Source organism: Ischnura elegans, chromosome 11, assembly GCF_921293095.1.
Source record: "Ischnura elegans chromosome 11, ioIscEleg1.1, whole genome shotgun sequence".
Lineage (NCBI taxonomy): Eukaryota > Metazoa > Arthropoda > Insecta > Odonata > Coenagrionidae > Ischnura > Ischnura elegans.
This window is the reverse complement of record NC_060256.1, coordinates 91,313,909-91,890,624: the sequence shown is the minus strand read 5'-3', so window position 1 is coordinate 91,890,624 and position 576,716 is coordinate 91,313,909. Positions and strand designations below refer to the sequence as shown.

Sequence of the window (576,716 nt, the reverse complement as noted above, 5' to 3'; positions counted from 1 at the left end):
TAATACTAAGATCGGTATGCTGGATGAGTCCATTCGCAAGACATTTCAACATCTTAATCAATTGAATAAATGTATTATTTACGCCTAGCCTGTCCAAATATCTCAATCTACATCCGAGGAGGCAAATAATGCATTCATAACTTCACGCACGTATTACTATAATTGTCATTCTTGGATCGGTATGCTGTAGCCCTCCTTTTTTCTCTCTCTGGACTAGTTCCTTCAGTTCCCTAATATTCTCGTTCCTCTTATCCTTTTTTTCTATGTGCCAATTTTTTCATCTGTGTGTCGCCCGCTGTGGACTTCCCTTTCAATTTATTTCTCCGTACGCCGTCTATCCAAGTTATGGTAAACATCCATCTGGCGTTTGTGTAAATTGAGAGAACATCTATTGAGTGTATTATTAATTCGAGACATATAGTATATTGCCTAAGAAATATGATGGTGGTTTTTATCTATAGGTACCTATTTGTGCCAAATAATGCTCAAGTGCTCATTTAAATCTCATGGATTAAATAACTAAACGGTGCAAAATGGGTAACCACTTCGTACTGTGATATTTCAGGAATTTCATGTCAATATTTAATTGAATGCAAGACAGCATAGCCATCATTTCCGTGGCATACCTTCGCTAGGCAGAATTGTGATAATTTACAAATCATTACTTTAACTATTATACAAAATATAAACGCTACCATTGACGCTGTTTATTCAACTCATAAATATTTATCGGGTGGTATTTTCAATTTGACTACAAAACTATACGCTTGTTATTTCCTTCAGCGCCATGTGAGGAAAGTAATTTATGCGACCATCTGATAGTTTAAAGTGCTCCTTGTTGGTAGAAAGGAATGGGAAATAGAGGAATTTTTATTATATAATATTAGATATATTTTTATAATATAATATTGATATTGGTCACCAAAGTCTCTTAGCGTGCATATTTTCTTCAAGGGGACTGAAAATGATGAACTACCAATCGCCAAGGACGTATGAAGTCATTTTCTCAGATTCCCCATATTATGTGATACGGTTTTGTTCATTCCATTCATATTCTCGTTACATTTCGCCGTGTGACAATGAATAAATTAGATGCCGCCATGATAGTTCTATGCTAGTGTCCGACAGTGGCGGATCCATGATAGCGACAAGGGGGGGCAAAGTGGGGGTGACCTCCCAGCAGTAGAGGGGGTCCGAAAAAAATTACTACTTACTCTATCTAGTGGAAATTGGATACCCAAAGGGGAGGTCTACAGCCTCCCCCCCCATAGATCCGCCATTGATCTAGGATATTCAATACATTTATACTCGTCTGTTCCACGAGAAAACGTTTATAAAAATGTCTTTAAGCCTGTCAAAGAATTCCTATTTCTCAAGTTGAAACGATAAAAATCGATGTGGTGATCCTGATGATCTGGTCAACCTATTGTCAATCCATGTATGTGATGCATGATGATGCTTTTTTTCGCGACTCCTGCTTCTCTTGAGGGAAAAACTCAAACCGTAACAGCAATTATGATATTCTATTCATGTGTCATTAGTGCGGGTTGCGACAGGCAGTCTGAGAGTACAAGTCCTGTGTTATGCGACGCAGGATCAATCTTTGCGAATAATGAGTGGGAAACCTATAACTATGTCCCTCTATTACTCCCCGAACTTTCCCTAACCCTGGCGCCAGCGGCCGGAGATCGTTATATGGGCAGGGTTTATGGAGCGGAGACATATCTTGACAGTGGCCACCCAGCAAGCCCTTCTTCTCCACCCGGGCACTGAAGAGGAGCTCAACTCTCGAACTAATTACAGCGGGTCTCGCTGTCAGCGCCAACGGCCCTCACCGTCTCCCACTCAGCCTCTTTCCTCCCGCTCCAACCCCCCTTGCTCACCGCTTGAGATCCCCCACCTTTTCTTTAAGAGGGCCCCTCGAACGCAGCGCCTCGCGTGGACACCCGACGAACCTCTCGTCCCCGGGAGTCTTCCGATGAAGGCCGTCAACTCACACCTTTTATCGTGTTCCTCTCCGCCTCAATCGTCTAGAAGTGAAGGAAATGTGCATTCAGTGAATCAAACAAAGAAACTCCGTCCTAACGAAATATTTGATCAAAATGATCGTGATGAGAAAATAACCCCCACAAACCCTTATAAATTAAGTAGTCTATAACACTCGGAAAAAAGTTGCTATCCTTCCAAAAGGACTGAATCCACCAGTTTACAAAAGTTAGCTTATTATCCTGAAATAATCCCATGCAATTATGCTAAGCATGAATGTCATTTCAAGAACCTTCCCGTGAAGTACAACATTTAGAGTTCTGCTGATCATAAGGTTATACTTAATACTATACTAAAAGTAAAAGTTAAAGTTATACTTATTCGAAATTCCAAGATTTTCACGAGGAAAGGGATGAATTTGACATTTTAAAACAATATTTTCGAAATTATCTATGCAACTTTATCCTAAATTCCACACATTTTTTACAAGTTCTAATGGTGGTAAATTACAAAGCATTGGAATAATATTGATAATTGCTAAATGAGCATGTTTCTTTTTAAAAGTTTTGGGCTTTTCACAGCGCACGGGTCTGTAAAATTTCTAACAAAGATACGCAATTTTAAGTTTAAAGTTCTTTTTGAGGACGCATGGTAAAGCGTAAGGATTAGTGCTAATTATTCTTACACAAACACGCTCTGCTGAAAAATTATTTGCGCCGCGACGGAGCAATCACGATGCCAAACATACGTCGGCTCGCCAAGTTTGTATATTTTTTTGCTAACTCCAGTGTGAATGCTTTCATTGGAGCGAAATCTTTTTCGGCGGATGATAATAGTGGTAGCCGCTCCTCAACAAACTAGGAAAAGTATTAGTTTGAAGGCCATATTAAGTTCGAACGGATAAGTGAATATAATAAGGCTGTCTTTTCTCACAAGAAATTATTGAACATTTATTTTGATGCAATTCATTAAAGAAAAACCGCGTATTATTTACTGCATTATTATTTTCTATTATTGGCACTATTTGTTATTACATTTTTTATACTTGATTGAAAATTATGGTTCTATGGCCTTGGAGACCACCTAAAGTTCCTTCTCTTTGTTATTCAGCTGTAAAATCAAAAAGTAGGAGTAAATAAATTATTTTTATCATTATTATTAGTTATGTACTATTAAATACAGGTGTGTATTTTTTTCTATATTTTCATTCAGTTTAAATGTCTTAATTTACCTCGGCCTTTTTCTGTCCTGTTAGTGTTTTTGCTGAAGCACCAGGTGTGTACCCCATCAGTGGCCTCCTCCATTAGAGAACCCTACCCACTCTCCTCCTTCTTCAAGATGCTCTCTCGAACGCAGAGCCTCTCGCGGCCGCCCGAGTGACCTCCCAACCCGGGAGACATTCGGATTAGGTCGTCAACGCACAACGCACTATGTTTCTCACCTCCTCCATCGAGAAACCAAGTAAATCACCTCCTGTGCAATGACAGTAGCGCGTGGCTTAAATAAGAATTATTAATACCCTATCAAACGAAGGAAACTTTCCGACCACAGGCAGTTTTAATAGGTGATTATTAAGAGATGCTTCCCTGAGCTCTGTGCCTCATGCATGCATTAGTAATCTCAGACAATGTTAAGCTCCTATCTACTCGTACAGAAACTAGGTCCCTTTGACGTCACGTGGAGTGGCATCGTATGGGCGCCAATGTGGCCTTTTTCAAATGAGGATAAAATTGACCATTACCATTCGTCTAAATTGGGATTTCTAAAACCAAATAATTTGTGTATTATGAATACACTAATGGTGGGTAAGGAATCGCAATCAAGATATTCCGTTTTCTTTGGCGAAGGAAACTACCCTATTATAAAATAATTATACATTATTAAAACTGATTGTTATGAACAAATACATTCAAGTATGTGTTACGAATATGTTCTAAAAACATAGGAATTATATAGAACTAATCGGTTAGATTTTTCCTGGACTTTGGAGGATGTTCTAATGTTTACAGCGTCCAGTTTTAATCGGCTCTAAGCATAACACTGAAGATGAGCCTCCACCCTAACCTTTTAATAAATGTCTTGAACCTGGAATAATTCATCAACCCTTTCTCTCATTGACATATTTGTGGTACGTTTTCTTAGTTCACTCATTCCGTCATTCACTCAACATTCATTTTGAGATTTATAATAACTGTACCTTCTATATTTTGAATTATATATCTGTCTTACCCTTTATAACTATTCTGAGCCAGTAGTTACCATTTCCCGCTATTTGTAATGTCGGTTTTATGTGACTTTCGGGAAAATTACTTGTTGTTTTCTAGTTTTGCGAATGCTTCAAGGGTTCTTTGTGAAAATTAATATCAATTATCAATTTTTTAATTGTATTTAATTATTAAGCTCATTCTATTTTTCATTGCTCACGCCATTGGGACAGGCTGCGACTTTATCGATGAGCTCTTGTAACAATTTTTTCTCCTCTTCAGGAACACTTCCCATGAGGAGAGAGGAAATTAATGCGTGGAAATGATGACCTGAATCGAATCTTGCATCTGTCGAGGGAAATTAAATTTTTGTTCGTCCGAATGAAATATCACTCGCGAGGTTGGAGCCAAATTTTACGCAATAATATTTCTTCATTTTTGTTCTGAGCGGCACTCATATATCAAAATCATGTATTTGAATATTGTAAATTACATTCTATTGCCATTGTCTGGAAGTAAATGAAAAATGCTAGTAATTTTCAGCATTTATTAATTCTTGAGTAAAGCAATGTAGTCTGCAATAATACCCCATGGATATATTTTGTGCTTATTTATTTGGTGGTAAGTTCTACCATGCCGTGTTCCCGATGTGGTACCTTGATTATTCTCCAGTTTTTCGTGAGTGAGCAATTTTTAACGTAATGCGGTGTAAATTATGAGTTGGAAATTTTAGATGAATTTAATGTACGGGAAAGAGATCCATCTAGATACTTTTCATCAGTGTTATTTAGCCTGTGGCATAATTGAATCGCATGCAGTTGAATGATAATAAAAGATTTTTTAAATATATTTTAGATAGACTGATGAGGATTATGTGTTGTATAAAATTGAAAGCAGAAAACTCTCGAAGAGCTTGTCGTAGCCCATCCAATATATCAAGCCGAACAATCTGCTCCATCAAAATATTTCCAATATAACGTCATAGATATAAACTGTAGTATGTTTTTGTCTGTTTTCTCCTTATCATACATTATTAAGATGTTTTCAATGATCGACAGTCGAGCTGTATGAATGAAATATTGGAACCTTCGCATACATGGGGAAATACCTTCGCTAACTATTTCGACAGTGATTACGGACATGGGACAACTGTGAACATGTGTATATGTAAGTTTCATACTGCTTCAATAAGCCTCATGAATCCATTTCCATGTATTTATTTTGCAAGGTTCTTACTCATTTTCATTATTAATTCTCCTTTTTAACAAAGGTATTACTTTAATAAATAAAATTTTGGTTTCGAATGAATTGGTTCCTACTCGTTTGAAGGAATGAATTCAGAATGGAGAACGGTAAGATTTACATAATTTGTTACTAAAAATATTTGATTATTTATTATTATCGAGGCTTTTCAATTGGAATTTATTTTGAAGAGCTCTGTTGGGGAATATTATTCACATAATATGAGCTTTTGCTTAGAGTTAATTTAAAATAATGGCTCTTTGTTGAATCTGAGATTTTGAGTGACAAGGTACGATTGTAGTTTGCGAGTTTGACTTTTATTTGTGACTGTATTACTCGTTCATCAAAAGATGATAAAGAAAATACATCTGCCTTTGTGAGTAGATGGGACGTTGAATAAATAAGAGCAATCGTTAATGCATTGCCGCAAGCAAGTCACGAAAAAGCATATTGCTTACTTTTAATTTCCGTTTTTCGATTGCATTCTTCCAATTTCGCTTATGACGTGGGCGCATTTAAATGACTAATAATAATGAAAAAACGACGTGAAATATTTACCAATTTCTCGAGCGAAGGGATGTGCCCTAAAGGGGTTGCTTTTTATTATATTTTTACTGTATTTGCGTGTTTATGTGGGAGGGTCAGAGCCGCGGGATATGGGTGGACGTTTATGGTATCTCTCAACCAAGGGTTAGAGGCAGGCCGGGCTTCCCGCTTCTCTCTCTCAATACACATTTATACGTATGCTTGGGTGAGGACAATGAGCGGGGGAAGGTGGAGTGGGGGTTGTTCGGTGGTGGGAGCAGTTTGCAAATAACGGAAAGGGGATGAATTAACCGCATTCGATGTTGTCTGCTGCCCTGCAGGAAAAGGGTTTCGTAGCTTCGGAAATGTGGGAGAGGTGGGGGATGAAGGGGGGTGTGAGGGAGATATTCTCTGAGTGTGAGAAACCAATTATCTCGCTTAAACCGTTTTCCCCGCTTCGGCAGTGTGCGCAAGGGGGGGGGGGGGTTAAGGAGTGGAAAGAAATTAAGACGTGAAAGTAGGTAGGTAGTATGTATATCCGTAGCCGTTCGATTTCCTCCACAATTCAAGAGGGCTCAATATTTTGAAATTGACACGCTACGTCCCTTTTGCCATACGGTGGCCCGGGGGGAAAGTTCGTTTCCCCAACCCACTCCCCTTTCCTCCAAACAACAATACGGCGATATTGCCTCTCTTCCGTCTCCATGGCGTTATGGCAAAAACATTTACCGTGGGAATTCATGCATTCTCCGCGGCGATCATCCGAAAGAGAATGGGGAACGAAGAGGTTTCAATGGAGAGACACAAAAAGGAGTCAATTAGCGACTCAGGTCCACGCTGTTTTCTCTTGTCATTTCGGTTTGTTTCCCCCTTAAAAAGGTAACCACCACGACCAGTCGACTCGAAAGGATATTAATACCACGACTTCTTTCCTCTCTTGTTTCGGAAGATAAAAAAAATTATTTTGTTTGTTTCCTCCCATAATTTCACTTCCATTTATATTCCTCAAATTAAATATTTATGGCTTCCCGTATTTCTTTTCCCGTGCTATACCAAATGTTTGCGATGATGAAACAAATAGTTCTCCTATTCAAGGAAGGGTCGCCTTTCTTCAATGGTCGGAATGTTATTGCTATCATGGCAGTGAAGATCCTTATTTTTATTCTTATTTATTTCTGTTTTTCTTCTGAGAATATATGCGTTTATAAATATTTTCTTTCTTTGTGTCACTTATTTTTGTTCGATTTATAATATTTTTTTTACGTTTGTATAAAGGGACTCAATATTTTCGCTATCAGACGTCGACTCAACATGCCCTCTAAGATACCTCCAGTAACCTAATCAGCCTGGAATACACTGGCATTTTATCAATCACTCACCAATAAAATTAGTGCGTTGTGCTTAAAGTTAGTTACAGGTTTTCCCTCCGAGCGAATTTATGAAAATATTTGATTTCATATCGTTGTCATTGTAAAATCGATAACTATTATCCTCTGAGAAGGTACAGGATGATGTTTACCAATTCAGAGAGTTCATTATCCGTTCTCTCCATACTATTACCTATATCTTACCTTAGACATTTATTGTTTGTAATTGAATGCGTCAATCAATGTCATTTCAAAGGTGAATGCTGCGGTTATTTTTCGAGTTTTCATTCACTTCACATTTTTCATTTAAGTCATGCGACTATCATCAAGACATAGGTATCGACAAGCATCTAGGCTATTTTTTTCTAAACTAAATAATATTTTTCCTCTGATAATGGAAGATCGTCATCCGCGGGTCTTCTTCATAATCCAGTATTGTCCTTTCTATTAGATCCTGTCATCCAAAGTTAACTCAGTAGCACTATTTGGAGACTTAATTATTTACGGTTCTATTTTACAAGTATCATTGCTTTGTTTACTCATTATCGGGGTTGCTACGATAGTATTTAACGTTTTGTAATGTTTCCATGTATAAAAGAGTCCATACTGGATAAAAATTGAAATCCAGTCATCTAAAATTAACGTATAGGTTTGAATATTTTTGTCTTGCTTAATCACGGATCCTTATTTGTCGACAAATTAGAGCCTCCGTAATGACGCTGGTAGCAGTTAATGCATCATTATATCAGTTAAAGTATTCCTTCCAAGGATCTAGTTTCAGTGCCAAAAGGAAGTTTCTTAATCTGGAACATTTACTATTTTTCATGTTTTCAGGGCGAAAAATCGCTTTTGGATGGTGTTATCACCCTAATGAGTAATCAATTAGAGCGCTAGTCTGAAATTTGTGGTCCAATAGTAGGATCCAAATTAGAACTTAGCGGACTTCCAAAGTAGGCGAACTGCGATGATAGATGATATCATCAAGGGGGGATAATCTAATGAGCCCCGAAAAATACTTTCTTGGGAAAAATGGCTATTGGGGTGAGGGGCCCTTTTTAGGCGGGAAAACTTTGAGCGCGAGACGTCATAATAGGGGCCAGGAATAAAAAAGTGAATTGGATTCCCAAGGAAAACGTTTATGCTTCTACTACTACTTCTACCAACACTGATGCACTGAAAAAGTTTTCATCACCGCTTACAAATAGAGCTGCTCTTTCTCCATGAAAATTTTCTTCCCGATAGTAAAGAAAGTTTATCCACCGGACCTTTTTCCTCTTAGATTCTCGTCCGAAAATGCTTTTGCGTTTCACAGCGTTAATTAACTCACATTCCTAATTAATTCTCCTTGACGACTCGCTCGGTCCATCTCAATCCTCCCCCACCCACCCTCCGACGCAATTCCAGTAAGTGGATCTCACTTAAGATTAATTGACATCCCCTCTCTCCCTCCCACGGTTACCGTCTGTCGAACCAATGGGGGAGTATATTTTTTTGTGCGCGCGAACAGTCACAAAAAAACTACATTTGTATAAAAATAATGAAATAATCCAAAGGGTGTTGCGTGTGAGATTATATAGGGGGTGGGAGTCAGAAGGTAGCAAAAGGAGTTTAAGTTTTTGTGTGCGTATGAGTTTGTGTGAGTGGTTATCTTTTGGTCCACTTTGAAAATTGGTTTATTCAAATTGGCAATTCACTCTCGAAAAACTGGCTAAAAGGTTTTTGTGCGCGCACTAAATCTTATTGAAAGTGACAAGCAGATTGTCACCGATGTTTTTTTTATTTTCACATTCGTGCGAATTCATCTTCGTAATCCATTGAAATACTTGAGAGTTCGTACGAATTGAGTTTTTTTTGTTTGCGCAGAAATTGGAGGGGTCATTTCGCTGGAAAATTACGACATTATTATCTCGCTCCATTGTTAATTCAGCTTAGTAAAACGACTTGTCTGTTTCCACACACTTTTATTTAAACCGACCATGGTATCGGTAACTCGTGCCATTATCAAGGTACATAGCCTTGGGTGACAGCCTTTTTATATTGGTAGTTTTTTTAATTTAAAATTAGCGAGGTAATTAACAGTTTCAAACTGTTCTAAGAAATCCAGTTTCCGCCCCTTGTCATGTACATGTAAAATTTTTGCATCAAAATTGCACCAGTGGTGTTCGTCATTCTTGACCAGTCTTGCGATTCCTGATGAGTCGTTGTTATTTAAAAAAAAACGTCGTCTATGTTCTCTCATTCTCGTTTTTTAAAACTCCTCCCAGTCTGGCCAGTATTTTTGGTTTCACAATCGTCACAAATCAGTTCATACACTCCACTTTTATTATCATTACAATATGCGTCTTTAGAGTTAAACAATAATTTACCTAGTGTCACTGGATTATAGTTGCCGAAACCATGGTCGGTTTAGATAAAAGTGTGTGGAAACAGACAAGTGGTTTTACTAAGCTGAATAACAAAGATTTCCACCGTATCACGCCGGACACTGTATCTTTTATCCATTGTTAATTCACTGCAGGAAAATATTGTACGGAAACATGGGGCGCAGGGGTAAGTTATCTTTTTTTTGTTAAGTTATTGAAGTATTCGGAATTCGGCGATTGTTTGTGAAAAGTTGGGTTTGAAGGAGTATAATGACCCATCAGAGTTTTAAATGAGATCCTTTTTAGTGAGAGATCCATCCCTATTTTTGATAATTAACTCCTTTTTCTATTGTATTGCAATGCATACTATGACGAAAAACGGTAAAATAGGAAGCAGAGTGAATTCATTATCGTCAAATGGTCAATCTTCTCTTCGTTCAAATTAATTCACTCCTATGATAATGAAAGAGATATATCTTGATGGCCCAGTCATTAAACAATTACCGATTTGATGAGTGCTCCAGAAAACTCCTAAGTACTCTCAAGGAAAATTGCCAAAAAAGTTGACCGATAAAAAGAAGATTACTTTTCAGCTGCTTTGAAAATGTTGTATTATACAATTTACGCATGTGAATGCTGAGAAAAGGTGATTCTGAGCTTTTTTTAAGTTGCTTAAACACCGCTTTTAGCGGTGTCATAAAATTATACTCGTAAAATCTAATTGTAGCTGATGCAAGAAAATTGTAAGCAAAGTGAACTGATCCTGGTCTTGTGGTTTCGATGCCCTTTTTGCTCGGCTGAAATCGTCTGTGGCTTTGTGGGATTTTTCAATAACTGAAGGATGCTTTTAATTCCTACAGCTGGAAGTAAAGTAGCTATTTACATGCAAATATCTGAGCCTCAGTTTTCGAAATTTAAGGTTATAATCCCGTCTCCTTTCGTGAGAAGGAAGACTTACAAAGCTTGATGAACTTATAGAGTGAAATTTTATCGGATTTTTTAAATCGTGTAAGTTCCAAAATTAGATAGTAGGCAGCGAACACTAAATAGGATACAGTGATTAGTACTATCAGTTAATTTAACTGTAAGAACTATAGTTTTCCTTCACATTTATTTCCGGTGATTGATTTTGATATGGCTTACCTTGCTTACTTCCGTCTCCAGGACCGAAGCTGGCTAAGAAGTTACAGACTTGCTTTAGATATACGGGGATAACCGTCAAAGTTACCTTTTAGAAAATGCAATCTTGAAGGCAGTAATACGTAATGAGCATTTCAATTTCGTTATAGTGCCATATAGATACGAAGTAAAGCCTATTTAGTTCTCGCATGGCTTTTGAATAAAATCCATCTTAATTTTCGCATTGAGGGATGTTATTAAAGTTGCACCAATGTGGAACTCCTGTTTAGCTACTTAATCCTTCGTTTAGTTTACTTTGGCATGCTACCTCTGGACCGGCCGACTTATGCGTGGCTGGATATTAATCATTAACATTTAAAGAGAGAGAGGGATAAACCCTAAAAGGGGGATTATGAGGAATTTGGGTTGGGTCACTGGCGCCCTATTGCTGCGACTCATGGGCAAAAATAAAATGGCTGGGTTGTTCGTCAAAGTAGCGGGGGAATGGGGGGGGGGGCATCAATTCGCAGCATTCCCTGCAGAACCCAGCCCAGGAGGCATCCGTAGGTCGCAGATGTAGCCCAAGTCGGCCAGTGCTTAGGGGAAGGCTTGACGCTGACCTTAATCCTTGAGCGCCTGGGAAATGGTTGAGAATCAATCATTACCTCTTTCTCCTTTCTTTCCCTGGGTTCTAGTCCGCTACTCCCTTCCCTTTATGATATTTTCTATGCCAACCTTTAAAACTCACATCATTCTGTTCGGTTTTCCACCGCTGAGAGTCGCTTTCATCCCTCTCCTTGTATGGATGCATGGGCTACGTTCCTCTACTCAAGGCAAAGCCCTCATTAGGACCTCCGCGGGTTATTATACCCATCGCGTACAATCATTGCCATGCGCGAGGGTTTTCAGGCACCGTCTCGTCATGAGCCGAGCCTCCCTCATTCCCGCGTATTACGCATCTGACCGATATATGATCGCCATCAGGGTTTTAATACCCTGGTCTGGGGATGTGGTATTTTTTCGGGTTTTCTGCATTGATGTACGCTCTTAGCCGGGCTTAACTGTGTGATAGTACTTACGGAATGTGGCACGGATATGATTTGAAGATAAAGAACAAGGAAAAGTCGGGGTATTCTGATGGCCTGATTGCGCTAACGAGAGTATTCATACTTTTTCAGTGGTTTCCTCAAAGGCGAAGCTCTTTCTAACGTATTTTTAAGGTATGAGAAATAATATATTGTAAATGTATTAAAGTATTTCTTTTGAGGAAGAGTCATGACAAAGCAATTGAATTTGGTCAAAGCTTTGATGATTTTCTTAAAAGTACTTAAAAATTTACTGTAGTTAACAGGCAGAATGAAATAACCTCTACAGTGATTACAAAATAGTCTACAGAAAACTAATTTACTTTGATGTAAAAGATATTTCCTAATTACATTGCCTACATTTTCCGTTTTCAGTGGGACGATATTTTTATGTTCATTAACTAATTGTTATGTCGTAAAAGGATTTATGAGGAGTATTTGAGAGGGGTAAAATAAGTTCAAAAAGCATTCGTAATTAAGATTTCAACCTTGGGAATTTTAGACCTTCCTAGCTACTTCCCTGTGTCGATGAAATTATTGACTCCCTCTTGAGTGTTGTTACAGGGGTAAAACTCAGTAGCCTAACTTAAATAACGGTCATTGTCATCAGAAAATATGGAAGCCGTTTGTGCTTTTTTTCCAGGCTCGAAATATACCCATAGAAGACCATTTACCTTGTTATTTACAGTTTTCAGATACTTGATTCCATTTCTTAATTTACCGTTCGTGATAAGAATTCATTTATCGAGTAGCTTCGGAGTATTAATTGCTCAATTGTTTTTTTTTTTTATTGGGAGAGATTCATGAATTCATTTTTTTATATGTTTCTCAATATTTTTGGTAGAGTTTGACGGACTTTCCACTGATTGAACCAAACTTGAGGATGCTTACCAATTCTCAAATATATTATTTGCTGTTTAAGAACTGTTTTCAATGAATTTAAATGTTCTATGAAAATAACTCGAAATAAAAATCGTAAAGAGTGTGACAACGGAGAAAATTTAGGGTTTCGAAGTAAACAAGTATATAAGGATCAATGTATATAAACTCTTCTCGGGATACCGCGCGGGTAAGATTATGTAAGAGCGACGACGTTTCGGGTACCGACTCGTTACCCATTCTCACGGCTAATGAAAGAATATTTGAAGTGACCGTTGAAGCTCAGCATAAGGAGGGGCCGGATTGGTGGAGTCCCGATCAATATATTTTACCTTATTCTAATATGAATTCCTTTTTACTCTTATGCTGGAGAATCAAGTGTGGCTTCTCTCCTTTCAAATGAGTTACCCCAGTCACTATAGGAGTCAAGCCTTAAAATATTCCTCAGACCAGAAATGAAGTAATTGAGGGAGATTTTCAAATGGTTTTCAAAATATTAAAATAATGTGAGTGTTTTGTTATCAAATTCCGATGCACAAATCTAACAACTGACTTCATGTTTGACAGTGAACTTAACGTGTGGTTTCCATGGTTTTGGCAAATTCTTTGTCGATGCCGGCCATCGCTATTCCTGCAAATGTTATATTCATATTCGTAATGCGTTCTATGGGTAAAGTTTTCATTGAATTAGGCTTTAAAATACGTTAGGATAGGTAGGTTTTAGGATAAATTTCTCAGTTATTATTTTTCATCATATTTTTACCATGCGTTTGACGATTTTAGCTTGCTTCAATTTAATTTTCCTAGCTTTTTCGTTGTCTAAAACGTGAAATAACTTGTTTCACAAAAGATATTTCAGGTTTTAGTATAGTAACTCTTTTTTATATAGTATTTTTAGTTGGAAAATAATCGTTAGCTTTTTAAAAGAAATTACCTAAGTAATTAAGAAATGGTATTAGTAACAACCATCCAACGAAGAAACGTTGAAATTGAATACCACGGAGTTAAAAATGAGTTATTGAATTTCGTAAAGGCTTTGCCTTCCATTCATAATTGTTCGTTGAAAATGTTCCAAATTAAGATTGAAAGTAGGTTTTTTGACTCTTCCATCGATTTTAGTTGCTCTTTTGTCCTTATTTTCATGTAAGACATCGTTTTTCCAAGGAATACGCAACATAATAAAGGAAATGCTTCAACTTCAACCGTTCTTGAATGTTGACGGGTCAGTGGCCGGAAAGCATGCATTTTTTTTTCAAGTCTCTCCTTTCCGTATTTATTATTTTATTAATTCCTTTCATCTTCAATCCGTCAATTGTTACCTCCTGGGATAGTTTTATGAAAATTTATATTGGTTCTTCAGTGTTTTAGGTCATAATCCTGTTTCCATTCTCCCTTGATCGCGAGAGGGTTCTTTTTCAACTTCTACGTGCCTCGGGATTTTCCGAAAGATTTCCACATTTACATTGGAGATTTTCGTGGAATTTTGCGTAACAATGAAAATAAAACTGTTCTTACTTCTTGTTTTTTAGCTGCAACTCTTCGTGTAACGAATGCTTTTCCACTGAAAGAGCGTGTGCAAATCCTATGAGAGTTTTTTTTTCGCATTGTCAAGATGAAAAGATGCTGCCTTAATGCAGGAATCTTTGCTGAGATAAAATTAATACCGAATGATCTTTATGTTTCGGCGATGGATGGCAGGATTGAATTAATTTTCATTCCCCGTATTTGTTGAAGATGTAAAATTTTGTGTATTTGGAAATGAATGTAGAGGAACAATTGAGGTTTTAAAGACACTGAGGATTTAATTAAATGTGCTTTTGACATAACATGCCGTTTATCTTTTATTTATACTCGTGTCAGAATTCTGAGTTCTGTGTAAATTATTTAAAATAATGAAAATCACTTGGGGAAGCTTCTGTTGCTTCCAGTGCGGAGTGTCCATTACCTTTGACGTATAAATAAGACTATGTATTTATATATTTTTACGGTATTACTTTGTATTTAGAGGAATTACTTATGATATATGCCTTTCCGTAAATACGTATTTTAAGATATGAGTTTACGAATAGGCAAATAACATAAGTGTTAGGTGGGATGCATTACATTTTAGTGGTACTTGTTGGACATATCATACAATGGTGTTTACAATGGTGTTGGGGCTTCAGCATTTCTTTAAACCTCAATTAAATAATCTTATAACAAACTTATGAATCTTATTCATAGTTTCTAGTTTATTTATTTATTTATTCGTAGTTTTTTCCGGACTGTTCATTCCTCCACTCCTTGTTAATTTCTTTCAGTTTCTCCCTGCCATTACCTTAATTTGGAAATCGTAACCGAGGTTTGGATAAGGGTAGGGGACAAAGGAGAAGTCCAGTTGACAGTTGATGAGCGGGCATTGATTTGGCTCCCGTAATGAAACGCTTTACTTCGAAATTTCTCCATTCGGAAAAACAGAATTCCGCAGAGTGGGTTTGGAAATTGCCGGAATTAAATCACGCACCCCCTTCCCGCCTGCCTGGGGTTACTGTCCGATTAGTCGGGATATTCCCCAATCCCTGACGTTATTTATTCGTCCCCCTCGCTGATTGGCCCTTTCTTTCGGCGGCAAAGCGAGAGAATGGCATAATTTCATAGGTATTCGCTTGGAACGACCATTTTTGGAACCGTAAGTTTTTCGACGACCACTTTTGGAGGAAAATGCGGGAGGCTCTCTCTATTTTGTACTACACGGGTATGAAAAGGGTTGAATTTGTCAAAGCCTTACCAATTGTGGCGACTAATTGGATTTGGAACAATCAATAGACCCGCCTTTCTCTGGTTCTCAGAATATTGGTTAGCCTAATCATAATCACTCCGTCACAAAACATACCCTTCTTTGTGAATGCTCTTTGTGTCGTCAGAACTCTCAAAAGGTTGTATTTGGTCTCTTATGGTGGCTGATTAATCGTTTAAAACTAAAGCATTTATCGTAAAATTTGTATGCTACGTGTTAAATCCTGGTTGAACACGTATTCTGCCATAGAAGAAGCAATTGAATAGTTTTCATTATAGAGGTTAGCGTAATGTCTCCTTCCTTTCGTTGGTCTCGAGCTACTCATGAAGAGCTTAGTCATTTGTCTTAACACCTGCTTTGAGGAAACACATTCTGAATAAAATTATTCCACATGTAAACAACATGGAAAATAGATAGTTTAGGCATAGAGTAAGTATATTCTAGAGGGCTCACGGCATAGGAGGAAACCGTATCGACAGTTTTAATTCTCAAAAAGCAGGTAGATGGAACCGCAGTAGCTAGCCAGAGGCGAGAGGGATAACTTCAAGGTCACCTCGCCTATCCCCTTTCCTCCCCACTCCCCCTCTTCCTGTCAGTCCCCCAAGCATCGAAGGAAGGGAAGACGATGTTTACATCGGCCTCAGAGAGAATTGGAGAAGCGGCGCGCAGTGGCCCGGATCGCGAAAAAGTTGGACAAAAATTAGATTTTCGTTGGATGTCTTTGAAAAATGCACTCTGCACGATTTTTGGCATGCTATTTTCATTTCTGCAGTTATTTTCACGAAAAAATATTATTTTAGGCGATACGTGGAACTTTAACTTATTAACTGGCTAATTGTAACGCTGACTGCATAGACGAACGCAAATCATGATAAAACATGAAAATAAATGATAATTAGTTATAAAGTATGAGTTAATGATCTTTGAAATTAGTCAATAAACAAAAAAGGCTAAAAATAGGGTTGTTGGGTTCATTGACTTACGTTAAAGAGGTGCGATTTCCAGATTTCGTGAGGTTCTTCTGTATGGACTAAAAGTAATTTTTAAATAAATGTCAAAATAGTATTTAAGTGACTCTTTTATTCTCATATAAGCATGGTTAATGATTTATAACTTTACGGATTATGTATTATAATTATTCATCATCAGATTCTTCCTAATCCCACCCATCCCTCTCTTCGCATTCGCTCGCAGAATTTTGAGACTCTTGCAAGACCAAGAGATCACGAACCTCCTGCGAAAGATCTTTTGCGATAAGGCCTCGACATTTGCTCAGTCAGTTCCTAATGTGCTTATAAAAGGGTCCGATGTCAGGATCAGTCACCGGAAAATATCCTCATTCGTATGAATTCGAGATATTTTTCTCGCGTAATGTTCGCGGTATTTTCTAATATCTTTACTGCGAGATTCCTGGGCCTCCTCCGATAGTTCTCCAATAGGAAGAAGAGCCGACTCGATTACATCTGCACCATGTATAAATACTTTGTGCTCCGTGGGTGGCATGTAAAACCATCCATAATGTCTCACAAAATTTTCCGCTGTATCTAAGCAGAACCTCTTAAATTTTACCGGATCAATCAAAAATCCGCAAGACAGAGATCTCAAAATTGTTGAGAATTGAAAGATTAACTCTTCTTCTACTCCTGCAAATTACTTGACTTCAAGCAGCTTCGTTTTCCTAATTTTGGAGCGCGTAGTAACGTCAGTGTATTGTTTACTTGGCCTACCCCTTTGTACATCAGAAGTACCTGTTAATAAATAAGACTACTAGAACAATATCCCAGGGGACCCCATGTCACCATTAAAATACTAGGAAAATACGAACCCGAGGTGCTTGGAAGGTTGCGAAATACATCAGGGAAATCAACAATTTTGTCCAACCAGTTGCCATTCCTCTAAAAAAAAGAGATTGATCGTGAACTAGCTCGCCATCTTCTCTCGTCGGAATAAAAAAATTTCATTTCCAAAAAATTAATAAGCTCAAGTTTTGCCTTTCATCTCCGTGTAATCTGAAACAACCCCCTAGATATGCATTCAAATTCCTTTTTCGAGCAACTATGGTTTTCTCTTTTTTCTCCATCATTTTTCCGTGCAGTTCTCGCCGCGTAAATGTCCATGAAATTTTTGACAGTCAACAATAATTACACAGGTTTGTAAAAAGCTACACAACAGTCCTCTTTCTACAAAGTTTAAATATAAAATAGAAGGGAAAATATGAAAAATAGTGCGTGCCTCGTCTCAGACCAATTTAAAAAAACGGAAACTAGAAACGGAAATAAATGAAACATAGTATACCTGCTCAATAATCCTTATTTATGTGGTTGTCAGGAACTAATAAATTACTGAATCACATTTTTTTAGTTATCACATCACTATAACTTCTTTGTGAGATCACTGTTAAACACAAAAACTGTGGCCAAAATAGGACTTCTCAATTAGTAATGGGTATGCGTTCACATCGACAGAAAAGGAGAAACTGAAGGGTACCAAAATGTTTTGACCGCTATTTGGACGGAGTTAAAAAGAAGAGCCATGGAAATGTGGCCATTCCCCCAGATAACTTGTAGGGGTAGGGTTGGAGAATGAAAATGTAAAGAGAATGTGAAATGTTTAGATTTTGTGCGAAAATGCATGCTAGCGGCGGACCTGCAATACAACCCGTCCAAAAGGAGGCGGGTGGAGGGTAAAGACCTCATCTATTAACACGTGTAGCTTCAATTGCAGGTCAGACCGCCCCTAGGAAAGCAATAAACTCAAGTTGGGTGGTGCACCAAGTTAAGATAACAAAAGGTCCCGATTAAGGACCACTTCCCACGTCCCTAAGGTCCGGCATGTGTTCGGGAAACGGGTCTCTTGCCACTTCGGATTGAAAGAAAGGGAAGCCAGTAGTGGATTTTCCCATTAGCAGAGCATGCAGCCTATCGTATTTACTTAAATAGATTACCAAAACGCGATTGAAGTCGTTCTGAGAAGCGATCGAATACAATACAATTAACGCTAAAGACCTGAAAAGAAGGAAACCGGTTGGGTTTTTTAATGCATACTGTGTGGAATACAACAAAGTTTATTTTTGTGTCCATAATATATATTTTATTAATTAAAATGCTCATTTGCAAACTTTGTTGTATTCCACACAGTATGCATTAAAAACCCAACCGGTTTCCTTCTTTTCAGGTCATTAGCGTTATCGTAAACTTCTAGATAAATACCTGAAAATATCGAAACAGGTTGAGTTTTTTCATTAGTACTGTATTGAATACTAAATGTTTTAGTTTTGAATTTATAATGTCACCATACCGCGAAGTGAATTCACAAAACATTATTCCGAATATATATATATACGTTCGTGATCGTCTATTTCATCGCCTGGTGTGGTCCTAAAAGTAAAAATGAGCAAAAATTGGTCTTTAGCAACTGTTAGATTAGGAGAGGAAAATTTTGATTTAAATGCACGTTTACAGCACTATTCATAACATCTTCTCAACCACAATATCCATCTAATTATTAATAATATTTTCACCGCGGGAATAAACTGCCTCACGTTTGTATCCTGCCGTTTTATTCTGCCCTCAGCCTTGTTAATAAGGGACATGCAAATATCCTCACTTATCGTCAGTTATTATCGATAATATACGGGAACATCGGCGACCAACTCCTTCTCCATCATGTTTAGCATGCTTATTCCAACGCTTTCATACCCCCTTTCCAGCCAAGGCCAAGTTCAGCATTCTTTCTGTTATCTTTTTTTCGCCTCTTTAATGTTCAAGAGGCTTGTTCTGACAATTTCGCCTGCTAAAAAAGACAGAATCCTTCACTTCCATAAGCTTCCAAATTTGTTTACATAAATATCGTCTTTTTCCTTTTCGTCCAAATGATATGCATCGTGGGACACCCCCGTCCAGTTGCATCAAAATATTTGCAATTTGCATCAAAATTTTTGGACAATTATTTTGATGCAAATTTGACCGTGGGACACCGGCTTAACCTATGTGGCCTCTGTGTCAGCGCTTGGCGATGCTTTTTTGTAAAGGGCCCAGTGAATGGTTGGTTTCATCCTATTGGATGAAAATTTAGAACCTGCCCTATCCATTTGGACAAAACGGTGTTTTGTACAAATGATAGTACCAAAAGCCAGTTGGATGAAATTTTGACTGTGGGATAGGGTGCGCGTTAGTTGCATCAAATTTTGATGCAAATATTTTGATTCAAATTTGACCGTTGGATATCGCACAGTGGGCGGAAATCGGAAAAAGCCGGACAAAATTACAAAATGACTTTTTTTGAGTTATAAACTTGAAACTTCGCAGGTATACTCAAAACTGATTGAAATTTAAGGAAATGCACTTAATTTGACAAAGATCCTACCCGATTCTGAGATACACAGGCTTAAACGTGAGCAACGTTCCATAAAAACGCCCGTCTTCAATTTTCTCTGAAAATCTTCCAAAGTAAGTAGAAGGTGAAGTTGTAGGTGGATTCATGCAGAATAATAAACCACATAATCTGTTGGCATGGTTTTCTTTCTTTAATTTTCCGTAATCTTTAAGAATATCATCGATCAATTCTTACCGTGCAGTTACAAAATGGCGGATACTGTTTTGCGACAAAGTTCTACATTGAGGTAGAATTTTAAATGATTTTTCGGCAAAGTCACGCAAAGTAACTTATATTAGAGCATTTATTGAAGATTTTTTGAGGTGTTTATACAGTTATCTTGGAAATAAGTTTGCGACGCCGAAAATTACATTGATTTATCGATCGCGCGGCAGGGTTCGTCTGCGCGCGTCGGGAGTTGGATTAGCCGCGACGCGGTAATGTTATTGAAACTGTATGGGTTTTAACGCTCAGCATTCACCGTTTTTATGTTTTTATTCAAGACACCGATTCTCAAATGGTCTGTGGTGAAGACAGTGGAAGTATTTTAGCCGAGGTGAGTGCACGTTTCATTGAAGTTCATTTCGTTTTCTTTGGATACGATTAAAGACCATGCTTCTATTAAAAGCGTTCACACTTCGAAAAAGTGACTTGTTTTCCCGGGAATCATACAAAAGACCTACCAGAAAGATACCAACTGAGACTAATACCTTCTTTACTCTTCGATCCCTCACCCCCAGGATTTTACTGCGAAAACGGACGTTTTATGACACCGCGTAGCGGAGCCTTAGACCGTCTTAACGGGATATGTCCACGGGAACATCTAATAAGAATATTTGTATAAATTTGAACTATTTCAAACTGCTCTAAAACATCAAGCCTTGTGCCGTTACTGAAGGGGTGGAGAAAATTCTGGTTGAAAATGACAAGAATGAAGTCTGTACCAAATGTTTGGCGATAAGTGACGTTTCATCCCAGTTTCCTACACCTTTTATGTTCTTTCATTCTCATAATAAAACTTCTGACTGTTCGACCAATGAAACTCAAGTGGCATGATTCACAATTAACTTTGTAAATGCCGGATTGATGGATGGGTTCTAATTTGTCTTTGTTACGACACAGAGCTTCACCGAGAGTGCAAGGGTTGTAAAAGAAACATTGAAATTATTTTTGAGGAATTTGTTTGCAAGCCTGTTGGAAAGGTCTCCCACAAAAAATGACCGGCACCAATTTTTAGAATTCTCTGTGATGGGGGAAGGGAGCAAAGCTGTGAAATAGCTCGCGTTTTCAACTTTCTCTGAAGGATTTTAGTTTAAGTATTAAAGCTGTAGCCATTTGAAATTGCAATTGATTTCATTGTGGAAAGTTCACAATTGAAGTTGACTGCATTTAAAGGTAGATTGACCAATCTATGTAACATAGAATGAAAGGAGGATAACTTTTGGGAGGTAGGATGGCATCAGTAACTCGGAATGATTGTATCACCGTAACAAGGGGTTCTGTATAAACCAAATTCATGTTTGTCATCAACTATGGATATGGAGAGATCGAGAAAGTTTAGGTGCTTTTTGGATTCTATTTCTACTACGAAGATAATATTAGGATGTCGAGGATTTAAAAGTTTCAGAAAATTATCTAATTGTCTGACAATTCCGGTCCAGCGGCAAATGATGTAGTCAACATAGCGGTACCAGAAGATGTTAGATGAGATAGAATGCCCGAATCAAATAATTGGCGTTTTGAATTGTCCGTAAATATTTCGGCTATTACAGGTGAAAGGGAATACCACATCGCAAGGCCGTCTGTTTGGTGATAAATATTCTTATTGTACAAAAAATAATTTTGGCTGGCAAGCTGTTCCATTAGACAATGAAGTTCACAAGACACAATGATTTTAATATTGTGGTCTCTCAATAAGTAGCTGAGTTGTTTGTACAGGTACAGAAGTAAATAGATTTTTTACGTCAAATGAAACTAGCTTGGAGTTGGATGGTGACGTATGAGGTGTTGAAGTTTCTGTGGCAAAATGATGGAGCTATTAATATTATATTTTGGTGAAAAACCAGGCAATTGCCTAAAGATGATATTTAACTTAGGGGCTAATTTATAAAATTACAGCAGGAAGATAAAGCTTTTTTAACACTTTTTTGGAATCTATCCGTGGGATCACGAGAGAGAATCACGAATGAGGTATCCTCCCACACATCATCACATTTGGCGATGCATGAGACCTTATTACGGATTAGCACACTGTTCCTTTTTTCTGCTTTGGAAATAATCAAATCTTCTTCGTTTACTTTCTAATTGATTGATCAAAATCAACTTGGTTGTGATTAACTTTCATACGGTGAGATGTACTTGGATTAGCAAAGGTAATATAATTATATATATCGCACAATTTTGTTTTCCTACATTCTCGTGCCGGAGGGCTACTTGTGCGTCGACTCCGTCGAAATGTTTTTACATCAGATGGAAGTTTTTTAACCTTCTAAAAACACATCACTAGTTTTTACTCGTCGGGACATAAGTCCCCAACAATGGAGGAAAATGAGGGTTACACCTCGGAAAAATCATTGATAGATGACATTTCAGCCACTCAGAGGAAGTACCTCCGGAAAGGCTCGTCAACAGGTCGGTTGCAGTTCGATGTTTGGACTTAAAACTTTATGTTGCATGATCTCTGCCTTCTCTTCGGGTTTCCACCGCGTCCGTTGCCTTTTGGCGAGAACAGTTTCGACAAAAGCCAACGGACGCGGTGGAAACCCGAAGAGAATGCAGAGATAATCTGATCAACGCCGCGAAAATCTTCGAACCTACTTTATGTTGCATGATTATAACAAATCCTGTATTAGTGTTGAAAATCTGTATTTAAATGAATAACTTGTAATCAAAGACAAAAAAATAGGTTGTGGATTGTTAAATTGTGTACGAAAAGCAATCAATATCTAATATACATAGAATCAAATGTTTTATAACAATTAATGAATGGATAACTCAAGATTCTAACGCGATAACATATTTTAGCCTACGGATTAGGATTCCCCATGAAGCCTACGAAGCAAATTTTGCTTGCAGTTTCGATTCACAAAACTGCATAATAGGAGGTTTAATTCCGAAAAAGGGGAGGGCGGATAGTTTTGAATCGCCATATTTTTCTAGTGCCGCAACAACTTACAATTGGAATATGCCAAAAATACTCCATTCGATATTGCTATATAAATGCTCACCGCGTAAAATGTATCTTTGGATATTTAGTTTTTCGGTCCCTGGGAGAAGGGATTCATTCATATAATGAGGCAAGAATTTAAGCAATGAGTGAACCCGGGCCTAATTGCAGCCGCTATTTGTTTTACTTTTAAGAACCTCAACTAAATGCTAACGCTTAAAACAAAACTTTCCTCAAACGACAATGCGTCTTGTTATTGACGAGACGACGATTATCACAATTATGATCAGAATAAGGTCTCAAGGAAAGACAAAAACATGTATTAGATGATCCCCGGCCCCATGCGTAAGACCCGAAGTAGAAAACTGGTACAGCGGAAAGAAACCTTTCCATTTTCGACGTGGTAACAGAATGGGCCATTACTCATCCCGCTATCGAGCAAACAAATCAAGGTCACCGACCACCCCTATTCCCAAAAATGCTACTGCTGATCCATACCTCTTTGTGTTCGTTTGAAGCTGCGCGCTTAAGAATTCATTACCAAATACTTTTAAGCTTTAGTTACCAACTGTGGTGAAGAGGCTATGACCGTTAGCGAAAGGCAAACAGTGCATTGTTGTTCAGTGTAGAGATCCAATCTCGCATTCCCTTTTTATTGTAATATTCCGGCTCTTGGTGTTGTAAATAGCATTTACACTTCACCAAAGTGAGGTATTTCCTAACTGAAGTACTGAAGCACACTACGCGAAATGTATTTCATTCGATATGTTGATCGTTCAACGATGCGATGACCATCAATAAGATTTATATTGTCTCTTGAAGCGAAAAGATCTTTCCTCACGGAAAATCTCTTCCTCGTCAAAACAAAACCCTCACCTCGACAACCTATCTGATGGCAAAACGAACTCCTTAAGAGGCGGGAGCTTTCTGCGTAGACCCAGGCCAGTAAGGAAAGCCTGACGAGGTGCGGCCATTAAAAATGCATAACTCCCCTTGTAATCGAGATAAAGTTACAATTCTTTCACCAAAAATAAATTTATAGTTTTGTCCAAATTTCATACGCAGCATATATGGACCTATATCGTAAGATACGAAAGTTAGCAGGCGATTGATTTTTACCCTGCAAAATTCCAGATTTTTCGTCCGAAAGATATATAAACACACATAACAACGTTGAAACTGAGGTATGAACAAATTAAAGTTTACTAGTATGGAAAAAAATGTGCTATGAACATTTCCTGCAAGTTTCAACTTTATGCTAAGAACAGTCTGCCGGAAAATGGATTAGGAATATAAACTCGGAAAAGTCAAGTAACTAGCCGAAATTCGAGAAAATATTTTTTATAACAATTGTTATAAACAAAATCGAATAATAAATATCTCCACTAAACGTAGCAACCCTTTCTGCTTTAGAATATATTTTTAGACTTGTGGAACGAGCAAATTTAAAAAATTGCCAAAATTCTTCTAGTGACGTCTGGTTAACTGCTCTAGAACTACACCAAAAACGTATACGATTTTTGTACGTGTGGTGAGCTCTCTATATATACTTACTCTATGGTTTAGGTGACGACGATGGAAATATTGATGGAGATGTTCAGTTACAGCTGAACCATGACCTACAATCCTTATTCCTGATCCAGATGCTTTGCACCATATTCACTCATTGTAAGCCCAAGAGCTCCTATCAACCTCAAAATCTTTATTATGTATAAAATCAGCTGAAACAATTGTAATATATCCAGTCATGGTTGTTCCCTATCTGTGGATTTTTTTATTATGAGAAATTAAAAAGTTTTAATTGAATAGATATGTTTTCCTACAGTGTGTTATATGTTACAATATATTTTTCCGCTTTAAATGCTCCCTCAATCTTTCTTCCCTGAGTATTTCATGCATGATTTATGTTTAGCTAGGGTATTTATTTACTTTTTGGGAGCAATAGGCAATTGTTGAACTGCACGAAGATATCCGATAGGAAATATTATAGATCCATGAGAAAATATTTTCATGAGGAAATATGATAGATAAAATCAATTAATAAATCCGAAGAAAACTCACGAGCATAACTGGAACCCCACGGAAAAAGCAATTTCAGCCGATATTTTTTCCAAAATGCAGTCGAACATCTCTGCTAAGAAAATATTTCAATTTTTGTCATTTTTTGGTGCATAAACATGCTGTTCTTTATTTTATAAACATTATATTAAATTGTAAATGCATAATTAATTCTTATTTTATCAGGAGTTTAGTTGATATAGAATTATTAGTTTGAACAATTAACTACCCCTAAACCGATATTTCGGTCCATGGCACTTTTCGGATGAGAAGCGTAAGCTGGCATTATAGGGCCGAACCACAGGAATCCAACTCCTAAGACTAGCATATTCCAGTCTTTCTTGTGCGTATTTTTATAGCCTTTCTATAAACTTCCTTTGTTGTTTGCGGGTCAAATCTTGCTAATCAATTTTAATCATTTATGTCTTAGCTATCAATCTGAAAATTTCAGGACGAGTCAGTACCAGATGACAATGCAATATTCTAATAATTCCATCATGATTTCTACTGTATCTAGAATTTAATGAGGATATAAAATTAAAAATGGAGAATAGTTTTAAAAAATGGCCACCAAAATCTGATTGTGGCGGTACGATCATTTCAAGGAACAAAAATGATAGTAATAACAACAAACTTGTATTTATCAAAGTTGATTGAAACATCAATTGAGCAATAATGTTCTAAGTGAGCGAAGAAGAAAAAGAAGGAGCTTAAACAAATGGAAGAGACATATTAGGTAGGATATTTACTTTGCAATTTTTGAAAAGTCAAACTCTTCATGGCTTTTATACATTTTATAAACAAATCCCTACTGAAGAATTTGTTTTTGTAATCACTTTTAACTAAATATTCCCTTTTGTTTTCCAATTATTTCTTACTGCAACTTTATTCGCGTATACATTTCGCCGACTACTACCTAAATTATGCGGTTGGATGGATATACATTGGATGGTTGGATATATATTTCCGTAACTCTATAGCATTTATTATTCTAGAGCGTTTCTACCCGTACAGAAATTTAAAAATTAACGATGAAATTTTTTAATTAAGTTTAATTCAGATGAAAATGTTTTTTATAAAATTTATTTTTATGTTACCAAGTTATTTCCACATTAACCCATTCTTACCCAGGGCTGATTATGGGAGAAATCAAATTTGAAGATTTTTCATCTTGAAAACTCGAAAATTTAGCATTCAATTATAGAAATCATGGAAGCTAAATATTTCTTCGTTAAAATTTACTCTACAAAATAATGGGTATTTTAGATACTTAGATAGTTTAACCATTTTGATGTTCCTTAGAAGCAACATTGGGTTGTAAAGGGTTAAGTCAAAACGTGGTCTAAAACTGCATTGCGGCTGAAGTTGTGGGGAAGTGAGAAGGATAGGAACCGAACGAGGTTGCGTTGGGACGCAGGACAGCCGTGTTATTGGTGTCGGTTGGTATTGCCATCTACAGGCGCTTGCCCACCGCACGTTTTTGCCGCGTGCATTGTTTCGACGGCCGCCGTATCATCTCCCGCAAAATTTCCGTTTGCTGTGCGCCCACCGTTGCGTTTCCCCGGTCACATTCACCCCCGGCCCACCAATTTCGCCCACCGCTGCTTCGCACGCATTTCCTCCCCAGAATACCTTGCGTCCGCGCAATTCGGGCCAATCCGGTTCAAGCCCCTGCGGGTCCATCTCACTCAGGCCCTCGATCCCGCGAGGGGGCGCTGTTTGAGCAAGGGCTATGAATCCAGTGAATGACAAATCGAAGTATTGAGTCAATCCATTTCATCGCTCAACCTCTTAACATGCCCGACTAATGCTTGCATCCTATTATGTCCGAGGGGGCCAATTTGATGCAATGTGACCATGTTTTCATATTTTATTCGAAGTACTTAATTCCTTCCCAGTTTATTCATTAACATTGTTTATAAAACTTATCATAAATTGATATATTTTCTATTCCTTTGTATTTTCTTTAATATGCTCCTTCAGGGAGTGCCTTTCATTTTGGTAGTAGTAGTAGTATTTTGTTTTTAGGGTGCCTCGACAACTAAGGTTATTTGCACCACTGACAATCTATAAAATCAAAATTTTAAATGATGCATTAAAAAGGCATTAAAACATTCATAAAAATTTTGATACAAAAGGGGTGGTCAGATTATAAAAAGGTTGGAATTTAAACACTGTTAATTAGCCCGGTATCTATTAAAAACTTTATAACTCGGCTGACACTATCAGGGTCGTCTCCTAGGATGTGCCCTAGGTCTCCTCCGATGTTCAGCCGATGGCGCACAGAACGGTATTTCTCACACTCTGTCATTTTGGTAAAGGAATGCTCACCATAGTACCAGCAGCGACGAACGCGTGAGGTCAGTGTTCACGGCCGAGGAAGTACAGAGAAGATGGGACTCGCTGGGAATTAGCTCATGATGCCGTCAACAAATGTACTCAATCTACACGCGCAAATATTCCCGTAAGCCACCTGAATAGGCTTGGGGCTTACATCAGCCGTTAACACCAGCATGCCCGACCGATTCGTACACCCTATAATGCCCGAGTGGGTCAATTTGACCCAATATGATTAGGTTTGCATGTTTTACTCAAAATACTTAATTCCTTCCCAGCTTATTTATTAACATTGATTATAAAGCGTTTGGGAGTGCATTAGAAAATTTTATTAGACGAAAAATATTAAAAATATAGTCGTTAAACAATTTCTATTGTGCTATGGGAACTATCTTCCACAAATTTGTGAATACCTATCTATTCCTCTGATGGGTTTGGGAGGTACAAAGAATTCCAATGGTATCAGTTTAAAAAAATCAAAATGACACATTGACAAGAAATCAGCATAAATCACACCGTTACATTGAATGCAAAGGAACAGTGGAAACGCTTCAAATGGATTAAATGCTATGGGTCAAAATGACCCATCCGGGCATGGCAGATATAAGTGATGAGAAAAAAATGAAAAAATAGTAATATCAGGCCCAGCTCTTTTGCACAGTGGTAAACCAAATTTAGTAATTAAAAGTCATTAAATATGAGTCTAAAACTTTTCTTCCTTTCAAAAAATCAACATAAATATTCTCTTTCGGGTAAAAGTGACCCAGCCGGTCATACTAGTGTTGAAGTGTGCGCCATGGAAATATTAATCCTAATACATAACTTTATAGTATCTTTCGTATTATAGTGAATACACTATATTCATATGAATTCTATCTCATAAGCCGCATTTTAGGCGTTGGGCGGTGGGTGATAGGACACCGGATTTTAATCTAATAGGAGTTTGTAAAAATAAATTTGTTATGAGTAAACAGATTTTTGTTTTAAGTATGTGTTGTTTATTATAATGGTCCTTTGTAATCCCTCGAAAAAAAATTTCATTCTTATTAATATCCAGTATAGCCCAGCAGCTCAGTGACTTGTTCGTGCCGCTCCTGGGAATGTTGTGCTCTACGAAGTAGGAAGGCTTTTTTCTCGGTCATTCAAGCCATCGTAGCCTAGCGCGGAGCCTCCGAGTCTCTAAGGGAAATCTCCATTATATATTTGAATAAGGGGCAATTACTTATATTTTACTTTCCCGCTCGGCAAATTCCCTCAAGTAAATATTAATTTCTCCCCTCTGGGATGCCTTTAGAAGGGGGAAATATGGCGTCGCATGAGGCTTATGGTGTGTCCATCAAATTTTTGAGGATATATCGGGAAATAAAAGAGCTTGTATAAAAATAATGGCTTATTTGAGGTCACGTTGGGAAACTGCGACTATTGAGACACACTGGGACTACTGACCAATGATGATGGTGCTAAAATCATAGTGAATGCACGGATTCTTTGTTAAAACCGAAGAAATTACTCTTTTTCAAAACAAAGGATTATTCTTTTCGTGTCTTTCGCATTGAAAATTAATTTATTCGTTACATAAGTTACGGCATACCGTTTTTAGCTGGTGGGTGGATCGAAAATTCAATAAACTTGTAATTGTTAGAAATCCAATACGTATAATTCATTACTACTGCTGTACGTTTATAGTATATTGTTGCTATTTTCACGGTAAATTTTCAGAATGGGAGGTTTTGTTTGTTACCGTTGCCAGTTGCCGAGGGAAAGTCATGAGCACTACCAGAGCCTGGGATGCAATTTGTGCAATGAGCCCTTGAAAGTTGTCTGTATAGAGTCTTGCTCACATTTGCACGAATACCTCGGCCGTGTAGCCGTTGACCTCTGCCTTTAAGGATGCCGTTGTATTGGGGGAAGGAAGGCCTCGTATTGCGATAAATGGATCAGGTGATCAAGAATGAATTGACGTTAAAAAATACGTTGGTAGGTGAGTTGAGTGGAGTGATATGGCAGGCTTATGTTATGATTGCTCACGCTCAACATCAAATGACTACTTCTTCAAGAAGTTATTACAACGAACGATAGCCAGTTGGATGGATTGGTAGATTATTCCAAATTGAAATTAGTTTGCTCATATATTTTTTCATAATTTTGTCATAATTACTTTTAATATACGTCTTTAATTTACGGGACTAAAGTTATCTTTATTTCTGTTTGTCGAGGAAAAGTCGTGAGCACTACAACTGTCTGGGATGCACTGAATGAGTCGAGTCTATGGTTTGTTTTCTGAAGAAAGTATTGTTCTTGTTCGCAAAGAAAATTCCACCGTGGAATCCCTTCCTTTGAGATTAATGTCGCAAGGGGAAAGGAATATCGAGTACGAAAACTCCGGAATAAAAGGGTAAAGATTATATGGAAAAGTGACCAGCTTTTTTTCATAGAAATATTTGATGATAGGGGAATCGATTCGAGAATTTCTATAAAGCAGTCATTGGATTGATGACCAACGTCCGTGGTGATGCTTATATTTTAGTGAAAGAGTGAAAGTAGCCGATGAGGGTGAGAAAATTTCTCTGCCACTACAACGACTAGGGACTCTCCTTTTCCTGATTCGCTTCCTTTGAAAATAATTATCCTTACTACATAAATTGGTTCACCACGAATCATTGCTAATTGGATAGTCGATTGACTATTCCATAAAATCGAAATTTACCGAATCGAATGTAGCGGAAGCATTGTTTTTCACGCTAAACAGTCTATAATAACTATTTTAATGCGAACTTTTCTGGATGAAAACTTGTTGTTCTACCTTCGGCGTTTTTGAGGGAAAGTTCTGATCACTAGCGTTGACTGAAAGTTCTGAGAACACTGCCATAGGTTGTGGGTGCAGTGAATTAGGTAGGGGGACGGTATTGTTCTTGTTCGCACAGAAACCTCGCCGGTGTAAGTGTTAATCCCCTTCCCTTGAGGGTTGGTACCCACGGCAAGGGGCTGTGGGAAGAGTGCACAGGACGTGGAAGTAGACGAACCGCTCGGGTGTTAATTCAAGAGATTCCACGTCACAAGGTGAACAAACTTGCTTCTCCTCCTCCTCCCCCCCGTTCTCTCTCGTCTCGCAAACTATCCATTCCATGTTTGATGTTCCCCGCCATGTCTCATGTACCCCCGTATCCCCTTGCTTCTCTCTATGTGCGACCCCGCAGCGTTTTAGTTCCGACTCCGGCCGCTCTCGGTGTGAGCGCTCCCGGAAACGATAGCACGCGGAGATGCATGAATTTTTGACGCCTGGCGACTCGCTCGTTTATGCCCCGGCCTGGGATACCTACCTGCTAGTGTGGTCCGCTACGTAATAATTCATCACCGATTTTCTCTCCATCGTTTGCATCGGTACATCGGGATTCGACGTTATATCCGTGTAACTGCGACCGGCGCCACTTGCTCCCGTGGGTGGGGGAGGGGGGTGGCCGGCTGATCGTGTTAAACAGCGAGGGAGCAGCCGCGTAGCAAAATATTCGCGTAGCAGCACCCAGAACGGAGCTTTTGATGATGTGTTACTCCAACGGCTTATGTTGCCCCGGATTGGTCGCTGCAAATGCTTGCCCTTGCTACTGCTATGAATGATGATTAAATTTCCCGATGGAGTTATTACCTCGCGGTGAAGGTTTTAGGTGAACGGATAACCCTCGTCCCAGCCAAAGAGCATTATTCAAGAGTTTTGGCGTGCATCGCGCAGGGTTCGTATTTTAGTTAGCGTTTGTGGTTTAGACGTTATTTGCATCGATTCAAGGCATCATGAGGAGTTTAATGGTTAAATTTTAATGGCGTGAACCGTTTAATTCCGAACGTCGACTTTCACTGCCATAGTTTGGATGGGATTTATTTATAATTTATTTGCTCATTGCTTTACCAGCAAAAATAGCAGCATTGGCTTTTTAAAATTTGAGTTTTTAACCAATAATCAAACGTGCCCGAACATACATGCTCTGGATTAAGAAAACCTACCCAGACGGGGACGCCTACCAGCGAGGTGCCAAGCAAGGACATAACCGAGAAGCAGAAAAAATTCAATAAACCTGATGAAACTAGTTGTATTTTACTGACCTTGGACGATGTCAAACTCGTGATAAATTTCTCTCGGGAAACAATTATTCCAGAATTACCTAGGAAAAAATAACAACTCTAGGATTGCCGATTGCAAAATTTTTAAAGAATTTGCCCGCAAAATTTTGTAGTTACTTTGGGATTAGCACATTTCAGGATTTAAATTTCTTAGTTACTTAGTAGTTTTGATTGGACGCTTCCTGATATTAACCTGAAGTAGGTACATATTGCTTTGAGGTAGACATGCCTGAGACGTAGTAGGCTAATAATTTTAATTTTTTTAACAAAAATCAAATTACACAAATATATTTGTTGAAATATATTATTTATTCAACCAAATGATATTACGTGTTATATTTTACGGCAAGGGAAAGAATAATTGAATGATTCTCCCGCTGGTGACCAACAAATTCAAGTTCTTCATCACAAAAAATCTGATCGAGTGTTCGGTATGTAGCTCCAAACAACTTTATTTTGATTTTTCTCCTTTTCTAATGCTAAGCTCTCCATTTTAACCTCCGCTGTGACTCGAACACTTATCGTTGCCTTCGTAATGTATGGGACGCGGAATTCAAGCCAAATGGTTGCAGCGAACGCCGCTGCGGTGAGCGGTGCTGGTACATCCGTGGGGAGTGAACTCGCTGAGCCAACGGAGAATAAAAGAAAAGCAATCCCTCGACATTTCGTGAAATATATGTGGCGAATAAATTTCTCTTCCCACCCTCTGCGCGATTCGTTGGCATAATTTTTGGGGCGCCGGTGTGGTAGGAATCGAATGTGACACTTGTGCTGTGGCCAGTTGGTCACCATTCTTCAGTTCTGCATGTATTTATCATCGGCTTGCTAACGAGGTCAACACAGTGTTGCCAGTCTGCTTTAGAAGTTCGACGTACTGCAAATCTAGAATTTAAGTAAAATCAGTTCCTTCTGCTTGACTCAGTCTTACTCAATAATTAAAAGATGAAGGTGGAGTATCATTTTCCAAAGATTTGTACTTTGATTATATCAGTTAGCCATCCAGGTTTTAATACAATTTGTATGGAATTCATAATTTATATTTTATGTTCATTATTTGTCTCCCTTGAAAAAAAACATTGAATTGTCCAAATTAAGGTTGAAATCTTACACAGTTTCGACATGAATTTGGCTGGGAACTTTTTAAGACTCGTAGGCTAAGTGATGAGGTTGGATTGTTTGAGAAAAAAAATATCTTTCGGAGCTTCTCAGTGAACATTATCGTAAAATGTCTCTTTGTGTCTGTGTCAGGAATTATAAATTAATAGGTATGCGTATTTTATTGGAGGGCTTCAAATAATGCGAAGAGCGGCTCATTTCGCGCAAAACCTGTGTTGCTAAAGGTGTCCTTTTCATACGCCGGTTTAGAAGGCTATACCCCACCGACCTACTTATGCCCGGCCGACATTTTCTTTTATATTCTTCCAAGTTGTTGCTTAATTTCTTGAGGATTATGTTAGGTATGAATTCTTTTAGTAAGTAGTTGCTAAGATTCCTAAGGATCAAGTTTGTAAGCGATATCTTCGACACCATTTACTAATGAGGGTAGATTCCCACTTAAGCATATCACGTGTCTGTGTTTACTTTAAAAAGAGGTGTAAAAGTGTCTCCCAGTACGTTCTGGGCATTACCTGTAATTCTTTGGATGTATTGCTTGGTTTATTAACCATCTATTCATATAATTTTTGCAAAGGAGCACGGATCAGACAGTTTTAGGAATGTTTTACTAGCTGATAAGTACGGTCCTCTACCGATAAAGAATTTTCTCCACGGCATGTTTTGCGAGATAAATTTCATTCTCTAGAAGACTAAGATATACGTCCTGCATCACCCATAATAACGGAATCATCATTACTTTCATCTTCTTGCACTACCTAACAGAACTGGAGGTGTGGGATACGTTTTTTTTTCAAAAATTTCTCTTTGTAATTGCTTTGAACCAAAGATACCCACGATTCCCCCGACGATGCGTCTAGTTGCGGAATTTCATAAGCCAATTAGGCTAGTATTTATCAGTCTAGCCATTAAACGTTAACAGCTAACATTTTAGCCATGAATTTTTTAAATATTACTTCCCTTTCTTGACCTTTCATAATGAGTTAGAGAACTAATATTAATAAAGCAATCCAGCATCTTTAAAAAAATATTTCTTATCACTTATGAAGGAAGCACGTGTTTATAAATGATATCCGTAAGGAAACTCATCATTACTCATTATTTCTGGTGACGTAGTAGATACTTGGTTAAATTTTCCTCTGTCGTCTTGAATTTTAAGTACTATGTACATTTAGATAAGTACGACCCATGTCTACGTGAACTTGTGCCTCCAATTGTAAAATTTCACCTTATCTTTTTCCGATTTAAAATTTTCGTCTTAAAAATTCAGGAAAATGTCTGCATGGAAATACTTTGAATATTCTTAAAGGTTTAAGGTGATATTGCTTTCTTTAACTATTAGTGGGACACGAAAAAGCCAAAATACGGCCAATCCAACGGAAGTAATGCATCCTTTTAAAGTAACTACACATGAGGAATTTTATTTTACATTCGAAATTTTTTCGCCTAGGTGAAGCGAAAATTATATCGTGTAGGTACATAGGCAGATTTCAACAATAAATTCAAGTACGCATGAATTCGACCATGTTGGTAAAACGTGGCCCGTTTGAATTTTTTCAATCGTGCTTAAATTCAGGAATGAATACATTGATTAATGCATTCGTTTCTGCATTTAAATTCCTCTTGTAAAAATCTCTGCTCAATTGCTCACTTACACGCTTCACGAACGTTTAACAATTTTTTGCTCGAATATATCGGACTCTAAAAATTTTTGTGCATACAAGAGGGCTCCCGGGTATAAGAATTAAAGTTCCAAGGGTTCTATCTGGGCAAGAAATTTTCCATTAGAGAGTCGCTGCGTGTATTATTGATCATTTTGCCGAAACTGACTCTCACTTCTCTCATAGGTGAAAGTTTTGAGGAGAAAATGATGGAAACACTCTATCTTGCAGTTCCCACCCGAAGGTGTCAGTTTCTGCTATACTTGCGTTAGATGTCATATATCTTTAGAGATCCATGTGAAGAGGGTCTTCATCGATATACAGTTATCCATCCGTGCTTGAAGATGTTTTCTTTGTTTTAGAAAAATATTTCTCATCATTTATGAAGGAAGCGCTTGTTCATAAATGATATCCGTAAGAAAACTCATCGTTACCATTCAACCGGTATTTCTGGTGGCGTAGTTGGTACTTGGTTAAACTTTTACTTGCCCAACTCGTGGACCGTGGTACGTGATGCTATATTATTCTGTTGGAATTGAAACCAAGGGTCTCTAATGGTATTTCAGTAGATATTTTCGTATAGTTACAGATCTTCAGCATTTTCGATTTGCTTTCATCCTTAACTTTCAATATAAAATGCATTATTTCACATTCGAAGGAAAATTTTCAGCGATGGTGTAGTGCGTTGTATCAGTTAACAGTTATATGCAAGAAGCCACCGTTAAGATGCATTTATTGTTTTAAGGAAAATTTCTTGCGTTTTCCACCGGGTGTAGTGTTGGGTAATTCTACATCTTCATTGTAGTAGTTACTGAATTATCGATTTGATTCCGTTGTCATCGTTACCGTTAGGTTTCATTTATTTGCCTTAGGCGATAATGAAGTAAAAATTCTTAAGTGTCCACGATTTAATTAAGAATTATCGTCGAACGTATGTTTTTAAGATCGTACACTGAATCCTAAGTATCGTAATTGAAGAAAAAAAACAAAATGAATTGAACACTTTCCCCGCGGTGTTATTGTGAAGTTTCTTTGCATCATATGACAGGTAATTTGAGGACGAATTAGTGACGCGGTTCTGGCAGTGCGAAATATTTCCTTATTGAAACAACACCGACGCGTAAGATTTGCGAGAACTTCCGCTGTTAGCTTATTTACTCAGCATCTGTACAGTTTGAATTTGAAGGCGTTACCCGACAAACACGGACTGTTCTCGCAGAAATTCCGTGTCCGGAAGATGAAAGCAGTCATTAGAATTTCTTTTTTTTGTGGAGCTTGAGCATACGTTCTCGTTCCACCCTCGATTAATTCGTTGATGATAAGGTTGATGAACGGAATTGTTTTGGCAAATAAACACAATCGTGATTTAAAAGTAATATTAACTATTTCCACGATCTCTGAATGTCTTTATTTACTGCACCTATTATGGAATCATTTTAATACATATATTATTATAACACACTCAAACTGGGGTAAAATGCCGATTAGGATAAAGGAGTCATACCTTAGGAAAAGGGCATAGTGAGTATGACATCGTATTTTTCGCGGCAATTGAGGAAGAGGTTTGTTTCCTTCATCAAAGAAAACGAAAGGCATTGGTTGCGATTCGATACCGACCAATAGTGTATTCTTTACGTACACACTATTTGGTTTTATAAATCCCAGTTAAGACGAATTGCAATGGTCAATTTTAACCGCATTTGAAAAAGGCCAGATTGGCGCCCATGCGATGCCACTCCACGTGACGTCATAGGGACCTAGTTTCTATACGATTAGATAGGAGTTTTACATTGTCTCAGATTACCAATGCATGCATGAGGCACATACTTCAGGGAACATCTCTTAATAATCATCTATTAAAACTACCTAAGGTTGGAAAGTTTCCATCGTTTGATAGGGTATTAATAATCCTTATTTAAGCCAAGCGCTACCAGCTAGCAGGGTACTCTGCTACCTGCTAGCAGCCTGCATCGCAGCGGCGCACATATCTTTGCCCCAAGGTACCTCACAATGCGGCAGCGGGAACTAGACTGACGTCACACGGGCTTTTCCCAGAATTCATACTTAGCCGTCGCGTTTTCGCGCGCTTGAAATTTTTCACTTTTCATTTGATCGCGAAAAATAGATATCGTCATTTAAAAATCTAAAAGCGTGAAATTCTTACTCCTGAAATAATGATCTTTCGATTTAGGCAATAAAAAGATAATAGGAAACCACTCAATTGGCGTAGGTGATCATACCTCTTTTTGAGCCGCAAGGTAAACTTTTCGGTTTGAAGGAAGTAACTTTGTCCTTTTCCGACGAATGTCCTAACCTTTGATTTGAGATATGGCCTCGGCTAAGCCTTGTACCTTTTGTTGCTGGTTTACGGAATATTTCAGCGTAGTCTCCACTCATGATTTCCTCTTTGGATTCGCTAGGAGAGTTATTCGTGCCGCACTAGTCTCAGTTCGATGAGTTCACTCGTGCTTCCATTTGGGGAAAAGATTTCACTTGGGCATTTGTTTGCAGCTCCACAGGAAGTTCCGGACCAATATTATTTCAAGCAAGAAGTGATTTACACAGCCCGCTTGGTCCAATATTTTTCGCTCACATGCCGTTCCACAAATATTCTCCTGGCAGACATGTTAATAAAAGGATGAAATTTCTAGATGAAAACTGTTTTCCACTTCTATATTTTTCTATTACGAGACATATGAGTCTTATTTTGGAATCGCACCAAACGGCATCTGCAATATGTATTCGTTTCATTGTAAACTCATTTCATCGAAAATGAGTGTAAAAATTGATTTATTATTCATGGTGTTTTGATTACTAGAATAATTTGCACTTAGGCATTGCCTTTCGTTCATTTTTCTTCCTGAAAGAGTGGATCTATGTGCTTTTGATCCTAGGTTTACGATCAGAAATGAGGCAGAATTTATCGGGTTTACAGCATACGTTATCCCACCATGCACTAGAATATGTATGGAATTACGCACGTGGATTCGTATGACATCCTGATTTAAATTATATATTTTTTCTCGTTGCACACGTATTAGGAAAATGAGGTGACCTGGTTTCCATAGGAATAATTGCATCATAATCACGAACCAATACTAAGATGTGCTTGCTTTTCCTCCATTTCCTAATCAATCTTCAACTTTTTCTGTATTTTAGCTCCGGCCCTCAGTTGCTATTGTTGATTTCAACTTCCCCTTCAACGATTGTCTTCATGTCACCATTATTTCATGTGGCGTGATTGATAAAATTGTCTCGTTCTATTCCTAAGGTTTTTATTTGACACATCGAATTCATAATCTTCTGAGGTATATCACATCTAAAAGAAATTTCCGTCCAGATGCTTCCTGGTAAAAGTCATCTCGGATTAGCGAAACTGAGACATCAAGTGACTTGCAAATACCTATATTTTCACGTGCACACGCTTTATGTTTTTAGATACAAACCATACCTAAAGCTATAATTAGACATCATCATCACTTTTCGCAGTAGAGCCGCTTTCTCCATATCCAAACGCTCTCGTCTCATGGGCAATCCAACTAATTATGATTATGTGTACAAACTTTTCACTGTTTGCAAATTAAATTTTCGCCATGTTTGCATGTAGGATATTTGCTCATTGAAATCATCTGCCTTTTGCGTAATGAGTGCAATTAACAATACAAACGAGGTTCATTTATTCGATTATGCTGATTTCAAAAGCAATAAGGTGAAATATTTTTAAAATTCGCATAGCAAGCATTTGATTCTACTTCGTTGCGGTATTTTCCTGTAATTATCACAGATCTCCAAAACTTTTTTCCCTTTTTTTCCACATTAATGTTTATCAACTCAATTTCTAATGTCGTAATTAGTGGGGTTAGGCGGAAAATTCAATGCAAATATGTCGAATTGAATAATTTTTTGTGCCCACAATTATTTTCAGCAAACCAATTTCTGTGGTTGAGTCATGATAATTTCATCTTTGTTCGTTTTACACTGGGGTATTTCCCACGTTACTGACACTAAACGTTATACATCCCTCTAATTGTTGATTACTCTTCAATGAGCGTGATCAGCTAATTCCTTATGCATTATATATATTTAATTCACATTTTAGTAAATAATGTACTGATTTGACCCAAGTGGCCAATCGGGCAATTAATTTAGTTTCTAATGTTGCTATAATTTATGTAATTTTTTATTTGATGGGTTCTTTTTCGCAACAAGCTACTCCAACTTGCTTCTTTTTTAGGTACTTCACAAATAATGACATCTGGTCTATTCGTTAAAATTTATCAATTGCATCCAACTTAATTCAGTGTTATGTATTTTTGTTAATGACGCGTGGAACTACGTTAATATTCGTGCAGTAAACTGAATTATCGTAACTATAAATGCGAAATATGTCTCTAAGCTTTAGTGGTCTCCTCTGGCACATTTTGGGGAAGAAATTGAAACAAATGTATTTGTTTACTTCGTTTTAAAAATTTTTGTACTTCGTAGGGTTCGAGGTTGTCTCTCAAGTTCGTCGTTTTACAGTAGTGTCCACGTTTTCCTTATTATCTTTATGTGAACGATAAATGGGCCCAATTCAGCGAATAAATATCATTGTTTATTTTTCAGATTGGAATGTATCCCTTTAGTTCCTGTAAAAAAAAAGCCTTTCACCTCACGAATAAGTGAATCACCCGTCCCATTTAGAGCCATTAGGTAAGGCTGGCAATCTTTAAAAATTAAAACACGGAAAGTGGAAAAAAATTGCAATGAATTAATTTGCGAGCCCTGATTTTTGTAGTGACATCTAAATCAAAAAAAGATTTTATTTTTGGGATCCTTTCACTTTTTCTTTTATCTTTCCTCTATCCCATTTACTTTTTTTCCTCTGATTTTTGTTTTTACTCTACCTGGAAATAATACCACGTCCATGGACATAAATGTCCCACATTGCACCGCTGCATATGCTTCAGTTATTCCCTCAGTTTACCCGCATATTAACTTATTTATTTATTTCAACATGAGGGGTTTTCTTCGTTAGAATCGCCGTTAATTTTTATTATTAAAATACTCACGGTGTATCGATCACATCCAGCACTTGTCTGTAGTTGATCATTAGATAATGATTTGGCCCTATGTAGCTTGGAAGCAGTCAATTCCAATATTTCAACTCGGATTCGGTAAATTATTCATATTTCCCAAAGTTGCACTTTGATATTCCTATACGAGATGATAAATCTAAGACGGAATGAGGAGGTGAGAATAGATAAGAGATAATATAACACGTCACGTATGTATTGCTAATATACCAATGAGTCCAATTTTTATAATAAAATGGCTCCTTGAAAATAATCAGAATTCCAGGAAAAAAAATATTCAATGCCGCTTATTAAAAAAAACCTTCTTTACGTACTACCAGCTGTGGTTTAGTAAAGGGTGGTTAGAGAACCACGTCTGGCTATGATTTTGGAATCCACTGATTCTTCTTAGTTTTCCCTTTTTACGATGGGGATGGAATGGGAAAATAAATACACGATTTTTCTATATTTTCAATGCGGTCTAGGAACATCGTTTGCGTAAGTCATTCAAATATAATTTAATTTCAATATTACTAAGATTTTTCAATAAAGCTGACTTTATGATTATAGCACTATTCTTTTTGGAAAAAATGTTTTCTAAAATGTAACGGCTCTCGAGGATGTAGCATTTTCAATAATTAATGATCTCTCGAAATATTGACCATATTTTTTTAGGTGAGCCATATATTATCGCTATTTCAATAAGGGGAAAAATTGTTACCTCGCTTGACGTGGAATTATTTAATTCAGTTTTTGGCAGACTTTTTTATATTGCGTTTGCGAATCCAAAGACAATCAAAATTTCAATCTTTATCCCTCTCCGCCAGGGGGCAGTTTCAATATCAACTTGTAGCGAGTGGTCATCTCTATTTGCTCGAGGAAAAGCAATTTCACACCCGCTGAACGTGATCCGTCTTCGTATTACTCAGTGTACACAGTCTCCATAAACTCCATATTCCCCATGGCTATCCATTTAAAAATACTATCAGCACTTCTATTTACAGATTCATCATTTGTATGCCTCTGTTTTAATAGAGGTTTATTTATTCGTCAAGACGTTATAAAATTTCTCTTCAGTAACATTTCTACAATTTATTATCAGAATACACTGAAAAAGTATTATAAAAATATATTTTAAGCGTCCTATGCGTATTTTATGATCTTTGATGGACCTTAGCTTTTAGTAAATATTGGTATATCTGACGTTTTATGCCTTTAAGGCATGTCCAGGGATGCTCGTCAGCAATATTTCGGAAATAAATTTTTATGACCTCACGAGGCAGAAACTTTCTAGTATGGAATAGATTTGTCTACTGCCAATACGGCAAAATAGGATCATAATTGGCCTCAATCCATGTTTCGGGATTTATTACTGGCAGAAAATATTCTGATATCTCTATCTAAACCGGCAGAAAGTATATGCAGTGAAACCTCGGTTTGGGAACGCCTCTAATAACGAACAATTCGGATAACGACCAAATATTTCGCTAAAAATTTGCTTCGAATAGCAAACAAAATTTCGGTTAGCGAACAGATGTGTAGCGGCCATGTTTGTGTTTGGTGCTGTGCGATCACAAATGGATACAAAGGAATACAATGTCTACAATAGTAATTCTACAAGTAATACAATGTAAAACAATACCTACATGCCCTGTAACTTTTACATAATAGGGAATCAATAGGAGCTAGGAACCAATTATTCCTATTTCCTTTATTTCTTATGGGGAAAATTGTTGCGGATAGCGAATATTTCGGATAGCGACCAGCTTTCCGGAACGGATTGTGGCCGTTACCCTAGGTTCTACTGTATATGTTTTATGCTCGGCATATTTGGCTTTGAGAGAAAAATAACGTGAACATAGTAATGAATGGAGATATAACGATACGGCCAAGCAAACATTTTTACTCAATTTCTATACCATGTATGCGGCGGATTTCTGTTCTAGTTCTGCAAATGAATGATAGATGGCGTCCAGTTCACACTAATCACCATATCATAAATAAACTCTCATTTATCGTAGATATCATAGATAAACAATTAACCAGGGAAGCTATTTTTTTCCTTAATCTTATCAGCGCTAATTTTTCCTACCATTGACCTATAGTTCTCCCAATAACAACGAATCAGTACACCTTTAACGTAGACTTGAGGAGAGAATAGTCCCCATTTTACCCTCCCAACAATGTAGTGCATTGTCCCTCAGCTTTCAGACTTGTCGTGTTTTTTGGAAGCAAATAATTTCTTGCTCCTATCCATTACGGTACATTTCCTGCTCCTATTCACTTCTACGCATGCCTTAACTGCTATCACGCAAGCACCTTCTCTCTAAAATTCAATGCTCTTATAAGCGAAGTGGCTCTGTTTTTTTAATCGTGAAAGATAGTATTCGCAAAATAAAATAATGTATGCTATATGATAAGTATGCTGCAACAGGATGTTAATTCCCTGCCTCCTGAAAATGACTTGATAACAATATGTGTTTATTACCTGAAAGCTTAGCTCTTTCACTAATCGTGTTGTTTTCGACCCATTTAATTTCTTTTCACTCCGAAAAGTTGAATTACCCTGGATAATTCACTTCTTCAGACTTAGCAATTTTCATTTGTTTACCTCTGTGTTCGGCTAAATTCTTTTTGCATTCCTGCTTGGCCGTTTCCTTTTATACTCTTTACCAAATGGATATTTTTCATCTCATTTGATGATAGAAGTTAGAGGAAGTTAGATGATAATAGTTATCTCATTACTTACAAAAATAATAGCCGCTGAGCAGAAATGATATTTAAACGAGAGCCTTTGAGTTATATAGGAGACATATAGGAGACGCATTTTCAATTGACTTATCGCGTTGTTTTGACATAATAGAGCTTCCAGCAATTAGTAGTGAATTTTCTTAGAATTATGCCCTAGACTTTTCATCCTCGTTTTTTTCAATATCATTTTTTCCCGCTAGTGTACTCACTCCATGTGATTTTAAGGGATCGTTTCCTATTTTTAGGTCTTTAAAGAACTTCTAAATGAAACGTTAACGCTTTCCCAGAGGAAAGCAGGCGTATATTGGAGGTTTAAGTGGCATTTATCCGCTGGTCCATTAAGCTTTGACTCGCCGTCAATAAAAATGAATCGGCTGCCATATGGACAGCCTTTTGGGCCTCCGTACGACATTGCTGTCTGTTATCCTCAATTATTAAGTTTAATTTTGCAGAGAGTGCGCTCTCGGGAGATCTCCCGAGATTACGCCTTATTTAATCACATATCCCCAAGTCTTAATCACAGTGATGCCTGCTAAATCAAGCATGGGCCTCCATTCATCCGGTCAATCCGATGTCCCTGATGCGGAATAAGCTATGAAGGTCTGTCGTCAGCTGCAAATAATCTCCACATCATAATAAATACTTTTCTCATTAAAACAATTGAATCAGCATTTACTTTTTGGAATTTTCCCCCATGACTGAAAATGAAAAACACTTGCACATTTTTTAATGAATGATCTTGATTTGTTATTTTTTCAATGAAGATGTGTTCTACACTTGTTCGTCACTACAATCTGTAACTCATTCTCAAAAAGCTAATCTGTGATTATCCACCATTTAATTCTCCTCCTCCCAGCCTTTTTTGGTCTTGCTTGTCATTTACCATGCTTTTGTTTATTGTTTAACAATACTTATCATTATCTGGCCAGCCAAGTTTTGTCACCCTCCATTCGCCAGCCTCCTCTTCCTACCTCAGAAACATCTTTCTTACTGCTCAGATGAGACATACGTAAAAATACTGGCGCCTGGCTGGTGTTCGGCTTATCATAAATGGCTGTCTCAAATCGAAATCGTTGATGTGTACTAAATACATAGTAATTGTGGATCAAAGCTGGACAGTTGTTTGCCTTTTAACGGCATACTTTCCTCTATATTCATCATAGTTACATGCTAATCCGTAACAGTTTGTTCTTTTTCTAAATCTCGCTTACTTTTTTCTACATTTTATTCTACTCCGTAAAGTCTAGTGTCCGTTTTCCCTCAATTTCAGATGCTTTTGTGAATTCAGCTTGGAATTATTTGAGCTCTTTAACGTTATTCCGCTTCCTACCATGGTAAAGTCAAAGCTCTGGTCCGTCTGTCTCGTACTCACTCCATGATATTAAACCCTAAAATTACTCCTAAGCCATTAAACTCATCCTTGCCCATTCTTGTGGAATTCTCTCTCTGAGCGCGTTTGATTTTATCCTCTCTAAAGCTTTTCAAATCCGTCAGTTTGCCTACAAAGGCCGAGTAAAATCTTCCATTGGTCATTTTGCTCAAGGAATTTCGGGCCTTTTTCATGGCTTTGAGAAGACTGACCTAGTTAAACACTACTATTATTCTTACATCGTGTGCCACGTTAACGAGTTGACGGCGACGATTGACTCGCGTCCTCAAGAAATTTCGCTCAGTACTTGTTCTTTTAAAAAAATTCATACCCCAGGGTAGATTAAGTATACTTGTCAACTTACTGGCTTGCCAAATGAAACTATTAATCGAAATGCATGTGTGGCACGAACGTGAATTTATTTTTTGAAATAAAGGTATTACAACATATAACCATCAAACAGATTAAAATACAGACTATCCTTTCACATGCAGTGTACTTGTAAAATATATTTGATTGACGAAAATACGTTTCTGGGAATTATTCCATTAGATGAATCATTGTGAATAACCTGTGAATTATCATTTATTGTTTAAGATACGTGTAAGGTTCCTTACGTTACAGAAATACTTAGAGCTCTATACAGTTAATACTGGTATTGACTGAATATGCTTTTAATGCATCATGCCAAATGAATCAAATTGAATGTAGGTAAATATGAAGTATTTTCTACTTTTTATTCGATTGACCATGTTGTGTTATAAATGTCTTAAAGCATTAAATGCGTATAAAAATTCCTTATTTTTCTAACATACTTTGGATAAGTTCTTTCGGCTTTTCTACGGAAAATTTTTAACAGATAGCAACATGCTGGATATTCTAATGCAATAATGCATTTAAGTAACATATGTAATAATCTCATTCGTGAAATTTCAGTCATTCGGTTGCCAGGGACTTAATCCACGTATTGGCAGAAGCAACTGTGGCCCGTAACATGAGCCTTGCGTAGCCAGTCCCCTTCGTTATTTCATTTCCAGTTTATTGGAGGAATTATATCCCCTCTCAATTTTTTTGGCAGCGAAATACATGGATGTGTCTTCCCCAAACGTTCTCCTACAGATTTACTTTCACATACATATGTGTAATTTTGTACGTTATCCTCTTCCCCTCATGGATTGAAATTCAATAATCTAACAAGGTCCCTTCAGGGAGAGTGGAATTGAGGACATATGATGCAGTTCACTTTCTCTCTCTGACGTTTTCCCATCTTTTGTTTCGGTAAAATTGGAAATGTCACCGCTGTCCCTCCAACCCTATCTCCATCACCAGAATTGCTCGCCTTCTGTCATGTATACGTCCATTTTTTTACATTCCGTGCTTAACAGAAATTTGTGGGAGGTTGAAACCGCACCCCGGAGTTATAAACCAGCGTACCCACTGTTGGCGAAGTTAAATCGACCCTTCAATTATTTCTGGATGAAAGAGTTTCATTCACTTTTCCATTTAAATAAATATCAAGAGCAGAAGGATCTGCCAAAAATTTAATTTTGTGACCCTCCTTTTTTTTCGTTTTGAGAACTGTCGCTTCTATTTTTAGCTGTAACTTATAACTAACCATCAGTGATCGAACTATGGCTCTTCGCTTTGGCAAAATAGTGTCCACATTAGTTGTTGTAAATTTGTAGTTAGTATGGCAGTTGATTCTCAAAATTTATACTATGTGACTTAGGTGTAAATTCTCATTGTGGTATCGCTCATTGAGATACTTTTAAAAATACTCTTCCATTATCACCATAATTTTATCTGCTTAAATGTGATTCACGTAAATTCTGTATATCATCCCAGAGATCAAATGCCTTTTAATCCCTAAAAGTGGATTATGTCTTTCGTTTTTATGCATGGTCTATTAAACAGTGGTTAAAGTTACTATAATCGCTGAAAAATTTATGGGAGAGGAGTAAAATAATGGTGAACAGATTCTATTTTACCCCATGCTAGGGATAATTGCAAAACTATCGGTAATTAAATTTCACCCCTTTAAAATACATTTTCTGCTTCAAATAAGTGAGATTTATGTTTATATTTTATCTAACGGATTCCAAAGCATTTCTAGAGAAAATTCGCAGATACGAGGCCAAGCCATGGCCTTTTGATGGTATGGTATGGTATTTGGAGGAGGCGACCGACAGCTGAGGTCATTTGCGCCATGAGGGAAGGGTGTGGAAGGAAGGGTGGAGAGAAACCCGGCGTCGGCATTAGCCTGCTCTTAACGAAAGGCGCCAAGGGGACCACGGCTTAACGTCCCATCCGACGGACGGAGTGTTACGCTTGAAATATCCTCCACACAACACTCAAGCAGAGATCGGGCAATCTTTGAAAATTCTCTGCCACTGCCGGGATTTGAACCCGAGTTGGCCTTTTGATAATTACGTTACTTCATGCCAGATAAAATACCACGGTATTATTTCCTTAATTCAGATATAAGTAGGTAAATGTTAGCTTACATCCTGCATACACCTTTAAAAGTCATGACCCTCGGAGTAAATTATTAAAAAGCAATGTGTCAGGAAAAATGCAAAATATATCGATGGATGCAGGTGTACGTCTCCTTAAACGTTAGAAAATCTCGAACACGTGGCCACGAATATTGCAAAAGAGGATTCAGTAGTCGGTCACTTGATGTGTTTTTAAATAAAGCGCATTAAAATGGGTTTATAAAAGTCACCGCTAATGCCAGTGGCAGGCAAATCCAACTATATCTATAAGTTATATTTTGGGCTGTTAACCGTAACTTATAGTTTTTTTATTTACTTATTTCATATGTCCCAAAAATACTCAACGATTCTAACATTGGGTGAATTAAAACTAAAAGATAATAGTTAAGATTAAAAAAAGAGCATCACTTTGAGAATAAGCAGAGAATAAATAGGTCTTATAAGGATCTATTGAATGCTAAGAAGTTGATGGGCATATTAGCGGAGGTGAAAGAAGAGAGGAGATTTAAGAAACTGACGGCGAGGAACAGATGTCATGTAAGAGTGACTGTGAGGTCAAGGTGTTGGGTTATTCCTAGCTATTCCAATTCAGTATTGCTATGATAGAGAATAAAAAGATCGCTTTTCATTCATCTACGTGTTGCCGGCTTTTTTGAAAACCGATCAAAATGCGCGCGAAGTGGCAACATGAATCTTCTTCGGGTCGGATTGGAGTCTCTTCACGGTATTATCCGTGCGCGTAGCATGCGATCTAAGAACGCAAAGCACGGGATGGTAAACACTAAAATGGCAGCTCAAGAGGAGGTGATTCGACTGTGCCCGGCTTGTCATAGAGATCAACAAAGGTTCCTTGCACAATGCACTCACCGATTTTGGACGGCCGGTAAAAGCCCAACCGAAATACATATTATCAATGGAACGATGCTTGTAAGTACATAGATCGGATTTCTCAAACGATCACTTGCTTGGCTGTCGTGATGCACAGTGGCAATGGCCGGCTGCCCATTACCGGCGTCAGTTCGTGGTCAGTCAGTGTGCAAGTTCCCATGCCCTCCAGTTGTTCAATATAGGAATGTGGACGGTCGATATTTTACCAGCCGTCCAAAATCGGTGTGTGTGCAAGTGGCCAAGGCGACTGACGAGTCCGTTAAAACTCCAAGTAGGAGTGTAGATTTGATGCCAGTGGTGCCTACTCGAAAGTGGATATGGGGCTTCCAATTCTTCCGTTGATTAGGCGAAGGCGAAAGCCGTTCCGCAGGTTATTGGCGATGCAAAGATTATCCCCAGCGCCCCGGGCGGGCACGCCTGGAAGAACGCTAACTCAGACACATTCGTTGCTCGTAGCTTTGTTTACGTTGCGGAAATAATGGACCACAAGTATTTGACGGTGCCACAGTCCCAGAAAAACTCTAGAAACACCACGTACTCCAGCGTTTCACAGTGTTCAAGTTATAATGCACCCGAAGTAAGCTTCCATTATTTTACGAAGGAAGAAAGTTTACGACAAAAGTGGGTTGTAGTACCGAAGATGGAATAACTAGTGTCCAACCACATGCACGTTTGTGCCAAGCATTTCACACCCCAGGACTACTTTCCTGGAGGTAAGTTAATAGAATACTATCTCACTATCGCATCGCAGTGCAGCTAGCAAGATATTGGCTCGCCGAAGCTGGAATATTAACAGTGAACGAACCTTACTGAGGCAGTTGTTGTTTACTTATTGTTTTCCGTATTTTTCAGCAGTAGCGGAGAGGAGAAAGCTCAAGCTGGGTTCTCTTCCCTCTCACAGTGTTCCCAAAAGAACCCTCGATAAGGTGTATAAGTGAGATTGTCCTCTCATGCAGAGAAATTTAAGACTCATCCGCCTTCCATTTCTTCAGAAGAATAGTCAGTTATCTAAGGATAATGCTCTTGAAACAGCTGACATTGCCAGAGCTAGAGTTCATGTTGAGAGTGCGTAGTGAGTTCATGTAGTGAAACTACCACTTCGAGACCACGCGACACGCCAAAATCAGTGACGAACTTTTCGGCCCGCGGCCTCGCGACGCATGCCCTGGGGTCGTTTGACGGGCCCTCCGAGGTTGCTCGACTCCGACGCGTCATCCGCCTCTGTTGTAGTACGTATAGGCGCTCGAATCGCCGTGGCTGCCACGACTCGTGGTCGGCCGTTGTCAGTTTATTTCCCGCAGTTCGGTCGCAGGTGTCGAACCCCTGCCGCGTGGACGCCCAATTCCTCCTCTTCCTCCGCCAGATACCGGTAAGCCAACGTTTTGCCCTTTGCCCTCAAAGGATTTCCCTTTTCTCAGACGTGTCTTTTAGTGGCTTCCTTGAGCTTGACCGGGGAAAGGGCGCGTGGGGTGTATATTTTCATACCGAGTAGCCTTTCTTAATTTTATTTGACGGGAAAGCGTTAGATATCATTTCATTTTCTACGACTTTTTTCATAAATTATCCTATATCTAAAATATGTAAATTTTACGTCAGTTTATTCAGTGAAGTTAAATTCTCATTTTATATCCTTCGATGGTTATTTAATAAGAATAATTATCAGTATCAGTTTAATTCGGTGGCCCTATTAAGAAAAGGAACACAGCATAACCATATCATTCGCAGGGAAGAGAAAAAAATATTTTCTTTAGAGTGTCGATTACAACCCACGCGCCGTCTAATGTTACACTCCGCTGCGCGCCCTGTCCTGGGTTAAGAGATCGTATCACTTACCCTCTAACGGTAGTGTTTTGTCTTTTTTCCTGACGTAATTCTTGTCTGAAACCTAAAACTTCCATTTGAAATTTTCAATCCATAGACTTAGAGTAGACAGAATTGCAAAATTTTCAACGACTCAATTAAGGCTACTCGGGCTATAGGGGTTATCTCTCTGCATTTGGCCTGGATCCATCTGATTAGATGTAGCCTGAGTATCCTTTCTTGATTATATTCGACGGGTAAGCATTGGATGCCATTTTATTTTCTACGGCTTTTTTCATAAATTATCCTATGTCTAGCAATATGTAAATTTTACGTCAGCTTATTCAGTAAAGGTAAATTCTTATTTTATTCCTTCGAGGGAGCATGAATGATGCTTCTTCTTAAACATACCGTATGCAATGTTTAATTCCTTGTTCGCACGCCGCGTCTTATTGCCGTTTGCTTCAGTGAACAATCAGACAATCTTCGATTTATGTTAGCAGATAATTGTTATAGTAAGTGCAATTCAATGCTACTGGAATAATATCTGCTAAATTGAACCTTATTATTGTTCCCTAAAGCTGATTTCTACGTCTTTGCGTCCTCTTCAGGCGTTTTTCCATAGAAAAGAGTATCAGTGCCGCTCCACCTATGTATTAAACTTATTATTTTTCTTAAAATTACTAATCATTCTAAATTGTCCATCTGAGGTATACCTTTCACTTTTTATGAAAAGAAAAGGGCTGAAGAGTGTAACTCTGTGCAACGTAAAAATTCCGAGATGATAGCGTAAGTTCTCAGCACGAAATACTCACGTCAGGATATCGGACTTAGGGTCTTCTTAACCATCCTTTTCCCTTCATACCTTTTTTATCACCGCATATTTTTTATGTTAACCTGAGGTATTTATCGGTTGTTTATTATTTTTTGTGTCTTCCTGTTGTTTCCCTAAATTCATACTCTCAATATGTCGGACCTTACTGTCTTCTTTAATGTTTCGATATAACATATGAGAAGTAAGGTGATATTATATGTACTTAGTGGTTACGTTTACCCTTCTTTATGATAATAACCACACCTATGAACTGCATCCCAGAACGGACGTCAGGTAACTCTGTGAAAATCGTCCCTGTTCGACCACGTGTCCGATTTTCCTCAGATTGCCTCGAGTTTTACTTACCGTGCGAGCACTTTTGCTGGAGCCTTTCTTTTCGGCAACGGACGTGATGTCCCGCCGGGATAGGTTGTCCGAAGAAGAGAAAACATTTGGGACGTCATGGGAGGGCTTAAGTTCGTCCGCACTGAAGCGGAAACTTTTTGGCAGTTGTGCGTCGGCGAGAAGAATAGACAAGATGTGGCGATCCTTAGAGTCAGGAAATAAAGCGTCGCTTTTGGGAAACGTTCATGAGGCCCCTCTTCGTGCGCGGTTCGTTTACCTTATCACTCATCTAGACACGTTATCAGGAAAACATGGTGCATAATTCCGTTTCACTCTGTAATTCAATAGTTTTGGAGGACGCAAGCTCACCTGGTATTTTTTGGTGATGTAAAACTCACTCATGATATCACTCTGTAATTCAATAGTTTTGGAGTACGCAAGTGTTAATTGTATATATTTGTTGGCTAGCCAAGTGATGAAAGCCAGACCTGTTAGTAAAATATAATTTTATGAATATTAATTCGGGAGAGCAGAACATGTTTGAGAGAAATTCATTTGTAGGACCTTACGACTCCGTTCTACAGTCTTCGTTGTTGAATTTCGACGCTGCATTTACTTGGCATTAAATAATCATCTTTAAATTCCCTCTGCCTCTCGGAAGCCTTTATTACACTCCTTGATGGCATATAATAGGATCAAAAAACCACTCAATTTACGTCGAAGGCAACGGACGTACGACCAATTGATAAAAGAACAAGTTAAAGAAAAAAAAGATATTCACTAAAATTTTAACATTAGAATATCCTGTCAGTTTAGCTACAGTTATTTATTTTAGAATCACACATGCTTTTATTAATCACTTGGTGGTCAAGTTTCTTGGTGTATTACTTGTTTAAAACTTAATAATTACTACTATGTAAATATATATCAATATTTGAATTTGGAAAGTTGTCTCCTTATGCATTTAGTTGCTAATTTTTTGTCCATGAGATTCGGGAAAATGTAGACAAGGCTTTGTTTTAGGTACTTACTGATAATGTTTTAACATGATGTCACGTGTTTTAATAAGTGATAAACCACAAATGAGTATATAAGACACGGTCTCAAGCGTTATTTTGTGGAATTGCTTCATTATAGAATAAAATTAAATAATGTATTTTGACAAGGGGAGAAAAATGGACTTTTTAGAACAGTTTGAGATTGTGAATTACCCCACTAAACTTTGTAATAACCATATGTTCCCCTCCCAGTCACTATTACTTAAAGTCACACTACCATCCCCCTACCATCCCTCAACCTTGATTCCCTCATGTCTTTTAAACCTTTTGAGAACCCCTCCCCCTTTATCTTTCCTCCTTGTCGTTTATCCCATGCGAGCCAGCCCAAGGCCCCCCCCACTCCTTTCTTAAAAAACAGCTTTACCCGTCATCAATGTTCCTTCCCACCCGCTCCCTTTTTCAATTTCCCCCCGTTACACCCACGATTTCCTATTTAAAGGCCGTTTAACACGGTACACGGAATTGCGCAATCTGACGTACGTGCGAAGGCGCAATCAAAATTGCGTCGTGTAAAGCGGTGAATTGCTAGAACACATGCGAGAATGCGTGGATGCGAGACGGGAAAATAGCCCCTGTTCTAATTTCGTTCATGCATTCGCGCAATTCCACAACATTTTAGAAATTAATGCAGCTCTAACCTGCGCAATTCCGTGCCCCGTGTAAAACGGCCTTAAGAGCATGCCACCCATCGAATTGTACCTGATGATAACACTAGATGTTGAAACCCGGGTCGTGCTATTTAAAATAATGTTTGGAATAAAACAAAGTAATTTTATTTCATTCTATCACAAATGAGGTCTTAGTTCTACCGTTTGAGTGTGGGTTGTGCTCGTGTTTGCGAAGAAGAAGACGCGTGTGAGAGTAGGCAAGTAGGTAGGCTGACCTGAGAACTGACGTCCCTTGCGAGGGGGTAAGGTTGGGGGGTGGGGGGTCGCCTTATTCATCGGTGCGTGTTCTTGCTTGCCCCGTGAGAGAGGCACGGCTGGTTTGATCACGCGTGCCGTCCTCTGCGCGATGTCCAGCGGTGCGTGTATAGCATACCGTCGGATGCCCAAGCAGTCCCTCAGGGGATGAGTCGCCAGATGAGGAAAAACGTCACTGGAGGGAGGATTATCGTAGTATAGGCCGTAATTGGAAGGTTACGCGGTTGATTTGCGTGAGTAAACGTAATTTCTCTTCTCCTTGTTTGACTGATCGTCATGTGATGAGTAGAAATGGACTTTGTTGCCGTGTAATATTTCAATATTGCCGCGAGAACGGTGGTGATGTCCACATCATTTGCAATGGGAAGCATTTACCCTGGACAGGGAATATATCCACAGACCTTTTGGCTATTCGGGAGAGGCCCAGAAAGGTCCGCGGTTCGATTCCCGGACCAGAGGAAATGAATTCCCATGGTAATTTATGTGACTTTGTTACTATCGGAATATATCCTGATATACGTGCTTTTCTTGCATCTAATCGACAGACCCTTATGTTAGCAAATTCCATCAGATACTATGTGAATAATATGTAAATTTTTCGGTGGTAATAATTATATTTTATTGCATACATTTAAACCTCATTCATCAAAGGATATGTTATAGCTAATAGCTAACAGCTAGTGATAAATTACAATCAGGTGGTAATTTCCAAGTCAATCTATGTACGTAATTAAGTACCTTCTCATTTACCGTAAAAAGAGCAACCATTTTTACCACGCAAAAGATGAAGTGACCTGGGAAAGGAAACATGTCCTCGTAAATGTCGCACAAAAATCTAAACAAGTTTCCCCCGTCTTGCACTTAGTAGGCATTTCGAATAATGAATTTTACGAATTAAGGGAAATATTTTTGTCGTAAAGAATCAACGCGTAGAGATATCAGATAAGCATTTTATGCAATGCGAAGCGTGAGAGTTATGAAAACTCCTTATAAGGTGGGGTAGGATTGCCAGTGATTTGCATAAAGACACAAATATTCGATATTAAAGAAAGAAGACGTTGAAGTTGAATTGAGAAATTCAGAGTAAATAGGATGAAAGGAAGGGGGAGGGCGAAAAGATGGGAATGTTTAACAGAGCGGAAAGACATGAAAAGGGGGAAACGGTTATGGAAAGAGGGACGGGATCATTCAAGGTAGGACGACGAGACGCTGGATTGACGGCATAGGATGAAGGGGAGTGCTTCAGACATATAGGGCGGCGAAGATACGATCTATATGCATTAGGTCTTCGGGTCGAAGTTACACGGAGGGGATTCAGCACAGGCATAGTGGTGGATGTAGGTACGCCAGGCCGGCCCTTCTCTTCCATGATTCGAAAAAGCTATGTTTTACCCACCTCAGAATGACCTTAATAAGTTTATATTATTCATGTACAACAAGTTGGTTACCTTAAAACAATGGGAACCTGTGTCCAAAGATACTTTAACACTAGAATGTCCGGCTGGGTCAATTTGACCAAAAAGAGAATATTTATGTTGATTCTTTTGAAAGGAAGAAAAGTTTTAGACTCATATTTCATGACTTTTAATCATTTAGTTTGGTTTACCACTGTGCAAAAGTTGGGCCTGATATTAATATTATTTTTTCCATTTTTTCTCATCACTTATACCCGTCATGCCCGGATAGGTCACTTTGACCCAGGGAGTTAATTCCATTTGCAGCCTTTCTACTGTTGCTTTGCATTCAATGTAACGGTGTGTTTTACACTGATTTTTTGTCCAACTGTTACTGTCATTTTTTTAACCTGATACCATTGAAATTCATTGTACCTCCCAAACCCATCAGATGAAAAGTGATAGGTATTCACAAATTTGTGGAAGCTAGTTCCCATAACACCATAGAAATTGTTTAACTACTACAATTTTAATATTTTTCGTCTAATTAAATTTTCTACGACCCTCCCAAAAGCTTTGTATACAATGTTAATAAATAAGCTGGGAAGTAATTAAGTTTTTTGAGTAAAATATGCAAACATGATCATTTTTGGTCAAATTGACCCACTCGGGCATAATAGGTTGTGAGGATATGTCGGACATGCTAGTGTTAAGCATGAGGAGCCCAAATTTGGATTTTTTTTCATTTAAAATAACTGAATTCCGATGAAAAGTGTGAAAATTTTCGTTTATTTTGTCGTTTCTTTATGCTTTTATGAGATATTTGCTCATTCCTTCTATGGATGTTTTGTACCTGTCATGCAAGACATGCAACGCACAAGTTCTGTCCCATCTGTTTGCCAATTTAATGTTTTACTATCCGTACTGATTAACAATTGGTTAGTTTTTATATTGTTACTGTGTTGTGTTTAATTCTTGTTATTTTTTAAAGCATTCACTGTAAATTGGCGTCACGGCTGATGTGCAAAATTAGTTACATAAATAAAAAAATATGGTCCCTCGAGGTCCGTTCCATCTCCGACAGCGTAACTTTTACTCTGAGGGAATAAATATTTATTGAGGTTTTCCCCATAAATAAAATGCTCTAGTTCACCAACGTTTCTAGCATGCAGTATTCTTTCTTCCTTGGGCCTATTTAAATATGGCTGAGTTATTTTTTTAAATATGAAATTCTACCATATTTAAGTCTTGTCCTCCAGATAATTAATGGCAGATGTATTTCTTGGAAGGTAGGTCTATGTACAAAATATTTCATTTCGCCGTTTCGAACAAGTAATGTTCTTCCTCAGGGATTATTTGAAATATGGCAAGTAGTATTATTTGTTTTTAATCAATAATAATTGTTACTTTAAAGTAACGGGAAGCCTTTTTTTAAGGCTGAAAAAACTCAATTCCGATAAAAAGGGTTAAAGTAACAAAAAATTCGACCATACTTCAATTAAACACGGAGGAAACTCATTACATCTTCGAAACGTTGAAAATTTTTAATATTTTACTTAAAGACCTAACCCTTCGGAAATATATGTGTCGTTAATTATATAGAGGCCTAGAATACTTCAAAATTTGCTAAGGAAAGATTGCATTATCATTTCTTTCCCCTCCATACCTGCTTTCTCATTAAAAGTAAATGCCATTTGAGCTGTCTTTAAATTATGTATGCTACCCACTTGATCGGTGTTATTTTGACTCCATTTGAGACATATTATCCCTTAAAGGCTACTGATTTCATCTTGAAATTTTAGAGCATATAGAGTAGACCTTTTTTAACATTCGCTGCTTCCTAAAGATTCGGAAAATAGCATCAAAGAAATACTGACGTACACTTTGCAGGTTAAAGATATTGGCAAATGTAGACCTCGGTCATTTCAGGTTATATAATACAAAATTTGAGGTTCTATACATGCAAAATATATATAACCTGAAATTTTAAAGGCGATAATTAAATTCACATAAATTGCCATTATAAAAAAATCCCCTACGATGGTAATGGAATGATTTTTTCAAGATACCTACCTAATTTTGAAGCTGGAGACTACAAATTACGTGAAAGCAATAGGAAAGTAGAATTTCTATCCATTACGAGTGGGTACTAATGTTGGTCATTACAATGACACAGGCCAGTCTAAATAAAGGTTATAGTAGGTATTACTCTCGTGGTCAAAGCTAGACATTATTGGGTCATTGATTTGTATGAAATTAAGAAGTAGGAAGAAGTTAAGAATAAATGTGGAATAAGTGAGGGTAGCAGTTGAAAGGCTACGGTCTAGTCGGCAAATACGGTAAAAAATACCAACATCGTACTCAGGGGATAAAGTTTGGTTCTTTATTTCCCAATAGAATTGAAATTAAATTTAAAATTGTTAGTTGCAAAAAGTATGTTTAAAAAAACTCTCCTATCTCATGGGAATCGGAAAGTATTCTCTCGGAAATAAGCATTCATTACGCTAATTTGAAAGTCGTGGAATGATAAATCCGTTAATTTTGCTTTGTCGTGTAATTACCCAACAATTTTTGTTGACCCCGGCAAATTCGGTTTGTTTGCGATTACTTTTTGCAATGCAAATGCTTAGAATTGCAGCTGAAGCAATTATTCTCTTACATATTGGCAAAATTATCCGGTCCATGCGATTACATTTTCCTGGTAAATTTGTGCGTGAATCCACCCTCGATATTGCGTGCTATATGCCGATGGTCATAATGTTTAGAATATACGCTAAAACGAATCATATTCAGTTGCAGAATACTTTTGCATTGTTGTGGCCCTGTAATCGATACGCTTCGAATTTTACCGAGCAAATTTAGCGAACAGTGGGTGCATTCGTGTATGATTAGTCAATTGCCTGACTGGGCCATAGAAGTTCTGTACAATTCTCTGTGCGATTGAAAATTTTGTGTTTGGGAAATTAAATCCTTTCTTATTTCAAGGCACAATTCTCGTGCAACATTTCGTACATTCGAAAGTTTAATTTCAATTACTTTAATACAATAATTTTTTCAATTTAATCAACAATACTTTAATACTTCCAAATTGATTTCGCATCGGTTGCTGTGTCATTGACGTATTTATTGTCAAAAACTTACGCAATCATTCCTGAAAATAAAGGTTGTAATCCCTCCTATAAATTCGCCTACCTGTGAAACACGAAATTATAACTAGTATTTCAACCGCAAAAATTAAGATAAAAATTGGGAATCTAGTCTTAGTGATGAAAGTAAAATGTAAGTACTTTTCACGATAACAAGGAGTATATCTGATTATTAGATTAATCTGTACCATATATCCAGGTCTATAAAGAATCATTACTTCCTCGAACAATGTAGGACTTAAATCGCTTACAACGCGGATCTGTTGTTCTTTTATTTTTCTGTTGCTGGTTCATGTGCCAAACATATCCCGCCAAGCGCCTTTTATGACGGCTAGTGAGTTTTGTACGTAGATATGGATACTCAACCTGGCAACGGCATGGCGAATGCGACTACACTTTTAGAAAGAGAAATAAAATAATGCATTAATATATAAGTGATATTTCTACGTGAATTTACGTGGTACCTTCGTGCTACTGCTTGTTATGACTTATTTTTTAACAACGATCCGAATAATAGAATTGGTAGCGTAGTATTTAATAACAATTGCAAAGTAAATTTATGTGCACCATTAGCGATCTCTGAGAATAGGCGTAGGGGTCTAGCCATTAAGAGCGGCGTACTATACTGGCGGTTGACTGTGCCTGCCCAATTCCGCTTCACTTGATACTAATTGAACCACGGGAGTTGATTAGCCCCGTGAGGATAGGTAATATGCTAGGACCTGCGACGACCTTGCAGCCAGAGACTTGCCCTATTTCGTTCCGGGTGCGGAAGAGGAAATTGCCCTGGGGGATTTTTCCCGAGTGAAGTTAAATTGATGCATAGGGATAAGTAGGTTTCATCCTCGCGGTCATTTTCTTCTATAGTAGGTTACATAAATGCGTGTTAACGACAGAAGCGATTCTTAGAGCCAGCACTATGGGATGACACCATGGGTGTTCGGTGTTACAAATCAACCATGAGTCACAGCTGGAACGTTTTGGCGTTTTAACTTAGATATTTTATGATAAGTGGCACTATGTGGTGGGGCCTATTTATATTAGTTAAACAAGGCAATGTAGTATTTCGACTGAGTTTATTTTCGGACGACGCGCTTTGTTGTGAAAACGATAGTTTTTCAAGCCACTTTACGATACTAACCAAGGCACGTGGCTAATCAAGGCACTCGAACATTTTTTTTGACAAACCCGAACCGCGTCAAGCGAAAATAAATATTGCAATGTGTTATTTAGCTAACTTGTTACGTTGCCGTTATAACTTTTGCCTGTGTCATCATCATAAACTCTTCCGTTATGGGATTGATAATTTTTCTTTTAAAAAATGTTCTGCTCATAACTACGAAACCGAAAATTGGTTACTTTGAGAATTTTTAGCGTTTGGTGGTCAGAAATTCGATGGTCAATTATAGTTGTTTTAAGGCCATCCATATGCTTCTCTTCTATGTAATTTGAAATCATTGTATGCTTAGTTCCTCTCTTTCTTGGTTTAAATAAAGTTATTGAAACTAAGGAAGAAAGAAAAACCATAACTTAAAATGAGCATGCTGGCACAATCGGTTAATGATGAATGTTAATTCGACAAAGCATGCGTAAAATACACCTATCAGTCACTCAGTAAAAAATTATGAAATTGGTCCCAGGGTTTGACATTTAGGAGGAGGAACATTGCATATTTTACTCATCAGTATTGGACATCTTTTAGAAGAATGGAGTGTAATTTGAATTGGTTATCCAAACGTGAAATTATTCACTCAAGAGTTTATGCCATCGCATCAATAGATGCAATTTTATTCTGAGCCTTATACAGAAAATCAGGCTATATCTGTCCAGGTAGCTAATGTAGTTATGGGTCAATACCATTTTCTGATCTTTCCAAGTGTATTTGGAGCCGAAATTAAATAATTTTCAGCTTTAACTTTACGGCACATGTACGTGTGTGTACTCCATATTGAACTTTTTGATCGACTATTTTCTTCTTCTTTTATAAGTATGTCCAAGTCAGTCTCTCATCAAAGTGACCGCCAATTTTTCGTTTGCCATTAAATGAAAATCATCTTGTAGCCGCGAAATAAACTCCAAGGCGATCCTCATTTATGTAAAAAGAGAATTGGCCTGCTACATCCCGTCGTATCAACCATTCTGATTTGTCGCGATAGGCTTAAAAAGAGAGAGAGCTAGTGAAAAAAGCACTTAAAAGGTTTTATCAAATTTGCAATTGAAAGTCGTATTTGATTTATGGTTGGAAATGGCGTTTCCGACCGTGGGTGGAAGGTATTTTTTTTTTTATCGTTCGAGAGTTGGGAAGTCGGTTTTACGCGTTGTGGAGAGGGTACGTGGACGAAGTTCACGCCAGCAACGGACGAAGCGTGTGTGTTAGTAGTTGATGGTGTCGAGGAAGAAATTCAGAATAATAGGGGTGTAAGATAAAAGGGGTGGGAGATGTGGGGTAGGAGGTGGATTATTTGATGGGAATGAACCCTGGAGGGAGGGTGTGCGGATTTTTATTATACCATTTCTAATATCTCCGCACTCAGGGATGGATTGGAATGAGAGTTCGAAGGGTATTTTTTTGCTTAATTCAGGTCCCCCTTTTTTATACATAAACCCTCTTTTCTCACCCTCACCAGCCCCACAGTTTTTTCAACCCTCTTCAGTGGGTCGAATCTGGAAGGGTTGTGCGTGATTCGGGAGTTTCAGTGCTGGCGGAGAAAGGGAGGGAGGGAGAAAAAAATTCAAAGAAGCAATTTCCGGCCGATAGATATCGGCCTCTGTTTGCATTTGAAAAGATTTAGCCAGGCGTAAGTACGGTGGTGGCGTTTCCCGATTTTATGTTATTTTTTTTCTCAAATACACTTTCAAATTCCTTAATTTTTTTACTTTTTTTTAATCCCAATCTTATGCGTATTTTTATTCATTCCCTGAGCCTCATTGGTGAATATGTTTGAGTTGCGGAGACTGAGGGTGTTACTAAAAGTATTTTTTAGGTTTTATTTTTATCGCTAGAGATCTGAAAGGTCCCGTGCAGAGAGGCTGGGTTGCAAAATTACTGCAAGAAAGTAGTACGGAAACTTGATGGATATGCAAGATAAAAAAATTGACATTTCTGCAAACCTTCCATATCGCTCACATTCTTCCATCGTAGATATTTTGTGATTGCTTGGTTACGATAATTATTCCCTGGTTTTGATGTTTGAATGTATATCGACTTTACTTGACAATAGACTTTTACAGATTCTCTCGAATACGATCACCTTTTATTTACGCGAATGAAATCCTATAAATTACTAAATTGAATGGAAGAAGCAGATACTTTGTGGAGATCCATAATAAGATATGAAGTGATACAACTTTTTAATTTCAAGACTCTTCAAAACAAGACATTATCAAGACAGAAGTCTTAATAATGCTGTAGGGCAGTGGAACATGTTGACTCAGGTGAAGTAAAGTTTTATGAGGGAAAGTGCGAAGTAGTATAGCTTAATATCTTTAGAATTGTAAAAACTTTCAACTCTAATATTTAACCTTGATGTATCATACTCTAGTATCTTTCTTTTTAGTGTAAAATCGATTTTGTCGTTGCATAAAATACAGTGATTTTAAATTTATCATAAATTTAACTATCATACTAAGTGCCTAGATAAATTATAAAAACAATCGGGTAAATTAAATAGTTTATAAATAATACTCAAATGTTTTGACGAAATATTTTCGGCTTTACTGGCGACCTAAGTTAAGTTATTCTGTGTGGGATAAAGATACGTTGGCTATCCTTTGTAGGTATTTATAGAGTTTTGTTCCTGAGTATGTTTTTGTTGTTTATACTTATCACGCTCATTATCGTCATAATTTTAGGTAACAATATTACAAAGAGCAATGAAAGAAGCAATTTGGGTAACAAAGCCAAAGGAGGAGTGTGAATTCGATGCGTTTATATTCATTTTCCGAATTTATTAAAGCTGGTTCCGCCTGCGACGAGTTTAGGCATATTGAGTATCTTTTTAGGAGTTTAGAATGCTAGGGATTCCGTATTTTGTGCATAGAGCGTGTCACACTCGGCGTAAATTTGCGTTTACAAAATTAATCCGTGGATATCGTCTCAAGACTCAATTTAAAAACGAAAACCCCTTAATTCTGTTTTCTCGGATTTCCTTATCCAACCGTTGGAGTTTTCCGTGTGTATCGGGATCCAATAAATTTTCTTAGTGTGGATAAGAACGTCTTCCGCTACTGCATTTGTCGTAACCAATTGTAGGACACGCATTGGGGACTTTGTCTGCTACGCGACCTACTTATGATGTAATTCCACCTGAGGAGAATTTAAACGGAGAGAATTCATAAGAAATGCAGACATTTTCAATTCATGACTATTTTTACGACTCCTTAGAAAATCTCTTTACGCATTTAATCTGCACTTTGAATTTCAATCATGCCTTTGCCGCTTATTATATTTTTGAGCACGAAGAAAATGTAACCGAATTCTTTTATGCCATAATAATACGTATTCCTTAAATATGTTTATATGCAATGCAGAAGCATTATTAAATATGTAACATTGGAATCAAGACTACTTAGATGAATTTAAATAAACTATTAATTAAAAAACCACAAGGAATCAGATTTTACATTAATTTCTTTTTTGTAACTATTCCAATTTATTAGGATAAAGTTTTAACCTATTCACTATTTCTCAATCCTCTTATTATACAGATGCTACGAAATCGTGAAATTTTATTACTATCATTTGCTCATAATTATTCTTTCATATTTTCTTTCTACTTCAATTATTTTCTGGCATTTAGCTGTAGGTTTCTGACCCCTGCATCTATTTGTCTGCAAGATACATATCATCCATGTAGGGCCTCGTCATTCCGGAATGTGGTTCTGCAATCTTTAGGTATGAAGTATGTACCTACCTTTGTTTCACTGATTCAATGCATTTCTGATCGACCACTCTATTTCCTAAAGTTATCTTTCATTTCAGGAAAATTGAATTTCCTTGGTGGAATAATTCAAAAAAATTTCAAGAAAATTGGATAAGTTTCGAAATGTTTTTATAGCAATAGCTGCGTTATTTATCAAGCATTGTTGCTTAGTTAAATATTTATTTTTTAGTGGTAATATATGCAAGAATCGACTTTCTTGACAGTCGTAAATATCGTAATACAGTGATAAAACCGCTTATTCCTGCCACCTATATTACTGTAACAATGTTACACCGGTAGCGTTAGCTTTTTTGCGGATGTCCGTCTGAAAAACCTAACGAGCGGGATTGATTCTGTTGATGCCCGTTGTGAATCACGTGGGGAGTCCTCTCCCTTGGAGAATGGAGACATAACATTCCCACATAGCATCCGTCTTGCGAGTCAATGACCTTATCAGGGCCCGCGACGTCCGTCGCTTTCGTCCTCCTGCTCATGAAAAACCTTCATTGTCTTCGTGTTTGCAGCCCGGCGGTAGCACACTCTGCTATCTCCTCGACTTTTCACGAGAGAATACCTCCTTGCAAAGGTAGTAATTATGCATGGGTCACGTGCTACATGGCAGCTTCGTTTCCAGCCTCATGCCCTTAAAATGGGCGCCAATGTATTTGGTCGAACTGGGTATAGAACTGTGGTTGAGAATTTTATTGTGTAGGTAATCCATTCGTCTGAATTAAATCCATACCAGCGTACGTTTTGTGTGCAATACATCGAATCTATTCTTGATATTTGATTTGTATTGAAAAGCATCAGAATGTATGTAAATTAATATTCAGCGGAAACTTGAGTTATTCTTATTAATTTTCCTTCAATTATTTTATGTGTAAGGAATAATATATATTATAATATATGTATATTTATTCCACATTATGGTACATGAAATTTTAATAGGTTACTCAAGCATGAGTTTTTACAAAGGTGGAATATAGGCACCCCTGTGGTAAGAACCAGTGTTGGGGTTGCCATCTCCTAAATTAAACATACAGCTGGCTGGTGCGGCCAAAAACAAAACAATATACCGTAAGTAATGAGTCAAAGTGCGCTTTTCTTAAGCGTCTGTTCCTTTGAGAAAAACTATGAAAAATTGAAACATAAAATAAATGAAAACAAATACATCAATTACCATGATACATAGAAATATTTCATACACTGTACAGAAATCATACGAATAACATACAATACAATGTAAAAAATAATGTGCAAAGATAGTATTTAGAAGTACACTTCAATATTGTCTATAGAGAATAACCATATTTTTAATTCATGTAAAAACAACGTGAGGGACTTTATTGATGTAATACGAAATGGTAGGGAATGTGATGTATCATTTCTCTTTGTTTATTTATGGCAATACCTACGTTGAATCTTTGAATTATTTTCGCGTTGTTTAACAATAATTATTCATATGGTAACAACTAAATTTTAAAAACATTAATGGCAATGATATGAACATATGAATTAATAAATAATATTTGGACAGCGAAACCCTAAATATTTTAAATATTGCTTGGCAGTAAAGGCAATACATCCAACACTCACATATCATACCTTATATTACCCGCGTATTTTCTTGTTCTATACAGAAAAGTTTATGCTGTGGTAACTTAGATAATTTGATTTCATTAAATATTTTCCTTAAGTAAGAAAAAAAAACGTTTGAAGCGTTATTCATCCCACGCATGGCAAAAAATATAGGAAAGTAACCGCAGCATGAGGATTAAATTACCCGTTGGAGGTGTGGGAAATACTCTTTTTTCGGAAACATCCATCGGTAATGCCTTTATTAGTCGTGCCTTTCTACACCGAATCGTTATCAAATCCCTGGCGTTCATGCACTCACAATCACCGCGTGATATTTGAAAGAAGCTCGGGTGGTTTCCATGGCGTTGTAGTGAGAGGAGTGGATAATACCCCCCCCCCCCCACCTACCTTTGTCCTAGTCGCACCGTGCTAAGCGTTTGAAGCTCTGCTCAGAAAACCTGTTCGCTTGCATCCGCTTTCGCGGACATCAATGGGCCCGCATAGCGCGCCCGTTGGGCCGGCTAATTGGTTCGACTTGCGAGACAAAAGTGTTCTCGAGCCAAAGTGATCGAAGCCACGGCGGATTCAGACGCAGAGCCACGGATAATTCGATGTCGGCCGAAGCAGGCGATAGTCCGGCTGGCGAGCCTACGTCATAGACGGCAACGGCTCGCATTGGTGTCGAATCTCTCTTTCGGAGGGCTAAAGCCAAAAATTTTAATAAAAATCCGAAAACGTGCATTCTTCAGCGTATTTATTCTTTAATTTTTTTAACCTGAGGATTAATTTACTGGTAATCACTATACTTCTTATGCGTAGAGGAGCCTTTGTTGTCTATGTTTAAAAAAATACTTGCAATTTTCCGCAATTATAAAATTTATTGCGTTCATTACCTGTTGGACGAATACTCGGGATTTCCATTGATTCAAGGAGAGACGACGTTTCGTTGGAGCGTTCCGACATCATTTTCAGGATAAATGAAGTGTCTAGACAATACTCCTGTTTGCGTAGTTTTTAGCCATGGTTAGACGAGAACTGACCTCGAGAATTTTCCAACTGCTCTTTTCGCCCTGAAGACGATGGCAGACTGCGCTTCGTAACGTTGGTTTGTATCAATTCCTGAACCGTGTGGGAAACCCAATGCCTCCTCTTAACCCGGGAAAGGGCGAACCATAGGGTGTATATCAATCAATATATGGTTTTTCTTTTATATTAAGAATTATTAGTATCAGTTGAATTCGGTTGACCTATTTAAAAAAGAACACAGCATAACTATATCATTCCGAGGAAAGAGAAAAATAAAAACGTTTTCTTCGGGGTGTCGATGACACCCCGCGCGCCTTCTAATGTTGCATTTCGCTGTGCACCCTCTCCTGGGTTAAGGCCTAGTTATTCGATACATTGAGCCGTTCGAATTGTTATCTCAATGCACGGACAATTTGTGACGACCGAAACCGGACATGAACTAATAAATGAACCAAATGGAACAGCTTCTATTTTCTCTACATGTTTATTGTGGTGTTATTATCTGCTTATCACTTTTTATTAGCTTACATGCATGTGAAGAACGCGGAACCATTTATTCTGCATTCGTCCGTTTATAAGACGTAATTTTTTCCGTGGTTGCAGTTCGCTTCTTTAGGTCAGTGAAGAGAGGATAAAAGGTCTCGGCACTTAGTTGTTGATTCACTCATATATCAAGCAAAACGCGTTCAATGTGTTTGCAAGAAAATAGCTGCTTTATCCGATAAAATTGCCTTAGGAAATTAAATTTGGCACTGTTTAGAATAGGCATACGGACGAAAATTCACGCGGTGTTTGTAAAAATATTCAAAGCCCCAGTTAGTATAATCTACGCTGTGCGTTGCTTTTAGAAATACAGAACAATGTAATGTTTTAATGTGAAGGATACAAATTTGATACATCTTTCATTTTCGAGCTCCTCTCTTAAGACCAAAATATTAAGCTCGCTTGGGATGTATCATTAAAGGCGATATTTTTGCAGTTCAAATATCAGCCAAAACAAAAATAAGAAACACTGGACTACCTAACATATCTGTTTTTTTTTATGTAACGGTGCCATTTTCCCAAGCTGTCTTATTGAGGTAGCGATTCGATAATGCAGTATTACTAGATTATTTTCAAAATAAAACATAAGCAGTGGCGCTGTTTAAAATAGGCATACGTATAAAAATTCAGGCGGCGTTGGTGAAAAAATTCAAATCCGGCGTAAGCATATCCTACGTTGTACATTGTCATTAGAAATATAGAATCACACAATTCTCTCGTGTGAAAGATGAACTAAAGACTCCGCTCGGATACTTCGCGAGTTTCGAAAAAAAGGGTAGAACCTTGATTCGGACTTTCATTTTTGGGGTTATATCCGTCCATTAGTGTGAGAACGGGGTAGGGGAAGGAACAGTCCCTCTCAGATCGATGCGGGAGAATTTGCAGCGGCAAACATGCAGGCCGTGGTCGCAAAGCCATTTCTCCAGACCCGCAGGCCTCCTAGTAAACGCGTTCCCGACCAGCGCACGCCACCAATGCCAAACCCACATCACATAAGCACCTCAACCCGCTCATCTCCTCCACACCGTAAACGCGTCGTGGAACCGTGAACGGGGCTTGCACTATGGACGCACTCAGTGGCAAAGATGGGTAGGAGGGGCGTAGACGGCTAGGCCTCGTTCGGAACAATTTAGCTTCGCTTAACTTTGGTAACTATGGAGTTAAAAGGACCCTCTACACACAGTTAACTTGGCGGAACTTGGGTAGTTTATAAAATCCGAAGATCTAAGCTTGATGGAGTGGAATTTTCCCATATTTAAATAACATTTGTAATATTCCACGGTTATAAACATTTATTCCGACCTAAGTTTCAATGTTAGCACATCATCCTCTAGGTACAAAATGGTTTATACATCGAAATCTATGTCGGAATGAAATTTATAATTGTGGAAAATTGCAAAATTTTCAATATGGCTATTTAAGAACATACCAATTAATCACACATTCTTTCAGCAATAGTTCATACTACGCAACAGTCGTCAAATCAATTTAGGCGGACTAATTATATTTCATTTGTCTCACGATAGACAACAGTATCTGCTTTGACCCTGGAAATTTTCATGATAAATTTGAGCTTCTCTCAACCGATGACTGTCAAATCACGCCATATTAAGTTGTTGTGAAGCAACACGAGCTTTACTAGTTTTCAACTTTAAAGATAATAATAAGACGCCTTTATTCGGGCGAGGTTGAGACTAAGAAGTCCCCTCTTCCGCCTAACCCCTCGATAGCGTCAATGCAAAGATATTAAAAACGGTAGATAAGCGTTTACAATACAAAATATTTACAATTTACACTATATGTGAAGTATTAAAAATATAAACTATATATGTGAAAATTTTGTGTAAAAAATATTTCTGTTTGTGGGAAAAACATGAGGATAAGGGTGTATTATCCTTCAGTGAAAAAACCCACTGCAGGAAAACGCCCACACAAGAAGGGGGCGTGAAAAACCTGCGAAAACCTACTGAGTGAAAGCTAATGTCATGTTATTTGCAAATACGTATATGTAAAGATGCGGGGAGTCAAGATACTTGTGAAATGGACTGATTGCTTGAGATGGACATGTACGGCTAAACAATAAATAGAGACGGCATAAATCGACTTCGAATTATCATAATTTGAGAGAAGCACAAATTTCTCATAAAACTTAGCAAGTAGCATGATATTGGCTCTAGGCAGTCACTGGGCTATAATTGAGTTTAGTGGTTGAAAGGATTGTGCGGACATCTATAGGTAAAATACCTTAACAATTGACCACACAACGGACAAGTGATATTCGATCTGAGCCGAGCCTTGATGGGTGGAATATTTCATTCACAGGTCACATGGGTGATATTAAGTCAACGGGGCTACAACTGCTCCCTTTAGAGGTACAACTGCTCGCTTCACGTAGTTATCCATCTAGCGTCTCCTCCCCCTTCTCGTGACACTGATGGCGACATTGGGTACATACTAAGGTGCTGAGACCGCCCTACAAGACCCGAACATCAGGATCCAATGCAGCGGGCTCGCGTGCACATAAGGTCAAGCGCACTACTTGCCCCCTTCTCACGTGAGGGCGCTTGTGCTGCTCCCACCCATATTGGTCACTATCGATCATATCCAAAAGCCCATGACATGCGGGCGTGGTCGATGTCCTGTAGAAATACTATGATGTGTATTTCGTGTAAGATTTTAGTGTGTGAGTTTTATCGTTTACCTCCACCGCTATGATTTATAGGAGAAAAATAATTATTTTTTTAATTGATGAGCAAAATATGTTAGCTCCTGGTCATGATTGAAATGTCATTCGCCATTACTACCATAATATTAGCCTGATTTCCGCTCATGATATAGAACACATTCATTATTTTGGGCTTCAGTGATCCTGTGAAAATTATTGAGTTTTCCTGATAGTGATTGTTCTGTTGCCTGGTAAATTTTTATTTATCCATCGAAACCTTAATTTTGTGAGGACGAATTTAAATCGTTGATTATTATTGCTCACGTTGATTTTAGTTTGTACGCCTGTTTTTTTGTTGCTTATTTTTTTGCCGATGTGCTATTCATATTCCTTTCTACTTGTAAAAATAATAACGTTTCAAGTATAAAAACTAGAAAAATTTTTGGGGTGTAGTATTCTCACGTTGAGCTCTCCAACACCAGCAGAGATGTTCTCGGAATCAGATTGCTTTTATATTTATTTTATTTAAGTATACTATGTAAGGAAATTGCTTTCTGCCCCTAATCAATTGATAAAGGTCTATGAAACGCTTGCTTCCAATGCTTTGGGAGCAGCATATAAAACTTTTAACCCTTGAACACAAAATCTGACATGTTGGTGACAGAAGGATGTATTTTCCCTCACAAAATCGAATAGATGTTAAAACTGATAGCGTAGGCGATGATGATATGGAAGTCAATCACCCGAAGGTGCGCTTTCGCGTATTAGTGGGATATGTCGGATAAATTATCGGCACCGGATCACCTCGAAAATCCGGAATCAGCATCCAATTTGTGCTGGTCCTCTCGTCCTTCGACTTCAAAGTGTAATTGCCACCAATATGCTTTGATACCCGGGCCCTTCTTCCTCCTGTCCTGCCCATGCACATATACAAACACACTTTCGCCTCCGATTATGATTGATCTCTGGTGCACAGCCACTGCTGATATCCCTCTATTTCTCCGTTCCCATCATTTCCAACTCCCGCTACAGCACCGTGTCTCGAAACAGGAGCGCGGGAGATAACGGTTGGGCTAAACACTGAAGTGCGGCCCGGCGTACGTTGGCTGCCTATACGGTCGATGGTATGGGTCAAACACACTCGCAAGCAAGGTATGGATCCCGGGAGGACCTTGTTACTGGCCAACACAGTGCAGTGCCCCCTTTTGAGCGACGAAAACCCGGTCTTTCAGCAGAGGTGCGTCGATATCCTTTTCTGCTGGTAAAGGTCCTTGACTTTCTACGCGAAATCCCTCTTTTTTGTGTTTCATTGCGGGGACCCATTTTATTTTGCTCAAAAATAACTTTTCTGTGCAATATTTTTGCATCGCATTTCAATAGCTACCTAACTAAAATAATTGCTATTACTTATCATTAAAAAAGTATTGCAACCCACCACGTAGTGAATGGTTGTACATTTAACAAAATGGCAAGTTATAAATATTTTTTCTGTAAGTACCTTAAAAAGAAATATGGATAGGGGACGTAGATAGTAGAAGAATCTCTGCTTAGCGGGAAAAGGGTGAATAAAATTCAGTTTTTTTATATATAGTTGGAATTTAATAGGACTCGTTTATAAAAAAATATAGTTCGGGGAATAGATTGGGGTAAATTGTTTTCTTAAATTTACTCGATTAAGTAGGTACAATAATTCGTTAGTCAGCCACAAAATCTCATCTGAGGCAGTCCAACTTATTGCAGAAAAGGTTTTGAGGCTTCTGTAGCGTTATTCCCCCTTGAGTGCAGCCATCTTCGTCAAGGGAAATTCATTCGGTTGTCAGGTTTTTATTTTCGCTTCTTTACGTTCGGCTTCTCGAGCGCGAAGTATAACTCTCACGACGTTTAGAAAGTGGATGGGGTAAGTGAAACCCACGAGATCGCACACACGTGTACAAGAGCGCTCTAAAACACGCCAATTCCATTTCCGCTTCATTCCACGAAGTGCTCTACGACTCCCCTTCCCACAGACTCATATCGAGTGCGAAATTTCTCATTCCACCTCCAAACAACCGCCTCCTCATCCTAGCACACACACCCACCTCTTACGAGGAAAAGGTTAATTCCTGTGCTTACGACGTCACACGCGGCCGTGGCTACTGTCGCGCCACCGGCGGCGGCGGCGGGGACTTATCATCTCCACGTGCGGCCACGCTGCCTCTGTTGTCAAACTGGCAGTGCGCCAGGAGCGGAGAGGATTGTGGGGCGGGCGGTTGAATGGGGCAACGGGGTTGAATGGGGAGTGGGATGGAAGGGTTTTGGTATCGCTTTGAAGGCGTGGAGTGGAGTGAGATGAAGTGGTTTGAAGGGTGGAGATCTCGGCCCATTTGAGGGGTAAGTAGGTAAGTCAAGGGTGCGGTGTGGAGGCATACGATAGGGGTAGGGCAGTAGGGGAGGGGCCTTCCCTCCCCACCACATGTTTCCCTCCCTCCCATGGAGACACCGGTGTTTGTCGCCTGGGAAATGGGTGATGTTCGTTTTTTTTCCAACTCCCCAACGTTGATGTTAAATCACAACACGCTCGCTCACTCCAGAACAGCAACCTTCTATCCGTCACGTTTTTTTTTATATTGTGAGATGATTTTATGAAAGCTCTCGTTCCTCCCATGCATAAAAAAGTGAGATAAACTATCTCGACGAGTTACGATCACGTTCTATATGCTATGTATATTTTGTTGAGCACCTCGAGAAATTTGTTGAGCTAGCGTTTTATAATTCAGTGTAAGAGGTTCTCATGGCTTGAGTGAAAGGTTTTCACTCCTATTTCTTCATTTTAATTTCCATGGTGATGGCCTCAGTGATTAAATGTATAACTTCAGCCGAGTCTTTCGTTATTATAGAGAAGTAAAAATTTTCTTATTTTCCAGAAGAATCCCAGTTATTTTGCAGCTGCATTAAACTTTTATCAAAAAGGTTCATGCAAAATATGTATTGAATGTTATTTGATCAAAAATTGAAATAATGTAGTCTTAAAGATTTGAATATAAAATTAAAATATGGGGTTGTATGTAGGAATAACCGTAATTTGTATGCAATTATTGAGAAATTTTGTGGACTAAGTTTGGAGGTAAAGTATTCAGCAAAATGGATCAGAGGTGTTACTTACTTTGTTCTGTCATACCGAGTTCATTTTGCAATGTTTCATATTAAGGGAGCGATTGTGACTTCTTCTTTAGGCATTCTCTCCGTTCCCCAAGAAGGATACCTATAAATTCAGTCAGATGTTGTCATTCTGTTTGGTTAACTTTATATTGTTTGAATATGCTAAGACGCATGAGCACTACGAAAAAAAGAGGTATTTAGAGATATTGAGGACACGTGCATTCTAATATCTTACGTACCGGCAATTTACTTTATTTTTAAGTGCTAGCAGTACGTCGGAAATGTTGTTAAGATATCTATTATGCATTGCACTCCTTTATTAAAGAGTTTCTCTTCCGAAGATTCATCCGCATACATTTTTCATCCAATTTCCTTCCTCTCTCTTCATTTAAATTCCATTAAATTTCAACGAATTGAAATCAGTGCCAGAGAATTCTAATTGAAATGAACACCCTTATGCTCTTTTGGAAAGTTATATTATACACCAGTAATATTATATACCATATACCATACCTTATATCACTATTTTACGATTGTTTGTAATCACATTATATCGTATTTCTCTATGCTAAAAATTTAAAAGATTACTTTTATAAAATTGTCAATTTAAAGCAGCAGGAAGTCGCAAACACTGCGCGAAAGCTCAACATGGATTTAAAGTGTCATGAAATCTATCATAGGTGTATGCACGTTGGGTGGTTGCTTATAGCTGCCACGGAAATGCTTAATAATCTACGGACCCACCGGGCTAGATAGTGCTGAAGCAACCACCACGAATTGCGAAAACGATAACAGTTTATTTCAAACTGAAGAATTTTAATGTAGAACTATCATCATCATCATTGTGATTTTCATGAGATGCTACGATTTCAATCATAGAGTTAGAAACACCTAAGCCTTCTTTGTATGAATTTTTATTTAATTATTCTGCTTTCTCAAATCTTTCAAATGAAAGAGTGACGTTGCTACATAATTCTTCAAGATTAAGATTCTTGACTATCCTGTCGTCATGAAATTTAGATATTTTAATCGTGATTCTATATTAGACAATTTATTCAATTTCGAGGGGAAACCATTAGGTGCTATTTCCATGCTGAGTTTACAGCCTTTCTCTTTGAATCATCACGGCGGTTTACGGGGTAGGGTGTAGATGAAGATGAATCTAGTCGGCGATCAGTTGGATCGTGACTGGGATAGATTTTCGCCAGTTCCGCAGGAAGGAACCCTCGCTTCGCAGGGTATCCTGTTTCCCTTCCCGTAATATCCTATCGCCGTATCCATCCCCAATCTCCCTCCGTCCCCTCCCCCCGCTCGCTTAACTCCCCTTTGCCTTCCCAAATCCAAACTCGTTACGCCAATTACTCGGTATCTCCCGTGTGAAAATTAGCGCCGTTTATCCCTGGTGCCTTACCCCATCTGCATTTCCTCATCACTTTCCCTTTCCCTCGCATTTCACTCTTGGCGTCCACCTTAAACCCGCCCGGATTTGCGCGCATGCATTATGAATAGGCCGTGCCTTTTCGGAAGTGCCGATGCTGAGTGGGGTGGGAACGGATCGGAGCAGCGAGGTGCGTATTTGGCGAAGGGATGGATGACTTGGGATAATGGCCAGAAGGTTTTCGTTTTGCCACCCGCTCTTCCATCGCCCACCTGCCGTTTACCCACCCTATCATCCAACTTTGCTGAAGGCTTGCCTATGACAGATCGACGTATTAGGAGTCTAGCGACTGTGGATTCTCAGGAGACAACTCATGTTAATGTACACCACTGCCGATGTGATCAATGAAATTTACTTCGAGTATTACTGTCCATCTGCCGTTTCCTACACTATCATCCAGCTTTGCTGAAGACTTGCTTATGATAGATCGACGTATTAGGAGTCTAACGACTGTGGATTCTCAGAAGATAACTCATGTTAATGTACACAACTGCAGATATGATCAATGAAAGATACTTCGAGTAATAATGCTATCACTGATTTCTTTGGGAGAGATTTTTCAATTTTATGCGAATTACATGTCAAATGCGTATAATCAAATTACTAAAACAGTCGTGGTTGATGTAAGTCAATATTAATGGATTGTGGGGGAACCCGCGTTAATGTTTCAAAACGATCAACGTTACCTCTCCTACGCCGGAGACCTAATCAGAGCTAGGCGCCATCAGAGACAGCCCTGATGAAGTATGCGACTTAGGAGAAGAAGCGGCCGTTTTTAATTGTTGACGTGGGATACTCCCTACATCCATTAATATTGACAAAAACGTATCAATTTTGTTTTTTTTACTTGCTAAACATTTCTACTGTGGTATGAATGCTGGGAAAACTCCGTGTGACGTCGTTCTGGTTGCCGCTGCCGCAAGTGAGGTGACCTTGGGACGAGGCTTTTAGCGCTGATACGACGTAGAATGCTAGCAGGTAGCAGAGTACCCTGCTGGCTGGTAGCGCTTGGCTTAAATAAGGATTATTAATACCTTATAAAAAGAAGAAAACTTTCCGACCTTACCCAGTTTTAATAGGTGATTATTAAGAGATGTTTTACTGAGCTCTGTGTCTCATGAATGCATTGGTAATTTCAGACGATGTAAAACTCCTATCTACTCGTATAGAATATAGGTTCCTGTGATGGCACGTGGAGTGACATCGCATGGGCGCCAATGTGGCCTTTTTCAAATGAGATAAAATTGACCATTGCCATTCGTCTAAACTGGTATTTCTAAAACGAAATAATTTATATATTATGAATACACTAATGGTGGGTAACGTATCGCAATCAATGCCTTTCGTTTTCTTTGATGAAGGAAACTACCTTTTTGCTCATTTTAAACCTCGGTCTATACTATAAATGCGAAATGCCATTCTCGATTGGAATCTTCTTGGACAAAGCGCCATCTGGGTTAACAATTAATTCATCGCCAAGGCAATACTCGGAAATAATTTTGGATATATTTTAATTTATCATACTAGGCATGCAAATTAAGTATGATTTTTTCTATATTTTTTAGGATTTAACTGTCATATTTTGGGGCTTGTTTTTATTGAGCATTTATTGCCATTAATTTTAAAATGTTTAATGTTGTAACGCGTTGCGATCCGCTTTTTATGTGTTCAACTTTAGCCAGATTCGCTTTTCTTCATTCATTTTTAATCTGAGTTTGGTTTATAATTCAAGTCCATGAAACGTTAACTATGGTGGCATGAGTGAAATAATAATGAATAAGATCACTAAAATGGTCCGTGCATCACGGCGATCAAACTTATTCACATTTTTGATAGATAAATTTATATATCGTTCATGTATTAGGGGAAAGCCCGAGTTAAAACTTTTCACTTCATATCAGTTTTCGATTGCATAAAATTTTAATCATCGCTTTCAGCAGTTTGGTTGCCAAAATATGATCCATTAATATTTCTAGCGATTTTGACTCTTTGAAAAGTTAATTTTGATTCCAATCCTGAGTGCATATTCACGTTTTTTTTTGTATCGCCGTAATTCATGTTATGACGGATATGAAAAGGTAACTCTGCGATATGATCCTTTGAATTGAGGTTAAAATTTATCTCTCTCCGCGTTGCACAACCAAATGAATTTTATTTTTATTTTATTAAAGATAAACCAAGCCTAAGCTTGAATCAAAGAAGAGTGCTCAAGGTTACTGCGCTGTAGCCAAACCCTAATGGCAGTATTATAACCCCAATCATCAATAAAATTATGGAAAATGAAAAACATTCACCAAATTAAGTATTTTATAATAGTTTTTTTTTTGCCTATTTTTGATTGTTATGTTCCATCAAAATGTAGCTTATATTCGAAAAAAAGGAAACTATGTAAACGCTATCGTCGAAATCACCTGATGGTAGCATCTAGGGATCACGTGACGTGGGAATTTTGCGCCGAAGTGGAAAATAGATACAGGTTATATTTACTGTTAGTTCTATGTTCTTAGTTCACCTATGCAAAGCACAAGAACCGTGATGTCTACCCTATTAAAAACCTGTGTACTCGAAATAAAGAATATGTATGTCCCTTTGCCAGCAATACGCTCGTAGTTGGGCAATTATAGACGTTAAGGATAATTTTCCGTTTTCCTCGAGTATCTACACTGAAAATAAATATGCTGGACTGTCTGACCTTGAGCACCCGAAACACATGCCCTCTATGTCAACCTTCTTTTATTTAACGTTTTTTTTATTCCAGTCGGACGCCGTATTTAAGTCACTTTTTCGCAAACTGTGTGCAACTGAAGTGTGCCCTTGATGAATAAATAGATCAAGATTTTGCCTTACCAGAGTCCTCTAGATTGATTAATAGTAACTACGAAGTCCAGTCCAAAATTGTTTGGCTCATCGCTAATGGCGAATTGTGTTATAGCATTGGCTTTGGGACGTGAGAGATTTTCATAATTTTTTCATTCAATGTTCCTGCTGACAGTGGCGCAGTGAGGGGAGGAGGGTTTGGGGTTAACCCCCCCCCCCCCCAGAGCTCAGAGAAATTTTTAAGTTTGATACTTTTTTACTTCATTGGATTTATATTACTAGCAGAATAGTATAAGGATTAATAAAATATCCCTCAGAAAGCCGTAAAACTCACCATTTTGAACCGTTTATCTTAAAATTCCGCAATTAATTAATCTCGCACCTACCGCTTATCCTGGTGGGTATTCCATACCCCCCCAGCCTTGATTCCTAGCTGCGCCCCTGCCTGCTGATAGGTAAAAAATGGGCAATTCCTCATCACCAAATATTTCTAATAACTCCATAAATGAGTTGCCTAGTTTTCTCTTTATTTCTGGCTTTCCCATTACTTACACGTTACAATAGTTTGCAGTTTGTTTACGGAAAGCATACTAATACTCTTCCTAAATCCCAGACGATCAACATGCGTTCAGTAAACCTTGACAAAAGGTGATATCTGACCATTTCCCCTTTTGAGACACGAAGAAGTTCAATCTAACGAAGGCAGGCACCCATAGTGACGACTCGACTTAGTTTTGGATTAGTGTTGATAGTGCAGTGTAGAGGACTCTGCTGCCGGGACGAACAGGGTTGCCCTCCGTGCAGTCCCCTAGATATTTTTACGAGGTATCAATAGGGTGGTTTCCTATTATTTTTTTATTGCCTAAATCGAAATATTATTACTCATGGAGTACGCATTTCATGCTATTAGATCTTTCAATGACGATACCTATTTTTCGCGATTAAATGAAAAGTGAAAATTTTCAAGCGCGCGAAAACGCGACGGATAAGTATGAATGCTGGGAAAATCCCGGTTCCCGGCACCGCCTTGTGAGGTGACCTTAGGGCGAGGATATATGCACCGCTGCAATGCAAGCTGCTAGCAGGTAGCAGAGTACCCCGCTGGCAGGTAGCGCTTGTGTAAAGGTCGGCTGCCAGGCTATGTTGCAAGCAAAAAATACTCTTCCAATGTACGATTTTTATTATGTACAAAAATCGGTTTACACTTGAGGTGGCACAGTTCTCTCTAGCACAGCGTTCTGCTAGCACCTTCTCTTATATTTCTGCCTCTCGCGGTGGCTTCTCCGCTGGTCTTATATACGCTGGATATACTAGTTTCGGTTCGATGCGGCAGTCTCGCCGCGTTGACCGGGCTCGCCTGGTTGCCCGCGCTGATCAGCGTCGGTGCGTTGTACTACTTCCTGTTTGACTCGCCACACTTGGCTTAAATAAAGATTATTAATACCCTATCAACCGAAGGAAACTTTCCGACCATAGGAAATTTTAATAGGTGATCATTAAGAGATTTTTCCCTGAGCTCTGTGCCTCATGAACGAATTGGTAATCTCAGAAAATGTAAAACTGCTATATACTCGTAGAGAAACTAGGTCCTTGTGACGTCACGTGGAGTGGTATCGCATGGGCGCCAATCTGGCCTTTTTCAAATGCGGTTAAAATTGACCATTGCCATTCGTCTAAACTAGGATTTCTAAAACCAAATGATTTGTATATTATGAATGCACTAATGGTGGGTAGCGAATCGCAATCAATGACTTTCGTTTTCCTTGATGAAGGAAGCTACCCTATTGAGGAAAGCACAAACACCACGAGGGAAGGACGCCGGCAATAAAATCCCAAGGACACCTGACCGTGTGTGTGAGCCGTGATCATCATGGGCATTCGAGGAAAGTATCGTCGTACGATAGGGTTGGCAGAGGGGGATGGGGGTGGGTTTTAGGGGGATGTTTGACGGAGTGAAGGGGATGCACTGAGACGGATTGGAAGGGAGGGATTTGGATGGAGGCGGGAGCATCCTAAACCACGGGCGAGCGGCCAGGCGTGACCCATAAATCAATATTGCGTCAGCGGACGATGCGTCGGAAGTGCGGGGGGGGTGGGATTGAGGAGAATGTGGGTTGGGAGAGAAGGGGTTGAGGAGGGTGCATGTCCACGCGATATTGAAAATTCACTATCGTATTACGATATTTTTACTGTCGATAATTGGACGTAGCGATAACCAATGTCGGGCCTGGTAAAGATCCCCCAAAATTAAGGATCGGATAATGATGTTTTTTGTGTCGATACTTGGCTACAGGGAAGTACGAATAGCCAGTATCGGGCCCGATAAAGACATCCGCCAAATTCAGTATCAAATTGCAATATTTTCAGTGACAATTGACATTACGATAAGAAATATCGGGACCGATAAAATTCACCATCGTATTACAATATTTTTACTATCGATAATTGGCCGTAGCGATAACCAATGTCGAACCCGGTAAATATACCCCCAAAATTAAGTGTCTGATTACGATATTTTGTGTGTCCATACGTGGCCATAACCAGCGATAACCAGTATCGGGCCTGATAATGATATCAGCCAAAGTCAGCATGAAATTGCAATATTTTCAGTGATAATTGCCATTACGATAAGATACATCGGGACCGGTAAAGATACCCTCAAACTTGAGTATCGGATTACGATGTTTAGGGTCGATAATTGCCCAGAACGATAAAACATATCGGGCTCCATGAAGATATCAACCCGTTAAAGAAATCGAGCCGTATAAGCCCGATCACCCGGGGAGGGGCTGGAGAGGAAGGGAAAAGGAAAGAGGCGCCGCCGCGATAGGAGCCCGACGACGCCTCTGGGGTAGGATAGGTGCGGAAGGGACGAGACGGGGAAAAACACTTCAACGCTATAGAAGCGAAAAAGGGCCCAACTAAATAGCGAAACCAGGCAAATCCATTATTGTGCCAGTGATTTTAGAGGATATTCCTATAAGGAAGAAAATCCATCGATCAAATCGCTAGAGCGAAAACTAGACAGTAGTTTTAAATATTTTTTTAATTTCTTTGAGGATCTGGGGGGGGGGGGGATTCTATCCCCTCATCCCCCCCCCCCCCCCATAGCTACGCCACTGGTCGATTTTGATAGTGATGAGCAATGGGAAGGGGATGACCTGAAGACTGGCCTCCCATCCTATTATCCCGTGCGCAAATCGCTTTGGCGGGGATTTTTCAACTAAGGGGTGATCCTTGCTTGAGTCCTGTGTAGAGAGCACCAAAATCACAGAGCTCCGTCCGTCAGATGTTATCTGTCCCTTTGGCGCCATTCATTAAGAGCAGGCTTTTTAGGCTCCTCCCTTACTTATGGAATATTTATTTATAGTGATAAAAGTTTTAAGAATAAATTGACCCTTTTTTCGTTTTTTAATCTGCCGCGTTCTTCTCGCACTTTTTTCAATGACAAATTTTTCATTTGAGTTGATTATCTAACGCGCCCATGTCGTACGTGTCATCGCTTCTCAGCTATTTCATATTCTAAATTGACTGAATTATTGCAATAAATGACCATTTTTTTCGTTTTTTAATCTGCCACCTTCTTCTCGCACTCTTCTCAATGACACATTGACTGCTTTTTTTCATTTGAGTTGATTACGTAACGAGCCCATGTCGTACGTGTCATAGATTCTCAACTATTTCATATTCTCCTCGTATTTGTCTTGCGAACTGGTTATTTTCACTCCCGTTAGCGACTCCTACCTTCAGTGAAAGGTTCTCCGTGATCAAGTAAACGGTCAAAAACTGCAATGACGTCACCAACTCATGAGAATTGGGCGTTGAGTCTTTCGTTCTTCATTTTCAAACTTTCAAGGGAATGGATTTGGATTTGGAATGGATTTTTTTCGTGGTATATTTTTCTCATGCATGTATTTTATTGTAAAATTGAAATGCGTTTTTGTTTTACCTTAGTTTATGATCTCATTGCAAAAATGCTTATCTACATCGTACCTTGCCAGGGTATTTGGTAGAACTCATAATAATACGAAGTTTTTAAGAATTGTAAAAAAATTATACAATTTAGAATTTCGACTCGATAAGTTGCTCAGAACCGCATAAAAATGGATCCGCTTATATATTTGCCTCGTATCACAAATATGAAACGAGGAAGTAGTACCAAGAGTGTGCAGTACACAAACGATTTTTCCTGTAATTTGTTCCTGCTCAGAGTTTACGCGCTTTTCTTGGATACGTCCAAAGTCCTCAATTTCCATTCACTTCGTGAACGACATGACTTTTTTTTCGAGATAACTTTAGCAGCGTTCTTCGCTCGCGGGAGACTTGGCGATAGAATTCAGAAATTCCGCGTCTCGAAGCATTCACGAGGAGAGGCAGGCAGCTAGTGAGATAGATCGGTATGGTGTGTGTAAAATGTAACCAAGCGAGTGAGTACAGCCATAAATTCTCGCCGTCGTCGACCGAGTCTGGGAATACGGCCGAGGATACTGTGCGACTGTCGTGCATTGTTCCTGCGAAGCGGGAAATCATTTTCATCGCTTGTAAAACTGAGACCGTATCTACCTGCACGAGTTTGCGCACGCGCTCTTCCTTTGTCTGCGGGGAATGTCGAAATCCTGGGAGTGGAGGGAGGAAGATATTTTTGGATGGGTAGGTAAATTTGTCCACGCTGAACCAGAATTCCCGGAAAGAAATGCCCAAAGAAGGTGAAAGAAATAAGCTACCTGACTCAAATGGGGCCTCGCTTAGAATATGCTGCTAGCGCATGGGACCCTTACGAAGTAGGACTAATAGCTGAAATCAATCGAGTAGAGCGTAGGTCGGCCAGATTTGTGATGAATTGCTACGATAAAAAGTGCAGCGTTTCCAATATGTTACACGAGTATCGAAATCAAATAGTTTTGCAACCGAAATTGGATATTTAGTCATGAGCGAGTGAATTTAGTCTCTATATGGAAATACCCACATCTGTTTCATTTGATATTGATTTTTTATTTCGGAAATGAACGGACATTTATAAGATTACTCCTATCTATCGATAAATTTCCGGAGATTATGAAATTATCCTTCCTTGTTTGTCGTGAACACACCTCCCTAGTTGTCCCTCACTGTAGTCAATGGTACTACCCCAGGGGTGATCCCTGTTTTCGGGCAACGGCCATATATCCTCGAGAGGAACATTGGCTGCCGATGTTAGTTCCAAGAGTGACGTGGGGGGGGGGGGGGTGGGTGTAGGTTGACACTCCCGCGGGGGCGCCGAGTGTGACCAGGGGTAAACGGGGTATGAGTCGAGGAGGGAGGCGTTGGATGTGTCAAGGTCGCGAGTAGTTGGCTTGGGTGTCCGCCGCCGCCGATAGAGAGGGTCCCCGCGGCGGGTTAGTGATGCCTCTCGCCTCTTGGGGTCACCCGCTGTCCACACGCGGGTTCCAATTGCGCCTGGACCGCTGGTGGGGTTGCTTTATTGAATAAGTGGGTTGGGAGGGAGTTGGGTGGCCTGTATGTTAAGAGACTTGATGGAGATGTAAGCGATTGTTGAAACGAACGGGTCTGCTTCGCTGCGGGTCGGTTTTCCTGAATCTAAAACCTGAATCACACGATCATTTTTTTTCGTCGCGAAAGTGATCACTATCGCGATCACTTTTCCCGTCGCGGAAAGCGATCGCTCCAGCGATCATTTTTCTGAATTACGCAGTAAGTCCCGCCCTCGCTTTTCGCATCATTTCCGATATCTCAGCTCGTTTTATTAGGACCCGCATCACGAAAATATATAGCGTGTTTGTTTATCTATGTCGTTCCCACAATTGTCAAACGCTGCGCTGCAATCACACCATACGGTCATGCGTTCTGATTGGCTGATACGGGGTTTTAGGGACGGTTTTAGCGACGGAAAAAGCGACCGGACGAGTGATGAAAAAGAGCGATGGGAATCCTCATCGCGATCGCGAAAAACAATTGCCGGCGACGATTATTTTGCGAGTGGTCACTCTAGTGATCGCGATAGTGATCACTTTTGCGACGAAAAAAAATGATCGTGTGATTCAGGCTTAACGATCATTTTTTCCATACCTCGACGCGATAGGTTTCAGCTAGCAAGCTATAGCACAGAACCCCCGATTCCGCATTCTTCTCGAACCATATCTTTTCTCCTTAAAATGCAAATTTCCTACCTTACTGAGTGCATATAGATACACAAAAAACTGAAACCAATTTTCTCGAAATGCACAGGAGAGGGCCAAAACGGCTGGGCCCAGTGCACTCAACTAACATGATATTCCGGCGAGGCAAGGCGAAGGTAGGTTTCCAGGGACCCAAAGAGTTATCGTTTGATCCATCATTTCGTGAATCACACGCTCATTGACAACGTCCCTTTTATTCATCGCTTTCCACTTTTTCCGTCTATTTTCGTATTAGCAACTGTCAACAAATTAAAATAAACAATTAAAGAGATATGGTACTTTTTCACACAATTAATTTAACACGACCGGTTTCGATGCAATTGCGACATCTTAAGGTACAGAAATCGTATATTTTTATAGTTATTTTGTTGTTTATTTGGTTGCCATTACGCTTTGGCAGGGGAGGGTTGCGTTGGGGTAGGAGCGTTACACAACTTCAGGGAATTTCCAAGAGGGGGGAATAGTTGACAAAAATATTCTCATTTGCTAAAATGGGGAATTCCACTGAAAATGGATGATTATGCGATAAAAAAAATATCCTTCGAGCTGCAAATCGCAGTGAAAGCAGTTCTTCTCTAACCTGCGTTTAATTCGTAAAATTACAATTTGAAAATTCCATATGTACGTAGGTTTAATCACAAATGATGTTTCTTTAACAACTAAAATGATTCTATCAGCGTCTTTACTCAGCGAACTGCAGGCAATATTTGTTAGAGATGTGATGATGCATATTTAAAATATTATATATTATAATATATGTGTACATTTTAATGTTAGTATTATTATTATTTAAATGAGTTTTAGAAGTGAAGAAATACAAAAACTACCAGATATCTTTATTTTCTCCTTTTTTAGGGAATAATATGGGAATCTGTATCGTCAGTATAACTGAAGAGAACAAACGGAAAAAAATGACTTCTAAAAAATTAAATTTTGATTCAATCACTGAGACTATCTCTGGTTATCAAGAAAAGTTGGTGTTCCACTTAATATTAAACTATATCTAGGCTTAAGCGTGAACATGGTCTGTTGAATTCATTTATTTATTACGGCAAGTCAACCTACTTCACTTACCTTATTCATCTGTTTCCACTCTTTATAGGCCTGAAAAACTAGTAGTAATATACTTGATCTTCATGTGGGAGAAAAAAAGGAAGAAACGACAGAAACAGATAGAAATTGGATGAGAATACACTAAAATATCCAAATTAAACTATTTTTTTAATCTGCGAGTAGGGATGCTGAAATCCTTTGATCTTCCTTATTTATCTCTCAGCATTTGATGTCATAGATGGGTGTTGATAATGAAACCTTTTTTTTCTCTCACCTCAGAAATCGAGCGTGAATATAAAGAACCTGCGCGATTGTCGTTTGTTGTGGCGACGTGGGAGAAGCGCATCCAAAGATCGAGAGGGCGTAATTTCTCCTTCCATTTTTTAAATTTCCCCTGCGAGGCCTGCGTCAAAGAACGAGGAGCTAACTGTTGTGAGATTTTCGAGATAGTGAGTTTGAGGGGCGGGGAATCAAAGGGAGGGTTGTAAGCGGTGGATAAAAGAGACGAGGGGTCGTTTCGAGTTTCGTGAATCGCATTTGGTGTGGGCGGGGGACGATATTGCAAGCTGGCCACTCGGATGCAAGAAAGAAATTCCCGAGATTGTCCCGGGTTCCCGCGTACGTAGGTAATCATCATTTCCGTTCTAATTCACCATGAGTTGCACATCTAGCTCTAGAAGTATTACTTATGGAAATTCTTTCGATGTTTTCCTTAAAGAATTCATGAGAAACATGACTATTAATACATATTTTTAATATATAATACATACAAAAGTATTTAATATATATTTTCCGATTTTCCCGAGTAAAATATCTTTTTGCCCAAAACTTTCGAAACCAGTTTCCATACTTAACCAACCCAATTTTCTGCTGAATGATGTGATCCTAATCAGTAAAAATTTTGAGTCAATACTTTTTGGACTGAATATTTGGTTAAAAAATTATAATAACGTTTCGTTAAGTCCCGTGCGAATACTTAAAACTGGATGTAGTGACTGTTAATGAGGTGTTGAAATCTTATCCCCCTTTCATCCCTTTCTTTCATTGCTCTCCTCTCTTCGCGAATCCTCGTTTAAGTTTGCTCCGTGAACCGCTGATTCGTGAAATCGGACTCCCTGTGAGTTATGCTTTCTGGTTTATTAGGGGAATGAATGTTGGCCATGTTTTCCTGTCTATCCTTGTGAGTGTGTCAGGGATGATACTTGGTGGCATATTCACCCAATTATTTGACTTTTTTCTGCCAAGTTGATGTCTTGTCAGTGGTGCCTTTTCTCATACTTCCACAGATTGCAAAATTTTTATTTTACAGTGTATACTGCAAGTCTCATTGGGATGCAAAATTAAATATACTTCACTATGCTTTGGAAATTCTAGTGGACATTTTTTTGTCCATGCGCCATATATTAGGTGTTTGGTCATTGTCATTCCGTAAAATTAGTCACTCCATAATTTTCCATAAATTAGAGATTTTATAAAAAAATTTCGTTCTTTATTACCACTTTTAAGTATACCGATACGCAAACAAAATATTAAATCTCTCTGCTTCTCTCCTGTAAATGTTTCAGCTCGACCATCGGCTCCTGTGTGAATGAATATGTTTGAATTAACAAAATATCGTTGAAGTTTAACTGTAAACAGTCACAACAATCAGGTTAGTCCTGATAGGTGAAAAGATCTAGGCAATTCGGATATAAAGGAGGAATTCTATATTTTTTTATTGTCTTTTAAATGGGATTCCACGCATTGATAAGTTTATACCCCCAGTGTCCATTAAAAGCACTTTTACGAAGCATCATCTTAATGGCCTCCTTGGACGCCCGTCGAGGAAGTTGTGGGAACGAGTGATTAATTTAGCGCTTTCCCATTTTAAAGCGATGAAAGATTTTGAAATATTATCATCGGTGTCAGAGCTGCAAATCAGTACTCTCGTTGCTGTTTATAACCGCTGCTATTGTTATTATTAGCTAACCTTAGCGATGAAAGTACCGGAATGATCTAGCAAGTGTTGTACTAAAGTACATTTTGCCGCATAAGCAAACCCAGATGCAATTTGGAAATACACGCATTGTGTACAAGTCATCGCTTTTAACTACAGGTGAGTTATCTGTCAATTAAACTTAAGGGTACATTATGACGTTAAGTTTGAAACTATGGTGAGATTTTACAGTATCTTGTACCTGCTAAAATAAGATTATGAGAAAAAAGCACCTAATTTTTGCATGTGTCTGATAACCCTTGTCTTGTATATAGGCTTTATTTTAGTAATGTAATACCCTTTAATAATGTACCAAATTGTAAGGTACGTATACGTCTCCCTGTCTGACATCATCATGTTAGTTTCCCCCGTGAGCCTCTGATTTGTGAAATTGGGCTCGGCGAGATATTTCCATTTTTCCGCGAGAAATACGTGGAAAATTCCTTTCAGCCATTCTTTTGAATGCGTCGGGCATAAGTTTTAGCAAGAGATTGACGGGAAGGTTTAAGGTTTGAAGGGTCTTGTTAGTTTATTATATTTATTTTTTTGACATCTCCCGAATGATTTCATGGACAAGGATTAAATCATCAGACAGCTTTTTGTGCTACCTTTGCCTTTCGAAACTTCGCACGCTTCGTACCCTATCATCATTCTTCCACTGAGCTTTAATAAAGTGAAATGGCCCCTTAGCCTTGCTCGTTCGGCAAATGCTGTATGTACGTATTTGTTGTTCTAGAAACACTATTGTTTCTAGACTTAAGAAAATCAGTTTAGCACTAAGAATAGCAGAAATTTCTGCATTTCTATGAGACATTTTTATGTATAGATAATATCCGATATCAAACTTTTCATTCTTAAAGGCATTAATTATTACCATTTCTTTTCTGCAGTTCGAGGATGTCGGTCAATAGATCCTCAAGGATATGCAGTACCGTGACTGATTCAAGTTTATATTTGTTATCCTCTTGCTAATTTCCTACTAATAGAAAGATGCCAGTGGCTCTATACATGTTTGATTCGCTTCATAAGCTTCTTAGCGGGGGCAAGGTCGTTTTTGCTCTTATTAAATAACTTTATTGACGATTTCCAATTTACGATGAGATTACCAGGTCTCTTTGCCAGGTCTCTTTCCCGTAGGTGCAAAAGTGTTAAAAGTTTAAGCTTCCAGAAAGACAATTTTTTTCTCATAAACCACTCACTCTGTGCTGGAAGTTCAGGTTCACTATTGTTTGAGTTGTTTTCGTAAATCTGGATTAGATCGTGAATTCCCTTCCTGTCAAACCCCTCACGAAGCGGTACGAAAAACCAGCGAAGACGAGCAGCTGAATAACTTCATCGAACGCGTAAAAAATATACGAAGGGCACATATTTCCTTTCCCGTCTCGTAAGTTTTACGTATGAAATAATTCCCTGCAGACGTCTGTGTCCTGTGACAATTTATGTTTATCCTAAAACAAAAAAACAAAGAGAGAGAGATACTTCGTTTCTGACCGTATGCGCGGGCCTTCGGAATATAAACGCACTCCCACGGTCGTCGAGAGAATAACTTAGCGCCGGGGTTGGTTAAGGGAATAAAACAAAGGGATGGGGATAAAAAAAAGAGGAGAAGAGATTCCAAGAGGAAATTTCCTGGACATTGGACGTCAGAATTCGGTTTGCAGAGCAGATGAAGGTAAACACGCTGGTTTGGGACCCAGATTGGAATTAGGATTGGATTGGTAGGAAAGGGACCGACTTTAATAAAAACAGGAGCGGAGTGGGGGGGGGAGAGAGGGGAGGGCAGGGACGGGTCCAGGGACGGAGTGAACGCTGGGAAACGGATTAAGAGTGAGGTATACGCTCTGGTGACGTCATCGATCGGTCAAGTGTAGATGGGGGAAGGGGCAGGAAAGGAGAGTTGACGGGTGCCCGCCAGATAGCAGCACTGACCGGTGTGGCGGGGGACGGTCGCCGGTCGCCATGTCCAGGGGAATGGATCTCTCAGAAGTGCCTCCCCGTTATTTGTCACATTGCAGCCAACGCTCAAGTTCTTCATTTAAATGACTTTTGAACAAATTCCATGCATCAAATCATCGAGAATATCAGTCGTACCCGGCGTATGGTTTGCAGAATACTTCCCGGGTTTTACACCGCGTGTTAATTTTTAATTGTTTCCGATCTTTATCCTCGCTATCCAGTTAAGGTATAACTTGGTGGTACACTTAAGAAAATTTCCTACGAAATATAATGATGTTAAAGCCATAAATCCGATTGAAATGATTCTCATTGGCTGGGACGTTTTGGTCTTACAACGTTGTCAGCAAACGCGACTGTATACTGACGGCATAATAGATTGGCGAATATTCCATAGATAAAGAAACAATTGCCATGACCCACCAAATTATTTTTCGTCTATGGAATTTTTGTGGTTGCGGATTACTGTATAAAATTACTCATCTTGCTATTCCGCCGTTATTTTCCTTAGTAACGGACTCCTTTTACATTTAGCAACGTACGATAAATCAAAGCGAGTCTCATAAATGGTTTTCATTTGCTGGAACGATTAAGTCTCATTCATATCGTTGTCAGAGGACGTGACGGTATACTTATGATCTACTTAATTTATGTTGACACGTGATGAGACGATATACTTCATGACGAAGGCTTTTGTTACTTCATTAGCTAGTTAGGATGTATATAAAAGTTATGTCTATTGATAAATATTTTTGGCTGCCTGCGATAGAAGTGTAAAATCGTCTTCAGTTATTTCAGCATAAATCAGCATCAGTTATTGGCTATCACTTCCTAGTGATTAAATGTCACGTGATTTCGTGTAATAAATAAAATCATATGCATATGGTGGAACCATGTTCAAGAGCCAAAGTCATCCAAAATGTAGGCTTTAAATCGTTAGATATTATTTCCTGAATGTGAATCGTCATTATTATTTCATACATTTTTAACCAGTGTAGTAGACGTAATACATGTGTATATTTGTATTTAGTCTTCCAGATATAAGCGTATTACGTACAAAAGAGTGCAAAATTTCTTGCTTCAAATGAAGACCCTATGTAAATTGGACTAGGTGGGTGCGGAATTTAAGAAAATACGTCAAAATAAGGTCACTGCAATGAAAATGAAGCTGTCAAATGAAGTGTTGGTAACAGCACTATTTTAAACTCTCTGTTTGCTAAATGTGGCTCTGTTATTTGTCAACTTGTCGTGTGGTGTCCTTCTAGAAACGAAAAAGAAGGGCATTGATAACGTTTGTAGAGACATGCGACATTAGTACCGTTGCCTGAATGGGACTCATGATTTTCCTACTTATCACTGGTTAGCTATTTAACTAAGGCCTTCGTGGCTATCAAGTCTCGGAGAATACAGTTCCGTGGGGCATTTACTCAGCGGAGAGAAAGAGAGATGAAGCTATTGCCGGGCGACGCGAGATCTCGAGTGAGAGGTTTGAATTGTTGAGGGTGAGCGCAGATTTAGTGGAGGAGTGGGAAGTGGGAGGGGAGGATGGTGGAAATACGGAGAGAAATCTCAGAGGAGACGACTGGACGGAGGAATGAGTGAAGTCGGACGAGAACAGTGTGGGAAGAGGATTTGAGAAGGCTGATTGCGTCAGTTTTCCCGTCACTCAGGTAGCCGGTGATCCAAAATGCTGAAACAATATTATTGATCGTAAATAACTTGATAATTTACCTTCGTAAATCCTATTTTATGCACGTATATGTTTTCATCATGTACAAAAAGTTATCGACATGGGTAGCCTGTAATCGGACTAAATACTCAATTTATTGCGAATATTCCTTGGATTAAAAAATTGCCATGACCGATCTATGGATACACGCAAACGGATTGTTAAAGTTGCGGATTACTATATAAAATTACTAGTCTGACAGTTCCTTTTATAATTAATACCTTCTTGTACTCCGTTATTTCCCTCAGTAATGGGCTCTGTATACATACAGCTCCCTATGATGAATCTAGGTGGATCTTATAAATGAAAATTTTCAGGTCGTTTTTGTGTTAGATGCTTCAGTGAATATGTAAGAAAAACTTCCTTTTTAAGCTCATACATGATTTCCCAGAGCCTTAAAATATCTTATGATGTACCTCATGTATCGTAAAATATAATGAACCTTAGTTTATGTTAATGTTATCATAAATTCCATAATTTCTTGTATTTATATTGAAGACAGATGCTCCTCCCTCTTTCTACTTACCCGGTCTATGTCATTTATAGTTTTTAGAGTAAGAGCGAATTGATGGAAGAACGGAACAGCGCAATGTCACAGAGATCGTTTGAATGGAAGTGGAAAATGGAAATGAAATAATCAGGATTAAGGAACGAAGTTTGAGTCAGTATGCATGTCGCTTGGGCTTTTCACAGAAAAAATGCTAGAAACTGATCTTTTTAAAGGCAATTTGCTCATGTACATTGATGATGAAAAACAATGATCATACTCCACACTTTTGTGTAAATACAACTGTATATAATGATGTTATTTTTTGAGTTTGGTGCATACCAATATCTTTTATCGTTATCAATTTAAGGTCATATCGCTGTTACATGTCCCTTTAGCGTTGCAATGTTCCCCTAGTTAGTGCTTAATATCTCTAAACATTATTGCTTTTATTTTTTGTCCTCGACTAGGTATGAGCCAACTATGTTTTGTGGCATGTTACCATCTAACTATCTCTCGGACAACATCATTAGGATATCGAAATTTTGTTGGTATCGGGGTTGGTGCGTCAAAAATACATAATTTCCTTGGTAAATGCAGTTCTTACTCGCTGAGATAAAGAAAAAAAGAAATCAAGTTGCATCGTTAGAAGTTTTTCGGGACGGGAACATTATTCATAAATTGCATTTTCTATTTATAATTCAATAACAAAAATTAATTAATTCAAAGACTTTCGGGTTCTACCTAGATGTAATGTAATATTTTTTGGCCAATTTGTTTTAATAGACTCACTAAATCCTGAGAAAAATAGAGCTATTTATCATATTTTAGAGCATAATATCATAAAGTATTGATGCTCTTATGTCTGTTCTTCAACTAGGCACGGGATCTTTATAAGTACATGTCTTACCAAGTGACTTTACGGCCGGCCTTTATCAGTGGGCGAACGGAGATTTTGTGGAGTACGTGGACAGAATGGAATTGATGGAGAAGTGGTCAGAGTTGTCGGAGGATACGGTTGAGCGGATGGATAAATGGAAAGTGGAAGAGTTAGGGAGAGGTAACAAAAGAGGATTAGGGGAACGATGTTTGCGTCAGTTTGCATGTCGCCGAGTGGACGGAAGATAGAGAGTATGGACGAGAGAATGGAAGAGGATTCAAGGGAAAGGATATGGCACAAAAAATATAAAGTAAAAAAGAGAGGGATGTGCTTAAGGGAAGGAAGGGTTTCACTTCATAAAACCCCACTCTCTGGCCGGACCATGGTCTGTTTACGTGTGTGTGAGATGCGGAATTTAAAACTGTCCCACTTGTCCTCATCAACCTTCTCCTTATTTACCTTCTGCCCATTTGATTTTCTACCGGAGAGGCTTTGAGATGATGCCGGTTTGTGTTTTTCCTCGGCCCAAGCCATCGCTTCTTCCGTCTCATTCCCCGACAGGAGCGGTCAAGACGTAACGGAGAAACGGTTTAGGAAGAGGAGGAAAATGATGTCGCTATACTACCGTGTTGAGCGAGTCACACATTTTCATCAGCTGAAAAAATAAAATAAAACGAGTGGGTCTCATCTCCTGCTCGGGGAGTTTTACTACCCTGCCCGTGTCCATCCTGGAATCGTCACCACTTCTTTTAACTAATCCTCGCATGTGGACATTTATTTTGCTCCAAAGACTCGGACGAAAGACGAATAGGAATACGTCACACACGCGGTTTTGAGACTGTTTGAGGAAGAGGTGTGGAATTCAACTGTTTGTTTTTTTTTTCATTCCCTCTTTTTCGTTCGAAAGCGAGGTATCAAGAGGGATACGGTGAGTGTTTGGTCATTTCAGGGAACCAGAGAGAAAAAAAGAAGTCGTATGGAGCCGTTCTCCGTTCCGGCGGTTTCTTGTCAAGAGACCTCCTGCCGTGAAAGCAACGCGCAATTAATTAAGACAGAATGGGGACTGCCTGTTTTCCGCATCAGTTATTGCGCTGCTGCCGTTACAAACAAAGTGCGTTATTCTTTCGCCTCCTGTTTGATGTTTGGAATTACTTTCGTCTGCTAATCGCAAACTTATCTTTTTTGGCTCGCTCTTCTCTGTGGATGACATCGTAGATGTTGTTTTTACGTAATGAAGAAACACATCCTCTTTAAAAAAAATGTGCTCTTTCAACTAACACTATTTTCCTGGAGACTTAAAACTAAGTTTCTTACGTTTGATCACAAGAGAATCTTCCAAGTAATCCTGATATGGAGCATGTTTACTGACTCGTGGTGAATAGAAGATTCGTCCGTTACATGAAACGATCTCTCTGTCATAATAGTCCGTTTTCAATTAATTTCTTACTCGACTTGACAACCTTATCTTGTTAAACTCTGTTGACATAGCCTCACATTTACTTTACTTATTATGAATGCAATTTTGGTATAGATGGAGTTCTCTCAAATCACCCTATTCAGTTTAAGACTTTACCATTATTCATTGTAGTATTTCAACGACAATATCAGGAGTAATATTTCAAACGGGCGTTTTTTTAGCAATTCACGTTGAGTTGAGGTTCACCGTGAGGCACTTTTTTGTCGTAGTTTACCGCTTACTACTTCGTTCATTCACGACCTTAAACCTTATCTTTTGGCTGTATCCTCTCCTTAGAAAGCGGCATGGTTTTTTTATCTGAAGCTTCCCATTTTGGTACTGCTTTTTCATCCTAACGTATTCAGACTCGAGCGTTTGATCTTTCCTGAGAAAACGTCCCAGATGTGTTGCTAAGAGACGTGCAGTGACTTATGGCAAAAATATTTTTCCGTTACACCAAAGGTGTAATCCAATTGATATAATTAACTATGCTTAATGCAATTCAAATGTAAAATAAATACAGTATAAAATGGAAAAAGTTTTCGAGTCTCTCTATGTTCAATATAGTGAAAAATTCTCAGTATCATAATTATTGGCTAAACTTTTCGCAGGTTCTCGTCATGTTAAATAGAAACTTTTGGGCTTTGTCACCGCGTCAATTTTTGGGCCGCCCCCACGCTTCCCGACCGTTGCTGGTCGCTCTTTCAAGGGAATCTGAATCCGACTTCATTTAGCATTCTATTATCATGTCTGCTGCCGACAATATTACCGTTTTAATGAATTTTAATTTAAATTTACGATTTCTTTCCTATAATAAGAGCTTTCGCAAAAATTCATGCCTGGGCAGATAGATATTCTGTAATTGAATGTTTGTCAGAAATAGACCGGCACTTATCCGCTATGAATACATGGTAGAATATTTGTTAGTATATTTTTATGCATTTTAAAACACTTGATTCAGTTTACCTGTGTTTCTGACATTCTCAGAAGTAATAAAATATATTCGAGCACTTTATCTTTCAAGTCCGAGTTACTGAGTTGAGTATTCATATGGTAATCAATGATCAATGGCTTCCACTTCAGTTTTTGTTATAATGTAATTCATGTTTGGGGTATATGCATCTTTGTAATAAGGTATTTTTAATAAATAGTTTCCTGCGAAAAGTGAAAATTCTTTCACCTTAAAGAATGAAATCGATATATGTGAAAATTAATACGCATTGCGTTCTATTGGGACTCATTGGTAAATGCCTGATGGATATTCTTATTTTTTTAAGTTCGCCATGAGATGCAAATGTCAAACGCTTAAATAAGAGTTGTAACTAATGAATGCCCTTAAAATTAGATATAAGCCTTCAGTTTTTAATTATAGATTACTCAAGCTCTGATTATTGGGATCATGGAATTGAGGAAATTTTACATTTTATATTTAGCCTTAAAGCTGAGATACATATGCGAATACTTTGTCAGTAGAAATAAATATTATTCGCAAAAATGAGATTTGTGGGAAAAGGATAAATATCGACTTGAGAGTATGGTTTTAATTGATTAATAATACGATTACTCAAAAAAATCGAAATCTTGCAGTTTATTAAAATGTTATCCGCATATGGTGCCTCTTCGAGGCTGATAAAAATTTAATCATTTTTTGTAAGTTGGATTATATCAAACTGTCAATTACGATTCCTAGCAGAAAGAAGATTTTTAGGTGGTGGGTCAGAACCTTTTTCAGTACGAAAGATGATTGCTCAAATAATTAGAATTTGAAGTTGGAATTTTCATGCGTTTCTCTCGACTGTGGGGGACAAAGAAATCAAAGCGTGGGAGATAAGAATAATACCTACTGAAGTGTGAGTTGTAGCAAAATAAAGTTTTCGGCGATGAATCTTAAGTGTGTTTTTTCAATTTGGGAGATGATCTCTAACATAACCAGAATGGTAGAGCAAGTTGAAACTTTATACGTATTCCTGACTACGCTTGAGACCGATAAAAATCATTTGTTATGAGATGCGACTCACTGATATGCTGCGGGGATATCGAAAGCAATGACTTGGCGCAGAGAGGAGGAAGGATGGCAAGCGACGGCGATCAAGAGCCAGGATCGTTTTGAAGGCAGATTGCCAAAAGCAGACGGTGTGCTCTGTCGGACGTGTAGTGAAATAATGTAGGGAAGAAGTGACGAATATCCTTTCCATAAGTCGCAGCGAGATGGAAAAGCATCGAGTGTTTGGTAACATGCCAGCAACTCTGCGAAAGAAAAACTATTCTCGTTATGCCGCGTGCTTCTTATCCCGATACACAAACCATTCCAAGAGCTCCTTCAGTCCATCCTCCTTCCTTTAACTCCTCTTAACTTTCCCGTGGAAGTATCCCTTTCTTTGGAGCATGTGTTTTGAGGCGCCTTGCGATTCGCGTTTTCGAGGAAACGAATAGGTCAGACGTGCCAGAATGGATTTTCGTCTCGACGGCTTGCATCTTGGCCATTCTTCTTGCTTCCGCGTGAATTTTGGTGCGATACCACTGCATCTGTCTGGGAAAATGTGATCGTCTGTGTTTTATTTACCTGCACTCCACTTGACATGTTTCCATTGCCGTTAATGTACCATTTGGTAGAGTTGTCCTTGTGCTCTGTCGTTGAAGATTTAAGTTGAAGGTATTGACAATAATAATTTTAGGAGTATTTAAACTTCCCTTTTATCTTTTTTCCTTCTCATATATTAAAAACATAGGGCTTCTGGAATGAATTTTCTCAGATAGCAAACTGATTTATTCTCAGTTTTCAATTTTCTCTAAAGAGATGGTATATATGTGAGAATTCGGCTCCGAAGTAAGAGCATTTGAGTTTTGATTCGCTTTTTTCGATGCGTTGGTAATGCTAGTTAACCCTGCTGGTAATAAGAGTATTTTTGAATCGATTGCAATCGATAGATTTTTAGCCATTCAATTTACATGGAAGTATTACGAGTAGTCTGTAACAACGTTATTGACCACTGGTATATAACTGGCATGTTAAATTGGATTCGTATCTAAAAACTTTAATAAAAATTAATTTTTCCTACCTAAATAATTTATTTGGCTGATTTGATTTATTCCTGTACCATTACTTTTCTTGGTGTTTAATTCAATACTAATCGCACATACTTATATAATATTAAGTGAATATCCCATGCGACGGAATTGTTGATCTTAACACTTTGCAATGATGGCATTGTTTGGTCAAAAAGGAAGTAAAACTTTTTTTCTCGTTTCCCTGTTGCTATGACGATAGTATATTTATGTGATGGAATACTGTTACCGTCCATTAATTCCTATCCCAAGACAATTTCTTTGGTTCCGCTTGTTTCTTTTTGCTTGTGCCCATCTTGATCTCCTTTTAGCATTTATCTCTAGGTTTTCTTGGGGGGACTTTTTCTTCTATTTTTCCCGCCATTATATTTCCCGCATAACCGCCTGGTTTTTGACGCAGGCTTTCTATCGGGTACTTCTTTTGCTTATGCTTAATGAAATTCAAAATGGAATGGGGTCTCTGGAAAATTAGCCTACAATCTGATTTCGATGATAAAACACCGCCTTGGTTGAGTGCTTCCACTTTCGGCCAGTATCGAACCAGAGACCCTAATTTCGTTCGAGTTAATCCTGTTCCGAGTGGCCGTATATTAGCTTCCCATAGGTACGATGCGTGAGGAGTTAGGAGTTGGATAGCAAGGGTAGCCTCAGTAATGAGATTGGCGTGTCATTGGCCCTAGAGGCAGAGGGAGGAGAAAGTAGTATGGCTGAAGTTTACAGGGCGGAAGGGAAGGTTACATGAGAGGAAGGAGAAGCCCGTTGAAGCAAGTGTTCATTAATATTTGCTACATATAACATTTTTCGTGTTTACAAGTCATGTCAACTGAGTTCATTTGACCAATAAAAAAATACGCTTCTGGTTTTCAAAACATTGGTCATTATCCTATGTTAATTGGAAGGTTATATAATACAGTTAATCTAACTCAAACTTTCAAAGTGTCTACCTCACATATTCCTCCAAATAGTTTCCTCTGGAAAGCATCGCAATAAATATTTAATCATTTCTCATGCATGTTAATGTCACATTATGAACACTGATACTCGCTCTTTGTATCATTCTCACTACAGGTTTTAAGTTTAAAATACGTTTCTATCTTTGCTCATGTATTTTCCTGTGTTAATGCTTCTCTAGTTTCGGTCATATTTCCTTCGTTTCTCTGCATTAATTTAAAAAGATTCCAGCCACAACCACATAAGTTTCCAAAAACCTGGGTATTATCTTTTGCCAGCTGTTTATCGTTAGACTACTATCATTTTACACCAAATTTCGCAGAAAATAAGTATATTTTAGTATATATACTACTATATATAGTAGTATAAGAAAGTAAGTTTTCATATAGATTACACTTCAAATGGTATTCCTAGCTCAGATAGTCGTCTATTTCAAATCTCAAGCTTATTAGGCTGGAAGCCGCAAGAGACACGGAGGCTGCGCGCTAGGCTTAGGTTGTTTGAGCTATTGAGAATGGACATCTTTAAGAGCGACAAGGAGAACATAATATTAGAGCCCAGATATATTTCCAGTACCGACCGAAGCGATAAATTAAAAGAGATGTTTTGTCGAACGGATAGATTTGGGAATTCATTTTTCCCCCGAACCATTAAGGATTTCAATAAATGTTAGTCGTAATTTCCTTAGAGCACTTCCTTTTTATTTGTAAACGACTGGTGTCCTAACACCCCCTGCCACACGCCTTTTTAAGGCGGCTTGAGGGGTAGTATGTAAATATAGATACAAGATGAATTTTGGTCCCGGAAATAGAGAAATGGAAAAAAGGAAATGCAGCGATATATAGACTACTATTTATTATGTTTTCGTGGGAAAATGAACGATGGAGTACTGAGAAAAGTTTTTTGCATTCCTATCTTGTACGTGAATTTTTATTGGAGAGCAATGCAACGCATTAATTAGGACTGCAGTTATCATCGAGGATTATTCGCGTGCTCGAGATCAGCTTCTGCGTTTTCTTGACACGTTTTAATTTTCACGCAATAAACCTGTAGTAAACCCTACATTATTTCTGGTATAAATCTGATATAAACTTTCTGATAAATTCTCGTCGTACTGAAATATTTAGAGCAACGGTATTCATTCATTGTCTTTGCAGTTTGGAAATAATTTCATTATTAAATGAGATTTATCGAAACAAAATTAAGTTGATATTATGTATGTGCCGTTTAATTTTGGAATAAGTGTTGGGAATTGACTTAATAATTTTTCGGACCGTTCCCAATACAGTTCTGTTCCCTTTCCCTTGTGTAGCTTTTGAGCCAACAGATGCCTTGAATAGCGTAGCAATACGTCGAATAGCATAGCCATTATGGAGCTGGACGTTGCAGGGTTGGGCTTGTGGTATTCGAACACCCTAGTCTCAATTCCTCCCCAGTGAGGGCCGCAGTAATTCCACACGCATAAGCAAAACGTAAATGGTTGCGGTGCGAAGGCTGGATGAGGTTCATGCAAGAATGTGCTAAGTTTAAACCTTCGTAGGATTGAGATGAGCACTATATCCTGTGTATATTTGCGATTTGTGTCTAGAATTCCTTGGAAAATTGTAGTTTTTATAGTGAAGTTGTGGGTTGGATTTTAAACCCCTTTTGTGCTTTTCGTAAATCTTAAAGACACATGATGTCCATTCCACCTTGAACGCTGAAAGACAGCAAACACATTCCTGCTTTTTTATGCGTCTTAATGACAACTCTCATCCAAAAGTTCTCACGGGAACATTCGTTCCAAATAGTTGTTTTTGAAAACATTTATAATTTATTATGGGACATCAGATGTACCTAACACGGTGTCGGAGGATGCAGGTCGTGTCTGGCGGAAGGAGAACACGCTCTTCTCAAGTCCTTAGCAGGCATGGCAACAGTAATTCCGCATGTGTAAGCAAATGGTCGCTATGCTGGGGGAAAGTACTTTGGTGGAATTGGCGCTCGGAGGGAAAGCGTTTGCTGAGGATCAGCAGAGCAACAATGGTCTCCGCGACGACGGGGGACAAAGTAGGTGTGTGGTCAGGCGGACCAACACTCCTCGCTCCGTCCTCTTCTCAATGTTTGCCCTCAACTCCCTTTCGTCTTGTTGCGTGTGCGAGGGTGTCCCGGCAGGATCAAAGTGATTTGGAGGAAGAGGAAGGAAGCGATGGAAACACGAGGGAAGTGAAGTGGTTGCTGCGACTCTGGCTTGGAAGATTAGGTGCAGATGTGTCGTCTTTTAAGGGGGATTCAAAACTGCGAGGGAAAGCAGCAATATTCGAGAATCCACACTAGTAGGACGACAACTATGGGCCGAATTCGGAAGTAGAGTTCCGAGAATACCAAGCAATTACCTTAAGAAACCGCTTTTAAAAAATCATTGGCAGGTTTGGGTATTTTATCATTTTTCTTGTCATTTTGTTGGTATTAAACAATCGTAACGTCGAAAGTAATACATTTTTTCATTCATATTTAGATATAATGCCTTTCAAGTATTGATACTATTCATAATCTACTGTAACGGCGGTGTTTTGAAATTTTTAGGTATTTAAGGTAACCATTGTATTACACATTTTTCTTTTCTACCGGGCAAAGAATACTGCTTTTATCGTAGTCACGCATTTATGGTCACTAGGAACCTTTTGCGTAATCACTGTTAGCTAGTAGCAGATATTTCAGCTATAATTAATTACTTTCCGAATCTCAATTGCTGTTTTCCGTTGACCCTAGGTATCAAAACATTTCCACAAAATCATGAAAAATGTTCCTTGACATTTACAACTTTATTTTTTGCTGTAGCTCGGCGATTTATCCTATTACACGAATGTTATCATCACAACACTATCCTCCATGCGTCGGCCATATTGTCCAATTACGTCAGCCGACGTCAGCGCCGCCGTCGGTGATTTTAGTGTCTAATAGACCACTATATCCCTCTTCTAGGCTCAAAACCGGATCCTGGGCCACTTCATTATTGTGCTATCGATCCTTGTTTATAGCAAGTTAACGTGTGCTTAGTTAAGGGTTGGGGAGCGTGGTAGTCTAGTGGGAAGAGCCCTTCGATGCTGACTGATAGGTCCCAGGTTAAGCCTTGGGACACTCCCAAGTAAAAAAAAAACCTCGAAGTGCGAGGTGGCATCTGGAAAGGAACTGACTCTCATGCCGAGGATGTGTATTATTCACATCGTAGTGGCCTAATACAGGTTGAGCTCAACCAATGCCTATCTAAACTAATCTTCGGATTGAATCAGTGAGTGAGTGATTTAATCGGAGCAATATGTGATTATTTAGCCCGGTTAATATAAGAAATGCCAAGTAAGTTGCTGTATTTGGCAGAATGCGTGCAGTCATTATGAATCAAAATTTATTTAGGCTTTGATTTTGAGGAAAGACAAACTTGGCGCCACTATGAATTTAAAAGACTAAAAAAATATCGTTTGTTGATTGACAAAAAATTAATGTGGCGTAACTGGAAGCTCAACATTTGCCTTGAAGTTGACCATTAGCAAGGAAGAATGCTTTGAAGGATGAGGAACCAAAAAACTGTTTTCAGTCGTATTAACACTAGGAATACCGGTCTTGACACCCCTCCCATAACTACCGAATGGAGTCATTCTTACTCCTACCTTGTAATTGTTTATTTTTGCCGCTTAATATCAGGTTTTATTGAAACGTTGCTTCAGTTTATCATTTTTGTTTATAATTTCAATATTTCAGTCGTGGTTTTAACAAAAATTGATATTTAAAAAAAATGCGATGTTCGGCAGTATTGCTTTGAAATTTTTTTTCTTGCATGTTATATTGTTTTAATGGGATTATCACTGAGGAATTGGATATATTACAGGAAACATAAACTTTTCACCATATTTTATTATCTTGTTTATATGATAAAAATATTACGTAGGCAAAATAGAAAGTGGGGAGATAATTTAATAAAATATTTTTCTTAACAGTTGGTACCTCCTCTCTTCGATAGTTAACGGTAAATTATGAAAAATGTAAACTATTTTTTTCTTAAACGATTTTTATCGAAAAGCCTTATTATGTGTCAAAATTGAATAACAGTCACTGAATTTCAGGGCGAAATTCGTAAAATATTAGTCAGAGCGGGGAAAGAAAAATCTCAAGGAGTCAAAATGACTCCATCGGTAGTTCTAGTGTTAAATCGATTTCGCTGTCAGTGCGTGGATTGTGCCTAAATTCGAAAAAATATATAGATTGTTGTAGTTCGTCATAAGCCTAAAAGTTAAATTGCTGTGAATGGGGCTCAATGGAAGTATATATGTGTGGTCAGGTGGACTCCTAATCTCGGTCCATCGCCTCGTCCTTCTCTCAATGTTTGTCCTGAAGAGTGGTGGCCCATTTCGGTCATTTAATTAGGTCCTATCAACTGCATATAATGTCATCTTAGAATTATAACTCTTATCATCTGGTTTTCACTTAATCAGGCATGATAGAATTGGGAAAAAACGTGGTGGCGTTTGAATATATGTTCGTTCAAATCTGTCCGTGACTCTCCTTTCCCACTCCCCTCCTGCCTACTGCTCAAGGCCTGAATACCTCATCGCTAGTGTTTCTGACGTCAACTCTGCCAATTTACTATTATGTGTTGTTTACCGACCACCCAAGATCGGGTTCATTTCTGATTTTCAAAACGATCTCTGAAATTCATTCGGTCTCTGAAATTATTTAAGTCAAATGTCTATAGCTTATTGCTTACCGCCACGCTGTAATTGTGATTGTAAATTGTACGTCTTACCGTTGTATACATTGTATAAAACTTGTATCATTGATTGGATATTGTATAATATTTTTCTTTTTTTCTCTATTACTGCTCACAATGAGTAATTGAGCAAATATATTGAAGTATGTATATATGCTTTGTAAATTGTTTTGTTCTTAGAGGACATCAGTCCTAGAATAATAAATAATCTTTCTATCTATCTACCATAGCTGTATTCTAATGAAAATAGTGCTCCTTCTCACTCACCTTCCAAAAGACATTTTTTTTAAAACGAAAAGCGAAAACTGAGTAAATTATTCCGAAATCGTTCTAAAAAAATGCGTCTCTAAGGAGCAATTTGTTGAAGTAAATGAAGACGAGTTCTGTCTTTCCTCGTAATTAGGGTGCACATGGTAGTGTTGGAGCGGCTAGTTATTGGAAAAAGATCACCATTACATTGGATCCTACCTAATCAAATCAATATTCGGATCGAATCGCTTTTTTAATTTTTTAATTTAAAAAGCAATTTTAATTTACTTATAAATACTTTGCTAGTTCCTAATTGCCCTCTTATTATGTTAATCAAGTGAACCTACTAAAAAATGCTATCCTTCTCTTTTTTTCTCATCACTACAAGTGGCCGCGCAAAAAAAGGGGAATAGAATAGAATATATATTTATTCATGCTCTGGGTATACCCTTGGAGCAAAACACAATTTGCAACAATTGGCTCATCAAAAGCAAAAAGTTCAAGAAAATATCAAGTAATAACAATAAAGTTGTTTAATACGCAAATAATCAAGAAATGACACGTAAACAACGATTGAAATTTAAAAACACACGGAATATGTTGGCTATATTTTATGTAGGAATTTATTTTCGCTCTCCATTGAGTAAAGCCATGTATAATTTATATGTATGGTTGGAGTTCTTCTGTTTTAGATCCTCAGGGAGAGAATTACAAAATTTAGATGCCGTTACTAGAAATTATCTCTGGTAGGTAGTTGTACGTGGAGTAGGATAACGTAAAATCTCGTAAAAAGGACTGTTCAGTCCTTTTTGCGAGATAACATGTGAGTGGTAACTGATCTGTTTATAAAAAAATTTATAGATTAAAGATTAAAAATTAAATATTTGAAAATATCTTAAAATATATATAATTTTACTATACTTAAAATATTTAAAAAACGAAAACAACCGTCAATTTTTGGGCTCAGATGGTTCCAGATCTATGCGGCTACTTAAAACTCGGTGAATATTCCCTCTTAATTTTGTATTCTCAATGACAGTCGGCCGTAAAATAAACTTGAAGAACAAGGCTATTATTTTTTATTCCCCGTCAAATTCGGATCCATCTACCGTCTATTTTCGTCTTATGCAAACCCATTAAAATCCGCGATAGTTGAAAACATTGGCCTGGTGGTCGACCGGAGAATCCTCCATTGTAGTAATATTCGCGCCTTTTCTTCTCGTGGCGGACAATGGCCGGGCGAAAAAGTGAGCAGCGAAAAGAATGAGGGCGGCGAAGCGATTCACAGCCGGGAGCGCAGGCGGTCAAGGCGAAAGGGAACGAGACGAGGGCTACAGCTCCCTCGGGTGAGATTAAAGGAAGCCTTTGGCCATTCTAGTGCCTTCTCTCTTCCTCAGATGCTAAGAGAAACACCGGATGCGGATTAATGAACTGATTGATTGCTTCCTTCTCGAGCGACACACTTCCTCTAACTGTGGGCTTTCTTGCAGCAGACCTTTCAGACCGCGATTCCAGTTCTCCTCGATTCTAAACAGGTCATCCGGTTGCTGAATAAAAATCGGTGAACTTCAAGTCGAAGCAGTAAAGCTTTCCCAGATCTCACGTGTGAGAGAAAAAATGAAGTATGTTCAGAAAATGGTTGTGCATGATAGCCTCTGTTCCATGTTATTTCCCTGGATGTAAAAGGCCTTAAATGAGCTGTTTTCGGGGCGTTGAAGATAAATCCCGGCCAAGGCCTACGATTTTCCACTGAAGAATTTGCGCACTTAATGTGGACTTGCGGGCTACCCAGTACTCTGCTTGGCGGTCCAATTTATTTTCTTCGATAATGAAGATCAGGCGTCTATTTAATGATGGTTTTCATGATATCTTTCAATAATAATTTACTTTGGCGAGGAATTTTTCCAGAAAAAAGTTTTTCTGGAAATGAGGTACGAATGGTTATAAAAATAGATATGTTATATTTCTTCGCTGTATTAGAGTTCTACGGGAATGTTAGGAATAAAAAAAACACTTGAGAAGTAAGATTTCACTTTTTCCCGGCGTATGATGGCGGTGAATTCTTCTCGGGTTTCCATCCGGGTGAGCTCCATCTCCATCGCTGCCGACGTTTCGATAGAATCCTTTTCTATCGTCATCAGGGCCGATGATGCCAGTGGGAAAGTGCCAGGTTTATATATCCTCGGTCGTTATGTTGGGTCGTTCTGATTGGCGGAGAAAGAGTGCGCTTTTCCCGCCACTTTCAAAATCGGGTTCCATGCCTTACTTAAGTTGAAACCCTCGTCTCTGTTGAAGTTTTTCTTGGAGAGTCGTATTTCAATTGCCTCCTTGGTGAGACGATCCCAGTAGCCGCTGGAGTGGCAGAGCATTTTGGTGTTTTCCCAGCGAATCGCGTGGTCGAGATTGATGGCGTGCTCCGCAACCGCCGATTTCGATGGTTGGCACAGCCGGAGATGACGCTTATGCTCTTTGATTCGGGTCTCGATCGTTCTTCCCGTTTCACCGATATACTCCTCACCACACTCGCATGGTATGCTGTAGACACCAGGCAATTTCAGTCTTGCAGGGTCTTTGGCACGGACTAAGACTTGTCTTAGTTTTTTGTGAGGCAGATGCACTGTCCGTATGTTGTGTTTATGAAGAATGCGCGAAATCTTGCCGGATACCGTAGAGACGTACGGCAGGTATGCGTTGGCCAACGGTTTCCGCTCTTCTTCATGTGTCTTCCTTTTTCCTTCAAATTCCCTTTTCAGGGCCATGGAGATTTCTCTCGAGCTATAACCATTTCCACGGAATGTCTTCTTCAGATGTCCGAGTTCTGCAGGAAGGCTTTGTTGGTCGGAAATGACTTTGGCTCTATGTAATAAAGATGAAAGAACCGCTGATCGTTGTGCTGGATGGACCGATCGTTAGCGCCATTGGCTCGCCAACCTATAATCTTGCCAGACATCTCACAGGCATTCTAGCGCCCCACGTCGGAAATTGTGGACATCACGTGAAAAATTCCGCTGACTTCGTCAAAATCCTTGAGGGCATCTACCTTAATCCATCGGACATCATGATCAGCCTGGACGTAGTGTCATTATTCACCAGAGTGCCACTCCATGAAACTCTGTCTCTCCTAGAAAAGAAATTCGACGCCAACACAGTGAAGCTCTTTCACCACGCGTTTACTTCGACTTACTTCACCTTCGACAACTGTTACTATGAACAGAAGGACGGCGTGGCCATGGGATCCCCACTTTCTCCGGCCATCGCCAATTTCTTCATGGAAGATTTTGAGGAGCATGCACTCAACTCGGCTCCCCTCCGGCCAAAATACTTTTATCGCTACGTGGACGATACCTTTGTCATCTGGCCACATGGGGTTGACACCCTGAAGCCTTTTTTGGACCACATGAACAGCCGACATCCGAACATCCAATTCACTATGGAATCAGAGAAAGAAGGAAGATTGCCATTCCTTGACATATTGGTGCAAAGGAAAGAAGATGGGAGTTTGAGCCAATAGAAAGAAAGAGTAAAGCCATAGAAAGTCGACTCACACCGACTTATACTTAAACGCAAGAAGTCACCACCATCCAGCACAACGATCAGCGGTTCTTTCATCTTTATTACATAGAGCCAAAGTCATTTCCGACCAACAAAGCCTTCCTGCAGAACTCGGACATCTGAAGAAGACATTCCGTGGAAATGGTTATAGCTCGAGAGAAATCTCCATGGCCCTGAAAAGGGAATTTGAAGGAAAAAGGAAGACACATGAAGAAGAGCGGAAACCGTTGGCCAACGCATACCTGCCGTACGTCTCTACGGTATCCGGCAAGATTTCGCGCATTCTTCATAAACACAACATACGGACAGTGCATCTGCCTCACAAAAAACTAAGACAAGTCTTAGTCCGTGCCAAAGACCCTGCAAGACTGAAATTGCCTGGTGTCTACAGCATACCATGCGAGTGTGGTGAGGAGTATATCGGTGAAACGGGAAGAACGATCGAGACCCGAATCAAAGAGCATAAGCGTCATCTCCGGCTGTGCCAACCATCGAAATCGGCGGTTGCGGAGCACGCCATCAATCTCGACCACGCGATTCGCTGGGAAAACACCAAAATGCTCTGCCACTCCAGCGGCTACTGGGATCGTCTCACCAAGGAGGCAATTGAAATACGACTCTCCAAGAAAAACTTCAACAGAGACGAGGGTTTCAACTTAAGTAAGGCATGGAACCCGATTTTGAAAGTGGCGGGAAAAGCGCACTCTTTCTCCGCCAATCAGAACGACCCAACATAACGACCGAGGATATATAAACCTGGCACTTTCCCACTGGCATCATCGGCCCTGATGACGATAGAAAAGGATTCTATCGAAACGTCGGCAGCGATGGAGATGGAGCCCACCCGGATGGAAACCCGAGAAGAATTCACCGCCAACACTTGAGAAGGTCTAATTTTCAAGTGTATCGATAAACAAAGAGCAATATTTTGATATTTTTAATAAAGTAAATACATGTTCATAAATAAATGCAGCATAAAGTGAAATAGGCTTTGTTTTGCAGTGCTAAGAATTTAAGTATCAATGGTGTTACCGTTGTTCATTAGTTAAGGCGGGAGATGCATAAAATGATTTTCTTAATAAATCTTCGTATGCCTCTTTTTATCCATTATTGTGTGATATATTACGAATAACATGGTAACTACTCAGTCAGCCGTTATAAAATTGAGAAGTTAAGATTTTGTTGTTGCTCATTTCTAGAAAACTGAATGAATGGTCATGTTTCTTATTCCGAGTAGAATTAATGGGCATTTGTGGCTAATTTGACTGAAGAGATTAATTAATAAACATTTCCTAGATTTTTTATCAACGTTGTTACCACCTTATCACATCAATATATTCTAATGATAAGAAATATATTTTCATATGCTCTTCACAAAAGAATCCAGCTATCAAAATTATCTATTGTCATGCTCTTTTTGGTAACGTTGGTAATGCGTGCTTAACGTTGGCTAATGATGAAAGCTGAGGTTTTCGTAGAAAGGCTTAAAAAACCGATACTTTGAATTTGAAAACCTTAAAATTTATTTACGAATATCTATATTTAACTCATGGATTAAAATTGTTCAACCATATTAGTCAACGCACAATATAACAAAAAAAGTGCTGGTACCAGTGTCATGAAAATAGCTTTAAGTTTATGGCTTTCAGAAGCGTCTAAATTCGAGTCTATACTTTTGGTACCGCAGTAGCTAAGTTTGTGATGCGAGTTTCAAGATGTGTCACATTGCTAAACGGAGGGCCCTTTGCGTTTGGTACCAAACCTTCTCCACCGCATCAAAGGGCCCTTCAAACCTTCCAGAACGCCACTTGGCGATACGACAACAGCCCTTCCACATTTGCTCCCTTGGTGTCTCGAGTTACACTGTCCAGGACTCGACTGATCATTGTTTGCCGAATGTATGTGCGAACGAGAGAGCCAAGAATTTTTTCGTGTGGTTGGATATATTTTCTAGTCGTTTTCAATACGCATGATTATTCTTCAGCTTATTTTTTTCCACACCGAAATTTTCTCCTTCGAAACAATCCTTTTCGTTCATTGTTGTGCATTAGTAGCTTTTGTGAACATAATACTATGTGTGAATATTCCGAATGGTGTTTCACATTGCATGATTTCATAATAATTAGACATTGTCAGAGAGACTCCCTGTTTTGGATGTAAGTAAACCTTATTTTTGTTTTTGGCAAACAATGTCTTAACGTAATGGGCTAGCGACGATGATAGCCTTAAAAAATGTGGACAGTGGCAACTATAAAAATTAGTAGATTTTGTGTAATTTCACTGTTGTTCGAGCTTTGATCACTTTAGTGACTTTTCATTATGGCAATCACTGGAAATTTCTATCACGGAAGTAACCTCAGTGGGTATACATATCGCTTTAGAAATATCTGTGGATTTTTTTAAAGAAACGAGCGTGATACGCCCGCTTCCAGCGGGCTTCCCCCGCTCTTTTCAATGCAGTTCCACAGAGGGATAGGCGCGTTTCTAATTTTAAAATGTAGACAGGGTCTTATGTACAAATTTAATTGGAATGTTCATGTACAAATTGAGGTCAGAGGACCTCTTTAAACACAACATTGGAAGTAATTACACTATCCTCTGTTAAACGCACATGATGACTCATACTTACGTATTAACAGGAGACTTGAATGTGGAATCAGCCGCATTTTGATAAAAGTTATTTAAAGAATGCGAGATATTGTTGCAAATGAACAAATGTATCAGTTTGTGCGCCGTTAACGGCAGGAATATTTACAGTTTTTGTTTTTTTTTAAATTAGGTATTTAAAAACCAATTTTAGGAAACAATAGCAATATTAAGGAAGTCAGATATGCCGTCGTATGTTCTCTGATAAATTCTGTGCATTTCGGTACCTCATTTGTAGAGTTTGGTTGCGTATAAGTTGAGAAAAAGGTATTTATACAGTAGAAATAATATAGAAGATTGATTGATTGATAGTCCTGCGGGTGAATTTTTCTGAAATATTGTATATTATTGCACAGTTCGTGTCAATTATATTTAATTGAAAGTTCGAGTTTTTTCTCACTTTTGTTGATACTTATCCAAGCGAAAGTTCATCGGTAAGTATCAAACTTGCTTCGGAAGGAAACCTTTTTCCTCTTCTTAGCTTTCATAAGGAGGTAGAGGAAGTTGATAGACATTCTGGAAGAAAGACGATACAATGGAATTCCTCTGGAGGAATTTCCTCGACTCTGTATATCGCATTTCAATGGAAAATACCTCCGTATTACTAGTAAAAATACTTGTGCTATTGGAAAAGAGTGGTATCAGTTCAATGGATGAAAATGTACGAAGGACAGGATTCAAAAACTACATTGTTTTTGTAGAAATAAGCTGATTATTCAAGTTTTTATTGATTTAATTTCGTATTGATGGTCGATTTATTCTGATGATTCATGCATAATCTTCTAATATCTCGAAGTTTTTCATATCTTTAGAATTTTATCATATCAACCTCGCGTCATCGGTAAATCCTCGAAAAACGTCTCTTGGCCACAGGACAGCAGCGTTTGCATCGTAGCTGTGTCATTATATCAAACCGTACAGGACTTATCTGAACATTTTTTTTCAAGTTCGCAAGAAATCAAGGGGATAATTGTTTTGTTATTTGTTGAAGGTGGATTTTTATTTGGTCAATATATGTTCTCGTTGAAATTATCTTCTGCAACCTACCTATACCAAAATATACGCTACGTCTTCATTATATACCCATACAAACCTTATCGTGGAAAATATAACCCTAGTTAGTCGTTCTAATGTTAGAACGTAGGTTTCCGCTGCGATGGTCTGATCTCTGCATTTCTACAGGCTTCAGCTTCAGCTTGTTTATAGACAACAGTTTCGCTGGCTATCCTGCCAGCGTCTTCATGTCGAAGGTGTCACTTATGCTTATATTTACTCATCCTAGCCCAAGCCTAATATCTTATTTCGCGGAAAAATTCTTAAAAATTTGATTTCCTAACCCTTAATGGCGTGGAATTATGACAGGTGCTTCGTTGGAAGAAGATATTAATAACTGCTTTCCTTCGTAGGTTATAACTAGAGGGAGTTGCCTCCTCTGAAAACACGCCTGTTTTTTGACAATATCACTAGGACTCATGCTGTAACGAAGCATATTTATTAAATTCGTTGCGATTCTATTGTTTTGTCAGTGAAATCAAAAGTTTTGCGTGAATGTCCAGGAATAACTTATCATCTCTTCGATAACACTTGAAGGGTAATTTCTTAAGAACTCTATGATCTCATTCTCGCCTGACCCTCGCAAAGGATCGTATGCCAACCGGTGAGAGCGACGCTTTGCAAAAGTTCTGTATTATTTGCTTCGCGTCTCCAGTTTATGCCGTCCAGGTATCGTCTATATTTGTCGAGTTTGCAAGATATTCTACAGCGCTTGCTTGCTATTGGACACAAGTTCGACTCCTATTCGAGTTGGATGATTTTGGCCTTAGCCGAAATTGTCTTCATTAGAACTAACTTTTATGGTTAGTTGTGTGTCCTCACAGAAATATATATAACAAATTCTAATTAGCAATACAGAATTTCTCTTCTATTGAAAATTTTTTTGATTATGCAAATCTATTAGGTTGACCTTTCTGGAAATTCCTCTGTGTTTTGGATAATATGGCCTCCATCATAAAAGTACGGTCACCATTCCCTGCAAGACACGAAGAGTAATATTTCTCATACTTTCCCTGACGTCTCTAAAAACATGTTTTTCTTGGATCGAGAGGCCAAACGTACCCTATCAGGTAATAACTATGATTTATTGCTAGGTCATTGAGAATACTTTTTTAAACTTAGTAAGTTTCAGGCTGCGAACTCTGGGTGAAATTAGAAATGAAACTTAGTCTTGTATGACTACCCTGTGAAATCTAAAATGTTCTCTTTATGTTAGCCGTAAGAATATTTCCGACAGCTCTCTTAATTCCGAGAAGTCGTTTTCGACCTCATAAAAAATTATTTTAGCAATTGAAACCGAAATTAATTCCTTTTTGTGATTTTGAAATATCATAATAGCAATTTTGAAATCATGGGCATTCAGGGGTACTGCATCAGTCAGTCAGTTACGGTCTTTTCAATGGGTTCAGGAGACATTTTTCTCGGTGCCCGACCACGTGTCACCGTTCTCAAAGGACCGTGCCAACCTCCGAGGACGCCACTTGGCAAGAGCACAGCTCCGCGATCCACCCTGGCTGTGTCTCGGGTTTAACTCTGTTGGTACCGACCATTGTTTGTCGAGTGCTCGCCAAGGGTGTTTACGTGCGAATATGTCCACGATGCGCATTTGTCGAGCGAGTTTAGTCGAATGGTCTCTCGCCGTCCGAGGGCGTCGGACACCGCTTCGCAACTGTTTGCTCTTGCCGCTCCCTTTCGGTGTTGCTTACACCCCCATCTCGACGCGGAAAGCTTTGCGGGTTTCGACCCCGGCGCAGATCGCTGTCAATTGGGGAGGACCCTTGCGGCGGACTGTGCAACTAAGGATAAGGACCTTACGGGGAACGTATGGGCGGCCGGTCGTATCGTGTTGATCATCCTCACGCGAGTGGCTCTTACTTAGTTGACTTCTCGGTTGCCAATGACAACGCGCGTTTGGCTACGCATCGGGAAAGTTGTTCCCCTGATTAGATTTCCGGGGTTGGTGAGAGAGAAGGGAAGGATGATATTTTGATGGAGGAAAGTTTTCTGAGGCGTTCATAGATGTTTTGAATTTTCGGTAAAGGGAGCGCATTCAGTTATTGTACTAACAGCTGCTGCGAAAAGTAATTCTTACACGCCAGGCATTGGTTATCATGATCATCACACAGTAAATAACAGTTATGTTGTTCATTTGATCCTTTTCTATTGTCACGATTCAGATATAACGCGCATAATCTTCTTGGTCACGAGTTTTTTTATTGAGTGATTTATTTTTTTGGCTTTTTAAAAGTATTAATGTGAGTGTTAGTTTTTTTCTGAGTATTTTGAGAAATGTTCAGTGGCAAGAAATTTTATCCCTGTCATTATTGTAACAATTATACAGAGTTATGTTCGGGGTTCTGTGAAACAATTAAATTCATGCTTTGAACGACCTCGTAAATATATCAATGCTTAAATTAGTCCGTGAATGAATTAAGCCCAATAATTACATTTATAACATCATTATTTTTCATCTATGAATAACTTAAATGATCTGGCATTAAGAGAAGCAAAATGAAAGATTAAGTACATATTGGCTAAATTGAAAATGATGTAGACATCTTTTTTATTGGAAGGCTGTTAACAACCGTATATATTGACTTTAAAATCTTCTTAAGCACTGGGCAAGAGGTGAATATTCATTATTGTGTATCATAGAAATTACATTATTGACTGATGCATCTATATTGCCAGTTTGAGCATTCACCAAAAATTAGTTATTTTTACGAAGCATTTGAAAACTACATTGATGGAAAGGAGTCTTACCGCTAGTGGTGAATTTCACGCGTATCTTTCTTACGACCTATTACTAAGTAATTATAGACACAATGAGAGCAAGGTTAACGTACGCATATTGTCATCATATGAATTAATTTTTACTATGGACGATATTTTGTGTCTTCATATGATATGATTCGCTATAAGGTGGATTGGCGTCTTTTTATCTTGAAAACTTCGTTTTATCAGAACATATGCTCTCCGTTTCCACCTTACATTTAAGGCCTTATTTGGATATTTGATTCGGATGGACATATTTTCGGAGCCGGTGAGGGGTACATTTATTTTATTTATTATTTACGATTTAAAATAGTAGTAATTCAAAAATATACTTTAAATTTTATAGTCAAGGAAGAAATAGTTAAAATACTTAAAGTGCAAAAATCTAAAGTGAAGTGAAAGAAAGTAAAGGGAAAGTGAGGAATAGCGTAATAAAACAGTGCATTAAGACATCGATTTCGGGATATCTGAACTGGATAGGTTTGCTAGGTGACCAGTTTAATTAGAATATTTTATCTTATACGCGCACTCTAGCCAGTCGTTTTAATTGATTGTAACATAAGAAATAAAGCTAATGTTGAATTTTTACGGAAAATGCATTTCGAATCTCTTGACGACTCTTGATGAAACTGTTGTTTTAGTTCTTCATTTATCTTGTTGTCTAAAAATAGTACAAATTATAAAAAAAATACTTTTGATATTCAAATCCGATTAGTTGTTACTAAAAGTGAATGGAAATCATTTTATTTTTTAAGTAAATGGAAAAAAGTGTTCTTTCTGATGAATCAAAAAAGGAAAGACAATGGCAGGTTCCACAATTTGATAAATGCTGCGATCGGTTTCGAAAACATGGTATCATCATCAGGCACTTTTGATAGAATTGTTTCCACTTATTCAGTAGTCAAGAGGGAGGAGGGGAAGGTAGGGGAATGGCTGACAGCGTCATGGATCTGCCCATCATACCAACCAATCATTGCATAAGGAGGATTAATTTATCATCTATTTATATTGCCAACGAAAGGGTTAATATTTGAAGGCCTTGTATGTGTCCTTCAATTTCAAATGCGAAGTTGACCTTTTTTTCCCTTTCGTCTATTTGCAGGATGGCCGACGCCCGCCGTGTGGTGGTTCCGCAACGACCGCCTGGTGGACAACTCGTCGACGGTGATGTCTCCGGCGCCTCACTCGGCCACGGCGCCCGGCGCCACCGGCACCTCCCCCGGATCGCCCGGCGTCGCCCACGTCACCAACGAGCTCGTCATCCCGAGCCTCGGTCGCTCCGACCTGCACTCCCAACTCACGTGCCAAGCCGCCAACAACAACCGGAGCCTGCCCCTCGCCACCACAGTGCACGTTGACATGAACTGTGAGTGCCAATCCCCAAATAAATCGAGTTTTTATTTCCTTTCTCTTGGCCTCGTTTTTAACTTTAATCAGTATCTTGGAGTATTAACCTTTAACCAGTGACGTGCAATTCTCGTTACACTACCAGTGACGTGCGGTCTGGGAGACCGCAATAAAACAAGAATTCAGAAAACGTTGCAAATTAATTTTTATCGCTTAGTTTAATGTTTCTTTGACTTCTCAACTATTATAATGCATATATTTAATATTATGCATTCCCAATAGGAACCAACTTCTTTAATCAAAATTGTTACTTGAAAGAGGATCAAAAAACTGATATCAAGAAGTTGATCAAGAGTTGTTATTATTATGGTAGTTTTCGTAATTAAATACTTAATTATCCACGTAATGAAACTAAAAATGATTCCTTCGAAATATTGATCATTATTATTATTATTATTCTTGAAAAATCACTAGGAATTGTTTTTTAAAACTTTTTGATTATTTCCCATCAGCATTTCGTTTATTGGATTTCCAATTTAGTGACGTGTGGTCTCACAAACCACCACTGAAATTGTTTCAAAATTTCAGAAATAAATAATAATAATTGTTGAATTTTAAGGGTGCAATGTCCTTATTATACAAAAATATGACGCTCACGTGGATTACAGATATATTGAAATAGCAATTGGAAAATATTGATAATTTTACTAACACAACGGTCTCCAAGACCGCACGTCACCGGCTAATGGATAAGTCTTTCAATGATACTTTCATGCCTTTATGTATCAAAGTAATGTAATCCTATTCATTCATATCCTTGAAAAAACTATAAAAAATAAATAAAGCGAAACGTTGGCTAAAATTTTGGCATATAATTGTTGAAGTAGTACACTCTTAGGGTTGCAAAATCAAAAAAAAGGATTTATCACTCAATTAAAGCTTGAATGCCATTCGCATCAATGACAATAGAGTGTTCTGGATTCCACTAGGGAAAATGTATTATTAGGGCCTTCACTTACAGTCGTTATTATCTAATCTATGAAGCTCAATGCTATTCCTTGCGTGAGGAAGTAGTTTATGGTAAATATTGATAATTTTTATTTAATATGAATTTTTTCTTTGATGGATTTTACGTCGTAAAATTTTCTTCCTGTGATTAGTGTTGGCAGAATTGACACAATTGTACTATATTTCTGTTCTATCAATTCGAAGCATCCTTTTTAATTCTCCGAAGTTCGGCAAGGTCTTCTAATTATATGTTCAAATTATTCTTAAGCTGTTATTTCTTCGCAAAAAGTCCTATAAATAAAAAAATTCAACTTTTACAATTAATATGATTTTTTTTTTAAATTCGCACTGATGTGGTGGAAATTTAAGGTTAAACCCAGTAGTCCTGCTTACACTCAGTCATTGAAAAGTTGTGAAGAATATATCGAATATTTGACTAGATATTTGATGTACTGACTGTAAACTTACTAGGTGCTAATGGTTGTTTCAAACAATATCTGTGCATTGAGATATTCTGAAGTCAATATAAGCTTACCTCGCCACAAGCTGTAGGCATACGATTTGCATGCCCCAACCATGATCCTTTGAGTTCGAGCGGAATTTCCAAACGTTCTATCAACCATCAGGACAAGTTTCTTCCGCCAATACGATATCTTTTGATCTTGAGTAGCTTATAACTTTGCTGAGAAGTTTCAAAAGTGAAAGTTCAACCGGCGGAGATCATAGGAACTTTTTCGGGGTTCCGACGGATAAGGAATTTCGTGTAAAGATACTTCTTGGGGAAAAAATTGAATCGGAAATGTTTTCTTTTTAACGTGTTTGAAAAATGATACCATGCGTAACGTTGCATAAACCTTGCATCAAAACATTCCTGACTCTCTGTCATACAGGATTTAAAAACATTGTAATTTCTCTCTCACCTTCTGCTTTTAACTAGCCTTCCTCTATTTAATTAAGGCACTTCTATAACCGTATAGATATGTATTTCAAAGGAAAAATTAGTTTTTATTTGCTAAAAAGACGCGTAATTCGGTTTTATTGCTACAACAACGCATTTCCGTTTACGCATTAATGGATCTATAAAATTCATTACTTATTCACTATAAGTGCTTGAGAGACTTTGCTATTGTGTCATAATTATGCTGTTTTACATATTTGTATATTTTTACTTGGCCTTTTTATTATTACCTTATTTTTTCTGAGACACTTAAATAAGGAATTAATGGTAAAGCATTACATTCCAATAATAGTATTCTAGAAAGGATTTGGGAAATCAGCTAGTTTTAATTTGCAAAAGTCAAATTTTTTATCCATATATCTCTTAGATATAAAGTATGATTGAACATAATTATTTTGTTTCTTCATTGTTTCCAATTTATTAACCCGAAACTTTATACCAATGCCTTTTAAACTACGAGCCAGTTTATATATGCAGTATGTATAACTCAGGCTATTAAGAGCAAAACTAGAATAATTAGGAAGCGGAGAAGTTGAGGATCCATCCCCGATTCATTTCCATGGCGTATGGTTTTTCATCTGTTTTCAACACATTCCGTTAAAGAACGTTTTTGTTGTTACATGCAGTTCTTCATAGTTGTTGCTTATAACTGAGGTTTCTGCTATATTGTATTTTGAGTCTTTACTTCGTGTCAATGACTCGCAATAAAATTTTTCCAACTCTAAGTTGCACTTTAAGGGCACTGGAAAGGCGTCACTTGTGCTGATACCTATCAAAGCCCGAGTTCATTATCTTGTTTCGAGAGGAAACCTCATGTCTTCGAGTAGCTTGTTTAGTACGAGGGTGGGGTGGAAGTTGGGTGACATTTCGGAAGAAACAAGACACCGCCGCTTCCCTCCAGGGGGTTTTGCTAGAGTCTGCGGACATAAAAGTTTGCCTTTCCGGAAAATGCCTCTGTTTTCCTGATAATATGACTTGTACTCGAGGGAAGGGAAAGGTATCAATTTTCTCGTTGTCATTCCCTTGTTTTGTACATTAAGGACTTCAAGTTTGAGTTGAATGCTCTGAAATTTCAAAATAATACTTTAAAATCCTAATGGGTTTAGTGGGGTTGTACCTATGATCTCTGTGGAAACGCCCAAGAAGAGGCCTTCTTCTTAATGGTTTTTTATGACCCTAATAGTGTATTTATTTTCTATAACGTCAATGAAAAAAAATATGAGCTACTTTAACTTTGCACTGCCTCAAAGTTACGGCTAGGTTTTCATATTATATTTCATTCTCAAAGTTAAACTGGCTATAGAATATGGACTATCTTTTTGAAAATACGGGAAAGAAACTGGACCATGAAAAAGATATGATCAATAACTGCTATGGAAAAATGGAAAAGTATTTAACTGTTTCAAATACCCAAATTTAACTGCCGGTGCGACGTGGAAATACCTTGAGAAAGATACTGGAAAGAAAATGGAGAATGGATCACCTTTAGCATGCATAATTTTTCAAAGGTGGCATGTATTTTGAGAAAAATATCAGAAAAAAAAGTGATTGATCATTGGATTCCGCCTTTAAAGAAGGTATATTTATATTTCTCGTGAGAGAAACGATAATTTTATGAAGAATTTGAATCGTACGATAGAGTCTTGTACAAATTGAAAAAAAATGTTGTTATGATTGATGTGCTTGAATTTGTATTATGAAACTTATTTTGCTACAAATGTGTATATCCGAAATCAATACGAAGAATATTGTGAACTGCAATGACATGTGCCGGATTTGTTGGTCTTTTTAGGACAAAATTTCCATAACTTGCTTGAACAAACATTTCTGAATTTATTTTCTATCTGTTCTTCTTCGATGAATTCAAAGTAACTCGTTCAAGATTTATGTTTATTTATTCTCAATTATTTTATGCTAATTTAATTTTCAGTAACTACATTCTCCAATTAATTTTTAAAATTTTATTCAAATTCTACTGCATCTGTTTTAATTAATTATAACACCCTTTATTATTTTTATGCTTTTAATAATAACCAGATATTTACGGCTCGGTAAATACGTTATATTATGCGAAGCTTCCATTGCAGAAAATTGCTTTGTTGATCCTATTATCGCAACTTTATTTTAGCCTTGCAGCATGGGAATGTGCGTGAGTAAATAATTTCTCTTGGATTCAAATTCAACGCGCTCAGTCTGAGGAAAATCTCGGGAAAATCTTTCCAACAAACCCCCCCTTCCGTCTCTGAAAACTTAAACATCTTGCCAAAATATGGAAACTTCACCTCTGCTGGCTCCCGAGGCTGTGCGCGGTGAATAATTTTTAACTTCCTCAAATCCATCCCTCGTCTCCGGTATTTGAAGTTATTCGCTCGATTAAGCCACAGGAATTAAAACTTTTCAAATCTGGCTCCATGAGAACTTGAGCGCGGCAGGAAAATTCCGGCCATGGACCACTGATGAGGTCAGTTATCGCGGCGTTTCCGGGAACTTCGTCTGCGCTCGCGGAGCAATCCGTGTGGTTTTAGTTGATCAAACTTCTGACTCTAGCGCGTTTTTTCCCTCTCTCCCACCATTACCCTACTTCCATAGAACAAACCGTTCATCAAAGTCATACTTACTTGTCGTTTTCAGAGGTCCAACTAAGGTTAATGAAGTGAGCAATCAACAAGTTAATGACTTCTTAAAATTATTCGCCGGCAATAATTCTTGTTTCTGAACCGCGAGTTGTTTTTTTTTTCGACTGCACACTTTTGTCGGGCGTTAGTCTTTTTGCGTTCCTAACTTGGGGAAAGCAAATACCTGCCCCAGCTATGAATTACTCTCGAAACTTTTGGAAACTCTGTAATTTGACTTCATATATGGTTGAGTTTTAATCTCATTTTCATTGCAGTTTTTTTTGTGTACTTACTGCATTTTCGAAAGTTCAAATATATTATAAATAATCAAATTAGTATTTTAGCGTAAAAGTTATACCATTCCAATATTTTTTTAATTTTAAGTTAAATTGTTATTTATTAGTGATTGCATTTTTTTTCACTTTTTTGTCATGTTGACGATCTCAATCAGATATCCGAAGCTATAGAATGGAAATTTTTTTTCAGGTAAAGTTATCTTTTATCAGCGTTAAGTTTTTAAAAAATGTCGCCCTCTGTATTTTTGGAATAAGTTTTTGTGAGAAAAAAAATATAATTGTTAAGAGATTAGCCTTAAGCATTGTACACGAATAGTTCCCATTAATTATCCCCGTTGAGGAACTAGATTAAAAACTTTGAAATTTACCACGAGGCGAAGGTTGAGCAAGTTTGCATTGGAATGTCACGGATGGTGTACCATGTCTCTTATTCCACACCATTCTACGTGAGCCGCTACGGCAGTTGCACCCCTTTTCTGTGAAGAACTGCGATTTATTTCTATCGTTGATCATGACAAGTTAAAATAGATTTTTTTCTTAAATTATACTGTTAACTGAATAATTCTGTTTATTGAAACTTAAAGACGCCGTAACGAAAATTGCCAACGTGATGTAAAAAATTGTTTGTTATGCCTGAATTAAGGTAATATTACAATGGGAGAAATATTGGCAAGAAGGCAATAAAATTTTGCGACGGTATTTATATTGTTTCAGTTTATGTTTCTTTATCTTCTAAACTATTATAAACTTCATTATTTATGTATTACCAATATGAATTAATTTTTCGGTAAAAAAAGTAATTTAAAACAGGATACAAAAACTGATAACAAAAACACTTTAGTTATTATTATCGTTTTTAAGCGTAAATATCTCGCCATGATTCAAAATAAGGCCTTAAATGTCAAAGATAGATGGCTAACTAATAGGAAACAATTGAATTTATCGTGTTTATTCCTTTTTTGACGCATTCTGCATGTGTGACGTGAGGTCTCTCAGACCGCTAATCGAATTTTTTTTGTGAATTTACAGAATTAAATAATAAAAAAGTTTAATTTTAATAGTGTAACTTACTTTTTCTTAAAAAATTTGAAGCTTATGATGTATTTTAGATGTTTAAAAACGGTCTTTTTGAAAATATACTTAATTTAAAAAAACGCAGAGGTCTCTCAGAGCGCACGTCACCGGTTAAGTGTTAAATAGAACTGCAAGGCCGACAACTTCTTTAGGCCCTTTTCTTGCACCGCCATTGTGGCCGCGGGAGGGGATCAAAAGGTGCGGTGTGGCCTATCCTTTTTGGAACAGAGGACTGAGGGATGAAAATGACCGATCTTTGTTTCGGCGAAAAATTCCCTCCGCTTCGCATGCAGAGCGTGTTGAGAAAAAAATCGCGGATAGGGTGGGTCATTAGTTTTCCGAGTGGCCCCGCGGACAAAAGCGGGACAGGGTTAGGGGTCTCTCCCGTCTGCCGTAGGTGGAGGGGAGGGGGTGCACAATCTATTCCGGCGTAGCCATCCGACCCCATTGTTCTGGGAAAGAGGAAGAGAAAATTTTCCGGGCGACCTTCGAAAAGGCCCCTCTCGCCTAACTAAATCATCCGGACTCCCTGTTCGCAAACAGAGGGAGAGAAAGAGGAGGTCGGAGCAAAACCATTGCGTTCCGTCCATTTTTATCCAGGGAATACATTACTCATCCTCGCATACTTCGGAAGGGACTAATCCTCAGGACCTCCGGTAATAACTCCGGCTGGGATTATCCCCACCGAAGCTTTTCCCTCGCGGAAGCGGCGCGAAAACTCTATAGTGGCCACCCTGAAGCAAGAATCCTTAACTCTCAACGTAAGCGAAACCCTTTACCTTATTGCCATCCCCTTGCACCTCGACAGGATTCGAATAAAAATATAGGGTCTCTAGCAGTGGCTGTGGACCTTAATAATGAGAGTTTAATTCCTCTCACCTTTAACCAGTACGGTAAATTTTTAAAATTAATTTCTATCAATGCATCCTAATATTGCTGCTTCAATTCCATTCGTCCCGTATCTCTCGGGCTTCTTTAAAACAATATATAATTAATGTTCAAAGCAATAGCCATAATATCTCACCACAGGAACCCTCATTTTTTTTCAGATAGGATTTAGTATCTTGGTTAAGGCGAATGACATCAATGCTGTGGAAATACTATTTTTTTATATTTCGAACCCTCTATCGTATCTATTAGATATACAAGAGATACAACTGTTATTTCATACTCTTGGGACATCATCTACCGGGCTTTGACAGGACAGGATTTGAGGAAAAAACAGAAGCTCCAGATATTACTGAGGAATATAACTGTAGGAGTATAGTTAGTTTGACTCAAAGTCGAAGACGGTAACGTTATATTTTATATTTTCATTAAATTGTTCCTCTTCCACTCTATCTCTTAATGCCTTGTGTATTAGGGTTTAGTTAGGGTTTCTTTTGGATTGGATTAGGCTATTTAGATTCAAAGTAAGAACGCCATTCTGTCACCATAGCGATACCCTTTCCCTTAATTCCATTCTCGCAACTTGTAAGAACTAAAGTTAAGACACAGAAGCTCTTCCTTCAGCGGATGAATTTAATAGTTGATTCGCTTTCTTTTTTCACGTGAATGATGAAAAAGTTATATTTTATATTTACGTTAAATATTCTTGATTTACTCTTCCTATATCGATTAACAGCCAGAATCCAGTGACATTCGGTCTCCCATTTAGTAATTTTGCAAGAAATATAATTTCTTGCCATCGCAACACCCTTTAATGAAATTTTCGCACCTGGACAGGAATATAGAATTATGTTGAAAATACTATCTATTAATGGTTCTTTGCTTCGTAATATTCTTGTAGGTTAAGTAATTTCTGCAGTTATTATATCTTATTTGATGACATGATGATGAATAAAACGTAATTGTTTGTAAAGATTGACTTTCTAAAGTGCACTCCGTTAATTTAGCATTCCAAGACAATTTTAAAATGTTAAATGGCCTCAGATGCCGAATGTCACTGTTTACGTTTAATTCAAAAAGCTTCATTGATGACGTTAATCCACTTATAAATTCATCAAATCATCTTTATTGTTGCCTATGAGGAAGTTGATCGCTTTTTTTCTTTCTCTTTTAATGAAAACGTGAAAGAAGTCTCCACCGAAAGATGAATGTAGTAAAAAAATCTCGGTGGGGGGACCGAAGGGAAGCGACGGAAATATAAAGACAAATACGTTACTGCTTACATCCATGCTATTAGGCACAAAAAAGAGCCAGTCTTCTGAATGGGTCTCGTGAAAACGGTTGAGAATTGTAAGTGCTCATGCCCGGTGTAACAGAATGAAGTGCCCCTCCTTTTTATCTCAGAATGGCAAATATATATATTTATATATATTTTTAATGCTCTTCCGAAGGGAATTAAGAGACATCCTTCGCGAAAGATACTTTCAAAAGTTATTCTTCACTTTATGAAGTAAACTGCTTCATCTGAGGAGTGGTGATTCCCAAAATTTCCATTCAAAGCGTCTCCTTTTAATTTTTTCCATTAAGGCATTTTTTCTGCTCAAATTCTCATTTTGGAGTGCTTCTCGGAGGATTTTTCTGTTTCATTAATGATACTCGATGAAAATTTTGTACTCAAGATTACCTTCTTGCCTTATTGAGCCTATTCGAATAAAATACAATTTCTTGGCGTAAAAAATGATAATGTTGTGAAGCTTTTATTTACCAGTTATAGATTGGTTCTTAGAAATTTTGGTCGATGTAAGGACTATATTTGTTTACTCCTAAAGGAAGTCCTAGGTCCATGAATATCAAGCATGAGTACTCACGAAGAAACTGACTGCGAGTCGATCAAAAATCTTACATTTACACTAAATGGATTACCAAAGGATAGAATAAAAGTTATTTTAATTCTCAATCTCAAGTTAGCTTAATCAATTTAATTATAGGCGTAAACGAATCTTAATATTGTATCTTTATATTATCAAGTTAATTTATGGATTAAAATAAAAAAGCTGTCATAAGAGATTGGTGCTGTTTTGTAGATGTATTAAAATGTAATCAGAATTACTTACGGTTATGGGGTTCATTTTTTGAAATTGTCGTATCAAACGGTTTTTTCACATAATTTTTATTTTTCAATACGTTCGCCATTATTCGCTCAACAAGAGAGAAATCCGGCTTCGACATGGCCTACTCCTAATGAAAGGCTCTAATAGGACCACGGATTGACGTCCCATCCGACGGACGGCCAGCTGCACTTAAAGTGTATCCCTCATGAAGGCACTCAAGCAGGGAGCGGACAGCCCCCGAAAAATCTCTGTCACCCTTTAACTACTATCCTGCTATGAAATACTGAAACCGCACCATTATTTTATGATAACCCTGTATTTACCATTAAATTTTGCGGCTGAAAACTCGATTTTATTATTATTATTAAATTGTTACAAGTAGGCCATTGGCTTAGTGGTAACATGTACATATGATGCAAAAACAATAGAAAACATTAGAAGAAACCCTTGGTCCCTACTTCTTCAACAGCTTTTTAAAAATATGTAAAATTTTCGGGAAGGGCTCCTATAGTTTTGCTGGTAGGTCGTTCCAGTCCCATATGGTCCTATTCAAGAAGGAGATTTGCTTTGCATTTGTCCTTTGTGATACGGCACTTTATCTAGAACTGGTGATCATTTTTTCCTACAAAGCTGGGTTTTGAAATGTCCATCCCAAACTCTTTCCGTGGTTTTTCCCCACTCATTATTATAAACATGCCACATAGGTAGCCTGCCTCTTTTCCTCCTCTCTTGTAAACTCTCCCACCTCAGGACTCTTGAGCATTTCTGAAACACTTTCCGTTTTCTTATGCTTTCCCAACACATACCTGGCAGCTTTTCTCTGCACCTTCTCCAATTTCTTCACCTGTCCTTTAAAATGTCGGTCCCAGACAAGAGATGCGTACTCTAATGTTGGTCGCACTAGGGTTGTATAGGCCATTTCTTTGGTGGCCCTGGTGCTTCCTCTGAAGTTTCTCATCACCCAGTGCAGTACTTAAAAAGTTTGACACCATTATGAAGTTGTGTGAGATTAGAAGGCACTTAAGTTCCCATTACGACCAGAAACAGTCATCAGGAATCAAGCACGTATTCTTTTAAGCAAGTTGTAACACTGAAACGGTGTTCGCATTTCAATGGCTCTCAGTTCCCGCATCTCTCTTTAAACCATAATTGGATTCTCACTCCGAAAAATTCGCCCAAGTTTCGGAGTTTGTCGGCCCCGAGTCTGATGCGATGATCCATCTTTCTTGCGTTCCCCGATTGCTCGCATTCCGCGGCTTCGGTAGAGTTTCAATGGATCGGAATGCTGGTGGCGGAGAAAACGAGGAATTAATGAACGGAAGGCCACAGAATGTGGGAGTTCGACAGTGATTTGGTCTGCGCCCACCAACGGAATAGCAGCTGTGTGAGTGTGGAGGCGGATACGATCTTCCTTATGCCCTGTGAGGAGTCGTTTTTTTTTCTACCTTCCCTTGTCTACAGCTGAGCACGTAGTTTCACGTCCCTAATTACATCAATGCAATCGGAAGGAGATGCCTAGACAGGGTAATCGTCTATGGACTCATTCAAATTGTTAGACGTACTGGTTTCTTTTCATTTGTAAGACGACGCGATTGCAATCTGAACTAAGTCATCCGTATTAGTACCAGAGTCTCTTCGTTGAAAAATTGCATTTTAATCTCCGAATAACCTTTCGGGCACGGTTTTTTACACCGTATTTCTACTCTATTCCTGTAATGTTCCTTCATATTCCTTTCAACGTTGATATTATGTCAGTAAGCTCACGATGAAATGGTAATTTATCTCTCTTTAAAATATGAGAAATTGAACTCGTTAATCCATTGCTTTGTTTCACCATCTCAGTTGGACAAAAATCCCATTATTGCGGCTGAAAATTCAAGCAGTAGTGTATTTCAATACGTATTATATGTATTTGTTTATATTATTATGTGATTATATTTAAGTCATTTGGAAGTCTTCTCCTCAATTCAAGGTACTACTGTTTCACCATCCGAATTATAATGTATATCAAGTTATGCTTCTATCAATTTAGTGTTTGGCGATCATGAAACTCCCCCATAGCAACCATGTAAATAATAACAGAGAAAACAGAATTTTATATGAATTTCATTCTCAAATCGTCTCTTTGTTCTCATTCTAGTCCTGCCACGAAACTTACAGGCACAGAAACAAAGGCAAAGAGGAGAAACCATTGCAGCCAATACAAATTTTCCCCAGCCAAGGAGTTATGATTCTGTGAGGTCTTTCAGTGCACCATTGCAGTCGAATTCTGAATCGTGGACCCATTCCACTTATTTTGTCCTCCATTATTTTGAATTTGAAGATGAAATCATCTGATTATCAAAGTCCCAATTCATCTGTCCCTTGAGAAAATTGAATTTTTACCATTAAATCATCCTTTAAATTCACCAGAGATTATTGATACCTTTGTCCTATAATTCCTCAAATTCTTCCTACAAGATTCTTTCAAAAGTATCATTCCTGCTGCGCCCTTTCCCTTTTGAATGAACTATTTTTTTAACTCGAATACTTTATTCATATTCAAGTTTCACTATCCGATTAGCACAAAAGAAATCATTCATTTTTCTTGAAATTCATGCGGTATTGTAGTTTAAGGCAACGTATTTGCTTCTATTTTTTCCGACCGATGTTCAACTGGTAAATCGCTCCGGTTTCTTTGCATATCATTTTCGGTATGAATTTAACGGCATCGTTTCCATTCAAATGAGCGTAACTGTTTCTATTCTCTGCTAAATTTAATTCTAATTATGGAATAATATTTTGAATCCATCGCATTTAACTTATTCCAAGCTTGCTTACCCCTTTAATTTTTCTACTATAATGTTTCAATAAGTTTGTGCGTTGAGTTGTCCTTATGTGCGCGATAAGTGCTTCTTATCATCTTAATTAACGCATTATAAACCAATGTTGTTTCTTAGCAGCATCAAAAATGTATATATTATATGCTCTGTTTAGGAAATATCTGAACAACGCATTATTTTGTGGCGTTAATTGTAATGTCGATGTATTCAGCTGCCACGATAATTATGATTGATTGCAAAATTTTCAAGTTTTCATAAGACAAAATCTTGAAATTTGAAGTCTCCCAAAGGTAGCTCTGGGTTAGAAAGGGTTAACTAAAGCTAAGAAACTTTGGAAAAAATACCTTGACTAAGAAAAAGATGTTATGTATCCTAATTTTCTTCTATAATGTTTAAAACGGTAGTGTATTAAATTATGATTTATCAAGAAAGCATTAGCCCAAGGCTCATTCCCATTATTTTTTAGCGTAGTTGTATAATAAGCTGATTTTTTATACTTTTTATCCTTTTATTCCAATGGTAATCATTCCATCAGCATGGGAATAGCTATTATGTGCATTAAGGTGAACTTTAATATGCACTGTAAAATTCATCAGTTAAAATGGAAATTCGTCCTTACCCTATTGATTAATCACGTGATAAAATCATTAAATAGCCTTATCTTCCTCGGTATAGCTTTTAAATTCCCGGTTATATGATGGCATTACGAGGGCATAATTTTGGAAGACAAGTGGTTCCTGGCCGCTTTCAGACGCCAACAAGCTTTGCGTTAATTTTTTCCGCACTGTGCAATGCACATCCATTTCTTCAGTGGTAATCCGCCACAGTTTTTATCGACATTGAAAGTAGCCTTTGAAAGACTCGACTCCTAAAATTTTATATTGACTAGTCGCGGTCTTGATTACGCCTTTTCCTTCGGGCTGCATGCTTACGGAAGCCATGAATATGTCTTTCTATATAATAATCTTTGGCAAACTTTGAGAAATCGTTTACGCATATACTTCTAAGTCAAGAATGCTGTGTTTGTGTTGTGGTGATAGCTCATCCGTTTCTTCGCTATGCTGTCCCGTGTAATTTTATCCGATATATTCCAAATTTAGATGCTCCTGGCTGATTAATCCGGTGACTCAAAATTCGATCCATGAAATGCGAAAGGTCTCATCCGTCTTCGCCCGAGCAAAGAAGAAGCGCGTAAATATTTAAGGTCGCCCCTCGATCCATTACGGCCGATCGGGCGTTGTTTGGCCGTGATGAATCGGACTAAGCCATCGGGAGGATCCGGGTTTGAGGACGCAGAGGGAGAAGAGCGCCTTTCGCCTCGAATGGAGAGAGGAGAGGAGAAGGACGGTGGCTGAGGATTAAGGGTCCGTGGGAGACAGATTGAGGGGTAAGGGTTTGAGTTTTGCAACGACCCTTATCGCTTCCCGTCCCATTAATTAACTCGGCAAGGGGGACACGGTGCGGAAGCAATCAAGATGTGGTCTAAGGGGTCTGCCAGTTACCCCAATCGGAACTTCCCCCTCCCCCCACCCTCCCTCCACGTCTCTCCTATGAATGATTTCAGCCTCGACTGCCCATCTCCCATGAGACGCGGCTGATATTGCCTTCAAGGTTGGACGATGAAAAGAAGTGCGTCTCAGGACATAGGTTTACTTCTCAAGGAGCGAAACTGACTTCGAGCTGAAAAGTTTGGGGGATGGCTCAGCATAATAGCTGTGCTTCCTTTAAGTTGTTATTGTACGTGAAAAAAATTTCAATTAGGAATTAGTAATTGTTCAGCTTGCGGTACTTTTAATAAATTTGTGGAAAATGTCTTTTCACGTTGCTCAACAACTTGATAAATAGTTGTTGCTCTCCGAGTTACTCTGGCGAGATAGTTAAGATAGTTCAGTCAAATTTCAAATGTTTGTCTTTTATGCTCTGGAGATAAAAGAGTGTAACAGGGCTCCCTCCCACTCACCCTTTAAAACCTGAATACCGTGAATAAGCCGTGAATTTGGCCCACCGTGAAATAGCCTGGAAAAAGCCGTGAATTTCGTTAAAGCCTTAAAAATGTCTCAATCTTGATTTTACGATCGCAGAACTAAGATTGACAGATTAAAAGAAAAATGGATATTTCTATCATATTTCAAGGTACGTCACGCGCAGAAATGACCACGGATTTATCTGGACACGTATTTTTGAAGCGCAATCATTGGTCCGTGTGCCCTGATGACACATTGACCTTAAGCCTGTACCAAAGCCGGAAGACTGGTAACCAAAGTGTTCATTAACACTTGCGAAAATTCAGACACTTCTTAACATCCCTGGCACCCTTGTCCCTCTATTTTCCCACGCACAACCTTTAGCCGGAGCTGAATTTTGCAAACGATATGTGACGTCAAGAGAAGTGGCGCAGCGAGGGGGTTTTGGGGGATAAACCCCCCCCCCCCAGGGTTCAGAGAAATTAGTAAGTTTAATCCATTTTACTTGATAGGATTGATATTACTAATAAGATAGTGTAAGGATGAATGAAGTATCCCTCAGAAAGCCGTAAAACTGACAATTTTGAACCACTTATCTTTAAAATTACCCAAATTATTAATCCCTCAACGCCGTCATGCGTACCCAGTACGCTTCCTGACCTACTGTATATAATATTTTTTCTCCGCCAAATATTGTATTTTAAAATCAAAACTAATTGCTCTATCTTTTGAAGATATGTTTTTATTCTCCAATAAAATATTTAAAGCGACTTTATGCCTTCAGGATTTTCATAAATATTTCGATGAAATTCCGTTTTAAACCAGCGCTTTGACGAATTCGGTCCAAAAACTCAATGCCTTCCTTCAACTCTGCGATCATGAAAACTTATAAATACCCCCAGCCTTAATTCCTAGCTGCTCCCCTGGTCAAGAGAGATAGCACTTTCATTGTTACTTTTGCATTCACAGAGTCTGTCGCGTTTGTTAATTTTTTAGTTTAAGTGCGGCCGATGATTGTTGCGTGGTCAATATTTCTGCCTAAAATAGTTTATCTAAAAATCTTGAATTTGAAGAAATTTAGACCGTGAAAACCTGGTAAAAAACCGTGAATTTTATAATTTAGATTGTGTGGGAACCCTGTGTATTTAAAATGCGCAGCGTTGCCCGTTATCAATGCTATTTTTGTGTGGAGTACGTAATTAACATAGTGAATATGAAGTAATGCTAAGTGTCTTGAAATTTTTATTAATGGCGATAAATGGTTTCATTTTTGGAGACACTACAATCTCGAGAAAATTTTCCGTAGTTTAATCGATACTAGTATATTAATTACTCCGAAGCTATTTGGTATTTTAACATCTCCGCTTTGCTTATTTAACCTTTCATAATGTATCGATCTGTATTGGCGCATTTTCTAGCCGCTAAAAAAATTTCATTGCAGTGATGATCTGGAAGAAGAATTTTTTTCCATATTGTTTATTTTTGGAGACAGCTATTATGTATGCGCAATTGATACATTTTGGTTTAGTTAAAAGTCAAGAGCTCGGCATGCAGATAATCTGCATCGCGATATTCAGTAAAACCGTAATGATGTACCTATACTACTGGCTCATCAACGTAAGGTTCAATTTACCAGGTGGTCATTATGACGTGAAAGTTAGAAAACATGAACGTGATGTTTAGCATATGCGTTTATAGATTGTAGTTTTGGCTTAAACAAGTTTGGGGTTGTCTTAATCCCGTCAGTGTTATCTTTATCTCCTGTTAATCATCAGCTTATGTCTCCAATTTCCTCCACTCTTCTACTCCTCCTAGGAACGATTTCAGCCTTTTCGGCCTAAAAAGAAGGTTTAATTTGAATGTCAGTCATAGGTGTTAGTGGCGAGCCTGTTTTTGGGCGTTCATTAAGCATGGGCTTTCCACAGGTTGCGCTGAAAAAAAAATGTGGCACGATTTTCTCGGGAAGCTAAACTTTTGGCAAATGCCTGTGGCAAGAATTCGTTTGGAGAGGAAAGGTCAGCTACTCATCTGTTTTCGCTGTTCCTGCGCTCCGCCCTGCGTTTGGTGGGAATTAATCCGCGGATAACACGCGTTTCCAATCTGCTCGAATCAGCACGGCGAGGACGAAAGCGATTTAGACCCAATTCCGAACGGATATCTATCTGCCTGAGATTATAGAAAGAATTTGTCTGCAAATGGCCGATTAAAAACTGCGCTTACAGCATTTTTATACCTTTCCATTTCGCTTTCCAATTCTGATCGAAGTGGCTTTCGCTTTCTCCGCATTTAATTATATTTCGCGTATATTTATTTGTTTCGAAGGTTTCCATAATCGGTTTCCATAGGGCGCACTCATGTATTTGAAGTCCATTTTGTGCCCGCGCGAGGTTTTTCTGTGAACGATTAGATAATATTGGAATTGCACTTGTTTTTTTGGTAGGAAAATGAATAACATAAATGTCTTGCTATGTATTGCGCTAAACATTTATAAAATCGTTTGCGTTCATAGTTCTTCCTCTAATGCGCTTGGATAAATTTTATGATGGTTGGATTCTTATCTCGTGCTTCAAAGAAAACTAGTTTTGTTTTTCCTTTTCCATTGTTTCACATCACTAGTAGCACGTAAAAAATTTAAAAAAATGTAATCCACTTTTAGAGGAATATCCCATGAGATACAACCCAAATGGAACTATATCTTTTGCATACCTGCCCCTTCATGACTGAGATTTAGGGGCTTTGCTGTCATTCCTGTGAATTTTCAACGCAGTCACAACTCACAGCCTTCGTTAAATTCGTGTTGAATAGAATGGCAAATTACCTTTTGCATCGGGCAAGAGGTCTCTCTGTGTACGATATGACGCCTATTTTTTCTTACTAATCCGATTTGTCTGTATATTTGAATGCAAGGGGAATATTGGCTTAGTTTAAGTTTTTTTCGAAATTAATGATAGTTATAAAGCCTTAGTTTTAACTTTAGTGCCAAGAAGGATTTTTAGCAAAATTAGCCCAAAAATATGGGCGAAATAGTTTGAATTTCGTATCACCTGAGTTCATGTTGGAAAGATACGAGTTCATTAATCCTTTGTTCGAATACGTTATTTCTTCATTGTACCTGTGCGGTTTAAAATTCCAGTGAGTGATACTGAATACCTAACTGATTTTTTTGCCGTTATCTAAGAGACAGTTAAATACAAAGGATCAGACTGCAAGGGATGATTTGGACATTTAGAGGATAAAGAGCATGAGAAGAACTAGGTTAGGGAAGAACAAAATCAAGCATTGTGTGATTAAATGACCACTGTCTAAGGAAAAAGTCACTATATTAAAGTATTCACTGAAAATCGTTAACTTACTTAAATTGGACCATACTTGTTTTGAATGATTTCTTTGCGAAATTATGGAGCCCTTCTCAAAACATATAGGTATATTTTTCATAAACTTTAGAGGAAGTAGCCGGGTATTATGCGTCTTTCATAATATTTTGATTACATGTTTTCTGTTACCTAAAAGCAATGTGTCCTCATGTAACAATCTTATTATTATTAAAAAAACGTTGCTTTTTTTAGTGGGGTCAAATGTAGTTGAATAAGTAACTGTCAATGTTTTTTCCTGCATACTGCACAGTGCACAGTGCTTAATTTTTCTATAGTTTCAATCCATGCCTTTGTTCGTGTTCAATTTGGAAACGATAACCGTTCGCTCGATTACTGCTGAAAGAATTTCTTTGATTACGAATCGGCCAATTAATCTCTCTGTGTTCACAGTAATTAACAGAGGAGGTTAAAAAAACGTTATTCTTTAAGCTAATCATGTGGGGTACTATCTTGTTGTACGTGCTGTGAAGGCTAGCGCACTGAAAACATTTTTCAACTACCCATGAAATTCATAATTTATTCTGTTCAGATTATGTGTTCTATCCCTCCCAAACCATAAACATGTCCCAGCGATGAGTTACTCCCACCTTTGCTATCAGTGTTCATCAGGGAAGGGAAACATCTATGACTCGCACACCGCTTGAATATCAATTCTGATTGTGAAACGAAGCGCAGTCGTTCCATATCCAGATGCAAGCTCCCAATAATGATGAGTCCCAAATCCACTCCCGTTTAAATTTGCTTGCGATCATCGTTGCGAAACGCGTCGCTCTTGTTGATTCGCTTCTCATTTGTTTTTTCCCCCCGAACCCGTACCTTCCTTTCCTCATTTCAAACACCATCGTTGGAGATGTCGTATCCACAGCGAGTTCAGGATTTTTTGCGTGGGCTCCTCGAGTCCTCATAAGCACCCCTCCACTTATATCTGTCTCTCATACTAATCTTTAAGAAGCAAGTGTCCTGATGAATGTAAAATAAAAAATAACCGAAGAATTTATAAGTCATATATTGGTCCTATTCCTAAACTGTTTTTTTTTTTTAGAAATAACGTATTCATTTTATACTAGTATTTTTTTAGCGTCCATGGCCTATCCTGCGGCCCATGGAGATTATGCATGGTTACCATGGCACCCATCGTCGCGTCGGCATGCCTATAATGGCATTCAAGTTCCTTCCTCGCTTCTCTGTCAGCACAGCATGATTTATTTTTTCACAGTTTTACCCATATTCCTTACCTTTACTTAAATTGTAGACGAGAAACATTCGCTCCGTCCCTTTTGAAAGAATACCTTTCGGATAGCGAATTTTCCTATTAATGGATTCCCGATTTTTATACTTCACATGGATTTTTAGGACACTCCATGAAACAAGTGACTTAGTTCTCAGTCGCGCGCACGGCTCCAAACTTATTTATACCGAGGATGAAGTTTGCCTTGAAAAAATATTTGGCTTGGCTTAATTGTTTTTCAAGGCGTACTTCTTCTGTAAGCCATTATATAAGCTTATAGGTGAAGCTTGTCAAGGTGCATGTAAACTTGATTAGAAAAATTAAATCTTTATTCATCAAGGTTATAATGTGGAAAACATTCATGGCATGCCTACTATGAAGACTAGGGTGATAAATGTTTTGTTTAGCCACGTCCGTCTGTGGTGGCATAGAGTTCTTAAGAAATAGACTATTTTAATAAAGTATTCCGTATGGCTGTGTAATTGGAGTGACCTTTAAACTATGGAAAGCATACATTTTTAATGCTTAAAGTTAATGGCTATTAATGTGATAATTACGTCATTCTAAGATTTTTATTGCAGTTTACATAATTAAGAAGGTACGTATTGATGTATTTATTTTATTTAATGTAAGAAAAAAAAAAATACTAACAATTAGCTTAGGATTTTAATTGTTTGCCCTGCGTTACCTTGCATCCATCGTAACTAGGTTACCGCGCCTGCTCCTTTCAGTATGATGAGCTAAGTTTTCAAAGTTTTCCGACAAAAATGAATTGACATTTTTTTCTGCTATAGCAACCAATGAAGCCACCTAATGCAGTGTGTCGGTACACGAATTTTTCCTCGAGTTTCGAGTGAATTTGCGCAGAAACAGAGGGAGCTTTCTTAAGACCCCTTGTTACTATCTCGCAACCCCGGAGACGACGGAGTAAAACTTTGGGAGGAGAAGCCCTCACTTTTATAAATGGTTCCATCAGAAACTCTACCTAGTGGCAAAGGTATTTCTTGTTCTTTTTTTTTTATTCGCGAAATCCAGCCGCCTTAGCTCGCTGCGATATTGCCTCGGCGCCGGGCTTCCTCCGCCCCACATCGCCTGTCTTTGGACTTTCCCTTACTTGCGCAGTCTCTGTGTTTCCATTTTCCGTATGGGAAAGTTCCTTCTCGTCTCCAAAGCGATCTCGTCAAACGGAGCCTGTTCTGTATAAAAGTAACATTTTCCTCAACCTTTGACATGGAAATGGTATGTCCAGACGGTACTATATGACTCGTATACTTACATGTGCTTACAGCAAGGCCTCCAGCTCTGTTTAACCCGGAGCTGCTTCTGAGAGAAACATTATTTCAAGAATTCTCATTTTAAAAAATTGAAATTTTTCTACTCGCTCATAATTATTGTGGTAGCTACATATTTCACCATTAAATTTTAATGCACAAAAGAACACTTAGCTTAAATATTTCCTGAATATAGGTGAAAATGTATACTTTTTTGATGTTCTTTGAAGCAGCATTGGGTTATAATCGGTTTACGACTCCATTGATAGACTCATAATCACTTGCTAATAGATCCAGAATGCCTCACACCCGGAGATGTCACATAGCTTATATTTATGTATAATTTTCACTACGAAGAGAATAAGACCAATTGATTTCGGATACCTCAAAGAACGCTTGTTTATCACCGGGTTTCCGTCCTCACGTTTTCCTTCCGTACGATTTCCTTCCTGGCTGATTTTATTATCGTCGTCGCAAATAACTTGAGTCGCCCCTCACCCGCCTGAATGACCAATCAAACACGCGAATGCTGTTAAATAAAAGCGGTTAATAAAGAGGGCAAAGGAGCATAAACATATGAAGCCAGCAGAAACCTGTCTATTTATGCTTCTGTCATAGCTATATTGCGCGTTTATTGAGTGTTTCGTGAACGTACACATTAAGTAATTTGTGAACTTTGCTCTTATCCGAAGTCTCCGATTCATTGAAATGGTTTAAATTCCATCAACATAATAGACTGTCAAATTTGAAATGCTGTTTCCGCGGTGTTTCTCCACATACGTAACGGCTTTCAGGAGTTCCTCCGCGTAGCCTTGTCTAAAGGTGACGACAGTCTCTTCTGCCATCATGTTGGCGTTTACAGGTCACAAGTGACCTTCTTAAAGGTTAAACGGCCCTAAAGCCGTCACCAACAATGGACTATCATTATCTTTTGCAAGAAATGTTTTCATATCTCTAGGCTACCCACTCAAATTACTTAAAATGTCGAGTTTTCGTAGGCATATTAATCGTTAGAGCATGGGTGTTTCTGCTTCACCCGAGGCACAGCATTTGTTGGATCTCTGGCTCACCTGCCAACGGTGTGAGGTAGTGCTAATGACCTCTCCGGGAATTTCGATGCCTTACGTAAGAGCCCCGCAGTTTCCATTTTCAGTCTGGGAATGTTTCTTATTCCCTTCTCCTCAAGCTCAGCCTGCAGTCGCTACGAAATAAAGCCACGTAACGTTTACCTTCCTCGAATGCCAAGTCTCCTTTGTCGGAACCGCCACTACTCCTCTCCGCTGCTGCCACCTATCGTGCCGCTCCTCGAACTCTCTCATTAGACGCCTGGCGGTGGCGATTGGAAAGAATGGAAAAAAAATTCTTCCCGCCTTCTTAAAGAAATTTCTCTCTGCCTACCATCTGCAGCTATGCGAAACTCAGAAATCCCTCTGTTGTATGGCTACAGTGTGTACCAAGTTGAGTCAAATGAACCTCGAAGATGGAAGTATATTTTTTTGCTTCATTTTACCAAGTGCACCTTTGGTGCCCGCCTTCAACTTAGACGTCCAACCCTGAGAAAACACTTCTTGTTTCAGCGTCTTTGTAACTTTGCTGACTTTCGCGACCTCTACCGAAGCGTGCGTTTGCAATTCTCCGTGTGTAAGCAGTGCTTGAGTGCCGCAGGAGGCGGTAGTTTATTCAGGGTATGATATTGCAATCATATGCTTACATTCCTGAATTTTTTTCTCTTCTCGAGGAAAATTTCTCGTTTGCAAAAAGCCGTGGTCTTGAAGAGTCCCGCATTAACGTTTGAAAACAAGAGAATTTTCAGTGCATGAAATTTCCAAAGTTTTTTCAAAACGCCGCGTACTGACCCAAATATCCTCATCTTGTCGTTTTATGCCTTTGCTGCAAGCTTAAGGCGGTGGCTCTGCCAAAAGTTAACCTTTTTAGGTCTTAGCGTATGCATTTCTATTCGTTTTTGAGATAAAGGATTTCTGCTTTTTCAACTCGGAAATACATCTTACCTCGACACGTTATTATGTTTCCTGATATTTGTCCTCGTAAGCAGTCGTAGGCATCATAAAAAACTTTTAAATCTTGGTAAACTTTTACCATTACTAAGTTCTATGACCAGACTAATTTAATCTTCAGTTTCTATGAAGGAAGGTTGACTTATCAAAGAGAGTGGTCATTGAGTCATTATGGTCAAATAAGTTTATGTAAACTTTTTTAATTTATGATAAATATATGACATGGTGCATTTATTCTGAATAATTACTCTTTATACAATTTCAAACATTCCTCTTAACTTTTAGAAAACTCTAACTTAGCTACGTATCTTATTTTTCTATTTCCTGAGATATAATCCACCACGTACGATGCCTAGAGTTCAATGAGAATCATCGGATGTGATATAAGATAGTATTTTCTGAATTGCATGCATTTTTATGTAGATATTTTTTATCTTTGAGAAAATCAAAGGTCAGATTTACACCGCCAACTTTTGCAGGCGGTGTTTTCAAACAATGAGGTGAGAATTTTATGAGGGAATCCTGGGAAACGCGTTCGAAGCTTAAATTTTATCCTTTTTTTATTTCACCGCTGCATGTTTTTTAGAAATATCTGCTCGACTTTCGAACAAGATATATTCATTTGCCGGCCCATCTTGAGTTTTTGTGGAGCACGGCACCTATGCATGAGCAAGAACTGGTCTGTGGCATAGGTAGATGTTATCTGGAGATGATTAAGGTATACAAAGATCCCGTCCCCACCTCTGGATTTGCGAAGGAAAAGTTCCACGTTACGCAGTTCTTTTGTTTGAGTAGCCGCGAGTTGGGAGCACGGGACGGTTAGATTGCTGAGCGCCGTCGCTATTCTTTCCCTTCATCCTAGATATGCATGCTATCCGCTGGGATTCTAGGCTTACCCCTGAAGCCGTTTGCACGAGAGCTTAGACCGCAGCCGCACGCGCCAGTCAGGATAGACACCACTATCCTTTTAATTAAATCTGGGTGGTGCACTTAATTTGTTGGTTGGTTGAATGGCGAGGCGACTCAGTGCTTCGAGTCATTCGTGTCTTTGAGGCACGGGTAGTATTGAGATCAGTGTTTGGAGTTGAGGTAGGTTTGGAGAAGAGCTTTACTTCCGTGTTAGCTTATAGTGTCAACCATAGGTGCCATTAAGTGCCGCATTTGGTCCCGTCAACAAACGATTGTGGAAGGATGTGAGAACCCAATCGCTTCTTTTGAATGTCTAGTACTTACTCTCTGTTGATCAACTTATTAGCCTTAATGCTTTCCAAAACATTGCCCAAGTCAATACGATGATGTATTGTTGTTGACCCAGTTTATCTTTATCTTGGTTTCAAACCGGTCTCTATAGAATCAGTAAATATTTTATTATTTTTACCTCTTTTCCACGACCTCTTTTGAGGATAGTTATATACAACTCTTATTGCGGTCACGAGCATTTATAATGTGACACATGCCTCGAGCTCAATTTTCAGTTGTCCTCTTCATAATGCTAAGTTCAGTTTTTAAAATGTCTTAGGTGTCGCATATTTCAGTCAAAATTGCCCTCTTCTTCACTTAAGTATTTTTAAATGCATTAATTTTTAATCTCCTACAAAACATTCTCACTAATAATCAAGAAACTCGAGTCAATAATGAAGACGGCAATATTTAATTTAGTTAATGGGGTCATATAGGATGATTGAGACTGAGACTAGGATGATTGAGACTTTTTTAACGCAGGTCTAACGCCAATGGACAATTTGTACAAAATCCACTAAATATAATCCATTACCAGTCAAAGAATTAAAAACATTTTGTGTAGTGGATTTAGGTTTTATTAAAGCTAAGGTCCAAATTATATTTCCAATGATCTTTCTTTTATATAACCATAAGCGTGCATTTTGCGAGTAAACCTCGAAGTTCCCGATGACACTGGGAGTAAAATCCCCTCGCCAGAACTAGAATTATTGTCATAGAGTTCCTGCCACAAGTAAACAATTTGCGTCCTCTTTTCACCGTGGAAAGGTGGCAGTAATGAGCGTTTTTATGAGAAAATTTACGCTGTAAATCGGAATCATCCGGAACTCAGCCTCAAGCGACAATTAAATTCCTTTTATGCTTAAGACCTCGTATATAGCCGTAGGCGTCTCTTTATTATTCCCCACTGATATTCCCGCGTGACGATATAGTTGACTTCCGACATTTGCTCTTCGGGTGTATTCACAACCTTTGACCTTTTGAAGTAGATGCGACAGCTCCTCGTCGGAGATGATGGAGCTGAGTTGTTCTAACGCCCGACCGTAATTGCTTTGCTTCCCAACTCCTCTATCACTTCCTTTGAGGAGTCGCCGCTTCTCACCTCATGTTGTTCCTTGACGTATATTCCCTCCTCAAGGCTATCGGCGTCTTTCGGTTCCAATTTAGAATCAATTTCTCATTAATATTTCCACGAATATTTTATAAATTAGCTTTAAATAATGAATTTCTTTGATGAAATATCTACCACCAAATAGATGAGAATATTTCTTTAGACCTTTAGCTGCATATTAATAATGATTATGACAATTAATAGCGTAATACTCTAGTCGTATGAAGATATTTATTTGGTGTATGAATTATTCTTTTTTCCTGAATTGCATATTCATGTTAAATACCGATTTTTCTAAATAGGTAGTTTAGAAAATTTAAGTTCTGACGCAGTATGTAGTTTTGATAGGTTTTCACCTCGCGTGAGGTAATTTTTAGCCATAACTGCTCAAGTTGTAACTTTAATCGGTTAATTCCGGAAAAGAACCCTAATTTCGTCTCAAAATTGTATGTTTAATATCTTTAGTATTATAGTAATAATTCAGTATTTAGTATTATAGTAAAGTATAATATTTTCATTATATTTTTTGAAATTTTACGCTTGAGTCTCGTTGGAGGCAGTAGTGCTGTTTATGATATCACAGGCTCAGCTAATGTGTGTAATTTTTTATTGTTTTCTTGAGAGTTGAAACCTAAATATCTAAGATAAATTGCAAAAGTTAGGAAATATTTGCAATTCATCTGAAGCATTATCTTAGGTTAACCGTGTATGTATCTGCTATGGAGATGTAATGGAGATTCCTCTGTTATGCTGACAGAAGTTGTTGTTGACTAGTGATACAGTTATTATTCACTCGAATGAATTCATAGCACATGTTACAAACACAACTATTAATGATATAATCGTACATCCTCGATTCGGAATTTAGGCTGGAGCGAATTGCTTTTAATAAAATTTATATTACTGCTATAAGCGTTCACTTCCTTGAAATGGATGCTTTTCATCGAAGTTGAATGGTTAAATATTTTCTTCTTCATCTCAGACTCTTGGACTTGCTTTTAATTTTTAAGTGTGACCAAAGATATATCTTATTGTTGCTCTCCATTTTCATTCATTTATGACTTGAGCAACATTTATGGATTAGAATAAAAGGCGTATGTTATTGGACCAGATTAATAATATCCTACCCTTTAATATGAGATGGTACGGAAGGATGAATTTTCTAGAATCGGAGGACGTCAATTATTTTTCCAAGTCTGTAAATTGGAAACGTGCACAGTCAAGATATTCTGACCCAATGGATAATTTCTGAGGCACCCGTTTTTCCTGGTTATGGAACCTTCTGCTTTTCCTTTCACTTATCAAACAACGAATCAAATGTTTGAAACGAAATGAAAGACACCTCGTCTCAAATATTCGTGCTGGTACCCTTTGAGCCTTCCAACGTGGCCTTACGTATTCTCTTTCAGTGCTCAAGAATGCTGACAGGTCCATTGGAATATGGAAAAGGAATCTCTCGTCATTGAGTCCAAGAGGAATGAACTTAACAGTGAGGGCCCTTGATATTTCTTTGATGTTCCGTTTTCGGATTATCTCTTTGGAACGCAATACCTCGCTCCACGTCCGGGGTTTTATTGTTAGTGATCCGCGGGTGTTGTGCAATCTAGCATATTCATTGCTTTCGTTGTTTATCTTGTGCAGGAGAATGCGAAAGAGATGATGTAATTGGGATCCCTTGAAATTAGTATCAACTTTGACGGAAGAAGGGAGGTAGTTTTCACAACCAATCAGTCGCTTAGCTGAAAAAGATAGTGTAAAGTAAGAAAGAAGAAGAAAGAAGCGGTTCTAAGCTATGATAACGATATTCTTGATATTAAAGTATTATAAATACACTTTCACAGGTTTTCAGGCTTGAAATGTGACACCCAAAACATTTTATACATTGAAAAAGTAAAATGCTATCGAAGAATTATAATTAATGAACGAGTCAAGAACTTTATCACCCCAAAGGATTTTCTTTTCATGTTACGAAAATTACGATATCGCAGAGTCACAAAATAATTATACTGAGGGAAAATACTGATGGGCGTGTAAAAAAAGGTATTTCAATGCTCATTTTCAAGCTAGACAAATAGGCTTAACAAAAAATATAGCAGAAATCCATGTTTTTTTCAGAGGAATAGCTGCGATAAATATTTTTTTGCGGCTCGTGTACTTTCAGGCAGATATCCGCGTAAGCTAAACATGAAAAATAGCATATATACGTAAAACTGACCGATAGAGCAAAGCTTTTTCACATTTTTCTTGTGCTAAAACATGTGAAAAAGTAATATGAAAAAATACATAAATGTGTGATGTATAGCGAGAATGAATGTAATGTCATTTGTCAAGTACCTACTGTGTTTATCATAGTGAAATTCACCACATCGTGTATTAAGAAATGTCTTGAATAAAGGACTCTTCGACGAAAGCATAGCCCAATTCTTAGTTTCCATATGGAATTTTTATTACGTTTTTATAAACTCGCTTTTTTGTTTGTCATCTTGTCCGAGTCAAACCTTGTAACTATAAATTAACCCGCTTTCCAATTACCTATCAAGCTGTAAATGTCAGGGTAACTAAAAACCAGGTGAAAATATAATATTATAGCACTTTTATTGTGACTTTACTTGTGTTTCGATTATTATTCAGAATTTAAAATTGAACGTGGAGATCAGTTCAAATAATGGCGGCCGAAATCCGATGGCGGCGCTGCGATCGTTTGAAGGAACGAGGACGGTAGTCATAGCAACAAATTTGTTTACTTCAAAATTCATGGAAAAATTGATTGAACCAAAATTTAGGAACAAAAGTACTAGTATTGTTTTTAGCTCGCGATAACGTTGTTCTTTATAAAAATTTACTCTTATTTTTAACTACATGTATTTTCAATGGCGTCTTTAAGGATTTGGCCCCGATTTTATTCAGTGGAACGTAAGCAGAGGAATGGCAAGGGGGTCATAGCGTATTGGCGGAAGGGACCACAGTATTTTTCCGGGGTGGACCGCAGAGGGTCAGGGGTCAGGGTCCATCGTAAAGGGAGCGAGGTGAGCAGCGCTGAAATAGGAAATGAGGGAAAAGGGTGCTGGACTTGCGACTTTAAAAGCCGCCTCCGTAAATAAGCAATAAAGGCCCCTTTGGGTTATACGACCGCCCAACGCTCAATTTGTTATTCTATTTTGGCCGAACCTTGTGTTGTCATTCGAGCCAGGGAAATTCAACCAAATTTTTCACTCTTTTGCGATTTTTGAACCGTTTTCTTTGTTTATTCAATCATAACTTCATTGTTTTAAGCCTCACTAATAATAATTTCATTGGCAGTTTTGTGAGAATTTAAAAGCCCTCCCTCGCGTTTGTATTACGTTCGGTGATTTAATCCGAAATGTACGAAAATTACGCAGAAAAAAATCACATCGCGTTGATCAGTATTCTAACGTGGATCCCCGGATTTCCGGACACCATACTCGACATACTGGACACGATGGTGTCACGAGGCCTCGCTGGCTTGACTGGGTAAATCACTCGACCGGAAATCGTGGGATTAGGGTTCGAATCCCAGTCAAGGGGAATGATTTTTTTCTCCATGGACTTTTAGCACATTTTGTGCAATTGTAAGTGACTCCTTTAAATTATCACCGTGGCTAGGTAGGTGGTTATGCTTAAATTGCGTATTTATCCCGACGTTTGGTTTGGATCGGCGAGGGTAAAGCTCAACCCGGAGTAAGCCAAAAGTGTGTGTGTGAATCACTCAGGGTAGGGGGCCATTTTCTTTCTCAGGGCCTACTTCGAGAACTTAGTTCGGAGGAGTCCGAAGGCTTAATCTACGATTTGAGCCCCGTACCTCTTGCTCAGCATCTCTACCCAATAGATTACGACGCTCCCTAGCATTTATAAAAATCTCCTTCAAGTAGTTAAGTTAGTTCTCTTTCTGGTACAATTTTAAATGTTGTGCGATAAAATTCCGAAATGATGTATCAGCGAACAACATAACCAGTCACTTATATCTGTCATGACAACATTTCCCATTAGTTTTCACGTATTTATTTCATTATGATTATTATTTAGAAGCAAATTTGTGTTAGGATTGCTGATGGTAATTTATAAAATATGAACTTGTTTATCCAAGGTGAGTGTTTTTTAAGCATTGATGTAATTTACGTCTGCTTTATGTTTCCAATTATTGTGCAATGGAATGCAAGCTGTAAGTGATAGCTAGGTACTTTGAATTATGTTGAAGCAAAATTTATCAATTTTTATATAAAGAAATCGTAAATAAAAATAACGGAGTAAGCCTGCATAACGTGTCCTTCTAATAATTAAGAAAGTTAATTACGCAGCTAATGGATTTGTTGGTATTTATCGACCCCGTCCCTTTGTGTTTCGAAGAAGTAGAGAGCAATAATAATAAGGAATGTAAGTAACAAATTTCATTCTCATTTACTGCGTGGAGCTCCATGACTCGCTTTTACGCAATTGTCTGCTAAAATTATCTAGTGGTAATGAAGTCATGCGCTATTTCTCATGATTGATATTCAAAAATGAAATATTGTATTAATCGTCGAAGCATAGAGGCATGTAATAGGCATTGATTTATTTATCCCTAGAAAAAACTCACTTTTTTAACTCTTCAATGTTTCATCTCTATCATCTCTGATTATAACTGTTTTTTACTCTTACCTACATGTTGCATTGTTAAATTAGTTTAGTAGCTTAATATTAGGTTTCTAGATGATAATTCGTGCGCTAACAAAAGTAGGAGTAAGTTAAATCCTCATTCAAAAAGTTATTGTGAATGATGAATATGTCCAGTTGTATAAAGGGTTTTGTCCTTAATTATTACTACGAAATTTACATGCTGAAGCCAAAATATTGACAAATTACCGGCATTTTAGAGTAAAATGTTGCTTTTTATGTTCAATTTACTATCCCTTGCTGTCGTATTCGTATATATCATTCCAACCGAATAGGTTTTTTACCATGTCAAAAATGTTGACTACAAAATAATTTTACTTCTTATTATCGTCAAATAAAAATGCCTTTTTTGTGAATTTAAATTATTATTTTTATGCTTGTCTTTCATTAAATAATCATTTCCATCAGCCGTAAATACAGAATCATTAGCTGCAGAAGGAAATTAGGTGCAACAGTTCTATCATTTCGAAATTAAATGTTGCGAGGAAGGATTATGTAACGTGTTTTGAAATGTGTGAACATTGGCTCTTTTTATTGGACCTCCTCGACGACACAGAAAAAATTCCGTCCCGTACATTTTCAATTCCCGCGAGCATTCAATTACTCTTTCGCGAACTTCGCCCTTGATTACGAGCCAATACGCTCACGGGTGCGCGTTTCTTTTTTTTCGTCATCCACTCGTAACTCTGTGAGAATCAGACGCCCCCTTATCTTCTGCGGCGCAAGAACTCCACCTCCGCTCCGCCTCTTTGTGTGCGTTGTGAGTTGATAATACGCCCCACAGTACCTACGACCCCTTTAGCTTTTTCTTCTCCCTTCTTTTTTTTTTCTTTCTTTTCGGAGTGGATTACTTTTCCAGTCTTCGCCGTTCTTCAAAGAATTTCGTCTGTGCAAAAATAAAACATTCGCTCGCTAAAATCCTTGGCGTGGATTAATCAGATTCAGACCTTCCTATTCCTCGCGAGACACGAGAAGAGGATGGTATCGCGTTCTTTCCGCTGTTTTCCGAAGGGTTTACCTGAACTCATCTCCGCGAAAATAATCTCTTTGTTGCGAGAAATTATCCTCCACGACTTTTGACCTCCTTTCCTGCCTGGACCGGGCGGGGTGTTTTGTCTCGACGCGACTGCCTGATTACTTCTGATGCCTCTAATTATATTTTGAGAGGGCGCAGCATTCTCTCTAACTCACGCTGCCTATTTTGTGACACCCGGGACTATTTCTCATTACCCTCACCGTTCCTATTATGATCTTCCCCTGAGTGTTTGCTAAAATTTCTACGCGACAGTGAGGCTTGACTACCTCCTCGGATTACGGAGATTTTGAAGGTGTTGAATGGAAATGGCGTTTGCTCTTCTGAAAGCTAAGCTCTAATATTCCAGAAAATCGTCTTCGTGATATTTTATCGTAATATGATCCTTCTCATTCCATTATAGTTGTGCATTTGTTCTTGATTTTCATTTTATTGCTTGTGTATCAAATAATTTTATGCTAGAAAAGTAAATTTTCAACTGAAAATAACATATTTTTTGCACATTTGTCATTATAAACCTCATATTCTGAAATCAACGGTAGGATTTTTTTGTATTTCCAACGCTAGTGTCTGATGAAAGGTGATAATAGAACACCTGAGAATACGTATAGCAAAATAAATTTTCATCTGCAAATAACATATTTTTTTGCGTATTTGTCATTATAAACCTAGTATTCTGAAATCAACGGTAGGAATATTTTGTATTTCCGACGCTGGTGTCTGATGAAAGGTGATAATAGAACACCTTAGAGGACGCATCACTAATATATCCTTCAAGAAATAAAATGCGCAAAAATTTGTTTTACTTGTCAATTTTATTACCCCCGTTTGTGCGATCATCACGTTTGTCTGTGCATTTGGTGAAGGATTATGCCGTACAACCACTATCATGGAACATTCTAAGCATCATATGGAAGGTGCTCTTGCTCTAGCTGCTTGCTCTACATGCTGGAAATGATTATGATCGTGGTGTGTCAATGCATTTACCGTCAAATGGAAGTTATGTTGCCGTATGTTTCTAGCGAAATACATAATTAATGGAATTCTGAGATGTCAGTGTGGTCGTACATCTTGCATATTGGAAATCATCTCATAAACACAGCTCGCTGTGGATTATCGGATTAGTTTACTAATTTACAGGAATTATATCATTTCAGCTTTTTCGGAGCTGATGCCATGAATTGGGCTAGTCAAATAGCAATCAACTATTTAACATGCTTTCTTATAAAAATACAGGTGCAATATTGAGTAAAGTTGACCCTAAAGACTGGTAATATTTCAGTCCGTACTCAGATCTATCCCCATATACGTATATGCTTAAGACTGCAGATTGTTCTTTCTAGCATTCATTTAATCACGCTATTTTTTCCAATTTAAGAATTATGCAAGCATAAAGTAGCTATGCTTAAAACCCCAAAGTGTCTTATGGCAAATTAGAATGACCGATGATAAATTCTCTCACTTGAAAACAATGCTATTTAGCAATTTTTTTCTTTATCTTAGCATAGGCATTTTCTTTATTCGTGAAAAAATTGACACCTGCTCCCAATGTGAATGATTGCATAAATTATTTGCGTTCAATATATTCCAGAACATTTTCATTTAAAAAAAAATGAAATGGTGTGAATTTTCACTGGCGGTCATTTGTCTAATCATGGTCGTTTACTAAGGTATTTTTCTATGTAATAAATAGTATCTTTCTCGTGGAGAATTTTAGTGTTTTAAACCTCTTGTGGGGAGCATGAGAGAAATAATTGAAATAAGATGTCCACGAACTTGAAATGATTACAAAAATAAAACGTTTTAGAATATTTTTTAAAACATGTAATTAGTTACTTACGTAATTTTAAGGCGCCCAGCCTCTTCAAAGCCTTGAGAGATTTAAAAGCATTCCACGTGGAAGGTAACACTTATTACATATTTAAGGGTCCTAGTAAAGGACCATTATAAAATTAACAATCGCAAATGAAATTTCAGACCAATTCATGTCAGTGACTCTGTTCCAGAATATGCTCAACATACCTTTGTAGGTAATATTTTGAGAAGCTATGGAAATAGCAAACTTTACTTTCTACAACTTTACTTTTAATCGTCTTTAAGTATTTTAACTTGTGTGGAACATGATACAGTGTATCGAAACTTGTTGACGATTAAAAGTTAAGTTGTATAAAGGAAAGTTTGTTATTTTTCCTAACTTAAAAAGGAAAAATACAAGGTTAAGGCCTCAACAATTGATTGCATTATTTTGATATGTATATTTTTTGAAATTCTCAGATTCTCTTGTGCATCGTTGGGGTATTCCATGCCATTTTATTCCTCGCTTGACAACCCTCTTCTCTTACGGACGCTTCTAGATACATCCGTGATCATTTGTACCAGCGCACAGTGGGCGGAAATCGGAAAAAGCCGGACAAAATTACAAAATGGCTTTTTTTGAGTTATAAACTTGAAACTTCGCAGGTATACTCAGAAATGATTGAAATTTATGGACATGTACTTCATTTGACATAGATCCTACCCGTTACTGAGATACAGAGGCTCAAACGTGAGCAAATTTCCATAAAAACGCCCGTCTTCAATTTTCTCTGAAAATCTTCCAAAGTAAGTGGATGGTGAAGTTATGGGTGGATTCTTGCGAAATAAAAAACCACATAATCTGTTGGTATGGTGTTTTTTCTTTAATTTTCCGTAATCTTAAAGAATACCGTCCAGAAATTCTTACCGTGCAGTAACAAAATGGCGGATACTGTTTTTCGACAAAGTTTTACATTTAGGTAGAGTTTCAAATAGGTTTTCGGCAAGGTCGCGCGGAGTAACTTATATGAGAGCATTTGTTGAAGATTTCTTAAGGTGTTTATGCAGTTTTCTTTGAAATAAGTTTGCGTCGCCGGAAATGACATTGATTTTTCGACCGCGCGGCAGGGTTCGTCTCCGCGCGTCGGGAGTTGGATTAGCCGCGACGCGGTAAGGTTATTGAAGCTGTATGGGTTTTAACGCTCACCATTCACCGTTTTTATGTTTTTCTTCAAGACACCGATTCTCAAATGGTCTATGATGAAGACAGTGGAGGTTTTTCATGCGATGTAATTGCACGTTTCATCGAAGTTGATTCCGTTTTCTTTGGATACGATCGAAGACCAAACTTCTATTAAAAGCGTTCAAACCTCGAAAAAGTGAGTTGTTTTCCTGGGACTCCTACAAAAAGACCTACCAGAAAGATACCAGCTGAGACTCTTATACATTCTTCACTCTCCGATCCCTGACCCTCAGGATTCTACTTCGAAAACGGTCGTTTTGTGACACCGCGGAGTGGAGCCTTTGACCGTCTTAACGGGGGTATTTCCACGGGAACTTCAAGCTTTTTTAAAATGTGTATCATACCCTCAGTTCTACTTTGACTTATAGATTACCATGTCTTTTACACATTTACCATACGTTCTTCCCCGTGTACTCATTAGGACATTGGATAACCATAGGTTCGACAAATTTATTATTTCTAAATTTTACATAGGCTCCATCCGCCACTCAATAGAAAATGCCAATGAAGTAATGAAATAATATTGGAATTGGGAAAAAAATATTCACTCGGAAAAAAAATATTTGCTGCATTATTTATCGCGGCGGCTGAATTTAAGACAAGACCCTGATGCTCTGAAATTTCTCAATGACTTCCTGACATACATAAGTTGGCTCGCTGAATCCATAACATTTCCAGAATTTGTTATGCATCACTTTCCCGATACTTCAACGACAGCTGGTTGGTATTGTATTTTTCTAAAAATATATTCCTCTCAAATTGATTGAATTAAATAAAATTCCCCCTGTAACTTCATGTTACAAAATTCATATTATATTTGCTATGCATTCCCGGGCGGCCAAAAAAATGTCGCACCTCATGTATTATATCACGCAGAAGAAAATTCAAACTTTAAAAACTACTGCTACTACTGCTGGGCTTGCTCTCGCGGCATCTGTGAGTTTGAGAGAGAGGGGAGACACTGCAGCAGCTCACCTAATTGCAGAAATAACAACTACGACCCCTACTCGGGCCATGAGAGTTCTTTCAAAGTGGAGGACGAGTGAAAAGGTCCACACTGAGATGACAGTGGAAGAGGCACTGTCATTGATGATTGCGTCTGAGTTGACCAAGAGTCAATATCGGTCTATCCGTAGGACAGCTCTGAGCCATGGACACGACATAATAGCGCTAACAAAAAAAGGACTTTTATAACGAAAGAATTAAAATAACCGAGACCATGTGCGAAGTAAACCTTCAAGCACCACTAACCCACACCATATCGAGAACAATAGCCTGCTTAGCCACCACTTCCACCTCTCAAGAATTAAAATGTGTGGTGAACAACACATTAATCTCTAAGTACGGTTTTGATGGAAGTTTGGGCCACTCTCAATATAAACAAATGTGGCAACAAGTGGATGCTGTAGACGAATTCCTATTCATGAGTTCCCTTGTATCTCTTAGTTTGATTAACGACGCTACAGGTAACGACTAGTCTTATTTCCACTTTCTCTTGGTTAATTACATTTATCTCTAAACTTTTGATAAAAAATTTAACTTCCACCAGAGACACTTCTCACATCTGGGCTCTACAATTTAGGTGACACTATCTGGAAAAATCCACGGCCGACGTCGACACGATTTTGTCATCCCATCCGCTTTAGGTGAAAGAAAGAGACGAAAGAAGTCACAAAATCAGAGACATTACCTATATTGAAAGGCAAGTGGATGGCGATAATGATCAGGAATTTACACGATCAAGTTCTGTTTACTACTGACAATGATCAACGGAAAAGTAATGCTTATATTGCTCACCTTATTTTCCTAATTTTTTCTTAATCTTAAAACCCATATAATTTATTATCCTACAGGAAAGTATAGTCATTTCGAAATTAAGAAAAGCGATAGTTTTTAGTTTGCAACACACTGACGGACAGCTGAATCATGAGGTTCTAAATCTGCGGAGCAAGAGCGTCGGGTATGAATAACTTAGGAGATGTAAAATATCGTACACCTGATATCGATAAATATTCTGTTGGTTTGTGTACGCTGCACTGCTACATACGATTTTCTGAATGCATATTGTATATAACTAATAACTTCAGGCTTTACTTTGTGAAACCTCTCCACATTGGAAGTAAGGAAATAAAACTTTGTATGGTTCACTGTTATTTAATTATGGGCACGACCCGGGTTTCGTAACTTGGTTACATCGTCAGGTCATCGTCAACCTGACGATGTAACCAAGTTACGAAACCCGGGTCGTGCCCATAATTAAATAACAGTGAACCCTACAAAGTTCTATTTCCTTACTTCCAACATATTGTATATGTCGTATCGATTGGAATTTAAACAGTGTCATTTGATAATTTAAGCTTTAATTTATTTTAGTTAGGAAAGGAATGCTAAGAAATTTTTCAGCAAAAATTAGTAATATAAATTAAAATAACTATTTTGAAAAAGATGTTCGGGGATTTATTCAAAAACGTACTTACAGGCAAGTGGAAGTTTGAAATCTCTACGCTCCACACACAAATTCAAGTCACGTTCACAAATTCTGCGCACTCAAGAGAACTTAACTTTCCTACACCACAGTCAAAGTAGAACTGAGGGTATGACACACGTTTTAAAAAAGCTAGAAGTTCCGATGAATTGTCTACCTAAACTACCCTATCTTCATCGTATCTGCTTCAACAACTTTCTAGTACTTACTATAGGTGCCGAACATGAGATTGTCACGCGATCCATAATTTTCATCCATAAAATTTAGAATATTTAGTTGCCATCAGATGTTATGCCCTAGCTTCATGATTAGTAGTTATGTTAAGTCACTGAACACTGTATTATTAGCCATATTTATGAACATTATTCTCTGCTTCTCAAGAAGAAAACATTTTATGGATATAAAGTAGAACTGAGGGTATGATACACATTTTAAAAAAGCTTGAAGTTCCCGTGGAAATACCCCCGTTAAGACGGTCAAAGGCTCCACTCCGCGGTGTCACAAAACGACCGTTTTCGAAGTAGAATCCTGAGGGTCAGGGATCGGAGAGTGAAGAATGTATAAGGGTCTCAGCTGGTATCTTTCTGGTAGGTCTTTTTGTAGGAGTCCCAGGAAAACAACTCACTTTTTCGAGGTTTGAACGCTTTTAATAGAAGTTTGGTCTTCGATCGTATCCAAAGAAAACGGAATCAACTTCGATGAAACGTGCAATTACATCGCATGAAAAACCTCCACTGTCTTCATCATAGACCATTTGAGAATCGGTGTCTTGAAGAAAAACATAAAAACGGTGAATGGTGAGCGTTAAAACCCATACAGCTTCAATAACCTTACCGCGTCGCGGCTAATCCAACTCCCGACGCGCGGAGACGAACCCTGCCGCGCGGTCGAAAAATCAATGTCATTTCCGGCGACGCAAACTTATTTCAAAGAAAACTGCATAAACACCTTAAGAAATCTTCAACAAATGCTCTCATATAAGTTACTCCGCGCGACCTTGCCGAAAACCTATTTGAAACTCTACCTAAATGTAAAACTTTGTCGAAAAACAGTATCCGCCATTTTGTTACTGCACGGTAAGAATTTCTGGACGGTATTCTTTAAGATTACGGAAAATTAAAGAAAAAACACCATACCAACAGATTATGTGGTTTTTTATTTCGCAAGAATCCACCCATAACTTCACCATCCACTTACTTTGGAAGATTTTCAGAGAAAATTGAAGACGGGCGTTTTTATGAAAATTTGCTCACGTTTGAGCCTCTGTATCTCAGTAACGGGTAGGATCTATGTCAAATGAAGTACATGTTCATAAATTTCAATCATTTCTGAGTATACCTGCGAAGTTTCAAGTTTATAACTCAAAAAAAGCCATTTTGTAATTTTGTCCGGCTTTTTCCGATTTCCGCCCACTGTGCAGCGGTTCGCAACCGGTTGTACGCATACTCCTTAAGGGTACGCCAAAAATATTCAATAATATTCGATGCATTATATCTTCTATTTATACAATTATTTATAACTAAAAGTGTCTCCTACCTGTAGAGAAATTATATAATAAAAAGCGCGTTACATTTTAAGGGGTATACTTTTAGTTGTATACATATAGAGGGGTGGGTATGGAAGGAAAAAAAAAGATTGGGAACCCCTGATTCACACCAATTTTCGTCGCACAAATCCGACAGAGGTCCCTCAAGTCCTGGATCTTCTTAGTTCATACCCTTCCCCTTTCTGTGTGTGACACGAAACCTATGATGCTTTCGTAAAATATTACTCTCTCTCTCTCGACTAGTCGACCTTTTCCTGTTTTCTCTATAACTCGATCTCTCTCTCATCCTCATTTCCTTTAATATTTCTCCGGTTTCTACCTCGTTTCCGTTCTCGCCTTTACATCAACCCCCCCCCCACCCCCCCGTCCTCCCTTATACACTCCCTCCGCCCTCCCCGCCACCTTTTCCCACCTATACGCCCTCCCCCTGAGCGCCTCATCCTTTTCCAACTCCATTATTGAGCCGAAAGAAAGGCGAGACTACTTCGTGTCGTTAACTCATATAATCGGATTCAATCCAAGGCTATCGAGTTCCTCTCTCCGCCCCTTCCTTCTCTCGTCTTCGCCGTTAAGGGTGGGTCCTGATGGCGCGCGGATTCATAGGTGACGCGTTCTTGTTTACCTGTGGGGTCAATCCAACCATTTCATTTTTGGGTCAAAAAAGTCTGTCTATAAAGGCCGTTAACCCACATTTTTAAGGCCGTTTTACGCGGGGCACGTCATTGCACAATCTGACGCATGTTCGATTGCGTCCAGTTTTGCAGAGCATAAGGCGTTTTCCTCTTTATTTTGTTAATGCCAAAATCGACAGATTATTACTCTTGGTGTACGTATTTCACGCTTTTAGATATTTATATTGCGATATCTTTTTTTCGCGATTAAATGAAAAGTGAAAATTTTCAAGCGCGCGAAAACGAGTCGGCTAAGTACGAATGCTGGGAAAAGCCCTTGTGACGTCATTCTGGTTGCCGTCGTGTGAGGCCACCATGGTGCGAGGCTATGAGCGCCGCTACGATGCAGGCTGCTAGCAGGTAGCGCTTGGCTTAAATAAGGATTATTAATACTCTATCAAACGAAGGAAACTTTCCGATCATAGGCGGTTTTAAAAGGCGATCATTAAAAAAATATTTCCCTGAGTTCTGTGCTAATGCATGCATTGGTAATCTCAGACGATGTAAAACTCCTATCTACTCGTATAGCATCTGGGTCCCTGTGACGTCACGTAGAGTGGAATGGGCGCCAATCTGGCCTTTTTCAGATGAGGTTAAAATTGACCATTATCATTCGTCCAGACTGGGATTTCTAAAGTCAAATAATTTGTATATTTTGAATACAGTAATGTTGGGTAACAAATCGCAATCAATACCTTTCGTTTTCTTTGATGAAGAAAAATACCATATTGCCTGAACGTATGTATGCGAGAATGCATGGATGGGAGATGGCAAAACAGTCCCTGATCTAATGCCAAGCTCGCATTCTTGAAATTTCAATAAATGTTCTCATTGTTCACGTGCGAAATTACGTGCTACCTATAAAACAGTCTTAAAATTTTATGTTAAAACTACCAGCCGGACCACACATAAATTTTAGACTTCGATTGGGTTGGAAAGAATGAAAATTTGCCGACAACATTTAATTTGCAACGTTTAGCTCATGGAGTTCGACATATTGTGTTTTTCTAGCGTTTATAGAGTAGAACTGGAGCTTCAGATAATAGTCAAATTAATCTAACAGATTAAGCAATCTGGTCCGTAAACTCGTTTACCTGCCTGCACTGAAAATAATTCGTGAACTTCGCGGTAATCCGAAGCTGCTTATTCATTCAGAAGGTATGTTAGTGTTATAATTTTTTTTTAAAGCTGCGAGTCATCGTAGCTTGTAATTTTGTAAAAATGTCCAAAGTGCCAAGGCAATAAGATGAATTTGAACACCTTAGAGAATGTTTGTTTATCACCAGGTTTCAACCCTCACGTTTTCGTTTCCGATCGCATCCATTCCTGACTGATGTCACCATCATAGACGCAAATAACTTGAGTGCTCCACGTCTCCCACCTAAATAACCGACCAACCACGCGCCTGCTGATAGATCCCATAACGGTTGAAGACGCCACGCTCAGTCGGTGCAGATAGGAGAGGCCTATTGTGCGGACATATTTATGACAATGGGCGCAGATTGCCATGCTACGGTCTCCGCGGTGAATTGTAGTCTGAGTGGCTGATTGCCGCGGTCGCTGAAATATCATCGCCGTCGGGCACACAGAGTATTTTGCCGATAGGTGAGGGCTGAACAAGTAACAATTTACCCATTCGGCTGAAGCGGTCCCCTGTGGGCTGGCAACTGCCGTGGGGTTAATGCTAGTCCTAGCCATTCATCCCTGAGGTATGAGATAGGATTGTCGAAGTGGTTAGACTCATCAGTGGCAATCAAAGGCTCAATTCAGACGAAGCGAACGTTTTGACTGCGACTGATAAGCCAACGATCGGTTTATTGTCGAAAGCTCTCTGTTGCGGAGACAATCGAATGATTTGTCGTATTACTTCCTAGGCTAACAGCTATCTAATTGTTCGGATATGTAATTATTGATACTTCTTTCCTGCGCGGAAATACGAAAGGAATTAGACAAAAAATAGAAATAAATGAAATCATTTCGTCTTGCAATATGTTTTCATTTTTGATATAGGTGATAACTATATCATGGTGCTGAAATATCTTATAGTAGTTAGTTTCATAGGATAAATTTATCAATTCCTGTTGACTTCATATTTATTTCTCCAAATAGGAGGATATATCGGCGACAATATAAGTGTCTCTGTTACATTGAAACGATAGGAGACGTGGTTTTCTTAGGTAGTGGCTGAACAAGTAACAATTTACTCTTGCTGTTGAAGCGTTCCCTAGTGGGTTAAGAACTGCATTAGGAATGCTTCTAAACCTAGCTACCCTTACCTGAGATATAAGGTGGGATTGCCAAAGATGTTTAACTCAACAGTGGCAAGCAAAGCCTCAATTGAAACGAAGCTAACGTTATGACTGCGTATGATAAGCAGACAATTGTATTACCATGAAAACCTCTCCGTTGTGGAAAATAATCAAATGAATTCTGCCATTATTTGCAAAGATAATAACAATTAATTGCTTTCAGTTATTCAATAGTCATACAGAAATGGGTGGAGCTGCAAATTGGCTAAAGTGAAATTTGGAATTGTTCCAAAGAAAATTAAAAAAAGTATGTAAGTCTTCAAAATCAGTTTCTTCGGTTACCTAAGGCAACTATCATTGGGAAGGAGAATGCATGCATCTTGACCAGTCCGAGGTCTACTTATTCCCCTCCCTGAGGATGGCCGGTTATGCAACAGAAAAATCCAATTTTGGGCTTTTATACCTTTTTAAATTTGCTTATAGATTTTCGCTTCTAAATTTGATTTCAACTGTTCTCAATGGTTTATTTGAATCAGTTAAGCATTTTCAACCTCAAACATAATCGTCATCACTGCCCAACAATCCTAAGAATGGTTTGACGTAGCTCTCCTTTCGATTCTCCTATCAGCTAATCTTTCAACACCGAAGCACTTCTCTTTCACATCCTTATTACCCATTCCATATTCCGTTGAAAGCCAAGTGGTACAAGTGTTTTTTTTCTCAAAAGAGTTAGGTAAAGTTTATTGTTTGAATAAAGACACAAAGACCTGGTTGCCAAGGGAAACGAATGAGTCTCTGTTCTGTGCTGCCATTGTGTGGAAAGGCAAATGCACTATTAATTATTTAATTTATCTCGTTTGTTTTCTATACCTAATTTCTGTACCTAACTCAGTATATAAGAAAGGAATCACTTGTACCCCTTGGCTTCCAACCCACTCATATGTTTTACTCGATGACTTCTTTTTTGTGTTCTTGCCATCTATCTACTTGTCCCTCCAAGGTTGTCTTCATCAGGCCACCATGTCTCAAGATATGGCTGATTAGATTTTTCCGTCTTCTAGTCAAGGTCTTCATGAGGCTTCTCTTCTCTCCTACTCGTCTTTTGGGACTTCCTCTTTACTTAATCGGTCGATCCCTTTGATCCTCAGAATTCTTCTTTACCACATTTTGAAAGTCTCCATCCTTGTTTTATTCGCTGCTATCATTGTTCATGCCTCACTTCCGTTGAGAAGCATACTCCAAATGTAAGTTCCGGTAAATTGTTTCCTTGTTTTTGTTTCATTGTTATCTATGTTTACATTTCCCACAGCCAGTACATCTTTCTTTTGGTGTAATTCTCTATTTTTCTGAGCTTTCCTGTTGATAATGTTTTCTTGCTTTTTGAAATTCGAAAAAGCAAAAGAAAATCCAAGAATATTTGCTTACCTTATTTAGCTATCTAAATGAATGAATGATGCCTAGAAATATGCAATAGTTTTGGAGAAGATTTTAGAGCGAATGCCTTCGGCCTTAATCTCACCCTAGCGTACGTTCTTATTTCTTTAAAGCCTTGCTCTCATCTGCTGAGGTATTTTTTCGCAATCAATCCTTGGTTCGTCTGCTTCCTCGGTTTTCCCAAATTCCTCCCTTTTCTCTCATCATTCGCACCGAGCAGGGCCCCTATAACCTCCTTCCTTTCTCTGCCCACACCAATCAAGTCCCTTCCCACGTAATTCGGATCCGCCTCCCACGGCGCGGCATTCACGCACCCAGCCGTTTAATCAACGAAGTAGCCATTGGAACGCAAATATCACTCTCTCGTAAATTGTCTCAAGTCCCGGCTGCATAATCACCGTTCGGTCGGCATTCATTCCGAAATGAGTCGTATACAAACTACCGTGTGGAACTGGACTCTTTTTAACGTTCATTTACCCCTGTTTTTATTCTCCCGTCACTTTATTTCTTAGACTCTCGTCGCTGCTCAATGTTTATGTGGATAGGGCTCTGAAAGGTTTTCATTTACGAGAGAAGATCTTGTCGTTAATGGGAAGAAGACATGATTTACTTTGGCCGGCAAAAGAAAACTTTTAATTCACGGGTTATCAGGTTTTGATGGGAAAACCAATTTGTATGAAATAATGAAGAAGGAGGAGCAATGTCCACAATTTTAAATTTGTTGGTACTACCGGTTTCGCTTACAGCATCATCACGTACAATATATCAGAGTGTGCAACGTCCTAAATGGGAAAGGCTGGATGGGGGTGGTAAGAGTGGCAGGCGGAGGAAGCCACCATCCCCATTACCACCCCCATCCTGCCTTTTCTATTTAAGACGTTGCACACCTTGATATATTGTACCTGATGATGCTGTAAGCGAAACCGGTAGTACCAATAAATTTAAAACTGTGGAAATTGCTCCTGCTTCTTCATTATGCTCCGTTTCCACTCCATCTGGCCTGAAACCTCAGATTATATTTACAATTTATACGAGCTGTAATTTGTCCATGGAATTCAGCCACTCACTCATGGTACACCACTTGAATGACAACTGAGGACATTGGCGACATGAGGGAAAGGTAGTGAAGGAAATGTGGAGAGGAATCCGGCATTTTATTCAGCTGGCCCTTGACGAAGGCGCCTAAGGGACCACGACTTGACGTCCCTTTCGACGGACGGAGTGCTGCGCTCGAAGGGCCTTCCACACAGTACTCAAACAGGCGTCAGAAATTCTCTCTGAAAAATCTCAGCTATAGCCAAGATTTGAACAGGGATCCACTGGGTGGAAGGCGGGTACCACACTAACCTGATTCTCTTTTCAAAGTATACTCTTCTGAAAGTCTTCATTAACCGCGTCGCTTCGGTTACTGTGGCGATGGAAACAGTTTCTCCGTTATAATATTCAATTATCTCCTTTCGCTTCACTACAAAAATACACTTCACGCTATAGTATGGAGCACTTCATGTTTTATAATATTTTTGGGGCAAAAAATCAGTGGCAAGAATCAAAATTATACAATAACATGAATGTTGCATTCCGTTTTGCAAAGAAGTAGCTCTTTTACATAATAATATCGCCGAAAGACTACCTACAACCAATGCAATGGGGCTAACGATCATTGATTAGGGATTTTTTCTTTGGAGAATATTCCTATATGTTTTGGATAGAAGTACTCAGAGATAATTCATCTCTTCGTCTGAAGAATTAAAAATATTTTTAACCGATTTCCTAAGACCTTGACCCATTGATAAGCACATTGGCAGTCTTATTTGGAGAGATGTTCGCTGAATTCCTAATCAGCTTGTTTATTATCTACTTTACCTCTTTTTTGTCGCTGTATTCCTCCCGCAAATATCCCCTTTCGTCCGGGGAGTGCTGTCTCGGTGGTGAATTTGCCGCAAACACGGAGGAGGGACTTGAAAGCCCGTGGAAATTTCTTGTGGATTTCCCGTCGATTCATTGAGCCAGCGAGGCATTTTGCATTGGGCCCGTTCACGTATGGCCGCGTCTCCTGAATATTCCTGTATTCTCTGATGCGAAGATTTCCACCGGGACAAAACGTCCTGAAGGGTTTTAGAGCGTGGAACTCGACGTTGAGGGAATGGCAAACGATTTGCACGCATCCGGATACGTTTGTGCTTAGTTCGGTTGAATGAAACGATTACGAGCGAGACTCTTCTCTTGAAACTTTTTTTTATCCCCAAGTTTTTTATCTCTCTGCATAATAACCGCTTGATTTGTGTTGGCTTCTGAACATGTATGGCCTTTCGTTTCTTTTACAAATTTATGGAATCGTGGGAAATTGATTCAAATTCGTAATATTAACATGGGAGATCAAGTTACACGATGAGGTTGTATACTGATTAACTTCCCTAGCAACAGAATACAGTTCAGTTTCCTCTTAACAAATTATGACATCGCATTTGAAGTCTAGCGCTAAAAATTGCGAACTTACAATCATATGTAGATAAATTGGAAGTGCAGGTTTTTAAGGATGAAACGTTTGGTAAGTGTAGGTTTGCATTTTTTATTTCATAGGGTACCTTTGCATCATTTCAATTAAAGAAAAAGGTTAAGTTACTTATCAATTTCTCTGAAAAGAAATCCTCGGGGCTAAAGATTGCGAACAATAGAGGTGTATGTGTGAGACATTGAAATCGTAAAAAATATTTGCCCAAAAACACGGCGTATTTAGTGCAAGGTTTCAAATTCCGCAGTCAAAAAAGTCGTTTATGAGGTTTTGTTTTTTCGAATTCAGCCCACTGTGCGGCGCCTACATCCTTTTTCCTTCCCCACACCATTTCCTCCCCGGGTGATCGGGCGTATCAATTGAATTACTAGGTCCCGGCCCCGATGTGTTGTATCCTTCAAAGGGCCCTCCTTGGGCCCTCATTCAGTGTTGCTTTATCTTCCTATTTTGTTCAGCAGATGAATTATACTGCGGTTAGTTTAATATACAAAGGAAGGCTGCGCGTTTCGTCAAAACTGCTACGGGCGTACAGACAGTGTTACCCAGATGTTAAGCGAATTAGGCTGGGAGCCGTTGGAGACTCGGAGGCTGCGCGCTAAGCTTAGATTGTTTGAACAATTGAGAATGGATATCTTCAAGAGCGACACGGAGAACATAATATTAGAGCCACACTATATTTCCAGGTCCGATAGAAGCGATAAATTAAGAGAGATGTTTTGCCGAACGGATAGATAAGGGAATTCGTTTTTCCCCCGAACCATAACGGACTTTAATAAACGATAGTCCCAATTTCGTTAGAGCTCTTCATTTTTTTTAAAGCTGTAAACGGCTGGTGTCCTAACACCCCCTGCCACACACCTATTAGGCGGCTTGCGGGGTATTATGTAGATGTAGTTTCTGGTCGCCGAAGTGAAACCGAATGCTCGATCACAATTAGCGTATTGATGAATAGAATCGTATTTTTTTTAGGAGTATCCCATGTTAGTAATGATAACACACCGTGATTGCCGCCATTGTGGAAGTCACGATGTGTTATCATTGCTATTACGGAGTGTTATCATTGCTAATATGGATCCCTTCCACCACGTTCCAGCTTCTAGTTTCAATTCAAGAGTATCCTGGCTCCCCTATCCCGTTCATCACGCTTAAATTCCCCGCATATCTTAGTGAACGTCCGCGTAGTGGAATAGCTGGATGTTGGCGTAATCATTGATCTGTTACTGAACCGGAGGAAACTTAAATGCTTTGTGACTTGCGTAAGTATGAGTAATTCGTTCATCGCTCACAAAATAGCAGCCTTTAATTTATGTAAGTTTATTTGCTGTATCATGTAATGTTTAGCGTTGAAGCTGACTTAAGTTGTATTTACAATATCCTTAAATTAAGCGATAAGTTTAAGAGTCTACATATATTAGTATATATATTCGGGTTATGAATTTTTGTACAAAATTTGATTTTCTTTGCCACAAAAGGATGAACTTCGCCCAAAAATAATGTTAGAAATTTTAGTTTTGTTCGATTTTTTAAAAAAGTCACCACCGACAAGAAATTGCTAATTAAAATTTCAGTCTTGTAAAAGGTACATCCCTGTTCTTTCTAGAGTCTTGTCAAATGTTCTTCAAAGATATCAAGCTGACGATGGTACTCTATAGAGTAGTCTGGATGCTTTTAAGACTCTCTGAAGTATTCTTTGACAGTATTGAACTTTATATTACTTAATAGAAATGTCCAGAAAGTTCTTGAACGTTCTTCAATTTTTAAGTATATAACTAAGTAAGTGTGTGCTCTTCTTATTAATTCTTATTCTAATTACTTATTAATGTTTTTGCAAGTCTCCAACTGCAATTTGAAATCACAATGTCTCATAAGATAAGTGCAACTACTATTGAAAGGAACAAGAAGATCTGGGAAAAGAATCTTACTCAATTTCAATATTCACATAGGAAAAGAGGAACTGTCCCAATAGAAGAACTTCCTGGAAAAGAGCAGCAGGGTACCACTAAAAATACAAGTTGTTGGCCGCTCTCTAACCCTTGGACCATCTATCAAAGGAAGGAAGGAACGAGTGAAAGAGATTTTGAAAGAAGTTTTAAGTTTGTGGCAAAAGAAATAAAATTTCCTAACTTTATCAAATCAAGTAGTAATATCAAAACTTGAACATGAGCTAAAACCTATGATGATTGTGTAAATTGAGGAAAATACTATTCATTGAGTGAAGTATTTGACATAACGAAAGAAAATAATGAATAGTTGTGCAGTGAGGATAGAAAGTTATATCATCTACAGATTGATAGCAAAGGAAAAGTAGGGTAAACTTATGAAAAGGCAGCAAGTAATGAATCTATCCGTCCATCTAAAAGAAGAAATATGTCTTTGGCATCTAATTCATCAACAGCCGCTACAGCAATAATGTCAACTTTTGTATCAGAAACTAAAAGTGAATATTAAGAGTCCGAAGAAGAAAAATTCACGATCACATGTAAGAAGTACAGCAAAAGCAAAACAGCAACAAAATTAGTAACATCTATAAATTTATCAACCAGCAAATCATCAGAAGTTAGTTAACAGCTATATCAATATGGGATTAATTTGTATATGCCTTCACTTTCGGGTATTTTCAGATTCATTATTAAAGACGCCGTTACAATAAAAGAAGGAATGAAGAAAACGCTACAATTAGAAAAATTTTTAAATAAAAAAAATTAATGGAAATTGGAATGGAAACAAATTGAAACATTTATGGAAAAGGGTAAAGATTGTTGCGGACTCTAAAAATGTGAATACTGGAAGAAAGAATGGAGTTTTCATTCAGTATTTTCTTAAAAAAAGACACTAGAAAAGCTACAATTCGTTGTCCTTCAGCACGATTCTCTTAATCGAGTTCTTCGCTTAGTAATGGATAATGGAATTGGAGAAAACGAGACATCTCCCAGCATTGAATATCCATTTATTCCGGAACTTGTAAATAATTATGAACAGGTCAAAAATAAATTTCAACAATGGTAAAGGAGAGATTACTAAATCAGCAAGATGACGTGATGATATGAAATTTCTATTTTATTAAACTTGGGTTTTCCCTTTTTTGGAGAAACTGATAGATTTTATACAGTAATTTTTCTGAAAATACCTAATTTAAGTACGTACCAACACTGATTCAAGTAATTTCAGGTGGAATTCTCGAGCAATATTAGCTCTTTTGTCATTTTTTTTCTTGCCAGAAAAGAGAGCCTCGCTACTCAAAACCTTGTTGATTTATCTCTTACAATTGGGCACATCAAGTGAGGCAGCCATGAATTACGTTCGGTGGGGTCCGAAACCGGGGGGGGGGGGGGGAATTTTTAAATACAGGGTACTAAGAAGAGGGTTTTTAACTACATATACACTGTTTATAATCGAAAAAACTTAATTTGTCAAAGAAATCTTTTGTAAATTCAAGATTTTTCAATTTTTTTTTTCTATTCTAAAGAAAAGTAATTAATTTACAATATTTCGGTGGGGCCCGGACCCCCCGGACCTCCCCCTAGCTACGACACCGGGCCGATGTGTGTTACTACATATTCGTTATAAAATTACATCATTAAAATTTAATTTTTAATTAAGGAAGAAACTGCTACAAAATGTTTTTTTCACCTTGTACGTGTATTATGGTAAAAATATTTTTTTGGGTTGGGGGTGACCTTTTTCAAAAACTAAATTGAAATAATGTATTTTTCTTTACTTTTTAGCAAATGTTCATCAATTTATAGCACAGGAACATGGTGTTACAAAAAATTCATAACCCTAATATATATGAGTGGATTGGAAGCCAAAGGTATAAGTGTTTTTTTTCCTCAACAGAGTTGGGTAAAGTTAATTGTTAGAAGAAATACACAAAAATTGGTTGCCAAGGTATACGAGTGAGTCTCCGTTCTGTGCTGACATCGAGTGGAAAATCAAATGCACTACTAAACATTGAATTAATGATCCCGTTTGTTTTCTGTACGTAATTTTTGTACCTAATACTTCATAGAAAAGAGGAATCACTTGTACCCCTTGGCTTCCAACCCACTCATATATAATAGTAGAGAGTTGTTTTACCTTAATCGAAGATTATATTTGCCTTATTATTTATTCACGAAATTAAAAGACTGCTCAAAAGAGGCTTCATTTCTTTAGGTGAGCTATTTTTCATTACCAACTTCCTTAACAATTGATATTTTCCTAATATAAGTATAAGAGGTATAAGTTACTATGGCTGTAAATGAAAAAATGTAAATAATGCTTCTCATCTTATTGCTAGGCAACCTTATTTTATGACGATATCTGGGAAAATTATCAAACATCTAGATGCCATATGAGATAGAAAAGGGTAATATTAAATTACATTTCCATGGAATTATTAGATGATGATATTGCAAGATTTCTCCAGATGTAGAGTGATAGACACCATTCTATGGAATTTAATTTGTAGAACTGTTGTCCTCTTAAAAAATAACAATTCGATCCTTTCGATACCTTCCGGCTAGTAAGGCTTTCGTTTCTAATTAAATACATCAATATTTCGGTCTATATTTTATTTTTTTATCAAAATTAAAGAAATTTAATCAAGCGGAGATTCCTTCCAAAAAATTGCTACAGTCATTAGAGTTGGTGTATTACACTCCAGTTTAGAGGCAAGAAATTGTTCTCGGATTAATATAAGGAAATGATATTTATCGTATGCAAAGTATGTTTTGCTTTGAATTTCGTCATAATTCCATTCTGAAATAGTATATATTTAGAACCCCAGCGCCGCGTGAGATCCGTGTCAACTTCCCCCAACCTCGGCATTCAGCACGTCACACTGCCTAAAACAATCCCATCTCGCAAGAGATAAGCATCAGGACGCAAAACTCCGGCAGGGATAGAGGTGGCCTCTTGGAATTGTTCGTGGCGCGGGTACAGACAGGGAAGTGGGAAGCGTGTGAGGCAATAAATCCATCTCCGGGAGGAAGACAAATGCGAAGCGGAGGGCGAAGGAGGAAAGTGCGATGTGGCCGGGGTTGTTAGGAATACGCAAGGAAGCAAGGTTGCTGGGAAGGGTGAGGAAAAGGGGTGAATATTAGGGAAAACTTCTCTTTTCGCGTCGCGAAAGTCAAGCCGAGGGTGGGTGGTGGAGGCAATTTTTGGTCGGAGATTGCGAACGAAACTCCCGCCTCCCATATCCGATGGAAGCGAATCTTGAGGAAATCAGTTATATGCTAAGAATCCTAAAATCGAATGAAAGTTTTCGCTCGGATGGATTTCCTGAAAGGGTGAGTGTTATCCTCCACTCTAATTTGCCGCGGCATCTACAGTCGCTCACATGAGGCTCTGCGGAAGCAAGCGCTTTAATTATTTTGATCCTCAGCTACTCTTAAATCTTGGATTCGGCTCTGAAAATATTTGCCGTTTTAAGTGTAATTCATTCCTTTGTCAGAAATCAAAATATTCTCCATAAATTATCAATGAATGTTTTCAACATCTAAGTTACTGACAATGGTTATTTTAATGTATCCACCTGTATATTTGGAGTAGTACATAAATCTCCTGAGTCAAAAAACATAATGATGCCAACGATATTAAGCCTGAATTTGGTGTAGTAATGAATTGAACTCTAAGATTGTGAGAGTAATGTTTTCCCAAATTTAACTCTTGCGAACGTTTTAAATGATCAAATTGCTAGAAGTTTGTTGTAGTCAATCAAATGAATTTTTTGTGCCATATATCCTTTTTTCGTTGTGTGGTGAATTTTTTTAGACCTTGTTACTCACATGATGATGAATAATTTTCTGGCATGGCGTTGGCGATCCGAGTACTTTTAAAAGCATGCATTACTTTGGAAAACCCACCTAATGTCAGTAATGTTTTGTATGAAAGTAGTTAAATCTATCATATAATGTCCTATGCATGGTCAAGTACTGTTCATCATTTTAATATAGTTATAATATTATATTTTCAACTTTGAAATGCTTCTTGAGAGTCTGGTCATTTAATTAAGAGCCAAAACGGGAATTCAATTATGGCTATAGTTAAGAAAAGATAAATTTATGGTTGGCTATTTTAATTAACCTTATCACGATTTTTGGAGACTTCGAATTTCACAACTAGTCACGTATAGAGGTAACTATTTTCAGTAATAAAAGGATTACACTAGGCAGAGATTACAAACGATTTCCTTTACTCCAAGAATCCTTCCACTCCCAGCGCAAAACTGAGGAACTCTGATATTCAGAGAACCCTGCATGCAAATGGCATTTCTCTCCCGGATGAATTTCCTGGAAGCAGAGTTTACTGTGCATACGAAGTCTTGCATCACTTAATCGTAGGAGAGGAACGACAAACATATAAAACTGATAACTCTACCTTAAGGTTTGATTTTAGGGATTTGTGAGTACTCGAAAATTCGAGTCGAGTCGAGTGTTTAGAGTTGCATTACGAACGTCGAGTCGAGTAGTTTAAATAAATATGTTATTTAAATTGTTAACGTATTACCAGAGGTTAATTCATTTATTTGTTCCTATGGAACTGTTTAAGACACATACTTGTTCATTTATCTCCTAATGCTGACACGATTACTATTAATGTTCCTCGTTATATTTTCCCTTTTACATCAAGCTAATCGTTTAGAATAGAAAATTCATAATGAAATTGTAAAAATGAGAATATATCGGTGCATGTATTGTTGTATTGCCGGGTCCAGAAATTATCATACTCGACTCGAATCGAGATCAAAAAGAGCTACTCGCATATCCCTATGAGATTTGGTTGGCTTTAGATCATTTAAAAGTTGGAATTCATATTTTGATCACATCTAGGAGTGTGCGAGAGAATAGTCGCAGAAATTAAAGCCGTTGCGTAAATAATTTAGTAAAAGTTTGAAGCGCAAAATTTCTAGCATAGAAAAGCAGTCCCAAAATGGATGGTTTTAACTATATCTTTTCCCGGTATCTACTTCATATTTTCGGTGTTGAGCATTTTGTTGTTTGAATACTGCGGTTAACGTAATTTAATATCACCAGAGTGGATTGCACCACATTGCATTCTTCGGTACTTATTGCATTTATTTTCCTTTAAATTCCCTAACAAATGATTTAGAAAATAATTATTCTCTCTAAGGATATTAGACCTACGTTTTTTACGTAATTTCGCTATCAATGTCTCCCCAAAAAAGGCCATTCCAACAGACGCCGAACTAAGTGAAATCAAGTATGCTGAGAATCCTAATTTCAAGTGAAAGTTTTTGCCCGATTGGGTTTCCTGAAATCAGACATGTTATTCTATCCTCGACTTTTCATTGGGATCAGGATTCACATAATTACAATCTAACCTTCTCTGGCCGCCCCTCTGACTGGGAGTGAAGTACCTCCAATCCCTCACTCTCCGGTTTGTTAATGTATTCGTTTTGAAATATTCTTCGATTGAATTGCGTGTTCTTGCGGGGTAGAAGTTCAATCAAGGGTAGGATGTTGATAAAATGATCAAATACCCTTTAAATATTATAATTATAAAACTATTTTCCCTTCGATGTGAAGATGTCTTTAAGAGTTCTTACCAAACCATTGTTTTATGTGCAAGAGAATTCCCGAGTACTGAGGGTTTAATTTGCATTTAAAAATGACACCGTGAAAATCTTCGACTTAAAACTAAACCACCTCATTCTGGATCGTGATTGTTGCATGTTTTTATAGTGAGCATTCAAAAGTGTATTTAAGCTATTTCCTTTTAAAAATCGTCATTCAACTAATGGGTGCGCTAAAATAATAAAACTCCTTAAATTTGGCAAAGCCTTTGATTATGATCCATCCATGTCGTACAACAGACGACTCTATTTATGTGCATAGTATTTTGCTAACTTCAGTAAATGTGAGCTTGCTACAAATGGTTAATTTATTCACTTCCTAGAATGTGGCACATCTTTTGGTGCATAATGGTAGAGCTTTACCACATACCGTGCGGAATCACTGTGCCTTTTTCCAAATCTATCGCTGATCTTAAAAATCTGAGCAAATGTAGACGCTAATTACATCTTCTTTTACGTCACGCTATTTCGCTCAGGAAGGGAGAATCAACTTCAGCTGGAAGTGTTAATACTACCCCTAATTAAGTACATCCCGAATCTTGCATCGGACCCCCGTTCGCCGGGGTAAGGTTGAACAGAATGCGCTGCTCCTTTGTTTCAGCTAAAGATTCAAACCGGGCACCGAACGCAGGTGATAATCGAATTGGAGTTAGAACAGCCCGTACCTCAATTTTCAGGGTCCAAAATTAGCCGCTACTTGGGTGCTACCGTCCGCGTGCGTGATTATTATTTGCTTAAACTGCCCCACTTTCCGGACCACGCTTCAGCTCGTGAGAGATTTGGCCACCGGCTCCCACATACCTTGCTTCCGTCATCCGTTCTTTTTGCACCTACAGGCCTCACTCGAGTAAAGGCTGCATCACGCTTATATTCCCATTTTTCTATTTGCGTCGAGTGTTTCGTGGTCACGTGGACGCTCTTGTGCAGGCCAGGCAACATTTGTGTTACGTTTGGAGGAGCGCAGTCGCTTTCATGTGCATGCATTCGCTCGAGGAAGCACCCAAGTAGCAAATCCTCATTCGAGGCTGTGATTTTTTTTCTCTCTCTTTGCACCCGAGTCTTTATCTTGTACTGCCTGTGTGCAGCTAGAGAGATTAAGAGTGGAAGGAAGGGACGCTTTGCTCGTAACGCTTTTCAACTCATTGGACGCGCTAAGCGGCTGAATACACTCATCGGTCCGCTGCCGGAAGAGGGCCCTGCGTAGAGGAACAGCGAGGTAGGATAGATGGCGCCCCGGAAAAGGTATTCCCGTGGAGAGCTTAAAAGCCAGTGTTTTTTCTAACGGTTAATCTTAGCTAGTAACTGTAGCGCATATTCCCAACGGTCTGTGCGTCATTTTCTTAATATTTTGTTCACCGTCTGGTAACGTGTAAATTATCCGTAAAATATGATCTTAAAAATTACGTAAGAAGATTTTGAATCGTGCGAAAGATTCACAGAGAAAAAATCATCCGCCTTGACCGGGATTCCGGTCAAGGCGGATGATTTTTTCTCAGTGGATCTTTCGAACGATTGTGCATTGCGGGTGACTCCCGTATAAGTTATCACCGTGGCTAGTCCTGGTATACTTAAAACAAGATTTTGAATATTGTGGAAATCATTTTTGGGGCATCGTATGGTATTCGGTGATGCGAAATACAGCGATCTACAAGGTTATTTGGTGATGCGACATACAGCGATCTACAATGTTGAGGCGACCAAAAAGCCTTTGTGGAAACAAGGGGTGGAGAGAAACCTTGCATCAGTATTAGCCTTTTTCCTCAAGAAAAGCACCACCACGGCTTGATGTCGCATTTAAAAAATTGATGCCTTCAGGTACGTTGACTAGGTATGGATGAAAATATTTCATATTAATAAGCATACCTACGCACTCGGAAAGGTGAATTTTTTACCCTTCATTTAAGAAAAATTCCGTTTTAACATACATCATCATGCAATCAAAATCGTAGTGGATTGGGCTTCTGAATTTTTGCGAATAAATGTTCGTGAGTTCATAATTATTTTCCTTTTTCACACAAATTTTAGTATTTTTGGCATTATTCACTTATATTTTCCACGATATTTGATTGCATTTGGATCTCAACACAACATTCTAAAACCGCTAGCAATAATAAAACCGCGGAAATGAAGGAGCCTTAGGGTAATGATTAATATTCAGACTCCCTCTGTTTTGAATTTTTGTCAGGCTCGTGGATTATAAATTTCTTGATTACACTTTCCTTTAAGGAAGACTAGAGTTATTTGCGGATATTATTTATTGGACTTGCCTAAATAAGGTATAAAACTATTCCTGCCTTTCTATATAATAGCGAAATCTTATGAAATAATGGAAACGATTGATACACCAGTATTTATCTGCTCGTCTTCTTCAATGAATAATGCATGTAGACCTAAGGAACAAGAAGATATTATTTCCTTGTCTATCCATGCTTAACTAACTGTAAACTGCCGTTTTGCATACGGAGAGCATGTGAGGTAATTCAGTTTCTTGAACAGTGGTTTAGTGAGAAGTCAAACCCCTCCTATGCGGTAATTTTGAAAGTGAAATTAGCATAGGAGGAATTTACTCGTTTGAGTAAAATCTCTGAAAAATCTTGCATTTACGTATGGAAATTTTGGCATTGAATTCTGTGGGAGAAAGGATAATAGCGGAGTGAAAGGGACTTGAAGGCGCGTGGGATGAAGTTGAGGAAATGGAGAGGGTTGGCATAATTCTTCGTGAATTGTTTTTTGAAAAATTTGATTACTTGCCATCCCGCATTAATTGATGGATACTTCGTCCCTAAAGAGAGAGGCAGGGGATCTTAACTACACCATTCATCAACAAATGGAAAACATAATAGGATAGTTTCCTTCATCAAAGAAAACGAGAGGCATTGCTTGCGATTCGTTACCCACCATTATTGTATTCATAATATACAAATTATTTGGTTTTAGAATTCCCAGTTTAGACGAATGGCAATGGTCAATTTTAGCCTCATTTGAAAAAGGCCAGATTGGAGGCCACTCCACGTGACGTCACAGGGACCTAGTTTCTATAAGAGTAGATTGGAGTTTTACATCGTCTGAGATTACCAATGCATGCATGAGGCACAGTGCTCAGGGAAGCATGTCTTAATAATCACCTATAAAAACTGCCTAATGTCGGAAGGTTTCCTTCGTTTGATAAGGTATTAATAATCCTTATTTAAGCCAAGCGCTACCTGCTAGCAGCCTGCATCGTAGCGGCGTTTATAGCCTCGCACCAAGGTGGCCTCACACGGTGGCAGCCGGAACCAGAATGACGTAACACGGGGTTCTCCCAGCATTCGTACTTAGCCGTCGCGTTTTCGCGAGCTTGAAATTTTTCACTCTTCATTTAATCGCGAAATATAGATATCGTTTCTTAAAAATCAGTAAGCGTAAAATAGATCCAGGAGTAATAATCTTTCGATTTAGGCAATAAAAAAATAATAGGAGACCACTCTATTGCTTTACTGACAAAACTGTCTTACCGTGTTTATCAACCCTTCGTCCTCTTTCATTTGGAGGGTTCGAAAATATTTTATTTTTTTGTGAACCATAGATAGATATACGGTGGACGGCGCACCGTTTCAAAATCTGTTCTTTGTTTACCGTAGTTTTTATTCGCTTACAGTGTTTCTTAATCTAATGTCCGTGCATATTTCCAAATGGTAGTGGTGGAATTGGGTTTGACAGGGTTGCCACTCAACCGTGAAAACCTTATAACCGTGAATGAGCCGTGAATTTCCTCTGCCTCGAAAAAACCTGGAAAAACCGTGAATTTCGTCATGTAACCTTAAAAATCTCTCAATCTTGATTTTAGAACTACGATTGTAAGAGCAAAAGAAAAACTGAAATGTCGATCACGTTTTAAGGTCAGTCACGCGCAGACACTGTCCACTCATATATTATTATATCTATCAATTTATCTGCACACGTATATTCTAAGCGCAATTAATGGTCCATGTGCCACGACGACACATTGGCCTTAAGCCTGTGCCTAAGCCATAAGACTGGTAACCAAAGTGTTCATTAACACTTGCGAAAATTCAGGCACTTCTCAACTTCCCCCTGGCACCCTTATCCCTCTATTTTCCCACTCTTAACCTTTAGCCGGAGCTGACTTTTGCAAACGATATGTGACGTCAAGAGCAGTGGCGCAGCGAGGGGGGTGGGGGGGGGTTTGGGGGATAAACCCCCCCCTTCAGGGCTCAGAGAAATTTTTAAGTTTAATCCATTTTACTTAATTGTATTGATATTACTAATAGAATAATGTAAGGATGAATAAAATATCCTTCAGAAAGCCGTTAAACTCACCATTTTGAACCATTTATCTTTAAAATTACGCAGGATATTAATCTCGTACCTACCGCTTATCCTGGTGGGTATACCCAACACACACCGGCATTAGTTGCTCCTAAACACCCCCAGCCTTAATTCCTAGCTGCGCCCATGGTCAAGACAGATAGCACTTTCATTGCTCCGTTTGCTTTCACGGTATATGTTGCGTTTGCTAAATTTTTAGTTAAATTGCGGCCGATGATCGTTACGCAATCAATATTTTTGCCTAAAATGGTTTACCTATAAACCGTGAATTTGACGACATCTGGACCGTGAAAACCTGGAAAAAACAGTGAATTTTATATTTTAGTTTGAGTGGGACCATATTTGAAAAACAGCGCAGAGGCGTGTGTTTCGGTGGGCTGGGAAGAAGACGTGGGAGCATTAACCCACACAATTGGAGTCGAAAACTGTCAGAAAGTAGGCAACGTCGGAAATATGACATGAGGAGGGAATGGGGGTTGTTGGAGGGGAAAGTGGAGTTGTACATGAACACGAAAGAGGGCTTGTCAAGATAGAAGAGAGGAATTTGGAGAAAGGCTTTGAGGGGGTAGGAATTGGAGTGGCTGTTGGGGGTGAGATGGGGGAACGTTGATGCGTGAGTTTTGAGAGATGGCCTCGTGGGTGGAGGAGGGGGTTGGGTTTCCTGAGGGGGTGGGGGGAGAGGAAGTGGCGTGGAGGGGAGGGAAGTGCCCTCCCAGAGTGGAGAAAATGTTTTGGTGGGGAAAAGGAAGGGTTAGGGGGGGGTTTGCTTTTACAAGGAAATGTAGGGCATAGCTGCGACAGCAAGAGTGAAGGATGGAACTTAGGGTGGTCCTTATTTTTAAAGTTTTCGAATTTCTTTTGGTGAGAAAATAAATCATGAAAATTATTTTTGCAATCCGATGCCGGGAAAACGTGCCGCATCGCACTTAAAGTTTTGAAATTTTGATAATTTTGGGTATTTTTCGGACGTTAGCGAAGATGATGTCACTCTCGGGTTATTTTATCACTTTTTTGTCTTGTAATACGACTCATTAGGCATTTGCAGAGTATCACCTCAAATATCTTTCATTTCTGTCCATTGGCTACCGGGATATCGCACCGAGAGTGAGCGCGCGCCACCCCGGTCAGGCACTTCGAGTGGCCCGCGGGTTGCATACTTTCCATTTTTGTTGCTCATTCGCACTCGTCGTAAAAGCATGAAAATCTTTAGGTAAACTTTAAACTTCGTCAATATTACATTGAATGTTATATTTATCACTGTTTATTACCAAAACTGGCTTACAATTAGCAGGCATTGGAGCTCTATGTGGAGATATGTCCTGTAAGTAAGAGAACTGCTTTTTTAGGTATTATAATAATTAACTTAAATTTTTTATAATGAACGATACTGAAGGTATGTGTGCTACTTATTTTTCCACGCAGTAGCCTTTCGATTTATGCAGATTTTAACCCTTAAGAGTACGGGAACGTTATTATTCGTTTCGCACGCCGACTGCGGCATTTACCCAAACTTTTTATTCCCACTTGGATATCTTGCACTTGGGAACTTTCTCTCACCATAAAGATCGCTAAGGGGTTAAATTATCCTGGACCAGCCCTCGTGACAGGCATCCTGCACAATGAGTCTCTTCTGCACTGGCTGGCAGCTAAAATCGTTAACTCCTCCTGCCCTAAGGTTAAGCCGTGGGGCAAGTGTTTTCATTCCCTCCACATAGAAATCTACCGCCATCTCTCCTTCGACCACTTATCGACTCTGGTTTCACCTCGTCATCGATTATCATTTTTTTTGCCCATTCGAGTGTTCAGGAAGTTGAATAGCTGAAAATCTGAAGGCTCCAAGTCAGGGGAGTAAGCAGGGTGGTTTAAAATTTCCCAATTTCCCAACTAATTTTAAAAAATTCTTTCCGCGACAATGAACCTGATTAGATAAATGTTGATGCAAGCTGGGAACTTCATTATCTGTTTCGGTCATCGTAATCGCTCGTTTAGATCGAAGTAAGGTATCGAAGAAAAGGGAAAGTAAAGTTATTGACGGATGGTAACTTTTTCCCAGCGGGAATTAGCGGAAAAGAAGCAAATGCCTGAATGTTGGATACAGCACGGTAGCTCCGGCGGAATGGCTTAGATTGAAAAGGAAGTATTGACGGCGGCTGGGTGGAGGAAATATTCTTACTTTGTTGAACGCGAAGCGTGGTGGAGGCTGCCGGGGTAAACTGAAACGCAAAACTATGGCTCTTACATCGACTTCCTCCGGGCGCTTCGTTCCTGAATGCTAAACAAAGAAAGGGATCAGCGAAGATAAACTCGAGAAGGAGTTTCGCGGCAAAACAAGGTAGCGTTAAAGCTGCCGATAGAGAAGCGAAATTGGTTTTTCGTTGAGGCCGAATTGAAAAGATTGAGAAATTGAAAATTGTGACGGGAGATGTAGAAGGAGATTAGAACGGAAGACGGCAAATAATGGATAAAAACCAAGATCAAATTGTGGAAATAAATTAAAATCGGGTAGTACTTAAAAGTAATATGCATTGCAAATGGTTGTTTGAAAATGAGTCATCCGGCAATGTATTCGGCCATATCTTCCGTGCTTATACATTCATTGTTATTTCACCCTTATCCATTTGTAGTAAAAGAAAAACGCTGCAAAGCTCTCCCTCCATCTTCATAGGAAAGAATGAAGTCACATCTTCCAACTAATAAGTGAAAATATAAATGAGAAGGAATATTTATACATCAATTTTGAATGTGAGCGCGCATTACCTAATGACTAGAAATACGTGAAAATCGCACTTTCAATAACACTTTATCGCATTTTGTAGCGTCTATTGTTTATTTTCATAATGAGGTAGATGACGGTAAAATGTAGTGAAACACAGTTATATGACAAAATGCAGAATATTTTAAATAATTATGTTGTATAACAATAATAAATTACGGAATAAGACATATAGTGACGGAGGTGTAGCTTGCCCGCGCCCACTTGTAGTTCGCGGCCACGTGGAGTCTCAGCCAACTAGCAGCTGGCCAGTCGCACACATGCTTTAAGCGGTGAGTGTCGGCGGAGCATTTAAACTGCGCTCGGCACAAAATGTACGAATTTTGCAGTCGAAAAGGCAAATTTGCTTAAAAATATCATAAAGTTCCAGTCATCGCATCTATGTCGCATTTATTTGCGCACATCGCATCTATATCGCATTTACCGCATTTGCGATTTTAACGAATCTCTATGGTAATGACTGTTACTTTCTTTTTGACGATTTAATGCGGCCTTAAGAATTTTGGCGCAGGGATGTAGGAAGGGGTCGAAAGTATAAGATGGTGTGTGAAAGGGTGGGATGAAAGTTAGTTAGGTTGGTGCCGGAGGGGATGTGAAAGTGTTGCTGGTGAAAGCGCTGTTGCGGAATGAGGAGAGCCACCGCGTCAAAGATGGGTGAGGGCAATGTCATGATGGAGAGAGAGGCGGAGATGCAAGTTATAAGCTTTTTATGGTTTTAAAAGACTGCGGAGGTGGGGTTTGCCTTAGGTATGAGAGAGGCACTGACTTAATTTTGCCTCACGTGACGTAACCATGGAGATGAAAAATTGAGAAAAAAGTCTATCAAGTTCTCTTGGCAATACTTAGGCCGTTTTACATGGGGCACATAATTGTGCAAATTTCATTAATTTTGCGTAATTTTTTTTCCTTTACGGCGTGATAGTACGGGAATGCACGAACGAGATTACAAACAGGGGCTATTTTTTCATCTCACGTCCATGCATTCTCGCATGCGTTCATGCGATTTACCGCTTTACACGACACAATTTTGACTGCACCTTCATACTCACGTCAGATTGCGCAATAACTTTAACCGTGTAAAACGTGGTCACATAATTCGTGGTGGCATGGTAGGATTCTAAGGCAAAGGAGCAAAGTAGCCATGATTCATATATAACAGTAAACATTGGGAAAAACGTATATTTAAACTTTTTTCGGGTTTCCGCGCGGGTAAGATACATTTACATAATACCCCGCAAGCCGCCTAAAAGGCGTGTGGCAGGGGGTGTTAGGACATCAGCCGTGTACGCATAAAAAATGAAGTGCTCTAACGAAGTTGGGGCTAGCGTTTATTAAAGTCCTTTATGGTTCGGGGGAAAACAAATTCGCATATCTATCCGTTCGGCAAAACATCTCTCTTAATTTATCGCCTCTGTCCGACCTAGAAATATAGTGTGGCTCTAATGTTATGTCCTCCGTGTCGCTCTTGAAGATATCCATTCTCAATTGTTCAAGCAATCTAAGCCTAGCGCGCAGCCTCCGAGTCTCCAGCGGCTCCCAGCCTAATTCGCTTAACATCTGCGTAACGCTGTCTGTATGCCCGTAGCAGTTTTTGACGAAACGCGCAGCCTTCGTCTGTATTTTATTCAGTTCGCGTATCAAGTCTTTCTATACCGGATCCCATACGCTCGCTGCATCGAAGAGCGCCGACGCGTTTTTTGACGTTACGGGTCTTCGGGTTTACGCTGGTACACGGTCCTCCGCGACAACAATCGGGACTCGACCAATCCCGCCCCTTCTGATGCTGAGCTTCAACGGTCACTTCAAATATTCAGTATCCTTGAGAATGGGTGACTAGTCGGAACCCGAAACGTCGGCGCTCTTCGAATATCTTACCCGTACGGAAACCCGGGAAAAGTTTAAATATTCTAAATACATCGAAGGATGAAGTTCAGGCCGGTCAGGCGTGTTAACCAATCCGCAATCGGGAGATCAGGATTCGAATTCCGGCTAAGTCAAATATTTTTACATGGCGAACTTCATCCTTTGGTGTATTTAACTTCGCACCCGTGCGCGTGACTGCGTACAAAGTCACTTGTTCCTGATTCTAGGAATCCCGATTCGGTAATCCTCTGCATTTCACGCGCCGGTTGGGTAGATAATTAGCCTGATTAAGCAGTAAGGCGCCGACTCCATGGGTCCTGAGGGGGCCCGAGACCCCTCAAAAATTCGTTATGGGTGAGAAGTAAAAATGTTTCAGGCTTGTCGATTTTCCCCGGAATATCTAGATATCGAGATTCGAGTTATCGTTGTTCTAATGTTGATCATATGACTCATCTAAAATGCTTAAAAAACTTGAAACACACTGCTTATAAAATTTCTCGGGGTAAGATCCCCGGTTTGGGCCCCCCCCCCCAATACTTTTTTGTAGGTCGGCATCTCTGTATGTAAGTTACCGTGAATTGAACTCCAGCCTACTTGAAGGTGGCGAAAAGGAGGATTTTTGAAGGAACATGGTGTGGTGAAGTCTTGAGTCATTCGGTCGCGGCGGTGGGTGGCAGGAGGTGTAAGGTACCAACTACTCCCTGAGTGGGTAATCCAATTGGGCCCGCGTGTTGGTTAGCTGAGCATAACATCTCCCTCCGTGAGATGAGGTGGGGGTTTTGGAGCTCTTTAGGCACCGCGCATCGGGGGAGCCTCCCACAGGGTTGGTGTTGGGTGGGGGGTGGTTTTTCGATGCCGGGTGGAGGAGACAATAATGGTTCGCGAGTAAAGAGGGCTGCCTTGTAATCCGCGTAGGGTGCGCTCGTTAAAAACCGCATGATGTGCTTTACGCATCCGAAGTGTCGACGGCGGAACGACCTTTGACAGTGAGTCGGCTCATTCCCGGCGTGTTCCTCAGGGAGCGTGAAGTGCACATCTTTGAGTGTTACCGCGCATTTTACGGCCCGTGACTGTCACGTTTGACACTACTCCTGCGAGGAAAGAAGCCTTTTTTACGAGTCACTGCATGTGCAAAAAGGATGCGTTATCCCATTTGTAATTTTCAAACAAGATGATTACGGTGATATACATGATTTCATGCCTATAATATCTATCTACTGTAGCACATTGACATAAATACTTGCAATTTTCCATGGTTATAAATTGTTTAATGAACTAGGTTTCAGCATTGCTGCTACGTCTTCAAGGTGTAGTAACTATGAAAACAAGGTAGTTATAAATGTGTAATCGTGGAAAATTTCAAGTATTTATTTCAATGTGGAAAAATTCCACTCTACCATGCTTGAATCTTCCGATGGTATTTTAGCATAGGTACACTGTAATTAATTTCTATGCTTTGCGTTTCTAACCTTCGTGTTTATGGTATCGAAAATATTTGAAACATTTTGCTCTACTCACATAGATTGTGTAATCTTTATTAATTTACGAACGAGCGAAAATTTAGCTTAGAATGCTATTTCTTTTACTTTTTCATTCCATATTATTACATTTGTATAGACACTTGAATGGCAATCTCAACGTATGTGGACCTCATTACTTTAAATGGAGAGAAAATAATTGCTTAATTCCCCGGGGGAATATGAAATAATATCATTAAATAATACACGAAAACGAGGTTACTAAGATATTGTACTCAAATTTCGTCGTATATCTTGTATTTTTAATAAAAAAGTGCATTTCCTCTAAAGCTCTCTTAACGGAAATTGGCTAAGGTAATTTAACGATGATTGAGGTTATGATGTTTTTACAGAAGTTATGAACAATGTTATTTTTATTTTGGGAACAGTATCGTTTTTAATGGATTCATTATTGCTTAAACATACTGATCTCTTGCAAATATTTAATACCTACACAGCATCTTAAACGACATCCGACCCTTAACCGGCAACTTAAATATACAGAAACACGATTTACCATGGAAAAACTCATGAAAAAAAATAACATTTGAAGTAATCGAAGAGTGAAATCAATTTCATTCAGCATAGAGCGACTGCTGAATGACTGGTTATGACGTTCCGTTTATTTCTCTTTGAGTCTTGTTCAAACGATAAATAAATACGAATAATATTATAGGAAATATCACTGTTCGTCCAGTTGCAATTACACTAGGGTGATTCCTAACCGTTTTTATAATCTTTTTTTGCGAACGAATTCGGTCTGTTCGTAAAAATTAATTATATCCTGCAAATTAGTTTGTATTACTTACTTACTTTTTGTATTATTTACTTACTATTAGTCCTTAAACGTTTTCGAAAGCTCCGTCAAACTGCGTCACAACGCAAACAGATGAAAAACGCGTAAAAACACGTAATAAGTGCAACTTTCTTTTGTAGATGCGTCGTGCAACGTATATTTATTTTCGTAGTGCAGATAAGTCTTTGGTGCAAGTCCCGAGAGTGACCTATGTTCTGGCGAACGTGTTTGGCTTTGATGGAAATCGGGAATTATGGCTTGCCATGGGTGACCAACGGCTCACGTCGCTAGGCGTGCTAGGGCTCACCAAAACGGCAGTGACTTCGAGCCGTCGTCATCGCCTTGGCTAGGAATTGCCACTCTGGTGGCTCCCTCTATCGGACCCCGGGGCCTGCAATTCTCCGCTCCGGCGACTTCCCCCCCTCGCCTCCCGCCAAATCCTTCTGCTGAGGGCCGCTGCTGTAATTCCACACTCATCGCCTCCTTTGCTCCACGGGTCTATCTTGTAATCCGCCGTTGCGCCTAAAGGACTGCCGCGCTGACCCTATCATCAAGGGCAGCCTCTGCCGCCCGGCTTCCATTCCTTAGTCTTTCATCTTCCCTCGCTTCATCTCCGCTTATCGCACACTACAGCTCCTCCCGTATACTGCAGTTCCGTAGTTTTCGCCCACCCACAGCCGTTAGCTTTGTAACTTACGTCCGACCTCAACCGTGTATCTACCGAAGTTTAACCCTCCCTACCCTTCTTATTCCACGTAATTTAAGTTCTTTATCTCTGCCTTTGTATAGATTGAACAGTAGTTTATGATCATATTATTAAAAAGGTCATATCACGATATTATCTTGAGTAGTTTTCGTCCTCCCACTGTATATAGATTTGGTATATGCATCCGGCTTCAAACGTGTATCTATGGCAGTTTAATCTCTACCAGCCTTTCTTATTTCACACCTTAAATTTTTGAATCTTTGCCATGTGTTCCCTCTTTTATGCATCATGATCAGTTGTGGATAATAATGTCACAAAAGAGGACGTATTACAAGATTATCCTGAGTACCTCCCACTGCCTTCATTTTCCGAAAGTACGTGAAAAGTAACATAGTCTATCATATGTTTTAATAGCTGTTAGGTACTGTCCACAATTTTGATTTCTCAAATTTCCAGTTTTTCTCTCGCATCTGATTTTATTTTTTCAATTATAACTCTCATGTCGGATCCAGGGTCAACTTTGCGGTTTTTAGAATTGGTTAGATTCTCGTTCAGAACTATTATTTTGTGTGCCGCATTCAAAGATTTTCTTCCCTAGAATTAATCCTAAAACTAGATTTTTCGTTTTTATTTGGTAAGAATACAGCATATAAGTACATACCTAGCATTTTATAGTAGTTAGTTCTATACATAGTACTGTAGCTTACTATAGTACTTATACTATTAATACAGTATGCTATAGAATATAGAGTATGCAGTTAGAGCTTGTTCATGTTCTTGTGTGTAAAACTTCTTTGAGGCAAATATTCGCTCATTTTATTTCTCCCATTCAATCTAGGCCCTTCTGTTTGCGAACTGTCGACCTATACTTATCGCAATGAATTTTCAGTAAAATTATTTGACCTTAGTTCTGTATTTTATTTATAAATATTTTTCTCGGAAGACCTTCGGACGTACATTATGGACGTAATATATTTGCGGAGGTTCTAGGTGTAAATTATAGCCGAGTGCTTATATGCTTGTGCTGTTCCTTCCAATGCTGGGAATTCAGTCGGTCGCATGAAGTCGTAAATGGGAACCATTAAAAGCGAGTCAAAATGGCGTATCCATGTAAGAAACCATGTTGTTTGTTTTTTTTTCGCCACAATAGTCTGTTTTCGAATTCCGACTCATGGGACTGGAGTGAAATGTAACAGTCCACAGATAATTCCACCGGTGTACTTTCTTCTTGATGAATATTTACGAGATCCGATGACTTACGCTCTTTGCCGTATAGTTATCCCCCGAAGTATTATGAAATATTAGTCCGCTGCTGTAAAAAATTTATCAAAAAAGGGACGAATTCGTTTGTAGTCAAAGGTATGAGATATTTATTGCCAGTCCCTGTGACAGAAAGAGAATATAAAAGCTCGTTGGATCACTCAGAGCCAGGGTCATTTTACAGTAGCCGTGCTTATCAAAGCTTTGCTTTCGAACAATTTTGAAATCTTGATTTTCATAGGATTTTGTAGCCCTTCACTTCTTCTTTTGCGATTGAATATAAATGCCAGTGGAGTGATATGTCTGTTGTTATTAACTTCCTCTGAAATAAAATACTCATCTTGGAAAAAGTTAGCTATGGTTGTTGAATGGAAATTAGTAGTGCCGTTTAGTTCCTGCGGTGCAGTAAAACTGCATCTGACAAAGTAAATACATACCTATTGAAATGCTACACAAATTATCGTGTGATATAATAGAAAATGTAGTGATGAGTCCTTTCTGCTTACAGTTTCGATCATACTGTCACCCTTTTAGTAAGTCTGCCAATGATGAAAATTATATCCTTATAACCATACGGCAAAATTTTCACGAATCCTGACACCATTTTAGTATATACCCCGTGCTCTATCAATAGCGATGATAGTAATCAAAGATATTACGATCTATTCGTATATCTGGAGAAGTTATAAATCTTGGTAAGCTTCATTAGATAATATGCTTTTGCTTCAACACTCACGACTGCGTATCTTAGTCAAAGAGGATTAAGTGTTTATTTCACAAGATACCTCCTTCAATTACCACAATGATGTCCTTATTAGAGGCGCTTTCGTCATTAATACTGGTTGATATCGGATACGTATGTGTATGAGGATTTATTGGATGTTAATCACTGACTGCTATCGAAATCATCAGTAAATAATCGTGAAGGAGCCTATTATGAGTTACCAGCCGCATAGCTTACATTGCTTATACTTTGTGGGTAACAGCACGGAGAAAATACCTTTCTGTTAGCGTCATACTCCTGCATCCTAATTAAGCCAACGCTATTCATTAGGAGAGCAAGTTATCTCTCAATGGCGATGGGAATGCGCTCAATTACTGGGAGCTACCTTGCATAAGATACCTCGATCAATATGCAGGTGTTATAGATGTGGCGGTGTAGCCTTCGGGTTCATTTTCGCCAAATTGGTATCCAATTAGTTATCTTTGAAACCTCTAAATGAAGGAGATATGGAATTAATTGACAATATCTCAGTCTCATTAGGTGCAGGCACATGTTTTATTTTATTTACTAATCCACGTAATTATTATTGATTTAAACTCGTATTGCGGTTTCAACCGTATGCAAATTCATGAGGCAAATGAGCAGTTACCTGCTATTGAAATTCTATATTTACTCCTACCAACTATAATTGTTCCATCACGATTTCTTTTAGTCATTATATAGATATGAATTTATTTTGCTTTCGTGAATTGCATTTTGGGATAGCAAATGCGATTTAGTAGCTCTAAAATTTTTAGACAAAATGCGGGGATGGCTAAAATTATGGATACATCGTGAACATATTTTTGCAATGCGTAGTTCTGAAGAGAATATTTATGATAGCCTCGTTGAGCAGCTCTCCTATTCGAATGTCTACGAGAACCTAACTTACGGGAAGCCAGTTGGGACACCGTAAGTTTTGTGACGACCAAATTTATTTTATTTATTATAGTATCCTACCGATTAAGGTAGGTTTCCATGGAGTGTTCAAGAGTTTCATAATTCGTAGACATGGTAGAGATCAATTTGTAAATCTTAATATTTTACAATGTTAAAATTTTTATTTTATATTCTTTTTATGATCCCTACTTGTTTTTTTGTTAATTATTGGACTTTTATTCTTTTATTACTATTTATGTCTTTTTTCTTATTTGGTCATATACCTTTTTACTTCCTTCTTTCCTTCCAGCACTGCCTTCTTTAATTCACTGGAAGGCCTAATCCCTTTCAATCTATCTAAAAATTCTATTCTTTTTCTTCCCCTCCGTCGTTTCCCTAACATTCTACCTTCCAACACCATTTTCAACATCCCCTCCCCGCTAAGTACTACCTCCATCCATACATTTTGTCTCCTCCGTATCTCATGTAAAAGCTGTCTCTCCTCACTCACCATGTCCAGTACTTTGTCGTTCCTTTTCCTCTCCGTCCATTTCACTTTCTCCTTTCTTCTCCATACTCTCATCTCGAATGCCTCCAGTCTTCTCGAGCTGCTCGAATACTTGGTTCTGATGTGATAATAAACATTAAGTTTCCAATTGAAACTCCATGTTTATTAAAGTAATATCCCTCTACCAAACCAGGGCTACGAGAGACGTTGAAGCAAAAGCAAAATGTGTATTTTTCGGATATTTATTGCTCTAGTGAATGAAAAATTGGAAAGTGAAATTTGTTTAGTATATGAAAGGAATGGGAATTTAAAAGTTCAAACCAGCCATAGATCATTTCTCTACTCAGAATTCCTTGTATTAAATGTAAGAATTAATTTTAAATTCAATATGTCATTCAAGTGCTCAGCATTATTTTTAAGATTGAGATTCGTGAAAAAAAATTCGAAATGTTTACGTTTTAGCTTTTTTGTAAAAGTAGATCAATAGTATGAGAGTGATAAGTAAGAATGTTGAAAGTTTTATTAAATAGCTCGTATGTCATTATGAGAGCTGCATTTTTCTTTGATCATTCCTGAAATAGCAAATAGCATTGCACACCAAAAGTACATCGTATCCATGGAAATGAAAAGGAAGTTTCAAGGCAAACGCAAAATATCGCCTTATTTAATTTGCGAACTAATTGGGTTATAGAACAGCGTATTTGTTAATTTCACCAAATATTGACTAAGTACCTCCATCAAAGAATATTTTATATTAATAGTGTGTATTTTGTTGGTTATTTTACCAGGCATGTACCCTATATTGGATTATTTGTCAAAATTTTAGCATTCATTGACATTATTGCGTGCATCTGAAAACTAATTCACCTAATTTTTCGGTTCGTTTGAGTTTGTATACTGGAAATGTTATTCATGGCATTATTTGAATGAGATATTGTAAATGTAGAATTTAAACTCTCTCAATTCGTATAGGTCGTACATTCGGACGTTATGGGGAGGTTTTGATTCCGATTCTGTTTCGAAATTTATTGGTCAAAGCGATTTGGATATTTCTGCGGTCTCTCAAAGTACACGATTTTATTGCCAAAAGATTGCAAAATAAATAATACACGATTAATAAATGTATTATTGGCGTAAGTTATATTACGTCCGATATCATATTTATGCTCCATTAATAATTATTATATTAGGATAATTCTCGTTGTCATACCCAGTTTTCTCGTAAGTAATTCATAGGTTTTTATAACCATGTAATATATTTCATGTATAGGTAGTAGGTGAGTTCTGCAAAAGATCGGAGGCCATGCTTGAAACACATTTTATTTGCCCTACGGTTTTTACCAATGGATTAAAAACTTATATGTATTTAAAAAATAATACTGTAGTCAACGCCTAAGTATTATTTTTGGCATTCGAATGGTTGTGTAAGTTGCTATTACTTCGAGTTTTTCGTATATTTTAACTGTGAAACATTTTTATGCGAATTCTTTTGAAAACCATTTTTCATCTTACTTCTTATGAATTCTAATTATTTACATTAGAGCTAAATCTACGGTTTTATTTTATTTTTACATAACTTCTAGTCACATTCCCTCGAATTTGTGACTTAGTGAAAGGGATGGAAAAGAATAATTTCATGAACTGAATATCAAAAACAGTTCTAAAAAATTAAGATGAATTTGAAAAACTGGAAATCGATTTAATCAATAAATAGTAAAAGGAAGATCTGGGGAAAAGTATTTTATCTTTTCATAGATTTTATCAATTTTCTCTCAATGATAACATTATCATTGGCGACATACGTTTAATACAAGCTTACATATAATGATGATTGTGATGAGCCCATGGTGAGAAAATAATTCATTTGAATCCTCTGGTTTAAACACTCATACTCATTTACGTGGCAAGAATGTTATTTGAAATTGAAATAAATGAGATTAATCCCGTTTAATTTTGGATTTCTTATTTTCTGGCAGCACAGAAATTTCTATGGATACCTTTGCGTTTCATGGTACGGTGAACATTCAAAATCTATAAGAGTACAGGTGAATTTGAATAGATTCTCATATTTTCTGTATTCCTGCAGAGGAATGAAAATATTTGAATGCAAGAATACGTTTGCCATTCTCTCCCCTCTTTTTACATCTCTGACTTGGCCACGGGCGTTTATTCAGAGTTCCAGGGATGGCGGGAAGGGAAAGGTGGACGACAGACTTGAATCAAATGGAGCAGAAAGTTCTCTTGAAAAAATTGAAATAATCCCATTGACTTTTTGCCCCGTTACTTTCTCTCGATATTTCCCCCTTAAACCTTGGCCCTATTCCCTGAGGGTTTTCCCGAATAAAGTTGTCATTCATTCAAAAAGACTCCGAATAGTGATGAAGCATAGAGATGAGAGGTTATTCGATCTGTTGGTGAATTGACAATTTTTTCCCACAAATAGAGGTAAAACACGACACCTTGGGGCCTCGACTTTACTATTCAAGAGATTCCTTTTACAAAACCATGGTGAGAAGAGGGACATAAATGGTGACCTATTCACAATAGGGTAGTTTCCTTCATGAAAGAAAACGAAAGGCATTGATTGCGATTCGTTACCCACCATTAGTGTATTCATAATATGCACATTATTTAGTTTTAGTAATACCGGTTTAGACGAATGGCAATGGTCAATTTTAACCGCATTTGAAAAAGGCCAGATTGGCGCCCATGCAATGCCACTCCACGTGACGTCAGAGGGACCTAGTTTCTATACGAGTAGATAGGAGTTTTACATCGTCTGAGATAACCATTGCACGCATGAGGCACAGAGCTCCGGGAAACATGTCTTAATAATCACCTATTAAATCTGCCAAAGGTCGGAAAGTTTCCTTCGCTTGATAAGGTATTAATAATCCTTATTTAAGCCAAGCGCTACCGCAGGGTACTCTGCTACCTGCTAGCATCCTGCGTCGTATCAGCGCTCAAAGCCTCGCCCCAAGGTCGCCTCACTTGCGGCAGCGGGAACCAGAAAGACGTCATACGGAGTTTTCCCATCATTCCTACTTACCCGTCGCGTTTTCGCGCGCTTGAAAATTTTCTCTTTTCATTTAATCGCGAAAAATAGATGTCGTCATTGAAAAATCGAAAAGCGTGAAACACGTACTCCAGGAGTTATTATCTTTCGATTTCGGCAATAAAAAAATAATAGGAAATCACCCTATTAGGCTTGCGCCTTTGTTGGCCTGTGCGCTATGTATTTCCATACGGCTGCTCGCACTGCAATCATAGTTAGTAGGTATAGTCTGTTCACTTTATGTCTGCTGGTGAGCTTCCGTCAGAGCCCGGACACACTCGGATAGCTTCGCTGATAAGGAAGGGGTAGTACCGAGAGAGAGAGAGGAGGAGCGAACATAACGTTGCCAAATGTACATAGTCGCCCCACTTTGTCACTGAAAACGTGTGAGTCATAGGTGGCCACAGGTATTTTGGCCTCAGCGCCGAGACAATATACCTACTCATTTGGAAGGCATTAGGGATAATCCTTCGCATAAGCCCATGACATTGTCAGCTACCGCGCTGGATGAGACACCGTTGGTGGAAGGCATACTTAGTCACATGCAAGGAAAATGCTTGAGGTTTGGCAACACTGCTCCACGAGCAGATTCACGATGTTCACTCGGCAGAGGTCTGCGAGCGACTCACTGAAGCCACACCTACTGTTTGCTGATTGGCAAAGGCAAAGTCACGTGTTGAGAACCTTTCCCTCCCCTTTTCTCCACTTGCTTTGGCCACACCAGCCTAACCGCAGAGATAAAATGAACAGAGTATAGGTGCATCCAATGGTCCCAAAGACCGTAGTGCTACTTTTGGTTGTGCTCGACGCGTCCATTACGTCGTTTCCTCATTACCGTTTTTTACTTCACGTCATAAAACGAAACTCAAAGGATTCTACACTTAATTATTTACTGTTGGTGGCAACCTTCAAATTCTAAACACAAAAACACCCCCTTACCTATCATGCGAGTTCAGAGTCTTGACACTGTCCACATCCTGTTGTACCTCATCACCGAAGTGTCGTTTACAACAAATCATTTACCGTTCCTGCATGTAGGGAATGGAATAATCTTAACCTTTCAACTAGGAACTCATCATCATTGGCATCTTTTAAGAGGAGGCTACACAAAGCACTTTTCACTTCACAACTAGCTTGTAAACATGACAATGAGCTGCGCCTACGACAAAGTGATATGTATCACTGAATGCTTGAATATATATGCATTGTAAACGTTTATCTACCATTTTTTAATATATTTTCATTGACGCTATCGAGGAGTTATCCCATGCGCGGTGTACGGAAATCCATGGCATACCAATGCTCCTCTACCTTAAAATCCTACCTAGTGACCATGAATTCCAAGTTTACCACTTCTCTGGTTGCTATCCTTCCCGAGCAACACCGGGCTGCCTGCTAATATACGGGATAAAAGAGATATCATTAAAGTATGTCATAAAGTCATTTCGTATATTGAAATGGTATGTTAACAATTGGTAGAAACTGTATTTTGCCTCAATAATTAATTAGTAATTATATTTGCCCGCAGGTTCATGAATCATTTATTCCCCTTCTTCTTACTTAATTACTCGTTGGAATATCGGTCAAGCATCACTGCGCTGTAGTCACTTTTAAAAATGCGAAATAAACGAAAAAAACAATTATAAGTGGATTTTAATGATTATTGGATGACAAAATTTTAAAACAGTAAATAATAGAGTTCTAGACATTTTGCTTAACATTTAATTGCAAAAATACCAAAGTTAAAGATAACATTCCCGTTTAATACGGTATTAATGTCGTTCAATAGCAAAGGAAGTAATTAAGTGAGAAGTGCAGCTTGTATTATTTAATAGGCCGAGTGTCCGTAACAAATTTTAATTTTCCAATCATTTTTTTTTAGTTGATGACGCGCCTCGTTAAATTATTTCCGCGGTATTTTTTACTCCGGCGGAATTTTTGCGCGTTGGCGGATCGAAGCAATCGTTTACAGAAAACATAATAGCCTTAGGGTGTTAATCATCAAGAAAAAACTGAATTACTCGAATTTATGTTATGAAATCAAAATGTTGTCGTTTAGGTGTGAGTGTCTGCTTTGCAGCAACATCGAAAAATTGCCTGATGATTATAGAAATAGGAAGAATAAACTTTGTTAGGCTCACTAATGTATTTGAAAAAGCACGAATTGGTTTTCATGATTACAATTTCGGGTGATTATGTATGAAAGGCATAAGTAATGTAGTAAATGAGTATATTAAAACGTGATAATTAAAGTAAATTAATGTGTAAAATGAAGTAAAAATGAAGTAAATAGTATGTTGTTAAATAAATGCAGTATGCTATGAACCCAAATATATTATATAAACCATTTATTACTATTTTTAAATAATAAAATATATTTTATATAATATATTATAGACGTACTTCAAATATATTATTGAACCTAGCAGCAAAGTTTGTTCTTTCATATCCCATGATGGAAAGGTTTAATAGTGTAAAGCCTGAAATCCTCTTATGCTCAATTTTCATTTTCTTGCGTGCTTTTCGTCATCTTTCGGAAAAACTTTACCATTATAATATTTAATGAAACTATTGGCAAAGGGTTTTTCTGTAGAGGGTTAAATATATCTAACAACTTGTATAAAATGCATATGATTTTTTGCTACTTATATATTTTCTTCCTCGTCTTTTCGTCTATGATTTCGGCTGCGAGTAGAGAGGGGCATCTTTCAGGAAAACTGAATTATTAATAATGGGCTATTCTCTAAAGGATTAAATATTACTTTCAACTTTACTTGGATAAAAATTTGCCATTAATTTTATTTTACGTTTTTTCCTGTATGACTTTGGTTTCACTTTAAGGGTACCTTTTAGGAAAATTGTACTTTTTTTAATGGGCTCTGCTGTTGAGGATTAAATGTTACTATCGCCTGAGATAAAATTTATCTGATTTATTCCTTCGATCATCTTTTCTTTCACGTCTTTTCATGAATGACTTCAGTTGCGAGTTGAGGGTATCTCTCAGGAAAACTGTACTGTTTATAATGAACCTTGCTGTAGAGATTTAAATGTTGCTACCAAATGAGATGAAATACATCGGATTTGTCTCTTTCAGTAATTTCTTCGCGTCGTTTCGTCTATGAGTTTTGCTATTGTGAGTATCAGGAGGGCGTGGATGGAAGTAGAAGCGAGGGAAGGTGTGAGGACGGTCTCTTTTCCGCCTCTCAGCAGTCGCAAAGTTGTTCGCGAAGGCGTCATAAATATGGTCGTCTGGAGCACGTCTCTCAATGTCCCATTCTCCCTTTTCCTCGAACCTTATATAGTTGGGAGCATTCTCTCTGCTTTCCGCGCCCTGCAGATGCCACGCAACATATTGTAATGGCTGAATGACGCGCTGGAATGAGTTAGGGAAGATTTAAGGGCTGGCGGAAGGAAAGGCTGACTCGGGAACTACTCCGGCCTAAAGGATCTTTCGCTGGAAGCCAAGTTGCGAGAGGAGGAGTTGTCGGAGAGTTTTAAGAGGTTGGCCCGTGACTTCGGCATCAGATAGGCCTGGTTTCCGCCCTCATACCATCAGCTATTATGCGTGGCAGACTCGTGAGCAGAAGGCTTGATGCGCCAACCCAAGATGTATGACCCCATAGTTATAGTCGAGACATTTTTTTGGAAATGAATGGGAAAAAATCAGTATTGTGTTGCTAGAAATGCTGGGTTTATGGCACTAAGTTTACGATACAAGCTCCATGTGTGTGCAATTCTAGAAAAAATCTTGCCTTGCTTAAAAATTAAGTTGTCAAAATTCCGGAAATTTTGATAATATTTACGTAATTATGGTACTAATGCCGTATAATTTTCGACGAAGTAATTTCTCTGAGATTTGCAGCTTTTAATTTAATGAATAACCCAATTCGCCTTAAAAAAATTTACATTCCAATAAAATAATTTAAGATTTTTTTAATCATATAAATGAATGGGGAAAAATCAGTAATGTGTCGTTAGAAATCCAATATTTGCGGCTGTATAAGTGTGATTTGTTCGCAATTCTATAGAAAATGCCATAAATCATTCTTTATATTGTAAATGAACGCAATCATTGTATTTGATAATTGTATGGAGTTAGATTAATCGTTTTATATTGAGAAATATATTATTAAAAAAAGGATATTTCTGATAAGAGTACTTATTTGGCACACTTAGTTCCAGAAAATTGCGTATTACGAAGGTAGCATACATCTCTACGAGTTATTTTATGGTTGATAGTAATTTTCTTCAACAGCGAGAAATTGATAATAGAAGATAGTAATCTTATAGTAAGAAAGCTTACTTAACTCTTAAATAAAGTGCCCCTGTTTTGCTGATTAAGATAGCATCGATTTACCATCTCATCAAATTATATCTTCTGCTTTCAATTAATAGTGCGCATGTCCAGATAATGAGTACCTATGTCATTTATCCTTTATTCAAACTATATGAGGTGTTAAATCTGGTAATATGATCAAAGCCAATATAATTATCTTTTACGTTAAGTCCGTGAAAAGTTGGCTGATTTTGTAAGAACTTTAAAGTTAAGCGGAATTTATTTTGCAATCAGGTAAGGATCTTTTATTGCGGTAAAATTAAATGATATCCTTTGCAGTATTTTTATCCACGATCGATATATGAAGATATTAAACTTGTGGATGGATGGTTTTTGTTTCATCTATCTTCTATTCTAGGGATCCCATTTTATGATATTTTTTTCCATTCGCGTCGTTGTCTAAACGCCTTTCAATGGGTTATTTTTTATCGACCATCACGAATAGGATTCGTGTAAAACTGGACATTTTTAACTAAAAGTATATTAAAGTAGTTGAAGCAGATTGAAAATGTGGGATGCATTTGTGATTACCAATGCTAATATGAGTATTAATTATTAAAATAATGGGGAATAACCTTTTTCAATGACGCATGTTATTTTAATTTTAAGTTTGAATGTAATACTCCTCCGTATTCTAATTACTCATAGCTCTGTTTGCATATCTCTGAACTTTGCTGAGTTGGAATGCGACGAATGCAGCCTTCTGATGAGCTTTTGTTTGCACTGGAAGGGAAATATCGTTATTTTATCAAATAATCTTGCTATTCAAGCTACATTTTGTCCCTCCATTCAGTTGAGTTAATTGGCACACCTGACTTTATACGCGGAATAACCAGGAACTAGAAACATGTCCTATGCTGGAATTTTAATTTTACGTCGTGGAGTATAAATGTTCCATCGGTATATTGCTCATTATTTGCGTCTCTCGAACTCGCAATTTGTATTTAATTACACGTAATATTATTGTGTAATTTCAGTCAGCCGTTTCGGTTGATTTAATACCGCCGCATTACAAATATTGACTTGGAATTGTATTAGCTCATCAAAACGTTAGACGCATATTATTTCTTTACACTGTGGCGTCGCAAATTCTTTCTATGTATTCGACGTCCGTAATTCACAAATAGCGCCGTAAAAAAAATTGCAGCTTTTGCTCTTAATTATGGCATCATTATTTTGTAAAATGACATTTTTGTGAAATTTATTTGAATTGAAAGGGATGGAGTTCCCTTCTTAGACCACTATAGTAAGGCATCCCTTTGCTGTCACATTAATCTTGGCGACTGCTCCACGTTTACTTTCTAAAGCATCATTTTCTTGCCGTATCATGAACTCTTGGTAAAGAGCTCTCATCCGCTCAGCCTTACTCTTTATTTTTTCAGTGGTTTAGCTTTCCATCTGTGTATCTACACCCAACCTCGACCACTATAATAGGTTTTTAGAATATACATTTTCATTCAGTGGCGACTCCCATATGAGTCATTTCTACTTACAGCTTTCAATTAATACGTTTATTTCGCCACCATTGTAGTATTACTTCATCTATTTCTTCACCTTGTCCCCTTCCAAAGTAACTTCTGTCTTTCTACGATCTTCTCTCATCCGCGCATTCTGTAAGTTTGGAGTTTATTGTTGTCGCCACTTCTCCTCATTAGTAAATTAAAAGTAACTGACAAATTTTCCACAAATATTTTTAAAATACTTTAACGCTGATTTCATTACTGTTGTCTGGTCCTAAACCGTTCAATCTAGGCCTTAGTTGCGAAAAACATACAAGAATTGTCTCTTACATTTTGTTTAACTCCCTACAAAGGTTTAACGTGGGTTTTTTATCCGTCGAGTACCACTGTGCGCCTAAAAATATTTATTTTTTAGTGGTGCCCTTTTTTCTCTTTCTCTGTATTGTCCGAGTCTTTGAAAAATAGGTTTTTTTCCTGGAATTTGTTTTGCATCCCCTCCTCTTATGTTATTTATTTTTATAACCCCCTCCCTACCACCCCCAGAAATCACGTGACTTTTGTCTTCTCACATTCTCTCCCTTCTTTTCCGCGCGTTCGTTCGTTGAGTCTATTGTGTTCGCCCCTGGCACGCCTTGTGTTCGCGAGGTTTCCATGGTTCACTTCCGCCTCCGACTCGTTAGCAGCGCACGCCCGGGGAGAAAGAGCGGCCATAGCAGACACACTGAAGCGCACTCAAAAACCAAACCCCCCAACGCTTCTTCAACTCTTCCGGACTCCGCAGACTTTCTCTCCCTCGCAGACCACCCCGCTTCGCAAACTTTTGTCACCCTTAGGTTTGTGGTGTCAAATATCGATGCGGCTGTTGTGGCCTTTAGACATTCATGAGTAACCGCGAAAGACACAGTTGTGTTGGAACCAGCGGTTGTTTTGCTTGTGCTATCATATTAATTTATAACTACAGTCGTCTCTCTGTAATCCTTCAGATATCGAATCAGAGCACTTACGGATTACTGGAAATCTCTAATAATTACGCTTTTGATCGGCAGAATCTATGTTTTATTGTATAAATACATGCATATAATATAGCGTATTACATAGCACATTCATATAATGCTTGGTTCTTTCCTGGCAAACAATAGAAGTAGAGATTTCTCAGGTTTTGCACCGAAGCAGGTACTCCATGTCATCTTCCAATGTTTCGATAAGCAACTTGTCATTGTCTTCAGCTATTCAGGAATCCAATGAAAATCCTGTGCGAAACCCGAGAAATCTTTACTTGAACACTACATTGGTACGCTCAACGAATTGAAGTATTATCGTTAAGAAAAACTACAAAAATTGAAAAATTAAACTTGCAGCATATTACTATTTTGTTTCGTATCCATAGTTCACATTGTTCCATTGAACTAGAAAGCATAAAAAAGTTTTCTTTTTTACTTTAAATGGCATTTTGAACACTTGAAGTCGCTGCAATACTGAAAAATCACTCGTTGAGACACCATTTTCTTCTGCCGAGGCAATAGAAGCTACACGCTTAGTAGCTGCCTGTATAACAACGCCTGATTGACGGTTGGGTCGAAGAAGTGAACTGCCGAATTTAAGGGGGAGTAATGTAGCCACAATGATTCTTCATTCTAAAGGGAAGGGTTAAGAAATGAATCTGTAACGTTTGTGATTTTTATTCCAAGTTTTTTCTTCGCGAAAATGAACTAAGTAATAGTGTTCCTTGTGTTTTCACTAGTCATCTTATTATTTTGTATTTGTGAAACAAGATTGCGTATTCGCAGTACCCATGAGCAAGCATTGAGTGATTTTTCACCTGTAGAGACGAACATCATTAAAAAAACCTTTTTTTTGTCACTGCAATACTTACTCATAAATGTGGCCATAGTTAGTTGCAACTGAGGTAGCAGTGCATATTTTTGATGAAAAAAACCTTGACTAGGGGGAGTTTTAGCGGAAAAATCACCCATACGCCAGACTGTGGTCTTTAATCTGTATATTTCATCATGAAAATTTCCTGGAGCGTATAATAAATATTTTTCGTGTGTACTATACTATTTATTTATCTCTTACTCGATTCAGTGAATTCAGTTTTATACATCAGGATGGAAGATGTGCTGTAGAGGTATCGGTTATGTCTGTAATCCAATTCCTGACCAATCAGACAGGCTATACCCCTTCACTGCGATAGCATGAGCAAAATATCCCACATCAAAGCGGTAAACATCACTCTATCTTCTTTCTGTTGGGGGAGAAAATATATCAACCCCTGCCACTCACACCCCGGTCGCACTCGTCCGCTCAGCCCGCCCGAACCCCTCCTCCCTTTCGCGGCAATTTTTATGGGCGTAGCGACGGGTGCCCCCGCTTTTCCTCTCTGCCCCGCGGCAGATGTACGCCGTTGCGATATTCAGTTGTTTTTGCAGATGAGTCTCTCGCACCAATACGACTGTGCGACTCCGGGTCATATTATATTCCCTGAACAAAAAAACATCTGCCCGACTTCTCCCACGCGAATTTTACGCAAAAAGTCTTTTTTTATCATCCCCTTTGGCTCACGCATTGCGTTTTTTATTTCTTATTTGTTTCGGACCATTCCCATTCCTCACGCTTTCGTTATGCTTGACTTTCGCTTTCCATTTGAGTACTTGTATGTGTCTTGGGTTTTTTTGCATTTTTATATTTTTTCGCCTCCCATAAGTTCTCAGACCTTCACCCCCTCACATGATCTGCAAAGTTCAACCCCATTTTTCCTCGGGCCAACGATAATCGAAGCACTTTGGGGCGAAGATTATTGTGAAGTATTTTTAACGAAAACACTGCATTTCTTATGTCATCTCTAAGCAGCAGATTTATCATGCTTTAACACTTAACCAGTGACGTGCAGTTCTCGTTGCGCTACCCGTGACGTGCGCTCTGGGAGACCGCAATAAAACAAAAATTCATAAAACGTTGCAAAGTAATTTTTATTGCTTATTTTAGTGTTTCATTGACTTCTCAACTATTATAAAACTTATATTTAATATTATGCATTCCCAATACGAACCAACTTTTTCAGTAAAAATTGTTATTTGAAACAGGATCAAAAAACTTATATAAAAAACACCTGAGTTATTATTTTTATCGTGGTACTTTTTTTAAATTAAGTACTTAATTATCCACGTTATGCAACTGAAAATGCGTCCTTAAAAATTATTATTTATTATTACTATTCTTGAAAATCACTAGGAATTGTTTTTAACAACTTTTTGACTCATTTCCATCAGCATTACGTTTATTGGATTTTTGATTTAGTGACCTGAGACCTCACAGACAGCTACTAAATTTCTGTTGAAAATTTTCAGAAATAAATAATAAGAATGTTAATTTTTAAGAGTGATATGTCCTTATTTAAAAAAAATATGACCCTCTCGAAGATAATGGATATTTTGAAATAGAAAATTTGAAAATATTCATAATTTTAGAAACGCAGCAGTCTCTCAGACCGCGCGTCACCGGTTAAGGGTTAAACGAACTTACTACTTAATGCTTTAAGAAGAGAGAAGAGAAAAAAAATATGAGATGAAATGTTTTCAGTACTATTTTACTTAGTAGGTACTGCTTTTGCCAAAACAAAAGTAGGCACATGAGAGACTAATAAGCAATTTCATGTTATTATTTTATTTCGTTCGTTCTGATTACGGATTTTTATGCTTATTCATCGTACCATTATGATTTGATGCACTGCAGCCAACTTGATTGTGAAAAGTCTGAAGTTTCCAAGCTAAATATTTACGATCGAAGTTGATATAAGTTGAAGCTGTGTTATATTTCAATCATTAGCTTTGAGAAACTTTGGAAACGGAATCGTATCAAATTGCTTATGATTAGCTTCTTTATATCTCCTGAATCAGTAGCTTCATACCGTACCATGACTTGCGGGCATTGTTAAAGCAAATGAAGGCACTCAAGTTGGAAGCACTAAATAATTCGTAGAACTTTTGTATTAACTTGCATTCTTTATAATTCCGCTCCAAAAATTCACGTAATATTGCTCATTATGATGAAAAAACAAAAATGTATTACTCAACGTACACATCATGCCTCCGAATCATCAAAACTAGAAATGATTCTCAATATTTTCCCCCGTTTAGAGGCGCATTTTCCAAAGCCAGTAAAATCATGAGCCACACGTTTCTCTTCTTAATCCTCGCGTATATTTTTTCTTTCTTTTTTGGAGTTTTTCTGGCCTCGTATTCCTATTACACACGTGTCCATTCATCTTTTAAGTTAAGGGTATTGTTATTTTTAGTTTGCATTGTGTACATAATGCTCACTTGAGTACGAGAATGGGCTAATCACGAATTATAGCTGTTTATTATGGTTTAAATCCACTTATACAAATATTTAGGGAAAAAATAAACTAATATTCAACGAAGTTTGCAAAATACAGTGAATAATTCCAGTGGTATTTGTTATATTTTAATGCACTTGTAATCAAGGGTGTGAAGGTCTCAAATTTTTTAAGATTTCGAGGTTTACATAGCATGATTGCTCTATATCATGTTCAATATGCCTAATATTTCCTGTTGAAAACTTTCTCTTGGTTTTACAACCTTTTTCCAATGAAATATTTTCATAAATTGATGCAGTTCTAACAATATGTAGCCTTTGAAGAACTTATTCTTCATAAAACAATGAAGGGAAGGCAAAGAACCTGCTGTCTAACCTAAAAATTGAGTAACCCTCATTCTGCCAGGAAAATAAATTATAGGAACTTTTTTTTAAGAACTAATTATTACTTAGATAGCCAAGTCTTTTGGATGGTTTTTCAATGCTCTTTCTGGTGCTCAATTTTCCCTATTGTTTAATCCGTTTTGGTTCGTAATTTCATTTTTAATTCTTTTTTAAAATGAGGGTCTTGATACATCATTATTCTGACTACACGGTGTATTTTTGTGTCCATTGACGCTTTCACACATTGATACATTAGTTAACTCGTACAAGTTAATGTAACGTAAAACCGGGCCGATATTTTATCATATTTTTTAATAAGGCTCTGGATGTCGGGGGAAGAAAACAATATTTTTACCTCTAATTTATTTTATTTTGCTCAGAGAATATAAATAACAAAATTCGTAGGATTTTGAGAGACTCGTCTTTTATCTAGGCTTTATGGTCCTAATTTTTAAAAATGCATGCGTTTTGGCAGAGACTTCTCCGTGACGAAGGGACTTGATGCATCAGTATTCCCAGCAGGTGTGGATATTCCCAGTCGTTGCCCTCCCTCACCTTCCCTGTATCACTCGAGGTATTGTGCATTTTCAAATATAGACGCCCACCACATGTCAACGCCCACCTAATTCCTACTTCCTTGTTATATTTTTATATTCCAACCAGCTGCCGATTCCCTTTCGAACTTTCCCGAGCCTGGACTCTTCTGATCTCTGGAACCCTTCGGGGACGTATGAGGATCATGGGATCGGAAGGACCTTTTTACCTCCTGCTTTACCCTCAGGGTTATCCCATTCAACCGTGTGGTCTTCGGAATCCGAGAGAATTTTCGTTTTGGTTTTAGTTTTCGCCTCGTAGACTGCCCTGCCGTGGTGAGGGGGCGAACTTATTCCGTCTCAAATACGCCATTGTTTCGCGCGGTGATCTTTCTTTGTTTATTCTTTGCCTCCACCCCATAGCGTCTCGAGTAAAAGGGAAAATACTTCAAGGAATAGTGAATTCGCTTTGTATTATTGAAAAATCCCCCTTGAGCTTTGAAGACGTTAGAGATTTGGTGTTTTATGCGTTACTCACCGAGCATTTTCCCGATTTTAAAGCGAGTCACGCGTTCAATGCTTTCGGTACAGTTTCGACATGATTCGTCAAAATTCCTGTCAATATCTATGTTCAAATAAAACATTCTCGTAAACATTTCATCTTCTTAGACTTGAATTGCACGGGACAAGGATCAGTAGTGGTGGTGGCTTAAGTGATGGTGGATTTTAAGAACGCGATAGAGTCTGAATGTTTTGCTTGTAGCGTTAAAATTTTTCAGCTCCCTCTTAAAAAAATTCTCTAAAGCTGTACCTCTAGTGATAGGAAAAATGTAGCTACTGTATACCTAAATAACTTTGTTCTCAGAGAAGAGCTCTGGTGAAACTTCAAGGCATTGTATGAGCAACAGTAGAAAGAGTTCTTTGCGAAAAACATCAGTGACTTACAGTACAGAATCTTGTCACCTTTATTTGCATTGCTTAAGAAATATCTTTCGTATGCCTTGGTAAAACTTGGATTAGGTTCTCAATTTTATTTAATAATTTACAACCATCTAATTTTTTTGTGATTTTGTTTCTATTTAAAAAATTATATGTCCACATTTAGTCATTAAAAATCATACGTTTCTTCCTAAATGTTGTGCAATTATAACATGATGAATGGCCTTAATTTTTAATAACTCATTTCTGAGGAATCGGACCAGTAACCCATTATTACATATGCGTGGCGTGATTAAAATTCAATATTGGGATTAGTTCAAAAAATGGTCACCATAATACAATGTTGACGCTGTGGTCATTACAAGGGAGAAGAATAATAGATAATCATAGCAATATTTTCTTTACATCAAAGTTCATTGAATACTTGATTGAAATCAACTTACGAACAAAAGAAGTGTGGGGAAAGGAACAGTGGAAGAGGAGAAGAGCATAAAGATTTGGTAAATGAAAGAGTCAAAATTTTCCGGAGAGATATCGTGATATTTCGTATCGAATGATAAAAAAGGAAGATATCGTACTGCCCACATATTTTAAACAGCTTACAACACGTGCTTCTATAGCCTTACAATCGTCATCAGATTTATCAGATATTATGATTACCTGATGAGCGGTACAATATGTTTATCATTTGATTTATGAAAAATTTGATTTTTCTTTTTAGAGAAAGCATATCAAAAGCCTTTTTTCGTTCGATTGCCTCCAACATTACAAGAGATGCGAGTATAAGAATAAAAAATACCGGGTGTTTCTAAATGAATATCGGGGTTTTCACGCTTTATAATATTTATTACACTTAACTTACAGCTATAAATGACACATCAAATAAAACAGCAACTCAAACAGTTTTGTTTGTTGGCAACAATGTGAATGTGCTCTCTCTTTTTCTGCCGCCATCCGTTAAAAAGCGCTAGTGGCGAAGATGGCGAATAATGAACAGTAAGGTTTTTATGTTTTACAGGTTGCAAAGATGGAATCTGCAGATATTGTGCAACGCATGTTCCATACTAAGTTTGGTGGTGACCCTCCAGGTGATTATAAAATCCGTGCCTCCAATGTAAGCTGACAATTCCGAATTAATGCAACAGGAATGCAACAATTACTCGAGAGACGTTTGGGAGGAACTCGCATTTAGTCTTGATGTGTACCACGTGACGAGTAGAGCACGCATTGAACATCTTAGAAAACTGTTTGAGTTGCTCTTTCATTTGATGTATAATTTATAGCTGTAATTTAAGTGTAATAAATGTTAGAAAACGTTAAACCCCGGTATTCATTTAGAAACACCCGGTATTTTTGTGCCACAAGATTTTTTTCCATGCCATTAACGATCGATTGCCTTTATTAGCAAACTTGGTCCTTCTGAGCCGTATGGCTTGTCAGAAGGTTCCATTTATCCTACACAGTGGCAGCATAGAAAGCATAGTATTTATATTGCATAACATGTTAGAACTTCATATACAAAAAACAATAACATGGCACAAAAAGTTTCAGGAGCTTTGAAAAAAAATATGAGAATTTAATATAATGTGTACATTTCCGATTAAATTAAGGAAATTACAAGTTTACAGTTTCACTCATTAACCATTCTTTCACTTTTCTTTTAATGTCGGCCAAAGATTTTAGATTACATAGATCCTTTGGCATACAATTGTAGGTATGAGGTACAACACACTTCAGCAGCCTTTTACCATACAGCTTATTGTAAATATAAGTTTTCAACGAAGGACTGTTACGCTTGCCCATAGAATCCATATCAAAATGGAACCACTGTGCACTGCAGTGAAGAATTATTTGGAGCAAAGAGAGGGTAGGACCCGTGTTAGTGATGAGGGTTTGAAGCCATCAACCATTGAGGATCCGTCTCCTTTGGGTATTGACTGTTGGCTGCTGGCGGGCACCCTCAATGAGGTGACAATGCAATCTTCGTCTTCTCCTCCCCGACCCGGCGGTCACGGGCCGCTAGCTCCTCTATCTCTGGCTTCTGCTAACGCGCTACCTCGACCAAGTCAATTACGGACAAATTGGCTCGTAGAGTGGAAGGGGCCAGATTTGCAGAAGAGAGAGGGGGGGCATTAGCATATCAAAGGTAATGGATGCACTCGGCATTAGCGCAATGGAGGCGAAATAGAGCGTAATGGCTTCCGATTCTCGAATTAATATGCGGCCTCATCCGACCGTATTACCACGCGCTCGCAAGGAGGCTTGATTTCACGTGTTATTGCACACTGAAAGTGTTTTTCAACATTTTCTCCGATAAATTGAGTGTATTCCACAAATTATTAAAGTCAAGGGAATCAGCTGATATGAGATGGAACAGTGGCTATGGCATCAAAAGAGTTTTACTACTTCTACAATCTTACTTCAATTTCGATGCCTAGGAAGGAAAGTGTTGCATAAATGATAAATATTCCTTCTCTACTGTACTACAAAAAATTTCAACATAATCTCCGATAAATTGAGAATATTCCAAAAATGAGTAAATTCAACGGTATCAGGCGATATGTGGAAGACTAGAAGTAGAAGATAAGAGTATCATTAAAGAAGGAGAAGATAGAAGTATAGAAGTACTATTACTTCTTTGTAATAGTACTTCTACTATCTTACTTCAGTTTCGATGCAAAAGAAGGAAAGCATAATATATATTTCTTCCCTACCATACTTGCTATCATCTGCGATTAAATTTGTTTAACTGATAATGACGCTGAGGAGAAAGTCAAAGGATTTACTGTTGAATGTATGGCGTGAAACCTTCTCGGGTGATCCACCGGATTTGGAGTCTGCATGATTTGTCCCAACGAAACGAAAGCATCCATCAAGCTGACCCTAACTTGATAAGAAAGCCGAGAAGAAATTAAACCGAGGCTTTTAAACCCGTCATAATAAGGGCTATCTACTTTCTTGCATTGCGAGCGCTTGTGTTTCATATCTGTATGGGCCTTCCTTCATTGTATTATAATGATTATTAGGTATATTAAGTTTTTATATCTAGTCAACTTAATTGCTCAGATCACCTAAATTCGCAGGTTTTTCAGTGCTCATTTAAATGTCTGATCATTGTGGGTCATATAATTTTAAGTAATGCGAAAAATCCACAAAGAAAAAAATCATTCACCTTGACCGGGATTCGAACCCGGATCCCTTGATTTCAGGTTTACGCAGGGAAGATTGACGCCTCGGTAGCTTAACTGGCTGAAGCACTCGGCCGGAAATGGAGGGATCTGGGCTCGAATCCCGATCAAAGCGAATGATTTTTTCTGTGTGGATTTTTCGCACAATTTGTGCATTGAGGGTGACTCCGTATATTTATCACCTGGGCTATCCCTAGTATACTTAATTAATCATAAGTGTGTTCACCTTGTGAATTAGTATTAATTTCATGAAATATATTTCGTTATTCATATTCAACTGCGTCTTTTACCACAGCAGTTATTGGAATTTCCGACCAAGGTATATGTTTTTCTAATTCAACTTTTAAGTCAGTCATTGATCCCATTGAGAAGGACAAACAAATTTCTTAACAAACGCATTCTCCATGCATTCCATGTCGGCTTAAATTCTACAAGAATCAAAACATTTAAGGCTTGAGGTGGATTCAATTGTGTTTTTATTTCTTTTTATTTGCATAAATGTTTTGGAATAAATGGGATACATTTTATCTGATATTTAACTAGCACAATTTTAGTGGTTGAGCTTGCTGTTGCAGTTTTAGGAAAGGATAAGGTAAACCTTTGTAAAGATCAAAGATGAAAAGTTTTTTTATTTGGTCGTTCTTTTTTAATTTTGGGCTCTGAAGTACTTATGCTAAAATATCAAATTATTATCCTAATTTTATTTCAAGTAAAAGAATCTTTCCTCGCCGCTAGATTGAGCTTCTTTGATCTTCTTCGAAGAAATCCTCTTGCGGCTTTGAGAAGTAGTAGGAAGCGCTAATCTTGTCTGATGAGAGATATTTGAGGAATGCCAAAATTGTTGCGGAGAAATAAATTCCCAGAATTACGTTATTACGCTTCATTGCGGAGAACCAAACGTTGTCATTTTTTTGAAGGCCAAGTAAAGCCAGGTCTCTATCCTTAACCTAAGTTTCAGTGAATATTTTGGCCTTAAAGAGACGTAGAAATGTGTTTTATGTTCTTAATCGTAAACGGATGAGAGCTCTGAAGGTGGCTGCAAATAAACGTCCCTAAGAAATACTTCTTCGTTATTGTTTGTTACCTTACTAATTGGGTGCATTGACCCAGTGATTAAGATTTCGTAAGTTTGCACTAATCTTGTAATTAGCGGACGACTAAAAGTTCTTAAATAATTTTAATACATTTAGTCACTGTGGCAAAAGTGGAGACGTCTCGCAAGACATTTTTGAATGTGTAAGGAGATAATTTCCTCGACCAAAAGCGTAGCGCGATAATTTGGAATTAGTTTTCAGTGTGCTTTCATCTGCTCAGACTTAATGGGCAATATCCTATTTTCTTTATTTGAAAAACATCCTCCTATATTTAAAATAATATTTTTATATTCTCTGTTAAGGTATTATGTATTTTGTGAAGCTAGGGTATCTTTTGTTTATTTTTAAATATTACATTTCCGCTGGTTCTTGTGAAGGAGTAGCTACATTATGGTAGTGACATTGTTCTATCCAAGAAACCCGTAGCTCCTGGAGTCCGTTTCCGTTTGTTGGATTGGGCTTCAATTTAAGAAACCATAATCAAAGTGTTATGAAATTTACATTTGAGAATAAATTAGGAAAAAAACGGCTCCTGTCAGTATACGATTCCGGTAATCAGTTTCAGTTCCGCGATCACGTGGGTTGTCCCCATTTCGCCACTTTTATTTCCCCATTATCGTTTGATCTTCGCAATGCCTCAGACCCGAAGCCGTCCGAGTTGATTCTTTTCCCCCCGCAGACAAAATTATTTCTCAAGCTATGGCCGATGCTCGACGGTATATTAATTTTTGAAAATTTTCACTTTTCATTTAATCGCGAAAAATAGATATCGTCATTAAAAAACTATAAACGTGAAGTACGTACTCCAGGAGTTTCTATTTAGTTTCTAATCTTTCGATTTAGGCAATAAAGAAATAGTTGGAAACCACCCTATTATCGATTGGAGAAGAATTTTGCCGGCGCGGGCGTCACCCATCAAGATATTGTCCAGTCAGTTCCAGTTTCAAGGTATTTTCGAGGGATCTTCCGAAATGGGTGCTCATTGCGTGAATCGGTCATAATAGGCGCGCGGGGCGTCTCTAATTTCGCTGCGGTCGGGTCGTTTGTCTTCCCGATCCAATCCCGCCCGTCCCCGCCTGAATCTCTCCCTCCCGCGGACCACAATGCTTCTCGGAAGAAGAAGAAGGGAAGGCGGTCGTCTTCCTCCCCACGCCTAGCTCCCATCCCCATACTCCTTGACTACCTCTCTCCCTTCCGGTCGCGCGGCGGGTTGATTAATGACCCATGTCACATTCCCGCACTTTCTCCTTCTCTCCAATGCCTCCTTTCCTTCCAGTTCAGTTCGGGACCCGCTCTTGCCCTTTTGTGGGAAGACTTTCCCGTGCTTATCACATCCCTCTTCTCCTTCTTGTTCTCTTCGTATTCCCACCACCGCCTCTCTCTGTGCGAAGGATCTATAGCCAATGATGAATTTACGCGAGGAGAGAGAATGGGGCTTAATTCTAGTTCATATTGGATGACAATTAGTTTATGCGTTTATTAATTTATTTGTTGTGAATGACTGTTTAATTTATAAGTAAAAAACAACTAACATCTAAGTTTAAATCCTTAGAATAAAAGCCTGGTAAAAATGGCATTCCACATAATATAAGGTTATAAACACAAAAACAAGCTGGAGTTAAAGGTAAATAATCAATATCTCCTCCTATCCCAGGAATACATTGACCATTCATTAAACAATTATGAATGATTACTCCACTCTCGTCCACCTGTTCTCTTCCGCAATCTCTCTTCTGCTTTCCGTGATTGTCTTCTAGCTAATGATAAATTCATGCAAAGAGAGAAAATGGGTACGATTTCAAATTCATAATGAATGGCGGCAATTACTTCATATATTTATTTACTTAATTGGAGTAAATGACTTTAAAAATTAGTATGATTACTTTTAATCTCAATTGATTCAATTCATTCTCCTATTGTTCATGGCATTAATCAAGTACCCCAGTTTTTGGTGGAACCCGTATAGTCATTCGTACGTAAAAGAGTTTTTACGACCATTTCGGTAGGTACATTTTTTATCAAAGCTGATATCAGATTGCTGCGCAAAATGCACTAAAACCAATCTTTAAGTGAAATAAAAGTATTTTCGTAAAATGCTCACTTACTTTCAATTTACGTTAAATTTTAGCATTAAAAGTAATTTAAACTGAAACAGCTCTCTTTTTAACAACATCGGGTTTGTCTATTAAGGTATTAGGTGCGTTAAAAATGAGTTTTTCGATTCCGATTCAAGTCTGAGGTGTGAGGGACTGCTGGTTGAAGGTAATGTGGCATCGGAGGACTCCTCCGTTTTATTTTTGTATTTGATAATTTTTGCTTTGGAATCTATTACCCTGCCAGGGCTGGCTATATTCGTTGGACCAGGCATTCTCCATTGGTTTTTGTTTTTCCGTTCAGGTTAACGGCTGTTTTCCTGAAATCTCTCGCCGCAAACTGGGGTAGCGTAAGGGAACGGCCCGCCACCTCTAGGCCGCGGGTCGCACGCTTTGAATTGCGTGGGTTCTTGCCCTTGGTGTCGGGAAGCGAATAGGGTGGTTTCCTATTATTTTTTATTGCCTAAATCGAAATATTATTACTCCTGGAGTACGCATTTCACGCTTTCAGATTTTTAAATGGCCATATCTATTTTTCGCTATTAAATGAAAAGTGAAAATTTTCAAACGCGCGAAAACGAATGAATGCTGGGAAAACCCCGAGTGAATGAATTTTAAAACGGACGCCAGAATAAGGGAAAAGGATGGGTATAGATACTCATTTATCTAGATTTCATAAATCTCTATATTATTCTATTAATCTCTATATTATTAGATTAATCTTTTTTTAGATTTGTATTTGTGCTTACAAATATAACAAAAATGAAATAAATAATTTTTCTAAATACTTAATGTGCAACTGCAAGGAGCGATTTTAAAATAAATATATTTTAAAATTTTGCAAAGGCCACCGTGTACTGGACTCTAGGGAGCAGTTACAAATTTTAAAAATTATTGAAAGTCAGGACAGTACTCTTATAAATGAATATTTCTAGCCATCCTTTTTCCCTATTCTGGCGTCCGTTTTAAAATTCATTGAGTAACTAGGTAACAATAATAAGATAAACAAATCATAATTAGCGCCTAAAGATAATGATAATTCATTGAAACCAGGGTCGCGCTCTGATAAAAAATAAGTAGTATATGTAATTGTCTGATATTCAGGAAAACTTATAATGGAATACCACAAAGTAAAGCAAGAGTTAGTGAATTTTGTTCACAATACTCGTATTGGCTTGTCCGAATGGGTTCACCGAGCCTCTTTCTCTACCGCTTCTTCAATCGGATCCTCTGCCCTTCATTCCAAGCCAATCTTAATTCTTCCCCAGCCCTGCACCCTCTCAGACACTCTTCGCTAAGGGCTTACAAACTCTCCACCCATGCCTCCTCCGTCTTTGCCGTTTCCTTGACGCTTCGGGAAAAACAAGTTTCTCTTCCCCATGTCTCGTAAGCGCTAGGACTCGGCCATTTCCTTTCCGAGTGGCTTTCCTCTCTAGACAAGTCTTAATCCTCACGTCCTCATCTCATTGCTCAAAGGTTTTTGATAACCATAGGTAGTAGCAAGGAGTACCATGCCTGATAGGGAATCGCTTCATTCATATCACTGTTATGATGGTAATACGACCGAGAGTATGTACTCTATAAATTCGCAAGGAGTATAGAATACTGATGTAGCCAAGAATTAATCTAGCCTGCATCAAATTATGGGATGATATTGAAAATATTAGTTTGCGAATTTGAAATGTTCAGTTTGGTCTCTGGTTTGCTATTAGGTACTAGCAAATTTGGCTAGTTATATCCTGAGAGCTAGGGTTTCTCACGGTTAAGTTGTTACTAATAAATAAATATTGTTAGAAGACAAGTTAAATAACAAGATTTATCTAAAACCGAAAGTATACGCAGCACTATAGATCAAATATAGGTAAGCCGAAAATAGGATGAGTACGCATTTTCACTTAGCCAACATTTAGGATTGTTCAAATATTTATTTTCATTTTTAAAGCATTTTTGCAATGCATGAAGAAAGTAATCATTTTCCGTTAATTGTCATATCCATAATAATTATTAATTTACAAGGTTTGTGGATATTCGTCGAAAATTGAATAAAATTGGAGTATTGGAGTAAAGATTGAGACGCACTTATCTCAATTCTGCTAAAATACTTATATTTTTTAATATCAATTCGTGATGTCTTAATGTTGAGACGGACGAATGTCGGTCATGAACCGTTGTTGGCCAATAATGGCGCCCATGCGCAATAGCTGAATGTCGTTCTATAACTCTCGGTAGTAAACCAAATGAATCAAGTGCGAAGCAACATCACAATGCTTGATGATTATTGCGTAGCGCAGGTGCGGCCGCGCTCAAATGTATGTACCTACTCCCCTTTTTTCTTTTTTCATCAATCCCCGCGGCAATACATTTCGGGCCCGCGGTCCATTTGGTCCAAACGGCCGTGCTCTCAAGATAATAACCCCCATCGGTACGCCGAAAGATTACTTGTATCATCCCCGGCCGTTATTTACCGGCCTCTGCTTGCCCTTCGTTTCCTCTGCGGCCTCGCGAGGCCTCGGGTAAAGCATTCATTCATTCCGGGCCCCTTCATCCCAAAGGGACAGGGCTGCGTTGGAGGAGAAAGTATAGGTTCCGCAGATAAAGGATGAAATAAGATTTCCAAATGGTGTTGGATACATATATAGTCGTATAAAGTACCGAGATATTTACAACTAAGGGAAAGTACTGGAGACATTCGACCGAGAATATCTCAATTTAAGGTCTTTAGGGAGCTTAAGTTCGTACAAAAAGGCCTGAAAGATAATTCGTTTTTTTCATTAAAAGTGGACTAAGGAAATTTTCGTCAATTTCTATGTCTCCGTTGCCATTTATAGCTTAATTTAAGGCCACTGGAATTTATTTTCACTTTTTATGGCAATTAATAATTCTTCCTACAGTTCGGAAAATTGTTTCTATGCGACGAAATATTTACAACTTGGCACTTGAGTGAGGAAGGCACCGAAATGTACGTTCATTATCAAAATGGCGAAATTACCGATTGGAGATGCCATATTAACAGTGTGAAAGCATTTCAAACATAATTTTTAAATTTTTCCTCACTGGTTTTTTACAAATATACTGACTGCAGTGTTCGTCTAGCGGATATAAAAATTAGTTTATTTCTTTCATTTTCTCTACTTTTTAAACATAAAAATGGAAAAGAGTTTTTCATAGTTACACCTCCCATTTGATACCACGAAGTTGTAATACCAGAAATGTGTAAGACTAACCTGAATTGAATATACTTGCTTTCTATGGACTTAACCATATGTTGGTTCATTTGTCTGCCACTGTTGTTGTGGCTCCTTTTGTAATCTTCTAATAAACCATTCATATCACACTTGTCACGCATTCCATGCTGCAGCTATCTAGGTGCCATTCTACCATTAAATTTCAAATACTCAAACTGATCATACTAATGCTATGTTGTCGAGTGTAAAGGTAAGAGAATTATATTATATATTCACTGTTATTACGCATTATTATGCATGGCGATCTGGAACTGAGTTGTCATTTTTTTCTAAATTTCTATTCCTGCCATTAGCGGTTATTTATTTCCACGGTTCGCGGGTAGAGCAGAAAACTCGGATATTAAATTTCCCTCGTACACTTCAATGACCAAATGCAAAAGGCGTTCGAAAGTCCAGCGTTTGAAGCATCAGCTACCGAGTTAATGTCATTTCGACCCATCCGCCATGGGCTTCAACCTAAAGCCTGCCATTTTTTCTCTGCGACCTGTACTATGCAAAATATTCCAGCGTCCACCCATTGTGCCTCCGATTTCGGATAATGAGAGGGCTTGGGCCAATTTTGGCGAGCAAGCTGCAGATTTTTTTTTCATTTTAATTTTTTGATCGGATCATCCAAGCGCAAAACATCATCGGAACAGAACGATTTTGCGTTTCTTTTGTTTTTTTTTAGTTTAATCTCCCTCCGCTGCCCCCAAACTGTCGCCAGAGCATCTCGATAAGGCTGCCGCAGAAAACGCCATTCGTTGACCGAGCAAATTAATTTGGTTTCTGGCCATGTGCGCGAGCTATTTTGCTCGGGACCATATTTTTAAACGTCCCTCCATTGTTGAGATGGGAGAGAGGCATTTCATCATGGCGTCATTGTTGTCCCGGATACCGATAAATGCGGTCGCCGTGATGTCATCGTCTAAACTTCGTGGTCGGGAGTTTTTGTGCAATCTGAATTAATGGCCAATTTATCGTTCAGTTATGCTCGAAAGTGACACCGTATTTGAATTGTGAAGTAATGAGGACTTTGCTCTAACATACTCTGCAAGCCTATGCAGGTATAGCTGCCCTGTTGTAATTTATTGAATGATTTGTGTTGCAATTGTGTATTGTCTACTTTATGCCAAATTTACGTGTATGATTTGTAATTTTTATTACTTTGCGAGATAACCATGGTAGGTAAGGCTATATTCTTATATTTAGAATGCTTTTCACTGAATTTAACGTCCTACTTAAATTTTGTGTAATTCAATTGTCTGTATGATTTAGTTTATGAATATATTCTCCATATATTGTTGTTGCGAAATACTTGAATGTGTGTTAATACTTGGTATTTTTTATTAGATTCTTCAGATTTGACTTTCTCCTACATTGAACAAGTTACATGTCCAATACCAATTCCAAAATTTATCGAGCACCGTCTTTTACTCCCAATAAACATCCAAATGAGACATTTTTTGTTGATATCAACATGACCTGAGAGCTGGACATAGCAGTGTCACCTCTTGCTGCTTGCTATTTGCTGAAACTTCGCTGGAAATATTTTTTCATGCTTTTAAATATTAATTCATATCGATTTTTTATAAGATAGAGAAAAAACTGTCAAATTACTTTGACAGCGTAGGATGTCGAATTTTCATGTGGCAGTGCTGTTGTTTCACAGTCACCGGGCGCCCGGGAACCATATACAATGACAAATCTGTGTCGCCAAAAAGTGATGTCAAAACTTAGATGACTTTTTTATAACTTCCTCGGCTAAATAATCATTAAATTTGCTGACTCCACTTATAGTGTGACACCCAGACTCCACTTATCGTTTGACAGCAGGGAGTTTGCTGTAAAGAATTTAGGTCAGGGCAGTGTCATTGATTTGTTAGTCAAATTATGCCTCTAACAAATATGGAGGTCTAATCATGTGAAATATATCATCGAACTAGATATTTGGTACATTTACTCCCAGACACATTTAAGTATGAATTAAAAGACTAGTGTATATGCAATAGCTATGATTTAGTGAGTCGACCATTATATTTTTATTGTAATTACATTTTTGTCTGGAACTCTCTTAGAACCACACCGCTAATTGTAATATCGTCGCCCTGCATATAATCGACCTAACATAAGGTGAACTAAGGTGACTCCTTCTCTTGGTGAGAAAATTTTGATCTAAGTTTTCGAACCCTATCTAAGCGTTTTCAAGGAACCATGAAATTGCAATGGGTACATCCTACATCGAACAGGATGTTGAGTTCATAATTTCATGGACCTCTTTCCTAAATACCACGTTAATGTAGACCTTGAGCTCCAAATCTCACTTCCTATCCTCTACCAATATTATCCTAGCGCCTCTCTTAATGATCTAATATTCCTAGTCTTAAGGATCGAAATTCTAATTTGCTCATAAAACCCGACTATACAAATTTTGGTATTGTTGCTGAAGGAGAAAGTGCAGGTACCTATTTAGCCAATTTCTTTTAGGTGTTATAATAGCTTTCGGGCAACGTCGTTTACCGATGGAATTAATCAATCATATGTGGTTTTACGTAGAATGCAAACCGTGGAATTCAGTGATATCTTTTAGCTAAAATAAGACAATTATACATTTTTACCATAATTTTCATCACATCTCCTGGCGCGTTTTCTGCTTTTTTTTAATTAATTGCGGTAGAAAAAAACATGTTGATTAATAATAAGTGGTGCAATAATTACTTATCAGTCAGATTCGCTTGTGAAATTCGCCTCGTTTTCCAATTTTGCAATCCTTTTTTATGTGTTCATCTCTTTAAATTAAAAACTACTTTGTGCGTACCCTTTAGTCTTAGAAATCTAATTGTAAAGCTGCCATTGTGTACGTTGCGATTTATAAATTACGCTAGTTATTACCGCGTGCATTGCACCGAAATTGATCGCAGAGAAAATTTTGTTTTGGTGAAAATGTTAAGGATATTGTTATCAAGAGGTCACGTCATTCTTGAATTTCTTTTTTAACTCAAATTGCTGATCCTTTTTCACCATTTCATCGTGCAGATTTTTGTTGTAGGATTGCAGAAAAAATACTTGTATCACGCAAATAACCGTGACTAATGTTACAGAAATAGCATTTAAGGAGTTCACTCGTGAAAGTAATTAATTTTATTTTTATATCCTATTTACTTGGGTATTTTATCCAATTTTTCCTGTCCATTCGTTCGAAATTTCATGTAAATATTTATGTTCATTACTACTGGCAAAAGAACTTACCCCCTGTTCTTTTACGTGCATTGTGGAGCAATATGGCTAATTACTGCTCAAGATGTGTGAGTGGCAAATGCTGCGAAGTATGTTGCCTGCAGGCTACTCAGTTTTCACCTAAGAATGGGCTAATGTATTTCAACGATACAAAATAAATGAAAATAAAAAATCGTAAACCTTATGCATTAATTCAAAACTTCCTTCTGCTACGCTAAAAAAGCTTCGAAATTGACGTACCACATGTGTGTTATGAAAACCATGAAATACATTGACGTACTTACTTCTTGTACCTGCATCAACGACCAGCTCATTATTATTAAATGGATATAATTATTGTGTCCCAATTGACCGGGGGTCAAGTGGGACAAAATAAATGGCTGATTAAGCGGTCAATTAGCCCGGAGTGGTCATAGTTTTAAAATTCACCACACCACTTGCTGAAAACCGTGCCGCACGGATAAACACCGCTTAAAAAGCCCCACTCCTCCCCTACCCCTTAGCGACCTTGGAAACAGATTTTATATAGGTCAGCGTGGTTGAATAATTATGACGACGAATCCGTCGGATTATATACTGGCAAAAATGGTCTGAGGGAAGGGTGGTAAGCTGTGCGATGGGGTCACGCCGAAATGGTCTCGCAAATCGGTTGTGTAAGCACTCCATTAATTGCAGCAGGCTCTCTTTAGTATTAAAAGCACGAGGAGGACGCGGAGAAAAAATTATACATACATATATATTATGTGTATATATATATGCGCCAAGAGGGGAGGCAGGAAGGAAGGGAGGATAAGCGGACGCTCAAATCTCTTCAAAGCGGTTTATGAATTGCGTAAAAGCTTTTGCTAGTCTCGTGCTGAATATGCGTTTCAAAAGAACGGTCGCTCTTTCCGTATTTAGGTGTTTTTTAGGAAAAAACATCCACCGAGGCGAAATAATAATAGCGATAAAAATCTAAATAAAACTTGAGATAGGGAGAGAGAGAGAGGGATACTAGAATTTTTTACCCTGTGCCGGATGTGTTATCATTTTTTTAAAGGACTTAATCCTGCTAAAATCACTCCGTCGTAATTGCTTTGGAGCGCTAGTAGCTGTTTCTTTTTTCTCTCTCTCTCTCAAATATTCGAAGTGCTGAGGGATACAAGATTATTCTGTCTCGGTCGGAGAATTTATAATTTCATTTATTCCTCCCGAGACCTAAATGGTAGTTAATACCCGCCGCGGAAATTCAGTGATAAGAAAGCAGTTGATGATAACACTCTTTGAGGACATACTTTTTTTCTAGGGTGTCTCTCTGGGAAGGTTGCATGCGAATTCATGGAAATTAATGCAAGGTTATTTCGTTTGATAATTGAGGATACTAAGATGAGTAGGTATTTTTGCCGGGAAGAGAGTCTCCGTCATAGTGAGGACCTTTCATGCATTCAAATGCTAGCAGACTAAGTGTGTGGTTTTAAATAGATATGACTGAATTAATACGCTGGAATGTTATAACGTACTTTGCTATCTCGTTACCTCAGACGACTACTCGGACCCAAAATATAGTATCGTATATTTTTGAGTTGATGCATGATACCAATCGGCCTTGCCCTAATTGCGATACGAATTATCATTTAAATGGATTTATGATTAAGAATCATTTAGTTGATTGCATTGAATTTTGGTATGCATGATATAAATTTAAAGAAATTTTTCTGTTTTTTACTTTTTTATGGTGTATTATTCAGAGATAAATCTCACAAAAAAATTATTTTATCAACCCCTGCAGAAATATTTGGCCATTTTGAATTGAGGCATATGCAACAAATTTTAGAGTTGTCTTGAATTATTTCAATATTTGCTAAAGTTAGATTTTTAAAGCAAATGCTGCCTTTCTGCTTCAATGGTGTTCAGAAATGTGGTTATGCTTAAGGAAAATGCTATCTTACAAGTTTCTATGCAATAGAAAAGGCTAACCCGGTAGGAATTATTTATTCTCCTGTAGTATTCGTAAGACTATGTAAAGTATTTTGCAGCTTGTTTTCTCATATTTTGAAGGAAAAACTACGCTCTTTCATTTCAGGGAATATTATCCTAAATAAATACATGCAGATATTAATGAGCGGTTATTATGAGTAAATTGATCACAAATTAAAAAATGATTTGGAAACTTACTCCATAATACTGCTAATTTTATAGTTCCCAATGAAATATGGGGGCACTATTTTCATGTAATATGGCGAATATAGGCGCATGGTAATTATATAATGTAATAGGCGTATGGTGATTATAGGCTCATGCATGATATTATTGACAGGTTGGATTAGCGCATGATGGCATGGTTATTACATTATAATTTTAGGTCTTTGTCCTCTGAGATAGTGGATATTGGGATATTTAAAGTAGTTTTCAGTCACATTCTAAGTTTGCTGCGTTTTTGAGATTGAAAATATTTTTAACATTAGCTGGGAGGAATAGTAAATTCTGTTGCTACCCATTTTAACTTCTTTGAGATTTAGGATACTTTGCAATTTCACAATATTTTTTCGCATATTACTTTGAAAGGATTCTTTGAATTGATGCATTTCTGCATAGAATATTATTTAGGTCAACGGTGCGCGGTGTAAAATACCGCGATTTGATTTACGTAAAGATACACAAGGAAAACATATAGATTAATTACCATCGAATGATATGGTAATTATTTTATATCAAATTGCTGTAGAAAATGCTGAGAATTCGGCGAAAGTTCCCAGAAGAAAATGTTAGGTCAACGTAAGTCCTTGACTCATTTATCCCTTTCGTTTTACCGTGGAATTGCAAATCCCCACCTTTTCATAATTATGGAACCCTGCCCTGGTATTTTATCAATGGATAGGAATAATACGGGAATCCCTGAGACCCCTTAATTATCAGGAGTAACCCCGGATAAAACGTAAAATTCCTCGGATCGTAATCGGGCATAAGGATTTATTAGTGCGTATTGCTGACCAAGCTGGGCCATCCTGGGCTCCTCTGCCTTTCCGAGGGCGTAATTCACTCCTGACTAACACACAAAGCCGCAGAGAGAGAGTGGGGAAGCCACAGCGGGGGGGTGAATATATCGAACCTTGTCGTATTGAATTATTAAGTACCTTATTCACCACAAACAATCAGACGCAACTCGGCACACAAACGCCCTCTCGCAAAAGTAAAACCAACCCGCGGCATTAATTCCTCCGCACCCGGGCTAAGCGATGCTCCCTCTGCCTTATCACTGCGCCATTAGACATTTCGCCCGCAAACACGGGCGAGAGCCCCATTCAACGCAGCGAGACGCACCGGGCGTTAATTCCTACTCCCGCCACCGTCCCTGCGGGGGCCTTAATGTTCTCGTAAGCCGCAAAAGGGTTTTGGCGCCACCTGCAGCGTCCGAACTGTGTTATCCACTTTCCAGATATTCTCCTGCATATCCCACTTTCTCAATCCCAACAGAGCAGCTCTCCTTCTTTTAACGCAAAGGAATGATATAGGTGCGGCTGTTTTTTTTACGAGGGTCCTTTTTTTCTGCTATTGAGGTCCGGAGCTTCCAAACTTAATCCATGTATTGCTTGATTCGTGCCTGATACTCTTACTAGTCATTCTGCCGTTAAATGTTAACATTTATTTAAAGTGCCATCTGTCTTGGTTACACGGTACATCAGCCCGCACAAGTTACTGTCTAATTTCACGAACGGTTTTGGTGGACCGAAATCGTCGTCGACATGTACGAATGAATTGACTAAATTAGAACACCTTCTATTCCTTTCTTCATCCATTCGCACAAGTTGGGTTGTTTCGCTATAATGTACTATGTAAACAGGCCTTTTGAGTTTGCTCAGAGAAAAAAATTAGGCACCTTAGTGTACAACTTTGCTGAAAGTAGGTACCACATGCCACAATATTCTGATTTCCTCGTGGACATCTGAGATTAATAAGGACACGTTGATTTAAAGTAGATATTCAAGTGTCACTTCCACTGTTGTATTGCACACAACTGTCATATGTATCATCTGTAGCTACTTTCCAACTAATCGAAATTGTATGTACTAAAACTATAATTTTCTATTCATATCACATATTTTGTCTGATATTTACCTGTTACAGCTGTCAGCAATTTTTTTCAATATTACTCCATGCAACTTTGTGGTGTTCACTCTTTCGAATTCGAATCTCACCCACCAAAAGCGCTCTGCCTTAAGTCCAGGTTGTTTGAATGGGATAATTAATGAAGGGCTGTGGATAATTTCTGGAGCTAACTCACGTGGAGGAAGAAGTGTGGGTGGGAACCACGTATCCTACCTTTTATGTTCCTCAATCCTGCTATTATTTCCCAACTCGGCTTCACAAAACGCAGTTCTCTGAATGTAAAGAAAAAAACGGCTCTACCAAAACTCTATTACAGCGCCTCGTATATTTTATTTTTTGAATTATTCCACCCTGCTGCCGCTACGCTTATTTTTTCCATTCAAATGGCGTCCTTATTTCAGCAAGATTCCCGAAAACCCTTCCCCCCGTTGAGGAACGATCCTATTCTCCATAATCCTTTTTCCCAGAGAGAAGGCGTTCAGGGCACCTATCTCTTATCTCCCAATTTTCTCTCTCTCTCTCTCTCTGGCGATATTGTAGTGGTTGGCCTTTTCGTTATACAAGCATTCCGAGATAAGGTTTATAGGCTTCATTTTTCTCTTGTGGGTCCCGCAAAATCATCTCCAATTGTTGAGGAGCTACGTTGGCGCCCGCGCAATCCAAAGCAAATGCTTTTAGTAAATGTTATCACACAAATGTTAAGACATAGTTAAATGACCTTAATCCAGGCTTAAAAGAAGGAAGTAATTACGAGGTATAATGGTAATTTCAAAATGTCAGGATGCGTGTCAGAATTACGCGAAGTAGTGCAATGACGAGGCTGAGTTTCATTTTTTTATGTTGATTGTTAAAGTGTATCGGAGATGCCACGCACTTCGGTGACTGTGTGTTAGCTATTTGTGTCGGTATTCAGCTATTTCTATGAATCGCATTATGGGTTTTTTATTGTTTTATCACGGAAACATGAGTACTTTTCTATTTTTGGTGTAGTTATCACTGTCCAAGGTGTGTTATTCTTAGTTTTTCCGTCTGTTGTGCTTAAAGTAGTGGGCTTTCATTGTGCCTCCTGAGTGGATGTATGAATAGATATTGTGTTCTCAGGACGGTTTGAAATATTTGGCTATGCCGTTTAGGAATTGTGTATGGGTTTTATTTCGATATCACCATGTGCGTATATGTTGCAGACGACCTACTGGGCGCTTGTCCGTAAACACTTTTTCTGAACTACTTTGAGTTTTTTTATTGGGTTTGGGCTATTCAACCAAGCGAAATATGCATACTAGCCTCAATCAACATTTTTATTAGATTCTGACAAATATTGCCGTAATATCATGCATAGTTATGCGCATTTTTAAATGCATATTCGAGATATCATAGCACGGAAAGCCTGTTTTTATGTGGCCGTCAATTGATGCTGTGGAATTATAGCATAATATTTCGAAATTTTTGTGGAAACGACAAATACTTCGTTTCTGGAACTGACCTCCTCGACGAAATAGCTAAACGTTTTTTCAATATTTTTTTCCGCTGAATGACTCTCCTCGAATGTGTTGGCCGACTCAACTTTTCAATCTTTTTTCTGTCGATTTCACCGCTGCGCTGCCTTTTATAATTTTCCAATCGCATTCCAGGAATCGATTTGGTTGGGATGATAGCTTTTCCGATGGTGGCTTCATCGGATTTGTTTTCAGTATCGTTGTCCTTGGAATATTATTCGACTCACCCCAACAAGGGCGTGTGAGTAATGTTAATCTTGCTGCAATAAATAGCTCTGTACCTTATAAAGTATTTGTGAGGTCCTTTAATATTCGTAGATCGGTAGTATAGTTATTTGGTTGAAGTATCCTCAAGTCTTTTTTCTTGGATAAATAATAATTACCATCATAGAAAATTCTGAAAAATTTTACATCAAGGCTTCTTTCAATTGTTGCGATATGTGGATTCCAAAAACTACCAGCCTGTCCAATCCATCTCTGGACTTTAATTTCCAAATCTTCGCTCTCAAATGTATGGTCTGGTTAATCTCCTATTAGTCGCTAAGGGAGAGTGTCAGTTTACTTTGTTGAACCTTGAGTTCATGGTTAAAATAAATAGTATACGCACACATTTTCTGTAGTTAAAGCCCAGCCAGCTTCTAAAATGGCATATATTTGTCAAGGGAAATGCGATTTCATCCATTGAATGTATTGCACATATGTTGCTATACCGTTCACTTTATGTCTGCGGATGAACTTTCATGAGATCCCGGAAACTCTCGGATGGCTTCGCTGATAGGGGAGGGGTAGTACCGAGAGAGAGAGGAGGAGCGAACGTAACGTTGTCAAATGTACATAGCCGCCCTACTTTGTCATTGAAAAAGTGTGAGTCATAAGTGGCCACAGGTATTTTGGCCCCTGGCGCCGAGACAACATACCTACTCATTTGAAAGGCATTTGGGATAATCGGATAATCCTTTCACAGAAGCTCATGGCATTGTCAGCTACCGCGCTGAATGAGCCACTGTTGTTGAAAGGCATGCTTAGTCACATAGAAAGAGAACGCGTGAGGTTTGACAACGCTGCTCCACGACTAGATTCAGGATGTTCACTCGGCGGTCTGAGAGCGACTCACTGAGGCCACACCTACTGTTTGCTGATTGACAAAGGCAAAGTCACATGTCGAGAAACTTTCCCTCCCCTCATCTCCACTTGCTTCATCCACACCAGCTCACCCGCAGAGATAAAATGAACAGAATATAGTGCACTTGCTTACAGTTTCGTACGGATCACGGCAATCTTCATTTTCCCTGAGCCTTGCGACAGATAACGAGAATAATTGTTGTTACCGTTGGCCCCTTATATTTTGCCAATTTAATTTAACTATTTATATTTTCTTCATATGTAACGGAAAATATCTTTGACATTGTAGTTTTTCATAAATTTTGCACATTTGGAATGCTTGCATATATTTTTGTTTGAGGAAATTCGTGTTTTCGAAGTTGCTACTTTCACAATATCGCATCGTCACCATCATTTGTCAACAATCCTGAGATTGGTTTGACGCAGCTCTCCATTCCTCTCTCCTATCCGCCAACCTTTTCATAGCCACGTATTTCTTCTCTTTCACATTCTTTATAACCTGTTCTATGTAATCAAATCAAATTTTGAATCAAATGATAAGCGTTAAGAAGAAAAAATTGCGTCAACATTCGAAATTTAAACTGCTTATTAAGCTTGAATTTGCTTAAATTTTCCTATATTCAGTATAGGAAGCGTAGTTTTGAGCCTAGTTCCCAGCGGAAAACCCTCACCGGCTGTAACATCTCTAGAGATTTGAAAACTCAAAGAGTATGTGTTTGTTCACTACACCTTGAAATGGAATACATCGACTTAATGTAGGCATTAGATGAGAGGATCTCTTAATCTTGAAATTAGCCGGTAGGAAGGAGTATATAGTTTTGTATAATATCCATAGATATATAAAAAACTATAAAAAAGTCCTTTTCAATATCCTGGGATTTGTAATTGATCCGGCCTTATGCTTCGCATCATATTTCTATAAATTTCTCCTTGATTTACTATCCTTTCCGGCAATTTAAGTGATCACAATTCCGGCGATGTTAAAATGCTCTATAATGCATCTATTGTCTTCATCTACCGATCATTGCTCGCTTTCATCGGAGCTCGAATAACAGAGAAAACTATCGCAAACTGTTTAAGTACCGCGAGTAATTGTAATATTTGATTAGGGCTCATGCCATATCCTTACAAAGACGTCACAATCACTTCAGTTGTTTGAAAGAAGGCTGTACTCCTATTTGAAGTCTGGGGCTTAATTCAGTCTCCTCAACTCATTATCATCATAGAGTTATCATCTTAATGTTGTGATGTTATCAAAACTCTCCACATAAATGTGTATATGTGTGTGTGTGTGTTCATTACTGTCTAAGGTAAAACTTATATTTTTGTATTGTTAGTAGGTATTGAATATTTTACATTTTTTGTATAAATGTCTACTACTTGTTAGCCTAGCAATAATCTCCATGATGCTTTATTTTTGTCAAAATGCCTTTTATTAAGAGTAGAATATTTCCTGTATTTTCTATTTTTTTGCTCTCATAGGTTTTACCTAGAGCATAATAAAAATATTAAATATTCAATATAAAAGTCATAAGTGTCTTTCAATATGGTAGGTACTCTTCTTTCGGTCAGTATTCCACGACTTTCTGCGCATTTATATATTTTTGTTATTTACACGGTACCATGTTGCTCTTTTCAGCGCAATAAGTGATTTGTTTCCTTTTTCTCTCTCTCTTCCAGTTCGGCCTCTAGACGTGCGTGTCCTGGGAGCCAGCCAACCTCTCTCCGCTGGTCGACGCTACGATCTCCTTTGCCAGTCCTCTGGCTCGCGGCCTCCAGCCAGCGTCACGTGGTGGAAGAACGGACAGAGATTGGAGAGAACGAAGGAAACGGTAAGTAAATACATTACAGCTGTAGATGTGGCTAGGTTCCCGCATATTTCAATTATGGCTAACTTTTTGTTAATATTTCATCTTTGACAGTTGCTGTTTTACATATTTTTTTGGCAATGCTTGGAAGTATTTTGCGATATTCTTGTACTTGATCACTCATCCTCTGTCATATTGTAAAATTTTCTTCCTTTACGCCGTTATATCGGTGCGTAATTTCTAAACTCAACACAAAATGTGGTATCTTATTTACATTTTCTCTTCGTGGTCGCATAGTGATTTCCAGCGTATGAAATGCTCGAGAAATCAAAGTATGCAGTTCTGCTTTAATTTTGCAATAAAGTGTTATCCATCCCTCTACCAGGAAAAAAATCAGCTGGACTTAGGCTATAGATTCGTTGGCGTTAAGGTTTGGATTCTTCCTTCATTTTTGGCTGATACATTTTAAAGATACTGTTATCGAATTTGTCTGTTGTGCATTTTTAATATATTTTCGGCTAATGCATTTTAATGGTATCCATGATGGAAACCATTTCTTATGAGTGTGGCGGATATTATTGCATTTTGAAGAATGTTAAACGTTAAACATATGTTTATGCATCGCGCTCATCAATGCGCCGATTCCTTTAGAAATATACGCGGGGTCATTTCCTAATTTTTTGTTATCCTAACTAATGTTTCAAGTCATCTTTATTTTAATTTCTTACATTACGTAATGGCAGTGTCCAAACATGCTCCACAATCAATGATTAGTTACAATAAATATATTGAAATTCAATCGTGCTTATTAAGTTATTTCATTTTCATTAGCTTTGTAAAAGCTATATCTTGCAATTTTTCCTGTATTACTCTTAACAAAGGAGACACTTATTTTACTTGCTGTGTTAAAGAAAGTATGCATTTACAGTTCAGTATTATTAAAAGGTAATATAATATGCTTTCAAATCCGACGGCTCACTGCACTATACAAAGGCAGTTTTTTTAACCCCCAAATATATTGGATTACGTAATCCAATCGTTCTACTCTCCAGCATCTTTTTGATAACATTTTCCGCTCGTGGTCCTCAACAGGCTCTTTCATATCGTTTACATTCTTATCGACGGCGAATATCCGGTATAAACTTGAGCTTCCGTAGTATAAACCTTAATGAAAAGATATTATTCTCCAGGAAAACCGTGTATCATTTCATGGGCCACTGTGAAGAGGAAAATTCGCATAAATCAGAACACAACATTATTCCCCTTCACCCTTAGCGGAACCCTTGAGATCTTCGTCCCCCTCCCAGAATTCCACGGGTGGCGGAGCGTCTCTCCTTCTGATGTCTTTCAGACCGCTTTCTCCCAAGTTTACTTCCTTGAATATATCCTTCTGAGACCAAATGAGAATTATCATCTCATGTTTTTCTCCTTTAAGGAATATTCCTGCTTTGAAGAATGTTGCGTAACCTTTGGAGGCTTTCAAAGCTATTTTATTCAATGAACCATCGTCTTTTCCCTGTGTTTTTTTGTTATCCATTCGCAAAATTGTTTATATCCTCCAAAAATACTATTATTATTTTGTATCTCATATTTTTGCTTGAGTATGTCTTTACTTTTGCTATGCAGATATTAATTGTGCTATATCATTGATAGATTATATTCTCCTTTTGATTTAGAAGTAGAGTCAACCACTTAGTTATTATTGCTTTTATACGAATGGACGAATTAATTTTTTTGCAAATACAAGCCTTGCAAAAAGTCCCTGTGTTTAGCAGCGAGATGATGTGAGAGATGATTTTTATAATGTATTAATTTTTATCCGTGGTCCTTTTTGCTTATGAATCTAAAATTTCTCAGTCCATCTGCTTTTCGTAAATATTTTTTACCTCTACTCATAGTATGTGGTGTACGTTCATGGGTTCTAGTTCCATTCTAGCTTAAAAAAGTGTATTTTCCACACTGGAATTCCACAATTTCGCAACCAATTAGTTTGTTGATAATGTTGAAGCTAATAGTAATTATTTTAACGAAATGTTAATTTAAATCAACAACATTTTGTGTTGAAGTTTATAAATAAGCAAAGGGTTGTTAAGGGTAAGAAAAAGTTGAATAAATAAGTTAAAAGAGACAACAACATCGTGCATAGTTAAGAAGAATAATTCAGTTACAGTAGGTTATGGGCCCAGCACGCTTCCACTGCAATAGATAGAGTACAATAGATAATAGATAGATAGAGTTACAATAGATAATGAGTCGTGGTGACGGAGAAGTCATCTTTACCGTTGAGACAACAGCTCTTTTGATTACTTTTCGTCTGGAGAGCGCAAATAAATATTTCCAGTTGACGCCTGTGTGGCATTATTCATTTCCCTATCAGTTTTATTTTAGTCTGGCAGAAGAACTCTTGATGCTACTTTGTGCTGTCTCCTGATAGCTGTAGCCTTACTTTTTCTCCGGCCGTGGTGAAATAATGCATGACATGCAACAACAAAGGGACTACATCTGTAAATACCTCTACGTAGACAAATCCATTCCTCCATACTATATATGTTGTAGTTTTACTGTTTCATGTTCGGAAAATTTGCTATATGTTCTGTTAACTATTCGCATGTGGTTAAAAAAAAAAGCGGTTAAATATTTACGGGAAATTAAACTACCATGCGTTCGTTATAGTCTAGTAGAGAAAAGCTTCATATTGTGTTGCGTTGTTATTTCAGCAGATCGCCAAATCCAACATTTGGGTTTAGTGCTAAAAGTATTAACATACGGTAAAGAGTGGAGGATAGGAGGGCAGTAGGTGAGATAATACTTTTTCGTAGACATATCCAAATATCAACACCTATTGCGGTATCCTCCTGCCCTATATCTTTTACAGTATTCATGTTTCAGAACATTCCAATATCTAAGATCCCGTTGACTTAAGTGAAATCATTGTTTCATAGTATTTGATTGTAGTATGTGAGGGTTATCAGGAATTGTCGCTGCTATGTTTTATTTCTGTTCCTGTACATAAATTGTCGGTATTATTTGGCGATGCAACGTGATTACTAGAGCACTCATCTTTATCCGAGGCTTTCATTTAATTGTGGTGCGCTATCTTAATTCGAGCGGTAGTCATTGGTGCACGCCCATTATTATCTCCACGTTGACGTAACCTGCATTTCCTGTATATCGTGGTTTTCCTTCGCCCTATTCCATTATCTTAAATTATGGTCGGACATGGGTAAAATCTGAACATCACCTCTACGGAAGCGTATGATCTAGTACATAGTATTTACATGGAGATGTCGAAGTTGTTAGAGAAAGTCTGTACTAGATTTTGAGGGCTTTTGTGATATCTTCTTCCTATTTTGTTTTTATTTAGGTGGATATTTTATTAATATTACTCGGTGATTAATCTTGACTTTTGTTTCTCTTTGCCTTATCCGATCTTAGGGTGTAATGCGATCATATAAAGTGAGCAATGAAAGCAGCAGAATGTCCGTTAATATTTCTACGTTGGCGTACTCAAACCGTAACATCCATCGTGGTGTTCTTGTTCCGTAAACTGGAATGATGGCCTGGCAGGGAATGATGCAGCTAGTGAAAGGAAAACCACTGGATGCCTCGGACAACGAAAATGAAATGTTGAGCACTCAATCTCTTGCGGCCATGGCGAAGTGGTTTGCGAATTCCAAGGCCGCTATGGGATGGAAGGCTGGGAAGAATAAAGCAAGGAAATGGCGACTGCGGCTCAAGTTGGAGAAGGTGGAAGGATAACACCCTGGAGAAGGCGGTCGGAGGAAGGAAATAAAACGTAATACGCACTGCGCATGCGCAAAGCAGCACACCGAGGAAGTTCTTGTTACGCTGCGGTTTGCACATGAGTTCGCCCTCATGCCGAATAATTAACTCAGAGACTGAATCTTTATTAATCCGCACGAAACGTTAATAGCCCCAAAACCGCGCTCAGTTAAGGAGGGGTGAAAAAAAAGATTTATGATCGGCCCACAATATCTGCATATATATCATTCTATTCATCATATGGTTGGACTTTCATCGTCTAATACATTAAAATTCAAATAACTTTCACGCCATATTTATTCTGCTCAAATAATATTCATACTCGCGCAATAGATGTGTTTAGTGCGTTAAATTATTAAGTGAAAAATAGAGCATCCCGTGGAATAATTTCAATTATCTTTTATGTCTGCTACATGAGTGATTGCTACGTCCAGGTTTATTAAAACTAGTGAAGCGTTAATATTACATCTTGTAAAAAGCTTTAACGTTACCCATCTTCATTGCTGTTTATGGTCAGCTTAGGTTTACCCTAGCAAAGAGAGATTATCTTCCAACATCGGCATGTAGGCGTAGCGAAGCGCGCCCACTTAGAGCAGCTATTTTGGTATCAATTGAAAGCGGATTGGATGGGTTCAGGAAACCACAGATCTTAGCCAAAACCTCAGTGCGTCAGAAAATTCTCACTTTAGAGCTTCTAAGCCTTTGTTGCGGGGCAAAATACGAAATTACGCTTCAATATCCTTTCGATGCCATGAGCGGTGGATGGCGACTGTAAATCTGTCGTTTTGCGGGAGGAGAGGCAACCTCGCTTGGAGTGGAATCCTCCAAAATTACAATGTTTTCAGCAATTTAATCAAATGTAAAAAAAGGCATTTTTCATGCAATTGGAATTGACGTGCAAAAAGAGACAACTTCAGAGCCTTGATAGATGTTTGCTGTGTATCTTATTCATTCAAATATATCCATCAAAAATATCGAGTGTTTGGTGTCCGTTTGGCTGATTGAAAAATCATTAACGTACAATATATACGTATATAAATTGTAACGGTTGTTTTTACTGACGGGTGAAAGTTTCCTTTTTCTCCTTAGGAAAAATAGGAAAAAATAGACACACCCACCCGGTTACGTTTTCATTCGTGGAACTCATCTTACTCGTGGTTGAACGTGATACTGTTAAGCAGATCAATCCGCTCTGAAGGTGGTTACGGCCAAAAAGAGCATGTACACTGTGCTCGGAAAAATCTATGGCAAATGACCATAAAATATTACATGTTTCGATTTTTTTTACCTCCCCCCTAAATTGCGTTTGAGCGAGGCTCAGGGGTTCACCTAGAGGCCTCAAAATTTTCAGGCCTTATTTTTGATCAGTCCCACAACTTTTCTTCATTGGGCCAGATGGATTTGAAAAATATTTTCCGATCCGCCCTAATGTACAGTTTGATGGATGAAATGAAGCTATGTAATTCCAAAGTTAATTTGAAAATACGATAATTCCCAAATGAATAAAATGGTTGTCAAGTACACTGCCGTGAGCATTTTAGATATGTAATGAGGCTAGGCATTGTAGTGATAAATCGTCTTACGTAACACCTGAACGGTCCCATACCTGAGACGTATTGTTTGCGTTTGGAAGCTCCTGGAGACATTCAGCAAGACGAATGAGGGGTATGTATTGAAGTCGAGGAATCCCTCCGTATGGGCCATAAGTTTAGGGCAGCAACAAAGGAAGAGTTCGGCTTTCCTTAAGTCCCCGGTCTGGAGTATATGTCTTCGTTATCGTTGAGCGGCGAGGTGGGGCAGCTTGCGTGGTTGATGGAGGACGAGCGAATGTGTGTGGTTGGAGGTCAGGGGTTACGTTGTGCTATTTTGGAAGGAGGTGCGTAGGAGGAAAAGGAGCTCGGAAGGTCATGAGAGCCTTCCACCCCCGTAGGGATCTGGACTCTGGCTAATGGGGGACTTTGAAAGCTGATCCCCGAAGACACTAAGCTCTTGAGAGAGATTATTTTCGGCGGATTTAGAATCATATCGAATCTATAGCCTGAAGCACTCCATACCTGGCCTTGTAGATCTATCCGTCGCTTCTGGGTTTTACTTCGTCAAAATTAATTCTGCGACAAGAGTTTTACTGGTAATTCCACCAGCGTTTCAGGTATGATGCTGGTCGGGACGTAAACCAGTTGATGAGACAATGGCGCTCGTAAATACAGTTTCGGTAACGGTATGCCGCCACTGTTAGTGTGTTAATATTCTGTAGCATGGTTATTGATTATTGCAAGATATAGATTGTTGTTTGCGCGGAAATAGGAACTTGAATTTGATTTGGTTGCATTTTTTCCATCTAAATTGACTAATCATAAAAAAAGAAGCAAGGTATGTTTAATATCTTTTTTTGCAATTTTTTCTGCTCTCTCTCTTTCTCACCTCAAATTCAAAGGGCTCATATACCCGCGGATGGTCCGGCTGCCGGTGAGTACATATACCACCTCTTCAGCGGCGATGAATGTACGCAAAGTATGTATGCGGGACAAAAATGACAATGCAAGTGTAAAGGGACCAGTGTAACCTTTCCAGTGTTAGTGAAGGAGAATCAGAAAGACAGACTTCTAGTGAGCACGTGCGAAAGCACTCTAACATTAGGAAGACTAAACCTAGCCGGCGTCGCAAGCTGGGAACGGCCCTGATTGGCCCAAAACACGAAATTACCGGAATACAATTTTATCGTGATTTTTCACAATTATTTAGTTTTTTTGGTGCATTAGTACGCATTTTTTTCTTTTTATTTATTTTTTTGCACATATGTTATCAATTTTATCATTTTTTTGTTTGGAATAATTTTCTATATATTTTTTTTGTTTGAAGTATTTACATTTTTTTTCAAACCTTCAATAAAAACGTTTGACAATAATGATTAGAAAGAAAATATAGGATAGAATTTGGTATTAGCGATATAATATTTCTTTCTCGGCGGCCTTTTGTCTACATTTTTGATTTCGGACAACTTATACGGGGTACTCATGGAGCCAAATTTTTCTGCCGGTAGCTGATTGGCCGATTTTTCCCAGCTGACCCCTCTTGCACGATCGTTGGGTAGAGTATCAGTCCTCTTATGTCCAACGATGGTTGAAACACCGGTGCAACTGTCGTCTCGGAATAAATTACGACGCGGTGAAACACAGACGCAAATGATGACATCTATGAAAAAAATTACGTTGGAAAAATAAGAGTCAGTGATAATGGACCCCGATTAAGTCAGAGGATATTTGCTAGTGAATCAGTTTTTAAATACAGTGCGTAATGGAATCAGATTTATTGATCACCAGTGACCACCATTGACCAACTACAGTCCTCGCGAACCTTAGCGGCATTCCGCTGTCTTCGTACCATTAGAGTTTACTATCTGAAAACCGGTGGTCGCGGCTTCACAAAATAGTATTATAATATCAGTATAGTAATATAAAATGTAATTATTATCACTGATTAAAATTTATGCATTTTTAATCTAAGGTAGTCTAGTATGTTTAATTGTATCGAGGAATCCGGGGATTAAATAATGTCATTCCTATCTGCAGTAGTCTTTTCTGCATTTTCTGTCTTCATAGTACGCGCTAGAAATATATCAATATGCGTAGCTCCATCACTGGCCATGTGGACTCCATTCCCTTGCTACGCAAATATGCATAAAATATTAGTATTACAATTGGTCTAATTCTGCGTTTCTTTCCATTTTATCCTCGGTTATTATTTGCAACCAAACATACTTATGCTTAGTGCTTTATAAACTTCTCTCTATCATTATGTTTATTTTAAATTAATGTATGGAAATTCTATTCCAGCTATCACGCGTGTCTTTTTGGTCCACATTTTATTCTATGAATTATGGTACATAATCCTTAAAAAATGACAACGTATAGTACCGTAATGCGTCAAATCACTCATTTGTATGATTAGCGAACTTAACAAGTGTAAGATAAATTTCATCATTACTAATTTCGAGTCTATGCGTAGGATTATGGGCAATGTAATGAAACGCTTGTCATATTTTTTTTAATAGTCAAATTTTCCAATTGGTTGATTAAAACGGCCGCATTTTCCTCAGTACATTGTTGTGGAGATTTAATCGGTTATAGTTGAAAACTATTATTTTATAGTGTTTCGTCATCCTTAGTTGCATTAAAGGTGGATAAATCACTCTATCCGGTCTACCATCTCTTCCACAGCATGGGATTGATACACATTTGCTAAGCTAGTTGTGGCAATGGGTGACAAAGTCACGTTCTCATTCCAACCTCTATGGAATGTTGATTGATAGTATTCAAGTGGCGGCTATGATGCTTATGACATGATGATGATGTTTAAAAACTCTTCCTTTGGAGTTTCTCTTACTTTTCCTCTGTAATCCCGTGCTATGGGCCTATGAAAACGCATGAGAACCCTCTCTCGTAGAATCTAATTAGCCTATCGGTGTGATATCCGTACCGTCTTCATCACTTATTTGCGATATTGAAGACCGATTAGAGAATCCAGTTCTCCACTGGAAGCTGATTACACCTCTAAAATAAGCATTTTTTTTCAATCCTCTTGCCACAATCCAGTCTCTGCTATTAATAAATCAGTAAGGTCAAAATTACGAATCCCATTTTTCGTTTTTTCATGAGAGATTATTTTTCTTTCTCGACTCTCTTTTAACCTTTACTGAGTCATTTATTTCGATGTTAACATTCCTCCTTTTTTATATTATCAATTTATTAAATAATATATCGTTAAAATTCTGTGTAATTACAATGACGTGTGTCGATAGAAGCTTATCGAGGTTATACAGGATGCATAACTAATTGCTCACTAATGGTTATCAACTCCGCATTATTTGTACTCGGATGTTTTTACAGGCGGCTGAATGATAACAGAAAAAAAATTATTTTAACTAAAATAATGGCAGTGGAATAAACTCAAATGTCGGAAAGGGTGTATAGTTTTTTTTTAAATATTATCACTGATGATGAAAGAATGAATTACCGTCCAGAATAATTTCCTTTTCAGTGTATTTGTCGCCACAAACACCATCTCATGAGGCCAATTCTTTTGTAATAACCTCTTGATCATGGCCGATAGCTGGCTTGGAACCGGGTCTCACAGTGTAAATTGAAGAGCGTTTTGGAGCAAAGTGAGTGTATCACTCAGCATATCAAATGCCGCACCCCTGAGAGACCCCTACGGGTCCCCTGCCCCCCCCTCCTCCCTTTGCTAACATCTAAGGGTGAACAGTATCCGTCAGTCGCACACACGGGAATTCTGGGATATGGGGGCATATGTGGCAGGCAACAGAAATATATATATCTCCAAGAGTTGGGTGTGTGAGGGTAACTGGATAAGGGCGAAGCGTAGCAAATGGGGTTTCCGCGCGCCCCTCCCACCCACCCCCGCCCCTCAAAACCACCCTCCCGAATATCCCAAGCGGGAGAAAAAGGACGTTTTGGAAGTTTTGCCGACTGTTCGAGACGTCCCCTTTTTCCCTCGACTGCCGTTTCTCTATCCCTATCCCCCGAAGAAACGAAAGGAAGCGAAATTAATGTCCCCATCAGGTGACTGAGAGCACTCAATCTTGAATCGGATGCGAGTAAACAGGGATTTTTTCCTCTATCTCCCCATTGCTCTTGAAGGCCTAGAGTGGGGTGTTTGGCAGAGGGTGTGTTTGTGTGTGTGTGTGATAGATTTTGATGTTTGCCAGATCCCCTCCTCCTATCGCTTGCAAACTCTAGGCTATGCATCTGTGGAAGTGGGGGTTGATTGGTTAGATTCCTTTATGCACGAATTGAGTGAGATAGCTTTGTAGATATAGCCTTACACTCTTTCGGCCTGATATTGATGCCTATTATTCGCTGACATCGTTGCCGATACGTTTTATTTATCGTCCGCGACGGGATGACTGAAATGGCTATTCGAATAGGCGTAATTGTATAAATATTTGTGACAGGAATTTACAGTTGGTTTGGATAGACCCGATCAATTGTTAACGAGTAAAATTAGTGGAAATTCATTTCAAAAGGGTACAAACAGCGGCAGTAATTTTCCTCGCTATTTTATTCGCTCAACCGGTTTCAAAGTTTACACGGCATTATCAAATGCTGTCTGGATAAGGAGCTGCTAGCCTGGTAGGTATATATATTGCTGGGGGATGTAGGTTTGATAAAATTTAGTAGTAGGCATGGGGGGTGTAGATTGGGGACTCATTTAGGTGATAAAAGTGTAGCCTGGGTCATCGTATAAGATTTTTACCGGGGGGAGGGATCCTCACCTTCAGTAAAGTTGAGTTCATCGTGGGCACCACCTCATTAACCACTTTCTCCAAGTAATTTAGAATACACTCTTATTTAAAAATTTTCCATAAATCTGGCTTTTCACCTTTGTCAAATACGTGTAAAATTTCCATGTTACCTTATTACTAAGACCGTTTTGCATATCTCTTTTGCTTTTCCCCCTACCAAAAATAGATCTCTCTCGCTTAATTCATTGTACTTGCTAAGGCTTATTTCTCCCTTTCCTCCTACCCTTCGAGAAATTTCTCTCCATCATGGTTTTCAGCATCTATTCCCAACTATTATAATATTTGCTCCTTCCATATCTTCAGTCTCGACTCCTTATCGTTAAGTTTCGGGGAAACGATCATCGAAGGAAATAGTTGTCTATAGACGTCTGTGGTTAACATTCAATAATTATCGGCGCCCATCGTCTGATTGCCGCGCTTGACGTCAATGCCAATACATTTTAAGTATCTATCGTTGATTAGCCAGTCAGCGAGGGGGCTTCAAGCTGTAGTGGATGCGTTATACGAGCGTTGCGAGGAGTAAGGGATGAGGATTAATCACAAGAAGACCAAGGTTATGCGGTTTTGTAAAGCATCGCAAACGAGGAATGTGAGACTTAAGATAAAGGTGGGTGGTGAAAAGCAGGTTGAGCAGTTCAACTTCTTAGGCAGTACGTAAGAGGAAAACGGATGCAGTAGTAAGGACATTAGGAAGAGAACTATATTACCAAGGAGGCATTCATGAACAGGAGGAGCTTCTGAGAGGATCGTTACGTAAGAGTTTAAAGAAAAGGTTAGTGAAGAGTTTGATCTGTAGTGTAGCTCTCTACGGTGCGGAAACGTGGACACTGAGGAAAGACGACGAGAGAAGATTGGAGGCATTCAAGATGTGGGTATGGAGAAGAATGGAGAAAGTGAAGACGACGGAGAGGAGGAGGAACGACGAAGTGCTGGACATGGTGGGTGAGGAGAGGCAGCTTTTAAGTGAAGTACGGAAGAGACAGAATGTATGGATGGAGCGAATACTTAGCGGGGAGGAATGCTTAGGGAAACGAGGGAGGGGAAGGAAAAGGATGGACAATCGCCGGGCTCGGTGGGGGCGGGGTAAAGTCCTCGCCTGCCAAACATAAGGTCGCGGGTTCGATTCCCGCCTGGGTATATTTCCTTATTCAGGGCATGGTTGTTCGTGTGCGTTTCATTGTTGAATACCCCGATTAAAAATGGCCTATGAGAGCTGTATTCGGAGGTTTGGGAATAAAATATAAAAAAAATAAATAAATTTAGGTAGATTGTAAGGGAGTAGGCCTTTGAGTGAATTCAAGAAGGAAGCGCTGGAAGTAAGGGGAGGTTCCCAGATCACTTCTTTAGTACTCCATGGAAACCTATCTTAATCGGTAGAATAGGGTGGTTTCCTATTATTTTTTTATTGCTTAAATCGAAAGATTATTACTCCTGGAGTGCACATTTCACGCTCTTAGATTTTTAAATGACGATATCTATTTTTCGCGATCGCAAAGGAAACTTTCCGACTTTAAACAATTTCAATAAGTGATTAATTATTTAGAGATGTTTCCCTGAGCTCTGTGCCTCATGCATGCATTGGTAATCTCAGACAATGTAAAACTCCTATCTACTCGTATAGAAACTAGGTCCCTGTGACGTCACGTGGAGTGGCATCGCATGGGTACCAATCTGGCCTTTTTCAAATGAGGATAAAATTGATCATTGCCATTCGTCTAAACTGGGTTTTGTAAAACCAAATATTTTGTACATTATGAATACACTAATGGTGGGTAACGAATTGCAATCAATGCCTTTCGTTTTCTTTGATGAAGGAAACTACCGTAGACTACAATAATCGAATCGCGTTGACTGAAACCACCCGTCGAGCAAGCTTACACTAGATGGATCTGTTTTGGTGTGGAGATATATGTGGTGTTGCGGGATCGGGTGGAGTTGAGGGAGCTTCTGAATCGGTAGTGAAGGAAAGGAGCGAACGGGACCCTTGAGAGATTGCCTCGCTGTGAGCACGAGATAGAAATGTTGCCCGTGGGAGGATATTCCGAAGGAGAAGGTCTGCTTATATCGCCCACCGGCGACTGGCTGCCTCTATAACCACCTTATGTGCGAGATGTAACACTGCAATCTCACGTGATTTCAGATTTTTATTTTTTTTTACGACCTGTTTTTCTTCACAGCGCTGTTTTAAGGCGAGCGCAATACTTGCGCCACTTTACGTGTGGTAAGCTTTGCATTCCCAGTCTCCTTGGCCCCCTCTACCGCTTTTAAGAAATTGCAGACCCGATAGCATTACGCGCATATTTTTCAACTATTGTCATTCCCGTTATAATGTATTGCTCCCCCATTTGGACAATCTCAGCCCCATCCAATGTTTTGGCTCTTAAAAGTGTGACAACTTTTTTCACTAATATAGTTAAGTGCAGAGCCCCTCATCTTCGTAATATGTCCGCTGATTCTGTTTTGCACACTCTCTCTATATCTAATATTCCAAATTTAATCTTAAAATCTGATTTAAAACTAATACATAGCATTCTAAACTCTTCCATAGACTGTCCCGATCTCGTCTCCAATCTAAACTTTAAAGTTCCATTCAGACCCACTCGAACGCATTCGCTCCTCCATGTGCCCATTCCCAGATTGTCACTAACCAAACGTTGCATCCTCTCCCGCCTCTCTTCCCTCATAAATTCCCTTCCAGATCACATTGACCCGTTCTCCATTCCAAACCACTCCTTTACAAACCGCGCTCTTTTCTACCTTAATGTAAGCTCTTAAGGTCAAAGAGCTTCTTACTTCAATGTATTGTTATTTATTTAAATTAATTATGTTTGATTGTGTTTGTGCTTTTATGTTTGTTATACTGTGCCACTATAAAATGGCAAACTATGCTGTATGTGGACAATTTGATAAATAAATAAATAAATGACGGAAATGAGCGATTGGAATGAACTTCAGGCGTCCTTTAGATGGGATAAAAATATAGACGTTAGGAAAAAATCGTGTATTTCATTCATTCTTTACCTTCCAAATGCCACCAGGGGATAGAAGTAAAGAACTAAAAGTCATTTCGGATGGAAGCCTGTCTCCCCTCCCAAATTAAATGGTAATTTGTCCGAAACAAATTACGAAAAATTAACATTCAAATACAATGGATATAAAAGCATCATAAGTTTCAGGTGATTTTAGTCTTGGATAATACTTAAATGTGATTTTGAAATGCTAATTTAAACAAATTTTCAAGGAGCACTTAGGGGGCTAAGAAATACCCCCCCTTTTACCAGGGGTGCTCCGTAGTCCCTAAACCCCTGGAAGGAGTGCTGCCCCCCCCCCCCCCCCCCCCAGCATAAAACTCTGAGCTTCGCCCATGACTCTATCTGGTCTGGGAATGAAACGCTTCTCTGAATGTTTAAATGTTCTTTCTCTAATCTGTTAATCTATAGTGAGCTCATTCCTGCCATTCAATAGAGGTTGTGTTTTTATATTTGATGATTGCCTCTTCATCGCCTCTCACTTGTCTATATTCCTAGTGTGTTTATATTTTAATAGAATTTGATAACTTTTAAAATGTGAATAAGAATATTAATATCCACAACATTTCCTCGTGTCATACACTTGAAATTTTTGAAAATGCAACGAAACACAGCGTTTGAGAGAGGGGAATCACCCTTGATAAATGTATGAATTAAGCAATATATTCAGTTACCTTATTAGGCAGATTTTTGCCGTTCTTCCGAATCCGAATACAGCATTTGATAGATACTGCAAAAAAGAGTCTATGATTCGTCTCGGCGGAGTATTTCCTTATCTACAATTGATGACGGCCTTAAAGTTAGCGGTAGTATTTGGAGAATTGAGGCCGAATTCAATTTATTTGAGAAACTTCAATAATAAAATTACCCCAGAACTCATCAATTATTTTTTACTCTTTAAACATTTTATTAAATTTGGCCAGGTGCCATTTCTTTGTAGCGAGCCATCCTCATCAGTGGCATAAAATTCTTCAATTTCAGAGGTTGCATTTTAATTTACTAAGTATGTAAACCTGTTCACGCTTGGCGAGGAAGTGTTCCTGATATATGATGCTTTCATCCAATTCATCTACACCCGAAATATTCGCTCACGCTAATGCTTGACCGTGAATATGTACGTTCCTACGTGTCGATCCGAAAATAGTAGTGAGCACGAAAATTAAATTGCACCAGAATTTCAAGCCAGTTTTGTAAGATTTAAATGAAAATTTCGGTAAAATTGTCGGACTGCGGAGTAAGCACTTGGAAATATATAACTCTGCTGTGACTAATCGATGAAAATATTTCGTTAATTGTCCAAAAAGGCCCAGCCCGAAATCACACTGCTTTTTTTCCGATTTCGACCGAATTTGTGCGTATATTCAATGTCTCTTTTGCCTCTATAAATAAATAGAAAAAAAATTAAAAAATACGAAATGGAAATCCATTCCAGTGAATTATTTCGCGAAAACCCTGGCACATTTCCGATCCTTCGTCCTCGGAAATGAAGTGGATGTAAGAGGTTGCTATCCGCTGCACATTGGTCAAATAAACTTGGAAATCCGCCAGCCTGTTTGAGAGCCGTAAAAGGTCTCCTGTTTCTTTTTTTTTTGATTTCCAGATAGAAGAGTAAGTAAAAACATTTTTCTCCTTGCAGTGGCACGTTCGAAGGGCGACGTGTTTTTTTTACGAGTGTGTCGTGACGTTTGAGACGAGTAGCGTGAATTCCGTTCAGCCGCGCGCCGATGATGTTGCGAGACTTCCTCACGTCGAAGCCCATTCACTTGTTCACCTACCACGGTGACGCGTCATGTCACGTCAAGTGGAAAATTTGCCCTCGCAAGGAACGCATCCCATAAAGAAAGGGTGAGGTTTCTCGTGAACTCTTTACCGATTCGAAGGTAATAAATGCTTCGAGTGTTATGTGACAAATGGTGTAACGGCTTGGGACAAAAAGTCACGAAGTGACCTGGAATGAAGTCTCGAAACTAGTAACTTTGTGTGAAAACCTGAGAGCAGTCGTGAATGAAACAGTTTGTTAAAATGGTTGTGGGGTAATAGGTAAATAGACTCAAGGGTCATAAAAGACTTATGCTGTTTACATTGATGGGTGAGTGTTTTATCACCCTGTCTTTTCTTGCCAGGAATGATTTGAGAGGATAGGCATTTTTTCGTGACCTTTATTCTCGTAAAAGAGCCGAAAATATAATCGTAAGCAAGGAATGGTTTTTCTCTATTCTCCAGTACTCCATCATGCATAAAACTAAGTTCCGCCGGTGTATTGTAGACCTTCAGATTTAGCCCAAATTGAATATTCTATCGTCTTTTGCTGGTTTATATTGAATATTTTTAGTGGCATGTCGAATATTTCGTTCCTATTACCGACATTAATATTCTGAAGTCTCTGACAAGGCTTATCCACAGCAGTATTCATCGAATTCCACAAAAAACTATTTAATAATAATGCAGTTGAGTCTTGTTTATTGTGTTATATTCTAAGGGTAATTTTAGATTATTTGCACTGTGGTCAAACTGTTACAATCAATTTCTGTATCTTGGCCGCAGCTGTATATTTCAAACCTTTTTCCTTCCTCTTCACCACAACTCTGGGTACTGTATCTATTCTTCGTCGTCTTCTCTCATTTTCTCGCATTCATTTCATCTACATTGTACTTCAGCCCATTTTCATTGCTTATCACTTTCTCCCCGATATGCTATCGCAGATCCCCATGAATGTCTCAACACCGGTAATTGATGTATTTTGTTGTTAACCTCTAAATTGGTGAAACACGTTATGATTCCCCGGTTATGATTTCGTTGACTTACTTCTGTTATCATTAAAGTACATCACAGTTGTAGATGGTGTTGTCATATCTTATTAATGGAATTGATCTTATCAAAGGAATAGAAAATTAATGTATTATTCCTTCTTCTCATTCCGTTGTTGACACATTAATTGGTAGAATTTAATACATATAGGTACTAATCAATTCACAGTGAAATATCCTTAAAAAGCTTTTAAAAAATGAATGGTACCACCCGGTAGTTTGTTGAAAGTTGTAAGCGCTAATACTATAAGGGCTAATAAAAGACCAAGGGCTATAAGGGCTAATTTATTTTCTGGAACGTATACTTTGTTTACATTGAAAATTTAAGCATTGGCAGAAGAACATCCATAGTTAACAGATAATAGTAGAAAGTATTTATTGAAACCCGTAAATATTCTTTGTAAAATTTTTGACTTTATTTTCATATTCGATGACGTCTGCGTAGTGCGGAAATTGTGTAGTGAAAAGTTAATATCACACTGTTATACACATAAGTTGCAGAGTGAAATCTGTTCTTAACACGGCAGCAGGCTTTTTACACCTTTCTTGGCCGTGCTTGTATTTGTTTCTTCAAGGGAGAGTCTCTCGCCTATGAAGATCGGAATTTCTTTCCCGCCATTGAGTCTTGTTGATTATGTGAACTGAAAATTGAATCTCAACTAGCTGCTTCTTTAACCCTCGAGCGGGCGCGCCTTATATATTTACATGACTGGGCGCGTGGCGAACTTTGTCCACTATATATGCATTTATATGATAACACTTGATTTTTTATAAATTTAACTTTGTTCGTAGAAATCGTTTCAAGGTTGTACATTTATTGGTGATGCAGATAAAACGGTACACAGGTGGTACACGGCCGGTCGCGCGGCGTAATTTATACGCCAAAAGTGTCGGGTTCCTCTTGCCGGTCTAAACAAAAATTGCTGCAATACTTTGTACTTTAAAAAATCACGCTGTAGACAGTCAAAATGTCATTGTAAGAATACACGAGGCCATTCAAGAAAATAAAAGCACAACGTACACGGCCGGTCTCGCGGCGTTTTTTTTTACGCCACGGGTTTCGATTGCTCTTGCCGGTCTAAAAGTAAATTAGCTATAATACTTCGAGCTTTGAAAACTCGCACTATAGACAGTTAAAGTACATAGTATGAATACACATGGCCATTCAAGACCACAATGTACGGACAATGTTGAAATCCTTGATTTTCGGAGATTGGCCAGCGCGCCCGCTCGAGGATTAAAGGGAGGGTAGGTATTTAGCATGGTCCTTGGTATTTAGTTTCAAATACCTACCATTCGGGATGAGATCGTCAAATGCCCGGGAAGAGAGAAGGCGAGAAAGGTAAGAATTGGGAGATGAGGGGAATTTTATGAAAGGAAATGCGCGAGCGATGTATGAGCGAAAAGGGGACAAGGTGATGGAAGCAAACGTAGTATCAGAAATCGTTTTGGGAGCGACTGACTGTTCGAGTCGGGGAGGAAACAGGATCGGGAAAGAAAGGGATCGACAGCGGGAGTTCCTCGAAAGAAACGCGATAAACGAAGAGAAAAAAATCAGAAATCGGAACGCTACTTTCTTAAAGGTTAAAAAAATAAGTAAAGTAAAAAATATGAAAGGAAGTGGTGGGGTGAATCGAGAGGTTCCGGTGACGAAGTCCTTTGCTCAAGAAATACGACGATAGGGGTGATGTGTAGGTACCATTTTGTGGAGGGGGATCAAAGGGAATCGAAAGGTTGTCAGGAATACGGGACTCGCAGCGAGCAGATATACAGGATATATAAATTTTTTCGGTATTATAGCGCTGAAATATTGACGGGGATATTGATCTCATAAGTAGGTGGAAGAGGGGACTTCTGAGTCTCAACCTTGCCCGAATTAAAGCATATTATTATTATAATAAGTATATATTTGTATATCCGATATCGGGGTTGTGTTTACGACTGTTAATGCTTTCTGTAAGTTTGCTGTCTTTTTTCTGGTATTTTATATCTACACACACACCAACAAAGAGCAATTCATCATATTTTGGGTAAAAATTCTGTCATCAGAAATCGCTAAAGACCATGAAGGTCTTCTAACCATTTTCCTGTGCTCGTGGTAATTTTTTAACGGCCGTACCCGCTAAGACCATGTCTCCAGCGTAGTTACTTAACTTAGTTTTGCTGTATAAATTTAGAGTATGGGCTATACTCACGTTGGGGCCGGAGTAAATTTACCGTAAAACTAGCGAATATCAAGTATCCTTGCAGGCACGAATTGTTAGACTTTCAAAACATAGTCTAAATAATACATTGATATTCATTAGTATTATGTGCAAAACGTCAGCTTTTTTACTTTTTGTTGATGTTTTTAACCGTTCCAATGTTTTTGCCGTCGATATTGAGAATTTTTAGCACAATAGAACGCGTTATATGGAGTTATTTATTTCGTGGAAAATTTTAAGGACTAAATTCTGTGAAAAAAATTAAGGATTTAAACGTAGCATGTACATATATCGGACATACCAGCCTATAAATATATTCAGCACATCTCTTGCAGTCTGTTCAAGGGGTTGCTATGGAACTTCCCCCTTTTGTGCGATGAATTTGGAGTTGTGGAAGGGAACTTGTATATTCCGCATGATCATGGATTTATTTCCCCAAGCATGGCTGCGATGGATCGGAAGGCTGAACAGCCTGAGTGGAAGAACTTCTGGAGCTAGTCTGAAGCGAGACTGGAGATTTTCGAAGATTGTTTGGAAGGTGGCATGATCTAAGGGCAGGGGGGTGGTTTTTCAAAGGGACGACAAGACAGTCGGGGTTGAGGGTTGAGTGAAGCGGCAGCTAAGGGATGTAGGTTGCTAGGGTTAGAGTTTGGTTGGATAAACCCGAGTGTGCCTGCGGAAAATCCTTGCCTAAGGGTACGATCCTGACATGGAAGAACGTTTCGGCGCGGAGATAGAAAGCTATTGGAGGGAGAAACGTTTGGTGAAATTCCGTTGTGCAATATTGAAATCGGAAATGAAAATACACAACCTTGGTAACTTTTCACTTTGATGTATCCAATCATTTACTAATGTACCCGCGTTGGAAGCTGTGGAAGTGGCTAGGAGAGTGTTAGAGAATAGTGGTGCAACGAACCCCTTTCTGAGTGAATTTGTTAAATTAGTCACCATCTGGGTGGAACAAAACTATTTTATTTTCAACTTTTCAGTGAAAAGTTACCGAGGTTGTGTATTTTCATTTCAACATGGATTTTCACAAAGTAAAAGCCGAATCAATTGAATTCATTGAAATCGGAACTTCGCGTAGCGTCGCTTGGCTGGAACATCTAATATATCGACGTCGCGCAGCGTATGTTATAGTATCCTTAAATGCTGGCCAATCAGAGTGTGAATGTCACGCTGAAGCGTTGGCAGTTTTTGCTGCGACAAATTTCTCCCGGCCTTGCCAGGCCCGCATTTGAGTGTACTAGTGCCAGAGCTTTTGGCATCTTTCCTGGTGCTTTTTCGTGGTAAATTTGTCATCGGGTAATTTTTCTATGATACACACGTTAATTATTATCAGTGAAGGCGCGAAATAAATGTAAAAGGAGAAAAAGGAGTAATGACCGAAAAAGTTAACAATCACTGCGGATATCTGATACAGTCCATCAAAATTTTATCGTAAAATTAGGATGTAATGCATATTCTACGAGGCTCTAGGCATTACCGTGTGGTTATATAGCGATTAATAAGTCTTAAATCTGGAAGGAATCGCTGGCCATCTTGCCTTTAGATGTAGATTTTTTTTCTTTTTTGGTTATTGGTAAAATCAGTAAATAATTACTCGTGATAATATCGTATTTAGGAGGTAGTGAGGTATTTTGTCTCTTTGATTTAATTAGATCAAAATTGTGTCATACTTAACTAAATATCGTTGAGTAATAACCATTTGTAACTGAGAATGCGGTGATATAAAAATGAACACAAAACATGGGAAAAAAGTGAAGGGTTTGACTTCCAAATTGAAATATCTGCCAACCTAGGTCATTGGGCACGTATAAATTTAGAGAACGTAACCGACATCCAACTCACTCAACGTCAAATCCCCATTTCCTAGCTGTCTTTCACGTGTCTGTTTCCCTTTATTGTTCCAAGAACTTGCAGATACAACCCGAATTGATGTGATGTGTCTGCTGAACTGTTAATGTTATTTTTAATGCCACGTGTACCTTACACTTCGAGAATAATATCATATTTAATATTTTATCTCCGCGATTTTCTCTATTTACCAGCGCTTAGTAATCCTTTGATGCTAGGGTATTATCGTCAGTGTCGAAGAGGAAATTATGAGTAGCATCTAAGTCTATTGGTCTCAGTCTAGAACTTAATAACGAAAACGTTCACCGGCGGCATTTGGAAATGCATTGTGATGTCGTGTGTTATGTTTAATGGGTAATAAAATATTCTGTTCAGGAAACAATCAATGTATGCCACAGAATTTTAATGGATAATGTTTAATTTGAATTGCTACAAATTATAGCTTGCAAGGATAGACTTAATATCTGTGCTAATTACTGATGTAATCTAATTATGCCCAAATTGGCATTTCTGCATATATTACGCGAAAAATCCGCGGAGGAATATCATTCGCCTTGACCGGTATTCGAACCCGAATTTTTCCCGAATTGATTTCCAGTCGAGTGCTTTAGCCAGTTAAGCTACCGAGGCGTCATTCTCCCCTGAGGAAATTTGAGAACTATACTGAATATATTTAACTGCTTGTGGCGTCATATGCTCAGCGGCCCATACCACCATGTCAGGTGTGGCCATCAAATTTCCACAGGGGAGAATGACGCCTCGGTCGCTGAACTGGCTAAAGCACTCGGCCAGGTATTGGGGGATCCGGGCTCGAATCCCGGTCAGGGCGAATGATTATTTCTCTGTGTATTTTTTGCGCAATTTGTGCATTGTGGGTGACACCGCAAAGTTATCACCGCGGCCAGCCCCGGTATACTTCGTGAACATCTTTGATTGATGGAGGGTTCTAGTTTTTGTGGATAGTGATTACACGCGGCGCAAGTCAATAACGTTTGTTTACTTTATTTTGATTCATTACGTGCTTTAATGTCTGATTATTTAGTTAAAATTGTGTTTTAAATAATGGAAATGGACATTCTTGAACTTAGCTGACTAAAGCGGTTCGCGGAAATTTGCCTCTTCTAATTTAATTCTATCTTTTTGGAAAATAGGGAAACCGTGCTGTATTTGATGTTGTCTTTTTAGGGGTACGTTTTGCAGAGCCCTTGTTCATCGTGCTGATGTTCGCTGGACGTGAATGTGCTCAAAGTGTCCTCATTTCTTGTCGACCGTTTCCCGGTCCTTCACTGCCCAGCCTTTCCTTCCACGAATGGCTCTTGCGGGAAAAAAAGTGGACAGCGTCTCGTTTTTTCTCCTCGGTGCGACGCATAGGTATAAGAAATTGATATTTCGTGGCAGTTTATTGTGCAGGATGGGCTGGATGGAATGAATTTATTGCCAAAGAAGAAAAAAAAAGGGATAGGAGGGCAGGTTTTTCCTTCCATAATGGCTGGCTGGTGAGAGTAGTCATTTGAAATATGGCGAAAAAGGTAGCGAAATGGCTTACGATGTAATAATGGTTAGACATGATGGACGGTGAGCAGTCCTGTCCATACTTAGATGACCATCCAATTTGATTTATTGAGATGATATTCCCTGGAATGAATCTATATAGTTCGATTTGATGATTCTCGTACTTACAAGATGTAACCGCCCCTTGCTCTTTGCAAATTTTACGGCGAAATCGCATTAACATTTAATGGTATACTGTACTTGCTATTATGATACTACTGCATTCCAGGAATAATTCGGTATTGCTAATTCTTTTACGTCTTATCTACAAACATTTCATCTTTTATCCACCTAAGATTTCAAAGTATCTTTTTGCTAGAATCGTACGAATCGCACTTTTAGATGTTATTAAGTTAAGATAGTCCATACGCATGAGTAGAAGTAAGTCAATGGTGATCTTACCATCGCGCTTCAAGGAAATTTCTGCTCACATACAGCATAAATGTTACTCTTCTTGAATGAGTCAATTTCTTAGCCTGGATCAGAACCCGGATCCACCGACTTACGGTCCTAGGTGGAGCACCACCAAACTATTTTTTTATGCAGTCCATGCTAATCTGGCCTTGGCTTGCTGGTGTAATGGCAGCTATCAAACTTCTTAATTCATTGCAGTCTATTTAATGGAGAGGTACACTATTTTGTGCATTTCACCTCAATTCATCATAAGTCTTTGCCGTAAGTTAGAACCAGAAAGTCTGTCTGATTCTGGCAAATCTGAGTTCTCCATCTTGTGATCCCAGACACATGGCGTGACGCTCTCCAATCCTGGAGATAAGCATTGTACAGACGCACTTAATTAATCTCATCAGTACATTTTATACTTACTTTCATAGATATTATTTATTAGCTGCTTCATTGTGCTTGTCCTATCTGTGACTTTAGTGCAAGAAAAATTAAAGAAGGTTCTAAACGTGTTTGGTATTGATAACCGTTATTTTACATAGAGCATTTGCAAGCCGAATTGTTGTTTAGATTAAAATATTGTGGAACTGTTTTGATAGCCAGTTAAAGTTCTCTTAGCTTTATATTATTAGAATTTTCTTAGTAAATAAAATTAGGTTCTATTTTCGTTTCACCTTTCAAGTAAATAAAAATCAGCAGATGTGGGAAACATGACCGTCCCTTTTCTGTTATTGACATTCCCCAATGCAAATGTGTGCGTTGAGTGTGATTGCTACATCAGGGAGTTTGCCCAGATGTGAAAGGGAAATTACAGAGCTAACAGTACATACATTATGATGTCAACCTTCCGTTACATATGCATAAATATGCAAGCCATAAATATGCAAGTGTAATTTGAGTGAAAGACTGAGGCTCCTCAATGGGTACTCATCAGATCTTTACTACTCATTTTTTCTCATACAACGAGCTCCAAGTGCTCGTCAAGGAATGGACGATACTACAGCAAATGATGTGCCGCTTTTATTAATAAGTAATGTATGAAAATTTTTTCGTTACGTTTAAGCACTGTTTTATCCAAAGATTCACATGTATCTCATACTATTTATTGTGATATTTCAGATAGGTAATGTCTTTTGGTATTTTTATGGGATATATTTTTACTCTATTTTACCAATTCAAGTGTATTAATTACTGTTTTTCTTAAAATATTTTGCATCAAGTTTTGGATAACAGAGCACTTTTTTTGCTTCTTGCTCAGAGTATTTCGTTTTGTTCACTGGAAACCTCTGAAACTCTTTTGTTAGCTATTCTCCAGTGGTTTTGTTTTCCCTTCAAAACGTAAAAATCATTAAAACCAAAGTTATGCAGTCATTTGATAGCTTATGACACTCGACTATTCTGAAAGTTGCTGCGTATACTTCCTTTATCTTATACTTGAGCTTCAGCATAAGCGCTTTTACCTATCAAATTCTATGTCGTACGAAGAGCATAATCTTTCTGGTTTACATCTATATAACTGGCCCTGAAAATTTTGAAAAAAAAATTCATTGCATTCTAGGTAGTTTTAACATAATCAGCAGACTTGTAATTCTGATGCCTTCACAATATATTCAATATCGCAAACTTTCCCAAGGAAGAATTACCCGAAAATCACTCCACCGATGTATAAATGTACCTATTCTCTGGAAGCCAGGCAGATTCCAACCTGAATTCCGTCGTTCCCATAGCCTTGAATCGAGCAGAGAAATCTAATGGCGTGTGAACGAGGGGGCAATTCGCATTACGAGTTCCGTTTGCCGGAAAAAAATGAGAGTGGGGGAATGAGAGGGTGCGCTAAATAAAAAGGGGGAAGGAGGGTGGAATGCTCTTATTTTTACCCCCGAACGGAGACCTTTCGGAATCGCTAAGAGAGAAAAGAACGACTTTTGCACGAGGAGAGCGAGAAAAAGAAATGTTCGGAAGTATCGGGATAAATATGATCGGAGCGATAGAGAAAGGTTTTTTTCTTTAATATATTTCGCGGAGAAGATGACGCGAATGAGGAATGGGTGTAGTGGATGTGGAGATAGAGGGAGTCTGTCATTCGTTTTTTTCTTCTTCTCCCTCGTCTTCATTTTATCCTCCATCTCAAGTCATCCTTTCTCCCGTCCTCTCTCTCTCTGCTCGATATTTTGTCGGGACGGAATAGCGAATGAGGCGCACCGTGTATTTGGCGGATAGGGGAAAGAAGAAAGGTCGGTGAGTGTGCAAGCATGTATTTGATCACTCGTACCGCCGCAAGAATGTGAGCGAAGTGTGTTGTATGAAATGGAGGGCCTTCTTCGCTTCTATAGCGATGGGGTGTTTTTCCCTCGTCCCCTCCCTTCCGCTCCTATCCCTTTCCAGAGGCGTCGACGGGCTCCCATCGCGGCGGCGCCTCTTTCCTTTCCCCTTCCTCTCCTCCCCCTCCCCGGGTGATCGGACGTATAAGCCACGGGCTTGGTTCCCGGCCCCTGTGCGTTGTATCCTCGAAGGGCTCCCCTGAGCCCTCATGCATTGTATGAAATAGAACAATGCCAGTTCAATTAAAATCACATGCCGTATTGATAACGGCGTTATGAATGGCCTGAATGTAATAATTTGGGGGAAAAGAATAAAACCTTTTTTCCATCGAATGAAATAAGTCTAAAAGAATTATTTTCAAATCATGCTGTCTCTGGTCATTTGCCATTTTATTCTGTTTAAGTTATGTTCTTTTGGTAAATTTAAGAATGTGTATACTCTAGCGGGAGTGGCTACGTTGATAACTTCTCGGAGTCACCCGAGATGCAAAAGAATATGCGGAAATTCCACAGAGAAAAAATAATTAGTCCTGAACCGGGATTCGAATCCGGACATCCCGATTTCCGGTGGAGAGCTATAGCCAGTTATTCCAGCGAGGCGTCATGCCCCCCTATAAATTTGTGGACTGTTCCGGATGAATCTTCGCAGCAATTCTTTTGGCTGTTGTAAATCATGCTAATACTTGTAGAATTTGAGTTATTCTTTGTTATTATTCATTTGAGTGATGTTAATAGTTAGCAAATTTACGTTATTAATTTCATGAATTGAACAATTATTAACAAAAAGTCAAAAAGCGGACGTTTTGCACACAATATGCTAATGAATATCAATGTATTATTTAGACTTTGCTATAAAAGTCTAACACTTCGTGCCTGCAAGGATACTTGATGTTCGCTATTTTTACGATAAATACTCCAGCCCCAACGTGAGTATAGCCCATACTCAAAATTTATACAACAAAACTAAGTTAAGTAACTACGCTGGAGACATGGTCTTAGCGGGTAAGGCCGTTAAAAAATTACCACGAGCACAGGAAAATGGTTAGAAGACCTTCATGGTCTTTAGCGATTTATGATGATAGTTTTTTATCCAAAATATGATGAATTGCTCTTTGTTTTTAATTCCTCTTAATAATTATGGTTTAACAATAGTTTGACTTTGGCTATTGGCATTTTTTACCAAATATGATTAACGAAAGAGTGAGTTAGGTGTGTGTGTAGACAGAAAATAACAGAAAAAAGACAGCAAACTTAAATAAAACATTAACAGTCTTAAACACAACCCTGATATCGGATACACAAGTGTATACTTATGAGATATCCCCCTCAATATTTCAGCGCTGTAATATCCATTAAAATTATATATCCTGTATATCCTGTACCTACTCGCTGCGTTCCGTATTCCTGACGACCTTTCAATTTCCTTTGATCCTCCTGCACAAAATTGTACCTAATCGCTGACTGAGTGAAAACATGTCATGTATGAAAAAAAAGAAAGTGTCAATCACAATGAGCGATTTCTTGCCCCATTTTTGACGATTTAGGGGCGACCGGCTTAAACACACTTAGCATCAGATTTTTCCATCCTGTCGGACTTGAGTTAGTGTACACGCCCGTATCATATACTACATGTATATGTATATATGTATGCGACAGTGTAGAGAGAGGAAAAGACAGCACGAGAGATAGAGATAAAAGAATTCGGAATAAGTTACCCATAAATTCAGATTTATGGTCCCTCCGAACAAAAAAAAGAAGGCATTTCCCCATTCCAAAGTACGCTCGGCATATCCTTTGGTCCAGCACAGCCTCCTTCGGGGCACACCAGAGAATTTTGTGCCCTCCGGGGAAAAAAGGAGGGGATATTGAAGAGCTGGGAGCAATACCTCCCCCTCCTCCGCTATCTATCGAGTTCGCATTCCACTTCATATATATGTACACTCGCATCCCATCCCATTTTTCCCTGTCTCCGCGTTCCCATTCGGTTACATCTTTCTTCCCGCTTCCCTATTCTCAGTCTTCCTAGACCTATGGCCATGCATTTGTATCCACTGATTCGCCTTCACTTCGCTTAGCTCTATGTAACAGGTTTGCAATAGGGTGGTTTCCTATTATTTTTTTATTGCCTAAATTGAAAGATTGTTATTCCTGGATTATGTATTTCACGCTTTTAGATTTTTAAATGACGATATCTATTTTTCGCGATTAAACGAAAAGTTAAAATTTTCTAACGCGCGAAAACGCGAATGCTAAGTATGAATGCTGGGAAAACCCCGTGTGACGTCATTCTGGTTCCCACTACCGCATTGTGAGGTGACTTCGGGGCAAGGATGTGTGCGCTGCGATGCAGGCTGCTAGCAGTTAGCAGAGTACCCTGCTATCAGGTAGCGCTTGGCTTAAATAAGGATTATTAATACCCTATCAAACGAAGGAAACTTTCCGACCTTAGGCAGTTTTAATAGCTGATTATTAAGACATGTTTCCCTGAGCTGTGTGCCTCATGCATGCATTGGTAATCGCAGACGATGTAAAACTCTTATCTACTCGTATAGAAACTAAGTCCCTGTGACGTCATGTGGAGTGGCATCGCATGAGCGCCAATGTGGCCTTTTTCAAATGCGGTTAAAATTGACCATTGCCATTCGTCTGAACTGGGATTTCTAAACCAAATAATTTGTATATTATGAATACACTAATGGTGGGTAAGGAATCGCAAACAATGCCCTTCGTTTTCTTTGATGAAGGAAACTACCCTATTGTGGTTGGTTGATCAATGATTTATCTCCAACTGCTGATTTCCCAGTTCGACCTATGTTCCATTGAAATAAAGATCAAATCCTTTCGAAGTAGAATGCTGAGGGTCAGGGATCGGAGAGTGATGAAGGTATAAGGGTCTCAGCTGGTATCTCTCTGGTAGGTCTTTTTGTATGAGTCCCAGGAAAACAACTCACTTTTTCGAGGTTTGAACGCTTTTAATAGAAGTATGGTCTTCGATCGTATCCAAAGAAAACGAAACGAACTTCGATGAAACATGCACTTACATCGCATGAAAAACCTCCACTGTCTTCACCGTAGACCAATTGAGAATCTGTGTCTTGAAGCAAAACATAAAAACGGTGAATGCTGAGCGTTAAAACCCATACAGCTTCACTAACCTTACCGCGTCGCGGCTAATCCAACTCCCGACGCGCGGAGACGAACCCTACCGCGCGATCGAAAAATCAGTGTAATTTCCGGCGACGTAAACTTATTTCAAAGAATACTGCATAAAAACCTCAAGAAATCTTCAAAGAATGCTCTCATATAAGTTACTCCGCGTGACTTTGCCAAAAACCCATTTCAAACTCTACCTAAATGTAAAACTTTGTCGAAAAACAGTATCCGCCATTTTGTTACTGCACGGTAAGAATTTATGGACGGTATTCTTTAAGGTTAAGGAAAATTAAAGAAAAAACACCATGTCAACAGATTATGTGGTTTTTTATTCCGCAAGAATCCACCTATAACTTCACCATCCGCTTACTTTGGAAGATTTTCAGAGAAATTTGAAGACGGGCGTTTTTATGGAAATTTGCTCACGTTTGAGCCCCTGTATCTCAGTAACGGGTAGGATCTATGTCAAATGAAGTACATGTCCATAAATTTTTATCATTTTTGAGTATACCTACGAAGTTTTAAGTTTATAACTCAAAAAAAGCCATTTTGTAATTTTGTCCGGCTTTTTCCGATTTCCGCCCACTGTGCGATGGATAAAATAATGCCGAAATACACGTACGCAAAAAGGTTTTTACCGGGAAAAGTAAATAACTAGTAGAGCCTATCATTTCGAATTGGCAGCTTATTGAGTATGTACACAGGCAACGTCACAGTTTGTATTGAATCGGGCTAATTAGCTGTATGTCGTGCAATAGCATTTTAGTTTGACAAACTGAATATATTCGCACCTAAGAACGTGGACGAATCAAATATTTTTGCGTCTAGCTTGAATTTTAATGTAACACACTATAGGCCGTATGTCGTATTCCTTACGCGTCATCGGAGACCTATTGATCGGTTAACGATTCCAATTAAATGTAGAAGACATTGTATGATAAATACATGAAATAGATATCAATTAATAGCTTTTTTCTTACTGGGACAAAATACGGGGATCCGTTTCGCAATAGTTTGCATACAGGATTAAGCTGTAGCTACAAAGCATAGCCACAAGGTAAATGTTAGATGGAATGATGAAACACAGTTATCTTGGCACATAATTCCTATTTATTCGACGCTGATAAAACGTGCTTGTTGGTAGAAAGAGATATACAAGAAGAGAAATATATGCCGCTGGATTTATGTGTTTCATTTATTTGTATTGTATTCGCAAGCGTATCTGTAGGTTGTTGCGAGTCCCTATTGCAAGTAATAAATTGGCTGTCGGCGTGCCTGTGTCGTCCTCTTTGTTGTTTTTTGAGATCGCCCGGAGAGGTTTGTCATTTGGAGAATGCAGGCCGTAGGCACGCGTCTACATCCCGAGTCTGTCGGGTGAGTTAAATTCATCCGGCCTGGCCTGGGCCAGAGCGTGCATAAGGGCTCCGTTATTTTATACTATTCGTCCCATATACGTATATATTTCCCTTTTCTTACGTACATTGCCTTTTTGCCCGCAGGTATAGGTCAGAGGCATGGTGAATTAAAACATAAATATCACTGTCCATATGGATGTAATCCTCGCCTGATATTCCGCTTGCACTTTGTTGGTAGTTACGTGACCATCGTACTTGCATTCACACAGCATCTGTTTTACAGGCGTAACTCTATGCTGCCCAAGAAGATAAATTGAGAAGGCAATACAGTGGTAACAAAAATATTGTTTTAGTGTTTTTTAGTCTTAACCTATCATTTAGCGAGTGAAAATTAAAAGAAATCATGATAGTTTCATGGCTAACCACCCAAAAAATGGCCTTCTAAGGCACCGATAAATTTTCGGTGGAGTAGTAACTTTGAAATACGCGAAACAATTAGTTACCATTAAACGCCGGGATAAGCTAAGATTTCTCTTGTATATAAATCAAATTGTAGCTTCATATTTTCATGAATATCCATATTTCTTAAAGCTTGGGAGCTATAGAAATGTAATGAATCTCTAGTTTTTATTATAAAAAAGTGCTTACCATGCACTACACCAAAGCACTATATGCATTTAGTGAAGTTAGTAACTATAATCAAACCGTGAAGAAATGAGTTGCGTTCAAATGAGGATTTCTGTCTTTGCTAATAAGAGCCATATTCGGGTGAACGGAGTATGAATTAGAACTGGGTTCTTCTAAGAAGAACACGTTGACAGTGGTACAAAGCAGAGTTACCCTGCTTCGAGTTTGGGTGGAGGAAAAATATCCTAGCTGAAATGCATTTTGCGTGATAGAACCTCATCGAAGGGACATAGGCGTCTCTCAAGGTGCCATGTTTCAGTAACCTATATGAATGTCTCTGTGACTCAGGTTAACGAGAAAGGAGTGAGTAGATCTTAACAAATCCGGCGAATCTATGAATAGGGTAGTTTCCTTCATCAAAGGAAACGAAAGGCATTGATTGCTATTCCTCACCAACCATTAGGGTACTCATAATATACAAATTATTTGGTTTTTAGAAATCCCAGTTTAGACGAATGGCAATGGTCAATTTTAACCTCATTTGAAAAAGGCCAGATTGGCGCCCATGCGATTCCACTCCACGTGACGTCAAAGGGAGCTAGTTTCTACATGTGAAGATAGGAGTTTTACATCGTCTGAGATTACCATTGCATGCATGAGGCACAGAGCTCAGGGAAACATCTCTTAATAATCCATATTTAAGCCAAGCGCTACCAGCTAGCAGGGTATTCTACTACCTGCTAGCAGTCTGCGTCGTATCAGCGCTTAAGCCTCGCCTCAAGGTCACCTCACAGGGCGGCAGCGGGGACCAGAAATACGTCACACGGACTTTTCCTATCATTCCTACTTAGCCGTCGCGTTTTCGCGCGTTTGAAATTTTTCACTTTTCGTTTAATGGCGAATAATAGATATCGTCATTTAAAAATCTAAGAGCTTGAAATACGCACTCCAGGAGTAATAATCTTTCGATTTAAGCAAAAAAAAAAAATAGTAGGAAACCACCCTATTGAAGCACTGAGGGACCCTGAGGTATTGCAAGTACCAACTATTCTCTCAGGTAGAAAACTTATCTGAAGACATTGAATAAGCTATAAGGATACTAAAGCATACTGTCAATCTTTTATGGTACTGCTAATTTTCGGGTTCTCCAGCCGCGTCTGTCGTTTATGGTTGTCAACAGTTTCGAAAGCCATCCTGCTTTCGTCTTCTCGTCGAAGGTGAGAAGTTTTGATTTTTTGCCGTCTTATATAGCACTGGCCGATCTCCCCCTGTGCGCTGATTGGTCAGTACTCTCTTCCACGCGTTGCTGATTGGGTAGCCATTGTCCCTGTTAATATTTTGTGTTTTATGAATTTCAATTGATTCCCTGATTTGCCTTGGGTAGTAGCGACCCTCTTTTGCCACTATCTTCGCTCTTTCGAAATCAATTTTATGGCCCGCCTCACTCCAAGCATGCTTTGCAATGGCTGACAAGTGCAGTTGTGTTTTATTAGTGGCTCTCACATGCTCCATCATCCTTGTCGCCATTCCCGGCATGTTTCACAAACATATGATTTTCCGCAGGAGCATGGCACTGTGTACACGCCTTCGCATAGTGCCTGCGCACCCTTCGCACGCATGGAACCTACGCACGAATTTTATGGTACTGGTTGTACTGATTTTTTATTGAGCCTTTTTCGAAGATATTTTTTTTGAGAAACCATGATGACAGTGTATACCTGAAATACCACTCCAAACATCAGACAGAAAAGCATATGTCAATTTATGAGTATAGGGTCTTGGATTTGATTTATATTTGTACTATTGATTGCTTTAAAAATGCCTATAAAATTTTTAACCTCTAGTTTTCTTATATTTGAAGAACTGTTTTGGTAAAATTATCGTGATATGCATAATAAGTGAATAATTTAAATCACCACATTAATTTTGCATTGAGGGATTTAGCGTGAAAGAAAGGAGTTTATTCATGCTAATTCAAATATTGTACTTTGTGATCAGATAAAAGTAACATAATATTCGATTCTGATAAAAGGCATTTTATAAATTTATGGCTGAAATTAGGTCGCAGAAAGTTAATTAAAATGGTAAATAATACCCTGAAGAAGCCTCACTCATAATTTGTCGCGAGAAATTAGTAGTACCCTTAATAATGGTCTTCCAAGAAATATTTATGAAAGCAGAAGTCCAACAGATACCCCTTAGTTAAAAAGGGTAATTAATGCCTTTTCTTATTAATTGTTTATAAAAGTTTTATGAAAATAAGAAGGATTGTTGTGAAATAATAAAAATTATTTCTAACTTTCGCCGAGGACATACTCTTACCTTTTTGCGACCTAATTTCAGCCATTAAAATTTTTTATTTGAACTAGCATGAATAAACTCCATGCCAAATCCCTCAATGCATATTAATTTCGTGATTTAAATTATCCACTATCTATTGATGTACAAAAAAGGTGTTTAATCACAATCCCTATTTGTTTCGCTAATTTTCATTCATCACTTGCTACTACCCTAAATATCTCCTTAAATTCTTTTGAACTTCATAACATTTGGCATCATCTCTTTTCCCGGTGTAGTAAAGCACTTTGCATTGAATGTCTCATCCATTTTTTATAGATGCTACTTTTCGAGTTGAACAACATTTATTATTTGTTATCCTCGCCCCAGGGAGTCAACAAATGATTTTTTAAATTTTATTCTCTTATCTACTTCGCTAACTCACTACATGGTATTTTAGCTGGTATAAACTTAATTGGAATAATAATAAAAAATTGGATATGATAAAGTTATTCATTTTTATTTTTGGTTCAGTTCGAAGTTATTTCTGTTAGGCTTCTATGCATATTCTATTCCCATTGAATGAAATATTAGGAAATAGAAATCTATGTATGAAAAAATGTGAATCTACTCTTACTTTCATTTCGAATATTGCGCCTACAACACACAAGGGCCAGTTTAAATTCCGTTATATTTTCCTAACGTAACTCAAAATAACTAAGCTGCCAATCACATCAAACTGGACGCGTAAATATTTGCATACTCTAATTGCTAAAAGTAATTCATTAAATTTAGCTGCTTGATATACTTCATTTGTTTATCATTTCCGTGCAATGCTTAAGCCTATTTCCATGTTTTAGTGGGTTCATAACTTTTCATTGGGCCACAATATCCCTTTAAAAATGTTTTTGAGTCGCCCATCGGCTTTTGGCTCACATCAAAATACCTGTGCTCCATTATGCATCAGTTTTCCTCCATTCTCACAAATGATATGCAATAAATAATTACGGTTCATCATTTTTAGTATTTTTTTCATTGGTATTCAACTAAATAAATGAATGACTAGTGATTTATTCCGAACTATCGAGTTTCTATTTCAAAAGGGCGAGTCAAGTTTTGCATTATTAATTACTTAATGAGCGATTTAGGGAGTTCCTTCTTTAGCCTTAAGAAGGAACCGGAATATTTATTTGTTATGAACGATCAAAATTACATGGAAATTACAGATTCAAGTAGGTGGTTGGCTAATTAAATTTCGGAGGAGATGCTGTTAAAAGTGAGAAAATTTCATCACATTCATGCCGTTTTTTTATATCCTTAGTTTGGCCCCTTATCCAGCCCAACTAAAACTTTATTTTGCCTTGAAGACTCTCAACCCGTAACTCTTATTTCTTATCCTTTTCACTCTTCTCCTGGAAACTTTGCATGCCTTTTTTCCATCGCGCTGTACCCGGTATAGTTTTTTCCTTAACGCATCTTTCCACCAAAAAGAAAAACCTTCCCCAACCCTGGTGTTTCCCCATCCCTGACTGAGACCTCAAGTTATCCTTTTCCCAAACCCCTCTGAATTCACAGCTTCCTCCTCATCTGCATCCCATAATTTGTTTCGGTCTTCGCTGAATATTTAATCTAGAGTGGAACGGGCTCCCCTTGTTTTCCGTTGATGTTTTTAATTTTTATCGAGATACTCGATTTTCACTCCTTTCGCGTTTTTATTTTTTTATTTTTGTTTGTTATACTGCTTCCTCCCTCGTTTTTCTCCGTCAACCTTTTTATATTAATTTTTGTTCAACTCATTCATTTAACCTCCTGGATACAATGACCCCGAATAAAAATAGTTCTCAATCGTCTCTTCGAAGTGTTCGCTCTCGACCGCTCGTCTAAAGGGAATGATTCCCTAGACATTATTCCTTCCCTTGTTCCCATTTACTTTAATTCCATTGCTACGGAAATCCTCGGTTTCTTCGCCCGTTTTACACGGAATATTGTGCGGTGAGGTTTTCTAAAGGGAGAAATTAAACTCTTTGAGAAGTATCATGGTAAAAGGAATGCGTTGTCAATTTTAATTCGAAAGCTACTCTAGTAAATGATTTGGAAGGTGGTAATATTAATTAGACGAGTGAAGTCTCCTTGGGAGATGCGACGTACAAATACTAGCTGTGGTTTCCACGTCAGAGTGTAATTCGCTTCTCGATGGATTGTGTTGTATTTTGCAAGGCCATTTATCTGGTTGATATTTAATGTTATTTGATTTTTGTGACGTTGTTACCTTCACCTTCTCACCCATTTACCTATCGTTTAATGTTTTACAACTCCTTTAATCAATCATGTTGTATTGCCTTGCTTGCGAAAATATTAATTATTTTTAAATGTCTTCAAGGAGGGTTTTATGAAAAAATCTTGACGCGGGAATTTTTTTAACTGTATATATGTTGGCAACGATATTTGGCAAATTGATTATTGGCCAGTGTCGTAGACTTTTCGCCCGGTACGTACCAAAGCATTTTTTTATCATCTACGTATAGATGAAGAGAAGCTTAAACAGGTGAAATGGGAATCGGCGATTCTATTATTGGTATATGATTTAAATATATTTGCATGGAGAAATTTGTTTCCTTGAAGTCTTTTTAAATAGAAAGTATCTCATACCAAATTTTAACTAAGAAATCCAAAATAAATTCCACAATGAGAAAAATCCTCTGTTTAACTGTAGGAATTATTATCCTTCCGCAAATGAGGTGAAACTGAAACAGCTATATTGGGAATCAGCGATTTTATTATTGGTATATGATTTTAAATAAATTTTCACGGAGGAATTTGTTTCCTTGATTGGATTAAATATTATTATTTTGTATTATATAAATAATAATATTATTATAAATATCTTTATTTGCATTTTGAAGTATTTATTTGAAAATTTCTCGAGTCTACGGCGAGATACAAATCATTGAAAAATTGATTTCTGTTCATGTGACGCTAGTCTTAACTTTAATCATATAAAGACTTGATTGATATTGGTACATTCGGTGGATATCGTAGTTGCTATCTTTCTCATGAATAAGCTGATGTGATGACCTTGCGTCTGCGAGTTTCAAATCAATTCAGTTATGATTTTAATTTGTTTATCCAATGAAGTAATTAATTAAATATCTAAAATAAGTTAACCAATGTACTTGTGTAAAAATTCTGCCTTCCATGATGTCCTTATTTCTGTCAAAATAATTATTTGGAGTAAAAGGAGTATTAGTGAGCAGTTAAAAAATTGCGCCTGCATTGGATTTTCGTGATAAATCGCTTTGAATGAATTTATCGCTGGTTTTGTTCTAATAACTACGCGTCATTTTATCAATTCCATGTGTCCTATTTTAGTATTTCATTAAACATGCGAGTCCCTATATCTTAATCGTAATTTTTTAAAAATCTGGTCACATTGGCTACAAATAATTGCTCTAGAAGCCTATATCCGATTAATATTCGCAATTAGTGGGCATTCGTCGATATAAATTTGCAAATGACTGAATTTAGAATTGACCGCACTCTATATCTCCAATTTCCGTAATTAAAATTTATTTAGTGATCCAAATACCCTCGGATTACACTATTTTAATGTCTGTTCGGTGGTAATGATTTTAGTTTTTTTTACTCCTCGCCCATTTTTTCTATGCGGTTTCTGGAATTACGGGCGAATTAACATGTTTTTGGCAGAACGGATCACATGCAATAACTACATAATTAATTTAATATTATCACTTGTCTCACAGGTTTGCTTTGAGTTGACGGTAATAATTTGGGATTATCAATATTTTCCGTATCAGCAATGTCAAACTTCAAGTTTTTCATAACATGAAAATCTGGTATATCATTGAGGTCAGAATTTATAATTATATTCTGCACTGTAATCGTTGAATTAGGGTTTAGGTAAATGTGGAGGTACAATTTTGATTCCTCAGGTAAATGGTTGAAGTTAATTTCTTTGGCAGCTATTAAAAAAATCGTCTAACAGGTTATTAAATATTCGCGCTCCTTATTATTCAATTTAAATAAATGATGTCGAAAAATATATTCCGTAAATCCATCCTTATGCATCATCGATGCATAATTGTATCAATAATTCAAATATTCGTAACCCATATTTTAGTAGTTTTTTACTGATTCTTCCTCCATTTGATAGAGTGGACGCCTTCCATTGTCATTTGTTATTTTAGACTATAGATATTTCGGCGGAGGAACTTTTATCAAAACTTTATATTCTGTCCGCAGTTGATTGTCCTGTTGTAACGACATCGGATACCCTTCCCAGGGATCTAAGTTCGCATTTAACCTTTCAGAATTTTAGATAGCAAACAATATTCTGAGAGAGAAGGCTCTTTTTATTGACGCCCAAAAATCCCTGTGTTTCCTCTTTTTATCCGCTCCAGACAAGTGCGAGAATTTACGCTTCCAAAGGCGGCAAAGACCCCTCCTTTCATGCATGCTAATGTCCGAGTCGGCTCCAAAGTGCTCAACTCGGGAGAGATCGAAACAGTCTAAAACTCAACTAATTGAGGGCCCTCTGAACCCGTCGCAGCTGTAATCCTTGAGACTGCTTGGGAGGGTGCGAAAGAGCGGGAGGCGGGGAGGGAGGCTGGAATAGCGCGGGCAGCTCTTAACAGTTCCGCCCATCACGTCCCCACGGGTCGCTGAGTGAAGCCAACGGCTCTCCCGCTGACGTCAGCGCTTTGACTCGCCCCATTAGCTCCGCGTCTGCGACTAATGAAAAGCATGTTTAAAAGTCCGGATGGAAGGGAGGGTTGCCATGGCGCTATCGTGAAGGGGTGGGCGAGTATCGGTCACGTGGGAGATTTTTCTCAATTCCACGCTATTTGGCGCTCAGTTAATCGCCGCCCCTGTTTCGCTCCTCCATTTCCCGCCAAGCGAGTGAGCAACCCATACGCTTCTAGCTCCGAAAATACTTCTCCTCAGGATTCGTTTTGTAGCCCGTATTTTCATTCGTTATTTTTTTAAAGAAGACCTCTGATTTCTTTGCTTCTCCTTCTGTCACTTCGTCGACTTCTAGCTCTACATTGTTTTGATAAGTACTCCAATGGCATTAATGAAATATTTACACATTATTTTCCATTAAAATATTGTGTTTCGTGATTAATTTACAAACTTCTGTTTATTTACCTAATAGCAATCATCTTTCTAATTCTTTTCACGGCGATTTTCGGAAAATCGTTTCTGTTGAATCTGTCTCAATATTTGGTTTCTAATAAATGTTAAAGCAGGAGATAAGTGTGAAATTAATTCAGTGACATTTATTCCCGAATAATATCCCTTTATTTATCAATGCCTTCAAGTATTGTTCTTATTGTTCTACTTTGGCCAAAAATATTATTAATTCGCAAATGTATATTTTTTCCGATCGAACAAAGTAGTTAGTTGAATGTTAATGACGTTTTAAATCCGCTTTTTTATTACCTTTGTATTCCGTCTATGTACTGCGATTTTCGTTTTAGACTCCTTTATTTTTTCAGCTTATTAAAGTATATTCAAGATTATGACCTATTCTTGTCTCTAGAGGTACTTCAAGCCTCAAATTAAATAACGCCATAACCTCTCGCGAATTTCCTTCTTCGTTTAACCAAAATGGATCAGGAACCAGGTAATTTATCGAACAAAAATTTGCTTCGGGCCTCAAACCATTTTTTAAGATTGAGGAATTTTTCTCGGGTTCTCAACCAGGTTAATTCAGTCTTATTGGCCGACGTTTCGTTAGACGACTTACCTTCCATTTTCAAGACGTGTTACACAATGAATGTCCAATTTCAAGCTCACAATGAATGCACAATTTCACGCAATCCAATGATAATAATACATAAATTTGCGTATTAGCAATATTTTGGGCCAAAGACGGCCTGAACAATACTGGAAGGCAATGTTAAAGGAAGTGGTATTATTCGGAAAATAAGTCACTAGAGTTATTTTATGCTTAGCCTGGAGATTTATTATGTTTGAGAAACCAGATTTGAAATTATACTTTCGTTGAGTAACTCGCCCCACACGAGTAAAACGAGAAGAAATCCTCAATATTATCGACATGGATAAATTAAAATCGTTTGTAATTTAATCATAATTCGATGACTGAGAATAAGACATTAAGACACTGTAAGTGTATGAGTTTTACTTTTACTTCTACTTAAATTTTACTTAAATTATGCGAAACATGATTATGCAAAAAATTCACCATTACGTAGAATGTGTAAGGCATATAATAAATATTGTAATTAAGTCATTTTGTTTCAGCAAAGAAATGAGTCTTGTAAGGCTCTAATATTGCTAATTAACTATGACGACTAAATTTTATGTGTTTATTCTAAAAAACTGGGATTGTATTTTGGTACTCGCTTAGCTCGCTGGGGGGGCTCTGCCCCCCCTAGGCCCCCCCGAAAAAGGCCTGCGGCCTGTTACGCTCACTGTGGGAGGTCTTACACTTTTTGTTTGCTACTTGTTACTTAAGGATCGTTTACTTTAAAGCTGGCTAGCTTAGGTATAAGCGATATTTCCACTTTCACGTAAAACGAGCGCATGGTACGTAGGCTACAACATGAATGTAAATATTTATAAAGAGAAAAGTTTTTCTGAGGGGCTAAAAAAGTAAAATAAATTTCTACGAGTTTCTTTAACTTATTCAATTCAAATACAAAAAACGTTGAGACCACGTTCCACTGCAACACCCAATGCATACGTAATATCATAGCATAACGACTTTACGAATTACAATGAAAAACACGTTTATTAATTATTTTCCACAAAACTCAACCAAATTCTTATATCATATACGAATAAGATGTAACAGCTGTTCCCCGCTTCGTAAGCGAATTACGTAGGGACTGAATATCAATATCTAGAAACAAATGCGCCTTAGCATGAATTGGGGCTAGTATGACGAATTTTATCGAAATATTATTGATCCTGATCGCGAATGATTTCACTTCAGAAATAACTCTATTTAAAGTTTTAATGAATCGGGATACACAAATATCTCAGCTTTAATATCCAACGCAATGCGCAATAAATCTGGTGAGTAACGGATCACAGCCTTTGGTGTACAAGACATTGTGAATGTCAAGATTTCGATAATTTTCACAGTTGAATAACTTAGTCACTCAAGGAAACGTGATTTTCGCAAGACAAATAATTGAATAAGAAATACCTTTATTTGCACTTATCTTCCATATTGTATTATTCACTCCTGCAGCTCACGGATAACATTGTACATTAAAAAGGAAATTAACGGAAAAAAGAACGTGAACAAAAATAAAAAGTTATCACCATCACAAAACACGATAATAAAATCATTTTTACCAACCTATATTATGTAAGACTTGTTTAAAAGTCTTTCTACTACAATCGTGTATCGCCAACAAGATATGAACTATAGTCAACAGCACGAATCATATTTCTAATATGGCATTTAGAGCACTTGTTAACTTTGAAATTAATAACCACCACACTCTCGATGTAATATACCAAAAACAACAACTAATTTCTTACCTTACATTTCTCCGCTTTTGATTTGAATGCGCTTTGATTTAAACAGATGTTTGTTCTTGCGGAAAGAAGACGCAAAGAAATAGACACTTCAATTATTACTTTCTTAATTTCCTACCTTATATTTATCAGTTTTTCGTTTCATTTCCTTTATCTTCTTTCCCAATTTAGCTCCTCCTCTTTGCATAAACAAATATGTTGCTATGATGGTTCGTTTGTATGACTGCCGCGCCGCCATTGGAATTTGGTGGCCATTTTTTGAACTAATCCCTATACTCACTTTTAATTGAATAGACGGATAAATAATTGTAAATTTAGTGTTTTCATAATTTTTCCTGGGGTTTCAGACAATTTTAGAGGGGGTCTTCATTAGACTTTTTGCCGTATCTCGTCTCGTTCACCCCAAACATTTGTATACGTGAATGAATGAATGAATGAATGAGTGGTCGTTAAGGGGCTTCATGTTATATAGATTAGTTTATATACTTTCTATCAATTGTTTTTCCTGTAATTATGTTGTTGGGAAAACAATAAAAACCAATAAACTAATAAATAAATAATGAATCCATTTCTGGAAACCAAGGGGCGTGAATAAAAAGTAATCATCGCTCTTCACCATAGAGAAATTACTAAAAAAAATATTCCTGGTACGCAGTGATTCATTCAGACGTCTTCATAACTCCGTCAATGACCTTGCATAATTGGTCGCATCATCCGGGCTCATATTGGCCCAGTATATTTCGTGAAAAATGCGCGCGAGTTCCGCATTTGATGGATAAACCTATACGAACACTTCCCCGCTCGTCGCGCATTTCCAGGAATGCAAACGCATATCACTTTTCGTCACAAGGATTGATGCATTTCATTGTTACCGTCGCAGATGGGTGGCTTGAACGCTACAATCCGACTGTGGACGTTTTAATCAATGGCCGCCCACCCTTCCTATACATATCGGATGCTCCAATATGCGCTCGCCGGTTGAGAGAAATGGCCGGCTGGCTCCATTACTTGCGAGTGGACATTACATTCGTGATGAGCGGCACCCTTTTGAATCAGGTGCCGTCCGCGGTCCGTATATCATTAACTTTAACTTCCCGCAGTATTCATTCAATGCAGTAGGGAGGTGGCCATCCCGTACTTTGCCACTTCATGTAGGTTAGGTGAACGATCTGCTTTAATCAAACCCAATTGCACATCCAGTTGAGTGGTCGCAACTTTTATTTTCTCTAAAAGAAAAAAATATCTTGTTCGATTTGATGGAAGACAGTTATTCCGTATCGATCATGCAGAGTCTCCACCTGTATTGGAAGCATGTAAAATGAAATAGCTGCTGGTATTAATTTATGATCAGGTCCATGGGGCTCTGTCTTCATATTTATTACCTCTCTATGCATGAAAAGAGGGAATATCGGTGCGTTATTTTGTACGTTTATGTGTACATCACCTACTAAATGGTAGTTATGGTGACCATGGTATTGGAGGATTGAAAAATGTACTTGCGCATACGATTTCGTTGCCTAGAAACTATATTAGGGTACTTTTTCTTAACATAAATTATATTTCAGGAATTTGAATTCATGTTTCGGCCCTTGTGCTAAAAGGTATTTATTGTCTGTCCATCTTTTTTATTTTTATACCGCACTCTATTGAAGTTAAGTCTCTATTCATTAAACGCATCCAAACGTGACTCCCATAATTACAGTAAACCACAGTATAATGTTATTTAATGCAGTATATAATAATATATATTAATGGGAATATTTTTTATCGTGTAAGTAATTGAGCAATGTGGTCGCCGAAACATGGAAATAGTGGGAATTTAATTAAAATCTCCACATAATTGCATTTTTAATGGAGTGAATTGCTAACGGACGCATTGCTCTTCTATAGAGTATCGTTTAAAATCCCTCTGAATTATATACGATTCCATCTCAAATAAACTAAGTATTAAGTCTGTTTTATTTCACTTTCTTATTTCGGTTTCCCTACAGCTCTGGACGCACGCATAAACTTTTCTCGTTCTTCGGTGGTGAAGTAGTCGAAAATTGTGATCATTTCAGAATCTTCAGCCAATCTGTTTATCCTATTGTGTGCACTCTATGTGCTTTGTAATTTAAATTTACTGTATTATGTTATCTATTCTTGGTTTTATCATTGTGTCAATATAATCCTTACCCATGTTTGAATCATGTTTTAAGGGTTATACCTTTCTAATCTTTACTATTGGTCAAATAACTTCTTTTTCTTTATATTTTTTTCTCAAATGGGTGAGAGTGTTTACTAAACACCTCTGTTTTTATGGTTAACGGATATTTTAGTTTAAGTTATCTCCGTCTGCAGTTCAGGTATTTCACAACATAACGTTATACTGCCTCAGATACTTACTCCATTTCGCCATATCTTGTACTCTCTGTTTGCTCCAGCTTTCAGAGTCGCTCTTGGAATCGCTCGTGGACCACCGCAATAGTGACCGATTGCTTGCTTTGAACAGAGGTTTCCGCCCGCACACATTTAAATAATTGTTCTCGTGAATCAAAGCGGATGTCTCGTGCGTGGCGCTCGAAAATCAGGGCTCGACCTATTTCCCGCCCGTTTGTTTGCGCGGGAGTCGTCTGCGCATGCGCCGTACGCAGCGTGCTCGCTCTCAGTCAAATGGGATAATGGAGAAGTGCTCTCATTCTTGTGCACTCTGCTGCACGACTAACGATGCCTGATGAACGTGAGTGAGGGAAGCTAGAGCTACGATATTTTCCATCGTTAAGGGGAGAGAAAATGCCATGCGACATTACGAGTATGATATAAGTACTATGGTTTCATCATAAGATCGTGTGAGTAAAGTGGAATATCTTGGGAGAATTGGAGAAGGAAGAAGTCATGAAGACCTTAGGTTAAAAGATGAAAATTTAATCGGCCACGTCGTGAAACGTGATGATCTCCCAAAAATTATCGGTGTAGGATTAGTGGCAGGGAAGAATAGAAAGCTTTGGATAAGATTTATTGGGCAGGTGGTGTAAAGCGGAAGAATTATATATGTGTTGAAATATTAGCTGATATAAGAATTAAGTGTAGAGCTGGGTCAATAATGTGATTTATGACTGCTACTTGTGATGACTATTTTGATAATGAAAGTAGACTTTTATTATCGGGGTAAAATATCATTGCAATTTGCCTAGGTAAATAAATTGATATGATTCACAGGTTTTAATGAATTGCCTGATAAAATAATTTGTAATTGTAAACGCCCTTAGCAGTATCGGGTGGTGTGCATACTTAGGTATGTCATTGTATGCGGGCGAATTTCATATGTGTAAGGCATCTTTCGTCTCAAATATTAAGGAAATACTCCTATTTTGGACATTTTCCTCGCACTGTGGTATATTAGTAGGAAGTTAGGCAGCTGAAAGATATTAGAAGTATTTACTTGGGAATAGAAAGTAAGTTAACTTTTGCCACGCTCAGAGTTAAATTACTGTAATAGATGTTACATTTGAGGCTTACCTATGTTTGTCTCATAGATCCGACAGTAATGACTGAGAATATTCATCCGTTATCTTTTTTCCCATGTGTACAGGTTTTACTTCCAAAGCTTTTTGTAATGGAGCAGATATGATTAGCTTCTCCTTTAGGGTATCAAAACAAAAGAATACCACGTCCATGTCTCTTTTTTTTTCCCCCGACAAAATATTGGATACCGAAACGATTGGTTCATATTAAACTATGTTTTTGTTTTTTATGCATCATTTATATCACTTAGGGCATTTTTCCCTTTGCTTTTAAATTGTGAGCTATGATGGGTATAATAAAATTTTTTTTGGAGATTTACAGCTTTCAATGCGATATAATGGCTCCATTTTCTATTTAGAAACGAGGTAAAAGGGAAATATTGTTGACGATGACGGTTGAAGGTAGCGTATCTCAATTGACCTGGGTAAATGCTTTCCGATTCAAAGGTCACTTACGTTGTTCCAATTACGTGGGGATTTTCTCCTTGAAACTCTGACACCCGCTTTGCTGGCATCTGAAGAGTCCTCCAAGTTTCATCCTTTGCACGGGGACGTGGAGGGCATGAACTCATAGCTTTTTTTTTCCTGGAAGAGCTCTCTCTGGCATCCAATGATGAGATGATTTCTCTGCCTTGAATCCCACATTTCCTATATGATTTTTCCCTTGCCAGCCCATCTATATATGCAGACACGCGCAAATGAGGGAAATGAGTTCGCTATTCGTTAAATGTATATTTAAATTCGTCAGTACTTTTCATAATCTACTTAAAATTATAAAAACGATAAAAATATAAAACGATAGTTGGCCGAACTATCCGTGTGAATGCATGTCCTGACAATAGTTGACGTAGTTCCGAATGTTGCCACTTTATGATAGTTAGGCGCTGGGATACCGGAAACGGAAGCGACAAGAGAAAGACGAAAAGCTCGTGAAGCTCTATTTTTTTCGTGGATTTGTCCTAGGAAGGTAGAATATGGGCGGAAGAAAAATTATTCGGTTAATACACGTTGAACACAGTAATATCTTGTCCCTGGATACCTCAACAGCTTCGCTTACCGTCAATTTCCCGTTCACTTTAGATGTCAGCACTAGGGGGCAGCACAGGTTTTAACAATCGTCGTGTTAATGCACGATAGTTCCGACAATCGCTGGAACAATCGTAATGTGAATGTGGCAAAAGACGTTGAGTCGGACATCCCTCCCTTTCTCCCGTCACGTGACCTTCTCAACTCTCGTCACAATTGCGCATCCTCTCGTGACCGTTTCAGTTGAATCGTCAGAGGGCGCCCTGGTAATTACGGCAAACCCTTCAATTAACAGGACGAAGCAGCACGCGCGTGCCTCACGGCGACAAGACAAGGCACGCGATCATTCCAAGACTAGTTACAATGGATCCCATCGATAATTTTGAATGTTTTGCGGAATCTTTATTTTTTACGTTCTACAGTCAGAATTTTTCCCCCTGGCTGTGATGTGAGTTTCTAAATTACCAGTGAAAATTTATTGTCCAGCAATAGTCTTGGAAAAGCGCGTTTGATTTGCGACTATTGGCTGGATAAAAGCGTCTGAAAGAAACATTTCCGGGGGCGTAGGCAATTATTACTAATACAAATTTCGCCCTTTCTATTAGAATAAAGTTTTGTAGTCAAAGAGTGGTCCAATTTTCTCAGTTTAATAATGAAAACAGATGATACATGTAATCACATACTGTATCCTAAGTTTATTTACTTTTGAGTTTTTTTTAAGAAAAAAGACAGTTAAGTGTAACTGATTACCATTTTATAGAACAATTAACACCCCCATTGTATTACTGACCGAGTAAAAATTTATTTAATAATGTATGTGTCCCTATAATGCAAACGAATTTCTTGTCTCCTCCCGAAAGTATCAAAGAGAATGATACAGTGAAATTTTTTCAAGGATATGAGGAACTCTAAAACAGACGGTGTCGTTTCAACGGTTTATTCATGGGAACAATTAATGAAGTTGGAATGCACGATAAACATTGATAGTGTTTTATTGTCAGCCCCCTTTTTATAGCCCCCTCAAAAATTCGCTATGGGTGTGAGGAATAATGTGTCAGCCTTGTCAATTTTCCCCGGAGTGTCCAGATATCGAGATTAGAGTTATCAGGGTTCTGATGTTGATCATATGGCTACTAAAATGCTTAAAAACTTAAAACTCACTACTTATAAAATTTCCCGGGGCAAGATCCCTGGTATGCCCCCCCCCAATATTTTTTGTAAGCTTGTAAGGCGCTGATGTGGAAGACTATAAATCCGAAAAATATTTTAATTGCGTTAAGTGCAGCTAGCAAAGCTTTTTAAGTCAATTTGTTTCCCAAATCAATGAGTGAAGTTATTTCTGGAAATTATTTTTCCAGCAGAATTGATCTAGTCTTGCAGATATGAATAAATCTCATATCATGCATAGGTAGCGACTGTTTTCGTCGTATTAAAAGTGATAATTATTCTTGCTGAGACAATTGCTTGTTATTAATTTTTTTTCTACTTTTTTTCAGACCTCGAGTGATGGGAACACGACAACAAGCACCCTCTCAATGGTTGCGACGAAAGACGACGCTGGAAAATTCTTGACTTGCAAGTCGGAGAACCCGATCCTCTCAACCGAGCCACTGGAGGACACCTGGACGTTGGAGATTCAATGTGAGTACTTACCCTTTCATTGGTCCATTTAAACATAGACTCACGTGTTCCCTCTTACCTTTTTATCAGTAGATTTCTGCCGATGCTGCGACCTTCATACTATATGGAAGCAAGTGTAGTGAGGGTAATGCATTAACGTCACAGAACTGGTATTGCTTTAATGTATGCAATGCTGATTAAGCTCAATTACTTAATGCACAATTAGTCTTTGAGACCAGTCATGAGAGATCTTTGAGCGAGTATTAAATATGCGATTGAGCAACCTCATCCCTTTTGAGATTGATCGTTTCAGACAATTAAACTAGATCGTTTCGCATATTTTCGCCGTACCTTAATTATTTAATGTTATTAGTAATCTAGTGTATTAAATTAAATTTTGGGAAGGCTGGATAACCGAGAAAAATCGTTGTCTTGGTAACTGCATATTGCATCCAAAATTCGATACCTCCACTTCAAAAACGCTCGACAATCGCCCACAAATCCACTCATCTAGCATTATAAGGGCTACATAGATGAGCGGCTGTGATTCGGTGGGCGATTGTTGAGCGTTTATGCAGTGGAGGTATCGAATTGCATTGTTTGCGTTGCCATAGCTCGCTAACTAAGGAGTTTGCAAACCCATTTTTATAGGTCAAAAGATGCTTAAAATTGTACGCCTTTCATCTCCTGAATTATTTCAGATTCCTCCTGAAACTCCCTCTGCATTTATTCTGTCGAATTTAGCTTTAAATGTAGAAGCTTGCGGGGAAAATCTTTTATGCCTCGTATGGTTTTCAGCGAGGTTATTGGTTTGTGCTGTCGCGGATTTCTCGTTCCAGAGGGAGCCTTTTTGGCTTAAATGACGGTTTGTCACATTTTTCACTGGAACCGTCTTGTCACCCTAAGATCGAGATTCGAGAAAAATCACCGGCTCTTTCCTTTGCAAATGCGCGTCGAATTCCTCCTCGGAGCCGGCCTCAGTCCTCCGCGTTCCCGAGGAAAGACGAATGGGAACGCCCGGGAAGAGCGTAGAAAGGTTGGCTTCGGGTCACTAGAAAAATCACTGCCATTTGCTACGGATACTCGATACCGCTCCCCTAGGAAGGTTCAATGGGCAGATATTTCTGCCTTCGGTCGAGGCTAGGATCGTCACCAACATCCTAGCATCTCCAACTCGGCATAGAACTAAAGACGTCAAGTAACACGTGACGTTCCTTCTAAGAAATGAGGTAAAATCCTCGTGGAATAATTATAAAAATGGAAGGGAATAATAATATTGTAATAATGACATACACTGTTAAAATATACGAATGTATTTTTCACGATCAATTCATCAGAGGTTCCTTTAGTCCGCCACTGCAATAGTTGTCGCTCCGTGCGCATTAAAATCAGATTTTAAAAATTGCCAATAGTGGCGCTACGAGTCATCAATATACACTTATCATTACACGGCAGTAATGTATAACAGAGCCAAAAATTACACAATCCTTACATATAACGTATCCGAGACAATTTTCAGCGAAAAAAAGCCCTTTTTCACCACGGTTAATGGCGAAAGTCACTCTGAACGAGATACCGCTGCCTAGTGACGACACCGAAAAAATGGCGACACGGTAACGCAAAACGCGCGAAACGGCAACAGATATAGAGCTCTATGGCCATGTTTTTGTGCCGAACCCCCATGTTTTTTTCCTTTGATGGAGTCCATTTGGTTTTTTTTTTTGATAGAAGACGGATTGTTGCAGTCGTCAAGGGGAACGTGGTATCCTAGTGAGGAGAGCGCATGTTTGCTAAACGAGGTTCAATGATTGGGTGTGGCCTTTGGTCACCCTCATACAAAGTCCTTAAAGTATGACGTGGCACAGGGGAAGGAACTTACTCCCCCGCCTACCCTGAACGTTCGTAATTCAAACATATATGGCTCAGTTCGGGGCGAGCTTTACCCTCACCAATCCTAACTAACATTAGGGTTTGGGTGAGAGAAGGAATGATTGTCTGGTTCCAAACCGGCTTGGACCTCGGCCATAAAATAAATTTCAAAAATACTTAAGATGAAACGAATAATTATTAGGATATCATGGTAAAAGAAGCAATTGAAATTATGCTAGAGGAAATAAGCATCATTAGAGGCAAAGGCATCTTATTAAATAATAATTAGAGTATCATAATTAATTAATAATGCACGAAAACAATAATGGAGAAAAAGTAATTTAGGGCACTATTAATAAACAAACAAAATATCGACAAGAATTTGGCTCCACATTCTGTCCCTGAAGACGAAGGCAGGCTCAGCCTTCGAAACGTTGGGATGATGCATCCAAAACCACACCCGCTGAGAAACCAGATAATTATTCCTTCAAACTATTAGCATGGAAATACTCAAATTCTCTTCGGTGAGTGAGTTTATAGTTCTTTACGGCATCTTTATTCCTCACACAACATGCTCGATGTGGAACGGCGCGCGTTCACTGGGAACTGTTCCTCTTCTTCTTTTGCTGGAAGATACTGACCACGTCACGTGCGGAATGTGAGGTCGTACTTTCTGTGCCCTCAGCGTTTTCATTCTTTTTTCTCTTTGCCTGGTCTCGGTCCAGCGGTTAAGGGCCGTTCGTTAGCCGACCCTGGCCATGTCCTATCAAGTTTATCGCGGCCTGATTGAGCGATCAATGTCACCTGGGTCTTCGTTGAGGTTGGATTTTTTTTTATTTTCAAGAAAGATTTTTATCTTGATTCGGGCTCTAAAAAAGAGTGATATGAACGCCTTTCGAAAAATAAATAATCTTATCTTTTTGTATTTAACTTATTTTCATTATATTCTTTTATTTGTTTTTATATTTATTATCGTTCATCCTAAACTTGCCGTTTTGCTCAATTGCTAAATCGTGGTATTGACTAATTCTTTTCAAAAATTTATCATAACTTCCTCTCCACCTCAAGGGGAAAAAAACTGCGTAAACCTTGCGGAGTAAACTTATTACTAGGTTTTATATTCCAGTTGATGAATTCTCCTTGGTTTAAAAGTATGCATACACATATCTCTACCTCAGCCTAGAATGTGTAGTTTTTCGCTTGTACTAAGGTGTAGGACCACTTCAAATAACAAAATCATTAAGCAAAGTGAATTCACTGTGAAATTCTGATAATTGTGGTGCAGAATTAAAAAAAAATACTTTCCCATTAACTGCATTAAATTATAAATGTCTCATGTATTCAACCTCTCAAGTTCTAGATGTACTAATAATTCATCAGCTTATTATATTTTGTGCCTCTCATGACGACATTGCATCATTTTTAGTTCCAAAGTGATTGTGAATATAATTAACTGATTTTGAAATGGATATCTTGCTATTACTACTCGTATTGGAAGTGCACTAAGATGTTATTGTAATTGGAAGATACAGATTCCGGTACAAAAATTAGTTTTAAATGTAAATTTGGATACTAAGATCTAGGTATTAGCCGAATTTTCAAGCATCCTCAAAAAGTTGCTGTTTTTACTTTTTTGTATACTTCCAAGAATGTAAAAAGAACAAACAATATAAGTGCCAAGAAGTGCCAATTTCGTTTCGTGGAGTATCCAGTCTTCAAATCTCATTTTCTACGGTGTAAATTGTGCTCCTAGTTTATCAAATAAACGAGACTGCACCATAAAACTGCGTCACTCTTCTGGCTGACCGTTATTTTTGCTGCGGCGTCAAGCTTTTTCTTTTTTTTTTATCCACGCCGTCCCCCCGGCCCAGTGTGCCTGCCTCCCGTTATAGTAGTACGTTCCCCTTATCGTCTCTAGGAAACTCTAATCCTTCCTTTTTCCTCGCGTTCTTCAACCTGGACCTCCCATTGTTTCCGCTCCTTTGTCCCGAAGTCCAGGAGCCTCCCCCCCGAGTCCTTTTGTCCAGATATCCGCGCTCTCCTCGGGTATTTCCGTTCGGCGTTTTATAGAATCCACGGAGGAAGGCCTCTCTTCTCCACCAGATAAGTTTCGATTTATCTCTTCCGCCACGGACGGGACTTGGGAGCATTAGAAGAGCTCTTGCATCATCTCGTGATCTGTGACTGCATCTGCATTATACTCTCCATGCCAACCCTGAAGTGTATGGTATGATAACGGGCGTGTTTCTTTTTATACGTCCTCTCAAAGTGATGGAGGAAGCATAGGGTATTGTACGACACTCAGGAATGAAGCAGCCACTCATGCAATGAGACAGAGCATGTCTTAATTTTATTTATTACATTTTCTCCATGAAGCATCGCACCGTAATTAGATGAGAAATCAGCATACTGAATCACGATGGCGAATTTGGACCTGACTATTTGTTTACACGTATTTTTTTCCTATTTATTTGAATCGAAATGTAGATTGATAAGTTCATCGATAAATGCTTTGGATTTTTATTAGTCTCCACACTGGAGCCGTGCTATGTGATAACGGGCGTTTTTTACGACCTTCATAGTGATGGTTGAGACGGGATAACTTTCCAGGATTTATGAAGGAAGAACCCAGTCTTTCAGTGAGAGGACGATTAATCTACTTACTCATATCCTATTTTTATAAAAAATATATATCCTATGATTAAAAAAGATTATTGAATAATTAAATTTGAAAGCCGAATTGAACGCAAGACGTGGCCCCCACCTGTGTTCTTACGTACATACTTGGACTTGCTAAAGCATTGCACCCACCCTTATCGCGTGGTGGTAAATAGATTATCATTTTGATGCTCTGGGAAAATGCCAGGCATTGCACCTAAAAATGTGGAAACATTCTTATTTACGCTTGCGTAATTCACCGGGAAAGGAATTTATAAGCATGTATCTGTTCACTGCGGCATAACTTCGTCAAAATTTTTAATATATCGTGGGAAAACTAAGTAACTGCTTTGGTTGGTCGGGGAACTGTAACTGTTTGTCTTTTCCACCTGATCCTTTGTTATGTTCCATTTCTCCTAGAGTAATATCCTTCGTGCTGTTTTTTATGTGTCCACTCATATTATATCACATTATCATTGATAGTAAAAATTAGTCTACCACCTGAATTACTTCGTAGGTGTTACGCTGCCTATTTCCTTGGAATTAAGCAATTGCCTATTATTACAACCCTATATGCTTGTTTCATCTCATTGTACTTAGTGATAGTTTTAGCTTAGTAAGGGAAAGAATTCAATGACAGTTGTTCCATTTTTTTAAATTTAATATAGCGATTTCATTGATAGCCTAAAACATTCTTACCGTCGAAAATACAATCCCATCTAATTGTAATTTCTGAAACATTCAATGTATTTCAATTCAGGTATTCATATATTGGTGAAAAATGTGTATTATTTTGTAACTTAGGACTTCAAAAAAGAGAAGTTAGTAACTTATAAATGGATTTTTGTATTGCGAAATGATTAATTGCAGAAATATATCTGATTACCGTCGCAAATGAAATTAAACCTGATTGAAATTGCTGTTGCTGTTTAGTTACCTCATCAAATGTGTGCTAGTGTTTAATTCACATTAGATATGAGTGGGTTGGAAGCCAAGTGATTTCTCTTTTCTATTCAGAGTTAGGTACAGAAATTAGGAATAGAAAGCAAACGAGACCAATTAGACATTTACTAGTGCATTTGACTTTCCACTCGATGTCAGAAAAGAGCAGAAACTCACTCGTTTCCCATGGCAACCACGTTTTTGTGTATTTATTCTAACAATTAACTTTACCTAACTCTGTTAAGAAAAAAATCACTTGTACCCCTTGGCTTCCAATCCATTCATATATATTTTAAATCAGGGAATCATAAAAGAGCGAAAAAACATGTGTATTATTTCGTAACGTGGGACTTAGAGAAAGAGAATATAGTGACTGGTATGAATGTATGTAGAGGAGTGTAGGAGACGCCTTGAAAAAAATTGCATCTGTGTGATTGGGGGACGTACTATTCGCAGTCCACGTCCGTGATTGGTTGTTCAGATATCGACTGCGTGACATCTTCCTCTTCTCTCTCTCTCTCTTTGCCGATCGTCAGATTTTTTGTGCGCTTCCATTCGAAGGACACGAGTTCCGTATTCCCCCACCTCCTCTTCCCTCCCCTTCCACGCCCTATTTTTTTTACTCGCCCGCAAAAAATAGTAGAATTGGAAATATCGGGAAGGAGTCCGAAGCCGATGGGTTGGGGGACGGGTTATATCGCGACGCGGAGGGATACAGATAATTTTTATTGATGTCTCCGCGTCCGTTTATTTATTTTTTTCTTTCTCCCCCCCGCCTCCATCTCCTGTTCTCTTTTTGAACCTCGTCTCCGGAGCCGGCGTGCGTTGTGAGACCGTTCCCCTATGGAAATTTTGCCGTGTTCCATCCCCTGTGGAAATCGACCAAAGTGTGTTCCCTCATGCTACAATGAATTGACGATTTCTCCGTAGCGGTGAAAGGCTTTGCAGTTTCTGGCCAATAAACAGAAGAACAGGCATCGAGTGCGAACCTCAATTGACGTCAACTTAAGGAACCTTGCTCCGTGTAGGTGCCTTGATTTTGATGAGAGAAAATTTCTTTGATTGACCAATCATTTATGCATTTTTGAAAGATCGTTCTTGCCTATATTATCGTGCTTATTTCAGTTTCATATTATCTTGTATTGAATAAGGCGGTGATATAATTGTATGGAAGCCAGTTGTACCTAATTTAAAGTTTATTTAGCGGAAAAATGCTAGACTGTTTTATTATGCTAGGCTAACATCAGATTAAGGCTGAACGCATGATTTTAAAGAAGTCATCTCTTTGATATGCATGAGGTTACCACATATATTACTATTACCTAAGATTATCAAGCCTAATACCTTTTCAGTGCATTATTCTAGGCTATTCTCTAATGGGGTCATTGGTACACATTACTTGCCATTGAACAAACTTGAACGCATATTTAAGCAGTGTGCCTTCACTTATAAACCAGCTATCATAATAAAGCAGCGATGGGTGCCAACGTATCTCTTCATGGGATATTAAAGACGCATGTAGTCTAATTTAATGCGAACCTTTTACTTATTTTTAGAGGTATTTGCTACAGATCGATTGATTTGTTTGAAACTCCGTCAGTTGTCACATTTTAATGATATATTTTGAGTTAGGGAATTTTTTTACACATGGAATTATTGTCCTCTTGACCGTCATGTCGCGAACCTATACTTTAAAAATACACCTTCGCTGAAACAGTGACTACTTGTTATACATTGCCTTTGATTTGATCCTTCTTTAACCGTTCTCACTGTTCAGCATTTAAAAAAATCGTTTGATGTTGCTCTCTAGCGAACTAGTTTCTTCACATCTTAGGATATTATCACACGACAATTCTTTACGCACATTTTCAGACATGGCTTCAATGACTTCTCTCTGACATCATCTGTGAACGGATTGCAGCAATGATAGCTATCAGAGCCCTAATTTCCATAATTTGTTGCTGCTGCGTATTACATTACTGAAAACGCACAGTAAATGACTTTTGGCTGAGACACAAGTGACGACGACCCTGAATCATTTGATAACGAGCATAGTAAACATAAAGGACGCCTAAAATGAGCGCGTTATGCATGAAATCATGGCTTAAACACCCATTTGCCATGTCTTTGAAAAGCACAGCTGAAAAGATCACTCTACTGGACTGGATATGAAAAAAAATCGTGTGATTTAGGCTTAAGTATTTCTTATACTTCACATTCTTCACTGCCTTATCCATATATCTTATCCCTGATACTTCCTGTACCATTTGTGCCATCTTGCTTTCCCTCAACGATTTTCTTAAGCAAGCCGTCATGTCTGACGATTATTGACCATTCATGTTGTTAGGTCTCCTTGAAGCTATCATAAGGATCTTTTTATGTGCCACTACAATTCCACATTTATTGCGTTGTCATTTCAACCCTCCTTTAATTAAATGTAAGGTTTAAGTGTGAAATTTATCTGTTCCAGAATCCATTATGCATTGACGTATTCATGAGAGTTTTTCGGTTTCAACTCTTCAGAGTGAAAATTGGTTTTCTTACGTAGCCACTTTTAATTGAGGTTAGACGGAGAACGAAAGTCGAGACTCTCCTAATCGATTATAATTACTAAAATATATCTAATAAACTTATTTGATTAATCATTTATACAGGTTAAATTTAGCTTTTCCAATAAGTTTACTATGGACTAAAGTGACTTTTTTTACAATTTTCAGACAAAACTTCCCCTTGAGCTTTTTCCGAGCTTCACCTCTGCACTGATTTCCGCGAGGTTTTTTTTTGTTTCGCCATCGTTCAAGGTGAATGAAATTTCGATGTCATTGTTGGCGGTGACTTTTGTATTCTAAAAAAACAACTGAGCGACGTGCATGCGAGTTCACTTTGATTGAACTAACCTGGCTGGGAAACAGTCGTACGTACTCGTCGCTGGGAAACAAATTTTCATTACTTTACCATCCTTGCGGAAGACTTTGACACTTATTTGCAACTCGGTCATGGCGTGCATGAGAGAGAGAGAGAGGGAGAGGGTTTGGGGGGAAGGAGGAGGAGTCGTCAACAGTTTTTTTTCTTCTTTTCCTTCGAGTCATCCGAAATCTTACACTCTCGGTGAGACTTTGCGCGAAAAGAATTATTGCCTTAGGAAGCGAAAATAAGGAGAAGATAAACTTGCTACCGTCGTCGGCGAGTTTGGCCGCGTTTCCTAAGGGTTCCTTTTCATATTCCGTGCGCACACAAACTAACACACGAACAGAAGCATTCTCGCTCCGAGGAGTAAAAAAGGAGTGGAGTAGTGGAAGGAGCTGCAGGAACAGTTGTGTGTGCAATGTGAAAAAAAGTGACGCGCGGAGGAGGAAGATCCATTCTCTCCCGTATCCCTCCGCCTCAGAAAGTAGTTCGTGAGTCGGCCGCTCTCACAACTTCCCGGGCGTATGAGTGAGATATGTGTCCTGCAGCGCCCAAAACCGGAAGTATCCCGCCATTTCGTCTCCGCCGTTGCCTCCCGTCGCGTTTTCGTCGAACAGTTGAGGGTGGAAAAATATGGCGCCGCCCGCAAACAAAACAGGCCCGAGGCAGCGGCGTTGAGGGAAGGAAAGGAGATATCTTGGACCGCAAAGAGCGATCGTCTTCTGTTTTTTTTTGCCTCGGCGTGGAAGGAGAATAGCCCGGGATAACAATCGTAAAGTAAATCGTATAGCGATTCGCATCATGGTAGGTAGGTCTATATGCGGCCCTGTAGCTCCATCGGTCCGCGTTCGAGTCGATTCCTCAATAGCCCATTCTTCCAATCTCGCCTCACGTCATTCGAGTGTGAATATTGAAGCGACTGTTCATTTGCGCGGAAGTTTTTTTGTTAAGTCAGAGAGGTACGGTTTTGAAAACAGGTTAGCTTTGTAGGAATCACTCCTGCATTCTGTTATTGTTCACGCAGTGAAGTGAGCCTCCATGTTGAGGGATTTTAGATAGAATTCCTGTTCGTATGGAAGCTGCTCACTAATTTGGGAGTTAAATATTGCCATCTGTCTTGTTTATCGCAATATTCCATGAATTATCTTGCGGATTTGTGAGAATATTTAATAATTACTAGGCATGATTCTGTTCCGCAGACTAATTGATTCAGTTCCTTTCGGGCTTCTGGCATCGGTTCGCGGTTATGGTTCCAGTCGTGTTTTCAAACCCATTCGATAAATTTCAATTCCCTCAAAGATTCTCATGACGCCACTATGAAAACTGCGTTAAAAATAACACGTGAAGTTATCCCACCAACATCTGGATCAAAATGGTTACTCTACTTAAGTTATGTATCGGAACGCTCGAAAAGTATACAAATCGAATATTTTGCAATGAACTTCGTTGCCTGTCCTCTTTGGCTAATGTGCTAAGTCATTGCTCAAGAAATAGTGGAATCGAAAGCCGAAAAAGTGAACCTACTCACTCATCCTTAAGTAATGATAAATGATGGATAGGCTAATGATTTCGGTAATGTCATAATATTTTTTTACTCCATTAGTTTTAAAATTTCCACAGGTAGTATTTCTCTATGCCTACTTTGTAACGCTCGAAATGGTTTAAACTGACTTATTAGTTTCAGATTGATAAATTTCTTATCAATGAAATAAGACCTTGACCTTGTCTCAATTTATTACATCCCAGCAAATCGTCATGCTTGACGGACGTTGTGCCATACTTTGTACCCCTCTAGGATTCAGGTATGAATGGAGCTCTCTTTGGAATACCTACACCTACTGCATTAGGGATTTAAACGAGAAATTCGGGATGAGAAGCTAACATTTTTGTCATCATATCCACCCGATCGATATGAAATGCTTCAATGGTTGCAAACAAAAAAAACAACACGTAGTTTCTCTTCGACTAAGTCCCGCTGATCTGTAATCGCCAGCAAAGTTTAATGCTAAGGATGTATGTCTATAGAATTTTAAATGCTTTAACCCTTGAATTCAAACAGAACTAGGCAGATTAAGGGAATAACGTTTGATATTATTACAATGCTACTTTGCCAAAGAAGTGGAAAAGGTCGCTATTTTATCCTTCATTTGTTCATGTATTCATTTTGGATGTTCATTGACTTAAAAAAGGCCCTCAGAAAATCATTTGATAGAGTATCCTCTGGCACATATAATTTAGGAAACCAGGTTCTAAAGTAGTTGACAACATATTAGTCAAAAATTAGTTCATAGGAAAATCAGAGTGCTTGACAATCCTTGAATTTTTACGTGGGTTTTGCATCGATTTCTCTGTTTCCTTCCCATTAGAACAGGTGGAATATAAATATAATATTCTACAAGTGAATCACCGACAGAATATCGCCTCCATCCGAAGCAGTTACCCCTAGGAATTTTTTTTCCGTGGGCAGGAACATTTCCTATCATGCTTATTGTCTCTCTTGTTCCATCCACCTGTATTCTGTCACCGTCAATTTCCTCTCTCGAAACATACCCAATGAATGCCCTCGTGGAGGCGAAACATCCTCGTGGAGGAAGAGAAGACGACTGTATTTTCAGAGAGCTCTACTTTTTGAAGGGCAAACGAGAACTGTGTGGAATTTCATGAAAAGGCTGATCTCTACGGCATCGTGGAAGCAAGACGCAACCTTGAAGGTGAACACGCACAAGGGTGCCTTTTTCGTCATTTTTTTCCGTGATATTTTTAACCGGAAAATATTTGACAAACCTTATCTATTTTAGGCGTGATTTTGGAGCTAAATCTATTAATATCCTTTGTCAGATTTTTTTCTCAAATTTTAAAGTTTTGAAAGAAAAAGAATTTAGTTGCCACATCATTAATTCGGCCACGTTGATCCTATATTTAGGTAAAGAGATGTAACTCATGTAGATCTTCGGAAGTCATATTCTAAAGAATATCGATTATATATCTATTTTTCATCATAATGATGCCTTTAATTAGATGCTTCACTTTGTGCTTATGGTATAATTAATTTAACCTCCTTATTTAAACCACATTGTTTTGATTTAACCTGTTAATGCTGTAAATTACCCTATGAAGTCCTATGTCTGCAAATACTGAAGATCATTCGTAGCAATTAGGCAATGCATACTTCGCCATTGGCTGACTAATGATCATTGTTTTTCACTTCCACAGTATGCTTAGGCCTTTATTTAAGTCGTCTTCTTGATTAGTAGTGACAATTTGCGACCATCTCTTCTCTATCATACACGAGAAAAAAACACTCCTTTATCGGATTACTGAGGGAACGTTCATAATCGTGAATGTGTGTTGAAGGTTGCAGACTGAGCACAGTGGCGTTCTCTCGGGGCATAGCTTTACGAAATAATAATGCAAACTAAAAGGGGCATGTTGGAGAAATATTGTGGTTATAATAACAATCATAAGTAATGCCCTCGAACTGAAGATTATGGTCACATTTCCTATAAAGACGTTGCATTTTCTTTTCCGGGGACTCGATGCTGAGTGGCATAAATTCTTACGGAAGATATTATTGATTTGAAAGAAATAAAACTGTCCCAATATGACAATAACGAGCGTGCTCCGCCCGCTCCTAGCGGGCTTCCCCCGCTCTTTTCAATGCAGGTCCACAGAGGGATAGGCGCGTTTCATTTTAAAATGTAGAAAAAAAAGCAGGGTCTTTTGTACAAATTTAACTGGAATGTTCATGTACAAATTGAGGTCAGAGGACCTCTTTAAACATAACATTGGAAGTAATTACACTAACCTCTGTTAAACGCACATGATGACTTATACTTACGTATCAACAGGAAACTTGAATGTGGAATCAGCCGCATTTTGATAAAAGTTATTTAAAAAATGCGAGATATTGTTGCAAATGAACAACTGTATTAGTATGTGCGCCGTTAACGTCAGGAATAGTTACCGGTTTTTGTTTTTTTTTTGTTTTTTTTATTATTATTGAAAAACCAATTTTAGGAACCAATAGCAATATTTAGGAAGTAAGATATGCCGTCGCATATTCTCTGATAAATTCTATGCATTTTGGTACCTCATTTGTAGAGTTTGGTTGCGTGTAAGTTGAGAAAAAGGTATCTATGCAGTAGAAATAATATAGAAGATTGTTTACAAATTGTTTTATGCTTCTAAAATTCGCTCTAAGATATTCGTTGTATAGCGAGAAACTCCGCCACTCGCTCCAGCGCACGAATTATTTCTATAACAATAAAATCGCCGTTAGCCCCTCTTCTTCTTCGTTCACTAAAATCTCTCGACGTATCCGACATTCTTTATTTCTTTCACGGTTTTTATTCTCTTTGTATCGAGGAACTCCTTTTCTCCTATTCGAACCACATCCCCATCCTGCCACTCAACACTTTTCCTTCTATCAATTCCGTGTGACGTATATTCACGCACATTCATTTCATCCCATTCGTCGCGTCGGTTCGAAGAAGCCGTTGCTGAATGTGAGACTATTGTGTGCAAATCCTCTTTATTCTTTATCCATCTCTTGAATATTTCTTCGTCGTATCTTCCCTTTTCTTACTTCATTCTCGATTACTGTTATTTGCCATTTATTTCTAAACATTAATGGATCCCTGAAATCGAATTGGATTCGCTGTAACCATCAAGTACTTGAATGCATAGGCAGTATGTGGAAAGCATGACGTTTACTTATTTTAGACTTTTAGCAAAGGCCAATATTCGCGTTTGGTTTGTCTATTGTTGCATCATGTTTAAGTAGTGTTTAATTCTATTGAATGAATAAGACGTGATAAAAATATTTTGATGAATTTTGTAGATTTTCGTAGTCGTAACATTTACTTCTGGCCAAGACGTGGTATTAATGATGTACGAAGGAAAGTTTGATATCCCTCTTATAAGCGGAAATGATTGAATTTCGCTTAATTCGACCCGGTTTTGGATGGCCAGTTTAGATAATTCTTAAGGCCTGAAAAAAAACCTTAAAGGCCTTATTGAAAATTGCGCAAGTGTTAAATTCCTGATTTTTAATCTGTGTAAATTTACTCCTCGGAAAAAATGAAGGAACTTCCTAGGAATGTATATTTCAACTTTCTTCTGACACATCGTCTTTAATTTTTTGTGCTCTTGAATCGGATGTAATAATTGGGTCACACCATTTTTCATGCAACTGCATCGGCCGTTAAATCTTTTGTATCTGAGCATTAATCGCATCAGTTATGCTTATCTCATGCCCCTTTCATAATTTTGGGGGGGGGGGGGGGGGGGGAGCCGCTGAGGGAAGAAAGGAACCCGCTCAGAGAACGCTGTCGTGTCTATTGTCTCACCTCCTTGATAGACCTGGGGAAATCCCTTTCATTCACACTTTTCCCATCTCTTGAGGCACATATATGCACATATATGTATATACTTCCCCGGTCCCAGTGCCATTCTCGAAATTGCTCCTGGCCCCGCCATCAATCAGTCAGACGTTTATTTATGCTCGACGCGTGAAATATATTACACTTTGAATATTACTCCTCCGGTCGTGTCGCGGAGGGGATGGATTTTATATATTTAATGCACCTTTTGTTCCCATTATTTCCGCCTCCAACCTCGAAAGCCGCCGACTTCAATTGGGTTTGCGTTTTCTTTTGCTTCCCGACGTCCATTTCTCAGATTCCTTTCACCGTGCGACGGGGCCGTGCTTTTTCTTCACTAACCCCCTCACTCCTTACTCCTCCCTTTCCCCCTTCTTTCTGTCTTTTTTTTCTTTCTTTTCTTTCCACGCTCAACCAATCAAACCCGCTCGTCAGTCATTTGTTCAATCTTCACTTCACGTTCCCGTTTGGCCCTTGCAGGAGACGACACTCTCCACCCTCCGCCTTGCAGCCACCTTATACCCTCCCCAACACCACCACCCCCGTGCCTTCCTCGGGAACTACTACCATTCCTCCCTCTCCTCCCAAAAAATGCCTATCTTTTCTCAAATACCGCGACGGCAAACTCCCGCATTACCTTTCGAAACCCAATATTTTTTTCATTGATTCTTCTTAGGTATTCTATAAAGTGAGCGGTATTTTGGGTTTATTCTATTAGGAAATTTTTTATCATCGCTAAGCGCAGATAAAATTGCAAAATCCCCGGAGAGAATCGGAATGAGGTTATCTTTGCCATAAAATAATACAATTTAACAGCATCAGTGAAGTTCAGCGAGGAATATAAGAAGTTAAGTAAGATAGGTCACATATTTTTCTTGAGGGCAAATATTTTGTGCATAACTTCATTAATTTCTATTTAAAATAGCAATAATTATTTTCATTTTCAAATATCATCTAGTTATATCCATACTTGAATAATCTTTTGTACTTCTTTGCAAATACGTATTTTCCCATTAGTGTTGATTTCGAATTGCTTTTATGTCTGAGGACTCCTTTTTGCAAGACTGAAGAAATATCACGCCCAATTTGGTGAAATATGAGTATTTTTACGCCACGAGCAAAATCTCTGAAAGATTATGTAGTTAGTTATCGTATTGTAGAAATAATGCGTACTAAGGTCTCATTCTGGTAAAAATTAGTGATAATTACACGTTAAAAAAAATAGTATTGATGTTTTGAGAAATAGTATTCAGCGTCGTCCGAAAATATGGAAAATGAAAGTATTATCCTCACGTCTTATCATATCACCGTAGACTTTATCGAAAGCCATGACGGGAACCTTAAATACTATATCTCCAATTCGCAAGATTTTACGGATTTACCCTCGAAATTTAATCGAGAAAGCGGTATCGAAGGTGTCTAATATTTCATGATACTGATTGTTGCTGGAAAGGATTAGCAATTTAAGAACTTGTATCCTTCAAAAATTAAAACCTGTTTTAGTTTAACAAGGCAATAAAAATAGCAAAATCAGCATCACAATGGAGTCATTTTCATGTATGTTTTGATCTAGGAAAGAATATATCCATTTTTTAGTTGTATGATATTAGGAATAATGTACTTAATAGATTGTTTTAAATTGTTTTATTGGGACAATGTTAAATTCCTAGTTGTATGAGATGAGAATTAGTGTATTATTTTTACCATGGATATCTATTCTGTTTCTGTTTCTTTGTATTATATACTTCCTGATTCTATGTTACCACCCGACATTATGGTCGACTTGTTACAATTTATGTAATAATAATAGTAATAATAATAATAATAAATAATATTCATAGCGAATTTGATGTTTCTGAGATTTTGGTTGCATGTTTCAGGGTTATATTTATGATACAATGGTAGTAATGCCGTAACTAAACTGAGGGTCCCTCTTAATGAAAAAATTACACTGAAATGATATTGCACTCACGATCATTCTGATATTTTACCGTAAAACTGTATGGAGGAAACCCTGAAGATTGCAAATAATTCACATTTTCTATTTATAGAAAAGATTTTCCTTGGCTTAAGTTGAGAAGAAGATTCAAGATATGTTTTAAAAACAAATATTTTCTCTCGCAAGAGAATTGATAATTCCAACCATGTTGTGTCATCTAAATCTTTTGAGGACACGTTTGACTAAATAAGTGCAACAAATGTGTTGTTATAGTACCGGTTGAAGCGCATGAAACAATGGATTTATTCGGATATTCAAGTCCCAACAATTCTGTTCCGCTTCTTCAGGGACTCAGTCAAAGTGCCTACAACTGCTTCCCCCTTCTTTTCGTCTCAGAACCGCGCCCATTCCCAGAATTCCTTCCTTCCTTCCATGCGTCCCCCCCCCCCCCCACCCCAGATCCCCTTTTCCACGCACCCAAAATCCCTTCTTACTCAAACCAAGGCATTCCTCTTTTTTCCTCCGCATTCTAGCTACCTCAAAGAGCCGCGCTAAACCAAATCGTCCTCTTTGCAATTTTCCTTCAAACCCTCATCCTTCTCGCTTTCCTGCCAAAATCCGTGTTTTATTCCTCTTCCACTTTCCTTTTAGAGTATTTTCTCTTTCTTTTCCTTTTTTTAACCTCTTATTTTCCCACGCATCGCACACCACTTTCAAAACTACCCCCGTCTTGAGCTTAAAGGCTCTGATACTCCCTGGAATTGTTGTTATTTGTTGTCCGTTGCTCTATCCGACGTTTTGTTTCCTATTATTTATTATTTATGTACTCTTATTTCATTGAACATGTATCTTACGATAAAGGCCGAGATTTTTAAAGCAGAGTCTTATTTCAGACACTAAAGTTGGTGCGTTTAGGATTGTATGTTAAACTAATTTTTGGATTCATTTGGCGTCTAGTTTCCTTCATAACATTCTCATTTTAAACCTAGCGTGTCATATGTAACTTGAAAGACCGCAACGGCTAGGTATCCGGTATCCGAAGAAGAATCAATGAAAAATATTGGATTTGAAAGGCAATTCTGAATGTTACCGTTGCGGTCTTTCTAGTGATAAATGACACACTAGTGATATATGACTAGGTTTAAAATGATAGCAGTATGAAGGAAACCAGATGTCAAATGAGTTAAAAAATGATTTATAAATACGATATTTTATTCATCAGCTTAAGCGGCGTCGTGGGTTTTATAATTTCATAAACTACTATTTGCGAATTCTGTGTACATTCGCAATTACTAGATAGTCAGATTTTGTGAAATAATTATATTCCTAACATCAGCATATGTAACTCATGAGTGGGCTCTTCTTATAAAATATATATTAAGAAATTAGCACCATGTTGTTGAAAATTTTATTGGAACGAACGGAAACCCCTGCAGCACTTACAGCTATACTCTTCTGAGAAATGCTGATTCAAAAATCTTGCTAACAGGGCGATATTGCCTAGCTGCTGAGTCACCTTGGAAGCAGTTCTTACGTAGGTAATGATTATTGTAATTTTTTTTAAATATCTTACGGAATTATTTCGAGGATTTAGTGATAGCACAATTCTGTCTTTTTCAGTTTATCTGCTCTAGTTTTTATGGACAGAATTTTCACACCTATCAATGCAAATGAATTTTTAAACCTACTTATAGTTTACTGTATGTTACTCTCTTGGTTTATGCTTCAGTACTTCACGGACGCTAGCTATATTTATGCATGGTAAGACTGGATCTATCAAGCCATCTGAGCGTGCTCTTGGGGAACTACAAAGCTCCTTTTTTGTATGATCATCGCATGAATTCACCGATCGCATTATCGACACTTATTCTTTGCAAAATGGCATACCCCACCAGGTTTTACGTAGAAACTCCTCTGCCTCACCGGAACGTATTTATGATCAGAATTCCAGTCAGCTTCCATGCTCAGGCTCGTCAAGAAAACTCTGCGCATCTAATTCGCGTGGAATATCTTCTCTTTGTGCGTGACATTGCGTTCTGTGTCCCGCCGCTCACGTCCCCGCACTTCGATATTCCTTCCTTCCCTTCTCTCCCAATACGTATTCTTTTCCCTTTCTTTTTTCCGCCCACATTTTGTCAGTATATCCCTCCTCTGCCTTTCCTTTCCCTTCTCAGCATCCATTTACCCTCAATTTCAATGCGTGCGCCCCCTTTTTTCGCGTGTCATCTGTCTCCCGCTCGTTTCCTGTCAACCTCTTCTCCGGGTCCCTTTGCTTTTTCTGCGGGTTCCTTCTCCCACGCCTAATCTTCCTCCCTCTCTCCCTCTTTCTCTCATGCCTTCTCTCTCTCCCTCTGTTACTCACCTTCTTCCTTTTTTCCTCTTTCCCATCCGGAATACATAGGTACTCAGCCTCGTTCAACCTTAGAGCTTTCGCCAATCACAGTTCGTATCAATGCATTCAGGGAAAATCCATTCCTTTGTGGTATCAAGTAAAATGCATTTAATGCTGAAACGGGCTATTTTATTGACCACTTGTTATATTAATTCATTAGTTATCATATAGATATTATGTCATTACAATGGAGTATTGATATTTATGTGTTGTCAAATATGTCTTCTTCATCAGCGCTTTGTATTAATGAATTCAAAAAAATGAAAAAAAAATACATTTTAAATGAAAAGGCAATAGGGAAGTGCACTAATTTTTTTTTATTGCTGAATTTGAAAGTTTAGCCTAAAAAAGAAATATTAGTATAGTCACTTTTATTTCCTGCATCTGGGGTATGCACTTTAAAACGTTTTGAAAGTCGGAAAATTTCATATTGCGCTGAAACACAGTGCCTCCATCTTGATTGAGATGTGACGTCACAAGGCAGTAGTCACCAGTGGAGTATCGCTGTATTCCGTCGCCTTCTTTAGCGCGGCGAGAGTTTCCGGGAATCGGTGGAGTTTGCTTGCTAAAAATGTCGTCTAGTACCGAAAACATGAATTCAAAATAGAATTATAAATGATTTTTTGTTCCAAATTTCATCTCGACGTCGAAACAAAAGCCTGGAGAAGATATTCATTCCCGTGCCTTAAGCACAAGCTATACAGAATAAATGGTTCAAGGCTGCTCCTGACTCTTACCTATCGATGATATTCTGTTTTGAAGATCATTTGAAGGTATTGTAAGATCCAATTGATATTTATATTATAATAATTTACTTAATAGGTACCTCAGTCACATCAGAAAGTGTGTTGAGTCAAAATATAGCATCTTCCGCGTAGACCTACGTAGTTTATAAACTGAAAGTAGTTTGGTTAAAGAATTATGGCGCGACTGTTTTTTTACACGACCGGGCAAAATGCGTACTTTGCCCATGATATGTGCATATATGATAACAAACGATTTTTGTTAACGTTAATCTTTATTTGTTGAAATTAGTACATTTATAGGTGATACAGATATAAAGGTACACGGCAGGTTGCGCGGCGTAATTTGTACTCCACTGGTGACGGGTTCGTCTTGCTGATCTAAAAAATTAGCTACAATACCTCGGACTTTGAAAACTCGCAATATAGGCAGTCAAAGTACATTGTAAGAATACACGAGACCATTACAGCCCAGAATGTACGTACAATGTCGAAATCCTTGGTTTTCAAAGATTGACGTATTTTATACGCCAGCGCGCCCGGTCCAGGGTTATCAACTTTTATTTCATCCTATTTGTTGGTTGAAATTATATTTCAGAATGGTTCTTTTAGCACTGCTACTGAGGTAAACTGGTAGGTACTGAGTACAAGGTACTGAGGTATGTACTGAGTAAGTAAACTCCCTTTGGAGTAATATGAATTACAAGTGTTCGAGATATATGGCATTTTATATTCGCTTTGTGTTCTTATTAATTATGCCTGTACGCATATTGTTGCTTGCCGCGAGCCTTTAATGGTATGTGCTCTTGCAAGAGTGGTTTTCATTTTTAATGTGGAAGTTAGTCAGTATAAGCAAAGAAAAAATTAACATTTTAGCGCACACCAACCCTTGTAGTCATCGTATCTCGGCGTTTGTAATGACACTGCTAAAATACCTAAACGTCATAATGACGATAAAAAAATTGTCTCATGTCAATGATTGCAGCAATTATAATTAATGATAAACTAGACGCCGTATGATCACAATGAAGGCAACAAAAAATTATGCCTTGACGTAAACTTGAACCATGGTCCTTCAGATAACATTTTTCCTTTGCCTCGTGCACTCTACCACTACCCCAACCGACCCATTGCGAATTAGAGGATATTTTGAATTTATATATATATAACTTGTAAAAAGTAACGCATGAAAATTAATTAATTACAGCCTAACTAACGCCCTAATTGAAAAAGATGCAGCAAGGTACGCGGTCTCCCCTTGTTAGCCCTAACGTCTCGCATTTCTATGGAGCGTTGAACCTGTCCTCCTCATTCAAAAATTCAGTAACCATAAATACATCAAAGTTTGGTATACCATTTATAAATCGTTGGAATTTTCCTACTCCCAACCAAGATTATCTTTTCTTGAACCCATCCTGGACAGCGAACCATTGCAACAACCAGCCAGCTCGGAAATAAGGCTAACATCCCATGATTCTAGTAGCGAAGGGCGAACGTTCCGGCCGGCGTGAATACATACGCAACGAATAAGTCTTGCAGCAAACGTCTGAAATAGGTTTATTAGTTTGACTCGGTTCTTACAAAAAAAGTTTTGGCATGATAAACGGCATTGTGCCAAAATATACCCAGCGAAAAATAAATGCCATCATGCATTTATTAAAGATTCAATGTGCTATTCGTACTACTCTTTCCAAACTTGAAGTTGACACGTAAATGAATATTAATATATTACAAAATGATGAAGTCGTTTACTCAAAAGAGAAGCAGCCACATATATAATCTGAAGATATTTTATGAAAGCAAAAAACGGATACCCTCAAATTCTGTAATTTTTCTATGCAATAATAGTGGTAGAACTAAACGGTGTAGAAGCTGCCTTCTGCTACTGCCTTGTGACGTCACGGCCAATATTCAACATGGACACCCGTTTTCGCGGCCTTTGAATTTTTCCATATTACAGACGGTCATCTCGAATCAAGTATTCACTATTAGGATTTAAACTGTGGTTTTGCGACATTATGTTATTCTGAACTCTAATTTAAAAAATGTGTTTGGTGCATTTGAAACACTAGTGCACTTCCCTATTTTATTCACCTCCTATTGTTGTAGTTCAGTGTTATCATGGAGATGTTAGTTCATTACAATGCTGTATTGATATTCTTATGCAGTAAACACATATTTTCTTCATCAGGACTTTGTATTCTTGGACTTTATTCTATCCTATATTTACTTCATATTCATATCTTTAAACTATATTTACTTCATCAGAACTTGGATTCTGAAAAATGAATAAAATGAAGGAAATTAGGGTATCGGTAACTTTTGAGTCTACAAATTCATTAGAACATAGTACAATAAATGGAAGTTTTTCTATTATGTTGCATTTCAATGAAAATTCATTCATATTTGAGCTATCAGCAACTGACATTTATGACCAATTGCAATAATATGTCATCTGCCTTATTTTTTAACAAATCCTAACCCAAGATACATACCGCTAAGTAAATGAGTATATATATTTGCGCTTGACCTCTGGAAGGATTGAATCAATGTTTAAGCTGCATATTGGCGTTTTAATATTGCTAATGCCCTAATCGAGAAATAAGTGTTCATCTGATGAAATTCAAATGGGATTCAGAACGTGATACGAAGAAGGATAGGGATTGAAATAGTTGCGTGTTAAAGTCGCGTGCATGTTGTGGGGATCGTTAAGGCTTGATCACATGGAATGGAACATCTATAGGTACGCATTGGTGGAAGGATATGCGAGCCAATTGATTTATCTCCTTCCGATATCCTTGCGACGAAACACTCGATGAAGAATGGCCCTATCGATAATGAATACAGTCGGTGAGTGATTTCATTAAATTGATCGAAGTATGCAATGATCAGCCATAGCCAACAGACTAGTGCTGTACACCATGCGGTGTATCAAATGGCCAAACATAGGGGTAGAGATGTTTTTATTAATATACATTCTACCAGATTTTGAATTACTTTCATGGAGTTATCATGGGAAATGGTTTTTAGGAAAATTATATGAATATTTATTATGACATTATTTTGTTATGATTACTGCGTTATTTCTCGTGTGAATGTCACTAATAAATCAAGTTCATAAAAAATTAATTAAGATTTTGAAAAAACCATTTTCCTTCATCAGTAACTATATAACCATAAGATTATATTTTTTATATTTCTAGCAACAGAGCAGAGCAATAAATAATCCTGTATACATATGTTCTTGTCCAGAGCTTATTCCATTGAGGAAAGATTTTAGTAACTTATTATTGAGAAAAGGGTATAAAATTCAATGAATTGGATATGATTTTTTAATGGTAAAAATTCCCTCAAATCTCTGATTCTTATAATTTAATGAAATCTAGAAATTAAGGAGGAGGTGAATTAACGGAGGCATTGCATATGTTACGGATATACTTTGGTTTGCATATATAAAAAATTTATGTCATTCCTACGCGGAAAATGGTATGTTTTTTTCTTGAATTGTTCATGAATAGAACTTGATACTCGTTACGTTTTCATCTTCTTATTTCATGTATCTTGTTAGGCGGGGATCAAAAAAATAAGGGTGCAAAACAAGACCCTTCCCTTTGATATTCTATACCTTGTTAGCGAGGAGACTCTTGCGTCATCGCAGGATATAAGTATCGTTGCAGGCTAGTGGAAATAAAAAGGATGCCTACCTTGTGGATTTTTGAGGAATGTGTGTAAGATGCCAAACAAATTCACATGAAATTTTTTTAAACATGAGGTAATCCATATCTTTTGAATTTCGGTACTATTTAATAAATGTGTTCTGTTAGAGAGTCAGCGTACATTCAAAGAGAATCCCAAAAAGAAAAAGAAAATTATTAATCAATGTATCAAAAAGCTTCGCGGTATTGAAACTCGAGATTTCTTCTATTTGTATCAACCGTTGCAAAGGTTGCACCTAGTTTTCATGTCAAAATGAGGTTATGATGCATGAGGAAGAAAATGATTCTATGATGTGATATTTTAGGCTCGAATATATTTCCTTCTGACAGAAAATATTAATAATTAAATCTTAATAAGTTGGGGAAAATATCTCAATTTTGGAAAATAATTAATCCCAAAGAGGTCAGTGGAAAGGAACGCGCCTTTTAGGTACGTTAGTAAGCCTTCCTTTAAGCTATGCTGTGATGGATCTGTAGTGGAATTTTCCTCGCAATTTTGAAGACTAACGTAGTTTTTGTTGCTATTATTATTTTTTTTAATGATTCTTCCTAAATTATACCAAAATAAATAATACTCCTACATTGTGGTCATTATCACAGAGCTTTTGTCATTGATAGAAGATTTCTAATTTTCCCAATACGAACTACCTATATATTATTCATAACCTCAGCGGGGAACGTGGTCTGAAGAGAATTTATGGTTTCCTATCAACCTATCGTAATCTATTTTTTGCCTATTATTCATAGTTTGAAACTATATTGCATTAAATATCGCATTCAAATCTCCAAAGAATATAGAGTTATCTCTTATCATTATTTACCTGTAATAAAAGCGTATAAATTTAACATTTAAAAAATTGCGGAAAAATGTCCTTATCAACGCAAGCGTCTAGTCTATACGCGCTGAAAATTTAATATAATTTTATAGATTCAAACCATTAAATCATCACGAGAAGAGACCTGTCGATCGAGTATGATTCTTCTAATGTTGAGGTAGATGCTGCCTTAAAATATTTTCATCAAATACAAACTATTTATTATGATGCAGAACTACTTATGACCATTGTCATTAGTAAAATATTCTATCATTGGCAACACTCATATCTTCGTTCAATCCTCACTTCACGTAATGTTATCAGATATTTGTGTCTATACAGTGGTTCATCCAATGTCAGCTGATGTGCATACTGATTTCGAGCCGGTCTTACTCTGGCCGTGTTCCAATTGATGCGTGTGTCTTTATGACCAATATCAATTTTGTATGTTTTTAGTTTATTTTCTGTTTTTAAGTTAATTTTTTCTTTGTTTTGTTTATTTGTGAGCATGTTTGTTTTTATTTTGACTTCTTTTATTTCTTTTTTGAGACGATGCTATGGTGATAAAAAATAAATAATGGATTGTTAAGGAGAGAGCCATCTTGGAGTGGATGTAAAATAGTATTGAGAATAAAACAGAGTGTCAAGCGATATTTACATTGAATTCAATCGCTGTGATACGTTACAATCCATTGTAAATTCACTCTTGCGCTCTTACCAGCACTTTCCGATCGTCACATTTCGGAAGTGACGTCACTTAGTGCGATTCCAGTCCGCTCTAGGTTCTGCTCTGAAGAGCGCATAGCCGAAGAGCACGAGAGAGTTCACCCTCACTCGCTCTTCAACCTTTCGTTTACGGCCGTTAACATAAATATAATATGATTTAAAATTATTTAAGTGATTTCGGGTGTTTTAGAATTCGTATCTATCGCAGTAATCACGTAAGATTAGCCTGGGAATTTGTAAAATTTCCCTGGAGAAGCTGGAATAGGGTAGTTTCCTTCATCAAAGAAAACGAAAGGCATTGATTGCGATTCGTTACCCACCATTAGTGTATTCATAATACACAAATTATTTGGTTTTTGAAATACCGGTTTAGACGAATGGCAAGGGTCAAATTTTATCCTCATTTGAAAAAGGCCAGATTGGCGCCCATGCGATTCCACTCCGCATGACGTCACAGGGACCTAGTTTCTACACGAGAGGATAGGAGTTATACATCGTCTGAGGTTACCAATGCATGCATGAGGCACAGAGCTCAGGGAAACATGTCTTAATAATCACCTATTAAAACTGGCTAAGTTCGGAAAGTTTTCTTCGTTTGATAAGGTATTAATAAACCTTTTTTAAGCCAAGCGCTACCATCCAGCAAGGTACTCAGCTATCCGCTAGCATCCTGCGACGTATCAGCGCTAAGCCTCGCCTCAATGTCACCTCACCGGGCGGGAGGGGGAACCAGAAATACGACGTACGGAGATATTTCCCGGCATTCATACTTAAGCGTCGCGTTTTCGCGCGCTTGAAAATTTTCACTTTTCATTTAATCGCGAAAAATAGATGTTGTCATTTAAAAATCTAAAAGCGTGAAATACGTACTCCAGGAGTAATAATCTTTCGATTAAAGCAATAAAAAAATAATAGGAAACCACCCTATTATGCATGAATTTTTCTGCTCTGGCTGGACGCCCTAAATCTGTCAACTTACTGCATTTCATATATTATGACGGGTAGCTATTTACAGTGATTATTATTTTTCATTTTAACACATCTTTAATAAATTGTATTCAGATTTAAAAACCACTTCAATTCGTCTGAATGTTATAATACACGAAATTGGTAGTCTACAATTAAAAAAATCTGTCGCCTTTGCCGTATTTTATTCGTTATAACTTCTGCAATTCCGTTTATAAGTACATATATTTATAGGGCAATAAAATGTTGCAACACTCACTTCCCAACAACAACATTGCACTGTTTTCTTACCCTCCAAATTCGTTACTCAACTTTTTGTAGTTTCGAAATCTTCCACTTGACAGTGGTGGCACTACTTGCAATCAGAGCCGGAAAGAGCGAAAGAGCCGTTTAGAGCGTAAGAGCACAAGAGCGTAGAGTGCACTCCATGAATTGGCTCTGTAATTCTTATCGACCTCCTCCCCTTCGATGACTGCCTTTTACACACCGTCATGTCTGTTGATAAGTCAAAAAAGTATTATTTTGTTGCCTAATACATTTTTGTCGCATTTTTTATCGGTAGTGATTAACATTGAACCTGTACCCTCCTGTGATAAGGCTTATATGCTTGTCCTAATCCACTACAGATTCTTAGCTATGTTTTCGATTCACTTTAGGAGTAACACGCTATGTCACTAGCGCTAAAAGTCTGAAGAGAAGTCATAATTTGTGAGGAGTCAGAGTAATTTACTCATTCTTAATACTATCAGCATGACGATTGGCGGATTGTGCAAATGTACTTAATTTATGTTCCATATTGAAATGGGGGAAAAGACATGAAAAGGGTTCGCTTTAAGGGTTGTACAGGAAGCGATCAATCCTGAGGTGGAGGCGAGGGGTGGTGTATTTTGGGAGAAGTTGAGAGACTGGGTGTTGGGAGAACCCTAGCGTTTGGTTGGAGAGAAGTCAGGGGGCGTGGAAGTGGAGAGAAGTGGTCGGTATGAATATTAAAAGGGAATCTAAGTGATTAGGCTGAAGTAGCTGACTGAAGAGTGAGGTGGGGTGGGGAAATAGAAAGATATGCTAAAAGCCGGGGGAGAGAGTTGGGTTGATGGATGAAGAAAAGAGAAGGCTGGGGAGATTGATTGATTGGATTTTTAGTTTCCAAGGCAACGGGTCCAGTGAGAGACGTATACACTTCGTCGTCACTGGGAGAAAGCTTAAATCCACCGCCTCTTTCCCATTACTGCAATAACCTCGTATTCAATCTCTACGACCCCCACTTTGTGGGATCTGCCCTGTTATCTTTGAGGTCACGGGTTACTTTTCATTTTATCAGGCCGTGGAGTTTAATCCATTGATGCGCGCGAGAGGTTTTTCTAGCGCAGTGAAGAACAGGCATACAAAATCTTTCTCAATTAATGTCGGTGTTGCTGGCTTTACAGTTTTCATACCATTTTACTTATGCGTCATGTCAACCAAAACAGTTTCGTGGTGTAGTTTTACGCGTGCTGATGATATATTTCCATTATTTTCCGCTGTAATTTTGTCTTCTCAGGCTGATAGAGCATATTAAAGCAGTACTGCACTGACTTAGCCACGATTTAAAGTGTATTAATGGTAGTATCAAAACCCATACGTATTAGGTATAAGTGATTTTTCTGTCCACTCCCCCATCGCTTGATAATCCGTCTCTTATTTACTGTGCGTAAACATTTTAACGATGATATTGTTTACTATTTTAGTTCGAGAAAACATTAGTCTGTTAAAATTTTAATCTCTTCATGTATAAAGAAGTCTTAAAAGGCTGGGAATTGACTTATTTTCTGTGTGATCCCGTGAAAGAATATCTATGCAGCTGCTATAACTTCGGTATGAGGCTAAGTGATAATATTTCAGGATTTCCGTTATCACAAATTTACACCGTAATTCCATCCTTCCGAGATATATTTGGAGCTCTTTTTGTTGTAGGTAAATAAATCTTGCTCTATTCATTCTTTGAAAAAACCTTTGGGTACCTACAAAAATATTTTGTACTTGAAGTTCGTAATGACGGTAAATACAATGTTTTCCGATAGATCGCAGGAAACTTGAACTAATTAAATCAGTAGTCTTTGCTGCTACGATTTCATCTACTTGAAAGTTAGTCTACAAGACAGTTAGGAAAATATGATCTCAGCTTTATTTTGTTTTCTCACCACTGTCCCTGACATTTGATGATTACATTTACTATTTTTAGCCCGGGAAATAATACAGTGAAAGTATTCGTTTGTGAAAACAGTATTTCTTTAAAAGTTCATAGAGCTTGTTAGAGGCTTACAATTAAATTACTGCTGCGCACCTTGTGCTAGCAAACGTTAGGATATCATATGCAAAAGTTTGTGTGTCAGATGCTGTTATTTCATCAATTGTTTATATTTCCACTGTTTCAGTGACTTTGTTCATTCTTTTATAACAAGCACGTGTTGCTACACCAATCTCCTTAATTCAAAGTAAGAATGATTTAAAAAAATGCCTAAAACATACTCCATTGCTATTTATATGCCAAATGGTCGTGTGCCAAATTCGAAATATTGAATCAATATATCTTATCTGTGATATGCCGTCGGAGTACCCACGTATTTTCATCGATTTCTCCCAACTTTTCATCTATCCTTTGACGATTCTGTGGCTATTTTTAGTGCGAGAGAAAGTTTTTCGTAAATAGTCGTGCGATAAATTTAAAATACCTCTCGATATATAAATTTATCGAGCGGAGGAATGCAGTGGCCTGGGTATTGGTGTATTTTCCCTATGCAAGCAATCGCGTCGGTATGAGGCTCGAGGTACGCTCAGAGAGCTTCGCTACGGGTGATTGCCATGTATGTAATGCGCTCTTGTGATTAATGTTGCTCGTTGGTGAACGAGTCGTCCGCTTTGATCCATCGCGCATCCACAGCGCAATTGGAAAATCAATCTTCTGGGAAGAGTTTCCGCACTACGCAATCCATATATCCGTCAACTCGCGACGAGGGCGTTCCATCATTTGAGCAATTAATATGCACCGCCATAATTAGCCTTAAAGGCTGGCTTGTCGCTCGAAGTCTTTTGATGCCGACAATCGTGCTCAGCCCGGCTCCAATAGAGTTGCACTTAAATTATAATCGTTTCATCCATTTGACGACTGATTAAGAACCTAAATGGCTTATTTAATGAGAAGATTGGCGTTTACTTACTTTATCCTCAGCCTTCAGTTGTCATTACTGTGCAGATTAATTTTCCAATATTTCGCTACGCGTGGACGAAGTATTAAGAGTGATTCATTTAAAAATAAAGTCTCATATCTAAAACATAGCAAATCGATTACTCACCTTTTCTCCTAATCTATTTATATCCGTACTCATTTTAAAGGATTTTTAAGTATGTTAATTCGATATCTTAAAGTCCTGCTGTTTACCCCGTTTTTTGTTGTATACCTAACTGCAGTTAATCAGGAGGTTCTCGGAAAAGTTGGACGGTACATTTCCTTGGCCTTATTATATTGCTAACAGGCTAAGCATCTCGGTATTTAGCCACGCCTGCTCTAGTTTTCAAGCTGTGGCAACTCTTTTATTTTCGGAAAAAAAGCTTTTATATTACCTTATCATTAGGCAATTATATTTCGCCATATTACCTATTGACTCTCTTTTTTGGCTCTTTCTTTTTCAAATATATGAGTATATAGACCTATCAGGTCGGATTCACGAGTTAAATTTATAGTCTGGATCTTTTGCTCTTGAGAAGATAGTGATACAAAATTTCTCCAAAAGTTTATATATTGCTTTACTAACAAAATAGGTTTTCAGAAGATGTAAATTTAGGAAAATACTTTTTCACGAAATAATATAGATAGAACTTCTCAGATAGAACAAACTCAGAAAAGAACAGATAGATGGCATATAAATAAGATAAAGGTTAAGTATATAAGATAGATATATATCATCGTGATTATATTCATGTTTTAATTTTGAATTTGGGCATACGGTCATTTAGTAAAGCACTAAATAAGACCTCAATGTAACGGTTTTATGTAACTTTATTATTCTACGATTTGAGGAATGGCAGCTTGTGGGACCAGTTGTCTTGTATAGAGTGAGTCTTTCAATCGTCAATGAACTTTAATAGAGGAAATTTTACGCTATGTTTGAATGTACAGATGCTGTGGAAATCAAAGGAAATCACTCGGTTAAATTTTTCCTGGGTAATCCTCCGAATTGGGGTCTACATGATTGATCCCTTCCATCCCAACCTAAGGCTTTGATCCGGTGAGCTTCCCAAGTAGAGCTCATCTGAACCATTTCACTTGCAATAACTTCCGTAAATTTAAAAAGGCAATCTTGAAACAACTGTTTTTCAATAACCTTTCCAAAAATTGGATAGGTAGATGCTCCCTATTTTTATTATTTATTTTTTATTCCCATGCCACCGCAAAACAGCTCTATATGGCCTTTTACGTTGGGGTTTTCAACATGTTGACAACTTTAACGTGCCTTGTGTAAACATGGTAACAACCATGCCCTAGGTAGAGGCAACCTACCCTGGCGGAACTTGAACCCGGTAGTTTTTTTCGGAAAGGCATCGCCGAGGTTTAATTTGGTTGAAACAAGGGTTAATGAGGAGTTTCCTCCAATTACGGAAGTTTTTGCCCATTTTAATGTACCGAGCAGCAAAACAAGGCCGTATAAACGCAGATAAATGTAGTGTGATTTTGTCTATTTGTCTATTTCCCTAAAGAAGATCACACATCAATTCGATTAAACCTTTATCATAGAGAAACGTCATGTATTAGTTGCTAACACCTCTGATGGTGGTGTTCTTCATCCCGCACAGCCTCCGTCTCCCCAGAGGCCTCAATCGAACCACGCCCACTCGCACCCCCAACTAATCCTCCCTCTCCCCAATTTATCATTCACCCCCACAATCCCCATATACCATTCGTCATTCATCCCCTCTCCCCGCTCAAATGGATGGGCCGCACCTTCCTTATCTATCGGATGCACCTGCATTGTCCCATGAAAACGCCCATCCTAATCGGAACCACTTTTTTGATTATCTGAAGGAGCCGGAACTGACATTTCAGGAAAATTAACATTTCTGCAGGCTCACAATTCTTTTGTATTGTATTCATTTACTTTCCTTTTCATTTTTCGATTTAACTTAGGATAATAGAAATTGTATTATATTCAGGCTTTGTTGTGGTCGTTCGTGTGATGTTAATTGACTTTGATGCTAAGGTGTTTTAAAGTAATTATTTCTGAACTCGGCGCTTTTTTGCTTTCTCTTAAATTCCTATTTGAACATGAAATTAGTCTATAGGAGGTACTTTGGTATTTGTCTTTTGTGCATGCATTTTTAACTCAATTGAAAGTTTGTAAATATTGAAATTTCTATATTTAAAACCAAATTATTCTTATAGTGATTTTTAAATCTATATTCCTAATTTTACATAAATTTTCAAATCGAACGCCTTTTCCGTACATTTCATGTTTAAATTTGGAAACGGGTAACATCCCTGGTTGCATTTTAAATGCTTAGACGTTGTAGGGATTTATTCACGATGAATCTTTTATGACTTGGTTTTCGGAATCAATTCACTGTTGTTGCATTCATAATTTTAAATTGAATTCTTAAATCCTGGAACGTAATAGGTTAAATGGATTTTTGTCCGCAAAGATGGTCGACTCGAATAGTGCCCACGTGTGCTCAAGGTTCAACTTGGAATTTCCCCCAATTACGGAATTGCTTGCGCCTTTTAAGGTCCCGAGTAGCAGCTGAGGAGTATGAGGAGCGTATTTACAATGGAAGAAAAGGAGCGTTAAGCGTAACGGGAGGTGTAATGTAATTTTAATCCCGGGGAATGCATGCCGGAGGTAGGATTTCCCGGCTTGGATAAGACCTTATTCCTCTCTTCCCATTTGCAATAGTGGCACGGAGCTTATTTAGCGGCAAGGTGACACTCTCTTTTGCGCTTAATAATCCTCCGGGGTAATCGAATCCAAGCTGCGATGCTGCTGCCGAGGGAGAACGGGGAGAGAGGGAAAGGCATGTCCACCGAAACCCATCGAACTTGTTTCCCTCTGTTCCTTTTGCCCGAAGGATTTGACGAAGGGAAAGAGACCGGGAAAATGGAAAAGACAGGGAGTAGATCGTGGAAGAATGCTGATGAGAGAGTCGGAAAAGAGAGAGTTAGACCTGAAGAGGTTTTGCTCAATCTTGCGAATGAAAATGCTTGTTTGTATGCGCATATTTATTTACTCAAAAGTTCACGATCAGGCATTCATGCATAGTATAACGCTAGCGTAATTGCTTTTTTTAATGCGTATTCGGCTTAATCGGTCAATTTTTTTATTCCTTTATGAAAAGAGGCAGGTATTAAATCCTGAAAGAATGCTAATGTGGGAGTTGGAGAAGATAGAGAGTCATGGGAGTTGGCCCTATAGAGGTTTTTCTCGATCTTGCGAATGAAAAAAAAATATGCTTGTTTGTATGCGCATTTTAATGTGCATAAAAATGCACTTCCAGGCATGGAACAGAAATGTCATCAAAGAATTCCGATGAGGGAGTGGAAGCATAATGTGATGTAGTGATAATGTGATGATTTTTTTGCTCGCGGTATTTATTTGTAGTTGCTCCTTCTGTCCCCTTTTGCCCAAAGGATTTGAAGGAAGGGAAATAGATAAGACAGGAGTAGATTGTGAAAGAATGTTGATTCGGGAGTTGGAAAAGAAAGAGAGCCGTTGGAGATGTCCTGAAGAGGTTTTGCTCAATCGTGGGAATGAAAAAGCTGATTTTTATGAGCATTTTTATTTGCATAAAAATGCACTACCAGGCGCGGACCTCGATTCATGCGAAATCTAATGCACGTGTAATGCGTATTTTAAACGCGTGTTCGGCTAATCGGTCAATTTTTTAACCCGTGTTATGAAAAGAGGCAGGTATTAAAATCATGAAAAAATGTTGATGAGGGACTGGGGAGGGGCAGTGATGTAAAGGCCGTTTTACACGACACACTGAATTGAGCAATCTGACGTACGTGCGAAGGCGCAATCAAAATTGCGTCGTGTAAAGCGGTGAATTGGTAGAACACATGCGAGAATGCGTGGATGCGAGACGGGAAAATAGCCCCTGTTCTAATTTCGTTCATGCATTCGCGCAATTCCGCGCCATTTTAGAAATGAATGCAGCTCTAACCTGCGTAATTCCGTGCCCCGTGTAAAACGATCTTAAGAGTTGCATTTGGGGCAGAGTGCTCGCCTTGATCTCGCCAATTAAATATGTTTTCTTTTTTCCTCGCATATTTTCATGCACGGAAAACGGCAATAATAGGGAAATATTTCGATTCATGCTCCATTACATGCACTGATAGGTGCGAAGATAGATAATAAAGATAATTTGCATGTTGGGCCTCTCCACTAGAACTACAATTCTTTTTTGTTCTGGGAAAGAAAGAAGAAAAAAAAGAAATAGGCAGATATAATGCAGGAAAGCTGATGAATGAGAAGCCGAATTATTTAGTCTTGAAGAGCGTTTTCTCAATTTCGCTCTATATTATAGTCGTTTGTATCAACTGCGTATTTTTAAGCATGTAAAGCTGCATTACTTGGCACGAATTCAGAATTCTGCAGAGCGTAATGCTTCAGTTATTGCGTATTTTTATTCATGCTCAACTATGTACACCACCTTTAACTCATTTGTTTATACTTGTTATAGGTCCGACATTTAGTGTCTAACGGTAATTATTTTACTAAGAATTGTGCTTTTTTTCAATATAATTTTCACACGCTGACGACTACATTACAAAAAGAACAATTTCATTTAATATCTCGTGCTCGAATTAATGCGCATTCCTTGCGGAATCAGTTACACAAAAATATTATACATTTGTCTATTATATTCTTTTTATTGCTACAATATTTCAGTATCGCTTGGTGCATTACATTTTAATATCATTACTTTGAGATTTCACACATTTTTTACGTGTAAAACGTATTAACAGATGCGCTATTTCATCAATTTAAATGTGCTTTTCTAAGGGAATTTCGATACTTCAACGATAAAACTGCTTTGTACTTGCCGCATACCAAATTTTTCATCACAAAATTTTGATCAAATTCATATACCGCAGTTATCTATGAATATTAATGCACATGAAAGTTATTGCCTTTTTTGAGCGAGCGGTCATATCGTTGAATTTCATTTTATTCCTTCGGGCAGAAAATCTGCACTGCAGGAAAATTGCGTAGTTGCACTAAGTCATGCAAATATTTGTTGCCTCAACTGTTTTTTACACCGTAATGAGTTGTTTTAACTGTTCGACTAAAGTGCTCACCAATTCTTTATCTGGCCTTGAGGGAATTTTGTAATTATTCACGACTCCTTTCATGCCATGAACGGCCATTTTTAATACAACATTTCAGACTTAATTACCATTTTCTATAAATGCTGGAAGCATCGTCGTCATTTTATTATTGGAAGAAACTCATTTAATTTTAACTTGATGACATTGCATTTGAAATTTCCTGGTGTTTCGAATTGATTATATTATGATTGGGCAATGGACTTCGGCGGAGAGGTCATATCTTCGGCGTCTTAGTGTATATAACTAAAATATGCCTTTTATGAGAAGCTTTAACGGATAAGTTTGAGTCATTCAAACATACATAGATGAGATATTTCATGAAGTAAATTTTAAGGTATTTATGTGCAGCCATAGAATTGCAATAACACATCTCCATTTTCTTTTATTTTATTTTTTTTTCATTTCCAATGCTGCGTCTGCGACCTCTGCTAACATAATTTTGTCTTTGATAAATAAATGTATGTGTTTCATTTAATCAGGTTAGTACAATGAAAAGAGTATATGGTGGAGTTTAAATGAGGATTCCTTCTTTTTTCTCTGTAATTTTTTTTAAGAAACGGATTGAATTCACGCCACCGGTCATATTTTGTCTTTTGCCTTGACGTATTCCTAGTATTTAAATCTTTAGTTATCACCTTGAAATTATCGAGTAGTTGCATGGTAAACAATTACCTGAATTTCAAAACGCGAATAGTTGCACCACAGAGAGCACTCTGCGAAAATATTTTCGCTCGCGAGATACTGTGAAATGCTGAAGATGGCAAATTTTGAATTCCCTGAACATTTCAAGGTGAAAGCGTAACCCATTTCCCAACAATTTCGCCATACGACAACATCCCACCACTCTGAGCTTAGGTTGAGGAAAAGCCGCACTTCTTTTTTTATCTCGAATCAGTGGCGTAACTAGGAATATGCTTTGTGGGGGGATGAGGGGCCTAGGGGGCGACTTTCCCCCCTCCCCTTCAAGCAATCGGGGTCCGAGAAAAAAAAAAATACTTTCCTGGATATGCATTTTACATCATTTTGGTACTTAAAATTTTACTTTAAGTAGACGCAATTATTATAAATCAAACCTTGGCAATAGTTTTATAATAATTTTTTTCCTCTGAGGCGTCGGGGGGGTGATCTATCCCCCTCATCCCCATGATAACGCCACTGTCTCGAATTGTGGAAAGTATGTTTTTGAAGCTTGCAAAAACTTTATCCACTTGTTAGTTTATTTATGAAGGCGGTCGAAATAAGCCCACTGACGATTAGAGACGGGTTCGAAACGGAAATTCAATAAGGATGCTTACTGACTGTAAATTCCATGCAAGTATCGTAAAATTAAGCGGGAAATTGTATGGATTGTTCAAACTTTCCTTCTTCCAAAAATGTGTTTTCTCGGAAGATTCGTCTTGCCATTCCATTCGAGGCCACTCATGGAAATCGAACAACATTAGATTCAGTCCACACAATGTAGCTATATGGCTGCGAATCAGTATGAAGATACTAGTTGATGTGTCCCCAAAATATTTCCCTGGATTACCAAAGACCACCGTAGTAGCAACGTACCTAAATATCTTCACAGTCGCAAGCAGAAAGTTTTCTGGGCGAAAATGAGTTATTCAAGTACATCGTACGTCGGTAAATGAGACCGATTTAGCGGAGGTGATGCGTCTCCTTAAGCAAGTCCGCTTCCCATGGAAGATTAAACTGAAATTAAAGGAAAAAAGAGAGAGAAAGAGGATGGAAAGGAAAGTAGAAGGAAGGAGAGTGGGGAGAAAGGATGTTAAAACCAAAAAGACCATGACGACGACGAAGATCAAAAGAGGGGGGGGGAGAGGAGAGGGGCTTTTGGCGGGAAAAGAAGGAACGGCGGGACTAAGGGTAGAGAGGAGTGCTTTGTTGGGGAACGGCAATATAAAGGTATGCCGACATAAAAGTGGACTTGGGAGGGGTTTAATTATTTAAGGCTCCGTCAGCAATTCAGGACATTAGGAACCCTTGACCCCGCTGCTACTGAAGTATGTATAAACCCTAAATAGTATGGGGGTGAGACGTCTGTGGGATCATGTTAAAATTTTAATCATTTTACCCTTGAATTCTATGCTACTCAAACATTTAAATTGCAGTTGTAAACCTCAATCTGACGGTTTTAGTATAGCTATTGCATTATTCTTGATAAAAATGTAGACTATTCATTGGTGTAGTTAGGACAATTATGGGTTGCTTTATATCTTACCCATAGTGTTATTCAGTTGGTAATCGAGTCAGCAGCAGAAAGTTTATCCTCATATATTAAATTAACCTGTGTGCTTCCCCGAGTGAGAGAGACCCATAGTGTTTGTTGATTTAACAATTATCACTCGTTTGTGTTTTATTTTTTTAAAGTACCCCTTTAAAATGCCAATGACCCTAGTTACACGTTTGTCTTCTTTTACGCGTGGTGTTAGCAGATTTCAATAAAAACTACTGTTATACCTTTGAAAAACGTTTTTTGAAGAAAATAAAAGGGAGAAAAGTTGCGAAGGAATGAGAAAGGGAAGGGAAAGAGTTTAGCTCTTTTCAGTCTTTGCTGTCGGAATTTAAGACATTTCTCCCCACTATATCCCTCTTTTGTTCTTTCCATGCCTTCTGTGTTCCTATTTCGGCTCTTTCTTAGAGCCACCCCGAATAAGGAAGGATGGGGAATGGTGATATAGATGTCCATCACTCACGCAGTGCTTCAAAGCTAGGGTTGTTGTGGATAAGCGAGGTTAGAGCTCACCTTAAAAATGGACTCAGACGTGTGTCCTTGCAGCCATCAGCCAAATGTCTATCCACTCGGCTGCTATTGATGTTTCTTTTTTTTAATTTCTCACCATCGGAAAAAATAGTATTTCATGTCAGAGGGAGTAGGCAAAGACTCAGCAAATAAAAGAATACAGTAGGAAAGATGAAGAGATATTATTGAGAGGTTGATTGAATTAATGAATGAATCGTGTTTATTTTCGCTTTTGTTTTTCCCCACAAGAGCGAATACAAATACTCACAGCAATTTCTGTTTAAATAATAATTAAAAAACTGGCACAATTCCCTTGGCAATGTTAAGCAAAAAAGTTACATCTTAGTAAAGTCAAACCATGGGAAAAAAATTGAAAAAAATTTACTCGTAATTTATAATATTGATAAAAAAATTAATTTGATTTATTGGCGTAATTGCTCACGGAGGTAATACTTGAATAGTTTTGCTTTGAAAACAGAGCTGAGGAATTGCTTCATATGGATAACGGTAAGGAATTCCAGGGATTGCAACCTGAGATAAGGGAAGATATACGATTACGATTTAAGAAGTTTGGAGCGAGATGAAGAAGAAGAAAGAGGGAAAAGAGAAAGCATTTCGAGTCTCGTCCGTCGGAATTGAGGGCTCTTCATCTGTTTCCCTTCTTCTCTTCTTTTCCTGCCTCTCGTCTTTCGCTCTTTTGAGGGCCAAACCGAAGGGGTGTGGGGGAGGCGAGGGACCGTCATAAAAAGGCAGCGTGCGGAGGGACAGGGACCGCTGCCAGGGGGCGTTTGAAGGGGGAGGCGGTGCGTAAAACAAAGATGTGCCCCCGGCGAGCGTGAGGTGGGACGAAAATGGAAGGAGTCCGCGGGAGGAGGAGGAGGAGGCAGCGGCGAAGAGTGTGCGACGAAAGGAAAGGGGGGGGGGGGTTGCGTTGCGTCGGAGCGTGTGACGGAATTCGGCGGAAAAAGAACGTCGGAGTGGACTCGGGAGAAGTGGACACTGTGTCGCAAACACCCGAAAATACGGCTCCTGTCCCCTGCCTTAAAGGGTTTTCTGCATCCTTTTCTTTTTGCATTGTTCCTTTGGGGTTGTTTGGTGAATATTTTATTTATTTATTTTAATAAAGACGTACACATACAGCAAGACTGCCTATTTAAAATGCAATTATGACAACAAATATTAAATAATTAAATAATAATTATTTATTACAAATTTAAGTAGAATAAAATAAAACAACAAACATTAATCCGGCTATCTTGTCATTTATGCGATAAATATGTTGAAGCGTGGTGAGTAAAATTTTCAAGTACCAGAGCAAACGGATCAATATCACGGGGAAGAGAATTAAGTAGAAAAGAAAGTCTATGGAAAAGTGAGTGCTTAATTACAGATAGCCTGGGTGTAGGAATGTGGAGAAGAGGTAGATCGGGTGTGGCGGTAAGGTACTCTAATGTTGAGGAAGGAAACAATGTTAGGACTGTCGAAGTGGGAGTTATGGGTATTATAAATGAATTTGATGTCTGATTGAAGTCGGAGAAGGGAGAGACAAGGGACGTATAAAGAGGATAAAACTGCACTAATAGCTGACTCGCGGATATTAGGGTTTCTAAATTTTACAATAATTGCAAAAAAAAGTTGTGACACTGTTAAGGGTGGCAAGATTAGTGGGAGCAGACATTTAACAAATTGGGGAGCAATAGTTGATCAGCGGAAGAACTATGGTTGAGAAGTAGGATGTAGTGGACTAAATGGTAGTGGACATTGTCGCACACGCCGAATAATTCGCCTTTCTCTGCCCTTGAAGGATTTTTGCTGAGTTGCGTCTGCTTTGTTCCTTTGGGTTACTGGGGGAGGGGATTTCAAAATTAGCTTCTTTCTTAGAAGATCGAGGGAAATTTGTTCTGTTCATTTGAGAGAATATTACGCTCATGACTAATGTTACTAAACACTAGTTTAGTGAACGTTGTACCCTTAAATTATTATGCATTTTCGCTCCTGAATACTCAACATTTATATCTTCGGCTGAACACATCAATCTTTCTCTTCATTCGTTTGATAGTTTCTGTTGCTCTTTAACCTGATAAGTTACAACTATTAACTTGCAACTTATCGGCTTAAAACTTACTAGATAGGATTTTTGAGAACTTTTGTGTTTTGTTCGTTTTCGTTGCTTGAGGTAGCATTTGGAAATCATCCCGTTTCGTGGAATGTGGATGAGAATTTTGTTTCATGTGTAGCTCATTACGAATTCAAGTTAAATATTAAGTCAAGTACGAAGTATAAGTTAGTATAAGGGGGGTGGTAGTTGGAATTCAGAGGAAGATGAATGTTGGAGTGGTCTAAAAGGAAGTGGACACAGTCACTAACACGAAAAAATACGCCTTTGTTTTTTATTTTAGTACTAGGTTTGTTTTGCGTCATTGTGAGAGTTTTTTTGTGAGCTGTTGGGATAGATGGAATGAAAAATTTATCTAGTTTTTCAGAAAAGTGGGGGAGAACAGCGTAACATGTGACGCATATATAATTGAGTATTCACGTACTAGACTTGGAATTATTTTTATTTGCGATTCATCATTAACGTCTTTATTCTAAGATTTTGGCTTTTCAAATGGTGGAAAGGTGAGATTGTCATTGCGAAATCAATGAATATTTCTCTTGGTTGTTTCATACTTTTTGTAACTGTGCGTGGAATTCCATGAGTAAGAATGTAAGGAATAAGACTTGGGTGAATGGAGACTACGGCTTTCCTTCGTTTTAATGGATTGCTGAGAATTTGTGTGTTTTGTTCGTTCTCGTTGTTTGAGGTAGCATTTGGAAATCATCCCGTTTCGTGGAATGTGGATGAGAATTTTGTTTCATGTTTAGCTCATTACGAATTCAAGTAAATGTAAACTTACGTCTTCTAAATTATAAATACGTTTTGTCCCACTGCCACCTACGGTCTCAGTATTGCCCGTCTAAGTTTATTTGTGATTACTCCGGCAATATAAATGCTTCCATGGAATCTGCATCAAAGTTTCATAGGTTTTTAGCCAGAGGAGAAAGTAGCTTGCATTTTTCAAGACTTTGGAGACCTATGACAATTTTAATGCACGTTGAGTTAGCATTAATATCCTCAAATACTTTTGAGTATTCAGTATTATCAAGGATATGTTCTTTTAGCTGGAAAAATAATATTGTAATCGTAGAATAATCTTTGGTTGTTCTTAAACCGACATTTCAATGTTATATTAAATTTTCCTGCCAAGTTTTCCCTGTGAATATTCTGTAGCGGTCGCATCGCGAAATTTCTAGGCAGTTTCAAGTTAACACTAATTGTGATAAAATGCACCTTGGTTGAGCTTTAGTTGATCATCCTCAATTTATATATTGTAAATGTTTACCTGATAACTTTCAGCAAGATTCACCTTAAAATAAAAAATAATCACACGTTAGGCTCGAAATGTATGAAGGATATAAGATTCACTCTTAGGTAATTAACGCTTTTAATATTTATTTTAGTCTATTGCATCAGTTTTTCGTCTCTGTACTGTATTGTAGAAGTATCAGCGGCATTCCTTAGAAACTAGATTGAGTTCGAGCGCTCATATGTTTTTCGTTCCTTTCGACATTCTGCACTAATGTGATTACATTCACCTTTTGTATTTTTCTTTCTGTTTTCAACAGGGGCAGCTCCTGACTGTTTGAAAGCTCGTAGTTTAGGTGAGACTATACGAGGGGGATACGTTTTGAAAGAAGGGAAGAAAACGAAATTAAACTCGACAAAAATACGTATTCGTTTGGATTTTCATATTTATTTTGTTTGCGGAGCGTGCCTGCGATGTTTCCATAGCAATGGTTTTCATTTTCCGCCTTTTCCCCGCCACGAACATTCCCCTCCTCATCCACCCCCTTTCGTTTCCTCAAGCGCCAGTAAATTTCATCCATGTTTCGCAGCGTATGATTCGCTTCTGCGTTTTCTTAGCGTTCCCCCACGTTCTTTTCTTTAGAATTCCACCTGTAAGGCTTCGCGCCCATTCTGTGGCTTCTTCGCCCTCCTCAAAGTGGATTTAAGATCAAATCAAAACGGTGTTCAAATCTGTTATGTTTAGTATTTTATTCACTTTCTGTTTCACGCACCCTCTTAGTTTTCCTTTTTTTCGTATTGTTATGACTTACTGGCTTGCCATGCAGTATGTAGGATTTCTTTGCCCCTAACTGGTTTTCTAAGTAATTTATTAACACTGTGTTTTTATATTATCGTAATGTATGTCTTGTCTTGCTCTCTTTTGCCTTATGTTAGCTATGTTGCTAATAATTCTTATTCTAGTTGCTTATATTCCTTTGAAAGAGAGCGAAATGAAAGCGTAGAATCAACTTTTTTAAATTAGTGTTTACCGTAGAAATATGGTGAACATCAAAATTTTGGATTTCAATTTCCAGTTGATTAATAATCGTATTGGTGAGTGAGCTAAACCTGTTCTTAATGCCTTACAAAGTCTCAGATATTGAGTTCCTTCTGGGAGCTAAATATCAAATATAATAATGAATGCCATAACTATGAGCTTAACTTTAAGTATCACAATATTGAGGTCCATCTTTTATAGTGTCACGTGACGGATTTTTTCTGTTTATATTAATTTTTTTCATTAGAGATAAGTAGATCTTTAGAGGGAATAAAGGAATATTTAGTCTTAACTACGATTAAGGAATAATGATTTTTCCTTTGGCATGTTAACGTCTGTATAATATTACAACCACTGACTGTATTCATTCAATCTATGAAATGAGTGTTAAATAATTCAATTCCGATCCAACTACTTTTCATATCTTCCTTCCAATGTGTTGCGCAATGATGATGATGATGATGATGATGTTCATTTCAAGGACTTACATGCTTTTAATCATGTAAAAACATAACGGACTCTAACTCTATGGATTCTATGCGCAAAAAAGAGATATTTACACTTGTTTAATGGAGATCAGGTTTGAATCTCTTCGTTTATATGTTGAATTATAATTAATAAATTCAAAGTAATTTTTGTTGATTTTTGTCGAACAACATTGTATCCATGATATCCGAAGCAAATAAAAGTGTAATAGATTAGAAATTAGTTAATATAGTAATTTATTTTATGATTTTTTTTAATATATGGACTTTATTAACGCCTTTAAACCTAATCAAGGTTCATAATTAAATCCAAGTGACCCTTCGGATATAGATTGTCAGATAAAAACTAAGTACTTTCGGCATCGCTTTTACCTAAGCGTTTATAATCGCAATGCCCAAGCGTTTATAGCAATTGTCCTTGAATGCTTCTTTGGATAATTCTCGTGATAGATCGTTTGTATACTGTGACAAGGAAAATTTCTCTACGATGCCGGCTTATCTTTCAAGGTAGAATATGGCAGGTACCATCGGAAAGAATCAATATTTTCCTTTGAAGAACACAGGTCATGGTTTTCATTGTTTAGAATTAGCTTTTTATTGTTCTGAATAAAAGGCAGAATTTACTGTAGGGACGATGCGGGTGAACCACATTGAATCAATCAAAGCTCAAAGCTAAATATCAAAAGAATAGCCTAGAAAAAACTAATTTTCAATGTTAATTTGACTCAATGGAGAGTTTCTTGCATGACGTCATTTAAAAACATATTCTTATACATTTCTTTAAGAATCAAAGTTGCGTATTGATATTTTAATTGAAAAATCATTATCTGTCCTTGGTATGTAAATAAGTTTGCCCTATACGTAATATTTAATAAATATGTGTTCGGTTGATGTCATTATTATGTTTATTCAATTTGCCTAGGAGTCGCAGTTTGATTTTTATTCATCTACGCCATCTATTTCTTTTGCAACTTTTGTAACTCTAAAATCTGAGAGAACATGTAATTCTTCACTGTGAAAACTTAATAGGAATTTGATTTTCAACGTTGGCTTAATGTTGTAGGCCCTTTATTGTGTGTATCTCCGATCAGTTGCAGTGACAAGTATATCAATTTTGGATTCCCTCAAGCTTAACCCCCATAGAATGACATTTGTATTTCTATGAGTGTAAAGGAGGTTATTATGGCTATACTGATACCCTTGATTTTGAATTAAAACCGTTTAGAAGCGAGGAAACCTGGATTATTAATTAATAGGTTTCATTGTTGTACGACTCTGGAATTATAAAAGGATATTTATACCGGGAAATCAGACAACACTTTGATTCCATTAATATAAAATGAACATAGTTAAATACTATATAATTTATGTTTAGTTTGAAAGATGATTAAAATTTTCAACAAAAATGGTGGTTTAAATTGGTACTTAATTTACCATGTAGTAGATATACATTTATACCTACTTCATCTTAATATATATGAGTGAAATATTCTTCGTGTGGTGTCACATAATATTTACTTATATGTATTGGAAATAGTTAACGGAAATGCTCATAACTGAATTGAATTTTACCTTTGATATTTTTCCTCAAGCCAATCCTTTATGCCTGAAATGATTTTTCCCCTTGGGCCGGATGCACGCGAGGTACTCTTCGTTATATTACGACAGAAATTCACCGCCGTTATCCCCACGGCGAAGATGATGAACAGAACTGCCTTATACGTAAGAAAAAAAAGGAGTAGGAGAGGCTTCAGTTTTTCCCCGCGAAACAAGGTTTTTGGTCTCGTTTCAGAAAATAATACCAGGCATAAAGATAGCCTTTCTCCTGGGCGTTTTATTTATTTTTTTTTATTTTCTGCCGGCTTCACCTCACGCACGCCGGTCTAAACGAAGGCAATGTGATCCGACTAGTAAAAAAGTGCTTTGTAAGGGACATGACTGAGCTGAAGGCAGGGTCCGGTAGATGGATGCTTAGGAAGGGAAAGGTCTTAGCTACTCACCGTGGCAAAACACAGCGGCCTGTCCTTATCCCAGACCACCCATCTCCAGCCCCCAACACACGCGTAAGGGGAAAAAAACTCCATCGCTCCGCGCTCAAAATCCTCTCGTGCACATCAATACTCTCCTCGCCGAGTGTGAGTGGGGTGGGCTGAGTTCATATGTGCTCAGAGCTTGGACCAATCCAAAAGGCGCTGTACCGTTGCGGATCGCACTGAATAAATCAAATTGGAGACGACTGGCAGGGGGCGAAGTGGAAGGTCGCTTGTGGGATGGGGACGACCTCTGCTTGCTTATCTCTTTATCTGCGTAAGATGCGCTTACAAGCGATAAATGTTATGTACGGTACGGATAAAGTTTTATTTCGATGTAGAGAGAAGCGATGGTTATCGGTCGTATCAATGCCTACGTAGTAGTGTGTATTTTTATGGAACCAATGAATAATTTCCTATTTAGTTCAACAATTTCTCATGGTTTGATACAAATCATAATTATATTTTTTTGTAATATTTTTATCCTTCTGATTCATACCTACACACAATTGTTGCATTTCGGGAGCTACAATTCTTCGATTCTTCTATACTTTATAGGAGTTTTAAATATAAAACTCTTAATATGTTGCCTTTTTTTAGTGAAAGTTTTGTTTTTTAGATATAAATCCAATTAAAATCACTTTAAAGCTTAAATTTAATATAATAAGTACAACTTAATTGAATGTTGAAAAATGTATGCCAACACAACCTCTGTACTGATTTCCTTAATCTAGGCTGCTTCATATCTTTCTTGACACACCTATCTTTTTTTTCTATGTCTGTGGCGTAGCGTGGGGGGGTCCGGTCTCTCCCCCGAAATATACAAGCACACTTACTTTAAAGAAAATCAAATATTTTAAAATGACGAATTCACAAAAGATTTATTTGAAAAATGAAGTTTTTTCGATTATGAAAAGTGCTAAAATTTGTTTAAAACCCTATACTTAGTACCCTGATTTTCAAAAATTTTCCCCCCTGGTTTTGCACGCCCCCCCCCCCCCCCCCCCCGAACAAAACTCCTGGCTACGCCACTGTTCTTATGTTATTAGAATTATTTAATATGTATTCAAAAATGTTGTTAAAATTATATCCCATTACCATTGCTCTAGATTCAGTAGGTATCAACTTGATTATTTAGGCTTTGCACAAATGTAGGCAAGGAAGCTTTGGTTAAGTATAACATATAAGTTTAACATATATATTCATACTCCTTGTGTATTTTTAGGTACATTAAAAATGGGAAGATATGTGGACATGAAATACTTTTTCTTAGTAACGAATTTTATGGTCCCTCTGCAAAAAGATTAGCCGCAGCATAGTTCTGAATGCAGTTGTTGGTCGTTGAATTTAATTTTAGATATCATGCAAATGCATGATGAAGGTTAAATAAAATAGGCCGTCATAACTCCATCAATATCCATTTCATTTCTCTTCAGGGATGTCCTCTTCACTTCTGTATACTTTCTGAAAACGCTATTGTGATCACTATGATCTTTAGAAGTTTATGCAGTTCTATCACGATCAACCTGCTTATTGTAACCTTTAATGAGCAAATATACTATACCTTACTACTTTTATATCATAGCTATATAGGCGTATTCAGTTTCATGCTAAAATGAACTAATATCATTTGCATTCATGTTAGGATATTTACTAATCGATAGAATAATCATCGCTTTTTCTGATTTCCACCTACGAATTTGCCTTTGAGCACTCAAATGTGTTTACCATGCTAATATTTATTGCTAATTAAATGGTAATATCGGATAGTAAAATTGGGAAATAAACATTTTTATTTAATTATGCATACGTTCAGCAGGAATTGGGATTGAAGAAACAGTTTTTTGAACAATCTTAACTGAGAGATCGAGGTTTCGTATATTTTATTTCCGCTGTCGTAATGAGCTGGTATGCTTCCTGTGCATTATATTTTCACATCTAAGGGGTTCAGTTGATAAATATTCCAAAATGAGAATCATTTTTAACATTGTTGTAATGGCTCGAGTGTTTGTTTAATTTTCTTATCATAAAATGATGGCATAAAGTATAATTTTATTCTTTGCAGTAGTAGCTTTCACCGTATGTTGACTATAAGCAATTCCGTACGCGGTGGAATTGGTACATTTGTCATTTTATTGGCGATATGTAAAGATCTTTGTCGACCAAAGATGTAGCAAGTCACCGGAATACATCCTATTTCTTTCAGGTAACAATTACTCTGCACACAATAACGAGAAAAAAATTACTGTATTTTCAGGAGACACTGAAACTGGAGGTCTGTTGCTCTTGCGACACAATTGCAGCTGATAGCAATGTAAAATTTTCAGCGATAATGCTGACAATGTAAAGATTCATTCCTCTGAATTGAATCAAAGAAATAAAATTAGTGGTAAAACTTGTGGAAATTTAACAGTTCATTTCAGATTGAAAAACAACAGCTACATAGAATACCTAAATACACCACTTTCTTAGGAAATTTAACGATAACTTAATACCGGGTGAATAACATTTGTTGGCAGGAAGTCTTCTTAGTCATGTTTACAGATTGAAGATATGTAAAATGAATTATTTTTGGAATACAGTAATGGGAAATTTGTAATATTTCATTTCAATTTGAAGGTGTCAGCCGGATTGAATGCGTATGTGGCTGCTGCAAAATATTTAAATAAATATAATGCCGAGTCTAAAGTAGTAGGGAGAAAGTCCGCCTAGCCGGGTTTATTTAATTTTATATACGATAGCTCTTTATGCATACATGTAGATTAGGAAAAACCTTCAATTTTTCTTCGCTGCATGGTTTCGTAGTAAAGGGGCATGGAGAGGCTTGTGAACGGGAAGAAGTTCTTAGAGGACCCAATCCTTGCTAACCCACCGATGCCTCCATTTTAAATATATATTCCACTTTTTCCTCCACCCGCTCCTTCAACCCGAGCGAGGCCTTAAGCGAAAGGCTTTGCTCTCCTCTCAAAAACCTCTCAAACGGAAAGTTCCCCCGCGAGTAATAAGGAAATGCATTGGAATATTGATATGGGAAGCGAAGACAGAAGTGGGTCTCCGCTCGGAATTTTAACTAGTTTTTATTTCCCATGCTTCTTCCTGTCCTCCTCTTTATCTCGCGGATATAATTTTTTCCGCGCCGAGCGTTTCCAATTTTTTCCCTTGTTTTTTTTCCTCTTTTTGTCTCCCTCATATTCCCCTAAACCACTTCTCAATTCTTTTCTCGCGTCCCGGGAAAAAATATGAGATGAATAGGTATCGTCGGGAGCGCATCCTTTTGCACGTAAGGTCCCTTGAAACACCCTCGTCTCCATTCCAATTTTGGTCGCTTTTCGTTTCAAGGCGGACAGGTTTTACTTTATATTCTTTTGCTAAAGGTCGGGAGAGTGTAGTGCTCCGTATTATCCCTGAATTTGTTTTTGTTTCACGGCTCTTATTCGAGACAAATGGTCTGAGAATTTATCGTTGAAACTGAAGGAAGGAATATCTTTCATTTTTCAAATAATGTGATATGAGTGGAATATTAACCCGTGAAGAATTTTTAACTTTTAATGCACAAATAGGGTGGTTTCTTAATATTTTTTTATTGCCTAAATCGAAAGATTATTACTCCTGGAGTACGCATTTCACGCTCTTAGATTTTCGAATGAGGATATCTATTTTTCGCGATTAAACGAAAAGTGAAAAATTTCAAGCGCGCGAAAACGCGAATGCTAAGTAGGAATAATGGGAAAAGTCCGTGTGACGTATTTCTGGTTCCCGCTGCCGCGCTGTGAGGTGACCTTGAGGCGAGGCTTTGAGCGCTGATACGACGCAGGCTGCTAGCAGGTAGCAGAGTACTCTGCTAGCAGATAGCGCTTGGCTTAATAGGGATTATTAATACCTTATCAAACGAACGAAACTTTCCAACTTTAGGCAGTGTTAATAGGTGATTATTAAGAGATGTTTCCCTGAGCTCTGTGCCATATGCATTCATTGGTAATCCTAGACGATGTAAAACTCCTTACTATTCGCATAACATCTAGATCCCTGTGACGTCACGTGGAGTGGCATCGAATGGGCGCCAATCTGGCCTTTTTCACATGAGGTTAAAATTGACCATTAACCTTAGTGTAAACTGGGATTACTAAAACCAAATAATGTGTATATTATGAATACACTAAGGGTGGGTAAGGAATCGCAATCAATGCATTTCGTTTTCCTTGATGAAGGAAACTACCGTATTTAGTTTTTGATTTTCTAATTGATGTCAACATATGTGTGTTTCGCAATTTGTAGACTTTCAAAAATTGTTATCAGTTAGGATGTTTTAGCTTCAGCTCATTTATGTATGGAAGCTTTATGGAAATGTATATTTTAGAGCTGAATATTTGCAAACGCATATTTTTTTCATTCGAAAGAAATGCAATGCGTTCCAGATCTCAACTTAAATGCATAGTAACCCCGAAAAGTTTTCAAAGAAACATTTCAAAGGAATGATTGGAATAACTCGTTCATCACTAAGTATTTCTCTGGATAAAGGTATTACTTATTCATAAAATTATTCTGACGCCCGGGGAACGAAGTTTAAAAAAATGTTTTTGTGTCATTTTAACTTATAATATGACATGGGTAGTACCGAGTGATTCTTGCTGAAATGATGGGAAGTCTTCTATTTTCATACGAGACAGTATTCGAAGAAAATCCTCTTAAGGATTTATATATTTCTCGTTTAATCCTTAGCAGTGGATGACGTAATATCGCTCATCCCTTACCTTCCCTTAGGAAACAAAGGGATATGTATTTGTTGAATAATTCTATTGACCAGAGAATTAGGTGAATGTGTTTATCCGTCTATAGACCAGAGAATGTGTTTATCCGTCCCAATTGAAGTCAGAAAATAGCAATCCCAAGTGATTCAGAGATATATTACCGATTCCTATTTAATTTTTACTGACGCTCCTTCAATATTATTTCTACACTTCATTATATTCAGGATAGTGTTTGAGTTTTCAGGCATAAATACTAGCCTTTACGTCGTGAAAATAGCATATGTGGACGAAGAAATATAATAAAATGAACGAAAAGTCCATGCTGTCAACTAGATGTAAATAAAACTTGAGGAGTATGGATGTAGAAAGCTAAGCTGGGATGGGTCTCAGATATTTCACATAAATTTCTCCTCGCTCACCTCACATTGAGCCTTCAACTGTTTTTCCTCCTACTATTTTTTCACTTCCCTAACCTCATAGTTAATAATGACCTGGTCGGCAGTGAAAAAAACATCAGCTTATGGCCCGATACCCGGGTGCCGCCGCCGTGCCCTGAGATACTACACGCCATGAAAAGCGTGTGACGGCCAGGGATGCATATTGCATGACGGGATAGCTCGGGAGACGAAAGAATAGTTCAAGGGTGAGAAAGGGGAGGGGGGAGAGTTTGTGAGGTAGGGTGGGGGGTGATCGGTCGAGGCGGAGGGAGAGAAGGTCGCTCCCAGTGGTGCCAAATCTCCGGTATTTTTATATAGTAGTTCTGCCTCTGTTAGAATTTAGATTCTGTGACCGGTTATTCACGACACCACTTACGTCATTATTTGAATTACAATGGATGATTAACCATGGAGGTCTAAATAAATGAATTATTCGTTTGAGAAGATGATCTCACATTTATCTTTCCCTAATTATTGTCATTTTTTGTTAATCCTATCGCGAATTTATTGTGTTAAATATGTATGTAAATTTACATTTTTGTTATTCTTCCATAGGAAACATCATACAATTTTGCCTTAAAATTTCATTTAATCATATGTTACCTATCACCGCCATTAAATACCCACTCACAGTTTAAATGATATATGACCCCGCTAATACATGCCAATTAATACATAAATACCTCTTGTGTTATCTATTTTCCCCAATCATAGTTATCTGCTCCGTGCCTAGGAAATGTTTAATGAATTTTACCCTGAATTTTACCCGAATCTCTGTTTTTTTTAGTAGAACTATAATTTTACTATTCGAACCCATATCACCCTATTTAAATAGCTTTTTCCTAGTAGAGTGTCTTTTTATCTATTTCATATTCCAAAGCTTTCATGTTTGTAGATATCTCTTGACAAAACAGTGACATTATATTTGTCAAATATTATCTCATGAGGTGCTCTTGAAAGATTTTGACCGTAAAGAATTCGTCATCTTTTAATGTATTGTTCCCTGCAAAATATGTATTGAATATTGATGCAAATGGCTTAAATTTCCTATTATAATATTTTCCAATTTCATCTACCTCTCATATCTTTTACCCTCTCTTACCATCCTTGCACCATCATTCGCATGAAAATTTTAAATTTGATCGATTCGATCGATAAATTAAATCAGGAAGTGAGCATATTTTTATCCTGATCAGGTTATATGACCGGACTGCATTTAATTTTAGGCCTCCTCTAATTTGATTTTTGATTTAATTGAGTGTTCTCATTTACTGATGAAATATATTCATAATTTCCTGTCTCGTGAGATTCAATAGGATATTATAAATGATAAGGCTTGACCAATTTCGAGAAAATCTGATGTCATCATAGTATGGTCGATTTAATTCATGACCATAACTGATGTTGTTGCATCAGAAATTTCTTAATGGATATTTATGATCCCATCGGAATAGGTCTTATTAGTAATTAAATCAAATCTTGTGAATATGCAAGAAGTCTAGTCTAACTTGATCAGGTGTTATCAGAAATTAAATCATGTCTAATGAAAAAAGAACTCCTGATCAGAATTTTACATCATACCTGATTCAACATTTCCATGCAGTTTTCAATTTGGTGAGCTGTATTTTCAGTTTTCTTCTCCGTGAACACTGAACAACTAAAAGCGACAGTCTAAGATTTAGGTCTAAATTATATTATTAGTATTTATTCATTGATTGATTTAAAATATGAATATTGCCGTGCACAGGGTCCCTCTTTATATTCGTTTAATCTCTCCTAAGTGAGTTTAATCTCTCCCAGAAAACGCTGTTTCTGCATTTTAACATGAAGCGGTGATAATTGTTTTAGATAATTTAGCAGTAACAGATGGTTTCCATTAGAATGAAAGGAGTAGGTATTATTAGAATCGACGTGGTGTTGTTTTATCTTCTTTTATCTGATGGCTGCAATTAATTTTTAAATTTATTTTTTAAAAGTGCATTTTAAAGATTCCTCGACATATTTGTTAACAACTTTTGAAATTAAACAATCGATTTTGAAACGCTTTTTCGGCCTCCGCTATCAGGCGTTTATTTCGATAATGTATCTGGATTAAAGACTATCAAAACTATTGAGGGAAAGGTATTTCCAGCAGAAGAAGAAATTTGTTGGCTTGCTGCTTAGCAAGTTGGCCACCCTGAGCGCCTGCCGGGGTGTTAGGTTGGAGAAAGGTCGTGAGAGAGAGATGAGCGCCCATAAATAATGTGTCTAGGGCGAGAGATAACAAAGAAATCTGTTGGTGTCAGGGAAAGGAGGTTGCTAGGGGAAGAGGGGAGGGGGAGGGCTTCGTGAAGGGGTTAGTCACGTGAGGAAATGGGACGTCTTGGTTGGCTGCCGAATGCGGGGGCGGGGGACCAAAGGGGAGTGAAATAAACTTGGCTTTCCATAGAACTCACCTATTTCGAATGCACAATTTTTCTTCAGCTCCATTTTCGCTGATTAGTTTCTACCAAGCGCGGCAATATTTCGTATGATCAAATCGCTCACCAAAAATATTGATAAGATTTATTGATTGTTTAAATAAATAAAAGATCGTAGCATTTTTCCACAAAATGTTTTGATGCGTACAACGCGTTTCGGCTCACTGAGCCATCATCCGGTACAAGACACTGCAAAACATTTGAAAATCCCCTTTATACCCTTGAGGAAGGGTATAAAATAACGTTGGGGAGGATTTGACATTTTTGAAGAAGGGGGTGGGAAAGGGCGTACAGAGTAGAGATAGTGGGAAAAGATACAACTGAGGGATGTGGGGAACCCACGTTGGAAGGAGAAATAAAATCTTGTGGAAAAGTGCTACGATCTTTTATTCATTTAAATATGTCTAACTTCCACCAATTGAAGCCTTAATCTGTTGAACTTATATTGATTGATTGGCAGAGACAAGTAGATGAAAGATATTTTATTTCTCTCGATAATTTATTAAAGTTATTACAATCATCCTCCGCATTATGACTCGCCTTAGTTGTTTTGTTGCAAGTGAGTTAACAAATTTCCAAATAACGCTGTTAATTCATTTAACATAAAGCGGTGATAATGGCTTTTTTTATACTTTAGCTGTTCTAGAATATTTCCATCAATGAGTTAAAACTTTTGTTAATCCTCGTCAAAATTCGCTGACGATTTTCACGTCTAACGATCTTTGTCGGTTTCATGATCTCGTTTAAAAGATTCTTTCATTCAAAGTATATTAGTGTAAAAGATTCGTGATGTTTTTATTGGAGCCAAAAAATAATTATTTTAGTTGTCCAGTTCTGCCGAAATACCAACTCTAATAGAGAGTTTCATCATTCATTTTAAATTCCTTCATATCTGAATTCAAATGTCCTATGAGGTGTAGTTCAGCATAGAACTGTTAAAATTTTGCATTATTTTTTGTAAATGTATAGTGAAAGAAGAAACTGTAAATAAACATTCCTCTGCTTAAAACATTTACTTGTCAAATGCTCATTTTTTTGCAGCTGCATTGTCACAAATTTTTTTTTATCGAGGGGGTTAGTCCGAAGTAAAAACAAATAAGTTTGTAGAATCACCGAAAAATTATTAATTTTGGTATACAAATGAAGCATATCGGAAAACGATACTTAATGGTGTCTTGGTAATAGATTTCAAGTAGCGCAATCTACTAGCTACGAGTGAAACCTTATGTGACTATCAACTCCGATTGTCACTTTTATATTTTGGTCTTAGGTTAAATTTTAAGGTCTCTAAGTAGACATATTTATTTCGATGTAGATTAAATTTAAATGATTGACAATTTTGCAGCGTCGACTGATTCACTTTTATTTTCAGTGTCCGGTGCGCATATATTTTGGAATGTTTTTATTAATTATAATGCTAGTATTTATTCATTGATTGATTAAAAATACACATATTGTCGTGCGGAGGGTTACTTTTCATATACGTCAATAATGAATATTTATAAACGCAATATATAATGTACATAGTTTCCATTAGAGTGAATGCAGTTGGTATTATTGACATCGGCGTGGCGTTATTTTACCTTAGATCTAAGGTTTGCGAGGAGTTTCTCCCTATGAATATCTGCTTCAGGACATTCCTCCGCGTTGAGCTGTCCATAGGTGATGGGGTACAACAGTCACCTGTAGACAACACAACGCTGAGGAAGGCCCTTAACCCGTGGCTCATTTGTTGTTTTACTTTATTTTATCTAATGGCTGCAATTAACTTTAAATTAATTTTAATTTCGTTTTAAAGGATTCCTTGACGTAGCTTTTAAACTTTTGAAACCAAATAATAACCTTTTCAAACGCTGATTCGGCCTTCAGTGTCTGACGTTTATTAAGATCATGTATCTGGGTCAAAGACTATCAAAAGGGTGCAAGAAATAGTATTTCCAGCAATTTTTCCCCTCACAACGAATTTTTCCAGTTCGAAGCGGAAATATTTTGTATTTACATGGCGTATTTCTCGCTTGATGCATTGAGTAATATTCTAATATGAGCCTTGATCGAGCGCAATAGCATTCCGCAGCCCATAAGCTTTGTTATGTTTTACCCAGTACCTGACTCACCGTTCCAATGCGTTCGTCCAATTAAATGGACTAATTAATAGTATGTTTTGAAGCCGGTTGGGCAGGAAATTATATCATGGAATATTTCAAAGCTTATTTATTCCACTATCATTGGGTACCTCAAAGGTAGGTAAAGTTGACTCTTTTTCCGTAATCGTTAATGGCATTCCTTTACCGTGTGCATACTCTGTACAAGTTGTCCCTATATGTACACTGAAGCTGTTTTAATGCTTAATGCACAGGAAATTGGAGCCAGAAGTTTCTAATTGCAATGCATTAGTCCCAGTGATTTCGATTTACCTGTTCTACCTGTAATGCTGAATCGTTAGACCATGTGAAAGCGAGTTCCTATTAGCTTATCGGAATCGCAAGCCGTCAGAAATATCTAAAAATGGCTTTGCAAATCCGTTGTTTTAACAATTTACTATATTGTTATTTAACATTTTTTTACTAATTCGGGTGAGTAAGTCAATGGTGTTTATAGCAGGTCAGTCAAAGGAATAGGTTTTCGTGCTTCTGGCAGATTTATATTTCGTGTAAGCAAAAACGGGAAATGAAAGTTCAGTTGAACCGTTTTGATGAGGAATAAGTAAATACGCAAAGCAAGCAAGACATTGATGCGTCCAATAAATAGTATATCAAAGTATTGAATTGAGAGGAGATTTTAGATTTCCATTATTCGCCCTTCATTTATTCGAAAAGCCAAAATATTGTAGTAGAAATTAAGCTAAATAGTATTTCATATTAGCTTCGTAGAACTTGAAATTAACCAATAACAGCTCCTGTCTGTTTTTTACATTCCTGTAATTTCCTACGAATTTTTTCTGTGTTCAAGGTAACATGAGATCTATTTATGCGTCAAAAAAACACAAGTCTTACATCAACTCGTTTTTATGTGCTCCTGGCTGCTCAAATAAATATTATATACCTCACTTATGTGCATTTTTTTAAGTTAATACAATATTTATTCGCGTGTAGCCCGAAATCGAGTTATTATTAGATTTTCCTTGAATAAGGCGGAAATTAATGTTACGATACTTCCTCTCCGATGACAAATAATGCGAGCTATCTTTCCGGATGGTGCGCGATCGGAGAATTTCTCGTCGAGAAAGCAAGATCACCGTATCGCATGGCAGACGGCCTTTCACTGTGATTGACAAAAGGGAGAAGCAGTAAGTAGGAAGAGAAAAGGCGACTATATAGGGGACGGATGTGTTCCCGGCCTTTCGCCGAGCGCTGGAGGAAAGGAAGTACGATTGAAGCATATACCATTTATCCTCGTCTCCTGTGGCTTCTTTCTCTAGACTCTCCTATTTTTTTCATTCGCCGCATTTTTTCTATCATGTGGTTCTCAGAAGGTGAGACATTCGTTAGGAGAATGAGCTGAAATGTGTTTTCGGTCAGAAAAAGGAGAAAAAAAAACTTACGAGTATGTTATCGCTTGATTTTTTCAAGCGCTTTTTCAATTTTTTCACGCGTGTTCAATTATTGTGTCCATAAGTTGTAAAAAATAGCGAAAAAATCACTCAATAAGTCGTGTTAATGTAAGAAATAGACACAGAGAACGATCATTCGCCGTCGACAATGCTGGATGTTGCGTAGCAACCGTTTTAAGGTGATGATATCAGCGTCGAAAGATCTTTTTTAACTGAAGGATTTAGTTATGCAGATTACTAATGAATAAAAATGACTGATGATCATGTGGAACATAATCCATTGTTAGTGATGCAGTCCTTGCTTGGTTATTGATGCTAGATTTTTACTGTGTAAATGAGCGTTAGAATGTACCTTTGAAGAGAAAACTTTCGAGGTAATGGCATCTAATCTAAAAATCATAATTGCATCGCTTTGTATATTAATACCAGTATAGCTCGATAGGTATTCCATTTCGTGGATAGGTAAACAATTTTCCATAATTTTTTAGACTTCGCCTAGAGCCGGAAGGAGGCAATCTTATCCTAGTTTCAGTGACTCGTCGTAATTTCTTGATTTTCGTATTAGTTTTTTTATTAAATTAAATCCATTTGACTAATGCTTGAAGGTTTCAATGAAAAGAAAATAAGGACTTACTTATATCATCTACGTCGTAATTCCATCTGCTACAGTAGCTTATTGAACATTTTTTTTCGAATTTGTCCTTAAAAGAAAATTTTCATAAATTCACTCACAATATTGATTCCCTTCGCAAATGTTGTCGTTCTTTCTAGCAGTATCGAAACCAAGTTACGGTTAAGGTAGAATGGGGTCCGAGAGAAAGGCTTGAAATTGAATTTATTATAGTTATTATAATAGTTTACCAAGCCATTGGCTAATTATACTGCTAGCTTTCTCTAAAAAAAGAGCATTTTTTTTCAAGGAAAAGACTTTTTATGAAGCTGGTTACAGAGGTAGAAAGAAATTTAATGTCAAGTATCTTTCTACTTGCATGGTCAAAGTAGGCATCGGCACATGAAACCTTTGAGAGTCTTGCTTGTATTTCAAAAACCTCTATGCCTCTGGAAGCTAGGGAACCCGCAAAACGTCTAAGTTACATTTTCTGCCTGCTATCGAGGGGGTTTTCTCTCATTCCATTTCCCCTGTCCTAGGGTAGTCATTGCGCGCATGGATCTCGCAGAGAATGCAATAACGACTACACTTAATTCTGCACCAACTTTGCCGTTTGCTTGAGTTCTACCTACTGACAAGAATTTCACCTGCTTCGGGAAAAGTAAAGAAAACAACTCGCATTCTTAGGTGAGTAAGTCAGCCATAATTTTGGAACAATTTAAGAATACCGGGACTGGCAACGGTGATATCATTACGGAGCCAACCGCAATGCACAAATTGTGCGGAAAATCCTCAGGGAAAAAGTCATTCGCCTTGACCAGGATTGGACTGCTTGCGGCATCATATGCTCAGCAGTCTATACTAGGGTGGTCCTTATTTTAAAAGTTTTCGAATTTATTTTTGGACGCCACCCCGTTTTATTCCATTTGGTGAGAAATCAAATCACGAAAATTATTTTTGCCATCGGATTCCGGGAAAACGTGCCGTATCGCATCCAAAGTTTTGAAATTTTGGTATTTTAGGAGGGTAGGGTGTTTTTCGGACATAACTGAAGATGATGTCACTCTCGGATTGTTCTATCACTTTTTGTCTTCTACAACGATTTGTTTGACAATTGCAGAGTACCTCAAATTTCTTTCATTTCTGCCCTTTGGTTCCCGAGATATCGCATCGAGAGTGAGCACGCGCCACCCCGGTCAGACACTTCACACAGTCAGACACAGTCTAGACTCTATACCACCTTGTCCTGTATAGTCCTCAAATTTCCACACGGAATAATGACGCCTCGGTCGCTAAACTGATTAAAGAACTCGCCCAGAAATCGGGAGATCCGGGTTCGAATTCTGGTCAAGGCGAACGATTTTTTCTCTGCGGATTTTTCGCATAATTTTTTAAGTTAATGAGCCCAGTATATTTCTCTCTTCATAATTTATATCTGACCTTATTTTCACAATCAATATTCCATGATTTAAGTCGCGAAAATATACAGGGGGAAGAGAACCTCGTTATAATTCTTTGATAAAATTTTTATTATGTTCACCAAAAAATTTATTAATCAGTTAAATTCACTTCTCCTAAATAAAAAAGAATATCAGGGAAAACGGAGCAAGTATACCGAAGTAAGCTAGCTGACTTGAACGGAAGTTAAGAAGGCCGAATGAAGCAAGAACCATTTGTTCTCGTCTTCTCTGGCTTCTTTCACGGGGCTTTTTTTACACCGTATTTTTTTCCTAGCTCGCTCGTACGGCAAGGCGTCTGCTAGACGAATGAGATGGAATGTGGATTAGGTGAGAAAGAAGAAATAAATTAAGTTAAAAGTGTTTCTTTCCTTCGTATGCCCTAATCATACAGATAGCAATCGGCGAGTGGAGTATTTTTTTCCTCACCAATCCTTACATTCTAGGTAACCAGGAATATATGTTAAACACTTATTTCTGAATGCCTACCACCTACTATGATCACTTTTCCCCGTTGACAAAGGAACCGTTGAACACGTTACTCACTTCATTAAGGCAAATCTGTTCTCAGGAGTCTTGAGGTATTAAAAATTATTTTGCTTAAGAGTGCCAATTCCTAAACCTAGCATTCGTGCTCGTTAAGTTACTTAATAAGCATAATTTTAAAATTTTGTATTTCAACGACTTACTTTCTTAGATTTATTTATTTTTCAATGTTTTTCCATGCGGAGTATGAAATAAATTAATGTTTAATGCGATTCTATAGTTTTTCAAATCCATTTCTCAAAAGCTCTCCGCACATTTTCATGTCAGTATCTGCTATTTATGAGTAAAGAAGTATCAAAATTCGATTAAAATAGGTTTTTTAAGTTATAATTATTAATTTATCATGTTATAATTTTAATTTATTTTCTACGATCATACTTTACGTGAAGAAAAAAAACAATTATCTGTACGCATTATGAATTTTGTAATATGTTTATGATAACAATTTTTCCGTGCTACTTTGGAAACGTACTGCACTGTATCGTTGAAATGCATATTGATATTCGTAGGGGGAAATGACACCTAATGCTCAGGGATTCAATTACCTTGCCTAATAGTACCACGTCTAACATAGGGATAAACTTAGTAGACTAGTAATTCCTCGGTGTGTTTTCAATACTATCGTAATTAATGAAAGGATTAATGAAAGGTGACTAGCAGACAAGTTCATTGGTTCGGAAATATATTTGTTTATTTATAATTTTCTACCAAAGTGACTAGAAAGTTTGAGTGAGTTAAGGTCTCAAAAACCCTATCATAAGTCCCATTTTTACTTTTAAATGAGATTAAAATATTATTTTCTCCTTTCTTTTGATAGAAGAGCCTCACTAATTGGTGCTCTGAAAGCTTATGTATTTTTTTTCTTTGAATATATCACACTGATGATGAGTCCTCTTGAGTAAATGAACAATGTCCACGATATCAGAAGATGTGTTTAAATACTGATATACTAGGATCTGTCTCTCTGTCCTTTTATTCTGTCTCCAAAACTCTTAAGTTTTAAGTAATGAGAAATGCCTATAATTTATTTCCATGTATTTAGTTTATATTTTTTCAAATCACAATCAATATAGTTAACATAAAATACCGACCACCAATTGTCTTTGTCGCCGCAACATTTCCAGATAAGGTTAAGAGTTAAACCATCGTATAATAAATGAGTTGTAGTCCCTGAGTGTTGCCCTTTAAGGATGCCAACCGTTTCAAGTCCTTCCCCATCACGCCCTTAACCGTCAAAAGAGTTCATTTCCTCGTTCCCTTCCTCACTGTCCGCAATAAATCCCATCTCTTTCCCTTTATCCGCGTCTTTGTTCTTGAATAAACTGGTATCTTAGCGGTGCAGAATCCACAGTTGTCTTTTCCCAGTCTAGTATATTGCTAGTGAGTTGGGTCGTTTGAATATTATATGGTTTGAATATTATTTGCTAGTACCTAATTAGAGGATGAAGACTAACGTGAGTGCTTGTTTTCATATTGGTTACGGTATTTGTTATTGTGCGTATGAATGGCTCGTTTTTTTTAACTGATGGTTTCATAATAAAATAAATGAACTTCCTCACAGACTATTCGATTACATTTAGTATTGGTCATTCAATTATTTTTTAGATTTATAGAAATAATTACTGTGTCCTAGACAAAAAACCTGTTAAAGATATACATTAATTAATATTGCAAGTAAAATCCTATAGTTTAGTGAAAAACTTTAGAGCAGTTCTATGTGATTGCAACTGGTAATGTGTGGCCCATGGGACTGATGCTAGTAGTGAGTTTAAAATATGCATAGCTTTTTCCATAAATTATTACTTTTTGTATTGCCATTAATTTCCCAAGATTTTTAAGACAATTCTCCGAGCAACGTACTGATGATGAACGTAAAATATTCAATAAATATATAGTTTTTTATGTGCTAGAATATATATCCATGAAAAGTTTTTATCCATGAGAAAAGTGCTCAATGAAACATTATAGTGAATTTGAATCATTGATTTAGGCTCAGTCGGTATAATATATTCCAAATTATACTTCGTTGTTCTTTCAGCAGTTGATAGAGACTTGAAAAAGACGAAACCGGTAGATATTTTTCACTAAATACTTGTGGAATACAACAAAGGTTATTTTTGGAACTATTATGTCACCATTCCACGAAGTTAGCTTCCATGGATATACATATTCTACCACATAACAAACTATTTATTTATTGAATATTGAACGTTCATCACCAGTACGTTGCTCGGAGAATTGTCTTAAAAATATAATATATCAATAAGCGATCAAGGAAGGAGAGAGCATTTGTTTTATGGGTACAAGCGAGGAAATGAAACGGATCGTCCATCCCCACCGTGGTGTCGATCGAAGAAATTTATTTGGATCTTTTAAAGGTCCTCCCTTGGTTATGAATCGATCAACGCGGTCGTCCTTTCACGATCCGCTCGCCTCTTCCGATTTCCTCGTCCAAAGCCCTCATTCTATTATGTCCCTTCCTCCGGACTTTCACTCGCGGAGGAAACAGTTTATCTTTTGCGTTCCGTTTGACCTCGCCCGCGCACAAATGAATAATGATAAGTCACAGGGCCTTTCTGGTGGATCAGTCTCGCTGGAAATGATTTCGAGAAAAATTGCGTCCATTTTCCTTTCGGAAAAGTTTTAACCCCGTTTCTTTGGGCCGAACGATCTTTCAGTCAACCTTTACAAAATACGAATTGTGTCTTCTTGCTTTTCTTTGTTCAGCGTATTCAAAGAGGTTCACCTAGTAAATGAACCGTCGCGATGCATTGCAAAAGTTTCTCATGTGTCTGGTTAATTATTTGATGACGCAAATAGCTTGCCAACATACGGATTATGTGTTGCTAAGAATGTTTCAAAAATAAATTTATTTTCACATTGTAAAATCTACTGGAATTAAAAACATGTTTCATATCCTAAGATACTGAATAAATGGTTTTGGACCTGATGTGAACCTCAGTTTTATTTTCAAATTTTTCCTAGCATGAGATTTGTAAACCTTTATCTTCGGATTCTTAGCAAAATAGACTGTCATTGAAGAAACAGAAGTGACATTAAGGAACTATGATTGCACATGGGCCTACAAAGAGGATTTACTATGAAGTTATGCGTTTTTCTTCGCGTTAACCATATCATCGGGCTATCTCATGAAAATATATAAATAATGAAACTAGTCTTTGCTATGGGTCTCAATAAATTTTTTATCAGATTTTGTAGGAACGCAGCAGTATTTAATATTAAATAAAGCGCAAAGTTCAATGAAATTTAATGTCATAGAATATTAATAATCATAAAAAATCTTATTAAGAATGCTATGGAATTAATTTTTAATGTTAATTTCAGGTTGTCCGCTATCAATTCTTACTATATTAAAGGCCGTAAATAATTTTATATCTGTCTCGGTACATATTTTTTTGGCTTCTAGATCAGAGATTTGAGCCAATCGTTGATATGGGCTCCGTATTCATTTCAACTTATTATTGTTGATCAATGCTCGCTATCCTAATGCTAACCTCTTTTCTCTTGTAATTTTCATTTCATTTACTAATTATTCAGTCATCAGGATTGTGTCTTTTGAAGTTACCAGCTAAATCAGTTGGCTACCCCTTTAGCAGGCGTGTTTAAATTCCTCGACCCATTCTCTTGGAATTGGTTTTCCTCAATCCTTGAGGAAGTATGATAAAAGCGGTCAAAACCACACTTCCTGATGCCAAAGAGCCGTAAAATTCTCACAAATATTTAAATAAAGTTGCATAGTTTTGAGGGACGCTGGTATTTTTTACGACCAATAGAAATTTAAAAATGTTCACTCCTAAGAGGCGGAAAATCCCGCAATGCCTATTCGAATTCCCTATTCCGCGTGCCACCACCCAGGCTATCAGCGTTCTCTATTCTGCCGTCTTTCCGACATAATTGATTCTCTTCCGACTGATATTGGATCCCTTTTATTTACCAATCAAAAGTGTTGCTGACTTAACAGCATCTCACTTGATAAAAAGAAAACAAATAAATGCTGTTGTAAAAGAAGTGGCCGCCGGAATCGTAAGGTGTTTTATTATTTTACGGTTTGATTTGTAATTTTATTTGCTTATTTTCTTCATTTTTTCGTTTTCAGTTCGCTTTAAATTGACATTACTGCGGTAAATATGTACCATTTTCTTTGAAACGAATAAAATTTTTAAAAAATATAAAAATTCTTTGATGGTTCTATGCGTTGCTTCGTGAATTAATCCCGGTTGAATCAAATTGTATATTTCGCTGATGTAATTTTATAGTTTCGACCAGTTTCGTCGCTAAGCGACATCTTCAGGTGCAAATACAGGAAAACATACAGATTGAGTCAGCAGCTGCCAGCCATTCACTCACACTGACTCATTGTGATAATGTCATGCGTTTCCTGTACTTGTACCTGGCAATGTCGAAACGAAACTGGTAAAGATTAAAGTTTTATATATGTGTAATCTACAAAGTTTTTCGATTCAACATTGAAAAATCTCAACAAACTTGAAAAAGAGACTCAAAAAGGACCCATAGTGGCTCCTTTAGTCCTCAATGGAACAGTTTAGGAAACTAAACGTGCCAATTAAGTTGGTAGGTGGTAGGTTTGTTGCTATGGGTGCTTCGGCGGCTAAGATAAGTAGCACCACATGCAATCTAATTGCATCATAATAGTACATCATATTCCCAATTTAAATGAGCATAAGTAGAAGAATATAAAAATGAAAGTTTTAGTCTTTTTATTGTATTTGTAAGTCCAGTTTTCTCAGGAAAATTGTGACGTTTTGGCTTTGGCGGACAGGATCATCGTCCAGAAAGTTTCGAATCATGAGCGTAACTACGCGTCACTGACTGACTATTACGTCCAGTTTTTGTTCATATATTTCCCCTATGACTTGATACAAATCAATGTAGGAACTTTCTGAAGGATTCCACCTAAAATAAGTTGGTGTAAGCATTCACTGGCTTTGGTAACGCCCTGTGACCCTGGTGGATCAGGAGATTTTAAACTTTGAAGTCGTCGTTACTGACTGACAAAAATGAAACTCCGTTTTGTGACATTGTCAGATTTTTTTGGATTTCTCTGATATTATGCAAGATAAAGAAAATCCCCGAAATACGTAAAATAGGTCTAGGTATTGCCCAAACATATACGGAATCGTGACTTTGCGTAAGTAATGGTTTCCTCTCTTTAGTCATAAAAATGGAGTGTCACTGACAGACGGGAATTGTCACTGACTGACACATGTGATTTTATGCTTGTAAATTTTTATTTTCCATGGAATGAGCATTGCTAAATATATATGTATTGAACACAAAATTCATTTAAAAGAAACATAACAGTGGTATAGCCGGGTATTTCCGGGTGGTCCGTACCCCGAAATGTAAAAACACAATTATTTTCCTTCAGAAAAGAAAATATTGAAAATTATGAATTTACAAAAGTCATTAACTCTTGATTAACTTTGTGGTATTCCATTATAAGTTTTCCTAGATATCAGATAATTACATATACCACTTATTTTTTATCAGAACGTGACCCGGGTTTCAATGAATTATCATCATCTTCAGGCGCTAATTATGATTTGTTTATCCTATTGCCACCTACTTTAAAAATTCATCTAGGTAACAATAAGATAAACAAATCATTATTAGAACCTGGAGATGATGATAATTCATTGAAACCCGGTTCGCGCTCTGATAAAAAATAAGTTGTGTAAGTAATTGTGTGATATCCAGGAAAACATTTAATTTTCAAAAGATTTCTATGACAAATGAAGTTTTTTCGTTTATAAAAAGTGCTCAAATCAGTTTAAAACCCTCTACCTAGTACCCTGTTTTTCAAAAATTTCCCCCTCCCCCCGGTATTGGACCCCCACCCTTCATGAATGAAGTTTGTTAGCTTGTTTGAATTTCTTCCCTCTTGGCTACCTCCTTGCTGCCACCGACTAAGTCTCTCTTGCGCGTCCAACTTGCAAGCCTGCCTTGCTCAAAGCGCAGGGAGAAGCCCGACGCCTATAAACCACGCATTAAGTCCAGCAGCATCCCCCAACTCCCTCTGATTCCCATTTACGCTGGCGTCAAACGAGCTGAAGCGGCGGGAAAATCTAGACTCCCCCAATCCTCCAGGCCACCGAGAGAGAGCCGTCATCCTTCAAAACTGACCTCCAATTATAAATGCAAGGCTATCTGGAGCATGGTAATTAACGTTCTCGCCTCCCTCCTTTAGCCTACATATCCCGCATGGATGGGCCCAGCGATGCGCGGGCCTTTCGCCTCGGATTTAGCCGCTCTCAACGGTGCGGCCCCGTGGGCGGAAAAGCTATGTCCCCACCCGCACGATTTTTGGAACTTCACAAAACCCGGACACAAGTTCCCCACGCTGGACCTTCCATCTCGCATACACGTATATACTTTTACTTTAGCCCTTTCGGAAGGAAAATGTTTAAAATTAACTGTCTAGTTTTCCGTAGTATGAACGAATGAATGAATGAATATTATTATGCTCTAGGTAAAACCTATGAGAGCAAAAAATTGAAAATACAGGAAATGTTCTACTCTTAATAAAAGGCATTTTGACATAAATATGACATTATGGAGATTTTTGCTAGGCTAACAAGTAGTAGATATTTAGACAAACAATGTAAAATATTCAATACTAATAACACAAAAATATAAGTTTTAAGTAGTAGTAGTTTTTCATAGTACAGGTCATACTCGAGGTAAAAATTTAGGCCACTGAATTTGCTAAAGACTAATTCGAAATTACCTACAAATATAGTTTTTTCTCCATCAGTTGAACAGCATTAAAGATCTATAATTATTTATGCCTGTATAAAGCCATGTGATTAGGCTTTGGAATATTGCGATGGAATTCGTAACTTTCTGAATATAATTTTTGCGTAAAAATGAAGTTTCGTTTTCTCTGTAATTTAGGTATGTTCTGCATGCGTAGAACTCTTTTCTTTCAATGAAGCTTATTGATGGCGCGTATGCCAGGACGTAATGAAAGGTCGTATTTAAAATTGGTTCGATGCCTTGTATTTACAGGTTTTCGCTCCCCTAAACGATTAATGCATCGTATAACTTGTACTGTCAGATAATATGTATCTTAAATCGATTGCTTTTTCAGTTAATATCATATATACCTGTACTGGTTGTATATGTGTTCTGGCTTTAATTTTATAATGATTTTGTTTGTAATATCAAATGAAAATCACTCTTAGCATCGTGTATTTTGCGCCATTCTGGCTCTTTTAAATGAGTTGGCATCTTTTCACCTCAATGAAGTGATCCCCAAATACCTCTTCCATCCCACACTTTGGACAGAAGTCGTTACATTTCAAACAGTTCCATATAAATCAATGGAATGTGAGACACGTGGAAACTTTCTAAAGAACCTTTGAAATTTAATTGTCGGATAAGTGAAATTTTAAGCGGAAGTTATGACGCATTTCTTTTTCTCTATGGTTCATTTTCGTTATCCTTGATTGAGCGTAATATGCAAAATGCATTATTTATTCAAGCGACGAAATAATTCACAGTGTCCGGCGAGATCTGGTAGAAATGTTTTATATCCATGAGAATAAACTAAATTAAAATAATAAATTTTGTGGAAGGTTACCATTTTAGTTTATTCTCATCGAAGATATAACCCTATAACTAAAAACAAACCAAATGATTTTCAATGGGAACTTTCATTACGTTCAGGCTTACGCGTAGCCTATAAGTTTAATGCAATAAAAATATCTCTACCCAAGCTGTGAAGAAATTACGAAGAGCGCGACACTTATTTTTTTAATAAAAATTACGCTTTAGGAATTTCCGAGTTCCATCACTATGCGTCAACGCCTTCTCACACTTTCTTCCGACGCGTGACACCGCCTCAGTAGGAAGGTATGGTATGGTATTTGAAGGAGGCGGCCGACAGCTCAGGTCATTCGCGCCATGAGGGAAGGGTAGGTAAGGAAGGGTGGAGAGAAACCCGGCATCGGCATTAGCCTGCTCTTAACGAAAAGCACCAAGGGGACCACGGCTTAACGTCCCATCCGACGGACGGAGTGTTGTCCTGGAAATGTCCTCCACACAACATTCAAGTAGGGATCGCGCATTATTTGAAAATTCACTGCTACGACTGGGATTTGAACCCGAGCCCATAGGATGGGAAGCCAACACTCTAGCCACCACACCAACCCGATCCCCCGCCTGAGTAGGAGTTCACCTTCGAATGGGTCCGTGTTCTTTCACCTCATCGAAACCGCGAGGGGTCCCGCGTGGGCGCGCGTGAATTTTTGAGCGCGCCGTGAGTGAGCACGGTGAATGCAACGATGAGCACACGACTCGAGCCAAGGGTCCGTCTCATGAAAGATTCATTTGGCGTTGGTGGTGCGATCCCTGGCGCTTTGCCCGTAAACCAATTTGGCTCACATTGCTGCTTTTCCGGCGGTGCGGAGCTTCGTGACACCAGAGCGTGCGATCTTTGGGGCGGTCGGCGCTAGGTGTCGCAGCTGTAAAATCACTTCGAGGGGATACTAGGGTTACGAGGCCAGGATCAATCGTGAAGATGATATCCTTAAAACGGCTAACGATTCGCTCTACAGGAATCTATTCATTTCATAGCAAAGGAGGCGTTCATGAACAGGAAGGAGCTTCTGTGAGGATCGTTATGTAAGAGTTTTAAGAAAAGGTTGGTGAAGAGTTTGATTTGGAACGTAGCTCTCTACGGTGCGTGAACGTGGACACTGAGGAAAGAAGACGAGAGAAGATTGAAAGCATTCGAGATGTGGGTTTGGAGAAGAATGGAGAAGGTGAAATGGACGGAGAGGAAAAGGAACGACAAAGTGCTGGATATGGTTGGCGAGGAGAGGCAGCTTTTAGATGAGGTACGGAAGAGACAGAATATATGGATGGAGCGAATACTTAGCGGGGAGGGGATGTTGAAAATGGTGTTAGAGGGTAGAATGTTAAAGAAACGAGGGAGGGGAAAGAAAAAAATAGGAATTTTAGATAGATTGAAAGGGAGTAGGCCTAACAGTGAATTGAAGAAGGCAGCGCTGGAAGGAAAGGGAGGCTCCCAAATCATTTCTTTAGTACTCCATGGAAACCTACCTTAATTGGTAGAATACTGTAATAAAGAAATCGGGATATGAATTTATTAGACTTGAGACTTCGCTTAACATGTCCATCATTGTCCATTTCGTATGGGAACATCATTTTCTCGCGCTAAAAATATTTTTATGCATGTTGTCTAGCCTGTTTCTTCTTTCTACCTTTTCCTAAATCCGTGCACTCCCCGATTCACCATATGATACAACTCTAATGTATTACTGAATGAAGTAAGGTATCAATCACGGACATTTTCACATTGAACTGTATACGGTTCTTATTCCTATATTTGATTGCTTTTAACGTAAAAGATGGACTAATTTTAATGTTATTCATTGGCATAAATTTTGTCCTTGATGCCAATATCAATCAATTCGCGTCAATGCCGCAATTGTGTATCAGTAACGACTGTAGTGCTGATCGGATAACATGAAAGAATTATTTAAATTAATTTCATATCTTTAGCGTGAGAGTGATGTATGATATCTTTATGACACAGATATTAATGGATAGTATGGCGCATTTAGGAGTTGCATTATGCAGTTAGTTTTTTTTTTATGACCTCGGTGGAGTATTTTTGTAATATTATTAGCTCCTCTCATTTGAAATATTAAATTATTTTTTTACGTCGAAGATAATGACACTCATGAAGCGATTGGTCTGTTCTTCAACGTATTCATTGATATTTTCGAAGAATGGAAGATGCAGGTGCATTATGCTCCCGTGGATTTTGTGTGAAAGAGATCGTCATGAGTGGGAATTATTTTAATTGAAAACTTTTGGAGTGGGTAATTGCATGGAATGAAATAAATTTTATATTTTTGTGGCGATTTTAGCCACAGCACATTTAAATGAATTATTTTTGTATTTACGCACCTCTTTCATTTTTCTGCTCATTAATTTGCATTCAGGATTGTTTTTTCGAATGTATACACACATGGGGCCCGTGCATTTGCAATATTTAAAATTGTTGTTTTTATGGGGATTTCCATAGAGACGGAGAATGGGAATATAGTCATAAAATAATTTTTAATGCTTAAACATGAAAGAGGCTTTTGCGAAACGGATTGGCGGAATGCGTATCCTTCGGCAGAACAATTTTGTTACCCTGGAGTCATTTTTAATGTTGACAGCGGTGACAAAAAATTGGTACCACCCTTCTCTGTAATCGGATTATACATATGATGAGCTTAGATTGTGGTCACGAACTTCGTATAGTTATAAATAAAGTATTAAAACATATAAAATATTCCGTAATTGGGAAACATTGAATGAAAAATTGTGTTAAATCTATGCTAAACTTCAGTTGAATGTATTTATCTGATAATATTTGAGATGATGGCGGAAAATATTATGATACGCCTGAAAATTTTATTATTATAGCATATTTAGGTTCAGTATTTGAAGATATAATGTCTTCGTTTGAATCTATGAGTTTTGCAGCTAAGCGAGGTGATAACTATCAAAGACTGTCTCCTAAAAGCCTCGCGTAAAAAAAGCTGTTTCCGTCGAACTGAGATAGTGTGTCCTCCTGGCCTATTTTATTTTTGGGTTATAATGCGGAGAAGAAGAAGAACCCGTAGAGAAGGATGCAGAACTATATCTAATTTGATCTGGTCTCACGTTCATTGTTATCAAATTTTTAATCAGTAGATTCAGGATTCAATGAAATAAATATCCCGTCTATCCGTCATTTATGAAGAGATATACTGTTCCAAGCATCTTTTCTGAGATATTTTCGTCAAAGGCTCCAATTACATGTCAGCTATATTGCTTCCTTTCAACGTTTCATAAAAAATTGAAAGATATTATCATTTACTTTTCACACTACGTATTCTTACATTCGTCTTATTTCTTAAATATTCCGGTTCATTACATTGAAGTCAGATGTACGTCTTCATGTTCCATAGTTGTATTTGTATAACATCATCCATAGCCCATAGAAAAAGTAGGTCCATTTCGTGGGGTACTCAATTATGCTGTTTAAGTCGTCAAAATAATTTTAAAATACTAAAGTGTGTTTAACCTCCGCATATCTATCTTTAATGGTAGCAATATTTAGTCATTATTATACTCTTATTAACTCTTTAATATTTATTTTGAAATTTTTTAAAATCTAATATAAGAACACTCAGAAACGAAATATGTCCTTCATTAGTTAAAAATGCCATTTATAAAAGATTCTTCGTTAAACCTTTTGAATAGTACCTCTTTGTTGCCATCGGGTTTGTGCTTCCTTTTGTTGCTTTATTTACTATGAAAATTTTAGATGTGCAGTCATTATTGAGATTGCGAGAAAATGTGATCTCAATAAATTCTTACATTTAAATTTTATAGACATGCACACAAAATAATATTTTCCTTGAATTCTTTTTCTTTAATTTGAACTCTATTGAAGCCATCAGTATATTACGAAGGATGAATAGTCATTTGTGGAGATATTCTATGTTGTAGGCATAATATTCCATTTAAGAACGCTGATGAACGTTGAACTTCAACGTTTGTGTTGCAAATTAATACTTATTTCGAGTTCTCCGTTTTTAATATCATTTTTTAAAGATAAATGTTTTTATCTATGACGATGTGCTATGAGCTAAGGCAAATATAAAGGAAACATTACTCTTCGATGAATATCAATATAATCTTTCTGAAGTTGTCTCCTTCTTTTATTCTTCTCCAGTATAATTTCATTTTATTATCGTTGACTTATCAATTCCCAATCCAAAGAATCGATTTTAATATGATAACGACATTCCCATGAATTGATTATACAGGTAGACAATAATTATGGAATTTGATAATGTATGGTTGAATAGGAAATGAAAGTGTACGAATGCGAATCTGTTCTCTTGCCTCCCAAAGTGGTTATCGCATATTCATGGTATGATTTAATTATTCATAACATGAAGAGTTAAGACCCAAATTTTTAAATTATCTCGAGAAATTTTATGTAATTACAATTCTTTCTTTGGGCTATTTCGCTGTTGATTTAGAAATAATTAGCCCCTATCAATATGTTATGATTCTAGTTTCATGTTTTAAAACAGGTGCTTGTACTTACGAGTTTATTAATATTTTTTATGTGAGGCCTAAATTTTAGTGTTAGTTTTACATTGTAAAAGGTGATTAATCATTAATAGCATGTGAAAATAAAATTGCAGGAATATCCCAAAAGTTATTCGCTGGAATTATGAGTACTAATAGCTTTTAAAGATTGGATGATAAATATGGAAAATTAAAACTAATTATAGGTTCTAATTAAAACGTTATTTATTCACCAAAAATAAAAGTAATGCCACTTTCGCGTTTTTTTTTTAAGTTGACACAAGAGGCTTTTCATCTACCAATTATACATTCGCATCTTTTTCTCTGTGATTCCTTATAATACATCTAAATTTATACGAACACATTAAACTATCAAGTTGCCATTTTCACATGAGAAAAACATGCATAAATTTACTAAAGTTATTTTTATGATATTTATTAATCTTCTTTATATTCATTACGTTTTCGTTATTCGGAAAAGTGTCAACGTACTTAAAAGGAGTATGGTACTCAGAGTTCAAAGACAGCAAAATATTTCTTTACTGCATAATTAAATTGCTGTTTATAATTAAATTTATCGAAATTATATTAACCGTGGAAATTTTCATGCCATTAGCAATTTTTTCATTCATAGTAAAATAGTTAAAAATTGGCTAAAATACTTCTAAAACACATTATACCGCTATGTCTAACTATAACAAAAGAGGAAGAATTTCGTACTGTGGCTTAAACTTATTTGCCGACTTAAACTTATTGGCACCGAAGGTCACAGTTCTAAATACTTTTAAAATATTATTTAGTATTTCACTCCTGTTGCTATGTTCATATGATAATTAGATGAATATATCTTTTACCACGTCACACTGCCCCGCGGCAATCCACGCTACCAACATGGCGATTTTCGTTTTATTATTACAATTTAAAGCGATGCCTTAGGGAAGCATCTCATGGATTGGTATTCTCTCGTTTTTTGGTACTCCTAAATAATCAAGGTAATATTTTTTCAAATAAAATTGTTTGCTTATTGTACAAACTTGCTTATTTACTTATTGCAAATTGCTTTCTAATATTATTGGGTAGTTTATTATGTATCCCTGTAAATTTAGAATTGATCAAATGATATTTCGACCCATTTTCGTTATTTTCTAATTGGGAAATGCTTTGAGCTAAATTTATTAAATTCCTATCCGGCCTCTTTTTTCACCTTTTTAATTCGAATATAAAAAAATATTCGAATTACGACTACTTCACTGCATGGGTTATGATGTAAAATCTTATCGTTCGTTTGGCGGTGAGTGCATCTAAGATGGATATTTTACAATAATTATATTATTGTGCAATGAATGGTTACAATATTTGTAGATGCTTCAATGTTTAAATTTCATTTGCTAGCGCACACTGAAAATGTACAATGTTTGATAATATCTAGATCCCTTGATGCTTATATTTAACTAGGGGTATCTTGATGCGCTTGTGTGGTAAATGAGAAAATGAAGGTAGGTAATAATATAAGTATTGTAGGTAATAATATAAAATTTGACTTTATGCCAGAATTGTTTGAGAAATCGCGGATTTATTATATTAGAATTTAGGAAAAGGCTGCTTAAGGTCACGTGTTTCCACTTATTGTTGAACGGTGTGTGTGATTGAAGTATTCCGATTGTATTTCAGCGTCACCTTTCGCTACTATACGGCAGTAATTCGACACTGTGCGAGTGGCTGCGGTGAGAGCCTTTATAGCCGTTCTTTGTCAGCGACCCTTCCTGATTTGCAGGATCTCCACCGATGAAATGCAGTGAAGGGAATTTTCAAAATTTCCCCTCGCTCACTCCTTTCGTTTACCGCTCAACTTTTCGAACCCCACCCCCGTTATTCCACCGTAGGTGTTTATTTTCGCGCGAAAACAAAAGTCATTCAAAAAATCCCGTTCAGTCGGGACAATTCATTTTCTATGGTTTTCGAAATAATAAAAATTGAAGGCAGTGGCGCGGCACGTTTATTGAGAAAATCTGAAGGGTGGAAAGAGATAAGGGCTCATGTTTGTGATTCCGCCATTTTTTTGCATGCGCTCGTTTTCCGTGGAAATAATACTTCAGTGTCCTCCTATTTTTGTCCTTTTTAAATAATAATCCTCTTTTTTTCTCCAGAATTTTATCCCGCGCGGAAACTTTGTAGCAAGCGATTTTTCACGATTGTTTTTCCATGGCCTTCTCACGGGTGATAAAAAAAGGATTTTTTTTACGGTTAGCTCGGAGTATGGCCTGTGTATCAAAATGCAAAATTGCATGGTATATTGGGCAAAAAAATCGAGGTACCGTCAGTCAACACCAGCGAAGCGTTGAAGCGAAATACAAAAGGCCCCAATTTCGCAATCAAAGTTGTTCGTGTTGCTTCTATTCCACCCATTATAACTTACCTCCTTTTTAATTATTTCGGATTATTCTCTGGAATATACAGCGCCAGTCGCCATCTGGGAGTTAAGTCAACTGAATCCAACGTGAGTACGGTTTTTTTTTCCTTTTGGCTCGAAATTCAAAGGCTCACCGATTCATAATTATTTCGTACCGTAAACAATTGGTTACGAAAATACTGTTTATCATGTCCTCCATCAAATGTTATAACTTCCCGAATGCTGATTAGATTTTTCCTATCAGTCGCAATTGTTCTTTTTATTCTCTGTTTGTTCTGCCTACAAAATGAGCATGCAAAGTAATCACGTGTTTAAAGAGCGTCAAGAATCACGATGAATCGGGATATTTAATTCATTCCAAATTTTCCAAAGTGTTTGGAGTATTTCCTTTTAATCTTAGTTTAGGAGGCTCTAGAATAGTTTTCAGACTTAATTTTATAATCTTTGTTCAAAAATATGTGCATATGAATGTTAGAATTGAGTTAAGCGTAGACGTTCTAGATATCCTTATGCTTAGATATGGCTTCTAGATATGGCGTGCTTTTTTCCAAATTAAAGATTATTTGTTTAACCTTATGGAACTCGATTTGCGCCTTTATAAGTTCGCAATTTAGCTGATCAGCTGTAACCGTTTCATCTTCCCTATACATAATATTACAGTCATGAAATGCCTCAACAACTTATATCATGGCATGGTAAAGAAAAGTATTTTGAAAATAGATACCGGGGTTCTTTGACCCAATGGATTCTCAAATAAGCATTCAATGTTTTTTTTGCGAAACAAATTTGTGATAAATTCGGGAGAAATATTATTTCATTATTATTCAGGATCTATACACCCCTATAAATTTTGGTTAAATAAAATGACATTTCGACCAATTTTCTCTGTTTTCGAAGAGTCCAATGCTTTAAGCTAAATTAATAGAAATTCTATGCGGCTTATTAGAATTTTGATCAAGGCAGGATCTCAGGTTTGTTTACGAAGTAAAACCTTATCGTGCGTTTCTCACTGAGTGCATGTAATATACTATTTTTATCACTATTTTTATGCACTAGCATGACTAAATTAAAATGTTTCAAAACTGTAAATATCCGAATGAAATCCTCAGGTGGTATCCGACTCGCATGTAATTATGTGTGATGAGCATTAACTCTCTCCCTTTAGAGGTCTGTCCTCTCGGGAATATGCCGTTCATTTCAGTCTATGAATATGGACAGTTCTCGTCCTAGGGGCCAGTCTGGACTCATTGTGAACCATAGTTTCCGTGAGAGCGCGCGCTGTAACACAAAAGAAGGACCCGAATCTCCTGTAGCTCTCGGGGGTCGGTTGAATAGTTTTAAGAGGAGTCCAGTCGCCACATACTTAAGGGAAGGCCCTGGGAAGATTACGAGGCGTGGGCAGGGAATATGTCGAAGGGGCCAGACGCGACGGGAGCGACTCCCGTGGCGGGTTGCCAGAACTAAACTTCGACTTGGAAATTGGGTACTCCCGTGACATATTTGCGAGGATATGCTCCGCACCTGCACTCCAGGGGTACTTTGTCCCCCCTCCTGCCCCCGTAATCTTACCCACTCCACCCCAGACTTGGTCTTACTCCGCCGGGATAGCGACCGGTTCCTCCTAGGCAAACCTACCTTAACGTTACCCCGTTTTACGGAAAAATTCGTATCGCCACGCTGTTTTTCCATTAAAATTTTATGTGATAATAATCATTCGTTATGGATCAGAAGCTATCATTGCAAAACTTGATTCATAGCAAATACGGGATTTAACAAATAATGGAGGCACTTAAGCACACGACAAATAATAAACATGTAGTTGTGTAATTATATCCCTGTATACATTGCTGTATCATTATATTATACATTGTTTATTTATACATTTTTCTATAACATTCGTTGTCACTGCGTGTTTTCCCCAGATTGGAAGGTGTGTCACGCACCGAATGTTGAAGCCTCTGAGTTCTCAAGAAAGGGACTAGATGCCTATACGATAAATGTCCCTTCTTCCATAATTATTTCCCTAATCCTAACTTCATTTTGGCCATGGGGCGATAAAATTTTAAGCATGGATGATTCACTTCGTTTATGAATATTGCTACATAATTAAAAATGCCAAAATCTAAAGTTTTTTTTTCACTCTTCACGTAGGCCGAAAGTAAAAAAACCGCATTAGTATGCTGTATATCGTGTTCTAATAAGTGGAATATTGTATTGATAGTTCTTATAATAATAAAGAATCAATATTTTCTATTAATTTTGGATGTTTTCCTTTCTGTCGAGGTAGAGTAGCGATGTAAAGATACATTTTTGGAGTGGATGGTATATTTAATTTCGTGCATAATTATTTGGGTCTATTTTTAGGCGGTGTTGAGGTGATAATAAACGATTTGGTTTGGCGGGCTATTTCCAACTTAATTTTTTTTTCGTCATATATGCCTTTAGATTTCGTTCATTTTTCACCGCAGTGCAGCCATTAATTGATTACTTTCTTAAGGTTTTGTAATGTATTTTTTATCTAAAAATTCGAAATCACTCCAACAGCATTGAGATGAAATAAATTTAATCTAGTCTTAACAGAATCCTCGTTTCTCCTGTCTCAGATATAGTTATTGAATTTCCCCCAAGGTTAAGTCTGCCCCAACCGAAGTCCGCCTGCCATTCCAAAATCATCTTGCCTGGTCTTTATGCCTTGAAAGGACCTTCCACTCCTCGTCTTGAATATTCTCTCCTTAAAATTCACACGCCGTTGGAGTGGTATGTGTTGGCGAGCATATTGCTGGCTGCACTTATCCATGAACTCGCAGAGGCGCAAGGTCCGTTGCTGCCTCTGGCTTCCAACTCCACTGAAATCACATTCCCACTGTCTATGAAGTCTCCCGAGAGAAGTTAGCAACTGCTAGCTAAATGAGTGTCACTCCCGACAAGGTTCTCGCTAATTCTCCATCTGAATTTCTCCGCACCCGAATAAATTCTACGCTAAGGGCTTAAAATTAGCACGCTAAAAGGAAGGGTTTGCATATTATTGTAATTGCAGTTTTGTGAAGCTTTGGTGAATTTTTTGTGCTTGGAATAAATATATATGCAGAATTTACACGCCACTACCTGATGCGTACGACTTGCTCATACCTTGCGCTACTTTTTGACATTACAAATATCAACGATAAAATCAAGGCCAAACTTTTTCTAATGATAAAATAATTCTTGGACTATACGTCAAATGCATATGATGCAAAAAAGTTGTTAGCCAACATTTCATTTTATTTAAAACCATCATCAGGGCTTAGCTTTGCATATACTTATTGATATAAATATGAAAAAATAATAGACGTTCAATAATATAGACACTATAATAACATATATAATATATAATATGGTCTATAGTTCAACGTTGAAATGAGCGATGTCTCGCAATGACTGCACAAAATCATCCATGCTTTAAATTTTACTGAAAATTTAAGCGCCCCATGCCCGAGATAAAGTTAGGATTAGGGAAACAATTATGGAAATAGGGACATAAATATCTTTGCACATTTTTTTTTTCAAAAAATATGTGCAAAGCTAAGCCCTGATGGTAGTTTTAAATAAACTGAAAGGTTGGCTAACAACTTTTTTTGCATCATATACATTTGACCTATACTCCAAGAATTGTTTTATCATTAATTAAATGAGGCCAAGATAAGAGGAAACAAAATCTAATTATCTAATCAACCTAGGAGGAAAATTAATCATCACTTTCATATCACCGTCATCTCATTCTACAAACTTTTACTGACTGAACGAAAAATATTTGTTCTCTCCGGTCGATTAGGGTTACCATAGAAAATCATTGTAGCCGTCTAAAACTCACAAATTAAATCCTCTTTTTAATTGCACATCGATATCCTTTATTTATTAAACGCATATAATCGAGGTGAAGCTCTTCGTAACTTATTTCTGGCTTAGGCTTGGGACCTTATTGGTGATACCTCCAATAACCTTTCTTAAATAAAACTTAACGAGTTTTCTAGCATAGCAAGGTTTAGCGGAAGTAATATTACTGTCTCTTTATTATTTATTGAAAAATAACGTACGAACCATTGATAATGTAAAATAAAATCACCTTAGCAGTGATGAGCAGAAAAGAAAACTTCAGCAAGTCGCTGAAGCTATATTTCGCTGGCTTATTTTGCAGAAATTTTGTCATTTTCATATATGCATATCTTCCTTCATCCCTTCCGAGGTTTGCCGAGGTGCAGGTGTTATCCCATAGGGAACGGTCATGGGATAATCCCGAAAGAAGTCTAGCCGCAGCGGTTCCTCGTCATACTTTAGCGCGTAGAAGTTTCGGATTCGAATGCAGTGCTTGGGACTTAATTATATATTTCGGCGGGAGTGAGAGAAATACGCCACGCCCCACATTTTAAACTTTCCGCGAGTTCCGTAGGAGAATCTCCGCGCTGCGAACGGCGTCTCGGCTGGATGCAAGCTGGGATTTCTCCCTCGCCAACCTTTGCTCGAGTCTTCAGTGGTCGTTATGCATGCAACGCGAAGCTCTCCGCGAAGCAGGTCTGAGTGAAAAATCGTTTCGCGAAGTAAACTTCCATACTGATAATTTCTCCCCAGTTCTCTCTCACTGATTATTTTAACTAGGTCGCCATAGAGTTCGTTACCCACTCGGAATTGACTCCCGGATATTCAAGACCGAGCGATATGTGAATTAATTCTGGGCTTTCCCGTCTCCTAGGATATTAGTGAAATAGTCTAATGGAAGGCAATTGACTGTATTTATTGAATATCAGTGTTTGAAATCAGAATCCCAAGATATTCTCGAAATTAATGGATTTAGCTGTAAGCTATGCATGATTATAATAATCAATGATAACTTTGTACCTTAAGCTCTTTTATAAATTAAACTGGCCAAAGGAAACCATGGATAAATTATCGATAGTGGTCAAATCCGCTTTAAAGTCACGTTGATACCTATTAGTTCAAAACACAACTTTGACCTGGCCTGATGATATTTAAAGTTACATAATTATGAAGGGCGTTTATTTCGCTTGATTATTTTGACGTTGGGCTCATGGTATATTCTTTGGAATATTATTTATCATTAAATGAGTATTATTGGAAAATAAACATACTTTCCAGCTCAAATAAATAGTTCTGAACTCTTAATCCCATTTCGAGGACAAAATTCTACAGAATGGTTTACAGCTTCATGTGATGTAAAGGTGAAAGTGCTTTGATGCATTGATGAATTCGAACGTGTATTATTATCAGTTGAACTTTTAGTGATGATGATTCGTGGGGGTTGAATCGGCAACTGTTTGCCACCCATTGCGCTAACAATCCGTGCGTGAATGCGTGTATTCACTTTTCCGTATGTTGGATTATAATACGGTGTCTGTTTTTCACCCTTCACCTCATTTCAGGTCAAAAGAGTTTTGAATGTGCCGTACCGTTTCACCGAAAGTCGCATTTCATCATCTGAGAGCAAATAAACCTGTGGGGAATATGAAAGGGTTGATGTACGAACGGAAAATCATCTTCCCGCATAGGTAAAAACTTGGTGCGATGGCGATACGGTGATGTGAATGCAACAGCCTTTACATATCCGAGATCCGTGACGAAATATATGCGGCTATGAGTAATTTGGATGTTGAGCGAGCGTTGTATCCACGTGAGTTTTTATTTCTGGATTCTTCGAGCCTTTTGCGCCGTCATGAGCTCCGTAATGTAAGACAAATGCTAACCATTCTCTTTGTCCCCGAATTAGAATTTCATCCGCGGTGATAAACGCAAGGCATGATATGTTCAGCTCTTGTTTCTCCCTCATCATTTTTTTTCTCCTAGCGCCGACCCGCTTTTCATGCATCGCATAAGCGACAAAAAAAGCATCCCTTGCCGTCTGTTTTCCAATAATAATCCGGGAAATTGATGCACGAAAAACCCCAGTGCGTGTCTTCACTCCGCATAGAGTGTTGGGGTGGATTTAAAATGAATTTCCCTTCCCACCCTTAGAACGCCGCCAGCTTATCACTATTCCCGCTTAAGTGTGTTGAAACCAAAGAACTAGGCCGCATTCTGCTGCGGTTATTCAAGGCTTGTCCTAGAGTACATGAAATTGAAAGGAAAAGGAACGTAAGTGAGAATTCGCATTCAATAGTTCAACCCGGGGGATGGTTTTGCTAAATGAGGGTAGAGCTCGAATCACCCCGAGCAGGCGTGTGAATAGGGAGCTTTCCTATTATTTTGTTATTGCCTAAATCGAAAGATTATTACTCCTGGAGTACGTATTTCACGCTTTTAGATTTTTAAATGACGTTATCTATTTTTCGCGATAAAATGAAAAGTGAAAATTTTCAAGCGCGCGAAAACACGACGGCTAAGTATGAATGCTGGGAAAAGCCCGTGTGACGTATTTCTGGTTCCAGCTGTCGCCATGCGAGGTGACCTTGGGGCGAGGCTTTCAGCACTGATACGACGCAGGCTGCTAGCAGGTAGCGCTTGGCTTAAATAAGTGCAATTAATACCGTATCAAACGAAGGGAACTTTCCGAACTTAGGTAATTTTAATAGGTCATTATTAAGACATGTTTCCCTAGCTCTGTGCCTCATGCATGCATTGGTAATCTCAGACAATGTAAAACTCCTATCTACTCGTATAGAAAATAGGTCCCTGTGACGTCACGTGGAGTGGCATCGCATGGGTGCCAATCTGGCCTTTTTGAAATGAGGTTAAAATTGACCATTAACATTCGTCTAAACTAGGATTTCTAAAACCAAATAATTTTTATATTATGAATACACTAATGGTGGGTAAGGAATCGCAATCAACGCCTTTCGTTTTCTTTGATGAAGGAAAGTACCCTATTGCAATCATTCCTGGAGACAATTCCTTTTCCTAGGCCTCCTCACACTTCGAGAATTTTTTTGGTTCCTGAAAACTTCAACAGGTATATGAACCCAAAGCCCCTCGATCAGCAGCCTCTCCCTCTACCTACTAGGCTATTACGCTACTCAAGTAAATTTTAAATACTAAAATCGTCACATGTGTTTATTTCCAAGGCCTGTTTAGAGTCTTTTTATTGGTGGCAGAAACAACAACTAAATTGGTTCGCATATCTCTCCTTTTCGTCCACAGTCAATCCTCGCGTTTGCCTTCGAATGCCTCGCTTTAAGTTTCAGACAGGATGGTAGGCGGCAGGGATTACGTCAAAACTGCTTATAAGTTGCTAAGAAATAAAATGTTGAGTGTAGCTTTTATGCGCTCTCTTTATATCTGAATTCTAGTAATGAGGGTCATAGTGTAAGTTTTACTATTTAAAAAAATAAAAGATGGTAGTACTTTTCCACAAGATTTTTACCAGGTGTCTTGCACCAGATGATGGCTCAGTGAGCCGAAACGCGTTGTACGCATTAAAAAATCTTGTGGAAAAGTGCTACCATCTTTTATTTATTAAAATATATCTAACTTCCACCAATTGAAGTGTGAATCTGTTGAAAGTTTTACTAATTTGATAAAAGATCTAGTGCTTTCTCGGCGAAGGAAATAATCAGGGAATGATGACGAGTAACACCCTGTCGTTGGACGTCGAAACGTTGGAGAAAATTCACACTCTCACCCGGATGAATCCCGAATTCAGTTATACTCATTAGCTCAAGCTTAACAACGAATTTTCATCAACGAATCTCACTTGGTGAACAAAATATGACTATGCCTTAACTCTTAGCCAAAATGCGATGGCAGATTTCACCGCATGACTGGTGGAAAACCCGAAAACACCTTGAGCTAAGCACTGTGCCCTCCAATATCTTCCTCAGAGTAGAATTTCATCCGCGGAGACAAACGCAACCCGATACGTATATGTTGACCTTTTGTTCCTCCCATATATTCTTTTCACCTTGCACCGTCCCGTTTTTCATCTATCACATGAGCGTCAAGAAAGTCCCTTTCCCGTCTGTTATCCTATGGTAATAATAATATAACATCTTTATTGAGCGAGATTGGGACTAGAAAGTCCCATCTACCATCTAACCCCTCGTCAAACATTAAATTATTGCAGCTAAATACATTGCCAAGTTGCTCTAGGAAATACATGAAGAGAAATTACATAAAAATAAATAGAAGTTCCATTTTCAATCAACAAATAAAATAATAAGTAAACAGAGTTACCATTGACCAAGTGTAAAAAGGTGTTAGTGAACGTGGGAAAAACCTAAGGATATTGACTGTCGTCCTTATTGGAAAAAACCCACTGCAGGAAATCGCCCACACAAGAAGGGGGGCGTGAAGAACCTGCGAAAACCTACTGAGAGAGCTAATGTAAACCTGGGTATCTACAAATACAATGAATTACATGGAAATGTCACCCATTAGGTACCTGTAAAGAAAAACAAAAATGGTATTGCGGGAAATCGATACGTGGAAAAACTCAGTGCGTGTCTTCCTTCATTCCTCCATAGTGTTCGAATGAATGCAAAACACATTTCCTGTGACGTATACACTCTTGAGAATAGAGTACCGCCAACCACTTCCCATTCCCACTTGACCTAGTGCGACTCAATTTGGCCCCTGGTTGCTAAGATGCTTGTTTTATTGCGCGCGTAAATGATAGTTGTAGTGACAAAATTTAGAGGATTAAAACTAATCATAATCACAAGTTCCGTGTCTCTAGAGATGTGCATATTTCCTTTTCGCTCGAAGTCAACGTATGCGTTTGCCTTGGGATTGTCTTTCATATTGACGGGAAGGCTATTACGATGTCAACATTGTTTATGAGGTTCTGCTTGTGGTGTGAAATATAAATAGATAATTATTAGTATTTAATTATGAAAATTATTGATTTGATTTTATAATGCGGTTGAAATGGAAATTATGATTATTGTTTTATGCATTTGTGACGCATTTCTGATTTAATATTAACGGTATCATGTCGGAATTTTCAGGGTAAGTGCTGTAGCCTAGAGTTTCCCGTGAATCAGTGACAAAGTAATTACATCTGAGAAGGCATTAGGGTAAAATGCTCTAATTTGAGAAACAGGCAAACGTTGTCGGGGGTCTATTTTATGCAACATTAGTATTTTAGAATGATAATGTGAGTTATAAGCCAGTTGTACGCAATAACAGAAAAGGCCTGTCATGCGGGAGGGTTGCCTCGTAAGAAGGAATTTGCTTTGGGGTAGGGGGTTAAATTGAATATCACACCACACCGGTTAATTATGCGCGAAATTTTTCCATTAAAATATTTTAGGAAAACATGGATACAATTGTTATTTGATTATGAAATATGCAATAATGCACGGTTGTTATGATTATAATACACGAACCATTTCTTTGTATCATGATTTTTTTAGTGTTACAATTAATATTTGGTACTGAGTGTTGCTAAGAGTAGTTTTTTCTTTGCGTTTAGCATACACTATCCCTCTAACAATAAGCCACATGGTTTGCAACAGGGTTCCATACATATACATACCTTGTGGTAATTTAATTTCCTCTAGTAACCATGCATATACCTCTTTACTTACTTCTGCCATTCCTTTAAGGTCTTTAAGGTGTTTAGGAATGCAATTAAATATGCCTGGTCCATTGCCTATCTAGGATTTTGCTAACCTTTTACAATATAAATTGCAATATTTCAATGCCTCTAATACAGTGGAAATACTATTCTTTTTGACAAACAACGTGTGTTTTTACTAGGAGTCTTATACTCTTTTATAACAATTTTCCATTATTATAACCCATTTCATCGATCGGTCGGCAGTTAACGCATAAAATATTTACACAAATGTTTTGAGTCAGAGTTAACGCCATGTTCACAGAATGACGTAGTGTACAGTGTCAAAACTTGGGTCATACTATTAAAACATTTGTGCCTTATACAATGTTAGTGTATCTGTGACTACGTATCGTGAACCATTGTAATTGAAAGAAGAGACGTGAGTTCTGAGAGGATACTATCTGCCTCTTCCCCCTCCATAGTTACGCCTCTGCTGTACGTGGACGTTTGGTTCTTAACCTCCGTGCTCCTCATAAGTAACATTAGAGAGAGGGTTAAAGGTTAGTTAACACATTTCATTTTCATTAAATTTGGCACATATTCCTGCTTTCACGCCTTCCCTTCATAGCGAAGCGTGTACGTGCAGTGTCTCTTCGGTCCTTTGCTCTTTCAATTTTCCTCCCACTTCTCTCTATCTCTCTGTACCCATAACCCCTGTCTGTCCCTGGGGGGGGGGGGGGGGAGGGGGCCGTGTGCCCAGATATCGGCGCCTACGCACGCCACCGGCTGCAGGGGGCGTGAGCTGAGGGGAAGGAGAGGACACGCCGGCGAAACATGAACGTAATGACGTGCGTCGTTTGGCGCCCTGCATGTATTGAGCGCGCCGAACGCTCGTGCCGACATCTGTGGGCGCTCCTGAGAGTCACGGCTCGCATCTCGCGGGGTTTTGCGATGACAGAAGTCCACGTTCACCGCGTAGAGATAGGCGGTAGGTATGCAACGCCATCCCGGTGTAGTCGTAACGTTTTTCCATCACTTTTCCGTGCTTCCATTGCTTGCTGATGTCCTAAGGCGTTCATCATCTTCAACGTCTTCTCATCCATCTTGGAAACGCTTATACCGCTCGTAATTTCTTGTTTTACACATAGCAGACTAACCGTAGGCCATTGATAACATTTTACACTTTTTAGCAAAATTTATTTATTATTTAGTAAAATTCTTTGCTTTGCAATCACTCTTTATTCCATTTCTTTTAACAAACGAAAATCGCCTAGCTCATAAAATGCGTGTAACCTTAGCGGCTGCCACAGACAAGTAAACATTGGATACCATGCTCCAGGGGCATGTCAGCATTGTAAAAAAAAATGAAAATCGTATTCCCCGATTAAAATAAAAAATTTTCCGTTATTTCGTGATCACATCTCGCATTTATAAGTCGATGCTTCAGTATAAACTCCAGATATAAAGGTAGGAAACATCACCAATGCAAGATTAAAGGTCTAACGTAAAAAAGTTCTCATATATCATTATGACGATCAATGAATGGAATAGACTCTCTGCAGAACTTTTTCAGTCTTATCCTAGCAATATAAATATTTCCAAGGAGAGGTGAAAAGAATTTATCTCGGGGAACTAATTTTTATTGCTTATTTTAAATTTTCGATTTCACTGATCTAGTTTCATTTTGTTCATGAAGTTTCATTTATTCAATTTTCATTACATATTACCTGGTATCACCTGGAAAATAGCCAACTTGCATAATATAATAATAATAATACTGTGTGAATTACTATAATGAAACGGTACCCGAGGAATATGCACAAATGTGCCTTTCCGTTTATTCCGCTATTATTTCTAGGCGTTTTATAGGTATGCTTTGGGTAATTGCCCGATTACCGGCCCGCGAAATGTATTGCTAAAAGTATATAAATAACACCTCTGTCAAGTTATTATTAAATTTTAAGTTTTGAATTTATTGATTCTGACTGTGAAAATTCCTTAGCTTTAGGGAATTGACTTCCCTTTCACCCGATTTCAATACAACTTCTATTTTAAAAGATGAACATATTTTACTTAGACTTTGACTTCTCGTAGTGAAAGGTTTCTTTCTATGATAGCTTCCTTTTTTGAATATGTGAACAGCTGTGCCTTCAGTATAGGACAAGAGACTTAGTGTCGGGACCACTACTTGTGCAATAAACTAATTTATAGCCTGTTCAAATCGTGGATTCATTCCACATATAAGTGAATTGCAAAACGAATTTAGTGGAACAGAATGGCTCCAGAAAATTGTTGAACTTGTGACAGCAAATGCTAAATTTAAATAAAAAATACTTATTATTCACTCTATCGTCGGCTTTTGTAAAGTTACCTCCATTCACTTAGTTTTTATATTTTTTGAATCAAACAGGTAAAGGAAAGATAATAGGTAATGCATAATAGTTGTATGCACTAGAATAAAAGACCAGCATAATTATGCACCACTAATACCTAATATGGTACTTGAGGTTGAATTGTTGCAAAAAATGACATCATTTTGTGATTCGCGTTTCGGCCATTCGGTATAGCCATGTTAAATATGAACTGCAAATGTTCCACACTTTAATGTAAAACTCCACCACCATGGTTTCGACATTCTATGTCATTTTCAAAGTGATGCAGTAATTGATAGTTACTTATGTCTTTATACCCAGAGCCGAGGTAGGAGGAGGGGGTGTATGGAAGTGGAAGGGGTAAGTGTTTGGGTGAAGAAATGAATGAAGGCCGATGACATAAAACAGACAACAAAGTAGGTAGGCTACAAATGTCACCATATTACGTCACAATGCGCTTGAAATTGGCATTTTTTCAACACATGATGTTATTAGGTTTATTTGGTTTGCAGCGTGACCAGGGACCACCATTTGTAGTTTATATATTACCATGGTTATATCGCATTTCCATCTAGTCAAGCATCGGACCATTTCATTCGGTATCATTTAACTTAATATCAGATATCGAAACATCGGTCTTATATTTTTACGTACTACAAATCCCAAGTTGACAGATCTGGGACGATAAGGAAAGCGTGGCAAAGGCTTTGTTGCGATAGAATGCGTGAAAAAATGATCATCATACTGCCTGGCACCTCACCTGCTATGTCTATTCCCAAGATCCCTCCGACCAGAGCCAGACTCATCGCGTGCAGTCACACACGCCGTGGGAACGAATGGCATTTTCCCTTCTCCACCCATCCAGTATTTGCATCGCAAACGTAGTGGATCGGGGCGTCACACGATGTGAGTAACTTTGAACACTCCTTGACTCTCTATTGGATGTGTAAATAATATAAGGAGGGAATTTATGCAGTTCTTTGAACGAGATATGAGCACATGCCGTCGCACCAGACTCTCTTGTTTGCTCCCCGAGCGCACTGGATCGGGGCGGTATTTTAGTGTGCGCAGTTTAGAAATGTGATTGAAACGTACTTCTCGGCTGTGTGTGGGATGGGCAAATAATTTTATGATGAGGAGTTTCTTGCCTCTTTATTTGAGAAATGAGGGCAATCACAATCTTTTTCGTAAATTAAGTTCATTTTAAAATACAGGGTTATATTTAATATCAATTTGATGGCTAAATTGCATCCTAGAAACTTATCAAAGATTATCTACCGTTTCTATAAACTTTCATAGCCGACAATATGTCGTCCTGAGTAGCCTATTATCATTATATGTTAAATTTGTAGAAAATGAAATCGTCCACCACGTAAACCTAAATTAGAGTCCGCTTTCTAATCTGCTACAAGATATTAAGAGCTGTGAGTTTAAACCAGTAAGTGTAATGAAAACAGGATGGGATATTAAGGAACTAAAGCTGTTGGCAATAGTTATGTACGGAAAAATTATGGTCGCGGTATCATAAGAATCAAGGTATAATTGTTTAAAATAAAACCGCTAGGCTGTAGCATTACCTGATTAAATCGTTATGGAACAATTTTAATGTATCTGGAAGAAGACGAAAACAAACATCAAACGTCTCTGTGTATGAAAAAGAAGCACATAATTACCACCCTTGTCATTGTTTACTCTCGTAACGTACTAGATATGTTTGTGTTGCAACGAGGTTTAAGTTGAAGCTGAAGTGTTGCATGAATCGGATTAAAGATAGAAAAATGTATACTTTATCCATGTATGAGAAACAGGGCCTGATATCGTATTTTGGTAAATTTGGTTAATATCCCAAGTAAAATATGCATCGTGAGTTGTGCAGAATAATATGCATTGTGGAGACCAATCACAATAGTACGGATAATAACTATTTATAACGTTATAATCTCAACTATCACTAACAAGTTGGCCATTGAAAACTGAGAGCATTGAATTATAATTCAAAGAAGGGTATCTGAGTAAATCTAAAATGGAGAACACTTTCAACTAAAAATATTAAGATAAATAAGATTTATAAACTGTGACTTGAAAATTTTAAATCCCGTGAAAACAAGATAAAAAATGTAGAAAACGTAGTTTTTTTATGAGTTAAAAATGGAATAAGTCCACGCTATAATAGAAAAATGTGTAAAGCATTTTACAGTTTTCTTTGTAAAACAACGTACCTACAGTCGGGAGTGGGAGTTGAAAATTTACCTGTGAAATTTATGAGGACATTTGTAATGGCAGGTGCTGAACGAAGGCTTATCGAAACACACATCTTGGCCCTGTTGTGTTTTTACAGCTCTTTGTAGCCGAGATGAGCATTTGCCATATCACTCGTCCCTTTTAATTATGCACTTCCCTAACGTATTGAATTAGGGTGCATTATGATGTGCGTTGGTGAAAACGCGTATTTCGGCTAAATCGAGAAGGGGAAAAAAATAAAACACAAGCGTTCTAACGTCACATTGTATGAAAAATGAGTCCATAATCCTCTGATCCATTTGCATTCCCATAAAAAGCAGGATCGTTGTGTACTGTCATTTGCGTAGGTTTAAATGCATCGCGGCTATAATGGATGGATAAATAATATGCACTTATTGGAAGAGAGGCTTCAAATTCCTTTGATCGGAAAATGAGCTCATACCAATCCCCACCTCTGTTTTGTTTTTTCTCTCAAATGCACAGGATAATTTAGAGAGAGAGATAATCTAAGTATAACTTTGGTGGTTGACGAGTGATGCCAGGATAAACAACAGAAGTACCTCGATGCAGGTAAAGTTATGTTATTCGAAATGTCATAACCATTACAAGTAATGAATTGCGCTCACTAGCCTAATTGATAAAATTTGAGAATATATAGCTGGGTTCACGCCTATTTTTTCCATTTCCTGCCTCTATTTATCTTGAGCAACAATTTACTACGTCTATTCCTCATAATTTTGTTTCCAAGGGGATATGGGGTTCTCGTGCTGTGCTGCGCGAACTTTATAATTTTATCTTGTTCTTATATGCTCCAACGTAATTTTCGATTCTCATTTGAAAGGCTAGACTGTAAGCATCTCGTAGGCAATATGGTATTTTTAGACTAAATTAAGCGGAATAAAGGTGAATGCGGTTGACTATATTGACTTTAGCCAAATAGCCAACTTTTAACTTGTATAATATAATAATAATAACAGTCGTAATAGTAATATTGTGGGAATTATATAATGAATCGGTACACAAGGAATATGCACAAATACACCTATATATTTCGCTATAATTTCAAGGCGTTTCATAGGTGTAGTCCGAGTATTACCCGGAGCACTGGCCCCCCAATATGAATTCATAGAAGTAAATAAATATGTTGCTAAAATTAAATATGCAAAAAGCTTACTAAAAGTAAATAAGTGACACTTTTTTAAAGATATTCTTGAATTTAGAGTTTTGAATACACAGTGTAGGTTGAAAAAATTCATTTCCTTGAAGGAATTAGCCCCCCTTAATTAATTAGTGAAATAAAGGTGACTAAAGGCATCATTATTTAATCTAATGGCTAAACGGCGAAATTTATTTATATACAATTTTTATTTAAACCTAGAATAAACCTGACATCTGGTAAATTCCACAAGATGTTCCTTGGTAGGTTTTGTGATTTTTTAGAGGCCACTTATCCATCTCTAACACTGAGCAATTGTATACAAATTTCACGTTAACCTTTTAGTTTCATGAGCTCCTGTTTTTATTATTACAAGTATATAATATATATTCTGATAATTTTCTTATCTTGGCTACGAATTTAATTTTCACAAAATATTTAGAACCGCAATAGTTTAGCTGCTAAAGTATTTTATAGTTATTCGTAAAAAGTCATGGTGCAAGTAGATGAATGAGAAAATCAATGTAAAGTACTACCCACTGAAGTGGACGTCCAACTTCTCTCCTTCTTAGCAGTACCTGCTTCATTACGAAGGTATTGGAACTCTGGTACGAGAAATTCAGAACAACCCTCTCTGTGGTAAGACTCGTTAGAGATGTTGAGGTCCCTCTCTTCTCAGAACAATTAGTAAATTAGCTTATCTCGAATCCTAGTCCACAGGGTACTTTTTTGATAGACACACCATGAGTTTGCCGAGATGATTTTTTTGTTCGAGTATTGGTGTTAGTGGTTGACTTCTTCCTACCGTATGTTTGTTATGCATGCGTGTTTGTTTTTGGCGTCTACTTTCTGAAAACATGTAGTCTCTAGAGATCCCCCACTTACAATTAGTGATTCAAATCGAAAGTTGATTGTATACGTGATGGTAGAGTTCTCCCCGAACTAATCCTGAGGAGTGTCCATGATTAAAACACAAATGGTAATTTCCACACAATTAATTTTTACACTTAAACGGCCAACCATGGTTTTGATACACCTTGACAATGACACAAAGTGTCGAAACCATGGTCGGTCGTTAAGTGTAAAAATTAAATAGTGCGGAAATCACCATTTGTGTTTTAATCATGGACACTCCTCTGCATTAGTTCGGGGAAAACTCTGCCATCACCTATGCAAGGACAATTGAGAGAGAGAAAGGTACCTAATCTAAGTATAACTTTGGTGGTTTGGTGGTATAAAATTGCGCTCACTAGCCTACTTGATAAAATTTGAGAATATATAGCTGGGTTCACGCCTATTTTTTCCATTTCCTGCCTCTATTTTTCTCGATCAATAATTTACTACGTCTATTCCTCATAATTTTGTTTCCAAGGGAATGTGGGGTTCTCGTGTAGGACCTATACTGCTATGCGTGTAGGACTTATGCTGCTGTGCTATGTTTTAATCATGGATATTTAATCATGGCATTATTCCACAAAATTAAGCCTGAAACTATTTATACGCTGAGGAGTGTGATTTTCAAAATTTCAAGGTTGGCCTTCCGGTTTCTATCCGTGGGCCACTTTGAGGATTTTCTTTGTAGTATCTGAGGCCGCCGCCCTGGAATTGAACCATAGAGCCTTTGATAAGCAGCCTAGCGCTCTACCCATTAGGCGAACCCATCTCAGGAGATGTGAAAGGAAAATAACGGACCATGCCTAAGGCGTTTGGGCCTAGAATTAGACTAAGTAGTTAGCATTTTTTTAACATTTTTAGTTTTTAACATTTTTTTAACATAGCATAGTTAACATTTTCATAAAATTCATGATATTTCACCATTTACTCCTCTATTTTCTCCACTGGAGGTCTAAAAAAAAAATATTTCCAAGCTATAATTTCTAGAATGTGCGTTTGAATATACGCATTTGTGCACAAGATGTTTTGGTGGTACTTGTCTAGGATTATAAAGTATGGCAACTGCTATAACATGTCATTTTTACGTATAACTGACATAATATTCCCTAGACCGTAAACAATGAGGAAAACAAATTAATCGTACTTCTATGCATTAATATTTTAATTATTAGTGAATGAAAGCTTTATTTGAAGTACACCCACGTACTTCACACGAAAATGACGTGCAGGTCGACTTAGATGGCTGAGAAACGTATTCACTTTAAAAATGTAAGCCTTTATATGCAAGGTAATGATAATGTATAGCGTCATTTTCCACCTAATGGAAGTCGGAGGAAAAATCTTTTTTGATAACTTTAGCCAAATTATTTGCTTTGAAGTGCATAGTCGCTAACCGACTCTCTTAAATTTTTTCTGCTGCAATTTTTGCGGCGAATTTTAGATGTAGGCGTTACAAAAAAACAAATTATGAAACCTGAATTCTTAAAAAGTTGTTTTACCGTGAGCATAACCTTTAGGAACTTTTCCAAGAGTTTTCATCCCCATTAGAGGACTTTCATGCACTATTTCGTGGTTGGATACGCTCTGATTTTATTCTTCAGAATAGCAAAATAAGTTATGCCGTCCAATCTTAAACTTCATAACGCAGAAAATTGCGTACGTGAAGTCATGCAAGTCAACCCGAAAAACTTTCCTGCATTTAAAGTTCATTTCCTACTCCAACAATTTACCAGAGATTTTTTTCGTACCCTTGAGCGTGCACGAGTTAATTTTTTTTGCATTGGAATGCAGCGGCTGTTTGAAGTCATCCTGAGAAATTTTATGTGCGGTCCTAGCTTGTGGGGACGCTGAAAGGACTCGGTGATGCTTTTTCGTGGAGGCCTGGGCCTTAAAGCGATGTGCAAGCGTGGTGCATGTTTCTGGGGCATCCACGGGCAGATTGCGAGGCAGAGGGGAATGGGGAAGAAAGAGACTTTTTCGGCTCGAGTGGACCGCGCGTCTTTCACGCGCGACTAAGAAACCTCGACCCTAAACCGACGAAAGAAAAAAAAATGAGTGGCGTTTGTCATTTTCCTTTTAAATCCTCGAGTGCTGGGTTCAACGTGGATGGACATAACCGCGCTCACCAGCTGACGAATACTCCTTCATAGTTCGCGAAAGAAATTTCCAGCAATGTGGTGGATAAAAACAGTCGTGAATAAAAATAGCGTTTCGTGATGCTGCTTTTTTTCGTTTCATTCGCTCGAATTTCTTTTCCATTCATGTTTCACGGCGCTTTGGGCGAATGAACAAATGACCTATAAAGCCAAGCAAATATGCAAGCGTTAATTAAGAATTTCTGATGAGACTGTATGAAAAAATATGAAATTGGGTTAATTCATTTCAGTTCTAAAGATCCAAAATGCCCCGTGAATCGCTCTTTCATGTGCTGGTATTTATTTTGCAGTCTTAAAATCATGTAGGAATCCTTTTTTTTACCAGTTAACTTTTTTTGGCTTCTCAAGGCCTTTTTCATGAATCCAAAACATTCAGGCACCTATTTTCTTTCCAATGTCTTATCGCCACATCTTCGTGATTGATTAATTTTTTCCTGATTTTTTTTTCTCGCCATGAAACCCGGAAAATTTTCTCAGTGCCCAACATCGTTGGGAAGTTGCTTATGGCTGAACCGAACGTATGTATTTTTTTCCTGCGCATCCGAAAGCAGCATAATTGGCCCTTTACATTGTTTTTTTTAACTTAGCAATTAAACGTACACGACCGTGGAACATCCGTGCCCTGGATAGGGGCAACCTAACCGACCGGGACTCGAACCCAGGACCTCCTATGTGTCAGGCAAGGACTCAATTCCGCCTCCACCGCTGGCTAAATTTGTCTAGTGTCTTCTTAAAAATTTCTGTTCGACTAGTTTAGTGGTAGAGTAACAAACATAGAGGACTCTATCTATTTCCATGTAATTATTTAAGATTACCAAACTCTCCTAGGTTAATTTTCTACCACGAAAGTTTCGTCCCAACTCGAGGAAATACTCCTGATTTTTATTTCACATAGCTGTTAATTCGTGTGTGTTTTTCCCCCCAGATGTCCCTAGTGGCTGGCCTGGTTGAGCACATTTGAAGCGATTCTCCCCACACTTCCCCCGCCTCTTGGATGTTGCTTCACTTCTCAAAACATTCATGCACCTCTTTCTTCCTTTCCTCCCAACGGCTCATCCCGCCTCATCTGCATAAATACGTTATTTTTTCCCCATCTTTTTTTTTCTCGCTTCGTCACTCGAAAATTGAGGTGGGCGACGACGACGTATTCCTACTCTGCGATGGAACGAAAGGATGACGCGAAAAGATTATTTTTTTCTCTCTCTTCTCTCTCTCTAGCAAAAAGAAACGGAGCGTTTTTCTATCCATCTGGGGGTGTGCAGGAGGAGCAAAGCGTAACGTGTGGGGAGGAATGTTTTTTTTCCTGGGTGAAACTCTTCACTGAAATACTGTGCACGAGCCGTGGTCTCAACGTTCATTTCCTATTTACCTCTTCCTCGACTTTCACCCCCCCCCCTCTCTCTCTATTCGAAAATCATTTTTTAAAAGGATTTTTTTTATTTATATTAACCTTCACCCCGCTCAAACTATTCAAAAGATTGACGTCAAAGATGTTTTTTCCCCTCTCTATTTCAGAATTCCTTTTCCGCTTCTCCCATATCCATAAATTCTTGTTTTATCTTTTTTTTTGTGCATATATTTATTTTTTTTACGCCACCGTCTCTCTTTTATCCCCCTTCCTGGTTCGGTAGCAAGTGAGTGATTCTTCAGCCTTATTCCACTTTCAGAGGGTTGATGGAAAAAATGCGATGCAGCATGGGGATCTTCGTGAAGGAGCTTCTATCTCGTTGGCCTCTGGAGTTGAACGCCACGAGTGGTACACTTTTCTTCCCTTTGTTCTCATCCATTTCCTCCGCTGCCAACGTTTTCGTCCTCAGGATTTTCCTCACTCCCTTTCTCTCCCGGCAGAGTGCAGCGCTGTAGATTTTGACTCTTGAGTGATAAATAGGCCTTTTTCATATACACTGACCCACATTCTGGGGTCCTCTTCGTTTTCAGTTAATAAATAATAAACGCACCCAGATGGACCTTTGTGTGAGCTGGGTGGTATAAGCCTTCGTTGTAATTTGTTTTCTGTCTCTTATTCCATATGGGAGCCTTTACGTGTTTAGTTATTTCCCTGAAGTTTAAAAAAATAAAAGTGTTGAAGTGTTGAACGATTGTGGAGATGAATTTAATGGTAGTGTTTGTTGTGCTCTGACGCAGGATGAGTGGCACGATCGTTTTTACTTCTACTTTGATGCGAGAAGTGTGAATTGTAGATGAAATAGGAAGGTCAAGGACAACCGATCAGTTCGCTTAGTGTCAGCGCTCGTTGAAGTTTTCGTTATTGGGCATCAGAGTTACAAATCTTTTTCAAGGCTCCCTTCCGAGTTTTATGTGTCCCTGTAACTGGTTTGACCCACGACCTCTTATGTGTCAGGCAAGGACTCAATTCCGCCTCCACCAAGGCCGGCTAAATTTTTCTAATGTCTTCTTAAAAATTTTTGTTCGACTAGTTTAGTGGTAGAGTAAAAAACAAAGAGGACCCTCTCTATTTCCATGTAATTATTAAGATTACCAAAATCTCCTATATTTACTACCACAAAATTTTCGTGCCAACTCAGGGAAATTCCCCTGATTTTTATTTCACATAACTGTTAATTCGTGTGTGTTTTTTCCCCCGGATGTCCCTAGTGGCTGTCCTGGTTGAGCACATCAGGGCTTCGGCTCCTGAAGCAGTTGATTGTCTAAACCAAGGAATGAATCCCTAATTTTTTTAACCAACCAGTTAGTACTCAATCTATTTGGGAGCAACCTACCATAGTTGCAGGAGATATGGATGCTTAGGATTAGATTCAACGACGAAAAGCCTGCCAATTCCTTTCAGAATAGTATTGACGTATGGCAAAAAGATTATTCATCCACGGGCCGCTAGAAACTTAGTGAGTTTAATGTTTTTAAATAAGATTGACTTGCTTCTGGACTTTTATTGTCTGATTAACGTGAAATTGTTATGATAGTTTACTATTGTGCTAAAACAATCTAATGGATATCCTGGATAAATACGATTCGATAAATTTTAAACTACGATCTATCAAATTATTCAAAGCATTTTGTTCCCAGCGCGGAGATTCAAATGATTTCATCCCATTTACATCGTAAGCAAATAAGCTTACTTGAAACTCCTTCATCACCCAATGGATTACGCTATTTTAGGTCATGGAGAGCAACACATTTTTAATGAAACCTAAAATTTCATCATTTTAATCCAGTCACATTAATTTTTCAAATGCAGAAATGTACTGCAAATGCTTGAAAGCTACTACATTTGTTAAGTCATCGTCCATTTTTTTCTCAAAATCGGATTCCATTGGGAATTATTTTTCTCCGGGTGAAATATTTCTCATGTTGCCTCCGGGATCCAAAGCAACGAAATGAAACATTGCACGACCCGAATGCATATTTCGCATCCTGGAATATGTGACTCCGCCACGTGTTTGACACGTGCATTCGACCCGGTGGGGATTCGGGTCTGGGGGCCTCGGTTGGCGGGGGAGAGAAGGCGTGCTTCAGAAAAGCGGGTGCGTTGTCATAGCGCTGTCCTCTTGGGGAATACTGCCAGGATAGAAACAATTTTAGCTCCATCGTACTCTCAAATACTGTTGCTCGAATGTTATTGTCACGCCCGATAAAGCTTTTTTCTTGACTTTTCGTCCACCTTAAAGGCTTCGTGATTCATCGATTTTTTAAGTAACAAAAATTCTTACCAATTTATGAGTAGTTTTACCTCATTTGAATGCAGTGACGGGTATTTTGTTACTGAAACTATTATATGCATAACAATACATGCCTTCCATGGAAAAGGAAAATTATTCAGGCAAAATACAGCAGGCTTACCTTTTCTACGTTTCAGCTAAATGGGCGTGCAAATGCTTCTTTTCATTTACGTTCATTTTCCATTGTCTTTGTTGTACGCCAGAAAATTCCATAAGTGTTCCAATGATAACATAAGATAATTTACGTTCTCAAAAATTGGGATTTTATCGGATAAACTCAATCGCATTCAGCTAAATGCGTGAGTTCCCTAAACTACTGGTAACTATTGTATAATTAAACATTAGAATCAAATATAGATCGATCTGTTCCTGTTTTTTCTCTCTTCTTCTTTGCTGATGTCACTCACGAATTAGCCAGCCATTATTTTCATAGAACAAGTTTAGTTCATACAGAGGCCATACGGCTAACAATAAGACTTTTTTCTTTTTTTAATTTCAATCCCACCAATATGTGGTTTATCCATCATTATTGATGTATTCAGGTAAGTATTTATAAATTAGATGTCGCATTTCATTGGGCAGAAATGTGGAGTTGAATAAAAATCGCTAATATAATGAAGCGCAAATTTGCATTCAAGATCCATCTCAGGACTATCATAACGAAATCAGGAGTATTTCACCCTGTGAGGTTGCATTCCTGAAGCCGAGATTTATTTTTTCCAGAATTTTCCCTGTATTCTCTGAATGGAAGGATTAGTATTTCGGGAAGGAATTATGATACGTGAGTCTCTTCATAACGACCACGATAGATGTACAAAAGATAGGTTAGGGAGAATCTTGCACCATCATTGGGGCTCTGTGAGCTCCCCGTCAGCAGCGAAACCTGGAAAGGAAGGACCAAATTAAGGCTAAGTGATGATTCAATTATTTTTATCCAGGTCTCAGTTCAGCGGGAAATTAACTAATTTTTACTAGAATCTATTATTCAGCATATTAAAAAGCTAGTCCTTTCTAGTTCTAGATATTTGGCTCACAGCGATGTTTGACATTGATATTTTGCGACGACGCTTTTTATATGGGGACGATGGAGTTTTTAACCCAAGCGGAAGCCAAAGCAACATTTATTTCTCGCGTACGCTGGAAGAAGTTTCTTCATATTTCAGAACTTTATAGTACTATTTTGATACATAAGTGCTCAGTCCAAGATATTTGCTTGATGGCTGTTTATTTGGTGCTATGCTTTGCATTAACATACATTTCTATTTATATTTAACATGATCTTAAAAATTAAAATTCATTTAAATCTGCCCTGATTTTTATTGGAAATATTTCTCTTGTGCACCAACAATTTTTCAGTTTCATTCAAACATATCCTTCCATTTACCATAACTTTTGTCATACTGCGTCATAAATTAAGGTCGTTTTCGAAAACACATATCAATGAATTCCCCATTCAAGACTTGGAGCTCCTATACAAGTTTTTACGTTACTCCCTACCATTTCCGTAAACTCGAGTAACTTTTTTTTGCTGAATTCATGCTTTGGCATATTTGTTTCCTTTCTACTTGCCATTAATTTCTTGCAGCCGTGTCGCGGCATAAGTTCGCGATCGAAAACTTGTATCAATCAATTCTCCATTTGGAGCTAGGGGCTTCTTGGATTGATCACGGTCCTCAGCATGAGAATCCCGTCTTTCAAGAGCAAGTCATCGTGGCGGAGCAGCACGTGCTAAGCCTCAGATGACTGTGGACTTTAATACGGACAGAGTGGGACGCACTGCCGAGAAGAAAATATCCTGAGGGGTTTCAACTGAGTTTCCGGTCAATTTAACGCGAATCCGTTGCATTAGGGAAGGAAGAGACCGCGCTCTGGTGAGAGGTCGGGGAAATTGTGGTGTCCGCGTACGACGCTAGGGCGGCGCCATTTGTCGACTCGGAGTTTCACGGAGTAATAGGAAAGGGCGATTTTCGATTTCTTCGCATGTGTCCGAGATTGAAATGGAAAAAAAGCATTCACGTGGTCCTCCTATCTTCCACTTTTCTCGGTCTAAGAAAATCGGTGATTGCTGGTATTATGGTTTTAATGCCATCGGTTAGTTTATTTATTTGTTTATTTCGATTGAAAATTTATGAACATTTGGATTATCACTCTATGAGAAGGAGTTGTATCAGAATTTAATATATTTAGTTTTAGGTGATTTAATGTATTTAGCTAATGAGTTATCAACCCAATTTATTTCATACCATTTATTTTGTATTAAAGTTGCGGATTACATTTTTCTCATGAGCGTTTGGCTACTGCACACGTCAGCAATAGATCAACTCTCTATCCTAGAGTGAAACTAATAAATTGCATATCTGGCCTATTTGGGCAAGATTTATGAGCGTTGCGATCGTATAAGCAAATGGCGAAAACATTCCACTTGGTATTAATATTTTTCAGCCCTAGTAATGGGTCACATATTCGATTGAAATGTAATTTAAATTACAATAACCTAGACTCCTATTGGTCAGCGCTTGGAACCCAAAAACCTCTTCGCATTGAGAATATGCCCATTTTTCCTCTTCAAAAACATAGCCGTTGCCATTTTAGGAGGCCTTTGTTTTTACTTGACTCATCCTTCTGTGATTTTCATTCGGAATTATTGAGTTGTGTAACCACGGAACCACTTTGAGCGTTCATTTCGTCTGAAGAATGAGCCTCTTCACCACATATTATACTACACGTTTTGCAAACTTTGTGAGTTTTTCAAATAGGTAATAATCAATTTATTTCTCGGTCGAAGTTTCTGCGTAATTGATACTCACATTTATGGATTATTGGCGATACGAAAATATTATTGTTTATAGAATAAACAAGTTAAATTGAAAAAAGTTTAAAAAGCAGTTGTGAAGGAAACTTGAGGGATGGGTAGGAATGATTTTTTTTTCACCATGACGTAAAACATTTAGAAAATAACACCTTATATCTTAAATTTTAACTACATCGACAAACAGGGTGAACAGTGAAACATTTAGCCGTGGTTAGTTGATCAGTATTTTTAGGCTCCATTCAAGAAGCTTTTTTTAGCCTTTGTGTGACGCAGTCGTACATTTTTTTGTTATATTCTGAAAATTATACAGGTACAATGACAATTTTCTGAAATTAATACACAATGTACATACAGTTTTCAACCACACGCTCAATTTGTTATTTAAACTGTTGTTTTATCTTTCTAGTTCTTCACATGTTTCAGTTTGCCAAATGTATGAATTTGGTAATGAAAATTAATCCTGAAGATATAATTAAATATGGAGGTATGTAAACAAGTAGATAATTAATGGGACCAAATGTACAGAGATGTATACATTTTTTATTCTTATTGTATTTACTCATACGCTTGTGCGGCGCTTTTTATCGAGCCGTTTGCGTGGATTCCGTTGCCTGGGGGATGAGGGTTTCTTGAGAGGGGTTCTGATATCTCCCTTAGGAGTGGTGCACGGGTAGGCGCGAGGGATGTGCGGCAGGGGTTGTCTCCTTCTGGTGCATAAGGCGAGTCTTTGCGGGGAGGACGCAGATGGCGTCCCTCCGAAGAGTGTGTCGGAAGACAAATCGCGCTCCCTTTTTGGGAGGCATGCGAGTGCATTTTTTCGTCCATTTTCGGGTCGTACTTTCCCTCCTATCTAAATCAAACATGTCATAATTTGGGGTATAAATTATATTTATTGCGGAATTCGTTTTCAGTTGCACACTCGCCATCAAGGCTCTCATTTTTCCTTTTATCTTTTCTTCTGCAAGCCTTTTCTTTTCAAATTTTCCACTCCATGATGAATTCGGTTATTTTGGGAAGCAAGATAACTAGTGACGGGAGAAGCAAGAAAACAATTGTCTGCTGAATAGCCCAGACGAAGAGAGCATTCCATCAAAAGAAAGACTATAACTATAAAACGCCTTGAAATTATAGCGAAATGTATGGCTGAATTTGTGCATATTCCTTGGGTACCGATTCATTATAGTAATTCACACAATATTTTTATTATTGTTATTATCATTATATTATACAAGTTACAGACAACATTACAAGTGTCAGGACTAACATTAAAATAGGGAAGCAAAAACTGATAGAGGTAGATGAATTCGGTTATTTGGGGAGCAAGAAAGAAATTATCTGCAGAATAGCCCTCTAATGTATTTTGTTAATTACATGCTATTGTAAGTTTGCCCCTATGGTACTTCCATTAGCTGAGGACAAATGCGGAGCGTAGTGAGCTTAGATTGACCCTGCTGCGCGTTGCACTATTTAACTTATTCAACAAGTGGGAAACATTAGTTTTGAAACCCTATAAATTAGTATAAAAATTAACGTCATTCATGCTGACATTGGATGATACTCCTCAAAACACTATCGTCTTCCCTTGAAATTTTTTGATTGTGGGCAAAATAATCCCAAATGCCGAGCAAAATACTTAGGTTGTGATTTTTTTAATACTTAACCCACTGACCTGTGAGGCGTTGTGTGGAAAACGTATTCAAGAGAAGAGACTAATCGCCTGCAATAAATTTTCATCCTTAATAGGGCGGAGAACCATCACGCTTGTTGCTTGGCACACATGGGCTCTACCAGGCCTACGTGACGCTTCTCATGGAAATGGATGCGTTTTAAATTTCACGGCTTATTATCGCCTTAGCCTACGTGTAGTGGTGGAACTAGTTACAGAGCCTAGGGTCGCAATGTAATGGTCGAAATGTGTGCATAAATCAAGGGTAATTTGGGATCGGGGGTGTGTAGGGTAGTGAGGGGTAGGTTGTGCGTCCTTAGGAGGGGTGGCAGTGGGTGTAAGGGTGAGTGTGTCTCTGGAAACTCATAGGCCTTTTTCCAATTCGCAATTATTCACCCTTTGTGCACTTTTCAATTGTCAACTTACGGGTGTGACGACAGCAAGGGTGGATCCAATCGGCGAGGGCGCAAGGGAACGAAGGGTAAGTGAACAAGGGAACGCGGATGCTCCCTGGTTAACGTGCCCTCGTAGGAAGTGGACGTGAAAATGGCGGCAATGGGAAACTCAGAAATCTTGAACTGTAGTTGTAAGTAATTTCGTGTTTATTATGTGCAAAGAGAACGTCCAATCGGTGCCAGAAAAGTCGAAATACTAAGCAGTCTAAATTAAAAACGTAAAAAAATGAGAAGCAGGGTGAAATTGATTCTTAAATCAACTACCAGATGTCCTAACACTACCCTGCGCTTCACATTTCGCTACTGTCAATAGTTCGCATTATTTCCGTTCACACTTTATGGCGCCAGTAGAGCATTAGTAAGGGAGCAGGGTGCAAGGGAGAAAAGGAACGAGGGAATGAGTGCATACTACGTGGATTGGAAAACGGCGATAGTCTTGCCCACGCAGGGAGAAAACGAAGGGAATCAGGATTGAATAAATAAAGGCGGTCTGGGACTGAGATCAATTGGGGATGTATTGGGGAGGGGAGGCCTTTCTTGCGGAAAAGGGGGAGAGGAGAAATAGATTGGGAATGGGGTGGGCGACCCCAGCAGATTGATATGTAATGGAGGTAGTTGTGGTTCGGGAAAAAGTAGGGGTTTGTTCGGGAGGGATGATTTGGTGAAATGGATGGGCCGAAAATTCTCTCCGGGGGGTGGAGCCGACTCGAGGGGCGGTTGGGAAAAGAGTGAGGGTGGAGGGGGAGGAAAATTGAGGTAATAATGCCTCGGGGATAAGAAATGTAGGCTTATGCTCTGTTTCTGTCACTACTGTCTCGTAGCTCAACGTATTGAGCGGTGGACGCTTGGGGCGTTTCGCTGCCATTTTCTTTAAATCAAGAGACATTCAATGGTACATCATGCAGTGCGTATCTGTAGGTTTAACTGGTAAAATTCCTGCTAAAGATAAAGGCATTCTTACAAAAGAGTAGTGGGAAGATAACATTTTTCCTTCAGCCAATCATCGATAAAATTGAAAATTAAACTCCCCTTCAGTAAGGGTTAATGGCAGTCCCTTGAATGCGAGTCGCATTCCAACGGTTACATTACATTTATAAATTAATAAGCATAGTCAATTATGATTTTCGTTCGTTTAATTGTTCTTAGGATAAGCATGGTAGCCCAGTGGCGCAGCGAGGGGGGTTTTGGGGATTAAAACCCCCCCAACCCCCAGAGCTCAGAGAAATTTTTAAGTTTAACCCATTTTACTTTAAATGGATTGACTTTACTAATAGAATACTGTAAGGATCGATAAAATATTCCTCAGAAAGCCGTAAAACTCACCATTTTGAACCGTTTATCTTAAAATTCCGCAATTTATTAATCTCGCACCTACCACTTATTCTGGTGGGCATTCCATATCCCCACACACCCTGGTATTAGTTGCACCTAAACCCCCCCCCCTCCCCAGCCTTAATTCCTAGCTGCGCCCCTGTGGTAGCCTAGCAGATAGAGTGCTTGGCTTCTAATTGAGGGGTCACGAGTTCAAATGTGGAAATTGAAGGGAACTACCCCTCCAACCCTGAATGTGCGAATTGCACATACCTGTGGCTTTGTTCGGGGTTAGCCTCACCGATCCAAATCAACCTTCGGATTGAAGCACTAGGTTACTTGTTTTTAAAAAGGTAATCGATGGCATAGGCATTGAGGATGATTTTCAAGTATCAACTTGAATTTGTGTCATTTTTTTTATTTCCAAATGTACACACAGAAACACACATTGCTTTAGCTTTGAAAGAGCTTAAAGGTTTCTATTACGGATATCCTCCACTGTATCATGCCCGAATCGATCGATATTAATTATTATTGCTTTGTGCCCAGGTGCAATTGTTTTTTCATTGACTCAAGTGAGCGTATGGGCTGTTCCAATGGGATAACACCGGTGGCAAAGAAAAACCGTAATTTTCAAAGTAGCCTTTTTCCCTCTATTTCCCCATGTCGACGTACTTGCTTGAAAATCGCAGCTGACAAGAACGCAATTAGCTCTAAAAATAAATTCTCATTCGCTTTGGGTCCAACGTGAGGTCTTGGCCTTCAGATTTCGCGTGCGTCATTACTTTTAATTCCTGGCTTTTACTTTCTTGTGATGTTCTTCATGTATAGCCTGCTCTAACCGAACTTTCTTGTTTCCTGCGCATTTAAGGATATGACGCTTTCTATAAACCATATGTTACCATAGCATATAAAATTACATGTTATTCTCTATTTCTAAACTTGGCTGGTATTATTAATAAAATTGAATTCACCTCCTTAATTTGAATCCGAATCCTATCCACACAGTTTTCAAGAGATTGCCCTGTCCTATTCAACGCGTTATGATTCTTCATTTTTTCGTGGTATCCGTGGGAGGAATCATGACAATTTGGGTTACACATCAAGTATAATGCATCAAACCCTATGCGATATACGCGATGGAATATCATGTCGGAATCTAATCCCCGCTTTCGGAGAAGCTGTCTTAGTGCAGATGTTTGTTTCTGTAGCTATACTCCCTCCTTGTTTCTTTTACGGCTCCCCAGGATCCTTTGGTATCGTGAGCGGTTTGACAATTGCCTTGCCTTCATACCGATTCCAACTTCCCTGAGGTGACACGGTTGTTTATGGGTAAAAGTTTGGAACACTCTGATGACTGGATTGTTTTCTGCCCTGCTTGAACAAAAGCCTCCTTAATCTCGTTGAACGCTTTGTCTTAAAACTACCGAGCTTGCCTTTTGCAACGCAAGGCTTTGATTCGGCGGTGTGACAGAGTTTTATATGGGTGAAAATATTCCCAAACTTCATAGAGTCGTACAAATTTTCTGCCCAGATATACCCGGCCTAATTTTCCCTGTTTCGAAGTCATTTTGATGTCACAAAGTTGAAGTGAGATATATTTTATGATCGTCCTTAATCTTGGCATGGTGAGAAGGCATGATTTTACATAAGGACAGCCGATGTAGCTGTATCGGCTTCTTTCTCAATTTCAAGAGTTGTATGTTTAGCTATTTTTAATGGTAAACTCACAACTGTGATTATTACAACGATAAAAGTGATGAAACTGCTAAAAATCTATGTGTTTAATATTTTATTAGAAAAATGATATTTACATTTAGCAGCCAAAAAGAGCCAATTCAATATCACGCATTGCCGTGGAAGTCATGACTGTATTATGCTCAGCATTCTTCTTAAATTTTTCTCAGTGGAATTTATGTATTTTCTTTTTAACTATTAACACATTATTTGCGGATGACTTGAATTCAAGGCATTGGTCCCCTTGTATTTCATAGCCCGCCATTTGTCTCCGCGTCTTCGGCTAGACGCCGCAATTGTGCCCAACGTCACAGTGTCTTTCGCAGTGATCGGAAACGCGTCGTTTGCTTGCAGCAGAATTTTTGCCTCCACACTGCATATGACATTATTGCAAAAAATTAGTGATTTGATAATTTTTTTCAGCATTGAGTGTGATAATCTCCTCTTATTTTCTAGCTTAGCACCTTAACAATTTTTAATCGAACAAGATGATGCATCACTTACAATGGACCGATCGAATTTTGATTTCTTCTTGAAGTATCCCTCATGCTTAATCAAATATTATGTTCGCGATCATCTTTAACATTTCTACCTGTATCCAGACTAGAATGTTTTCATTGAATGTCTGCATGTCAAAGATGATTAGCAAGTTAATTTACGAGAAAGTACTGAGGTGCTCTTTGATCTATCTTTCAGTCTTATACGAAAATAGCAACAAAAATTCAAGATGGTGAGGCAAGTTTTAGTTGTTAAGATTTCAGTAATTCAGGCCTTTCGAGCGGGAGTAATGTGTCTTCTTACGCCCTGAAAAGGCGTGTTAAGTATATGTTCTTTAACTGTCAGGTCTCGGAAGCAAGCCCTAATGCAACAGGGTCAAAGCGAGTTCAACCCAAATGTTTTCTCTCACTTCGCACCTTCCTAGGGACAGAATTAGTCTCTTATTGTTCCGGATCAATTTGAACGGGACCACTTTTGGGGGGGGGGGTTGTTTTAAACTTCCGACAATCGATTCAAGTTTCGAGAGAGTAATGGACTTTCTTTTTTTTCGAAGAGTTCTGCGTGCGCGTCGTGGATCGTATCGTGATAAGAGCTGATTTTCTCCGGGTCCCTTGTCCTCCATTTCTTCCGAGTGGAGTTCGCGTTAGGCACTTCTCTTTTCTTTTTTTTTCTTTTTTTGATGATATCCATTGTGACTCGAGCTTTTCCCTCATTTTCACCCTTTATCTGTTCCCCTGTCTCCTATTCCGAGGGTGTGAAAATATTTCCTCAGCACAGAAATGAGATTCGATAAAAGTCTCTCCACCTCGTGCAAACTTTTCCGAAAGTAGGCAAATTTTTTAGGCTGTCGCGAGACCATTTACTATATCCAACCCCGGCGCCGGCGGTTTGTATCTTTCCACCTTTTTAAATAGTTGATGAATGAATGCCGCGAAAAGATTCGCATTGCTCTTCTGTGTGACACGTGGGGAATTCCTGCTGTTAGTCGCAAAAAGCGGAAGTTCTTCCATTTTCGCCCATATTTTTAATCTTTTGATATTTATATTTATACCACGAGGCATAAATAACAAGCCATTACATGCACCTGAGTGCTTATTCGCAAAAAAAAACAAAAGAAAGTTCTTTCTGGTTTAACACGAGATTAATATCGCTAATCCCTTTTATTTTCTTTTGGATTCTCGCCGGTAATTCCATCAAAAAATATCTCCGATGGAATTATTTGTCGTTCCGTAACTGCATTTATTACAGACAATAATCAGGAAAATAGTGGTTTTAATTGATTGCGGTGCGGCTCAATTTGAATAATTGGATTAATTTCAATCGATGTAGGTTGCACTCGCCATGGAAACGGAATTATCCGAAAATATTGTTCTTCTTTTGTTTTTTGAATTGAAATTAATGAATGTTTTCAAAAGATTTCAGTTTAAATAGGCTCGATGGATATTTTACCCCACCATTATTCCACTGTATCATTATTTAGACGTGAAAATTTAATTTATAATGTAATCGGCAAATGAATAAATTATTCGCCAATAACCATTACAGGATTATCTAGTCATTTTGAAACGAAATTTCATTGTGCCTACGTGAAATGGGCTTGGGTTGTAATCTTCACTTTACCATACTCATCTTGAAATTATTTCATTTCCCGCCGGATCTAATCTAAATACAGATGGCTTTCGGTGAATTGCATGGAGCCTTTATTACATCTAGGTCTCCACAGCAAGCGTAACTCATGTGAGCCTCGCTGTCGCTGGATTATGCCACGAGCACTGCATTAGCTTTGCCAATTTACCCTACCGAAACGCTAATCCATTCCCTACATGGCAAGTAAAGCCGCGCTTAAGGGATAGGTCACATAGCTCTTAGCATAGGTTACCTGCATTCATATTTATGGCCGGGAGTTTAGTCGTACCTTCTATAGCAAATGTTTCAAAGATAGTAGGCACAAATTCTTATCTCAAGTGAAGTATTGGTTTTGGGAACAAGCAAGTGATTTAGGCATTGCTTACGTATGATTGCGGTTCATAAAGTCTCTTGCTGTAAAATAGAGTATTTTCCCAATTTTTTGTGCAAAGAAAAAATATTTGACGCATAAAATTTCCGTAATTATCACTGGGCAAATTTCGAAGAACGGCATTCGGAAGATCCCCTGAGGATGATCAGCAAGTCGGCAGACATGGACGACATCAACCGGTGGAAAACTCGAGAAACTTTTCTAAACCTGATTCACGTTGCCACTTAGGACGTCTTCTGTTGGGTTACAAATATGTCCGTAACGCGGCGCTTGGTAGATGTGGAGCGATGCGTTTGTTCTCAGTATTTGCTGGAGAGCGTATATGCATTCGCAAAGAATAGCATTGTAAAGTAATGGATTTGATATATTATATAGTCGAAAATTTGAATTTTGGGATATCGCCCGCAATAGGGTGGTTTCCTATTATTTTTTTATTGCCTAAATGGAAAGATTATTGCTCCTGGAGTACGCATTTCACGCTCTTAGATTTTCGAATGACGATATCTATTTTTCGCGATATAACGAAAAGTGAAAATTTTCAAGCGCGCGAAAACGCGACGGCTAAGTAGGAATGCTGGGAAAACACCGTGTGACGTATTTCTGGCTCCAGCTATCGGCGTGTGGGGTGACCTTGGGGCGGGGCTTGAGCGCCGATATGACGCAGGCTGCTAGCAGGTTGCGCTTGGCTTAAATAAGGATTATTATTCCCCTATCAAACGAAGGAAACTTTCCGAACTTGGGTAATTTTAATGGGTGAATATTAAGACATGTTTCCTAGAGGTCCGTGCCTCATGCATGCATTGGTAACCTCAGACGATATAAAACTCCTATCTACTCGTATATAAACTAGATCCCTGTGACGCAACGTGGAGTGGAATCGCATGAGCGCCAATCTGGCCTTTTTCAAATGCGGTTAAAATTGACCATTGCCATTCGTTTAAACCGGGATTTCTAAAACCAAATAATTTGTATATTATGAATACACTAATGGTGGGAAAGGAATCGCAATCAATGCGTTTCGTTTTCTTTGATGAAGGAAACTACCCTATTACAGTCTGTTTCCATTTGGAATCCGGATCGATCCGACGACAAAGTCGTGAGGAGAAGCACAAGGAGGTTGACCGCGATTTGAGAACACCTTTTTAACGGTTTTTATAATGCGAGAAGCCACCGCTAGCGTCGCGCCTGTTGGAAATGGAGAATGGGGCCTCCTTTTGGCTGGAGGGGAAGAATAAATGTGGAGGATGGGAGAAGTGAGAAAGGTATTTCCGGATCGGGTTACATGAAAGCAAATGGAAATGGATATCTTTCAGATTATCACATTTCCTTTCGCCCGTTCTCATTAGCGCGCCGTCAGTGGACTACCTCCTTCCCCTGTTCAGGACGCCGGCCGCTAGTATGAGTCACCTTGTGAACTCAAGGGTTATAAGCAATAACTTATCCTTTTTAATGTTGTACCTCAACCAGGGATGACGACTTACAAAAAATATTGGGGAGGGCCCAACCGGGGATCTTGCCCCGGGAAATTTTATAAGTAGTGAGTTTTAAGTTTTTTAAGCATTTTAGAAGAGTCATATGATCAACATCGGAACCCTGATAACTCGATTTTCGATATCTGGACACTCCGGGGAAAATCGGCAAGCCTGGCATATTTTTTCCTCACACCCGTAACGAATTTTTGAGGGGGCTCGGGCCCCCTCAGGCCCCACGGAGTCGGCGCCACTGACCTCAACAGATATAAAAGATTAAATTCATCCAGTCATTTCAATTTTAATATCCTCGGCAGGTGACAACACATTCGGTAGCCAACTTGATAATCCTCGATTAAAGCTTTGAGACCCTTCGTATTTTCAGCAGACCCTAATGGATCACAAGAACAATTTCTGGTTACCCCAAGCCTGGCCTTATGCTCAAGATATTAGATGTTTTAAAAACTATTACATTTTATAAAACTTAGGAAAATAATCAAGGGGGTGTCAACTTTGAATTTCGTCTTTATTAAAAGTAGAAAAAGAAAGTAAAGTAAAATCAAAAAATTATGTCTTCCTCTTTCAATATCAAGTCAGCTCTGAAAGAATTATTCTTGAAAACGTGCTTATATAGCTTCAAGAGTTAAAATAACATCTAGCTATTAGTATATGGCTCATGAAATATCACCCATAGATTTTTTACTCTCCTATATTCGGTACATCTCTGTCTTAGATGACGTTTCTGAGCCGATGTTCCATGATTAGACGGTAACTCGTGAGGAAAAAACTTTAAAAAAATATCAATTAGGTGTCCGAAGTAGCGGTGATAACATCGTTATATCAGCGTCATGTATTTATATGATACAGTATTAATGTAGAAATCGGTATTTTGTATAATACAAGCGTTTTTTCCTCTCATAAAATAAAAGTCTACAGCTGTTTTAATAACGAATATTATTTATTTTTATATTTTTATAAATCCCCTGTGAACGCTTATATTATCATAAATTTGTATTTTACCAAGCTTGATAAATTTTTAATGATCCCTGCGGTCAAGAAAACCATTGATTAATTAGATTTAATGAGCACAGCGCGTTTATAGCAAATTAAATATGGCGGATTACCTATTTGCGCATTACTCTTGATGTAGACAAACTGGCGCGGTAGTTACTTCGAGGCCGTCGGAGATGTTTGCAATTTGCGGCCGGCTCATTGCGCGTATCGATAATTTCCGTTCTCGACGCTAACCTAGTTTGTCAGATTATCAAATCCGATGTCGGGACAAAGGACGTTTTCGGCCTCCACGGCAAATGCTACTGGCCAACAAGTGGATTTGTCATGGTCATTCGCTCGGACAGGAGTTGGGTTTTCGTTTTTCTCTTGTTTTTTTTTCTGTACGTGTGCGCATCTGTTCAAAGGTCTTGTTCAAATGAGAGAACAGCGGAATCAGAACTTCTCGCCTTTTAGCACATGTCCTCGTGGACAAAATTCCTCTCCCTCCCCAACCACGCTACCACGCTCTTTGACTTCATGTCTTTCCCCTTGCCTCATTTTCAACCTTGATAATCAATACCAGGATATCCGTAATGATTCATTTTATCGATATTGGCCTATAATAACATAGGATATTTTGTTTTCATTGATTTCATTTTCCCTTTTAAAATTAGAATGCAACATGGTGTATAAGTATTTTGTATGCAAGACATAATTTAAATTATTTCTTGAACTTTAGACTTAAGTTAGGGCCGGATTCGACTTTAAAATAAACGGATAAAATATTTGATTTCGTCAGTATAGAGTGATGTTGTAATTACTATGTTGATTAATCATTTTCTTACCCGAAGAGAGAAAATGTATGGTATTAAAAAATATTCGCACGAAGGCTCACAAAATATTTCTCGGAATTGAAAATTAAATTGAAAATGAACTCCTGAAAATGAAATTGGTCTTGCAACAATATGGTCGATAATAACTTTCATATTTATGTTTCATGGTGAGAAACTAAATTTACGATATTGCATGATGTAGTGGCGCAGGTCTAAAGTTAAATTTTCGTGATCGGCATCCGTCAGTAAGAGAATAATATCTATTTGAGCGAAAAATAAGTACGTTAAATTAATAAAATGTTTTCCATCCTAACATGTTTAGCTAAATATTTTTTAATACCTCGAATGTAAAAATTTCTGCATGAAATGTTTCATGGAAATGAGATACACAGTGCAATTATTTTTACGAATTCCACGTGCGAGACTATGAAAATGCATTCCTATTTTTTCGGAGAAATTAGTGAATCCGGAACTTTTCGCCTTTCATCGCATATTGTCCTCCTTCACGCGAATCCCATTCCTGCCTCGGCTACCCATCGAAGCTGTTTGACTCCATGCTTTCCCCCCCCCCCCCCCACCGCTGTCTGCCTCATTCCGAACCGCTGTTTTCTCATCGCCAATGCCCCGATAAGCCTTGATTTTTTCCCCATCAGTTGGGCAGCTCCCGATAATGAAAATTGCTCATACGAATTTGATGAGTTTCGGTACGTTGTACCTTGTGCTCATGTTGTCAACCCACGCGTCCATCCAGATTGTTGACAACCACCCTCGTCCTAATATGAGAACAGCAGCGCACAATGTCAGCCTTTTGTAGGTTTATGAGTGGGATATTCCTTCGTCAAAACCAGTAGAGTATTATCAGCATAGTGGTGAACTCAAATGCTGCGATTTTATCCATCATAACTAATCATCGTTTACTCTGTATCGAGTTTAAATGTTTATTATTTTTAGTGATGGAATTTATTTGCAATTCTTCGGTTAGATTTACTCAAAACACAAAAAGTTGCAAACAATAAAATCAATAATGCGTTTATTTAATGGATATAGCTTCCATAATTTCACTTTTACAGTCGCGAATCCATTCATATCTAGCTACATCGTGGAAGGTTGCTGAAATTGGACTCTATCCTAAATGGCACCACGTTTTCATTTTACCCCTATGGACATTACCTGGAGTTTGAGTTGGTTGTGCTAGGGGGCGATACCATCAAGGGAATTCCACCAGGTCAGACAGTCAGTCATTTTTCCGGTGTGGATGGTTATAAGTGTGATTGTTTTGTTTCTACTATAATTATTTAATTTCGTTTCGTACACTGCTGCACGAGTCAAAATATATACAAGCTTACCAATTTACTTCTTTATAATTCTACCAATCCACCAACAGGTTTACATTGCTGCCTAGGGTTACTAGATGTTGAAATAGAAACGTAAAGTGTACATAGCTGGTTGTATCAGTGTGAAGAGGTTCTTAGAAGAGTGGGAGAAAAGAGTCTCTTGATGAGGATAAGACGGAGAAACTGAGTTGGCCACATTATGAGACATGATGGCCTGTTGAAAATAATCGTAGAAGAGTGATGGAAAGAAGTGCAAGGGACGGACCCGAATGTGTTACGTAGGACAGGTTATGAAGGATGTAAAAGAGAAGAAATACGTCGCTATGAAAAGACTAGCTGATAGGAGAGAGGAATGGAGAGCTGCGTCAAACCAATATTAAGATTTATGATGATGACTTCATAAAGAACTATGTGCGGGGTGAGAAAGGTGAAGAATATCCTTCTTCATTTTCAATATCACATATTTCTTAACTCCGTTGAATTACACTTATGAGAAGTTAATACCATTCTATGAGATTTAGTGTATTTTTCTTCGGCTATATTTGGATTTTAACCGAGGATGTGTGTACATTTTTTGCAAGTCGTCCGCTATTGTGCGGGTGCATTGGCTAAAATATTTTTCTAGCTCGGAACATTCGCGGCAAGGGGTGGCTTACCTCTTGGCTTTAGTTCCGCATTTGGAAACGTTAAAGCTGGCTACTGTCTGGACCCTGATTTGAACCCTTTTCCGCTCAAGGGCTCTCCGCTGTCTGCACCCTAGAGAGAGAGAATGATATTGTTTGCTGCGGCGGCGGCGGCCCGTTCGAATTAATTCCGACTTTATCCCGCAGAGGGGGCGACATGAATAATGCAGGTCCTGCCGAAAACGCTTCCAATTTCCACCTCCAATCACCGTGCCTTCGATTTATTTATGCGTTGCTTCGACGGCCTATCCTTTTAATTGCGCTCTCAGATCCGCTATTTGCCCCGCGCACTTGTTCGCGGAAAGTGTAGTGTCGCAAGTTAATCCATCGCACGGACGGTGGTGATGAAGGTAGGCAAGTCCATATGTAACGCTCAAAGAGGTTGCGATTTCATTATATTATTTCATTATATCAAAGGGGTTGCAATTTCATTATATATTTCAATTATATTAACCATGTTATTCTAAATTAAGACTTATTTTACCAGGGTTGTTGGCCCCGTTTATCTCAACCTTGTCTGTGCTCGGATATACAGGGCTATCATGAACGAATGGGTGCGTGTTTGAATCTGGTTTAAATGAAAACAGAATTACTCTTAGTTTATGTTCATTTATTCGTGGAAATTTTCGTCTCAAATAGTTTTTTTTAATTAATAAAGTTCACCTCAGTCGCTCTGGAAGAGAGAAACCCGGCGTCGGTATTAGACTACTTCTAACGAAAGGCGCCGGTGGGACCACGGGTTAACGTCCCATCTGACGGACGGAATGTTGCACATGAAGTGCCCCTTTCAAGGAAATCAAGCAGGGTTGGGGCAGCCACTGAAAAATCTCTGACACCTCATCTCTACATTCCTTGCTATGAATTTCTGAAACCACGCCATTCTTGTATGATATTATGTGTTGAAAGGGAATGAATGGCTGTTATATGCATCTTTGGAACGCAATAATGATCATGATTTAAGGGCCTTAGGTGTTAAGCATACCCAACCGATTCGGTGTTCGGAATTCAATTCAAATTTACTAACTACATTAAAATTACATTTAGAATGTGCCTTAATTCGAAATGATAACAACAGATTGTCCTTATTCGAGTTTGTTTTAGAAATATGCGTGGTTTCAGTTTGGGAAATTTGTACGGTATAAGTGAGTGATTTATTGCTGGCTATCAGTTTTTAAAATATGATAATACTTTAAAGATGCCAAATTTTTTACTGGAAAGTTAATTGGTAGCAAAGATTGGATAAATAATCATGAGGCTCCTGATAAAGGAAATATATGAACTCATGTGCAGCTGAGATGTTGTACTGATATAAAATGTGAGAGAATTAATAAGTACTTTTTCGTATGGCGTGAAAGCAGAAATATGCTTAAATATCATATTTATATAAAAAAATAAGCATATGAACTCTAAAAGCTATCGATCTGTGAAGGAAATGAATAAATCATAGCTTTCTTATGTTAAAAGTAATGTTTCCAGATGTTTTAGTTATTTTTCAATATTAGTACCTAATTATCATTTGAGCCTTTTTTTCGCGTGCCTTGTACACTCATTAGCCAGCCACAAGTATTAGGTGTCGTCCATTTTAATATCTGAAAATACTACTTCTTCCATTTTAATACATAGGTATCTTCTTGTATTGTATACAGGATACTCAAAAATATTTAGAGAAACTTATTGGAATATTAACTTTTGGATTATACATTAGAAAATTAGTCTTACCTCTCTGCAATTGAATTGACTTTTGATGCCGCTTAATGGGTGAAACGCCGCTATTTCTAATGATCACTGATATTTATTGTGTTCGAATTCCTATGAATTTGTCGTCGCCATGTATACATTCACTCATCTCTTCCTATTTAATTGGAATTCATATTATGGCTGAGAAATCGATTTTTAGTTCGCGCGGTACAGAATCTTTCTGCGATTCATCTACAACGTTAAACAGATACATCTCATCGATAATTAATTATTTAATGAGAACAACTTTAACATAAATGGTATTTGAACCAAGGAAAAATTATTCTGGAAAGTTGATCAGCAAAATAGAGTGGATGAATAATTTTGAATGAATTTTGAATGAATTTTCCACTTTGGAGACGTTAATGTGACGAGAGAGAGAGGTATTTAATAGAAAGAAAACTCCTGCGAGGAGGAAGAAATTATCAAGAGGTTCAAAGATAAAGCTTAAGCCTTCTTAATTGGAATGATCAAGGGCAGACAAGAAGGAAATCAAATATGGCCCGAGGACTCGCGAAAGCTGTTTGTCAAAGACAGCGGTTATCGGGGAAAGTGAGTGGCAAGAAAAGTGTGATGTCGTATTAGTTTGCGATACTTGCGGGGAAAATCAGCCGGAGGACATGCGAGGAAGGAGGACTGAAGGCAGCCATTCGCGGAATCCAATTCAAGTTTTGAAAAGAAGAGAGACGGGGCTGTCTTTGCCTGGGGCTGCACGAAAAACAAATGATGTATGTCAACAAGACGTTCCTCTCTTGCACTTGGCATTCGAAAATTGACGGCATCTCCTGTCTATAGCGAATAAAATAACGAGTTCTTACTGATTGACGTTCCGCTTGAACGCGATTTCGCTCTCCCGTAAATGGAAATAAATGACTTTTTCTGCTAGAAGTTCACAAAACTTTTATACATGGATAAACTCATCTTAGCTTACGCTTATATTGTATAATGCTAAGAAATGTTGGAGGAGAAATCTTCCGTTTATTATTTGGCAATATAGCAGAGCTTTGTAAGTATATTTGAATGGCATAATACAAGTTTTTTTTTTGGTTTGATAAGGTCCAATAGAATAAAAATGAACAAAAAAGGGGAGTTATTCCTCTTTTTTTAAATCTGCTTAACCCTTAACCAGCGACGTGCAATTCTTGTTCCACTACCAGTGACGTGCGGTCTGGGAGACCGTAATAAATAAAAAATTCATAAAATATTGTTACGCCATTTTTATTGTTTTCTTTAATTTTTCTTAACTATTTTAAAACTTGTATTAAAATTTTTACACTCCCAATACGAACCAATTTGTCATAATAAAATGTGATTTGAAGCAGGATCAAAAAACTGATGCCAAAAACACTTGAGTTATAATTATTATATTTATGTATCAATATTTCGCCAGATTCAAAAAAGGCCTTAAATGTTAAAGTTGGAAGGCTAAGTAGTAAGTAGCCATGAAATTTATCTCGCTTATTCCTTTTCTTGATGCATTCTTAGTACGTGACGTGCGGTCTCACCGACCGCTAATCGAGTTCAATTGCAAATTTACAAAAATTAATAAAAGGAACGTTAAATTTTAAGAGTGGGATGTCCTTGTTATGCAAAAATATTAAGGTAAGGAGCATTATAGATATTTTGAAATCTTAATTTTAGCAACGCAGCGGTCTCTCAGACCGCACGTCACCGGTTAAGGGTTAAAAAAGAACCCCTTCTCCAAAAAGTCAATCAAAATAATATCGTTAACAGATAACACCATGTTCATAAAATGCTATAAGAGATTTTTTAGAAAAGATTTTTAAAAAATTAGGTTTACGAATGGATACTGGGTAAGTAATGCCTTCCAGGACGAATATTCACTTTTACCTGAGTGGTAGATTGAAAGCGTACATTTTATCGCTCGGAAAAAGTGTTCTTCTAAGTGCCTAATTCCAGCGCAACTTTTTTTTCAACTTTTTGGTCCAATACCAAAATGAGTATTTGTCTACTCAAAGACTTCAATTTTAGGCAGATTAACTATGTAAAAGGGGCCTTATCACTTGTTGTTTAATTTTGTATCCGTTATTACGATCTCTTGAAGCGTGCATCAGCTTCAGCAATTTCTTGCAGAAATTATGGCAATTTCTTAAAGTAACAGTTGCAAACATTCTGGCGAACCGAAGTTCGAAAATATGAGTTGGCTTATTATCTTACTAAAGCGGTAACAAATAACGTTCTACTGGTCTTACCTACTTTACTCATCTGTTTTAGCTGTAGTTCAGCATACGAAACATTCACCTTGTGAAACAAGGACATTTCAAATCAAGCCGATAACTATAAACAATTAATGGATTTCTTTTTTCATCGCATCACTTGATTCGGAGATCTCGCTTCAGCCATGTTGGAAGCAGGAAGTTGAGTTTCCAAAGATACCTTACGGATAACGTTTTCTCTTTCTTCTACAGGCTCCCATATTATCTTATACATCTTTTTCTGCTAACTCTGCATTCGTTTCTCCAGAAGTTTGTGTTGTTTTCACTGTTTACGTTTATTGCCGGGGGAAAATCCATTCGGTAGAACTCACGACCATTTTCGGTAACATTTATTTATATTGATTAAATAAAAATTTCCCTAAAATTCGTGAGATCCTTTGCCTACCCGATTTATTCAGTACAAATATTGAATTAAAAATATTATTTATGATATATTTTCATTATGACGGAAAATTATGACGTATTACGACTAGTGTCAGGAAATTGCTATTTTTGGGTTGAAAGAAAATGGATATTTTTTTCTAAGACTTTCGTTAAACTTTATCGCTTCATTTCATAGTATCTTCAGTGCCTTTTCACCAATTTAGCAAGCCAGGAATATGAGTGGGTCCAGATATCTTAGGTCATCGCATTTTTCCATTCATCCGCTAAGGCTCCACATATTTTTTTTCTGCCGCTCACTTCCCAAGGAGTCTGCATCATCCTCAGTTATTTATTTGTTGCATTTCAATTTCAATTACTTTCAATTTTCAATTAATTTAGTATCGTGGGCCATTTGACCCATGAGATAATTTACAAGTGCGCAGCAATTCAGTAAAAATCATTTGACAGAGGTTCAAAGAAAAAAACAAATGTGAATTCAAAAAAATAGAGAAAAAAAATAAAAAAACCAAAAACAAAATATAAACCTATACAATTATATGCATACAATTGCATCCCGAATGCGGATACCCGGGTATATAGCCACACAACATTTCCAGATATATTAAATACATTTGAAACAATATCACTATTTATTCAAAGGAAAATATTCAGGTGTAACAGAAAAACGTAGGACCAATAGAAAATTATATCATAAATACAGAATATATTCTCCCCTCATCACAGCTGTAATCAATCACTTCAGCATGGTTAGCTACACAGGGAATTGCTTTGAACTATCATTAAACAACTTTATGTATAATTATTCTTAAATACATGTATTGATGGCAAATTTCTTATTTCAACGGTTCTTGAATCGTCGAGAGGCTGTACTCCTGAATATTATGACTGACTCATACATTTTAAAAGCAGCAAATAACGCTTCGATCAAAAAACATCTTTTATTGATCTTGTTCACCTTATGCCTAATTTTTAGCTGAAATACAGCATTTTATATATTCAGCCTGGTAAATAAAAATCCGTGAAGAATGTTATAGGGTAAAGATTTTTTAGAGGCAATCGGTTCGTTTTTTCCCAGACTCCGATGATTTCATAGTGCTTTCCTCACCGCCGATTCAGCCGTGCATGTAGCGAGCAAGGGAGTTGAGAGGTCCCTCCCAAATATCTCAAGTTATCGCATTTTCCTCCTCTCTTCGCCATAAGGCCCCATATCTCCTCCTAGCTCGCTTTCTATATTCCTTTCGCCGCTATTTCGTTTCTCCCTAGAAGTCCTCCAGCCATTTCCTGGCAACGTTTCACTGGAGAAGGAAATGGAGGTTGAAATGAGCCCGCCATCTCCTCCCTGCGACACTTTTTTCCCCCCCGCCTCCTTCCAAATCTCTCCTCCCCGCGAGAATCTCACCCCATTGATCCGGAGGGGTTGAGGGGGGGGACCTACCGCTCCCCCGATAACGCCCTGACACCCTCTGCCCATCACACTCCGCATCCAACTACTCACCGCCCTCCCAACCGCTGCTGCTTCTTCCCGATATTAAATTTTCATCTTTCCCGCCCTAACACCTACTGCTGCTTCTTCCCTCCCTCCACTCTGCCCGACACCTTAAAAAAAAAATCCTCCAAACCGCCCACTTCGAACCATTTTCCTCCTCCGCTTCCCCGAACCGTTTTCTTCTCCTCCTCGAGTCGATTCTTTTCCTGAAATTTTCCACATTTTTTCCGCGCCTAGGTCGCATGAAATGGCTCTGTTGAGTGTCTATTACTGATAAGGCTGTTAAGGAATAGACCTCATAAACAGAATCCATGGCAATTGGTATTTAAAAATTCGGGCAATTTAAAATATGTTTTTATTTCTTTGTGTCACTGTTTTTAATGATTTTAAGTAATTTTTTTTTCAAACCATCCTCAAAAAAAAATTACTAAGAGTTTTTGGCGATACCTAAGCGTCCTTTTAAAACTTTCTCTTCATTTCAAAAAATGCTTTTTCAATGTGCCTCCCAGTCTCCCTTTATACCGCTGTCTCAGGGCGAAAATAATGAACGCTTGTATTTGGATTTAGGATAATAAGCGTGTGCACCATAATTTTGAAAGAATTAAAAATGCTTCTGGACAGAGCTGAGAAAAGTTACTCGTTGGGGGATCCGAACAGCACTTCTTGAATTTAAGCTCCGGGAAAGCCTCAGATATATCTTTCAGTGCATGTATTTTCATCGATGCGTTTCTATGTACTCTTAAAAGCTGCTGCTAGCAGCCTAATTCCAACCGTTTTCTTCGCTATCACTGAGGCTATGTTTATTCTACCTGAAAGACGCAAAGAATGCAAGCTATATCTGTAAAAGCGTGGAAATGACTAAGGGAATTTATCACAATGAAATTAATCAGAGTCGATAATTTTCATCTTTGTCTCACCTTGCTCGGGTGCACTGAATGATGAGGCTTTTTCATGCCTCTAATGTCACACTTCGTAACCTATACAGGGTGTTACAGGAGGAATTTGCATTGGTTCAGGAGGTGGGAGGAGAGGAAATTTTAAGTTTTTGTTCTATATTCGGTCGCAACACCTTAGTTACTGAGCTCAAGCAACGCACCCATTTTTTTGGATGCTCTTTGCAGTTACCATGGTTACGCTCGATAAAGTAGAGTGCATTAATGGAGGGGATCTGAAAGTTGTGCTGATTGTGCTTGAGATATGTTTAATTCATTGTATGCTATCCCCTAAGAGATTGGTACCTTTGTTTTACAATTGACTCCGATTAATCGTAAACATTTCAAGTATCGAGGAGGTTAGCTACAATAATGGAAGCTTGGCACAGATGAGGTACTTCAAATGCATGAATTCGCAGCAATTTTCGCTGAGAAACAAGCTACCATTCTCTTCGTGGATAGCATAAAATTAAAAAAAGCCCATATCAAGCAAATTTTAACGCGAGGAGTTTTTGAATATTGTCGCACATTTCTTGAGGTAAATAGTGGAAGAGCTCCCAACGTATCTCCTCTCGTATTTTCGGCTCCTTATATTTTTTGGCACGGCGCCGCGCCACAACTTCTACAACCGTCTCTCCGTGTTCTCGAACGGCCTTCGCTATCATCACTTCCCGCCGCGCAACGTGTGAACCGATGGCGCCCGCGAAAGGAGAAAAAAAATTGTTGGCAGTTTTAGCGATTCGCAGTGAGCTTATCGACACTCATTTGGTAGTTTCTCCCTCAGCACAGCATTGAGTTTGTGCTTCACGTTACTTTTTTTACATTACTCACGTATGAAGTAATTTTTTGCATCAGCTATATGGTATACTAGACGGTTTAACAAGGAGCTACACGTTACTTCAACTTGCATTCTATGCTAGACAGAATACTGTGCGAAATAACTACCCCATACCCAGAGAGAAATGAGTTATTGAACCGTCGTCGATTTGAGGTCGAAGTAGTCTTCGATAAAACGTCGATGGTAACACATCTATCGATGCCTATATGGTCAAAAAATCGATGTGTTTTCGATGTCGACGTCATCGACGTGATATCGACTACTTACCTGCCTTTTTTTGCATAGCGAATTTCGGTTGATTAAAATGCAATAGAAAACAGGATTTAATAACAATAAATAGCAATCTTTTCGACTAATAATGACCATCTATTGCGGCCACAACGACGGATCGAGCACGCAATGTGTAAACAAATGAAGGCTGAAATAATTAGGCGGTTTCAATTTTATATTCGCGAATTGTAACCACAAGTCCTGCATATTTATCTTGAATAATAAGCAGACATCCTTAAGAAAAAATGAAAGATCATGTTGACATCCGTGGCGCGAGTGCAAAGGTATTAAAATGAATCAGACGCAACAACGCCAATCTTAAGCATAATGTCACACATCACGCAGAAAATACTAAAAACTGTGACACAAGTAAGAAGGTCCGGTGTATCTGAGGCAAATGTGTGAGCATGGAAATCTGCACAGCACAAACACAGCACCAACAACTACCGACACACGTTTCAACCGGCTTTTCGACTCTTCTTCAGCAACTGCCTTCAAGCTTGAACGTCACGCGCTTCCTGTCAAGTTACTGAATGAAAAGGAATCAACGATTGTTCTCCGAGATTGAAGCTAAAGTACGAAAATTAACAAAATAATTATTTAATTTTAGCTTTCTTATTTTTGTCTGATATATTTTAATAGCGTCTCTCAGTTAATTTTAAGACTTCAAAACTACTTCACTATGCCCCCCTCCACCAATCAACACCCTGACTTATCAGAATAGCACGTCGAAAAATTGTCGATTGAACAAATAAAATCGACTTCGACCGCATAACGATCTTTAGACGTCGAATCGACTTAGATTCGAGGTAGATTCGATGATCCATTTCTCACTGTGATAGGACAATCCATGTAATAAGAGAAACCTGGGATGAGCATGATTCTCCGTACTTGTACTAGAGCGATTACTTCCGATATACCCTGCAAATTACTCTCGGTTCATGATGATACTTATTATGAAATCAGAAATTAAAACTAGTTTACTATTTTGAATTGTTGATACCACACGCAAGTTGATTCAATAATTGCTTATCTTTTATTACCCGTTTTTATTAGATTGGAAATAAGATTACCATTTTTAAAATGAGTTGCTGAAGATCTACGTTGTATATTCAAACATACATTATCATCTTCGTAATTTTTGCCAAGGTTACGCCTACAGTTGGTATGAAATGCGGAAGCCAGGAAACGACTCGAAAGATAAATGGCTGTCGTCATGATTATTGGAGTCAAACAGTAGCATAATTTTACTTTCGAACCAATGACCTCTAATATTAGAGCCTAACGTTGCTGCATTTTTCGGTCGTATACGATAGAGTATTAGGTTGCCATGAAAACCACGAGTACGGAAACAAGTAAAATATCTATTCTTCCGAGCTCTAAAGTTCTGTCTAAAGTTATGAATTATGAAGGCCTATTACGCAAGAGGTTAATTTATGAAAAAGAACTGAACCAAGATTTTGTATATTATATTTTAAATGATCTTCTTCGGGGGGATACCAACCTTTCTTGGGGGATTTGGGGACAATGAATTGAAATAAATCCATCGCGATATCCGACTTAAAAATTTATGGCACAGTTTCATCCCGTGAAAAGATATGAAGTATGGGGAGCGTCACGATGCGTTATCTTCAACCTGTCGCTCGCGATATATAACGCGCACAAGTTGGCGAGAACGTGTGCGGATCATACCGAAAGGGTTACGACCAGAAGGTAACGATTTGAAGCGATCGCTTTTACGTGGAAGTGTGACGTCATCAATCATCCCTTTCAAGAGGAGGATAAATCCCTAAGGGAAGGAAAGGGGTGGAGAATAAACTAGAGGGAGAGGAAGAGAGGGCGGGGGTTGTTTTTAAACTCCTCCAACCACATTCCTGGAGAGACGAAATCGTATTCTCAACCGGGGTCACGGCGCCGGGAAGAAATGGGTGCGCGCCTATCTGGTTTCAACTGTTTCTTTTTTTCCTTCGAATTTTTATTTCCTCTTAGCAATCACGTCCGAACGAAAAGACGTCTTCGGTGCCTTTTCGATTATTTTTTTTCGTTAACCTTCTTGAATCATCCTTTCTGCTTCTCCTTGCGTTAGGAGGAGGAAGGTCTCCGATGCTTTTGCTGTCTCCTGCAGGCCTTTCGAAGCCGAACACACGTGGGAGGAATCCTAATGTTATACCGCTCGAATGGGGAATACCGCCGTTGCACCACGGAAAAGGAGAAGTGCAGGAAGGAGCAGCGGATTTAATTTGCGTTTGACGAATCCCTCGCGTGCGTCGGAGACGGGTTGGAAACAGTTTTGGAGACGTTTTGAGGAATTCGCTCAGCGAATCGACGAGAAAAATGAGATTGGGAATATGGCGAGGGATGATGCTTAATGGGAATGGTGTGGGTGGAGAGAGAGACAGATGACAGTCGGAATTTAATACAATGGGAGACAAGCTTAATGATGAAGGCCTTACAACATGAATCAGTTCATAAAAGTGAGGAATAAATGGCGAGCCAGAATATTGCGAAAAGTTCTTTTTTTTATTCTCATGTTCGTAATTGAGATACCGTGCGCTTGTGCTATGATGATTAAAAGTCAACTGAAATTGTAATAGCATAACGCAAAATCTAGACTTATATTTCGTCGAATCATAAATATGTTTAGTATTACGATCGCGTGTTACAGTAACGTGTAAAAGTGTAAGAACGTGTAAAAAATTCGAACTGGAATAATTTTCCCAATTAATTTTTAATGCTTGTCTGGTTAACGTACTACTTTTTTTGTTTCATAAGGGATCGCGTGGATAGAAATTATTATTTTCCATACACCAAACTTTCTTGCCGTTCGATTCATACATTTTACTGGTGTTGTACCCCATAAATATGGGAGTGGTTTGGGAGGAGAGGCAGATAGATGACTGTCGAAATTAAGTAAAGGGAGAAATGATTATTGCTCCCCTTAAAAACTTCCCTTGATCGATAACGTCACTCTTCCACATAAAACCGATCCCTTAAAATTGTTACCTTTTGGTCGTAAGCCTTTTAGCTTTTAAAGTTGCTTTTAACTATTTTATTTCACTTTGTTTATTATGGTAGGCCATGACCCAGATAGAACGATTCTTCCCAGCATTTTGGCTTATCATTCAGTCTTCCAACTTTATTCAATGTATTTCATGGCCTATGGTGATTTCCCGGCGAATGACTCTCAGGGACTGCTCTCGGATTTCCAACCGGCTTATTGTCCCCATTTTTTATTAACTCGGATGAAAACCCAAGGGAAAATCCTGAGCTTAAGAGTAACTGTCTTCTCAGGTTAGCTCAGTTTAAGTGCTAGAAAAGCTGTAGCTGTAATCAATATGAGTGTTCGCGGTATAGAATCAGCCAGGAAGAAGAGTTTTCTTAGAATTAAATGTGACAAGAATCATATCACGTGTATTTATTTAATCGATTTTTGTCCTGAAATTCCGAAAAAATGTTTTTTTATTCCCTTTAACCCTTTATAACCCAACGTTGCTGCTAAGCAACATCACAAATGTTTAAACTTTCAGCTCTATTTAGGAAGCATCTAAACAAAAAATTATTTTGTAGTGTAAATTTTAAAGACGAAATATTTAGCTGTTAGTATGATTATCATTGAATGTAAAAGTTTCAAGTTTCCAAAATGAAAAATCTTGAAATTTGATTTCTCCCAGAAACAGCTCTGGGTTAGAAAGGGTTAAAGCCATAGAGAGTAAAATCTCTCACTTTGATACTTTTTAAAAGCCGAGGTAAAATTCGCAGTAATATCGCCTGTAAGCAGGGTAGTCTTCTGAGCCGAGAATATCGGAAGGTTTTAAGGAAATGGATGTTTATCTTTCGAGATGGGAGTTTGAAAAGAAATGGATTCTTAGATAAATGGAAATGACCACGTGGGAGAGAAATGAAGGTAGTGAAGCGTCAACACACGCATGGATAAGGTCATGTACAATATGACCCGTATCGCTCCTGAAGAAACATTCATGGATCACGTTCCTGTGCATCGAACTGGAACTGTTTCAAACTTTGTGACTGGTTTGATTTCTAGTACCACTTGCCTTTCTTGCACCACATTGATCGACATTTTCCAACATGTGACAAAATGTGAAGAGACAACATTTCACTGAAATGAACTCTTCTGGTGTAGGGACAATGACTTCAAATCGATTTTAAGCTTTAGTCATTATTTTTCAATCAACATACCAGATTATGATGCACTCTGTGTTAGATCAAATATGTGAATATTTGGCAAGGTTTGAATTAGTGAATAAATTGAGCATTGAACATCGTTTCACGTAACAAGTAATAATAGTGCATACTTGCTCTAAATAAAGTAATTCAATTTGAGCATAATTTTAAAGTTACAAAAATATTTTTTATGTGCTAGCATTTTAAGTGTTGCTCAGAATAAGTTAGAAGTGTGAGAGACATTATTGAGGCATTTGATATTAATTCGAGCCCACAAACCGTGGTTGAATTTTTTTCCTCAACCTAATCCCTAGGTATATGTAAAACATAGCTGTTTGATGCAGTTATGATTTTTAAATAATCTGTAGTCATAATGGTATGTAATACTCAATAATTTCAAATACTATTTTCGTCAATTAATTCTACAAGTCAAAACAAGGTCCACATTATAATATTAAGGGACATTTATGAGGGGAAAATATGAAATTAAAGAATAAAAGTGAAATGATGTTTAAATTTTTATTTATCTCAACGATGTTCTCTTAATATGAATGCAATATCGGCTTCTAAGTTGGGATGATATAATTGGCCTTCATTACTAATCGTTTTTTAATACGAACGGAATATAGGCTGTAATAGCCCATGGAGAAAGCTTCCTTAATTTTTTAATGCCCTCCAATATATTCTAGTGATACGGATCCTCATTTAAGGCTGTAATTTAAGCATAGAAAGCGGTAATAAATATTTTTAATAAAGTATTTTACTGTAAATAAAGGAATAAAACTTTGTCAGGTTCATTATCATATTAATATGGGCACGACCCGGGTTTCGTAACGTAGTTACATATTCAGGTGACTTATATACTTACTATTATACTAATGTGTGAACATATTTAATGTAATAGTTAACCTTACAAAGTTTTATTCCTTTATTTCTAGTATGGAGAGGTTTCACATAGTCAATCCTGAAGTTATCAATGTATGTTACTTTGCAAAGACGGCATTAGTATCTTCTGTTCTTCCAAGCCTTGTAAAGTTTCAGTGTGTAATATGAATTATTTTGTATCTTTTCAGATGTCCCGGAAGCAATCCTGATCCTAGGAACCTCGTTGAACCCGGATAATATTCGTGAGGGCTCAGATGTGTACTTCGACTGCAAAGTATCAGCGGTTCCCCCTGTTTACAAAGTGGAATGGAGGCATAATGTGAGTAAAACGTGGTATTTTAACCTCCCTGAGAACCTAAAAGTGTTCTTTTCCATCTACTTCCTTCCTTAACACTCATTCTGTCCTATTCGTAAGGAATTTTCATTAAATAAAAATATCTGTATGAGATTTGTTTGTTTGTTACACCAACGTTTGTAAACAATGAAACGGATTCCTTGCGGTATGTATAATTCCGGATTAGTTGCTGTTAAAAAATGTATCCTTAAAAGATCTTTAGAGATATATCTCTACATGGTTATTTTAATCGAAGTAAGTATGACAAATAAAGGTCTTCGAGAATATAAGAAGAGACATTTTGAAGTACGTTAATTTTAAATATCCATATTTATTCAACTTGGAGGTTATTTTAATCTTAAGTACTTGTTTGTTGCAATATAGTATTCTGGCCGTGGACTTAATAATTTTTACCAAACTGATGTCGAAAGAATATCATTTGATACAATTCAATGTTACCCATAACCCGTATTTTTATCATGTAAAAGTATAAATAGAATTTCGTTTGGGAAGGATGCTTGTTTATATTTCAATTTTTACTCTTTCATTTTCTTGATATGATTTTCATAGATATGCAGGATCTGCCAAGATAACACTCAAGCAAAATTTGGCTGTTGTAAAGTAATTTTGGGATATGTGTATTTATTTTGGTTTATCTTGAAGGTGGCTAATCCCGACTGTTCTGATTGAGAACGCTCAATCGTAAACTATGTGTGTGAAATGCATCCGTGGTATAATAATTGTAAAAGCCTGTTGTAGTAAGGAAGTCTTCTCAATATTTCTCTCATGCTCTCCTCATTAATTCTCGTAGTCCTCTGCAACATATTATGTCGAGTTCGATTGGAAGCTGCTGGCCTTCGAATGTGAACAAATGTTTGCCGTAAGGAATTTATTTTATAAATGGTATTGTTGTTAATAGCACTGGTTGGTATTAATGTAGATTTTTCAACGGGTCAATTATTTAAATCTTATAGGCGTTATAAGCATCAATTATCAACCGGTTTTCGTATAGTTCGTAAGATCAGTCGTAAAATTTGACGACCGTGTCGATACAGCTTTGGATTTGTCTCCTATGTCATTTAAATTAATAACCCACATTACAGAAGTGCAGCCAGAATTCGTATAAGGCCTACTCAAGGGGAAATAATTTCCCCAAGAATACTTCTACGAATGGATACCTAAATCTATGGATCATATGTTTCGTACATTTATTAAAAAATTGCTTGTGTTTTATCAACGCATTCTTCAGAGGACTTCAATTTCCAGTCGTGCTATGTCTGACAATGAGTCTTCGAGATGCTTTCTCGTTGATTCGACATCGTGCTCTGAAAATAAATAGAAATAATTGAAATGTTGATCAATTTTTCTCCCGCGGTAGAAATCAATTTTGTTGCGACGGCAAGTAAGCAGATGGAAAACAAAAGGATTCCAGTCGGAAAACACGAATTTAGGCGATAGACTCTAGTGTTCCCTCCTGAAATTTTCCGTTTCACAGTTTCGTATGTTATCTTTATTTCCGATGCATTTTATCGGTTTTTGGTCCTAAAAGAATCCCAGTTGATACTTTTACGTAAGACATCTTTCTCTGAATGTTCCGGGTGCTGCTTTCAGTATTTTCCCACTTCGCGTACATTTTTACCACTATTCCTGAGTCGAATGGGCAGATTTAACAAAATAATTTAAATATTATTTGTTAATTTTTCAATTATTTCTATTCTATTTTTATCTTTTGATATGGGCTCAGGCACGAAAAATACGTAGCGCAGAATGTTGACTACCATCTTTAGCATTGAGTAATGTACCAATATTCCCAACTTTTATTTTCCTTGTATCTTTAAAAATTTCTATTAATACCCTCTCTTCTAAGCGGAAGATATTTAATACACTTAGTAATAATAAGGCTACATTTGTTTATCTTGTTATGGAATAAATTACTTTTTCATTCGGTGTGTTTTTTCCATCCTTAGACCATTTAAAACAAGAAGAATATTAATTACATATCGGTGTATTTTAATAAAGAAAAGAATTTAACGAAATAGAAACCAATCTTTTCCAGGGTATATTTGATAAAGCCAAAATATTTCTATTCAAATAATTTCACACAGTGTTTAATGCAATTATTAATTATTCTGACCTTTCAATTGTCAATGCATGGGTTTTAAAGTGGTCAAATGCGATTATGGTTATTCTTTTTAGGTGTTGGATTTTGTCCGTAGTCAAAGTTTTACCTTAATACTACGAGTCTCGCCAGGCGACAGTTCAAATACGTCACCCGCGTTCAGAACGGTGAAACAATCACACCAAAGTATGGAGGTACCATTTACGTTTAGGAATTGCAAATGAAGCAAGTTAGAATATGCCTCGGGTGATGTTTGCCTCAGGCAAGTGTTAGGTATGCAGCGTTTAAACTTTATGTGTAATGTATTCGCAGTCTCACCATCTCAATCGGTCCTCCAATTCGTAAACTTGATTCATGTTCATACCTCGAGGCTAGGCTTAAATTCTCCGCAAATAATGAAGTGTCAACTTACCTGACGGTTCTCGGTAGCAATTTTCAAGTGTGCGTGGAGTTCCAGTGACACTAGGCTTGCCTCCATTGGTTAGCACTGTCTACGGGGATGATAAATAAGACCTGTCTATAAGTCCCTTCCGGGATAAACGAATTATACTTCTTAACTAGTCATAATTTGAATTTGTTTCTGTGCTAAAAACTGTTTCACTTGACTTTCCTGCGTGATGAGTCATAGAGTACTTAAACCATATAGAAACCCAAAAATTGGAAATGTTCACACCGTTCGTCAATTTAATTAATACATTTTTCCAATGGCTGTCTTAAACTTACTATTTTTGTTTATATGCCTTTCATTTCTTTATTTAAAGTAGTTAATTCTGAAAGCTATCTTTAAATAAAATTGGGCCATTTTTCTAACTCTCGCCGTGGCGTGTTGTAGACCCTGCAATATTTTAACGTACCGGTTGTATATACATGTACGGAATACATAGGAATGAGTTTTCCGAGCGAAAAGGTTGTGAAAATTTTTTAATTACTCTTAAAAAGTTTTATAAGCTAATTTCAGCTTCCTGGATTTTGTAACTCATTTATGGTACAGCAATTTTACGCATGGATGCTCGGTGCTGCAATAAAATTTGTGAATAGGTTACTTGTTTGAAAACTTGCTCGGAATACTCTTCCAAAAATAATATTTAGGTTCTTCATATGTCCTTCGTCGAAGCACCTATTCATGTATTACTTATAATTAAGCATAAATTGCATGAATGCTGTAGTTCATCACGACTTGGATCTCACTTTGGACAGTTATTTCAATGTACAAACAAGATATTCTGCTGAAATATAAATTTTGAAATGTCCTGCAAAATTCCACTTCATTCTCTTCAGCTATTTTTTTATTTATTTTTGAGCAGCGTACTGGTTGTGCCTCCTTAAACTAGGTCAATGTGGAATGAGGCCACTTTTCATTTGCATATTAGGCAGTTGCTTTCAGAGTCAAAATTTGAATATTCTCTGATATTTTTCGCACAAATTTTCAAGGCTCTGAAACGCCTCAATGGGGAAATAAATGGTTCATCTGATAAGGCTGGTGCCTTCGCTTTACCACCTACCCAAGTGCGATGGCCATTTTCATATCGAGCCTTTAGTGTGAGCGTTTCTAGCCATAGGCAAGGCATGGGCGAACGATTCTAGCATCTGACGTTCTGCGGAAATTCATTGTTGAAGCATTGTTCGTTACTGCAGTGCTCCATAGAGGAAAGGTCCTTACTGTTCCGACGTCTAGGCTAGGCTAGGTGGTGACGACAGCGTAAGAAAATTTGGAGTCGAACAGCTTGAGGGATACTTCTAAGAATACTGGTTAGGTTCTCACATTGTTCAAGTGCCTCACGGACGGATTGCTCGGTAAAATTTCATGCTTCATGCTGTAACTATGCATATAAGTCTGTGACCTCTTTTGTGAGAAATTTTACTCGTCGTAGCTGGTTTTTGAGAGTCCTGGGTTCCCTGCTGATGTAAAATCAGTCATGACTGTCGCAGGACATGGTAAGTAAGGAGTATTACTCCCAAATATTTTTACGCTGCAGAAATGCGGCTGTCAAAATTTATAGATACTTATGTGTCAGAGACCCCTCTTTTATATATTATTTTTTATCTTCTAAACTATAGTGAAATTCTTACGCAAGCTGATATTTAGGACTGGATGAATTAATGAGATTACGCAGTCTTACGGATGTCACATTTTGTACCTCAATATGTAATACCGTATGTAGAATAAAATGTTCTGCAGTGGGAATAAATCAAATTTGGTTCGGTAGTCTTAAACAAATACACCACATAATATAAAATCGATTCCTTTCGATTGATTGAAAGTAAATTCCTTCTCTTGGAACTTAAGTAACGTTAAAAGTTATCGCTCAAATAGGAGCCCGAGAAAGATTCATGGACATAATCCATTGAAAGAAACTTGAGTCTTTTACTATACTTACAGGTCAAAAATTGGAGATTGTTAGGAAACGGATTGAGAGCATGTCTCGAATTTCAGATGGTATCAAGTATTGATGTTTTTCTGGCGATAAGTATTCGAAAAGTTGCAATCGGGAGAATGACCGTAAATTACGAATGATAGTTCTGGCCTGATTTGAAGTAGGTACTAAATGAGACAGATGAATCACAATGAGAAATTTGAGTAGCCGTAGAATCCAGGTCGCTCGGGTTATCCGTCATAATATAATACAATAATGATTTAACTCTGCAATTGTGGAAATAGTGCTTGTATAATGTATGGAACGGATCGATAGAGCACAACTCCGTTTTAATTTACATGCTAAAATTTCTAGCCCGTCATCGATGTTTAATTTTCAGACGAATTTGGGTAAGTATTCAATTGTTGTATCATGCAGATACTGGTGTCATGACTTGAAAAATACATATATGCAGTAATAAGATTTATTTCCATCCCGAGCACATAATTGAAGACTATTTCTCGGGTTTGTCCTTGGATGAATGACATGTTCATGCTGCCATCGTTTTGAAGTTCGAATTTTATTTCACTCTCTGGATGCTTTTCTTTGGAACGTAGATTAATGGAGCAATTTCTTTATATTGCCAAATGCTTGTCACATTGGTACGAACTGGAAACGAATCAATCGAGTGTTGCGTTTTTTATACCTATCTGTTGGAGGAGTTTCAAAAATGTGCAGAGTTTTCCTGAATTCAGAGTACTCAACGTAATAGGTTTTTACTCTATCAATTAAATTAATTTTTAAATATGCGAAAGATCCACAGAGAAAAAATCATTCGCCTTGACCGGGATCCCGGTCAAGGCGAATGATTTTTTCTTTGTGGATCTTTCGCACGATTGTGCATTGCGGGTGACTCCCGTAAAAGTTATCACCGCGGCTAGTCCCGGTATACTTTAATCTAATTTTTAAATAAATTTAAGGAATTAGAATTAGTCTTCCTTCTAATCCATAAATTGTACTTTTATTCGTACCGAAGAAAAAACTATACATTGCTTTGAAATTAAATATTAAGGATGAATTTAAGCATTTTTTTAGTTATTCAAATATTATTGTGCTGTTATTGTGCTTGCATTAATTTTTTATCTCTGGTTAAAAGGTTGCTATGTTTTCTCGCCTAGTGTACAGATTTTTTGATCTGCGCGTATGTTAATTTTGTTTCATTAAAACTACAGCGATGTGCTGAGTTAATAAACTTATGTTATTTTTAACATTTATATATAGGTTTTCAGCTATAATTTTCGAAATTTTTCTCGTGAAGGCACGAAAATGTTAAAAATATCTAATCAGCGAGTACTAGGGATTTCATTTTAATATTTTTTTAAACATAAACAGTGTTTTTTAAACCTATCTGCTTTCATTTTTAGGTTTAATTTTCTAATTTTGTTATCATAAGAAGCTAACTTCATGGCAATTCAAAACAACATCCTAACTTGCATATTTGAAAGTATCAAGATTCGTCCATAAACTTCGGGTCGCACGTTTCCGTGAAGGTGATACAGCGTGTGGCCCTTTACCTCCTCCCTCCTTTAGATGCTATCTTCAACATTTTCGTTGGCGGGAAGAGAAAGAGAGAAAAAAATCAGGATGGAAGTCTTTTGCACTCTTATATGGGATGGGAACTCATTCCGCGCCCTTGTTTACTCGGCGAAGAGGAGCCGCGGCGAACTTGTAACGTCCGCTTTGAGAAATTTGAACTCCCTCTCGGAAGTGAGGCAAGCGAGGCCTCCCTCTCTCCCCAGGAGGTAATTTTAATCTTCACTCCGTATCCGATCTGCGGAGACGGAGGTGTACTTGGGAGCTAAGCAGGCATCTTGGCGTGATGAGATTTGCAAACGGGGCGTGGAGATCCGTCGTAGGCTCGCCAAGCCGCCAAATTAGGTCACTTAAGCCACCTTTTACGAGGGCAACCGCGACGTTTTCTTTTGACCCTGAGGTTCTCGGGCGACCCTTCAGTGCTCCCTCGAGAGAAGAACTTCAGATTGCTCTTCGCTCTTCAGTTTGACTTTTTCAGCCCCTTCGCAACCTCAGCGTGTTGCTAACAACCTCCCTCCCGGGAAATGGTGTTATCACGTAATCAGACTGAATATGAACAATGAGTGGTAACCAATTATCCGCTAAATCGTGCTTATAATGAGTCTTTAATAAGTATTGCTTATTAGATTAGATGTAATTTATTCTAAGACTGAAATGCGGCGTGATAAATCATGTGGTTTAGCCGAAATGACTGGAAATAACTTGGCTTCAAGAGGCGTGACTGCGTATAAACTTATTTCTTCCCGTCGGTGCCTCGAGTTAGGTATTACGTATTCAAAGAAAAAATACTATAGACGCATAGAATACATTTAATCCATTTTAGAACGACTACTCAGCCATACCAGTAAGCATACGATTCTGGAAGACATTTAGGCTGTTGCATTCCTGCACCTTCTTAATATATTTTAGAACGATTCATTTTACTTAATGCACCTTCAATATCTATTTCGTGGCTCCTAATTTTACTTTTTTTTAATTCTAACTATAAAATTTCTTCTGAAATGGCTGGCTTTTTCATCGCAATTCTATTGTTCCAATGTATCTAGTTTAATAATTGTGGTCTCTCATCATTTGGAAAATTTAATTAGGTAGGCACAAAGTATGGGGTCAAGACTGCAGAACAAAAGAGCCGAGAGTAATTTATTAACCGCGTCCTACCATTTTCGGCACGAACAATGTTTTTAAATATTCTATGTCCATAAATTGGGATATTCATCAAGAGGATCAAAGTTGAATTAAAATTGTATTTATCACTTTATAGCCTAAAATATTGACTGATAGAAACAGTAGGAATGGAACTAGAACTTTTCTGTTCGCTAATGAAGGTTAAACATGGCTGTAATAATTATAGGATCATACATAGGTGTACATAATAGGCAAAAATGTCGTTCATGTTCATACTTCAGCTTTCCCTCACAAATGATAAATGCATAAATAGATAAATGATTCAACATCGCTCGATGAACTTTGTGGAGGGCCTCCAAATTAGTGGACGCCGTATATACGCAGTGTGTGGAAGAGTAGGTAGTTAGTCGATACTACTCTCCCCAAAATAACTCTAGTATTTAGTTTGCCTTTTTCATTCGTTTGAAAGCCGAAGTAAGTTGGTGACACTCTTCCTCATTGGAAGGAATCTACCTAAGTGGTAAAAATTAATATGATAGTGACCATTCATTCTGCTAACGCGTATTATTGAAATGTGTGGCATGTGAAATATGTATTGACATTCGTGAAAATTGTGGCCCATATTTGATAACGTTTTAAAAACTATTGGGGATCATTTTTTCGATCACCTTCTCAACACATTCTAGCGATATTATAAGAATGAAATGGAATTTTTTTTCATGAAACTCAAATACAAAGCTTAAAATACCATTTAGTTTCTCAGTCGATTGTAAAATATTTTCTGCACATCGTGCTTCTTTTCTACTATTTGAGGACTTAATTTAATTATCCAAATTCTATTTTGAAATTTCTTCCATAAAATAAGGAATATATGTAAAGACCATCATATGGCTGTGTTAAAAATTTGGTAGTATTAAACCTTTAGCGACATAATCTCGAAAGAAGCCATTAAATGTCCAATTAACCTGGCCATTGACTAGGAAACTTAGCTGTCCTCTATTTATCATGCGAGGTCTTATGTTAATGTGAATTTTTGGATCCTTCATTATTTCTAGGCAGAAAACCGAAGTCTTTTTCCTTTGATCCATTTAAATGCATCTTAAGAAAAACAAAGAAACTAAATCCAGTGGTCCTTTGACTATTCATAAAGTGCTCACCTCATTTCAGGTATGCGAGCGGTTTATGATTACATCAGCAATGCGTAACCGTGCTGTGCACCTAACAAATAGGTCATATGTAATATTTCGTGCTCAAGTATTTCCTTTCCTAGAATAAATCCAACCATAGTTAAAAAGTTGATTACGTCGTGCTATTTTACGTAGATAGGTTTTTGTTATCTTTTGAGTAATCATAAGCCATCCATTTTTCAGTTTTAGATTAGTCTTTTCACGATACAATTTTTTTACATGTCATTGTTATACCCAAGATAGGAATATCCGTTCCCTCTTCATTCCGACCCTCAAAAATATTATTATAATTTTCTCTCTCTCTCGGGCTCCTAAAATTCTTTCTTTTTAAGCCTCCCCTAACTTCGCTCATTTGTTGAAAACATGGATTTTTTTATCTGGTAAGCCCTACACACTCCGATAAACAGCCTGGTGGATGCAAAATGAATCAAAATCCCTACTTTTTGGCTGGCATCGGCTTATTTATTTTTTTCCGAAATGTAAAATGAAATTTTTCGGGGCACGTCATCAACAGGGCGAAGGCTTTTACCGTCAACTCAGTTCGCTTCTCCCTCAGGGTCGACGCTTATCACGGCGGCGTAATGCGGATGTCCGATGCAACAGCATTTTCCAGCCGCGCTTACTCGAAGGGAACTTAATTCTGATTGATGGGATGTAATGCATGTTCAGAACTTTTACGAGGCGTCTTTCCTCGCTGGCGTGGGGTGGGGGGATCGGTTCGTTGGTTGAAATAGACGAAAATCCCCCCCCCTCCCGGTCTACTTATTCTGCACTGCTTGCGTTTTCACAGTGAAGTGTTGGTATCTCGGTGTTATGCATCCAGGAACAAAACTTTCTAGCCTACGCCGCTATTTCACGCTTTTGAACATTTTTAATGGCCAGCGTCCTATTTACATCACCAAACCTAATGGTGTTTTAAAATATAGGACGCGATAAACCCATCTCTGCCAATATTATTTCGAGGAAATAGTTGCGTGTTGTTTTACACAAAAGCTCGTTCATCTTTTAGGTTTTACCTGAGCTGCCATCCCCTTATGTGGGCTTTGATTTTTTTGTCAAGTTTTGAAACTGAGTTATGATGCTACACCCAGATCTATGATGTCAGATTTGATGTATCAGATATCACCTCTGGGGACATTGTTAACTTACGTCAAAAGGAATTCGTGGTATTGTACCTTGGTAATATTAATTCCGGAAAAGAATTAATTCATGATGTGTTGTTTTCTATCGCAGTAAGGAACTCTGCTCTCTCTGGATTTTCTCATGGCCATCATATTTCTTTGAATACAGTGAAAAAATGCATGGGATTAATGTGATGATTAATCAGACTAGACGAATTGTATTGAAAATTAGGCTTTAAAATTCGGATATTAACTGGTCAAATGCAATCTGATATTATAATCTTCAGTTTAGTTAATAATATATCTCTCACCATTCCTTCAGTACCATTGAGTAAGCGTAGTTTTTTCTTGATACTTAAATTCAATATTAATGTTTTGGGATGCATTTATACGGACCTAAGGGTATGAAATACTCCTGTTTCATTTCATTTCTATAAAAAATACTTTTTTGAGTGATTGAAGAAAGTAATTATGGGGAAAAAAGACTAAATTAGCTAAAATCTACGAATAACATATTAATATTGAGGAAAGCGTCATTGGGATTGTTTAATATAGGGGTGTCAGCTGAAATATTAGAGGCAACGATAACTGTTACAATACGCTATTATACCCGACTCATTTTTGCATAAAAACATGTGTGAACTTGCAGAAGTGAACCAGGTAATTAACCGTATACTCACCCAGTTCATTATATCTCATATGCTTTTTTCTGTTATCTTTAATTATTATTGAAAAAATCGTGTACCTATATATTTTCAAATTTTCCTAACTATCGAACAATATATTTCTTGTAACTGTTGTATTTCAAGCAAAACGTGTTATTTCATTGTGGTTTTAAAGTTTTGGATGAAATTCTCTTTACAGGGTCGACCACTTGCGCATAACATCCAGGCGGGAGTCATAGTGAGCAACCAGAGCTTAGTGCTTCAAGGGGTGAGCAGAACAAGTGCTGGGAACTACACCTGTGTCGGATACAACAGCGAAGGCGATGGAGAAAGTGAACCATTTTATCTGAACGTTTTGTGTGAGTATTTTGCACTTGTTTTCTCGTTTTGATAAATATAACTCTTTAACAATCTAAATGAATATATCGCTACCTCTTTCACAAAACTTGAGCTATTGTAGTTTTCATATTTCGTGAAATCAGGTTAAGTCATGGAAGAAAGTAATTTTTGGCGAATATTTCTCGGGTTCTCGACCTGATTAACGCTTTTATATAAGCCGACGTTTCGGGAGACGACTTGTCTCCCATCCTCAAGGCTGTGTTACTTTATGGAAGTCCAATTTCACTCTGAACCGGATCGACCGTTAACCGAGGACAACAATGTGGCTCAGGTGTCGTCCGATTGGCTGTAGGTAACGATTAACGTCGGCTTACATAAAAAGCATTACCTGGCTGAGAACCCGAGAAATATTCGTCAGAAGTATTCACCAGGAAAAAATAAAATAATTTAAAGTAATTTTTGTTTAATTTTCATGATCATGAATCCATGTAAAGCATTTTTCTCCATAAATTGTGATCTTTTAACTTATCGAAGGAGCAAACAATGGAATTTTAAGCAAACTTTAACTGACACCGTATCATGATCCTGAAGGTACCTAAGGCACATATTTTCGCACGGATTTTTTAAATGTAGTATTACACTGTCCCTGAATTATCTTTGTACAAAATTTAGCGCTATAGTTTTATTGGTCATTATAATTTACACCGTCTCATATTTAAGCCATTCATATCTCGTATTTGAACCGAAATTTTACTGTTATTTAAATTGAGCATGAAATTTTCAAAACCTCGGATTTCCATGAGAAGTTCATCGAAGAGATGGAATGGAGGGTCGCAATAAAACAGAAAATTTAAATGAAATAGAAAAATAATAAATATATGTACTAGGTTATAAAAACCTTGTAATATTTAATCTCATCGCATGACTTTTAGGTTTAATTAATCTAGTGCCCTTACGATGAGTAAAGTGCTAACGGATTCCTACATCGGTATTGTTAATAATGAATGCCATTTATGTAATTGAGTATACACATTCAACAATGGAGATTTTTATAGCTCTAATTGATAATTACTTCATTTATAACTTAATTGGTTCAGTTGTTTTTTTGACAATGCTCCTTTTAGAGAAAATAATAGTCGTGTTCTATTTCAATTGTTGCTGAAAATTTCAAAAATATAAACTTACATTTCATAAATTTTGAAAAAAGGAAATGAATTAGCCTTTGGAAATAAATTAAGGCTACCGTGAGCATAATCGAATAATTTTTTCATTAAAAAAATCAATCGAGGAGTGGCTATTTAACGTCATCCTTTTATTCGCGGGAAATATTAAGGGTGGTTGGTATAAGTTATGAAGGAAAGCATCGCATCGTGCCCCAGTGGGGTAATGTTTCATTATCATATCCTTCCTCCTTCATCGAGAAACGTCTTCATGAAACCCTAGCACTATTCCACCTTTATTGTCCCGTGGCCCTCATCGGTTATATACGGCCTGCATAAATGGGGCATCGTTTTAACCTTCTTTCTTTTATTATTTCAAGGGGCCTGTAAAAAATCCCATAACCCATGAATCAAATTATAATTTCGCTGTAATTCCAACCGGGTGCTCTTGTATGTGGTGCTTCAGGGTTTTATGAATGCATGCATTAACTTGGGCATGGCGTAGGAAGGACTTCAGAAGGTAGAGAGATGTGTTCTTCCGTTAGGGTCATAGGTTGGCTCCCTTGTCTAGCTGTGTGAGGGCATATGGCCTTAAGGGTTCTTCGTGAATGGGACTAAAAAAGGGATCACGGAAAGGGTAAGGGAAGTATGACGGTAAAGGGTAAGGTAAAGGGCAAAATTTTCCCTGATGTTGGCTTGGAAACGAAAGGAAAAGGGTTAAAAATGTTTTTTTTTTCCTAACTTTCTTCTTTCTTATTGGAGATTTTTTCGTGGAAGAGTTTTGTTATTTTTTTTCGGGTCGGGGGGAAAAGTAGGGTATAAGGGGTTTTGGGTCATAAATCCATCTCCGAGGGAGAAGGCGAGAGTAAGGGTAATATTCGCTTAGTCTCACGCCATTGGTTCGGCAAGAACGAGTTGGGTCTATCTATATCTTCCCCTGATGCCGTTTTCCTGGGTGCTTCAACCTCCCCTGATGAGAAAATGATTGCGACTTTCGATCACCAGGGGTCCGTGATTACGTTTTTCCGGACGTTCTGTGTTGGGTAGTGGGTGTGGGGCGGTGATTGTTTCACTCCGGATCGGAATGTCATACGATTTCAGCCGTCGCCAATGAAAAGCCGTCGCCCGCTCAATGGCGAATGTGACAATGCCCCATTTGACGCGCCCTAATCGACGCAAGAGGAAGAAAATTTTCCACGGGATGTTTGACTCGAGTACCTCTCATTCCCCACGCTTATTTTCTCTTAACTCTTGAAACCCTTCTTTCCATATGTTCTTTCTACCGCATTCCTCCTCATTCTTTTTGCCTCAAGTCTAGGAACTTTAATTTCATCTAATGCTAAAAAAAAATTATTTACCCTGTTGTGACGTTCTTTACATGTTAAATTTGAGAACAATATTTTCATGAGTTAGTTTTGGATGAACGCGGTGCTTCCATGTTACTTTATGGATCTGGCTCCCAATCAATGGTGGATGTGATAATATTATAGGAGCAAGAAAATTCGTGATTATTCAGAGTATATTTGTTAGCCCCTAAATCGTCCTGGCTATTTTCTCCCGCTTTCTATCTCTCCTCTATGTCCTCAAAGTAAATGGATTAATCAGGAGGCCTATCACCAAAAACATACACCACTGCATTCTTGCATTACACGTAACCATGGGAAACCTCATTAATTACGGCTATAAAAACTCTTAATCATAGGCGGATCTAGGAGGGGGGCACGTGCCTCCCCCACCCCAGACCATTAAAAACTAGGGAAGATTTTTAATACGGTTCCATTATCATTGCGTTCGTTTTGTATTACGGGGTATCCTTGTGCCCCCCCCAGAACAAAATCCTGGATACGGCCTTGCTTGTGTCCCCCCCCCCCCCAGAAAGAAATCCTCCCCTTCGCCCCTGCCTTTAATTTCGCTATCACTTTTTATCTCTCTTCCCTTAAATTTCATTTCGAATATTTATTTCATTTTCGCATTTCTTAGATAGCATTACAACCCTAGGACTTATGCATCTTACATTCTCGAATTCCCCTTTCTTATGATATAACTGCTCTATATTTTTTGTTTATCTCTTCTAGGCACGCCCTGTGCTTCTTTCCTCGTTTTATCTCTCTGAAAATTCAACCTTAGTTATTCTTTCCGCTAATTTTGCATTCAAGTCCTATATTTATCAATGTTGTCATTGATCCACAATTGAATCCAATGGCCATTAACGTGTAATGTTATACGGCTGGTGTCCTAACACCCCCTGCCACACGCCTTTTAGGCAGCTTGCGGGGTATTATGTAAATGTAGATCTATGCAGAGGCTGTTCCTTCTCCCAATATGTTAGAGGAATCACCTCGTTGAAGATTTTTATTGAAAGTGTTCTTAGTGCTATCCAAATTAACTACCTCCTTATCTTGAGACTACTGCATGTTTTTAGTATTTTCCTTGTACACTATCATTATTGTTTGTTTGCATTCTGTAGCCTCAAATTACATAATTTTTCAATTCTTTCTTCTTTTCTAATTTTTCCTCTTGCTCTAATTCATAACATGCTGCCATATATGCCTGAATACTGCTTCTTTTTTTATCCCCTCACGGCTTGCTTATTTTAATTTTCCCTCTCCTCACGTCGCAATACCCGTTTGCCATGGAAATCCTTTATTGTGATATCTTTTCCTCAAGGTCGATTGAGGAATGTTGCGCATACGAGAAAATGTATACATTCATAGATCCATTCTTACATTGAATTTCACGAGTTATGGGAATTCAATGAGAATTCACGTCTCTCCAAGGGGACACGAGAAGTTCTTTATACCTGTATTTACGATCTGTTGCATTGAAGATGTTTCTCCCCAAAATCAGTGTTTTCTCCGGAAATTTATAACGAACAACACGGCCACGTTAGTCGATCGATTCATTGACTCAAGTAGATCACGGTTATTGCGCACTCAAGAAGAATGCTATTTTCTTCTCTCTGAAGTACACCGATACTGCGGTCAATCATATCCTTTGTGTGTTCATTTTGAGGTCGCATTCTCTCAGGTATGGCTTTTTCCAATGCTATATATCGAAGAGATTAGCAGAAATGCTATATTATAGATTTTATCGTTGCCACATTTCTTTGTAACCGGAAATGCCAGATTATATCTTAATCATCATCATAGTGTCCGTGTGTTTTACAGGACCATACCTTCAAAAAAGATCGTTAAATGCTTCCTCTAAGCACCTAACATCTCACGAAGAATACTGTATTGAAAATAAATATTAATATGAGTTTTTAACCGGATCACGTTGCCTATTCGCATTATTTTTTTCTTAAGAATACTGCATCTCTCGGTTATAAAGTCGAAGTTTATATTGCCTTTTTTGTTTGATATTCGATAAATCTTTTACCAAATAGTAATGTTGAAATTTTGAGTGTAATTTAATGTATACAATGATAAATTAAGTACTGTATCTTTAATACTTCGTGAAAGGTTTTTCATTACATACCGACAATTAACCACCTTCGTCAATGCCTAGTGTTTAGTGTCTTATTTCCTTGTTTTTAGTGTTGAGTGCGTAGTGTCCCATCTCTCTAAATTTTGTCATTTTCATAAAAGATAATTTGGCATATTATGACAGTTAGCATACTATGTAATGCTACTTTCGTGTAGCATGACCTAATTGCTTCTTCCCGACGGATTTTGCAAATTCATAAAAGTAAACGATGACAGTGAGTACAAGATTCTAAACCATCGTTTTCAAGTAGCTATGAAATAAAAGGTTTTTACTGTGAAATAAACTTTAATAAGCCACCCAAATATGAGGGTAATGAGGGCCTTGTTTCGCTCTAGGTGTAATTTTCATCATATCTCACGTTTTTTCGATTGATTTACTTCTTCTTTTCTCGTTCCCTGATAATCGTAATTTCCTTCTCTTTGTACGCGTGATTTCGGATGATTCTATCTCGATAATTCCACGGCATTGGCCATATTAATATGTCGCAAAGCGTAGGTTTCCTTACTTATTTTACTGCTATCTATGACTACGCGGTGTTTCTTGAAATGACATATTTTATGACTTCAGTCCGCTCGGAACGCATTTAGCTGAAAACGACAAAACTATGATGCGAATTTCTTCGGTTCATGGGTTTCGTCCTGACCTAAAACCCCTCCCATAAACCACTTATCATCGCCTTTGCAAGGAGACGTTGAACTGAAAAATTCTATCGCGTCAGCGTTATCATCCAAAGTTTTGAGTTTTTAGTGACAGAGCTCACACGGGTCATCCTTAAACAGCCGTATTGTCGACACAAGTGCGTTTTAACGTTCCAAACAATTTTATTGCGTGGTGCCTTTACAATGCTTCCAATTCCTCTCCTGCGGGTGGTCTGCAGACGTAAAAGTAGAATGACGTTGTTTCCGCCCGTGCAGAGACAAGTGACGCAAGGCAATCTACGACACCTTCTTCCCAGGGTCTTGTTATGATCGTTCGGCTGTGAACAGTGGGATAGACGCACCCCGGTTTTATTGCTTGTATCATCTCCACATTATTCCCTGCCTTTTCTGATGTTATGGCAAGGTAAGCATCTTTAAAAGTCCTTCGTAGCGGAGGTCGTTTGGTTTTCAGAGGTGTCGTTCAATAAAATGACACTAAAAGCAATAGGTTTGACGCTTCAATTGAATGTTCACCCTGTGCTCCCAAATATTGGCTCAATAGCTCTTTATATTATCCCGATGCGATTCAGAGGGTAGTTCTGAAATTAATATTTTTTTGCCTTCTGTCTTTGCCTTTCCACATTCCCATGACGGTTTTACTCCATTGAACATAGCTGAATTTTTATGATTAAAATTTTCAGTCCAGCGTCGTCAAAAATGCGTGAAATGGGTAAACTTTCCATCATCCAAACTATCCTCGTATGTCTTAGGTGAATTATTTAATAAAGTCGAGAGAGCTTTTAACAGTATTACATTAACGATCATAATTTTTGTGATGATTAATTTCGACCTACCATTCTTTGAATACGCGATCCTTATTTATCTCTTTGTTGGAGGATTATTTTAATTTGGTAACGGATAAATTATTATGGATCAATTTTGCTTAGTTTTAAAAATTTTAAACGCCTCATCATATAAAAAATTCCGAAAAATTATCTAGTTTTGATAACAAATACTTGAATAATTTTCAAGTAAATGAAGTTGCCATTGTGTTTTCCAGTAGCTGGATTTCTTGTAAAAAAAAAAGACGAAGCACCACCAAAGATCTATTTGTTTTCCACAATCGATGAATGACTAGATATCTTTGATATGTTTTGAGGCAGTCATCTTTCTTTCCTTTCGATTCGATCGTGGAAGGAAGCGGTATAGTTGTCCCTGGAGATCCACCACAGGCAGCACACCCTCTCTTTATAACCCACTCAAAAACAGCACGCTCCCGCAGGGCATAAAAGAGCGCCTTTAAGAGCTTCATATGGAGCGGAGGAAAAACAAAGCAAATGTTTGCAGGCATTCACGTGTTAAAGATCCGGATGGTGGTGCCTTAAGGGGGTTGGTGGCAGCCCGGATATTCAATGCACGTTTCCCTCGGAGAGTAATGCAGACGTGACCCTTAAATACTCCTCCCGTAATCTTATTTTTTTATTTTCCTTTCCTCAGCGTTTGATCTCGGAAAGAGGAAGAAGACGCTTTATTTCGCCCCCCCCCCTATGTCTTATCACACTATTTATCCATGCTGCTCGCAAAGTTAATTGCTAGCTAGCTGCCGTTCCTTTTTATAAAACTACGTTTTCATTTCTTCCGATCGTAATTAACAACCTATTATTTTTTAATTCTCATTTGGCTTCCGTTAAGTGCGGTGTTTTTTTTGTGATTGTGTTGCTCGTTAAGAAAACATTTCGGGCCACTTTGCCCGCTTCAACTTGTTACTTGTTTGCGTAGGTATCTAATTGGTGCGACCTGTCCGTTTTATTATTCTTTATATGTGGACGTTGGGCAGTATAAATTGAAAAATTAATTTTGTAGTTTGCTACTTAGAGCATTAGGCGTTAAATATGTCGTGAAATGCGAGATATCGCGAAGGTCTTAATATAAGATCTTCATTAAACCGTTTACACAACTAGGATGGTTTTTAGTCACATGTTGCTCGCAAGGTATTGAATAAGGACTGTGTCTAAATGTCTTTTCAGGTATGTATTCGTATAGAAATTTTAGTAAAATTTGTATGAAAGTTAAATTTTCTTTAGTTTCTTACCAACAAAGAATCGTCTCACTTTTTGGAGCTGAAGTCTGAATTTAATCAACTTTGAAATTAACAAAATTCATCAAAGTCAAGAGTAAACGAAATCAAGGTAGTCATTATTAGGTTATAAGTGGACACGTTATGAAGGATATATACTCTTTCTTGCTCTTCTGGAAATTCTCATATGGGAAACAAATAGAAAAATGCTCGGTTTCTCAGGGAATATATTATTCTGGAATACCTGATTTTCGCCAATGTTTAGCAAGTCCCTATATTTTGCTATGAATCGCTATAGTGTGGAAAAAGTTATACTTTGTGATTCAGAGTTTCTATTTTCGCAAGGTTTTTATTTTGGCATTTTCATTGTAAAATTAAAATTTACCTATAAATAACTATTGGCATTTCCAAAAGATTATTTGTAGCCCATTTTAGTTCAATATGTTTGGGGTAGGTTTTTTGTCCTAAACGCTTTTCCAATCAATATAGATATATTTTTGTCTGGCGTCTATGTTTTTCTCGCATCTTTTATGAATTTTCTCTGGTAAATCATCCATATTTTGTGTTTTTCCACATGACCTCTGTATTTCAGACCCTGCCTTCCGAGTGCATCATCATAGAATATCGATATCGCTTTTGTATTCGCTCGTATTCCCATTTCATTTCCATTCTCGGTTGATAGAGTTCTTTTTCCTAAGGCTGATGCCGATATGGGTTGCGGTGGGTCACTAAATCTCACTTAACGTGCATTGTTTCCCCGGCGTTGGATTATATTTTTCTATTTCCTATTCGGTTTAGCGACAGCGTAGTTAACTCTGCTTTGAACCGTTCATTTCAACTTTGTTCGCCAACGGGGCTTTGGGCATGAAGAATTTTTTTACGCCAGGAAACCCGATTAAATGGGAAGGAAATGAATTTTAGGATGCTAACGATCTCGTGCAAAGTTTTGTAGCGGGGACGTGGCTTTTTTCTCTTTATCGACCTTCTAGCGGGCGATGCTAGTCTTTTCCCCACAATTTCATCGAATGAAATATTTCACGAATTCGATGACTTGATTTAATTACATTTTTTATTGCGAATCGATAAATTTTTTTTCGTTTTTCTCGCTTACAGTTGGTGCTAAATAATCAATATTATTTTTATTGCACAAAATTCCTTCAATCGATTTCTTAATTTATAAAACAAATGGAAATAGCTAGAAGAGGACAGTTGAAGTAATCAAAGTATCATCCCATGCCAACATTGAGAAATTTGTATTCCTTCATAAGGGCTCAAGATTTATATGAGTCATGATTAGAGATACGTGAAAATCGCACTTTCATTTTTTATTTATTGCACTTTCAATGACAGTTTATCGCATTTTGTAGCGTCTATTTTTTTATTTTCATAATGAGGTAAATGACGATAAAATGTAGTGAAACCCAGTTATATGACAAAATACAGAATATTTTAAATAATTATGTTGTAGAGCAATAATAAATTAGGGAATAAGATATATAGTGGCGGAGGTGTAGCTTGCCCGCGCCCAATTGTAGTTCGCGGCCACGTAGAGTCCCAGCCAACTATCAGCTGGCCAGTCGCTCAAATGCTTTAAGCGGTGAGTGTCGGCGGAGCATTTAAACTGCGCTCGGCACAAAATGTACGAATTTTGCCGTCGAAAAGGCAAATTTGCGTAGAAGTATCATAAAAGTCCAGTCATCGCATCTATGTCGCATTTATTAGTGCACATCGCATCTATATCGCATTTGCGATTTTCACGCATATCTAGTCATGATGAATAAATATTGTGAGGAAACATGGTATAACATAAACCCTGACACTCCAAACCGTAACTCCTCTTTTTCTCTTGTATCACATCTCATATCATGTGGTATGTCCGCGCGTTGCGGTGGGGAAACGCTCATGATTATCCCATAGTGTGGTGAAACGCGCTTTGCGAGTCTCAATTCTGTGAAAAATATAAAGTTAAATTATTCAATCATCAAATTATGATATAAACGTGAATTTAGTGAGACAGAAAGTTCCCAATGGACCGGGAATCGAATCACACGCCTTTGGTTTAACTGGCCACTCAGCTGACCACTATGCTATCCTTATAAGCCTAACATTTAACAAGACGTGAGCCTCGGTACAGTTGCCATGGGATATCAGAAGCGAAAATATCGTAGTGGTCCGCGAAGTGCCCCGGAAATCTGAGGGCTCGGGGTTCGATTCCCGGTCCAGGGGAATGCATGACAATTCATGTACATTTAACGTAATCAAAAGTACCTGCCTGTGACCATATTTTTTTTATTCCAACCCATCTATGTTTCGGCACATAAAGACATTTTCAAGGTGGCATTATGTGAGTGTGTGTGAAAATAGACCAGTGCTTTTCATTATGTTTAATATCAAATATTTCCACCGAATTACGCCGTGAACTATCTTTTATCAAGTAAAATCTGATGATTTCCCGGCGAATATATTTTAACAAGGCTATTCGGGCTTCCAAAAACTTTTCTTGCGAGTGTGGGCAGGTGTACGTTGGGGAAACGGGGAGAACCATTAACACCAGGATCAAAGAACATAAGAGACACCCTAGGCTCTGCCAACCAGAAAAATCCGCGGTTGTAGAACACGCTATTGAATCCGACCATAGGGTGAAGTGGGACCACATGAAAATTCAATGCCGTGAGACTAAATTCTGGGAAAGACTGGTAAAGGAATCCATCGAGATCCGGCTGACAAGTAACGCCCTTAACCGTGACGACGGGTATTCACTAAGTAATGTATGGAAACCGGCACTTAGGAAAATAAGATTGGCTTCCTCCCGGCCAATCACGTTAGACCTTACAACCAATTGAAGACTATATAAGCTGGCAAACACTCACCATTAGCCCTGAGGATGGAACCCAACTCGTGTTCCGAAACGTCGGCAGAATGGAGGGAGACCACGCGGCTGGAAGCCCGAATAACCTTTTTCGAATAAATGCTAATATTGATTTCTAGCTTGATTCTCTAATATGATTGATTTCTCGGTAGCTTAACTAGGTAAAGAACTCGACCGGAAATCGGGGGATCCGGGTTCGAATACTGGTTAAATTAATAATTTTTTGGGGCACCCAATTAATGGCAGATGAATCCGTGAAGTATCCAGGAGTTAGACTCAATAATGATCTATCGTGGAATAAACATATTCGAGAAATAACCGGTCAAGCTAATCGTAAAATGGGTTTTGTTAAAAGAATATTAGGAAAGTGCGACGACGAAGAGAGAGAAATTAGCTACTTTTCCCTCGCTAGACCACACTTAGAATACACTGTCAGTGTTTGAGACCCTAATTAAAAAGGCTTAATAGCAGAGTTAGAACGCGTGCAAAGAAGAGCTGCCAGATACGTGAAAGGTCGTCACGATAGTCTTGTTAGTGTAACTGACCTCTTAGATAAACTCGGATGGGAATCTCTGTCGGACCGTATATTGAAAAATAGATTAAACCTTTTAGATAAATTCAAGAGCAGTGTCTTTTCCAACGAAGTTAACCATATCTTACGGACGCCAGCATATATCAAATCATATAAATACGGAATATCAGATCATATAAATAAAATAAGTATATATTTCACTATTGTTCTCGCGGTAGCATATGAAATAATGCACATGGTATTAATATCACCGTTTCTCTATATTTTTCACAGATTCTCCGACGTGCGCGCCGAATCAGACGCGAGTGCACGGGGTGGCGAAGCAGGAGAAGGCGAACATCTCGTGCACTGTGGAGGCCAACCCTCCCGAGGTGCACTTCCGCTGGACGTTCAACAACTCCGCAGACACCGTGGACGTGGCTGCGGCCCACATTGGCAGGGGCCTCACCGCACCCAGAACCTCCACGCTCACCTACACGCCGAACACGGAGCTGGACTACGGCACCCTGCTCTGCTGGGCCACCAACCGCATCGGCAGCCAGAGGCACCCCTGCGTATTCCACATCATCGCCGCCGGTGAGTACATACCGAGTTTTAACACTGGAAGGACCGGGGTTATATGACTACCCAGAAACACCATTATCCGTAGTTTTGACGGATAGTACTTATATTATTTCTTCGTTTATGTTGATATGAACTGAAAAAACGTTAAATATAACTTTTTGAAGTGATAACATCTTATGGCGCGTTGAGCACTTTTGCAGGTGAGTAAAAGACATTGGACTCGCGACACCGTCACGGCTACTACATATACGTATAATTACCTATGTATATTCAGTATGTACACAATACACTCGCTATATATACAGTACTTGTGGATGGGTACAAACCATTGGACTCGCATCACCGTCACCAACACCGCTACTAAATATATGTTTAATTGTATATTCTGTATGTACAATTTTGTGGAATGGGTAAAAGTGAAAACTTGTTATGACGTGTTGAGCCCTTTTGTAGATGGGTAAAAGACATTGGACTCGCGTCACCGTCACCGCTACTACATATATGTATAATTGTGTATATTCCTAATCCAGTTAGTAGCATAGGCTTCTTGTACATTTTTATAAATCAATCAACGTCCAAAATTTTTAAGATGAAAAGTTTTCACCTCCAACGGTAGTCCCACGACTGCCATTTTTTTTATTTATCAATGTAATTGAGTACTTTTTACGACGCATTTCACAGTAAAATATTTTAAAAGCGAGTACGTCGTTCCTGCATCCCCGCCCTGGCCTACCACACGCAACGATATGGCAGTCATGCTGTATATTTCCGTTCAAAACGTAATGAGGAATGTTAAATGCATAAATACGCTAGCAAAATCATCAAAATGGCCAGACGTAATACAAGATAGTGATTTCCTGAATAAAACATGCGTAGCCTTTACCAACAAAATAGAAACGTTTAAGCCATCAATTTTACGGTTGTTGGTCTATTAAGGTAGGCAGGTGGTAGAACTCCCGCTTCTTAACTCTTTCTCTATGCAAAAAAAATAAAAATATTTGAACAGAATTCGTACGTAAAAAATAAATGAAAGTGGGAAAAAATTAAGATGGCGGAAAAAATTCTAGGCAATGCGATTATGTAAGAGGAGATTACCCGTCAATTCGATGTGTCTGTCCTTCTTGTATTAAAAATGAAGTTCGTGAACTGATTATGGTGATTTCTTTTCTAGATGCCATTTAACAGAAAATATTAACAATAAGTCTAAATTAGCGCTCAGTGAACAAAGCACTGAAGGAACAAGTGACTTTGTACGCAGTCACGCGCACGGGTGCAAAGTTAAATACACCAAAGGATGAAGTTCGCTATGAAAAAATATTTGACTTAGCCGGAATTCGAACCCGGATCTCCCGATTGCCGGTCAGGCGTGCTACCAGTTACACCACCAAGCCATCTTCTCAGAGCGAACTTCGGCGAACTATCCGGGTTCGAATCCCGGCTAAGTCAAATATTTTTTCATAGCGAACTTCATCCTTTGGTGTATTTATCTCAGTGAACAAATTTGTGCCTCTGCTTCATTCGTTCAAAGGATAAATTATTATGGACTGGACGCCATCTTTCATTCTTCTGCAGTACCATAAAAGAAAACAGCTTGGCATATGGTGTTGGAAATGAGTTGAATTTTGTTTGTTAGCCGCATCACTCTATTAATTAATTAAATTAATAGAGTGATGCGTGTTTAATTGGTAAAATTATAAGTAATAAAAAAATATTTATCCGTGGAATCAACATTACAAGCCAATTTTACATTTCAAATAAACATGGATAAATTAGGGATCCCTTTTAGGCATTGCCTGTATTGGGATACCTCAAGACAAATAACAAAAAAAACGACAAATTGAAAAATTGAGTAAACTGAGGTCAGGTACGAAACATAAATAAATGCATGAAATGATAGCAATTTGTCGTTTAATCTCAACCTGTGGTGCATACTTAGCATCCGGAGATAACTTCACAATTCCATATGATATCCGGGTTACTTTTCATTTCGAGATGTTTTTCCATGAATCGCGGTTAGAACTAACAAATCACGGGTGCTAATCTCACGAAAGAAATTACTACGATACAGCTCATTTTACGATACCTCCTTTTTCACTAGGTAATCGTCTTCATGCATTTTCTCTCTATACTAGATGACGTCGAGCATGTTTTTTTTCTATTTTTTCTCAAATACTCAATGCGGTTCAATGACAAATCTCCGACAGTAAAGAATATGGACCACAGGAAAGGTGAGGCTGGAGCTCTTTAGGCGCGGCTAATAGGCGCGTTAATTATCATCTGGCTTATTGGATCATTTTAACAACTGAATTAACTGTCAATTTATGGTAGTTAATTTCGTTTATCATATCATTTCTCCTTTTTTATTCAGACTACCTGTCAGGCTTGTAGTCTTTGTATCATCTCCATTAAAAAAGGGAAGTGGGAAGTATTAGAAAAATTCGTATCTCAACTTACGCCTCGCTCAGCGTTACCGTTGTATGTGAAACTCACTTATTTCTCCCTCAAAGACATGATCTGTAGCCCAAGTTCTCCATATGTTGCATGCATTCTGATTTCCTGTCGGGCATCAAGCCTTTCACTCATCTTTTTCCATTTTTTGCAATCAACTCGCCTCTCAACGTACCTACTACCTCCTGTAGCATTTCCTCTGCTGGTGAAGCGGACTTTTTCCAAACTTTTTTATCCTCAAAGACTTAATACGCTTTAATGGACAGTCTCCGACGAAAAAAAGATAGACCGTAAGAAAGGTGTGGTGTAGATCTCTCTAATTGCGGCTAATTGACGCTTGAAAAATCCTCTTATCATCCAGATTGGGTCATTTACCACCCCTTTCTCACACTCTTTAGCTTCCCCGCGCTCGTCTTCCGCGCAGGAAATTCATTTCGCACTCGGCTTATTCCGTCAGGATGCTTTCAACATTCCGCCAGGCCGCCTCGCATGTTACTTTTCTCCCTGAGGAGAATGCGGTGTGATTTCACAAAAACCGCCGGGGATGACAGCTGCGAAACGGGAAACCGACGCCGGTCCGCCCCCAGCAATTAGCCAAGGCCTGCTTCCCCCAGCCCAGGCCTTTTTAACAGAGGAGCATCACTCGGCGCTCAACAACGTGCGGGGCAGATCCCTTCAACCGCTGCGTGTGTTCCTGTCAGAAAGATGTAGCGAAAAGCAAGGGGAAAAAAAGAGAAAGAGAGAATCCCTGGGAAGCTCCTCTCTCCTCGTTGCAGTTTGACGTTTAAGGAGTCTCGGCCGCTCAAAAGGACCAAAGCAACGGAACGGATCAAGATATATGTTAAAAGGGAGGTTCCGCTCCCGTGAGGGCTTCTGGTTAGAGGGCGCCTCATAAAGAGAGAGGTTGGAATAAATGAAAAGGTTGGATAGGGACGAGGCGGATTACCTGGAGAGCGCCACTTCAGAGGCTTTTGCTCATCCACACTCGCACTTGGTCTTTGTGAAAGAAAATTTAAAAAATATATATACATGATGGTTTGAGAAGCCAAGACGCACGAGTGATTTTTCTACCTAAACAGAGTTAGGTAATAAAATTAGGCAAAAAGTATAAACTGAATCGTTTAGTAGTTTGATTTTCCACTCGATGTCAGCACAGAACTGAGACTCTCTCGTATCCCTTGGCAGCCAATTTTTTTTATATTTATTCCATGAATGTCTCTGCCAAACTTTTTCAGAGAAAAATTCGCTTGTAATATATCATTGGCTTGTCACCCCTTCATGTAACATCACACGAGTGACGAACACTTAACAGCGCAATGTTTAAATAATCACGCATTGTTCAGAAAAATATAAAACGAATGAATAATATTAGTGGTACGGTTTAGCCTGTTATATAAATTATTAATTTATTTATAGCCTGTAAAATAATGTTAATTTTGTTAACTATTCGTCATCAGTGCTCTGAAACACAAGTTTGGTTTGGGTTGGTGCAGGTAAAGCTCACCCCAGAGTATGCCTCAAGGGCGCCAAGTTCACCAGTACTGGTCGGATTCATTTGCAATGGCCTACCGCGCTCTTCCAATTGAAACGGATTGATAAATGACATATTTCCTGGTAATAGCACCACGTTTAGGTAGAATTCACATTTTCAGGCAAATGCAACATTTAATGAAAACAACTTGTACACTCCATTCCCTATTTTACAATTTTTAATTTTTTTTAGCACCATCAGGTTAGTGTGAATGTGTTCTTGTAAAGCTCACTATTATGGCCTTTTTAATGATATTTGATTTGCGTTAACCATGGTACAAATAAAACTTCATACCCTTACTAGAAGACTATAATACGAGCTCTAAGTCGTGTGTATAGCATTCAATGCTAAGGGCAATGCCCTTTTCTATGAATGCAATACATACGATTGCCATGGGATGTAATGGCGTCATTGGGAGACGCTTTGTTAATTACGCAGCTATGATTGGTATAATTTGTGTACCTACGGAATACGACTTATGTTTAAGCAATAAATTTCGGTTGAAAAATTACTCATTCGTCATTTTGTTTGTCGATATCGTTCATCTTTGAGCGTCTTCAAACTCTTCATGTTCAAACTTAGAAGTTTAGAAGCTCACCTTTGAATCTTTATTCGGATGAACTTGAATGAAGTAGGATGCAAAAGAAAGGGGAGAAGGACGAGTCTGTTAACCCTTTGAGTGGCAACGAATTTTCTAGGAACTATGCCAAAAGTGCCGAGGCATTTTTGCTGATTTTGCAGTAGGTCAGGGAAAAAAATTAGGTCTCAAAAATAAGTAAAGGTATATGTTCAAAAACTTTACGAAATCGTTATTATATGTGTTTTACCTTTTTATTGTATTATATGACGAATTATTGGTTAATTTTTATAATTTGAAGAAAATAGTCGTTTTTAAAATAAAATAAATATTGACAATTGTATGATTAGTTAATTATCAGCATCTAAGAGTGGCATTGCTTGAGGAGCACGATAGCGGCGCTCCTGCCACTTTTCGCGAGAGATTGGAGGAGCGCGATTGGCACTTTAAGGGTTAATCTGGAAAACGCCGTTTCAGAGACTCATTTTGGTTTTTCGAGAGAATGGAATGGAAAAATATAAAAGTACATCTTCATCTCTTCCTCCTCGTCATGAAGATTTGGAAGTGTGGATGTGACGTCAACCGGTGGAACACCTGGGCCGGTTCCCATCAGTCTCTCGCGGTCTGCTTCTCCCCGCTTCTCTCCTCTCCTCCAATAATTAGACGGACGTGGTGGAGAGAGGATGACCGAGGAAAGTGTGGACGCACAGGCTATATAGCTGAGATATATTTATAATCTCGCAATATATTCTTTTAATGGGACTGTAAATAATCATGTTTATTCTGCGGATGGTATTGACATAAAGGCAACAGACGAAGTGAAGTACCTGGGAGTTACGATACCCTCGAACCTCTCGTGGATTCGTAACTCATATGATCACTTCCGATCGTGATAATAAATGTGGACTGTATATTGTTTAAATCAAAGTCGAGCCGGGCCGATGGCATACCACTCACCGCTGCTGTTGTTCCCGTCGGGGGCGCGACATGGCTCCTTCTCCTGGGGTTGCTCATATGCTTGCGAAGTTCACTGGACGACTTTGGGAGTTACGATACCCACGAACCACAATTTTTTATAACCAGATGAATCGGAAGACCACTATCTGTAATGGATTTGGTAAAAATTTCACAGGCGACCTGCGGTTTTTTACTGAGATATCACTCTTTAAAAATAATTCTTTCTCGGCAGCCTGAAAACACTGCGTCATGGGGCAATGGACGCGTGACGTCACAGAACGATATCGCTAGAGACCATTGTTTACATTTTGACAAGAAAGTAAGTGGATGGATGATGAAACGGCATTTCGAGTAAATTATTGCTTTTGCTTCTTAATTAGTGATTTTCACTAATCTTAATTGATTATTTCATTCAAGCATAACAAGCATAATGGATGTAAACGAGAAAAAAGAGAGAATGTTTTACAAATCTTGTGTCGTGCCCTGTTGCTCAAATACCTCAAATTCCACGCCGAAGAAGGTTTTCATTTATGTCCCGAAAGATTCGAAGAAGAGATTAAAATGGTTGAGAGCCTGCAGAAGAGACGTAAATTCTATCTCGAAATTATAAACAGCTTTCTGTTGTGAGGATCATTTCATACAACATTTATACAAATTACAGTCATGCGGATTAAACGAAACAGTTGTAAACTGGATACGCGACTTCCTCAGAGATCGTAAACAAAAAGTAGTTCTTGACGGAATTAGCTCTGATGTTGTAAAAGTTACATCAGGTGTTCCACAAGGAAGCGTAATCGGCCCCCTGTTGTTCATTATATACATTAACGATCTGTGCTCCCGCATTAGCAGTAAAATACGTTTATTTGCTGACGACGCTGTCATCTATCGCGAAATTAGTGATCACTCTGACTATGGAAATCTATCATCGGACTTAAACAACGTTCATTTGTGGAGTCAAGAGTGGGGACTCGAACTTAATCTGAGCAAATGCATGGCGGTACATTTTTTGCGGAATTCGTCCAACACTAACAATGTTTATGCAGTGGATGGCATTAACATAAAGGCAACAGACGAAGTGAAGTACCTGGGAGTTACGATAACCTCGAACCTCACGTGGGGAACTCATATAAAGAATATTTGCGGCATGGCCCTGAAGAAATTAGGATTCGTCAAGCGTATTGTGGGAAGATTTTCGGATGAGAAAGTAAAAGAAAGGTGCTATTTCGCTCTCGTCCGACCGCACCTTGAATATGCAGCCAGTGTATGGGATCCAGTGCAGAAAGACTTAATCCGCGAGCTGAATAAGATACAAAGGAAGGCTGCGCGTTTCGTCAAAAACCGCTACGGGCGTACAGACAGTGTTACCCAGATGTTAAGCGAATTAGGCTGGGAGCCGTTGGAGACTCGGAGGCTGCGCGCTAGGCTTAGATTGCTTGAACAATTAAGAATGGATATATTTAAGAGCGACACAGAGAACATAATCTTAGAGCCACACTATATATCCAGGTCCGACAGAAGCGATAAATTAAGAGAGATTTTTAGCCGAACGGATAGATATAAGAATTCGTTTTTCCCCCGAACAATAAAGGACTTTAATAAACGCTTGTCCCAACCTCGTTAGAGCACTTCTTTTTTTTTTAATAGCTGTAAACGGCTGGTGTCCTAACACCCCCTGCCACACGCCTTTTAGGCGGCTTGCGGGGTATTATGTAGATGTAGATTTCAGCGTACGTGCCAGTAAGGTTGCAAATCTTATTTTTGTGAGTTAAAAAAGATTGAATTGAGCCAAAGGATGTTATTGCCACGTAATATAAATTGAAAAGTTACAAACAATCACATCATAGGAAAAATTTAATTATGAACGGAAAAAGTGTTATTATATTTCAAGAAAAGTATTATTATAAGATTTTTCTACCGTGTTGATGGAGACTTTCGCGGGGTGGTGCAGCATGCGCAGCAAGGTTTTCGGGTTGACCTTGCTGAGCATTTTTCTACCGGTTTAAGTACGTGTGCATGGAGCTTTGATACTTGCATTTTTCAATTCATATATATAAATAATTGAGCACAGGTTCCAGTGGCAATGAAGCTGACAAACTATGTGAACTTGAAGCTAAGTCAGAGGATGACCGGGAGAGTAGTTCAGGTATTTCCTCTCAAGTGTCATCAAGTGTTGGGGTTCAAGTTCGCACAGAATTCAGGAGCAAACAAACGCAAATAAAGACATGTGCTTCTGATAGGGCGACATCACCAAAAAAAATAAAATATGTAAATACCCAGACACCCCCCATTCAAAGTTTGAAGAGAAGGAAAGTCAGTGAAACTTGTGAGGAGTCGAGCTCTGAGGAGGATATGAGTGAAGAAGATGAGTACATTTTTTCTGATAATTCATCTAATGACTCAGAAGCTGAATTTCTTAATGAAAATGACTCAGTTGAAAGAAAGCAATTAGCAATTGCACTAATAAATTTATTTAATAGAAACCCTAAGCTATACATGGGTGTACCTGAAAACTGTTGCTTAATTCTGGGCACTCTTCAGAGAAACACAAATTTACATATGTCCATGATCATGCTAACTCTGAAAAAGATTAGACTTAATGAATGCTTTACTATTCTCTCTGATGACTTAAGCATATCATTCAGCACAGCTAGTAGGGTGATTCATGATGCTGTTCCAAAAATATCCCAATGTATGAAACAGCTCATTATATGGCCAGCCAAGAAAAAGATATTAGAGTTACTGCCCATACCATTTCGATCAAGGTGTAGCCATGTACAATCAATTATTGATTGCTTAGAAGTAGAGATAGAAAAACCATCGGACCCTGTAAAACAAGCTCTAACATGGTCGGAATACAAGTCTGCAAATACTCTGAAGTACTTGGTGTCTAGCTCACCTGATGGATTAATAAATTACATATCTAAGGGCTTTGGAGGTCGGATATCTGATTCACTGCTTGTAGAGCAATGTGATTACTTTAAATACTTGCCTTCTCATTGTGCTGTGATGGCTGATCGGGGTTACAAACACATTGATGGCTTTCTTGGTACAAAAGGCTGCACATTAATTCCACCCCCCAGTGTTAAGTCTGAAGTTAAGAGCACCAAAAAGGAAGTAATGGAGACGAAAATATTGCCAGCTTGAGGATTCATGTTGAGCGTGTTATCAGACGCATTAGGGAATTTAAAATGTTAGTTCCTCATGCATGTATAGATCACAATCTTATTACCTTGATGGATGATGTGATTATTATATCTTGTGGCTTAATTAATCTTCAGGCTCCATTAATAAAGTAGCATACTTGAAAAAATGCGGACAATGAAAGGGAGTGCAAAATAAATTTATTACAAAAATATAACAAGTAGCATATGGGGCCAGTTCTGGGGTAACTAAAAAAAACTAATCATGTTTACAGCTGTTGAAAAGAATAGGAAAAATATTTTTCTCCCAAAACCTTGTGGCGGCAGCCACAACATTCATTACAAAATCATGGTCATACTCAATCCATAGACAAGAAATATTCTTTGTCTTCTCAAAATCAGGAGCAGCAACACAAAGTGCAGCTCCTTTTTTCTTTTTTCAGAGATAGTGTCATATTATGAGACACATTTAGTTTGCTAAATGCCGAATCGTATTATTGGTGAGTGAAGATGTTGTAATAATTCAGAATTATTGGGCATTAATCATGCCTGAAACATATTTGTACATTAGTCTATTGTTTCATTACTTATATTCTAACGACTATGGAGCTGATATAAGAGAACCACATGATAAGTTTGGTATTAAAATTATGGGCAGCTAATAATTAACCGCTGATGAAGGATAGTTTATTTGATTTCAAAAATAAGTATTTATAAACAGAAAACAATGTTAAAACTTAAAAATTTTCCTATGCATTAAATAGCTTGCTTTCACTCCACGCATCTCGGCGGCGTCGAAAGAATCACTGTTTTTAAGGAAGGCGGCCACAATAAAGGAGTCAACCATAGGTAAATTGTCTGATTGCGCCTTCTTAAATCCCACTTCAGTCATTTTATCAATCAGTTTTCTTTTCACCTCATTCCTCCAACAATCCCCCTCTTTTTCCATCAACAACTCCCTAACGACATTAAAGATCTGTATTCATTGAAAAACAGCAGTATTTAGACATCGAATTTTACGGAGAACTGAGGCCACTGAGACTGAATATTGTTCGGTGACGTCAAGCCAATGAGAAAGCGTTCCGGGTCACGTGACTTTCGTCGATTTTTTTTAGAATTTTATTAGCATTTTACAGCATTTATGATTGACGTAGACAACTTTGGCTTATATATTCGGATTGGTGAGAAAATTCTCTATAAGATAGGCTACAATAACGGGAGAAACAAAGTTCATGCATGTTCCCCATTGAGAATGGATATCTTCAAGAGCGACACGGAGAACATAATATTAGAGCCACACTATATTTCCAGGTCCGATAGAAGCGATAAATTAAGAGATATGTTTTGCCGAACGGATAGATATGGGAATTCGTTTTTTCCCCGAACCATAAAGGACTTAACTAAATGCTAGTCCTACTTCGTAGAGCACTTTTTTTATGCGTAGACGGCTGGTGTCTTAACACCCCCTGCCACACGCCTTTTAGGCGGCTTGCGGGGTATTAGATAGATGTAAATGTAGACTGCTAACAGCCAAAAAATAGTTGCTATTTTGAAGATAGATAGCAAACTATAATTTCTAATTCTCAGGATATCTCCAAATTATTTAATGACCAAAAATTCCTGGGGTGTATGTCATATATAATGCAAAAAGTTATTTGCCAACGTTTCGGGTTATTTCAAAACCTTCCTCAGGGCTATGAATGAAAAAATGAGAGCGCAATAAAATACAATAATGCACAATATTGATAAATAAACAAAGGTTACAAAACAGTTTTTTTAATGTTTACAATAATATAATTAAATAATTAAAAGGGAATACACAAGAATGTTTACATGCCTTAGTTATGCACATATTTGTTTATTGATAGTAGGTAACTAAGCTATTACATAACTTAGTTACCATTAATTTCGATTAATTAAATAGAAATAAATTTTGCTAAGGTTTTCGATGTCTGTTTTTTATTACATCTGTTAATTGATCCAGATATGTGAACCATTTCCTTGAATAGTATTTTTCCCAAATTAACCTCATGATCTAAACAAGATAAGTTCTTATCATTAACAAGATAAGTTATGTTCATGCTGCATTGGTGAATGAAAATTTAAACACTGGGTTTTGCTTATTGCGATCGACGTCCACTACTGTCAAGTCTGTGGTGTGCTCTAGCCTCACCTGTCGAGACCTATCACTTTTGAGCGTGCAATGTGTGTTGCTCGCGTTAAAATATTCAGCGAAAAGTTTCAGAATAATTCATTATTATATGAAAAATTAAAAAAAACTTTTTTAACATTTAATTACGTTTCCGCACCGTAGAGCGCTGCACTCCAGATCATACTCTTCATTAACATCCTCTTGAAACTCTGAAATAACAATCCGATAATAAGGTCTTTCCTGTTCATGAAAGCTTCCTTTGTTAACGCATTTCTCATCCTTATGTCCTAGCAACTGTATCCGTTTTCCTCTAAAGTGCTGCCAAAATAGCTGTATTGCTCTACCTGCCGAAGTTTTTCCCCCACCTATGTTTATCTTTAGTTTCACATCAATGGCGATGCTTTACATAATCGCATAGCCTTAGTCTTTTTGTGATTAATCTTCATGCCATACTCCTCGCAGCGCTTTTCTAACTTTTCCTTCGATGACTGGATGATCAGCGCCTGATCGTCCGCGAACCTCACTGATTTAAACATCAATCCTTCCTGGTAATACAAGGTTTCTTTCGTTACGCAATTCTTTTCCATATGCCCTCACTTATGTATATCGATGACTAAGTTCTAACCACACGTATCTCAAAAATAGCAGATTTTCGTGAGAGCAAAAAAACGATTAATATTTGTTACTTGGACACTGAAATTAAAAACCAAAATTTCATAAAATTGAAAAAGAAGCATTCATTTGGAAACCAAGACTTGTTTTTGCTTGTATTTTTTTTATTTTAATGTTATTACGTTTTGTTTAAGATACCTGCCTCAAACCGGCCGAATTTGAGATACGTGTTGTTAGAACTTAGCCATCGATATGTTTTCTTCTTTTGGTGCCATCCAATTTTTTTAAAGATAAGTAGTTACAATAATGTTATATATGGTTTTAAAATGAGAAAACTTTTTATGAGATTCATGAATTTTGTACAATTTTTCTCAGAAATTTTTTCGTAAATAGCGGGCCTTAGAAAAGTCATCTATGGATACTGCTTGGAAGCATGAAAATTTCTCTCACAAGGGTGTCGTTTGGCTGCTTTGCTGTGACTCACACCCTTGGGGCATTTCTCCTTCTGTCCTTCCGGCTTTCCCTTACGGAAACCACCCACGAAAGGGTTTTTCCCCAGCAAAGCGTGAGCCTTGGCAAAGGGAAGAGAAGCAGTTCCCTTTGAATGGAAGGGCGGCGAAGGTTGACATCTCCGCGTAGCATGCGGGAAAATGAAAAATATGCGAAAGTGTTTTCTTCCCCTCACAACACGTAAAAACCGTCGCATCCCAGACCCGCATTGTGTCTCGTGCGCGCAAAGCCATACGTGACCGCGGACGCTATATTTTTCCCGCCCGAAGAATATATATTTTCGATTTTATTTTTTGATGTCATACGGCGCCATCCCTCTTTTCCGAGTTGTGTTTGTACGTGAAATATAGTTGTGATTCATGAGATGTATTGGACTTAACTTTAATGGTAAATATTTTGTAAGAAGTAGACGTTTTTGGGGAAGCCTGGGAAAGAACCGAGGGAATTCGATTCGTTCTGAAGCCTGCCTGCGATATGAATAACAATTTATTCAAATTCTCTAGCGGAAATTTTCTGCTGGAAGTAACTTCTTGTGTGAATTTGAAATAAAACTTTTGACGGGCGAAAATTGATTCGTTCTTGCTCCGTTGGCACAAAATATGACTTTCTATTTCAACTCATTTCTTATTTTTTATGGTTAGGTCATCTATATATGTAAAAAAATACAGAATGTGTGTCTGTATGTTTGTCCTTCTCGCAATACTACATTATTGATACGATTGTCATTAAGGTCGGCAATTTTGAGTAATGTTTCATGGTGAAGGTTCATTAGCCATCTAAATTGTTGTGACTGGCCCTAAGGTCCTGAAAGATCCCTTCCGAGGGTGGTCCAGAAGCCAAGCTTTGGTTGAAGTGGTGCGATTTCGTTTTTTTCTTTTTAAAAGTACTTTCATTTATGTAGAGCACATTGATATTTTTTAACGGATAGCTATATGTAAAAGTACTAAAAAGTACTGGAGAACCAAGGTAATGCCTTTTGGTCCTTGGTTCAATGAAAGGAAAATCCTGATGATCACCTCCTCGTGGTAGAGAGGGGGCAACGTTATTAAAAACGGCTAACGACACAGGGACCGAGTATCTCCCGGGATAAGGAGACCCCCCCTGTCAAAGCCAACAACCTCTGTAGAGGATGGATGAGCGGACAGGGGTTAGGGCACCCTCTTGCCCTTGGAATGGGAAATCATTCCAAAAGGCGGATGAACTCACAAGGTCAACGGCATAGGATGCGGAAGGCAAGGGGAAACCACCGCATTAAAGACCCTTACGGTATCCCTAGTCCCGCTGGACTACAATGAAAGCATGGTGATTCCTGAGAATAAGAAATATTCCGGAGTAATATGCCCACATTCGGATCTCCGGGTGGGCACTATCCCAGGAGAACTGTGTGGTTTGAAAGAGAAGAGAAAGAAGAAGGGAAAGGTAACATCAGCATTGAGAATAGGAACATGGAATGTCAGAACAATGAATAGGAAAGGGAAGTTGGAAAATGTGAAGAAAGAAATGGTGAGACACAACATCAGTATTCTAGGATTAAGTGAAGTAAGATGGGAAGGAGAAGGAGAATTTGATTCAGGAGATTATAAGATTATTTATAAGGGAGGGGAATCTAAGGTAAATGGAGTCGGGTTGATATACAGAAAGAATTTGGAGAGAAATATAACTAAAGTTATGCCAGTAAGCGATAGAGTAGTGGCTATCAAGATACTGAGTAAGCCAGTAGATACATTAATTATCCAAGTGTACTTGCCAACATCAGATGCAGAAGAAGAAGAGATTGAACGGATATATGAGCAAATAGAGGAAGTATATGAAGAAAATGGAAAAGGCAAAGTAAGAACTATAATGATGGGAGATTGGAACAGTGTAGTGGGGAATGGAAGAAGGACGAATGTAGTTGGAGATTATGGTCTTGGAAGTAGAAATGAAAGAGGAGAAAAATTGATAAATTTTTGTGAACGCTTGGAGTTATGGATTGCAAATACTTGGTTTAAAAATCATAAAAGAAGGTTGTACACGTGGAAAGCACCTGGAGATATTTCAAGATATCAGATAGATTTTATTATTGTCAATCAAAGGTTTAAGAATAGTGTTAAAATGGCAAAAACCTACCCAGGAGCAGATGCTGACTCTGACCACAATCTTCTAGTTACTGATATAAGAACACGATTGAAGCTTGTTAAAAAAGGGAGGTTGATAAGGAAATGGGATGTAATAAAGCTGAAAAATGAGAAGAATGAAGCATATAATAAAAATGTTGAGAAAAAATTGGAAGATGTAAGACAAAGTAATGAGGTATCAGAGGAATGGAATAACATTAGGGATGTAATATGGGAAGTCTTAGAAGAGGAAGTTGGTGTTGTACAAAAGGAAAGAAATAGGAAGGAATGGATCACTCAGAGCATGATAGATAAAATGGAGGAAAGGAGAAAGTGGAAAAATGTTCACACTGAAGAAGGAAAAGGGCAATATAGGAAACTTAACAATGAACTACGAAGATTAACTGATAAGGCAAGAGAGGAGTGGATGGAGAGAGAATGCGAAAAGATGGAAGTCCTAGAAGAACAAGGGAGATTGGAAGAAATGTATAAAACAGCTAAAAAGTTCACAAAAAGAGAGCTAAAGAAAATAAGTAAACAAGGAATGTTAAATAAATACGGAAAGATAACAACAGGTGTTGAGGAAAATAAAAACATATGGAAAGAATATGTGAAAGAACTATATGATAGTAAAGATGATCATTCTGAGATGGAGCTGGAAGAGGAATGGGAATGTGAAGAGGTGAATAGAGGACCAAACATACTGAGAAGAGAAGTGGAAAAGGCAATCAAGGATCTCAAGGAAAGGAAAGCAATGGGATGCGATAGAATACCATCAGAAGCATTAAAGAACCTAGGTAACAGTGCAATGAGTCGACTAACAAATTTAATCAATAGGATATATGATACCGGGAGCTGGCCTGATGATCTACTTAAAACTATTCTAATACCAATACCAAAGAAATGTAATGCCAAAGAATGTAAAGACTATAGGACAATTAGTCTTATATGCCATGTTACCAAAGTAATTACAAGGATTATATTAAAAAGAATCGAAGGAAGAATTAAAGAAAATATGGGAGAAGATCAATTTGGATTTAGAAAGGGTAAAGGGACTCGTGATGCAATAGGATGCTTGAGGATGATAGGAGAAAGAATGATGGAAGTGAATAGAGATTTGTACATTTGCTTTATTGATTGGGAAAAGGCATTTGATAAGGTTAATTGGAATGTGTTATTGAAAATTTTGAAAGACATTGGCATTGATTGGAAAGATAGGAGATTAATAAAGGAGATGTATTGTAGGCAGGTAGTAGTTATAAAAATTGGAGATGATGAAACAGAAGAAATTGGCATAGGAAGAGGAGTGAGGCAAGGGTGCTGCCTTTCTCCAGAGCTCTTCAATGTTTATGCAGAAAAAATGATGGAGAAAGCTTTAGAAAATGCTAGAGGAGTTGTAATAGGAGGAGAAAGAATAAAAACAATTAAATATGCAGATGATCAGGCAGTGCTGGCAGAAAGTGAAGAAGATTTACAACAAGTGATGGATGATATAATGGATGTGGGGAGAGAATTTGGAATGAACTTAAACATAAATAAAACCAAGGTGATGAGAATCAGCAGAAAAGAAGGTTGTGTTTGTATATCCTTAGAAGGAAATATCATACAGCAAGTACAGACTTTCCAATATTTGGGAAGTCTGGTAAGATGGAATGGAAGTTGTACTGAGGAAATAAGAAGAAGGATATCAATAGGTAAAGGAGCGTATGGAAAGGTAAAAGCATTGGTAACAGCAAAAAGAATTCCAATAGAGATGAGGAAGAGGTTTATGAAATGTTTTGTGTGGAGTGTAGTGTTGTACGGATGTGAATCATGGACTGTTAAAAAGAAGGAGGAGAGGTATTTAGAAAGTTTTGAAATGTGGGTATGGAGACGAATGTTGAAAGTGAAGTGGACTGACAGAGTGAAGAATGAGGAAGTTCTAAGAAGAATAGGCGAGGAAAGAAAATTAATACATATGATTCATAAGAGGAAGGCAAGTTGGTTAGGGCATATATTAAGAAGGAATTGTTTGGAACGGAGAATAATAGAAGGGAAGATAGAAGGAAAGAGAGGAAGAGGAAGAAGGAGGATGGGAATGTTGGATGATATAAGAAGAGGAAGAAAATACAAAGACCTAAAGGAGGATGCTCAGGATAGAGAAAGATGGAGAGAAGTCCAGTGGAAACCTGTCTAAGGACAGTAATCACTGATGATGATGATGATGATATGTATTAAGTTTATCTCAGTTCATTTTCCTTTCCCTTACTTGTTCTCACTGATATCACATTTTCATTATAAATCTTACATTTTTCTATGCAATCAATTGAAGAATATTTCCTTTAACAACGTTTTATTTTAAAAATAATTTGCAATACTGGTAAAAAATAATAATTGGGGTGTGAGTTTGAAAATATGTGATAACATTTCCAGTAAAACTGAGAGACATTCATGAACAAGTTCCATGAAGTTAATTCGCAAGCAATTGTATTTATCTCAAATATAACTTTGATACCTATACCATTGAATCTCTTGACGATAGCTGGAATTATATGCCCACATCTACTTTCTTGGTTAATCAATTATGCTCATTTTATCTAATAAAAAAGTTGATTTTTCAGTTTGTGATCCGTGGTAATCGGTCAGTAACTCGGAGATAGGCTTAACGCAACTCTCCACTAAATTTATATAACAGCTAATCTTTTAACAACAATCACTCAATCCTTCTGAAGTTTTATATCCTTCATTATATGCTGTATGTATTTCATTTGTCATTATTCCCTTATACCATTTTTTTAGCGTTCATTTTAATTATTCAATTGTGTCCCATTGTACGAGCGATTAAGCCACCCAATCGTCTTCCCTACATTAGCGTAAAAAACTTAAGTGTACAAGCTTAAGTGTAGCTTTCTCGGAACGTCCTTAGCTACAGTTACTTATTACATTCCTCATACTTCTTAAACAAAGCATTTCGAAAGTTTCCGTTGTTTTCACTGCTGCTGTCATCGACCATACTTCATTGCCGCGGAGAAGTGCACTGAAAAATTTTCCCTAATGAATCGATTCCTTACTTCAATGCTAATGCTCTCTCATCTACATATACATAATACCTCGCAAGCCGCCTAAAAGGCGTGTGGCAGGGGGTGTTAGGACACCCGCCATTTACAAATAAAAAGGAGGTGCTCTAAGGAAATTACCACTAACATTTATTGAAATCCTTTATGGTTCGGGGGAAAAACGAATTCGCATATCTATCCATTCGGCAAAACATCTCTCTTAATTTATCGCTTCTTTGGACCAGGAAATATAGTGCGGATCTAATATTATGTTCTCCGTGTCGCTCTTAAAGGTATCCATTCCCAATTGTTCAAGCAATCTAGGCCTAGCGCGCAGCCTCCGTCTCTCCAGCTGATTACGATGTCTGATGATGACTCTACTTTTCAGGAATACGTTATTTGCTTGGTCTATGCAATTTGTTATTTTCTAATTGCTTCTTCCAGCACGTCCGGCTACCACTGTAGCTGGAAATTCTTCAACCCCCTGAAGTTTATTTTTTCCTATTTCAACGTTAGTCTAAGCCTCCATTCTTGTACTGCCGACTAATATCATGATTTTCTTCTAATTTATCTTCAGCTGTTGCGTAGAATTGGAAGAAATCTTTTTAAACTTTTTTTCGTTTTCATTGAGATCTATGTAATGCGAGAAACCACTGGTTTTCATTTTTCTTAATCAGCCACGATTCACTGAAATACCTGTAGTTAATGTTGGTGTGAAGACGCGCTGAGGAAAGTTCATTAAGTTGAATTTCTTGGTCTCTCATCCACAAAGTTATCCAGAAAATTCTTAGATTTCTACTTGCTTCAATTCCACCGCGCTGAATCACCGCAGGCGAGCTCAATACCTTTCGTTAGAATTCGGAAGTCCTTGCGGAGACCTCGCGTTCAGCGGAAAGGCTGGGATGAAGTTTTTACACTGAATGGAACTGAACAATTTCCAATTAATACAAACGTAGGATCTATCTAGCCAAACCACCTCGGAGCTAGGAGCACGATGAAGTTACTGGCCTGGGCACACATTTTGACCTCCCGCGTTGAACTTAGCTTTCTGTAATTAGCTTATTATTCAACTCGCGGCCCGAGGTTTAAAGGATATATCAGGTTCCAACGGTTTCCAAGTTTTTTTTCTCATTCCAAGCCTCAGAAAGCCTAAAAAATATTATTTGATTGTTGGTATAATTTTTCTTTGAAATTTAATAAGCAGTCTCTCATTTCTATTTTCGTAAGTTCATTCGAAACTTCAGTTTTTTTGGCGTTAATGTTCTACATAAATGCTCCCTCTGACTTATAGTTCGTTTCATTTCTTACATGTAAAGAAGTGTTGCATTAACATTAAGTGTATGTACAGAGCATAATCATTATCTGTATGAATGGCAGCGATGAAATCTCCTTGGATTACCTCGATTAAATCGGTGCCGAAACTTCTTAAATGTAAAAATGCGTTTCAGGTATGAATAATTCCTCAGCTTGAAAGGTTTTTCATATTTTTAGCATATGAATGAACAAGTAAATGGTGAGAAATACATTGTTCAACTCCTAAACTCCCATCCACGTCGTTATCGAATAGGTGCAATGATGATGGCTTTACTCCAAGAGTCTTTGACTATGATGTAGCCTAACTTAATGAATAATATTGTTTGTACCATATTTTGTACCATTTAAGTAAGTTGACGATCCCGAATTCCACTAATAGCATCTAATTTTATGGAGACAGTATGCCTTCGAGATTTAGAGGAAATAATCCAGAAATCGCAACTTATGGCTCGTATGAATTTAAGCAAATACAGACTTATGAGCATAAAACGCTGGCTGACGTAATGTATTTACCGAGTTAAGCCTAAATAATAAAGGCGTCAAACTCAAGTATTATTGCAGAGGATATCCATCTTCTTGGCAAAAGTCATCCTGATGAAAGTCATTCTGGAAGTTGTGGTGTATTCAAATTTTTGTTTTTAATCCGTAGAATTAAGCAAGCACATTATTCAACGGTGATTTTGTGCCTATTCTACGTGTAATTAATATTTTATTTAACTTAATATCTCACAACTAAATTGCAAGCGTATAATTTCAGGTGAGCTAGGTTAAACAGTGTATGAAAACAAGTATTTGGTATTCAACTGATTAAAGAATAATTCGAATTTTATCTCCTGCTTCTTGTGTATGGTGTAGGACTGATCCCTCGTATCGTTGTTGAGAAAAATTCTCTGATCCCTATCTTGCGTGTTTCTGGCTCAGTGGCAGGATCAGTTACAATTTTGAGTGTAAACTTATTAGTTTTCAATATCATATACTGCCACTGTTGCATTCTTGATTAAAAATAACGTGGATAATGAGAAGAGGGACAATATTTTTCCAATTTGTTCTAGTAATGTCATTTGGACGAAGCCTTTAGTATTCTTAGTATTCTTCGGGTGCGGATTTCGGGAATGTAATACGCCATGCGGGTCGTGATAGTTCTTGGAATGGAAGCTAAGCCAAGAGATCTCTGTAGCCCGAGGTGAGTGGGAGGAAAAAAAAATTCCTTCCCTTTTCCGCTATCTCTGATCACCCTAACCTTTCCGCGAAAGCGCCTTTTTGTCTTAGAATAGGTGAAGTAACCGGCTTTAAATAACAAGACGATTTGAAGGCCGGAGGCAGCGTTGAAAGCCGATTTAGGGTAACGTCCACCGTTCCATCTTGGATATTCGGTTTCCGTGCTTCAATTTTTTTCATTCGTCTCCTATTCCCCCGCGTAAGACTTCTCGGAAGGGCGAATGACGGGAAGAACACAGCCTCGAGTCGGGGAAAACCTCGGATTAGGTTTTTCTCAACGCAGTCTCGAATGGGAGGCTCCAACGCCTCGGTCGCTCTGCGCTTTTGTTTTGTTTTGAGCGCGGGATCACGGCGGAAGGGGAGGTATGTTTGTCGGAAGCAGGTGAGGGGTGGGGGAAATTGGATTTCACAAGCGGAACCGGATTTTTCTCCCGGATTTTAAGCCGCTTTGGGAATAAGAACATTTGAGGCGCGCGCGAGCAAGTTTGCGGTTGAAGCTTACGTTTGGCTCCGATAGGACTGAATTGCTATGAGGCTAATCTACATCTATATACTTCACCCCTACCCTACCTAGTGTAGTTGTAAGGAAAGCACCCAAATCACAAGGAAAAAAATTAGAGATTTGAGGCCTATGAGGTTTATTTTTTTGTTTATAGAACGAGATTCAACGCTTCTACGTAATTTGAAGAGACGTGGTGCCTCTACCTAATAATATCTGGAGCATCTAAATAGGGTCAACAAAATATTATTATTTTTCTTTTTTCTCGTAGACTACATTTAGGTTACGGAGCGAAAATTTAATTTTTTTACCCTCTAGTTATATCCTACTGTAGGCTCTTTCTCATGTGTTAGTCAAATGTGTCAACATTACATAATTCTTTGACTTTTTTGCAGTAGCAATTTTTGAGTTAGGGTAGGATAATTTCATTTTTGTACCTTCCGCTAAGGGCACTTGCTCATACATCGGGCATTTTTGCCTTCTTTATATGGTCATTTTTGCCTGGTATGGTTGGTAGTGGTTTTTGAAGTTTTCGTGCGCATCAGTGAGCAAGTTGGCTGTTGAAGCTTACGTTTAGCTCCGATAGGACCTAATTGCTATGAGATTAATCTAAATCTATGTAGTACTTCGCCCCTACCCTACCTGGTGTAGTTGTAAGGACAGCCCCATTTCTCTAGGAATTAAATTAGAGATTTGAGCCTTTTTATGCTCCATTATTTTGTTTACAGGATGAGCTTCATAGCTTATACGTAATTTGAAGAGATATAGGGTCAACGAAACATTATTAATTGGCTATTTGCCTATTTAAACACACATATTGAGGATAAGAAATACACATTATAACAATTCATCATTTACCTTAAAACAAGGAAAATATCTAAAAAAATAATTGTACACTTGTTAAACAAAGGTTAAAAATTTATAAAGTAGAAAATAAATCATTCTCATTAGTTCTTTTCACATTTTTTTCTTTGAGTGATATTTTAGTTAGAAATTCTGCCCGTATCTTCCTCTTCTTGGATGTCTTCTTCTTCTTGGATGTCTTCGAGGATTCCCCACTATCTTATCTTGAAACTTTTGCTTGTTTTGTTGTTTATTTCTGTAGCGAACTACGCATGAAAATCACAGGATACTGCCGTGCAAATAAAATCGTCGATTTTATTTACCTGATCTGTTATGGCAATTTAAATGATAACCAATATGGCTGCGCATGACCTATAAAAACGTGTCTCACTCTTCCTGAAAAAGGATTTTCCATCGGAGGAAAAATAAACGGATGAACGTCTTAGCATAGGTAACTTAGCTCTGCTTACACATTTTATTTATTTTCGCTTCTCACCTTATGATTTGAGATAGTCTGATTTACGATTTACTCATAATTCAATAAATAATTAAGATTAATAATTAATTATGTCTCCAAAATTTGCCTTGAAAACGATTTTGTGCATTTCCGTCATTTCAAAATTAAATTTAAAAAAATAAGTATTTATTCGCAGCCAGATTTCATTATGAGGCTTTGATAGACAATTTTTCTGGTTTATATTCTGCTAAGAATAAGATTTTGCCATGAACGATTTGATGTAGGACAAATTTCCAATCTTTATGGCTTCATCATCCTCGATGAGTTTAGTGTTATGGATATGCGACGTATATGAGTGACTTGTGCTTAATTATTAATTAAACTCGGGAAAGTTATCGTGAAGGCATAAGGCTTCAAGTCGTTGGGAAGGGGGTGGGTCGGGGGCCTGAAGTTGTTCGGGGGATTCAACCGGGGGAAGAGGGGTCTCGCGGAAACCGAAGAAGAGAGAGGGAATGAAAAAATAAAACAGAAATACAGAAATGAATTAAAGGAAAACTTTTCCCTGGAGTTCCCCGTGTCGCGGTTCATTAATCTGGGCTTGCAATCTGGGCGTGGTCTTCCGCCGTCGTCTTCGCCTTGGGCCGAAATGAATGGCGCTTCAGAGTCAGGCGAGCAGGAATGTGAAAAGCCCACGGGGAGGAAGGGATCCTTTCTCCATTGGCTCCATTCGCCTGCGCAGCTTCTTGCCTCTCCGCGAACGTCGTCTTCCTCGGCGGATATTTTTATAGAGGCACATGCGTCGCAGTATCTTACAGTCATATTCCATCCAGGCAATTATTCACGATAATTTCAACTGTATTCGGCGAGATATGGTATGCCAACATAATGAGTGACAATAGGTAAATTTGAAATGGCGGAAATTTGTCAGTTACCGGGCGTTTTGAGGTAAATCGTCATCATTACTCTCTTATGTTTAAAACACTACATCATTATACTGCCCTGCGAGCCAACTTTAGGGTGTTCGGCTGGGATGATCAATTCCCACAAGGGGATCAAGGGTATTCCCACATGTACACCACACGGGCATAAAAATGTTACGCATGTTAACATGTAACACTTCCACATTCATTTAAAGGCAAAACTTACCAACTAATCATGAAGGTAATCTGCTTAAGAAGCTAGAACATGCAAAACATACCGTTAGAAATATTACAGGGCTCCCACTCAACCATGAAAACCTTCAAACCGTGAATAAGCCGTGAATTTCCTATGCCGTGAAAGAAACACCTGGAAAAAGCCGTGAATTTCGTCATAAAACCTTAGAAATCTCTAAAGGCCGTTTTACACTGGGCACGGAATTGCGCAAGTGTGAGCTGCATTAATTTCTAAAATGTCGTGGAATTGCGCGAATGCATGAACGAGATTAGAACAGAGGCTATTTTGCCGTCTCGCATCCACGCATTCTCGCATGCGTTCTAGCAATTCACCGCTTTACACGACGCAATTTTGATTGCGCCTTCGCACGTGCGTCAGATTGCGCAATTCCGTGTACCGCGTAAAACGGCCTTAAAACTTGATTGTAGAACTACGATATGTAACGGTAAAAAAATGGAACTAGACTCCTAGGGCTGGCTCGCAAGGATACACTCCTGAGGCAGGGCCTTTAAGGGCGACCTTTTTACCTCTGCACCGCAGAAGGGGTAGGACAGGAAGGAGAAAGGAAGGAGGCGCCGCCGCGATAGGACCCCGACGACGCCTCCTGGGACAGGATAGGGAAGGAAGGGATTACAGGGGGTAGAATCCTATGAAGACAAAATAGCGGCGAGCGCAGTAGCCTTAGGATTGGCAGCCGTCACAGATAGACAGATTAAAAGAAAAATCGATGTTTCGATCATGTTTCAAGGCCGAGTCACGTGCAGATACTGTCCATGCATTTATCTGCACACGCGTATTCGAAGTGCAATTATTAATTGGTCCGTGTGCCATGACAGCACATTGACCTTAAGCCTGCGATTGGAAGACGTTAACCCTGGCAAAAAAATCAGGCACTCCTTAACTTCCCTGCCACCCTGCTCTCTCCATTTTCCCACTCACACCCTTTAGCCGGACCTGAATTTTGCTAACTATAGGTGACGTCATAAGAGATAGCACTCTCATTGCTGCGTTTGCATTCAAGGCATCTGCTGCGTCTGTTACATTTTTAGTTAACGTGAGGCCGATGATCGATACGTGATCAATATTTCAGCCTAAATTGCCTTATCTACAAACCGTGAATTTGATGGCATTTATACCGTGAAAACCTGGAAAAAACAGTGAATTTTATAATGTTGTTAGAATGGGAACCCTGCTGTTAGGAAACTTAGATAATTAAATGTATTAAGGCATACGTAATTAAGTAGGCAACGCTGCTAGTCAACTAGCCTATTATTCAGTCTTAACGCTGCCGAGATTTGTTGGCACAAGGGTTGGTCTGCAGCATTCTTCCACTTTATCAAATTTGGGCCAAACTTTTCACTTCCCAGTACGATTGGCATTCAACTTTCTTCACCAACTATCTCACGTAATCCATTCTAGGTCTGTTCTTGTGGTTTTTGTCTCTCTACCTTATGGTGGGGTTTTAAGCAAGCTTTCATGTCGGTGCCAATCCAGGTGTTCCATCTTCCCTTATTCAGCATTCTTAGCAGACACCCGTTTTTCTTCCATCCATCTAAACACCTCGTTTGCGACTCTTGCCACCTGGGATATATTCATCTACATCTACTTAATACCCCTCAAGCAGCCTAAAAGGCGTGTGGCAGGGGGTGTTAGGACACCAGCCGTTTGCAGCTTAAAAAAATGAAGTGCTCAAACGAAGTTGGGACTAGCGTTTATTTAAGTCCTTTATGGTTCGGTGGAAAAACGAATTCCCATATCTATCCGTTCGGCAAAACATCTCTCTTAATTTATCGCTTCTATCGGACCTATATATTCATTTATATTCAGTATTCTATGTATTCAGTATTTCCCGGGAATAGCATACTTCAAATTACCTTTTTCTTTATCTATCTCACCAACTATCCATGTCTCACTAACATAGAGCAGGTCTCTCCGTACGAAAGTCCTCACTACCAATTTCCTACTCCCTAAAAAGCTGTTGTTGGTGGTGAATATGTTTTTCTTGTTGAAGGCTTACCAGGCGTGTTTGTTGCGATTGATTCTGTCCTGCTTAATCCTCCCATTTCGTGTTATTTTTCTCCCCAGATAAACCAACTCCTTCACAGTCTCCAACGTTATCCTCCTCGGGCCACCTCTAAAAGTTTTCCTTTTCTGCGTGCTGGGATCGCTTAGATCTTGTTTTTGTTTATTTTCCTTTTTATCAGTGGCGGCTTGCCCGTGAGGACTCTTGGACGCCGCCCCTCCCAAAGATTTGAAAAAGGAAAAAAAATCTAATACCCATTCAATTGTAATTATACATCTATTAACCGAGGTGTTTTTTCAATCGCATACATCGAATATGTAGGAAAAACACGCAAAAATAGCGCATTTGTAGCCGCGGGGCGCTGGCCAGAACGTCCCAATCCATCACCATGCAGTTATATGGAGAGGGGTAGTGGTGGTGGCTGCTGGTGCTATGACGCGTCTAAGCTTGTGTCTTATGGAAGTCTTGGGACGCCGTCCGAGCATGCGCAGAACGACGTATCTAGTGTGATGACATCGCCGCGCCGCCCGGTGGCCGTATAATCTTAGTGTTGCAGAATACCTTGTTTTGGTGACCAGTTGACTTATTATGTGTAAATTGTTTTAATGTGAATAGGCCTACTTGTAGTTGACTTAATCGAGTTAGTGGTTGTTAGTGTTTTTGTGTTAGTGATTGTTTTGTGTATTAGTAGACTCTATATTGCCTGAAAAACTCAGTAAAATGCACAAAATATTAAAAAATGTTAACCCCCCGGTGGAGTGTGCCCCTCGTTTGACTCACGAGCCGATACTGCTTTTTATTCTGGCTATCAAAAATCTCTACAATTTCTTCAAGCGCCACGAACAGATCTAGATCCCTTGCCTTCCAACAGCGTCATAATTAGGTAAAAATTAATGAAGAAAGAATATAATTTTCGCCTTTTATTGGAATGGACAGTACAAATTTATTTACTTTGGTTTCTTTCGGGTTCAATCCATAGGTTTTATCGTATTCTTACTATGTGCAAAAATTCGTCACAATGAACTTCTGTGACTGAGATTCGGATCCGTGTCTCCCAGATTCGCCATCCACAGGGGATGAGGATGTCTTGGTAGTTTAAGTCGTGGAGCATCTGGCGAAAATTCGCGCAGTATTTGTTTCGAACCTCGGTCAGGGCAAATAATTTTTCCATCATGGAAATTTCACTTTTTGCGCGCACTTGGGTGTGATTACGTGAAGGTTCGGTGGTTGCTATTTTATACATTTCTTGTATAAGTAATACAAGTTACATCCGCATCTGAAAATTCCTTTGCATGTGTTTGCGCATTCCTATGCATTAGAACTCCTTAATTAACCTTTTTGGAATCACTTGCTATTATTGCTTCGTATTTATATTTCTAATAGCTCGTGTAAAATGCTGCCTACAGCGAAAAGAGGCCGTGACAGTACTTTGAATGAGCCTGCAATTGCTAATTATTTCATAATTTTCCATTTTAAAACATTAATATGAAATTTTTAATAGCATTTTAGAGGTAAACTCTTAGCAATGTATAATTTTATTGGTCATCCTATGAAACGTTTCCTGTATATTATATTTTTCACGATTAAAAAAGTCGATTACTTGGAACGTCAGATACAAAGTTATCCACGAATCATCCAGCCCCTGCGACATTGTTCGTTCCAAGAGTTTTTCAACCTCTTCGATTTTGGAAATGGCTGGCATTCGAGTGCAGTGAGCAGTGTTGAAATTTTGTATTCTATTCGCTAAAACCTCGTCGGACGCGGTTGATATGACGTCTACGGCTTAAAAAGAGCACGCCTTGGAAAAAACTTCACGAGAAGTGGTATTCGCGATTGAAACGGGCAACATGTCGATCGAAGACATTCAACGCCTGGGAACGCCTTCCACGTCCAAAACTTATGAAAACGTGGTAAAAATTCGTGCCCTTTATGCACGAGGATATTGCTATTGATATTGACGATTGTTCAGCGAGTTCATCAACTGCTGGTCTTTGGGTGAGATAGTGCAGCGCATGCTAGCTGAAGATTAAAAATAGTACGATTCGTGGCAAAATTCAACCCCCGCTTGATTAACGGTATTATCCAGATCCCCAAAAACCGTATTCATCCGCATCCTCACCAACCCTACTAACTAGATATCGCACGTTATGATTTATTTTGTTCACACCATTGGAAAAGGCTATGGAAGGAAAACGTTTTGATGACATTCCGGAGGTGAAATTAGAATCGAAGGAGACGCTGAAAGGCATCGGAAAGGACGAGAACCAAAGGTGTTTCGCGCAGTGAAAAAAAAACTTTTGAACCAATGTATAAGTGTTAATGAAGAGTATTTCGAGGTTGACTGACGTTTGTAAAACAGAAAATTAAAATATGATTTTTTTATTTCGTTATATATTAATTATATATTTCGTTTTCATTAGAATATAATTTTTCCCACTGGTAAAAGGTCGAAGACACAGGAAAAGATTTTTCTCAACGTCGTTTTATTACTTCATGATGCCTCACAAAGTTATCGAACTTAAATTCTGCTTCTTATTCTTTCGTCCATCCCTGCTTTCCCAGCTCACCCAAATTAATCTCCAACGGTGAGTTAAGGTGAGAATCCACGCTATTCTCTTATAATATTAAGCTTTGAAATTACTGAGTTACGCTTTGTTTTCAAATTAAGGGAAATAAATATGCGTGGAAATTATTACTTTTGAAACTTGAAATATTTTCGACACTGCTATATCTTTACTGTAGGAAATGTCCGAGTTAGTCTTAATATGCATATATTTGTGAATATTATTTATAGTATATTTGAATCATTTTTCTGTCTCGATTTATATTCAGAATTTTCATGAGCCAGAATAAATCAGGTCAATATTGACCAAACTCAAAGCAAGGGAAGCGAAACCTTTCATTTTTTTAGGGAAGAAAGTAAACATTTTTGAACGATGAATGCCATATTTGCCATCATATCATTCGCGAGGTTGCTCAGAAATGAAAGCAGATCTATTTTGAAATTGAAAAATGGTAAATGTCAGTCATTATTAAATTTGATAGTGGAGAATGGAGGGGCTCTTAATATCATTTCATTTTTTTAGTTTTCAATACATTTAAATACTTTATGTGCTACGGTGTTACTTCTCGGATGCATTCCTGTTGTCATTGGGCTAAAATATGCTATTCGAATATGAATAAAGTGTACTTAAATTCCTATAGATATTTAAGAACGTGAGTGTGGTAATCCAAGAAGTGCTTACTGTTACATGAGGGATATTATATATGCTCATGTAACAGAAGGGGGGGGGAGGGATTGAGGGATAACCGCACTCTTAATAAAACTGATACATGTTCATATGTCATTATTTCAACGGCCATTCTCCATCGCTTACTTATATGCTTATGAATTTTTAAAATAATTTGAAATTTCCCGAAAGAGATAGTGGTGGAACTGCCTCGTGGAATAGTTCGTTCCCAGCGAGATAATTTTCCATTTTACTTAACGTTTTATCGTACACTTCATTTTAACAATGTTCGATGGTCATGCTTATGTCGTGAGTTGACTTTTGTCACAAGGTTATGAACATAATTCACCATAGTATGTGAAAATAATAGCGGAAATATTTAAATCTTTTCTCTACTTAGAAAATTTTATTGCTTGAGATTACGTAAAGGTACGGTGGTTGCTATTTTATATAATTCTTGGGTAAGTAATACAGTTACATCCGCATCTCAAAATTCCTTTGCGAGTGTTTGCGCATTCCTATGCATTAGAACTCCTTAATTAACTTTTTTGGATTCACTTGCTATTATTGCTCCGTATTTATATTGCTAATATCTCGTGTAAAATCCTGCCTACAACGAAAAGAAGCTATGACAGTACTTTGAATGAGCATGCAATAACTAAATGTTATCTTAAATTTAACATTTTAAAACATTAATATGATATTTTAATAGCATTTTAGAGGTAAGCTCTTAGCTATGTGTAATTTTATTCGTGTCAGTAAATCTGGAGGTGAGGATTTAAAGCAACAAAATGAATTACCTGAGGTATATTTTATTATGTCATTGAAATAGCTGTTATAATGGGCAATACTCATCTTAAGAAACGTTTTTTTGTAAATTATATTTTTCACGATTTAAGATGTCGATTAAGTGGAACGTCAGACACAAAGTTATCACTCGACATTCGAGGGCAGTGTACAGAGTTGATAAAAATATTTCCTCTCCTTAGAAAATTGTATATAGTTATTCTCTGAGTATTACTGCGACCACCGATGAGATGTAAAAGTGCAGTGAACATTAGACATGAGAATTAGATTAAAAGGTAAAATAATTAATATCAAGATGAGCTCGGATCTCCTAAGGTTTGTAAATAGGTTTGTAATGCATGTGGTTTTCCCTCTAGTTTTCTCGAGAGGAGGTTTATTAAACCTTGGTAATAATACTATTTTGTGTATGCACTAGATCCATGCCAACTAATATCGAAGGACACATCTCTGGCAGAGTATATTTTTGCAAATTACTTTAAATTTTGTCGATACTTCGCAGCTATTCAGCAATTGCGCACTGTGAGCTCGGGAATCAATGCAGTAACTGGAAAACTGATATGCGGAAATGTACACGTATGTGTTTTGTCTACGAACACTTATCCACGTTTACTTATATAATAGCATGGAAACTTTTGAAGCATTTTAAATACTCTATACTTTGCGAGAGACGTCGGCGGAATAACTTCGTGGAATAATTTCTTCTCTCTCGCTCTCTCGACTCGCTAATTTTCCATAAATGTTTTACTTAACTTTTCCGCTCGGAGGGAAAATTAAAACACTTTGGGCGGAGATGTGAAGGAGGAGGAAGTTGGTTGGGAGGAGGGGGATGATTCCGGCACGGGGTGAAGGAACACGTTAGAGGGGGTGGGATGGGAGTGGGTAGGGCTAAAGTCCGGGAGACTATAAAGCACTGAGAGGGCGACATTCCTTTCCATCAGGCGCGGCTTAATACTTTCCTCGCCTCCTCCACGCACCCCCGTCTTTAAATACATTCTCCCTCCCAGACTCCATCCCTTCCGTCTTGCCTCGTCCTTTTCTCCCTGCATCGCACTTCGCTTCCTTAACGGCGTCGACTTAATTGTTCATTTGCATACTTTTTCTACGTTGAATTTTAAACGGTCGGATTATGGAAAAAATCGAGCAGCAATGCAATCGAGAGAAGGAGTGGAACAAAAAGGAATGAATATACGGAAGGAAAAGTGGCAACGCTGTTTAGTCCTGTGTGTATCGCATTAGCTGCAAAGGACCATAAATGAAACTAAAATTAATTTTAATGATGATATGGATCGTCTTTCGTCCTATATTTCGATGTAAAAATATGCAACTTGTAAACTACCATTATGGTTGGCCCCTGCAGATATAATGTGATAACATACCAATGTCAAAATATTCAAGAATTTAAAAAAATACCAAATTGTATATTGCTATACCCTGAACGGCACAGGGACCTTATATCAAAGGTGAAAATGCAGTGAGCTTAAGTAAATATGAGATCGTGATGAGATGGGATGACCTAAGGCCTGAAAATGTGTATTTTTCATGTGGTTTGGTCTCTATTTGGCTTGAGAACAGGTACATCAAAATAAAAATGCCAACCCTGGACTGGGATTGAAAGACTAAAGTATGGATTTTTCAGCGAAAGAAAAGATGATGGCAGTCTTACTTGGCTCAAGCTGTGGAGTAATCTGATGACGATGATTTGGAACAAAACGAAATATTTCTACCAAAATGATGCAACGTGGCAAACAAAATGGGGTTCCTACGGTTGTAATGAGTAATAGGTTGAAGAAAAAATGCAATCGTGGCATAGAAAAAGGTTTAGTGGTGATTACTCGAGTGAACTTGGCATATGATGGTCTAGAAGTACTAAAAGAAAAGAAATACTGAAAAAAAACCCAACGGAAGGTGACGACCTAGGGAACGGTAATGGAATTTGCATATATTCTGCCCTGGGGTAGTTGACGTGTGCTGGGAAATAGAGCAGAATACGTCATTGCATCAGGATTAAATCTTAGAGTTTAACTCACGTGAAAAGTACATTTGAAAAGGTCAGGAGGTGTTAGAAGAAAAAAAAATACGAATTGGACCGAAGTAAATCTGGCAACGCTGTGACCCGTTGCTGGGGGTTGCATAGCCTTCCCTGGGATACCGGAGCTGTGAGGGAGAGTGTAGGGTTGCAAATGACCCTTAGGATGGGATGGGAGGGGGGGGGATTGTGCCCTCTTCAGACGGTCCAGGGTGTTTCTCGGAGAAAGCATCAGGGAGGGAGCTGGGCGTAGAGAAATTTCCGCCAAATTGGAGAGCAGAAAATTACAGCCATAATAGATTTTAAACATTGCTCTTCTCTTGGTCCCGACTCCTGGAGTAGTTAGTTCGTGAGGGAGGGGAGGTTTAAGAGGTGTGGGAGGGCGGGACCCGGTTAAGAGAGGTACAGAATGCGACACCCGAAATGGGTCTGGCTGCTGCAAGGCCGAAAAAAGAAAAAATCCACGGGGATCGTGTTAAAAATTTAATTATTCCTGGCCCCTTCTCCAGCGTTGCCCCCTGGCATCAACCCCTTCTGAACACGAGAACAGAATCCCACCTGAAAAGCAGTGGAGCACGCTCATTCCTTTTTCTTCCGGCCGTCTTCCACTTTTCCTTCCGAGCCATTTCACGCCGTCTTCAGCCGGCTTGAGCCTTTCGTCCGAGCGCCTCGTCGCCACGTTGGAATGTGCTGTGCCTTCCATTGCAAAAAGCTCTATTCTTCCCACTCGATACATCCGCCTACATCATTTTGTTCGCGGTTTTGGAATGATTTTTTCCTTAATAAAGAAAACATTTCGCAGAAATATTGATACTATTAATCTGGAATGTTTTATCCATCCATCCATCACCTCAAATTGGCCGGGTTATATACCCGTGGTTGGTCCAGCTGCCGGTGAGTATATATACCACCTCTTCAGCGGCGATGATTGCACGCAAGTGCGTACGCGGGACAATAGTGACAATACAAGTGTTAAAGGACCAGTGTAACCTTTCCAGTGTTAGTGAAGGAGAATTAGTAAGACAGGCTTCTAGTGAGCGCGTGTAAAAGCACTCTTTAATTAACAAGACTAAACCTAGCCGGCGTCGGAAGCCGGGAACGGCCCTGATTGGCCCAAAATATGACATTTCCAAAATACAATTTTTTTGATGATTTTTTGCACAATTTTTCACATTTTTTTGTTGCATTAGTATGCTTTTGTTCATTTTATATTTTTTAGTTATTTTTCCTTTTTTTCATTTTTTTGTTTCTTTTGAACAATTTTATATATATTTTTTTAATTGAGTATTTTCCTATTTCATTTTATTTTCAATACACAATAACAATTTTGACAATAATAAATGAAATCAAAGACATAGGAAAGAATTCGGTATTAGCGAATTAAAATATCTTTTGGCAGTTTGTAGCTTTTGTAGCGCATAAATTGTGCTGGTAATCCTACAGTTTCTCTGTAAGTGGGTTGCGTGAATTTTATTCAAGCGTCGTTTTACTTAAATCTCAGTAATTGCCTTATAATATCTATAAGATGAATACGAAAATTAGTAAACTAGGAACGATCAACTGAGGAGGCAAAACGGGTGATGCAGAAGAAGAATATGATCAATAGCTCGTGGAATGAGATTCTGAGAACGAGATTCTTCATATCGCCAGTTTTAATTTTCCGCTGGTCAACGGCCCTCCCCTTGAATAGTAGGGGCTTAACCATGCCTACCCCTCCTAGCGGCGATATTAAACGGTTTTTTCGATCGCGCGTCAGTAGCTTTGAGAAGCAATTTGCTAGATTCGGAATATGGTGGGTGTGTTCGCACAGTCCTTGCATTACTTACCGTTATCTACTGTGCGAACAATGCTGCTGGTACGAATGCAATGCTCAGCACTGAATCCACTGAGGTCCTTGCTCTAGCGCTCCTTCGCTGGAATCTCCAGCCTTACCCATTCCTCTACTCCTCTCATCTTCCTTATTCTTGCATCCAAGCACCCGATGCACTTCCCCGAGACTCCCTTGAAAAATTAACCCATTTCGCTGGCTGCATCGCGCCGGCTCAGCCCCCGTCTTCATCTTGTCCCTCCTCGCGACGTCTCGGGACTTGATGGGCAGTGAAATTAGACTGACGCGAGCAAAATGGCCGTCGTCAACTTCCGTCACTCGTGCTCTTCCGGGGTCGAGCACACATGTCTTTGACCCCTCTCTCTCCCTACCTTCAGCTCAGTTATCAAATTTCACTGGTTGGTACGTAATTAATAGTACATTTGCAAGGTAGCTCACTCTCCGTAGAATGGGTTCCTAGCCCCCACTCCTAGCACGAAAAAGTTGAAAGTAATCTTTAATTTACAACTCTCATAGAAGCATTATTTCATGTGAATTCATGTCTTTGATGCAGATAATTCAATCTTAACTTTGTTAATCAATGTGCAATTTTTAGTTTTAAAGGATTTACTTATATTTTTATTTGAATACTTTGAACTGCCTAAAGATTTGAATTTTTTAAATTTAAACGTAACGTTTCGTGTTTCGTTACTTAGCGGTTGTTTATTATTTATGTGGGGGCTTGTAAGAGAGCTTATATTGGTGATCAGACAAAGAAAATAGAGCGGTCTGTGAAGTGAAATAAATAAATGATCGGAATAAACCTATATTTCATTGGAATTATATCACGACGTCACTTTTTCTGGCATTTATTTTCATTTTTACCTATTTTAAAAATTGCAATTTATAGTTCAATCGCTAATTTTGTATGGCCTTGTATATTTACAATGCAATAACTAATTTACATGATATTTTGCACTAATTAATATGATACCTCTTTGCGAAAAGTCGGGCAGGTTGTCATAAAATTTTCTTCGTGTTGAGTGTATATTTGAATACTGGGCTAGAGTTCATCATTCTTTCACATCTATAGCCCGCATGAAAAGCCAATAAATAATACATAGCCTGGATTAAGCATACATTTAACGCAGCAATTTCCCTTAATCATTATTCTGTCCCTAAATAATAGTGATCGACGTCGACAGCAGCAAATATAAGGACGATAGCCATTAAAGTTACGCGAATTATTAATGGACTTCGCCACTATGCAGTAATAATTCACCCACTAAAACTGGTATGAGCAGCGTGTTAATCCTTTTTGCTTAAATATGATAAAAATATATTTCTTGACAAAATTATCATTTTTTGTATAATCTTGTGTAGTTTTTAATCCGTCACAATACCAATTTCGAAGTGAGGTATCGAGAGGAGTTATTTAAAGTATACCTGAACTAAATGTAATCACTTAGGAATTAAATGTAAAGAATTTATTGTATTCGAACTTTTATTCCTATTTGGTTTCAAATATTATGCACGAATTGAATTGTTTTAAATAATTTATTATCAAATTGTGTAAACACTTGAGTGCCTGAGCTAAACGGCCATTTTGGTAGAATGGATTACGTAATTTCTTTTACCTTTATTATTTCCCGTAGAATTAAACAACTCTTAAAACATCAAAATTTTTCGTGCATCGTGCACTAAGAAATGAAAAGATAAGTTAATTAAGCTACCTCTTAGATACTGTAATTTGAACCTGGTCCTACTTTATTGCAAATATGCTTAAAATTCACCGTTGGCTATGGATTCCTCATTTGACGGTTGACGTTCCCCTTGGTGATATGTTAGGAAAGGCGATTTTAGATAACAATTTCCAGAACATATTAGCGATTGTATTAAAATATGCCTCAAAACTAAATTGCTACTCGTTTTCTCTCACATTACCTGTCTGAAATTCCTCCAATGCCACTAGCTCTCGAGCAGCACAACAGCAGCTCGATATGTAAGAGGTATATTGTGACACAGAATAACAAGTACAATTACAACACGTCAAATTTTGGCTCATTAGACCTCTGCAATTCTGCCCTTATGTTCTGGCTATCCATTGTAACGTTTTATATTTAAGGTTTGAGATTCATAAATTTATTTTTACGAACAAGTTACAAATGCTAACTTTGAAGATGTCTAATAATTGTATCATTCCATTATATTGGGTAGGCTGTAATGGTACGCGAGTAATATCGTCTTTATATACATTGATATAATTTTTCTTTCAATAATATTTCCGTTTTTTATTTGTGTCCTGCGTTGTATATTCACTGAAATTATAACTTGGCTGGTGAGGGAGATGTACATAATCTTTCTTAGAGTTTGGACGTCTTTCTTCCTCCTTAATCCAAATCCCTTGATGTCTTCATGTTGTTCTTCTTTGCTTTTGCTGTTCGAGGTTAGCGCTGAGTTTTAGAGGTTATATTGAAGTTTGTAAGTGAGAGGGCTCCTGTGTTTTTGATGAAAGCTTCTCTCTGGGTGGTTGATATACTTACTTTCGTAGTCGTTCCTTTTTTTTAATCCTCGATCCTGGAGAAATTCGCTCTCACTATCATCATTTCACCAGTGGCGATGAAAAACTCGCAGGATGTACTCTTTGGCGGAAGATTGCGAAACGTAACTCGGGGCAAAATTTTCTTCTTCCGTAAAGTTCCTGAAATTGAGGATCAGTGGTTGTTGCTAATGAAAACAACACCTGCTTATATTTCCATTGATTAATCTATGCCGCGAAATTTCGCCGTAATCTGACGCGTCAGTAATTAATTTCAGGAAAACTTTGGTGGAGCTGATTCATTTCTTCTGTCATGGTGGCTCTGATTATGTTATGGAGAATTTGCAATGCCACGCTTCCTGATATCATAAGTGTAAACTTTAGATCATATTTTTATAAAATGGATTATTGGATCTGTTTTGTTGAAATTGCTTTGAAAGATCAATTTTCATAGCACGTAACAATTTTGTATGGAATTCCGTAAAGGGCAGCGTGATTTATTGACAAACATTAAGAGACTTCGATGGAATGAATCGTATTTAGTTTCATTAACAGAGAGTGTCAGATGGTATCTGAAGTGGTATTTAGTAGCGCAGAAAGAATGCCAATAGGTGTACTATTAAAGTATATTCTAAGGCTTTGATGATATGCATTAACTTTTTATTATTAGATGCTCCTATTTATGTTTAACTTATTGTTATAAAAACTTGAAGATTGAAAACTTTATTTGATAGTTAAATTTCTTTCATCGTGCCACAGGTAAGAATTGGAAGATATTTTAACTTTATCATCCCCGCTTCTCCAAATCTTCAGCTATTATGCGCAGTCATATATATTACGCGACGGACATCCGCTTATATCTTGACCGCTGAAATTTATCCTTGTGAAACCATTGAAATTCGCTATCAATACCGTAATTTCACTCATAATTTAGTATTTTAATACTTCAAGATATTCCTAGTAATTCTTATTTATGTATCATTCTGTCATTGTTTGTTATTTACTTACTGGTGTATTATTAGAATAAGAATCCACGGCAATTTAGATAGCTAGTTTAATTACGTCAAAATACTTTGTGAAATATGGACATGAATATTGAATACAAAAGGAATTGTAGCGCCAAGAACTTTTCTCCGACGAAACATGCACGTAATTTGGAGGTTGACATTAACCAATTATCCGTCCGTACCACGGATACCCTACTTCTCACCTTGTGAACCATCCGCGCATCACCCAACTACGATTCGGATGTCCTATTCAAAGTACCCGTCAAGGAATAGATATTAGCCCAACCCTTATAGATGTAAAAAATAACCAACCCTATATCTGATTTTTAGGGATGATTGTAGACTTGCGGGTTGAGCATTTGGCTCCTGATCGAGGCGAGTAGATTAATTCCGATTTGAGTGTTCCAGCACCCCAAAAATTAAGCCTGAATGTGCGGAGTGACCCTGGAAAAGGATTCTACCCTCTATCCCAAATTTGTTCAATTCACTATTGTAGTTTAGCCTGGGATGAGCTCTATCCAAGCCAATTCTTTGGGTTGAAGCACTGAGTATATGTCTGGGTTTGAAGCTGAGTCATTGGGGGTGATATATCGAGGAACTGAGCCGTGTACACAGTTTTATAATCGTCAATCGGCTTTACTCTGAGGAAATTGGATTACGTCAACGTAAAAAACACTCTATTTAATGAAATTACTTCAGCGATGAGGCTTCAGTTTTTAGGGCTAGTATCAAAGTGCCAAAACTTTAGAAAATCCTGGTTATTAAATTTTTGTGGGAACTGACTACTGTTTTATTATTATTTTTTTACGGTAAATGATCGTTGCAAAGCCTTGCACCGACCGACTTCTTATGAGTATAAGGTCACGTTTTAATTTTAGCCACATCTCGGCGTTCTTTACGAAAATCCACACTCATGGCGTCCGCCTTTCAAGTCTCACGTCTCAATCGTCAACTGGCGTGCAAAATTCACTCTGGAAATCTCATACGTGACTCAATAAGAATGCTCGCCGGAGAGATAGAGAACCCCATCGCTATTCAGCGCCTAACTTGGTCACAGTTTTCATCTTTCCCCAGAAAGGAGTTCACCCACCAACCTTGCCCATGCTACCCATACCTTTACTTTGTCTAACAACTGCCTAGCTTAAATAGCCTTGGATAGAAATAGCATCTTTGTTTGGCCTGTATATTATTATTGTCTTCAGCTGGAGTTAGAAATAGGTATCTTAAAGCGATGGAAATAGTTCAGTAAATCAAATGACTGTGATATCTCTGCCTTTTTTTATAATGTAACTGGTGATAGAGGAAGGGACAAAGATATGGTCATCCGAGCTACAAGTATGTTAAGAGGATATCCTATCAGTGCGGGAAGAGATTAATATCTATGGTTAATAGTAAGTCCTGAAATGTGGCTACAATAAAAATGCTATTAGTGGTTTGCGTGTGCTGCTAAAGTTATATTTATGAATACAAATGAGAAATACTGGTAAATTTCCCCTGCTGCTTTAATTTGTCACCCCTCTGTAAATTTAATGACATTATTTGCCCTCGTAAACCCCGCGAAAGCAGAAGATGACGGTGGAAATTTGAAATGGGTAGAGAAAAATCTAATCGTACTTCCAATACTGTTATCCCGGCCACTGCAAATCGTGCTAATTATTTCGGAGCGGGAAAGTTTTGAATCGCATCGACTAAAAATCTAATTATACAATGATTTTTTATGGGGGATTCATGCGCTTTTCTTATATTTATGGAGGCACACTTCGAACAAATGGAAATCTATCAGCTTTAGGTAATTTTCTAGCTAGCTAACAACGATAGGCTTTCATTTTTTTCTACTCTGTGTTCCAAAAAAGTGTTTAATTTAAAAATGGATTTTGGTGGCACTTATTTCCTCTATGTACAGATCTGGTGAGAACAAATAAATAACATTTAGCGATGAGCCTCACAATTTTCCAGCGTACCTTACGGGTGAATGTGGAGATACGATAATCCTGTCTATGTAAGAAACGCTGTATAGTAACGTGTTTTTAGCAATAATTAGAAGAATTCTAAACGTATAATAAGAGAATAAGTGATTAAGTGTATAAAATTTCTGTATTCAATTCCCGTAAGATTACTATGATGATATAGAATGAGGAAACGGTATTTAATTGCGGTCTACGTCAGAGCGTAAGAAATAATATGTATCTGGGAAGACGCTTAGTTATGGCGAAAAACGTTATCGTGAATGTGTCGGCGAAAATGCGTTCTGGCCATTCATGTTAAGTGGTGTTATTACGACTATATTTTGTAATAAAAATAATGAACCGCCGCTGATATACAGGCATTGGCAGTATTCACAGTAGTCGTTATAACATTTGGAGACCTTAGATCGTTTTCAATACTCGAATATGAAGACCTGTCTCTAATTTTTTCTGTCGATATTAAGTGTGATTATGATGAAAGTAATTTTGAAGTTAAAATTGTATTTTGTGTTTAATCCTTCATATTTCCTCGATTCTTCCGTGGATGAAAGTACATTTTTGCTAATGAGTAATTATATTTTACTTATCTTATCAATTTTCGTAGTATTCTGATTTCAGTGTGCGATCACGTGTATATTTGGAAGTATTTTTACTGGTTTTTAAGTTTTGATCTCGCGCTAGTAATTTCCGCTGCTGTTTACCGTAATGGATCACGAAGTTCATTTTCATTATTTCATCGGTTTACGTAACCATTGGTAGAGAGCTTTGCTTTGGGTCTCGCGAATTTCCTGCGATTAAGTGCCTGTGCTGATGGAGGCATGGTAATCTTTGCTTCCGTCACGAATTATGCGCGCTACAAGCCCTGTGTGTGATTCGGCAGGCCGATTACCTACTCCTTTTGCGGAAATTATGCGCGGAGATGCTGAATCGGGAATCTCGTCGAGTGCTCGCGCTTAAGGAAAGGAGCTTTCGCGTCGTTTTCCCTCTCGCATTGCCTGTTGCGTTCCCCGAGGGATGAGGGCTGGAGGGTTGGGTGTAGAGAAGGACGGACGGTGATAATGCAATCCAGTCGGCTCTTTTGAACTGACCGTTGCAGGCGGGAGGCGTAAATTGCCGCTTCTCGCTTGTTAAATCCTCGCTGCAAAGAAGTGACGAATCAAATGACACGGAGTGTCTGCACACCCGAGCGCCCTTTTCGCCCTTTTTAATTCAATGCCGTCATGCCAACCGGCCCTTCTTTGCCCTCTCTCTCGTCCGCCCCTGACTGCTGCGGCTTTTTGGCAATTCCGTTTCTTCCCTCAGCGGCTCACTCTAGCTTTGGACGTTTACCTCCTTTGTCTGTCGTGTTCTCATTTACTCCGGTACTTTTGGAAATCCGGGACGGTGAGAATGAAATTCGGGATAAAGAAATGATTTGCGAGGCCGGTAGGGGAAAAATATTATCTTTAAAATTTGTTCTGATGGTAATCATACATTCGATCTGCCATCAATATCTTATGCCTGCTTATTTTGACAGTTTAAGTGTAAAATATAGAGCATGGTATGCATTTAAGTTTGAGCCCTTAACTGATTCACTGAACTTTTTGGTGCCATTACATACCTATAGTGTTCTGAAAATTATTTTTTTTAACAAAGATTGGCATATTCAGGATTTTCTTTTCTTCGTTGCTCTTTTTACTGACCAAAATAACTTAATCAAGAATTAAATTTCGGTTTTACTGGTTTTGATTACTTCGGAGAAATATGTTAAACCATGTACTCGCTTTTTTACGGTCATAGTTGCTTTTTCATTGTTTTTGTCTCTGTGATAATGAAATTATTTCATACGAACTCTGTCTTTTCTCTAGCTATTCCTTTATACTCCTGTTTTAGCTTTCGATAGTTTCTTATTCTATCTGCCGAGTTTTCATTTACACTCTCATTGTTCGAAAACTACGATATTCAAAATTTAAATTTGGTGTGATAATTGGTTTACGATGGTAGTAAAATTTAAGGAAGAAAGATAAAGTGCAGTTTTTGATCAAATGGAAATTGAATCTCCTATAATATATTAACATATGTACCTGCTTATTTGGCATTTTACACTTTAAATAAGCAACATGATATGCATTTCAAAAATAAGCTCTTACCAGTTACACTTAGTCACATTTAACAAAAAAAATATTTCTGGGATTTCCAGTTGGTTTGAAGGAAAAAAATAAAGGTTACACATTTCTGCAGTAAGCAGTCGATAATGAATTTACAAAATCTACTTTACTGGTCTGTGAGCCTTAACGTTGGCGGTGTTACTTGATTCTTGATAATTTCGATATTGATAAAACTATTTGCCCCATATGTATTCTAGCTGGTATATTTTAAATTAAACGTAATTAACGTATAGGTATTAAAACCGCCCCTTGCATCGTTTAACTCACTAATCCGTGCGTCTCCAACTTTTTGACTCGCGAAAATTCTCCCCTCTCCACGAGAGCGCCTAGTTCTAGATAATTTCAATAACTATAACTAATCGTCCCATATTTAATTTAAGTAACTATTTCTCCCGTATTTCCCAATAGATTATAGTAGTTACATTTTAAATTATGTAGCCAAGTGACTTCTTTTCTTCGCTTTGTTTAACTATCTGAAGCCGTGTGTCTTCAACTTTTTGACACGCGAATATTCTCCCCTCTCCGCGCAAGCAGCGGTGTAACCCCGGCAACGCACAATCACGGTGGCGCAGCCGATCATCATCGCCTCTGCCACGTCATGACCTCCCGACCATAATTACCTCCCGCCTCGGTCCTTATTAGCGCCTGCCGCGGCAAAATTAACTCTCGAAACCCCCGGGCAAATATCTGGCGCCTCACTTTTCGCCCCACCAAAGGAGAGAGGCCAAAAAAAAAAACGAGGGGGAAGGAGAAAGCCGAAAAAAAATGCATGGAGAGCGAGTTTTTTTTCTATTGGCCAGAAAAAAGTGGTTCCAGTTAAAGGGGGATAGCATGAACAGGGATATTTTTTTCCTTCCGTTCAAGCGTCGATATGGACCTTGCAGAGGTCGCTGGATGGACGGAAATATTGAGGAAATTTTTACGTTCCGCCGTGGTTCCCTAATTTAAAAATCTGACCGGGAAATAAAAGAAGCCTAAGGGAGAAGATGGTTCGGGGAAGGGATATCGAAGATCAAATGAGAAGACGGCCTGAAAAAATAATACGAAAATGCGATGGAGGATAAATGCGTATCGGACATCGCATGAAAAAGATCAAAGCACACTTGTATCACCACACACGAGGAAACAATAGATTTTATTTGACGTGACATGACCCGAGGTTGTCGTTTTTTGTACTTATTTTCTTTAATATAGGTCACGGTCTCAGGCGTTACTTTGTGGAGTTGCTTCATCATAGAATAAAATAAAGTAAAATTACGTTGTTTTATTCCACACTTTATTTTAAATAGCACGACCCGGGCTTCAGCATCTGTTGCTATCATCAGGTGCTCTAGATTCCCGACTGTACTTTAAATTTTACACCAGGACCAACTACCAGAAAGTGATGTGGCGTGGTGTCTTTCTGGTTTTAGTTGAAAATGGTGGAAACTAATGTCTCTATTGTAATTGTATTCACACTTAAAAGTACCAGAGGAATCTTATGGTCCATGGATAATGCATTGACGATAGAATATGACAGCCTCACCGCCTCATAGTTTGTTATTTAGTATTTTGCTCTAAAAATTACGCTTGTAATGGCTCAGTTCTGCTTCTGCGATGCTGTAGTAGAATTATTTGACTGGATATAGTCATTAGAAATGTTTTGACTTTTGTATCTTAATTCTATCTTTCAAAGATGTGAGAGCAGACGCCTTTACTTTCCAAACCGTGCGAAAAAATGGTCGAATGCAGCCTTTGGATTGATTCACGTGGCCGCAGTGGACCGTCCTTAAAGAGGAAGTTTGATGTGTGTATATATGTATTCCCCCAACCCCCAGTGGCATTCCCAGGAGAGGGTTTCTTTTTTCCTTCTCTTTCCTGCGGAAGTCTTTCCTCCGCGTATCTCCACGGGGCCCTCCGCATGAAGAACTGCGACTGTTCCACCCAATTGCCTTCGATATTTTCCCAATTTTTTCCCCTTCCCATTCCTCGCTTCATTTTTATTCCCTTTACTCCCCGAACGGAGAGAGAGAGAAGTGACCAACGCGGTGGAATAACAGGGCTTCCCCCGATACATTCCTCCGGCTCCGCTTTATCTTCTCTCGGGCATTATTTTCATCGATTGAACCATCCGGAAGCTTCGTCGTCGAAGCGGCCCACTACGCTACCGCCCCCCTCCGCAACCCTGACAACCATGCAACCCAAATAACGCGTTTCCAACGCAACGAATTATTTATTTAGTATAAAAAAACTTTGATCGCTGTCAGAATTGACGGTTATTACTGTGGTGGGTTTAAAAAAAAAGTGCGGAAAAAGTCAATTACGCTTTAGCTATAAATGCCGGCCGCGGGTTCGAGTCCCGCCTGAGTAGGTTGCCCCTATACAAGGTATGGTTGTTCTTGCATATGTAATTGTTAAATTGGTAAACACCCCGATGTAAAATGACCAATATGTGCTGTATTCGGTTGTATGGGAAAATTTTCAAAAAATTTAATTAAAAACAAAAATATTAGTCCAATTCCTGGGAATATTCGATTGAGTTCGTTAGGCCGAGATATTTTCAGCATCTGTGTATGTAATCCATTTTTGGTAGATTGGTTCAGTGTATTTCGATAAGTTGGTTGATGTTTGTGTAATTAACGTTGATGCCTTGTTTTTAGAGAGTGGTGGAAAGTGGCTTTGGGACTTTTCTATCGATGGTAGTCCATCCTTTGTCGCTGGGATTCGGTGATCGATAATCATAGAGGCGGTAATGAAATATTATTCTGATATTTTGACTATAAATAAATACGAGTCCAGTTAAAGCATTCTCTAAAATGAGTTTGAAATCTTATGCATCCGTACCCTCGTCTAATGGTCTACTTTGTTTTTCTTATTTCTCCATCCATCCCTGTTTTGCTACTGCTCTTCATAGGTTCGAGTTATCTATCAGCTCTACCGCTTTTTTATTTCTACGTAGATTTATATTTGAGATTATGGTAATATATCTTTTTCGGATAAATCCATTTGATACCCTTTCGAACCATCTATTTGAGGTTTTTAAATCATCTATTTGCGATATTTCCGATCCATTGATTTTATGCGTATCGCATGAATATTTGAGATATGTATATAAAATAACTATGTGGCGATTTTGGTCGTACATAGACCCCAGATGTAATCTTGTGTACAGAATGTGTATATATGTCATTTTTTACGATTGTCATCTCCCATTTTTTCCATATAATGGTTATAAATATAGTCACGGAATTAAAATGTCAGTTCTATCTTTGATTTGAAGGATGATGCAAAGCCAATCTAGCACTCAATTTCCACAAATATTAATGCAGCTTTGTTTATATTTTTATGATTTTCTACTCACTTCAACATGTATACTGCCGCTAGATGAAGTACTTTTCCACAATGCATATTTAATTATGTGATTCAGTGCCTTTTAGGTGGTGAAGTCGCGCTATTTACAGTGACGTGATAAATTCAGCGAAGCTGACAATTATAATACAAATGTAAAGTTTCATTAATACGCGTAGTATTTTCTGTATAATGTTATTCCATACGATCGAAGTCATTATAGGAATACAGTTGAAAATGTGTCAACATAATGAAGTCAATTAATATAAATAGAGACAATCTTATATATTATTTCTACTGTATAGATACCTTTTTCTCAACTTATACGCAACCAAACTCTGCAAATGATGTACCAAAATGCACAGAATTTATCAGAGACCATGCGACGGCATACCTTACTTCCTAGATATTGCTATTGTTTCCTAAAATTTGTTCTTAAATAATTAAAAAAAAACAAAAAAAACAACAAAACCGGTAAATATTCCTGACGTTAACGGCGCACAAACTGATAAATTTGTTCATTTGCAACAATATCTCGCATTCTTTAAAAACTTTTATCAAAATGCGGCTGATTCCACATTCAAGTCTCCTGTTGATACGTAAGTATGAGTCATCATGTGCGATAGTGTAATTACTTCCAATGTTGTGTTTAAAGAGGTCCTCTGACCTCAATTTGTTCATGAACATTCCAATTAAATTTGTACAAAAGACCCTGCCTTTTTTTTCTACATTTTAAAATTAGAAACGCGCCGATCCCTATGTGGACCTGCATTGAAAAGAGCGGGGGAAGCCTGCTGGGAGCGGGCGCAGCACGCTCGTCACAATAATTTACGTTATAAATACCATTTGTTTACGTGCTACATTATTCCTATGCTTACCAATTCATTGTGAATGTGCAATTAGCATGATGAAGCGCATTAATATACGCTCAGAGTATTTATTTATGTGAGAAGCATCATTGATTAACATAATATCATCAACGTAAAATCATTCCCATGCCCTCTGAGCCGTTCCGAGAACGCGATTAAACGTGATTCACTGCGATGAAGTACCTACGTTGCATCTTCCTTTTGCGATGCAAAATTTCGAATCGGAGCGTACCGAATTGACGTATGAATATCGCACTAGCCCACCCCCTCCCCCCCCACTTTCCACCCGATGCCGCGGCATTGCTTAATCTGCGAGGACACGTACTCGCCCTCCGTACTATCGCCATCGGGGACCATGAATAATCTATCTACCGCCCGGACCTCGTCGCGTCGCGCGCTTTTCTGCCTTCTTTTATTTTCTCCTCTCCTCTGGAGTCCACCTCTGCGATGGAAGGTCTGCTTCCCCTAACCCCACCACCAACGTCAGACCCCTCTATCGGAATGGTCCCGAAATAAGAGAACTTTTATCGTTAGGGACAAAGGCTCCGGGAGGTACGCAGTTGCAATTTTAAAAATGCTTCCTAGCTGATAAATGTGTCCTCTGTTGGGATAGATCCAGTCGTCCCTCGCGATAAGGGACGCCCGGAAAGTTCCCTCTAGTTGGAAATTCATGTCTCCATCGCGACACCGACACATTTCTCGTTTTCATCGGCTTTCCTTTGATTCGGTTTGATGCGTATTTGTGCTGTGAGGTCTTACTGCCGTTCCATATGTGAGCACTGGAAGGTCTTGATGGGAAATTTTAACCCATTTGTCATGTTTAGAATCTAATTTAAATGCTCTTTTATTACACCGAATTCTCTTAGTTTTTGCATGCTTACATTTATTAGCATAGAAAATTTCGTGAAGTTCGTATCGTGGGAAAATCTTCACATTTAGCAGCTCAACGCGGCGATTGGTTGGGAATGATGTGGTATTTGGAGGAGGCGACCTAAAGCGGAGTTCATTTGCACCGTAAGGAAGGGTGGAGAGAAACCTGGCGTCGGCTTTAGCCTAGCTCTTAACGAAAGGCGCCAGGGGGACCACGGCTAAATGTCCCATCCGACGGACGGAGTTTTGAGATTGAAGCACTCTCTACACAACATTCAAGCAGGGATCAGGCAGTCTCTAAAATCTATATGCCACCGCCGGGATTTGAATCCCAGCCCACAGGGTGGGAAGCCAGTAGTCTAGCCACCACATCAACCAAATCCCCGTTTGGTTGGGGTAGACCTCACATTGTGCTAGCATGTTGCCTAAAGATTCGTTCGTAACAATGTAGCATGCCTTAACTTAGCGTTACTAACCTATCTTACTGAATTAACCGAATGGCTTTTGTGCATGAACTTAGAGCTCAACCCGAAATAAGCAAGCAATTAAATTTCACACTCTCAGGGTAGTGTTCTTCCTTCGGTCACCTAGAACTCCGAGGATTTTTTATTTGAGGGTACCCTAAAGATTCTTCCTTGAATTGAACCCGTGACCCTCCGATCAGAAGCCATCCGCTTGACGACCAAGCTCCCAGTTGCTATCTTAATCCTCCGAAATGCCGTAAAATGCGTCTTTTCCTGCTCACATTGCGTTAACGTGAAATATTTAGTTATTGTTGCTGGGAACGTTGTGGAGGTTACTCCCATTGAGGAGTGCTTGGGGTCATTTTATGCATTTATATCACGTTTTCTCACTCTTTTCTTCTTCGGAAGGGGCAACAGATTTTCTTTTATTTAAACAGTAATGCATATGAAAACATTTGGATCAATATTTTAAGTTCATTTTTCAATTTTAATATTTTTTCGACTAAGGACTTCGTTCTTTTGAGCGAATATTTTCAGATTCGGTGAAAGCTTTAAGCTGTATTTGCAGGAGATATATGGTTGGTGTTTCGTTGCATTCCTTCTATTTCACTTAAATTCACTTTACAAGTCTAAAATATCCCAAAGAGTAGGACGGGTAAATGACAGAACTGACTATTAAGATAGAAACATTTCTGGTTCAAAAATCCGCATGTCCATCCTTTTACGTTCTGTGAAACTCCCGTATTAATTATTCATGTTATTTGACGGACCATAAAGAAAAATTTGATCATATCTGTTGCTTTGACTTCGAAGGTATTTTTTCGCCTTCATTATTCACTAATCAGGAGAAAACTGAAATGGAGTTTCATATACATCATTGGTATTTTGAATGTATGTTTCAGATTTGAAGATAAGGAATTATTTAATTATTATAAGGAATTAAAAGTAAGTCGGTTCACACTCTAACTTTCGGTTAGAGTGTATGCAGACTTCCTAATGGATTTAATGGCATAAGGATTAATCCAGAAATTGTATCTATCCAATCATAATGAGGTAGTAGTGACTCCTTTGAGATTTAGGTGGGTACCTAGGATAAAATTTACGAAACAGGTGAAATACCCTAAATGGCGCTGGAAGAAGCAGGCATTTTATGAATCTTCCGGGATTGTTTATTTTATTCTGTTTTCGTAGCAAAGAGCTTATAGGTATTAATTTTTTTAAATTCTCTGAGTATGAAAAGTCTATGGTATGACTTTCAGTTAAAATACTTTCTTTCCCAAATAGGTTTATAAAGAACTTCATGTCATGCAAGCTCTTTTTGGTTTTATAATCGCTGCTTGTTTTGCGGTTCCCTTCCATAAATCCAGAAAGTCGCAATATTCAGTTATTTAAATACCTTTTGAGGACTATGATACTGGAAACCATAATAGATAGGAATAATTGCTTCGCTGCTATATTTTTCCTACCGCGATCCATTTGAAATTAGCTTAAATTTGTTCTTGGGTGGGCTCCGTTCTATTATGAGTAATTTCTAATAGTATCCTTAAAGTTTTTCTAATAGTTTAGAACTTAAAAGTTACTTAAAAGTTTAGCTTTCCATCACTGTTGGTTGTTAGCTGTCTATGGATAAAATGAATCTTTGGATTTAATAAATTTTTACAAGAGTGGAATGAAAAAAACTACCTATTCGTATATTTTCTGTTTACCTTAAAACTTATTTTATCAATTCGTTCGTAGTTGATGTAAGATCTCTCGAACACTTATTCGTTACGGTACCTGCATAAAAATTGGTCGCAAGTTGAACAAGTGCTTTCTTGTATTTCTGGTGACCTTGGGGAAACGTATTTTAGTTTGATTCCTTCTTATGATTTCCCAGGTGGTACTGTAACTCTGTAACCTTATTCCGAAAGTCTTGCGCTCCTGCCCTTAAACTACTGCCTTCTTTTCCACTCAACCTAGTTAGAGACAAGTTAAAATCATTTATTCCCGGTGAACACTCTTACCAAAGTTAAAGCCGGCCAATCCTACCTCAAAATTCCCTTCCTTTACCTCTCACTGCGTATACCGACTAGGACCCTTAGCGATTCGGCGGTCGTTCAGGTCTAGAATGAAAATGCATTGAACTTTCGTGGAAACCAAGCGGAAGTTCCTTTCGCCGAATGAAGACCGTGCTCACTAGTACTCTTGGATTATTGTAGCTTCAGGAAACCTCAAGGCTTGTTCATTAGTCCGAAATTTTGCTGGAGACGCCGCGCAACTGAGTGCTGTTGAGTTCTGTGGTGTGCGTGATTCTAAGAATGTAGCGTGATGGTGAGTCCCGGGATATTATCGGGGGTATAGCTGGATAGAATGAAGTCAACGTTATCAGGAGAGATATCGTACAACATCTTGGTGTAAAGATTCACAAAGATATCGTAGTGTCTACTTATTTTAATTTCAAAACTCTACAACACGTGTTTCAGCTAGCTCGCAGTCTACATCAGGTACAGGGATATTTCATTTACAGACAGATAATGTCAAAAATAGGGTAACTACGTAAAAAAATTAGTTTTATAGAAGTAATTTATCCTAGATTACAGTTCTCTGTGATTCACATTGTTACGGAAGTCTAGCGGAACTAATTTATGGTACCTACTATTAGCCACTATCGCTGCTGTTATTTCGCATATTTAGAAATGATTGCGGAGATTGCAAGCATTTTTTATTTTACTTGCGTTATGAAGTGCACTAACACATCGTGCAATATACTGTAAATGTACATAAAAAATTATTTATCATGATACATTGTCTATGTACGCGAATAATTTGATATGAATCTTAAGGAAACAAGCTTCAGGAAATCTTGCTGTGATCCATGTCTTGTTTGTCTTGTTAAATCATACCCAGGTACGACAAAACTTAAAGTGTACTATTAAAGTGGTACCACTATACACATGTTACTGTCGTACCATATAGTACGTTATCTACTAAACTTATGCTACCTAACGTATACTACGGAGAGTATATTACTGAGCTAATCCTTTCAAATATGAATCCTTTCCATTCGTCCTTATGCTCTTTTTTCTTCGCTTTCCTGGACTTATTTATTCGTTTTTCCGAGTTGGACCTTTCTCCCTTTTAAACTCCTCACGCTCTCACGGGTCCATCTCCCGTGTAAACTCGACTCAGCGGCCGGCCGCGGGCGACCCCGTCCAGTTTTGTCCTCCACGGATATCCTCCCATCCTTCCTCCTCGTAACAAATCGTATTTCCGATTCGCTCACGGTCCGTTCCGCTTCCCCGATCCCTTTTCCACGGGACGAGCGGCGCATGCATGCAAGGGAAACCCTTATACGTACCTGGGGCGGCGGGACTTCTATTCTAGTCATTTGGAAGAGTGCAAAAGAGATCTCCACGTGGAGACGGGATTAATGTTTGCCCAAACGGATGGCTTTGGTCACGGCCAATAGGTCCGTTTTAGCCCTCCCTCACGGCTGTGGCTTTTTAATTTCTGCCCGCAAATATGCTTTCGGACCAGTTCACCATTTTGTCCATTTCGGGTTGTATCTCTAAAGAACGAGATTTTTCTCCCAATAAACTGTAAAGGCCGTTTTACACGGAACACGGAATTGCGCAATCTGACGTACGTGGCAATCAAAATTGCGTCGTGTAAAGCGGTTAATTGCTAGAACACATGCGAGAATGCGTGGATGCGAGGCGGAAAAATAGTCCCTGTTCTAATTTCGTTCATGCATTCGCGCAATTGCACGCCATTTTAGAAATTAATGCAGCTCTAAACTGCGCAATCCCGTGCCCCGTGTAAAACGGCCTCGATACAAAATGCAGGTGCCAAGGTCAGCTAATGAAGATTTTTTTCAAGATTCTCTTCAAACTCTAGGCACTTATTAACCCTTTCCTACCCAGAGCTGTTTCTGGGAGAAATCAAATTTCAAGATTTTTCATTTTGGAAACTTGAAAATTTTTCACTCGATCATAATATTTGTGGCAGTTAAATATTTCGCCATTACAATTCACTCCACAAAATAATGCATAGTTTAAATATTTCCTAAATATAGCAGAAAATTTATACCTATTTGATGTTGCTTAGAAGAAACATTGGGTTTTAATGGGTTGATTTGATTGGGGAAGAAATTTTTATTGCTTTAATTGATATAAATGAAGTCAGTGAATGGTTGCTGAAATAGTGGACGTACTTGCTAGCGCCAAGTGTTTATGGACATATTTGATGGGAATATTACATTATTCACCGTTTTTTTACAGCGATTTAGCGGAAGAAATTGAGGGACCATTCAGAATATTATTTAAACCTTGCTATTACTTCTAGATAGAAAATAAGTCTGCGTTAGATGCAAAGTTTGGGGAGTTTCGACGAACTTCCTTCTGAGTGCCTTAAGTTATTTGCGAATGAAAATTCTCAGTTTTGGATATATCCGCGATGTGAAATACTGACAGAACTGTTTTCGATTTACTTCTAATGAACCGACCTAGAAGAGTGCCATGTTCTTTACTTCATCCATTCCTCAAGTACTTAATGGATCTCTAAAGGAGCTGTCTTTCAACTACCACCCCAATTCCTTCATCCAAACGTGGGTACGAACAAAGAGTCAATACGAGTTCACGCACAGACGATTCATTACGATTTCTGGGGACTATTCGTTCAAAGACACGCACGTGATGGGCCTAGAAAAGTAATTTCATCGTCAGCACTCCATAACTCAGCCTTCAATAAGATTCCGAGCTTATTTTAGCTTAGTGAAAATGTATGCTACCCTCGTTAAGATTTACCCCATTTTATTTTTTGGTGTACGGCGTATTGGATAAAATTATAACTTTATACCAAAATACCATTTTGAATCTAGCTGTGATTTCAATTTGTTAATACTTGCTTGAATAATGACGCAAAATTAGGAGTCATTCTCTACTACCATATAGAAAATTTTAAGCTTGCGTGGTAAAATTTTATCTGCGTATCCAAGATTGAGTTATACTCCGTTGCGATAATGGCGTTTTTAATGTTGAATTTCATACTTTTACTCACTCTTCCAAACTTCGTACTTATCAAATATCTCATGGAATGGAAATTAAATACATACACGTGCTTATTAAGTTCATATTTTAAACTAATAGGGTAGTTTCCTTCATCAAAGAAAACGATAGGCATTGATTGCGATTCGTTACCCACCATTAGTGTATTCATAATACACAAATTATTTGGTTTTTGAAATACCGGTTTAGACGCATGGCAAGGGTCAAATTTTATCCTCATTTGAAAAAGGCCAGATTGGCGCCCATGCGATTCCACTCCACGTGACGTCACAGGGACCTAGTTTCTACACGAGAGGATAGGAGTTATACATCGTCTGAGGTTACCAATGCATGCATGAGGCACAGAGCTCAGGGAAACATGTCTTAATAATCACCTATTAAAACTGGCTAAGGTCGGAAAGTTTTCTTCGTTTGATAAGGTATTAATAAACCTTTTTTAAGCCAAGCGCTACCATTCAGCAAGGTACTCAGCTATCCGCTAGCATCCTGCGTCCTATCAGCGCTCAGAGCCTCGATCAAGGTCACTTCACAAGGAGAGAGGGGGAACCAGAAATGCGTCGCACGGACTTTCCTACTCACGCGTCGCGTTTTTGCGCGCTTGAAATTTTTCACTTTTCATTTAATCGCGAAAAATAGATATCGTCATTTAAAAATCTAAAAGCGTGAAATACGTACTCCAGGAGTAATAATCTTTCGATTTAGGCAATAAAAAAATAATAGGAAACCACCCTATTACGAAATTTAATGAAAATAAAATAATGTGTTCTCATTTACCTGTGTCAAAACTTTCATGATAATGATCACTGTTTACTAGTCAGCTGGCCATCTACTGAAAAATTGGATAGTGAGGGAATTATAGTGTGTATGGGAAGCCTGTCATTTTCAGGGGAAAAAAGGAACGTCTTCAAAAACGCATAACTGTGTCAAAAGTCGACGTATCTCACGTTATCGGCAAAGATTTCAGCGGCATTCCATGTGATTCCCCTATTTTATTATATACGTATCCCCTATTTTATTGTAAAGGAATCAGGGATATAAGCTGTAACTTAAATCCGTTGCAACTTATTTCCATTATTCCTCATTATGCTATTATCCTTATAACCATCCAGTTACAACTTATATCCATTATTCGTTTGCATTTGAAAATGGTTCTATTTTATGGGTACGTCCTCTTATTTTTTTGAAAAAGGGCAGATTATTCTGATACAGTATAATTTTTTCGACACATTGGACGTTATTGGCAAGGATGTCAGTGGGGTTCCCTCAAATAGCCCAATTTGTTGAATTATACGCGTTATATGCAAGGGTGCCGACTTACAAAAAATATTGGGGGGGCCGAAACCAGGGATCTTGCCCCGGAAAATTTTATAAGTAGTGAGTTTTAAGTTTTTTAAGCATTTTAGAAGCATATGATCAACATTATAACCCTGATAACTCGAATCTCGACATCTGGAGATTCCAGGGAAAATCGACAAGCCTGACACATTTTTTCCTCACATCCATAACGAATTTTTGAGGGGGCTCGGGCCCCCTCAGGCCCTATGGAGTCGGCGCCACTGGTTATAGGTGCGATTCGTTTTCATGTCAAAATAGTTCCATTTTATGTGCCAAGTTCTTTGCAACTGATATTCTTTGGAATTTGCCTAATATATAAACTGCCTTCATTTCATCCGATTGTCTTTTTTTTTATGCAGGTCACCCTGACCCCGTGCACAACTGCTCCATTTCCAACGCGTCCCTGCACTCCTTCGCCGTTCGCTGTTCCGAGGGCTTCAACGGTGGTCTGCCGCAGGCGTTCTTGCTCGAAGTGAAGGAGGCTGAGAGCCAGAGGCTCCGCGCCAACGTCACCTCCCTGAGGGCGCCCCGCTTCGAGGTGGCGGGGCTCGAACCCGGCCTCTCCTACCACGCCACCGTCATCGCATTCAACCAGAAGGGACGCAGCGACGGAGTCGTCCTCACCGCCTCCACCGTCCGGCTCCCGGAAAGACAGTTGACGGTCGAGAAAGGTCAGCTGCATTTTTAAACATTATACTGATGTACATACAAAGTATTATCTACGTCTACCCCTGCAAGCCACCTCTAGGGTGTTTGGCAGAGGGTCATCAATAACCAGCATGCAGCATGCAATTGGACTCCCACATGCACACCACACGGTCCAAAAACGTCACGTATACTAAAAAAATATACTACCATATGCTGTTAGAAATAATAATAAAATTAAGAAACATGCATTAATTTTTACATAATTTAGTAGGCTACACTACAAGTCAGCTAATCTATTTATGAGTTTTATCGCTGCCGTTATAATCTCTCATTGATCGTGGAAAAAATGACATTCTGAATCTCTCTGTTCTTCAATCTATCTCTCTTATTTTATTTATATAATCTGTTATTCCGTAGTATGTTGGTGTCCGTAATATATGGTTAACTTCGCTAGAAAAGACACTGCTCTTGAATTTATCTAGAAGGTTTAGTCTATTTTTCAATCTACGGTCCGACAGAGATTCCCATCCGAGTTTATCTAAGAGGTCAGTTACACTAACAAGACTATCGTAACGACCTTTCTCGTATCTGGCAGCTCTTCTTTGCACGCGTTCTAACTCTGTTATTAAGCCTTTTTCGTGAGGGTCTCAAACACTGGCAGCGTATTCTAAATGTGGTCTAACGAGGGAAAAGTGGCTAATTTCTTTCACTTTGTCGTCGCACTTTCCTTATAAACTTTTAACATAACCCATTTTACGATTAGCTTGACCGGTTATTTCTCGAATATTTTTATTCCACGATAGATCATTATTGAGTCTAACTCCTAGATATTTCACGGATTCAACTGCCTTTAATTGGGTGCCCCAAAAAATTATTAATTTTAACCAGTATTCGAACCCGGATCCCCCGATTTCCGGTCGAGTTCTTTAGCTAGGTTAGCTACTGAGAAATCAAGCATATTAAAGAATCAAGCGAGAAATCAATATTGGCATGTACTCGAAAAAGGCTATACGGGCTTCCAGCCGGGCGCGTTCTGGTTCCCACCTATTGCTACTTATATGCTACCTACTGGGACACGAACCCAGAACCTCCCGGTTCCCGGCCGGGTGCTCTAACCAGATGCGCTACCAGGAAGCTTAGATTCACCATGATTTCGGTGGGGGCCGATGCAAAGAAAACTCCCCTTGCTTTGTCCCACAAGAGTGACCAATAGATGGCACTGGGACAGCTCACCACTCACCAGTAGGTAGCATTGCTATCCCAGTCCGGTAGCATTTTTACCCTCTGATTTCTGGCTTTTTCCATCTACCACAGCACCGTTGTCCTCGTCCTTTTTCTATTATATGTTCCCATCCCTTTCTTTCCTTACCTCTGAATTTATTCATTTGAATATATGTATATATATTCTGACGTGTTCCCGTGTCGTGCCTTTGCAGAGCGTCCCCGCCCCGGATTCCGCTTCACGCCGATGATGAGCGTGCTGGTGGGGGTGGTGTCGGCGCTGTTCATCGTGGCCGTGGTGGTGAGCGTGGTGCTGCGCTTCCAGTGCACGGGGCGGAGGGAGGGGGGGAGCGGGGAGGGGGAGGAGGAGGGGGGCGAGGAGGGGGGCAAGCGGTCGAGGCGCATCGGGGGCGGCCGGAGGCGGAAGAAGGGCAGCGGGGGCGGAGGAGGGGGCGGCGGAGGATTGGGAGGGGGCGTGGTCGGCGTGGGGGGAGAGAAGGTCACTGCGACCACCACCACCCCCTTAGGCAAGACGGACGCGGGCGACGGAACCAACACTGACAGCGACGAGAAGAACCCAGACATCATCCCGCAGGCCAACGGTGAGTCATCAACGACAATAATTATGCGATTGCCAATCTCTCTTTATAAATTCGACGGTAAAATAGTTCTCGGAGCATATGCATAAGTATGTGATGCAAAAAAGTTTTAGCCAACGTTTCAGTTTATTTTAAACTATCATCAAGGCCTAGCTTTGCTCATATTTATTGATAAATAAATATTAATTAATACCAAAATATCAATAAAATCTATATATATAAAAGAAAGTCGAAAATCGTGTTAGTTAGAACACTTATAACTCGAGAACGGCTGCACCGATTTCAATGAGATTTGGTTCTTTGGAAGCGTCTCAGGCGGGGTTAACATATAGGCCATTAAAAAAAGGATAATTTCACACAAAAAATTCATCTCTTTCCTATGGACATGCTTTTAGGAGTTATAGTAACACAACAATTGATAAGTCGGTCAAAACTACAAATTAAATAATTTGTTTTGTTTTTACCACTTTAATAACTGAATTTAGTAACAATATAACATTTTAATTACTAAATATATTTACAATATTAATTAAATTGAAATTACATTTAAAAAATTTAATTCGAGCTAATTGTAAGCCCAGCCGTGGCCCAGCTCGAGTTGACACTTCACTACCGTGTTTGTAAACAAATCTCCAAGCAATTGTTGACAAACGGTAATGTCCGTGTTCCTGTAGAGGAATCGAGTAGTTTTAAATCATTTCCTTGGAATGATTGCAAATTAGTTTCAGTGAGCTCATCAACAAAGAGTTCCAGCATATGATTGATCACCAAAAGAGTCAAAGATGGTTGATTTAGCGAGCAAGAACGAAGATGTGGATGACTAAAACGAGGTAAATTCAAATAGTTCGTACTCTGCATGGATACGAATCTTTTAAATGTGTAACAAACGAAGACGAAATCACCAACTATCTATCTGAATATTTTAAGTCCTTGGACGTACCTGGCTTACCAAGGCACGATTTACAGAAAAATGTAGTTTCTGTGCTCATGATCTTTCGAAGCCTAAACCAACCATAACTATCCAACGGAACGTGTTTGATCATTAAAAAAATTGGTGATGAATGTGATTCACGCAACTTTACTCAAAGGAAAATTCAAAGGTTAGGAAGTCCTCATTCCGTAGATTCCATGATCTCAACTCATATGCCCTTTTGAGCGTAAACGTATTCGATTTACAATTCGTGTTGCATTCGTGATAACGATTAAAAAATCGCATGGTCATTCTTTCAGTTTTTGTGTTGTTTGTGCTCATGTGCTAATGAAAACCCATGATTTTCTCATGGTCAATTTAGCGTGCTATGTTCACGAGTCGATAAACCATCCTCTGTATTTCTTCCTTCGCTTCAAGTGCGTAGCTAGGATAGGGGGTTTTGGGCGCAGCTAATACCACGGGTCTGTAGGGTATAGAAAACTCGCTAAGGTAAGCGGGAAGTGTGGGGGCACTTCCCCCAGGCATTTTTTAAGATAAATGGTTCAAAATAGTGGGTTTTGTGGCTGTGTGAATAGTTAAATATGTTTTGTTTGTTAGTCATCCGTCCCCCTAATATTAATAACAAAATCGTTCATAAAAAAATTCTCTAAGCTCTTGGGGGGGGGGGGGGGTTTATCCCCCAAAACCTCCCCTCGCTGCGTCACTGCTTTGCTTCGCTATATTTATTTAGCTTCATCCGCTTCATCTTGCGCCTGATAACAAAACAAAAACTGTTGTTTCTCAGAAGGTGCTTGACGCAAGACATTGAACCCCAATGCGTAGGGCTCACCGTGGTGCGTTTACGCATGCAGTACGTTTACGCAGTGCATTTTTTCCAAACAGAGATACTAAAACTGGCGCGCCTTAAGTCATTTAATGCGAATGCTGCTTCATAGGGGCTTTTCTTGCACGATTTTGAGCATCAATCAAGCGTCGGTCTGGGGTCGTGTCAACCTGCCCCCTGAATGGGCCAAGTGTATGCAACAGACTTGGACCTAAAAACATTTTTTTACAGCTAATAACGCAAATAGCCAACAACTGAATGCGTATAATTTTTATTTCATGAACTGCTTTATTAAACCACAATGCCCAAAATTTCTTAAGCTAAAACGTAAGAAAATTTGTTGAAAAAAATCCGCGTAAACGTGCTCCGATTCACCCTATGTAGATTCAATAAAGAAAATGTCTTTCTGACAAGCAATTTTGGTACTCATTTACGTAGTTTTATTGAATTTGTATCCTTATTTTATTATAATAAATTAAAAATAATTAAAAACGATACAGCCGCTCTTGATTTATAAATGGTGTAAGTAAACTGTAAGTTCATTGATTGTTAGGCGGTACGAAGTTCGCCGGGTCAGCTAGTATTAAATAAATATTAAATATTTTTTATCAATAAATATGTGCATAGCTAAGCCCTTATGATAGTTTTAAATTAACCGAAACGTTGGCTGAAACTATTTTGCATCACATACATTGACCTATACTCCGAGAACTATTTTGCCATGAATTAAACGAGGTCATGATAAGAAGAAAAAAAATTGTTTATAAATTCGATGCCACCTTTTTGATAAATCTGAAATATATACATTTACCGTTTCTAAACCAGAGCTGCTCGTAGGAGAAATCAAATTTCAAGATTTTTCATTAATAAATCTAGAAAATTTCTCGCTCAATCATAAATAGCGTGGCAACTAAATACTTCGTCATCATAATTTACACCATAAAATAATGCATAGTTTAGATGTTTCCTAAATAGAACAGAAGGTTTACACATTTTTGACGTTGCTTAGAGGCAACACTGGGTTATAATGGGTTAAATAAAGCGGCCATACTTATGAAAATTGTATTAATCTGCGTTAAGTTGTCTGTGGTCTTCATTTTGGTCATTGACATCCACTTGTCCCTCGACGATTGCTTTCACCAGGTCATCACGTATCAAAGTATGGCCGAGAAGGTTGTCTCGCCTTCTTATCAAGGTTTTCATAGGGCTTCTCTTCTTTCCTTCATCTTTCAAGACTTCCTCATTAATTACTCGATCGATTCATTTTATCAACATTATTTATCTCTGGCACTAAATTTCGAAAACTTCTAGCTTTAATTTCTCCGCTGTTGACACTGTCCATGCTTCCCATTCGTTGAGAATCATACTCTAAATGTATTGCTCTAAATTAAATGATGTCAAACAAAATATGAAGTCATTCCTTCCGGCGATTTTTTTGCGTGATGCCTTACCAGGATTTCTACCGGTTTTGTTCATTGTATATATCCAACATTTCAATGGACGACTCGTCCATCATCATCATAGTGAATTAATAATTTTGAATGAACGAAAAAGGTGATATCGATGGCTATGTTTTAACAACACGTATCTCAAATTCGGCCGGTTTGAGACCGGTATCTTAAACAAAGAGTAATAACATTAAAAAATAAAATACAAGCCAAGAACAACTACCTCATTTGCAAATGGATGCTTCTTTTTCAGTCTTATGAACGTTAGGTTTTTAATTTCAGTGTGCAAGTAAAAGAAATCAATCGTTTTTTTGCTCCCCTGAAAAGTTGCAAATTTAGAGATGCGTGTTTTTAGAACTTAGTCATCGATATGTTACTTATAACAATTACATCATTCAGGTTACTCATTATGGGACGAAAAGATCAAGGTAATTTGGATGAAAAAAAGTGTTTTATCATTTTTTATTTTCTTTAAAAAGTGATTCCTCGCATTGCTAACTTTATACCCCTTGTCTGGATTAAAAGTAATTGAATGAAGACTGTTATGAATGGCCTCCTCTATCATCCAGAAAGCGTTACAGATGTCAAACGAATAAAGCTGGGAGCCGCTAGAGACTCGAAGGCTGTGCGCTAGCCTTAGATTCATTGAGCAATTAAGAATTGTGGACAGTTATCCTTCAGAGAAACACGAAGAGTATCGCATTAGATCCCCATTATCACTATTTGCAAGGTAACCTCACACTTTGAGGATTTTATTTGGTGCTTTCCGAAGAATTCTTAAGGGATGCGAACCCGGGACGCTTCGATCAGCAACCAAGATTTCTGCCCATTAGACACTCCACTGACGTACGGAAAACAACTGTAATATTTTAATTAGCGAGAGAGATTGGTAAGTGTTCAACATCATATCCTCGAATTTTAGCTTACCTTCATTTCCTCTTGGGAAACTCCACCGAAGTTATGTCGGTCATTGGATTTCCAATTTTGGGAGAGGCATAAAGAAAGATATCGACCCTGTCGTCCAGTTGCCTTTCACGACGCGGTCCGAAATATGGGAGGGCGTTTTACAGCCGTGGTTGGCAAGAGAACGGGATTATCCTATCCCAAACTACGGTATGGGTGGATACATATATCGGCAGCTGGCAACCACAGTATCGCACTCAAAGTTTCGAATCTGCTCAGGTCAAGACACGGTTGCTATCACGCGGCTATGGAGGTCAATAATGAAAGCTCGGAACTTCATGCTGTACTCGGCGTGAGCATTTGCAGTCTCCTCTTCCTTACATCCTTATCTTTCATGGCTCGACTTCTTACGCTGGAGCATGGATTTAACCTTAAACTTTAATTCGCTTCAACTGGGGACGTCTATCCTATAGGATTTATGCATCTTCCGTTTTCGGCGTTGAAGTTTAGGGTGCAAGCAGTATCAGTTAGATTGTATTTTTTACGTTCATCTTTCTGCTGGGAGTGGAGCATCGTAGATCCCAATGAATCGGCAAGAATTTTTTTTTTATAATTTGGCGAGGGAAATATTGGAGATAGCCGATCCTATAATTATGTACATCTCTTTTGTATACTGATGCCGTTGTGTATGAATCTCTTTAGTATATCTTCCAGCGATTTAATTCTGGAATAAAAAAAACTTTGCTCAAGTAATATTTTTGTACCTGTAAGTAAACAGGAAAATGGAAATACCAACCTTTCATTTGTCGGAACCACTTTCGTCATAACGGGCCACCTGCTTATCCTTGCATGGCTGCGCGATACACAAAAATTAGTGTATGAATAAATTATTAGTACTCTTCAGGAATAATTGATTCATCAGTTGAACTCCCGATACTAGGCGAACTTCTGTTGTATAACACTTGTCTGAAGTAAGTGCTGATATCATGGCATCTAAGGAAGGCAAATTGCACAATATTTCGGATCATTTTGCTACATTATAGTCGAAGCCGGCCGGCCTCGGTGGCGGCGGGGATAAAGTCCTCGCCTACCTAACCAAAGGTCGCGGGTTCGACTCCCGCCTGGGTAAGTTGCCCTTTTAGTGCCACCAGGCCGATTATTCGTCCCTCGCTGGTTGAGCGAAAACTGCCAGGGGCCGATTTATTTGACTTTTTTTCTTGATTGTGGCCTTTTCAACGGCTGTAATTTAAGTAAACCCTCATAATCCATGTATGGTTATAAGATATAAATATATCTTAAGTATTGGGAAAAAATCTAGATGCATTATATAAAATTAAATACCTGAAAATTTTTAAATCTGAAATGTTGCAAATTCCGGAAAATACCATTGGCAGTCTTCGCACATCCCACCTGAAATGGGCCGGCAGTGAAATGGTTTCGATTATTTAAGGTTTTTTTTGTGTTTTATTCCGTGAGAAAATTAATTTTCCTTAATCTTCCTCGAAGGAAAAACCCCTTTTCCGTTACATTAGTCGCTCCGCGGGTGAAAATCGGGACAACTTTCCCCAAAATGCCGATGTTGCCGCAGAGAGCGAGCCTGGAGCGAGCGGGGACCCAGGGCAACATGCATTGGAAATGAAGCAATCGTCCATGAGCATTAGGGCGTATAGGTGCGGGATAGATCGAGGGAAAAGCCCACCCACCACGCACCGATACGCCTCGCTGAATATTTCCTCTTTAATGGTCTCGAAACGGAGTTCGCTCTTGTTCCGAGGGATTTTCCGGCATCTTAGCAAATTGGATCCCCGGACACTGAATGATACCCTTTTCCTAATTTCCCTTCCCTCCCCACACACCTTCGCCTCGGCGAGGAAACAATCTAGAATCTTCTTTTTATTTCTCGGGGTGTTTCATCATTATGCAAAATATCGCCCATCCCTAGCTTTCACTACGAACGCATCGCTTGGTTGCGTTCCGAACGATAGGCTGCTTCTGTTGGTGTAATATGTGAGACTGGAGTTCAGCGAAGGGAACTGGGTTGGTTAATTATCATTACGAGCGATATAGACCGACTAATAGCTGCGGATTTTGGTCCAGGATCTTTGTACATGAATGTGTATTTGATAAGGAAGAATGGTGGTCCAGTGCGTTGAGCGTTAAACCTGAATCACACGATCATTTTTTTCGTCGCGAAAAGTGATCACTATCGTGATCACTGGTGATCACTCGCAGAATGATCGTCGCCGGCAATTGTTTTTCGCGATCGCGATGAGGATTCCCAACGCTATTTTTCATCACTCGTCCGGTCGCTTTTTCCGTCGTTAAAACCGTCCCTTAAAACCCCACATCAGCCAATCAGAACGCATGACCGTATGGTGTGATTTCAGCGCAGCATTTTGTAAATAGGGTAGTTTCCTTCAACAAAGAAAACGAAATGCATTGATTGCGATTCCTTACCCACCATTAGTGTATTCATAATGTACAAATTATTTTGTTTCAGTGATCCCAGTTTAGACGAATGGCAATGGTAAATTTTATCCTCATAGAAAAGGCCAGATTGGTACCCATGTGATGCCACTCCACCTGACGTCACAGGAACCTAGTTTCTATACGAGTAGATAGGAGTTTTACATCGTCTGAGATTACCAATGCATGCATGAGGCACAGAGCTCAGGGAAACATGCCTTAATAATCACTTACTAAAACTGGCTAAGTTCGGAAAGTTCCCTTCTTTTGATAAGGTGTTAATAATCCTTTTTTTAGGCCAAGCGCTACCAGCTAGCAGGGTACTCTGCTACCTGCTAGCATCCTGCGTCTTATCAGCGCTCAAAGCCTCACCCCAGGTCACCTCACTTGCGGCAGTGGGAACCAGAATGACGTCACGCGGAGTTTTCCCAGCATTCGTACTTAGCCGTCGCGTTTTCGCGAACTTGAAATTTTTCACTTTTCATTTTATCGCGAAAAATAGATATCGTCAATTAAAAATCTAAAAGCGTGAAATACGTACTCCAGGAGTAATAATCTTTCGATTTAGGCAATAAAAATAATAGGAAACTACCCTAATGTCATTTCAATATTCAGTGTACCCATTATGTTATAAACAATATAGAACAATGCGAAATTTGTTGGCAGTTTTCTTATTGATTTTCTGGATTAATTGATATTTTTTAAAAAAGTTCAGCTGTAAAATTGGTGGAAATGATCTGATGTGGACAAGCCGTGGAAGTTACCAGACGGGCAATTCACTTCATGCGTCGGATCGATAAGTGAAAGGGCTCCAATCCTCCCGATTGTTCTTGCTTCCCACCGATGTTATTTTTCGGCCTTCCACGTTTTTTCCTCCTTGTTGATTTTGACATAAAATAAAATTACAAAATTACCTCACTCCTTAAGAGATAATTTGAAAGACAAACGTTGCCTTGGAGAATAATTTTATCGAATCAAAACATTAATATTCGTGAAATTGGCCGACCTTTTCTTCCAACATCGTAGGAAAATTTTTTTAAGGCTTGTCATGCTATTATGTGAACCCAAAATTAACGATTTAAACATTTTTCCAATGTTAAAATTCATAATATTTTTTTAAAATCTAAGTCCGAGTAAAAGTGGTGCTCCACTGCCTTTTAGACGTATTATAATATTTCATATTTATTGATAGCTTAAATTTAATAAATACGTTTTTTAATTCCATCACATAATCTGAAAAGATATGCTTAAGTCAATTTAGCTTCATTTTTTGGACGAATTCCCTTCCGTTGTAATTAAGTAGAAGCTCACAATGTTAGAAGTTGGTTAATTGTCCTGATCGCAGTGTTAATATATTTTATCTTCGCGTAGGTATTTAAACCTATTTTCCCCTTGAAACGTATGCGATTATTCAAAAAAGTTATTTTCTGTTAAGTTACACGCTTAGGGTATTTATTTCTCAGTAACTTTGCAATCTCTTCCGATAGGCTCTGTTGAGTTTCAAATACATGCGCTTGTCTTACAAGTCGTAAAATTTTCATAAGCCGTTCCAAGATTGAGTTTCTTTTTCAATATTTTAATGACCGCACTAATTCAGTGATCGGTAGCAGATGTGTTGCGATCGTATCACTCAATACTTATATATTCTCGAGCTTATATGAAAATAAATTATGCATCATCGTCATTAGTCAATAATCTTAATATTGGTTTGACGCAGCTCTCCATTCCTCTCTCCTATCCGCTATCATTTTCATTGCGAAGTATTTCTTCTCTTTTACTTCCTCTATGACCTGTCCTATGTAACTCATTCGGGGCCGTCCCTTGCCCTTCTTCCCTTCCGAATGTCCTTCGCGGATTGTTTTCATCAGGCCATCATGTAATAAATTATTACAGCATCATATTTTGAAATTAATCTGAAAGTACCGGGGAATTTTTGTCATTACCTGCAATCAGAAGTCCGTACTACTTGTTCTCCGAATGTTTGCAACGTTTTTGGGAACAAAATGAGGCAAATACTGGTCGTTGGCTTTTCTAATAGGGTGGTTTACTATTATTTTTTTATTGCCTTAATCGAAAGATTATTACTCCTGGAGTACGCATTTCATGCTCTTAGATTTTTAAATGACGATGTCTATTTTTCGCGATTCAATGAAAAGTGAATATTTTCAAGCGCGCGAAAACGCGACGGCTAAGTATGAATGCTGGGAAAACTCCGTGTGACGTCGTTCTGGTTCCCGCTGCCGCAAGTGAGGTGACCCTGGGGCGAGGCTTTGAGCGCTGATACGATGCAGGCTGCTATCAGGTAGCCGAGTACCCTGCTAGCAGGTAGCGCTTGGCTTAAATAAGGATTATTATTCCCCTATCAAACGAAGGAAACTTTCCGAACTTAGGTATTTTTAATGTGTGATTATTAAGAGACGTTTCCCTGAGCTCTCTGCCCCATGCATGCATTAGTAATCTCAGACAATGTAAAACTCCTATCTACTCGTAAAGAAACTAGGTCCCTGTGACGTCACGTGGAGTGGAATCGCATGGGCGCCAATCTGGCCTTTTTCAAATGAGGATAAAATTGACCATATGCCATTCGTCTAAACCGCTATTTCTAAAACCAAATAATTTGTATATTATGAATACACTAATGGTGGCTAACGAATCGCAATCAATGCCCTTCGTTTCCTTTGGTGAAGGAAACTACCCTATTCATGTAAGCATCCTTTAAGTTGCTGGAATGATTTTTCTCCCTCTATATTTTACGTTCACTTCACCGTGAGTGCGCCATCTATCTCGATCAGTGTTCCACCGTGTATGCCCCTGAAACAAGTAAGCGCTGGTGGTTTTCCCTGGTGCAGTGCGCTTCATAATAACATTCAATATGACCTAGGTTTCAATATTGCCGGTTCAACGTTGGCTTTCACCATTTTTGCCGAGATTTCGTCGAAAATTTAACTCCGTATCCCATCTGCCTTGCTCTCTCTCCCTCCGGCCTGTCTTCGCCTTTCTCATCCACCGAACCCAATTTCCCAGCGTGCAGTTCACTTTCGGCGACGCGGTGAGAAATGAAATTTCTGCACACTGCGCGAAGGAAATGGCCTTCTAGGAGGAATGCCGAGCATAGCGCCTCCGCGGGTGGAGTCGAGCCGAGTTATTAAAATGATTTCCTCGCTGTGATTCACCGCCTCTGTTCCTTCGTACGCTGTGGAATATTTTCTGCCAAACTTTTAAAGGTGTCGGTAGCAGTTTTTTTTAAACTGCCATTTGTTTTTTAGCTGAAAAAGAATGAAATTGCACAAAATTCAATTTTTTGTGCCAATACTTTTGGCTCTCGCTCAAAATATGTTTACATTTCCGTTATGTATTGAAATCCCATATATATAAATGCCCTTGGATCACAAAAGCATCATTCCTTCATTTTGAAACAATTTACCAATATCCTGTTTTCGATATTTTTCCGGCATCATCAGGTAAACAATGAGTAAAATTAATACCACAGCACACTGACGTACGTTTTAGTGGTGGAGATGGGAGAAGAAGATGGTTATAGAAGGTGAAGAATCGAGATGGGCACAAGTGGAGTAATTCATAAGTTTATCTCTGAAGTATTGCTGTGTATCCAATACGCCATAAAATTCTTTCGAACCCAATTGTTTAAATCATTAGCAAATTTTTAAAGACCTTCACTTCAAGATACTAATGAACATTTAATATTTCATCCTCGATGGGAATGTTTTTTCACATTGATTTGATTTACTATCCTTTAAAAATCTTCATAATTATCACGCGGTGTTTAAAGAGGTGTGGAAGGTGTGGTTGGATGTCTTTTTCCATGTACAGACGTAGCTTCAACGAGCTTAGGAGCGTGGAAGAGGGGTGTATCAGTGGCGGATACAGATGGGGGCGACTCCCCCCCCCCCCCTTGCGGGTCCGCCCGTATTGCCGAACATTGCAAAATCACAATTGTAAATTTTTTATATCATAAGATGGATTTGTCTTTTACGTGTGTATAATCACTTTTTTTAATTTTCTTATACTCTGCCTGTGACTTGATCTTTTTTTTTATTACGACAAAAGTAAAAACAACTCAAGATATATTTTGCGCACCCCTTGAGTTTTTTTCTGTACCCGCTACTGGGATAGGGTGGAGTTATCTTTGGAAGGGTTCACCCAAATATGAGGCCCATTCCGTGGGGCATGGGTGAGTTGGGAATGATAGCCGTGGTGGGTTGCCCGAAGGGGGGAGGCGGCGGCGACCGTTGGGGTCAATGGAGCAGGAGAGAGAGAGAGGGAGAGGGGAAGGGAGTGGCTAATTCAAATACGGAGGATCCATCGCTGGCGGATCGGGCGGATGGATATTAGCACCCCCCCCCCCTTCTTGCGCCCCCTTGCCACTTCGGCGAGGATCCAAGCCACGGTGCGGGGTGTTTACCGTTTTATGCAGTGTTTGTGGATCAAAGGGGTGGCAAGATCCTCCCTCTCTCCACATTTTCCCCTAATTATGTTTTCTCTCGTCGGGAAGGAATAGGGATCGGGCTGGTGTGGTGGCTAGAGTGTTGGCTTCCCACCCGGCGGGCTCACGTTCAAATCCCGGCAGTGGCAGAGAATTTTCAGAGATTACCCGATCCCTGCTTGAATGCTGTGTGGAGGACATTTCAAGCGCAACACTCCGTCCGTCGGATGGGACGTTAAGCCGTGGTCCCACTGGCGCGCCTTTCGTTAAGAGCAGGCTAATTCCGGCGCCGGGTTTCTCTCCACCCTTCCTTACCTACCTTTCCCTCATGGCGCAAATAACCTCAGCTGTCGGTCGTCTACTCCAAATACCATACATCCGTCCGTCGGATGGGACGTTAAGCCGTGGTTCCCTTGGCGCCTTTCGTTAAGAGTAGGCTAATGCCGACGCCGGGTTTCTCTCCACCTTTCCTTACCTACCCTTCCCTCATGGCGCAAATGACCTCAACTGTCGGTCGCCTCCTCCAAATACCATACCTCGGGAGGTAATCCCCTTCCGTTGTTGCAAATATAACGCGGCCGTCCTCTCAGACCAGAAGAGGCAATTTCGCTGAAATATTTCGATAATTGGAAAGGAAAGGTAATGACTCTCAAAGCCTCGATAAAGACACGATCATTTTTTCCGTCCCTCAGAGGGATAGCGCCAGCGATTGGGACCGAAAGAGTGATAGCTCATTAAGATTTTCGAGAGGTTTGGTTGCAAGCGCCCTCTTACGAGAAACACGAGCACCCATCATGTGACTTTGGAAATTTGCACATCAATGAGCCGGGAAGAAAAGATTAGGCACATGTTAAAATGAAATGCAATATATTTCAATATATTTATATTTACTCGCTGACGAAAGGTCACTGAGCTTCCCTCGAAAGGTTTTCTTTGACACAATCATATATACTGCTACAGTGTACTATTTGCAAATCGTTTGCAAGTCATGTGGCACAATGCAAAGTTAACATGGAGACGTTGGAGGTTTATTGGGGCCAAAGTAGTGACGTCAATCTCCATAGAATTATCGTTGTTGTAAGAAATAATTTAAAACGAGCGTGATGCGCCTGCTCCCAGCGGGCTTCCCCCGCTCTTTTCAATGCAGGTCCACAGAGGGATAGGCGCGTTTCTAATTTTAAAATGTAGAAAAAAAGGCAGGGTCTTATGTACAAATTTTATTAGAATGTTCATGTACAAATTGATGTCAGAGGACGTCTTTCAACACAACATTGGAAGTAATTACACTATCCTCTGTTAAACGCACATAATGACTCATACTTACGTATCAACAGGAGACTTGAATGTGGAATCAGCTGCATTTTGATAAAAGTTATTTTAAGAATGCGAGACATTGTTGCAAATGAACAAATTTATCAGTTTGTGCGCCGTTAACGTCAGGAATATTTACCGGTTTTTGTATTTTTTATTTTTTTTTAATTATTTAAAAACCAATTTTAGGAAACAATAGCAATATTTAGGAAGTAAGATATGCCGTCGCATGTTCTCTGATAAATTCTGTGCATTTTGGTACCTCATTTGTAGAGTTTGGTTGCGCCTAAGTTGAGAAAAAGGTATCTATACAGTAGAAATAATATAGAAGACAGCTCGACCCTGTTTGTTATTTAACTCTTTATTTTTAAGGGAGTATACGAATTTCATAGCGCGCGTCAGAGATTCTCTCCGGCCTTAAAACAATTCTGCTGGGCATGGAAATATGTATAACCTTTTATGAGATGAAATCCTCCATTTGTGACGTAAGACTCATTATTGCAGCTGGAAAAGCATTTCTTCGGCAGTTGTTATTTGAGTACTTATCACCGCCATTGAGATATTATTATTTTGTGTGGAACTATCGTCTCCTCCCAGTTATTTGTATTTGTACCGCAGCGATATATATCTCCCCTCAAGTAGGCGTTGCGCGACAAATTATCCCCTAAAGATCTACTATGTAGAGCTCCAGTTAATTCTATCAATTGGTCACTCCTTCTCAGCGATACGACAATAGCGGTTCAATTGCATTGATGTCATCCACAGTAAACGAGATCTCTAGTGAAAGAACTGACAATGAGTGAAATCTCCGTGTTAGAGTTATTCATTTCGGGAAATTAACATGCGTGCTTCCGGAGATATTTTCGCAACTGATGAGTCGGTAACCACGATGTCAGGTCAGGCGTTGTATTTTTAGCGTGATTTTTTCACGGATCTCGGAAAAGGTCACTCCAGGTCCTCGCTTTCATTTTCCTGGATCAATCAAAGAAAGGTCAACATTCCAGATGTGCCGATATGTCCTGAGCGAGTTTCTAAGTTTATAGATTGCTCATGTACGCACATCTAGTTGACATTCTTTCCGTTACATCAGAATGGGTATTCTTATAATTAAATGCTTTGCAAACACAAAGTTTTAGCTCATAATCCGATGCATGTATTTTCTCTGTGCTAGAAAAAAATAGTGTAGGTTTCCTGAGCGGTAAGCTCACGTTTCTTGCAACGCCTCATCGCTTAAGTTGTTATGTGCTTTCTGTTATCGATACCGTGTGCTCAGTGAAATTTCCTCAATGGTAATTTGATCTTTGTGTTCGGTTATGCCCACCGTAGAGCCAGTTCGGGATGGTCGCCTTCCGTTCGACGTGCCATGTCATGAGGTATGACGAGTAATAAAATTTATTATTACTCGTCAAAATGAATGCAATCACTCTCCAAATACAAGATGTCAAAGGCTTTAACTATTTTTTACGAAGGAAAAATAATAATAATAATAAGTTAACAAATCAGCAATGGGTTGCATCAAAGATATTTCCATCAATATGCTAAATACTCGTAACTTCGTGACGCGTTAAACACTTTTAACAAGATATGGGCATCTACTTTACTTAGTTTTTAATGATAAAAATAATGTTTATCACTACGCAATTATTACAAACGAAGAAATAGACAAAATGTAAGGAGCTTTTGGAAACCTAGAAGGCGGGCCTGTGTTTAGGTTACCATTATTATATCTTCCATGCAAATATTTATATATAGTGGAAAAAATTACATATACCAGGCATTAACAAAAATATTTCATGAATAAATATTTTATAAAGGTATATATTAATAATATTTTATGTATAAAAACAATTTTATATTATTTATCATGGAGAGACTAATTTAGTGAATTAAAAATACGATGCATTAGATCATATTTCAATGCGCGCATTCTTGCTGTCATTTTGCTTCAAGAATAATACAGTTTTACCCGGTGGAATACTACTGTTCCCTCTCTTTATTCCCTTAGCAGAGATCCTGTGAGCTCTGTAAGCGAAGTCTCCTACACAGTAGAATTTCCTCAAAGGTCAGATGATCTTTTCATTGGGTTCATGGCGACCGCAGAGAGTCAGTTCTGTTCAGAGGGCGCTTCCGTTTCGGATCGCTTCAAAGGGAGCCGAGGTGCTAGATCAACCGCGAAAGGCCCTCTCTCTCTCCCTCTCTCTTTGCAAGATCTCCCCTCAGGTCGACGCGAAATGCTAACGCGGTAGTGGAACGGTTACCTCAATAAAATAGCCTCCGAATGCCAGCGCTCGACATATACATACATATGTGCTTGCATACCCTGGCAGCCCGCGTGTGGGAATCTTAAACGGAAACTCCTGCCTGCTATGCGGCTCCTTTTTTATTATTGTTATTACTTTTGCTCGGCTGGAATTTCTTTAGAAAGAGACCGGGGAAGCCTCGCATGATCAAATATGCTTTGAAGGGCGGAGTTCAGGATGGTTATGAGAATACTCTTATGCTTTAATTTGCTTTGCAAATGTATGCAATGAGGTATTACCTTGACGACCTATTTTTGGGGCAAACAGACCTGCAATAAGCTTAGCTTGAGCCTCAACGAATGTTATCATTGTATTGGTAGTTATCATAATGTTTATCTGAAAAATGTCGAGTTCTTTAGAATATGGTTTTACATGATTGAAAGACAATGCTTGAGGATACATCAATAAATTTTTAACTAATCCAATGTGCCTTTAATTCCTCTGATTAAGCGGCAATAGAACAGTCGCTCCTCAATATTGCAATGCATTCGTTTAATATATACATTTGAAATGCAGGCATTTGCCTTTTGTGTTCGTTTTCTAAGGAAAAATAAAGGTTTAAAATAAATTTTCAAATTAATCCATCGGAAGGGGGCGATGGATTTATTTTTATAAGAAAACTGTGGAGTTATTTTGATTATTATTTTATATCATTCAATAAATTGGCGCTATAGTATATCACTTCATCAATAAATTTCCATCCATGTACTACTTTAATAGATTATTTGCAATGATAAAGGCAATTATTATGCCATCAACCTAAAATGCATGAATTGACCAGCTACTAAGGTTTGATGCATTAGTTTATACAACACTTCTAGGTGAAGTATTAGAAATGTTGTCAATTTTAAAACCTAACACATAAAATTTCAAAATCAAACTGTATTCCACCGAAGGCTATCCACTAAGCTCGGTTTTCACCTCAGCTATTTTTGTTTCCAAGTACAGCGATGGATGACTGCAAATTGATATGCATATTTCATAAAAATATTCAATGATATACTTTATTTATTTCTCATTCACCTTTTTGAATCCTTTATTCACAATTATTTCTTTTGCAGTGTTGCGATTGGGTTATCATTGCCATGGTAGTTCTCGAAAACTCCCGAGTACGCATAGGGTCTGTTGCTCTCGTGAAAATATGTAGTACGGGGACATGACCGGTATATTTTTGTCCGGAAAGATTTCTATTGAAACTGCTTATCGAAATATATCTGAGCGTTAAAATTAGGAAAATAAAACATCCAATAGAAATGAGCGAAATGAAAACCACGAATTTTAAAATTCAGGATTCTCCACTCTTTCGCTAGATATATTGTCACGCACCGCGCATATAATATTCTGTACGTTAAGACAAAATCGCGTCGCTGAACAGGCACAAAGGTACGAATTTTTAATGAAAAAATAAACTATACTCGTGGCTGTTTCCCGAAATTTATAATTGTGATGATATAATCATGCAAATTTATAGCTTTTCATTGACATTCCTCCCGATTAGAAATGTTAGAATAGACACGCTCTTCACTCAAAACCGAACTGCGGAAATTTTTGAAACAAAAACCAAACTTTTACGGGACTAACTGGGGCCTTCTCTGTGAAGCACCGTCGATGAAAACAAAATCTTCCGTCATTGTCAATGAATACGATGCATACCTGTGGAAGTGTTTTTTCGACTGAAATATAGGTTTTTACACTCTTTTTCCGTACTTTGTCACACCAGGACCAGGAATATTTATAATTATACATTTTGATTTTTAAACCCACTTCCTATTTTTCAAATCCGCTTGGCATTGTGCACATTTGCTTTCTTCTGGTGGCAGAAAAATATTAGGAAATCAGACGTTTGAAAACTTTTTACCTTGAGCTCTCATTAATTGGCTAGTTTCGCATAAAAATGGTTTTAAACTTCCTCAATAGATGGCAACAGTTAAAAATGTTTTGCTAGAAATGCAATTGACGGCTGCGGTGTGATCGATATTATGATGCACCGCTAAAAAGTAGAAAATAAAAATAGAATAAAAAAGGTTTATAAAACATGTATGTTTTAAAAGTAGTTTTAAATGTACTAGTTGGAAAAAATTAGCTTTTCATCGCTCGGAGTATAATGTATGAATGCTGATTAGGTTTAGATATGAATGTTATGTGCTGATTATCACCTATCTATCAGTCCTTTCAACATTCATTTCTGATTGACCCATTCAGTACTCACATAATATAATCCGAGTGATGAGAAGCTTATGTCTTATATAATTGTTAGAGATGCGTGAAAAACGCAAATGCGATGTAGATGCCATGTGTGTGCAAATAAATGCGACATAGATGCGATGACTGGACGTTTATGTCATTTTTACCCAAATTTGCCTTATCGACAGCAAATTTCGTACATATTGTGCAGAGCGCGGTTTATATGCTCCGCCGACACTCACCGCTTAAAGAATGTGAGCGACTGGCCAGCTGCTGGTTGGCTGGGACTCTACGTGCCCGCGAACCACAAGTGGGTGCGGGCAAGATACACCTCCGCCACTATAAGTCTCATTCCTCAATTTATTATTGTTCTACAACATAATTATTTAAAATATTCTTTATTTTGTCATATAATTGTGTTATACTACATTTTATCGTCATCTACCTCACTATGAAAATAAAAAATAGACGCTACAAAATGCGATAAACTGTTATTGAAAGTGCTATAAAATAAAAATGAAAGTGCAAATTCACGTATATATAATAATTGTGCATTTTTTATGTGCTTAGGAGGAGCGTGTTTTTTTCATTTTTATTTTTTTATATATGTCGTTAACACCTTGGTCATAAGCGCAGAAACATGTGCGCACTCTCTCGTAAAGATGTCTCTTGAGATCCCGTGTCCTTCCGAGTAACCTCAGACGTGGATAGAGAGGCTACCTAAAAATCTTGTCTATTTTTTAATCGTCAAGGGCACGTGACCCCCCAAAATCCGCCTATGCGTGTTATGAATTAATCATGCTTGAATCTACGAGAATCTGTCAACCTACTGCATTTCAAATATTTCAAAAGCTTTCACAACCTTTTACGAAATCAGTGAATATTTAGTTCTGCCACTCTTAAATACATATTGCATATACCTGCGAGTCAAATCAATGGTAATTGTGGTGAAGAGTTCATTTTTATTGCCAACCTGTATGGCCATTCGTCAGGATCTAATGATAATTCACCGCCTTTCATGGGTAGCATCTACGCAGTCTAGCCGAATTCAAATCGTTCTTATTGAACGATTTGGATTTGGAGGATTTGAATCTTCCATCGTTCATTTTGAACGATTTGGATTCTGCGGTTCATTTTGAACGAACTGAATGGAAATCGTAGATTCAATTCATTCGGTTCATGCCCTTGAATCGTTCATTTTGAACGATTCATTCATGAACAACACAGCCCTGATAGAGAGGCGACCGCCTTGCACGGTGAAATTAAGTTGAGGGTAAGCGTTGAGCGCCCCCGTCTCATTCACTCTGCTAACCTGCAACCCGTGCCTCAGACGACGGCAATATGCGCTTTGGCGTGATGATTTACGCCACCGTTCTGTGAGCCTCCAGTGCGTGACTTCTTAGCCACAGAGATGGGCAGAGACGTGTGTTTGTTTGCCCGCGCAAGAGTCGTCAACACATGTTGCCCGGGCCTCAGGTAGATTTGACAAGCCGTCCAACGCCTCAGAGACGAACCTGGTATTACTTGTAAAAGGGCTGATCCCTCACCTAGAAACCATGCCTCCTAGAAGTGTTTAAGGAGCTTATTTGTTGCTGGAGGGGTTGGAATGTATTGCTTGAATCAATGAAACATCCACGGTGCAAATTGTTGCAGTAAACCTCAAGGTTTTGATAATATAATTATATCTATAAGTAAATTTTTAAATTAATTGTGTCCAATTAATGTTTCATTTTTAGCATTTAATATTGCATTCCAGTCACCCATTTTAGTGCAGCTTACACAAGACTACTCACAAAGTGCTACTTTAACGTTAAGGCATGTAAAATGAGAAGTATGCGACGTGCGTTAGTGCAGGAAAATTTGGAAAATTGGAGAAAATGATTACTAATCCGAGTTTAATGACGGAAAATATCCTTGAGCTGCGTAAAGCGCCACAAAAAAGGGGAATAGTCACTTTTTCTCTTTTCTGTATTTGTCGGAGCATCACTTTCTACATCTTCCAATTCTCGACCTCAATGCCTCCCGATCCTTCCACAGTCCCTCATCCAATTCACATTCAGCCATTCCTTTCTTCTGCTCCCCATATAACCAGCTTTTGGTTGGCCTGCCCCGCCATTGCCTTCCCTCTGGGTTCCACTGCAAAGTTTTCATTCAATATGCCACTGTGTCACTTGTATTCATTATTTCCCACATCCTTAAAATTCCATATTCTCTCTCTCTTCTTGATTCGCCAAAAGTCTATTCTCGCGCTCAGCTGTAGACTGATGATTTATTCTTTACTGTCCATATTTTACATCTCTTAGTTGTAATGCCCCCCTTTTCATTTGCTACTGTGTCGTATTACAGTGTCCTTATTTTATTCATTTTTTCTCGTTTCAAGTTCCTTTTTCACTGTATTACCTTTTTTATTACTTGTCTCTTGTCTGGCTTTTTCATTCCTCCCTGCCATACACCCTAAGCAGTTGCTTGGCTGTGCATTGCGTGGGTGTGGGGATGAGCGTCTATATATCTCCTTTCAATTTGTGCCTCCCTTCCCCCCACCCTTCGCCCATTACCACCCCTCACACGTCGTTATCCTAAATTTCCTCCTCCTGACTCCAACGTCCCCCCCACCCCTCCTTTTCACCCCCCACCCACCCCCAGCAACCTCTCAGTCCCTTCCATGCAATCAACCGGATTCCCAACCGCCAGCCTCGCCACTCAAAACGGCACTCCTGCTTCTCTCCTCAGCCCTCGAGGGAGAGAATTGTTCATAGGAGGGAAATCAGCAAACATCTTGCCTTAATGGTCGCGAGAGAGAGGGGATGACGTTTTCTGGGACATTGTTTTAGAGCTGACGAGGTGGTAGTGGCTCTTTAAGGCTCTCCTCGCCGACAGATGATTATGGAGAGTTGGTATACTCGCCGTTGATCAAATAACAGTCGGCATTCAACCCCTAACCAGTGACGTGAAGCATTTGTTATATTGCTGGTGGCGTGCGGTCTGGGAAACCGCAATAAACCAAATATTCATGAAATGTTGCGACGGCATTTTTATTGCTTAGGTTAATGTTTCTTTATCTGCTAAACTATTCTAATCTCTATATTTTATGCGTTGCCAATACGCATCAATTTTTCGTTAAGAAAGTAATTTTAAACATGATCCAAAAACTGGCGTCAAAAACACTTGAGTTATTACTATCGTTTTTAAGTGTCAATATCTCACCATATTTCAAAATAATGCCTTCAATGTTAAATTGGAATGCCTAACTGATTAGAAACAATTGAATTTATCTCGTTTATTCCTTTTCTTGATTCATTCTGCAGCACCGCTAATCAAATTAATTTGCAAATTTACGGAATCAAATAATAAAAGATTTTCATATTAAGAGTGTTATATCTTTATTATTCAAAAATATTAAGCAAAGGATGATTATAGACATTCAAAATATTCATAATTTCAAAAACGCAGCGGTCTCTCAGACCGCACGTCACCGGTTAATGGTTAAGGCACACGAAAGTGAAATGCATTGGAAAAATATCATTCGGATTGGTACACACCTTCTGGCTCTCATTAAGAGCAGCATTTAATGCTTGATCTAAAATTTGAGACATCATTACAAAATAATTGAAATCCTGGGGTTGATTAAGGGCTATTAAGCGCAGTACAAGATCAGACTAATTTTCTCTTTATTTTTCATTTAGTCTCATTATTTCACTCGCAAAATTTCATATTCCAAGTCGTTAGTGTACACATTTCTGCAGCATGCATTTCAGTTAAAAATTTCTTAGATATTCAGCGTATGGTTAACTAAAAGTTAAGCTATAAACTAACCTATAGTTCATTCAGGATTTTAATTACAACATAGTGTATTGCACTTATGGTGTACTGTTTACCATGTATTTCAACGTAAATTCGTAATATGAATCGTAGGATATCTTGCAGGTATTTTCTAAAAACGGTGATGTTCTCTCAATAATTGTTTTCGAGCTTATAGGTTGTTGGTGCTTCTCCCAACTTCAATTTATCAAAGTCATATCCGGTTAAATCATGTAAGTTCGAATGTATATCTAGAGTTGGTCTCATTTTCTAAAAGTTACAACGGGCAGAGGAGGTTCTAGCTACTTTTTATTGTTATTCAGTCGTATAGGAAGTGACTTTTTTTGTTGGATTTGCATTCGCTGGAATTTGGCGTACCTACTGTGGCTGTTTTTCGCCGGTTTGGAAATCTCCGTTTTATTCAGCTACCGGGCGGAGAAATCGAGGAATTTTTTTGCCCACCGCATGGGCAAATACTATGCTCAACTCTTGATTTTTTCTGCCATTAAGAGTAGACAATGTATTCTGAAATTTTGAATTTGTTCAGTATATTACTCGACCGCCCGTTCGAGACGTAAGCCGCAAAAATGGGTCACCGAGCATTAAGCTTGTTAAACGTTAATTAACGAGGTTAAATCCCTGCTAACGCTAGCATTCTTGAATTTTCTGTGATAATTAACGTTGAAGTCAACTTACGCTTTATTGTCTTCAGTCAACTCATAAAATACTCAGAATATTAAAAAAATGATGTATGCTATGTTAGTTATTGAAAAATGTTGCTGCCACAAATGCACGGTTCCGATTATCCTGCTTTTAATTGCGTCATGCTTTTGGTAATAAAGTTTCGGAAAAAATAACTGATAATCCCTTCAATCCCTCGCAATTTAACTTTAAAAAAAACCTCTAGTTCATGATTAGGTTAAATTAAATGAACTTTTAAATTGTGTATACTATCTGTTGACAAATCCCGACCGGCTAGAGCACTCTTGTTCAAATATCGAGAGAAATACCTAAATTTTCCCTTGTTAATGACACGTTAGTCGGTTACCAACGATATCGATCAGAGTTAATAAATATTGCGCGTAATTTACAAGTTAATTCTGTTTATGTATCCATGCCTTCATTTGTGGTCCAATGGTAAGAAATTGCAGTCTCTCGTCAAAGATTTAATACTTGCACATTTATTCGAATTCATAAAAATTTAGTTTGAAAGTCTTGGTTCCCCATACCGTGGACCCGGGTTCTAATCGGCTCTTGAGATTTTCCAAAGACTACTTTAGTGGCATGCGAAGGGCGCCTCAAGTACATTACACTGTCCGTCGGGGAAGACGTTAAGCCGTGGTCCTCTTGAGTCCTCTCTTAATTTTCAGGCTAATTCCGACGCCGGGTTTCTCTTCAGCCCTCGTTCCCTACCCAAATACTTACGATATCCGTTCTAATACTGCCACCCTTGAGTTTGAATGATAGCAGGTTGGTAATGACGTCTCCGTAGTTTGAATATGATGACTTACAGTATAGTAGTTGGTATACGTATGGTAGTAACTATTCATTGTTGAGCGCATTAGTTTATTGAGCTAATTAATTCCGAGGTCCATTTAATTTAGGCTTACATTTCGATTATTTTTGTTGAGTCGGCAGCTGACTTCATTATCGTTTGGGCTGAAAACTTTCTTATCCCATCGTGAAACATTTTTCATTTTCCACTTCTTATGAAAATAAATTTTATAGGTGCCCCAGAAACATCTACCTCGATGTTTTTGGCGGCACTGATATGAATTTTTTATTCCTTTTCCACCATGCTCCACACTATTTTCCGTATTGTATTAAGAGTGTGAAAAAGATATTTTGTGAATTAACTATCTTGCCCCCTAGCGTGGGATTTGAAGTAGAATGTGCGTTAAGCTTTGACCAGGGGATGGGAAGGATGACATTAAGATTAGTGGATAAAATGGGAGTCGTCTTATCTTGGAATTGATGAGGTAAGTCCAATTTGGAAGGGAAGACAGTGCGAGGTATAATCTGCAAATTGCTCAATGTAATCATACCTTAGCTGGTAAAATGCTTAAATGGTAATAAAATCGATTTTAATTTGATAATTATGTGAAAATAAAACGTTTGATGTTATTCAATGCATTAATTTCTTCATTTAGGTCGTTTCTTTAGCCCTTTTTTGTTAAAAGAGAAGGAAAACGATTGATTCAGGCTCCACTTGCTCGTGAGAACCGGAGTCCCCACAAACGGAGTGTCATTTAGCGGGAATAGCTTTTAATGCGGGAGTATCCAGCCATCATTTTAGAGGACGTAGCTTTTATTGAGGGACTCTCCTACTGCTCTTATTGCTTTGGACAAAATTGATAAGGATGAATGCTCTCCTAGCTCGCTGAAAATAAATTTTTCTCCCTTTTGAAACTAGGAATTACTTGGTCCTCGTAAATTCCTGGTCGTGTTTGCATTCTCTCGCTAAATTCCATAAACTTCTGGAAGTAATTCAAGGGACTTGCGTCAGTCGAAATAATGACTGGATAATTTTTTTCACTATATGTTTTTCTTTCCTTATCTTTGCGTCCGAAAGGCTTTTGGGGGTGGTTAGGAGTAAAGTGACAAAAGCTCTTTTAAACACACTGTGCTAAATCTCTCTCGAAAAAAAGTTGTAATCATATTTTTGTACTTTTATTGATCCTCTCAAAACTTTTTCCTCTTCAGAAAAATTCTTTGCTCTCGTATTTTTTCTTCCCCGCGGGGCGGGCAGGCAACCAGCTGTTCCTCTCTCCCGCCATGCATGCCTAACTCGACTAATGGGTCGCGCTATTCTCCGCTGTCCCCCATGTTGATGTTTTCTTTTACCAGGCGCAATTTTGACTGTTAGCTCAGCGAAAATATGAAAGGACGTCATATAATTTTTTCGTTCCGCCCCACGCTTTGTCGGTACGTTTTTTTCTATGTCTCTCTCCTTTTGGAAATATAACCATTTGTCTCTTTTATGTATTCTTCTTACGAGTAAAAAAATAGAAAGCGTATGCCCTGTTGAATACGTTATTTTCGAGCGTAGCTTTTGTCTACATTTTTTCTCGCCTCTTTAAATAATGAGATTCTTTACTACACGTTGTCGTTACGCCGCCCTAGGGAAAATGAGGAGCTATGGCGATTTTGAATCAATATAATTGAGAGCGATGTTATTCTCTTATTCTATGCTGGTGATTTTATTCCTTACTCAATGAGAGCATGTGATACTACGTTCCTATTTTAACACCCAGTATTTTCCTTTTTTTAAACTACATTGAAAAACTTTTCGCAAATAGATGCCTTTTAATTTTTGTTATATAACTTTTTTATCATTCTTACCAATTCTCATCTTTAGTGCTGTTGACTGTGATGAGAGAAAAGGTTTTAGTTCTTCTTTCTTACGCGTTCGTAAAAATTTTAAAGAAAGTTATACTATTCCAGGAAAGAAGACCGAGGGCTTAAGTAAAATATGATGAGTTCAACCAATATTGATAATTTGGAATATTAGTCCGTTATATAATTTTAACTTATATAATTTAAGAAAAGAAACTGGAAAAAGTAACTTTGATTACTCATCACATCATGATTTGCCATACAACTGCTTTAAGATCTCATACTACTAAATTTAACAATAAACTAAAAATTTCAATCAGAAGGAAACGTTTAAAGGCGATTGTTGTGCTAATCAATTAGTTATCCGGAATCATATGTTGGAGCAAAGCCTACGCAAGATTTTACTTCGAACTTGAAATACATCTTTGTCTGTTTATTAAGTGCCTGCATTATGGACCAGTATACCTAACCTTAAGTAAAGTTGCCTGAGGATATTCGCTGCATTGTGTAAGAGGTTTAATTTTGATCAACATTGTGTGTATAATATAAGTGTGATTATAGGTGTTTTTATAGAATATTTTATTGTCTGAGCCTTTGAAAATGAGTCCCTCAAGCTACTTTTTCAAAATTATCACCTACTAAATCTTTTCATCACGTGAGAGCTAATGATTTTTAAGGCATATTCCGTGAAGCATTATTGTTTCAATGAGCTATTTCAACTGATTCTCATCACGAGCCTCTCTGTTAGAAAAATAGCTCATTGCTATTCATTTAGTACAATCATGCGATAACTCTCGAAAAACCGTTTTTGTAGATGATGAAAAATCTCATAGATACAGGAAATATTTTTTGTTTTATTTTTATTTTCCTTTCCTTTCATTTTTTACATTCTTAAATATGGGTCAGCATTCATCAAGTCTGTTTCGCTAATGAAGTATCTACTAGTGACAATTTCGTTGATGATTCTGATTGTAAATTCAGTTTCGGTGACGAAAGCAAATTTCTACCGGTACTCATTACTCGGATTCAGGGAGAAAATCAGCACATATTCCGATGATATTATCAAAGGGTTTCCGTATGAGGAGTTTTATGGTCTACCTTTTTTTACTACTTTCATGTAGTCCTTCAAAAAAAACTATAAAATCTGAATAATCAAAGTTAAAGGAAACGTTATTAGTTTAACATACCTATGTGTTTCTCCGCCCGAAGCTTTTAAGCAAAAGGGATTTAAAAATAAAATCGAATTCGCTTAACAACGTGTATATATTTGAATTCTTACTTTTTATCATGGCCACTAACATCTAGAGCCGCAATTTCTAGCAATAAAATAATAAATCTTTTAACATTAACTTGTATGGCCTTAATGTTTCTTCAATTTGATTAAAAATAATCAGAGATTCATGTTAATAAGAAAAATCTTCATTGTTTTAGGGCGGAGTCTCTTTTATAGGAGCTTTTTCTCTTCCCAAAGTGCTGCTAAAATAAATATTTTTCTCTCTTACCTAAAAACAAGCTGACTGAGATAATGTTGGGAGGTTTTTAGTCTAGTAAAGTACTTCATGAGTTACGATTCTCTTTCTATTTTTTTCAATTCCACTTCGGCCAAAAGGGAGGTATAATGGTTTTCAATATTATATTTAATGGTCAAGTTTTACAGATATCTTAACGGGCGGTCATCGGTAAAAAATTAGGGTAGCTATTTATCAGACGATTACGAATTGTTTCCCTCAATTCCTTTTTCTAGTTTAAATGCTAATTTTAAGTTTAGATTCGCAGGACGTTGAAAATTTTACTCAAGTTACCTTTAGTTGATTCTGAAATACTATTTTGTCCAAACTTAGAAATTTGTTACTCATTGTCAATCTATTCCTTATCAAAGTGATGTGAATAAATGTAATGAATTAGTTTTCATATAGCTGAAAGAAAATATTTTTTCTTCGTCATTAGGTATGGAATTGCGACTTCATACTAATCAGAAAATGACGATTAATTTCGTCTTGAGGTGACATAAAAGGCCTTTGCTGCACCTGTGTATGACTTCACTCTGTGCGCGAGCTGATTCATGTTCATTGCCTAATGGGAGCTAGATTTTGGGGTGTGCTTACTGGGGTATTAATTATTTAGCAGCCACTCGACTGGTTACTTCTGGGACTCCCAAGTTTTACCCAATCCAATATTCCAGCTGTACTTCCCCATCTGCAGCGCCTTACTCGCGGATACTCCGAATGTATTTCACTGTCGCCTTAACGTCGCATCTTCCACGCCTGCAGTGGAGTTCTTCGTTGGCCAAAAGACCACTCAATTATTTATTTCTTGCCATTTCCTCCCTGTTACCCTATAGATCTGGAAAACCTATGTTCCCTTATCACATTTCAATGCTTAATGCAACTTATTTTTAAATAAAGCATTAAATTACTGGGACTATGACCGTTTTCCATTTGGTAAGAGTCTCATTATTGGTTCACAACAGACCTATATCCTCCTGTATTCATAGTTAACGTCGCAATCTTTTGGCAATCTCTTTATCATACTTCTCTCTTCTTTTACGGAGGTTAGAATTCTTCACCAGTCGGTAATTTTTGGTCAGAATAATTCAATAATTTAAATGAATCTTATTTTTATCTGTTATTCGCCGCAATAATAATTGAAAAACACCACAACCAGGAAGAGAATTCTAAATAGGAAGGGAAATGTTTGTGATGATAGAGGTAAGCTAGTGGACAAAAAATATTTTACTGTCACGAAAGAACAGTAGAAAATGTACATTAGATACTTATGTGATAAGTTAAAAGTTTTCGTTTTGCCTTTGATTTTAATAAATCAATGAATTTTTCATACCATTGGGCCCCTGAGAGTTAATTTTATTCGTCATTGCTAGGAGTAGCTCGATATGAAAATGCTAGTTTTGTTATCCCAAGGAAAAAAGGTTTTTTTCTCTTGGATTTGGGGAGATTAAATTTTCGTTGCCTCCTTAGATACAAGGTGTTCTTAATTTTTGTCCGTAGCAACGTAGAAATCTATGAACCACCTCGGATCATTACCATTTGCTCGTCAATTGAATGCCGAGTGCTGCCATTTCACTTAATCTTTTCTTATCGAGGATATTGCTTTTTCATTCGCCCTGTGAATTAATTCCGCCCAGGAACCGATATCGTAGAAACGGCAGGTAGGGATTCGTAGACTGGTGGTGGTATCTGGCGGTAATCTCATGAATTGCGTTCATCTCTCACGCTGCGTCGTCGATCGTAACCATCGCGACTGGATATCACGTGACCCGTGACGCATTTGAAGAGGAGTAGCCGAGGAACGGAAACCTCTCCAAGATATTTATCATTTACACGTCCCTTCGCCCTGAGTGATATAAAATCGCTTTCGGAATTCCGTCCGCGAATGTTGTAGAGTACGAAAAAAAATGTGGTTAATTTGGTGCTTTGAGTCTAATGAGATTATCGACGTCTTGTTTTTTTTTATTTGCTTTTTCTCTCCTTACTTGCCCCTTCGGTGCGAAGCCTTTGGGAGTGTCTTTGATCAATTGAATTTCAACCTAAGAGTATTCGGGACCCAGGGAAGTTCGAGTTGCCGTGGCTGTTATAGGGCTCCGTAATTGGAAATTGAGCTCGTGGATGTATATAAGTTTCGCCTGTGTAAGAGGTTGGGCGCAAGATGAAAACTGAACTTCCTTGCTACTCACAAATTAATGGGATGATTGGAAAAATGACTGCCACTTCAAAACTTCATGATTCCGCCGCTACACTTTGATTTTGTAGCTTCACTTGTAATATTACCTTCGTTTGATTCGAGGGAAATAGTTCCCAAGGATACAATTATTTTTGATAAAATATCTTTCGGTTTTTCACGACGTTCTTTCTGTGAAACAAAAAACGTGTTTCCAGAACCTCCCTTCTTCTGGTCGAGGTATATAACTTAAAAAATATGTTTAATGCAGTTTCAATTATATTTTTTCCTTAATTTGATATGACAAAAAAGTTTTCAAGGAGAAAAATATTTTTTTAGCTCTTCTTTCTCGATTTTCCTCACTTTTTTTGAAACTGAAAACATGCTTCGATAATTTTCCAATTCTCTTTTTCATATTTAACTCATAGAAAACTGAACATATAAACTATCTCGATAATGTACTTACAACCGACGAAGGAATAGAAACGTGCTTGAATTATGCTGTCGTTTTCATCAAAAGAAAACTTAGAAAAACTGAAAGAAGAGAGAAATTAATCCAGCACGCGGAACCTTGCTATGTAAAGTGAAGATAATTCATGTGGACTAGAAGTCATATCCATATTAATTTGGGTTGCTGAGACGGATATAATTTATTTTGCTGTGCATAAAATCAAAATTATATGGCCGAGGTTAGTTGCCAAAAACATCTGATTAATATCTAATAAATCTTCCTCCTGAAGCCGGCGCAGAGATATCATGCGGGACAAATGATTCTAAAACTTTTATCCTTACATGTTTAATGATGAAATCGGCTTTGAATCTATCTTTTAAATAGTACTGAGAACACTATCTGGTAATATATCTAACAATTCTGGTAAATACATTTCCTTTACGATGGAGTGTGTAGTGTTTTTTTTTTCTTTTTCCTAAATTTTCTCGTTTATTAGGTGTCTTCAATTCTCATGTTCATAATTTACTTACTTACTTACTTACTTCCTCGGCACTACAGCCCGATATGGGCTTTGGCCTCCCTCAAGACGCCTGTCCATTCTCTCCTTATCACTCGAAAATTTTATCTACTATGTTCTTAATTTCATTGAATGAATTATTTTTTTTAATTTTTTATAGAAGCAGTGAACATTTTATGTTGAGTATTCAATATTTTTAGGCATTATGACGGCACCTAGTAATTCAAATTTAGATATTAATGCCTACTTGAAGCCAAATCCCTTGGGTTTTTATTTGACACGTCTTAATGCCTTAGTTTCACTCAATAAATTAAATTGGCTTTTAAAAATAGTTCAAATATTTTTGTTTGTGCGGTTTGAATATTTTTCTCAAGATTCTTATTAGCCGTTCTAAGGAAAAATCCGTGTATTTGATCAGCTTCTTTTTTTTTACCTGCCTTGCGACTTCGTGATGAAAAAGATTAACATGCCGGCGGTAGCTTCCTCCCGAAGCCGATGCAGAGATTAAATGGCAAGATCTTTATCCCTCATTCAGTCCGTGTCGCTCTCGAATTTCGAGCAACTTTCCTCCTCTCTTTTATCACTCTGTTTTTCACTTTCCGTTTCATTTCCTCCTCTTTTATTCTACTTTTCCGAGAGAAATCCCCTTCACTGCCTGAAAGGGCTTTTTCCAGGAGTTGAACTCATCTCATTTTCCCTCCTATATTTTAATCTTTCTCCCCAAAAATCTCACTGCCTCTTCTTCGTTGGGCTTATTTTCAGCTTTTCCCCTCGGTAAAATTCTAATTCCTGGTTGCCATGGATACGGGTCTTTAGCACGGAAATGAGTGGTACAGTTATGTGCGTGAAATAGAGGGTGAATGCCGGACTTGAAGTTTTCTTTTCATCATTGTACAGGATATCTAAAGGCTCTATCATTCACGGTGTTGACTCTCATTATTGTACCTCTCGAGTAATATCCGTTTTGGGGGATGAAAGTGATGTAATACTCGGAAGTATAACATCGCCTCTGATTGACTATGCATTCTTCTGGATTGTACTGGTTGTATTCCAGTCACAGGTGAATTGATAATTCATCCGGATTGCAGTGTAAACAGTTTTATATCATTATCAATTTTAGTTCAAGGTTGAAACTACGTTTGCTTAACCTCATTGGTTTTGTGATATTGCCTTTTAGACTTTACATTTCTTTAAAATAAATAATTGGAAGAATTTCATTATTATTGAGATATCATGTTTGTCTTTTATCAGTAGAAGTTCAAATCAACATAATTCGAAAATTTTCTGAGCTTGTCTCACGTAAATGGTTCTCCAAAATATTAGTTGCTTTATTGGTTAATTATGACTAACAATAAGTTCCATAGATTTTGTGAGGAACATCCTTTTTGCTTATTATTGTTGCCAATCGTGTTAAGGAAGCTTTCATCTGCAGCGAGGAATAATTAACGCGTAATATATTCGTGTGAATAGCTTTTGATGAGCTAGAGCAGGCTTCTGTCTTAAGGGGTATCAACTTAAAGGTTTCGTGACCTTTTCATTGATCAATATGTAAATGGCTCTTGCTTTTAAGATTTTTAATTTAAATCTTGTTTGAAATTTATTACAAAAGGCAAATTAAATAAATTGTTCTTGTTTTAATCCTATATATTGTGATTTGGGAGTGAAATATGTGTATGTTACTGCTAACATTTGGTTAGCCGGTATTAGACTGTTATAAGTGACACATGATTAAATATATGGGTATCTCCATTGAGATAATACAAAATTCTGGGTAAAATGTATATCATTTTAAATGCCAGATATCATGTTTTAAACACAGGTGTGCCTGAATAACGACAACTTGTGTTAAAAATGTGATTAAAAATTATGATCACGATAATTTGCAATTTTATTTATTTTTATTGTGCATTTTATTTATTATTATTAGGTGTGAATTATTTTGATTTTTCAGAAGTGACGTAATTTTTGATGGTGAATTATTTGCGTTCTGTAAATTGTCAATCAATAGTAAAAATTTGCATGATTATTTCCAACAAAGGCTGGAGATTATGCAAATACAGGTGTTTTTTTATAGCCCTGGCTTAGATATGACACCTATGTATTTAAAAAGTGCTTTAAAGACTACTTTTGTTTGAAATTGCTATTTTTGAATGTTTAAAAAGTTTTTTTCTGGTCTGGAATAAGTAATGAAATTAAATCCTGGAGTAATTTTAAATACTTGAAAGCAAATAATTGAAAATTAAAAAAAAATAATCCTGCAATAATTTTTGCTAAGCTGCAAAATTTTATGTTCATAACATCCAGCAATATTTTTCTGACTAATGTGAGTAATTATTCAATTGTAGCTTAAGCAAGCAAACTTCTGTGATTAAAGTTAGGTCATGAAATAAAATGGTGTGCAAATTACAAGTTTCTAATTGTTTTATTGTGTTAGCATTAGTAATTTTGACGTATTTAGACTTAAATGATGTGTGTGTGTGTATGTATAGGAAATGGATCAAGTAGTAATGCTCCCGTATTTCTTTCTATGTCCCCCACAAATTTCCAACTACAGCGGCCTCGTATTTTCTCCCGCTAGAACCCGAGGAGCAGGAGTTCTTGCGCAAGCGACAGCACATATCAACCATCGAGACTCAATCGCCCGCCCGCCTGCAATCCCCTGGCTCCTTCGCCGGTTACTGCACCCTCAGGAACGGAATGCCACTGCAAGACCTCAACAACATCGGGAGTAAACCCAAGATGGTGAGTGCACTTAATTGCTCCTCGCAAGAAATCCCCCCGCCCTCCCTCCCACTCACCGATGAACTACCGCCACTGTTACGCTTCACCGCTGGTCATCTGTTTCTCTCCCATTCCGTGCAGATCCCGTCCTTCTCTTGTCATTAATTCTTTCCACGAATATTACCCGTCGGTCACGAAATGTTTTGTAACCCCCTGCGCATAAAAAGGAGTTTAAAGAAATGAGAACGAATTAGGGCTATTTATCGAAATTTTTATTCCTTATGATGCTGTCTACGAAATTTCGAACATTTCCGTGCTATTCCTTGCCAGTGCAAATAGTCTTTTGCAAAAATTGAGAATAAATTAAACGCTCTTCATTCATTGCCTCCTATGCAAGTAATATTATCATGCTTATTATATATTTTATGTAGTTCCTTGATTCTTATGTTGCTTGCTGTGTCATTTCCGAGTGGTATTGTATTTTCCATCAACATCCTTATTTTTAATCTAATGTCTGACAACATCTGTATATGTCATTCCGATAATTTGAGTCTCATAAAATAATGGCACTTTTTGTCCTGCGAGACATGACTGTTTGTTTGTTGACGACGGAAGTGTTAGTTGACGACTTTGAAATTTATCAATGTAGATTTTTTTCCGGAAGCACTCACATGAATCACTCCTATGAATCTGTAGAATATATGTTACGTGTCAGCTAATTTTTCAGAATTGAATGCATAAATGATTGCTCAATGCTCAAATAAGTGGTGTTGAGTATCTGTTTGCTTGTGCAATATTATAAATTTCTGCATAATAACGTCGATAGACAAGAGTTTTAATATGTTTTGAGCGATGCGAAGTCTAGTAATGACCTGCTGCAAGTTGCCTATCATACCCCTGAATGCACTTAATTGCTCTTAGCAAGAAACCTCATTGTTCCTTTTGCAGTACTAGTAGCTTTTCGCGTTAGCGACGAAGCGTCATCTATTTCTCTCCCGTCTCCTGCAGGCTCCTCTTCTCCTATCGTTATTCTTCCCTTTTTTTTAAATCTTTTTCAACGTCAAAAATCATTTAAAGGTGGCGATTAAGTGGTCAGCCTGAAGTTACTGTTCAATTCACACTATACATGTACAAAATAAGAATTGTCTCCTCTTAAAAGACTTAAATTAAATATCATCATTACCCGTACCCTAAATTCCGGATGCCTTGCATATGTGCCTAGAAATTACGAAAAATAAGATCAGCAAAATCGTGAATCATGTCCGATATTTATTCATTCTGAACCTCAAATAAAAATCCCTCAAAAGAATGAAGATTCAGGAGTGTGATGTTGATAACAATGACTCAAAGGTTAATAAAATTTAAATTTGGTAATCCCTCCGTCGAAAGGTAGGTAACTTATCAATCAACATCCGCGTGTCTGCTTGGCTCAATGCTCAGAAATGCTTGCTAGAGGTTTTTATGAAATTTAATTGCGTCAGAATTTACAAATTTTATGCGCTGATGAGTGCAAAGAAAGCAAACATTTCTTTTTTAGCGGAATGGAATTACATGGGTATCAGGGTCGTGTAAGTTGATTGAACGTTTTCATTATGTTGACGCTATTTATTATTTTTTTCATTTTTAAGGAGAGCAAAAATAGTTGCGATTTTTTAATTTATTTCTTCGTTGCTGGTGTTACGCAATGACAGTATTTTAATATAAGTTTTCTCGTCATCCTTCGTTAAAAATTGGGTTTTTCCACCAACGCATGGAAAAGTTTTACTTTTAATGAAACCTACTTCATGTATTTTATTCCTTCAGATTCCAAATAATTTAACTAGTAAAGTTATGATTAATGGGAGACATTTCACTGCAATTTTTTTTCAGAAAGCATCTGAAAATTTTCTTCCGCAATTAATTCTAGGTTTCAGGATATTTGTCACATTATATGAATCTTTGAATTAAAACAATTAATATTGCGTAAAGACTAAAATATCTTAATATCTTGTTGATAGGGACTTGTATGATTCCTAATATGTCACGAACAATATACTTTCTGTACGTATACGCTGGGAGATATTTCAATAATTACTCGCGATGTTTTCTTTCAGGTGCGTTTACGTGGCAATTTATCAAATTCGAATCGAGCAGAGATCTAATTTTGATAAGTGAAATTCCTGTAACGTCTACATCTACCATTTGTTTTCTCGTATTTGGTGCTGAAATTCCATCAACATGTGTCGTATTATTTTATTAAAAGATGATTAGTAATAGGGTAAAAAAATTACGATTTGTTTTTCCTGAATCCTTTTTGACGCTAAGTTTCTGGAGAGAAATTGGATTACACTTTTCCAATGAAGTGAGTTATTATTTTTTAATTAGATATTTATCGTTATCGACTTCCAGGGCATATTTTCGTTGTGATTACCAATAGGAATGAATATATGTTACTTAAATCGCCCAAAATTCAATGTATCATACATTAGATGTTGCCTTCTAACATTTAAGGCAGAAAGGAAACTCTACGGATTATTCTTATGCTAATATAAGAGGGAAAAAATTAGGATTTCTAGAAATATATAAAAATGTATGAAGTACTGAATGGAAACATATCAATGAAACTTCAATAAACTCAATAATGAATCGAGCGAATTCAACCTTTCTTCGTCATACACCTAGGACAAAATACGTGAAACTAGTAAACCTTTCTCATTTAAGGTTCCCTATTTGTTTAGATGTCCCACATGCGTATGGGATTCATAAAATCCCAAGGCCATTGCGAAATGGTCCAAATCTTAGCTTAGAGCGCAGTAGCGTGGCATATTTTCTATCATGGTTTTTGTGGCACTATAATGAAATTTGATGATCGATAGTAGAGTCGAATCGAAAAGTTGAGCATCTTTGTGTGTAATTTCGATTTTTGAATGTTGAAATTAAAAGTATACGTTTTTTTTATAGTGCGCCATCAATCAAGGCGATCCAGAATGTGTTTATTTGCTTGAAGAAAATGAGGAAATTGTGAATTATGTGGCATTCGCATATCAGAGAAATGGCACTAGTAGGAAAATGAATGAAAGTACTCGAAAGTGTGTTTTTCATTAATTTCCGCTGAGCAGGGGTTGATAGGTTAATAGAAATAACAGATTGTGTGATTCATTGTTGCAGATGGGCTCTGATATCTACTTTCCATTATAAGCGCATTTTCCATTCTCTCGAAATCTAATTGAAATCATTTGACAATGAGTCCAAACTTCCCACGAATTCATGATGATGGATCGGTGGAGCGAATTAGATGCTCATTACTTCTGTTTGCGTCTGCGGATTCATATTATTTTTCACGTCAGTTCCGTCGTGAGGGTATAATATGGGTCCTCGGCAGCTGAGCTTCTATCTCCGCCCTCTGAGAAATTCCTAGTTCCAGGTTTTGAATCTAGGTAGTCACTCAAGTGTCATAAAATAGGATATTAGATTTGTCATTCATTTAGTTGAGTTGGAACGGTTTGCTACTTAAAGTCCACCTTTGATATAATTTACAAAACTATTGTTCATCACAAGTAAAATCGAAAGAAATCCATGGACCTGTCTTTCGAAAATGAAAAAAGTATTTTCAATTTTTTTTCTGAGAACTAGCTATTCCCAGGTGTGGTGTAAGAGATTTATGTATATATTCATGCATAAGTGTTATTTTTACGAATCGTTATCTTGATTACCTTTCTAAGACCCTGTTATTTTCCAGCATGAGCCGATTAAGCTATATTTTTATACTCTTATCAACGAAATAATGCCAGAATTGATTTTCCATAACTTAACCATTTATCGAACCAAAATTTGTAAACATGTAATACATATCTTCTTCGGAATAATAAGTTGTATATATCTACTTCAGTAATTGCATTACTGCAATAATTAGCTCATCTGACACTGGAGAACTGTGCTTCGGTTATTGTATTTATAGTTATAATTTTTTCGCTTTGAATATTTTATTATTATTTTTATAGTCTTTTTGCAATTATTAGATATTTTAGTCTCGATAGTAATAATTTTTATCATCCACAATGTCTTCAATATTTTACTTATTCAACGAACTCCTGACGAGAATGATATATTAAATTATAAAGGCAATTAGAACCACACGTAGGTCGCTGTGATTAGGAAATCATGAAAAATTGTATTTCTGTCAGTATCGATGGTTTATGTACGATATCTCGATAATTACTTGAGCTGGATCTGTTTAGGTATAATAACCTGGTATATTTTTCGTGTAATTAAGCACATTACCAATGCTAGATAACATTACGTACGTAGCTTATGGCTGAAGAAAAATTAGCCTCCAGGCTCCTATTTCATGCAATTGCCCTCCGAGGATCCAGGAGAAAATCTATGACGCAGGCGGTCACTGTGCGATAATAGGCGAATGCCTCACGAATGTACACACATACATCCTGCGAGACACCGAAATGTATCTCATACATTTCGGCGTCGGAGGATGGGATTTGGAAAGGCGGTACAAAGTAAAGCTCACCGATAAAATTGGAACAGAAGCTTTAAGAATATTTACAGTCGCAGGCCTGAAAGATTAAGGATTCGCTACCGTAACTAATTTTCCAGCAGACTGTAAAAGACTGCTTCGAGAAAAATCCACGAATAAATGTGCGCCTACCTCAATAAAATGGTGACCTAGTTTCTGTAATCGAAAGACTTTTTGGATCAGATGCCCCTGCAAAGAGTTGTTGCTCACTGTAATGGGCCGTGACTTCTGTTCGATGATTTGGACATTTGCTATTGGCTGAGTTCGTGACCTACTTATCCTTAGATTGACAGGACTAACGAAAAATATCGAAAATTATGAGAAATGACTTACATTCGGCAAGTACTAACTGTTGCTACCGTTTGGACAACGGAATTGGAGTAATTTATCACTTCCTTCATATAAAAAGCGTTCATTTATAATTTTTTGACTGGCTTACTTGATTTTCCCCGTTTTATCCGTCCGTTATTAATTATTCTTTGGATTTACTTTGATTGGTTACTGGTTTTTACGGTAACTAGAGGTACAAGCCGGAAAAAATAACCTAGTGTACGAAAAAAGAATCTATGAAGTCGTTAAGATTTATCGTTATTGCTTAGTCGTTACGTTACGTTTATGCCTTGTGTTAATGGGAATGATCGGAATTTATGAAACCGTAGCATTTAAATTTAACACACCTTTATATAAATTATTTTTTCAACAAAATCGCCATTTCCCAACTGATAAACGTAAGCGTAATCGCTTTTTCAGACAAATCTCATTGCAAATAAATATTTGTATTGGTGCCGATTCGCCGTGTGCTTTTTTTAACTCTCACATTTTTAATTATGTATTGGTCTCTTCAATATCGCTGCCATTTTTGTGAATCAAAGGTTTAATTACAGCGTACTGTTATTCTATTTTTCGTGATCATTCAAACTTTTAAGTCTTAACCAAACATCATCTGTTGTTTTCCAATGTTGATTTTGAATTTAGGCTCGAAGTTCTCGTTTCAAAAATCCGATAAGCAGACAAAAATCTACAATAGCTTATTGGGCTCATTATTTTAATGGTGGTGTTTTTTGACAAGCAATTCAATTTGTGTATTTATTAATGATTGTGACCACTGTGTATATTTTCGATAAGCTTTGGAATTATTTTGCATGTGTGAAATGCATTTTAGTCGATTCTTTAATATAGAATACAGTAATGCATGATTAGAGAACATTGATTCAGTAAAACATGGTTTTTAGTATCTCTATGCTAGTATTTTTCAGCATAGTAACTCCATAGGCGTGAGTTTTAACTTTTCAAGGGTAATATTAAACTGGCATGCGTCACCTATGCGTAGAATAATCTTACAGTCAACTTTCATTGTTTAATTCTGACAGATAGAAAACAATACTTTCCCTACAAAACTCCTCGATGTCTCAATATTGAATGGAGATTTTACTTTGAATTCCACTTATCCGTTCGACAAAGTGTTCATTTGTTTTAATAGTTATTGCGTTAACGTGGTAATATAGTGTGTTTCTAAGATGATCTTCTTCGAGCCACGGTTTCTATCGAGGTTTTTATAAAATGCGCTTCGATCCAGGAAACTTTTGATACTCCAGTCAAAATTCATTCTTTTGATATTTTTTATTCCTTTTATTTGTGTTCACGAAGCTTTATTTGAATATACTCCTATCTTTTAGTCTAAAATGTTTATTGGTTTCCTGTGGTCAGTGCCAGAGAGCGTATTAAGGTTTATCGTTATGTGGTGAATCTCATTGAAAAGAACTTTCGGTGGTGCCTAGAATGTGCAAGGATCATGCCCCAGCGACTTTTTTTATCCCTCTTTAGCAACCCTCGCTCAGAAGTGACCATCTAAATACCTAAATTTTTCATCCAATTACTGTATTGCTGATTAATAATCTAAACACTTTTTTTGGTGAGAACTTCCGCTAAAGGCGCGCGTATATTTATATTTGTGCATGAGCCACATTTATTTCAATACTAAACGAAGCACTCACATATTTATCACTGAAAGAGATAGTATCATCGCGGGAACCATCAATGTTTCATGGCATAGCGAAAGTGGCCCTACTGAATACTTAAATGCATTCGGAGTGGCCCCAGGCGATCCCAGCTCCTAAAGGTTTTATGAGATGGATTGATCGGTTAAAGTTAAAACGGGTAACTTGTCCTTATGGGAATTGCCCAACCGGGCAGACCTGGAGTTTTGCTATCCTTGCATTGCTCCCCTGTCTTGACCGACGTCCGGGCATAAAGTATCGGCAGCACGCTTCCAGAATGCATATCCCGATTGACCAGATGGTATTTATCTTTCCGGTGACTTCTCCGCTGCACATTGCCCCCATCAAGGAGACTGCCTTTATGTGCACACATCGGGAACAGACATTGCTCCACCAATCTCCCTTTGCAATCATTCGCAGCCTCCGCGGTCGTTCCTAATCGGAAAAAAATCTGACCAAAAATTTATATCAACGTTGTTTTGGGTGATTTTTCTACGTATGCGTAAACAGGTGATGCGTTGTTAAGGGAAAAATTTGATCTCCACGTAAAATATTTTACACGAGGAGGCAGGGGGAGCTTCTTGATCTGAACAATTACGGTCACACATTTCATGCCTGCTGGGTGTCAGCCTTGTGTTCTAGATGCCATACCGCTAAAAAAAATTCTAAAAAATAAAAACCCGCTAGAAAAACGTCTCATTAATAGAATTATAATGCCACGTCCCCACTACCTCGGTCCTAACGTACGTACCGCGGTAGCCCTTAACCAAAGTCTGAACGTGTCTCAGTTCGAAACTCTGCCACTTAACCGTGGCTATACAGTGCTGTCGAAACCGAAAAAAAAAATACGAAGAGAAGGATGACATGATCGTTTCTACTCGTTCAGAAAAAGAGATGGATCGGCGAAGAAAAGGTGATTTACAAGAAAGGCAAGAAAATTTAACCCTTAACCAGGGACCAGTTTCATAAATTTTTGTTCAGTGCCTTAAGTTTGGTGATTTTCGTAATATGAAAATAAAAACTTATATTTTGTTCTACATTCAGTTTTCTATATCATGTGATATGTTGTTCTTAGTTTGGCGATGATTTTTTAATGAGGCGTGAGTTGATTATTCAAGTAAAACTTCGTTCCTTCACTTCGGTTGAGCGGCGCAATGTAGAATTTTTCTTACTAGCTTGAATAGTATGTATTGAGTTACCAAATTTAAAATTAATTGCTTCTTTAATTCAGTTTATCTACTCCATGCAGTGTAACATGTTCAGATTTCCATGGTTGTTTTAGTTTGATTCGAGTGAGCGAGAATATTAGTTTATATTCACCTAACATCTTCATGCGATAGAGTAACCTTTATATAATAATATTCGTATCATTTGTTTGCGTTATGGACCTAAGTTAGTCGTTCAATTTTAATTTGCGCCTGAATTTGATGATAATTCGTTGAAACCCGGGTCGCTCTCTGATAAAAAATAAGTGCTATAAGTAATTGTGTGATATCCAGGAAACTTATAATGGAATACCACAAAGTAAACCAAGAGTTTGTGAATTTGGTGTCGCCTATGTTGTCTGGCATTTTTGACCTGTTTTTAAATTTAATCCTGTTCCTTTGAGCTTCAGAAATGCAAAGTGTGCTTCAAATTCAAAAAATGCAAGTGACTGTGGAATAAATCGTTCGATTTGTTATACAGTCACTTATATTTTTCATTTCAACGTAGGTTTTATAAAAAAAACTTCTCTACGTGCGCTATCATTGCACCAACGGCCTCGATTGTGAATGTTTTTACTGAGATGGCCACTTCTTCCGTTTAGTTTCCCTTTTAATGTCTTGTTGACCATCTCTATAGTGGACGGTATTCGTATGTGAGAAGCCTTCTGGCTGTTGGCCATTATTCATAGCAATGAATGCTGTAAGTTATGTTTACCATACATCTGTGTAGTTTACTATAGTAGCTTTGAGAGGATTTCGTAGGGTGACTCGTCTACACATTCCTTGGTTCCATAATGGGGTTTATCTTCATTTAGCGTGGTGTGTTCGGTTAAGTACAGTTGCTTTAACGGCGTTTGAGTGGGAAAATATATCTCTATCGACGTGACATTTCCATGCGTTGGAATAACCTCGATATATACGTAGTAATTGTGGCAATTGTTGGTGTTCTCAGCGGGAATGGCCACTTCTACCGGCTAGCTCCCCTTGTAATGGATAGTTGACCCTTCCGCAGATGACGCTAAGTGAGAAACCGCGGGAGAGTTGACCATTTCCCGGGGACTCCTCCCTTCTCCAATGCATGTGTCTCTCCCACGCGTCCCTTTTTGCGACCACCCTCAACCCCGCTTGCAAAGCCCGGCACATCCATCTCGAGACGGGTCAATTCGGCTCCCCTCGGGAGAGATCGGCAGACGTCGGCTTTCGCGCCTTCCCGCCCTCCCTTTTTCCCGCCAAATCTTCGGGCGATTGAGAGCCTGGGGGGAGTGAAGAAGAATCGCCCCGGGCCGAGCTGGGATACTCCCAAGGGCGCAAGTATATACAGCCCCGCCCCCTTCATCCCCCTTCGAAGGTGAAATAGTGCCCATCCGCGGCAATAAGTACACATCTACTTCACCCCTCTTCCTTCCTCGCTCGTCGAGGGGATGCCCCTGACATTTGCCACCCTCGGAGTCCCCCCCTTTGGGAAGGAGAAGGTCAGTTCCATTTATTGCCGCTTTGACTCCCAGCTTTTTCACTCTCCAGAATAAACCTTCGGTGCATAACTCTCGCCCTTCGAGAAGATTCCCATCTCTCTCTCTCTCTCGCACATTTACCGGTGATATCCCGCTTTTATTTTTCGTCTGGGGTCGGTGGTGGCATCATGTATACCAAATCCATTTGCCCTCTTTTTCAGGACGATTCAGTGGCTCTGACAAAAAAGCACAATATTAACGCACGATACAATTTTTCCTTTTTTTACTCATTGGCGGCACATGAAAGTTTTAATTTATTTTTAGTGGAATATTCAATTTGATATTCAAAAGACTTTTAGATATCCATCCGTACCCTCATTACTTTTATCTATGGTTTGTAGGTAATAAATGTGGTTTCTAATTTGAAAGCATTTCAGAATCGTGTAGGTTATCTTTTAGAGCAAAGTAATTCGATTTGCACGTTAGTATGTTAGATTTTATTAGCGCGCAACACCTTACTATAAATTTTCATCTGATTATTACTATTTCGAATACACTCTTCTCCCAGCTCGGAGCTGTAGACTGGAAGGCTCTACTTTGATTTAACTACAAATGGCAACCTAATGTCGAATATTGCTAAAATCAATGCAACCATATCCACATTTCCAATAATTATGGCTTCTAATGGATTCATTTTATTTATTATGCCTTTTAAAATATTACCTGTAGTGACGTAGCTTCGATTTTTTTTACATTACCGTACAAAGTATGTTGAAGTGAAGTATTAGTGGACAACATGTATCCATAATTTTGTAACTTTGTGAATTTTTAGTACAATGGTTGTTGCAAGCCATAAAATACGAAAATGATTGACATTTATCATCGTGAGTATCCACGCATAACCCATTACAGCCGCTTGTCGTGACACTAAAAAGGAAATATGTATATCATATTTTGTTGTATTCGAAGAAATAGCCAATTGCTCGCTCGAATACCACGGTTATTTCACTGCACATGACATTCATGTGTTTTAGTTTTAGGGTGTTTCATGTCGTAGAATAATTAAGTGATATAACTTCTGTTGATAATATTTATGCATCGCTGTGAATCGCATGTTCCTTTTAAAGTAGCGGTGATTTAATCCGAGAGTTCGTCATTCTTTCAGTCTGCATAGCCAGTAGCTTTGAACGTAGGTTTTCGCATTATCAACGATGCATAGCCAGTAATTAATAACCTAAATGGGTCTGCCTATATCGTTTCTGTTGACCATATCATTTAATTTTTGTTGAATTACAACGCCCAGCATTGATGAGGCCTTATTGTCATCTATAATATTTTCTGCGAATGAAGCTAATTGGCGTTATCATGGTCTTATTGAGGGAGCATAAAAGCGCCAGATGCTATACTTTTGATTCCTTGGTCTGAAGTATCGATATGTATATCACTGTCATCATAATCCCTTCGTTAGCACAAGATAGCATGAGTTAGGCACTAAAGATAAGTTCACCATTTGTTGCTACTCAAGCTCTTTTACAATCGAGCCTGCGATGAAAAGCAGACTCTTTTCGTGAAGTTTAAGTGCTCTCATAATACTCTTTTAGTTGTTGATATAGTAGTTGGCAGTTTATCACGTTTCTATGAATTGCAAACATGTAGTGGCCTTGTAACATTTGAATTCCTCACTGGCGAAGTGAATATGTAATTATTAAATTTAACCTTTATGATTAAAGTTATAAAATAAATGTTTTTCCTCCTTAACTGACCAATATGTCTCCGATAAATTTCTTCTTTATGGAATAAAAAGTGCGATTCGTATGAAAGTAGATAAAACATATAGTCTTACAGAAATAGACATAGCTATTTTATTTTTGAGATAAACATAGCTATTTTATTTTTATGGGCCCCAATAGCGGGGACCAGTGCTGTTGTCACAGATAGTATTTGAATATTAGCCTCTTTGAGGTACCTTATGTTATTGGACTATCGGAGCCAGGTATCAACTCTTGGTATGTTAGTTTTGCTGGAAGTTTTTTTTATTCCTATTGAGCCTCGGTGAACACCCCTCACCCAAACTGGTTGGCCTGGGTTCAAGCACTGTGTAATAGATTGCTCCCTTTTTCAATTTAGGTCACGTGAAATGGCTTTTCTTTTGCCCGTAGTCTATCGGTGTATCCTTTGACGTACGTGTATTTTAATTACCCACAGAAAGGAGAGTATTATATTTTTCTAAATCCTCTGTACCCTTGGAAGTTAAATTTGAAGAACGGGAGCGGCGAAGATCTTGACTTTAAGGATGTTTTCAAAGTCTCCAAGTCGATCGAATCCTGTGGGGGTTATAGACCGGATCTAAGAAGCAAGCGTTGAAGAGTTTGCTCCTCAAGCACACTGGAATGGGGAAAGGAATGGGATCGGCGGATATATCTTTTGAACGAGAACGGAGAGCCGAAAATAAGTTAGTGAACAAGTTTCGGGAACTTCGGAGCCCTCATCTGCCGGGATAAACAGTGGGTTTCTTGGTAGAAATTCCTAGGATTGTTAATTTCAGTACTTTCCTGAGGCGCACAAATAAAAACAAAATATAAATTAGTTTCAAGATTTCGTCGTTACATTTTTCTCTTGCGTATCGCAAAAGTACTCTTGAAGGAGTTTTGCTTAAAGCAGAAACGTAACTACATAGTACCTACTGTTGTGGTAGACACATAAAGAGTTCCGTAAACAATTTTCCCAAGTTTTTGTTCGTATTTGCAAGTCTCGCCCAACTTTGAAGGGATACAGTGTAATGAAGCAGCGAGATAGAGGATATTTCTTGAACTTCTTCGGTACTTCAATTTTCCTAGGGCAGACGATTAAAAATACGGGGAGAAATGATTGATTTTTCGCTCAATGTTTTATTCGTCGTTGAAAAGGAGCATATAAAGGTCTTATGCTGTTATTTTTATGTTATTTTTTTAAGTTAACATGAGCCAGGTCAATAATAATCATTAATGATTTTCTTCGCTTGTGTTTAAAATTACTCTTTCCTATGATTTTGTTTTTTCCGTTAATATAACAATTATAACTTTTATACGGTTCTCCTTCTTGATAAATGATTTAAATTTTATTGAATGTGCGTAACCAAAGAAAATTCATTAATGTTTTTCGCGTTTTCTTCTCTTGTTACGAAATGAAACTATTTACACGATACTCGGGAGTTTGAAAGTATTAAAGGTTCAATGTGTGTGTCACTGCAGCAATTATTTAATTCAGAATCCCATAGTACTTATAGAATACTGAATTAATATCTTATTTCGTATTCATCAGATTGAAACTTCAGGACGTGGAGTCGTTACCGCTAAAACTATCTGTTGTTATTGGCTATAATAATCAATATTAGAAATATATCCGCAATAATAATAATCATCGACCCGGAATTAAGAAAATGAGAGCGATGTAAGAGTTTTCCTAATAAAACCCTCACAGTAATCGCGTGCTCAGGACTTCAATTAATGTGAACTCTTGACACTTTAATCGACTCAGGCATGAAAATCGTGGAAAAACTAGTATTTAATTTAATGAAAATATGACACGTGACGTTGAAGCTGCGATATAAGCCGTGTGACCTAATTAAATAATAACGAACTCTTTCGTATTGGCATTCGAATGAAATATCTCAAACGCTTAAGTTGGTTTATGAAAACATAGAGATTCATCTGAGCATTAGTAGCAATAACCTATTTCTATGGTTATGACACATCTCTAAACATGATTCAGCGGTATATTTTTTCTTGGCACTTCAAAGCATTTGGATGACGTTCACGGCTCTCCAAAGATACCTATATTTACTCCTGATTTGTCTTCCGCGTCATCGGCGCGAAATTAAAAACATAGAAACCTTCTCGGAAAGGAAAACGGGCTTTCCTCCGGTACCTTACACGCAAATACAAACCAACCAAAAGCAAACAAATATCCCTTTCGGTGGAAATACGCCATGGGTTGATATTTATTTTTCTCCCCCCCGGAATAAATACAAGAAAACGGAGTTTGTAGCGAAAATGTTGAGACAGCTCGAGAGAGAACGCGTTGAAAAAAAATATATTTGAGGGGAGATATGTATTAGAATAAAAGAACGCGGAACACAAAAGCCACGCACAATGGCGCCCGCTATTATTGTTTTGTTTTTCATCCGACGCAAAACAGTGCGCTGAGGCAGACGCGCCATTAATAATGGCGCTCCCTGGCGGAACTGCTGAAAGGTCGGAGAGTTTTGGGTTTCTCCGAATTGAGCTCCTAGAATCGAGAATATTGGTGTCCCAGGTATGAGAGAGAGAGAGAGTGTTGGAGAGAAGTGAGAGAGGGGTTTTGGAGGCGAAGGAGAAAGAGCTCCTCGGAGCTGTCGGGAGGAGAAAGGGCGAATGTGGATATTAACAAAAGGTTGGGATGAGGAGGGCGGGAAAGTTTTTGAACGGCAAGGGTCGTAGGGGGATGAAAAGGCGCAAGTGGAGGTGGTGGATGTTAGGAATGCGAAGGGGTGAAAATAGGTGAGGTGTTGGGGTGAAATCGTTTAAGAAGATCGAATAAACCTGACTCCAGTTAGGCCTCACTTGGAATATGCAGCTAGCGTGTGGGATCCTTATGAAGTTGGGCTGATAATTAACAGCCCAACAATTAACAGATATCAATAGAGTACAGAGCAGGGCGGCCAGATTCGTGGTGAGTTGTTAGGATAGAAAAGGTAGCCTTTTAAATGTGCTAGGCGTGTTGGGATGGGAATCTTCGCAGGATCGTAGAGCAAAATACAGATTATTATATTGATTTGGTAAATTCGGAGAGGATTTTTTCTTAGACGACGAGAAACATTTCCTGCGTTTACTGTCGTACTGTGGAAGACGTGATCATGGGAAGTAAGTAAGGGAAAAAGACTGAAAATAGTTAGAAATAAATTGCCATCCTTTCCACGCACCATTATGAATAGAAACGGTGTCACGAGTGATAGAATTAATGGCGTCGCTGGCTAGGTTGACTCATTTCATGTTTTTATTTTTTCCATTGCTCTAACCTTGCATGGAATCGCTGTAGGAATTACTAAATTTTGGCTAATTTTGCCCCTTCATGAATATGCACGTTTCTAACAGTTTCAATCATTGCCCAAAAATCAGATGGTCCAAGGTTTTTTACTCGAAAATCAAATGATTAGTTAGTTAAAAATTAAAGGTCCAAGCTATATATTTTCTATTCCTTTCATGCACAATAAACGTTAGGGAAGCTTCGTGAAAGCCTTTTGCAGTAAATCTGACATGATTTCATTAGGAAAATAATTTATTTACCATAACCAAAGGCCGTATGATCTTGGATTTATTAATTACGTTTCATAAAAATGACTTGGGAGTTATCGTTTGCTAGATCTTCTGAAGATACGTTTTTTTACACTACCGTCGCTATTTTTTCTCTAGAATTAAAAATACCTCCCCAATGAAGGTGCTAAAAGCAACTCTAACAGTAATAATATTGTAAACAATAAAATGTTTGAATGCGTAATAAGTACGGTCTTCATAGCAAAGAAATTTAATTTCTCGTAAAATCTTTATTGAAAAAGGAAGATGGAGAAGGGTTGAAAACCTTTTAACATTAAGCCCTATGGGATCAAAGAAGGAGGGAAAGGAATAACAAATGGTGTGAAAATAGTTGAGTAAATAGACTAAGAAAGCATTTAGGAAGATCTGTGCAATAGGAAACAATTGGGTTTCCACTATTTTTTTGGGATAACGACTTTCGGAAGACTGACGATAAAATAATGGCAAATGGTAATAATTGTTTGAGGGGAGAAATCATCGAATGTTTTGCTGCTTTAGCATACGGTATCGGAATTTGGAGGAGGCCACCGACAGCTGAGGTCATTTGCGCCATGTGGGAAGGGTATGGAAGGAAGGGTGGAGAGAAACCCGGCGTCGGCATTAGCCTGCTCTTAACGATAGGCGCCAAGGGGACCACGGTTTTACGTCCCATCCGACGGACGGAGTGTTGCGCTTGAAACATTCTCCACACAAATGCAAGCAGGGACAGAGCAGTCTCTGTAAATACCCTGCCGCCGCTGGCATTCGAACCCCAGTTCACCAGATGGGAAGCCAACACTCTAGCCACCACACCAACCCGATCCTATAGCGTACGGTATCCCTTCGCAATTTATTCCTTCCACTAGTTATTTCCAAACATTTTTGCGTGTTGAATATTAATTTGTTATAATTGCGGTATGAAAATGCTTATATGCTAATTGGATTATTTCCACTCCTACCTTGAGCGTAAAATAATTAATATCCACGGGAGTTCATATATTATGCTAATTTAATTGCATTTTATGATTGGTAAATTGTGTTAGGTTTTAACCTATACCCAAATGGAAGCTTGCTCTATTATATATAAATATTTCCGTCCTATCATTTGTTTTGTTGATCGGTGGCGTATCCCTTCAATTTAACCTGCCTACTGCGTCCCAGGAAGAGGCGTGGTTCGGAGAATGTATTCCTGGGTAACAGGGTAGAGGGGGTTAGGGTTGAGGAGGAAAGCATTAAGACTCTTGCAGAGAGCATCATGAATGGTGGGGTTCAGGTGGCTTCGGAGCATTTTAGACGCCATCTTAACTGAAGAGTTTTACTGTAAGAGGTGGGTGGGGGGTAATTTGAGGGGAATGGGGTAAAGTCGGGGTAAGTGATGGTGCAGAGGGGTTGAAATGAGGGGATGTGGATGGAGAGAACGCCCGCGCTGCATGCTGGGTGATTTCCTCGAGATCAGGCAGCTCGGTAGAATCCTAGTCAGAACATCCTTTACACATAAGCGGGAGATGAGATGAATATAGCCAACGTGGGCTTATTCATCGCATGTGATCCTATTCATCAACTCACGTAATGTTTCAATGTCACGATATTGTGAGCTCATTACGAGAGGAATGCATTATTCACCGACCCATATACAGGTTCATCGTGAAAGAATGGTGCGTTTTTGAACATACTTTAATAGAAAACAGAATTAATTACAGTTTAGGTTTTTTTTATTATTTATATTTTTCGTCTCAAACGGTTTTTCCAACGGAGAGAATGAGGCCTCAAGGGGAGCCCTTCAGGGATACAACATGCCGGGGCCGGGAACCAAGCCAGAGACTTATACGCCCGATCACCCGGGGAGGGGCTGGAGAGGAAGGAGAAAGGAAATAGGCGCCGCACAGTGGGCTGAAATCGAATAAAGCTGGAAAATAAACTCAAAATCCATTTTTTTTAGTGCGGAAATTGAAACTTTGCACAGTTGTTGCCAATACTTAAGTGCATTTTTTGACGCCTTCACTTTCGCCACCACTTTTTGACGCCACCACCATAACTTTCACCTAAAGAGCCCGGCATGCAGATAATCTGCATCGCGATATTCAGTAAAACCGTAATCATGTACCTATACTACTGGCTCATCAACGTCAGGCCCAATTTATCAGGTGGTCATGATGACGTGAAAGTTAGAAAACATGAACGTGATGTTAAGCATATGCATTTACAGATTGTAGTTTTGGCATAAACAAGTTTGGGGTTGTATTTATCCCATCAGTGTTATCTTCATCTCCTTTTTATTATCAACTTGTCTCCAATTTCTTTCACTCTTCCACGCCTCACTCACGTTTCTACTCTAATATTCTCGGAGTTTGAGGTGACTCAGAGAAGTGCCCCAATTATCCTGACTTTCACACACCTGTTGCTTAGTTCGGGGTGAGCTCTACCCTCGCTGCCTGAACCAATCTATCGGTTAAAATCACTTGGGTGGTATGCATATCACCTCACACAATTTTTCCCACTGAGGTATGTGACACAAATTTTCTTCGAATTACGTATCAGGGAAAGCTTTAGGCTGGAATGTAATCAAAAGCTAAAGCTCATTACAATTATTAAATCTAACCGCTCCGTACACATTCTTATTCAGCTGCTGGCATTAATATTCATTAGTTTTTGTTTTAATTGGGATGCACTTTTACCGTGAACTTTGTTATTGATTTCGATGGCACCTTTTCCCCTTTTTTAGATATAGATTCACAATCATCATCTCATGAACTCTCCATATATTGTTGGTAAGGATTTACGGTAGTTAAGGGAACATTAAGTTTAATTAGTACCTGGAAGAAAAGCGAATTTTCTTGTTCGTATACTAATATTTGAGTTTGCTTCAATTTTTTTATGCGATCCAATTGGTGATAGGCCAACTTTAAAAAGTCCTAACGTAGTTACCTCTCCCTATTCGGTAAAAAGTTCTCTCCGTTTCACACATTCGTTTTGTTATGAAGTGTTGCGAGTTTTTAAAGAATTTGTTGATCTCCGACCCGTAAAAAATCATATTTTGCCCAATTTCCCATGCCACCCTGCCCATTCACTCTCAAATATAAATCCCGTTAGCTTTCTCGAAACAGTGACGTGTTTGCTTTTCCATTTTAAGTGCCTTCATTTTGCTGAAGAAACTCATTAAATTCACTGCAAATTCAATTAGGAGATTTCTTGATGAAAACCTCGTCCTCACTTCGGCGTCTGGACCTCTTCCCCAACTTTTTTCTTCATTTTTTTTGCCCGTTTTTATTTTCGTTTAGAAAATCCTTTGCATTTTCAATTAAACCTTGAGTATGCCTGTACACGGAAGAAGTGCCAGACACCGTATTTTTTTTTCATTTTTATTTTTCTTCCAGAGGCGAGCACCTATTTCATGTACACCCTCCTTTTCATCTCCTCGGCCGATGCAGGCGTCTAGGAAAACCCTCTAAAGAGCCTCTTATCAAAAGGCTCTTTTTAAACCAACTCTAATTACAGCATCTTGACGGATCTTGCTCGATACTTCTTGACGCGTAGCAACACCGTCGTAGTCGCGAATAATTTTCAATTGGTCATCTTTTCCTCCTCAAAACTCGTTGGTTTTAAGTTCCATTTCCATGTTAATTGAGATTCTGTTGTAAGTAATGAAGCCCTTCGCGTATTTAATTGGCCCTCCGGGAAGAATTTTCAAGGAAAAAGTTGAGTCATCGTTTTAAAATCCTAGTGCCATTGCACTCTCAGTGGAGGGGAACCGCAAACCTAAATTAATAACTTCGTAAAATCGATTTAGAACTTAAAACTTCCATCAAACGTGGTCTGTTTTACCCGTTTATCCCCATACAGGTCTTTTACGCTTCCTCATTAAATGGGTTAACTTGAGTTAAAATTTTAAAATGCAGAAAAAAATCAGTGACAAGGCCATGAGATTCTTTCTAGCAAAATTAAGTGGTGAAAATAAATTTTTCTTACGTGATTTTTTCATTTACTTATACACCACGTAAGTCACATACCTTGAGCTTACTATTGTAAAGGTATTAGCTAGTTGTGGATTCTTCTGAAGCTCTTGGAATTTATATTTACAGCTTCAAATACAGGTTAAGCCGTCTGTGGAAAACAGGTGAATTAAAGTGTTAGTAACGCTATTGTATATTGTTATTAAGGATTAATAGTGATAAATTTTTTACTTAAGCTGGTGTGTTCAAGTATGTACGTGCGTTAAATCTAGAAAGCTTAGAAACACGTAAATATAATGTTGGTTAAATTTTTGTGCTTAAGAAGTAGTCCTATCAAATTCATTCTTTTGGCGATAACAATTTTTGGAGCCTCAACAATATTTAACACTATCAATTTGATCGGGCATTAAAATCCTGAATCACAATACTATTTTTGATCTTTAATAATCTCAGTTTAGCCCTTCTCTAAGTACTTCCATGTTTACGTTTAGAAGCTTTTAATTGAAGTTCAGTATTATTAGTCAATAATATTTAAAGCCACAATTGAAAACAATGAGTTATCATATTGAATATTTTTTTCCTAAATTGGTCATTGATTTGGATTTGAAATGAAGCAAGGATTGCACATAAAATTACATAATATAGTTCGTAGGGTTTCTAGATTTCAGTGGAGCCACTTACTTGATTGCTGCATTTAGAACTCGAATTTGGAAATGCGGTGATATTAACCAACCACTGATTCTCAGACAAATTTTCACCGGCTTTTCACGTTAATTAAATTCCTCCATTAAGTCCTCTCCCGTGAAAGGTATTTATTCAACCTGAAGTTTATTTACGGACTCAGATTACAACAATTGGCGATGACCATCACGAAAAGAGTAAACTGTTTAAGTGAAGGCAGGTTAATTGTTAATTGAGCACATATACCAGCAGCTGCGTTGTCTTGGATATGCTTTTAATGTTTGGTTTCATTTAATTTAGTAAATGAATGAAATTTGTTTACAAAACTTAAGAATCCATGTTTTTTCATTAATGTGAAAATTTGTTTCGGTTTCGTAAGGTCATAAAAATAAATTAACGTTCAGCGACAGTTAATTTTTTCAATTCATTACTGTGTTGCTAATTACCTAATGATATTGGAGCTACCTAATACTGGCGTTGAAACTGTAACATTCCACGATATTGGCAAGAGTTTTATGTTTTTTCCAGTCGTCCCAGAATCGGGCTGCCGTATTGGTATTGCACAAAGAGCATATGAATGTAGCACAAAAAGGGATTTAAAAAACTCATTATATATGAATTTTTACTATATTTTTAGATTCTATTTGGTATTTTATTGTATTAATTGTAATGGTGGTAAAAAGTGTGTAGACTCTAATCACAGTTTCCCGGGTTCCAATAAAGGTGAAATCTTTGGACGAACCTTTACTTTCAGAAATCTTTGCGTTGGAAACGGTCCAGGTAACCGGCGTGAAATTCTTAAGCCTGAGGTCAATCCCGCTTTTAGCCCTTCCCTCACATTTTTAAATCAGCCCCGATCAAATTATAACGATTATCTTCGTCAGATTAAAATACAGTTTTCAAGATATTCTTGGCGACCTAGCATTTATTATGTTGGGATAATCATTCTTTTCTCCGTTAACCTATATAATAAGTTAGTAATGAAGGTATTTCTATGATATTTTTGGAAATTTATTGGTATGGAATTAGCGGCGACGCATTAGAAAGAAGTGAATCGAACGAATTCGTATTTCAGTGAAACGTATAACCAAAAATCTTGTTTCTGCAATCGCCCTGTTTTTCCTTTGTTTGGCCAAAGTTAGACTTTTAATAAATATTTTCCAAGGCCATCTTCTCTATTTTATTATGAAGTATTTTAAACTACAATACCGATACATTCTTCTTCTTCCTAGCGTTTGTCCCGCGCTATTGCAGGGTCCGCTTTTCTGCAAAGCCTTCTCCACTTGGCTCGATCCAGGGCGTCTACTGACGTGGCGTTGATGGTCTTCATGTCCGCCTTAATTTTGTCGAGCCAGCGCATCTTTGGTCGTCCTCGTGGTCGGCGTCCTTCAGTACTCAGCCGCATTGCTGTTTTGGCCACGGAGTTCTCATCACTACGCACCACATGCCCATACCACCGCAGTCGAGCCTCCCGCATCTTGTCTGTGATCGATGCAACTCCCATTCTTTTCCGAATGTCTTCATTCCTGATGTGATCCAGGCGGGAGATGCCTAGGATCCATCGCAGCATCCTCATTTCCATGACATGCATGGCCTGTTCTTGATTTGCTGTGGCTGGCCAACATTCTGCTCCATATAGGGCCACTGGGCGGACTACGGTCTTGTATACTTTGGCCCTGAATCGTTCAGGCATTCGACGGTCGCACAATACGCCAGTCACTTGGCGCCATTTCATTAAATGAGACTAAATGGATTTAATTCATTGCATGAATTAAATCCATTTAGTCTCATTTAATTTTTCCTTTAGTTTTAATGCTAATGTAACTTCCTACTACTACTAAGTTACTCATTTTACTATGGCTATTTGTCTCATAAATAGTCATACTTATTTCAAATTAGTTATCACGATCAAATCGTATACAGGTACTTATCACTATGCGTGTTTTTTTTTCTTTTTTATGGGTCAAAAATTGTTTTTTCTAAAGATTTACTTTTTTAATTCTTTATGATTTCGTTTGTTTAACTTAAACCTGAAAGGAAACGAGAGTGTACTGTAGAACTTTGAAAATAAATTATTACTATTTGCCTCATTCTAATACATCCAAGGCTTCTTCTTTAAAGTTTTTTATGCTTGTTTTCATTATTGTGATTGATACGGGATGCTAAGCTAACTTTTCTGTGTATTATCTCTTTGGTTTCATTGGTACCTCATTTTATGTTAAAATTCTCCACGCGACTTCTGCACAAAAGGCTCTCCATCGTACTAAGTCCATATTTTCAGCGTTCAAGCGAATTGGAAATGTTTCCGTGACGGCTTTTATCGTGATGAACACTTCTCATTATGATCTCAGATCTTTTAATGCCTGGGAGTTGATGAATAAACATGAATTTTCCGCGATTCACGCATCATATTGTGGGACTATATAAAGATTGTACTGTCATATATAACAATCGAGAATTGTGTAAACGTTATTTAACGTTCAAACATAACGTTTCTGACAGTGCATTAGCAATATTATTAAATAAAGATGATGTAAAAACATCAAATTTGCCGATGATTTTATGTTTTCTGTGATCTCTTTGATTCATTCAATCATTTTTGAGTGCAATGAATTTGAATAATTGTATAAAGATATTAATTTTCCGCGCGAGTGAATGCTGAATTTGCTGACGCTGGATGGATAAAATTTTTAATTTTTATATTTTTACTCGCTCGATGATTTCATCTATATTAAAAGTGGAAATGTTTACCGCGTTGCTGTGGAATAGAATTCGTTCAATCTTACGTAAGTATTACCTAGTATAATGACGGGGAAAATTATAAGAGCGAACTGCTGGCATTGCATTGAATATTCAAAATTGTTTCATGTCATATCTCCCCTGTCTAAATTTAATAAATTCTTCTCTTTGTGTTATAACATGTTTTTTTCCTGCTGTTTGGTTAATTATTTATCCCAGCAACGTTTTTCACTTATTTTTTACTCGTTTTCAGCCTTTTCTTGACAGAGTTTGATCAACGAAGTTATGAGGAAAATGCTAGAGGCTTCGCCGAGCGTTTTATTTTTTGTTCATTATTCGATGTTTTAATGGTATTTTGTTAAAATATTCATAGCTAATTTTGTGGTTTGGTACATAAATTATTCAACTATAGCCCGAGCTGATATTTCGTATTTTATTCGTAATTATTGCGTCACAGATCCATTCATTTCATGGTCATATAACTTATCTGGAAGGCATATCTACTTTGAGATTTACGAGTAGACTTGGCAGTTGCCTTCGTTTTGACCTGAAATATTTTATCCATCCTCGACCGTATTTTTAAGTTTGGTTTCTGCTGGTGTAGATAACGTCACTATGCGCGAAGATCTTTAATGGAAAGGGAAACTCCTACTCCTACATATAACGGTACAAATTGGCGGTGTTTATATGAAGTAGTGTAAAAGCCAAGGTCCATAGTTCAAGACAGAGATAAAAATACACTTTTGTCCTGAAAACCTTTTCTGTATTATTTTATGCATGTAATTGATAGTCGAAAATGGTTTCAAGATCAAACTAGCTTTTTCAATAATTTCCAGGATCTTCTCAGAACAAGGAGGAAGATAAGAACATAGCAAAGATAAGAATGAACGTAGCTGCTGGGATGCTTCGTATTCTGTACTTTTCAATGCTCAGTGTGGTGAATAAAATAGCATTCCGTAAATCGCTTGAATTAATTCCAGCCAATTACATTTAATTTTTCTCACATACCAATGCTAATTCAACGTTATACTATTCTATTCTATCACTCAGTAACTCATTTTATCGCTGGTATTTTTCATAAAGTATTAATTTTCTGAAATTTATTTTATTTTATTGGAAAAGGGTACTGTGACTCACTAGCATTGTTAAGATGCATTCATAGAAAATTAGAAATAAATTAGCAGTCTGAGAATAAATTTACGCTTAGCTTGAGATTAGCGTACATTCATGGAATGTATCACCGCGGAATCTGGTAAAATTTTGGCGATAATTAGCGTGAAGATGTTTGGTCGATTTTGAATGAAAGGGAATATTGCCGATAAACTTTGGAACGCGCAGTGTTGCATTAATTTTTTTCACGCACGTTTTCCGGGTCTACACTAGTAGGTACCTTAAGTGACCACCTAAGTTGTCTCCCTATTGAAGGTGGTAGTGTAGGTGTCACCCGCTTCCTTTAAGTACACCTCCACTTAAGTCACTTACAACCCATACTTAAATTGCGTAGGCAACTGTTTCCGCACGATTGACGCTCTTCAAGTGTTGTAAATGGCGCATGATAATACCCATCCCACCCTTGATTCATCCCGTTGTTTATGTTCTAAGTTGTGCTGTATTCCATGATGTGGTTATTGAGCGTTCTATTTCGTTGGTTAACTTTCTAGTGTTGGGGTTATTAAATCGACGAATTTACTTTGTGGAGTGTGTCACCTTATTGTTGGTTTAATTTCCGTGAAAACTAATTTACATGCCTGTTGCTCACGGTGAAAACCGTTTTATAAAACTTAGAAACGTTTTAAGGAATTTTAAGACTGAGACGACGGCAGAGGATCCGGTGAAACAGTTAAGTTTTCATGGTGTCATATAATCTAAAATAACGTAAACGAATGCACTTAGTAAAATCCCATACACTGCTAATGAAACCATTGCATAGAGCTTCAATTTTAGTCCTGGGGATGCCAAGGGGGATGAGATATAGTGATTTAATTGGACGTGGGAGGAATTGAAGGTTAAAATTTAACGTCAATGGTTTTAATAAAGGGGTGGAATTTGACTAATTGTAAGTGTTTACGTTATAAATATGTCATTCCACGAAGCTTAGTAATTATAAATTCCTCTGGCTCCATCACCTCTCGCCAAATAGCGTTTTCTCGGGGACTGAAATCGGTCTTTCCTTTTAACCTCCTAAATCCAAAATGGTTAATTCACGGAGTTTGGAAGTTTATTTCAGATATCCGTGGCTTTGGATCGCAGAATCACTAATTGCTCTCCTAGATCTTCATCTGTCAACATAATTGTTTCCCGATATAGACAATTACGGCGCTGAAGTCGACTTAAAGCTCAAGTGTAGGTACCGCACCACACTTAAAAGTGAAGTCACTAAGTTACATCTGTAGTGTAGGCAAGGCATTTGCGACCGTGTTTTGTTAGTTGACCAAGTGAACTCGTTTTATCGATAATTTTGAAATGTTATCGCATTTGCATGTACACAATGAATCATGTGTTAAATTAGCGGTCACTTCCAACACCTCACCTTTCTACTCTCTACCCGTCCCCCACACAATCAGATAAGCTGTCTTTGATCCCCTTCGCCGCCAGTTATTTGCCTAATCACTTACCCTTCATCACCTTGCATCCCCCCTCCGTTTCCAATGCTTCAGAATCGCCAACTCACCACCGTCCTAAAACTACCACCCCTGTTGAACTGTTGTGAAAAACTACACAAGTATATATACCGCCTTGTGTGTCTATTTATTTGCTCGTTTACCTCTAGATAATGACCCGGAAAGGTCGAAAACGGTAGAATATTTAATAAATTCTGTACATAACCAGGTTTACTTTTGATTCTATCATTCCACCATTCCACGAAGTGAACTCGCCAAAGATTGATTTGATCCTTTAAAGGCGGCCCAAGAACATGGCGGTGAAGCGTTATATATGTTGCTTTTCGCGCCCATTTTATTCGGCGTCGCCAACAGTCAGCTGTATCTCGTTCAGTGTGACTTTAGCCATTAACTAAGGGGAAGTGGTTTTTTTAGTCGATAATCGTCTTGCATGCATTAACTTTCCAACGATTTGATCGATGGATTTTTCTCATTTTTAGGAAAATTCACCAAAATCGGTGGCACATTAATGGCTTTGCCTGCTTTCGCTATTTAGTTGGGCCCTCTTCGCTTCTATAACGTTGAGGTGTTTTTCTCACTCCCGTTCCTTCCGCGCCTTTCCTTTCCCAGAGGCGTCGCGACGCCGCGTCGTCGGGCTCCTATCGCGGCGGCGCCTCTTTCCTCTTTCCTTCCTCTCCAGCCCCTCCCCGGGTGATCGGGCGTATAAGCCACGGGCTTGGTTCCCGGCCCCGGTACGTTGTATCTTCGAAGGGCTCCTCTGAGCCCTCATACGTTATTCGTTACGTTGCATCCATTAACTGTGTCGTTGATATGATTTACTGGCTTAGTTAAGTACTACTGCCGTGTATTTCCTCGTGAAAATTGGATAAAGATGACTGGTAGCGCCGCGGGTGGTGATTTAGATGTATTAATGTGAACGAAGCGATAGCAATTATAGCGACGGGCTTGGAAATCCTGTGGTTCCGACCGTGAATCGTGGAAATAGACTCCTCGCAGTGAAAAATAACGTGGATATCATATGCAATTTAGATTTTGACTCCGTAAAATTAATCGATACGGCTAAGAAACAGCGATACTGTACTCCAATCTACTATAGTCAATACCTTTCGTGTGGCAGTTTTCTATTTCAATTCTGCAGAAGAGTAATAGATGGCGTCAAGTAACGCTATTTTTCTCTATGAATGCTCCGAAGCTGTGACTTAGGTCATCTTTCGTTAATTCTTAGTTATTTTTGTCTCTATTTTTTTCTTTACTGGCGATAGCTCAGAATCACACGATACTTGACTTTACACTCGTCCATAGACACATACTATCATTCTCGGACTACTGCGGCGTTTGAGTAATTGTATAAAAATATTTATTTCCCACCCGAGGGAATTCTGAATTTCCTGACGTTCAATTCATAAAAATTATCCCTTGTGTGCTTTTACTCCCTTGATTTCATGAATGTGAAAAGTGGAAAAGTTTAACACGTTGCTGTGGAATAGAACTTATTCAATCTCACGAAACTGTTAGTTTAATAACGAGGAAAGTTATAAAAGCGAACTGCTGGCACTGCATTGAAAATTCAAAATTGTTCCACGTTATATCGCCCCTGTTTTAAATTAATGAATGCTTCTCTTTGTGTTATAACAAGTTTTTTCCTGCCGTGTGGATAAATATTTATCCCAGCAACTTTTTTCTCAGAAGCGTTTAGTTTTTACTCGTCAATAGCCTGTTCTTGACAGCGTTTTATCAACAAAGTTATGAGGAAAATGCTAAAGGCTTCGCTGATCGTTTCATTTTCTTTTTTTCTTCATTATCCGATCCTTTAATGGTATTTTGTTAATATTTTCATAGAAAATTGGGTGTTGCACAACTTTTTCAGCTGTAGCCCGTAATTTTTACGGCATCGATCAAGTATTCCATTCATCCATGGTCGTAAAAATTATTCGCATGTCCTTTTACCTCAGATTTTTCGGTTGATATATCAACTGGCTTCGTTTTTACCAGAATTATTTAATATTTCTTTATTATACCTCACTCTAGACTTAGCCGAAGATGTCGCATTTCACATATACGTAAGACGTATACGTATAAGACGTAGACCCCTTTGCTAAGTATTTCCGAAGTTGAGCCTTATAAGTACTTGGTATACTGTGATATGTTGCTGACGTTCTAAACTCTAGACAATATCCAGCCGAAGTTGTGATGTAATTTGGCAGAGCTGTGAATGTGCGATGCACTTTTTGGACAGGAAATCCTATAATTTGCTACTAGCTCTATATGTACTTGTGACAAGATTCTCACGCTGGTTCAACCCTTTCTCTAGTACCCTGGCAACTTCTTCCCTTGACTGCAAGTACTCGTATTATTTATGTCTATTAATGCCCTACAGAGTGGCTCAGGTCTACGTATAGTTCGTTCGCCCGAAATCGTTTTTGGTGCAGCCAATGGCGTAGCCAGGAATTTCTTTCGGGGGGTGGGTCCGAAATCAGGGGGGAAAATTTTTGAAAAACGGGGTACTCATTAGAGGGTTTTAAACTAGTTTTAATGCTTTTCATAATCGAAAAAAACTTCATTTGTTAAGAAAATATTTTTTTTATTCATGATTTTTTCGATATTTTGTTACCTTTTATGGGGAAAAATAATTGTGTTTTTATGTTTCGGGCGGGGGGTTCCGGACCCCCAGAAACCCCCCTCCCCCTTGGCTACGCCTCTGGTGCAGCCAAGCCTTGACCTTTTCAGTACCATTTTCTGTTGTTTGCTGAAAAATCTTCGAGACACAGGGAATAGATACTTCTGCCAATTGGCTACCATTGCAAAGCGTAATGCAAAAAGATTCCGGAGTGAAAGGAGGCCTTCCTCGTTTGGCCGCTGCTCCATCCACTTAAAAGTTCAGGAAGAAAAACCTAAGGGAAGGCAGGTCTCTTTCTGCAGCGGAGTGAAAGGTAATCAACGCGGACTGAAGGGGGGCATTCTCAGCGGAGAGATTTGGGGGAGAGAGAGCACTGTTTTGCGAGCAAGGAAAAGGAAAGCGAAAGGAATTGAACGGAAAATTGAAACAATTTCTTTCTCTCCTGCCTCGACTTCTCCTTGGCTCGCTCCATTGGGCAATCCGTAATTCACACGTGGCCGGATGAGTCAGCAATCCTGAATCGGAGGCCATTGAGAGCCACAGTCGCGCGTAATTGGTTTAACCAATCCTCGGAAGGCTTTCTCCGTGGAGGGTCATCCCTGCGGATGGTGGCCATGTTGTTCCCCCTCGGGAAGCACTCAGATTATTAGTGACGTCACCGGAGGCGCCGAAAGTTTTATACTTCTAAAGTGTACCGGTAGAAGAGTTTCAACAAGTTTATTTGAGATTTATTGTGGTGTTTACTTCGAGTGAAAATTAATGTAGAGGATCCGGTAATATTAGGGGTGAAGGAAGTTATTTTTGTTTAATTTTAATCTTGTGAGGGAGCAATATCCATGTTGAAATATTATTGGCCATATCATGAGCCAATATGGTCACATGAAGACAATTTGTCGGAAAAGTGGTCAGGAAGAATAGCAAAGTAAGACTTCCAATGTAATATGGAGTGATTATGATTGTTTAGAAAAATGAATACGGCAAATTAAAAGATTAGCTCTGCATTCAGTGCAGAGCTTCGTCAAGCCAATCTTGGAACTACTAATCGGGAGTGATGGGTTATTTGGTAATTTTGCTTATCATAAAATACATTAAATTTCTTCCCTCTGTTATTGTAACAATACAACGATTTTTTCATCATCCATTGCATTTAATCAGTCGGCTGCTCAACGTTTTGGGACAATGTTTTGTGCATTGATGAAAAAAGCAATCTCTCTCGAATCAAAAAACACGCAGAAAGAATTGTTTAAACATTTATTTGGAGTGCGTGCACAACCGGCTCAGTATCTCGGACTGTTGAAAGCAGAGAATAAAATCTATAGTCAGTTGAGTTGTAGTGTTGGAAAAGGTCTAAAAATATGCATAACATGCAAGACTATGGTTCGATCTGTACTAGAATATGCTACTTCGGTGTGGGATCCCCATTGTAGAAATGAATCTTTAAAGCTTGAAAAAGTTCAGCGTAAGGCATCCAGGTATACTCTAGGTCAGCGGTTCCCAAACTGGGGGTCGCGACCCCCAGGGGGGTCGCGGGCCGTTCGGAAAGGGGTCGCGAGATGTGCGAATAATAAAGTGAACTATGTACTTAAACTTAGACAACCATTTTTAGGGGGTCGCGGCTAAAACGTATGGGCTAAAATGGGTCGCAGAAAGAAAAAGTTTGGGAACCGCTGCTCTAGGTAAACATAGAAGGGGGAACAGTGTATCAACTATGCTAGGGAGCTTAGGATGGAGACCCCTAAAAAAGAACCATAAATAGGTTATGTGGGGTCTACAAAGCCTTTACAAAAGAGCCGGTTGAAAGGAAATAGGTCTAAAGCTGGACTCCCCTTGCTACATAGGAAGGAAAAATCATAAATTCAAAATTAAGCTTAAAAAAAAACAGAAAACAAACATTTTGAAAAAAATCCTTCCTACATAGAGGAATTAAGGAGTGGAACGACCTACCTGAAGATGTTTTTAAGATCTTCCCAGCATATGCCAAAATTTTTAGGAATCATCTCTTGGTTGAAGGTTCATCATTTCTTGGTTGATGACACAGTGGTTTATTATGGAGTGTTTGAAATACGGTTATTTGGGAAAATGTTCAATTGTTAGTTGTATGATATTAGAATTAATGTATTAATTTTTTACTATAAATGTCTTGTCTGTTTCTTACTTTGTTATTATATAGGTAAACTTCTAATTCATGTGTTTAAATCCAATGCTGCCACGAGGCCATAGCCCACCTACAGCAATATGTAATAATAATAGTAATATCTTCTGCAGAGAGGGTTACCAACAGTCACAAGCATTGCGAAGAATTGGGAAGGGATTCACTATCATCATAAGTTAACAATGCTAAATTGGTTTGAAGCAGCTTTCTATTCCACCTTCCTGTCTGCTAGCCTTTTCATATCGTTGTTATCATCTGGCCATCATGTCTTGCAATTCGGCCGACTAACATAAGTCTGCTCCTTAAGGTTTTTAGAAGACTTCTCTTTTCTCCCAGGTCCTCATTGCTTACTGGGTTCACCTATTTTATCTTCATCATTATTCGGTAGCACTACATTTCGAATGCTTCCACTCTTGACGGAAATACGTTAGTCAATTATATTTACCAATAAAAAAAAACATAATCATGGGCACCTTCTACGTAACCAAGGTTGTATGTCTACCTTAGTGGAACGCAGAACTTGCTAGTAGCGAAACTGGGAGAGGTAGACAAAGAAAAGAAGAGGTTCTGCCTGGAAGCGATCGTTGCGGGGAGAAGATATACTGGTATTAAGAGATTATCTATGGTAGGAAGGAATGTTAATTCAAACCAACCTAAGGGTTTAGGAAAAGAATAAGGGTGAAAAGAAATGTTAAAAAACATTATTAAACACATATTATTGTATGAGAGATGTTACAATGATGTTTTCTTTATAAATTTAAGCTTGAACAGTCGTGCAAGGCAGGCCTTTGAAATTCATTTCAGAGAAATTGGGGTTTACAATGGGGAGTACCTTAGTTGCTTACCCGGTTGGGTAGTGGCATAGTCGCCAGGGGAATAAAGTTGTACCACTGTCATCATTGGGTGTCGGAATGCGCGGAGACGTAGAGTGGACGTGGTCCCAAGGGACTACGCCGCCATCAAAATTACAGTTGCCCTCAATACCTACATGGTAAACCACTATTTTGAGCGCGAATTCACTTTTAGGTGCACTTAAATGAAAATTTTTGATGGTTTTTAAAAATTTCGTGATTTCGCTTGGCAAGTATTTAAAAGACGAACTCATTTTTATTACAACGTATATAAATGGCCATATTCCACTCTACGACTTGCTCGTACCACAAACCTGGTATTATGGACATGGGACTGAGAGTTGGGAATTAAAGGACCTGGATAGCGTAGTAGTCTGCGCAGTGACACGGAAAGTCAAAGGTTCGTGGCTCGATTCCCAGTCTAAGGGAATTTTTTCTCATGTCAATTCTTGTATATCAACATGATTGTTTATACAGCAACGTAACTTCACAATCCATGACTTGAAATGTGGTTATTTTTCTATGCTTCACTTATAGAATTAATCGTCTGTAGATGGAGTTTCTAAACTGACACCTTTTTTTTAATTTAAGGAGCCATGTGGTAGATTAAAGGGATTCTTTTGCTGAATTGGTTCTGAGGCATTATCCTATTAACAAATAATAAACAAATACTATATCATCTTTTGTGATATCTTGGATCTTTTATTACCGAGTTATTGGAAATGTGTGATTTATTTTGATTTATTTTCCACTTAGAAACAATTTTTTGTTGTAATTGTATTTATATTTTAATTAAGTACATATTATTTATTTTTTGCTCCTAAATAAAAAACGCACAGCTTTTTTATTACTTAGAATTAATCTTGGTAGCCTGTGACCCATTTCCAGTGTTACGTATACGATAGAACTAGAAAAACTTTTTGAAAAGGGAGAGTTGTCAGTTTAACGTAGAAGGCTTGAAAAGCTGCGATTCTATAAACCCGTTTGTGTTTATTTTTACGGTACCTAAGATTTCAATTTAAATTGGAATTACTCATGTAATTATGTGTAAGAGTATTTAAGCTGGCCTTAGCTCATACCTAATGCGTTAATGGTATTGCTCAGGATTGAAATGTACACGGATCAAAAATTTGTTTAGACGGATGAAATCCAGCGAAAGATCTGGGTCCTTTATCCTCCTGATCAACTAACCCTGCGAGTGTTGCCATTCCTTTTAGCTCTTGTTATTTAGTCCTTCGTCCGTCCCACCCTTTCCAGCATTCTGAAGTGGGAAGGAGGTTTGCCTTAAGGCGGTCTCGAGCAGCGAGGAGAAATGCTACCAGCGGAGTTGATTACGAAGCTTTGCGATTAAAGGCGGGAGAGTGTGCAAAGAGAAGTCACCTGCTACCTCCTTCTGTCTGCCGCCTCTTTCCTCCCATCTTGGATTTGTTAATGCTTTAGCAGACCCCACACTTACACCCATCCAGTCTTAATTGTTTCGAGTCTTAAGTGCCCCATGAAATCCCATGTATCATTGAGCCCGCTACAATCCTCTCTATATCCCCGGAGATTTCCCCCCCTCCGCCAAACCCCGCGAAGTGTTCCCACCTTATCTCCACTCTTAACTCTCTTCTTCAACCAGATGGATAAGGGACACGAGGTACAAGAATCTATACTGCCTTCTGGACGAAAAAAAGTGAGAAATATTTTATTTTACGATTGAAACAATTTAATGCCAAAATTCAAAATTACTCTTTAACTGAAGTAAAACTTTCCCAGCGAATATATGCGGGAAAGGCTATTCGGTCTTCTAGCCGGGTGGTCTCCCTCCATTCTGCCGACGTTTCGGAACACGAGTCGGGTTCCATCCTCAGGGCTAATGGTTAGTGGATGAAATTTTAACACATTAGTTAACGCATTAAATTTTAACACATTCTTTATTTTGAATATTATTTATTTTTTTATTTTATACTTTTTTACTGTTTACGTTCTATGGGCTCCAAATTTCGGTATGCGAATAATAATAATAATAATGAATAATATTAATACCAACAGGCATAGAAACCCAGTGCAAAATTAAAATACATAAAAAATATAAAGCAATACAATAATATAAGAAAGAAAAGATACATTTTTGCTTCGGGCGTAATATTACGCCATCCGGATTTTGGAAAATCATCATTTGTCACTTTTTTTTACAATAGGTGCTAACCTCTAAGTAACCGAATTAAAAAGTTAAAGCAAAAGTCATCCTTTAAAATTATAACAAACAGGTATTTCTAACATGAAAGGCTGGTTGTTAAGAAATATCACAAAAGTATTGAAAATGGCGTGCACTGAGGTGCATATCTACACTACTAACGTCAGCACGTTTGGTGGTGATGATTTAATTTGTAAGTTCGACAGATTCAGGCGTTATGTGGTGGAAGTTCAACTTATTTAAATAAAAGCTGAAAGCACTTTTCCACAATACTTATAATGCGTAGAACGCGTTTCGGCCCACAGAGCTATCCTCTGGTACAGTACACTGTATTACATAAGAACATCGCTTTTGTCGTGGCCTTTAGATAAGGAGCGGGGAGCGTGGTAGCAAGTAGGTAGAGCACTTGGATGCTGATAGAAGGGTCCCGAGTTCAAATCTTGGGTGAAACCATTGGCAACCATCCCACAAATAAAGCCCTCGAAGAACGACGCACAGTGGTCCGGATCGCGAAAAAGTTGGACAAAAATCAGATTTTCGATGTATGTCTTTGAAAATTGCTCTCTTTATGTTTTTTGGCATGCTATTTTCATTTCTGTAGTTATTTTTGCGAAAAAAACATTATTTTAGGCGATATCGTGGAACTTTAACTTTTTATACGGCTAATTGTAACGCTGACTGCATAGACGAACGCAAATCATGATAAAACATAAAAATAAATGATAATTAGTTATGAAGTATGAGTTAATGATCTTTGAAATTAGTCAATAAACAAAAAAACGCCTAAAAGTAGGGCTGTTGGGTTCATTGGCTTACGTTAAGAGGTGCGATTTCCAGATTTCGTGAGGTTCTTCTGTATGGACTAAAAGTAATTTTTAAATAAATGTCAAAATAGTATTTAAGTGACTCTTTTATTCTCATATAAGCATGGTTAATGATTTATAACTTACAATTATGTATTATGATTATGCATCATCAGATTCTTCTGAATCCCACCCATCCCTCTCATCGCATTCGCTCGCAGAATTTTGAGACTCTTGCAAGACCAAGAGATCTCGAACCTCCTGCGGAAGATCTTTAAGGCCCGGCATTTGTTCAGTCAGTTCCTAATGTGCTAACAAAAGGGTCCGATGTTAGGATCAGTCTCCGAAAAAATATATATATGATATATATATGCTCGCGATATTTTCTAATATCTTTATTGCGAGATTCCTGGGCCTCCTGCGATAGTTCTCCAATAGGAAGAAGAGCCAACTTGATGACATCTGTACCATGTATTAATACTTTGTGCTCCGTGGGTGGCATGTAAAACCAACCATAATGTCTCACAAAATTTTCCGCTGTATCTAAGCAGAACTTTTTAAATTTTACCGGATAAATCAAAAATCCGCAAGACAGAGATCTCAAAATTATTGAGAATTGAGAGATTAACTTTTTTTCTACTCCTTAAAATTAATTGACTTCAAGCAACTTCGTTTTCCTAATTTTGGAGCGCGTAGTAAAAAGTGGCCTACCCGTTTTTATATCGGAAGTACCTGTTAAAAAGTAAGACTACTAGAGCAATATCCCAGGGGACCTCATGTCACCATTAGAATAATAGGAAAATACGAACCTGAGGTGCTTGGAAGGTTGCGAAATACATCAGGGAAATCAACAATTTTGTCCAACCAGGTGCCATTTCTCTCCAAAAAGAGAGATTGATCGCGAACTAGCTCGCCATCTTCTCTCGTCGGAATAAAAAAATTTCATGTTCAAAAAATTAATAAGCTCAAGTTTTGCCTCCTCATCTCCGTGTAATCTGAAACAACCCTCTAGATATGCATTCAAATTCCTTTTTCGAGCAACTATGGTTTTCTCTTTTTTCTCCAGCATTTTTTCGTGCAGTTCTCGCCGCGTAAATGTCCATGACATTTTTGACAGTCAATAATAAAAACAGAGGTTTGTAAAAAGCTACAAAACAATCTTCTTTCTACAAAGTTTAAATATCAAATAGAAGGGAAAATATGAAAAATTAGTTCGGTACCTCGTCTCAGACCAATTTTAAAAAACGGAAACTAGAAACGGTAATGAATGACACATAGTACACCTGTTCATTAATCCTTATTTCTGTGGTTGTCAGGAACTAATAGCTTGCAATTTGTTTAGCTATCACAACACTATAACGTCTTTGGGAGATGACTGTAAATCACAAAAACTGTAGCCAAAATAGGACTTCTCAATTAGCGATGGGTATGTGTTCACATCGACAGAAAAGGAGAAACTGAAGGGTACGAAAATGTTACGACCGATATTTGGACGGGGTTAAAAAGAGGAGAAATCTTCGCCCATGGAAATGTGAGTATTCTCCTGGATAACTTGTAGGAGTAGGGTTAGACCCCGTAAAGAGAAATGTGAAATGTTTAGATTTTGTGTGAAAATGCATACTAGCGGCGGACCTGCAATACAACCCGTCCAAAAGGAGGCGGGTGGAGGGTAAAGACCTCATCTATTAACACGTGCAGCTTCACTTGCAGGTAAGACCGCCCCTAGGATAGCAATAAACTCAAGTTGGGTGGTGCACCAAGTTATAAGATAGTAAAATGTCCCAACTAAGGACCCCTTCCCACTTCCCTAAGCTCCGGCGCGTGTTCGGGTAACGGGTCACTTGCCACTTCGGATTGAAAGAAAGGGAAGCCGGTAGTGGGTTTTCCCAGTAGAAGTGCATGTTGCCTGTCGTATTTACTTCAATAGATTACCAAAACGCGATTGAAGTCGTTCAGAGAAGCGATCGAAGAAAATATTTTATCTCCTCTCCCAGCGTCCTAACTGCGCTTAACCTAATTCAAAATGTTCCGAAATTATTCTATTGGTCCACACACAGATAAATTTTGGATGATTACAAAGTATAAAATAGATTTTAAAATGCTAAAATTCTTATTTTTGTGATTCTGGCCCATGAAACATTGGGAGACACATTTTACCATGTGCCTACACTGCGCTGATGCTAGCGTGTCGACGCTCACGTCTACCGCGGCCAGGAACATAAATCGTTGTTATTCGCTGACTCGCACAGATTTGCAGCTGATTTCTTTACTAATATCTTTATAATACTGTACTTCATTGTCACCAATAGCCGAATTCGCGCAAATCGACGTCACTTTTTTTATAACTCAACATTTATGCAAATTTTTCCGAAAAAAATTACTCCTCTTCAAATAATTCTACAGCAATCATCAACACCTCTAAAAGGTTGAAATCTATATTTTATGACAGTGCAATGTTTATATTACTATATTGAAAAGTTAGTTTACGAATATAATTGGCGGCGTAAAGTCAAAAATAAATCTAAAATACGTAATTTTCGAAAAAACGGAAAAATCGAGTTTCCATTAGAAATAGTGCTACTTTGACGCAATATATCTAAGCAAACAATTTTTTTAATAAAAAATTAAGCATGAGAGATGATATCCCAGATATATTACTACATAACTTGTATAGTCTAAGCGAGTTTCAAGAAAGTCGGAAAAATGATTTTTGTCCACCTTTTTCCGGATCCGGACCACTGTGCGACGTGGCCCAGGAAAAAGCAAATGTCTCCTCTGCCCTTAATAGGGTAGTTTCCTTCATCAAAGAAAACGAAAGGCATTGATTGCAATAAGTTACCCACCATTAGTGTATTATTATATAGGTACAAATTATTTGGTTTTAGAAATCCCAGTTTAGACGAATGGCAATGGTCAATTTTAACCTTATTTAAAGAAGGCCACATTGGCGCCCATGCGATGCCACTCCAGGTGACGTCACAGGGACCTAGTTTCTATACGAGTAGATAGGAGTTTTACATCATCTGATATTACCAATGCATTCATGAGTCACAGAGCTCAGGGAAACATGTCTTAATAATTACCTGTTAAAACTGGCTAAGGTCGGAGAGTTTTCTTCGTTTGATAAGGTATTAATAATGATTATTTAAGTCAAGCGCTACCAGCTCGCAGGGTACTCTCCTACCTGCTAGCAGCCTGCATCGTATCAGCGCTCAAAGCTTCGCCCCAAGGTCTCCTCACACGCCGACAGCGGGAACCAGAATGACGTCACAAGCCGTTTTCCCAGCATTCATACTTAGCCGTCGCGTTTTCGCGCGCTTGAAATTTTTCACTTTTCATTTAATTGCTAAAAATATATTTCGTCATTTAAAAATCTAAGAGCGTGAAATGCGTACTCCAGGAGTAATAATCTTTCGATTTAGGCAATAAAAAATAATAGGAAACCACCCCATTTGTGCTACCCGTACCATTGTGGCTAACTACGAGGTGAGCTCTACCCTCACCTTTACTGAAGTGAAGAAGCACTCTATGGTGGAGTAGTACTCCTTGGAAACCTACCGTAATAGGTAGAACCCTTGAAAAAAAAGAATTTATCATGAACTGCCTTTGTATCCGGTCTAACACCTTTGCGGAGTCATGCGAGGTAATTAACGCATGCAGACTGGAAACCCCGCTGCGTTTTCCCTTGAACCTAACCCCCCCCCCCCCTGCACCCCCTTCTCCTTAACCATGCCAACTCACTTCCTCTCATCTTCATTATATTACCGATCCTCCCCTCTCCCTTCAAAGACCTACCTTCCCCCCACCCTCCGTACCCAAACTTCCGGTCCTGAGCCCCTCCCGCCTCTACGGCAATTTAGCAAGTTTAACAACTCTTCTGAGTAATTACACCGGCTTCCAAAATTGCTCCTCTTTTGTGTCGGATCCCAAAGTGCTATCGAGACGCCCAACCCATCCCTCAAAAACAGTAATTACCCCCTTCGTCGTTTTATTATTGAATCTTATCGAATAACCTTTCAGCAAGATGAACGGATGCGGGTGAAGCATTGGACCTAGTCTTTTTCTTACAATTTAGCGATTGTGGCAGTTATGAAACATTTTTTTCGAGCGTGGATTAATTGGCTGCAAATTCAAATAGAAAGGCGCTCAACCGATTATTTTAGCGGAAATTTTATTGTGTAAAAAATGCGGTTGTAAAGTCGATCATTTCGGAATTCAGTGGGAACTCTGCTGACATGGAATGCCTTCAGCATTTGATATACATTATGCAGGTTATTTTTAACCCAATTCAAAGCCGGAAGTCATCATGTTTTACTACTTTTAATGATTGTTTATATCATAATATTTAAAGAAAGGTTTCATTTGATGTTTTCACTTCGGCGGGAATTCTTTGAAAATTATATTCATCCCGTTAAACTCTAATTGATGAGTAAATATTTCTAAAAGTATAATTTGGAATCCTTACCCTACCATCAAATTAATTGATTACCATTCGTCGTTTTCATATTGGACTTCATCGAATAACCGTCCAGTAAAATTAAGGGATGCGAGGAAAGATGAGGCCAAGTCCTTTCTTCTACGTTTGAGGGATTTTGAAATATCATCTTGAAGAATATTGCGGCTCTAAAATATGTTTGTGGTGAATACCCATTTCACCAATCATTCGTTTCGTGACTGTTAAGATTTATCCACAAATGAGAAAGCACAAACAGTATTTTTCCTATATTTCTGTTCTAGTTGGCATTATTTTTGGATACTTGCAACTTTTAAAAAATCTGTGAATATTTTTGTCACATTCAACTTTAAATTATGAGTATACCTATTCGAAGATTTATATCGACATGTCTCGCCCTTAATAACAATAATTTCCCTCGTCGTTTTTTAATCTCATCGACAGCGGAACCTATTCATCAAGATAAAAGGATGTGGGGAATTCTTATACGTGCTTTTATCTATTTGCACTAGCGGGTTGTAGTTAGATTAGAAAGTGTAACATGGTGATGACACAAATTACATATATCCCAGGTTATTTATTCTGTGTACCAAAGTTTCATTTGATATTTTCACGTAACCGGAAATTCTTTGAAAATTATATTCATCCTCTTTCCTGTCAAATATTTAGGCTTTAGAGTGGTTGCACCCAATTCATAATATATTTAAGTATCAGACGGACTGAATGACTCCATTATCTATGCATATTTTTTTTGTTCGAATGTTTGATGGCGTTGCTCATTCATAAAAAAAACCTCCAAGAATGCATCGACAAACACAAAAAAGGTTATTATTTTTAAACATGGGCCGGGGGCTTATCGGCGCTCGTCTCCTAAAATTTCCATGTTGCCTGTGGTTACGGACCAGTCGATGAAAATTTAAAATTTTAAGCACATTGTGGTTCTACTTATTTATTTCAATGATGAATAATTTTATATTTCAAGCCATTGTTCGATTTGAAATTGTGGTGAATTCAACTCCAAAAATATAGGAAAAACTATAACTTTTCTTCTGTGTTTATTCTGCATATCATGAATTTGAATGTTGAATGAACCTTTGCTGGGCGCTCCACCTGATAATAACATCAAACAGATCAGGGGTTTTGGCTTCCAACCCATCATGCTAATCATTCTTGAGGAAATGACGGGTGCTTGAAGTTACCGTTTCACAGTTAATTCAAGATGACATCAGTAGCCTTGAGAATGGGAACTTGAATTGTCGGCTGATCACAATTTTCTTACCCGGTGGTTAGATCGAGAAAAGCTCATTGATCAAAGCTCATTGAGAATGAAAATCTAAATGGTAGATAATCAACACCAGTGGCGCAGCGAGGGGGATTTTTTGGGGATGAACCCCCCCACAGCTCCGGGGCATTTTTAGTTTATTCTATTTTACTTAATTGGATTAATATTATCCGTAGAAATAGTCTAAGGATTAATAAAACAAAATATCCCTCGGAAGGCCGTAAAACTCACCATTTTGGACCATTTATCTTAAATATTTTCTGGCGGAGGGCCCCCGCACACCTCCCAATTATCCTGGCAAGTATTCAATATCCCCCCAATACCCCAGTAATAGCTGTGCCTAAAACGCCCCTGGTCTTAATACCTAGCTGCGCCCCTGGTAAACACAATGTTTCTAGTATTTGTTTTGGAATTCCTCAATCTAAGAATATTCTCCGAGAAACATGAAGGCAAGGATACTATGGAACAGGGGCGCAACTAAGAATTAAGGAGCAACTAGTAGGTACTTCCATGTGTGGGAGTATTGCATACCCACCAGGGTAAGCAGTGGTTGCGTGGGGCCTCCTCCAGAAATTTTTTTAAGAATATTGGTTCAATATGGCGAGTTTTACGGCTTTCTTGGAGATATTTGATTAATCCTATTAATCCTAAAACTATTCTACAAGTAATTCTGATCCAAATTAGAAAAATGTAGTAAACGTAAAAAATTCCCTGAGCTCTGGAGGCGGTGGGGTTATACCCCAAACCCCCCCACCCCCACCCCCCCTCTCGCTGCGCCACTGCTATGGAACACCAATCGGGAACTATCAAATGCGACTGAAATATTTACAACCAAAAGAACATCTTCTACGTTTTAAACGGTAAAGTGACTGTAACCGAGCACCGAGCTTCACGAAAACAAGGAGGAGGAGATACCAAGGTTGCATGCGCCTTTCACGATGAGCTCACGCATTTTTCGGAACGGTCTTTCTTCCCATTTCCGGAGCTCAAAATCTATAAGGAAAGGGTTGAGCAGGAAGTTTCCTCAACTCACGTCGCCCTCGCCGCGAAGAAAAGCTTTATCGACTTGAGGTGACGTCGGAGAGAGCTCCCTCTGCGAATGCCTCAGGCAAGAGAGGAGACGAGAAAGTGAAGCAGACAAGCACTATTGAAAGCAAAGAGCTCTCACTTCCTCCAAAGCGTCAACCCACTTGCTTCCTCCACCTCCGAATGGAAGAGCTAAAGCTCGGGTATCCAAATTACCTCCATAACTAAAGCGGTATGAAACTGAACCTAATTTGAATTCCCTACTTCAGCCATACTTCGAGCAGAGAAACACATACGTATTAAATGAAAAAATTTCCACAAGATAGTTATAAGGAAAAGATTTTTCCATGTTCGCTTAAAATAGAGAAGGTTAGAAGCCCAAGGTTAGAGTGAATTTCTTTATAAACATAATTAGGAGCATAAATTGATAAAAAGAAAACAGAAACACTGGGTGGCCAAGTGATACGAGTTGGTCTCTGTTTTTTGCTGACATCGAGTGAAAAATCAAATATTCTTCTAAGTAACTAGTTGATCTCGTTTGTTTTCTTTAACTAATTTCTGTTTCTAACTCTATTTAGAAAAAGAAATCAATATTACCCCTTAGGGAACCTTCAAACGATGTCTTAGGATACAAGTCTTTTTTAATTGGTCGACCCTCTGGTCTCTTTAGCCAATCTAAAATCCACTTACCGAGTATCGACCGATATTAGGTATTGATATATGATAGATTTTATTTGATGGCAAATATTGACAACTCTACTTCGATCGTTGATGGTCAACCGTGTGCTGGTGATCTGAGAACTATCCAAGTTTAGTCTATTATCGTTAGCAACTGCTAAAGTTGCTTACAAACTTCTTTTGTAACCACAAAATACCTTGTGTCCTGTCCGAAGCTGTTTGGCAAGCTTTTATGTACTTCGGGAGTTTTTATCAACACTCAATGCATGCTTCATGTACATATCACAGTTAAATATTTAATCATTCCGTAAGGTCTGCACCTCGCATTGCCATATGCAATCAAAAGCTTCCACTGACCATTGGTACCTTCATCTATCGATTAATACGGTCGTTGTCCGTTATCGAAATCCAAATCCTTCGTTTATTTTAGTCTTTGCGTAGCGTAGGCCAAATTCGCAAATCGAACAAGTATGTTATGCTGCTAGAAAAGAAGGGTTATTCTATCAATGCTTTAATGGTGGAATCCTGGCATATTTCCGCCAAAAAATACAACTTCTCCTCTCCTACCGACAGAGCGCGATGCTTTCTTCCTCTTCCCTGGAGCATATCAATCTCTATCCCACTTACTGGAAAACTTTTTTCTATTGCAAGAGATCTGAGGGTGACTCTGAATGAAAATATCATACACATTGGCAACTCTATGTTGATCATCGTGTGATATGCCTATCGCCGATGGTTGCTCCATTTTTTATCTCCATGGTCGGCATCAATTGTTGATATTCAAAATTACTGCAGACAAGCATGTACTGCAACCATATAATGGCCGAGTGAGCTATCTCAAGAAATATCATTCTGAATGGCACGGGAAAACCGTCTTGCATTTTCAGGTGCAGAAGAAACGATAAATTAAGGGAAATATATTTCAAGACAGGTGTAGAATTTGTTTTTTTCCGAATCATTTCAGTGTTAAAATTAACGTGAAACATTAATCATATCGCCCTACCAATGAAAAAATAATTTTTTAAATACAAAGGTAAATGGTTTTTAATGGACAATTCATTTTTCTATTTCAACGAATGTGATGGTGATTCTCAATGTTGAACGCAGCTATATTTGCTACACTATTTGATCATTAATAGTCTTTTTTACTATGAATTCACTATTACCAACACCAGGTCCGACGGAAGCGATTAATTAAGTGAAGTATGTGTTTGAAGGGATTTAAGTATTGGACGTGGTTTATTAAACAATAAGGACGTTGATAAATTCTATGCCGTATTCAAGTCACCCTGCCAAAACCCACATTAATATTTCGTACGCATACATAATGGGCTGGTTTCCGAGAATTCCGCAACGCGCCTATATTAGTCAGCCTGCGGGGTAGTACGAAGATGTGGATGAGTGTTTGACAGGAGGAAAGGTTCACCAATATGAAATATTCCTCTTTTTTAATCTACATCTAGGATATGCCCTGCGAGCCACCACTAGGGTGTTTGGCAGGGGGAGTGTCATTCAGAGTGGCAATCATTCACCTACATGAAATGTACTGTATGTTTAATTCGCTATTAAGGCCTGTTTACACGGTACATTAGCACGTACGGGTTAATGTCTAAATGTATCAACGCGAGAATGAACGCCAAAATACACCGTGTAACCACCCAACTTGTGCGAATGCATGCTCAGAAAATAGAACCTGTTCTAATTTGGTTCATGCATGCATGCATTGCAATCGTACGTGATAATGTATCGTGTAAACAGGCCTTTAGACAATATTTACATCGTTAGCGACCATTGGCAATCGAAAGTCACCACTGAAAATCTATGTTGAATAATTAGGCCATAGTCTTTCGTCGAAATTGAAACCCATAGGAGGTTGATTCGAGCAATAGTACCTATGCCGTTGACCAAAATCGCTCCCCGAACTTGTCCACCGTGCTGCATGCAGTGTCGGAAGGATTATTCCCTGGAGGTTTTGATGGTGGACTCCCAGCATATTCCCGCCAAAAAAAGAGAACTTCCCCCTTCCTCCCGAGAGAGGGCACTGCATTCTCTCCCCCTCCCCCTGGCGCACACGTCACTCCCCCTCCCAACCCCCCTCCCTATTCCTCCCTCCCCCGCTCTCGTGGAAATCAATACCGTGGACCAGCTGAGGCCCTTTTAAAGCGAGGTGCCCGAGCGACCAAGTACCTCACCCCTTCCCCCTCCGCCCTCTCCGCGGCCGCCATTCTTCCGTGACCCGCAAAAGGATGAGGAGCAGTTGGGTTGTGTGGGGGGGGGGAGGGGGCAGGGGGGGTCAGGCGGAAACACACACAGGGTTACTGGGCTAACGTGACGCGTGGCAGGTGACGGGGATCAAAGATCTCAGCAGCACGGTGCTACATATCAACACACACACCCACATTACATTTGGCACTGAGGAACTGGATTTCGTGGGGTTTTGTTTTTTTCCGAAGACGAAGAAAGTGAAGGTGAAAATGAGAGGTCAATTACATTAGACGTGAAGCTGATGTAAAATTAAATTGTATTCTAATTTCGCCTTGTATTTGCCGTGGTAATCCCTATAAAATAATGCCGAAGTTCATGCTAAAATATAATAAATATTTTGGGTTTCCACCGAGAAACGCTCGCGGTTTATGGACTAAGTATATTGATGTGTGGATGATTGAGTGGATCAGAGATTGCATCGCGAATATTACAAAAGAGGATCCTCAAGTCGGCCTCTAAAAGTGATGTCACCCACCGCGAATTTAAATGGGTTTACAAATTTTGCCACGGACAAAGTGATCCCAGATTCACGGGGAAATAAGGTACAATTAGGGGTGTTAATAGAAATGTATATGCATGATAATGTGATATATCAAATTCATACCTTTTCAGTGCTATTCCTCGCCATTGCATACATTACACTGCAAAATATTGGAAAAAAGCGGATCGCATTGGACATTTTTGAAAACCGATTAAAATGCGACCGAAGTGGCAACAGAAATCAGCCTTATATGGGATGGAATTGGGCCCCCTCTATGTAGTCCACTTGGATTGCATCGCGGCTTTTCGCATTACCACCCTAAAATATTTTCCCGTTGACTGACCCCTGGAAAAAAATGTTGCGAGGGTTTTCCTCTCGGGGATGAAGAAAATATAGGTGAAAATCGAGGTCACGTATCATAAAGGGAGTAAATGAGCTCTGTTTTACTTGAAGCAGATTTTTCAAAACGTGGAGAGTCACCTTTGGGCAAAATTTTATCCTTTAGAGGTAGTGAATGTGCGTCACATTTTTTACGGCAAGGCTGCACGTTAGATAGTGTGTTTGTATGTTGATGTTTAAGAGCCAACCTTACTTGCTTCCTCCTCTAATAGGTACTCGCACGTACGTACCTTACTGGGTGATTACACGATAGTAAGAAACCTGGTGTATCTTATTTTGTCTAATTTCAAGTAGAATTGCTTCTATTTAAAATATTTATAGTTATAGGACCGCAAAGCAATGAAACGTAGATGGGTAATGCAAGTTATAAAATTAATAAATTACTTTGGTCCCACGTTCCAAATCATCTTAAGAACGTACAGAGTGAGTGACTCGTAGGATTTTCAATTCTTGCGATATTTCAAACCCGCAGGCAATTCTTCGATTGTTCTAAATTGTCAAACTACCCCAGAAAAACTACCACTTACGTAATGAGAGATAAAATCAGGAAAGTTAAATATTCACTAGTTCGATTTGTTGTCCGGGTAACTCTTTTCTCAGAAATTAATTTCAATTTTATCGCCATTCTGCGGCGTATCCATCCTTCCATCTTCATACACGAAGCGTTATTTACAGATGCAGGCCTAACGGGTCAGGCGTACAGTGGGCACTATAGCCATATTCAAAGTCGGATTTAGACGCTTAAAAATAGACAAGATTGTTAATACGTTCGTTTTATTTTTTGTATTTCTCAGATGTAAACATTGGTACACGCATATATAATAAATGAATCATATGGGATACTCTAACCGTCAGGAGATTCATTATTGGGAAAAAATTGAACAATATCGTAATCTGCTATCCCCAGTCACTTAAAAATTACAATATAATCACTGAAATGCATTATTAATTGGATTCGATGCTTCTAAATCGTTTAATCTTGTATTAATAACTTTCATGTAAAAAAGAGTATTTTCTACAGTAATTGATGTATTTTGTTTTTAATCGGAAATATGAGAAGACCTGTCAACCCCCCAGAAAAAAAAATCCTGGGTCTTCCCCTGAGCATACCACCCCCGACATTTCACAAGGTGCCCCAAAAATATTGTGTGCCAGTCGACTTTATTCTGAACGAGTAACACTATGCGTCACAAAAATTCAGGCGTAATAAGGCACAATTTTATATTTTTGCAATCGTAGAATAGTGTGACGAGGGCACATGCGCCTACAAGATATTTTTCCACTTTCGGCACCAATCTGTTACCCTCCATATTCTCCCCTCCCATAGCTACTATTTGATAAAGTGCCTTTACAGCTGCACGTAAGATACTGTGTGCCAATCGAGAGCTAAGGATACCTCCAATTTACATTGTCAACAGAACGAAAACTTGTTCATAAATGCAGTTCTTTTGATAGGAAAATAGATAGTATGAATAATTGTTCACGATGCCTGTATCACTCATTGAAGTTAATTAAATGTATCGTATTTTCAATGCATTGCAGTGATTATAATCTAATTTTTAAGTGACCGGGGATAGCAGATTACGATATTGTTCAATTTTTATCGAAAAATGATTCTCCTGGCGATAAGAGTATTCATTATCATTAGTCAACAATCCTAAGATTGGTTTGACGCAGCTCTCCATTTCTCTCTCCTATCCGCTAATCTCTTCATAGCTTCATATTTATTCTCTTTTACATCCTTTATAACCTGTCCTATATAACTCATTCGGGGCCGTCCCTTGCCCTTTTTCCCTTCCACTTGTCCTTCAACGATTGTCTTCATCAGACCATCGTGCCTCAAAATGTGGCCAACTATGATTAATTTATTAAAAATACGGAATTTCCCTATCGAGAGGAGATAGAGATAGATGACTTAAGTTTTGACCCTAGAAATGTTGCGAAATTCTGTCTTTGGATTAGTTTTATCCCTTTTGTGTGAGACAGCCTTCAGTATCTCGTTCCTGATCCCGTCGAATCGCAACAGATCGTTCTGTGTGTCAGCGCTCATTCAAGATTTCTTCTTTTGCCACCACCAGGTGATCGTTGTTGAGATTTAAAGATATGCATACGGGTTTCTGCGGTGACGCAATCTATCTCATCAAAAACATAGTTATAATCATGTAGATATTTAAGACTTGTAACGTATGTATCACTTCTTAGATTTTACATTGTAGCAGTATTGTACGATGGTCTATGCGTTATTAGGATGTGCTCACTTTTTCCCTTCTAAAGAGATGATAAAATTGTTACCCCGTTTTTTCACCGTGTATAACGGAAAAATTCGCAAATGAACCGCCATGCCCATGATCATTCAGTGAAAATTAGAACATGTTCTATTTTGCTCGCATGATCCTGTGAATGGTCACGTGATCATTCAGCATGGTCATTCGCATGATCATTCACCGTGTACAGCGTCCTTTAGACTTAGGTCCTTCCTTACCGTGACGAATTTCTCGTAACTTACCTACACAGGTAAGGTAATATTTGTGCAAAACAATTTTAAGAACGATGCCTTATATCGTCAAATATTTTTTGCTAAGCTGATCGAAAAAATAATTATGAATCATAATATTACTCTGCTATCAATAACACCTTAGAGATATGAACAAAAAGAAAAAAAATCCATGATGCGTTCGTCTCATATGAGAGCCAATCTAATTCATCGTGTTTTAATGCTTACTATTTGTGATTACAATGAGGTGATTCGTAAAAACAAAAAAAACGCCAGTATTCGATTTTTTTTCTCCATTTGTGATTCCACTGGAGAGAACAGTATGCTGTATGATTAATATTTTTCAAAATAAGATGACCTAAGTTCACTTTCAAGTGGAATGATGTAGACGACTTTGGCTCATAACCACAGATATGCAGCAAAATTCTGCTACTAGATTATATTTTCTCCTAGCATCGCATATGTGTGAGACAGTCTTCAGCCTCACATTTCTGCACTAAAAATTTAAACCCATCCTTCGTATTCTATCGTTTTTAACCTCTTGAGCTTTAAAAATCAGCGAGACGGGACCATCACGACCATCGTGTATATGTATATGTGTGCGCTCTCGTATAGAAGTCTTTTTTTTCGCCAACACCCAGTGGTCGCTGTGAAGGCTCGAGTCCTGGATGTCGGTTTCCGCGGTGACGCAGTCTCTCTCGTCAAAAACATTTTTTTTTTACATTTTCCCGTGGCTTTCCCGGCTCAGATTTCGAGCGCCAGCGACGCTCATTGGCCGGCGAATATTTTTCGATGACGACCGCCAAATTTGGTCGCCATTCCCTTCTTTCGTTCGTGTTTTTTTTGTTATTTATTTCATCAAGGGGTTTTACCCGCGAAAATCGTTATTGGAGCTTCGTGTGATGGCGATGTAGTTGAGTGATATGGCGCCCTCTTTGGCTGTAGGGCAACCAATTGATTGATATCGAAAATATCAAATTCCTCTCAATATATATATTTTTACTGCTTTCCACCTTGAGTATGTCTGTGATGTACTTCAAATCTATCCCGTTTCACCGGAGAGGTAAAATTTCTGGGGAATAAAATATGAAGAACTCCTTTGGGCTCAACCTCATGTAGGCCGGGTCTTTAATTTTTTTATTTTAAAACGTGACATTTTTTCTCTCTTGATAAGGCTTTTGATACTAGTATGAATTTGATAGGATTTTTATTAATGTGTTAAAAATATCCCTTTGCTATTTAGCCATAATTTTGTTAATTGTTATAACTATAAGGATAGCTAGGCCATATTATATTTTTTATCGGAGTGACTGGAATGACTGACGACTGTAATTTGATATCGTAATATAATATGCAGGCGTGCGTAAATTCAAGTTGTAGGTAGGGAAATAAAACTGTCTGGGGATAATAATGCGTCATCTTAACATGAAATCGTAAGCACATCCCTTCCAAAGCGCATTACGAAATAAATTACTTTGCAATTAGTTACGCGCGTGGGTGCCAAGTTATGTTTAGACGAATGTTAAATGTCAATTTAAACTCCATTTGAAAAAGGCCAGATTGGCGCCCATGCGATTCCACTCCACGTGACGTCACGGGGACCTAGTTTCTCTACGAGTATATTGGAGTTTTACATCGTCTGAGATTACCAATGCATGCATGAGTCACAGAGCTCAGGGAAACATCTCTTAATAATCACCCATTAAAATTACCTAAGTTCGGAAAGTTTCCTTCGTTTGATAGGGTATTAATAATCCTTTTTTTAGCCAATCGCTACCTTCTAGCAGGGTACTCTGTTACCTGCTAGAGAGCCCGCTTCGCAACGACGCACATATCCTCGCCTCAAGGTCACCACACACGGCGCGGCGGCAGAGGGAACCACAATGACGTCACTCGGACTTTTCCCAGCATTCATACTTAGCCGTCGCGTTTTCGCGCGCTTGAAAATTTTCACTGCTCATTTAATCGCGAAATATAGATATCGCCATTTAAAAATCTAAGAGCGTGAAATGCGTACTCCAGGAGTAATAATCTTTCGATTTAGACAATGAAAAAATAACAGTAAACCACCCTATTTATTTTCGTATTAAGATTTTCACAGCTTCTTTTATCAATGTTGTTGGTTGTTTTCGGGAAATCTGCAAAGGTAACATTTTCTTACTCTACGTTTCGCTTCTCCTACTGGGAGCGTTTTCAAGAGAATGGGAGGAAATAATGACCAATAATAATAATAATGAATAATGGAATCTAATGACCAACGGGTATTTCCTTCCGTGACAGTTCAAAATCGGGTCAACAATGGGTTAACGAAACCTATATAAGCTCGGGACGGGAACGGTCTCCCTCCCATTCTCTTGAAAACGCTCCCAGTAGGAGGAGTGAAACGTCGAGTATGAAAATGTTACCTACGCAGTAATTCCCGAAAACAACCACCAACACCCTATTAATTATATCCAGCATTCACATTCTATCAATAGATTATTCACGGTTTCTAACTTTTGTTTTTATTCCCACTATCATTAATTTTTCGGTCCACATGTTTAACTTCAATATTAAACGCAGGCACACTGGATATTGCAGTGAGATAGAGGTCAGGTGGAAGAGAAATGTAAACTGACCTAAATCCGCCGTATTAGAAGAAGAAAATAATCCATGCATTCTCTCATGCTTCCGCTAGACACAGAAACATCGCAGAGAGGGAGGATAACAAACTTACGACATCAAGCAATCCGACAAGGAGAATAACTTGCTGGTTGGAGGAGTGGAATGCGGAGTATGTCATCACATATGAAGAATTCCATTCAAAAGAATTTCACCCAAAAATGCAGTTATTATTGTGGAGACGAGCACAATTTTGGCAGAGAGCGTTCTTACAAACGGATGCCAGAAAATATTTTTTTAGAAATATTGTGTTTAGACATCGTTTATGGTTTCAAACATGGGTAGCTTTGCTGTAAGCCTGGTTATTTTCTTTTCAAAAACTTAACCAAAAGTGCAGCTATTATTGTGGAGACGAGCACAGTTTTGGCAGAGTTTACTTATAAACGGATGCCAGAAAATATTGTTTTAGAAATATTGTGTTTAGACATCGTTTATGTTGTCAAACGTGAGTAGCTATGCTGTCAGCCTGGTTGGCTAGTTAGTTTGCTAGCACAATTTTTTCAAAAACTTAACCAAAATTCGTAGCAGCTATCTATATCTCACGACCAGGCATAATCTTATTATTGCCAGATTAATAATGACATTTTTTGGGATCACGTATCACAGGGGAACGAACCTATTTAACCAATAAAATCCATGAATCCGTCAGTTGATCGATCCAAATATTATTGTGGATAGGTGACCTAGCCGTTATAGCAGAAGCAGAGAAGGATTTGAAAAATATTCTGGTTAATATGGGTTGGGTAATGGGTGAATGTCAACTGAAAAGAAGCACGAAGAAAACCAAGATATTAGTATGCAGCAGAAGAGAAGAAGTCAAGACTAACAATAAAATAGGGAAGCAAAATCTGATAGAGGTGGATGAATTCGGTTATTTGGGAAGCAAGATAACTAGTGACGGGAGAAGTAAGAAAGAAATTATCAGCAGAATAGCTCAGGCGAAGAGAGAATTCCACCAAAAGAGAGACCTGCTTACAGCGGGAAACTTAAATATGGAAGTAAAGAAACAATTTATAAGAACAAAAAGAGTAGGAGAGAAGCCTCATGAAAACCTTAACAAGAAGACGGAACGACCTGATAGGCCACATCTTGACACATGATAGCCTGATGAAGACAGTCGTCGAAGGACAAGTGGAAGGCAAGAATGGAAAAGGAAGACCTCGAACAAAATATATGGAACAAGTGAAGAAGGATGTGAAAGAGAAGAAATACGTAGGTGTGAAAAGATTAGCTGATAGGAGAACTGAGTGGAGAGCAGCGTCAAACCAATCTTTGGATTGTTGACCAGTGATGATGACGTTAGGATAGCACTCTCCGAAGAATAAGCTCTAGAGTACTACAATTTACATTAAGCGGGTATGAGAGTGTGTTCTTCAATACCACTTGTCCAATTTTTACGTTTCTTCCCGATGCACTGACACATCAAGTGCAGCTAAACACACCACGAGGAAGTCCAAAATCATTCCTACGTCATGATTTGAATTAGTGACCTTTTCAATTCGTTCTTTTACATTCTGCACAGAAGAATTCCTCGCCACCAATAGCTTACCTCGATAAATATAGGTTGTCATTAATGGTCGGCAATAATGAATTCCTGCACCTACCCGTTTGGCAAAATATCTGTCATAATTAATTCTTTTTGTCGGACCTAAAAATATAGTAGATACGTCTTGCGTTGGAAGGTGTAAGGTTCAAAAGTTTTTCTTCTCATTAAAACTTTTACTCAATATTTAGTCTTCAAATATTGAGTTACTTTGTTAATGAACAACACTTATTTACCGTGGACACTTTTGTCATTTTTCACGCAATTCCGTGTTCCATCCAGTTCTGTTTCCTTACTCGGATGCTTTTTCGAACTTGCGTGTTTCTCTTAATGTTGTTGTACGCTGTTCTCTTCCTACACGTTGTTCTCTGATGGTGCGTATATGACAGTAATAAATTTGTGGCTAGAACTTTGAAGCTTGCTTCCTATCGTGAAAACCGTTCATTATATTTTAAAGCAATCCAATGGAACGTTAGGAATAAGTTGCTGACAGCATTTTTAGAGGCTCGGTTGTGCATTCCCTACGTTATGTACCGGTAATTTTGCCATACTTCTTGCAACTTTGGAAAGTCTGTGGTGATGTTTCAAGCCTCAATCATCGTTTTCCCTCTTCTTGATGCGAAATTTCGTTACTTCAAAGGCGTTTCAGCCCGCTAAAATATTTTTGCATCGACCTCAGAAATCTTTGGCGAGAGGATATAAAAAAGCTGTTTGAACTTTGGAACAGTATCCACTTAAGTTTATAGTGCAAATGATTTTTCTCAAGGAGATAAGGTTTAAGAGTTAGAATTATTCTCCTGTGGTTCGGTTTTAGGGGGTAAAGAATGAACGGGCGTTCTATCAGTTCTTGAAGATGGAGTTTTCTGAAAATCCTTAGGCCAAATCCCCTCCCTACACTTTGGAACTTTTTTGCGCGCGATGTTCCGCGTTCGGCTTCTTTAGCACGGGCAACGCGCATGGGTGCACGGGAGACTCCGTCGAGTCTAGGGAGCAGTAAGGAGTAATGGCGAAATTTACCTGCTGCCTCGCTTAGATAGCGCTCCGGCCCTCCTAGGAGGAGTTAGGGCGGAAAATACGTATAGATTCCCTCCCGGGTTCCCGTATTTGATCCAGGGCTCTCGAAAAGGGGCAGACGGGGCACACTTTGTATCCCCCGTGTCGCGAAAGATCTCATTCCGGCCGATTTTTCCTCGATTTTGTGTATTGGAAAACGTTTTACGGCGAATGCACGCGACTCGCGACCGATAACTTGTATATTCTCCAGAGAGTAAAAACTTTTCTTCCTCCTCTCCTCGTCTTAATGTTGTTCCTCCCGAATCCAACCCTTTTTCCTCCTCTTATCCAGCTGGGATGTGAAGGGATTGTTCAGGGACACGTGGACTTTTCGCCGAAAGCGAGGTCATAGATTGAATCTTGGAGAAGTGTGAAGTTTTTTATCCGTAGAATCCTACTGCACCTACAGTATATGCTTGGGGCTTTAAAGGTAATGTGGCTTGCTCTCATATCGTAGCAGTACATGTAGTGGTGGTGAACGATGAAGACATTCTTTCTGGCGGAAGAAGGTGCACTTCACCACGAAGACTTCAAGCTGATTTGAATTTTAAGTGAGTGTGGCTTTTACATACGTGCAGTCTAACTCATTTTGACCACACATAAGGTTAAGAGCTGATATGGAGATTTCTGGAGTATATTCTTGCCCATTTGTATATTCATTGAGTTAGAGAATTAACTCGGCTGAGTTACACTTATCGAAGTTAACCAGAGGGAAGGAAGATGAACTACGGGCTTTAAAAGATGGCAGAGGAGATTAGTAATGTAGAAGAACTGCAAACTCTCTTAGTTCAAAGGCGTGACGATAGGCGTAGGGATATCGAGGTATAGAGTAATGATGGATGGGAAATCAAGGTCTCTGAAGTTGATGCGTAGTTTTCCGCGGCGTTGTCTAGATGATGTCTCCATGTTCCTGGGTTTCACCGCGTGGATTTTCTTTGTGACGACAGACAGTCCGAAACTGTCGTCACAAAGAAAATCCACGCGGTGAAACCCAGGAACATGGAGACATCATCAAGGTCTCTGATTTCCAGGTTAGTTGCCATGGGAAATGAGGAACCTGATTAGCGAAGTGGTATGCACAGACCTCCATAAAGCCTAAGGTTCGTGGTTCGATATTCTGTCCAAGAGAATTTTTTCTCGTGCCAATTCATGCAAAAGCCAAGTTTGTAGTAGGGATGGTCAGATCGGATACCTCGGATCCAAATATCCGCGGATATTGCCCTTCATCGGATACATCGGATCCAAAGTAGCGGAAGACATCGGATCCTAAATTTTAAATAATAGCTTCAGTGAATGCAACAATGAATAAGAGTGGAAAGAGTTCCAATTCTCTCTTCGAATGCGCCGTCGCATGCGACTCTTATTCTACGCCACTGGTCAGTGGTTTATCCGAACATTTTTCCTATTTTCTTCTCCAAACCCAAGCGTAACAGTTTAGGTCCTGAGCATTTAAAGATGTTTAAGAAAAACAGCTTGAAAGCCCATAAAAATGATTTTTAATACATAAAAATATTAAAATGTGTATGAAAATCTAAAAAGCATTCCTTCGATTGTACGTACCCAGAATAAACTTAAATGATTAATTCGTTTAATAGCAGGAATTGCAGGAAAATGCATTTGGATCCGAAAATATCCGATCCGAAAGATCCGGCTCCGAAAATCAACGATCCGTTCCGAATCCGGATCCGAAAAAAATCCTGAATCCGTCAATCCCGGGTTTGTAGAAATAAAAATATTTCAGTCCCGTACAGAGATATATACAAAAACGAATTCAAAAGTCCATTCTTTATATACCTAGTATCAAATTTCCATTTTAAAGATTTTTTTATAAATGAATTGTACGATTAATTTGGTGGCCAAAATAAAGGACTATTGTAAGAGGGAGGTATTATTATTTAAATCCGGAAGCATAATCATTTCATTCATATCAAATATAATACCTTGTATCTAATCCATTGAATTTGAGAGTATTTAAATCATTTGAGACACATATGTCCCTTTGTCGGTGTCTTATTTTTCCGAGGAAGAACGGACGCGTCGACGCGACGTAACACGATCTGCACCAAGCTCACCTAGCGGCCATCGGATGAACTACGCATTCCAAGGATGGGAGGGGAGCTACGGTCGTCTGTCTCGTAATGTCATCACATCGCTTCGTCGGAAAAGGTTAATAGTGTCATATTGGCGTGTCAAACATCTCCCGGTTTCGTTTCTGGGTTCACTCTTAAATTGGGCCCTTAGTATCGAAAAGTAGATGAGAACTTTGAGAAAGAACTTAGAAGTATAACTCATACTTTTTACAATTTCACGTCCGTGATACCCCGTATCCGACATTTAAATGTAGATATCAAGCGTGCGGTAAAATTTCCTTGAATACTGGTATGAGGCGCCGACTCTATGGGGCCAGAGGGGGCCCGAGCCCCCTCAAAAATTCGTTATGGGTGTGAGGAAAAAAATGTGTCAGGCTTGTTGATTTTCCCCGGAGTGTCCAGATATCGAGATTCGAGTTATTCTAGGGTTCTAATTTTGATCATATGATTCTTCTGAAGTGCTTAAAAAAACTTAAAATTCACTACTTCAAATTTCCCGGGGCAAGATCCCCGGTTTGGGCCCTCCCAATATTTTGTGTTAGTCGGCATCCCTGATACTGGTTTATATTCACTACAGTATTTTATTCTTTGCAGGAAGAATAACATAATTACTGTTCGACATATTATAACCTTTTTTCGATCATTAATTTTACAGCTGTAATTTAAAAAACGCTATTTATATATCCATAATATTATCTATAATTTACGCTAAAATATTATTTGCTATTTAAGAAATGGTGCACAGAGAGCTTTAAAGATCTCAAAAAAGGACTTAATGCTTTACCGGAAGAAATATGTTTAAGGCTTTTGCATAGGGATTATTATTCCGCTTTAAAATTATCCACCACTACGCTCTGAACTCGGAGCGTTAGGAGGGAAAGCCAGTCTAATCTAATCTCCTTGCCTACTGCAACATTTTGGCTTAGCCCTCTGCTATGAAATGGGTTTCCTCTGGAAATGTCTCGCCCCCTGCAGGATCCAGACATAGTTTCCTCGTGACGAGAACCCATTAAACTACTATTTAACGTCCCATCAGGTGGAGTATTATTGAAGTGCTCTCTACGTACGCTCTAGTTCCAGTGGAAACCGGAATTTCACTGTGAAATATAGGCCACTTCCGCGTTTCGTACGCGGGAATATTCTAATTAGAACCAGATTCCCCCTACATTATTTTCCATAAGTAAGTTAATGAAAGAGTATTTAAAGCTGAATAAACACAATACTACCGCGTTAAATATCTAAACGCTTCAGTGCTTCTGTGAATCACTGTTGCATTTCAGATCAATTTAATGTTTAGGATTTTTTTTGTATGCAAGTAAGCCTACCAAGGTTACTAGGGTCAAGCTTCATTTTTGAAACTATGCCTGTAATTGCTGAAGGGCAATTTATAACACAGGAACCTATAAGGAAATGATTGGACATAATTTAGTGTGATAAATCTATTTTATTTCTGTTACCATGGCAATCGGATATTATAATGTAAAGAAATGAAGATATTAATGGACGCGGCGCCAGCCTTGAGGTAGAATAAGAGGGAGAGAAACCCAGTTGTATGTTTTAGAATTGCAATTCAAATAAGCGGAAGTAAAGCAATTATAGTTGAACCATTGGTGTCGGTAATTACGATCTTACTTCAATGTACATTATATTATAGTGGATGATTTTCATCACATCGCAAAGGATATTTATGTAGAGATACTATCGTAAATTGATTCTCATGAATTGATCGCATTTTTAAAGTATTTTCTCTGGCATATCTTGTAATCTCTGAATTTTTTATAAAATATAGAAAGTAGTAAAAGCTGTAGGTAATTTTTCATTGAAAATCATAGCTCTGATTCATCCTTGTAATGATTGCTTTCATGGAGCGTGCAGACTGCAAGTAGTTTCACAGCTCCCAAGCTAATGTTTTAATTTTTTCTGGCAGTCTGTAATTAGTGTGACAACCCCTTATTAGTGGCAATCTCTTAGTACTGATATGTGTGGAATACTAGGGAAATATATATAATTTTAGTAACGTACTTGAAGCAAAGGAAGAAACTAAAAGAATCAACGGTGCAGTTAAACTTGAATAGGCCCGTAATGATTTTAATGCTCGCTTGCAATATAGCATATAAAGGTCAACCCTACGCGCACCTTTGACCTTTGATTTTTCTCATAAAACCCAAAGGGAAATGATTATAATTTTCATCTCTACCATGGTTGTGGAGGGTCTGAAAATTGATGAGAACTGGAGGGAGAACTCGATGAAGAAAAGGGGTCGCAGAATAAATATCGTGTCATCTTCTCCAATAATCCCAGATATGGTTCATTATTTGTTCTCCGTAACGACGGGGGATAATTGTTCGGGGGGGCATCATTCCATTATGTGGGAAGGAATAACACCGCGAATAATCGAAAATCGGGCCATCATGATTGCTCGACCATCAAGTTAACAAGCTCCCATTTTCTCCAAATGCTCGCGAGTTTATTCTGGGGAGACACGGTGAAGGGGAAAGAGGATGGCGTGGGAAGGATTCGACTGTTTGCCGCCGCCTCTTTCCTCCAAATCGGCGATGAGATTCGCTTCTGGGTTCCCAAAGGATTACCGGACACAAATCCTCGCTCCTCTTCATAAAAATACGTCCGCTCGTGGGTGGGATTTCATCTTTAAGATCTTGCAAAAGAAAGAAAAAAACCAAGGCTCGTAATCCGATGAGCCAGTGAGTGAATTCCTCAGCTGGATTAATTCCCATGCTAACTATTAAGTTCATAATAAAGAGAGTTCGCTTTCCGAACTCCCTTGTTTATTTTTGCCTTTGGAAAACTTTGGAGATTGGAGAAAAAATGATATCCCTCATCTGAACAAATGTGGATTTTCCTCCGACGGGTATCCACTTGGCTTTTCGTAATCCCCGCGAAAAGAACTTCACGGGCATATTTTCTAAGTCTCCTTGCTTATGCGCTAAGTATGCAGAGGGATTTAAACTCAACTCCGTGGGGTTCCGTGGAGAAAAATGCAGGTGCGGTTAAATCTGCGTAATTCAGCGGACGAAGCGATCTTGATTTGATATTACTCATTTGAAAGTTTTGTTAAGAAACTTTGGCATTTAAACTGTAGAATTTGTACGTGCAGGATTCTTCGAAAGTAATAATGAGAGAATGTCGTATGAAATGGCGTATCGGACTTATTTTTTTGTAGTAAACTGTTAGAAAATTTTGTATGTCCATAATATGCATTGCGTCACCAGTGGAATCAGCTTGTAAGCATTTTTATTTAGGTAGCGAATATTGGTTGTCTTGGTCTCAAAACTTGTAAGCCTCAACGAATTGAATGAGTCTTGTGCAAACGCGTAATTTTCTTGCATTTTTCAAAAATGTCTACGCTGTGAAAATGAGAAAGAAACTGAAACTTCGAGGCTTTTTTAAATTTTCCAATATTTTTAACTGACAAAACTTTCAAGAACTAACGCAGCAATTTCACAAGAAGCCGTCAAGAATTTCGCAATGGATTTTTCGTTACAACTAATCATGCACTTTATTTCTTTACCCCTATGAAGAAATTGTATAAACCTATATAAAATTTGTATACATTCTTATAGACTGTTATGAAAATTGACAAGGTTTATGCAATTTTTGTCATAGGGGTAATGTTAAAATTAATTGAAACAAATTAGCCCGATTGCGGTTATCTAACAAGTAAACTCTTCATTTTGCCTCCCTGCCTCGTCCCGGAGTTTATATTTTCCATTTGTTTTCGAAATGGATTTCATGCGCATATTTTGTAATGTAAAAGTAATTAAACCAAATTGACGCGAATACGCTAATCGGATAAAATATTCTAACTTAACTCTTCTTCTTGCCAACCTACCTTGTTCTGATGCCCAGAAAGCTATGTCTTGGCAAACTGTATTATTATGTAGTTCTACTGCGTAGTTCTTCACCTCCTCTTTTGCTTGGACTCTCTTTTAATGTCTTAGGTCAATTTCTTTAACTTTTTCCTTCAATTTTCAATAGTTTTGTTTAATTTAATTGTTGGCTTTAACATAGATACGGCAGAAGTTATGTGTGAAGACGGAAATTCCACGCAACAAAATATTATTTTCAAGGCAAATCATAAAAAGTAATGGTGTATAGTAGGCTTCTATTAAAGATAAACAAAAAAACTTCCACGCAGTAAAAAATAATTTTAAGGGCAAATCAGAAACGGAACAGCAAATCACAGGCTTCTGTAAAAGATAAATAACAAAATATGACATAAAAAATGTTTATTGAGAGTCTCGATCCAGCATTTGCATTTTATAGCAACTAGACTGCGACGTAATTTGTTGTAGTTACGTTCTAAAGTCAGTTAAATACAGCAATAATGATTGAAAGTGAGTGTAATAAAATGTGGTAAGAAAAGAGAGATGTTTTGGCGAACGGACAGCGGAGGATTTTCCTGACTTGAATACATTCTAGGTGTAACTCATTGTCAGTGGTGAAATCACGTCGACTCGCTCGTTTTAAACTATTTTTGCGAACGGCTCGTGTCCTGACTCATTCTATTTTGGTGGCTTCCGGGGTAGTGTGTAGATGTCTATAATGTGGACAGATATTCCAATGCATGGTGACAATTAGGTGTCCGACTACGTCCCATCACCAATCACCGTGAATTTGTACGCTTCATGGATCTCCACCGGTGAAACTCCTAACGTGGGTACCTGTTTCCTCTGCCGCTCTGTCGATTTCGCTTAAGCCTGAATCACACGATCATTTTTTTTCGTCGCGAAAGTGATCACTATCGCGATCACTTTTTCGTCGCGAAAAGCGATCGCTCTAGTGATCATTTTTCTGAATCACACAGTCCCTCCCGCCGCGCCGTTGACTTTCGCATCACTTTCGATATCACAGCTCGTTGTCATGGGATCCGTATAACGAAAATATATAGCGTGTTTGTTTATCTATGTCGTTTCCACTATTGGGCAATTCCACAAAACGGTAAACCTCAACACTATTATTTTTATTATTTCAAACTCCTATGTATTATACATTTTTGGAAAGCTAAAAGTACCAGTTATAAAGTTCTAGTATTTGTTTTAGGAAAATTTTCCACAGTAAAAAGATATGGTACTTTGTTTTTCAATTTTATTTAGTGTTTTTCTAGTTGGTTTGTGCAATAATGCCATATTACTATGAATGGAATAAAAAAGAAAAATCATATCAAACCAAAGTTAGTGTTTTTGGTTGATTAAGGAACCAAATAAAACATTCTTGCCATTTACAACTTTTTAACTCTCTTAGTTACCATGACAGAGTAGTTTAACTTTGAGTTAGAATTCGTTCTACGTCCGACACCAAAAAAGGAGTTTTAGTTTTATAGCAGTCACAATTTTTTTTTAAACCATGAAAGTTAAGGTTTAGAGTGAGTTTATTTATAGCTAAAGGATCCTGGAGTTGAAAAATATTATGTCCCACAGTTTTGTTTTTATACTGGTGTCGGACGTAGAAAAAGAAGTCTACGTCCGACTCTACGTCCGACACCAGCCTTTAAATGCTGCTAACCTAATTAATATTGGCTGTATTAAGTTTCAATTATTAGACTATTATCATCATTGGTAGGAATTGTGCTTATTTAAACTAAAGTTAACCATAATCCATTAAGGATAACCTAAAAGTGAAATCTGGTATTAACAATTTATTATACTCTAAGAAAAAAATACTTCACTATAACAGCAATGCTGTAAACCACATTAGGCTCACATTGTTAAGTGTTTGGCCAAGCATGTTGATATTTCAGTTATAAATAAACCTTCAACCTGCAAAGTTGTAGATAATAATCAAGTTTATTATAAAGAAGTTGTAGAAGTTTACAACTGTGACGTTGTGACCTGGCAGGTTCCAGGTTGGAAGGACCGCGTTATTTACAGAAAAAAATATGAGCAAAAAAAAATAAAATACACGATCACACTCGATACCTAGTTGTGAGTTTAAAACAAGCTTGGACAGTTTTCAAAGATAAAAACCCAAATGTTAAAATAGGGCTATCAAAATTTTGCAGCCTTCGTCCTAAACATGTTAAATGTTTCTCAAACATTCCACATAACGTTTGTGTTTGCTCTTACCACGAGAATGTTCGCTAGTTGCTATCAGCCTCAGAGCCACATACAGGACTATCAAAAAAATACAGTATATTTTTATGCCATGTTATTTGTAACTAAGAATCTAAAACCTGCATGTCAAGAAAATGGAATGATTGCGTAAATCATATAGATATATCTGTTCAAGCATATGGGTAACAGCGAACCCTTGAAGTACATTCAGTGGGAAAAGTTTGATGGACAGATACAGAAAGTTGAAATAGTTAGTTCAGTTAATGAAGCATTTGAGGAGTTAAAACCCCAGACGAAATACATTCTTATACATACATCAAAAGAAGACAAGCTGATGAATTTAAAAAATGAAAGCAAAATAAATGGAAGTAAAATACTGATACAGATGGATTTTTCGGAAAATGCCACCCTTATTCATCAAAACAAAATTCATTAGGCCCATTGGACTCAAAATCAGGCTACAGTTTTCATAACACACGCTTGGATCTATGAAGGAATCAGCCAGTGTGTTCTTGTATCCAATGACCTTGGTCACACACAAAATCAAATTTATTGTTATGTGAGCTTTCTTCTGGCACATCTGGAATCTGTTAATGCGGATATTTCGACGGTACACAATTTTTCTGATGAAACATCAGCCCAGTTCAAGAATCGTTTCATTTTTTCTGTTCTTCCTTTACTTCAGAGTAAGTTTGACATTAATTTACACTGGTACTACTTCGCAACCTCCTATGGGAAAGGGGTATTAGATTGGATAGGAGGAACAATGAAGAGAGGTGTTTATTTATTTATTTATTTATTTCACACACCACCGAAAACAGCACTGTTCGGCCTTTACATCGGGGTTGATAACATTTAACAATCACAAACATCCATGCCCTGGATAAGGGTAACTTACCCAGGCGGGACTCGAACCCGCCTGGGTAAGTTACCCTTTTGGAATAATGCCAAAGCATATAATACAGAAATCGTTTTCAGCTCTGCAGATAACTTTGCTGATGCAACCTTAAGAAACCCCAACATTATGATAATTTATTTGTCTAGTAATGATGTGCAAGAAATGGCACATGAAGTGAAACATGTCTGGGAGTCAGCCATTCCGATCTTGAATACACACAAAGTGCACTCTGCGGCACCAGCTGGTTCAAACTAATTAGTGCTAGTTGGCGAAACAAGTGACGACACTATGAAGCGCAAAGAAAGAGTAGTACCAAGTCTTGATTCTGACAGTGAAATGTCAGCACCTGAAGTTTGTGAAGATTTCGCAACACTCATCACAATCATAAGTCTTAAGGACCTAGTAACAATGCAGGACTGGGTTGTTGTAAGGTATGATGATACCTACTATTCAGGCGAAGCTCAATCTGTTTTGGAAAATGAAGCCGTGGTGAAAGTAATGTACTGTTCCACGTCAGGTGCAAACTACTTCTGGCCTGCCGATGAAGACTGCATTAGTCTTTAAAAACAGACATTATAAAGAAAATTGTCTCCTGAACCATACGGAAGAACAAGACAACAATATAAATTTAAAAGTATCGTAGGACCAGATTCATTTAGTTCAGGCTAGCTATAAGTACTTTATAATTATATTTTAGGGTTTAAATATTGATATACCAATTACTTCTGTGTAATAATCTGTTTTAATAAGTACTATATTGTAAAAATAAAAATATAATAAGGGTTTACAACATTTTTTCCTCAAAAATCCATTTAATATGCGTACATTCTACGTCCGACACCAAAAATCCTACGTCCGACACCTTAGAAAAATATTTCTTGAAGTAAAACTACTCAATCAATAAAGGTAAAATTGGTCCCATTTTGAAGCTTATAGTCCGTTTAATAATCATAATTTTTGTCATTTCTGGGATCTCCCAAAATTTTCAACCGGTGGGCTGCATTTCAAACAAACTGCAGTTCCGGAGCCGACTGCACTCGGCATCCCGATAAATACGAATCAAACGTAGTTGTTGAGTTTAATGATTAATTTCATATTATTTCATTTGTTTAGCATTAAATAATGTAAAAATTTCCCGACATTTATATAGACTCTATGGGCCATTTGAGTGGGCACTTATTTGTCTCGGCGATTGTTTTATTTTTTAACAATTTTTGTACCTCTCTTTTGCTATCACGGATTCACCACTGTGTTATCCTGACCATTACTGCGCGATAATAATCATTAATAAAATTATCATAGCAAATATTAATTATATTAACTTTATTTAAATAATGATATCATCGGAAAATATTCTTGTAAACGGCAGAAATCATGTGGTGGAATTGTCAGAGGAGCATAGGGACTAGGGAATGTAATCAGAATATTCTATGGACAAATTCGGCTTTACTTATCCTTTTAAGCAATGAACTACGCCGTAGCGCCTCTTGCCATGAAAGCTTGCCATGCCTCGCGGATAGGAGCACAAATATTGGTGATTTAGTCCTCAGCCACTTACGTCAATTTCGCGATTCACCCGTATCCTTCCTGCACATAACCTTACTCTCTTTGGCGTGGCCCTTTACACGTATTCGTTCAGGAAAACTCAATATTCTGCCCTAGACCAATGGCAAAATGCATTTCAACGCACTGCAAAGGAGTGATACAAATCCTTATCGGACATTATAGATCCAAACTTTAGGCTGGATGACTAGATTTTGAGTAGGGAATGAGTGAACTGAGGTGCAAAATTTCCACGAAGAAAAATATATTCCCTTGGTGTAGACTAAAACAAGTTAAACGAAACCTGTGGTGGGCATCTCAATCCGTTAATGGTATTATTTACTAGTACTGTTTTATTCCACGTTCACAAAGTTACATTGGGAATCATACAATAAATCAAAAGCAGAATATTGGCACCACTGAGGAATAAAAAAAGAATACGTGGCGGGGATACCAACCAAAAACATTTAACTGTATGGTGGCGTCTAACAATTAAATCAATAGTTTATGTGATTTTGTTCTTTCCCAGCGTATGACTCTGGTGAAGTCTTCTCGGGGCTTCCACCGTGTGAGTTGCGTGTTGGCGTACAAACAACTTACCCGGTGGAAACCCCGAAAAGGTCTGACCAGAAAAATAGCAGTATGTAATAAAAGTCGTAAAATTTATCTGCCACATTGTGATCAGCGGAAAAATACGTTGTGAAGCAGAAAAGCAGCTATCAATCGAAATGTTTGTTCGGTAAAATCTATTGAACTCATAAGTATGGAACCAAAGCGCAAAGAAACAATAACAACTACAAAAATAAATTAAGACAATGCAATACGTACGTTTTGGCACATAAGATTAGAAGTCACCTTCAATATTGCATGTGGTGAACTACCACGTTTAACGTAATGAACAATTAATAACCCAATATACTATAATTTGGTGTGGCAGGTGGTTATAAATCAGTGGGACCCAACATTTATAAAATCTCTTGAATATTTACCATTTAGTTTCTAAACAATTATTCTATCCCGTGACCTCAATCCATGGAAATAAACATTAATAAAACGGTAAAATCCCCTCCTTCATCATAAAATATATTTAAAACACGAAAAACAAAAATATCTCAAATACAGCAAGCCTATTTATTTATTGCTGGTAACTTTGTCACATGTGTTTTACTCCCATTGCTAATCTAATTAAAATTACATATAAACATAAATAAAAATAGTTAGTGTTATTATTATAAGATAATGATGTTTTTTCCACTGTGAAATTTTCCAGGCTTCTGTTGAAATTACGGATTCAATACTGCTTGGTACGCGATATCATTACGTGATTTTTTTCTTTTAAAAAATCTTTTTCAGCGGTAGAAATCGTTTTGTGCAATATTCGGAGGCGGCATATGTGATATCAAGCTACATGTTCAAATTTGGCCCAGTAATGTTTTTATGTATGTAGTCTTGGAGATATAATTAAAAAAGCTGCGATATTTCCACTTATTAAATAGATTATAGATTTTATGTGGTGTCTTCATGATATATTCATTCTACCGTCACGTTTCCGCGTCAGACTGTTATGTTTATGCTTTTAAGGTAGAACCTGCGCTTCGAAATGCTGCTTTCATTAGTTAGATAAACTCGACAACAACTAGTTATAATGGCTAAATGCGTCATTTATAAAAATTAAAAATAATTGTAAATCAATCAAAAGAGCTGTACAATGCATATATTTTATTAAAAATGGAATAATCCTATGATATGAAGAATGGCTGTTATATTGACTCTTAGGTATCGGAAGAATTTAAAAAAATTCTCTGGAAATACAGTAAAGCTTCATAACTATATCATTTGTGATGAATAAAAAGAACTTAACTAGTGAGAGCTTTTGCTCTGTTAATTTTTACCAAATTTGGAAAAACGATTTATACATGATTGCTGACTACCAACTCGACAACGCTGTCAACATATCGTTGTTTCACTCCGGTTGAGCACCTTTGTTTGTTTACGCTACGTCGTTGAGTTACGTTGCTTTGTGACAATATTACTCGTTTTATTATCCACTTTACTTAGCCTTAAATTATTAAATACACCTTTGGCTGAAGTGATGGCCGATTTATAGGCAAATTTGTGTCTAAAGGTAAAGGTTAGACCATGGATAATTTGAGGAAACGAAATGTGGCCGAAGATAAATCCATCAATTCCATCGAAGTGATTCCGACGAGTGAATCTGTTGAAGGATGCCGAGTCGTCGACGTGTATTTTTTGGCAAAGCGGATGGTTTATACGCTTTTTTCTTCAATTTTATCATTGTTAAATTCAGATTCATTTAATTTTGTTGTTTTCTGCTGTCATTGCTATGTCTAAATACAGAGTGGTCCAGAGACCTCGAAAATGCTGAACTTTCTTTTTGAATAATTTGTCGGTTAAGAGATATTAGGAAATCTCAGCTACTTCTATTAGTGGTAATAACAAGTACTTGGGAATACACTAGTCGGCACTGATCAAGGCGACAGTGAGCACCATTGAAGCTACTGGCGTATTCCTAGTGCGCAACTAAATAAGCCTTCACTTCCGGGAGCTATATCATCACTGCTATCATTCCTATTTGAGTATTTTAAACTATAAATATAAAAAAGGAAGAACTTATCAAAATTCAAATAAAAATGCGTTATTTTCTATTCCAATTAACTTTTAACGATTAAATGAGCATTGAATGTCATATGCAATCAGAAGGTGAAAAGTGACATTCGGTTTATCTTCATGTTCGTTTGTAAGAAAATAACTTAGGGTATTATCTAAAGTTTAAGCTTTAGAGTGTATATTGGATAGCCTGCTGAAGGCTTCAGATGCGAAAGTTATGCTTGAAGATGAAGGCAACCTGCAAAATTGCTTTCGCTTATGCTATAACTTGTGCATAGTCATTGCAAGTAACTTTGAGCAAAGAGTTTTGTAGGAAGAATATTGCCGATGTCTCATTTTCAGAAAATCATAAATATCGTGCTTGACATTCATCATTCTTCATTTTTTGGCATTGCTTTAATTTATTTTAAAATCCTCTAAACTTGTTAGACTTTCCAGGTGACATGATTTCTGATTCCCTAAACACAATTTTAGATCTTCAGTGTTCGAAAACATTTTTATTTTTTCAAAGTTCCGAGGTCAAACTCGTAATCAACGAGCTCAAAAACCTGTAAATCCTCTATTTCGGTTTCAATATGTACCGCAAATTTCAGCATTCTGGTCCTCTGTGCGCCGTAGTGCCACTTTAGCCAATTTCAGGTTACCCTCTAGTGCTTCCTAAAGATATTCAGTTGCCAATGGTATGGCCATTTACTCATATTCTATCAGGAAGACACCGAAATCCGCGCGAGGCCAAAGGCAAAATGCGTTCCCGCGTACTACAAGGTGCATTTTAATCTCGCAAATGGACGCTTTCCGTCCCTTCATAACCCGGAAAGCCGATGATTTCCAAAAACAACCGCCTAATCTGCTTTGGGTGCGACCTATGTGCTCTGAACCCACAACGGGAGACCCGTGTGTGCGGGATGCATATGTTCACGGGGCATATTCACATCGATGGCGTTGACGTGTATTCCATTAATGCCGAACGCCCCCGCGATCTTGAATGATTCATCGAGTCGGCGTTTTGAGCGCTAAATTGTCACGACGTCCGATAATCGCTAGTCCTCGAATAGGGTGCACGACGACGAGTCACATTCGCGCGGAATGGGCTGCGATTGGTGGAAACCATTACCTATGGTGGTTGTGTTTCTACGATCAGGAGTTCAGGACTAGATTTCCTCGGCTTTGACTGCAATCGACAGAAATGGAGTGATATTGGTATTGGTTGAAAGCATTGGTAACTTAGTACAATACTTTCAAACTGATTTATAAGCAGTTCAAAGCGTTGAAGAATTTGAGCTCCTCCGAGTGAAATAACCTGTGGTTTGTAAACAATAGTATCCTGGTGACATTAAAACGGCAGCACCTAGTAGTTGCTCACTCTAGGTTATAATCAATAATAATTAATTTACATGGAAGGAGAGAAATTTTATAAGCCATAGAAAGTCATCGAAGAAAATCTCGATAAAATATTTTTTTTACGCAATGCCATGAATCTATTTGTTGCTGATCGCTCATCTTTTGATTCACAGATATGGGTTTAATCGCTAATGTAAGCGTTCTACTTAGAAACATACGTGATTATCCTTGGATCTTGGATGTTGCAATATGTAACGAGTACTTTTGTGAAACACTGGCATTGCGTTTCTGTAAGTCATACCTTTATACTTGGGAGTCTTAGTAGGTATGCATTTATTTCGTTGTAATATTAATAATGTTCGGTGACCTGATGGATAAGCTCATGCTTCGTCAATTCCTCTCAGTCACACTTGTTATTTTTGAGAGACGAGGTAACACGTAGATAATGGATTGTTCGATTGATGAGTCGATAATATTGAAGAATGGCTACGAGAATATTTTGTGAACTATAATAAGTAATGTTGATGCATGTAATGTATACAATGCATTTACATTTCTAAGTTCACAGTCCGTTATTAACTATTTATATTATTAGCCATAGTAACAACTAGCGCAGAGCCTCTACTGGCCACCCCATCAATTATGAATGGGGAAATTCATATTACAACATAGCGTCGTTTGCTGAATGTAGTAAATGCCATCTTCTCACGCATAGAATTCAAACTATGAAAGTCATCCCGCAATATTCCTAATTATCTTGAGATCGTTTTTATATTTTCCCCATAAAAATTAAGCTGCTTCGTTCGTTATAAGGAAACCATGAGAGATTAGTAATGTTATTAAATGACTAGGAGGAATATAATAGGATATCAGTTGTGTAGAAAAATTGTTACTGAAATTTATTTCATATTGTGACTGCATTTAATTACTTTGCCGCCTGTTTTCTTGCTACTAGCTTTTGTTTTACCCAAGCTCTGAGCTGAAATTTTCAGATGTGTACATTTTTATGGTATGGTATTTGGAGGAGGCGACCGACAGCTGAGGTCATTTGCGCCATGAGGGAAGGGTATGGAAGGAAGGGTGGAGAGAAACCCGGCGTCGGCATTAGCCTGCTCTTAACGAAAGGCGCCAAGGAGACCACGGCTTAACGTCCCATCCGACGGACGGAGTGTTGCGCTTCAAATGTCCTCCACACAACGCTCAAGCAGGGATCGGGCAGTCTCTGAAAATTCTCTGCCACTGCCGGGATTTGAACCCGAGCCCGCCGGGTGGGAAGCCAACACTCTAGCCACCACACCAACCCGATCCCCTGTACATTTTTATTTCAACGAGTTTGTCAAGTTAATTTTAGGTTGGCCTACGTTGTGAGGTCGAATTTCAGGATATGGATCCATTGCAATTGAATTAGCTGTGTCTTATTTAGATTAAGTTAGGCGGTCTTTATTTTTGGCTCATCGGAGTTTAGGAGGTGAAAATATTTCCTGTAGTATCAAATAGAACGGTTTTATTAAGAGCACTAATACCATTTGCTCATGCTTGGGAATCAAATAGTCAAATCCTTTTACTGTGAACTTTAATTGTCCTTTAATTCCTGCATTTATTTTTCCAGCTCACGTGGTTATTTTTGCTGGCATATCATTTATTTCTTCCTCTTATTAATATTTTGCCATTTCTATTTTCCTTTCATGTGCATGTTTTAAATGCTAGGTCGAAGAAAAAAATATTAAAAGACCAATAAATTTCCTGCTAGGTGATATTTTATCTGCTTTATTGATTACATTCCTAGCTCCCATTGAATATCTGGCTCTTTTTATGACCTATTTTGCTACCATTCTTTATTCATGATGTTTATGATAAAATTTTCAGTAGTTGAACCCAAAAGCTTTTAGATCAATTGAATATGCCGCCGCACTGTTCTTTTGAATAAAAGCCGTAGTATAGGAGTGAGCATATAAATGATGAAAATCGGATTATTTTCACTCCCATTACTCATGCCTAAGCGTCACCTTTAAAAAGTTCAAAGAGACATGCAGCGCCGCTGCGACGGGATTACGAATTAAGAGTTGACGCACGACGCCATTGCTCCATTACCATATTAATCCATTCATATTTCGCGAAAAAAAAACAAATGAAAAACGAAAACAAGGGGAATTTCTGGCAGCGATCGCGAGAAACAACTCACTCGCTCCACTTTGAAAGTGGTGAGTTTTTATTCGGAGGTGCAAGAGTACACCATTGTCTCTCCCCCAGTGAACATCCTATTGTCGATGTTGGCAACGCGTCTACGATGTCATTTTTAAAATAAAAACCTCTCCGTTCGCGAGGAAAGCTATGTTCATCAATATTTACATCTCTAACAACCGCTCTTCTCGAATGAGAGCATAATGCCGTCTCTGTGGGATATTCTGGTCTCGAGGGGACATATTCTGTGGACGAATGGTCTACATACACCAATGCCCCTGCCAAGCGTATAGTGTATTGCATATCTGGCTGTAGAAATGAGCCGAATATGCATTAGAATATTCCATTTGGTGCTCCGATGTACTTCCATGACTGTACTCGTAATATTTTCCGCTATGCTTCTATTCTTTTGCCTTTGGGATGTGCTATTTGACGCATAAACATATCATCCCTTTTATAAATTGCAGATTTCGTGCATGATAAAATGAAACGATAGCTTGGTTTATGGATGCTTCTCCTCCATTGAGGATGAATATATTGATGTTATTTCGTGAAATTAGATTTATAAAGTGAAAAAGCAATTTTCCCGATGTGCAGAAACTTTCATTTAATCGACATATGTGGTGAAAATTTTATTTCTTTAGCAAGACAGTGGCGGTGCGTCACTATTTTTTCTGCAGCTTTTTCAGAGATGCAATCGTTGAACTGTATTTCTCTAAAATCCTCCCTCATTTAAGTAAATATATAATTACTTGAAAATTCTCACAAGCAGTAATGTGTGTCTGGAAAATTTCCAGTAGTTAGTGAAATAAGTTTATTTCTTGGTCTATTCCACGTTTTTCATTTGGTACACCTCGACCCATAATTAAGTACCATTTACTCTTGCTCATAGTTAAGCATTTCCTCCAAAAGGACACGTAATTGTTGAAACAGGTCAACCAAATAAAGTATGTGGAATAGGCGAATAATCAACTTGTGAAATTAGCCCAGAGCAAATTCGATACAGTCATACTTTGAATATATATTACGTCAATAACTTTTTATACACGTATTAGTATTTGTGGAAAATTGAGAGTAACTTTAAATTTACTAATATTTTGTATTTCCACCGAATTTAACCTGAAACAACTCTCTACAACATTCTTTCATTATTTTTTTCCGTTTGACTGATCCACATCCCTTTCTCTGTCCTTGCAGAAACCCGTGGAGGGTGGAGTTCCGTACCCGCAGTGCACGCTGCCGCGACAGCATTGGCCTTCGTACTCCGGAATGGCGTCGGTGGGCGGGCCCGGCAGCACCATGACCATGGGCCGGATGCCCCAGGGCCCTCCGCCCGGGCCCCACGCCATGTACCCCGGCGGCATGATGGTGGCCCACCACCCCATGGAGTCCCCCCTGCCCATGGGTCTCCGGGGGCACGCGGCCATGCCGCCACACCCCATGTCGCTGCCCCCCCTGCCCTCCGAGACGTCCTCCTACTCCTCCTCGCCCCCACTGCCCCCGCCGCCCTCCGCCACCCTCCTGGAAGAGGAGCCGGACTCCCCCGACACGCCCCTCATGGTGGCCAAGAGGGAGAGCACGGTATGAGAAGACGGTGGCGGCGTGTTCACAGAGACATCTTTCTAGCGGCCTCTTCGAAAAATCACTCAACGGTGGGTTCTCTCGTGAAGGGTTTGTGAAGGCCTTTCAGGATTCAGGATTAGCTATCATCGCCCTCTTGATTGAAGAACCGAAAAAAACGACACGTTCATTTCATGGTGGAAGAAACAGACGTACTATGAACGAGTGGACTTCTTTCTAGCGACGTGATCCAGAAAAGCTCATTCAAGCAGGTTCTTTCGTGAAGAATTAGGGTGGGATAAAGGGCCTTCAGGATTAGGTGGCCCCATGGTAGAAGAACCAATAAGCACGACCCATTTATCTCATGGTGGAAGATGTAAAAATGCTGCGAGTGTTTGCTCTTATTTCCAGCAGCATGGCATTTTCGTCGGGAAATATGCACTAACGCAGGTTCCTTCACGAAGGAATAGGTCCAGCTAACGTCCTTTAGGACCCACGTGCCCTCATTTCATGTTGGAGTAGACGAAAGTGAAAAGGAGAGACTTCTTTCACTGGCGGCTGGCCTTTGTCATCGGGAAGTAAAAAGTCGAGAAGGTTCTAACGTGAAGAGGGGGCCTACAGGAATAGCTGGCCCTTTCATTTCGTTGCTGAAGAAACGAAATTACGCGTGCCTGCAGGGACTTCTCTTTGGTGGCGTGATTATTACTCGGAGAAATGAGCTCTTCAAAAGGGTTCTTCAGGAAAAAGGATAGTGTGGGCCTTCGAGAATTGCTGGCCTTTTATTTGTGTTGAAGGAAACAAAAAACGTCGGTCAGTGCCTCTTGAGTGGTCTCAGAGATGTCTATCTTTGAAAATAAGCGTTCTTGAAAGCTTCTTCATGAAAAAGGATAGCATGGGCCTTCGCAAGACTTGCTGGCCTTTCCGTTTCATGGTAGAAGAAACGGGAATAGGTTTTGTCACTAGAAAGAGGTATTGTCGCTTGTTACAGCCCAGGGGTAAAAGGGTTCGACTGACCAATTACAAATTGCGTGTGTTTAGAGCTCTAAGAGAATTAAAAACTGATTATAAGGTGCTGTGGAAAAGTTTTTCTCATCATTTTTGCGAAGTAAGAAGATGATTTCATTGCTCCATCTCTCTCTAATAACCACATTATCACCCGTATTCCTTTCATACCGAACATATGTGAATATATAAAGTACATATGCATATGAATATTATTGTGTTTGCCTTATCGGAGTGGAGGTGATCGCGATGAAGAGTACCATTTCTTCTTGATTTTGTACCTCCAAGAAGTAGCCCGGCACCTTGATAAAGTTGAGTTGATTGTCACTTGAGGGGATAGGAAGGAAAGTGGAGGAGAAAAAAGATGCTTCGTCATCCCAATACGGTACCAATCGACGTTTTCCCAAGGCTATCGAACGGGTGCGTAGTTTTCATGCCCTTTTTTTCGTCAATGAATATTTTTTTCGTGTCCGCGTGAGGATATCCATGTGAATCGCTTTCCCCAAGGCCTTTCTGGTGAGCTAAGTGATTCAGAGGGTCTGTGAAAGAAAGTGTCAAGGGCTCATTCAGGATGGCACTTCCTTTAGGCCTTATGATGAAGGACTAGTCCTTTGCTCCAATTTTCGTCTCATTTCGTCACCCCAACCCAACCTGCCCTATTTATTTTTTAAGGTCTAAACGGTTCAAACAAAAGGAAAACCCCGCGGATGAATTGTGCACGTTGTATATTTTCCCTTTTATCTATCAAATTTTTAAAAAAAAGAAAGTTTCAAATTTATAAATCTACATGGTTCGTGATATGTGTCAAAAAAATACATATTGATTACCTCTGGAGATTTTTTTGCGGCTCACCCTGTCCCAGTGAGAGACCATTGAGACGATTTGTCACTTTCTACCACTTGGGTATTTCTCAAAATGATCCTGAACTCAAGTCTCTACCGAAAGGGAACGCGTGGAAAGCAGAGTCCTTGATGTACCACGTTCTCAACGGCATCAGAAGTGATATCAATGTTAAGAAAGTGACGTCGGAAGTGTCAGCATTTCAAAAAGGTAATCTGGTCTAATGAAAAAGCTCATTTTTTGCAGTCACTGAACGAATTTTTGGGCAATTAGTTCAGACAGGTTTTACTAAGGAAATAACATAGAGAAAATAAAAAAAAATTTCGTCGGAGATTTTTCTAATAATGTGTTACGAAGTTTCGTACACGCAAAACATCGTATTTAATCACACTTGCATGAATCTATGTACTGGTGTAACAAGACAAATTTACCACATGCGAAAGAAAAATGAGCACCTACCTTTTTTATTGAGGTGCAGTTCAAAAAAATAAATAAAAACAATCGTGTTTATTATGTGAATTATGAATTTAAAAAAATTATCTTGGTGACGTAATCTTTTTTATCCGAATCTGTGAAGTTTTAACTTTACTCTCGATGTGAACGTGAGTGAGATTGCGTGACTGTGTAATTGTGAATCGTTAAATAGTGGACGCGTGCATGATTTAAGATCTGCTGTGCTTTATTGAAAAGAAGACTGACTGTTTCGAAGAGAAGATGTTAACAAGGGTGGTGATTGAATGGTTGGCACATTTTTTTTCTTGAGGTTCCTGTTCGTGTTGTGACTCAAACCAATGGCTATTTTTTCCCTGGATTCTCCCAAAACAAAGAGACATATGGACAAAACTCGAAATACTTGGTGTTCTGTGATTACGAGAGAGAGAAACATATATAATCAACACTGAGTGAGGCGAGTTGTGTGAATGTGTGAATTAGTGGTTAAAACAAAAAAAAAGAAGTGGAGAATTTAACTTTTGTCAGTACGGAAGAGTTGTTTCGTGAGGAATTCAGAATTTTAAAGTGTAATTTTGAGGTCGGTGCACACCTTTATTACGCACTAAGGACAATCATGTGAAGAATTGTTATTTAAAAAAACAACCTTTGTTTTCTTCTGTGCCGTGTACCGACTTCTCTTTGACTGCCCCCGTTTCTCTTGTCCTGAACATGAACTAACGAAGAGAAGCCACTGGAACCCATTCCGAAGCATGTACAGACGGATCCATTTTTTTGTAATTTGTGTGCTCAAAAATGGCCGTCATATTTATTGTTTCGTCTCCTTGTAAACTCCTACCCCCATTCCTCATCTACAGTCCTTGGAAGGAAATGTCATTTATCCGCATTGTTTGGGACTGTAACTACAAGATGGCGGTGACTTTGTGTTCTTAAAATGGCGACTGGTTTCTTGTAATGGCCGACACGAGGTAAAGTAAATCGCGTCAGGTTCAACCGAATTCGGCATTCGATCTGAATTGGTTGAGGTGAGTACAATAAAGTCCTGACGCTGTGTTTGGTTTCTGTTCAATGTCTCGAAATTGAATCATCACTACTTCCAAAGTCGTACAGGGTTTTCCCACTGTCTGGCCTCGCAACCATGTTATTGTCACGTGATCAGCCGCCATTACCGTCTCTTACCCTTATGAATTTTGGGTGCATTACAATCCCTATACTGGAACGGTTGTAAATTTTTTAAATTGACATTCTGGAAATGTGCGAAGTCATGTAGGACTGTGGATCTATTAAAAATTCTATACAGAATTATAAAGTGATTTTATTTCAATGTTTTCCATCAGCATCATATTTAGGTATATCTGGTCTGAAATGTATCATGGTATCATTGTATCCCGTTGTTTAGTATTATTGATTTTTGTTGGTATAATATTTTCATTCGTAATTAGTTCTTATATTTAGTATTCATTTTATTTATTTTAATGCATTAATTCAATTTTGTCTTACTCTCGTCATTTTTATTATTCCATTAACTAAAAATTGTATTTAAATGCTCTTTTAGTGTTCTTAAACACTCTCTTATTTTCGTAATAGGAGACCTTGCTATCTATCGTTTTTTTTTTCATTGCTTTGGCCCCTGCTCTACTTGGTCTGTTTTGAGTCACTCTCAAACCTCTTTATCATTTCCTCTATTGCTGTCTTACACCCCGCCACTCACTATTGAGGCGGCTTGCGAGGTAGTATGCAGATGTAGATCCATCTCACCGATTCCCAGTGATGAGAATGTGATTAGGTCATTGTGTGCATGATCGTCACAGTAAATTCTGAGGGAATTTATCTTCTCCCACTATTCTTTTCATCATCACCAGTATGTCAACAATACTGAGGCTAGCTGTATGCTCAACTTTACACAGTCCTTATAATAGCTTAATTTTGCACGTGTGAGCGTCTTCTCTTTTTTTATTCTTGATAACTTTGTCCTATGTTAATACTTCACGATCATACTACCCCGCAAGCCGCCTTAAAGGCGTGTGACAGGGGGTGTTAGGACACCAGCCATTTACACATAAAGTAAATTCTGCAACGAAATTACGACAAGCATTTATTAAAGTCCTTTGTGGTTCGGGGGAAAAACGAATTCCCATACTTATCGACTTGATTGGCAAAACATCCTTTTTTTAATTTATCGCCTCTGGAAATATAGTGGGGCTCTAATATTATGCTCCCCGTGTCACTCTTAAAGATCCATTCTCAATTGTTCAAGTAATCTAAGCCTAGCGCGCAGCCTCCGAGTCTCCAGCGGCTCCCAGCCTAATTCGCTTCACATCTGGGTAACGCTGTCTTTACGCTCGTAGCAGTTTTTGACGAACCCCGCGCAGCCTTCTTTGTATTTCATTCAGTTCGCGGATTAAGTCCTTCTGCCACGTATCCCATGCGCTCGCTGCTTATTCAAGGTGCGGTCGGACGAGTGCTAAATAGCACCTTTCTTTTATTTTCGCATCCGAAAATCTTCCCTCTATAAACTTGACGAATCCTAATTTCTTTAGGGCTATGCCGCAAACATTCCTTATATGTTCCCCACGAGAGGTTCGAGGTTTTCATAACTCCTAGGTACTTCACTTCGTTTAATGCCTTTCTGTCATTACCATCCATAGAATAAACATGGTTATAGTTGGACGAACTCTGCAAAAAGTGCCCAATATGAATTTGCTCAGATTAAGCTCGAGTTCCCACTCTTGATTCCACAAATGAACATTGTTTAAATCCGATGTTAGAATTTCATCGAGTGATCACTGATGTCGCGATAGTTGACAGCATCTTCAGCAAATAAACGTATTTTACTGCTAATTCGGGAGCAGAGGTCATTAATGTATGTAATGAACAAAAGGGGGCCGGTCACGCTTCTTTGCGGAAAAACGTTGTTCCATCCTACCTTGTGATGTGGCCAATGAGGTTGTTCCTTAAACGTCTTCTTTCGGTACTCAAAAGACTTATTTTTTCTCCGACTCTCATTAGTACTTCGTCATAATTCACCTGTTCGATCCATTCGATTTTCTGCGTTCCTCTGTGAGGTTAGCACTACCAAAGAATACCCCGCTCCCTCTTGCCTATCCTCTTACTAATTTTTTTTCCCTTTTATGTTCAACTGGAGATTTTTCCCCCCTCAACCTTCCCCCAACTATTTTCAAAGCATATTTTCATTTTCATAGCACCGAACAATTCAACCATTGTTGTCCCCATGGGTTGTCAACCCTCTCGTATTGTCTACTATCTCCCCTTTTCGTAAAATAGTATTTTCTTGCACCAAAGACATTCTATCCCATTTCTTTCATCCAAAGTTTAGCAAGCGTAACTCCAACTCGAGGCCCGCAACGGATGCCTTACCCCTTTGCCATTTATTTGCCAAGTTTTATTTGATCATCGCTAGACCGTCCGTGAATTTTGTTTTGAATCAAGGTAAATTGGACTCGATTTTATATTCAACATTTTAAGTTATTTTAATTTTTGAAGTTGTTTTATTTTTATTATTTTATTTTTATCGTAACTTTTAGGCTGAAAGACTGCGGTAGCATGAGTTGCTTATGGTGAGCTTTGAGCGTGGACGCTGCAAGTGTATTTGAAACAAAGATACGGGGAGCGAAGCCCTGAAACAGCTCACATCAACCTACTTGTGCCCAGGTAAGTGGAAAGAATAGCTTGCAATGTAAAATGCAACTTAATAATACTGCGTAGCAGTATTGGAAAGAATAACTTTCAATTTCCATTAATTGTTACAGTAATTGCAATAGTAATTGACCAGCTATTACTCTTAATCATATGAGAAATATTTAAGTTTTTTTCGCATGTAAGAGATGAAAGTTTAAATTAGAAAATTGGGAGGGTTTTTTTGAGCTACATTGCCATTGATTGAAATAATTATTTTTGCATAAATTTCACGATTCAGCTTTTCCCATTTTAATGCCAGGACTAGGGCTATAGCCAGAGATTCTGGGGGTTCATCTAAGATCACCCACAGAAATTTTTAGTGGTTTCAATATGTTGACCATCCTCTTATTCACCTTCGGTCTTGGCCAAGGGAGACTTGATAATCTTGGGCACCACCGATGGGTGTCGTTTTTTGTTACTTATTATTTGTCATAATTCTCTAATTGACCTCAATCCACATATTTGTTCAGGATTCATCTTCTTAGCTTTAAAGGCCTTCAGGTCAGTCAATTGTTTCTTTTGGAATTTTGAAAATTTCTGTGGTATGTGGATTTTTCTTTTGCTATATAAATACATCTCCGCCTGTGCTTCTTCAAGATATTTCCCTAGTCTAGCATTTATCATGTATTTCTCTCTTCTGTTACATATTAATCTCTAAGTGTACTGGTAAATTATTTTCATTACATTCTTGGTCATTGATCTTTACAACAGTTTGCTGAATAGCCTTAAAATTTTAACATTCTACTGTTTATCTGAACAATTAAATCTTTGGGAAATCGGCACAAAATATGATCAGTCGAACGGAAGTGATTCCCTCCCTCCATGTTTGTCATGAAAATTTTAATGACGATTTTTTTAGGAGGCCATGGACAGAGAAAACTCGTAAAAATAAAGCTTATGGAAATTTAATTTGACTTTCCTCGGTGGCCGAGTTATCAGCGATGGACGAAACAGGAAAGATACTGTCAGTAGAATAGTTCAGGTTAAAGAGGATATTCTAGGTAAATCAGAATATGGGTACTCTCAGCTGGGAATACAACCATAGATTTATAGAAGGTGTTCATCACATGCTACATCTATAGCAAGCTTTTTACGGAAGAGAGTAGCCATGGGCGTTGAAAATACCAAAGAAAACTCAAGTGTAAGAATAGGGTGGTTTCCTATTATTTTTTATTGCCTAAATCGAAAGATTATTACTCCTGGAGTACGCATTTCACGCTTTTAGATTTTTAAATTACGATATCTATTTTTCGCGATTAAATGAAAAGTGAAAATTTTCAAGCACGCGAAAAGGCGACGGCTAATTATGAATGCCGGGCAAACTCCGTGTGACGTCGTTCTGATTCCCGCTGCTACAAGTGAGGTGACCTTGGAGCGAGGCTTCGAGCGCTGATACGACGCAGGATGCTAGCAGGTAGCTGAATAGCCTGCTGGCTGGTAGCGCTTGGCTTAAATAAGGATTATTAATACCTTATCAAACGAAGAAAACTTTCCGATCTTAATAAAAGTTTTAATAAGTGATTATTAAGGCATGTGTCCCTAAGCTCTGTGCCTCATGCATGCATTGGTAATCTCAGGCGATGTAAAAATCCTATCTACACGTATAGAAACTAGGTCCCCGTGACGTCACGTGGAGTGGCATCGCATGCCCGCCAATCTGACCCTTTTTCAAATGAGAATAAAATTGACCATTGCCATTCGTCTAAACTGGGATTTCTAAAACCGAAAAATTTGTATATATTATGAATACACAAATGGTGGGAAACGAATCGCAATCAATGCCTTTCGTTTTTTTGATCAAGGAAACTACCCTATTAAGAAATGTATTGCCACGGAAGAACGATTAAGATATAAAAGATTGACCGAGGAATCAATGAGGAAGTGGTTAGGAGAATGATATACTAATCTTTTATAAACCTTAAGAAACAGACAGTAAAACTTTTTCGGCCACATAATGAGGTAAGATGGCCTGCTGAAGACAGGAAAAGTGAAGGTTAAAGGACAAGTGAACGTGAATAAAGGCAAAGAACGAGTAGCATACGATTAGTTATTCAGGATTTAATAGATAATAAATGCCTTAGTATTGAAATACTTATTGAAAGGAGAGTGGAGAGGAAAGCTGCATCAAACCAATATCGGGGTTGTTAACTTATGATGATTTTTGATGGATTTCACCCTTAGCAACACGGAATATGGTCACGAGCAAGAGGCTGGAGGCCATCGTGCCTCTTAACCCTTAACCGGTGACGTGCGGTCTGAGAGACCTCTGTGTTTTTAAAATTATGAATATTCTCAAATTCGCTGTTTTTAAATATCTAAAATCATCGTGAGCTTCAAATTTTTGTACAACGAGCGTGCTGCGCCCGCTCCCAGCGGGCTTTTCCCGCTCTTTTCAATGCAGGTCCACAGATGGGATAGGCGCGTTTCTAATTTTAAAATGTAGAAAAAAAGGCAGGGTCTTATGTACAAATTTAATTGGAATGTTCATGTTCAAATTGAGGTCAGAGGACCTCTTTAAACACAACATTGGAAGTAATTACACTGTCCTCTGTTAATACTTGTTTAGCGTTTTCCTTAATATTTACAAAAATCTTTTGAAAAGATCTTACCCTAGAGAATGCTACATATATTTGGCCATGAGAGAATACAGGGTCAGGCAGGAATAAGCCAGCTCCTTGCAAAGTCTGACCCTGAGCGTTGTTAATAGTCATCGCATAGGAAACCTTAATGGGAAATTGTCTGCGGGTCAAATTAAAAGGCATAGTGGGATCCGACGGCGTTAACTGTATTCTTGGGATGATGACAATCTTGCCGGAATCGATTATTTTTTTATCGATTATTTTTTTTTACTTTTTTAAACCAATTTTAGGAAACAATAGCAATATTAAGGAACTAAGATATGCCGTCGCAAGTTCTCTGATAAATTCTGTGCATTTTGGTACCTCATTTGTAGAGTTTGGTTGCGTATAAGTTGAGAAAAAGGTATCTATGCAGTAGAAATAATATAGAGGATGAGGATATAAAACTATTAAAATTAAACGTTTTTATTATTTGATTCTGTAATTTTACAAATTAATTCGATTAGCGGTCTGAGAGACCTCACGTCACGCCTACTGATTGCATCAAGAAAAGGAATAAACGAGATAAATTCAATTGTTTCCTATTAGTTAGCCATCTTTCTTTTACATTAAGAGGCGTTATTTTGAATAGTGGCGAGATATAGGCCCTTAAAAACTATAATAATAACTCAAGTGTTTTTGATATCAGTTTTTGGATTCTGTTTTAAATTACTTTTTTACCGAAAAATTGATTTCTATTGTTAATGCATTAAATATAAAGTTTGGAATGGTTTATTAGATAAAGACAAATAAACTTAAGCAGTAAAAATGGCATCGCAACATTTTATGAATATTTGATTTATTGCGGTCTCCCAGAACGCACACCACTGGTAGTGTAACAAATATTTCACGTTACTGGTTGAGGGTTAACGATTTCTTTCCAGCCGCCATGAATGCTTCCGTTTTTTTTTTTAGGTCGACGCTGATGACTTTGGGATTTTTTCCCCGGGAGATCTTCAATTCTTGGGGCCGCATCATAGCTCATCTTATTGGCCCCAATTCCTTTATCCACCCATCTTAACTGTGACCTCTTCATGAACCTCCCTCCCTCCCGCGCTCCGTCGTCGTAGCTAGGCCATTTCCCGACATTAGCCAAACCCATCATGCTCCACGCCACTGAGGATGCCTCCGCCTCCTCCGCTTCTTTGTAATTCAAATTTTTCGGGATTTCTACACGGAGTAGGGAGGTTGGAGAGGGAATTGATTTCGGTCCCATGGTAAAGGGAATCCTCGTTTATAAGGCTAAGGGTTTTCCTCAAGTGCCCTTTTTCCATTGGAGAAGGGTTGGAGGAATTGATCAGATGTGTTTATAATGGAAATTGGGAGTTGAGAGAGCCAAAGAGGAGGACTTGGTGCGGATATAGGGAAATGTTTTGAAGAATTTATGCAATATTTTCCGCCAAAGGCGTGCCGACGAATAATGAGATCTTCTGAACGAATCCAAAAACGTACATAATTCTCCATGCTTTTGATATATTTCCCCGTTTCAGCCTAATAGTAGATGCGGTTTAGTGATAGCTTGCATGGAAAACCTTTTGTAGAAGCCTTACCGCGAGCCAATAATGATTTCCTGTCTATTTTCGCGGTATAAATGAAAGTCGGTTAACATGAGTTCCGAAAGGTTTCTCGGATAATTGGCATGATTTAAATATTGGTACTGGAATTCTGCGAAACCCTCGGTTTCGTCAAATATCCCTCTTTCTCTCTCTCTCTCTGAGGACTTCTAAATAACCAGCTATAAATCTCTCTCAACTCCCAATTTGAATTTCAATCCTTTTTGGTCCGATGTTAGTGATTCTCGTAATAAATTACTTTCGTTCAATAAGGGCTATGCCAAAAGAGTTATATAATTTTATTTCTGTTGCTAGTTGGTGTCTTAAAACTCGATTTCCTAAGTTTTATTTTTATACCTACTTATAAATATTTGATAGAACGTGGAGAGGATTACTAAGCATCAGGGGAAGAATACGAATTATATTGGTATTCATTTATTCGTAAGACTGAAAAATATCTTCAAAGGAATATTAAGTTCTTCTTAACTGTATCGTTTTTGACGTATGTTGTACGGCCATCAAGCTCCTTACAAACGATATATTCAGTTCAAATGAAGTGGCAATATACGTAATGCACCTATTAATTTAATATAGAGTTATAAAAATGAAAAAAATGTCTAATAAGTTAAATCCTTCATTATACTCGCATTAACTTTCAATATGTGTTCAATGGCTGCCATTTGTATCATTGTCCAAATACTGATATTTTACTCTATTCCTTACTTTGACACACAAACAAATCTCATTGATGGGTGAAGTTTTTGAAAGTATTCCTTTTTACTTAAAATATTTCTTGAAGTGTTATTAAATAAATTTGATAACTGTATCCAAAGATTGTCGAAAAAGTAATATTCGAATACTTTTTGGGTGCTTAAATTGAGGTTTAAATTTGGTAATTTATTCAGCAGTTCAAATCTAACGATCTTTAGAATTCGAGTGGTTTGAAGGAGCTCTCCACTCAGCTCTCCGGTGAGTTTATCTTTCCACACTTCGTTGTTCTTCCCTCTCACACCCTTCATTAGCTGTTCCATAAACTTTATGCGAGGCCTTTTGTTGTCGCTTTTGCCGTTTACTTGCCCCTCCACGGTTATGTAATACTATTAGCCCCAGTGGCGCAGCGAGGGCCCAGAGCTCAGAATTTTTTTAATTTTAATGCATTTTACTTAATTGGATTGATATTACTAATATAATAGTGTAAGGATTAATAAAATATCCCTCAGAAAGCTGTAAAACTCACCACTTTCAACCATTTATCTTAAAATTCCGCAATTTATTAATCTCGCACCTACCGCTTATCCTGGTGGGTAAACAACTAGAACTGCAGGCATTTCACAATTGCATTCATTTTTCTCCCCCTACAACCTATACTTGTTGCCCCTTTGTTGTTGAGGGGGTATTCCATACCCTCACACACCACGGTATAAGTTGCACCTAAGCCCCCCCCCCCCAGCCTTAATTCCTAGCTTCGCCACTTATCAGCCCAACTGCTTTAATGTTGCCAATTACATTTTCCATACCCTTCTTAGGCTCCCATAGGGTTAACATTCTTTTTCAGTATTCTTAAGAATCCCTAGTTCCTCTCTTTGTTGAGATGCTTGATTTGTATCAATCTCGTATAGCACCACATTTCGAATGCTTCAATTGCTGATTCTTCTACTGCTACCCACGCTTTTCTTCAAAGGGTAAACTGCTGTGAGTAGATCCTTCTTCATTGTAAAAACAAACCCAGTACCGATGTCGAAAGTGTAGATGCGTCCAGTTTCTTTTGTGTTAAGGACATTGTTTTAGACTTCCATTTTGTAGCGCATCTCAGTATTGCATTTATGATCGGAGAGATAATTCAATGTTGTACTCTCACTAATTTGCATGGGTAGGGGCCGTAGCCAGGATTATTGGCCAGGCGGGGCAGGCAGGTTGTCTGGCGGGGCAACAAGTATACGTTGCGGGGGGAGAATAACGAATGCAATTGTGAAATGCCTGCAGTTCTAGTTGTTTATCTTGGAACACATAGCACAAGAATTACAAAAGTGAAAAGTAAAATTGTGCTTCCTTCAGGCGGTTGGTCGTTCACTCCATCGCCGGCTGCCTCTGCACTTTGAAACGCAAGACGTACAGGACAAAAATTATAAATATCGTTAATTATACCTGTAAGTCTTAGATTAGGGCCAGGGGCGATGAAAAAGAGTGAATTATGTCGGTGACTCTCTAAAAGGAATGATTCAATCCCAAGATGCCCAGGTCAGGCGAAAATTTTCTCCGGCTGGTCAAGTCATAGAGGTCGAGCGAAAATTCACCCCCTCCTTGCTACAGCCCTGGCATTAGGCTGTCCCAAAAAACATTTTTTTGAAATTTTAAAATCGTCAAGCGGATTTCGATGACCCTCGGGTATACAAGGGTAGGCAAAAAAAGATTTTCGAAAAAGTTTAAATAATTATTTAGCGAGAGGCGCCTAAATACCAACATCCTCAATTTGTCATACGATTTCGCAAAAACTGCCAAACTTAGGGTATTCAGGGTATTTTATGATCTAAAGGTCTAAAATTTCGTCGGTTTTTGCGTATCTTTCACCGTTTAGGCTTTGCGGCCTGCGCAGCCTGGCGCTAAGAGTGGCGCTAAGCGATGCGGCGCAACAGACGGATGAGGCCGTCCCCCTCCCCTCCCTCTCCTCCTCACCCACGTTCGCCCGCCATGTTCACATGCTTCAGTGACTCTCTCTATCTCAAATTCAGATTGTGAACTCCTTTCGTAGACCAAATCAATTCTGCACGTATGGTAATGCTAAACCAATCTTAACTAAGTATATTATGGAAAATCGTAACAAATTTGTTAACCTACTGATAAAATTGTTCAACGAATCCAGGTTTCAGTTGAACAAGCTCTTTCCTCGTACCCTCATTTATCATTGTTCTGAATTGGGAAACAATCTGCAGTAACTATTGCTTTTGTTCTTCGTCGTTCATAATAAGGCTATTGAATTCCGTGATTAGGGCCGCCCACCTCTTGGCCACATCATTCACCACCTTCAACTGTTTCATGTGATTTCGAACTGCTTGGTAGCTTTCTGTCGTTTCCCAATCATTAGGATATTTGTTGAGAAATCCATATGGCACATTCCCATATTAATCTGCGGTACACAACAGTCGAGTCAATTTCTTCCTTCAGGATGTTGGTCAATCACTCTATGGCTGGCTGCCACTACACTTTGAGACGGAAAACGCACAGGACTAAAATTATCCATATAATAATACTTCCTAAGAATTAGGTGAGGGCCAGGACTGTTCAAAAAATAATTGAAGCGACTCTGTAGAAAACATTCAATCCCCAGACGCCCAGGTGAGGCAGAAATTGCTCTCGACAGCAGAAAATAAAAGCACTGAACTTAAAACAGTGAGATGGTGGTTACTATGCACTGCGCACGGGAGCTGTTGAAGCCGAGCTCAAGCCCGTCTAGGTCTTCCAAACATGGCCAACTTCCATGTATTTAAATCTGAAAACGCGCACAAGTAGATTGAAAGGATAGTGTAGTTTGAGGTGAAAAAAAACTGCCGTCTGGGATACAAGTAATTTATCTTCCAAGTTGCAACATTATCAGAAATTTATGAGATGAGGAAAAATGCTAAGTTGTGCGTTTTACCACAAATCTGGTTGTCCATCTCAAAATGGACACTTGCAAAATTTCTTGGTTTCGCTAGGACAGGAGGTATCTGCATTGCTTGGATTTCTATGAACAAAATAGACAATCCCTGCAAAAGACATTCTCAACTCATTACAATGGAAAAACGATACCTAGAGTGAAGTTAAGAATTGGGCTCATTTAGTTCAGATAGTGATTTTTTAGTAGCTGAAATGTGAAGGGGCAAGTATTTTTCCGTTCCTCAATCCATTTCTCACTTCTTGAGCTATTCGCAGCGAATCAATGTTGGCTATAATCCTTCGTCATTGTTAACATTATTTTAAGCCATTATTTTTTACCAGGGTATGGTGCCATATGTTAGATGCGCATTCTCTACATTTTTATAGAACAATTTTACTTCTTTTCTATTGAAATCAGCCGATCTGCTTAAGCTGCTTGCTCTGGGATTTTTGCAGATAAGTCTGAATGGCTACTCACAAAACCTTTCATCCATTCTTTCCCTGAAATATTTTCATTATCCCATCTTCCTGGGTATTTTTTCCTGTTAGCGAACGAAAACTTATAAGCCAATTCTGGCGAACATTTTTTTGTGAAACCATAGTTCGTCCTGGCCACTAGTTTCATATATTATTAAATATAAACTGCTTCGTTTTATAAGGTAAAATGAATTTTGTTAAATATTAATATGCACAGCTGCGGAAACGACCTCAGGCTAGCGCTAGCGACGGCTTACTTCTATAAAGTAGTTGATATTTAGCCCTCTAGGTGACACTACTAAGTAGTGGTTGAATCTGTTCCAATGTAGGTACACTATGCTCAAGGTACATCAGTATACTCTTCATGAATTTCCATGAGAAAAAAATTCCCCTCGACCGGGAATCGAACCACGGACCATTGGCTTTCCGCAGCGTATAGCGCAGGCATGGGGAACTCAACTGGTTGTGGGATCATGGAATTCCTTTCTCACTCGCGTTGCCATCCTTGATGGATCATGAGGGCCTAGCATCTAATACCATAAGTCTCAGTACAATTGCCATGAGAATTCAAGAACCTGGATAGCGTAGTGGTCTGCGCAGGGTTTCTTATATTTTAAAATTTGTATTGATTGTTTAGCGTTGCCTCTAAATTTTTATTTACGTGAAAATGTTTAACATGAAAAAGTATCTTCTAATGAATAATATCAAATTTTAAATGGTATTAATGTTGAACTTTTATATAATTATATGTGATACCATTATTTCTAAAATATTTTTAACATAATCTAGAAGGGTTTGTTGCCATGAGTTTTAATTGTTTGTACCAAAAGAAGAAATAAAAGCTTTATCAAACGCTGGAAATCCAAAGGTCCGTGGTTCGATTACTGGTCGATGGGATTTTATTCTCATGGCAATTCATGTATAATTTCATCGCTTTTCAAATGGCAGTTTTCCAAATATATAATGTTATTGAAAGCAATTTTTTCCTCAGCGAGGTTTTCTCGCTGAAGGATTTAACGAAACGGAACACTTTTTTTATTTATATTTTATATGAGGTGAGCGAGACCACAATTCGATCCTATCTTCCCCTACCCCTGGCCTCTTTTACAGAGATAGGTAGAATTTGCAGAAGAGAAATAATCTTAAATAAATATAACAATGGTTCAGAATTGCATTGAATTAAAGTACCTAGTGAATGAGAAAAGAGATAAAAACACCCTCATTCCTAAAACAGTATAAAATTCACTTATAATTAAAAAATTACCGCATCTTAACCATTAAGCTTATCATCACTCTGAGATTATTGCGTGTGTAATGATTATGTATAATAGGAATGAGTGTGGAAGAACCTTAAAGGTGAATAAGGAGTGGCACTTAATAATGAAAAGCTTATTTTTTAAATTTTAAGTGCATTTTATAATATTTTCATGAAGCGCGCATTTATTATTATTATTACTTTTTAGTGATTAATCATGCATTCAATTAAACCAGAGCTGTTAAGTAAATTTCTGCCAAAACAATCTGTACTAATGCCAGCTATAGAATAGAATTAATACACTTTTCCATGCTGTAATGTAGTAAATAACTGAGGGCACTATGGAACGAAATTTTCAAATTTGTGATAATTGCATATTGTATTGTCATCAGAAGCAATTAAGTATGCAAAATTTCAAGGCGATCCGGTCGAGGGAAGGGGGTCAAAAATTAATTATAAGATTCCATCGATGAAACAGACGAAGGAAGTTAAGAAAAACTGAGTAAAAATAAAATATTACGAATGAGTGAATATTTGTTCAGTAGCATTTTTAACAACTTTTGCTTTCGAAAAGTTGTCTGGAATGACCCTCGGCAGCTTATGGTATGGAATACTGGTCGCTGTTCACTGCGTAGAGGAGTTGTTGAAGCAATGAAAGATATGATAATGATATAGATAATACATATCTTGAAGAAAATGCGCGCAAGTCGGTTAAAAGGATTGTGCGTTTTGAGGTGAAAAAACTGTCGTCTGGGATACAGGTGATTTATCTTCCCGAACGTAAGCCCACGTGTTTAAGGGAGCCAGCCTTGCGGGTAGGACGGAGAGCTGATGGAATCATAGAGCTCTCCGCGTTCCTCGTGCAGTGCTCGTCTGTCAGACATATAATGACGTCACCAACTCGTGTAAAATGGGTGGCAAATTTCGTGTTTTTAATTTCATACTTGTAAGAAAATGGCTGAATAAGGAATATTTCTTTCGTCGTAACTTTTTTTTTCCCTCCCCTTCGCTGAATTCTTTTAATGAATTGAGGTTTGATCGAACGACCTCATTGCGCATCTAGCCATGTTAAGGAGCACGTTGGGCTCCTCAACATAGGCTTTGTTGTATATATGGTGTAAATATCTCGAGGTAACTCGATGATCCTTTTTTTATTATCCTACAGGAACACAAAATTTTGACGAAAAACAGGGTCCGCTCTTTTGTATCGTATTGGGCACAAATAATGCAACTTATTGTTAGTCGTGAGAGTTGCCAATGATCGACAGTAATAAACCGCATAATAATATATATTGTAAGTTTTTGTTTGTATTGACTTACTACAGAAGCTGTGGCATTAGTTTTAACTTGCTGAATTTCGAAAAAAATTCAGTGAAGGCAATTTTTTCGAAATTTGTTCAAATTTGAGGCCAAGTAATTTGTTTAAAAAATTTACCTATGAAAAACGGTTTGCCTCAAAAATATACTAAAGTATTGACAACAACTGTGCAAAGTTTCGATTTCAACCCACTGTGCGCCGTTCCGGCACTGGTTAGCAAAAAAAACAATAGTCAAATGACTTTTTTATCAATTTTGTTGCCTCAATTTTTTTTTAATTTAAACATTCGTAGCCAAACAAAAAATTTAGTCATAAAATATAAATAATGACTAGGAACAAAAATACGCACAGAGTAATATTTCACTTCAAAAGAAATTTAAGGAAAGTGCGTTCCAGCGTTGCTAATAGGGTAGTTTCTTTCATGGAAGAAAAGTATTAGTGTATTCATAGCATACAAATTATTTGGTTTTAGAAATTCCAGTTTAGACGAATGGCAATGGTCAATTTTATCCTCATTTGAAAAAGGCCAGATTGGCACCCATGCGATTCCACTCCACGTGACGTAACAGGGACGTAGTTTCTATACGAGTAGATAGGAGTTTTACATCGTCAGAGATTACCAATGCATGCATGAGGCACATAGCTCAGGGAAACATCTCTTAATAATCACCCATTAAAATTGCATAAGTTCGGAAAGTTTCCTTCGTTTGATAAGGTATTAATAATCCTTATTTAAGCAAAGCACTACCTGCTAGCAGGGTACTCTGCTACCTGCTAGCATCCTGCGTCTTATCAGTGCTCAAAGCTTTGCCCCAAGGTCACCTCACTTGCGGCAGCGGGAACCAGAACGACGTCACACGGGGTTTTCCCAGCATTCCTACTTAGCCGTCGAGTTTTCGCGCGCTGGAAAACTTTCACTTTTTATTTGATCGCGAAAAATAGATATCGTCATTTAAAAATCTAAAAGCATAAATGCGTACTCCAGGAGTAATAATCTTTCGATTTAGGCAATAAAAAAATAATAGGAAACCACCCTATTTTACCATAACGTCACTGATGATCATT

The 576,716-nt window shown here is 38.2% G+C and overlaps 2 protein-coding genes across 2 annotated transcripts; both read left to right on the top strand.

Annotated features, from left to right (window-relative positions):
* Window positions 1–102,120: 102,120 nt before the first annotated feature.
* On the top strand, window positions 102,121–102,762 carry LOC124167666. Its single transcript, XM_046545649.1, has one exon. The coding sequence runs from the start codon at window positions 102,121–102,123 to the stop codon at window positions 102,760–102,762; it is 642 nt and encodes a 213-aa protein (XP_046401605.1).
* Window positions 102,763–110,126: 7,364 nt separating this feature from the next.
* Window positions 110,127–561,111, top strand: LOC124167664 (hemicentin-1). Its single transcript, XM_046545648.1, has 12 exons — window positions 110,127–110,142; window positions 110,380–110,643; window positions 213,472–213,623; window positions 258,846–258,990; window positions 381,341–381,471; window positions 391,850–392,009; window positions 403,025–403,327; window positions 455,679–455,990; window positions 457,404–457,574; window positions 457,716–457,790; window positions 488,929–489,116; window positions 558,444–561,111. The coding sequence occupies exons 1-12, from the start codon at window positions 110,127–110,129 to the stop codon at window positions 558,831–558,833; spliced, it is 2,307 nt and encodes a 768-aa protein (XP_046401604.1). The 3' UTR covers window positions 558,834–561,111.
* The last annotated feature ends 15,605 nt before the right edge of the window (window positions 561,112–576,716 follow it).

Coding starts and splice junctions, on each gene's coding strand:
- LOC124167666 (XM_046545649.1), top strand. CDS start 102,121: ATGAAAGAACCGCTGATCGTTGTGCTGGATGGACCGATCGTTAGCGCC.
- LOC124167664 (XM_046545648.1), top strand. Junction 392,010..403,024: donor ATTTTATCTGAACGTTTTGT/GTGAGTATTTTG, acceptor TATTTTTCACAG/ATTCTCCGACGTGCGCGCCG. Junction 455,991..457,403: donor ACAGTTGACGGTCGAGAAAG/GTCAGCTGCATT, acceptor GTGCCTTTGCAG/AGCGTCCCCGCCCCGGATTC.